The sequence below is a fragment of the Acanthaster planci genome, linkage group LG10 (genome assembly GCF_054643075.1).
Source record: "Acanthaster planci isolate LZ-2023a linkage group LG10, COTS_SCS, whole genome shotgun sequence".
In the NCBI taxonomy this organism is placed as follows: domain Eukaryota; kingdom Metazoa; phylum Echinodermata; class Asteroidea; order Valvatida; family Acanthasteridae; genus Acanthaster; species Acanthaster planci.
The window spans coordinates 16,580,229-17,067,815 of NC_141786.1; the positions used below are offsets into that span (position 1 = coordinate 16,580,229).

Here is a 487,587-nt window from a genome sequence, read left to right on the forward strand (position 1 = left end):
CAATTTATTATATGGCCCAGTGTGCTGAATAATATGCACTCTGACAGTATAAAAAACGAATACGCATCCCGGAAATTGCCAAATATGCTTAGAGAAATTAGTTTCAACAGCTGAAAAAATCTAGAGTAAGAGACATCTAAAATGTTATGTCTTTTCCAATATTTTTCTGGCAATGTTTAGAATACAATGACGTATTTTTAAATAACTTCTTGATAAAAGAATTGTTTTCCCTCGCAGTTTCTTCGGTTTATTACTCTTTAACAGACACTTCCTTGTATTTGTTATTTTAAACTAAAACGAAGCGGAACAACACTTTATATTTGAGGTTTACTTTATAGTCGGTTTTGAGAGAAGGTATTATGAAATCTCTCAATAAAGGAAGTTTGCAAAGTATATTACCATGACATACATTGTCCTGTGCCAGTTCTGAAGTTGTGTGTTTTTGTTCTAGAAACAGTTAACAACGCGGCGTGGTTCCTTGTTGGGTACTCATTCTGCCTTTACCCCTCGCTGAAGATAGACTAAAACTGATCTTACATCTTCGCTGCTTTGGCTCCCTCAACCCTGAAAAATGGAGACTTGTAATTGCATCGTTGTGTTATTTTTAGCAATGTGTCTACAAGGTAGGTGGAAGTATCTTTCCAAAATCCGTCAAGAGCGTGTTTAATAAGGCTTTGCAAACTGAAACAGTGCAAGTGATTGTGAAAATGTTACTTACATGTACTAGGAAGCCCGACGTGTCGATCGAAGCAGTTTAAGCGGTAGAGTGAACACTGCAGTAAAATGGAGATTCATTGTGTTAATTGTGCATTTTAAGATAACAATTAAAAGTATCATAGTATGAATTAATGTGTGAGTTTACAAAGTATGCATTTAGATATTGATTATAGTTTGTGCTTTGGTAATGGTCGTGAAGCATTGTTTTTACAAGATGGCATGTCTGCGGGTCGGTAGGCCTATGCGCTCCAAAAGAACTTTGTTATAGCAAATTTTGACACCTGATCAGAGTTGATGTCTGCCGTGAAAAAAAAAAAACTATAGATAGTCGAGCAGATGGGATTCATATTTTGATTTGTGTTTGTTCTAATCTGTTCCGGTTTTTTTAATTGTACTTTCTTTTGTTTCGTTTTTGTTTTGTTTGCTTTGCGTTTTCTTTTTTTTCCGTTTTGTTTTGCTTGTTTTGTGTTGTTTTGTTTCTTGCTTTGTTGTGTTTGAAAAATACTTCATAGCCTTTCAGAAAGGTGTTATGTAGCTACGTTTTTGTGTAAAAGACGAAGTTGAAGGAAGTTCAGCTCGCTGACGAGACTGTCATCGTTCCCACCCCGCTAGGGCTACTGTCACGAACTGATTGAACATGCTCTTTGCGTCTTTCCGATGATTATGGGATCTGGGTTTTGACTTTGTTTTTCCTATGTGGATTTGATTTTTGTTTGGGAAAAATGAATTGTTTTTTCTTGCACCCTGTGCTAGACACATCTGCATCGCTAAACGTTCTGAACATTCGTCCGTACGGGACGGCCCGAATAACATCACCGTCGTACCCAGACCAATACCCCCGAAACCTGGACATCACGTGGGCGATCCAGACCGTCGATCATTGGCGAATTCATGTCATCGCCTCGTCTTTCCATCTGGAATCCTGCTGTGACTGGCTGGCAGGCGGGGATGGCACGGACAGCAGCAACTCGACAACTGAGACTTTTCGATCACTTGGACGTTTCGCGGGCCCAGAGGCACTCTCTGATGGCCCTGCAATGTGGTTGAGGTTTAGAACTGATGGGAGTGTCTCATACTCTGGATTTTGTGTCTGGGCCATTAGCGTGCCGGCTGCTCGTAAGTGTGATTACATGCTGAAACAAATAATCGGAGTCATGCAAAAATTTTTAAAAAGTGGCCTGTCTTACTGAGCTGATGAAACATCAGCCTAAGACCAACCAGCAAACAACATTGGCCAATGTACCTCAACGCGCATGTCCATGCAGATGTACGTGTTTTCGGTACCTGGCAAATGTGCAAATGTTTTTAATCAAAGAAGCAATTGTTTTTCTCCTGAAGGCGAGTGGGTTTAGGGTCGTAGAGACAATTTCATGGCATATCCATACAGAACTGATGCATTTGCTGTTGCTTGACAAAATTTTAAGTGTTAACGAGTTTTCCATTTTTTTCTCAAATGGCCCTCGCTAATGGTACTACAGTCTTGTTGACGGTACGCTTATTATTGCTGAAGTCATTTATTGTGTAGGGAGAATGGGGCAGGAATAAGACATTCGACAGTGGCCCACGAACATGAATAGGAAAAGGAAAAAATTCAATCAGTGGTCCTGCAGGTGCTCTGTTGATTGCCATTTATATAATGTCCATTTTGTGCCAGCGTCTGAGAATTACACTCGAATACTGGGAATACGTAAGCTCCAATTTACAATTTGTGCCTTAAATAACAGGCAAGTCCTGCTACTTTCAGTTACTTTAATCCTTCGAATCCTTCAACAAGACAAGATAACTCAGGAGGGGAATCTGCCCCATCATTTTTTCTCCCAAATGTCGTGGCAACGCATTTCTCTTCAAGTCTCAAACCCATGCGAGTTTCATGGTGGCATTTTTGGTACTCATTTTGACACCAGTGTTGTGAGAATCAGCTATGTTGTTTTTGCTCAACAAGCACTTTTCCGAGACAGGTCAGTCCAAAATCCACACTTTCTTCTATTGCGTGCTCAATGCACGCGGGCTGGCATGTTTGATGCCACTTCCTTCAGCTGACCGTTACATCACACATTGACATTTCATTCTGATAACGAATCGCTCTAAATGTATACAATGTTTCAAAACAACCAAAATATGAGAAAGCTGGTTTCTTGGAAGAAGCTAAATCCTCTGGCTATGAGATTCTTTACCCAGCTCTTCGAGGGTGAATTTACTGTTCTTTGGGGCGTACCTATTGCAGGCAGTGTCCATTTCAACTGCACCTTTGAGAATGGAATGTGCGGTTGGGCGCAGTCCAGGGATGACGACTCAGATTGGAGCCTGAACAGCGGAGGAACAACGTCTTCGGATACTGGCCCTGCAGCTGACAGTACGAGAGGCGGTATGTACTAGTTTACTGCATATAGATAAACTCCTTTTTACCACAACACAAAAACCACAGACGCGAACTTCTCTGCAAAGTTGTAAAGAATGGTGCTTAGAAACATGCTTTCAATCAAAACTCGAAGAGAACCACTTGCGTTCGTTAATTGTAAAGCATCAGTGACGTTGTGTCAGAAATGGGGGTGGGGGTGGGGAAAGATGAGGGGAGTGACCTGCCCGGCCATGAAATAGCAGGGGATGGAGAAGGGTGACACCATATGACTCTATAGGCCCAGAGGTCGATGTTCCTTATATTGATGGACGGCTGTATTCAGAATGGCATATTTATGGCTTTAATTGTTTACTTAATTGTTTTCCCTTTTTGAGTGATAATGAATGCATTTTCTTCGTTGGAAGTCTGAAAAACCCTCCACAATATGCTTTCATTTTTGGCTAACTGGCAGAAAGTGTGTGTGGGGCTGATTCAATAGCCCACCCCAACCCCAAAGTGGGGGAGGGGATATATATATATCTATATCCTCGGGATTTACGCCCATGCATAGCATTTCCTAAAGCTAAGTAATTGATTTTTTTTATATTTACTCAAAGAGTCTGTATTGAGAGAAACTGGAAAAGTCTAACACGAATTGTTTGCAGATTTGGACACTTGTGAAAATCTAACTTTTTCTCTTTGCTTTTCAGTTGACCAATTCTTTTCTTACTGACTTCAAATGCTCTGAAGTCCAGCGCGGTGCTATAAATCTTTATTACCTACCGTTGTCCACGGCACGTGCACACCCTAACCCTTACACTTGTCCTTGTGGGGAATTGCATTTGTTCTTGTGTAGTAAAAGAAAATAGTGTGTAAAGCATACTTTCTAATTGCTTCCATTTGACCCCGAATCATTTTCCTTGGCTGAAATTTTGACCAATCGTCCCTGCAGTGGCATAGTGGGGGGGGCACGTTCCCCCAATAAATTCCCGGTGCCCCCAGTGTCCCCTTCTGAAAAAAAAACGGATAAATGGATATTGAACAAAGGTTAAAAAAAAAGTACCCCAAAAATCCACACCACGGAAAGCTGGTTCCCCTCATTAGATGCTGGTGCCCTGTTTATGCCCCCACTAGTTAATTCCTAGCTACGCCACTCCGTCCCTGACAAAAAAACGCTTCAGTTTGCGACGGATAAGTACTCTTTGAAAGTTCCTCTTGTTTGAGTAAATTCCAAGTATCAGTTTCGTTAAATTCTGTGGGGTTACCATATTAGTACCCCACAGTGAATGTTCCTCGTTAGGTACCTCCCATTGTTCTGGTACCCCACAAGGCACCATAAACACCTCACACACGCAAGTATGTAAACGCTTTCAATCGTTGACTCCCTATTGTTCCTCTTTTGTTCATACTTTAACATTTTCGGAAGACCTCCCATATGTTTTGTACACGTTTTCTAACCGTGGACTCATAGGCAACCGTGGACCCTATTGTCCCCTTTTGTTATACGTCCACGATTTGAATAGGCATACAAGCTCACCCACACACACATTTTGAAAAAGCGACCAACGTTCAGGCCTTAAGTGTCTAGATGTACTGCCACCGGTTTTTCTCTTGTCTTTCAGTTGCGTTGGCTTCAAACGCAATCAGGCCCGAAATTCAAAAGCTGTACACTTTTACCACTTCTAAATTGTTGGCATTATGATCCATTACCTGACATCAAAGAACTGGCCCCTCCGATCCCAACAGACGCGTCTGGTGTTTACGTCTACTATGAAGCTACCGGTGGTGGTGAGGGCGACACTGCAGTTCTGTTGAGTCCGGTTATACACAGCATTGCAGGGTTTTGCTTCGGTTTCTCGTACAACATGTACGGCGATACAATGGGTACGCTGCAATTCATTGTTAATTAAAGAGTGTGCAGGCATTGTAGCTCCACGAAACATCGTTATAGAGAGAGAAGACAGAGAAGTTTTCAGTTCACAATAATTATTGCAAGACCTTTGTCTTGTAGTTGAAATGATCCATAGGAGGAACTTTGAATCCACAGAATCATGTTTAGGGACTGAAAAATTACTGTGCGTTTCTTGTGTGGGACGACCGTCATGGTTTGATGCGACGCAGAGATATGACAGAGTTGAAACTGGCTTTAAATGTTCCCGATTTTTAACTGTTCACGTCTTGTGTGAAAAGGAGGCACGTTACATGTGTTAAAGAGACCTAAAGTTTAAAATAATCCTTTGTTAAAGTACTAAAACCGTCATATTTAAGACCAGAAAAAGGGCATCAGCTCCCCCAATCCTTTAGCTACTACAGCATGCACGGCTGCACTGGCATATACTAGGTTACGTCTAGCATCAGACATCTGACTTCTGTTTTGTGTATCATTACTTCCACACGGCAGGCACGCTGAACGTTTACCAGGTCCCGTTTAACGGAAACATCAGCGAGGGTGAAATCATTTTCACAAGGAGTGGACAGCAGACAACGGCGGCGACGTGGCTTTCCGAAAGGATTTGTCTACGGAATGTGGAAACAAGGTTTAAAGTAGCACTGCAGGCAGAGCGTGGAAGTGACTACAAGTCAGACATTGCAATCGATGACTTGAGTACTGAAGGTAGAGGCTTATTTTGCACACGCACCTTTTTCCAAATCAATCTACATACAAATTCAAGGAGACGCCGTTACCTGCACTGCCCTTGCACTCAAGGGTTTTTAACTCGAGCGCGTGCGTGCACATTGACAAGTCACAGCACCTTATCCGGTTCGTAAGTGTGACGTCACTTCTGACTTCAAACCACGCCCACTCCACCCGTGCACTTCACATAGGGTTACATGCACTGATCGTCCTTTATGTGGAACCATTGAACCGGAAGTTAACGTGAAACTTCTCAAATTGTCAAATGATAGCCTGCGAATCGTGGTGTTTGGTTTAGTGTCTCATTTTCCTTTTTTTGGGGGGGGTGGGGGTGGGGAGGGAGGGTTGTTTGGTAGTCTGTTAAGCTCTTTTGTTCCTCCCCCTTAGATTTCTCAACTCCAATACTAATCTGGGACACCAACACCATTTTTCCACCTTCTGGAGGAATATCACAAGTAGTGACAGGAAAGGACCAAACGTATCTCTGTCAGGTACGGAATACCTTTTTTTTCCAATTTCCTCTTGCAGCAACATCACTGATACGATTGTCCATACATTTTCCATGATTAAAAAGTCTTGTGTATGTAGCACACTGAGATATGTTTTGCTTGATTGATGGGAGTTAGTATTTCGGTGAAAGAAAAAAAAGTATAGCTGATTTTTTTTTCCAAAAAAAATCCTAAGCCACTTCTGATATCGTGATTGCTGATACCGCGATATTCGATGTAGGTTGTTCCATAAGTTAGTGATACAAGTTCGTTTCATTGACAAAAACTCCTGAGAATATCCAACACTACAGGTACCCAGATTGCAGGACCCAGCTTCTTTAAAGTGGACAGTGGATTGGCAGGAAGTGACGGCAACCCGGAACAGCAGCTTACAGGACGACAGCGGACTTTATACGAGCACCAGTATTCTCACGTTACCGGCGGCAGACATCCACCAGGGCCAGATTGTGCAGTGCTACGCCCAAACAGACGACCACGGTTTGCTGAGTACGACGATCATGACTCACGTGAAAGGTGAGCAGCCGTTTATGACTCTGTTGTTGCATTGCCGTAGCCCGTATCTAGGATGGCCACCAGAACATTGTGAATATCTTGAGGCTGTAGTGGAGGGTTAGCCGAACTGCATCGGTAGTAGCGCAGTCAGGTTATTCAAATATTTCATTGAACGTTTCATTTACCTAATCAAATGTATGTAGTTTAAAGTGCATTCATTTATGTCAATAATCTAAAGAAATCTTGAATTCTGAAACCCTTAAAGAACTCTATAATTCAGTTGAATCGGGCTTATTCCTTACATATTTCTGAATTATTTTTTAGCAATGATTTCCATCAATAAAGACCCTGAAACGCTGGCCTTCTGAAGGGATTGTGTAAAAGCTTCGAGAGGCGCCTGATTCGACCCCAAAAGAACCCACTCACCTTTGCCTCATTATAAACGTACCAAAAGAACTTACTCACCTTGTCCCCGATTATCAAAGCACGTCTGTGATGTTTTAGTAGAGTCTGGCATAATTCGTCACCGTTTTCATGAAGAGGCGAATTTCTCACCGGCAAGTGAAACTTAGATTTTGAGAAAATCACATTTGAAGTTGGTATCTTTTTGAAGCACTGGTTTTCCACGTATTTGGCGTACCTTTGACTTGTGGTAGGTAGCCCATTTGATTTTGCCAAAAAACAAAACAATACAAAACAAAAACAGAAATTAAAAGAAAAATGGGGCCAAAGTGACTCTTCGTGAGGATGGTGACGATATAGGGTTTTGTGCTTCGTGGCACCACGTCTGTCAGCTTCGTTTCACTAACCATGTCGGTTGCAAAAAGTCGACCTTGCAGAATACCCACATACGGGCAATTCACAATCCAGCGCGCTTCCGAGGGGGTCAAAGGAGAGGTCCTTTTGTCAAGTTCAAAAACATGGCCAACCCATCGCAATTTGTGTTGCTGTCAATACCAGTGGACAACTTGAGGAACTTTTGTTGTTGATCAGTGCACAATGTACCTATCAAAAACCGCTACCTCGATTAATTAGCACCGATACTCATAGAAAACCACTCAAATCTTCTTCCCTGACAACAACGTTACCGGACCCTTTTCCCAAAAGGCCTCTCCTTGGCAGCCTTCAGGCGGCGCACTAAACTGTGAATCGTTCGTTTATTCACAAAATTGGTGACAAGATGACGGAGATAAGTCGCCGAATTGAAATTCCCTTAGAAAAAAAATCAAGGTAGGGGAGGGGTCCTTCCAATCTCGAATGCACAGAAGTACTCTGTTGTTTCCAATTGAAAAGTGCACCCTTCAGAAAAGAGACAAGTAGAAAGTATATCCTTTCCCTCTTGAAAGAATATCACATATTATTTATAGATTTGAGGTGTAAAAACATTTACATACTTTGAAGAGGACGAAGTTTCAATAGGTTATAGCTATTCACGACAGGCGTCCCTTTAGAAGGACCTTATTATTGAATCGCCCTTCAAACATATTTTAACGATTCAATCCTATAACGACAGTTTGTTTCAACCCTTCCACAGTTCCGCCGTCTCAAACCAGTTTATCGCTGTATGGTAGCAGCGGAGCACTGGCAGCGAGAGTTACTCTTGTGGAAGGTGAGCCATATTCCTTCCTCTGCACTGTGAGGCAGACCAGACCCGCTGCCACCATCCGGTGGCTCCTGGACGAGAACGATCAGAGAACCGACCCACCTCCCTCGGGGGATCGTGACACGCTGATGGACACCACTAGCAGCTGGACGCTGGTGCCCAGCCGAGCCAATCACGGGCAGAGGGTGAAGTGTGCGGCGAGCACCGCCGAGTCGCAGTCTCCCCTACCGTCTGTGACAGCCACTCTAGATGTTACAGGTACGCTTTCTGCGCACCTTTGGGTGGTCTGAAGACCATCTCCCTCCCTGTTAGTTGTCACATCCTTGCCCAAACGATCCCTGCAAAACTGGCATGGGGGCTCATTTGCAATTCCTTTCACATCTCGCGTGAGTTTCCTGAGTCTCATCCCTGGACTATTTGAGGGTGAGAAGCATATGCCTGTATTTCAAATACCTTTTTGCTATGAAAACTCTTGCATTATCTCGGTAGGCCCACACTATTATTATTTTATAAGGTTTTTACATTAAAACAGGGGCGATAGGTGAAAGGTAGCTGTAAGGTGGAGATACCTCCCTTGAATGGCAAACACGTAGCCCTAACTCCTGGCATATCAGTTACAGTGACCATGACTGTCTGGATTAAATGCTTGACGCTCCTTGCTTTGACAGCAAAATTGCAGCATTACTGCTTTGGCATTTATCTGCAGGTCCACCTGACAGTCCTACTATCAGTGGCCTCCAGTCGGTGACTGAAAATGAGCGCATCCAACTTAGGTGCCAGGCAAGGCGGGGATATCCCGACGACTGGGAACTGGTGTGGTCTGACGAGGGTTCAACTCTCGCTGGTTCACTGACCACCGCCATCTCGACGTCTGGGAGCCGTTTCACATTCACCAGCATGCTAAACTTCGAACTAAGCAGGGAAGACGATGGAAGAGTGATCAATTGCACCGCTAGGAGACGGGGTTCTTCCCAGCGTGTCACTGCATCTCTGGGTCCTATCAACGTCCACTGTAAGACTCTCTCGTTATTTCTCACTCCTTATGCCTAAGATAGCTCAGCTATTTCTTGACCATCCCAGAGCCGTTGGGCGTATTCTACCTCATGGGAGAATCAGCTATATATGAAAAAACATATACGGATGTAAAACCAATGCCGATCAGTACGAATGTTGAGCTTCAGCACAATGTTAGCATTTTAATGATTTTGTAGTTACGATCATTTGCTGCGTGCGTTTGGTAGTATTGGAAAAGTATACTTTTTGGCTGACTTGTCTTTGAATAAATGGGCGCTGCCCGACAACAAAAAGCTTGATTGACACGATATTGATGTACACGGGATAGGACAGGACACCAAACAAAACAAAACCTCTTACAGGCTTGTCTCTTAAAAATATGCAGTACAGAGATACAGGAAACGATATGTTGGGGGGTACCAGCCTGTCTACTCTTTCGAAGTTAAGTAACCTCAACTCAGTAAGCGAAAGAGTTTTGCCCAATAGCTTTTGAGCAGGCTTCTTAAGCCGAGAATCTGGATCACTTGAGTGGTGTCCATTTTATAAATGTTGGACATGATTCTTGGAGAGTGTGTCGTGTTGAGACAACCCACGTTCCTATGTGGCATTCTTTTCGAACATGGATTCCTGCGTTCTGATGATAATCTATAAGTTTCTACGAATTAAACACTCCATTTGCAATTTTCCAGTGTTGCCGTTTTAAGTGTAAATATACCTCGTTTACTTTGACACAAGTTTGGAGAGAACTTGTGGTTATGAATCTGGGGTCATGAATTGTAGCACGATAAATAAAACTGTTTGACCAAATTTGGCATGGCTTTTCTTTCCCCACGTGAAAACCACATATTCAGACCATCCGTACCTTTCTGAGCCAGTGGCCCCTGGCCCCGTCTGGGAAGGTGATGACGTCATTCTTTCCTGCAGCGCAGACGCCAACCCCAAGCCGGCTAACTTTATCATCTGGGAGAAGGTCGGGTCCTTTGCCTCGCTACCTTCGGTCTACAGCGATGGCACAAGCACTCTGACACTGCTCAACATCAGCAGGGAGCAGGCTGGCCCATACAGGTGCCGTGGGGACAACGGTGTACCACCGTTAGTGCATTCCAGTCACATAAACCTCACCGTTCGTTGTAAGTATCCGTCTAATTACATCTGCGTGTAAACAATGGGAACCTTTGATGTGCCTTATTGTATAATGTAGGCAGTGTTCAAGGATTTTTTGGAGCTGGGAACGGTTCAGGATTTTTGGCATCACAAGAGAGACTACTTATATTTAGCTGAGATTAGCTTGGCTAAATTGTTTACGTGGGACTGCCTACTTCCTGTCCAACCAAACTAGTGTGATCGACATAGGTACAAACTTAGTTATGTTGTACTTGGCCTGTTTGATACAATACATACATTTATTATGGATATGCGGTATTTTTGTTCTGTTCCTCGTACCAGTGCTATTAAGTGCCAAAAACTTATTTATTAACGTGGTTCATTGACAAAAACAGTTAAACCATATCCACCCTTGGACGTCTCGATTCAACAAGGACGTATCACTACGGAGTCGTTGACCGTCAAATGGACGCCGGGCAGCGAGGGAGGCGAGAAGCAGTGGTTTTACGTTAGTTACAGCGAGACGGGATATACCGGCGACTCGGTATCCGCCATCAGAAGTGTCAAGCTGTACAACGTCAGCGAGTACACGCTGGTCGGCCTACGTCCCGACACTGAGTACGAGGTTGAGGTCTATGCGGAGAACGCCAATGGTGCCAGCGAAGCCGTTAAAACACTGGGCACCACTCTTCGTAAGACTTGTTTTCATCCCGTCAAACTCATCCTTTTACCCAACCATATTTAAAAAAATAGGTAAATAAAAATGCCACCCGAAGCCCCACTATATTTTAAGTTGCGGACAGTTTATTACAGTAATCAAACGATAATTATACGGATACTAACTAGGTGCTTACCAATTAATTGCAAAGAAAACCAATAAATTGACTGGAACGAATTTTGATTCATCAACTTTTGGAATATCGTGCCGGTGCCCTACCAACTGAGCTAACCGGGTCTGTATTGGTAGATTCTCTTGAATGGTATGGTGCCTTGGATTTTATGATTTTCGACTTGCCCCCCACCCCACTAACGCAACTAACAAGTTGGAAGAACCGCCAGTGCACGGTTGGGTAGCGGTCGGTAGAGCGCCAGCTGGTTCTAATCACGCTCCGCTGCATTATTCCTCTTCGTCACTAAAATAGGCTTAATCGCGGTGCAGTCAAGCACTTTTGTTCCTCTTTGCAAGTTAAAGACTGTAATAATGAGATTACCCTTCAGTAATGAATGTGTTTCTCACTTGTTTTACGGGTTATACAGGGCCCCTCCTGACGACCTGGCTGTATTTAGCCGGTATTGGTGCCCTGACGCTTCTGTTGTTCATCAGCACCGTAATAAACCTCACCCAGTGTTACAGAAGTAAGAGCACGAGGCAGAAACCATCCAAAAAAGGTAGCACTGTCAATTTTTCTCATTAAAGACGGAACTTCAATATTCCAAGCGAAAGGCTGGAAAGTGTGGTCTCACATTGTCATAGTCTGAAAATTCCCCAAGTCGCTTCCATTATGCAGGCTCAACCAGTGTGAATTGATTTTCTTTACCCACAATGTTTAAGGTTCATTTTTAATTATTACATTGATTGTATGATTTTTTTCTTTTGAAGTAACTACCTTTTCATTTTCCTCCCCTTAGAAACTCAACCACAAAGTGTCTCGGAACGGTGAGTCCAGCGAAGCCGCCTTTCCATATGCGCGTCATCTCGCCAAGCGTTGTTTTGGGGCGATGTGACAGACGAACGCAACGGAGTCTTGTGTTATGTTAAAGGAGTCAATTTTTTTGTCCGTTAAATTAAATAGCATGAACGCATCGTGTATACAATGCAACACCAATGAAAGAAATACTTAATGCACCTTAAGAGTTATTGAAGTGCTGTGTATTTGACTTGAAGTCTATAGTGCGTCATTTCCAAACGCTGACAACTAATACATTGAAACTATGGTCACCCACAACTAACCAAGACGGAACCAGCGATGAATCTTTTGTTTACCCCGCTAAACGCAGCTAAAGTCTTTTTCCTTTTGAGTTAATATCATTTTAAAAGCACGTGGCCTAGGAGCCAAAAGTAACCCGCAGTTGTGCTGAATGGAGACATTTCCAGGATTTAATCAATATCATTGTCAGGAAAACACCAATAATTTGTGTCTAGTCTGGTGCATCATGCCTGCGCTAGCACGTAGGCAACGAGCAAGCAGGTTGATCAAGGTACTCTTTCCTCAAATATCCACCTTGACTTCAAACTTCCCCCTCACTTGCAAAGAGGGGGAGCGCCTGGTGGAGATATTTTAACCGGATTTGTAAACGCCCCCAATGAACTTGCGCAGACTTCATGTTAAAATGAAGGATTAGCAAGGAACACTCGGCGCACCAACAGCCTAACGCGCATGAACGAACCCAAACTCATATGCGGAGAAATTTGCATTTCACACCCGTTGCTGATTTGCAAAATAATTGAACGCTAATATTCAAGATTGGAGCAGATATCTTAATTTCCCTCTCACCTTCCTTTTTGTAATGAGTTCCTCTGTTTTGAACACTTTAATAGGAAAGCTGGCACCAGGGTGTCATCACGGGTCGTTGAAGATATGACAAGTTACGAAAATGTTGGTAAGTGTGCACACAGCGAGTATGGAAACGAATGTGTTGGAGACATTAACATCTACCAATGATCGTTAATCTGAATAGGTCTGTTTCCTCTCACAAGACATGCCAAAGCGCTTGTGCTTTAAAGTGGCAGGAGGCTTACTTCAAATTATATAGAGATGGGCATTCCGTTTCATACTCCAAGCTTCAAGCTCCAACAACTTCAAGAACAATAACAGCATACAAAAGCAACAGCAAAACAAAAACAATAAAACAAAACAAGCACCCCAAAGCCTCTTTATCGAGTCATGTGCATTATATGTTTAGTATTTTCTGCGTCGAGGGAGTGAGGTTTAAACTACGACGTTCGGTACATTGCCCAACAACACGTACATTTCTCAAATGTCAATTGCATTTTTCCGGACAAGCACATGTATGGCTTAATTAGCCAGATTAAAATGACCTTTACCGCAAAAGTGGAGAAACCTACGTAAAAGAGGAGCCATAGAATAGAAAACTTTTTTGAGTTGTCCTCTGCTTTGCTCCATGGAGGAGCCGAAAGCTCGATGTGGAATTTTCAGGGACTGACTCTTTTTCATTTAAAGAGTGACCACAGTTTTATGACTCCTGATTTCAGCAATACCGATGCAGACCGTTAGAGCACGGGTCGTTGATCCGGTGGAGTCCACATACGATGACACCTCTGACTGCCAGGCGACGATCTCGCGAGACCAGCTAATCTTTGTGCGAGAGCTCAGCCAGGGAGCTTTCTTCAAGCTGCTGCTGGCTAGAGCCAAAGGCATCGAGCGGTCTGGTGTTGTAACCCCTGTAGCCCTCAAAACGGTGAAAGGTAGGCGCAGGTTAGGAATGCTTCGTAAACGCATTTTTATGATCAGCAAGAGAGTGCATACTAGCATTGCCCATCTGCCCAGCTGTTCTTCGAGACAAAATTACTTTTGTATCCATTGCAGCAATAAGTCTATAAAATATTCCTCTTGCTCCCGCTAGACGTAAACGGAATTATCATACTAATTATATTTTTAATGTCCTAAAAATTGCAAAACACCATGGAGCATCTTAATTGGAATTGGTGCCATATAAATGTATCATTTTCAGTGTAATTATTATGGACAAAATATGGACAAAATAACATTGAATATGTCTTGCGCATCTTGTAATCTTGTAACATTTTCAACGGGCGTTATACGTGGTTTTGACAGGAAACGTGAAACAGAAACAGAAAAAAGGAATGAATAAAATTTTTAACAATTCAAAAGAAGGTTTGAACCCGCACGTATTACAACCTGCTGTTATAACTTTACAATGTCCATATAACGGGACATACACCAAATTATTAGTAATTTGCGTTATATTCTTTTTTATGGCTTGCCGTAGTTACCTATCAATCCTACAGTTTTCCCTTTTATGGGTATTGCTAAGGGAAAAAAGATGGAAACACCCACATTTGTTTCAGCTAACCACGAAATAAAAAATGAACGTTGTTGCCTATACGCAAAGACTGTTGGGGAAGACCAAACTGACCAGGCAAGACACATATGGACAAGGAACAACGTTGGTGTTAATTCGAATGAGGGAAAACAAGGCTATTTTCCGAAAATATCCCCATCCGTCTGCTTTGGACGGCGTCATATTCTACCACATTTGTGCAACGCTCCTCTTCTGTACCTCTTTCGCGGGAAAAGCAAATGTAATGGACACGTAAACAGTCCTGAAAGTAGAAAACAAATGTAAAAAAAACTGCTGTATTTGCACCTCTAGCGTAGTTTTTGGTATGTTTCCTGTCCGTGTCATTTTATTAACCTTGCAGATGAAACCGATCAGAAGGAGAGACAGAACCTAATCTGGGAGCTGAAATCGATGAAATCGCTCACCCGCCATTCTAACATCGTCCAGCTACTTGGGTACTGCATCGAGAAAGGTACGACAGTTTTGGCCATGCACAGAAAACATATCCGCATATTTTGACATTTGCCACATGAGACTGATGACAAACAACGATGGCAAAACCTGTGAAGGGAGTGTACCAAAAAACATTGACGAATTTCCCCTAAACTATGTAGATTGAAGAAACAACTCTGCCTCTTGTAACAGAGTCTTCAATAGAAAATGTGGAATAACAAAAAGCAAATTTGACAGCGAACCAGAAAGGGAAAGTTTACTGAAACCTGTAAAATGCCAATACTGAATTCAATATATTTTAATGGACTATGGCGGTAAAGGCAAGTGAGCTAGTATTCATTAACTCGAGTTCAGTGTTTTAGTACCAACTGGTGCCCTTTATGACAACCATTTCCTTTTGTCTTTAAGCTTACGAGAATTCTCCCAAAGTATTTTGTGTTCTAGGCATCCATCTGAGTGCAACGTGATTACAAGGTACTTAAGAAGTATTTATTGCTGTTTGACCAGTTCACCCTCCCACACATTCCCCCATGAATGCATGGCTTCTTCGTTTCGTTATAACATGATATAGTGAGAAAGGTGAGACAGAATATTAATAACTTGAGAGTGGCAGAAAAAATAGTTGCATCCTTGGCAGACCAATTTTTTTATCATGGAAATAAACCAAATTCTTTTCAAAATTGGGAAAATCAGCAGAGTTCGATGTTCGCCATTTTGAAGGATGACATTCAAAATTGGTCTGTGCAAATTTTAAAATGACCGCAGATTGCAAATGGTTCCTAATTTAGTTTGACTCCAACTCATTTGTATAAATCCTATGAACAGATCCAATGTATATAATCCTGGAATACACGGCCAATGGGACATTGAAGGAGCTCCTTGCTGACCATCAAAGCCAGTCAGAGGCGGTGTATGACAACCTAAGGGGGGCTGCCGACTCCTCTCTCACCCCTCAGACTCTGCTGAGCCTGGCGAAGGGTGTGGCTGACGGCATGGCTTTCCTGGCCTCACACGCGGTAAGACTCGATGTAGTTATGTATACCCACCAGCTTTAAACAGACACATGACAATTATACATGTCAAGATCTAGTGATGCAACAACGCCTTCGTAAGCGCGTGGTGCAGCAGGTGATTTTCACTTGTAAACAATAATTTTCCAATTGTGCGCACACAATCTTGTTTTTTCTCTCACGATCTGTTCCTGGAAAGCTACCACATGCTGGCACATTACTGAACGTCATTAGTGGCCATTGTTAAGATTTGAAGTGTTGCGGGCTACCTTACTTTTTCACTTGAATTATTGCTTTATTCACATTTTTGTGTAAATAAAACATGCGAATACTCTAACAACTGTGTATAAATAACCTTTGTCTTTTGTAAAACGCTACTCGCGAAAGCCCACTCCCTTTTGGCCGAAGCATTTGAATTCGTGCCTTGTCTAAGTACTGCTCTTTTGCCGTAAATTTACTTGTTTAATTTCATTTATACTAAACGCTTGAGGTATTTTACCGAATAGCACACTTTTGTTATATATCATTAAATACACTTTGACTCGCCAAAGTCTATTGAATTGATTTGTGCTGCTTGGATGATTTCCAAAGAGGATGACTCTACTATCCAGGAGGGCTGGGATCTAACCGATGTTTGATCTAGCCGAAGCCTGTGATTTTTTTGCACTCCATTTGAGGATTTTTCTCCCTCTCTTTTATATCTTAGTGCCTTCACAAAGATCTTGCAGCTTGCAACGTTTACGTTGGTGATGGAATGGTCAGCAAGCTCTCCGATTTTGGATTTGTCAGTGACGTTGCTCACATGAGAAAGTATCAGCGACAGAACCAGGTATTACAGACGACCAGGCACAGAATGAGTGGACAGTATTTAGCATTGCAATGTAGCCTATACAGCCCCTGAATGAACTTTTGATTGGTGCGTCGTTGATCACGTTCCATTCAACTAGTACTTCTGCTAAACTGTTACTGTTTAATCACAATGTTGTTTTAGTTGCGATGGTGTTGTTAGCACGTTTCCAGCTTCTCATACACATTAAGTGAGAGATCAATCCTTTCGTTTCCATTATTCTTCTCGTGTCGTTGAACTTTTCATTGTACTTCATCAAGTTGTTGTCAACTATGCATAATCTTAATGAGCATTTATTATTTGTGCAATGGGAGAATTTCCAATGGGAGGCATGTTTGAGATTACATTCACTTCCAAAAATTTAGTTTTTTTAATTAATGTAAAACATTCAAAAATGCCTGATAGCTAAGCCCCTTCTGACAGTCTTTAGGCTTCAAAAAACCTTTTTCTGTTCCTGAAACCTCGACGAACTGTTGGATTCCTCTCGGGTTTGTGCAGTGGCTTTTAAGGTTATGACCTAGGGGTAATTTACATAGATTCTCACTGCGGTTCTGCGGTTTGGTTGAAACTCGGGATGCCAGAATTGAAGTTAACTTTATTTTCGCCATTGAAGAAGGTCCGCAGCTATGGAAAGTTAAAAACCCGCGCTGTTTAAGAAATGGTGTTTTCTTCATGATAATAATCATTTATTGAATCGCATAGTATAGTATTTTGATCCAGTAATCTTATATTTCAATATCTAGGGTTGTGTCCCACTGCGATGGATGGCACTAGAGTCGGTCCGTGATGATGTGTACACAACAGAGAGTGATGTGTGGTCCTTTGGGATTCTTCTCTGGGAAATCGTAACTTTGGGTGAGAACACGACATATCATATATCTAAATGAAAATCAAGCAAAGGTTGACGAAACCAGGTGAAAGGAACTACGGTTTGTTTTTAATTTCTTGCTGTTTCTATTTTGGCTGAGAAGGATTTTGGAAGGCTAGTTAGAGAGGGTTAAACATAAATATTATGTTCCCGTTTTAGAGATTGTATTAAAAGGTGATGACCGTGTGACTTTAAAGAAGGATTTGTTGACGCAAGCTACGAACATTTTAGTCAGGCATAATATTGAACATCTCTATTGTATAACGTTGTCTACTTTCCGGTCTAATTTAACGTTTATACACACCTTTATGATTCTTAGGCTGCAAACCGTATCCTACCATGAGCGCTGAAAAGGTGGCTGCCAAGTTGAAGTCAGGGTATCGGATGCCTCGACCAAGCCATTGTCACACAAAAGTGTGAGTTCTGTTTCTTTAACACATCTTTCATACTTTTGTTATATCTAGCCATTAAGTGTGCAATCTACACTGGAACTTGTTCAGTGTAACTATTTTGTCTAGTGGTGATGTACGTAATGGCAGGTGTCATATGAGAAGTAGGATTACTTCTATTCTCCAGATAGGAATGTTTATCTTTGTTTGCTTCAGGTACCAGCTGATGCTGGCATGCTGGGCCAGGAATCCATCAGCGAGACCGACCTTTGCGACAGTTGGTGAGAAACTCGGGAAACTAATGGGAAAAGCTAACGTGAGTTTAGGCAGGAGAATAGACCTCATTTCCTACCTGATCTCTGAATTGGTGCGTTTCTCAAGTACAGGTCTGCGCCTGAAGTCACCGGCGGCCATACAAAGGTTATACAAAGTTTACTAGCCATTTTGATCAAATGGTTGGTGACAAAAATGGTTACAATGCTGCTCCAGCCAATGATCAACTTTATATTTGGCACGGTTAGATGGCCGCTGGTGGCTTAAATCGATACAAAACTACAGCAAAACCAGACTTAAAGCTAGCAAACAAGACTTCAGATAGCAATTGGAACGGATAGAACTACAGATCACATTCCTTTTATACAAACTTTTTCGATAGTTTTCCAGGTAAGAGGTAAATAAAAGTTATTTGTGCACTGTTGTTTCCAATATTATGCATTTTTAAATCCATAACGGGAGAGATGGAATGAAAGAAATTGAATCTTAATTATATCTATATCCTCTTATATCTTAAGTATTATTTTCATTAGTCAAGTGTTTAAAACTAAAAAATTTGATTGTTCAGATTAAAATTGTTTTCAACCACTAATTCATTTCAACACATTCTCCTTTGATGGTTTTCCTTAATTTTCACTGCAGGAGTACATATCATTGGAGGGATACCAGGGACATCTCTACAAAGCAAACGTTGCGGATGGCTAAAACCTTTAAAAGATATAGGCCTTGATCAGTAGGGTTATTGTCTTCTTTTAAAAACTTTCAAAGTAGAAAGTATCCATTAATTAACTGTCGCTATGTACGTTAATCACACTCCAAACAAATATACTGCAGTTGAGTACTTTATATTGTATATTAATATGCACAAAAGTAGAAGCCCATTTGTTAGAGAAGACCACTGCCGCTGACAGCTACCGATAAATGCCCTGACATCGATTTCTATATTTACTCTTAAACAAAGATAGATTGAAGTCAAGTAAGAGGCCTGCAATAATGTATGCGCGCACATGATGCCCAATGCTGACGCGCCATGCGCAGTAGTTCCGATCATCTCCTCATCCCTATCGCCACCCCTGTACGCATGCGCTTTCCATGCTTTGCTTTGACTTATCAGATCCGAAACGATTGTGCTGGTTAGAACTAAATCATCTGGGTCAACAGAGCTATGGCCATATCCAGTGTATAAAGTTTAGTCCTGATTGCCCCAATAAATTTTAAAAGGAAAAATGATAATCTTTCGGAGCAAAGTTGGGTCTCCGAGTAAATGTACTCTTCTCTCCAACTTATAAATATACCTTTATTGGCGAGGAAAATCCTCTCTTAGGATTGCCAAAACAAGCAGCACTGAAATTATTTCAGCGATAAGGAAGATTAAAGAAACCTACGATAATGGTTGGCCTGAAACTAAATTAAAATGTTAAATACTTTTTAATCCTTGAATAAAAAGCAAGATTTCTCTGGTTTCAAAGCGGTAATCTCTTCACCGCTTCATGTTCAGACTATTGTTACATTTGGGGAGTGCTGAATGAAACCCAGTGCATCTTTCGTTTCAATTCCCCCTTTCTGTTATTCTGACAAAAGAAAATTGATTCTATCAACTGCTAACAGATTTTACAGAAGTAGCCTTGAAAAAAGGATTTTAGTACTGAAGTTGCAGTATGAATTCATGTACCCCTTTCACCTTTAAGAGATATTTTACCTGACAATGTTTCTTTTATATGCTTTCTTAAACTCCACTGAAAGCGTGGATATGTAACCACAATTCAGCAAAGATTACGAACGGCTAGGCTTACCAAATTAAGCAAGGTGATCTGCTGTCCGAGCTCTTGGAGCTTGGAATTGTTACACAAATCGAATAAAAGTTATTTAGTTTCTTGTTTCATTCATCTATGAACTACACTGCAGCTTGAGAGGACTGAGAGAAAAAAAGACAACTTTTGTCTTTTTCACTTTTTTTGTATTTTGGGATTTTCCCCTATTTAATCAGAATATGTACTCTCAAATCATTACAATCGTGTAAATAATGGAAACATCTCCGTCACAGGAGCACCTTTGATAACAAAGCTGGCAAAGCGTAGTTTATTGGCATTTGCAACTGAATATTATAATCCTGTGGAATGCTTGTAGCTGTAACTTTGGTAGATTTGTCTAGTCAAAAGTGGAAAAAGATGTTCGAAACAAAATCGTCAGACATTTATTGTTATTGTATTGCAGAAGTTGGCTGTAAAGTGCATCTGGCAACAGAGTTATGTGAGTTTATAATTGTACTTATTGTTAATATCCCCGAATAAACACCACCAGAAATTTCAATATTCACTCAGTAATGTTATCGATTTTAAGTAAGAGCTGGATTACTGCGGATCGTGGGGAAACAAGTAAAAGGGTCGTTAGTATTTGGACTGAAGCCAATATCGGTTTTTGTGATGAGGTGAATCCTCAATTTTGTCAGGAAATGCAGTACTTGAATTACGTATGTGGTTAAAAATAGGAAATTTCACTTATATTGACTTTGAAAGCGCTTATACATCCGTGACCGTTGCATTCAAAAATGTTCCCCCGGAATTCTTCAAGATAAGGGGTTACATGATTAAAATTAAACCGACAGTTCCACTAAATTTCGTTTGACATAGTTGCAACGCAGAGAAACTTTTTCTGCATTTTTTCTTATTACAAAAGTTACAAATGCACATGAGTTGAAATTGTTTGTGGAACAACATCTTTTTTTTTTTAAAGGAATTTGTTTAAGTATTTGTTGCATGTAATTGATGTAACTCAGTGTTTTTCATTGAATAAAACAAGTCTGCTTTTAATAATACGCTTTCTTTACATTTGAAACTTACAGCCTGTTACCGTTTATTTGTAAAGTTTGCTCACAATAATGTGGGTTTTACATATTGCATCTGCCCTGCCCTTTCCCGCCACGTCTTGCCCCGCCCCGCCCTTCCCAATCCTGCCCTGTTCTGCCCTGCCTGCCTTTAATATGCCCCAATTATATACTGTTGCCATGACATTAATTATCATGCTTATTCTTGGATTCTTACAAAACTACAAAAGGATATGATTAATTATCGTGAACCACAAATAAGATTGTCTTTTGTGCTTTTTACAGGGGTGGTTTCTATCAATTTTTGTTTTTAATTTATTGAATGGACAGTCCACTCTTCAGAAAGTGTGCATGCAGTGTCGACAGTTTCCTGGTCCACTTTTGCAGTCGCTATGCAGTGTCGTAATTGACAGGCAATGCCAATGGGGTGTTTGTTCCGTTTTGCTGTATTTTTTGTGCCTTCTCTTCCGTTTATATTTTTATCATAGTAACAGAAACATGCAGTCAACCAAAAAAAGTAACAATAATAATAACTATCTAATTGTGGCAATTGTCTCGCAGGAAATGAAGGAAGGGAAATTTTAATGCATTTTCCAGATCAAAACAAACTGAGTCTTTGCCAAGTAATATGTTTGGAATGGACATCTGGAAATTTAAGCTGAAACGTGAAGTCCGAAACACTTGTCCCCGGTACTGGTGCGAAAATATCCTTCACAGCCCGCCTTATTTATTTTCTCATTACAAAGAATTGGGATATTATTCAATATCCCATCCCCTGGTCAAAGGTTGGAAGGTATATATCTCACATTCCCTGGACTTAAGGCTCCTGCCAGGTAGTAACTAAAAAGAGCAATTTTTTTGGAGAACTGCGTACGCCAAGTGATTGACATGTCAAAGGATGACTGGCAGTCCCTTTGCATTGATTGTCACACAGGCCCAGATTTTATGGCCAGCTGTAACTCATGTCTTTAAGGTTATAAACGGCGCTTTGGAGATTAGAATGCGCCAGTTAAAAATGTGGTTCTTTGCCATGTCAATAGCATTCTACATTCCTTTGTTGAATTGTTAGAGAGAACTTGTATGAGCTGTCGACAGCTGTCCAATAACCGAGAGCGCCTTTTGTCACATGATGGTATGACCATAGTCCCTGGGGATGAAGATACAGTCATTCTTCGCGTAGGCTATCTTGACGGAAGAGTCACCATTGAAATAGGTTAAGGGATCTGTTGTCAGTATTTGCGTGGAAGCGGTTTTGGCACGAGGACGGATTGATGATGGTTCTTTGCAAATCACTACACTACATTTTATAAAGTACCATGGTAAGGATTAGACTCGGTTTGTTTGGATGCGAGGTTGTAGAAGTGTTGCAGGTAGATGATCTTATACGTGAGATAGATAACGCGTACTAGTAATTACGTCTTTCTCGACTTTTATGTACATGCATCTCAATATATCAACACCAAATGGGAAGAGTACTTCACAAGTTTATTTACCGAAACAGTAAAGAACAGTAGCATAATTTTCAAGTTTGCCATTTAAAGTCGATATAACAGTTGTGTCAAGTGTGCCTACGAACTAATAATGTGTATATTCCAGAGTTGATGGAAAAACCTTATCAGATCTTTGACTGGAAGAGATTTCTACGTGGAGACAATCTGCAGCCATCAGCGAAGGAGCTTAATGAGCCCCAGATATCATAAAGACTGACTTGAAAAGGAAAACAGCCTCAGTGGCAGTTTCGATTGCCCCAAACATCCTGTCATCTGAAACACTGAGTCGTTGGATACCGGTAGTAGCAGTGACGTCAATTTGTGCCGTAAGTGGGGTGCGGGGTGGAAAATGAGGAATTGTGCCCGGGTGGGTGTGGCTGAAATTGTTTCTGCATTCAGTCGGGGACCTGAACAATAGAGGACAATAAAAGTCCCCGATTGACAACTTTGAAGAAAACAAATGGGTGGTCTTCTAAAAAAAGTTAAAGTACAAACAATAGAGGAACAATAGGGGGTCCCCAGTTGCAGGCAAATGCACACTTAATCGTGTGTGTGGGTGTGACCATTCTCCACTGATTGATACAGGGGACCAGGGTTAACCCGGGGCGTGGAAGATAACGAAACATACGAAAGTGTGGGCGAGTTGCAGCATCAGCACAATGGAAGAAAGGAACCTATGCACCCTCCCCACACACACCCACCCACGACCTCATCATCGATGCCAAACAGCGTTCTCCGAGTCCCGAAGCGAGTGTGATGGGAAACAACTCGAGTCAGATGTCCCATGGATAATTTTAGTTGCTTAATTAACCCTGAAGTGCGGTGGGCGGAATCCGTCCCCAAGCAATTTTCCCAATATCGCCGCAGTGCATTCGTTCAGGAGCTGTGAGTATTGGGGGGGGGCTATTTGGTACACTTTTTATATTACACTTTTTATAGTACACTCTTTATAGTACAATAACTATAGTACACTTTTTAGGGTACACGTTGACCCAAAATCTTAAAATGTTCCCCCAACACAATAGACCCATGGCCCGGCTGGAGGTCCATACTTAAGTAACATGATACAATAGACCGTGGACCGACCGTGAGGCTCCAAAAGTGAATGAAAGGATAAGAGTCCTTAGTCCCTATAAAATGGACCGCGGGTGTTTGGTCTCGGACAATAGACGGCTCGTGGCGCCGGGGCTAAAAGCCTGTTTGTGTATTTTTTTTAATGGATAAACGCCGATAATGAAAGCGAATGATACGACGCACTTCTCTTACAATCGTCGCCATGGCTTTTTGTTTCGCGGATTTCATAATTCTAGAATAAAGATGGTCACATGAGCGTCATGAAAGGGGTGACCAAAGATGAGGGTAGGGGGAAGAATTTAACGAGTCGCGGGGAGACATGTAACGACCCGTCCGTGGGGTAAACACGAACAAATAAAATTTGGGGTTGAGAGAAAACGTTTAAGGCAATGATTTAAACGCCGTAGTTCAAATAAATATTTGATTCGAAAGCGTACCAAACAGGCCCCCCCCCACTACCAACACACGATAGGTCATAACGTCAACACAGCGTCAACTGCCCAAAAATACAACTTTAATCCACAAGAGAAGCATAGAAGTGTAATACTTTAGCTGAAAGAGAATTTCCAGTAGTTGGAGGTCACAAATCAAATTGCAAAATGGCTTTTTTTCCACACGAAAACAAAAATCTCTTGCAGGGTATAGCTGTTCGCCGCCATCTTGCCTCCTCATGGAGCTTGCACTGGACTGTACCATTTAGGTGAACTTGAAAAGGTCCTGTCATATTTTCTTTCTTCTTAAAAATCGAAGGGATTTCTGAAGATCATTAAAGTCAGACAAAATATCGTGCTCGGCTTGCTATTGAAAGTACAGTTTCTTCGGTGAAAAAAAAAGGACTGAAACCAGCCTCAGCTGAAGACAGTTGTCACAATATGCATTCACCAAGCTCCCCAAAATGCCCACATTACGATATTTCGGCAGAAATACTTTCTTAATGTTAATGTGTTTTTCATACCCAGCCTGAAATTTTAACTGTTATAAATCTGTTTTATAGTGAATGACACCGTTTACCGTTTAACTTTTTGCCCTTTTTAAAGTGCTGGGCATCAGTGAAAAACGGCAATTGCTGAAAGGATTTAGCCCAGGGTAATCAAGAATACATAGATAAATAAATAAAATGGCCAACTGCCATGACCGGCATTTCAGCTTGCTGAACATGAACTACCGTTTACCAGTGGCACTCAAGATTACTTCTTGTGGATTACAGTGTAAATGGATAACCGACCGATTCTGTTCGTGTTGCTTGCCATGTCAATCACATTCTTTTTTTCAACTGGAGAATAACTGGCCAAGTTCGATAAGCAACCATCAGGTTGACAAAGCAAGTCAAATATTGAAAATAGAGCCGTTGAATATCTGAATTACCGAATATTCAATGGGTTATTGAATATTTGAATATTGTTTTCCAAATGTGAATATTTTCGAATGCAAAATTCATGGAAATTCATTTGTGTTTAATGATTTATGTTCAAAAAGCCGTATCCTCTTCGCATGATTCCTGTTTACCACTTCCCAGGTTGTATCGTTTTTTTTGGGGGGGGGGGCGTGATCCCTGGCTACATGGTGTTTTAGGTTTAATGACTTCTGGCTAGCGCCCCCCGAACAAAGATGTATTGACAAACGGGAAGAGCCACCAACATGGGGTTGGACGCTCACTTGGTAGAGCATCCGAGGCCGCAGGTTCAAATCCCGCTCTAGTCAATGTCTTTGTTCATCTTTATAATATTCACTTTAAAGTTTCAGAAAGTTGTTAAACAGCTTAAATATAATATTCCAAGTGCAGTTCTTGACGTACTGACGCATTTCACTTTCCATCAGTCAAGATTCTGTACCTCTCTCTTGTTATATCTTGTGCACTGCTCTAAGCATTATTAACATAATTCTTTCTTTGTATGGTTCTTCTCTTTGTATTTGGAAAGTTTTTGTTTTTCCTCCGCCGTCAAGAATTAGACTTATCACAGTTAAAGGTGAAAAGGATATCTTGATTCTGTGCTAGGTAGGCTGCAGTTTTTTGGCACCCATTTTTTGCCCAATCCCCCAAGTTTGAGAGGATGGAACGCCACTGATCTTTGCCCTTATACAAATTTTGCAACGCTTTCGCCCTGTTGGATGCCAGTCAGCACGCGGTATATCGCTTTTCAACTCGACAAGTTTTCGATTCCAGCTTGGTGTGGATGGGGGGGAGGGACTGGGTGTGGGGGCGCCCCCCCCCAAAAAAAAAGAAGGAGGGGAGAAGAAAAAATGAGGGTTTATATACAGCCTCAAAATGCACCACAGAGTGCCTAGAATCCAAAATAAGGTATTTACGGCACGCGCTCGTGGGGATACCATTGCTGCTTTAGTTCAGCCCCCCCACCCTTTGGAAAATCCTGGATCCGCCCCTGCAAGCAAAAACTTCATTCCTTGGCACCTCTTTAGATTTTAAGTGCGTTTGTTGCCTCAAAGGAACATGATGCACGAACAAAAAAAATGGTGGACTGTACCTACCCTCCGACGAGCAGCTACGCCGACAAAATAACACCGTTACTCCGTGTGATTTGATGGTGGCTAATATATAGGAAATAGAAGTCTGATTTTGTTGTGAATGCAGGAATCTTTAAGGGGTAACTGGGGTGGTTGACATGGGAGACAAAATTAAACAGATTGTAAGCCTCAGAGAGAAAATGATAATAGTGCATAGCCCAGTGTCGATCAGGCCGCGCTTCTGATTACCTTCTTAAGTGGTGCACTGTTCTGTTGAAATTTACTGGCTCAAAAGTTTCCACTTGAGCAATAAGAACGAATGATGTCGAAACACTCCCAGTGAATGGTTTTCAATAGGCGTGAAGCATACAGAGCGCGGAACATGTAGGCCTATTATTCTGTTTCCTTGTGTGTTAGCAATATCTCAAATTAAATGAATATTTTGAAATTACTTCCTTCACTTCGTGTTTTCCCCTAAAACAATTCTAATAAGAGATACACGTATGGTTAAGCGTATTGATTTCACTGTAACACTATACAATGAACACACATCCCTGTGTCAAAAGTGCAATTACCCTTTTCGAGTCATTTTTGGATTGCTCAGTCGAGGAAGTTCACCAAGCTTATTTTCAAGAACCACGTTTTTTTTGTGTGCCAGTTCTGAAAGTGTTAATTTGTGTTCAAGAAACAATGAACATAACAACCTATTGTGTGGGGATTTGCGTTCAAACTGCATTAATTAATCTGTCGCTGTAAGGACAAACCGCATAGAACCAATTTAAACTTCATCGCTTCGATCTTGTCCACTCTGGAAACTGTACACTCCTAATCTCATCTCTGTCGTTATGTTATTAGCAATGTAAGAAACATACAAAGAAAGTGGAAGGTTACACTAGTCATAACGAGTAACAGTTGGGTTTCCTTGTTTGCTTTGGACTTATCCACCCCTTGAACTTGTCCAGACAATGTAAAATGTGCCTGCGTGCGTCACTAGAACCAGTGAACCATGAAGCCACCGTCTCGCGTGAAGGTGTTGCAATGTGGAACTGAGTTCTTTATTGGAAACTACAAAACTCAGCAGCACATCAGCTTAGCACATCATTGGAGGCTTGGTAGGCATTGTAACCAACATGGGGACCCATCTCTTTGCCATCGTGGTGTCCCTAGCAGTTTCTGTCAGAGGTAGGTGCAACCTTTCTCCTAATCTTCCAACATAGTTCCTACATACTGCTCGTTATTTGTTACATTAAGGGGGGAAATAGTGATCCCACTGTTTATTCAGAGAAGCGATCTGTGTAATAATTTCTAGTATCGGGCTTAAGCCGCAGATCTTTTCAGTTATGGTCGCACCACGTTCGCGGTACCTGCAGGGTAGGCCTACATGGCACACAAGGCCAAGACTAGACGCCGTGCCGAACTTAATTCAAATGAGTGTGTGGCAATAACGCGGCAGTTCCGCTTTATGGTTGAACTGGCATTGTAAATGGAGCAGTCGTACCACTTCCATTTGGAACGACAACAGTGCGGCACACCTTAAAAAAATAAAATGGATTATTTGAGTTTTCACACGACTAGGCCTAAGTGCGCGCTGCCCGTTAAGTGGCCCTAGGTGGATATTATATCAATTGAGAAAATTAATTGGAGTGTGGTGTGGCATGTGCGACCACTATTCAAGAATCAACAAACAATGTGACAGAAGGACTCAGTTACTGTTTATCGGAGACAGCTGTTTGCGTGGTCACTTGCAGAGATCTAATCCCTTACATTTGAAATTTAGTAGACAGAGATTGGACACTATGATGAATTAGGCCTACATTGAAGCGGCCACGCAATACATGCAGGTTGCTCGCATCAAGTAGACCAGGACTTATGGTGCAGAAAAAGAGCGACTCCAGTGAGATGTCCTTTGTGAGGCACTTGGCACGGTAATTGTGGATTTGAATTATGAGGAGAATATACTCTATGTCTAAATTGTGGCAACAGGGATCGTCTTACCGTCCTTCTGTCTTCCATATACATGACAAGTTCCATTTCAACTGGCGGACCTTCCGAATTTCCTTTTGGTGAAGTTTTTATCGCTTTATAAAAGGAATTTTAAAAAGTCGTAAAGCGAGGAAAAGTGAGTTGTTGCCCCTGTCGTGTTTTCCAAGGCGGGAGTCATATTCTACCCGACATGTTTACCGTCCCTCCAAAATTGCCTTTGAAAGTCAATAATGTGCCTGCCACTCTCTTTCCTTATGAATGACCTTGAAGCGTTAACGCTACATTCCTGCCACAGCGCAATGTTTGTGAATTGTGACCGTGTTCGTGCATGGAATGTAAAGTTCCACATCAAAGACAAAATAAGTGCAATGTGTGAACAGGGGGTTGCACTTGAAGGCTTACAAAGAAAGCTACGTCTGTACTACGTCTGAAAAACAAAATAGTAGGCCTATTCGTTATCGCTTCTTGAACTGCATGAACCATAACTTACAGGACAGGAATAATGCACCCAGCACGAAAACAGGAATCGTCGAATACCCGTTACTTTGTACCAATAGAAAAAAATGTTGAACAAGGCCTGACATGTTGCTGCAGTTATTGGGCCTGTCTGCAGTGTCCTGACACCGTTCACAGTCACTTCAATCGAAACCGACGGCAAAAAACGGAGAGACAAAAATCCACATCTGCGCTGGCGTCTACTATCAACCCTACAATAAAGGGATTACTCTGGCCATGAATGACACCATCCACACATTCAATGCATGGTCCTATATTTAATAAACTTGACTTAAATTGTCAATTAAATCAAGTCTGGTTGGGGTATTTAGATATGTCTCTATAATCCCTGGCCTATTGTCTGCTGCTGAAAGCCTGCAAATGCTTTGAAACTACACTCTAAAATGGATCAGTCAAATTTGACTAGAATTCAGTAAAATTTGACTGGCTCTTCAGGGTCAGCTGGGTGCAACTGGAAATTAGTCAATCAGACTAGATTTTTTTAGTCGGTTCATTGATGTTTCCAAAGGCATCGAATAGGAATCTTGTCAGAAAGCATGATTTGTCAACGTTAACGTGGGTGTTTTACTGAATCCCTAGTTAATTTTGAACAACTAGGAAAATCAGCCAACATTTTGACTAGGTTGTTTAAAGAGTGTACCATATCTGGAGATTTCAAGGTCTTGTGAGCGTCAAACTATCATCTGAGGACAGATATTAACATTGAACACAAAGTCTAAAAGTGTCCCACACCCGATAAAATAAATGCGTATGCGTTGTGTTTTCCGTGTTTGTGTGTTAAGTTCTTTAACAAGACGACATATAGTAAAGATGAATTACTAGCTTCATTGAAATAAGAAATAATATAATGGTATTAACCCAGTTGGCTGCCCGTAAAAGTTCTCTTGTAACACGCATCAAGATTCCTTATTCCAGTAAGCAATAATACTGGAAATGATACTGTCCACTGCAAGTATAAAAAGGTGGGATGAACGTGCTCAAACCCACATGGGTGGTTTCCTAAAAATGAGATATTATTGATGTTAACTTTGGCTTTAAGTGGAAAGTAACGAGAACCGGTCTCAATCGCCAGCTGTGGGCTGAAACATTGATTTTCCCGATCTTGTATGTCGGGGAAGAAGATGCGTGGGTGTATTTCGAGTAGCAGTTCAAATTAATCATTTATTCCTTAGTTCTGTTTCATTGAATGTTTTAATCAGAAAGTTGTCGAAATTGTAAACTGAAACACGGTAAATGCAAATCGCAACAAGGCGGACATTGTTTTTGTTGGCCGTAAACTTTAAGGGCTCTTTGTTTTAAGCAGATCCGGATCGCGCGCGATCAGTGATCCTACGTTGGTTCGCTGACACCAGAGCCTAATTCTGCACAATGGATAGCGCGAACCAGCTTCGGGATCACTGATCGAGATCCAGATCCGCATGAAACCAACAGGCCCGAAGGATTCCATCTGGATCCACCCGTATGTGGCGCACTGTATTTGTGAATCTCCACTAGCGATAAAAATAAAAACAAAATATGTTCCCTGTAACAGCGACCTGCTACCGCATAATGAAGCATTCTTAAAACTTGTATTTCAGGAATTCTTTCCAGCAATGTCACCCTTGGCCCCTACGAGACAGCCCGAATAACATCTCCTTCCTACCCTAACAACTACGGCAATAACTTGAACATCATCTGGGTCATTCAGACTGTTGAACATTGGCGGATTCACGTTATCGCTTCAAGTTTTAACACAGAATCCTCTTACGACCCCCTGCGAGGCGGTGATGGCACAGACAGCGCAAACTCGACAACTGCGATTTTCGTTTCAAGTGGGTCCAGAGGTCCAGATGCAGTTTCCAATGGACCTGTGATGTGGTTGAGGTTCACAAGTGACTACATTATCTCATCCTCCGGTTTCATCCTGTGGGCTGTCAGTGTACCATCTCAATGTAATTGTTTGCTTCATTTCAAAGGCCTGTTTTATTATTTATTTATTTATTTTTTTTTGCAAATGCCAGTTTGGATAATTTTTTTTTCATACTTGATTTATTTTTGTTAGGCCCACATAAAAGGCGGATTAATTTCTGGTTCAGGTTAGCCCGCAAAATGGGTAAATCGTGGAAAATATTTTGTTGAAGTGTACCACATTTAATCCCTAAATAGTTTAAGACAGTAGCCGTTTTGCCCTCGGACGGATTCAATTTAATCAAGGCAATTATCAGTACAACATACATGCAGGTTTATTTTGATATTGCACCGTTTAAAACATTTTTCATTGTGAACTCTCATCCTGGTCCATGCAGAACACTGGTACGAAACGTCTGGTAGTTGACTTGTTTGCTTGTTTGAAACAGAGCAATGTGCAGATAGGACTTTCCTCAAAAGTTTGTTTGAAGATAGTAAGGAAGCTTGTCAAACTATACAAATCAAAACTTTATCAAATTGTGTTTGTGTCAAGTATCTGTCACCTCGTTGAACCATCAAAATGCCGCCTTACGTTCAGTCAGTGTTTTCTGTTGAAATGTATTTCAACCACTTGAGAAGTTTGTTTCGAACGGTTTTTTTTTGCGGAAAGATAAACGGACACCTTTGATGTTCAGTACCTTCCTGGCGTATATGTGGATACAAAACAGAGACTGCATATGGGCATCCTGTAACCGATGATTTCTTCTTGATTTGACCTCGACCTGTCTTTGGTATTATAGTGTTTTAACTTCCATTTCATGCATGATCATTACAGCGAGTTTGGATTTCAACTGCACCTTTGAAGATGGATTGTGTGGTTGGACGCAGTCAACCGATGATGATTCAAACTGGACTCTGGATAGTGGAGGAACTCCATCTTCCGATACTGGCCCGTCTATCGACAAAACAATAGGCAGTAGGTACTCTTGTTGGTTTAGTTTGTTGTTTCCTTATTTATAAGCGTTTTCATTTTCTTATTTATTGTTTTTTTAAATACATTATACTTTTATGTGCATACAGAGATAACTGAAAATTGGGGGCATTGCTTTTTATTGTTTTACATATTTTTAGAGGAAAAAGATTTTTGTAGTCGTCCTCGTTTCTCTTTTTACACTTTTCGTCAATCTATCGCTGCAACGGAGTTATTGGTTTTAAAAAAAAGTATGGTTTTATCTAAACTATGGAGGAAGGACACAGAAGGAGTTACAACTCTGGCACTTCAAAGTGCTCGATGATCAATGCCACCGGGTTGGACGAATAATGGAAAACATTCTCCATATTCCCGATTACTGCCTACTGCTTAGCCGGACAAGTGGGGCCAATATCATCTCAGCGATATTTTGTAGTGTTCTGCATGCAATTAACTACAACTTATTTTAGTGACCAGAAAATACAGAAAGAAAATGTCCTGACGTTAGACCTACTGTTCCCACCGCGAAGAAACTTTTATTTTGATACACTGTTCCATTATCCTGGCAATGTTTGTAACCTTTATGTTTGTCCCTCCAAAAGATCGGTTTTAAGAGACACAGTACAAATTTGGATAAGACTGGCCAACAACATGTCGACCACTGAAAGACTAAGTTCATAAAGAACAAAATGCACTACTTCATCACAAGGAGTGATCATGAGATCGGTTTTGTATAAATGACCTAATTAACATGATTAAAATGAAAACAAAACTAAATCTTATAAACAACATGACTATTTATTCCCAGAACAACTCTAGAAGAAAGCATTCCGGGGGCAATAACTGCACATTAACATTAAGAGAACACACCATACCATAAGCAACTGCGCAAGCATTAAATTTGATATTGCTGTAGTATCACATCAAGCACCAACAAAGACTTGAATATTCAATTTCTATATACTTCCGTATACAAAGTTTACAGGATGCGGATTTCTAGTAAAAATAGCGGCGGTGATCATAGGGTACAGAGGGGTCTTCTGGTTGTGAAACAAAAGGTGCACCCTGGCATTGAACATACCGAGCGTTCCTGAAAACGGTAATTGGCCAGATGTCATAGCCCGGGCAGTTCGAACTCCCTTGTCCTTCCTCCGTGTGTAAATCATAGGCCTGACAAGCCTTCACAAGCTTTTTACCAACTTCACTAACTTTTACCGTCTAAGATTACATATGGACTCAAGGAAATGCTTATGCACATACAGGACCGAATATATCAAAGTATATCTATAAGAAGGTTCCCAGTTTGAACGTTGCCATTGACAAATATTTTGAAATGGTATTCAAATGCGACGACCGCACTTTGACGATGATTGGTGTAATTCATCTGGGTCAAATCTAAATTTGTGATTCGGTAAAGTGGAAAGAAAAGACGTATTACACATTACAACGGACGTGTTTACGATGACCACTGAGAGACATAAGAGTTGTGGATTTTGGACATATCGTTGTCTCTTACGGGAAAGAACAAACAAAAACTCACGTGAAACAATATGAACTATCATTGTTTCAGTGCAGTTTTTCTTGATTTTTATAGGCACAGTTGGAACCTATTGCTACTACGAGGCCACAGGAAGGAGTGAAGGTGATAGAGCTGTGCTAGTTAGCCCAGTGGTTGCACGTGACATTGGGAGATCTCCGAGTAACTTCTGCTTCAGCTTTTGGTACAGCATGTACGGCCTATCTATGGGTACGTTTACCGATAATAAATAGGGTTTGTACGGTATGTGTGGGGTAAAATAAAGCATAGCATTTCTGATTTCTGCATGAACACTTCATACAGATTTAGAGAGAAACAGTGCCATATCTGCACGACTTAAAATGTATTTCAATGAGGCAATGTGAGCCCGAAGCAACATCCTCCACCTTAGCTCATTTGTGTTAAGATGGATATGAAAAGGAAATGGTATATTTCTCCGCCTCATCTTTGGTGATTTGGCAAACAAAGGAAACAACCTGACCAAATCCAAACTTTTCTTGGTAGGGTCAAACACATTAACGTTCATTGGAAGTTCCAACGTGGTTTCATGCCACAAGAGTTGCTCTAAATGACTTACGGTGCACGGCAATTTGTTCATGCGCAGTTGACTTGTAGTCATTTTTTTGCAACATCGTCCTGACAAGTTTTCACAATCAATGCAAAACCGTGCCAGCCAATCGACCTAAACTCAATCTAGAATGAAATCAATATTTCACAAAAATGCGCAAAATTTTCTTACCAAGACATCAATGTTACCTTTTCCCATTTTGCTTTCATTGTGTGACTGCAAACCTCACTCTCATCGCTCTCTCTGATCACACATTCAAAATACCCAAATTGTTCCATGATTATATTTCGTTTTCTTTGCAATATTAAGAGCCATGCGAGTCACATGTCTGGCAGGCAAATACTCCTTTCCCAACCCCCCCCCCCCCCAAATAGTTGTTTTCTGATAAGCTCTTGTTTCCACCAGCACACATATGTACCATTTCTCGCAGGCACTCTCAATGTGTACGGGGTCCCGATTAACGGAAGCATTGATGACGGGGAGGTTGTCTTCACACGGAGTGGACAGCAAACCACAAGCTCAAGGACTTGGCTTTTTCAGTCGATATGTCTCTCAGGCCCTGCTCCCAGGTTCAAAGTAGCCTTTGAAGCGGTACGAGGCAGTGGCTACACATCGGACATTGCAATCGATGACTTGGTTGCGTCGGGTAGGAAACTTTTTTTTTACGAACATAAGGGCAAATTTAGTGTCGAATTTAGTGAGGGGAAAGTTCCTCTCGTTTGGAAACACTTATCCCCAACCTCCTTTGCGAGAAATTATTCATCGCTGTTTACACAAAGTGACCAAAAAACCGAATAGGCCTAATCGTTTATAATTGACCTCGAAGTTCCCCATCCATTTTACTTGCATCTGGGTGGCGGGGGACCTTGACATCCAGGAAAGGAATTCCTCTCCTCCTCTGTTCCATGGTGAACGTGATGTTGGGATGCAGGTCTTGAGGTGATCCAGGAACGCCTGCAGGTGCTGGGGGCCATGTGGTCAAATGACAACCTGCACAGCGCATCGTTCCATCATCCCAGCACCAAGTCATCAGTCAACCGTGCATACATAGGAAACGCATCCCACAAGAACACATCGGCCATGGACGCAGAGGTGATTATACGATAAATCGGCGACTGTCAAGCACTCACACATCAAGGAACACGTCATCAACTCGCAAGCAGCTCAACTCCCCACTACCACACACCAGTGAGCGCACTCAGTAGCCTTTCAGTCCAGCAGATCTACCATCAAGCAAGCCGTTCTGCTCCAGTGCACCTCCAGCATCCTCTCCAAACCAGCATTCACAGGGCCAGGCAACCAGTCACCCTCCTGAAGACGAACAGAGCATACTGTTCAGAACGTCGAGTGTTTATCATCAGTTCTTTTCAGAACCACACACTCCATAAAAGAGATATTTTCTTGAAAATGGTGCAACCGCAAGCCTAACCTTATTTAGTACTTCCACCGAGCATAGCTTCCAGACTGATCTTTTAATAGTATTCATTAATGAATTAATCTATAATTAAAACAATATATTTGTAACTAAGTACCTCGGTTAGCATTTTCCAAGTCTTACATACCATGAGATATTGAAAACATTCCTCAATCCTTAACATTATGAGATTGTGATGGATTTCTTTGTGTATAGGGTTAATACTGTCCACTGTTTGTCACTGACACTTAACTTGGATACACAATTTTCTGTTCACCACTTTATTGTGACAAATGTGAATAATCTCAATTCACCAGAGCTGATCAGCAATACCGATTCGACCGTTTGCACATGCCACATGCCCGGTCTCCGGAACAAGATCATTCTCACAATGTAACCAGGCCTCCAAATTTAAGTCGCACACTGCAAGAGTTCAATTTCCACAACTTTGCTGTACTGTAGTCCTGAAGACACTTTCTGGGTGGCCATGCTTATACAAACAAAGCACTTATGCGTTGTGTTATGAACAATCTAAACGATGCACCCAACAATCAAAGTCCAATAGCGATGGGAAACGGTCACATATACGAATATTCAATATAGGCAACGTTATGGTCGAGTTCGGGCCGCCTGTTTTTGACGCGGGTTTCTTGTTCTCGCGCTCGAACGGCGAACATGACTCAAGAACACTGTTCCCGGAACAGGATCACGCAACACTTCCTCGTCATGGTTTTAAAGGAACACACGGAACAACTCTTGAGATTTTGAGTTTTGCAAAATAAACATTAATTATTTTCCGTAACACAGAAATGAATGTTCCTGTTTATATAGAAAGAATTCAGCCCATCCAAGCATTAACTATCGAATAACGTAGCCTACATGGACGCCGCCATGTTGCATGTCACTAACTACCTGCGATAACCGGTCGTTTGTACCCGGCGTTCGAGCGGCCGACCCACGAACAACAAATCGAGCTGTTCGTGAACAGACGTGAACATGCCGCCCGAACTCGGCCTATGTGGGGATCAACAAGCAAAACAAGCGACATACAAAACCAAAATTGCTCCTCGATCTACACAACAATCAGAATCTCTAACATCTCAAGAGACGCCTTATTACCCAAACTGTGCCTTAAAACATTCGACAAATATCAAATATACCGAACTATGACAAGCAACACCTCAGGCTCAAAATGGCCTCTCCGCTAATATCTGAATGGCAAGACCTATGTTTAGAAAGGTCCGAAGAACAAGCGCCCCCAATTGGCCTGCACAGAAAGCAAACAAATTCATTTTTTATCCGCAACAACGAAAACCCAATCGTACCAATGAAGTATAAATTTTCAACCTGACACTGATTCATTTTAACAAATTACTAATTCGTTTAATTAAACGAACATTAATTTGTTATTTCGAATTAGCAATTCATCATTAGGCCTACGAATCATTAATTCGTTAATTAAAACAAATTAGTAATTCGTTAAAACGAATTAGTGTCATCAGGCTGAAAGTGTGTACTTCAGTGGCACGATTGGGCTTTCGTACGCAACAAAGATCAAAAATGTGTATTGAAATGGCTGGTATTTTCAATCGAGTTTGTCTCGGAATGCCTGGTTTGGCAAGATTGTGAGGTTTTGTCTCTTCGTGAAAACACTGACGAGTTGTTGGCTGCTCAGTTTGTACTGTTATTTGTTCGTTTGGAGGTAATTTAGCAGTGTACGTACACTGATACTTTCAGTATAATGCATGCCATCTCTGGAAAGAAATTTGTTAAAAATAGAAGGTGACCTGCAACTACGTACCATATTTTTCTATTTCCATAATTATTCATTTCTACATGTAGTAATAGTGATTGCAAGTTACGATTCTTTATAAGTCGCTAAAGTGATGCCTCATTATTTAGGAAAGTTCAGTGCGTGGACACTTTGAACTCCAATGCAGAATATTGACTGTTTTGGGAAATCCCGTTTGCTGCCTGCACAACTATTCGAGTCCAGACTAAAGGTATTGCATGTGGTTCAATGACTCAGATTTCCAGAACGGCTCAGGACAGCACCATATCCAGCTTCTCGTGTGGGGGGGGGGTTCAAAGCAAATGGAGCTTTAGGCTCATTCAACGTGATGTTGGGGGAGGAAAAATATTAAAAGCCATAGCCGGGGAACCCTTACTTGGGGTCTTGATGCTAATATTTGATAAATAAATATACCGATTTCTTTTTTTACCTATGTGTGGAAACTTTCAACAAAATCCGTCAGAGGGGGCAGGTTTTCCCCTCCCCCTGGATGCAGCACTGGATCTTAACGGGAGAGGCAAATGTCACTTCTAATCATTTCAAAATGAGGAGAACTGTTGTCAAAAGTTTCTTCCCGCTGAGAGTGTTCAATAGTGTAGCGGTCCTCGTCGACGGAGCCTCGGGCTTGCCCTCGGCCGACCCAACGAGCGGCTGAAGAGGCGACCAGGGGGATAGGTCCGTTAGGAGGCAGTCTACCGCTAGGTGTTATAGCTATCTGGGAACACTGGCGGATCGGGCATTAGGCAGAATGGCGATGGGGCTTTTACCTATATGCTAGGCCTTCTGGGGGAAACTCTACCCCAGGGTCAACAGTGATACGTGCTGGTTTCTAGATTAGTCCGGTTTATATATTGATCAAAATGGTCTCCTATTCAGGTGATTCCTATGTAGGTGTATAATTTATGATTTACAACTGTCTGTAAGCACCGATACAATCCTGGCAATTAATTAATTACAGGGCTGCTAATTAGTGGTGGGGATGCTCAATTGAAACCACCAAAGTACTGCTTCACCCTAACGGACAGAAGAAGCTGACTTACACGTACAGCACTGTCCCCCGCGGACGATCTTCGTTAATAGAGCCCGAACTGCCCGTACTACGTCTTGCTAGTCAAAGAGTAGACCGCGAGCTGCCCGCACGTGGGCCTTTTATACCCACACGCCATCGCTCTAAATCGTGCAAAGGCGTCAAACCACCAGACTCATCAGCACAATTTATGCCGAACAATTGCAACATTAACTAAGGGGACACTCTATTCTCCCTATTTCGCTGCAATAGCTTTATAATCGATTGTAGGCATCCATTCTTTTCCTGAAGCTGAACAGCCAATGGATCATTCATTTTAACAGCTAGAAAATACGGTTTGTAATAAACTAGAGTACAGTAGGTAGAACAATTATTGCTGGAAAATATAAAGTCTCTAATCCTGAAATTAGCTGTTAATCACAGCTATATTTATAAGCTACAATGCTTTTCAGAAAACAATGCTTGCTACCTTGCAATGAAATCCAATGATCACATCACAGTACGCTTTGTCTTTTAATCACCCGTTCTGCTCTCAGTTTTTTCCAGTGTCACGGTGTTGTTCTGGGATTCCACCACAATCTTCCCACCTGTCGGTGGAATATCTCACATAGTAGAGGGCGAAGACCAATCCTTTCTCTGTCAGGTTGTTGACCTGCAACAAGGGGCATCTTTCAGGTGGACAGTGGACTACCAGGAAGTGACGCCGGACAGAAGCAGCAGCCTACGAGACAATAGCGGACTTTACACGAGCACAAGCGTTCTCACACTACCGGTAATTACGAGTGCACGGCACGGCAAGGTAGTACAATGCCACGCCCAACCAACAAACCAATATCCCTTAAGTACTGTGGCAACGATTTACGTCAAAGGTGAGTAGCTTTTCTTGAATTTTTCAGCTGTAATAGTTCCGTGTTGGATGCTCCAATTCAGCAAGAACTGCTGAGGGTGGTTGTAGCTAGTTAAAGGCGCGTCCAGTCAAGGTACTTCGATCAAACAATCATCTTGGCTTCGACCAATTCCACAAAAATTGCTCCAACTGTGAGCGCTTTTTACAGTGTGCATTTCAGTGAAAATCTCTTCTGTTTTTTTTTTTCCCGGGCAGTTCCACCGAAGCAAAGCAATCTGTCACTGTATGACAGCGATGGCATCTTAGGTGTGAGTGTTAGCGTCGTGGAAGGTGCGCCAAAGGCATTCTTTTGCACAGTTAAGCTAACAAGACCGGCTGCTACCATCCAATGGCTCCTGAATGAAGCCAATCAAATGACCGACACCCCTCCCTCTGGAGGAAGTGACGGATTGATGGATACCACCAGCAGCTGGACGCTGGTACCCAGCCGAGCCAACCACGGGCAGAGGGTCAAGTGTGTGGCGAGTACACCCGAGTCAGAGAGTCCGTTACCGTCAGTGACGGTTACGCTGGATGTTGAAGGTACAGTTTATGTTTCCGTTTGAGTGGTTAGGATACGATCTGTCGAACCCCAACCCCCAAAATTATGAACTGAACAAGCCTAACCCGAAACTTCAAATACTAAACCCAAAGATAACTTTTCATCACAGATTTAGCTTACAGGCTAAAGTAAAGCACCTGAACATGTACATGCACAAGCATACCACAGATTTAATACAGAGCCAGTCGTAAATGAGATCTAGCAGCATGTTTTTTTAAAAGAGAACCAGACACCAGTGTTGTAGTCGAGTACTTTCCGAGTACCAACGTTCTCCACAAAATACTGAACTGGGTAAGAGGAATAAAGGCAGAGTGCACAGGCATTTGATGGTAAATGTGCAAAGGTAAGATTACAAAATAAATGTCAGACTTAGACTCAGCCGAGTACTTTCCAAGTACTGTTGTCCTAAAAAGTTAATTTTAATCAAACAGTGATGGTCTGAAGTCATTATGTTGCTTTATAATCTTATCTTTATGCATGTACCATCAAATGCTGACGTAATTCTGCTTTGTTCCCTCCTAACTAGTTAAAATATTTGGAAAAGAACTTGGTTCTCAAAACGTACTCGACTACATCACTGCCAGACACAGCTCACAATAATAGCAGACCCACACACCAACCACACATACACTTGAATCGCATTCTCATCCTCACATTACTTGTACTTAATATCAAAATTTTAAAAACTTAACATAAATCTTATAACAATAAACAAAGGAAGCTGTTGGCAGACATTCAGAAACTGACATTAAACTGTCGAAGTCGTCAACTTGTGATTGTTGAGCTTATTTGTGTTACACAGCACACATTGCTAACCAACGATGCCCAACCTTCTTGTTGTCGATTGCACCATGGCTGAGACTTCAACCGAGATGGGGTTACTCGACCGGCCGTGTTGATGGATATACCATTTAGTGTCTTAACTGGATGCGACCATCTCAGCATTGGTCACCAGTTTTGCGTTTAATAATGTATGCCATCCCGGCTGAGCAATTGTCTTTGTGGCTATCCATTTTCCTTGTTATATGACCAAAGTCATGTAGAGGGCCCTTCCCAATATGTAACATGAAAAACCTTCATTTCGAGGGACAACCCGGAGCTAGAGGTATTTCTATTTCTAACATACGTCTTACTGTTTCCCGATGTGAACATTTAACATTTGGTCAAGAAAAGGTTCCGTATTTTCTACTTGCACTAGACATGACAAAACATTAGAAACAAAACAAAAAATAATAAAGATGACAGCAGAAATAAAAAACAAAGATAAAACAATAACATTACATTCTTTTTGTTACTGTGAGGTGTTCTTAAGTTCTATTTGTCGCGACCTTTTCTTGTTTTCAGGACCCCCTGACACTCCCTCTATAACAGGCAGCCAGGAGATGACTGAAAATGAACTAGCTCAGCTGGTATGCCAAGCCGACTTGGGCTATCCTAACGACTGGGGCCTGGTGTGGTCTACAGGCGGTTTACCTGCCCAGGGCTCGCTGACCACCGCTGTGACAACATCAGGAAACCGGTTCAAATTCACCAGCACGTTGAACTTCCAGCCAGCGAGAACAAACAACGGGGACATGATCACTTGTTCTGTGGCAAGGGGCTCTTTAACCCAAGGCCTTACGGAGACTTTTGGTCCCATCAATGTCAAATGTAAGATATCACGCCCCCCCCTCCTTAGAAGAGTAATTACCGGTGCTGAATGTCTTGTGTTGTTTCCGAAGTGCTGGCATTTGATCATTTTCCCCATTTGTTTTTGAAACAGCCGTTATTCCAATTTGATCTAAATATCTGCAGGTGAATGCACGTTGGCTTTGGGTCAGACTTATTTTGACGCAAGAAATGGGACGGAGAGCACCCCAACCTTTGTGTTGGTTATTGTTTGATTGGAAACTTAGGAATTCTTTTCAGACATCTTTGGGATGTATTAGGGTAACGATAGTCTGGAGTGTGTTTAGCGATTGAACATGTGGGGGATCCCTCCGTCCCACATCTTGCTGGGTATAGAGACTCTGGGAAAGAGAAAGCGTTGTTTACACAATGACACTTAATAAGATATATTGCTTTGTGGAGGACTCTCCTCTTAATTAAGCCCATGAGCTTCAAGGTGCTCTGCAAATATGCTGCAGAATTAAAAATAAAACAGAAAGAATGCCGAAAGACATTGGGGAGAAATGGCGTCATTTTTAACATCCCTGGGCAAAATAAAATGCCTTGATTAAGAGCTAATGCAAAAAAAGAGAATGTAGTCATTAAAAAAGCAGCTTTGTGCTCCATCCAATCCAAAGTAAATATTGTTATGGCAATTTTGACATGAATTTGGTGCCTATTGAGCTCTCTGCCAATGTAAATTCCTTTCCATAAAAAACACATACTTTAGCTCTGGAAAACCAAGAAAAAATATCGAATGAGTGCACCTTTTAAGAAGACTGTCTTGAAATGATGCTATTACTTCGCAGCAAGTGGAAAGTTGTATGATTATGCTTTCAAATAAAATGTATACCAAAGTCCCTTTGAAAGTGTTTGATTAAATTTGACATGAACAATCTTTCTTTTCCACCTCGTATTCGAAACTCTAGACCCCCCATACTTTTCTGACCTGGAGACGCCAAGAACGGTCAGTGAGGGTGATGACGTCATGTTTACTTGCCGCGCAGATGCAAACCCCAAGCCCGCCAGATTCATCACTTGGGAAAAGGTGGGATCCCCAAACACCCTATCCTCAGTCTACAGCAATGGTTCAAGCAGCCTAGCACTGCTCAACATCAGCAGGGAGCAGGCTGGCCGGTACAGGTGCCGTGGGGACAATGGTGTCCCGCCAGTTGTGTATTCCAGTCAGATAAACGTCACCGTGCGATGTGAGTATCCGTAATACCTGCATACAGCATGCCCAAACTCTGGACACCAATGCTGTCACTTGTTGTGCCTTTCCACATAACGGTGGCTGCAGGGGAAGATTTTACACCTCAGGGCTTCGCCGGAATGAGTTTGACTCTGAAACGTTGCTTTAAATGTGCATGGGCAAATTGAACATTATATTTTCTTTCTATTTGAAAATAAGACATGCGGACCACCCGTAATGTTATGCGCCAATATGTCTCCTGTCCCACATTTGTAAGATAATTACGTCATTTTTTCATGGGAGGCGAGAGAGCAACCCCCCCAAAAAAGAGGTGTTGCTGTTTCAAAAATGACAAATTAATGAAAGAGACGTCTTTGATAACAGATGAAAACGTATTGGTTTATCTGGTTTACATTGCATCATCAATTGGTCAGTTTGGTAGCATGTTCCTCATGCGTTCACACCGTCATCTTGCCCCATGCGCACCACCTCCATGAAGTATCAAATTACGTGAAAAATACCTTCTCTCCTGATGTGCAGTTAAGCCCCGTCCACCTATGGACATCTTGATTCAACAAGGAGGTCTCACCTCGGACTCTCTGACGATCGCGTGGACGCCGACCAACGACGGAGGCGAGGAGCAGTGGTTCTACGTCAATCACCGTGAACTGGAGTCGACCGCCGACTTCGACCCCGCCAAGAGAAGTATCAGGCTGTACAATGTGAGCATGTTCACAGTGGTGGGTCTGCATCCCGACACTGCGTACGAGGTTGAGGTGTACGCCGAGAACGCCAACGGAGTCAGTGGCGCAGTGAAAACAGTGGGGACCACTAAGCGTAAGTATTGTTTATTGCAAGCCAAAACGGGGTTTATTCACGACTGCATGAAAACTGTCAATGCATAAGATATATATACCATCACAAGCATGAATCGACTGAGAGATTACGACGGACGGTCACAGCGAGCCCAAACACTCATCAGTAAAAATAAACCCCAATTAACATGCAGTGGCGGCAGCAGGGGTTGTCAGATTTTAAGTTTCTAGTAAATTGATGATGGTGCCCTCTCTTGTTCATTTCTTTTCTGTTTCTTTCGCTCTATCCGTTTTTAACTATCATATTTCCCCGCGGGGGCAAGCAGTGCCCCAGACAGACTATGCTACTGTAGTTAGCTGCTTTCCTACGTTTAGGCGTAAGATACTGTTTGCGGTTATTACTTTATTTACCTACTTCGTGAGACAATTTAAACTCCGGTGAAACATTTATGCCAGTGACAGTTTCTCTAATCGCCCGAATTTCAAACTGGAAGAGACAGCTTCATATTTTTGTAGTCCAATATTTATTTCAGTTGTTTCAGAGCAACGTCGAGCAGACACCTGCTAGCTTCCTGAATGAAAACAACTGTTGATCAAGAGTTGCTAGAAAGATGTCGAATTCCACAGAATAGAGAACAAAAAAGAATATTGAATGTTGAATTTTTCTTGCCATCGATAGGGTCCTCTCTTGCACATTTGGGGTATATTGCTGGTATGTCTGTAGAAGCTTTGATTCTGCTCCTCAGCATCATAACAAACCTTGTCCTTTGCTGGAAATGGAGGATCACTACTAAGCAAGGTAAATTCGTTTGTTTTGCAAAGCTTATACGTTTTTGTTTTGTCACCACGCGGACAGTAGAATTGACAGGCTAATTTTCGTTTTCATAAGCCCCAATATTCGACCCTTTATTACTTTCGTTTTGTATTGCTTTGCATGCATCACTGAGTCTTTAAGTTCTTGGATAACATTTCTTATTGTTACGGCAGGCTAGGCATTACATGAATTTCCGTTTGTTTTTCTTCTTTTCCAGAAAAACAACAACGTGCCTCTGAAAGGTAACTGGTATAGCTAATCAGTCAATTTTTTTTATCGATCACGACATGGAACCAAAATCTTGAATGAACAGCACTGTTTCAAATATTTCCGTTCTCGGATCGGATTACTTGAGTTGGCATTCATAGTGAACTACCTGTTGAGAAAATCAGGACTGCAAGGTTTTCTTTTGGTCTATCAAAACGCAGGGAATTTGCGCGCAGTCGGACGAAAATTCCACTTAATGCAATTTGTATTGCAAAACATACACAATGCATCCTTGTATGAGGCGCACTGGATGTGAGGCACATTGCACAAGCCGACTTTCCTGTAAGAGGTCAGTCACCTTGTACAAAATTTTACTCTTCGCAATCCCGTTCCTTTTAATAAGCAGGAGAGCAAAGAAGGGAGCGTCACCCCGGGTAATGGAAGTAACCGAGGACTACGAAATTATGAGTAAGTCGCCCGTACATCACACTGGAGGGGGAAAAGTGGTCTACAATGCTGTTGTAGTTCCCTTGTTTGGTCTTTAACCAACTCTGAAAAAGAAAAACGGTTTTTGTCTATGCTCATCGTGCCCGTCGATTTTAAGTATGCCCGTCATTTTTTTCCTCTGCAAGAGCTGCTAAAGCCCCCTGTATATTGCTTCACGGCCTTAGCATTTTTTTGCAGGCACTCGATCTTCTGCTTAGGGGTGATAGATTTCGACGAGATCGATGTTGAACAATAATAGCAGACTTTGGATACGAAGTTGTTTGTTGTCAGCCTATGGCCGTGTCTGAAACGGGTTTCCAGAGCCACGGCTAGGTCTATCGTCTACGCACCTCCGCACATTTCCAATAGAGGGAAGACCTAGACCTAGCTCTAGACAACAGATTTGGATGTAGCCTACAATATAATAAAGCAGGTCTAGTCCCAAGACTCGACAACGTGTGTCTGCAATTGTCTCTACAACCAACCCTGGAGGAGAAAAAAAGCCGCGCCGCTGCTTTTACGGGGCCTAAGAAAGAATAAAGTAATTCGACAGTTTGGGAAGTCACATCTAAGATACACCATTTTGTCTGATCTGGGGATTTTGATATTGACCTCATAAATTTGCGGAAGAAAAATATTCCAACGACTGCTCATTGCCAATACATGCTTCAAAGGCGCCATCATGGCCCAAAGGCGTGCATCAATTCACGGGGTGCTAAAAACTATTCGGCTTTTTTTTTGCAGGTATACCTATGCGGACCATCCAAGCAAAAACTGCTGCAGTAGCCGAATCCACATACGACAACATCGCTGAGTCCCAGGTAACGATCTCCCGAGACCAGCTGACCTTCGTGCGAGAGCTCAGACAAGGCGCTTTCCGCAAGCTGCTGCTTGCTAAGGCCGAGGGCATCGAACTGCCTGGCGTTGCTACGCCAGTGGTGGTTAAAACCACACAAGGTAGAATGCAAAACTTTAACAAGTATTTTTTTAATGAATGAATTATTTATGAACCCTTATAGACCTACCAGATCAGTTCAGTTTGATCAGCTGTCTAAAGCTGGGGGCGGAATCTACCCCACCATCGATTTTTCCCCCTGATATTACTGCAGTGCACTTTTTTCCACCAGTCTAGCCTTGAGCTTTAGTAGGGACTCTTCGCAGTCATTTTGATAACAGTTATTCCAAAAATCGAATGAATCGTTCTCGTGCAGCGTGCATTATTTTTTGTCCGAGACGATTTCGCCAAAAATGTATACTTTTTCCACTGCGCTTCTCAATGCACACGTGCTGGCACCCATGCCTGAACTTCACATGTCCTTCCACATGTCATTTTTACAGATGAGAACGATCCCAGTGAGAAAGAAAGCCTGATGCAGGAGTTGATGTCAATGAAAGCGCTTACCAGCCACGCTAATATTGCAAGGCTTCTCGGGTACTGCGTCGACAAAGGTAGCAGTCCTGGTTATATTACACTTTGATTATATCAGCACAGACATGGTTTTATACCCGTTAGACCGCCACCAATGTTTTAGGAAATTAGGTATCCTTAAAATCGAATCTGTTTCTAAGTTGTGCGGCTTCTCTTAAGCACGAATCCCTCGTTGCCTATTTTGTATTTTGTATGTATAAATGTTCAGTAGAATAGCAACCGGAGTGTATAATCTATGATAATTAATGATCGCTCTTACTTGTCAAAGAGCCTTGGGTGATCAGCATGAGCAATCTGCCTAATGTTAAGAAACGGTGTGAATTTACAGTCAACTTCATATACCGTATTTTTTCAAAGTTAACAGCTTCCCTTTTAAATGGCTATTTCTTGGGTTTTCTAGTGGCAAGGACGCGCACTTGACTCACGCTCTAGTATCATGAGAATCACAAATTGGAAGACAGGTGGGGCGTAACTTTATTAGGTTTTAGTATTAATCTAACGCAGATCCAGTATACGTAATCGTTGAAAATGTGGCACATGGGACGCTGAAGGAGCTCCTTACTGAGTACGCCGACCAGTCGGAGCAGGTGTATGATAACTTGGGGGGCGCTGCTAACATACCCCTCACTCCCAGGACTCTCCTCAGCATGGCCAAGGACGTGGCTGAAGGCATGGCTTTCCTGGCCTCAAACACGGTGAGATGCACCACACCACACCACACCGTCACCTCATCGCACTGCACCACACCACATTGAACCATATTAAACCCGAAACAAACCACGAACTACATACTCCAATTCACATGACACTGCACAACAGAATGTGTACACATATGTGTACAATTTTCAGGTATATATATATAAATGTATATGTATAAATGTACATATGAATTTCTTATTATTAAAAAAAAATTCAACGATACCCAGATTATTACTTTGCTTTCAGTTTGTACGTGACTTCAGCGATACTTTATCGTGCGTACATTTTATTCTAGTGTCTTCACAAAGATCTTGAATCTTGCAACGTTTTCGTTGGTGAAGAAATGGTCTGCAAACTCCTTGATTTCGGATATGCCAAGGATGTCGCGCATTTGAGAAAGCATCAACGCCAAAACCAGGTGGGCAGTGTTAACCTCTTTCTACGCAACAATTTTCTGATTTATAATGCTATTTACACAATGTGACCTCAGATTTCCATTTACGTGAAACTTGCACCAATCTTAGGCAAGCTGTAATCTATTGAAGATGTTACGCCCACACTGTAGCATTAGTTCCAACTATAGTTTGGCCCGTCCCAGCTACAGTTAGGCCCCTCCCAACCAGAGTGCTACAGTTGGGCCGGCCCAACTACAGCAGAGAGATCCTGTGTGAATTATGTGCCCAGTATGTGCCAAAGTCATACTGTTTACAAATGTCACGTCATTGGTCATAGGGCTAGATGAACAGATGAAATGCCACATTTAGATGAATTGTGTCCAGTGTGAGACACATTGACTTAGATAATGTTGAGACATTTTCCACAGACATTGGTCAACAATAGTTGGGCCAGCCCAACTGCAGCACTACAGTTGGGACTGTCCTATAGTTGGGACTTAAGCTACAGTTAGGGCGTAACATATATAACACTTTGGCAGTGTATATTGTAAGAGTAATACACTGCAGAATGTGTGCGCTGCAAATTCATCCGCCTAGAGCAGTGGCAGAATTTTCTGTAAATCACAGCATTTTATTTGTATTTAGGGTCTTGTCCCTTTGCGATGGATGGCGCTGGAGTCGGTCCTTGATGACGTATACACCACAAAGAGTGACGTGTGGTCTTTTGGGATTCTACTTTGGGAGATGATTACTCTTGGTATGAACACATACAAGACAAAATACCGTCCGGCCAAAACGTACAACTTCAAATTAAATCAATTCTCTTGTTTATTATGCAAAATCAGTGACAATGAAAAGACATATAACATTTACATAAGTGATGACATTTCAAGTTCTATTTGTATTCTCTGGTCGTCTTGTGAACAATTTCGCCAAACATATTGCACAACCAAGGCTCTCCTTTCATAACCGTTTACAGGTGCCCGACCATACCCTGCCCTGAATGCTAAGAAAGTGGTTACCAAGGTGAAGTCAGGGTACCGGATGCCCCATCCCAGCCACTGTCACGTGCAACTGTGAGTTCCTTTAACAGAATCAAATTCATAAGACTGTAACGAGGTTGACGCAACAACGATGCAGTGACCATGCTGTCATCTAAGAGGAGACCAATTTTAGCATGGATCTTTGTTACAGATTCTATTTATGATTCAGAGCCACACGATGATTCTAGTTATTATTTTCGTTAGAAATGGGCGATGATGAAGTCTGCAATGCTTCAGTCAACAGCTGTGCTGTAGGGAAAATTATATTTCGTTAGAAACAAATTAAAAACACGATTTGTTTTGAAAGATGACCTAACTTTTTGTTGTGTTTTGATATTACCATTTGTACTCCACCGCTTTTAATCTGTAATTTCCAGGCCAAAAATAGAGTGTCTAGTTTAAAGTTATTTTCCCTATTCAAAATTACCATGAAATAAATTTTCACAAAACGTATCCGTTATCCATATCTTTTACAGTCCCCGTGCAAATTTATCCACATATCCACAAAGAGAAACTCACCCACGTTTTAACATTGAAACATTTGCTCCTGGGCCACCAATCTATTTTGTCCTTGTGTCAGTAAAATTTAAATTGCTGTATGCCCCTTCTCTCAAGAAGATTTCGTTCAACCTGTTTCAGGTATCAATTGATGCTGGAATGCTGGGCTAAGAATCCCGAAGCTCGACCGACCTTTGCGACCGTCAGTGAGACACTCAAAGGGCTAATGGGGAAAGCCAACGTGAGTAAGCGGTGAAGATTTTCCCTTCAATGATGGCACGCACTGCCCTTGAATATTATGAAATTGAACCGGCTTCTAATGGGCATTGCTGGCTCTTGCACTCTTAGTTTGACCGGTGTCTTTTTTGAACATCCATAAGCTTTGCCTGGTAGCGCAGAAATACGCCACCCCTTGAGCAGGAACATCCTTTACTATTTGAAAAGAGCCATGTTGGTGCGGAGTATTAATTTTGTTAGTAGAAACGCAACCGTCACGCCAGTTTTTCAGAGTCGTTTATGAACAGCGAGGTGCCGTCGTTATACTAAAGGAGCTTGCATTGCTATAAAAATAACGCCCTCTCTTGTATACAATATGCCGGTCAGGTAGCGAAAGGTCCTTTCGCCTTTCACAAACCGATTGGCCTTCTTAGCTCCAACTCTCACCTTTTTGATCAAATGCGAGAAAACGATTCCTATCGAGGAGTTTCACGTTTATTTTGTTTATTTTGCCTGCCTTATCCCCTTTCAATAATCTCCCTTTTTCAATTTGAATACGATTTATATATTTTACTTCACAATATATTGATGAAAGCAGTCATCACACCACTCCTGATTAACGTAGTATTCGTTTAACCTGATCCATTACCACTTTCAGAGAATAGGATACTTGTTCCTTGAATGAACATTCGATTGAAGTTTAACCGTAACAATCGTCAGAAAGAATAACATGACTGATCTATTACTTCATTTACTTTTTGTCAGCCCCCATGGTTTCAACATGTTATTTTCAAATGTTTTTAATTTGTCATCTCGCACTTACGGTTGCCTCCCCCTTTAACTCCAGGAGTACATAGCTTTTGAGTCCTACCAGGCACACCTCTTCAAGACGGCGGTCTCAAGTGGTTCAGACTATGAAAAGATATAAGTCCACACTACAGTGTGAAATTCTACCATTGATATTGAAATACATTTTGTAATGTGTATGCGTTTAATGACCTGGACATAAAGAATCTTGCAAGTTTACCGGAAGCTACAGGCTGCTAAAAAATAGTAATAATAAATTTCGCTTACATTTCATTTTCTGAGATAAACAATTAATAATAGATAGAATATACTCGGCAAATAAAAACAGTGTTCCTCAAAGCAGCTTTTTTCAAAAGAGAATGCAACCAAAACACACCCATAATACAGCTAAAGAATAGGCTGAAAGTCTGATGTTGGATATTTTCTTTAAACAAATCATATGTTGGAGGAGAGGGGGTTGCGAAGGACTTGTCTAAGCAGTGTGCATTTATGTATGATTCATTTTTGGTTGATTGAAGTGCATTCATAGGCGCGCCTTGAAAACCTTTTTTATGTATTTCATGGTGCGATGTAATTATGACAGGATAGTATACAATATTGATTTTGTAGTCTTTTGTTGAATTTTAATTCTTTCTTCATTTTATTATGACAAAGAGAATCGATCTGTTAAACTCCTATCAGATTATGAGGAAGTAGCTTTGAAGAAAACAGATTCAAGTGCAGAAGTTACATTCTGAATCCTGTACGGCCATTTGAGTATACCTTTTCATGTAAAGTAAGCCTTTATAGGCTTTCCTAAAAGCTACACTGGTGGTCTGTAAATCATAGCCACAGTTTGGCAAGGATTACTGTCAACTCAGCTTACGAAAAAAGTGGAATGATCCACTCTCCTATCCTAACGAATTTGGTGTTGCTATCCAGAGAAATTTATCCAGTCTTTTGTGTCATGTCTGTGAATTATGACACACAGGATTCTTAGTTTTGTTTCTGCTTTTTCTATTACTGTTTTTAAGAATACACGCAGTTATCTTTTTGTTCCTCTATTAAAATTTGTTATTTGGCCAAAATGTTTTAATCAGAATTTGGATAGATGTTGTTGAAACTTACAGTAAAGTTGTTTGAGTCGTAGATGAATCCAGATGACAGCGGTGAGCGTCTGACATACATGTAATCAATGTTATTGCGTTGTAGGCGGTATGCTTGCATGTGAGAATACAAATTCAGCTTAAAGAAAGTAGTTTAAGCTATAGAAACGACCATGCCATCGTAAGTAAGAAAAAGAATTTGAATTAGATTTATACGTTTGGTATTAAATAGTGTTTCAGTTTGTATGTTGTATCTTCTTCATTGATTCAGGGACAAAAGTTCAAATGCTTTATTCATCGAACTTCCACATTGTTCACCTCGACCAGAATTATTTTGCAAAATGTGTTTTGATACAACTGACAAAAGGCACAAAGTTTCGCGGTTCTACTTTCTTAGACAAAGATTCCGTAAATGTGCTATTCAAGTTTCTAAGAGAATCAAGATGGAAATTTGTTAATTGAATAATTTAATGACTTGAAGATGTAAACTAGTAATTCAACATCCTGTCAGGGGAATGAAATCTACAATAATTCTACAAAAAATCGAGGAAGGGATTGGAATATTATTTCACAGAATAATTGTTGTTTTGTAGAAAGTGCTGTAGGTAGCTGCTTGTTATTTTGTTGTGAAATTAGACACCAAACGATTGCACTGTTTTTTAATATTAATCCAACTAATCCGTGCCTTCGTATTGTGTTGCACAGTTGGCTTCCTTCTGCGATACTCAAATTTACAAATAGTTCTAACAGGGAAGACAAACAAGATATCATCCGGATGTAACAGCAGAAGGCATGGTCCTCTGCCAAACACTTTCCTCGAGGTGCTCTCTGTTTTGTTTTGGTTTTTATCTTTCTTTTTTGGTTCATATAGTTGATTATTTTCAGCCTTTTTTAGTATCCACCAAAAAACAAAGGCATTTAATGCATAATGTTCAATCAAGATATTCTGAAACTCTGTTTATATTTATAAAAACCCAGCAAAGCATTATGCAATATAAGTATTTCTTCCCTGTGTTGACATTTCTAAATGTCGGTTGGCAATTGCCAAAAGGAACTTGTTAACAGCGTCCTTCCTGAGGAAATTTTGTGATTGGAAAATCAGGCTCTCGCTCTTAGCATTTCCAAAGACCATCAAAATAACCATGAACGTCGCAAAGGGTAAGGGGAACCTAGATGTAAAAAAATGAACTACAAAATAGGACAAAAACGAACGAAATTATAAAAAGGGACAGAGAGTGTAAAAATAAAACGACGTTTTTGAAAAAACCTAAAAACTGACTCCCTCCCTTTATCATGATTTCGCTGATAATCACTTTACGACTTTTAGGAAGTATGTATAAATCAGTTCATTTTCCATACGGGTTCACTGTCTCCGCCATCTCTTCTTACTGGTTGAGTCTTAATGTTTTCAAGTATGTAAACATGTTTAGGGGTCCTCCACGGCCCTGTCAAAACGTTTCAATCCATCTGCGCCAGCCCCGGATCCGTGCTCAGAAGACAAAAACTACACAAAAGAGTAGAGCACCGCCTGTAACACTAGAACATGTACATTCGCTGTTGGGCCTAAGAGCTCAGTTGGGGATCCTGCACACAGATTGTACATACAGTTATCCAAATACGAGAAATATCAATTCCCCTTACGATTTCCTTCCGTCACCAATTCTCAACTTTTGCGAGTGCACTCGGTCGATAAGAATGACCCTGGAAATACCATCTTGGATGGGACTTCAGTTTAAGGCCGTATTCAGGGCTAAGGCTAGGTATATTGGCTGCCCGTCTCCACGTGTTTGCAATGAAGGGAAGACCCAGACGGAACTCAAGACAACAGATTCGGATGCAGCCTTATAAAACCGATGCCTTTGTGTTTCTCAAGATCTCAACGCTCCGGCGCAGACAGGACAAGTCAATGGTCAGGTCACAGTATTCTACCAATATCCGGTGTCACGACATGGCAAATTTGGGGTCGGGGTAATAGACTTGGCCGACTATCCTTCGTCATTTTTATAATCACTGATGAATCTTTAGCAGCCTTATTTTATTCAAATTAGAGAATTTAAATAAATTTAATAAATCTGCAAGTTGGTATTGTCAATCCTGATTAGCGCAATTGCTGACTTTAGCATCAGACCCTTGACAGCTGGTGCAGACTTGAACAAAAGTGCAGCAGGGGGAGGAGGAACAGGTGATGCCCCCACCCAACCCCCAGGCCCCCCCATGAAAGAGTACAATCTCATTCTTTCCTCTGTTAATTTTATCTGTTTTTCTGATTTGTTCTCTTAGTAATCTTTTTGTATATAATTTTTATACAAACGTTTACATTTAGTTGTTCTGTTTATTTTAGTCGGGAAGTGGTTTAAGATGGACTGTACGGTCTCTACCACAACCCTTGACATTGTCAGAAATAAAAATATATATATAATTATTACGAGTTGCTATTGATCTCAAATGCAATAAAGACAGACCGAAAGAGGGAAGACTTTTTTTCTTTTCTGTTTTTTTTTTGGTCTACGTTTCATTAACTGTCCTCCAATAACGTGTGTAAAACCCAAACGCCATTAAAGCTTTCATAAAAATCCACTTTTGTACCCCCAAGAATATTAAATAACCCCTACCCCTGAAACAAGTCTAGCTCCTGCTCCCCCTAAAAATTTGATTTAAGATCTGTCCTCGGGCGGACACAAGCTCACTGTCAAGACGCAGTGTATTTTTTCCGTGTACAATGTCTCGGTTTCAACTATAACAGAAAGATTGTGTACACACTGTGCTGCCAATCAATGGACATTTCCTGAATCAAACATGCTTGCATGTTTTAGGTTTTTCATTCCGTTCATGCCGCAAATATGCGATAAAAGCTAAAATCATCAAAGGTACTTATGGAGGCTGTCCAGCATCGACTCAATTCATTCCCTGTCAGGTCAAGTGCTGTTGCAAATTGCCAGGCAATTCGGACACAACCTAACTGTGATAAGAAAGGAAGCTTCCGAAAACCGGGTCACGTGATTGAGCTGTTGCTCATTTCCTGCAAAGTGCAAAGACTACACTCCTCGAGGAAAGGTTGATATAAAAGTTTTTTTGAGGAATAGCGACGCAGTTTTAGTCTACCCTACTCATAACGGGATGGAAGCGCCGAATCGACTGCGCTGCATCTTGCTTTTTTTAATACCGCTATGGTGGATTCAAGGTAAGATGACATAATTTTCGATTTTTAATATTTAACCATTTCAAATACGACGGGATTGGCACTTTAGCCAAAGAATACCACAGCTGTTTCCGAGAGAGAAAATTGGTAGTGATAGGGAAAATGAAGGGAACGTGTATAAGGAGGTAACAGACGTGGGTTTCCTTCGACTACCGGAGTCTGTGTTCCTTGTTATTCTTTATTAACTGTGTCTGTTACTCAGATTTATAACGATCACACAAAGGTTTAGCTAAACTCTGTACTGTTTCCTGAAAAGGTCAGATGTAAAATAAAACGTTGGATGGAAATATACTTTGGCTTTTTTTTTCTTTTTGGTTTGTGAATATGCCCTTATGAGGGTAAGGTTACATTTGAGGGCTTTTATGCACGCCTGCCGAAAGAAGGGGAAAGGAATAAGATCCCCAAATCGCTTTTTGTCAATATTTAAATAGAATGCTCCTTTGGGGGTCTCATTGCCCTTTTCAGCTCCCCCCCTGTATCGGCCCTTGGGTGCATTCGGCGGCATCAATGCGCACACACTAGTCAGTGAAATGCATTTTTAAAAAATCCCATTGAAAACTAAAACGCGGAGTTCAGAGCCTTTATTGGACACATTGCTATTTGTGGATGAATACCAGCTTTTTCGGATAAGGAATAATGCTGGTGTACCTAACGTATTTCATGACGAAGAGAAACCATGGAGCGACATTCAATCATTTGTCACTGTAGACAGCTTTGCTCCCCTGTATTCGATTTATCAACAAAGATGAATACATGATGGGCCTAAACACAGATCGAGCCTATTGCAAAACTGTCACTATATATACAGTTGGGATTTCCCAGGCCCTAGTTCCATTTCCTGGTGTGTGTGAAATGTTCGCGCAAAACCGGACATCAGTTGCTTCCTACACTGAATGAAGTAAACACAAAACATCAGGATGTATTTTTTTTTTTTTTTTTTTGCGTTGGGGAGATGTTAATTATATATAACGGGTTTGCCCTTACCCAACGTATATTTATAAGCACTGTATGCTCAGTGCTTGTCCGAGAGCTTGCGAAAAAAACCTCACAAGCTTATAAATATACGTTGGGTAAGGGCAAACCCGTTATATATAATTGACGTCATTGTACCCGGAAACGCCAAACTGGCTTTTAAACTCGATCTTGACGGAGCCTCGGACGATAACAAAACCGTGTTTAACAACGTGGCGCGAAACCTGCTTTCGGAAATAAACGCGAGTCCCAAAAGAAACAAAATCGTAAGTTACCAAGATGCAGACGTATTTCACAATTTTAAGGACAATTGGCTACCTCTGTCGCAGACTAAAAATATGGCGTACTTTGTTTTGGAAAAAGAAAACTTGGCCAAGATCCGACTCGGGGCGGGCGATAAAAACGAAGCCAAAAACAACGGTAAAGATAAAACAATTGCCGACGCTTTTAAAAATCGTTACGCAATTCCTTTAGACACGCCGATGTTGACGGATCATTCTCCGTTCCACCCGTCGTGGTTTAAAGAGCCTCTGACGTATCAACTGACTTTTAACGGTCACGACAAAGTGGTCAACTCGTCAGATACCGCCGCAGAATACTCCATTTCGGACCTGACCTTGGAATACGAAGTTGTCACCAATCGAGATCTGGCTCAAACCTTGAAAAACAAAAAAACGATGTATCACCTATTCAACCAGATTTACTCGTGGAAGAAGCAAGCAATAAACAAGTCTGACACGCTATGAAACATCAGCATCGACCAAACAATCAAGAGCTTGAAAGGATTTTGATCCTGTTTGGAGACCCGGTTATAAAAAACCCGCCAAAATTTTATAATCTGCATATAACAAAAACGATTGTGACGGTCGAAGGGAAACCAAATCAATTGTACTCGTTGGGGCTGTTTGAATACCAACATTGGAATGAAATTACAAAATACTTTGGCGATTCGGATAGAAAATCAGCTCGCGCGGTGGCCAAGGACCTAAACTGAGCCGGGGTAGATATAGCTGAATATTTAAGAGATAAGTATGGTCTCTGGCTCGATTTCAGAAGTTCTGACGACAACTCGGCTCACGGGTCGGGTAGACCTCGAGGCGGCGGTGGAGATATATCGATTCAGATGGAAAGAGCGAGCGAAACCGCGGGACCTCTGACGATGTACGTGTTTTTGGGGATGGACGTGCAATTGACGGTGGAAGAAGGAAAAGTAAAACTCAGTGGATATTAAATCTTTTAGAGACTGAATATAAATTCACGTTTAAAGCGATCGTGATCATCTGTCCGACGCTTTTAAAGATTAAAACGTATTAAAATGGATATACGATATACGAGGCAATCGAACTTTATCATAAAACTTTCGATGGAATAAATACGTTGGTTATCGTCGACGACTGCGCGGCCGATCAATTTATTAAGTACAGAAAGAGGTCTAAGAATAACAATACGTGCGCTTTGAGTAAGATGGCGTTTAGCGGGCGACACTATAACCATTCGTGTTGGTTACTTACGCAAAAGTATAACGCCGTTTTAAAAGATTTTGGAGCAACACGGCATGGGCCGCTATCTTTTATTGTAAAGATCGTAATTCATTTGATCAGATGCTAGACAAAAATGACGTGGTTCCGCTGGACTCATCAAACTTTAAAACTCAGAAAACGGGTAAAATTAATTCGACTTGCAACGATTGTTTAATTAAGGAAGAAATTAACAAAGAAATCAGTGCGTTAAATGTGACGGGGCATCGATTTGCGAGTATGAAAAAAACAGAGAATATTGCAAAATCTGTACTGGCCCAATCAAGGTAACGATTCGACATTGGATTTCTAATTGTCGCCATACAGACAAAAAATATGATCAGTTTGACCCTGACAACTTAATCGAAGATTATGAATATTTTTTACAACGATTGCAACGTAAAATTGCAATATATTTATCCAAGAGATGACCTGTGTACCATCGAGCGGTTAAATACGGACCATGGACGTGTCAAGTCAAATTGTGTGTTGGCCTGTCTTAAGTGTAATTTAACGCGTAAGTGTAATACGGTTCCCCACTCAACTGACTTATAAGCCAGTTAATATCTATTTATTTGCTTTACTTTACTTATGCTAGGCTAAATAAGCTTAGCGTAAGCAATTTTTATTTTGTTATGATTAAATAAGTAACTATGTTTGAGCTAGTTCAACTACTTGCCCAGTTAGTTATAGCAATGAATTTAACTTACTACACAATTGAGTACCTACGACTTAAATACACCTACAACAAATTTAAAAGTATTATATTAAAATGGACGACATTAAAAGCATACTCACCGACTCAAAAAGTGATTCCCAACCAAACGTTAAAGACAGACTCTGCTCGATAGCTGCGTCAGGTGAAAGCAAGAAGTACTTAGGTAAAGAACACTCGATTAAAGACATCGAATCCATGTCACCCAAAGACCAAGAAAAGCTTTTTAATTTGTACGAAGTTAAATTTGGCAAAGAGATCGTAAAAACCCTCGGCAACGCGATTTTGAACCTCAACTCTCGCTTACTCGGTATAGCTATTCCGATCGATCTCTTTGGGCTTACGTCAACTTAAAATCCGAAGAAGCGCTGACTAAAGACCTAAACGACGAACCGATTATCAGTCAGACCATGGGTCACTTACTTACCGAAGTTTGTTACAAGTACGGCGTTTACTTGTCACCATTGACAGCTATGCTGGAATTCAACAAAAGCTCTGTTATATTAAAAGCAGATGTCAACGAACGTACAGACGGTAACTAAAGCTAAGAATCCGAAGCGTGTAGAACAAGGTAAGAAATTAGCCGAGCATAACAAAAAGATGAAGCAACAGCTCGCCAAGATGAAATTAGCGAACGAGCGAAGCGAAGAGAGCAGCGAAAATAGAAATGAAAATAAAATTTATCAAACGGTTATAAAGAACAGAACCTTAATATTTGGTGGATTGGCGATTGGTGCGCTTGCGGTCTATTTTATTTGGAGAAATAAGTCGACGAAACTAACCGTTCAACCAAAAAGCGAACGTAGGGACCGAAGTGAGCAGAAACCCGAGCGAAGCGACCAAAACAAAGCAAACTCGAGCCAAGAAAATAAAATTGAAGAACAGATTTTGGACATGGAATAAATTCAACAACCATGCCATCGTTTCGGCAATCTCCATGGGTTACGCCATGCTATCGAGTAAGCTATTTAAAATCAAACCGCCGCATCTAAATAAATTATCTGTCGAAGACGCGTTGAAATTGACTGCTCTGTCTAGCGGTGCATTGGCTACCCAGAGTTGGTTGGTAGCGCAAGGTACATTGCCTGCGAGTTTTCCTATGAGTAGTAAATAAGTTTTCTTTTTTTAAAGTTAAAGTAAAATGGCTGAAGGGGGATTTGAACTGGACGAAATCGGGCAAGAGCGTGAACAAGAAAATTTGAGCAGGACAAGCAAGACGACCAAGATTTTGTTGACAGTAACTTATCTTCAGATCGACAAGAAAGGAGTTTTGTGGAAGGAAATGACCCCATAGTGAGGCCATGGGTAACCACTGAAGACCAACTTAAAGTACTCACTGAACAAAGCATGAATGATTATTATAACGAGATTAAAAATTTTTACAGATTTGAAGCGATCGTGAAAGACACAATATATCTAGCCTTGATTCTAAAGGATTACTTTATGCAAAATTTAATAATGAAAAAATCCGCTTGAGTAAAAAAAGAGAGAAAAGTGGACGACGGTTTCTCGCATTATCTACCTTACAATCCAATTCAGGTAGTATAGATTTTATCACACGCACTTTAGGGTTAAAAGGCTACAAGGACCCTGCAACTGAGTTAATTGAAGAGGTAGAAGTCGTTTCAGACAAAATAGAAAAGATCACAAATGAAGACGGATCTGTAGACGAATTAGATGAGGCACTCGATCAACTTCAAGAAATAGCGCAAGAGTCTAGAAACTTAAACCCAGAAGATGCAAATTCAGAATTTACTCTCAGAAAGATTAGAAGTCTTGACCAAAGCTTGCAAACAATATAAGGTCAATTAAAACTGGTAGAAGCTAAGATTGCAAGAGTAAAAGAAAATATTCAAACAACTGAAGATGCATTGAAGGAACCAGGTATCACGCGAGAACAAAAAATTCAGAGCTTAAAATTCTTGGAGATTTTAACAATGAGTTAAATGCATTGAATACCCAGCGAAAAAATTTAAACATGGGATTTAGAAACCAATTTGAAACGTTAAAAGAAACGATTCAAACAGCTCTGGGTAAAGATTTAACTTTACGCGAACGAATTAATATTTTATTTGGAGAACAAGGCGTCACGATTGTAAGTATTTTAACGGCTTTTGGTTTAGCCGTAAGTACCATCGTTAGTAGTATCGTGGTTAGCGTCAGAGCTGTTGGAGCGAGCGGAGCGAGCACACCTGCACCAAAACCAACGCCGGTCCCACGCCAGTTCCTCCGTCCAAAGGCGGAATACCGATTGGATCAAACGGCAACTGTGGAATCTGGCAAACGTATTGAAGAAACTCGGGTTGAAAGCTTTAGGCGCTTTGCCCGGAATCATCGGTAGCGTTTTGAGTTGGATTTTTAACGCGGCGGGTAAAGCCGTCGGGTGGGTGGCAGAGCACGTGTGGACTTTGTTTGTAGGCGTGGATGTTTTGATTTTGACAAACGTGCAGAAGAATGGGTAAACGAATTTAAAAGGCAAAAAAAAATTAAACCTCACCTCAAATTTGGGGTCAGGTTTTTTTACGCCTTAAATCAAACCGTTTTAAGTTAAAATTTTATATAACGTAAAACCAATGACACCCATGGCAACGGGTCCGATGGTTAAGGACGGTTTTTCTTCGTTGCTTTCCAATTGGGTTTAAAATTGGCTTTGGTCACACCTCCAGTTCTTCCTCTTCATTAAAATCATTTCCCAAATTCAAACTCGATACGTATCCAGTCTTCATATCCCCAGTCGCGATTTGTAAATTGCTATATCCCTCAAACGTACCGATGCGCAAGTCCATGGCCGAGGGCACGAGGTATAACCCCCAGGGCGACTACGAAGTTTAAAGGCGTTTTTGCGTATTGTAGCTAATCTTGGAATTGGTCGATCGACTGTTTGAGATTGGGGTCCGAATTAATTAAAGATTCCACGATCGGAGTAAATTGCCGTTGCGCGTCTAATCCGGTGACGGTGGCCAAAACGCTGGTCTTGGTCTGTGCCTGTGCCCTGAGTAACGCGTAGACGTAAGCTCGAATTGATTTGTTTACCTTGGTGATCCCCACGTCCGTCAGCCGAGACTTTTCAGGAACAAAATCCCACCAGGCCAAAGTGACCACGCCCGACTGTGAAATCCAGGTGACCCTGTAGGTACTCGCGTGACAGGGACCTTTAGGTGGTTTAGCCCAGCCAAAGCCCATGTAAGTAGATCCTGCGTATTTGCCATTGGTCGCGTGTAAGTCGTGCGCGTCGTAGTTTTTATTTGGAACAGGTACGTAACCGTTGTCGTAATAATAAGCTGTACTTAATCCGTTCGACAAAGTGTCGCGAGTTTGTTTATATGATTTATTCGGGTCTACTCCGTATAAAAAACACGTGACCGTAAACTTCCGATGGTCGCAATTATTGCGTAACGCGTCAAATACGTCATCGCTAGGAATGGGCATCACGCAGTCGTAAAATATTTTTCGTACGGCGTAATATACGTGAAAGTTAAATAAAGCCGAGACTTATGGATTGGGGTCGGACAGCAGATCAAAACCCACACCGCAGGCCGTCGTTGCACAATAGACCGCGAAATTAAATTGATTTTGGTAAAACGATATCGACTCGGTAGACCAGAGATTGACGGCTTCGCCGTGGTTACTTTCGGTAATTTATACGCGTGCGTTAAATTTGGAAACTCAGCTGTAAAAGAATTTTCGTCTTTGACTAAAATTGTTAGACTACTAAAGTTGGCTCCCATTTATTTTTAAGACTTTTATTTAGATTTTAAAAAGGAGGGGCCGTCGCCTGGGTCGCTTCTCGATAAGCGGGTGGTAGGTCTTCAAACTTAACCGACTTTGTTAAAGTTACTCGCCAAGTTTTTTCATAAGATCTTTTTTAAAACCGCCGCCCGTTCGTTGGCTAGCACTTCTGCTCACTCGTTGATTTGACGTTCGAGTTCTTCTTTGGTGCTCGCTTGCAATTTTGTAGACGTACGCGATCTGATCTTTTCTTTCATTTCGTTAAACAACTCGGATAAAATAAGGACAAATTCTTCCTGGGATATATCACCGTCTTCAATCGCGTGAGATACGTATTTTTCAATGGTGTTTAATTTAACGTCTGCCAAAATTCTAATTTGGTCGTCTTTTTTAGTTTTGTGGGTTAGTCTACGGGAGGCATACTTTAGAACCGCGTAAGCGCTAAACGCACCGATAGCGATGCCTTCCATCACAAGTCCGACGGGTCCGGTAACGACTCCCAAAATGGCGGAAATGCCGACAGCTGCCAAGGTCGCGCCCAGAGCTTCCACGCCGTACTCCACGTTCCGAGTGCAGTTAAAAGTCGTTTGATCTTTTTGTAACTATTTTCCCTCGCGTCGCCTTCTCTTTGGATTTGAGATTTAATTTCTTCGATCTTTCTGAGTCTGTAAATTTTGGTTTCCGCTTGTTCAGCCGAGTTTAAAGTCAAATCCGAGTGTTTACTTAAATCCGGGTATACGTTAGTCGTCATCTTTTATTATAATATTACTTTTATAATTACACGTTTTAGAAAATGTCTAACTCGATTAAAATTTTGCCGATGTTATTCAAGAGCTCGCCTCTATCGTTTTAACAGAAAAATTCAATTCACAGATGTTCCTGTTGATTAACTTTTAGGCGTTTCACAGTGATTGTAGGTGCGAGGCTCGGTAGCTATCACGTACAGCAAGTCTAAAGACTGGCCGTTATAAAAATAAAATGTATTTAATTGTTTGCAATGAATAAACGCGAGTTTAAACGAGTTTAAATCGTACTTGCCTTCGTAAATAACGCTGGGTAAAAGTTTTATTTTGGGTAAGTTCAGTAGCTTGGACACTTCTTTATTTAGTCGCAACTTGAGATTGGGGTCCGTAATGGCCAAAGTCACCCGTTTAGATTCTGAGTGAACCTTAAAAGAAATGCCCGGTATCGAGTTCAACAAAAAGTGAAACCAGTCCATGCTATAATAACCGGGGGATACCACGATGCTTCCTCTTTGGCCCTGGGGTAATGGTTCAGATGAGCTTCGCGAATGAAGTCTATCGTGTATAGGTTCAGTTAGTCCCGTCAAAAAAAGTCTTTTTGTTAATTCTCTTCTGGGTCTCGTGGGTGTTACGGGGGAGTTGGTGGTAGGCCGAGTCGGGATTCCCTTCGTAAATTTCATCTAAAGCTTGTCTTTGCCCCTCGAGCAGTGAAGCTGATTTGACTTTTTTATCGTTGATATCATAAGCTAAAAGAGCTCGCGTTTCTGATGGTTGTCTTTGGTTTAACTGATCTTCTAAAGTTGCGATTTCTTGGTTTAGCTGCTCAATTTCATCAGCGATGATTCTAATTTCTCCCGCTAAATTGCCTCTTTTATTTGCTTGGATCAATCTGTTTTTAGCTGTTTGTACTAATTCTAAATTGGGAGATACGTCTGTTCTTTCCACTGAGGGTATTCCGGGCGGTCGTTCGCCAAGTACTCCCGCGGGCCTACCGTCCAAATTTGTATCCCACTCAATTTCATTGGCGTTTGTTACGTTAAAATATCCAGCTTCAAACTGAATATTCTTTACTCGGACTTTAGTGTTGTTGATGACATCTCTCAATTTAAACGTCTGCTCGCTCTCGGTTAAGTAAAACGTGTGAGTCTCCATTTTTTATTATATACGTTTTGAAAAATCTTGTTAGGCGAGGTTTAATTTGTCGAGGGCGTTTTCCCAGTGCTTATCCGAAACTTGAAATAGATCTTTCACTTGAGATTCGGTTTCCTCAGTTGTCTCTTGATAACATACCGCGATTAAAGCCTTCAACGGTTTACCTCTAGAGATCTTACCGTTTAAAACTTGGTTAAACTTATCTTCTATTTCACCTGCTTCGCCGTTTTTAAAACAAATGTTATATTTTTGTAGGGTTTTTCTCAATTCTGGTGGCGGCGGTTTCCTCCCAACGTGATGCTTGTAATATCGATCTCCAATGTCTATGGGGTCGTACGAGGAAACCCATCCAAAAATTAGACCGAAATGTTTACACGCATATCTTTCGTCTGTTTCAAGTATTTGGTGCTCGCACGTGTTTTCGGGTGTACGTTTGTTCCCGCTGCCCGCTATGTGTACGTCCTTTAGATTCAGCAAGTGGCAAAGCTCCGCATCAGTCATCTTTTATTAATAGTTCACTTATTTAAGTGAACTAAGTTTAAGTGAACGTCAAGTTTAGTCGCTGAATCGGGAAGTGGCTCGTTCTCTCGCGCGTGTTTTGAAACGTTTCGTTGATCTTGGATGCTTCCTTAGAAACTGACCGTACAAAATTAACAGCTGCGTCTTGACCTCTGTACGTCTTTTGGCTAGTGCGAACTCCATTGCATCTGACAACCACGTATGAGTATCCACAAGGCATGTGAATCTGTGTTTTGACCGTGCTGGCTTCGCTCGCTCTCGCGGTAATTTTTCTAAAACAGACTCAAAATCGGCATAAATGACGAAAGGCGGGTCTTGTTTATTTTTGTAATTTTTCAATTGTAAAATGTTTTGGCCTTTGGCTGGCAACTCGACCGTACATATGGGAACGTTTAAGCCTTGACAAACTTCTTTGTGTGTGGTTAACTTTTCTTCCGTTTGGAAATGCGACATGCAATGGAAACACCAGTGTTTTTGGCCGTCGTGATGATTGATATCGCCCGTAAACCTAGAAAAAGTTTTAATCCAACAGTAGTGATTTTCTTCATCTCGGGTAAAACAAGGTAAATTGATCGGTTCTTCTGGGCGCTTGATTTTGTAAAGAATGTAAAGACCGTCTTTTTTAGTGTAACCAAGCACATTGATTGCCAAATTATTTTGTACTTCGATACACGGGATCTGAGATATGGGTGTTGGAAAGCTTATGTTTGTAAAATTTAAACCATCTGATTCTGACCTGTAAGTCGATGTTTGCTCCTCATATATCTTATATTTTGGATTTGTTTGTAGCTGGCTTTTGACGTTGTCAGAATATAATTTTAAAGCTGCCCGCAACGCCCATCGGATACATTCTTGATCTTTATTTTCAAATCGCAAAATAAGTTGGCGATCAATGTGTTTGGTTACACCAAAAAAGACGGTCTTTACATTCTTTACAAAAGCAAGTGTCCAGAAGAACCGATCAATTTACTATACTTTAACAAAGGTGACGAAAATCACTACTGTTGGATTAAAAACTTTTCTAGGTTGACAGGTGATATCAATAAACACAACGGCCAAAAACACTGGTGTTTCAATTGCATGTCGCATTTCCAAACGGAAGAAAAGTTAATCAGACACAAAGAAGATTGTCAAGGCTTAAACGTTCCCACATGTACGGTCGAGTTGCCGGTCAAGGCGACAATATACTCAAGTTCAAAAATTACAAAAATAAACAAGATGTTCCTTTTGTCATTTACGCCGATTTTGAGTCTGTTTTAGAAAAACAAAGATACAAACACGATCAAAACACAGATTCACAAGCCTTGTGGATACTCATACGCGGTCATCAGATGCAATGGAGTTTGCACTAGCCAAAAGACGTACAGAGGTCAAGACGCGGCTGTTAATTTTGTAGGGTCACTTTCTCAGGAAACAAAGAAGATCAACGAAACGTTTAAAAATAAAGCGAAGTTGATTTGGTCACCCGAGTTACAAAAAATCTACGAAAAATGTAATAGATGTTGGATCTGCGAAAAGTTGATAGATCGAGCGAAAGCGAACAACAAGCGAAGCGAGTGCCAGTGTGACATTCCAAATGAACCAAAAACAAAATCTGACAAAATTGATTTCTGTCATAAAAATGAAGCAGGTTTCAGAGAATGGGTATGTATGACGTGCAAAAAGCCCATCAATAATTTTAGAAAAGTTTGCGATCATTGTCACGTGACGGGGAAGTACCGAGGCCCAGCGCACGCCAGTTGTAATCTCAAGTTAAGAATAGTGGCCAATCAAACACCCATTCCGGTGATCTTACATAATCTCGAGAAATACGACGCGCATTTAATCATGCAAGGCGCTCACAAATTTTACGGGAAATCAATTAAGTTGATTGCTAAAAATAATGAAAATTACATTTCGTTTTCCTTTGGCCAACTCAGGTTTTTAGACTCATTTTATTTCATGGCGGCTTCGCTAGATCGGTTGGTTAAAAATTGTTCACCCGATGATTTTAACTTACTTTGTGAAAGGTTTCCAAATAACAGTCATTTATTGTTGGAAAAAGGAATTTACCCCTATGAGTATATCGATTCCTTTGATCGATTTCAAGAGAGACAACTCCCGCCAGTAGACGCTTTCTATAGCTCTTTGAAGCAGAGAGAAATAACCGAGCAAGAATACGCTCGTGCGAAAACAGTATGGCGGGCCTTTGGCTGTAAAAACCTGGGAGATTGTCACGACCTATACGTGGAAACGGACGTGTTATTGCTAGCGGCTGTTTTTGAGAATTTTCGGAAGGTATGTAAACAACACTACGGTCTTGACCCAGCCAACTATTACACATCACCGGGTCTGTCGTGGGATGCACTCTTAAAGCATTCAAGGGTACAGCTGGAACTATTAACCGACATTGATAAGCATTTGTTCTTTGAAAGGGCAAAAAGAGGTGGGATTTCTTCTGTAGGAGCCAAACGATATGCAAAGGCTAATAATCCAGAACTACCTGACTACGACCCAAATAAGCCAGAGTCGCACATTTTGTACCTAGACGCAAATAATTTATACGGCTGGGCGATGAGCAAATATCTGCCTGTAGGGGAATTTACCTGGGAAACAGACTTAAAAAAGTTTACGTACTATTACATCCAAGAGTTGCGACTAACTGACGACTACGGTTACATGTTTGAAATCACTTCAGATTACCCGGAACGTCACCATGACGAACATAATGACTTTCCACTTGCACCCAAAAATATGTCGGTACCGAACAAATGGTTTTCGAGCTATCAACAGGATTTAATTGGTAATGGCGAAGTGAGCGAAGTGACTTCGGTAGACAAACTCGTGTCTACTCTCAACACCAAAGAAAAATACGTGGTTCATTATTGTACATTGCAAAAATATCTCAAACTCGGGTTGTGGATCAAAGAAGTTCACCGGGGTAATGCGTTTCCGTCAAAGGCCGTGGATGAAAAGCTATATCGACAAAAACACAAAATTGCGCAAATTGGCAAAGTCTGATTTTTAGAAAGACTTTTTCAAATTGATGAACAACTCGGTCTTTGGAATTGACGGTCATTTACTGAGGGACGTACAGGATTCCGATAAGTACAGAAAATTAACTTATAACCCGAATTACAAATCGACGGTACCATTTGAGGAGTGCGAGCTTTCGTTTGTGGAGATGAGTAAAAATCATTCATTATTTGACTTTAGTAATTACCCGCCCGATCATCGACTTTACAGCGCCAAAAATAAAAAAGTCATAGGCAAAATGAAAGACAAATTTGGTGGCAAAACAATTTTAGAAGCCGTTTGCATCAGACCAAAAATGTATTCGATCTTAACTACTGATCACAATTTAAAGAAGGCGAAAGGGGTTTCTAAAGTAGTAACCGAGAAACGGTTAACCCACGAGATGTATAAAAGCTGCCTATTTGACAGGGTTTCTCATTTCAATAAACAACAATTATTTAGATCGGATAAACATCGGGTGTTCACAGTCTCTCAACAGAAACTTAGTCTGTCACCGTTGGACACAAAGCGCTACATATCATCAAATAGAATCGATACTTTGGCTTACGGACATAAGCGAAGCAAGTGAGCGAAGCGAGCAACGACCGGAGCGAGTATTACCGAAGTGAACCTAAGCTACCCCGTTATTACTCCGGTAATTCGGTGTCTTCGGGTACTACCTGAAGTTCCTCTTTGACAAAACTCCTATTTGGTCCGTTTAATAAAAAATACAAAGTTGGACCCGTTTTTACCCTCTTGCCTTTCACTCGTTTAAATTGACTCGTGCGCTTTTCAATTTGATAGACGTCCACGGACCAGATCGGATCCGTCGCCCTTCTGACGGTGCCTCCCTCTTCCTGCGTCTGGAGAAAGTTCTTGCTTGCTCGTTTTTGGAGGTGCACTAGGTGTTAGGCTCGCTACGCTCGCTAATTTGACGGCTTCTGCAGGAACGGCATCGATTAACCGCGTTTTTTCCTCGTTTAACGATTTTATAACTTGAGGCAAACGCTCCACCCATTCCACGTTTCGCTCACCCACGTTTATCATTTCTTGAGCGTATTGGTGGCCAAATAAACGCTCGGCTAAAGTGCGGTTAAACCTTTCCACGATTCCTTGAGATCTGTGTACCCGGGTTCACCCACTTGAATTTCTACTTTATTATTATTCGTCATTAACCGTTTGAAGTCGCCTTTGAATTCAGACTTCAAGGCTTCCATTACGAATTTGGGCCAGGTCAGAGGTGATCGCTCATAAATTTTCTTGGTCGCTTCTGTTACATGTTCGGCGGTTTTACTGGTCAGTGGTTCTGCTTCTTTATACTGGGAACCCACGTCTACCACGGTCAAAGCGTACTTAAACGTTTTTCTTTTAACGCGGTCCCAGGGTAAATAAAGTACGTGCATTTGATGCGCGTAATCAGGTTCGACCGATTCTGATTGCAACATTGTAGGTCTGGATACGTAATGTGGTGCGGGTAAGTACATATGCCAAATGGCCTGCTTTTTTAGCCAGTTTCTGATAACTGATTTGTCCGCACCGGTCTTTTCGTGCAGATGATCGACCGCGCTTTCTCCTCGCCAGTAACCCTGCGGGCTGTAAAATAGTTTTTTAAATGTTGGGTCCATTTTAAAATAAGTTACGCAAATCGATAAGATAACAACCCAACCAAGGCCGTCCCGGATATAATCCAAACAAACTCGCAAATCTTTTGATCCTCGGAAGGCTCGTAAAAATCGGACAATGTAGGCTCTGGCGGTAATGGGACAATATTCTTACCGGTCACTTTCGAATAAGCCCGCAACACCTCGTCCACGTTTACAAATGTCTGCTGACTCGCGCGTTCTTGTTGCATTCGTTTGTTTAAAAAGTCTAGCATGTGTTCGCGGTTTTTTCCCTATCTAGTTTTGCTTGATTTAATTGCTCTAACGCGTAGTCGGGTCGCCTTCGTTCTGCTCTAACGGCGGCCTTATCGTCAGTCAAAAGGCCAAATAAAGTACTTGAGCCTGAGAACACCAAGCCGTTTATTATTGCAGATCCTACCATCCTCAAAATACTAGCCATTTTTAAAATAAGGTTAAATTAAATTAAATGAACGAACGAAGCGAAGCAAAAGCGTCCAGAGGGAGCAACGACCGAAGCGGAGCAACGACCGAAGCGAGTGGTACCGAAAATAAAGATCAATTGTCAGTAATTCAAGCAGACCTAAGCAACATCGAGCAGATACTGGGTGATATGCGTGCCGATATAGATCACATCGGTGATATGGTTTCAGAGACCCAAAGTGAAAAATATGAAGATCTGTTTTTTACGGTCGGTGTATCTTTAATCGCGTTTTCTTTTCTTTTTAAAATGATAACATAAGAATCGTAAATAAGAATAGTATTATATAAAAGTAAATATGTCGCAACAATACACCAAAAAGCTAAACCCGAGTCGCAGACTTAAAGTTCCTCGCGCGATCAAAGGCAAAAGGAGGGAGGTAACCATTACGCACAACCCGAGTACCATAGCCGCGGGTCACACGTTCACGTAAAACTTCCAGCTCTAGGCACAGACGAAGTCATTGTACCCGGCACGGCAAAGTTGGCTTTTAAACTGGATCTAGACGGCGCCTCGGACGATAACAGGACAGTTTATAACAACGTGGCGAGAAACATGGTTTCGGAAATAAACGTGAGTCTACAGGGAAACAAGATAGTAAGTTACCGGAATGCGGACGTATTTCACAATTTTAAGGACAATTGGTTGCCGTTGTTGCAGACTAAAAACATGGCGTACTTTGGACTAGAGAAAGAAAACGTGGCCAAGATCAGGATCGGTGCTGGTGACAAAAACGGTAAAGACAAGGCAATCGCCGATGCTTTTAAAAACAGATACGCGATTCCACTGGACACGCCGATGTTGACGGATCACGCTCCGTTTCACCTGTCGTGGTTTAAAGAGCCTCTGACGTATCAACTGGTTTTTAACGATCACGACAAAGTGGTCAACTCGTCAGATACCGCGGCCGAATATTCCATTTCGGACCTGACCTTGGAATATGAAGTTGTTACTAATCAAGACTTGGCCCAAACACTAAAAAATTAAAAAACGATGTATTACCTATTTGACCGAGTGCATTCCTAGAAAAAACAGGCCGTAAACAAGAGTGACACGCTATGGAACATCAGCATCGATCAGAGTATTAAAAGTCTAAAAGGAATTTTAATTTTGTTTAGAGACCCGACGATCAAAAATCCCCAGAGATTTTATAATCCGCATATCACTAAAACGGTCGTCACGGTCGAAGGTAAACCGAATCAATTGTATTCGCAGGGTCTGTGTGAATATCAACATTGGAACGAGGTTACAAAATATTTTGGTGATTCGGATAACGAGTCAGCGCGAGCGTTGGCCAAAGATTTAAACTTAACCGGAGTAGATATGGCCGACTATTTGAAAGACAAATACGGTCTCTGGCTCGATTTCAGAAGTCCCGACGATAACAGCGCCCACGGATCGGGTAGACCACTCGGCGGAGGAGGAGACATATCTATACAGATGGAACGTCAAGCTGAAACAGCGGGGGCGCTGACGATGTACGTATTTCTGGTGATGGATTCTCAACTCACGGTCGAAGATGGAAACTTTAAGAGTTTAGTTTATTAAAATGAGCGAACAAAGTGAATGGTATAAAAATCCTCACTGTGCCCTGATCGTGGGTAAAACTGGGAGTGGCAAGACTCAGTGGATTTTAAATCTATTGGAGACCGAATACCGTTTTGCGTTTGAATCTATCGTGGTTATCTGGCCGACGCTTTTTAAGAATAAAACGTATCTCGACAGGTTGTGGATATACAGCGATGAAGGCGTTTACCTGTGTGATTTAGATCGGGAAAGGCTAGAGTTAAACGAGGCAATCGAACTTTATCAGTCAAACTTTATTCGACGGGTTGAACACGTTATTCATCATCGACGACTGTGCGGCCGATCAATTTATTAAGCACCGAAAGAAATCTAAAGCGAGCAATACGTGCGCTCTCAGCAAGATGGCGTTCTCAGGCCGACATTATAACCATTCGTGCTGGCTACTTACGCAAAAGTAGAATTCGGTGCTAAAAGATTTCCGAGAGAATACGGCATGGACGGCTATCTTTCATTGCAAGGATCGTGGTTCGTTTGACAAATGTCTAGACGAAAACGACGTAGCCCCGACGAAAAACGAGATCAAATTAAAAGATATTTACGAGACGTGAAATTTAGCAAATTGGTGTTAAATACGGAACCACCGGTGAATTATTGGGTTCAATAAAAATGAGAAAAATTTTTAAAATCTATTCATAAAAGTAAAGTTATAATGATTGAAAGTAAAATGGGACCGGTAAAATTAACGCGACCTGTAACGGCTGCATTGAGAAAGTACGAGCTCAACAAGAACAAAATTAGTGCCCGCACGGGAAGCATGGATCTCAGTGTGTCGAATGTGGTGGTTCGGGGATTTGTGAGCACAGGCTACTAAAATATGCTTGCAAACGTTGCGGTGGAGGAGGCGTCTGTCTGCATGGAAAACAGAGGTCATATTGTAAGACTTGTTCTAACCCGATTGAAGTAACGATTAGAAGATGGATTAGCAGCGCTCGACAAGAGGACAAAATGTACAATCGATTTGATCCTGACCATTTCATTGACACAGACTTCTGCCGCGGCTTGATTGAGGACCACCCCTGTTGCTTTTACCCAGATTGTGAAGCTCAGATGCAGCTTATCGAATATAGAGACGATCTATGTACCATCGAACGATTAGATAACAAAATCGGTCACATTAAGTCTAACGTTGTACTTTGCTGTTTAAAGTGTAACCTCGCTAAAAAGAGCGATAAGTTAATTGTCACGTCGTCTAATGATTTGAAAGCTAGTAATTGTAGCTAACTTGACCTACCTATGAACTAATTTTATTTGCTTTACTTTTGTTACAGCTGGGCTAATGTAGCCTGGTTGTAACTTTTTTATTTTAGTTATAACAAATGATAACGGTGCTAGAATACGTTCAACTACTTACTCAACTGGTTATAGCAGCTAATTTAACCTACTACACGGTTGAATATACACACTTCAAACAAGCGTACAACAAATTTAAAGAGTACTTATTATTAAAATGGACGATATTAAAAATATTCTCACCGATTCAAAAAGTGAATCGAGCAGCGAAGCGAGCGTAGCGGGCGTCAAGGACCGCCTTTGCGCGATAGCCGTGTCAGGTGAGAGTAAAAAATATCTCGGCAAAGAATATTCGATCAAAGAAATTGATTAATCTGTACGAAGTTAAGTTTGGCAAAGAGATCGTTTAAACCCTCGGTCACGCTATTTTAAGTTTGTATTCTCGCTTACTAGGAATAGCTACTCCTATCGATCTACTCGGGTTCAACGTCAACTTAACGTCCGAAGAAGCGCTGACCAAAGACCTAAACGACGACCCGATTATCAGTCAAACGATGGGACACCTACTCACTGAAGTTTGTTATAAGTACGGTGTATAACTGTCGCCATTGACAGCTATGCTGATTACCACTAAGCATCTAGAATTCAACAAAAGCTCTGTTATATTAAAAGAAGATGTCAACGAGCGAAGCGACCCCAACACCTGCGAACAGTCCGGTAAAGACGAACGAAGCGAGACCTCAGAGGGTAACTAAAAATAAAGTAAACGTTAAAAATCCAAAACGTGTAGAACAAGGTAAAAAATTGGCCAAGCATAACAAGAAGATGAAACAACAACTCGCCAAGATAAAATTAGCTAGCGAAGAGAGCGAAGAGATGAACCAAATTAAAAATGAAAGTATTATCTACCAAACGGTTACAGAGAACAGAAACTTCATATTTAGTGGATTGGCCATCTCAGCGCTCGCGGTCTATTTAATTTGGAAAAATAAGTCGAGCACACAACCCACTCGACAAATTATTCAACCAAAACGAGAAGCGAGTAAAGTGATAATTCCTAACCAAGAACCAATTTTGGACATGGAATAAAAATTCCTTAATTTAAAAGTTCTTTATATATAAATATGAATAACGCTAGATCAATCTACGTAAACGGAATCGCCAATACGGTTTACCACGGTGCGGTCGTTTCGGGACTATCGCTAAGTTATGCCATGCTATCGAGCAAGCTGTTCAAGGTCAAACTGCCAGATTTCAATAAATTATCTGCTGAAGACGCGTTGAAATTGACCGCGCTGTCTAGCGGTGCCCTGTTTACCCAGGGTTGGTTGGTAGCACAGGGTATATTGCCCGCGAGTTTTCCTATGAGTACCAGTAGCAGTTAAGTTTCCTTATTTTAAATGGCTGAAGGGGGATTTGAAATGGACGAAATGGGACGAGAACATGAACAAGAAGAATTAGAACAGGACGAACAAGACGACCAAGATTTTGTTGAGACTAATTTATCTTCAGATCAACTAGAAACGAGTTTTGTGGAAGGTACAAATGAACCAAAATTGACCATAAACCCCAGACAAGTCGATGATACATTAGAAAGAGGGAGAGCGGCATTTAAAACTAATCCAATTGTAGAAGACTTTTACCATTATCTTAAACGAGCCGGAAGAAAAGATGTACCATCAAAACCTCGCTATGAAAGGTTTGAATACCGCGAAGGCGAAGGTTTATTTTACAAAGGTGAAGGCAAATACCGTGATGTGCTACTAACCGACAAAAGAAACCCAGATGTAGTTGTCAGTCTTAAGACAATCATCCAAAACGCTAAAGATGCTTGATATATCGGCAAAGAAGGAGGTAAAGACACCACATCAGCGCAAGATTTTATTAGACATAAGTTAGGATTTAAAAATTATGGAAGATCGATGCAAAAAGCTGGGTTAGAGTTAAAATCCATTAAACCAGAGAGCATTCCAATGGAAGAGCTACCCCAAATGTCAGACCAAGTCAGTGACATCGTAGAAGAGCTCACCCAAGATACAAACGTTCAAACAGTAGGATTAAACTATAGAGAGCTCTTGGGATTAGACACAGAATTGCGAACGATTACAGGACAGATACGATTAAACGAAGCTAAAATTACAGAAATTCAAGAAGAAATAAGTAGTATCGAGACTTCTGAAGATTCGGGTCGTTTACGTGAATTAAACGATCAACTCGAAGGACTACAAGCTCAAAGAGACATATTAAACGGCCAACTCAAAAGCCAAATATCACAAGTCAAGATTTAATTAACTACGCTTTACATTCAGATGACACCCCGGCTGATAAGATTCGAACGATATTTAGAGAACAAGGCGTTACGATCGTAAGTATTTTAGCTGCTTTTGGGTTAGCCGTGGGTACCATCGTTAGCAGCGTCGTGGCTAGCGTTAGGGGTGCCGGGGCGAGCGGAGCGAGCAAACCAACACCCGCACCTAAACCTCCCTCCAAAGGTGGAATTACCGATCAGATCAAACGTCAACTGTGGAACCTGGCAAACGTGTTAAAGAAACTCGGGTTGAAAGCTTCGGGTGCTTTGCCCGGGGTCATATGTAGCGTTTTAAGTTGGATTTTAAACGTGGTGAGTAAAGCTGTCGGATGGGTGGCGGAGCATCTGTGGACCTTGTTTGTAGGCGTGGGTGTTTTGCTTTTAACGTACGTGCAAAAGAATGGGTAAATAGGACAAAAAAAATAAAAATTCACCTCAAATTTGAGGTGAATTTTTTTGCACTGATTCAAACCGTTTAAGTTAAAACCTTGTATAACGTAAAACCGATGACACCCATGGCAACGGCTCCGACGGTTAATGATAGTTTCTCTTCGTTGTGTATGTCGAGCGGTTTAGAAGGAGGAGCCGGAGCGATGCTTGGTTTTGGTATCGCTTCGGTAATGCTCGTTGCTCCGCTCGCTTCGGTAATGTTCGTTGCTCCGCTCACTCCGCTCGCTTCGGTAATGCTCGGTGCTCCCTCTGGTCGCTCCGCTTTGGTAATGCTCGTTGCTCCGCTTCGCTTCGTTTCTTCTGCAAAACTGTCTTCAGCCACCAGTTTTAAGTTAAGACCTTGCACATATCCAGTCTGCATGTCTGCTGTCGCGATTTGTAAGTTATTGTTATAACCCTCAAACGTATCTACGCGTAAGTCCATGTCTGTAGGCACCAGGTATAACCTCGGACCGATTACATAGTCTAAAGGGGTTTAGCGTTCTGTAACGAATCTTGAAATTGGTTGATCGATTGTCCGAGGTCAGGAGCTTCATTAAATAATGCTTGTATATTTTGTTTAAATCGTTGTTGCGCGTCGAATCCAGTGGTGGCGGCTAAAACGCTGGTCTTGGTCTGTGCCTGTGCCCCGAGTAACGCGTAGACGTAAGCTCGAATTGATTCATTCACTTTTCTAATTCCCACGTCTGTCAACTGAGCCCTTTTGTGAGGTATAAAACCCCACCATCCGGTAGTAGCGACTTTTGGGTCTTGTTCGATGTAATCTACTACATATTTTACCGTGTCACCAGAGTCAACTTTAGAATAACCGAGACCCATGACTTTGTGCGATAAAGAAAGGTGAGGCTTATCGATTGCATATCTACCGTAGAGTCCAAGTTCTGAATAATATTTTAACCAGTCTGTCTCTCTCACCTGGGTCACGTCTAGGTTTGGATTATATTCTTTTCCTAGAACGGGTAACCACTGTCTAACTCCCCTGTCCATCAAACCGGCTCGGTCAAAATAATAAGCGGTGCCAAGGCCATTTGTAAGAGGGTCAACGGTTTGCCTAAAGTTCATCTCTGGGTCAACTCCAAAGTCGTTGCAAACCTCTAAAAACTTCTCGCAATTATAATAATTATCAAGCGGATCAAAGATGTCCTCAGTCGGCAAACAAAAATCACTCAAATGAAAGATTCTTCTAACCGTGTAATACACGTGAAAGTTGTACAAGGCAGATATATATAGATCTGCGTCAACGATTCTCCCAAAGTCTACTCCACATGCCGTCGTTGCACAATAGACCGCAAAATTTAATTGGTTTTGATAAAACGTCATTTGGTCCACGTCTGAGTTCCAGCGTTCTACTTGTTCCTTCGTGGTAACGTGTGGTAATTTATAAGATGTTGTCATGTCAATGAGGTTTACCGTAAAGGAATTGTCTTTGTTGACTACAATGTTTAACTGACTAAAATTGGTTCCCATTTATTTTAAAAGACTTTTAAAAAGGAGGGGCCGTTGGAAAGACCAAGTTTTAATAAGCGGGTGGAGATTTTGGTTTCTCTTCGTGCTTAACCGACTTTGTAAGGCTTATTTGCCAAGTTTTTTCATAAGATCTTTTTTTTAAAGACGCCGCCCGTTCGTTGGCCAGCACTTCTGCTCTTTCGTTGACTTGACGTTCAAATTCTTCTTTGCTTGCTTCGCTCCCTTTAGTTTATTCCAATTTTGTAGAAGAATTCGATCTGATCTTATTTTCATCTCGTTAAACTTTTTAAGCTCGGTTAAAATAAGGACAAATTCCTCCTGAGAGATGTCACCGTCTTCAATCGCGTGATATACATATTCCTCGATGGTGTTTAATGTAGCGTCTGCCAAAATTCGAATTTGGTCGTGTTTTTTAGTTGTGTGGGTGAGTCTACGGGGGGCGTACTTTAGAACCGCGTAAGCGCCAGACGCACCGATAGCGATGCCTTCCATCACAAGTCCGACAGGTCCGGTAACGACGCCCAAAATGGCAGAAATGCCTACGGCTGCTGATGTGGCTCCAATTGCTTCCACGCCGTTTGATCTTTTTATAACTATTTTCCCTCGCGTCGCGTTCTCTTTGGATTTGAGATTTAATTTCTTCGATCTTTCTGAGTCTGTAAATTTTGGTTTCCGCTTGTTCAGCCGAGTTTAAAGTCAAATCCGAGTGTTTACTTAAATCCGGGTATACGTTAGTCGTCATCTTTTATGATATTACTTTTATAATTACACGTTTTAGAAAATGTTTAACTCGATTAAAATTTGCCGATGTTATTCAAGAGCTCGCCTCTATCGTTTTAACAGAAAAAGTCAATTCACTGATGTTCCTGTCGATTAACTTTTTTGGCGTTTCACAGTGATTACAGGTGCGAGGCTCGGTAGCTATCACATACAGCAAGTCTAAAGACTGCCCGTTATAAAAATTGTTAATGTATTTAATTGTTTGCAATGAATAAACGCGAGTTTCAATTGGTTCAAATCGTACTTGCCTTCGTAAATAACGTTGGGTAAAAGTTTTATTTTGGGTAAGTTCAGTAGCTTGGACACTTCTTTGTTTAGTCGCAACTTGAGATTGGGGTCCGTAATGGCCAAAGTCACCCGTTTAGATTCTGAGTGAACCTTAAAAGAAACGCCCGGAATCGAGTTTAACAAAAAGTGAAACCAGTCCATGCTATAATAACCGGGGGGTTCCACGATGCTTCCTCTTTGGCCCTGGGGTAATGGTTCAGATGAGCTTCGCGAATGAAGTCTGTCATATATAGGTTCAGTTAGCCCCGTCAAAAACAGTCTTTTAGTCAATTCTCTTCTGGGTCTCGCGGGTGTTACGGGGGAGTTGGTGGTGGTGGTAGGTCGAGTCGGGGGATTCCCTGCGCGAATTTCACCCAATGCCCGTCTTTGTCCCTCGAGCAGTGAAGCTGATTTTACTTTTCTATTGTCGATATCATAAGCTAAACGAGCCCGCGTTTCTGATGGTTGTCTTTGGTTTAACTGATCTTCTAAAGTTGCGATTTCTTGGTTTAGCTGCTCAATTTCATCAGCGATGATTCTGAATTCTTCCGCGAAATTGCCTCTTTTATTTGCTTGGATCAATCTGTTTTTAGCTGTTTGTACTAATTCTGAATTGGGAGATACGTCCGTTCTTTCCACTGAGAGTATTCCGGGAGGTCGTTCGCCAAGTACCCTCGCTGGCCTACCGTCCAAGTTTGTATCCCACTCAATTTCAGTGGCGTTTATTATGTAAAAATATCCAGCTTCAAAATGAATATTCTTTACTCGGACGACCTTGTTGCCTTTGGTGTTGATGACATCTCTCAATTTAAACGTCTGCTCGCTGGGTTAAGTAAAACGTGTGGGTCCCCATTTTATTATATACGTTTGAAAAATCTTGTTAGGCGAGGTTTAATTTATCGAGGGCGTTTTCCCAGTGCTTATCCGAAACTTGAAATAGATCTTTCACTTGAGATTCGGTTTCCCCGGTTGTCTCTTGATAACACACCGCGATTAAAGCCTTCAACGGTTTACCTCTAGAGATCTTACCGTTTAAAACTTGGTTTAACTTATATTCTATTTCACCCGCTTCGCCGTTTTTAAAACAAATGTTGTACTTCTGCAACGTTCTTCTCGATTTTGGTGGCGGCGGTTTCCTCCAAACGTGATGCTTGTAGTATCGATCTCCCATGTCGGCAGGGTGTATGAATTTAACGAATCAAACCCAAAAGTTAGACCGCGGTGTTTACAAGCGTATCTTTCGTCTATTTCGAGTATTTGGTGGTTACAAGCGGGTATCGGTTTATTATATATAACGGGTTTGCCCTTACCCAACGTATATTTATAAGCACTGTATGCTCAGTGCTTGTCCGAGAGCTTGCGAAAAAAAACCTCACAAGCTTACTCGGGTGGGACTCGAACCCACGACCTCCTGCTTACTAGTGCAGATGTCTTAACCACTCGACCACCGAGCTTGCCGGGATCGGCTGGCCGGTCCGAGTCAAATGAAGCAGCGGGTACCGCGAACTATTATCAAGATGTATTTTTTTTTTTTTTTTTTTTTTTTTTTTTTTTGCGTTGGGGAGATGTTAATTATATATAACGGGTTTGCCCTTACCCAACGTATATTTATAAGCACTGTATGCTCAGTGCTTGTCCGAGAGCTTGCGCAAAAAAAACCTCACAAGCTTACTCGGGTGGGACTCGAACCCACGACCTCCTGCTTACTAGTGCAGATGTCTTAACCACTCGACCACCGAGCTTGCCGGGATCGGCTGGCCGGTCCGAGTCAAATGAAGCAGCGGGTACCGCGAACTATTATCAAGATGTATTTTTTTTTTTTTTTTTGCGTTGGGGAGATGTTAATTATATATAACGGGTTTGCCCTTACCCAACGTATATTTATAAGCACTGTATGCTCAGTGCTTGTCCGAGAGCTTGCGAAAAAAACCTCACAAGCTTACTCGGGTGGGACTCGAACCCACGACCTCCTGCTTACTAGTGCAGATGTCTTAACCACTCGACCACCGAGCTTGCCGGGATCGGCTGGCCGGTCCGAGTCAAATGAAGCAGCGGGTACCGCGAACTATTATCAAGATGTATTTTTTTTTTTTTTTGCGTTGGGGAGATGTTAATTATATATAACGGGTTTGCCCTTACCCAACGTATATTTATATATAAAAAAAAAAAAAAAAAAATACATCTTGATAATAGTTCGCGGTACCCGCTGCTTCATTTGACTCGGACCGGCCAGCCGATCCCGGCAAGCTCGGTGGTCGAGTGGTTAAGACATCTGCACTAGTAAGCAGGAGGTCGTGGGTTCGAGTCCCACCCGAGTAAGCTTGTGAGGTTTTTTCGCAAGCTCTCGGACAAGCACTGAGCATACAGTGCTTATAAATATACGTTGGGTAAGGGCAAACCCGTTATATATAATTAACATCTCCCCAACGCAAAAAAAAAAAAAAAAAAAAATACATCTTGATAATAGTTCGCGGTACCCGCTGCTTCATTTGACTCGGACCGGCCAGCCGATCCCGGCAAGCTCGGTGGTCGAGTGGTTAAGACATCTGCACTAGTAAGCAGGAGGTCGTGGGTTCGAGTCCCACCCGAGTAAGCTTGTGAGGTTTTTTTTCGCAAGCTCTCGGACAAGCACTGAGCATACAGTGCTTATAAATATACGTTGGGTAAGGGCAAACCCGTTATATATAATTAACATCTCCCCAACGCAAAAAAAAAAAAAAAAAAAAAAAATACATCTTGATAATAGTTCGCGGTACCCGCTGCTTCATTTGACTCGGACCGGCCAGCCGATCCCGGCAAGCTCGGTGGTCGAGTGGTTAAGACATCTGCACTAGTAAGCAGGAGGTCGTGGGTTCGAGTCCCACCCGAGTAAGCTTGTGAGGTTTTTTTCGCAAGCTCTCGGACAAGCACTGAGCATACAGTGCTTATAAATATACGTTGGGTAAGGGCAAACCCGTTATATATAATTAACATCTCCCCAACGCAAAAAAAAAAAAAAAAAATACATCTTGATAATAGTTCGCGGTACCCGCTGCTTCATTTGACTCGGACCGGCCAGCCGATCCCGGCAAGCTCGGTGGTCGAGTGGTTAAGACATCTGCACTAGTAAGCAGGAGGTCGTGGGTTCGAGTCCCACCCGAGTAAGCTTGTGAGGTTTTTTTCGCAAGCTCTCGGACAAGCACTGAGCATACAGTGCTTATAAATATACGTTGGGTAAGGGCAAACCCGTTATATACAAAACATCAGCTTCATTCAACATTTACCTGCATTGCTCTTGTTGTACTTCAGAATCGGTGGAGCGAAAGTAAACGGTGGTTCAAAGATAAAAAGCCACGTCAGTGTCTTCAACTCAGAACGTGAAAATCAAACTATATGAGACCCATCTCTCGGGTACTTAAACTTGCAAGAGTCCAGACTGTTTTTCTGTGTATAGAATCTGGCCTCCCGTGAGGTTTTCACTTCTCTTTGCAATCAGTCTGCTGCCATAATGTCAACGGGTCCGTATTTTATACAGAATTGAAATTCCTGAGCACACCTACAGACAAAATGAAAGTGGTGCAACAGTGTTTTACACAATAATAGAAGAGTTTATTTGCTTTTGTTTTTACAATTTTCCCTCTCCCATGCATCTCACCCCCCATGCGCCGTTTTGCCGCGCCCATGCCCAGGGAACAGACCTGATTAATGATAGACAGCCTATCAGGATTACCATTCCAATTAAACACAACGTATACCCAGCAAGAAATGAGACCGAGGGGTACCCCCCAACATGTCCAATCACTATACACATTCCAGACTATTGTTACTTAACACACACCCCCAAGATGTCTGAAAGGAATTCCCCAGATTCCTGCGAGACAATGACCAACACAAAGCAGGGGGGGGTTCTCTCCGTCTCATACCTTGCTGCATATGACACAACGTTGTTCCATTCCTAACAACCTGCAGTACGTGTCTAACACAAAAAGCCCTGTCCCAATACATACTGATATGACAAGGAGGCCAGATCCCTTCGTTAGACGCAGAGCTGATGAAGAGGGGGAGACGCGGATTTCAAACGAAAACAGAATGACCGTTTATTGTGTCTAAAGTAGAGCGCTACACTAGAGCGTGCGGCTAGTGTACTATCCATGTACATTGGTGCATATTCTGCCAGTTTGTTTCCAGCAATTGTAACACTCACGTTCTCTCTAGACTCTCTGTACACGGCTCTGGTCATAGGTGTAAATCCCGAGAGGATGGGAGGTATGTATTCCCCGACACATTTCGAGGGGGGGGACACTGGCTATTGAATCATCCTCCACTTTTTGTGGTGAGCAAAAAAGAAAAGTGGATTGTGAAGAATTTGTCAGACTACCAAACGGCCTAGATGCAATCAATATCACTCAAAAGGGGGAACCAATTTCAAAAATCCACAAATATGCCATTTTGAATACATATTACAGGTATACATTAATTTCATGAGCATCGACCTCTATATAGAGTCCTATTGCGCCCTCCCTTCAAATTGTCATCCCATCCCCACCTTTCTCCTTCCCCCATTCTCCATCCCCCCACTTTCCGGCACAAATTTACACCACTGGCACCGGTTCAATGCAGAGTCATCGGGGACCTACATTTCGCCTGGTAGTCACACCAGAATATCCTCCCCGGGCTTTCCGGGATACTGGGACTACGCCAGCGCAAGCTGGACTGTCTCCACGACCAGCAACTGGCGGATACGAATCAGCTTCTCCGAGTTTCAAACCGAGTCGAGCTACGATCCCCTCCGGATAGTTGACTCTGCCAGCGGCCAAGACTGGAGCTTCAGTGGGTCCTCGCTTCCGGGCGACGTGATATCCACTGGCAGCTCCATGCATCTGACGTTTACGTCTGATGGTAGCGTGACAGCTAGGGGCTTCATCTTGTATGCTTACAGCATTCCAATGCCTAGTAAGTAAATGTGATGTTGCTAGTCAACCAGCGCCCACGTAGCGTGCCGAGAAGGGCAAATCCTGTCGTTGCTTTTGTCAAGCACTCATTGGGCATGTTTATTGGAACAATAAGCGTTTAGAGTTCTTCCTTGCGTCTTGCGCGTCACCTGGCAGTTACGCTCTGCAAATCCATATGCTTATTACAGCAGCAAGTAACTCATGATGCTTTGCGTGTCAATAGCTATCATTTATAACCCTTGCCGAAAATTTGTGAAGCATGTTTGCCCGTACTAGCAACCTCTTTGTGCGCTGGGTGAAGAGCAAAAATGTTATTATTTTTCACAGGATTATCTCCAAAAGGTCGCACGAACAATGTTACAGTTAAAACTTTCAATGAACTAAAAATAAACATTTTACCAGATACTTGTTCCAAAATACAAATGGTCAAAGTGGTTGTTCGTTTGGTGGTTGAATAGATGGTGTGGTTTGTGTTCTTGGCTTGTTGTTGTGGTTATTGTCTTCTTTTTTCCATCATTCTGATTTCCTTTGTTCTCTATAAATATTATTGTTCAGCTGCACCGACGACCTCGTCTCTCTCCCTTCGCGATGCAAGTGGAACTCGACTACACGGCACTGAGAGTTTGCTCGAGGGGGTGCCGTTCACCTTCACATGTGACGTCCAGGACACCAGCCCCGCTGTAACCATCCGCTGGTACCTCGACGGCGCCCTGCAGGACACTGCGGCTGCGCCCAGCGGAGGAGAGTACAGCCTGGTGGACACCAGCGACAGCTGGACTCTCACTCCTGGTCGTGACGACCACGACCGAGAGGTGAAGTGCGAAGCGAGCAATACAGAGTCTCAGCAGCCTTACCCATTTGTGAGGGTCACGCTCAATGTCATTGGTATGTCACCTGAACCAAGAGACCTTCCCATCAATAGATCACATAAGGTTTACGCATACGCAAAATAGTCTTACCGGCCAAAGTGTGACCGAACGACTGACCGAATCATTTTTTACCACAAGAGCCTAATGAGAGAGAAACTTTTTGATTCCTCATTTCGTGCATCACAAAACCTTCATAAACCAAAGAATTGTAGCTATGACGACATGACAGCGTTTGCTGGAAAGAAAAGAGAAAAAAAACCTCTGAGAATCTTTGAGGAAATGACCACAAAGTTAACCTCTCGTGCATTTACAACGTGTCTCTCATGCTTTTTGAAAGCATGGCCATTCATTCGGATGCGTGCATTATTTGAAATGAATGAGCGAAAAGTCCCTTCGCCCCCCACCATTAAGGCAACGGTAAGGGTGTAATTTTTGGCAAGCACTGATTGGACAGAGTTCATTCGAATAATAACAAAAATAACCTGTAGAAGGAACACTTTAGTCAACGGTCAAATAAATTCAAGAGGCAGTTGGCACGGTTGGGAATTAGACAGTATCATTCTTTTCGTTTTATACCAGTACTCCCTAGCATGATCGACCTGCACGGTTCAAGTGGAAATTTCACCCAAAACGGCACATCCTACCTTGTCGCTGGTGCAGACTACAACTTCAGTTGCGTTGTTCCCAGCATTCGTCCGGGCGCTGAGTTCAACTGGACGCTTGGTAGCCAGGAGATCACATCACACATCAGCAACGATTCGGTGGCAGCTGATGGTTTGACGACTAGCACCAGCGTGGTCACCGTGACTGCTACTTGGACCAAACACGGACAGATCTTGGAGTGCTCGGCTTCCAACTACGATGACTTCATTGGCGTCAGCGCTGGCTTAACCCTGGATGTAAAAGGTGAGGATATCCAGTAATGTCCCCCGTTATCAACGATCAACTGTGAATTTGACCTCAAAGAGTGTGGTAGTAATTTAGCACTATCTGCGACAAGACTGTGTGAGTCAACGCCTATTTATGAGAGATGTTTAGGAACACGTTCATGCAAAATCTCGTACAAATTATACAACCTACGCTTTCAAAAGAAGGACTTGTAACGAAGACTGCATTCTTTTACCTTCATCTTTTGGCAGGAAAGCATTTCCCTGAAGTTGTTTCAGTTAAGATATAATCAAATAGAAGTTCTACGAAGTATTTGTACTGATCCTGATTTATATTAAACGTCTAATCCGATGTCTTCGTTGATGCCAGCAACAGAGAAAACCGCTTACAATGACCAAGAACAGATAAACGGCTCGTGAAAGGATTCTAGTTATGAAATACAATTGACAATCGGGACTTCAAGATCTTACCAGTTTTTACCTCATGAAAGACACTGAAGGACGCTTATCTCCTCAAGGGTACAAGATTATGCGGTTGATTGAAAGTTAGGGTAAAATGAAAATACTTTATAATGATGACATTTATATGCAGTTCCACCAACAAGATCGTCCATGTCAATTTACGATGCCAAAGGCACCAGACTTGGTCAAACAGTTGACGTTGACCAAGGCGCATCATACAACTTCACCTGTGTGGTGCAAGGAACCAGGCCCGCTGCAACCATCGAGTGGTTCCTCGATGACGTTTTGCACCTGACGGCCAGTCCGTCCTCCGGGATCGGCGATGGTCTGGTGGAGACGACAGACACCCTTGCTTTCACGCCCAACCGATCAATGCACGGTCAACGGGTGATGTGCAAGGCAAGTACGCCCGAGTCGCAGGACCCTTTTCCGTCTGTGGTCACGGAACTGAATGTCAACGGTAAGTATCAACGTAATCAGCCTTTCTGGACAGTGTGCTTTCGACCGTGGCCAGTATGGTATCAGCTGTGATCATCTGTACAAATATGTGAGGTCATATTTACTTGAACATAACCTTTAGAATTGAGAGTGTTAAACGAACTCTGGTCAAGACTGCAATATGTTGTTGCATCGACAAGTGTGAGTTAGGTCTCAACGAAACAAAGAAAATTGGCTCAATAAGAAAAGCCCACCAATCTCTCTTTGACTAAACAAGATTGAATTTCTGGAAAGCATCTTCTTTTTTGTTAGTTATGTTCATGTATTTCCAAAGTTTTCCCTTCTGCTAAATGTCCATGTGCGGGATGTAATGCTCCTGAAAACCTACCTCCACCATTCCAGTTGGCGCCAGCCAAACCAAATCGGGATTATCAACTCTCCTTGTGAACTTGTTTGGGAACGTAAAGTTGTAGGTAGCATGGCACCAATCCGATCAAGTGAATAAAGGTACAGCATCGATAACCGGCTTTATTTGTCAGGGATGTAGTTGAAGTCCAATCAGCACACATACCAGATGTATGGCAGGCCTTTAAAGGATGGCTTTTCTCTGACTTATTAAAGTTCTACCTGCAGAGATATCCCTGTACGCACTGTCCGAGAACCTATCCTTCACCAGAAACGACACTTTGTACGTTATCGCGGGAGTAGAAGGCGAGTTTACTTGCGAGGTACCTAACATCGATCCCGGGGCATCGTTTACTTGGTACCTGGGGAGTCAGACCTTTGCGCCAAATGTGAGCACGGATGCCTTGGGCCCTGATGGACTCCTAACCAGTACGAGTAAGTTCACACTTTCCCCTACATGGAGCAACCAAGAAGAATTTCTTCGATGTCATGCTTCCAACAAGGTTGGATATCCTGGGCTTAGTGTCAGCGTAATGCTTGATGTCAAAGGTGAGTTATAATAGAAATATGCAGTGCAGTAAATAGGCCACGTCGAAATTGTTGTAGGTTGCAGGGAACAAAACTGAAAGAGACACTTGACTGATTCTGTTGATATTCTTTCACCCGTTTTACCCCGAATTCATAGTGCCTCCGCGGGAATCTTCCTTGTCACTAGTTGATTCGGATGGACTCCGACTAGGAAGTGTAGTAGATGTTGAAGAGGGCAATCCTAAAACCTTGACTTGCATGGTTCAGGGTACCCGACCGGCTGCAAGTGTCCAGTGGTTCCTAGCGGATGTTCTGCAGAGCGTCGTCCACCCGTCCGTGGACCAAGTCGAAGGGCTTTTCAATGTTACAAGCAACTGGACCATTACCCCTAACAAAGTTCATCACCAACAGATTGTGACGTGTTCGGCAAGAACAGCAGAGTCGCAGGAACCATTCCCCTCGGTGTCGGTCTCCCTCAATGTCAGTGGTAAGAGCCTTTATTTGTAACAAAGTCAACATCAAGCGTACCTGGCAATTTAGGTTTATATCTATATTTATTAAATGTTTCATGACTCAAATACTTTGGTCCAGAAAAAATATGTTCTATTGTCTCTTGGACTGTGAACTGTCTGATATATTTAAGTGCATTGCAGCTGTTGACATATCTTTTGTCAAAGGACCCGTTACAATGCTCCATTGTTATGTGCAAATAGGTACGCTTAGGCCATATGTCTGAACTGTGACGGCCAACGCCGAGGATGCATACAGTTAATATGGACTTAAACATTTGATTCTGCGTGTATTTCGAGTAAGAGAATTCAATTACAGATCGGTGAACTGGAACATGGCTGATAGATGGTTTGCGGTTGAACCATGTGGAACCAATCTCTTCAAGAGGGGTGGATCTGGGTAAACCGTGGACTGTGAGCTCGATGTTTCGACCGAGATACTCCAGTCGTCCTCAGTAGAGAACGTTAACCTTGTGACTTGGATTTCCTATCACTTCATTTTCCACTCCTAGTATTTCCAACGGAGGTTATCCTATTAGATTCAACTGGTAACTTCACCTCTAATGACACCGTTTATCTGGTCGATGGAGTGGATCATCCGTTCATCTGCGCGGTACCTGACATCAACCCAGGAGCGTGGTTCACGTGGACACTGGGTAACCAGAGGCTATCGTCTAGTAGCAATGACACCACAGGCACCAGTGGTTTGCTCACCAGTACCAGTCAGGTCTTTATTAAGCCCTCATGGGACAACCAAGGGATGATCTTACAATGTCGAGCCACCAACAGAGAAAGCTATGTAGGTATCAGCATGGACATATGGCTGGATATCAAGGGTAAGAAAACTTTCCTTATTTGACTGGATTGGTCTTGGGAATCAGAATGTGCACCCTTTTTCAAATTTTCTTTCTTCAACAGTCCCACCAGATTCTTCGTCGATACTGCTATACAACGAAAGTAGAACACCTATAGGGACTACACTTATTGTTGACCAGGGACCAGCTTACAACATCCGATGCGAAGTGCAGGGAACCAGACCAGCTGCAATCATCCAATGGTTCTTGAACGGCACTCTACAGCGAACAGCCTACCCGCGTTTCAAAGGGGACGACGGACTGGTCAACACCTCTGACACGTGGTGGTTCAGGCCCACGAGAGCCAATCACCGCCACGAGGTGAAGTGCGTGGCAAGCACACCCGAGTCTAAAGAACCTTTGCCCTCAAAGGCACTGACACTAGAGGTCAATGGTGCGTATGTTGTAATAGTCACATTTATCACATCAAATTAACTGAATTTTCTAAAGATTTGTGCATAAAATTGCCGCAAAGAAGTTTACTTTAACAGGTTAGTGTGGTTCCCCGCACTTACAACAATCGCACAGCATTTGTTTCATTTCAGTGTTGGGTAGGATTGTGGTGTACATCTCCTGAGCAGTACGGTTTAAATTAATTTTCCAGTGATATTTCCGTGTCAAATAACAAAGGTCAGGTGTTACAGGGATACAATAATGTCACACATTTGGACACGGATGTATAGAATTATCCAGTTACCGAAATGTCTCAGCACAATCCGTCCACTCATTGTCTTGTAATTTGCCTATTACCATGGCGATTTGAAACCCAAAACATTTTAAAACAATCAGGGAATTTTATCTTACCGACGAGGGCAATGTACAAAGTGCACAACATGGAGAAGTTTATTTGTAATGTGTGGAGTTGTCACGTGTAACAATTCAGTCTGGTTCCCGTACAAAACAAAGCATTGTAACAATCCTCTAATTGTGGAGTCAAACTCGTCTGCTGCACAAGAGGTTGTCCATGCACTCAAATAAAAACTCGGACACAAACGTCGAGGGAAACTGATAGTTTCCCTTACCAGGAAGAGGTCTAATTATTTCAAACCTAAAATATTTGTTCAACGGTCACTTGTCAAACTTTACACTTTTCTCCCGGGCTTCTGGCTTTGTGGACTTTGGTCCATTGATAGTTCAGTGTCAGGACCACGATTTTTAACAGGCTGGGTTTGAAGCCCTGTTCTTTATTTACAATTAAGAATCAGTTTGACGTACAACAAGAGTTTCCTCCATGTTGCTTTTCAGGTCCACCAGATACCCCCGTGATCATCGGTGATACGACAATGACCGAAGCTGTAGCAAGCACGCTGACGTGTTTTGCCGACCAAGGGTTTCCCGACAAATGGACCCTGCACTGGTCCTACGGCGATCTAAACGACATTGCCAATCTCACGACTACGCCGTCAGGCTCAGGAAGTCGCTTCCTGTTCAACAGCTCTTTCACTGTCACCCCGACGAGAGAAGACAACGGAAAGACCGTCACCTGCTCAGCACGGGAGGACTCGTGGGTTGTTCGTCCAACCACAACATTCGGACCACTTAATGTCAAGTGTAGGTATCCACCCCGAGCAGAAATGGAGTTCCTACCAACGGAGCCTTAGGTCCTAGGAAAACTGCGCCATCTCTGTTGCTGTGTTGATTCACATGCTGGTTCTTGTCTTAATGTGTTTTAAAGACATGTTTGTGTGAGTGACGTATTCGCTTGTGCACTCTTTATCCTTGACTTGGACATTTGGGGTGGAACGCATCACAGGAAAATTGATGATTTTCATCTCTCACTCGATGTATGTTGTGTTTATATGTAGCCCACGACTAGTATGGAGTACCAAAGTGAATATGTCTCAGGCACAGTTATGTGTGTAAAGGCATTAGTACAGGAACCAGCGATTGCACCAGCACGCACGCGCGCTATTTGAGCTAACACTTTACTTCCTGGATCAAAGTGACGTCAGAGAATAATAAATTTTAGAGTTGGGGGAAATTTTGTGATTGTTTTATTCATCAGATTGTCCGAGAGAGGTGAGCATCACCAACTGTCCGATTAAGGCCATACCGGGCACCATCCAATCCTTCAACTGCGTGTCTGAGAGCAGCAACCCGCTGACCAATCTGACGTGGTTTAGGGACGGAGTGCCTCTGACAAACCCGGCCCCACCTGTGTTCAGCGACGGAGAGCACCTGGGTCATGTCACCGTGGAGGACTTCGCAACCGGTGTGCTGATCAAGGAGGACAATGGAGCTCTGTTCACGTGCTGCGCTGGTCAGACGACCAGCTGCACTGCGGAGGTGTGCGACAGCTGTACATTGAATGTTGAATGTAAGCCCAATTCATTGGCCTAAGAAAATGTCTGATTTCAATATGTCCCTGCACCATTTACATAGAACTACCAAAGGAAGTAAATCGCACGTTGTAAGGATAGTTAGCCTGGCTCAAACTTGTCATATTGTTAACATTGTCTTGAAAATATTATTATCTTAATCGTTGAGAAGCCTTAAAAGTAACTGTGAAATAGCAGCTGAGCAAGTCACTCAATTCAAACGAGTTTCGGACTGGCTACCTTTCATTCAAATGCATAACTGACTCGCTTTGTGAAAATGAATCACAAGTCACAGGAGCCACTTTTGAGTTTTATTTTGCATTAGACTGAGGTGTCACTCTGTCGGAAGGATGAAAATGGACGTTGTTTAGATTTCCAAACGTTGAGGAGTCTCAAACACAGTGCAAGGTTCTTCCCAAGGCCTTCAACTAAAAAGTGGTTCCAGCAACAACATGTCACTCATTTTCAAAGAGTGGGTTGCAATGTGCTATTACTCAAAATTTAATCTTTCCTCCCAAACTGATGTTCCCTGTAGGAAAAAACTTCGTAATTTTCCAAAGTGATAACAGATTTTTGGCATCATTATACACAGTTATTTTTGGTTAATTTCTCCCTCAGATCGACCATTTTTCTCCGACCCTACCACGAGCACACCCAGCCCGGTCAGAGAGGGTGATGACGTCGTCCTTTCTTGCAGTGCAGACGCTAATCCTCTGCCCCCTGGCTTCATCACTTGGCAGAAGGTCGGGTCTCCCACCTCCTTATCATCTGTCTACAGTGCTGCTACAAGCATCCTGACACTACGCAGTGTCAGCAGGGAGCAGGCTGGGCCGTACAGGTGCCGTGGGGACAACGGTGTGCCGCCCGTAGTGTTTTCAAATGCAATCAACGTATCAGTCTATTGTAAATAATTTCCTTCTATATTTCAACATGCTTTAACAAAATCCTTCCAAGCTCGACCCAAACTGACCGTTTTCTGCAGTTCTAATTGAAATCGTTGGTTCTTTTGCGTTGTGTTTTATGATGCTACACGCAAGTGTAATGCATGTTTTCAGTTGCAGTAAGTGAGCCTTCTAGGAAATGACCTTTCAAGAAATTTACAAAGGTCTCTTTTTTGTATGTTTCTAATTTTTATGAATAGGATCGGTGGATTTAATTGATTTTGGCAGTTTATTAAACTATTATGAACTGAAATCATTACGAGCACTCTTTTTTTATACAGATGGAGTGAACATTACAAATAAGGCTGATAACTATGTTGGAGCTGCGGAGAGGGAGGTCGCTGTTTTGGTTTGCCAAGCGGAGGGCAACCCGCTACCCTTAACTGCCTGGCTGGGCCCGACAAACGAGGAGATCACCAACCAGACGGAGCCAGGAAGACTGTTTCGGGAGAACACCATCACTGGAGGAGATGACGTGTATGGGTATAGCGTTACCAGCATTTTGGAAATTCACCTAGTGACGGAAAGAGACTACGGGCTTTACTCCTGCTACGGTGGTAATGGCGTAGGACGCGTGGATGTGCTGCACGTTCTTCTAAATAACAAAGGTACGGTTTGGGAGTGTCTGGCATTGACAGGAACACATGCGTGACACCTAAATATTGGGGCTGTACTTGAATTTAGTGTTGAAGATTTTCAGCTCATTAGACCAGTATGGCGACCAGCCGTAGGCCTATAACTACACCTACGCCCAGATGGAACGCGCACCTTCAACGAATAAGATATCGAAAAGTGCACACGTGCATTAACTTTGATGATACGCGTTGGTATGGTACTCTTGCAGTGAAGGCTCCCCAGCCTAGTCTGTCTGGTTTGTAAATATGGCGTCACCAGTTTAAACCACGTCCACTGACCATAGAAGTACATGGAACCATGGAAAAGGAATGTTCGTGTTCATCCAAGGGAGCTTGAAGTCGCTTGGTTGTGTGCTTGCATGACGGGGTCACTTGGGAATCAACTTCAGGTCGCTCCAAAGAGCCATATTGGTCGGACGTTTTCCGTTTTGTTGGTCGCGGTAAGACCGGAACGCGTGCATTTCATGGATGTTCGTGAACCAGCAAAGTGCAGTTCCTATCAATGGAGTCTCTGTTGCTAAGAGAAATGTGCACTCTCTTGGTCCAGCTCGAGGCTCATTATAAGGTCTCCAGCGTTATTCTCCATCTTTCAGAAATGCAAACAAAATCCCCAACAAGCTTTTATAACGCAGGAAGTTCGCATTTGCAACATGCTCTCAAAGGAATGACAAATTTTCTTTAACACAGCATTTGTTTTATTCAAAGGTGAACCGTCACCACCCCTCAGCTTGGCTGTGGATGAGGATCGCAGCACCGCTAATTCGGTAACAATAACATGGAGCCCTGGGTACGACGGCGGATCGGCTCAGTGGTTTCGCGTCATCTACCGGGATCTTGAGTCCGATGATCTGTTCGACCCAGGCAGGCGAAGCGACAGAATCCAAGGTTCCTATGAGTACACCCTGGTGGGCTTGCTTCCCTATGTTGTGTACGAGGTTCAGGTGTACGCTGAGAATCCCTACGGTGCGAGTGAAGCCGCGAAGAAGGTTGTCCGGACGTTGCGTAAGTATAATTTGATGATTTGACCCTGTCAGCCATAAAATCAGTCTGAAAAGTGCATCTTCAATGGTTACGGCTATGTCCTGTAATGAAACCACCAGAAAAACAGAAATCGTGCTAAAAGGTTTCCATTGGCAAAGGTTACGCCCAATATGAACATTTTCTTCACAGCAACGCCCAATTCCATATCCCTTTTAAAGCCCAGAATATTGTGAGCTAGACAAACCTCCATTATGTAAATTACTGGCAGTAATTTGCAATATCCTAGGGCTACAAAGCAAGAGAACGTATAGCGTTTTTATCTTGAAGTTATCTGGTTACCATTCATCTTTACACAAATAAGGTAAACTGGTTGTTAGAGTTACAGTCGTACTGTCCGCAAAGTAGCTATGTCAATGTGAAAGTCACAGATGAAAGGCATATTCATTTAAAAATTGCTATGGGACTAACTTGAAAAGCTCCTGTGAAAAAGTCCAGCAAATAGTCGGGATGCACACCCGCACGTGATTGCTGTACTTGGTCTGTTGGTTGAAACAGGGGTTGCAATCGTCTAAATAAGAAAATTTAGCTGAATGTAAGCGCCATTAAAAATGACTTTGCAATTTCGATTTCACACCGAGATCCTATATTTTTGTTCTTGGAATGTACAGCACCCAATGATCTATAAAAGGTAAAGCTGTAAAAACTTTCTTTACAGGTTTTGAGCTCTTTTGCTCCCTCACACGAACGTAATGCAAAATGGCACATTGTGGACTAGACCATTATGTATAGCAACCAATTAACCCACTTGCGTGACAAACCCAGCTCTTACAAAGTTTTCCACATTGTTTTGTAGTTTGAAATCAATCAGTTGATTTTGAACTAGCGATATACACTTTGAAGCCTTATACTCAGCCTTCATTATCCCTAATCTGTCCTGCTGTTTGTTACTCAGGCGTTTCACAATAGCGCGCCTCCGGTGAAAACTCTTGGATTCGCAGTATTGTGAATCGCCCGTATTCCATCATCTCCAGGAGCTCTCTGAAGCTAGTTTTACGGATCTTTTGCTCATAAGAAAATGTTGAATGAAATATGTTGTATAATACCTCATAATTTACAGACAGCCCCGAGTTTTCTGAGCCCATGTTCATCACGATGAATCCCGTGGCGGAGGGTGATGACATCATCCTTTCCTGCAGCGCAGACGCCAATCCCAGGCCTCCAGGCTTCATCACGTGGGAGAGGATCGGATCCCCTGACCCTTTACCCTCTGTCTATAGCGATGGTACAAGCACGATGACACTTCGCAACATCAGGAGAGAGCAGGCTGGTCCGTACAGGTGCCGAGGGAACAATGGGGTACCCCCGGTTGTCTACTCAAGCTCTGTTGAGGTCATTGTACACTGTAAGTCAGCCATCTTACAGACAAGTTCCCTTTTTAATACTAAGCATACGATTTGATGCTAACAGAGGCTCCGTATTCTTAATGAAAACCGTAAGCAGTAAGCAGAGCAAAAGGTACGCTTACTTTGGAAGAGCTTAACGTAGCCACAAAACAATTTCTATACGGTAGATGGGGTCATCACCACAGGCTTGGCCAATGGCTACGTCGAAGCCAATGACGGTGAAAACGCTGCTCTGACCTGCACAGCCACCGGCAACCCTTACCCATTGGTTACTTGGTTGGATCCAACCCGCACCGAGATAACCAATGAGACCGAACCACAAAGAATATTTCAGGTAGAAACCATTACAGGCGGTGATGTCGTCCATGGTTTCACGATAACCAGCATCTTGAGCATAAGAAACGTGACTGGTGCTGTCGACTACGGCCTTTACGTCTGCAGTTGTGGAAATGGTGTTGGTATGGTGGACGCAATGACCATTTTGTTGACACCTAGAGGTAAGGTTATCTTTGAACACCTAAATGACAGTTTTTTTTCAGATGTGTTATTCTGGTTATGTTCGAAGTAATTTCATATGTTGTCATTTTTCTGTCCATTAGTTCTGCCATCGGCACCAACAAACGTGACAATTTTCGAGGAGGAAAACACGGCATCATCTATCACGGTATCGTGGAATTCTGGAAACGAGGTTGGAAACAACCTCTGGTTCCACGTCAATTATCGCCTGCTTGAAACGACAGACGATTTCGATCCCAGCAATCGTACCGACAGACTCTTTGATGTCACTTCGTTCACGATGGAGGGTCTACAGCCTTACTCTCTCTACGAAGTTGAAGTGTACGCAGAAAGTGTCAATGGGCGAAGTGAAGCCGTTACAGTGATTGGCACCACTGCAAGTAAGAGTTTTGTTTTGTAACGAATTCATTTCTATTTTTATTTCTGTGAGGAAACTCTAAGATTGTGAAAGGTTGTACTAACATAAACAGTTTGAGCAACCAATTTGAAATGCCTTCTGTGTCATATCAAATTTGAATATTTATGGAGTTATTAGTTGCTTATTGAATATTGTATACGTCTAGGAATTAAGCAAATGGTGTTAACGTAGACTTCACAAAAGATTGGCTTTCTGTAAAACAGTTATCTGGGAAACGACATGGTATTTTTAGACAAATTGTTTGCTTTTGGTAGTATGTAGCCGAATGGTCAGCATAAAAGGCTGCCCACACAGAGTACCATCAGGCGCCATCGTCTCCCTGAGATGTGTTGCCGAGAGTACAAGCCCAGCGACCAATCTGACTTGGCTGAGAGACAACGTACCTCAAAGTGCTCTAATTCAGCCAGTGGTAACCGACGGCGATTACGGTGGCCGAGTGACAGCGCAGGACATCACAACTGGTGCATTGACGAAGGCGGACCATGGAGCTGAGTTCAAGTGTTGTGCCGTTAGACTGTCAGTCTGTGCCGTTGACGCATGCGACAAGTGTTCCTTGAATGTTGAGTGTACGTTCAGTTTGTTTGAGTTAAGGTCATTTTGCTTTTGAAATCTTATTAATTGCCAAGTTATTACCTGACAATTCAACTCAGAATTTTGAAATCCCTTTTGTGGAAACAAAATTATAAGTGAAACCCTTATGTCATTTTCTTTGGAACTAACTCTGCTACTGAAGTTCGTCCTGCCTTTTACGAGACCTTGGTCCTCACTGGCGATCCTGTCGAGGAGGGTGATGACGTCATCCTCTCCTGCAGCGCAGACGCCAATCCCATGCCACAGGATTTCATCACGTGGGAGAAGGTTGGGTCTCCTGACTCCCTGCCTTCCGTCTACCGGGATGGTGCAAGCTTCCTGACACTGAGCAGCATCAGCAGGGACCAGGCTGGGTCCTATAGGTGCCAAGGAAACAACGGCATCCCACCTATTGTCTACTCAAGCTCTGTTGACGTCATCGTACAGTGTAAGTTCTATACGTTATCCAGACGGTGTACAATATTTCTGAGTGTAGGAAATAATTAACATTCCTGAAATGAACTTCGAAGCTAGTGATTTACCCAACACTACTAAATGTGTCTAAATTACTGCAGAGTGATGCAGTATAAAATCAGAGTTCGTGTGAAGCACTTTTTGACTAACAGGTTATCTGCAGATATTTAACTAGTTAGGAAGGAACAAAGCTGAAGTACATTGGCATTTGATGATTACAAAGTAAAATGATGATTTCAGACCAGCAATGTTAATAACAAATTTAGTTTTTAAAACGTATATTTTACAACACTGGGAGTGTCTGAAGTCTTACATTTATTTTATCATAGCTTTGTGCGTTTACCATCAAATGCCTATGTCTCCAAGCTGTATTCCCTCTCAAAAATGCAGTTCAGTATTTGGCATAGAACCATGGTATACCCGAAAAGTACTCGACTACGTAACTGCAGTGAATCTTGATACTTATCTTTGATACAAATATGTTCAATCGTCATTTCAGTTGGCTAGTTAATAATTTTCTTCCTCAATAGTTGGAGTTACTATAATAAGCCAGGACGACGTTTATGTCGAAGCCAACGTCGGGGAGAGTGCTGTTCTGATTTGCTCAGCGAAAAGCAACCCCAAACCGATAATGACTTGGTTGAGTCCAGCGGGCACCAGGATAACGAATCAGACTGATGCTGGGAGGATTGTCCTGGTCGACACCATTTCTAGCAGGGGAGGTCTGGACGGATACGTAGTAACGAGTGCCCTGCAGATCAACAATGTGACTGGGCCTGAAGACTATGGTTTCTACGTGTGCGGAAGTGGAAACGGCATCGGACTGGTCGACACTTTGAACATCATGTTAAATAACAGAGGTAAATAAAAACATAAACATAAACAAGCCAGTAGTTGCAGGTTAGTGCCGTTGTTTATTTGTTTGTATGTATGTATGTTTGTTTGTTTGTTTTGACCTGTAGGCACTGTTTTCAAGAATGGACAGGCATGTTTTGCTGAACAGAAGGGATATAGAAATTTTGCCCATGCCCTTCCATTTTTGAAGACGATGTTGGAATAATAAATGTGCTTCATGGCGGTGATAAACAGTAAGAAAAAAAAGAAAGAAAGCCATCTAAAAAGGTGGGTGGTATTTCCAATAATTAAACGCTACACAAAATCACGTGAGTCATTCATATAAAATAATCACTTGAGTCTATTATTAGACGAACCAAATTGAAAGTTTGACAATCACAGTACTCTGTGGTGGATTTCCCGTCGACAGTTGAGCCAGAGCCTCCTCATTCTTTCTTCGTTGACGAGACACGTACCACGGCTAATTCCCTAACCGTGACCTGGATCCCAGCGGAGAGGGTGTTTGGTCCAACACAGTGGTTCTACGTCAACTACCGAGAGTTGCCGTCTGCCTATTACTACGACTCCGCCACACAGAGCATTAAGTTGTATGACGCCATCGAGTACACGCTGGTCGGTCTTCGTCCCGACACCGCGTACGAGGTTGAGGTGTACGCAGAGAACGCAAATGGGGCGAGTGACACGGTGAAAACAGTGGGCAACACCTTGCGTGAGTTTGCTGCATATGATTTAATCATTCAGGGAAATTTCAATATCTCGAGCAGTTTAATAATCGTTATATAGGACCTGAGGGCATATATTGTCATTGGTTTCAAAATGCGACTGTGCTGTCTTTGATTTGAAATCGAAATCGGATTTCCTTCATTTCCCCTTTTGGAATTAAAACACAGCTTTCACTGAATCTAACATTATAAGGTTAGTTGTAACTTCTTTAAGAATTTGAGAACCCTTGTTGCCTCTCAAAACACAATTCACAAATGACAAACAGCGGAGTGTACCTTAAAAAGATTAAATTAAATTTAATTTAATTTGCATACTAGATGCGTCTTTGTCAAGCTCTGCTATTTTGAAATGGCCAGAGTCACCTATTTTACAGGTTTTCAAATGAAAAATTAAGTTCTAAGTGGTACTTGACCAGTCTCAATACCCGCTTTCCTTGTGTAAACCTGTCTTTCCTATTTACTCAGCAGCCGAGGAGAAAGAAACAACTTCCAGTCTGTACACTGAAAACGCAATTGGAGCGAGTGACGTCACCAGAACAACCACAACGACTCTGCGTAAGTTTGTCACTAAGCAAGCCACCTTTGAGCTCTTTGCGTATTCGTTAGAAGGAGATTGGGCACGACAGCGATGGTCAAACTTAAGGCTTAGGGAAGATTTTGTCTAAGATACCAGAGACTTCCAATTACAAAATCATACAACCGAGTAGTGCCAGTTTATCATATCAGTGACGACCTAGTCTTTTTCCCAGCAGGAATCAGCGGTACAACGCCAGTGCAGCTTGCTGAAAAAACGAACAGCGCGAGTGATCTCCTGGAATCGACTACCACAACATTCTGTACGCTTTTAAATCGATTCTCTCTTTTCGGTCAAGAACATTTTTGTTTGAAAACGTGCCTTTCACAGTTTCTTTAGAAATAACTGAAGCCAGCGATAAACTCATTATCACGTTTCATTGTTTTACAGCTTTTAGTAACACTTGACCTCCTAAAGAGTGGCCAAGCAAATGTTCAAGTGTACTGAAGATTTCAAAATGCAGCAATGAAACATTTGCTTACATTAAAATCATGTCTCTTTTGGTCAACATTTTGTTCATTGAAGTTTTTTTTTTAGTTCTGACATATTTACAACACTCGCACCGGGGCATTCTAGGTTAATTAGAATATTTGCCAGGGAAGCTTTTCCCTCTGCACAACTTTCTGAGAGCCAGCCTGTAACCTGTGGTTTAATTCTCTTTCGAACATTCAGCTGACCCCGAACATCATACTGCAGCCTTTGGTAAGTGATAGAGAAGAGAAGGATTTCCTTCCAAATTGGCATATAAACCACTCAAATATTCAGCAATGTTTTTGAAATTATTGAATATTGTGGAAGAGAAAGAGTGTATCGTGTCACCTTACATGTCATTTACACTGGTTCTGATTCATTAGTTGTTTCATATATTCACATAAATAAAAACTGGCCGAGGCAACAACGAAAAGGTGAAATTCAGAGACGGAACAAAATGGAACTCCATTTTAAAAAACTAAAGGAAACTGAAAGCAAGAAGAAATAAAACGAAGATTAGAGGGAGAAACATGATTACGACGTCATTATAACATAGCATTCTTTTTTCCCCAAGTGCTGTAATCTGTAGTCTCTAATGAAAAAATGCCAGAAAAAAGAAAGCTCAGATTTTTATGTCATTTCTTGTTGAGTTATTACTAGACTTTCAGTTGGGTGATTTATAAAAAAGTAACTGTTGCTTTTTGGTGTCGGTTTTGATGTACAGGTGAACAGGTAGCGGAACGCAGGTCGGATACTGGTAAGAACACATTACAATTAATCCTGGCACACATGGGTAGCATTGCATTGGGCGTAAAACATAACGTTGAATAGTAAGATTCTTTATGTGAATATCTATTATAGTCTCTTCCAATGTCCCTGTAGGTTTGAAGTTTTGTTTAAAGTGTTTTCAAGCTTTGAAGAAAAACGTGAAAAGGAAATGGCATAATCGGTATTTATAAAGATGGGTGAACCATGTTCGGAAGGCGGTCATAGACTCGTACCTACCAAAACGTACTCGGCGACCATACGGATATGAGCGTTTTTTAAATTTTCAAGTATTCCACGAACAAGTGGTGAGAACCTTTCTTAATTGTGTAATGCTTGACTACTTTTTGACCAACATTAAAAAGGAATTTGCTTTAGAGTGTAGCCAGTTGAAATCCCGAACAATTTTGTTTCTGAGATGTAGACCAGTTTTGCCGAAATGTTTTTTAATCTTTTGAACATGTTCTGTTTTACTTGCTTTGTTAATGTTAGATGTCAAGTCCCAAGAATCTACACTTGTTACTGTTATCATCGTCATTGCAATAGTGGCCTTCTTCTGTCTTGTGATTATTGTCAGCGGATTCCTGTACCACCGGAGATCAATGAAAAAATACAAGCAAGGTGATGCACCAGTCCACACTACTTGCCACTGTTTGACCTTTACAACGAAATTACACGAATTACATAATGTATTATGTAATACATCTGACACACTTATAAGGCAGGCCCATTGACGTCCACAACATGCATGGAAGAGAGTTCGAAGCCTCAATGCTGCAGATTTCTGCAGGAAGTGATTTGATAATCTTTCAAAAGTATCGTTTTCTAAACGAAAACAAACGCCCTATATAGTCCTGTGAGATTCACTTAGTACAGTAATTTTTGTTCTACTCTCTCCTGTTCCTAATCAATGAAAGCGGATCTAAGGTCCTTTTCGAGGTATTTCATTAATATTTTGAAGGTAATCACTGGTGGTATGTTTTGGTTTTGAACAGATATTTTTAGAATTATATATCCGATTGGATTCTCCGGCTTCGCTACACCAGTCCGGTGTTTGCGAAAGCTCTTCGCCACACCAGATTATTGGCACGGGCTAGACCATACTAGTCTGCACTCCTAGATCGTAGTTTTGCTAGGACATTTGGAAGGAGTTGGGTCTGTGTCTAAATAGATGTTCGTTAAGCTGAGGTTAAAAATTATTGACAGCCCCAAAATAAATGCTTACCTTTTGTGATCTGATATTGTTTTAGTTATTGAAATATAAAATCGGAGAGGACATAGGTGATTCATGAAATATCTAGCCGCCGTTAGGCGTCTGAATGCAAAGAAAATGCAGTAATGGAAACAAGATATAACTTTTTCTCTTCTCACTCAGAACGCACAAACCGACAGAGAAATCTGTAAGTATAAGATTACCTAGAAACATACATTATACAAAACGTGATACAATTAAGTGCCCTACAAATGCATAGGTATCAACTTGGTTTACAGTTTTTAATTCTACTCCCTCTTGTCAAAATACAGCGTGTCTTATAAATTAGTTGTCTTGCACTATGCAATGTTATTTTATTCACAGGACTGGTACACTAAAACTGCATTTGTAAATATTATTCAAATTGTGACGAAAAGTGTCTTTTGCGGCTCATTTGTCTTGGCATTTTCATAATCTGACATTGTTTGCAGTAGTAATGGGCTCCTTTCAGTTTCGTAAAAAATGTGTCGAAATTGTTGTGATACAGACCGTTAAATAAATATCAAAAGCTGCGTCTTGTTACTTTGGCGAGATATCATTTGTTGTTCGTAGCTCTGTCTATTGACAAAAATAAAGAACATGTCCAGAGCTTTTCCTCCCTGGGGCTGTTGCCGTCTTTATCGTTTTTCTCTTAGTTTTCCTATTTTTTGCTTCATGGAATGCAGTGTAAAATATTTTTTGTTTTTATTGAACAGGAATCGTGGTGTAATCAAGTACGACGACGAAAGTGACATCGTGATTGAAACAGCGGAAAAGTTGGGTAGGTGGAAAATAACAGGGATATTGCTGCATGTAACTTGGACGGGAAACACGTTTGCACGGGGAATAGTCAATCGTTAACTCATACCACTTACTGGGCAAATGCGTTATCTTGAAATTGCACTTGTTAGAAATTGGTGTTTATGTTCAGTCATGCTGCCAATAGGGCGGTACTTATCGCAGATTCCAAACTGGTAGGTATGTAATTAGCAATATGTGACCTTGATGAAGGAAAATCAGAATGGTGATGAAGCGAAATTGGGATAATTAAAATGCGTTTGCTTGGTAGATCATTTTTCTTTCCAACTATTGAACAAATTAACCCTCAACACGTCTGTACGTAACGCCACCCGAATGTTTCAACAGCAAGTACCCGGATTTTGATTGACCACTTTGCATATTCTACTCAGTAGGCTTTAATTTGTTTAGCGTTGAAGAAATAAATAAAAAACAACTCATCTCTCCACAAAACAAGGCGATCTTTTAGACCTTCATACTGTGTTCATTCCGTCCCTTGAATGGCTGCAACATCAATGTTCTCTTTGCAGACTTTCCGCTTCGTGTCATGACCTCTGAGACAGACCAAGCAGCCTGTGAACCCGGATCAACCAGTTATTGAAATCATCCATATCAGGCCGAGATGGACTCAAACCCATCGGCATTGACAACACAGACTTGCTGTGGAATTTACAACCGTCTGGATACGGCTTTTAAAATATAGTGGTTTTAAAATATGCTAGCCAGTGTTAATCCATAACTCACTGCATTTAGAAAATTGCTACTAACTGATAATATAATGCACATACCGTATGCATTGCTGAGTATTTCATCCCATTCTCTTGTTTTCATGTGAGTGGATATTTTACATACAAAACCCTGTGAAGGTAATTTACAAGGTATAAAAGGTAATGTTTAGTCACTGTAACATAAAACTGTACGACAAAAATATGCCTGCCCGGTGGTTGTTGAATTTCCACGGAGACAGCAGTCGGTGTTTATAAATAGACAGGCGATATTTAGTTGTTGGGGTGAAATGCTTTGTGATAAACGCCATCTGGGTTCATGTGAGCTGGACTGCGTTAAAACACATTGCTACTTGCTAGTATTAGGTGTGATTTGAAAGATGTCGCAAATTTAGGATTTGATATTATATTAGGCAAGTAAATATCATATAATGGCCCCCCTACTTTGTCTCTAAACCCTTGGCGTGCATAGAAAATCCACATCTTAGTTTGGCCTTTTTGGCGTGTTCATAAGGAGACTAATTAAATAAAATGCATTCGTCCACAACTTTCGTTTTTATTGCTGAAACTCCCCGCCACGATTTTTTTTATACAAAGAAAACTTTAAAAGGGAGTAGAAAAGCGAGTATTCGGTATATTTATTTATCAGATATTAGCTCCAAAACCCTCACAAAGCGACGCCAGCAAATAAAAGCAAAGATGCTGGGACCGCGAGTAAGGCTTTTGATTTGCTTCGCCCCACCATCATGTTAAATGAGCACAAAGCCGCCTTTGCTTTTGAAGTTGCCCCACCCCCCACCCAAGGATTTAAAAACAACTTACTTTTAAGCATGGAGAAATCTAAATTCACAGAAGAGGTCAAAAAGCAGAATAGACTCAGAACTGGATGAGATAACGCGGCCTCTTGTTACGTTCAGAAAGAGACTTTGTTCACTAAGGTAATGTTAAATGGAAAGTGAAGTTAACTTTACGGTAAAATGAAGTTAATTTTAAAAACATTTTAATATAAATTAATACGGTAAGCCTGACCAATCTACGGTTGATGAATAATTTAGATTAGTTTTTAATTAGTGATACTTCAGTTTTGTTTAACCAATATTAGATACAATACATTAGGAGTGAAGGATTTAGAACACCTCAGCACCGCACCTACTTTTAACATTCCTTGACAATCTTGGAAGCAGAATCTGAAATTTATACAAAACACCGAGTTACATTTCATAAATGCCACGCATTGCTGAATTGTTTTTAGTTTATTTACTGAGTTATAAAAAATAAATATAAAAGGTAGGCTACACTCCTCAAGAACATTATGGCATCATGTGTCTGCCGTCCAATGAAATATCTTGACACAATACAATAGGCTGTTTATTCTTGTGTCGGCCATCTTGAATTTAAAGTGAGGTGAAACTTTCCATGTTGGGCTCATCAGAGTAAAAGGCACAGCGATGACATAAAAAAATTAAAGTGAGGTGAAACTTTCCATTTTGGGCTCATCAGAGTAAAAGGCATAGCGATGACATAAAAAAATTCATACAAATTTGCGCCAGTTTCTGTTTATGAATGATTTGCTATAAACTCTATCTAAATTTTTCAGCCACATAAGAAAAATAGACAGCGAGGTTGGGAACGGGCACCAAATAGTCTGGCTCCACCCTGTTGAACAAATTACATTGAATTTAACGGATTAAACAAGACAAGAAATGGCTTCCCTGTGATTTATCCCAAATTGTGACTTATAAAAAGGAACTTATAAAAAGAAAACTGTGACTTATAAAAAGGAACACAGAGGCGAGAGGGTCATCTGACCTGTGGCTGTGCCAGAGGTAGTCTTATTTACTAAGCCGACACCCATGTGGCTTGCCCCCATCAGTTCACCTTCCTTCTCCGTTTTTAGTTTGCCGGCAGCACCATGATTTAGGCCGACAAAACTGACTAATGGGGATGTGGCACCCATCCCTTCTGGCGACGGCTTCAATGCTGTCGCTGAACACAGTGATGGATGCTGTCGGAGATGGTCCTTGATTATAGTTGGCAGACATCAAAGTCTTACGAAATCCTCATGTATGCAGTCGGATGCTATCGGGGAGGGACACGGCCCTTCGTCATAGATAACGAACATCAGAAGCTTCCCCCATCCGTAATTCTCACAGAGGCTGCAAACTGAGCTGTACGTTAATCCGCCATAGCATATCACTTCTGTGTGGACTTGAGAACAACCAGTGAACTCACCGTTCACGTAGAACCGTGCGCACTTCCCAGCCTGCGAAAAATTCCACAGTAACGGGTTACGAGTGAAAACAGTGGTCTTGGTGGGAGCGTTAATTGTCGATGCATGTCCCTTCAGGTGGAGAAATGGCTTGCGATGCTATTTTGGGTTCCGCGGGACATGGTTTTTCAAATATTGTACAATGGTGCACGCTGCACCCTAACGCTCCAACTTCCAAGTGCCTAAAGCAATATTAGATATGGCAGCAAATCGTAAACAAAGGTGCTGCAATTACATCGAAGAGACCTTGGAGAAATTATGTAATATCGAAAAGAACTGTATCGAGTTAAGGTCAAATCTTTGACACTAATTACAAACATTTGCTTGAGATTCTTTTACTAAGGTTCTTAAGAGGAAGTCAGATTGATTTTTTTTTGATGGACTCATTCCGTCGTTTATGCTTAGAGGAGAATGGTCGTTATACAAATAATGAATGCATTAGGAGTGCAGTGGTAAGAATTATTTAATGAGGCAACAAATGAAAATAATGTTCCATTCCGCTGTAAAGTAAAACCCATCTGAATGGAACAAGAACCACTGCAGTTGATAGAATGAGAAACTCTAGATGAGAAGGCCGCAAAATATAGATCGCACAGGACTGCACACGCTCAGAGCACCTCCTTAGAAAGAAGGTGCATGTTCATGTACATGTACATAATGGACCATCCTCATCACTGTCTTTACCAGAAGATCGTAGGTAAAAATACGCGTACTCACCAAACGCTTGCTTGACGCTACTTTTGTGTATTCCTGGGATAACAGGGACATAACTGTAATGTAAAAGAAAATGGTGGGGTTACGGATCTCGGCGGCTTTGCAAAAACAACGCGTTTTACTTAAGGTTCGAAATGATTGTCGACTATGTGCTTAAAAAATATGCCAACAGAAGATAACAAAATTTAAAATTTTAGGCAGAGGGACGCAGGTAACGCTGTGTGAATATTTGTCGCTATTCTATTGAAAATTCGACTTGACACAGTTTAAAAAAATTGTGCTGTCAGTTTTTATAAATATGTTTACATGAAAAAAACATAAGCTATTGAAAATTAGCTAAGGCTTACGTTATGTAACAGACCTCACCTATGACAGCCACACCGGACAAGCTCAACTGTTGCATCGCCTACGGCTGGGTTTCCTTTTCGCGGTTTGTGTCCCTGTTTGTGCCTCGATTGCGCCACTCGGAGTGAGAAATCACCCGATGGACACAACGATGTTCAGGCCTTCATACGCAGTGGGTACTCCTACGTCCTAAAATTTTTGCAAGGTCACCGTCAATATATTCATGGTGACATCCGGTGGAAGGCAGTGACAGTTATGAATATTAAGAACACAGTTTAATGAGCACTTATACTTGCATATTCAGATGCATTATTCAGCTTTGCCATACGGAGAGTCCTCCGTGTGGGATTTCATAGTCACCAGCACCTCCCTAACCAGATTGGTGGCTTTGCATTATTAGAAGTCCAGGTCGACAATTTATTTATAAGGCAAAGTGTGTTTTCTTTGTTGTTTTAAATATTTTAATGGATATACGGTTAGGATGAGGCACGCCAACGATCGTTATACATATTCAAGACAACTAAAAGCGTCATTTGTTATGACCTACTTGATCTAGCAACATTCAGAGAAGCAAGGTTTTAGATATTTTATCTTTATTTTGAACATATAACTGATTGAAAGCTATGAATGAATATAAATCAGAAACCACTGTACATTTATTAAAATAATTTTTAAAATTTCTTGGTTTGAAAAACAACTGCGTCTACCCTTGTTTTGCCTGAATCGTTTTTTGGAGGATAACATGTTTTGATTGACTAGGGTGACCACTAATGACGCTTTGGCATTGTGTATTATAAGAAAATTTCCTTCAACTATTTTGACCAAAACTGCATAAGATGTGAAACTTAACTATGGTAGCGCTCTTTCAAGCATCTATATTGCAAAATTAATGTTTCATGACAGATTCTTTTAAGCGAAAGTCAATTCAACGACACAAATAAAAGTCAAAGCTTGCGAAATCTATATTGCAAAATTAATGTTTCATGACAGATTCTTTTAAGCGAAAGTCAATTCAACGACACAAATAAAAATCAAAGCTTGCGAGATCTTATACTCTTTTGTTGAAAAACAATGGAATTATGGAATGAAAAACAATGGAATTATCCTTCGCTTCCCTCAAAACCCGTCAGTAAAACATGTGCTTCCTTTTCCTATCAAGTCTACAGGTGGGGAATTTTAGACGCCAGTATTTTAATCCCATTATTATTAATTAATTACTGAACATAGAGTTTTGTTCCAAATGGTTTTGAGTTCCTACATGGATGTCCTCTGCACCCCCAAACCATTAAATCAGCAAAGAAACTACAGGAAAATGTAGTGGACTTGTACCTAGCTGCTGTTATATCCTTTAGTAAAAAGCCACACGAAATAGCCTTAGGCTATACCCGACTCTGCATTATCTAGAATTACCTCGGCACGTGCCTTCTGGGAATCCACAGAACTTATATAGGGGCCTGACAGCCTTCAGAAGGTCGTTTATGGGTCACAGGCTGGGACTTGGGCAAACCAGGAAGCCGTTGATGTACACAATCCAGTCCTTGATGTAGGCCATCTTGGGGATGTTTGTACACGTTCCTGCGGGGATTAGCCAGCTCATCCGGCCGGGGTAAAAAAGGAAGCCCCCACGTTTACAGTGACTAAACCATGTCGTTTGGCATTGAAAAAAAGAGGGGGGGGGAATGCATGCAAATTTCACAAAAAAAGTAATCGTAATTAAAAACAGAAATATATTTTTCAAATGTGCATGTAAAAAGAACCTCCAAAACAAGAAAATCTTTCTTGTGAAAAGTGAAATGTAAATTGTGGAGGAGGAAAGTAATTTTTCGGAGATTGATCATGACCTACAAGATGAATTAACATCCGACCAAAAAAAAAACACACTCTTTTGTTCTCTTTTAGTAGTATGTTTTTTTTTGTCCCAATGTGACATAACTGCCTGGGTCAATCTATTTCATTCATTTTGTATGAAAGACATCTCCCTGTCATGTAAAAAAATTCCTAGAGAAACCAAACATCGTTGTGATTGAAAAAAAAAACCTGTTTTGTGCCGTAGTTGTGTTTCTCAGTGCAGTATCTCAGTCAGTCGAAAAGGCCCAAGGGGAATTCTCGGTTTGGGTCAAGTATTTGATTAAAACAGCGCCCTTTTTACACTGAACTACTTTTGTTGGTTCTAAGTTCGCATGGAGACTACGACAGTCACAGTGTATGGTCACCGTTCACGGTATACGACGCCCTGACGTTTGACTGAACTAACTCCATGTTCTATAGCAGTTAAGGCTGTGGCTTTAAATAACACGCCCCCCTGCAAGTCACTAGCTGCCTAGCGTCTGCAACCAATTCACATTGAAGACGGTGTGTCTAATAGCCATAACCAGGCAAAAACACCCGGTCCGACTACCCACCGCTACTCATGAGCAAGGCCTGTGTAGCAAAAATAGCCTTGCTCTGACGGTGATGCTAATGTATTATCGTATCATGCAATACACTAGGCAAACTTATCAGCGAGGCTTGTTGGAGCCTTGTGTTTGCAAATTTTCGTGACACTGACTAGCCTCACTTATAAGTTTGCCTACTGTATTGCATCATACGAAAACGATATTATCACAGTTCTTGCAGGCCATCTTGCTACACAGGCCTCACTTAAAAGTAGCGGCGGGTAGTAGGATCGGGTGATTAAGACGCAACCCCGCGTAGACCTGAAGTTGATCGAAGGTCACCAACTTTGACGTTACCGGGGCTTGCAAAAAATACAGCGCTGTGAGGCACTGCCAAGACAGACTACTATGTACACGTGGCCGGGTACATAGGCCTACTGTGGGCGCCATTGTCTTCGTACCGACTAAACGAAATCGTGACGGAGAAATTCCTCGCACACAAGCGTCAGCTGCTTCTCGGAGATTGACAAACATAGAAGCTGATTACACGTGGTCATAGAGTGGTGAGTGGAATTACAATATTTAAGGGCCTCCTATGCATATGACAAATCAAAATGCAGCGGTTGATGCTTGTCAAAGGAGAACAGGTCAGTGCAGTGGCGGGCGTGTTGTTATGTGGTAATGTTATTCTTTCTTCATCGGGAAGTGTGAAGGACAAGGAGTGAGTTAGCATGGTCATGATAGGGGAGAAGTCAGCAATCAAGTCAGGAGAGAGAAGAGGCTTAGTCCTGTTTTAAAGAATTTTGCTGGTGTCCTATTGACGAGATGGGTTGGCCAAGACACATCAACTCATCTCAACCTCATTCGATTTTTTCATCGCGAAATGCATAAAGCAGTTTGCCACATAAACAAATGTAGTTCTTTTTCAGGGAACGATTACTATATTGACATAAGCGACTACTTTCAAATTTATGTTTAGCATTGAAAGAGAACATTTACTGCACTTCAAATATCCATTTTTGTTAATGCAGTTTGGGCATAAGCACGATAAACCTTTTTGATACTCCAAGTGTTGGTTATTGGGCATCATTCCCTCGCACAGCGTGACGCCCTCCACCCACTGGTTGGCGCGAATTAACGCTAAAGCTTTGGTTAAGACCCTGTTCCCTTTCAGGATTTTGATATAATAATGGACTTGTCACCAGAAAATGCTGGGCTTATTTGCCTGACTATTTGATGATCCTAGTGGATGTACATGTAGAGGTATTCCTATCACGCCTGGTAAAACCCAGCCCCCTTCATTTTGGTCTCCAAACTGTTACACTGAAGGAAAGCTTTAATATTGTAGGAAAACCAACCTACACGAGTTAATCTTGAGTTTAATGAATATAAAACGAGCCAAAGCGTGCAGTGAACGTTGGTTTCAATATACAGTGTAGCATTTCTATAGAAGACCAAACAGGATGAATTAGGCCAGATAGAGTCATCGCCTTTCTTCCTTGCTTATGTAGGTGAATGTTGATTTTCATTTCATGCATTAAGACTTAGAATTGGTTTTCCTTGAACCAGAAAATGGCAACAGGATCAGCAGTGACTCCAGCTCTAGAGACGATCAGCAGACATCATCTCGAATGCCCCATTTGTAGTGAGAGATTCCAACGACCCAAGATACTGGACTGTCTGCATAGTTTCTGTGAGCAATGTCTGCTGACATACTGCAACACGAAGCACCAGGGCTGTACAGAGATTCCTTGCCCCGTGTGTCAACGAGAGACACAACTTCAGGAGGCAGGGGTTGGAGGCATGAAAACTAACTTTTATCTGATCGGTCTGGTTGAGGAGATTGAACTGCAGGAGAAGTTGGTATGTTCGAGTGAGACGAAGCTGTTGTGTGATATTTGTGAAGAGGACAACGAGGTGACGCATCGCTGCATGGACTGTGAACAGAATATCTGCTCACTTTGCTGCAAATTGCATCTACGATTTGCTGTCTCACAAGGCCACAAGATATCAACTCTGGAAGACATTCGCGAAAGGGAGATATCAATAAAAAACAAATCTGCAGAAACTCATCCGACATGCACGACCCACGAGGGTGAAGTGACGCGATTCTTCTGCACAACTTGTGAGATGCTTATCTGTCGAGACTGTACTGTGATAGACCACTGTAAACCATATCACACACACACTGATACAAAAGAGGCATCATCGACTTACAAAACGTCAGTGACTGACTTGTTCTCTCACCTCGAGGAGACCCTGAAACAAGTCCACGAATCTTCTGAGTTAGTGTCAATAATGAGACAAGACCTTGATATTAAAGCTGAGACAGCTATTTCAGAAGTGCAGGGCAGGGCAATAGAGATTAGAGCATGGGCCACGGCTCAAGAAACTCGCATCATTGATAACATCACAAGCATCCAAAAAGATCGTTTGGAAAAGCTGTCAGAATATGAGAAAGCGATGAGTTTGGCATCCAAGAGAATACAGCATTCATTGGAGACAGCAAGAGAGGTGACAAGGACGGCAGCGGATAGTGAGTTCCTCTCACTCTACGCAACAATCAACAAAGACTTGAAATTGTTGGCTGGTCAAACTATTCCCAGAGTTGACAAGAGGCTTGGATTTCTGAAGTTCAAGCCGAGTGAGGGGGTACTTGGTGACATCAGTCTGGGCAAGGTGGTGACGGAAGGAAAGTGGGAGCAGCGATGTATGTTTGGTAGCAAGGGAAGCGGTCCAGGAGAGTTGGATGGGGCTATGGGCATTTGTGCTCGTCAGCCTGACGAGGTTGCAGTGGGTGACGACTGGAACAAACGTGTTGTGATCTACAGCATAGATGGTGACCTGAAAAGTACAATCCAAATGGATGGATGTAAGTTCAAATGTAAACTTCCAAGCTAATAAAAAGTGCTGTATTTATCTATTTATTTCTGAATTGCTATGTTCAGGTCACGCAAAAACCCTCCAGGCAAGTCACAGAATCACCTGGTACCTTTACACAGGAATCTAACAGAGAAAAGCATTCGAGATATGCAGCCTTCCTGTGGCATTTAGATTCTTTTCCCCACAAACCTGATGCAGACACTGCAGGATGTTTTAGTCATCTCACCATTTCCTGTTCCTCAAACAACACGGCAGTTTGAGAGCGCACTACCTTGGCATGTTGAACAAAAGCAAGTGTTTCAGAATGCTGATCATACATGTATGAATACGAAAATGTTAAAGACAGAGCATTATGCGCTATGAATTTACTGAGAGGAGATGTAAAAAAATCATTTCCCGTAGAATCCCCAATCAAAATGTCCAGTCGTTAAACTCAAAGCACATTTTTGTTATTGTGGAGTATCTATCTGCCAGCGTCCATTCATCCATGTGTAAATACTATGCAGCACAGACACACGTAGTGGGCGGTAACCAGGCCAACTCCTGTTACTCCTAACGTCGGAGAAACACTTCCTGTTACAACAAGACTGTGTAATCCAAGGGCGTAAATCCCAGGGGATTGGGATGTATACCTCCACAAAGGAGGGGGCGGGCTATTGAATCTTCAACCCCCCCCCCCATTTTTTGTGGTCGTCAAAATCATTTCAGCGGACTGTGATTAATATTGTTTTGGACTTCTACAACTAAACTGTATTCAGTATCACTCTAAAAACGGAAAACAATTTTAAACGTAGTCAATATCAAATCCTTAATGCAGAATACAGATTTACACGAACACAATGATTATCGACATAGCTAGAATCATGCATTTTCATGGTGGGTAAGTCGTCCCACCCCCATCTTTCCCCGCCTCCTCCGATTCCCGCCGCAGATTAACGCCATTTGTGTATTCTGCTATAACAATATAATTACGAAGGTTCTGTTTGAGCCTGAAGACTACATGGATTGCGGAGTGGCTTTGGCTATGGCTTATTGTGGTGGCTGTAACAAGAAAAAAATCCACATATTTATGGACCCGCTGGAAGGGAGAGGGGCATGTTTGTTATACACTGTACATGAATCATCATTGTTTATGTGCATGTGTTTTTTTCCTGGCAACTTAGGACGTTTTATTCTTTTTGTGTAAAGTATTAGCTCCTGACATCTAAAATCTTCCTAAAGTGATCGGTTTTTTTTGTGTTTGTCAACTGAAAACAGACCCACGTGGCATTACAGCTACACGCACTGACAATTGCCTGGTGGTAGTGGAGGAGGGCGCATCCCACGTCATGCACGTGAAAGTCTTTGACAAGGACAACACGCTGGCTTTCCAGTTCCCCACAGTGCCACCGGGTGAGGTCGGTAAGACCGCAGTGGACCTTCACCGTTTAGCAATCAAGGCAGATGGGACCATTGTGGTTGGTGACACAAAGAGGATGGTCCTGACCGAGCACAGCCCCACGGATGGGGAACTTAGAAGCACCATCCCAGTCAAGATTAAACCCCACTTTCTGGCTGTTGAAAGCAGCGATCGGTTCGTCATCAGCGACTGTTCAAAGACAGTGGGCGTTGTTGATGGGAATGGTGATACACTGTTCACCATCAAACCTACCATCAACGGCGAGGTAGCTGAATGCTGTTCTGGTGTATGCGCAGATAGCACAGGCATCTATGTTGCAATGCATAATGGTAATTACACCGGTCATATCCACCACTATGACCATCGAGGCGGCTTTCTCCACTGTATCGCACAGGGTCTGTTCCACCCCAAGGGAATCACATTCACAGCAGATGGGCAACTGGCCATAGCCGACTACTACTCAGTGAAGATGTACATGTTACAAGAGGTGTGATATGGAAATAGACTCAAATAAGTATGGTAATTTCCCATCTAAAACATTTCTATTGATTGATAAAAATGGAAAGAAACATATTTATCGTTTATTAGAACTTGCTCTTTGGGACCAATTTACTGATTGTGATGACTTTGATGCCAGTTGAGAGGGTTTTCTGGACCCGTTTCAGGCAGCTTCTAGAGATTCAATTCCTCGTAAAATCCCTCCAAATAAGAAACATGTTCCTTGGATATCTCGTGACATTAAACGACCGATTCTAAAGAAACGTAGGTTCTTCACTAGTGCGAAACGTACCAACAAACTTACTCATTAATGGAGCAGCTACAAGAAGATCCGTAAGTAGTTGTAAATAGTATCAAAGTATAGGCCTATCAAACAGGCTGTTCTCATTGCCACATAATAAGAAACGATTTTTTTTTGCTTATGTTCGATCTAAAAATCGTAATTCACGCCCCCACGTGTGTTGGGGACAGTGTAATCAGTGATCCAGTTTTAATTGCCAGCATTTCTCACAGTTTTTCCAGTCAGTTCGTTTCACCGACGCGTCGGTCTGTCTACCTGAGTCACCAGTGCATTGTAAATTACGCATCCCAGCTTTTTACGTACGATAGAGGTCCCTCGGGGAGAGATTTTTCAACACCTCGGCAATCTTAACGATCGTAAATCTGCTGGCCCTGATGGGCTAACCCAACTCTATTGAGGAAGTCTGCTGAGGTTATCTCGCCCATCTTGGAAAGCATTGAACGCTTGCTCAAAACAAAAACAGCTTCCAAAGCCAGTTCTCAAACCTGGTGACCGATCTGTTGTTTTCAATTATCGTCCCATAGCCTTGACCTCTATAGTGTGAATATGTAAGGTAATGGAATCAATAGTGGTTGGATCCACACAAAATCACCTCCAGGATAATCACTAGATGACCCCAGTCTAGCGTGGGTCCTCTAAAGGGAAATCCTTCGTGACTCAACCAATGCATGTCGTCTATGATTGGTCATCTACAAATACTGTTCTTTGTGATTTTTGAGGGCTTTTGACATTCTTGCGCATGACACCTTGTTATACAAGTTGTCAAGTCTTTTTAATAATCACAGGACATGCATGGCACTGGATTAAATCTTCCCTGCAGGGGCATAATATGCGGGTCCGGTTTCAGGGTCATTACTCTGATTGGTCTGTACTAACGTCTCGCGTTCCCCAATGGAGTGTATTGGGCCCATTGTTGTTCAACATATTTATTAACGATTTCCTAGATTGCTTAATTTTTTTTACCCTGTGAATTGTTTGCAGCTTACATTGCTTGTATCGTCCTATTTGCTCATCCTCCGACGAGATGATCCTCCAAAGAGATTTAGAATAGATAGAATGTTTGAATGGTGCCAATAAATCAAATGAAACTTAATCACACTTAAACAAAAGTGGTTAGATTTAAAAAGACGAAGAGGGATGCGAACACGCAATATATTCTACACTCTGGTCCACTGCAGGTTTTTAATGAAATAAAGTACCTCAGTGTGTTCTTAATATAACCGAATAACCTGGAAAAGTACGTGACGTGTGGGTTAACAAGATACTTGATTTTATTCTAAGCGTTGCTAAAGGTCTCTCCACACATGCTCGCTTCTGTCTATACAAATCGCTTGCTTTACCCAAAAATGGATTGCCCGCTGGGTAGGTCTACCTTAATGCACAGGGATTGATTGCTGATATTAAGCGGGTCAAAAGACGAGTGACAGAATTGTTCTCAGACAGAAGAGACTGGAGATGCACTACCTTGATCGACTTAAACAATTGAACTGGTGTTCTTTATAGTTCCGTCACGACTATCTGCTGGTCTCTTGTTGCTAAAACTTTGTATTGTGAGGTTTCATGTAATCCTGTGGGAGAACGTATTCATATCAACTCCCGGCATACTGATGATTTAAGATTTTCTCATCCTGTAGCTAGAAACAATTGCTTACATCATAATCCAATCCATGTATTCCCTCGTCTGTGGGAGAAATTCCCTAAACCCTTCGACATGCCTTGTCGATGGGTTCTCTCTCACAGTTTTTAAGACAACTTAAATTACGGTGTAAACTAAATTAAGACTTTAATAATCCCAGTTTGCTATCTAAGATAAGATGAGCGTAATACGTCATTGATTTGTCTGTTAAAATTAACTAGAAATTTTCTACCTACGATCAGTTCTTCGGTCGTAATCGTCAATTGGCGCCGTGTCTCTATTGTAAATTATATTTTCTGTCTTTTTATCAACCTGTATTCTTTTTTCTGTATGCCATTTTTGCTTGGCTTTCTGGCCTGGCTTTTTACGATACCCTCCGAATTGATGATTATGAGGTGTTTTAACTCTTCATCTATTTTTGAATGTAATGTCAACCTTTTTTGTGTAATTTTTGTCTTTTGACGTGGCTTTCTGGCCTGGCCTTTTACAATACTTGCCCAATTACTGATCTCCTTTTACCTTTATGTAATGTAATGTATCTGATGTTTTCTGTTTTATATTGATGGATGTCCTAGTGTCTTTACTTGTTACTTGGGGCTTTTTGCCTTTTGGCAGTAGTGATTAGGTTCACTTTGTTTAGCTCCTGTCATCTTGTCTTGAATTTTGTAGTTTTGTTTTGTCCGATGTGACGATTGCGAATAAAATAGTAATAGTGATAAGACTTATCGCGTGCTTGTTGGGATTACAAGCTTGGCTTAATAAATATGTGACTTACAACGTTTTGGTCGGTTAATTTTACCACGGACACCCGAAATAAGATTGTAATGTTGGACGTATCAATAAAGGTGGTCTAACAATTAATATTAGTGTTTCATATCTGATAAATATTACTCTAATTATGTATTTTCGTGACTTTCCTTGACTTTCACAGCCATGGGCAGGTTCTTGACGGTGCTAAAATCAGCCGTCCTGTTCATATTCAATGCACCACAATTGATGCAAAGAAAAAGGACATGATTGAAAACTCATAAAAAATCACAGCGGAAAAAAAGGTTTTGTATTGAAAGTGCACAGAGACAGAATTTCTCAGGTCAGCCATCACCCACAGATATAAACAGATATGATGCACGGGTCAGAGGTCACACGTTGATGCCCGGTTGTTTTGGATTTCATTCCCTTACGTGATGGGTTCAGATTCACCTCAGTGTTCCCTAATGAGGCTCACTTGAGAAAAAACTCAGAAAATTCAAAATCATACATTAGCATTTTCGAAATTCTTTTAGTTGATCAATTCTTGTACAGCAACATTCCTTCCATGCACAAACCCACCAACAAGTAGGTTTGTTGTTGTATGCGTGATTGTTGACGATTTACGTTCAACAAGCCCACCACCTACCCGACTGGGAAAGAGCGAACATCAATGATACCACCCAAACATGCAGAATATAGACGGAACGACTTCAGAATATTTCGGCTATTTCCGGAAAAATGGAGGAATTCCTCCAGTCCCTGTCACGTGACATTGGGTGATACAGGACCCTTAATTCGCCGGGTAGTCAGAATCATCGGGTCGGTATCCAGACAAGTCGGAGACTACGTACGTGACGGGAACCAGTCAAGGCAGAACCACGCCCTTACACTCAGGGGGCGCTGTTCGTAATGCAGATGTAAATTTTAGATGTGTTAAAATAAGAATTTCTGGATCGTTTTTTTCTTTGTAAAATATTATTATCCAAAGCTGTCAGCTTACAATTAATTCGACAATTTAGAAATAAATAAATAAAGGATCTGGCCTAATAGGGCCTCTAGTAAAATTTACTCCGCAAATACAGCATCCAATGAATCCAGTTTCAACTGCGCAATGATTGGTTTCCGCCGCAATGAATTCAAAGTTAGAGTGAAAGCAGGAAGGGAACCAGTGTAACTGTACAACAATGAAATTCTCACGTGGGGTAACGCGCATTCATAAATTCGCGGGCATCGTGGAAGGAGCATCAGTTTAACTGCGGCATAACAGCCAAAGTAAGTGTGCCATTTCTGTGTCGAAATTAACCGCTTTAGACCCTCAAGAGATGAAGTGGCATAGTAAACTGTTTAGAGGGTAAACTGAACTAATTAAAGATAGAACACAGGTGGGTTTAGCATGAAATTCAGTTTTGACTGTTACTCGTTCACTTCGTCGTGGTAGGTTAGGTTGGAGGGTTCACGTTTCATACGGAAATCCCTTATTTTCCCTTGTAGCTGTTTATTAGGCATTTAGATTACATGTCTAAAAGAAATCAAATTTGGCAGTGAAAATATTAAATTATTGACTTGGAAAGCATTTAGAATTTCTGCACCAGTATTGTGAGGTGTCATCAAGTGATGGCTGGATACGGCAGTCTTGAAATTCCACATTTTCTTCCAAAGTCGTCCACGAAGTGGCTCTTCAACCCTTTGCGTAATAGGAAAAATTCCTGAAGAAGCAAAGAAAATTTGGGAAGTGCACGGCTTACATTCGGATTTGAAATTGGACGCGTGCCTATTGACAAGTCTGATGTCTTGATTGCTTTAGACTGACAAAGACAGTTACCCCTGTAAAGGATAGCTAGAGCTCCATATACGGACACCATATGACCAAAACTCTTTGAGATTGCTTTGAAAAATTCTACGTGTTTTCTTTATTAAGGACACCGTGACGACTTTTTATCTTTCTCCTAAGTTGAACATTTCTGGACATGCTTTGATTCATGAAGGCTAATTGGTCTCTTTAAGGAATAATGGTGTCGGTAATTGGAACTCTTCCCCCATAAATTTGAATAGAGCTTTCCATAAACCTCACTGTTCCTGGAAGTAGCCTCTCCTCACAAAACAATCCGCCAATCTGCATGCTGTGGTCATTTACACAATGCATCGCACAGTGCTCCTGCACAGCATCACAAACATTCGGCTTTACCGAATAGTGTGTGATGATTTAATTATTTCAATGCATTCTGGTTCTAAATACGTTCATTCTTGTCTTTAAGTACAGCAGTGTACTACTTTTATGTCTTTGTAGGGCGATGTTGAAATAAATGTGTGTGCAAATCGAATTATTCCCAGGGGGGTGGGGCAAGGTGCGTGCTGCCATGCTCCCAGTAATTATTCCCTGCAATGACCTATTAGCCATCACAAAGCAAACACAACAAAGAGAACAATTCAATTTGGAAGGGGAAAAAATCAAGTTGTTTACTTAGAAAACACAAGAATTTTCTGAACAGTTCCATAGGGTTTGTGCACAGAGTGTCAAGCAGCGTCCGTATGTAGAACCCCCCCCCCGTCAATCAGAAAACCACTCGGACTACACAGTAGGTAGCGAAATTAGAGACCTGACAAGTACACCATCAGGGACGCGAAGACATGAAACCAGATATACATTCCTTTGTGAAATTCGTATAGTCAGGGTCGTTGTCTGTTTGTCATCAGTTGTCGTGCAAGTACAAGTGCAAAAGCAGTCACTATTGGTCCAAGGTCATATAAACTTCCCAAATTACGTGTGCTTTTCTTTTTACACAGAGGGTCGTGGAGCCATTTTGTGGAAGATTGTTGAAGAAAGATTGAAAGTTTATCTGTTTAGCAAATAAATACTTGCAGGGTCCTAACAGCAGGGATTGAACCAAAGTAGAGGTGGCATCTCCAATTCTCAAATTTATGAAGCTGTTGACTTTTAAGATAAAATTGGGATGGAATGTAAGGTTTTGCCCCAGAGTCCTTAAATTAGATTAGAGCTACTGAGGATTTGGGGAATGATTTAAATTTTTTTTTGTCAATTTACAGATGATTCCTGTGCACCTTGATATCAATTGGCGAGGGAGGCTGGAAGCAACACTCCCCCAAAGAGCCCACACAGAGCCCGCCAAGAGCCCACACAGAGTCCACATAGAGCTCGTATGAAGAATGTTGCAGTGAAGATGCCTGCATAATCAAACTCAATGCAACAAGATTCTGCCATTTGAACTGGAAGTGAGACAATGGACCCTACGATCAGACAAGATCGTTGAGCTTGCCATAATCCAGCATTAGCCAGCCACATTGAACGAATTGAACCTGATATTGGCTTATTTTTAAAATAAAAGCCAGTTCTGATCTTTCTGATATACTGACTCGCTATGCATCAATTGAGGGTCATGTCAGTAAATAGTACTTTGGGATCATTTCCTCATAGCCATGAAAACAATCCCATCAGTCACCCTCCATAAGCCATATTAACCTCAACCAACCCTCAACCACCAAAACGTGTAGTAAATAACAACCCCATTAACCATAACCATTTACCAAATAAACCTCAACCAACCATCAACCATGAGCAGTAAATAACCCCGTTAACCATAACCATTTACCATGTTAACTTAACCAACTACTAACCATTAACAAAAATTCCATTAACGGCATAAACCTCAAGTAACCCCAACCATTACCAAACAAATATTACCCCCTATTAAATCATTTGCCAGTAAACCATTTCTTAATTCAAATGAGGAAAATGATCCGTCAAAATGCTACAAAAGACTTTAAAAATACGTGCAGTCTATGTACTTCACTACGCAAAATGTGCTCCTTTGTATTAAAAAAAAGTCAACAGGACGTTTGTTAAACTTGTCGTAAATCAAATTTCAAACAAGTTTTTAAAAATCTTATAAATGCCGAAACCGGGTATTTTGGGGGGGGGAAGGTTTCTTTCAAGCCCGACCTTAAATCAGTTCCAGAAGGTTTCTTGGATAAAATAAATACATAGTCTTTAACAAATGAGGGAAATCAAGATTATCTGCCGCAGTGGACTCTGAGCCTTGACTTTGACTTTGAGAGATGAAAAGGGAGGAATTCGTGGACATGACACAAGCCAATGATTGAATAGAAAAAGCTGTCTTAAAGAAAACAGAACAATGTCAGTGAGGAAAAGATGGCGAGGATGCTGAATGATGTACTGGAAAGAATGGCTTATGTCTGGAATCGGTCCCACTGCAGCTATTGTCGTTCAACTTGAAGGAATATCCATAGAGGTGAGAATTACTCATTACAGATATTCAGTCTTTTTATAGCACTTCACCCAGAGATTCTGCAGTTTTGAGTGTCTGAGGGCAGTAACCGTAGCAACCAAACCGCTGTACCTGTAGCGACCAAAGAACTGGCCGCATGACCGCTAGTGTTATGAACAAAATGCCAAACTCGTGTGTGGCGCACATTTTGTACACTCTGGTTCAGAGCTTCATGAGAGCAAACTTATCTCAAAAGAGATCATTTGAATAAGTGCTGATAAATTCTCCACTGATTTCTGATTTAAATAGACCTAGTTTTAATATATAAGATAATCAGTCACCGCTTCAATCAGAATCTGTGGTAGAGGTGTTGTACAACAAATATTGACTGCTGAATTTTCTTGTGGTGCAGGAAAGCGAGCCTCCTGATATGAGGTGATCCATTTAACATCGTCTTTTAAGGTCAAGCTGTCGATATCATTTGCTGACGAATGAAATAAAATACCATAAAATGCACTCTAAGCTCTTAAATGTACTCATGATTTCTTTAATCAATCATTGTCATTACGTCCTTGATTCGCGTATAAGTTGTTTACTTTCTCATTAATATCTGTTAATGTAAAATGAATGCTTTTCGTTTCTACAGGGACCACGTTCTACTTTGACGAGTAACCTGAATCAGTGGAGGCAAGGAAACTGGAAATTTGGTACAAGGTAAGTTATCACCAAGAGACCCTGCTTGTCTAAACCAATTCGTCCATCGCGCTATTGAATATATTTTTTACTTTTCAATGTCTCAATGCTTGATTGACTTCATTTTGCAGGATTTATCCGATGTGGGACAAAGGGGTTGTTGGTTTAAACGGTACAACAGCAGATGGGCCATCCCAAGTAGAGACCGGGGAATTCAAGACTTGCATGTTCATAAGGTGAGGTAACCATTTCTTACAGGCGTGAACATGCACAAGAACCCCGGATCATAGCAACTAGGCCTGGTAAAGTAGCCCTTCGTTTTTTGTCTAAGCAAAGTTGAAACCTCTTTTTCAACTTTGCTTTTTGAACCATTTGGGGAGTCTGAAAGCATTGAAAGAAAGGCTTTTGAGAGCATTTTTTTTCTGGTATTTTCCCATGTTTGGTAACTGGTCCACAACTTTGCCAAGAGGCCGATGACGGAAAAAAATATGTTTTATTGAAATTGGTTTTGAAAACTTAATGTAGAATTCAAATCGATTTTCTGATGTTTGCCAAGGTTCTTTTTAGCAGTGAAATGGATCACTTTCAAGTCATGTTGGTATTTTCCCAGAATGGTTTAACTACATGTTGTGATTGTGCGGGGTGTTGGTCTCTCACAGGTCATCGGCTCAAATTGAGCATTTCCTGTAAATCTGACTTTGTAAGGACTATGGGATCATCTATATCCCGATGTCCTCAAGACGGGTGATGGGATCTTCTATATCCCTACATCCCCAACGCAAGACCAGCGGGACTGTGGGATCTGTTATATCCCTATGTCCATCCGGGGGCGGATCTTGGGTGGCTATAAAAGGGAGGACAACTTTAACTCCGCTCCTTGGGGAGCTTGCATGTTAAAATTAATTCAAGCTTCATATGCCATCAACTTCTCTTTGAGAGAAAAAAAAGAAATGGCATGATTGTCATAGCAACAGTGTCACATATCTCATCGGTGTATGAAAGAATTGAGAATGGGTGTTCACAGAAAAAAAATGTGTAGGGTAATGTCAGGGAACTTGCCCCTGGATCCGTCCCTGCTGCAAGGCTTCATCAGCGAAAGTCGTCTCTAGGGCATACATAACTTCCTCAGGGATTTTTTGTTAGCAGTGAAATGGAACATTTCACTATAGGAGGTTTTTTTTCCTTTTAGCTCAGTGAGATCTGTTATATCTCTCTGAGAAATGCAGAGACTATGGGATCCCCTATATCCCTATGTAGTTAGGGCTTAGGTGGGTGCGGAGATCGATATGAAATTGGAACTCGCTCCAGTTGGAGTCCTGGGGGGTTCCAATGCGAGACGTGCGAAACCTAAGGGGTTAGGCGTGAGCTCCTTGCGCGCCGTCTAGCCCTACCAACGTTTTTGTTAGCCGCAAAAGATGCAGGTAGTTGTGTTCCTCGTGTTGAGGGCCGCGGACTTCTTCCATAGGGGCATGGCCCTGTTATCATTGATGGTTAGCAAGGGCGCTGGTACGTCCTCTCATCTCCCGGGGATGAGGGGGCGCGCGTGAGTAGGCAAGGGCACTCTCCTTCGGGAGGGCGGACCGGACAGTGGCAGATGGTGCCCCTGCGGCCACAGGGTAACACCAGTCTGTCCAGCGATGGGCCCGCTAATTGCCGAAAGCGTGCGGGGCTGGTATCCTGGGACCTTCACGTGGTGGCCCTGTTTTCACTAACCTTACCAGGATAATCATTATACTTCAGCATCAAAGGTGAGCATGTGATTACTCATCAAAGTAATTTATCGAAACAACTTTCTTTGTTCTTTTGCTTATCATCACAAAATTGTTTAAAGTAAAACTTTATTCCAGAATTGGAACAGTGAACCCTGCGAAAGTGGCATTCGTTGCCCATCGACACACCTCAACATCACTTAATTCTTGCTAAGTCGTTCCTTGAGACTGCAGACTTTAAAGTTATCTGCTTATTCAAAAGGTTTTAAAAAATCAGTCTTTTTTATTTAGAGAAAACCTAGAGATATGATTGATTCTCAAAATGTAGTGTCTACATTTTCAAAAATCTTCTGTGAAACCATAATCGAAATAAGGAAAGAAAATGTGCTAAAATTGAAATGCCTTTCACCCAGAAAGTTCTTTTTCATTATGACAGATAATGAGGAACTATGAAGTGATACACGATGGACGCAGTGATCAAATCCTCTACCTTCGTGCTGGTATGTAATTTGGTCATTGTGAATTGCAACTAAGTCACAGCAGCATCAGATGCATTGCTGGCTTTTGCTCCCCCATCCCCCGGAAAAAACCTAAATCATAAAGCCTCCAACTGGTCTCTGTTTGTTACTTATGCACAACTTTCCACCTACATTTCCTTAAACCTAAAGTGAAGTGGTATTCATGAGTCTCGTCTGATTGGCAATATTTATCAAATCATTTGATCATTGTGTGCCCCGAAATAGTTGTCTTTGTAGGAGGTGAGCAATTTTACATTTGTCTTAAAATTGAACTATGATCAAAGTTTTCAATGACTTGCTGAAAAGGCAAGATAATAAATCAAAATACTTGCCCTTGCAAACACACCCTCTTTAAAAGAATTTGGTCCAAGCGGACAGGTGCATTTCTTATTATGTGTAAGCTTTTCTTTTGTTTGTTTGTAAAATTAAACTGTTTCTTTTTCTTACAAAGATGGCGGAAGACCTTTGGCTTTGAGACTAGCTTCCTTGTTGGGAAAAGCACCAAGAGGCCAGATACATTCACTGACCGATGAGGCCCGTGATCACCATGGTAACACCAAGGCAAAGGCTCGCAGAGTGGATTCAGTGGTATGTATGTTTTATATTGCTCAAGTATTAAGGAGTTTTGGGCAGAGTGAAAACGATTAATTTCACAATCCTCAGGATTCCCTTTACCCGCAGTGGCCGCTTTTCGGATGGCTCGGGGGTCATTCTTGAAGGCACTTTGAGTTTTTTCTCGCAAAATGTGATAACTGTTCACGAGTTAAATCCATTTATTTAGACACGATATCAGCAACAAGGTACCAGAAAATGAATTCTCTCTTGGAAAAATTGAAATGTCATGATGCAAAAAGCCCCCCCCCTACTTAAAAAAAGGAATGAGCATGTTTAATATCTTGCAGGAGTATTGAGCCTCTTCTATAAATTGAAAAGTAACTTCTTGTAGTTCCATATTGTTGTAGTGAATTGTTCTTTTCATTTTTGATACATGTATCTGGTCAGTCCAGGAGCGCCAACCGAAGAAAAGGCGTGGATGCTTCGCAATGGGTTGAGCATGTGCTGGATGATGAATATCACCGATGATGTCTCCATGGCAACACACACCAAGTAACGGCGTCTACTTTGAGGAACACAAGGCTGCTTGATTGCAATTCTTTAAAACCAACTGCAAAAATGTCTCACAAAATATTTGATCAGAAGTTTGCAGCATGTTTCCAAACCTCTGCCCTAAAACTTAGTGGTCTCCAAATAAATCTAAATACATGTGTAATAACAAATTGAGTTTGTAGCTACGTTATCTTTTTGAAATTGGCTTTGACATGAACACTCAATATTTTGGGCGTTTTTCTAATCCAAGGAGTATTATGCCAAGCAGGTCAGAAATAGACACTCCCTTTAAAAAAAGCACTGTGAAGTTGTCAAAGACATTGTGCAGGAGTAGGTGACCATAAACACTCATTCTTATTTAACAAAATACATTATTAATTTCGGAAGTTTCAAAATGATGTAATCTAGAAGTAGTATTTGCGAGAATTTTGTGACTAATTATTTTACGTAATTGTTACGTCCATTATCTGTTGATTAAGATTCTATCCAGCACCCTCTATTGTAGGGGCTTTGCAGTTGTCTTGGAACTTTGTGTCAGGTTTAGTTGGGCTTCCTCGCCGTGTGGAACAATCAGATGTCTGATTTAAATAATAGCAATTATATATTGACGCCTGTGAACCGATCCTCAAGAGTTTATTTCTTAAAAGTGTTTGTTTTTAGCTTTTTATTTCATGACCGAGAGATTGCTTTTGGAGCTTGCTTTATTTTTTCACTATTGATGAAATGAAAGCGTGAATTAGTTGATGGAAGCCTTTCATTAGTCAAAGTTTTTTCTTGTAAGATTTATGTTCCGGAATTGATTCAGAGACTGCCCCCCCTACACCGATAATTGCAGACACACATTGTCGAGGCATGGAACTGGACCAGGTTTATTATGATTACCTGACAACAAACAACTTTGCATCCATAGTCTGCTATCATTTTTCAATATCGATCTCGTCGGGATCCATCACTTTGAGTAAAAGATCAAGCTCCCTTAAAAAAAAAACAAATTAGAAAAAAATAGAAAATAAAAATGAGGCGCTGTTGCAGCTCTTTCAAAGACGAAAAAGGGTTGAAGCACATACATGAAGTCGACTCGTACTAAGTACAGATGAAAAACTTTGGGGAGAGCCGTGGGTCTTAATTTACTTTCTTATTCTCTATGTAAAAAAAAAATACTGATTAGTTTTGATCATCATGTCAATAGAGGGGGTTATTGAATTTTTAAAAAAACCTTTTTACATTTTTCTAGAGGGCGCCATACTCAAATTGCACGCCGTTCAATGGAACCACGGGGGCGCTGTTGCCAATAAGTTGACGTTGGCAACTACAAGCCCACAGAGGGCGCAATATAAAATTTGCCACCTCACTATTTCATTCTATAGAGGGCGCCACTCACTTCGCCAACAGAGGGCGCTAAATATTGATTCAACAGAGGGCGCTTTTTTTATTCAATACAGGGCGCTAAATATTGGTAAATGTTGTGGCGGCATGCCCAAAATGGGAAAGCGGGACACGATAAAAAGTAAGGTCATCATGGTCATGAAGGCTGGAAAGCATTTGTTGCCATGAAGGTAGGTTAAGCCCCATAATTGCAAATCTAGATAAAAAGGTTATTTACGGGATCATGCAAAGAGATTCCTCTTCATGTTGTATCGTACACGTGAGATGAAGTTGTAGTTTTTTGGACGGGTTAGGTACATGTACGTGTGGCCTTTTACATGTACATGGGTCTTGCTCTTTTAGTAGTACATGTAGTACATGTATGCATGATGCAGTGACATGAAGGCCCAACATGCCCGGCCTAATCTGTTTCCTTGTGCTCTAACATAATGGTTATGGTATATATGTACATATATGTAGCCGACGTACATGTGTATGTACGTTATTTTGTGTGACTTGCTGCCATTTTTGTTTACATACATGTAGGGCTGTAATGCTCAGTTCCTTGGTGCTCATTTTCAACGCGCTGCTGAACCACGTACATGTAGCTTGTCCATACATAAAGACCCGTGAAAAATCGGTGTTCATTTCTAGATTTTCTACCACAACCCAGAAATCTGTCAAACATTTGTTTCCTCAATTGGGCATTTTGAACTTCACATTCCTTTTGAAAAATCTTTGTAAGTTGGCAAAATTAATTGAATTAACTCTGTCATGTTGTAGTTCAACATTAGAGTTTCGTCTTGTTTTGTTGTAATTTTATGTGTAAGTTCACCGTTATGCTCTCTTTCTGCTCAAAACTTCCCAACTTCAACCCGCTGCAACTCAGGCTAGCGCCACCATTTGTTCTTCTCAAATGCAGGGTAGTTTCTTCTATTCATTAGTTAACTGAACATGTAAAAAATTTTTTGATTGGCCACTCTTTCACCCTGTCTATGGAAACACAGTTTTGCTTCCAAAGAAATGACAGTTTAGATTGTGCATTCAGCCATCGGCTTCCACATCTTTGTGTGCATGGCATACATACATGTATACCGCATGTGTGTGCATGTGGTAGCCATGTTGCATTGAGACAGGATTTGCGAGTGCATGGGAAAATTTCTGTTAGTACACTACATGTAGTACATGTAAGTCCTCTTTTACGATCACTGTGCTTTTTCAACTACCATATATTCCTAAGAATCACTGCTTTTACAATGAAGTTGACGTAAAAGGAACATGGGTTTCAAAGTCTTGTACCTGTCGCTGCATGTAACACATTGCACGATACTGTATGAGTCTGCCCTGGTATTGTCCGTTTTGTCCACACTGGGTTTGGGCCCTTTGGGCAGTTCTGTTGACACAAGGCTCAAGGCTGAAGATCAAAAGATTAGCGTACAGTAGTTTTTGAGGAGCACTTTCTGTATTGCAAGGAATTGATATGATCCATCAGTTTGAGTTTACTTTCTTGAATCTAGCCTTTACTTAAAATTGATTCATGCTTATGACTGTACCACATCGATGACCCTTATTCTGCTTTTTCAATCTGATTTTCCCTTGAGAGTAACCGTGAGGTACATGTACCCATAAAAATAATTATTTTATATTTATCGTAGCTCTAGAAAACAGTGTACCTGTAAGTTAACGCTGGCCTTTTGACTATATTTTAGGAGTATAATGCCCGGGACATATGTACACTAGGTAGTATTTTGAAAAATTGGAGGCGTTGCTCATCAATCGTCCATTTTTTTCCCGCACCATAGGCCACTGTGAGTTCCACATGCATCGGTTTGACTATTTTCACAGGTTTGGGTTGTTTAACCTGAACAGGTCGCCTGCCCTGCTGGTATCAAACCAGTCACACAGACATGACAGAGTCTACATGTTATGCATGTACGTGTAGGTTGCTCGTGTGATAAAAACAGGATTTCACCAAAAATAGTCTAACCGACTGGTCGAGTATTTCCTAAGTTTCACTGCTAAATTAGACTTGATAAGACTTACATTGTACATGTGTGTAATTGTTTAATGCTTTCAGATGGTGTACACATAACATTAGGTCACTGCTGGGAAAAATGATCGGCATCACCAGAAAAAATGCTTTTCTTTATGTACATGTTTATCTTGACTGACATCTAGGATATTAAGTCATCCTTCCATTGCAAAAAAAGGCAGCAATATTTTTTGGACATCTTAACTGAAAGGAAGTACAGTGAAGTCTGGAATTACAATAGTCTTTATAGAGGGCCTGTGTATGACGTCATGGGAGAGAGCAGAACCTGAGTAAGTTCCTTCCCAGCATCAGGTTCTTCAAAGATGAGCTGGATTGAGAATCTAAACTGTACAATGTATTCCTGCAAATTTACTTACATGTATCTTCTCCTTTTTTGTTAAATCTTAATGCCAGCCTTCCCAGTTTTTTCAAAATCCCCCAAGAGGTTTGTGGAAAATATAGCAGGATTGAGGGAGGTAGAGCCCAGCCCAGCCACTTTGATTTCATGAGGGACTTGATACCTTTGTAGAATTTTGGAGAATGTACCATACTGGGGACGATTTTTAGGATTTGGGAAGATTCCCAGGAACCACAGTCTTTCTATACTGTCCTTTTGTCTTGCTACTTGAATGATCTTTTATAATTGTTTTGTCTTGACTCCAGTAGCTTGGATGAGTTCAGCCACATAGAGAATGATGAAGATGACTCTGACGTTAGCCGTAGCACAGACAGTGAAATTAGGTACGTGTGCCTTGGCCAGAGACTATGTGTGAAAGGGTAGCAGTTCGATACAGAAACTTAGTATTGTGTGTTCCAGTTTCAAAATTTGACAATATAATGGAAGTGTCCATTCAGAAAAGATATTGAACCTTTTTTGTATCTGTGGGTAATTTCTTTGTTATCAGAGTAGAGAAGCAGGAAGAAGTCCAAATATTCCAAGGAAACAAAAACAGAAAAGAAAAAGTGAAAGAAATTTATTCTTTGTTTCAGTTTTGGGGTATATTGTAGTGAAGTCACCTGTCTATGTTTTTTCGCAACTGAATTTGAAATTAACTCACAGAGTCAGGGATAACGTGATTTTTATCCCCATTTTGTTCTAAAGAAGTAAGCACAGGAGAAACTCAAGTTCCAGTGAGGACTCCGGTGACAGCGACCCTGACAGTGATGAGGAACAAGAACAGTGGATGAAGAAAACAGCAGGTAGAAAAGCTGTCACGTCGCAGTCATGTTTGCCGTCTGCTTAGAAATCAATTCATGCAGGTACATTTGGCCGTGGCACTTCTGAATTTAACCCTAAAAGAGTTGCATTACTTTTACCAGCTCACAGCAAGAAGGTGGGGAATTTCACAAGAACTGGGCTGTCCAATGCCAGATTTTTAAAACCTTGATGTGAATTTACAAATTTTCTTTTCCAATACAAGTTTGAAATTTCATTTCAACTATCTATTTTTGACAGTCATTCGGAAGTTGAAGGCCGCACACGTGCCAGCCTACATACTTTGAGCATGGCAGCAGAAAAGTGTACAGTTTGGGTTGATCTCTCTTGGAGAAATGGACGCTGCTTGAGAGAGTTATGTTTGATTTTCACAAAATTGTGTCAGAATGGACCATGGGGAGTTACTACAAAAAACACCTAAAGGCTTGTGGAAAATCTGCACTGCTGTGATACCGGAAAAAATGTTGAGGGGGGATGTGGATTCCCGGGCTCTTTTAGGGTTTAATTCAGATGGGCTTCAAGAAATCCTCACTTACTTCAAACAGGAAGCAGTTCCTGGGTATATTCATTTGTTTGTACATTTGGCAACTGACCTTGTCCAAATCATCTGGCTTAGGCTGACATTAGTACATAAGTCTATGACAAATGGCTGAAGCCGCTTCTTTCAGGCTTACCTCAGCCATACGTTGGGACATTGCCTTAAAACCTCTTTTGGGGGCATGTTCAAAACTTAGTCCCCTAGAACAGAGGGATAATAATGCCATCTTCTCTTTTATTTCTACTGGGTGTTACAGGCTAAAGCAGCTTGGTTGGTCCCCTGCCTGTGAGCTTATCATCTAGCATCACTGCCCTGATAGAGTAAGGCGATAACAGCGTGTTTTGTCCCCTGCCTGTGGGCTCATCTTCTGGCATCACTGTCCTGATAGAGTAAGGTGGTAGCAACGTGGTTGATCCTCTGCCTGTAGGCTCATCTTCTGGCATCACTGCCCTGATAGAGTAAGGCGATAGCAGCGTGGTTGGTCCCCTGCCTGTGGGCTCATCTTCTGGCATCACTGCCCTGATAGAGTAAGGCGATAGCAGCGTGGTTGGTCCCCTGCCTGTGGGCTCATCTTCTGGCATCACTGCCCTGATAGAGTAAGGCGATAGCAGCGTGGTTGGTCCCCTGCCTGTGGGCTCATCTTCTGGCATCACTGCCCTGATAGAGTAAGGTGATAGCAGCGTGGTTGTTCCCCTGCCTGTGGGCTCATCTTCTGGCATCACTGCCCTGATAGAGTAAGCCATCTCTCTTGTTTCTTTCCTTACAGAATTACAAGAATAGTAATCCTGATTTTACTTCGCCCAACAGTTTTCGTATCACCCATCAGCCTCTGTACCAATCATAACCCACTCAGCCTGTTACTTCCTGCACTGCCAAGCACCAATGGTTTCTAGATTCAGTAATGAAATGATATGATCTGAAACAAAAAACTACAGTTACAAAGGCAAACTGGGCCAGGGGACAATTGGGACCTTGTCTGGCACTCCTCCTCCACCCAATTGGGACCTTGTCTGGCACTCCTCCCCACCCAATTGGGACCTTGTCTGGCACTCCTCCCCCACCCAATTGGGACCTTGTCTGCCACTCCTCCCCCACCCAATTTGGACCCTGTCTGGCACTCCTCCCCCACCCAATTGGGACCTTGTCTGGCACTCCTCCCCCACCCAATTGGGACCCTGTCTGGCACTCCTGCCCCACCCAATTGGGACCTTGTCTGCCACTCCTCCCCCACCCAATTGGGACCTTGTCTGGCACTCCTCCCCCACCCAATTGGGACCCTGTCTGCCACTCCTCTTCCACCCAATTGGGACCTTGTCTGCCACTCCTCTTCCACCCAATTGGGACCTTGTCTGGCACTCCTCCCCCACCCAATCGGGACCTTGTCTGGCACTCCTCTCCCATTCAAATAAAAATAAGATATAAAAAAAGTAAACGAGAAAAACTCAAAAGTGTTTTTGTTGACTCTGTTTTTAGGTCTCTTCATCCAAATTGCAAAGCCCCACAGTGATGTCTCTGCCCCAGAAAGGCCATCAAAGGTTATATGACTTCAAAAAAAGTTGAACAGGTGTGCCCCTCCTAACAAAAGACAGGGTCCCTTCACCCTGCCTCTTGCCAAAAATTTTGTTGTGGATCTGCCTTTTCAGTTTAAACCTTCGCTCATTTTGGCACAACACACATCTACTGTGCCTATAGCATTACCCTGTTGTATTCAAGAAGACTCCAACGGATCTTTTTGTGTTATTTCTGTTGATTTTGTTTCCTGATATCAGATTTGGGAGGGCTTCATCGCTAGGTGAATGTACTGCAGTGGCTGCTTGCGTTGAGGTCTTCTAGCGTATCCCATGTCATGGTACAAGTGAACTGACCAGTGATGAAATCTCCAAAGGTTAAGATGCAGGCCTTACATCATGAATGGTAGCAGGTAAGAGTGTCATGTGATTGATGTCGGCTTTTGGCCAGTAAGCAATCAATATATACATGTATGAAATAAATATGTTTCATTGTTTCTTCATGATGACAGCTTGCCAGAAAGACTGATTCCACAGGGAGTTTAGGCCCATAACCATCTTGAAAACAAGTTTGATTTTCAACAATGATTTCGTCAGTTGCTTTTTGGATAGCTGTCCCTTTTCAGTCATGTTTGCCCGTCTGTTCAGAAATGAATTTTGCTGGTACGTTTGGCCATGGCATTTGCCAATGTCTAAAGGTTCAGATTTGCTCTTAATAAAGACAGTGGCTATTTAGCCTTTACCGGCAAATTTAATTAAATTGTATTTTGCCAGCTACATATAGACAGCGCCCTCTTTGAATGAGTTAGCCTATAAAAGTTATTAAATCCACACTATATTCCCAGTTCAATTGGTGGTCGAGTGGATGGCGTGCACATCTTGAGATGGCTTGATATGCTCTCGTGTGGGTTCAATCCACAGCTGTCATCTGTTATTTTTCCCAAACAACTACGAATTCTCCTTTTGTTCTTGTAAATTGACTTCACCGTTTATTTAAGAGTATAACATCCTCTTTCTGATTCATGGCTCTGGAGGATTTTGTTTTATGAAAGAAGTAAGAAATTGTAAAAACGTCTGATTCCCACTTTGTGAATACAAAGTCACAATGACTATGTTGGCACAGACCCAGACTAAAGATTTGTCAGGGTAAGAATTTCTCAGTCCAAAAAAACAGTTTACTGCACATGTTCCTGGTGAAATATTGTTTATTTGCCAGCGATGGCTGAATACCCACTGCCTTTTATAAAAGAACCCATTCACTTGAAGAAATCTCAAATCACATAGCTGCCATTTTTGTGATGTACGTGAGAAGAACAGAAAGCAGTCACTTGGTACCATTTTCTGTTCATATATTTCTCAACTGATTTTAGGTAGTCCTTGACCTTGACGGTTAGATACCCCTTGTCCTTGGCTTTGAGGTAGCCTTTGTCCAAATCCACTGGCTTAAGCTGAAAGTAGTACATTACAGCAGCTGCTCACTTGTGGCTTACCTATCGTGGTACTTCTAGCCTTAGCCATACCTTTTGGACCTTGCCTTAAACCCACAACTCTTTTGGAGCATTTTTGAAAAAGTAGTATTTGCCAATGCAGACCGGCATACATGTAACTGCTTCCTTCTCTTTTTTTACTCTTTGAATTTTAACCAGGTGTTCAAGGGGACAGCACCATGGTTGGTCCCCTGCCTGTGGGCTCATCTTCTGGCATCACTGTCCTGATAGAGTAAGGCGATAGCAGTGTGGTTGGTCCCCTGCCTGTGGGCTCATCTTCTGGCATCACTGTCCTGATAGAGTAAGGTGATAGCAGCGTGGTTGGTCCCCTGCCTGTGGGCTCATCTTCTGGCATCACTGCCCTGATAGAGTAAGGCGATAGCAGCGTGGTTGGTCCCCTGCCTGTGGGCTCATCTTCTGGCATCACTGTCCTGATAGAGTAAGGTGATAGCAACGTGGTTGGTTCCCTGCCTGTGAGCTCATCTTCTGGCATTACTGTCCTGATAGAGTAAGGTGGAAGCAACGTGGTTGGTTCCCTGCCTGTGAGCTCATCTTCTGGCATTACTGTCCTGATAGAGTAAGGTGGAAGCAACGTGGTTGGTTCCCTGCCTGTGGGCTCATCTTCTGGCATTACTGCCCTGATAGAGTAAGGCGATAGCAGCGTGGTTGGTCCCCTGCCTGTGGGCTCATCTTCTGGCATCACTGCCCTGATAGAGTAAGGTGGTAGCAACGTGGTTGGTCCCCTGCCTGTGGGCTCATCTTCTGGAATCACCACCCTGACACAGTAAGTCATCTCTCTTGTTTCTTTTCTCACTTAAGTACAGGATTAGTAATTGTGATTTTGGTGTTCACAACAGTTTGCCTTATACCCATCAGTCCCTGTACCAATCAGAACCCACCAGCCAATTACTACAGGCACTGCGGAGTGCTGTATGCTTTCTGATATTTAGCAGTGACTATTTCTGAAACTAATGGGTGCAAGGGTGGATCCAGGGTCGTGGGGGCAGTGGGGGCTTTGTTCCTTCTCCAAAAAGAGCATCAGTATAAGATTTCAGAAATTGAAGGGAATTTGGTGGGCTTGCAAAAGTGTGTGGAAAACCCCACAATGTAGCAATAGGTGCCCCCCCCAACAGAAAATAGCTCTGGATCTGCCCTTCGGTTGAAATCTTCACCCATAACCTTCGATTTAAAAAAAAACACCAAAAGGTTGACTTTACTTGACATTTTTGGTGATTTTTTTTCTTGTGTTTAGATTTGAGCAGACCTCCTTGCCACTGCAATAGTTCCTTACTTTGAGGCTGGCTAACTTTTCCTGCATACGGTGCGACTGGACTGACCAGAGATGAAATCTCCAATGTTGAAGACGCAGGCCTTACATTGTGAACAGTAGCAGGTAAGAGCGTCATGTGATTGGAGTTGGCTTTTGGCCAGTAAACAATGAATGTAAACCTCACAAAAAAAGGAACACCTGTTTTGGGAGACCCTCCATTCAAAGGTCAGTCCATCATTTGCCCTTTGTGGATTATGTTTCTTTGAAGCAACAAAATTACTTGAAGTCTAAAGAAGGTTGCCTAAGAATCAACTTGATAAAGTTTAATCTCAGTGAATACTTACTTTTAGGATAAAAACAATGTTTTTAAGATTTCTGATTCAGCTCAAAAGTTGCTGAGTCATATTTGAATTGCACCTGAATTCAGCATCTAGGACACGTTCTTACGTTTAGTCAAATGCAGCCTTGCAATGTCTCATGATGAACCTATAAATTATGTCATGTAGAAACTGTACATGCATCGTGTTACAACGCTTGCATGCGTGCTTCTAATAGCAACTATCCAAATCTTTATCACATCGTTGGTAATGGCCTCCTTTCACAGTTTGCAAGAAAAATGAATTTCACTGGGAGTTTAGCTCCATAACCATCTTTAAGCAAAGTTTACTTTTCCACAATAATTTTATCAGTTAGTTTTTTGGATAACTGCAAATGATGGACTGTACCTTTGATATTTAGGATCCAACAGAAATTAAACAAGTCAGATTCAATGAGTGTTTCCTTCTAGATGCTTTGAAACCTCAGTTGTTACAGTAGCCCCAATATTGATAAAGATGTGGTCATTTGAATATAGAAGGACAGAGATTCTGTTCATGAACTGATAGACCTATCCATCTTGAGCAGAAGCACCCCCTCATTGGCTGAAAAAAGCCATTTTGGTGGGGAGTTTTCATTATTTGTAAGAATGCAGTTGCCATGTGTGCAAATTTCATTGTTGTTTGTGAACCAGTGAAGTGCAGTTCCCACAAAAGGAGCCTGCTTTGCCAGGAAAATTGTGCCCTTTCTTAGTCCGGCTCAGACCTCATACCCATAAAGGAGGGTTAGTTTTTTTTCAGAAATATGTTTTAGCTGCAGCTAAGCTCATTCTTTTGTGCTTGATTTTTTTCCTCAGACTTTGTCATACAGAAGCTGTGCATATGCCCAAGGAGGACCAGACCATGGTGCAGATTAGAAGAGCGCCCTCACCTCTTTCAACCTTATGGAGGCAAGATGGAGGACAAGATCCTATAGGGCTTCCCCGAGATGATTCATGAGAATATCACGGAGAGAAACTCAGATAAATGCCCGTCCTCACCTCCGTGACTGAGGTAGAGTTTCCACAGCAGGATCTCAGGCAGTGGTTCACACAGGCAAGGAAAAGACTGCAGTTCCTTGCTTCAACAGTGATGTAAATCTGTGCTAGGGACTGGGGCTGAATATGCTGGATGCCAAGGGACACTAGGGGGCGCTATTCATAATGTACAATGTACACTGTGTACCACAAACATATAAACACAGTCTCAAATGTGTAACCATGATTTTATAAGTATGGGCAAACAGTGGGTGAAACGATGGATGGCAGCGTGTTCAGTGCACATTACGGGTAATGCTCCGAGGTTGCTTGTATTTGTTTACATGCGCTCCCAAAATGTGCTCCATTTTTTGCTCTTCAGCACTGGTATCTCATCTTTTCAAATGTTGCAACTGCATCCTTGTCAATCTACATGCAATCAATTTTGCAATCAAAAAATGGCTTCAGACAATATTCTGGATGGAATTCTTCAACTTTGTGTAAATTCCCTATATTAAGGGGTGAATTTGCCCATAGTTTTGATTTTAGACGGTCACCACACTAATCACTAAATGTCAATGTAGTTTGGAATGTGATCTGGTGGTCTATGCGTTTACATGTTTGTGGTGTGTACACATGTAAATCCTTGTCTTGGACTGGGCCATGACTTACAGTGGGGGGGGGACAGTGAATGGTACAGAACACTAGGGGGCGCTGTTTATGATACAAGGACATTTGGAGGACCCAATCTCTTTGTTCTTCACTGTTTTCATTCTGATAATACAAGGTTCCTATTAATACAAAGTAATCAGCCAAGTCTGATGGACCTCTTACTCATGAAGTTGGACTGCACCCCCCTTCACAGATTTACACCCCTGTCATCCTGTACTGAAGCAAGTCTGTATGTTTGTACATGTATATTAGTGGGAAAGAGTTCCAAACATAGGCATCACTTGACACCCTTTGTACAAACACTACCAGGCTGGGCCAGGAAATTCCAAGCAGTAAATGCTTCAATATTTTCCCTGCTAAATTTGAATTTATAAGACCGTATTGCTTCTGGATGGGTGATATACATATTCCATTGCAGGCAGAAATGAGCAATGTCAGTGTATGGAACTCTTCCCATAATACATGTACATTGTATTTCCATCCAAATTCATGACTGAAATGGACATATTCCTACACTTGGTCAGATTGCATTTACTCTCATATTTGGGCATATTTCTTGCTTTTAATTCATTTTTTGGGTGTCAGGTTTGCATAGCAGCTCTTTCCTCATCTTCCACCTCAATGGCCTGGGTTCGAATCTCACCGAGGCCCACAACCTCTGAAAACTGAAGATTTATTTTCCTCTTCCTTGCCACTCATAGTCATCCTGCAATTAGCGCTGAATGTTCATTGGATGACCAGAAATAAAAGAATAACGATAACTTTATAACTTATTTATTCATAGCAGCCATGTACATGTAATCTCTATCGGATGATTTTCAGTGGGCCATCATTATCAACTAGCCAGTGTACGGATGCGTACATATCATTACATTTTTTCAGCCTTTTTTTTTCATTTTGTTTGGGGAGGGGTGGGGGCTAGTGTGAATTTTTAGAGGTGGGAAGAAAACTGCAGATAAATAGTCACAGAGAAACTTAAGGAATCAAGTAGGGACTAAAAACTCAATCCACATGTCAGCTTGGACTAGATCTGATTCTGGGTCGCTGAAGTGGAAAGCGAGGAAAGTATCGCCATGCCAACCTGTCTCCCCAAAATGAAATAAACTCATATTGTTATCACAATGCTATACTTCAAAACTGTAATTTGTCATCTCAGTGCTAAAAGATCCTTACTGAATAACTGCATTAAATGGTCCCTATTAAAAAATAACATTTTAAACATAAAAGTAGGCAAGAAAATCTCTTGAAATTTAAATATGTTGGTCCAAAAAAATTGTTTAATAGAAGTAAAACAAATTTTATTTGTTTCAATGCAACATTTCCTTCATGCTCAGGGTAAAACCCTAAAAGTATTTTCAAAAATGTTAGTTTTGCTGTAATGACCTTTTAGCACTGACCCAACGAATTTGTACCATAAAATAGTCACCATTTGGAAAGACTGGGATTTAAAGTGATAGGAAAGTTTAAAAGTGACCAATGTTTTGCACATTTCAAATCTCCCCATTTCCCATTCAGACAAAATACCAGTTCTGTACCCATCAACACTGTCTAGCTCACCCAGTGGCCATTCCAAACCTCAGTGTAACAAGTCTTTTTTTTATCACCCCCTGGAAATGGTTCTATGTGGCCTTGTGTTTTCCTAGTGTAAGTCTTTTAATTATTAGCCTTTCTAATTTTAATTATCTCAAAAATTCTGAATCAGAAACTTGCTTGGTTTGCACATTTTAGCTTGCTGTGGAAATATGCCTTTTCCGTGTGTATTTATCAAAATTTTACTATGTATCAGAACCTCTTCAATCATTTTGTTTTTTAATGAAATAAATGTTAAAACAGAACCGTTTTGTTTAATTCTATTTGTGAACATGTAGTACATGTACTTTGCCTCTGAGCACATTCCCCCAATCTCAACCATTTTACTCTGCCAGAGTTACATCTATTTCCTATCTTTAGATTTTACACAGCAGCCCCATCCTAAGCCCTGCCAGTCTTAAACATCTTCCAAGCTCCTTATATAAAGTTTCCTCTAAGAGCCTTTTAGTCTTCATCCTATAAGGGCTCCAATAAACCCATTAAGCAATATGGAACATTAAGAAGCTATGTCCTTCAACCCCATGGGATCCTTAGACCTCTAATACTGATAGTCCCAAGCCCTCAGCCATCCACTCTACCCTTCCTATCAGCTCTCAGACTTCCAGCCCCTAGGCCTTCCACCCTTGCCTATCTCCAGTACAGAGTCTGGCTGAAAAATATTCTAAGTCCAAACAATGGAAGGTTTAACATTTAGAAACGAGCACATTTCTTCAAGAAAGTGCCGTGGCATAGCGGTTAAAGACCCTAACTGCAATGCACAAGGACCTGGGTTCAATCCCAGGTGGGCATGCACAATTTTGTTAAAAAACTTAGTATATAAAAAAAAACAAAAAAAAACCTCCTTTTCCCGGGGACCCCAGGATTTGAACCGGGATCCCCTGGCCTGGCAGCCAGCTAGCTAACCACCAGGCCAATTGCCTCTTGATATAAATCAGTTCGGAACTAATATTTAAAGGTTAGGATTGCGCAATTTGAAAAAAGGTCAGAGGGCACAGCTAATCTGCATATATTTAAATAAACAAAATTTGAATATGCAAACACAGGGCAGAGACAGCATACCAATGAGGGTAGAAACGGACGGATAAGTACCGAATTTGATGTATTCAGTTTAATATAAATTCATACGTCAATCAAGTGTAAGCACTTCTATACTAACTGCTTCAAATTATTCATTTTAATATTATGTACATGTATCTGTCAGAAAAAATCAACTGGTGTAAATTAAAATCACTTTAAGATCCAGTGAACATGGAAATTTCTTTCAATCAGAGGCATCTCTGAGAAAATTTGGTAGTAACAAGCCTCTTGTTCCAGCTATTGGTAACTTGGAATATCAGGAATTTGCAATGTTTGCTTTTGCATTTTGAAAAAACTCGACAATCAAGAAAAAAAATTGAAAATTTCGAGAAATACTGGCCTAGCTTTCAAAGAGTTCTAACCTATCCACATTTATACACAGCGGCCATTTTGACAGATTTTAAGTCTATCTAATGCACAGAATGCAAAATACTGATTATTTGGTAAACTAAATGATCATGTTTGGAAACCAACTTGAAGGGTAGCTGCAATCAATTTGTTTGAATACAAACCTTCCAAATGCATCCTCTTTTTCTCAATTCACCTGATTTCTGGCTTTTCTTTCAGTATTTCAAAGGTAATTTACTGTCTTTTAGGTTTTATGCAAATGAGCATTTCCATATTCATAGTAAAAGTGTGATATATCATTCCAGGAAGGAAGCTTCAATGTTGGACGGGTTTCTGCTCAACCGAAATCCTTCATTTTTGTAGATTTTGCTGGACACAAATTTCTCCTCTTCACTGATTCATTGTTGTTTTTTGTTCATGGCAATAAGCAAGCATTAATTTCTTTATCAGACCCTTTATTAGACTGGACTTCATATCAATAGAACCCTCTGTTGTCCAGGAAAGCTTGGATAATTTAAAGTATTAAAAAGGTGCACTTTTCAATATACATGTATATATGGATGTAAAAACACACCGAACAAGCTTACAAAGTTTAAAAAAAAATGTTTTCAAACATATTGCATTGCAGCTACGCTTTAAAATAAGATTATTTCTTTTTCTAGAGACAAATATACACCCTCGATACCAAAGATGTCCGGCCAAATTTGCTTTTTCCTTTGACTAAAAATGCCTGAAATCATGTTTGCTACACGTATGTTAGGACAACGCTGGATACTTTTTTGCAAACTTAATATTTGAGCTTTGCAGCACCCTGTTTGTACTGGCCAAGTCTGTAAGGTGAAGCCCTCCAAGGACCACGGTAGACAGGAACCACTGCTTTGGAGCACCCTGTTTGTACTGGCCAAGTCTGTGAGGTGAAGCCCTCCAAGGACCACGGTAGACAGGAATCACTGCTTTGCAGCACCCTGTTTGTACTGGCCAAGTCTGTGAGGTGAAGCCCCTCCAAGGACCACGGTAGACAGGAACCACTGCTTTGGAGCACCCTGTTTGTACTGGCCAAGTCTGTGAGGTGAAGCCCCTCCAAGGACCACGGTAGACAGGAATCACTGCTTTGCAGCACCCTGTTTGTACTGGCCAAGTCTGTGAGGTGAAGCCCCTCCAAGGACCACGGTAGACAGGAACCACTGCTTTGCAGCACCCTGTTTGTACTGGCCAAGTCTGTGAGGTGAAGCCCTCCAAGGACCACGGTAGACAGGAACCACTGCTTTGGAGCACCCTGTTTGTACTGGCCAAGTCTGTAAGGTGAAGCCCCTCCAAGGACCACGGTAGACAGGAACCACTGCTTTGCAGCACCCTGTTTGTACTGGCCAAGTCTGTGAGGTGAAGCCCCTCCAAGGACCACGGCAGACAGGAACCACTGCTTTGCAGCACCCTGTTTGTACTGGCCAAGTCTGTAAGGTGAAGCCCCTCCAAGGACCACGGTAGACAGGAACCACTGCTTTGCAGCACCCTGTTTGTACTGGCCAAGTCTGTGAGGTGAAGCCCTCCAAGGACCACGGTAGACAGGAATCACTGCTTTGCAGCACCCTGTTTGTACTGGCCAAGTCTGTGAGGTGAAGCCCCTCCAAGGACCACGGTAGACAGGAATCACTGCTTTACAGCACCCTGTTTGTACTGGCCAAGTCTGTAAGGTGAAGCCCCTCCAAGGACCACGGTAGACAGGAACCACTGCTTTGCAGCACCCTGTTTGTACTGGCCAAGTCTGTAAGGTGAAGCCCCTCCAAGGACCACGGTAGACAGGAACCACTGCTTTGCAGCACCCTGTTTGTACTGGCCAAGTCTGTGAGGTGAAGCCCTCCAAGGACCACGGTAGACAGGAACCACTGCTTTGGAGCACCCTGTTTGTACTGGCCAAGTCTGTAAGGTGAAGCCCCTCCAAGGACCACGGTAGACAGGAACCACTGCTTTGCAGCACCCTGTTTGTACTGGCCAAGTCTGTGAGGTGAAGCCCCTCCAAGGACCACGGTAGACAGGAACCACTGCTTTGGAGCACCCTGTTTGTACTGGCCAAGTCTGTGAGGTGAAGCCCCTCCAAGGACCACGGTAGACAGGAACCACTGCTTTGGAGCACCCTGTTTGTACTGGCCAAGTCTGTGAGGTGAAGCCCCTCCAAGGACCACGGTAGACAGGAACCACTTCACCCTGCTTGGCTCACTGATGTTCCTTTGCCTGCATAGGCGACAAAAAATGTCATGAGTCTCTTTAAGGCATTATTTACATTAAATCATTTGAAAAAAGAGCAAGATTCTTGGCAATATGGATAACAACCAAATTGGCAAGGTTGTTAAAAATCATCCTTTTTAACCACTTCGGACCGGGGCATTTTTCAAGGTTGAGGATGCTGGGCCGGCATGACTATCATTTTTTCCGTTTTCAAAATCCTTCAACAATTCATCATTCCATTTAACGGTTGTTTATAGCTGCACAGGCACTACTCTGAGTTGACAGGTGACCTTCATTGAAGCCCGAATATTTCAGCCAGGCCTGCAGCCTTGTAAACAGAGCCCAGATTGTGCGGTGTTATACAACTGTCTTTTGTTCACGAACCTGGCTCAGTGCACTGCTGACCTCTTTTCAATAGGGGCCAGATTAGCATGCAGCGGTGCTGTGTGGCTCATCGCTGCGGTGGTGGAGAGCTTTTTTCCCTGGTGGTAATCCGCTTGCTCTAAATACCCCAAACCCTGGTATACGGTTTCAAAATAATGCTGGATAATCACCACTTTTGAGAGCGAAAAATGCCGGTCATGCCCAGCAGCCTGGTCTTTTGTTCGGAGTACGGTCTTTTGTTACAGGGCCCTGTTTCCTTTGTCCGAGTTCGGAGACCCCGGCCACACATATAAATCATAGGGCTCCGATTTCGGAGTCCCCGGCTGGTAGTGGTTAATTAAAGGCCAGTGGGCACATAATAGACAATATTTATATATGCGCCCATTACAGCCATGAGATGATTTAAAATTTAGAAGAATCAGAATGTTAAAATTCAGCCAATTCTTCATCTAAATTTAATTTAATTTTAATTTCAAACAAAAAATTCCTGAAGTATTCATGAAACAGGCAGCATAATTTTCTTTTATGAGTCATTTGAATCACGATTAAAGTCAGTGCTTTAAATCAAATATTTTCAAATTTAGTTAGTTTTTAGGAATCTTCTTGTCAAACCTCTGCCTCCCTAAGAATGAAGTGTTACACATTTCTTTTAAAGGTGCAGTCCATCATTCGCAATTAGCCAAAAAAGGAACTGATGAAATTATTGTTGAAAAACATACTTGGTTGATAGATGGCTGTGGAACTAAACCCCCTGTGAAGTTATTCTTTCTGGGGAGTTGTCATTTTGAAGAAAATAAAGAAAGAAGGCCATTTCTGATGATGCGTCGGGGGACACATTTTTGGAAAATTGCCATTGGAAATGCACAAGCCTTCACACGACAAATGCACATATCAGTTACTATAATTCATTGGTTCAGTGTATGATATTGCATAGCTGCATTTGAGTGAATGGGAGAATTTGTCCCTGGGGCTGAAATTCCAGCATAATTCAAACATGACTCAGCAACCTTTGATCTGAAGTCCAATTCCTAGATATCATTTTTCTCACAAGACAGTATTCATTGCACTGAAACTTCATCAGGTTTGTTCTCAGATGACCTTCTTTAGATTTTGAGTGATTTTGTTGTCTCAAAGGAACATGATGCACAAAGGATCAGACAAATGATGGACTATACCTTGAACACATGGGAAGCTATGATCACTATTCACATCAAACATACAGGGACAGTTGGCATATAAAATTTCTCATGGTTTTAAAAGAATCAAGCATGGCTCACCTACTGTATGCTCCTTCAGCCAGGTAACTTCATCTCCAAGAAAGGCCACAGTAAACACAACACTGAAACGAATACAAGAAGAATCCAATTTGTTAAATCTTCAGCAATTTCAAGCCATGGTGCCTTGGCAAATGACTCCAGAAACACAAGACACTTTAGCTCATGACTCCATATTTACTGGAAGTGTATTCAAAGCCAAACTCTTGAAGAACAAGTCCCAGCTGTGTTAAAGATCCCTCAATGAAACTGCTTACAGCTAGGATTGGTCACTCAAGCCTGGATGGTTACAAGCTCATGTTCACCTGCAGGTTCATGTTGCTGAGACTAGAGCAAGGATTGGTCACTCATCAAGCCTGGATGGTTAGAGGCTCAATTTACTTGCAGGTTCATGTTGCTGAGACTAGAGCTAGGACTGGTCACTCATCAAGCCTGGATGGTTAGAGGCTCAAATTCACCTGTTGGTTCATGTTGCTGAGACTAGAGCTAGGATTGGTCACTCAAGCCTGGATGGTTAGAGACTCAAATTCACCTGTTGGTTCATGTTGCTGAGACTAGAGCTAGGATTGGTCACTCATCAAGCCTGGATGATTTGACGCTCAAATGCACTTGCTGGTTCATGTTGCTGATACTGGAGCTAGGATTGGTCACTCATCAAGCCTGGATGATTTGACGCTCAAATTCACTTGCTGGTTCATGTTGCTGAGACTAGAGCTAGGATTGGTCACTCATCAAGCCTGGATGATTTGACGCTCAAATTCACTTGCTGGTTCATGTTGCTGAGACTAGAGCTAAAGTACAGGTTAGAATTTTAGCTGACATGCAAACATGCTTAGTGTCAGCATGTACCGAGTCAAACAGACATAAAAGGAGATAACCGCACAGACGAAACACGCTGACCCTGCATAACAGAGAATGCCGACACCGCAATCCAATCTACTAAGTATAAACATGCACACGCTAACCGCAAATCCCAGAACGGCCAGGCCTTTAATGACCGGATGGCATTTTCCCAGTTTCCCACAACAATAAGTATTCAGTTTGACTGCAGCTCAAGTTATCTTCAAATCCCAGGGAAATGTGGTTTGTAGTTTACCTTGTATGAAGCAGGCATCACAAATCATATTTGAAGATAAAGTGTTTTGTTTAGCCATACAGGATCGATGAAAGTGCCATGCAGGCAACACTTTTGGTTTATGTCTCAGTTGTTCCAAAACTTCTGAATCAGGCACAGAGAATATTCGCGCGTGAAATCAATTTTTCAGCCGAGAACTATAACTAGCTGTTTTTATGATAAAGCATTTCCTAAATTAGAGAAAACTGTTTTGTAAGAAATCCTCAAAATATAAACGGGGTTTGACCTCACCGGTCCACTAGCCCAATTTTAGTCAAGACAGCCCACATGGCAGAAATCCTAGCATACACATAGATAGTTGTTGCCATACTCGCCATACTAGAGCAGAGTGTGTTCAAAATCATGTCAATATAAATTCGATGTGAGGTGGGGATTTTTCCCATCAGTTTTTTACCTTGGAGCTGAAAAATCTACCCAAAAAATCGCTCTGATTGTAACAAAATTAAGACCAAACTAAACGGCAAAGATCGTACCAAAATGATAGGAAGTCGGATCTGCACATGCGATGTACATATCTGCATGGGAGGCACTATCTGGGTGCAAACCGGGTACAGTCATGAATAATACAGCATATGACGTACAGTGTACACATGAATAAAACATGTGATGTTTCATGAGCCGATACTGCATTTGCCATGCACAGCGCCACCAGGGTATGCTTTTCCTCAGATTATGTACACGTATGTGTGTACAGTTGTACACACATGTACATGTAGTTAAATGAGTTGGAATGTGCTGAGGTGGACTGGAGAAGCAAGCAGCTCCTCTCCCATTGAAATATCCCATTACATAGCACAGTGTCTCAACATGAACATCTCCTAACCAAATCCTATTGTCTGGCTTCTCATACCTGTTTTTACTGAACGTCAGAGGGTGCCAGCGTGTTCCTGGTGCTATAGGCAGGTACTTCGGGTAGGTGGAGCTCGTAGGCTTGGTTGCCAGTCCACCTAGGACAGGGACAACGTTATTTCCAACCCGGGTAGGTAGTACTCATTAACCTAGGTTGGAAGGCTGCCTAGGAGAGGGACAATGTTATTTCCAACCCAGGTAGGTAGTACTCATTAGCCTAGGTCGGCGGTCTGCCTAGGAGAGGGACAATGTTGTTTCCAACCCAGGTAGGTAGTACTCGTTAGCCTAGGTTGGCAGTCTGCCTAGGAGAGGGACAATGTTATTTCCAACCCGGGTAGGAAGTACTCGTTAGCCTAGGTTGGCGGTCTGCCTAGGAGAGTCACATTGTTATTTCCAAACCCGGGTAGGTAGTGCTTGTTAGCCTAGGTTGGCGGTCTGCCTAGGAGAGGGACATTGTTATTTCCAACCCGGGTAGGTAGTACTCGTTAGCCTAGGTTGGCAGGCTGCCTAGGAGAGGGACAATGTTGTTTCCAACCCAGGTAGGAAGTACTCGTTAGCCTAGGTTGGCGGTCTGCCTAGGAGAGGGACAATGTTATTTCCAACCCGGGTAGGTAGTACTTGTTAGCCTAGGTTGGCGGTCTGCCTAGGAGAGGGACAATGTTATTTCCAACCTAGGTAGGTAGTACTCGTTAGCCTAGGTTGGCGGTCTGCCTAGGAGAGGGACAATGTTATTTCCAACCCGGGTAGGTAGTACTCGTTAGCCTAGGTCGGCAGGCTGCCTAGGAGAGGGACAATGTTGTTTCCAACCCGGGTAGGTAGTACTCGTTAGCCTAGGTTGGCAGGTTGCCTAGGAGAGGGGCAATGTTATTTCCAACCCGGGTAGGTAGTACTCGTTAGCCTAGGTCGGCAGGCTGCCTAGGAGAGGGACAATGTTGTTTCCAACCCGGGTAGGTAGTACTCGTTAGCCTAGGTTGGCAGGTTGCCTAGGAGAGGGACAATGTTGTTTCCAACCCAGGTAGGTAGTACTCGTTAGCCTAGGTTGGAAGGCTGCCTAGGAGAGGGACAATGTTATTTCCAACCCAGGTAGGTAGTACTCGTTAGCCTAGGTTGGCGGTCTGCCTAGGAGAGTCACATTGTTATTTCCAAACCCGGGTAGGTAGTGCTTGTTAGCCTAGGTCGGCGGTCTGCCTAGGAGAGGGGCAATGTTATTTCCAACCCGGGTAGGTAGTACCTGTTAGCCTAGGTTGGCAGGCTGCCTAGGAGAGGGACAATGTTATTTCCAACCAAGGTAGGTAGTACTCGTTAGCCTAGGTTGGCAGGCTGCCTAGGAGAGGGACAATGTTATTTCCAACCCGGGTAGGTAGTACTTGTTAGCCTAGGTCGGCGGTCTGCCTAGGAGAGGGGCAATGTTATTTCCAACCCGGGTAGGTAGTACTCGTTAGCCTAGGTTGGCAGGCTGCCTAGGAGAGGGACAATGTTATTTCCAACCCGGGTAGGTAGTACTCGTTAGCCTAGGTTGGCGGTCTGCCTAGGAGAGGGACATTGTTATTTCCAACCCGCGTAGGTAGTACTTGTTAGCCTAGGTCGGCGGTCTGCCTAGGAGAGGGGCAATGTTATTTCCAACCCGAGTAGGTAGTACTTGTTAGCCTAGGTTGGCAGGCTGCCTAGGAGAGGGACAATGTTATATTTCCAACCCGGGTAGGTAGTACTTGTTAGCCTAGGTTGGCAGGCTGCCTAGGAGAGGGACAACTCTGATCATAAACCTGTGCAGATAGAGCTCGTTAACCTTATTAGTTGGCAGTCTAGCTATTCCCGTAGCTGTTTGTATGTGACAGCAGTCACACCCCTGGCAAAGTTAGTTTTAAAGGATATATCAGTCTTTGCATGTGAAGACTGTTTCCCAGCAGAGCGAGCGGATAAGATCAACAGTGGATCCAACGGTCGTGAAGGTGGTGTCAGCAAGCGCTGTGGAGTGCGTTAGAGCACGGACGGGACACGTAGTAAGTCCTGGTCATCCACTTCAGCCTGGCAGGCGATCTCCAATTGTAACGGTTCCTTGTGCCATTGGACAAAGACTCACCAGGTCGAGAGAGTGGGACGACCCCTGTGCAATGATTCTCCCACTATAAAACACTTACACACAGGTCCGTTATGCAACTCATCATTGATCTGTCGTCCCTTTCAAAGTCTTGCGGCAATGGGCGAGTGGCAGTGGCAACAGTTGTTTGGTGAGTACTGGCAGTTGTCAGTCACAAACCTGCACGTAGGCGGCCTTTGGGAGAGTGGTCACTTTCCTCCTAAACTTGAGTGCAACCAGGAGAGGTCGGCAGCACCTAGGGCGACCCGGCAGCCTCTTTAGGACAGCACTGCCCACCATTGTATGAGGGAGGGGGTTAGAAAAGGAACTCTCAGCAAATGCCTTGCCCCTTCAAGTCTGATCAGCTTACCGCGGTTGACAGACTCATCCTAATAGAATAGAATAGAATAGAATAATAAAATAACCTCCTAGAAGAATAACAGTGAAAGGAAAACGAAAACGAAAAGAAAATTCATCACGGGAGGAGCACTGGATGCCAAGACACCTGCTGTACGGTGAATTGGTGTGTGGCAAACAAAGCAGGGCCGGCCCAAGAAGAGGCTCAAAGCCTGTGTCAAATATAACCTTCAGATGTGCGACATACACCCTAAGGACCTTGAGTCTCGAACCAGCAACAGACCACTATGGCAATCACTTGTGCACAAAGCCAGCTCCAGGTTCCAGGAGTCCTGTCAACAAAATGTGATTGTAACGAGGGAAAAATGCCACCAGCGAGACAGCCGGCTGATGACAATGACTGACTTGCGGAGCCCCCACTGTCCCAAACTTTGCGCATCCAGCTTCAGATTGCGCAGCCACCTTTGAGTTCGAGTTGCTATAAAACAATGACGTCTTCTTTGAATCCAAAGGACCACTACCACATACATATACCTGACTTGCGCCCGTTTGTACTCCACACACGCTCACAGTTTCATACTTAATATTTTTTATCAAAATGTGCCTGATATTTTGCGCCTGTTTGTACTCCACATGTGCCCACAATTTAAAAAACCTAAGTATGAAATAATGGGTGCATGTGGAGTATATCTGGGTGCAAGTTAGGTACATTTGAGAAAATGAAATACCAAGTATGAAATTGTGGGCCCTTGTAAAGAACAAACGGGTGCAAGTCAGGTACATTTGAGAAAAAGAAATAGTATGCATGAAATTGTGGGCGCATGTGGAGAACAAACGGGTGCAAGTCAGGTCACAACATTTGAGAACAAGAAATAGTAAGTATGAAATTGTGGGCGCATGTGGAGAACTAACGGGTGCAAGTCAGGTACATTTGAGAAAATGAAATAGTAAGTATGAAATTGTGGGCGCATGTGGAGAACAAACAGAGCAAGTCAGGTACATTTGAGAACAAGAAATAGTAGGTATGAAATTGTGGGCGCATGTGGAGTCCAAACAGAGCAAGTCAGATACAGGAGCCTACCTGTATAGTACATGTTTTATTTATGTTACGTCATATGTTTCCTACAGTTGGGGTCAAAGAATTAGGATGGTCAGGATGGTAGGAGGAAAATGAGCTATCCTCCTACCCATGAAGTTTCCCATACAGCCTGCGTCTCAAAAAGCCTCTCCTGATCAAACTCCTTCTGCTTGGCTTCTTGTGCCGACCCTGTTTAAAACCGATGGCAGATGTGTGAAGGCGGGTTTCTTGCGCCTCAAAACCAGATTGCTCCGAGCAGGTGGGGCACGTAAGCCTTGGAAGGCAGCTCACCTAGAAGGAAAACACTGATTCCGAACCCGAGCTGGTGAGGCCCGTTAGCCACGGCAACCCACCGAAACCATTCGGCAGCGGGAATGGTGGATTTGTTGATTAATTTCACAATTTGGCTCTAGGCGTCGGTCTACACGCTGACCAGAAGGCGAAAGTCACCGCGAGGGCTGGGCCCCTTAAAATGGTGGAGGACGTATTTAGGCTCCCTTCCAGCATCCTCTGCAGTAGCACCAGTGCCAGGTCATACTGGCAGCCGCCTTTCCATCTGGGTCCCACTGGGAACGCCAAGAGGGCCTCACGGTAACTGACTTCTGCACTGGCGTCAAACATTTTGCCAAGTCAGCAGAGGAAGTCCCACGGTGACAGTGAGGAAGGCGATGACAGCAGGCTTCATCAGCTGGAAGCTGTTAGCTACACTCCTGCACGTGGGCAGCCCAGACGTGATGGTTCTGTGCTCATCAACCACAAGCAGAGGCGGCGCTCGGTCCTGTCTGTGCGACCAGGCAGCTGTTTTTAGAGATAGCACTGCATGCCTCATTCAGAGGATGCCCCTGGTGGGGTACACAAAGCCTGCTCGTTTTAACCCTTGCCAGACTATCACATCTGGCGGGGCTCCGTTACCGCGATCAAAAGAGTGAACTGCTTCGAAAGTCTTTTCCAGCTGGAATGTGCGGACCTTACTTGACTGTGCTATCAACGAGCAGCTAGAACAGAAAACTGCTATTGTCGACAGAGAGCTAGCAAGATACCATGTTGACCTTGCTGCACTGTCGGAAACCCGGTATTCTGGCCAAGGGTCATTAAAGGAACAAAACTACGCCTTTGACTGGTCTGGAGGAGACTCTAATCAGTGCATGTGGAGTACAGACAGGCGCAAGTCAGGTACAGGAGCCTACCTGTATAGTACATGTTTTATTCATGTTACGTCATATGTTGTATTATTCATGACCATACCCAGCTTGCACCCAGAGAGAGTCTCCCTATCCATAACTTCATAAATATGTATGTATGTGATGCGAAAGGGCTGTAGCTTTGTTGTCGCTGTATTGAAATGAATATATGCAATACACTCATTTCGATTGATGATTGGTGGTTGGGATGAAAGCACTGGAGTGGTTGTAGCTTCATGATTGCTTGGTAGTGGCATGATCGTAGCACGGTTACAGCAGAACATCTGTTATTGGCATCGCAGCAAATGAAAAATTCAAATTAAAATTTACGCAAGTTCAGGGGCGGTTTTTTAATTTACTGAAATTCTGATACAGGAATTCCATAAATTAAGAAATACTTCATTGTAAAATCAGCTTGTTATTAGAGTTCTAGCTGAGGAATGGATTTCTTTTGTGGTTACTGTTTATCTGTGAAAAAAGTTTCTCGCGCAATCAGGAATTGCTTAAAACCGATCTTGCATCAGAATCAGCAGGAAAAGTATTGTCGTCACTCCAGTCCATTGGACGAGTTTAAAATTCAAAGCTTACACTGGGGAAAAAGTTTTGTAGTATCTAAACACACACAGTGCACTATTGGCCATCTTCAATGAAATAGGGCATTTTTCAGATGTAATCCGACTGAACAACTTCGCAATCCAAAACTAAAAGAAAAAGGCTGTATCATACATACATGTATTCCGATACTTTAAGACGGTCGTCTTGTCAGCCAGGCGCTACATGTACGTGATTTCACTTATTCAATGCGCTGCCATACAGTGTACATGTACATGCACAAAGCTGGAGCAACCGCTCTGCGTGTGGTTAACTGTTGTCAATCACCTCTGCTGTCTGCGGTCACAAGCCCTGCCGAGATGAGGTCTGGGGTCAGGCTTGTCATGCATTGGACCAGCAATGCAAGGTAAAACCTGCAAAGCGTGTATTGAACAGCGTGTCAGGTTCATCACTTATCATGTTACAGTGACAGCTAAAACTCTGACCTGTACTGTACAATTGGTCACTCAAGTAGCATGACTAGAGGCTCAAGATCCCTCAATGTAACTGCTCAGAGCTAGGATTGGTCACTCAAGTCTGGATGGTTAGAGGCTCAAGTTCAACTGGTTTGTGCCTGTGTCCACGAACAGGACATTTCACCCTTTCTATAAAAACAGCATATTAGATGGAGCTATTCAGGCCATTTGAATGGGATACTTACATCAACATATAGGTCAGAACACCTGGACGGTCATTCTTGAGATGGTTTGCCGGTGAAAGGAAATATGGAAGACAAAACAGTGAACTCTGGCGGGAAAAAGAAAAAGAAAGGTGAAAATCTGTGATTACATGTAGGTGGTTACACCTAAGACAAGTTTGAGTGATGACGATGGTTAAGTGCTTTGATAGATGTCAGCCAAATGATGTACGGTAGAAAGAAAAGAGGAAAGATTAGAAAAGAAAAGAATAAGAAAGGAAAGACTGTGCCACTTCTATTTTTAACAGGGATAGGAACAGGATCAAAAGTTTCATGAAGGATGGACTCATTGATAGTGAAGCACAATCCAGCAAATTGTAGAGAACAATGAATTACCCCCCCTCGATGCCTCCAGAGGGGGGAGGGTGTGCACAGAGAACCCATGATGCCTCCAGAAGGGGGAAGGTCCACAGAGAACCCACGATGCCTCCAGAGGGGGGAGGGTGTGCACAGAGAACCCACGATGCCTTCAGAGGGGGAAGGGTGTGCACAGAGAACCCATGATGCCTCCACAGGGGGGAGGGTGTGCACAGAGAACCCACAATGCCTCCAGAGGGGGAGGGTGTGCACAGAGAACCCACGATGCCTCCAGAGGGGGGAGGGTGTGCACAGAGAACCCACAATGCCTCCAGAGGGGGAGGGTGTGCACAGAGAACCCACGATGCCTCCACAAGGGGGAGGGTGTGCACAGAGAACCCACGATGCCTCCACAGGGGGGAGGGTGTGCACAGAGAACCCACGATGCCTTCAGAGGGGGGAGGGCGTGCACAGAGAACCCAAGGTGCCTCCACAGGGGGGAGGGTGTGCACAGAGAACCCATGATGCCTCCAGAGGGGTGCGGGTGTGCACAGAGACCCCACCATGCCTGCGCAAAGGGGAGGGTGTGCCCAGAGAACCCCCGATGCCTCCAGAGGGCGGAGGGTGTGCACAGAGAACCCACGGTGCCTCCACAGGGGGGAGGGTGTGCACAGAGATTGAGAGAACCCATGATGCCTCCAGAGGGGGGAGGGTGTGCACAGAGAACCCACGATGCCTCCAGAGGGGGGAGGGTGTGCACAGAGAACCCACGATGCCTCCAGAGGGGGGAGGGTGTGCACAGAGAACCTACAATGCCTTCAGAGAGGGGAGGGTGTGCACAGAGAACCCACGATGCCTCCAGAGGGGGGAGGGTGTGCACAGAGAACCCACGATGCCTCCAGAGGGGGGAGGGTGTGCACAGAGAACCCATGATGCCTCCAGAGGGCGGAGGGTGTGCAGCGAACCCACGATGCCTCCAAAGGGGGGAGGGTGTGCACAGAGAACCCATGATGCCTCAAAATGGGGGAGGGTGTGCACAGAGAACCCACGATGCCTCCACAGGGGGGAGGGTGTGCACAGAGAACCCATGATGCCTCCAGAGGGCGGAGGGTGCGCAGAGAACCCACGATGCCTCCATAGGGCGGAGGGTGTGCACAGAGAACCCACGCTGCCTCCACAGGGGGGAGGGTGTGCACAGAGAACCCACAATGCCTCCAGAGGGCGGAGGGTGCGCAGAGAACCCACGATGCCTCCACAGGGGGGAGGGTGTGCACAGAGAACCCACGATGCCTCCATAGGGCGGAGGGTGTGCACAGAGAACCCACGATGCCTCCATAGGGCGGAGGGTGTGCACAGAGAACCCACGATGCCTCCAGAGGGGGGAGGGTGTGCACAGAGAACCCACGATGCCTCCAGAAGGGGGAGGGTGTGCACAGAGAACCCACGATGCCTTCCAGTGTTGTAGTCGAGACCTTTATGTACGAGACCGAGACCAAGGCATTCGAGACCGAGACCAAGACCGAGACCAGCTCTTTCAAGACCGAGACTTTTGCAGTTTGAGACCGAGACCAAGATGACCGAGACCGAGACCTTGCACAACATATACAATATATAGGCCTACATGTAGTTCATTAATGGTAAACGTGGTGGACAATTGGCATTAAACAGCAAAATTAAGTGCAGATTTTACATGTAAAGCACACAACATATTCCATATTCCATGAAAGAGTTTTATTTGAACTCTGGGAAAAAACAGCACACAGTTATTTTGACCATGAAGGCATGGACTGCCGATGCTACAGAATTTTGTATAGAGTATACGGCATAATTGTATATTAAACATGTACATGTACAGAGTTTTTGTGTTCCATATGTATAGAAAAATTAACGTGGGTGGGCCATGTCCAAATGTTTAAAAAGGCAAAACGTGGGGTCTGAGTTGCTCGGACTATGCCAAAAGGTGTGCATGAGTTCAGTTTATGAGTTATTCTCTGTAATGATCAATGGACACGTTAGTAGGGTCACACAACATCGTGGGCAGTTCCCCATTAAAAGTACATGTACATGTAGCCTACATAAAAATCAGGATTTTACCAATCCAAGTTTCCTCACTGATGTGTAAACATTCTACCGTAAGAATACTTTCCTGACACTTTGTTTGGAACAAGAGTGAAGAAAGACAAAAGACGACCACAATTTAAGTTTCTAACAAAGAATTGTACTATCCAAATGGTACCTGACTCATCAACTGTGTAAAAGGGTCATTAAGATGAATGCACTCTCCTCTATTTATACAATTGGCATGAGAACGAGTTCTGTCGGCCGGCCACGTGTTATGTGCTATGCGTGGCGTGCGTGCAGCCCGGCGTGTCATGTGCATAGTACAGTGTGTACATGTACATGTATGCATTGCATACACACAACTGACGTATGTGTACCAGTGAAATGAAAGAGGTACTGCATGCAGGGTACCAGTGCTCCGGGCGGAGAATATGCATTAGTCTCCATTCCAGCTTTGATTTCATTCTTTATCGTGAATACCATGTCGTACATGTTCCAAGCATACATGCGGCATTGCGTGCAGTTCGGAACTAGACTCATTCGGAGGTAAACTTGCGCTGCAAGCAGCACTGCTGTATACATACAGTATGTGTGCTGTATGTACCGTACGATCTGCGTACGTGATTTTGCCGCGGCTGAGCGTGAATTGTTGTCGCATATTTTCTGCAATTCTGTCATGGTCTCGGCAGGTCTCGGGTGGGAGACCCGAGACCTCGGCATCTAAGACCGAGACCAAGACTGAGACCAACCCTCCCGAGACCGAGACTCTTGTAGGCCGAGACCAAGACCGAGACCTCCAACACTGATGCCTTCAGAGGGCGGAGGGTGTGCACAGAGAACCAACGATGCCTCCAGAATGGAGAGGGTGTGCACAGAGAACCCACGATGCCTCCAGAATGGAGAGGGTGTGCACAGAGAACCCATGATGCCTCCAGAATGGAGAGGGTGTGCACAGAGAACCCATGATGCCTCCAGAATGGAGAGGGTGTGCACAGAGAACCCATGATGCCTCCAGAATGGAGAGGGTGTGCACAGAGAACCCATGATGCCTCCACAGGATGTGTGCAATCAGGCAAGGAAGTCAAAGATCTATAAAAAAGCTAAATGCAAGACAGTCCACAGGTCATCTTATAAGTCCTTTAAAGCACACGATTTCAGAGACTGATGTTGCGCACATTTCATGAAGTCCGTAAGCAGGTAAGCACGGCAAATATGCACAAGTGCCCACAGTCACTCTCTTGCATGTGTTTTCTACATGAAACACAAACATGCACAGGTTCAGTTTGTGTACACAGATGGTTGCCAGCACAAAGTGACCCACGGTCTTTTGTGCAGTCCTCTTCACTGCATTTGATTTACTGCACAGTTATATGCACGAAACAGTAATGCACAGTTGTTGGGCAGCACAAAAGTGCAATCTGATATTCCTGTGAGGGACACTTGGTGCAGTGCACAACACGCCACAGCTTTGCTGTGCTTGATGTGTTTACCAAGTGACCCAAAGGGTGACTTCCGCATAAGAGGGTTAAAGAATACACAATTTCAGAGACTGATGTTGCACACATTTCATGGAGTCCATAAGCAGTAAGCACCGCAAATGGCACACTTACTGTTTCTCTGATGGAAAATTTGCTCAACTCAGTGACATAACAATGAAAAACTGTGAGCGTATTACCATTTAAAAGGTTAGCAAACTTTTCAACTGTAGTAAGTACATGTACAACTTTAAAGCAGCTCCATAGGCCTTTTAACAAGGCTGCCATGTCTGTCTCGTTCCCTTTTGGCCCACTGGCAGTAATGTAACTTTACATATTGATAAAAGAGAACAGCCTATTTTTTTCCTTCCAGCCTCAAGTTGGTAACATTGTTTTAAATGGTAGAAAAGTGAACTGGCTGCCATGTGAGAGAGGTCTATGAATTGAGAACCCACAATGCCTTCAGAGGGGGAGGGTGTGCACAGAGAAATCACGATGCCTCCACAGGGGGAGGGTGTGCACAGAGAACCCACAATGCCTTCAGAGGGGGAAGGTGTGCACAGAGATCCCACAATGCCTCCAGAGGGGGAGGGTGTGCACAGAGAACCCACAATGCCTCCAAAGGGGGGAGGGTGTGCACAGAGAACCCATGATGCCTCCAGAGGGGGAAGGGTGTGCACAGAGAACCCACAATGCCTCCAGAGGGGGGAGGGTGTGCACAGAGAACCCACAATGCCTCCAGAGGGGGGAGGGTGTGCACAGAGAAACCACAATGCCTCAACAAGGAAGTGTGCAATCAGGCAAGGAAGCCAAAGATTTATAAAAAAAGTTCAATGCAAGACCGTCCACAGGTCAGCTTATAAGTCCTTTAAACCATAAAATTTCAGAGACTGATGTTGCGCACTTTTCATGGAGTCCATAAGCAGTAAGCACGGCAAATGGCACACTTACTGTTTTTCTGATGGAAAATTTTTTCAACTCTTCTGAGACATAACAATGAAGAACTGTGTGAGTGTATTACCATTAGAAAGGTTAGTAAACTTTAATTTCTACTGTAGTGAATTTAAGTACAACTTTAAAGCAGCTCTATAGGCCTTTTGACAAGGCTGCCATATCTGTCTTGTTCCCTTTTGGCCCACTGGAAATAATGTAACTTGACATATTGATAAAAGGGAACAGACCAGTTTTTCCTTTCAGCCTCAATTTGGTTACATTGTTTTAAATGGTAGAAAAGTAAACTGACTGCCCTGTGAGAGAGGTCTATGAAGCAAGGCCCCAGTTTTTAGCAGTAGAGTGCTTTCAAGTACATGTACACTTTACTTTAACAAGACAAAATAAACAGCAGGGGTCAGTGCCACAGTGAACACTCAACAACTTAAACATGATTAGTGGGGGGGGGCAGGTGTGCACAGAAAGCCAGTGAACATGGGACAATATGAGGGTCTAACCATGGACCATGCTGGAAAGCTAAACATGATTAGGGGGGAAGGTGTGCACTGAAAGCCAGTGAACGGGGGTCAACATGAGGGTCTAACCATGGACCATGTTGGAAAGCTAAACATGATTAGGGGGGAAGATGTACACAGAAAGCCAGTGAACGGGGGTCAACATGAGGGTCTAACCATGGACCATGCTGGAAAGCTGAACATGATTGGGGGAAAGTGAGCAGACCTGCCACCTTTAGAATCGCAAAAGTGTATTTGAAGGTTTCAAAATGTGTATTTTTCAATAAAAATGTGTATTTTCCCAAACAAACAGGAAAGACAAGCTTGCAAGTACCTGTGTGGGACTACATACTATTTGAACTTTAATACTAACTCGTGCATGCTTAAATGGACCTTATAATTTCCTGGTGTTGCTCACAGCAGTTGCTTTCTTGCATTTACGCAACAGTTCATTTTGGTGTTCACGTTGCTGCCATGGCCTGGCTGTGACTTGGGTGTATATTTTGTTTGTGAGAGAGTCTGACAGGACTGCAGTGCTTAGGCTGGATCTTGAGTTGGTCGCATTTTTGCGCACTATGCTGAAAATTCTTTCGTCCTCAGCATTGCTGTGGGAGATGGACAGTATTGCGAGAACCAGCTTTAAGAGGTGTTGATACTTGAGATGGATGGTTGCTTTGTCCTTGATATTGGAAATATCAAGCTAACTTTCATCTGCCCTTTTCTCCAACAATGAGTCCATAGCCAGTTCCCCATCAACCTGGTAGTTTGTAAACTCTATCTCCAACTGGTAAAGTTTGTCCTCTATGATATGAAATCTCTTCACAAAATACAGCACAGAAGAGAAGCCTACTGCAAGTCGTTTGTTGACATTTGCCACCTCTGCATGTTTCAACAGCACATCATTCAAAGGAAATACTTTCTGACAGATCCGTAGAACTCCTCCAGTTGACTTGATGTGAACTGGTGACTACTAATGAAGCCTCTAATTTCCTGACCTAGGACTAGGTCTGCATTTGCTTTTTGGTTGTTTGGATCCTTGTACTGGCATTCCCTCAGGTCTGATAAAGGTTTGAGGATGACTGGTCTCACAAATCTCAGCATAACATCTTTGAGAAAACCATTCAGTTTTTCATGAAGCACTTGTATCATTGGTTCATCTCTCTGAAGTTCTAAACTCAGATGGCTGAAGAGTGGTAATACTTGTTTTAAAAACAAACAATAAAGTTTATTGCAGTCAGCCAGAAGTGTTGCATGAATGTTTGCAACTTTTGTGGTTTCACTCTTGTCAGACTTTGACATTGAGGCTGCATTACCAGTTGGTTTGGTAGTGGTTGATGTGGTGCTTTGCTTTGCTGTTCTCTTGAGGGGAGCTGCTTTCTTTCCTAGGACTGCAGCTGTACTCTTGGCCACGGGACTTGATGTAGGTTTCTTCTTGGGGATTGTGTAGGCATCGATTGCCCTGGCAAAATCATTGCTGCTGCTCTATGAACTGTGAACTCCAGAGCTCTTTCCAGCACATGATGCTGTTGTAATGCTTGCACTCTCTTTGGTTTGCTTCGATTTCTGTTTCTTTGGTTGATTTGAATCGTCCTCATTCTTTCTTTTCACTGACCCATGACCAGCTTCCTGCTTGAATTATTCTAGCAATGCAGGCCACCGTTCCAATAGTCTGTTCAAAGCTTTCTCAAGGGAGAGCCATCGGGTGCACACGTTTCAATATCTTGTGATTTGCTGTGCCACACAGGCTCTGCACTCCTTTCACTTTGTAAAACCCCGACTCCTTAACTGACACAAGATGTTTTTAGTAGCGCTGAATTTTGAGTCTCAGTAACCGAACTCAAAGCAATCGTTCTGGCCCAAGTGCACAGACAATTCAGACTTAAAAGATGTCTTTGTTGACAAACAGAAGTTGGTTAAGAATAGAAGTTTCTTTTATTCTCAAAACTTCGCCTCATGCAAGGCTCCTCACAGTCAAACAGGGAGTTGGTGAGGAAAACTGTTTGCTAACAAGTATTTCACCGCAGCAAAATACTTCACAAAGCAAGTATTTTCTCAACATGAAAACACTTCACAGGCTCAAAGCATCGAAGCTGGTCTCATCAGACTTTAGCTCTCGGCTCGCAAAGTTCCAACTTGATTTCTCAACACCCTTTGAGGGTTGCTATACTCTACAAATCAACTATATTAACTTGGTTACTGAATATAAGTCACAAGTAAATTATTTGCAGTAAGGTTACATCACCCTGCTCTAAATTGATGACTAATTCCATTGATCAATCAGAATAAAACCAAATGATGTAAACCCATGACTTATATCAATTACTTAATAAAGTTTCACCCCTTCATTTCAAAGAAATATTATTCCATGAAACAAGGAAAGTTGTGGGTGCACTGGCTTCCGCCCCCACATTCCAAGTAGCTAACCAAGTTTTATCAAGGGGTCAACTGGCCTTGGTGAACATCTGGTGTTTGACTCATTGACCACTACACTTTTCTGGAAACCTTTTCCCAAAATCTCAACACTGCGCTGTGTTCCCTAAATATCAAGTCGATGGTCACATGGACTTTATTAGTGTCTACGGGATGTGATATTTGGGGTCAACAATTTATTACAGAGTGGACGTGAAACAAGGGGTTTGGGTGACAGTCAAACTGTATGGTTGGTTTATTGCTCTCACTTCTCTTCATCCAAGTTCAATGTGGGTTTGAAGCCAGGTGTAGCTTAACATAATACAACACACAAAAGGCAAAGTTATAGAGAGGCGAAGTTGTATACGAGTGTAACTAAACTATGGTTTGGCAAGACCATTGGAAATGCAAGTCAGACGGAGTGGGTACGGTACGTGTGTGTAGCATCGCACAACTAGGCTACACTCATCAGGCCGGGCTGTGGTGGGAGCTGTCCTGGACCACCACGGTGACTAGCAAGGGCTGGACGGGGACAGCGCCGGTATGTACCGACCGCACTGCCGCTCAGACCGCAATGTGTTGAGCGCAATGATAAGATCGCCGCACTGTGTACCATTGGCTCAGCGTAGAGACGGGGAGGACTGGACTAGTTAGCAGGACAAGGGTGGCGAGGGACACGGGGGTGTCTCGCCCGGCAATCGGTTCGGACGTAGCGGTGACGGGCCGCTACGACTCTCACTAGCACCCTGGGCTAATTCATACCGCTCTCGCATCGGTCCAAGCTAAGCTAGCTGGCCATTCATATGGTTACATTTCTTTGCCATAAGAATGGTTATTATCGCACTTATCTCAGAAAGGGTCCAACCGCCGCACTACTTTAGGTTCCGCTCTCACAACAAGGGTTTGGTCCGCCGCACCTGACCGACGAGTCAGGGAAAATCTGCTCTATTTATAGGATTCTAGAGGCTTAGGAATTAATAAAATATGAGCGTCGCTGAACAGCTCAACCAATGAAAATCTTCCATCTCAAAGGGTCACATGACTTCCTGCTAGAGTCGTGTGCAAGAATCTAAGTGTCGTGTGTAAAAAGGTAAAAATACAGAATAAGAAGTCATGTGTACAAAGTGTAGAGCCGGGTGCCTGAAAGTGCTCACCCGGTCATCTGCGGCAAATGATTGACAGTTACAAAGTCTGAGGTTTTGGAACATTAGCATTTCAGGGAACCTTACCACACGTAGCCACGTGGAGGGGGAATTTCGACATGCCAAAACTGAGCAGAGAAAACACAAGGATAAAGGAGTGAAGGAACACGCGATCACGCCAGAGTACAGCATGAATAACTTAATACAAAATAAGCGTCTCTGCTACATGTCCATAATGCATAGCTGAGCTACATAAGAGACCCTGAGAAATGCAAGGACAGAGAACAAGTAAAACTAGGGGGCGCTAGAATTCCAAGATTTGCGGGTGCGTAAAAATGGTCACACAGTTCTTTGTGGTGCTTGGACGACTTCTCCAAATAATAGCAGATGAAGATCAGTACATCAACTGGAGTGAAGGGCAAAGTGGAAGCTTCTTTTTTTCTGCTGCCAAGTGAAGACAGTGGCAGGGGCATCCAAGAACCAATCTATCTGGATTCTCCTTCCTCACCAATGCTGCTACACCTGCATGAATGCCCATCATCACAGATACGTTGTCTGCGGAGAAGCAAGTGCAATTCTTCCATGGGATCTGCTTTTCTTGCAAGGCTTTGTTGAGTAGTTAAAAGATGTTTTCCCCTGTTGACCTTTCTTCAGTAGTAGCGATCTCCAGTAACACCCCCACAACTTTGTTCACTGTTTCATCAAAGTAGCAAACGACGACTGGATATAGCTGTTCTTCAGCACCCCTATCAAAGCTACCATCCGTTGACAAAGAGAAAAGCATTTGTCTCAGTTTTCATGTGACACCATCTGGGGAAAAATAAGATACAGGAAAATGCAACAAGTTTTCAGCAATATTTTCAATTAGTTCAATTGGCAAAATGTGACCTGGTATTTACTGAAACTCAATTTGATTAACTGAGCGTAGAAGCACATGGTTTGAGGATCAAAATAAAAAAAATGAAGTAACACAGCTTCACCTCGAATGGGGATTTGTAAGAAAAATTTCACAAGACAGTAAGTTAAAAAGTGCAAACAGATTATGATGCCTATTAAGCAGGAAGTGCATGTCGTAACTGCAAGAGGTCATTAGACACAGAAATGACAAAATCCCATCTTCATATACATGTATTGGAATTCCAATTGGCACTTCAGATTGATTCATGCTTTTACATGATTTACAAACCCATCAACATTTTGAACATACATCCATTATTTATGCATCAATTATAATTGATTGACTGAAATAGAAATGTTGGCCCCCCCAAAAGGCCTAGGCTACAGCTACATCATCAATCATGCATCATCATGGCACTGAATTAAAATTCACACAAAAAATCACAAACAACTTGCATGCATGGCAAGTAAACACTACAAAAAAAATTGGGTTGGCGTAACCTGGCCAACCCTAAAAAATATCGCCAACCGTAGTGTTTTATGGTTTTTTTTTTTTTTTAAAGTTCTGTAACCGCCCGACCCTAAAAATTATTGCCACCCAGAATTTTTTGGCTTTTGTTTTTGTTTTTTATGTGTTTATCTATACTAAAAGTGACTGCATTGCATAAATAATTGGACATACAAAATTTTGAAAAAAATGTAGCAACTGACGCACCCTATTTGTCTGTGACCCATTAGGCCTACATGTATGCCAACCCAACAATTGTTTAGGCCTGATTTTCCACAAAATCCACTGATAAATCCAAACACTGAAACAAATAACAGTTATGTGAGTTACTCACCTTTAGTCTGTTCACCTTGGGGTCGTGCAATAGCGGTAGTTTTTGTCCTACTATAAGCAACCTCGGATGCAATTTTGCTGTCTGGAAACATCGTCATCACTATGTCTGTGAAATCATCCGACGACCCGAATGGCAGATTGTGCCAAACTACATAGTCTGTTGAAAGGGTCTCGGCTCTGACGGTGCTTAAATCTTCAGAAGACATGAACTTTCCAATGCTGTGGGTCGCATTCTTTTGATTCACCGATGTCACAGTGTTTACTGCTTTCAATGTTGCGAGATACATCATAACTCCCACTATGCGCGTACTGAAGTCAGACCTACACAAAGTGCAGTGAGCGTAATGTTTACCTCTCTGGTAAGTTAATATGAACTCAAATTTCTCTGTATATTCCCTTTTGAAAGATTGCTTCCGTTTTAAGGGGTGTCCTTTTTAAAAGTTGAAGCCATCTTCATTTATGCAGTTTTATAATTACGTCGGGAATTTTTTTTGCATGCACATGAAGGTACATTCCACAATGCATGCCGATCAGTTTGGTATGCAACGTTCCCATTGGTCGATACGTACGCTACCAGGGACATGTGTACATTGCGTGCACCACTCACGAATGCTCTACTTTACAAGTTCGCAATATCAAACTGCGTGACATGTGACTTAGTCCTGCTTGCAACCACTTTAGCTATTTTAGCTTAGATTTCACACAGCGCCCTCTTGTTTTCTGTCCATGTCAAAATTATCAAAATCCGTATTTTGTGGTGATAAAAACATACAGTAGTATTTTTATTAATTTTTTGTACAAAATACGCCAAAATCGTACTAGTTGGCAGGTATGGCAGAGCGCTAGTGAATGTGGGTTAACATGAGGGTCTATCCACGGACCACGCTGGAAAGCTGAACATTATTAAGGGGGGAAGGTGTGCACAGAGAGCCAGTGAACAGGGGTCAACATGAGGGTCTGACGACAGACCATGCTGGAAAACTGAACATACAATCATACCATTTCACCACAAACGTTGAGTATTCATTTTCCAAGGAATGCCAATTTCCTTTTTCCTATCTCGATGTAGGTTTCCTCCATGTAACTTCTTCCATGTCTAATAAAAGTGCCAATTCTCACCCTATCTACATGCAACTTCAATGGAGAGATTGGAGAAAACTGAAAACATCCCCAGAATAATCAATGCAGGTTTTAAGTGCCCTACTGCAGCGTAGGGCACTTCCATGGTTACTCGTACAGAGAACAATAAAGTTGTGCATTCATAGTGCCACCGCACTGAATGGTACATTATCTTAGTATTCCCAAAATCCAACGGGATTTTCCATTCTAGTAAGAAAACACTTACCTCTGTTTACCTACATTTGCATATCAGCGCCCATGCGCATCAAACCTCGCTGAAAAAGGTCGCCCAAGTCACACCCTCCATGCCCACTGCATGTCCCCTCCATAAAAGGCTGCACAGCACTAAGACTCATTCTATTATTTTTTTTTTAGGTTTCTTGATTTTATTTATTTGGAATAGGGACGGATGGTAAACAGAGGTGAGTGTTTTCTTACTATGGAATGGAAAATCCCATTTGATTTTGGGAATTCCATTACAGAAAACATCTCACCTATGTTTACCTACATTTGAAGAGTAGCACCGTTAAGTAACAATTTGGGTGGGAAGGGACAGGCAGGGTAACGAAGGTCTAAACTGAGTCCATTCAAATATGAAAAAGGTTGTTTAGACACACCCAGAAGCTGCTAATCTGGTTGTGAGAAATGGTAGCTTTCTGGGGTGTAGAGGCTGATGATCAGCCGACCTGCTTGAGGGTTTTCCTGCTCACGACACCCTCTGCTTGAACCACATCCTTCAGGTAGCATGAATAGAAGGTGGTTAAATTCTCCCTGCAGGTCATTTTCATTATGCCTGAAACAGAAACTCCAATCTGGTGGGCAGAGGATGTTAAAGCTGCTTGTCTCCTGGGCACCTGATTTCGATCCTCAATATCGAGAGGGCTTACACGTATTATTGCCTCCGATCTCATTTGAGCAATCGTGGTCACAGAGGCCGGGCAACGTAGTTGGACGGTCGTGATGAACAACTGCTTGATGTCACCTTGTAGGGTCGGCAAACGAGTGAAGAAATGTGTGGAAGCTCTTGAACCAAAATGACAAAGGTCCATCCTGTCTGCGGTCTAGAGGTGGAGGGCCTCAAGTAGCATGGTCAGGCAGAACTTGTTATCAAACGGAGCAACAGGCTAGAGCCATAGATGTAGAAGGGAAAAGACCACTGCACCTCAAATACAACCTCACAGAATACTGGAAGGGCAAGGAGGCCAACTGAGATGGCACCCAGGCTGTTAAGAAAATGTGTGTGGTCGTCATCTCAAGAAGGTGGGTAACTTTGATATTGCCAACCCCCCCCCAGCTGAAGTCACTCTTTGGGTCATTTGGTAAACACCTCAAAGAAGCACAGCTGTGTTGTGTTGTGCACTGCACCAACAGTCCCTCACAAGAATATCAGATTGCACTTTTGTGCTGCCCAACAACTGGCTTCACTATTTCATGTGCATCGATGTGCAGTAAACCAAATGCCGTGAAGAGGACTGCACAAAAGACCCTGGGTCATTTTGTGCTGGCAACCAACTGTGTACACACTGAACCTGTGCATGTTGGTGTTTCATGTAGAAAATACATGCACAAGAGTGACTGTGGGCACTCGTTCATATTGGTGCTGTAAAACCAAAGGAGGGTTAAAATTGTATAAAGTAAGCTGAGTAGTTTACTGAATGGCTGTCCAAAAATAAACCAGTAAGGAAGGCTCGGGCCTTTACGAAGTACCTATTATAGACTGTGCTGTTGTATGGGCACTGTTGATTCCAACAATGATCACAACGAACCCTAAACTACCTGTGCTACATGCATCTTGTATGCACTTGTTTTATGGAATGTATGGCATGAAATGGGACGATGACAACCAAGACTCACAAAGGTAATAAAAAACCTGTCTTAAGCAACCTAACTACACAGTTGACCATGCCTGAGAATTACAAGCAGATGAAGTCCTAATGTACAACTTGCGCCAGTCAAGTTAACCACTATGGGAACCCAAGGAGAAAGAGGTCAACCCAGGTCACACATACATGAACATGTAGCGTCTAAACTCATGGAAGCCGAGAAGTAGACGGAAACCTAGAGCTGTGCTAATGAAATTTGTGGGAACATCCTCACCAAGGAAACAACCTTGAAGAACAAATATGAATGCAGGGAAAGGGGGCATATTCTGTGAATGAACCTGTACAACTGTAACCTGGACATGTTGGGGAAGTGCAGGAAGACTAACATAACACCTAGACATCCAAAGGCTATCGTAACTAGAGTACAGTACAAAGGCAGCCAGTTCATAACACAGAAATAAAGTGGAAGGCAAATGGTAACCAAAGGGGGATGCTGCGGGTCCAGCATTATGCACCACTGCGACATGAATGGCGGACTTGTACCTTGTTCAAGAAACACACTGAGCAGGAGGCGCCTACCCAAAGACTATAGAATTCTTTGTAGGGGAGGCGAGGCAGAGCCGGCGCTAGAGCTGTAACAAGGAAAGTGATTATGACTCAAAACAAGGGTGTGCAAGCTAAGGCACTCTACCTGAGCGTGACAAAACTTGCATCCTATGCGGCGCACTGCTCCTGGAGCAGCTCTAACAGGGGGCCGCAAAGTGCAAGAGCGCCAAGTTCTGAGAAGGTAAATGCACAAACACGCCAGGACGCAACGCACCCGAAATGAGCATACATGTATGGAAGGCACCTAGAGATTGTGCACGGAACACACTGAAAAGGCGCAGCCAAATATACTCAAGAATGGTCTGCCCATGTCAAGTCACCGAATGCACACAGCAACCCTGCCGGAAGACCTTGAACAGGAGGGTTCAACTTGAAGTGACACCACCGAGTAGGAAAATGCAGTGCTGCGAGTTAAATTTGAGTACGGGAGTCCCTATAGACTGAAGCTCTAAGCAAATGTAAGGCAAAGGTGACTAATGACAACAGCTTCAGTGGAATTAGAACTATTACAGCTGCAGAAGATTTAATAATCTTCCAAGCCTGAAGTAGTCTTGAGACTGTACATAAATGTTAAAGTATCGGGACCCACATGACTGCGTCAAGTTCTGATGCTAAGAACTAGGAAACGAGTGAGTTCAGGAAATAAATGTGCCGGTACCAAGCAGAATACAAAAATATTCCGTGCAGTTAAAGAGAGTGGCTAGGCCTATTGGCAAAAAAAAACACAAAGAGATTAAGACACATTGATTACTGTGAATAGAACTGCTCCACAATGGTTGAGGAGCACATCGGTCAACGAAGGAAAACGGGATCTAATCCCCATGACACAATCAAAAATCTATTTTGAGGTAGACCTACACGCACAAGTGCCAAAATCGCTACAATCACCTGACGATAAGGCAAGACATGTAAATAAGGCACGATTGGAAAAAAAAAGAAGCTGACATGATTGAAGCTGACCTACATGTACTTCTGTCATCACTGTAAGTGATAGATTAGCCAGCTAAGGAAAAAAGAGGCCATCTTTATCAGAGGATAAATGACAGGAGAAAGTGTTCCGACCCCCAAGTGTCAACGGGGAAACGGACCTTGATTCCACCATGATCCAACGAGTGGGAGCGAGGCTGTGATAAAGAACGGGCACGAACATAGCGCTGAAGTCAGGTGCAGAGGTAGGTCTACTGTTGGGAGCAGTCGGCAGAACGACGCCAAAAAATAGTTCCAAAATTGGGAGAGACAGTTACATCGTGGGCTATTGCAAAGGGTGAAGGAATCTGCCAGAGAAAATGAGAATAGTTCTCGGGAAACACTGCTGAAAGATCTGGATGCTCGTAGTACCGGCGGGCTAGAGTCGTTTGAAGAGCAAGACCAAGCACTTGCATGAGAATGAGGTTGAAGCTGTTGCGTCTAACCTGTCTCTGCAACAAAAAGGTTGTCGTCCACGTGGCTAAAAATGTGCTACCGACTTGAGGCGGTGGTGGTGCCCTGGGCCTCTGTGACCAAGCGGGGGTGGCCGGACGCTCAGATGACTGTGCTGCATTGAGTGCCAGGCCCCGCTGTTCTGCACACACTTGGACGTTGCACTCTGCTGCCAAGTGCTCACTTAGGCTACCGAAGGTTTGCGGAACCTGACGGGGAGAAGCCCTGTTAGGTGCCAGTCGCGGAGTCGACCCCGGGGAATTTCCACTCGTACAACACGGCAGAGTAGACTCAGTCGACACGGTGGAAATGACATGCTTGGAGGGTGATAAGGCTTGGAGGAACCGTGGGATTTGCCTCGAGCATGGCTTGAACTATACATAGAAATTCCAGTCCTGTGTTCGGGTTTTGGCAGACTCCACCATTTTTACATAGAAAATAGCGTGGTTGCGTGTAAACGTGAAACTCTATTGTTAACTAAATTCACACGATGTCGACTACACGCGTCGCTGAAAATAACTAAGACCAGTCTTTGTGCTACGCAGCCTTTTATGGAGGAGACATGCAGTGGGCGTGGAGGGTGTGGCTTGGGCGACCTTTTTCAGCGAGGTTTGATGCGCATGCCTGCTGATATGCAAATGTAGGTAAACAGAGGTGAGATGCTTTCTGTAATGGAAATTGTATTTATGACTTCAGAGAACAAGGTCATGTTCCCGTACAAGCCACAGTGCTGTTTGCTAAGTAGTATTTTGTAGCGGCTTTCAGAAATGGGGTTAAGGCATCCCTTTAAAACACCCATTTCTTGTATTCTATATCAACTTTCATAGGTACAAAAAACACAATAATGGTAAGCTCAGGTTTCTTTACATTTTGAAAGAGAGCATTTGAAAAATCCTGAAATCAGGGAAAAATCCTGTCAAATCTTACCCCTGAGCTTTGCAGTGTGCTTCTGTGCTATGCTATGTGATTCCAACAGGTGCTATATGATTTCAGCACCAGGACATTCACTAGGACTGCAGGCAGAGAGGTAGACGAGTCAGGATACTCACTCATGTCACACTACAGTCAGGCATCAATGCTGTGGATGTAATAAGAAATTCAAGGCTCAAGATACAATTGAATGCCTACTAGTACAATGTACGTATCGGCTGCACCGTGAAGTGACATATTTACGACAGTTTTGAATGCCTACTAGTATTAGTACAATGTACGTATCGGCTGCACCATGAAGCGACATATTTACGACAGTTTTGAATGCCTACTAGTACAATGTACGTATCGGCTGCACCGTGAAGTGACATATATACGACAGTTTTGAATGCCTACTAGTACAATGTACATGTACGTATCGGCTGCACCATGAAGTGACATATTTACGACAGTTTTGAATGCCTACTAGTACTAGTACAATGTACGTATCGGCTGCACCGTGAAGTGACATATAGACAACAGTTTTGAATGCCTACTAGTACAATGTACGTATCGGCTGCACCATGAAGTGACATATATACGACAGTTTTGAATGCCTACTAGTACAATGTACGTATCGGCTGCACCATGAAGTGACATATATATGACCGTTTTGAATGTCTACTAGTACAATGTACGTATCGGCTGCACCATGAAGTGACATATATATGACAGTTTTGAATGTCTACTAGTACAATGTACGTATCGGCTGCACCATGAAGTGACATATTTACGACAGTTTTGAATGTCTACTAGTACAATGTACGTATCGGCTGCACCGTGAAGCGACATATATATGACAGTTTTGAATGTCTACTAGTACAATGTACGTATCGGCTGCACTATGAAGTGACATATTTACGACAGTTTTGAATGTCTACTAGTACAATGTACCTATCGGCTGCACCGTGAAGCGACATATATATGACAGTTTTGAATGCCTACTAATACAATGTACGTATCGGCTGCACCATGAAGTGACATATATACGACAGTTTTGAATGCCTACTAGTACAATGTACGTATCGGCTGCACCGTGAAGTGACATATATATGACAGTTTTGAATGCCTACTAGTACAATGTACGTATCGGCTGCACCATGAAGCGACATATATACGACAGTTTTGAATGTCTACTAGTACAATGTACGTATCGGCTGCACCGTGAAGTGACATATATATGACAGTTTTGAATGTCTACTAGTACAATGTACCTATCGGCTGCACCGTGAAGCGACATATTTACGACAGTTTTGAATGTCTACTTGTACAATGTACGTATCGGCTGCACCGTGAAGCGACATATTTACGACAGTTTTGAATGCCTACTAGTACAATGTACGTATCGGCTGCACCTCGAAGCGACATATATACGACAGTTTTGAATGTCTACTAGTACAATGTACGTATCGGCTGCACCGTGAAGTGACATATTTACGACAGTTTTGAATGTCTACTAGTACAATGTACGTATCGGCTGCACCGTGAAGCGACATATTTACGACAGTTTTGAATGCCTACTAGTACAATGTACGTATCGGCTGCACCTCGAAGCGACATATATACGACAGTTTTGAATGTCTACTAGTACAATGTACGTATCGGCTGCACCGTGAAGTGACATATTTACGACAGTTTTGAATGTCTACTAGTACAATGTACGTATCGGCTGCACCGTGAAGCGACATATTTACGACAGTTTTGAATGCCTACTAGTACAATGTACGTATCGGCTGCACTATGAAGTGACATATTTACGACAGTTTTGAATGTCTACTAGTACAATGTACCTATCGGCTGCACCATGAAGTGACATATATATGACAGTTTTGAATGTCTACTAGTACAATGTACGTATCGGCTGCACTATGAAGTGACATATTTACGACAGTTTTGAATGTCTACTAGTACAATGTACCTATCGGCTGCACCGTGAAGCGACATATATATGACAGTTTTGAATGTCTACTAGTACAATGTACGTATCGGCTGCACCGTGAAGTGACATATTTACGACAGTTTTGAATGTCTACTAGTACAATGTACCTATCGGCTGCACCGTGAAGTGACATATTTACGACAGTTTTGAATGCCTACTAGTACAATGTACGTATCGGCTGCACTATGAAGTGACATATTTACGACAGTTTTGAATGTCTACTAGTACAATGTACGTATCGGCTGCACTATGAAGTGACATATTTACGACAGTTTTGAATGTCTACTAGTACAATGTACGTATCGGCTGCACTATGAAGTGACATATTTACGACAGTTTTGAATGTCTACTAGTACAATGTACGTATCGGCTGCACTATGAAGTGACATATTTACGACAGTTTTGAATGTCTACTAGTACAATGTACATATCGGCTGCACCGTGAAGTGACATATATACGACAGTTTTGAATGCCTACTAGTACAATGTACCTATCGGCTGCACCGTGAAGTGACATATTTACGACAGTTTTGAATGCCTACTAGTACTAGTACAATGTACGTATCGGCTGCACCATGAAGTGACATATTTACGACAGTTTTGAATGCCTACTAGTACAATGTACGTATCGGCTGCACCATGAAGTGACATATTTACGACAGTTTTGAATGTCTACTAGTACAATGTACGTATCGGCTGCACCATGAAGTGACATATAAGCGACACTTTTGGTGCACCACAAAGTAATGTACCATCTCAAATTTGTTCACACAGCACATCAGTTCATGATGCAAAGGACACCGTGCATGTAATAAGGTTGTTGGGACAGATGACCTCGTTGTAACAGAGACCTTGTATTATTGGCAAACAGAGAAAGCAAAGATGAAGGGAAACCTAACACTTTTCTTGCTATATTAATTTAAAGCAAGATATGTTGGATTTTAAAAATCAATGTTTGACTACATGTACATCCAACTGAGTTCAATTTGACTTAGTGACTCTGAATTGAAAGGTTAATGTTGCTGTATTGCACCGTAGAAAACATTTTGAAGTGCTGTTTGCCTTTTCCGAAGAGTGTACCATTCAATGGTGGTTGGCCAAGAGCCATGTACTCTGAATAAAATATCAACAGCAAACTGGAAGAGAAATTGTTAACCTTAGAGTAGTGGAAGAGGATCCAGCGAGGACAGCAGGTACCAGACACATCAAGGAGGAATCTCCAGCTCTACGTGTACAGATTTGTCTCAATCAAAGGATGGTGACGGCATGCATCCTGTCGTTGGCTTTGGGGATGGTGTCTCTCTGTTGAACAAATGACAGATATATAAGACTTAAAGGTTTTCATGGTGAAAGAAACTAGATCTATAGTAAAGATTGCGGTAACACCATGTATTTATCTCTTCTTTGAGTATGTGTGGTTCTGAGAAGAACCGGGGAATAACTCGACGTTTCGAACAGTGTACTCTGTCCGTCTTCAGGAGACTGTCTCCTGCAATCTTATCAACTCTTCCCTGGATGGAATCCCGCAAACCTGGCCTAAATTTCCAAACCCCCTCCACTTTTCGGCCAATCAATCTCATTTTTCAAAAGAAACTGTGGGGCAACTGTTTTTATACTGATGAGCTCAGCAGAATTTGTCACTTTAATTAGTGCACTGCAACCTTCAGATTTAAGGCATCCATACTGAACCCACAGGCAGGCTCTCTTGATGGAACATTTCTTTGGAGTTGACAGTATGGCAGATGAGAGGGGCACGCTGTTTCAGGTTAAGCAGGATTTTAGCCACAGGGACAGTAATGGAAATGCTGATGGAAAATTTCAACCATGGATTTGAAAGACCTGGTAGAGTTTACAATGCATGCACATGGAACACTGTTGGCAGTGATCATAAGATATAAAGCAAAGCAAATGACGCACCTGTAGATTTCCCTTCCTCAGATAAACCATCAGAACAGAAAGATAAACGAATTGACAATTCTGGCCCAAGAGGTGGTGGAGTTCATTAGGCTCAACATTCCAACTGAAGGAGCGGTCAGTGCCTGCAGCCAACAAGAAGAAACTGAGTTCAGGGATAAACTGCTGTGATGTATCAGTGATGCCACAGACATGACAGAGGATGATGGTTGCCTACTCTTATGATAGTTCAGGGTGGATCAAGATAAGATTCTCAAACTTGGAGTGCCTTTGGTTTTACTATGATGGGATCAATTGATAAAACGTTAGATGACAACTGGTAAAGCTCTTCACAGTATGACACTGAGTATATCCTAGTTACTGTATTAGCCACAAGAAGACTGGTCACAGACAAGATGTGATCCGGTGTGAGTTTACAAGGTCAGTGTCCTGAGTAGGAGTGGTTTCATTCAGGATGCACCGGGAGAGCTATGGACTATATTCTCTGTAGAAAGCCTATCCAACTACCCATTGCTGTAATGATGAGGCTTTTACAGACAAAAGCCTCCGTTCAGAACAGGGTCCATAATATATAATGGTATTACCTGATCAGGAAATGTTGATGTGAGCTTTTGTCCTGAAATAGAATATATATGTACAAATTTGTGCAGTAAATATATATGACCTTTTAAATTAGATCTCTTCCCACAGGAAATTGAAAAAGAAAATAAAATTAAAAAAGATACCCTCTCAGATTCAAACAAATCCACAATAAAATATTAAGCCCGCTCGACCGATCTCTTTTTTTTATGCGCCAACAAGCCACATTAATGACGCTAGAAATGTTATGTGACTCGGGTAATACCATAACACATGTATTTTCAGCCCCATTTCCAACATAGGCTATTCTCTGTAAAACCCTCGGATTGGGTGCTCTCTTATCAACATTTTGGTGGAGTTTGCCCTCTTCAGTAAACCCTAAGAGAGGGTAAAGCGCTCATACACGTAGGTCCCTTTTCTTTACTGCGCGTCAAGTTTGCTTTAAAGATAAATTCGTTATCAAGCTTGTGCCCATGGAACAAGGAATGTAGTGCGCCTGTGTCCCGTATACCACTCGGCCTTTGGCCTCATGACATATGTTTAAGCCATCAGAAAAATAGTGGAGAGCACACTATTAGACTGTTAACATTTCAAATCATAGAAATATGAACAAAGAGCTGTTCCCCCGAGATACCAGTATGAAGGTATTTCTTATACTACAAAACAAACTTGGACGAGTTCAAGAATCTATACACGTGTGCTTGATGTAAATGTATGGCTGAAAGCTAAAAGTTAAAGTGGGTGCACCCAGGACAAGTTTCAGTGATAACAATGTAGTTAGACAAATGTCGCCCCAATAATGGCTGGTAGAGGCCTCTGTACAAAATCCCAGATGTACATGTAACTTCCCGTCATTGGATAAGTCTTCCACAGCCTTCAAATGGAAAGAAAGGATCCTGTTGTGACTACAGTGTACTTTGATCAGCGATAGTTACGTGATCAACAGATTCTATTCAAATTGATCAATCAATCACACAGATCAATCAATTAATCAATCACCCCCCCACAATGTCTTTATACTAACAACAGGGAGAGGGCAATCTGACAAATTAAACCCCTCCCCCAAAAAAGAACTTCAAGACAGTCTACAGGCAGGGGTGAGATTAGAGGAAAATGCAATAGGTAGGAAAAAATCACCAGAAAGTTTGAAGGCTCCACAGGAACAAAGAGTTTATAGCATACAGGTATCATTTGAGTTTAAGGTACCTCTTCAAATACCCATTTCTTGCTATTAAAATTAATTGAGAAACACCTTATTGGTAATCTCAGCACTTTCCAAATTTTAAAATCCACACGAAAAAAGATAATCTGATATCATGAAAAATCCTGACAAATGTCACCTCTGTACAGGTGATCTTCTTCCAAATCCCCATTTTCCCTGATAATGGCCAAAGTTTACAACCTTCCTAGTCACATGATTTTACGTTGACAAAGGTTCTGCATGTGTAGTTCATGGAGATAGTGAGCACAGAAAAAAGGCACGCTTACTGTTCCTTGGATGGCCAAAATTTTCGGCCGTGGAAAACACTGCTTCATAACACAATCACCAGTAAAGAGGGCTCAAGGTACATGTAAGCATAATTTCCTGCTATAGTAAGCACAACTTGGAACCTGGTGCCATGAAATTGGTACCCGGTTCTTAGAGAGCAGAACGTGACAGTACTGCAAGGATTAGTGCAGTATTGAACACCTGACAGCCTCCTATGATGGGAAGGGGGTGCAGAGAGAGGCAATGAACATGGGTCAACATGGTCTAACCACGGACGGTTCTTAGGAGTGGAGAACGTGACAGTACTGGAAGGATTAGTGCAGTAGTGAACACTTGACAGCTAATTACTATGATGTTAGGAAGGGAGTGCAGAGACAGCCAATGAACATGGGTCAACATGGTCTAACCACAGACCGTGCTGGAAACCATGCTGAACATGTAGCCGGGTCAGTCCATGCAGTTGGGACACAATATGAAACGGTGCCAAATGTTACATGGGTTCCATAACAATGAACAGTTATTTCCCTGCATGTGGATTCCAAATTGACATACATCCTGCAAGATCTGATCCTGAAAAATCTGAACAAATCTCACCCCTGCAATTTCCAGTGTGCTTCTGTGCAATGCTTTGCAATTCCAACAGGTGTGGTATGGTGTCAACGTCAGAACATTGGCTGGTACTGCAGGCAGAGAAGTAGATGAGTCAGGATACTCACTCAGATACCCACACCACTGTCAGGCATCAGTGCTGTCAATGCGATAAGAAATTCAAGATGTGGGTGCTAACCTTTGCTGCACAGAACGGAATTCTTTCAATTATGAACCTGATGACCCTAACATTATCGAGGCTTTGCTGCACAGAGCAGAATTCTTTCAGTTATGAACCTGATGACCCTAACATTATCGAGGCTTTGCTGCACAGAACGGAATTCTTTCAATTATGAACCTGATGACCCTAACATTATCAAGGCTTTGCTGCACAGAATGGAATTCTTTCAATTATGAACCTGATGACCCTAACATTATCATCGCTCAAGATACTTGTCTTCATAATCTATCAGTTGCACTACGAACAGTACAGCAACATCCAGATTTTGTACACTTGTTATGACAGTTGGTGGTGAAGGAACTATCCAAACGACGATATGCATGTTGGGACTTCACAGATTACCTTGTTGTAACAGGGACACTGTAGTCTAGCAAAGCAAAGATGTAGGGAAAACCTAAAATTGATCTTGCTATAAGCAGGATACAGTCATAAATCAATGTTTGACTGTATCCCATTTCAACTTGTCTGGTTGACTCTGAGTTGAAGGGTTGGTGTTACTGTGTTGGATTGCAGATTATATGTTGAAGTGCTGTTTGCCTGTTCTAAATAATGTAACATTAAATGCTGGTTGGTCAAGAGCACATACTCTGGAACAAAATAAAATAAAGAGCACACAAGAAATGAGACTGTCAACCTTGGAGTAGTGGAAGAGGATCCAGCGAGGACGGCAGGTACCAGACACATCAAGGAGGAATCTCCAGCTCTACGTGTACAGGTTTGTCTCAATCAAAGGATGGTGAGGGAACGCATCCTGTAGTTGGCTTTGGGGATGGTGTCTCACTGTTGAACAAATGACAGATACTAAACAGTCAAGGGCTGGTGGAGAAATGCCCCAAGGGTCAAGACCACTAATCTCTACAACTATCTCCGTGCCACATTGGAAACAGGAAACAAGGGGTGAAATAAACTAATCCAAGCCCATCAATTTAAAGTTCAGGGCTCAATTACATGCAAGCCATCATTAATGGATTTTTTGAAACAAACATCATTTTTTTGTTTTGTCCCTACTTTTTTCATTTGTTTTCAACTTTTTGTTGGTTAGCTTAAATTCAACCCCGAAAAAGAACAGCCTGCTCACAGCAATTTTTAAAATGGCTTCCCTATACTTTCTCATTCACTGTGGACCATTTTCATCTGTAAACTTATCAACTGTTCCTCTGGATGGAAGCACCCAAACCTGGCTTAAATTTCCAAAATACCTTCATTTTTCAGCCAAACAATCTCATTTTTCAAAAGAAACTGTGAGGCAACTGTTTCTGTAATTAGTGCACTGCATCTTTAAGATAGATTTAAGGGATCCATACTGAGCCCTTGTGAAGTCCACAGGTGGGAACCCTCTCTTTATGAACCATTTCATTGAGGTTGACAGTGCGGCAGAGAGGGGCACACTATTTTAGGTTCAGCAGGATTGTTTAGCCACAGGGACAGTGATATGTTGATGGAAAATGTCAACCATGTGAAAGATGTGGTGGAGTTTACATGCAAATGGCACACTGTTGGCGATGATCATAAAATATGTAACTAAGTAAAGCAAATGAAACACCTGTAGATTTTCCTTCCTCATACAAGTCATCAGAACAGGAAAAAAAACGGCTTGACAATTCTGGCCCAAGATGTGGTGGAGTCCATTTGGCTCAACATTCCAACTGAAGGAGTGGTCAGCGCCTGCATCCAATAAGAAAACTGAGTTAAGGGATGATGAACTGCTGGGAGGTATCGGCGATGTCACAGAGGATGGTGGTTGCCGATACTTTCAAGCTCAAGATAAGATTTGCAACCTTGGAGTAGGGCTGGTTTCACATTGGTATAGTCAATTGACAAAATGCCAGATGACAACTGGTAAAACACTCTTAGTGTCAAACTGCTATATCCTAGCTTAGGCACAAGAGGACCGGTCACAGACAGGATGTGATCTTGTGTGAGTTTACAAGGTCAGTATCCTGAGTGGGCCCTGGTGTATCATCCAAGATACTTAAGTTTAGGGGGAGCTGTGGACTACATTCTCTGTAAAAACCAGTCCGACGACCCACTGCAGCAATGAAAGAGGCTTTCAACCATGTAAACAGTCGCCAAAATACATTACATGTACCTGATCAAAAACAGATTGACATGATCTTTAAATTATACTTCAATGATACAAATTGGTGCAGTAAATATATGAACAGGTAAAGCATTTTGTAAGAATTTCAGGGAAGATCAATGTGAACATGCATTCCTTGGTGCATGACACTGTCTAATTCTCACTGCATTCCACTGTGCTTCAGTCCAATATTTTGCATACCAGTCGTCTAGTAGCCACGCCCTTGGTTACATTCCATAAAAGGTCAATGAGGTCATCCGAGTCAAGTGGCCAACAAACAATTTTTGATTGGAAGCCGCGTTCCACATCCTGTGCTAATTGACTCAAAGGTAAGTCAACAGAAACTGCACTGCCAAGCCGGTCGTCGTACACACACGTACATGCGCGGTGCTTACTGAGAATAGTGCGTACATGATGTATGTATTTGAATGTATTAAGGAATTTAATCGTTCAAGTTGTAGGGCTGAGGTGGCTATGCCTAGGTACCTAGCTATGCGCAAAGGTACATGCATGACTTTTTACTGCTACGTTATGATTTGGGTTTTGAAACGTATGTTTGATAGCCTTTTTGTGACAATCATTTTTCGGTGGGGGTGTTTTGGAGCACGCGGGCAGTGAACACAAATCTAAAACTTTCATTTTCATGTTCTATACCTCAGGTAATACCAACATATATTTTGGACCTGTTTCCAACAGGGGATATTCTCAGTAAATGCCTCAGATCACGGGCTCCCTCATCAATAATGGCTGCCCCCTGGAGCCATGCTGACTGGAGTTCCTATCCACCCTGCGTAGTGGCACCTTTGGTGGAAATAGCACCTCAATCATTGTTTACAAATGATAAATCCTCATTACCCATTTGGGTTAATGGTTAATTGAGTCGCTACCAACAAGACTGGGTTGGATTGGACACTGCCCATGAAAACAGGTCTTTCCAGCTGACGAGGGGGTGTTTCAGATGGATATTCATAACGCTGGGCCTCCCAAGTGAGACACGTCGAGGGGTAAAGATGCAAAAGGTACATGTACTGTGACTACGTGTCAGGACATGCATAAGTGAGCGAGGGCGCTGTTTATTTGGCAAATCAGAGATCGTGATTAAAATTTGTCTGTTTCCACAGGCTCTAGCTCATCTGATTAATTTTTAATTTCAGAATTTTCAAAATTTCAAGTGAAGCCAGCATTTAATTTATTGAAATAATTAAGGTACGAATAAGAACAAACATTTTGGAAATGTGACGTTTAAGTTTTTCAGTCAATATCCACACTCATTTTTGTAAGTACACAAGAAAATCACAGCTTGCTCTGCATTACGCTTGTACATAAAACATCTCGAACTATCCCTGCTTCAAACCAAGTTTTCTTTCCTTTGAAGAGTCCGATAGAATCCAAATTTACCTGTATACATGTATATATCAAAATATTTCTAATGGCATTTTCTCCAACTTTGCTTCTAAAAGAAAATAGCAAACATAGTTGAAAGGTTTATGAGCCTCGATCCCTGTAAAGCAGACCTACTGGACCAAGGCCTACATTTATGCACACTGTAGATAGACCACACCCATGGTCGCTATGCGCTAATGACAGTCATTATGCCAGTCAGCTTGGTAGCTGGGGCAGGCAGTACCGGTATGGCACCTCCTGCAGTTTTTATGGACAAAAGGTTTAGAAAGGAAAACAACACAACGGCCTACAGGCCCAGAATCAAGATGTAATAGGCCTACATGTTCATGTACCCACCAGAACTGTGGGGTTCATCATCCAGCCATGGAGGTAGGAAAAGACCTCCATGATCCAGCACTCGCGGCAGTCTCCCGTTCGTGGGAGCGCAGCGGACAGGACGAACATTTCGGGCAGCATTAATAATCTTACGAGTTACAGCCTCGCTAAATCACCAAATAACTTGAGATATCAGTGTATCTTCTTGGTAATTACATGATAATAAAAAGCCACTCTCTTTTTTTTAAATTCTAAAACAAATTATGCATTAAATACCGCGGATTATTGTAGCCATGGCCTTACATGTGCCTCAGCTCAGATGAGTGGATCTCGCGATGCGCGACCTGTCGACACGTCACATGCACAGCACGCGCGCAGCTAGGTAGCCATTCAAGCACTCAATGATAGCGCCCTCAAGGAAGGTTTCGTTCAACGGAAAGATCCTTCGGTGCATCGAAAAGGGGTTATTTTTTCAAGCCCGTTTAGACTGTTGTGTATTTATTTTGATTTTTGTTCAGATAGATGCTTTTAAAAACATTATTTATATATCAATGTTATAGGTAAGATTCTGGCGTCTTTTATATTTCAATTAAGCACCAAAGTCCGAACTGCTTTTTTTTTTCAAAATAAAACCTTTACATGGGATGTAGGTGGTGCCCATCGTTAAAATGTGTGGCCAACATTTGGCCCTCTGGGAACTTTCACAACATCAATAGAATAAGCACTTTGAAGAAAAGGTTTGGACCACTTTGGATCAGCGGGGAGAAAGGAATAGCATGCATTATTACCTATTTCACTATATTGACATTTATTAATGCGGCACAGAAATAAAAAAGACATCTCCAAACCCGCTTTAAAACCCTGGGACACGGTATGAAATTTTTTACACGGTCTTGGGAGCGGCCTTGCCAGGAGAGTCCGTATCATGTCTCAGGGTTGCAGAGCCCTGAGTCCGTCCTAAAAGTATACAAATGCTTCAGTGGTTGCTCCCTAGCGTTTACAGTTCTTAAAAACCACCAAAGGTACATCACGGTACCGTGGGGGGCGTAATCCCCGGCTATCCCGATTTGGGGGGGGGGCTCGCAAAGGCGCCAGCCAAGCCGCACTCCCACCACAACACCCCCCAACCAAAATAACTTCAAAGACAGCCGAAAGAGGCCTCTGACAAGTTCCAGACAGCAGTCACTGATAAGAAACATTCCACTGTCTGAACCAGGCACTGTTTTGTAAATAATCCATTAGATTGTACACAAGGGGCCACATAGCACACAGTCCTATGGGAGTTACATTAAATCCTGTTTCTCAACCCACCCCGATAGGCCACTACGTAGACCGACGCCGGCTAAATAAAACTTTAATTACATTTTTAACCCCTTCTTTGCCACACAGTGTGACAATTGACATCACGTGCTCAAAAATGTTCTAAAGACGATCCCAAGTCGATCCCAAGTCGATCCCAAATAAAATCTGAAAGTAAGAGGTCACGCAGCGGGCTTCCGGAACCCTCGGGGGTCCGCCTATGGGGATTTTATACCGTCGGGGCCGTCCTATCACGTACCATATATTTTGGAAGGATAAATCCTGAGGCCATTCAATGAAACACTCATGCTGGAATTTTACCTTTGACTTCCTCAACCAATATTAGGAAAAGTCACCCCAGTAGAAATTGGTAAAAGATTTTACTACCTTTTACGTCCGCCGATATCGTACCTAGATCTCTCCGTGTTCATGTTCGTTTATTTTGTTTTCATTCCCCGTGCTCACGTGAAAATGAGATTGTAAAAAGTTGCAAACAGTTTTACCTACCTGTAGTCGATGGATTCCATGTTCCATTGATTCGACATAATGAAGTTAGTTTGTGAGCAAAAGTTTGATATAATATTAGAAACATTCGTAAAAGTAGCTTTATCGCTCTAAGTTTCTTATCTTATAGCCACCTGCAGTCATGTGAAAAAAATGTTCGTCTAGTTTCGGCTTTTACCGTATACCCAGCAAGAAATGAGACCGACGGGTACCCCCAACATGTCTAATCCCTATACACATTCCAGACTATTGTTACTTAACACATCCCCCAAGATGTCTGAAAGGAATTCCCCAGATTCATGCGAGACAATGACCAACACAAAGCAGGGGGGAGGGTTCTCTCCGTCTCATACCTTGCTGCATATATTTTACCGACAGACTACCATAAAATTTCAAACCGTAAATGTTCATCTGCCTGCAAGACCACTGCACTAGCCCGTTTCTTCATATATTTTAGATTTTCGGAAGGGATGGGTCAATTTTAGGAGCGGATATTTCTCTTTTAGGTCAGGTATTTTTTCAGTTTCTAAAAACTGATATTCTGGTAAATAATTTCCAGAGCCCCTTTTTCCAAGTTGGATTTTTAATTAAAGAAATAACTGAAGAAAAACAACTTAAAAATTCTAAAATCTTTGCACGTGATTTTTCCTATACCAGGGTTCTGGAAGCGTGCAATCAGGGGTCAACTTTGAGGCACTATTCATAATGGATAAATTAATGACGCATAAATGAATGAAAAGGTGGCCCGTACTCGACCTTTAAGTTTGTTTCCAGTATATTAATATTACGATCATTTTCACGCAAGCCTGGCATCAAGGATCGAAGGTTGGGAAGTGGCCCCGGCTGGAGCTTATTGTCGTGAGGGAAGGAAGAATTCCAAATTCCACAGAGCCGCTAGACGGGGAGGCTTCAATATACATTCTACATGAATCCTTGTTCACTTTCTAAGCATGGACGTATCTACACGTTAGCCATTTCTTTGGCACTTCTTCCAGGAACTTCATATTGATTATTTTATAATAGATAGTTCCAGGTTACCGGGATCTATTTGTAGAGGAAGGGACAAGGGTTGATCCTAGGTCTCTGACTTTATAACTCTTCATGAACTTGGGTGATTGGGTAATGCTTTTCTTTTTGTCTTTCAACTCCAAACGGGGCCATATGTGGCATTGCAGCTACACGCACCGGCAATTGATTGGTGGTTGTCGAGGAGAACGCATCCTTAGATGATAAATGTTGGAATCTTTTTTCCATGCTTGGTGATTTGATTATTTTCTCCGCTAATTTAGGGAGCAAAATAAGCACTTTCCCGCTAAGCGACAGGGATAAAGATATCAACATTTTCGAAGTTAGAGATGTCAACAGCAATATTTCTTCATTACTTTTAATAGTGTCTTAGGGTGATTGGTATCCTGAAATTTATAAGGAACAGTAAAATAAATCAGTTATGAAAATCAGACACGGTATCAATAATTGTTATCGATTTTGATGAGTCTATTTTATGCCAGTGAAGGTAAAACCTTTCCATTATGCGGACGTTTGTTTCTGCACAAGATGTTTAACATTTATAGTAAACTAGGTTCAGTTATCAGGGCTGATGGATAACTTTTTTGCATTAACTTTTCGAACACAACTGTGTAGTTAGCTCGATTCAAATCCGTGGGACCTGCGTTTCTTATACAGTATAAATCTATGATGGCTCATCTTTTAAAGATGGATTGGTTTGCGAAGGTCGTAGCAGTAACTCCGATTGGAACGGTATAAGATAAAGTACTGATTAACAAAGGAATAATTGGCGGGTATTACACCGCCCAAAACACTGCACAAGAATCAATGCATTGTACATGAATTGTTTTATGTCATATGATATTCGCTTACGTGCGGCTCAAGAAATCTTGTTTATCCTACTATTGTGACGTAGTTTGGTTGCAGAAAGCGTGCAACCTAATACAATAGACAAACACGTACATATTTCTTTCCTGCAGAGATTGTATTGAATTGATTGTACTAAACTTTTATACCTGCGTTCAAAATGCAGGTTTGTCTGCTCTTGGATCGTGAATGGTCTAACATGGCATCCTGTGTGTCCTGTACTATAAATCCTGTTTCCACAATAGAGCTTTCCTTTCCAAGCTCACATGCGTCAATCAATTAAAGTGGGTGTTGTTATGACGCGCTGACTGAACAAAGTCCGTACCCTGCCATCGAATGTTACGGCTGCAGCTTGAAATAACGTGCGCCTTTGCAAGCCACTGCCTAGCGGCTGTAGCAAAAACATATCAACCGGTTCGTTACTGCTAGCCATAATCAAGCATTTGTGGACGCCATATTTCAGGCAGTGGATCGCTAAAATAATTCTCCTTCCAACGAGAGATATCTTGACCGAAAACAAATCACCGTGGCACAACCATCAGATACAATTGGTAAGTTGACGAACGTGGAGGCTCAATAAACGTTCTGGATTAGCCATGGGAACAACAGTATGTAAGGCGCTCTCTGTGACGAAGCAAACGTGCAGTGATTGATGCTTGCCAAAGCACAACAGGGACAGTGGTGGACATGTTGTTATGTGGTAATGTTATTCATACTCCCTCGGGAAGTGCAAAGGGCAGGGTGTGAGTTAACATAGTCGTGGCATTTGGGGAAGAGGAAGGGCGTGTCAGCAATATCCCCAAGGGGGAGGGAAAGCGTAGCCCTTTTTTAAAGAAGCTCGCTGGTACCTTATGGACAGGATGGGCGATGGGTTGAACAAGACACATCAACTCACCTCGGCCTCATTCGATTTTTAGCTGTGTGGAGTAGTTATGTCAGGTTATGAATGTACCAACCGATTCGTTGCTTCATCAAGGAATGATTAGGCCTACTGTATTGAAATACACGACTAACTTAAAGTTAATGTATGAGCGTTACACTGTAGAGGTTGGGGGAATTGGGAGTTTGAACACACACCGCACACTTTCTGGTAAATGGGGATGGGCCGCCAAATTATCCAAGCGCCGCGCCGTTAGGTGCACAACACCACTGTGTGTTATTCATAGGTCATTTCAATATCAAAACTTTTAAACGTCAAAAGTAAAGAAAGACACCTGTAAAGCTCAATTTTTCTATGAGGTAATGCACAACAGTTAATCGTTTTTGGTGAACGGGTGTCGCCGATACCACTTCTTTTATTTACCCAAAGACGCAGGCAATCTCCCCCCCACTGGCTTGCATGAATTTAAACCAGAGCTTTGGTTAGTGTCAGAATTCTCCATTAATTAATTCCATATTTTATTCCTATTTTTCTATCAGGTCAATTAATGTCAGATATTTTCTATTTCAGTGTCAGCTCCTGTGCCCATTTTATTTGAACTAAACTTTGGCATGTATTATTCACTAGATTTCTCTTTACGTTTAATTCATCACTTTACTTCTTCAGGTTACACATCAATGAACAGGGCCATGGCTTTCTGTACTTAGGAATTTGGATGTACTACCTTGTCCTTTTGTATTGCAGTGGAGCTTTCTTTTGTAAAGACTTGTCACAGGTTGTGTGGATAAAGAAAATAAAGCTGGAGTTCTGTGGGCGATTTGAATGTGAACAGAGCACAACTGGGTATAAATGTGATGAACAGTGATAGACATTAGAGAACTGAGAGATGCATCATGATGATGAGGTGTATAAGACTTAAAGGTTTTCATGGTGAAAGAAACTAGATCTATAGTAAAGATTGCGGTAACACCATGTATTTATCTCTTCTTTGAGTATGTGTGGTTCTGAGAAGAACCGGGGAATAACTCGACGTTCGAACAGTGTACTCTGTCCGTCTTCAGGATACAGTCTCCTGAAGACGGACAGAGTACACTGTTCGAACGTCGAGTTATTCCCCGGTTCTTCTCAGAACCACACATACTCAAAGAAGAGATAAATACATGGTGTTACCGCAATCTTTACTATAGACGATGAGGTGTGTGGGCTGAGTTGATAGTCCCTATCCCAGTGCCGCGCGAGTTTTGTATTTTGGTTGCGCCATTTGCCACAGCCAGTAGCAGATTTGTCAGGCTGCTTATGAGGCAAAATCGGTTGTCAGGATCGTCGTAGCGGCTGATTGACATTCCAAGATAAGAAAACTGAAGAAGACCGTAAGTTTAAATTCAAGTTATTTTGTCATTTATCATTGCTTTTTGTTGTGACTCTCAAGAAACTGGATGGAGTGATATTTAACAACATTAACTAATTTGTTAAAGATGTGTTCGAAATCAACTTGATGCTAAATTTCTGATCGTAGTTGTTTGAGTTCTGACAAGTTTTCTTTGAAATGACTGTTCGAGATTGAGATACAAATTTTTGTTATTGTACTATACTATTTGGCATTTTGGTGCATTATTGATTCAATTAGATGGCCTTGAAGATCTGAGCTTGGCTCAAAGACTGGTTTAGTTCCGTTCCTCCTCATGCTCGATGGCTGGTTCTTGAATTCCAATGTAACCTTGGTCACAGCTCACTGCAGTGAGGTTTCACATCTAAGTTGCGGAAGTGGTCCCGCAGATGTACCAGAGTCAATGAGCAAGCTAGCAAGGGCAGATTCCTATCAAGGAGAGACGAACTGATATTGTGTCGACCTGTATGTCAGATATTTTAAATTTGAGAGCAGACGTACACTTGCGAATTTTGACTGAAAGATCTGCTATTACATGTACATGCCTTGAACCTTTCAGGTTATTCCAGCTTGTGACATACTTTAATCGACCTTGTTTTTTTTCTGTAGTTTATACTGACATTTGTTTAGAAGTTTTCTTTTGAATACTTATTTCCTCGGAGGAACTTCAGTTGATAATTCTTTTACTTTGATGATGCTGACATTTGTTTAGAAGTTTTCTTGCGAATACTTATTTTCCTGGGAGGAACTTTGATTGCTAATTCTTTTATTTTGAGGTAGTTTTCAGAACAAAAAATTTACAGCATTATATTACAGAAATTGTAAACTATCAAGTGTATCTCTTTGATGCACTAGTTTGTAAATTGACTGAATTCAAAATTTTAATTCACTCATACCTATACTTAACTGCACATACTTGAATTGCAAATACTGTTTTTCATGCGGGGGTAAATAGACATTCATTTGATTAATGTAATTTAATTCTGAGTTGTAGCTACACTCACTTGAGAGCCATCTGGTTGTAAATACAGAATGGTGTATATTTTTTATTATAGAATCGAGAAATTTTGTAAATAAATTCATATCAAATGTTGTAAATAGTACAGATTGGGTTTTGTTACAATCATTTCTTCTGACCTGCACCCAGTCCTTCTGTTGCAGTGTCCGTAAAGTGAGCACACTGTGACAGTTAGCACCCTGCTTGATGAAGGAATATTGCTACAGGAAAACCTGTCGGGGCTCTATTGAAATGATCTACAGGAATTTACCCTGACAGTAATTGACGTAAAACGATGTATTTACCCATGGATGGTTTTCATACACATTAGTAGACTTAATCCGTATCAACCAACTTTCGTTTCATTTATCGACGGTGAATAATGTTGATTTTCATTTAATTCAAGACCTTTTAATGGTTTTCTTTGAACCAGAAAATGACTACAGGATCAGCAATGAGTTCAGCTCTAGAGACGATCAGCAGACATCATCTCGAATGCCCCATTTGTAGTGAGAGATTCCAACGACCCAAGATACTGGACTGTCTGCATAGTTTCTGTGAGCAATGTCTGCTGACATACTGCAGCACGAAGTACCAGGGCTGTACAGAGATTCCTTGCCCCGTGTGTCGACAAGAGACACAACTTCCGGAGGCGGGGGTTAGAGGCCTGAAAACCAACTTTTATCTGATCAGTCTTGTTGAGGAGATTGAAGTACAGGAAAAGTTGGTGTGTTCGGGTGAGACGAAGCTGCTCTGTGAGACATGTGATGATGGCAATGAGGCAACGCATCGCTGTCTCGACTGTGAACAGAATATCTGCACTGTTTGTTGTAAAATACACCAACGATTTGCTATCTCACTGGGCCACACGATATCTACTCTGGAAGACATTCGCGAAAGGAAGATAACATTGAAAACCAAATCTGCAATAACTCATCCGACATGCACGACCCACGAGGGTGAAGTGACACGATTCTTCTGCACAACTTGTGAGACATTAATCTGTCGAGATTGTACTGTGATAGACCACTGCAAACCGCAACACGCATACATTGATAGAAAACAGGCCACTTCAACATACAAAGAGTCATTAGCTGACTTGTTTTCCCCCCTCGAGAAGATCCTGAATGAACTCCAAGAATCTCTTGAGATAGTTTCAAAAATGAAACACGACCTCGATATCAGAGTAGAGAACGTAATTTCAGTAGTGCATACCAAGGCAGCTGAGATAAGAGCAGAGGTCACTGCTCAAGAAAATTGCATCATCCATGAAATCACAAATATCCAAAGCGATCGTCTGCAACAACTGGCAGAATATGAGAAAACAATGAGTATGGCATCGGAGAGAATACAGCATTCATTGGAGACAGCAAGAGAGGTGACAAGGACGGCAGCAAATAGTGAGTTCCTCTCACTCTACGCAACAATCAACAAAGACTTGAAATTGTTGGCAGGTCAAACTATTGCCAGAGTTGACAAGAGGCTAGGATTTCTGAAGTTCAAGCCGTGTGAGGGCGTAAGTGACATTAGTCTGGGCAAGGTGGTGACGGAAGGAAAGTGGGAGCAGCGATGTGTGTTTGGTCGCGAGGGAAGCGGTCTAGGAGAGTTCAATTGGGCTTGGGACATTGCTGCTCGTCAGCCTGATGAGATTACAGTGGCTGACTGCTACAAAAACCGAGTTGTGATCTACAGCATCGATGGTAACCAGAAAACCCCAATCCCGATGGAAAAAAGTAAGTTTGGATAGAAACTGCTCATAGTGATACGCTGGTGCTTTGTTTATCTTAAACAAATTCATGATTTATTTTTGAATTACGATGTCAAACAATAGTGTATCCTGTCTAATGACTTTTGTGTTGGGGGGCAAATTCAAAAGCAAAATGCTTATTCAACAAGATGGTGGGGAGAAAAATGTCGAAAGCCTTAGGCCTACAGGCAGTCCCAACTCCCTTGCTTCAATTTCGTGGTGTTGTTTTCTAAGGGTTTGTTCATGTTTGATAAATACTTATAAATACACTGATTACTTTCTTCTTATTCACCTATGACGTAATCTAATACAAACAGGCTAAACAACCCGTCGGTTGGAGGCAAGTTGCCGCCGCTGCATACGCCACTGGTGTCAAGCCACATAACAAATCTAAACGCTTTTGGCAGAGTCACATGGTACCCAGACGGAGGAGGCTCTAAGAGAAAAAAAGGATTGACATGTTTATTTTTCCAGATATTGCAGCATATTTTATTCAGAGAATTTCCCCAAAAAGACTACACGGCGGTTTAATTGTACAATGCCTGGATTCTTAAAAACAAACCCAGTGAACCTAAATTCCGGATCAAACTTTTTTTTAAACATTCAGGCAAATATGTCATATAACAACAAAACAGATATGCGCTTCCAATTCACTGCAACAAATGTGGGACACGTTGCATCTGCACAATGGTTCATGATCAACGTTTCCTCCCGTAAAGGCTCAAAGTGCATTTCTGTTTTTGTGAAGTATCTATTTGCCAGCGTTCCTTCATCCATTTTAATACTATGCAGCACAGGTAGTGGGCGGTAACGAGGAGAACGCCCTCTTGCTTCTAATTTTGACGGAAAATTTACTTTCTTTTCCTAAAGTTCGTTGCCACACGACCGAGTGTTCTAGTGTATAAATATTACGAACATTTTAACGCAAGCCTGGCAACAACGAAGGTTGAGAAGTGACTCCGGCTGGGCTTATTGTCGTGAGGGAAGGAAAAATTCCAAATTCCACGGACTCGCTAGACAGGGAGGGGGAGGCTTCAATATACATTCTACATGAATCCTTGTTCACTTGCAATGCATGGACGTAGCGAAACGTTTAGCCGTTTTTTGTCACTTCTTCCAAGAACTTCATATTGATTGCTTCATAATAAATAATTCCAGGTTCCTGGGAATTTATTTTGTCGAAAAAAGGACAAGTGTTGATCCTATGTCTCTGGATTTATAACTCTTCATGAACGTGGTTGGTTGGTTAATGCTTTTCTGTTTGTCTTTCAACTCCAAACAGGGCCACGTGGCGTTGCAGCTACACGCACCGGCAATCGCTTGGTGGTTGTTGAGGATAACGCATCCCACGTGAAAGTCTTTGACAAGGACAATACGCTGGCTTTCCAGTTCCCCACAGTGCCACCGAGTGAGGTCGGTAAGACCGCAGTGAACCCCCAGAGTGTAGCTGTCAAAACGGATGGGACCATTGTGGTTGGTGATATCAAGAGAATGGTGCTGACCGAACACAGCCCCACTGATGGGGAACTCAGGAGCACCATCCCAGTCAAGATTAAACCTCGTTATGTGGCTGTTGACAGCAATGATCGAGTCGTAATCAGTGACTGTGAACAACAGTTAGTCGGGGTTGTTAGTGCGAATGGTGATACACTGTTCACCATCAAACCTACCATCGATGGTGAGGTAGTTGAATACTGTACTGGTGTATGCGCAGATAGCACAGGCATCTATGTTGCAATGCATAATGGCAGTTACACTGGTCATATCCACCACTATGACCCTCAAGGTGGCTTTCTCCACTGCATCACAGAGGGTCTGCACTATCCCCTGGGAATTACATTCACAGCAGATGGGCAACTGGCAGTTGGAGACTACTACTCAGTGAAGATTTATGACTTTGTTTAATGTAACACAAACAAATCGATTTCCTTCCGCTTTGGGAGGAAACAGAAGTAGCATTAATCAGAAACGTTGCTATGTGAACAACAATGACATTCAATTTCATGACTTGTTTTTTAAATAGAAAATTATATCCACAAATGTTTGTGTAGGCTTACTGCGTAGTAGAAATGGAAAGCAAACTACATCAAAATTTCACTGAGATGGGATTCAAAAGTATGGGAGCTACATAAAGTGCTTATCATTTAAACAAATTTCCTTTTTCAGTTTTGCATTGTTAACTATATTTCCTTACGACATATGAATTATCGTCATAGTCCATTTAACAGTAGTAAATGTATCCCAAAATTGGTGAGTTATACCTACCGTTAGCGCTCACAGTTTAATGCAAACATCTTGCAGGGGATTATCAAATTGAGGAGAGTATAAAAACTGAAAAATAATATGTGACGTCAAATTGTTCTCATTGAGATTTACATAAAATTTTAATGTTCTCAAAAGCTTACTTTGTGTGAGTAGTGGGATAGCGAAGGTCTCATCATTTAAATAGTGAAGTACATTTGTAAAAGTCGATGTGGAACTCACGTTTGGAGGAATATTCCCCTTATTGGTGTTGAACCGCCATATTCTTATTTGCGGTTGAATGTATATTACAAATTAATACTTCGTTCAAACAGGCCCAATGTCACCATTTGGAGGAGAGTTATATTATTCCATTCCCCTTTGCAACTCCTTTCGAAACAAAAATCATTTCGTTTTCTTTTGAACTCAAATGAAGGTTTTGTTAGAGATTGAAATGATGTTTTTCTCGGTGGCAGAGGCAAAAGCAAAATGAAATGTAGGTTATAAAAGCTTTATTGGCAAATTGCTTAATTTTCGAGGATTTTATTTACATAGTTGTAATTACTGACAGCAACAATATTCCATTTACAGAATATAAACGTTTTCAAAGACTATGCCTAAGTATTATTTAAAGGCAACATGACTTTTTCATTTTTTTATGGGAATGTTTATCATGGCGTAGGTAATTTATGTTGTAACGGTTATTGGCATATCTGTAGGTAAAGTTGTTACTTTTCGGCTGACCTTCTTGAATGTGTACTGCACAAGGAAGGGTTGAACACGCATCTAAACCTCTACCAAATAGAAAAATAATTCCCAAGACTAGTTTTGACAGTGGACAGGTTTACTAGCTTATCCGTATGGCTGTATAGTTGCCCCTTGTATTATGTAGTGATATGAAGTAAGCCGTACGTTATCAGTAATAAAGAAGTCTTGGGGACGTATCAAGAACCAAACCCGTAATACGACACGGATCAAAAACTTCCTTTAGGCTCTCCAGGAAGTTTGTGAGAGAGCTGTTAAAGGGTGCCATAATTGAGGTTGTTTGTAATAATTACTCCTGGTTGTTTGTCTGCGCGTGGCATATGATCTGGTTGTCAGTAACGAAATCGTACAGTCTAAAGGAAAACCCTTTTGGGTATTTCATGACTTTTGTGATAAAATCTGAGGTGTAGGGACATTGCTGTTGCAGTATGAATAAAATGCACGTAGTCTGTGTTTGATAGAAGAGCTTTGCATATCGACTGCTTTCATTTAATACTTTGTTCCTTCAAGAAATGGGATTTTTCCTTCTAGGCTGTAGTCCATTTAGCAGTGAAGATATTGAAACATTTTGTTAGGAAACACAGAATTTTTCAGACCACCCTCATAGGGTTTGTAAACAGGGTGTGAAGTGACATTCGTATATGGAACTCACTCCAGGAAATCTGTAAGGAAAGCAGTATCTTAAACTGAAAATGGCAGAAAATGGTAGGTATGGTGGCCCGGAGGGACATCGGAAATCGTCAAAATTGACGCAATATTTACAACCAAATTCACGAATCGATCTTCGGTTGCAAATATTGACGTCAATATTCCAGACTTTTTTTACTTGTTGTATCCCGAGTCGCAAATATTGCCGCGATTTTTTTTCAGCAAGCAAGGTAGATTGGGCCTGCCCGTCTGTTCATAGCCATGACCGCAGATGGCGATGATAGCATGAACACTTGAGATCAGGCCAAAAAGTAGGTCATTACGCGTACGCGTGAACACACTTCGTTTCCGCCTATCTTGCTGGAAAAAAATCCCGGAAACATTTGGGACCGGATATCCAACGAGTGGTGAATTTGGTCATGAATATTGACGTCAATATTGACGATTGACGATGTCCCTCTTGGGCCACCATTGGTAGGCTCATCGGAAATGTTTACAGATTGCTTAAAAATGGTTGGCTGCTTTTTCACTATGAACATGTTACAAAAGAAGTACGGTGAAATACCAACGGACCCTCATTGTTAGTACACTATCTTTCTTTTGTTAGACGTACAGTAGTGTTTTACACTGAACGTCGAAGTTCACGTGGAGGCAACAATTCCAGTGTTGATGTTATGACGCGCTGACTTATGACTGAGCAAAGTCCATACCCTACCTCCTATGTGTTATGGGTGCAGCTTAAAATAACACGTGAGCCACGAAGTAACACAGCAAGCCGCTGAGTAGCGACTACGGCCAATTAGCATTGACGCGTGTGTTGCTGCTTGCCATAGCCAAGTAATTGGTTCGCAACATTGCGTGTAACTGAAATTGGAGGTTACCAACCTGTGACATTATTGTTCAAAATACTGCGCCGTTACGTAGACTCCTTGTATAAGTGGCCCAACTGTGAACGCCATGTTCCAGGAAGTGGGTCGCTGAAATAATTCTCAATGCAACGAGTGAAATCTTGGCAGAGATATTCCTCACTACAAAACCATCAACAACTCTCTCTTAGTTTGAGAAACTTAGAATCAACGTTGAACAGTGGTGAGTACACATTTTATTTACGAGTCAACGTTTAATAATAATAATAATGAATTATTTAAAAACGCTTTCCATGTCAAAGATATCTCAAAGCGCTGTACATTAAAATGCAAAAATCAAATTAACTTTAAATAATTAAAACAAAGTAACAGGAGTTATAAAACAAAATAAAAAATTAAGCAGTAAAAACTAAACATTTAAATTGAAATATTAGCTGATGCTTGGCACAAGAGAACAGGAGTAAAGGTGGACATGTTTTATGAATAGGTTAGTCATTTGTCATCCATTCTCCAGCGATAAAGTAGGGAAAGGATAGAGCGTGTCAGCAATTGCATCACGAACGAGGGAGGCTAGCCCTGGTTCCCGGTTCGCTGGTTCTTATGGATGCGGTGGACAGGGTGTTTTGGGCGTGAAGGACGAAAAGTGGCCACCTGCTTTTCTGCTACCAGAAAAGTAGGAAAGGAAGTTTTATCACGGTTTTTATAACATGCAGTTTTCGACTTTTCTGCTATACCTCAAAAGCAGAACAAACGTTGTTTGGTTGTGCATTTTTGCAATTTTTCTGCTCGATCGCCGGCTGCCAAAAAGTGGCCAATCTGCTTTTCTCCTTTCGAGCAGGCAGAAAGGAGGGTCAGACGTTTTGACAACAACCCTAAATTGTACATTTCGTCATACAAGAGAAGCAGTGGCCATTTGCTTTTGTGCCATCCAAGGGCCATGAACGGGGTCGTGAACCTTTAGTTATGACCTTTCTGTGAGATTGAAGACGTATACCAATAATTACGGTCCACCTATCTTTTGTAATACAAGAATCCAATGTTTCCCAAGCAAGCCTGTGTGTCTATTGGATGATAGCTGTAAAACTGCATTTCCTTTCAGCTGCTATTTGCTCTGCCTCACAGGGACACTGATACTGCCGTATGGGATTGGTCCCCAGGAAGCATGGTTAGGTATTGGTTTCTACGTCTTCACTCCCCCATAACGGAAACGGTCGTAACCTACCGGCTCATGATCCCATTCACTGCCCACTGAGAACAGAAAAGCAGATGGCCACTTTTTGGCCACCTATTTTAAAATCTGCCTTTCCGGTATCACAAAAGCAGAAAAGTTGAATTCAACTTTGATTTCAAAGACAAACGAGTTTGACATCAGGAAATAGTTGCAGGAACATATTTTCCTGATTTAAATTTCGTTCCATTTGGGCAAATTTGCACCACTAATAATGGGTTCGGCGCAGTTATATGGCGTTCATATTTACTTTCATATATTCATTTATGAGCTGGCCAAATGTCACGCGTCAGAGTTGTCATTTTCCCAGTATTCTGCTTTACACAGTTTGGAGGATAGTCATTTCAGTGAACTACTTTCGCCCACAATGGCCGACGCCAATGCCTCGATGTCGTCGCTGACAGACTCTGATAGGTGCGCCACCGCTTTTAGGCTGGTCCTCCAGCTGATCGAAGCGGCAGATGTGACCTTCGACAACAGAATCGGCGTTCTGAACAAGATCAAGGAGACCTGGGAGAGGAATGAAGACGTTGTCGTGATAGCAGTGAACGAGTTAGCTGGTAAGATCAAATACATGTATTTGTAGAACCATGTAACACCACTCCCTGGGAACTGGAAGTTCGGAAACTGTGTACCGGTGTGCCAAGAAGGTCTACAATATTGAAAACATTCTGCTACATTTAATTACTCATCCCAGGACTGCTTGCTCTGTACTACAAAAACAGAACAAGAAAGCATTACCCAGACTTATTTTCTGTTAATTCTGCGAAGTGACCGCACCAGACTAAAATGTGGTCCTTCTCTTCAAAATTTGCTCCCCCCGGGCCCAGGTGGGTAGGTGTCTTTCGATAATCAACAGTTGTTCTGATTGGACAGACCACAGCTAGGAGATATGGTCTTAGATTTCTTGGTGCATTATGGCTTGGAAAATGATGCATGAGGACGGGGAAATTTGGGAGAATTGTATTGGCCACGATAACAACGTTCTCTTTGAATCGTGTTTCCAGTAGATGCCAAATTGGGGCAAAGAGCCCATGTTTAACAATTAGGAGAGAAAGGGATTTTTTTTAATTTGACTTCCATCCCAAAGTTTGCAACTCCCCAAAGTTCACCCCTAATTAATACGGTTTTCAAAGGTTATAAAAAAATCCAGCCCCCAAAGGTTTCCCTCAAAACGTGTGTTCTGGATCTGCTCTTGCTTTTGCTAAGGCATGGCCAAACTTCAAGCAAACGTGAAAGGGAATCGAATTTGACGTCATGAAAGATTTCCAGCAAACGTTTTCTTCAGTTCGAATGTGTTATACTTGAGCAAAAACGCGCAGCGAATATATGAGGGGTCTGACGTCACAGATCCATCCTTATAGTCGGTTTTGCGACAAACTTAATATGAACCATCCTTTATTATCAGTAACTTAGTACAGTGTAGTAACAGCACATAGATTTTTATTTTAGCCCACAACATAGTAGGATCATTAGTTCCTGTCAGATTTTTTGTCATTCAACTTAAGTAAAGGACCCTGAAGTGCCCAGAATGCGTTCCCCTTTTTCCTCAATTTCCCTTTTCAAAAGACCAAAGGCTTGCTTGCAAAATGCAGCCCCCATGAGCAGAATACCAGAAACGCAGTTCTGGTACAAAGTTGAATCTTTCCTTTGTCTAGAATCTTTCAGTTTAAAATACCAGCTCGCAGATGTGAAAGAATTGTTGCGTTTTTACCAAATGGATATTGAAAATGCAAGCTGTTAACCTAGTGTTCTGAAACACAAATTTCAATGTGGGTTACAAAACGTTTTTCTTGCAGCTTGTTTTCCCTTTTCTTCCCACTCTTTTTCTATTTTTCTGTCCAAAAGAGCAAGTGGTTGGGGCAACTCGAATGGAAAGTAGGAAAGCCAACTTGAAAAATCCACCCATGCAGGTTTTGGACTGCTACCAATTATTTGATAAGAGCGGGGGTGAAATAGGTAAGTACTGGCTTGCAGCCACTTAGAATTTTTGGAGGGGAAATTTCAAAACTCATACGGACTGTCTTGAAAGTCTGCTTCTGTAATGAGCTGCAAAATATTCATATAAATGCTGTCGAGCTACCATGAAACTACTCTCCCAACCTGTAACAACTAAGGTGCCTTATAATTATTTGTGGCTATTGACGTTTAGGAAATAATGGACATCTCGTAGACCTACTCACTGTTATTAAGAAATGGGTCTTTTCGGTCCAAACGCCGTCAACGCTCGAAACGAGGGAGTAGCACACACATGTAAAACCGCGTCGGATTGAACTTTGCTTTTGCATGAAACCACAAGGTGGGGGTTAGTAGGGTGGAGTAGGCAACTCCATAACCAGCTATTGTTTTCCCACAAGGTGGGGGTTAGTAGGGTTGAGTAGGCAACTCCATAACCAACCTTTTGTTTTCCCAGCAGGGAATAATCTCACCAAGGAGGGTAATTGAGGAAATACGTACCCCGTAGGTTAAAACATAAGACGTATACTCATCTTTGCCCGCATAGACACCTTTTAGGCAATATTTCATCGAGGAGAATAGCATACAGCCTATAACATGGCCAACTATGTGCAGGATTTGCTTATTTGCAATTCAAACGGCTGTTTTTGTCCTTTCTCCTTAGAACAATCGAGAAACGAGCCAAAGAGGAACGAGTCTGCTGACAAAAGAGAGAATATCCAAGCAGAGGGAATGAAAGGGAGACTAATTCAAGTTGAAACCCCGATGGCAGGTACTAGCAGTGGTGCTACCAGGTCCATTAATGGTAACTCTGCACCAGAAACCTGTGAGCAACCAGGCAAGTTTGGGGCTGATGGGCAAATCCATCATCAGTGCTCTCAGCAACAGGCGAGCCAAGGTCAGGAGGTTCTACCGATCACATACCGGGGAGAAATAATAATGCCTTCCAATTCCCACTCGACGGCTGGAGGGCGCAAGCTCTACACTCGCAGCTTCAGCGGGGCCACATCTAGTAGAGAGGCAGCGCATGCTGCCCACAAGGAAGACCTGTCAAGTTCTGTCGAAGGCAGTGACAGTCACGCTTGTGGCACTCAAACCGAGGACGAGCACAGGAATTATCTGGGTACTCACACCAGTAGAAGTTCACCGAACCGCTCCAAATCGAGGAAGCATCTTTACGCGACCAAGTTGATTTCTAAAAGATACAAGCAACACAATAAGTGTGATGTGTGTTCCAAAACTCGTCAAGGGTTCAAACGTCATCGTCAGTCGCACGAATGTAAGACTTGCTCAAAAACTGTCAGGGACATGGCCCGTCATTTGCGAGTTCACACTGGTGAGAAACCACACCACTGTCAGATATGCAGAAAGCGCTTCAAAGAGCTTTCAAGCCTCAAGAGGCACTGGGTTAAAGTCCACCGTCGTAAACTGTATAAATGCAGGCACTGCTCGAAAACGTTCTTCGGTCAATGTGCGCGAAAACGTCATGAGAAGGAATACCATTGTGGTGACAATGAACAAACTGGCCGGCCATATCCTGCCGCAAAAGGAAAGGCCAGAGCAGCGCCCTCAGGTACGAGAGAAAGTGATGGACCGAGTTGTAGCCAGTCTATCCAGAACACTGATCGACCTCAACGAAATCTTCATAACGTCCAGAAGTCGAAAAGGGTACCCAATCATCCAAAGGGACAACCGAGGGCTGCACGCCTTCAAGGACAAACGGCTCCCAGCAGAGAGACCATGAAGGAGCACGTGCGACGTCATAGTGCAAAACAGCATCCCATAAAATCATCCTCTGCAGCCACCACCGGCAAAGACGCCATCGAATCATCGAGCGAGGAAGAGTCCAACCTCACTGATGAGGCTGATAGAGATTGGACCCCAATTGCAACCCTCACCAACCGTCGCTCTGGGTCTAAATCAAACCTTCAATGCAAATTCTGTGGGCGACATCTCTCGTCCAACACTCGGCTTCTTGATCACGAGAACTGTCACAAGGAGAATAAGAAGTCTTTTCTGTGCCGGGAATGCAACGAAGTGTATTTCTCAGGACCAACCTTTTCAGCACATTTGGGACAAAAACATAAAAACTACAAAGTTAGTCAAGAGGGTAAAATTTCCTGAACAACCCCCCCCAAAAAAACCCAAAAAATCAAACACCCCAACAAACAAACAAAACAAAAACCAAACAAACATCCCAACAAACAAACAAAAAAACAATGCTGAATACCAGCACTGCGTCAGAAACAGCTCAGAATTAATGCTACTTTGTAAGACGTGAGCAAGGTCACAGTGTTCCCGGAGGCAGTTAAACTTTTGAGCCCTGTTCATAAAGTCCAAGAAACAATTATTCATCCACCTCTGTGGATTTAACCTAAAGCTATGTCTTTAATTTATGGTTCATTTGCTTCGAAACTGTTGGTGACAATGCTTGCGCTTCTCGACGGAACCACATAAAAGACACGTCACAGTGGACTTTTTTATTTCATATTATTTCGATCATGTTGACTGAATTTGTCTTATTCAATGTTCATCGCCATATGACTGTCATTTTTAATGACTTTAATATCATCGTTAACCTAAAGACAGCTCGTTTCAACCTAAGAATTTAATTGTGTGATTAAACATCCTTAAATATTAATATGTTGACTTCTATCGCGAGGAGGTAATGTGGGTTACCGTGGAAGCCGGTACATTGTCCACATAGAGTTCAACCTTACGCTATTTGCATATACTTCAAGTTTTATTTTTTATTTTATTTTGTTTTGTGTCTAATTTGGAAGGTGTGTGTTCATTTCCTTGACATCTGATAGTATTTGCATAATAGTTCTTAGGTTGATTTGGTGGATGGGTTGGTAGTTGGATGAGTCTGTGGGTGATTATAGGTAAGAGAGTCCTCCAAAAACCCACAAAAAATCCATGGTGCTGTCCACTAAACACGCACAAGCTTTTGCGATGGAATCAAGGGAAGAAGACGTCTGATGGAATCAATGATCTTATGTTATCAAATTCATATGAAGCAAATGGTGGGACAGAGAGACTCCCCCCCCGCCTTTGTGTTGGTCATTGTTATACTGGTATCTCAGCAATTCCTTTCAGAAATCTAGGGGGATGTGTTAAGTGACAGTAGGCTGTAGTGTGTATAAGAATTAGAATTGTTGTGGGTACCCCTCTGTCCCATTTTGTGCCCAGTTTAATCAAGTTTATAGTAGCCTTTTTCGAGTAGTGACATTTGTTGATTTCTTCTGTTCCTACATCTTGGGACTTTACAAAATATAAAACGATGAAGCCAGCGCTGAACTTCAGGCCATCCTGGTGGTCACCAGCGCAGCTTGTATTTTTTTGTAACGAAGAAGAAAAGGGGAAATATTCTATCAGCTCCTGTTTGATTCTGCATTTCGTGGGATTCCTTTCCTCATTTACGTAAAATCGCCAGGATTCCCCCATTGGTTTCATTATCCGCCACCGATCACTACGTTCGGAGGACGTCTGCAAGACGTCGGAGAATACATACATGTACGTGACGGGATCCGGGAACCCGTCTAGGCTGAACCACTCAGGGGGCGCTGTTCGTAATGCAGATGTAAATTTTGCATGTGTTAAGATAAGAATTTCCCTATCATATGTCCTTTGTAAATTTTTTTTTTTCAAAGCTGTCAGTTTACAATTAATTCGACAATTTAGAAATAAATAAAATATCTGGCCTAGTAGGGCTTCTAGTAAAATTTACTCGACAAATAGAGTATCAAGTGAATTGAATTCAACTGCGCAATGGTTGGTTTCCGCCGCAATGATTTCAAAGAGTGAATGCGGAAGGGAACCAGTGTAACTGCATAACAATGAAATTCTCACGTGGGGTGACGGGCATTCATAAATTCGCGGGCATCTTAGAAGGAGCATCAGGTTAACTACGCCATCATTACACAGTCAAAGTAAGTATGCCATTTCTGTGTCTAAAGTAACTGATTTTGGCCTCCATGATTAAAAGTGGTACCCTTTAGAGAGTAAACTGAACTAATGAAAGATCGAACACGGGCGCTTTTAGCACGAAATTCAATTTCGATTGTGACCTGTTCACTGTATCGTTCCATGACCCTAATTTACAAAATCACTTATTTTCCCTTGCAACAGTCTACTAGGCATATAGCAAGCGAAGACATGTCGACAACGGCAAATTTAGCAGTGCAAACATTGAAGGATTGACTTTGAAAACATTTAGAATTTTCAGACCAGTTTTGTGACGTTTATGATAGGGTGCCATCAAGTGATGGCTGGATACGGAGTTCTTGAAATTCCACGTTTTTCTTCCCAAATCCTCCATAAAATGGCTCTTCAACCCTTTGTGTAATAGGAAGACTTCCCTAAGGAAACAAAGATAATTTGGGATGTATCATGACCATACAATCTGCTTTGAAATTACATGCATTCCTTTAACATGTCTGATGTTATCTTGATTGCTTCCCACTTACAAAGACAAATGCCTTATAAACGATAGCTAGAGTTCCATATAGGGAACTTTACTCTTCCTGGACGTAACCTCTCACAAAACAATCCGCCAATCTGCATACTGTGGCCATTTACACGATGCATCGCACAGTGTTCATGCACAGAGTCACAAACATTCGGCTCCACCGAATAATGTGTGATAATCTATTTTATTTTAATGCAGTTGAATCTAAATACGCGCAGTCTTCGCTTTAAGTATAGCAATGTACTAGTTATGTGTCTTTATAGGATGATGTTGAAATAAATGTGTGTGCGAATCGAATAATTACTGGGAGTGTGGCAAGGCGCATGCTGCCACACTCCTGTTATTATTCCCTGCAATGACCTATTAGCCATCAGAAAGCAAACACAACAAACAAAAGTTCAATTTAGAAGGCAAATGGTGTAGTCGTTTACTTAGAAAACAGACATTTTCTCAACAGTTCCATGGGTTTGTGCACAGGGTGTCAAGTGTCAAGCACTTCCTACTGCTCCAAGGTCATATATACTTCCCAATTATGTATGCTTTTATTTTTGCACAAAGGGTTGTAGAGCCATTTTGTGGAGGATTTTGTAAGAAAGATTGAAAGTTTATCCTTTGGCAAATAAATACTTGCAGAGTCCTAAAAGTAAGGATTGAACAAAAGGAGGTGAATCTCCAATTCTCAAATTTATGAAGCTGTTGAGTTTTAAGATAAAATTGGGATGTAGTGTACAGTCCTGTTGGGGGAATGATTTCAAATTTTGTTTTTGTTATGCTGTATTACAGATGATTCTAGTGCACCTTGACTTCAATTAGCGAGGGAGGCTGGAAGCAACACTCCACCTAAAGCCCACCTAGAGCCCACGTATAGCCCACACAGAGCCCAGTGAGCCCACATCGAGCTCGTATGAAGAATGTTGCGGTGAGGATGCCTGCATAATCAGACTCAATGCGACAAAATTCCACCATTTGAACTGGAAGAGAGACAGCCTACGATCAGACAATATCGTTGCACTTGCCGTAATCCAGCGTTAGCCTGCCACATGGAACGAATTGAACGTGGTATTGGCTTATTTCTAAAATACAAGCCATTTCTGTTCTTTCTGATATACTGACTCGATCGCTATGCATCAATTGAGGGTCATGTCAGTAAATAGTATTTTGAGATCATTTCCCCAAAGCCACGAAAACAATCCCATCAATCACCCTCCATAAGCCATATTAACGTCAACCAACCCTCAATCACCGATACGTGTAGTAAATAACAACCCCATTAACCATAACCATTTACCATATGAACCTCAACTAACCATCAACCATTCACGGTAAATAACCCCGTTAACCATAACAATTTACCATGTAAACTTAACCACTAACCATTGACAAAAACTAACGATTTCGTTAACAGTGTAAACCTCCACTAACCCCCCACCATTAACAAACATGTAACCACAGGCCATTACCCCTTATTAAATCATTTGCCGGTTACCCATTTCCTAATTAAAATGAGGAAAATGATCTATCAACTTGCTATAAAAGACTTAAAAAATGCACGCAGTTAACGTACTGCACTACGCAAAATGTGCTCGTTCGTGTTCAAAAATCAACAGCAAATTTGTTGAACTTGTCGTAAATCAAATTTGAAAAAGTCTTTAAAAAATCACTATAAATACCTCGAATCAGTTCCAGGAGGTTTCTTGGATAAAATAAATACATAGTCTTTACCAAACGAGGGAAATCAAGATTGTCTGCCGCAGTGGACTCTGAGCTTTGACTTTGACTTTGAGAGATGAAAAGGGAGGAATTCGTGGACATGACACAAGCCAGTGATTGAATAGAAAAAGCTGTCTTTTGTAGAAAACAGAACAATGTCAGTGAGGAAAAGATGGAGAGGATTCTGAATGATGTACCGGAAAGAATGGCTTATGTCTGGAATCAGTCCCACTGCAGCTATTGTCGTTCAACTTGAAGGAATATCCATAGAGGTGAGAATTACTCATTACAGATATTCAGTCTTTTTATAGCACTTCACCCAGATATTATGTAGTTTTGAGTGTCTAAGGACTGTACCCATTGCAACCAAACTGCTATACCGCATGGGCGAAATAGAAAGCAGATTTTTTTTTCAGTCATGCCCTATGTACGCTTCCGTGCCATTCACACAGTTTGTCCACCAAAGAAAGAATTGCCTTTCAGTTCAATTTGAAGTGCGAAATATTTTTCCCCAAAGATATCATGAGAATCTGACAAAATTGAGCTGTAAAGATTTCTAAAATTCTGTGCCTATCTAGCTATTGTTGTGCCTTGTCAATATTAACAAGCACTCAAAGCACTGACATGTACCTGATCTGCTTTATTTAACCAGTCATTGTCATTACTTCCTTGATTCCTAAGCGGGTGTAATAGTTTCTTACTTTCTCATTAAAGCCTTTTAAAGTTAATCAATGCTTTTCGTTTTTACAGGGACCACATTCTACTTTGACGAGTAACCTGAATCAGTGGAGGCAGAGAAATTTGGTACAAGGTAAGCTATCACCAAAAAGACCCTGTTTGTCTTGGCCAATTCGTTCATCACGCCATTGAATATACTTTTTACTTTTCAATGTCTCAATGCCTGATTGATTTTGCTTGGTTTTGCAGGATTAATCGAATGTTGGACAAAGGGGATTGTTGGTTGAAACGGTACAACAGCAGAAGGGTCATCCCAAGTAGAGACCGGGGAATTCAAGACTTGCATGTTCATAAGGTGAGGTAACCATTTCTTACAGGCGTGAACATGCACAAGAACCCCGGATCATAGCAACTAGGCCTGGTAAAGTAGCCCTTCGTTTTTTGTCTAAGCAAAGTTGAAACCTCTTTTTCAATTTTGCTTTTTGGACCATTTGGGGAGTCTGAAAACATTGAAAGAAAGTCTCTTGAGAACATTTTTCCTAGCATTTTCCCATGTTTGGTGACTAGTCTACAACGGTTGCTAAGAGGCCAATAGCGGAAAAAATATGTTTTATTGAAATTGGTTTCAAAAACTTTCTGTAGAATTCAAATCGATTTTCTGATGTCTGACAAGGTTCTTTTTAGAAGTGAAATGGATCACTTTTAAGTCAGGTTAGTACTTTCCCAGAATGGTTCAACTACATGTTGTGATTGTGCGGGGTGGTGGTCTCTCACAGGTCATCGGCTCAAATTGAGCATTTCCTGTAAATCTGACTTTGTAAGGACTATGGGATCATCTATATCCCGATGTCCTCAAGACGGGTGATGGGATCTTCTATATCCCTACATCCCCAACGCAAGACCAGCAGGACTATGGGATATGCTACATCCCTATGTCCATCCAGGGGCGGATCTTGGGTGGCTATAAAAGGGAGGACAACTTTAATTCGGCTCCTTGGGGAGCTTGCATGTTAAAATTATATTAAGCTTCATATGTCATAAACCTCTCTTTGAGAGAAAAAAGAAATGGCACGATTGTCATAGCAACAGCATCAAATATCTCATTGGTGTATGAAAGACAATTGAGAATCGGTGATCACAGAGAAAAATGTGTAGAGTAATGTAAGGGAACTTGCCCCTGGATCCGTCCCTGCTGCAAGGCTCCAAGGTCATCTCTAGGGCATACATAACTTCCTCAGGGATTTTTTGTTAGCAGTGAAATGGAACGTTTCACTATAGGAGTTTTTTCCCTTTTAGCTCAGTGAGATCTGTTATATCTCTCTGAGAAATGCAGAGACTATGGGATCCCCTATGTCGTTAGGGCTTAGGTGGGTGCGGAGATCGAAATGAAATTGGAACTCGCTCCAGTTGGAGTCCTGGGGGGTTCCAATGCGAGACGTGCGAAACCTAAGGGGTTAGGCGTGAGCTCCTTGCGCGCCGTCTAGCCCTACCAACGTTTTTGTTAGCCGCAAAAGATGCAGGTAGTTGTGTTCCTCGTGTTGAGGGCCGCGGACTTCTTCCATAGGGGCATGGCCCTGTTATCATTGATGGTTAGCAAGGGCGCTGGTACGTCCTCTCATCTCCCGGGGATGAGGGGGCGCGCGTGAGTAGGCAAGGGCACTCTCCTTCGGGAGGGCGGACCGGACAGTGGCAGATGGTGCCCCTGCGGCCACAGGGTAACACCAGTCTGTCCAGCGATGGGCCCGCTAATTGCCGAAAGCGTGCGGGGCTGGTATCCTGGGACCTTCACGTGGTGGCCCTGTTTTCACTAACCTTACCAGGATAATCATTATACTTCAGCATCAAAGGTGAGCATGTGATTACTCATCAAAGTAATTTATCGAAACAACTTTCTTTGTTCTTTTGCTTATCATCACAAAATTGTTTAAAGTAAAACTTTATTCCAGAATTGGAATAGTGAACCCTGCGAAAGTGGCATTCGTTGCCCATCGACACACCTCAACATCACTTAATTCTTGCTTCGTTCCTTGAGACTGCAGACTTTAAAGTTATCTGCTTATTCAAAAGCTTTTAAAAAATCAGTCTTTTTTATTTAGAGAAAACCTAGAGATATGATTGATTCTCAAAATGTAGTGTCTACATTTTCAAAAATCTTCTGTGAAACCATAATCAAAATAAGGAAAGAAAATGTGCTACAATTGAAATGCCTTTCATCCAGAAAGTTCTTTTTCATTATGACAGACAATGAGGAACTATGAAGTGATACACGATGGATGCAGTGATCAAATCCTCTACCTTCGTGCTGGTATGTAATTGTGTCATTGTGAATTGCAACCAAGTCACAGCAGCATCAGATGCATTGCTGGCTTTTGCTCCCCCATCCCCCGGAAAAAACTAAATCATTAAGCCTCCAACTGGTCTCTGTTTGTTACTTATGCACAACTTTCCACCTACATTTCCTTAAACCTAAAGTGAAGTGGTATTCGTGAGTCTTGTCTGCATTGGCAATCTTTATCAAATCATTTGATCATAGTGTGCCCCAAAATAGTTGTCTTTGTAGGAGGTGAGCAATTTTACATTTGTCTTAAAATTGAACTATGATCAAAGTTTTTAATGACTTGCTGAAAAGGCAAGATAATAAATCAAAATACTTGCCCTTTCAAACACACCCTCTTTAAAAGAATTTGGTCCAATCGGACAGGTGCATTTCTTCTGAAGATGTGTAAGCTTTTCTTTTGTTTGTTTTTAAAATTAAACTGTTTCTTTTTCTTACGAAGATGGCGGAAGACCTTTGGCTTTGAGACTAGCTTCCTTGTTGGGTAAAGCACCAAGAGGCCAGATACATTCACTGACCGATGAGGCCCGTGATCACCATGGTAACACCAAGGCAAAGGCTTGCAGAGTGGATTCAGTGGTATGTATGTTTTATATTGCTCAAGTATTAAGGAGTTTTTGGCAGAGTGAAAACAATAAATTTCACAATCCTCAGGATTCCCTTTACCCGCAGTGGCCGCTTTTCGGATGGCTCGGGGGTCATTCTTGAAGGCACTTTGAGTTTTTTTCTCGCAACATGTGATAACTGTTCACGAGTTAAATCCATTCATTTAGACACGATATCAGCAACAAGGTACCAGATAATCAATTCTCTCTTGGACAAAATTGAAATGTCATGACGCAAAAAGCCCCCCCCCCCAACTTAAAAAAAAATGAGCATGTTTAATATCTTGCAGGAGTATTGAGCCTCCTCTATAAATTGAAAAGTAACTTCTTGTAGTTCCATATTGTTGTAGTGATTTGTTCTTTTCATTTTTGATACATGTATCTGGTCAGTCCAGGTGCGCCAACCGAAGAAAAGGCGTGGATGCTATGCAGTGGGTTGGGCATGTGCTGGATGATGAATATCAATGATGATGTCTCCATGGCAACACACACCACGTAACGGCGTCTACTTTGAGGAACACAAGGCTGCTTGATTACAATTCTTTAAAACCAACTGCAAAAATGTCTCACAAAATATTTGATCAGAAGTTTGCAGTATGTTTCCAAACCTCTGCCCTAAAACTTAGTGGTCTCCAAATAAATTTCTATACATGTGTAATAACAAATTGAGTTTGTAGCTACGTTATCTTTTTGAAAATTGGCTTTGACATGAACACTCAACTTTTTGGGCGTTTTTCTAATCCAAGGAGTATTATGCCTAGCAGGTCAGAAAATAGACACTCCCTTTAAAAAAAAGCACTGTGAAATTGTCAAAGACATTGTGCAGGAGTAGGTGACCATAAACACTCATTCTTATTTAACAAAATACATTATTAATTTCGGAAGTTTCAAAATGATATAATCTAGAAGTAGTATTTGCGAGAATTTTGTGACTAATTATTTTACGTCATTGTTACGTCCATTATCTGTTGATTAGATTCTCATGTGATGGGTATCGACATTCTCTCATCTTATCCTACCAGACGATGTTACAATAAGAGCATGGTTACAACATAAACCTTCTCTAAAAAGACGATAGGGCAGATCAGAATGTTTTTCTTGAATGCCCTGAAAGTAACATCTAGTGTTGGTATTTCAAAATGGGAACCTTCTAACAAAATTAGGATTTTGTTGTGAGGAAAGCAATTTTATATGAAATTGAGAACCTAGATTAAGTTTCGAAAGACCAGCATTAATCCTGTGATATTTTATTATTTTGTAAGTAATGTCCATAATGAATCATAGCCACAGAATGAGATAATAGTTTCGTGAGCGTTTATTAATTTACGAATTTGTCCTGGCAGTTTCTGGATACAATCTATAGTTTGGAGAGAGGGCCTCTTCCAGGGTAATGAATAAGTGTTTGTTGTAAAAATATTTCAAAAGTCAGATGATGAATTGGAGATGTTTTTGTACTATGTAGTTTGTCTTTTTTCGTCTTTGGTTTTCAAATTAAAGTGCCAAATTTAGTGGTGTCGAGTGCAGTCAATAAATTCTCAGTGATGTCCCTTAATTAACAAGTTACATGTTCTTGTTTCTTACCGTTTCTCACAGTTTGTAATAAAGTCCCACCGCAAAACTGTTTTAATCCCTTGGGAATTAATAAAACTACCCGACATTACCAAACTAACCTGCCTTAAATTCCCGTGTAGAGGTGGGGTTCGAGTGAGGCAAAATTGCTGATAAGGAGGGACAGGCTGGGAGATTGAGTGTTTGTTTTGAAACTGATATGTAAAATTCTGTGCATTTTTTCCGTTTCTTTTTGCACGAGAGAACCATCCAGCACCCTCTATTGTAGGGGCTTTGCAGTTGTCTTGGAACTTTGTGTCAGGTTTAGTTGGGCTTCCTCGCCGTGTGGAACAATCAGATGTCTGATTTGAATAATAGTAATGTATGTTGACGCCTGTGAACCAATCCTCAAGAGTTTATTTCTTAAAAGTGTTTGTTTTTAGCTTTTTATTTCATGACCGAGAGATTGCTTTTGGAGCTTGCTTTATTTTTTCACTATTGATGAAATGAAAGCGTGAATTGGTTGATGGAAGCCTTTCAATAGTCAAAGTTTTCTCTGGTAAGATTTATGTTCCGGAATTGATTCAGAGACTGCCCCCCACACCGATAATTGCAGACACACGTTGTCGATGCACGGAACTGGACCAGGTTTATTGTGATTACCTGACAACAAACAACTTTGCATCCATAGTCTGCTATCATTGTTCAATATCGATCTCGTCGGGATCAATCACATTGAGTAAAAGATCAAGCTCCCAAAAAAAAAAAATAGAAAAAAATAAAAAATAAAAATATGGCGCTGTTTCAGCTCTTTCAAAGAGGAAAAAGGGTTGAAGCACATACATGAAGTTGACTCGTACTAAGCACAGACGAAAAACTTTGGGGAGGGCCGTGGGTCTTAATTTACTTACTTATTCTCTATGTAAAAAAAAAAAATACTGATTAGTTTTGATCATCAGGTCAATAGAGGGGGTTATTGAATTTTTAAAAAACTTTTTACATTTTTCTAGAGGGCGCCATACTCAAATTGCACGCCGTTCAATGGAACCATGGGGGCGCTGTTGCCAATAAGTTGACGTTGGCAACTATAAGCCCACAGAGGGCGCTATATAAAATTTGCCACCTCATTATTTCATTCTATAGAGGGCACCACTCACTTTGCCAACAGAGGGCGCTAAATATTGATTCAACAGAGGGCGCTTTATTTTTATTCAATAGAGGGCGCTAAATATTGGTAAATGTTGTGGCGGCATGCCCAAAATGGGAAAGCGGGACACGATAAAAAGCAAGGTCATCATGGTCATGAAGGCTGGAAAACATTTGTTGCCATGAAAGTAGGTTAAGCCCCATAATTTTCAATCCAGAAAAAAAGGTTATTTATGGGATCATGCAAAGACATTCCTCTTCATGTTGTATCGTACACGTGAGATGAAGTTGTATTTTTCTTGGACGGGTTAGGTACATGTACGTGTGGCCTTATACATGTACGTGGGTCTTGCTCTTTTAGTAGTACATGTATGTAGTGCATGTATGCATGATGCAGTGACATGAAGGCCCAGCATGCCCGGCCTAATCTGTTTCCTTGTGCTCTAACATAATGGTTATGGTATATATGTACATATATGTAGCCGACATACATGTGTATGTTCGTTATTTTGTGTGACTTGCTGCCATTTTTGTTTACATACATGTAGGGTTGTAATGCTCAGTTCCTTGGTGTTCATTTTCAACGCGCTGCTGAACCACGCACATGTAGCTTGTCCATACATAAAGACCCGTGAAAAATCGGTGTTCATTTCTAGTTTTTCTACCACAACCCAGAAATCTGTCAAACATTTGTTTCCTCAATTGGGCATTATGAACTTCACATTCCTTTTGAAAAATCTTTGTAAGTTGGCAAAATTCATTGATTTAACTCTGTCATGTTGTAGTTCAACATTAGAGTTTCGTCTTGCTTTGTTGTAATTTTATGTGTAAGTTCACCGTTATGCTCTCTTTCTGCTCAAAACTTCCCAACTTCAACCCGCTGCAACTCAGGCTAGCGCCACCATTTGTTCTTCTCAAATGCAGGGTAGTTTCTTCTATTCATTAGTTAACTGAACATGTAAAAAATTTTTTGATTGGCCACTCTTTCACCCTGTCTATGGAAACACAGTTTTGCTTCCAAAGAAATGACAGTTTAGATTGTGCATTCAACCATCGGCTTCCACATCTACGTGTGCATGGCATACATACATGTATACCGCATGTGTGTGCATGTGGTAGCCATGTTGCATTGAGACAGGATTTGCGAGTGCATGGGAAAATTTCTGTTAGTACACTACATGTAGTACATGTAAGTCCTCTTTTACGATCACTGTGCTTTTTCAACTACCATATATTCCTAAGAATCACTGCTTTTACAATGAAGTTGACGTATAAGGAACATGGGTTTCAAAGTCTTGTACCTGTCGCTGCATGTAACACATTGCACGATACTGTATGAGTCTGCCCTGGTATTGTCCGTTTTGTCCACGTTTTTGGGCCCTTTGGGCAGTTCTGTTGACACAAGGCTCAAGGCCAAAGATCAAAAGATTAGCGTACAGTAGTTTTTGAGGAGCACTCTCTGTATTGCAAGGAATTGATATGATCCATCAGTTTGAGTTTACTTTCTTGAATCTAGCCTTTACTTAAAATTGATTCATGCTTATGACTGTACCACATCGATGACCCTTATTCTGCTTTTTCAATCTGATTTTCCCTTGAGAGTAACCGTGAGGTACATGTACCCATAAAAATAATTATTTTATATTTATCGTAGCTCTAGAAAACAGTGTAACTGTAAGTTAACGCTGGCCTTTGGACTATATTTTAGGAGTATAATGCCCGGGACATATGTACACTAGGTAGTATTTTGAAAAATTGGAGGCGTTGCTCATCAATCGTCCATTTTTTTTCCCGCACCATAGGCCACTGTGAGTTCCACATGCATCGGTTTGACTATTTTCACAGGTTTGGGTTGTTTAACCTGAACAGTGCGTGTCGCCTGCCCTGCTGGTATCAAACCAGTCACACAGACATGACAGAGTCTACATGTTATGCATGTACGTGTAGGTTGCTCGTGTGATAAAAACAGGATTTCACCAAAAATAGTCTAACCGACTGGTCGAGTATTTCCTAAGTTTCACTGCTAAATTAGACTTGATAAGACTTACAGTGTACATGTGTGTAATTGTTTAATGCTTCCAGATGGTGTACACATAACATTAGGTCACTGCTGGGAAAAATGATCGGCATCACCAGAAAAAATGCTTTCCTTCATGTACATGTTTATCTTGACTGACATCTAGGATATTAAGTCATCCTTCCATTGCAAAAAAAGGCAGCCATATTTTTTGGACATCTTAACTGAAAGGAAGTACAGTGAAGTCTGGAATTACAATAGTCTTTATAGAGGGCCCTGTGTATGACGTCATGGGAGAGAGCAGAACCTGAGTAAGTTTCTTCCCAGCATCAGGTTCTTCAAAGATGAGCTGGATTGAGAATCTAAACTGTACAATGTATTCCTGCAAATTTACTTACATGTATCTTCTCCTTTTTTGTTAAATCTTAATGCCAGCCTTCCCAGTTTTTTCAAAATCCCCCAAGAGGTTTGTGGAAAATATAGCAGGATTGAGGGAGGTAGAGCCCAGCCCAGCCACTTTGATTTCATGAGGGACTTGATACCTTTGTAGAATTTTGGAGAATGTACCATACTGGGGACGATTTTTAGGATTTGGGAAGATTCCCAGGAACCACAGTCTTTCTATACTGTCCTTTTGTCTTGCTACTTGAATGATCTTTTATAATTGTTTTGTCTTGACTCCAGTAGCTTGGATGAGTTCAGCCACATAGAGAATGATGAAGATGACTCTGACGTTAGCCGTAGCACAGACAGTGAAATTAGGTACGTGTGCCTTGGCCAGAGACTATGTGTGAAAAGGTTCTGGATGACAGAAAAATGTAGCAGTTCGATACAGAAACTTAGTATTGTGTGTTCCAGTTTTCAAAATTTGACAATATAATGGAAGTGTCCATTCAGAAAAGATATTGAACCTTTTTTGTATCTGTGGGTAATTTCTTTGTTATCAGAGTAGAGAAGCAGGAAGAAGTCCAAATATTCCAAGGAAACAAAAACAGAAAAGAAAAAGTGAAAGAAATTTATTCCTTGTTTCAGTTTTGGGGTATTTTGTAGTGAAGTCACCTGTCTATTTTTTTCGCAACTGAATTTGAAATTAACTCACAGAGTCAGGGATAACGTGATTTTTATCCCCATTTTGTTCTAAAGAAGTAAGCGCAGGAGAAACTCAAGTTCCAGTGAGGACTCCGGTGACAGCGACCCTGACAGTGATGAGGAACAAGAACAGTGAATGAAGAAAACAGCAGGTAGAAAAGCTGTCACGTCGCAGTCATGTTTGCCATCTGCTTAGAAATCGATTCATGCAGGTACATTTGGCCGTGGCACTTCTGAATTTAACCCTAAAAGAGTTGCATTACTTTTACCAGCTCACAGCAAGAAGGTGGGGAATTTCACAAGAACTGGGCTGTCCAATGCCAGATTTTTAAAAACTTGATGTGAATGTACAAATTTTCTTTTCCAATACAAGTTTGAAATTTCATTTCAACCATCTATTTTTGACAGTCATTCGGAAGTTGAAGGCCGCACACGTGCCAGCCTACATACTTTGAGCATGGCAGCAGAAAAGTGTACAGTTTGGGTTGATCTCTCTTGGAGAAATGGACGCTGCTTGAGAGAGTTATGTTTGATTTTCACAAAATTGTGTCAGAATGGACCATGGGGAGTTACTACAAAAAACACCTAAAGGCTTGTGGAAAATCTGCACTGCTGTGATACCAGAAAAAATGTTAAGGGGGGGGGATGTGGATTCCCGGGCTCTTTTAGGGTTTAATTCAGATGGGCTTCAAGAAATCCTCACTTACTTCAAACAGGAAGCAGTCCCTGGGTATATTCTTTTGTTTGTACATTTGGCAACTGACCTTGTCCAAATCATCCGGCTTAGGCTGACATTAGTACATAAGTCTATGACAGATGGCTGAAACCGCTTCTTTCAGGCTTACCTCAGCCATACGTTGGGACATTGCCTTGAAACCTCTTTTGGGGGGCATGTTCAAAAACTTAGTCCCCCTAGAACAGAGGGATAATAATGCCATCTTCTCTTTTTTTTCTACCAGGTGTTACAGGCTAAAGCAGCTTGGTTGGTCCCCTGCCTGTGAGCTTATCATCTAGCATCACTGCCCTGATAGAGTAAGGCGATAGCAGCGTGTTTTGTCCCCTGCCTGTGGGCTCATCTTCTGGCATCACGGTCCAGATAGAGTAAGGTGATAGCAGCGTGGTTGGTCCCCTGCCTGTGGGCTCATCTTCTGGCATCACTACCCTGATAGAGTAAGGCGATAGCAGCGTGGTTGGTCGCCTGCCTGTTGGCTCATCTTCTGGCATCACTGCCCTGATAGAGTAAGGCGATAGCAGCGTGGTTGGTCCCCTGCCTGTGGGCTCATCTTCTGGCATCACTGCCCTGCTAAAGTAAGCCATATCTTTTGTTTCTTTCCTCATAGAATTACAAGAATAGTAATCCTGATTTTAGTTCTCCCAACAGTTTTCCTATCACCCATCAGCCTCTGTACCAATCATAACCCACTCACTGCCGAACACCGATGGTTTCTTGATTCAACAGTGACACAATATGATCTGAAACAAAAAAATTCAGTTGCAAAGGCAGACTGGGGCAGGGGGCAATTGGGACCTTGTCTGGCACTCCTCCCCCACCCAATTGGGACCTTGTCTGGCACTCCTCCCCCACCCAATTGGGACCTTGTCTGGCACTCCTCCCCCACCCAATTGGGACCTTGTCTGGCACTCCTCCCCCTACCCAAATGGGGTCTTGTCTGGCACTCCTCCCCCACCCAATTGGGACCTTGTCTGGCACTCCTCCCCCACCCAATTGGGACCTTGTCTGGCACTCCTCCCCCACCCAATTGGGACCTTGTCTGGCACCCCTCCCCCACCCAATTGGGACCTTGTCTGGCACTCCTCCCCCACCCAATTGGGACCTTGTCTGGCACTCCTCTCCCACCCAAATGGGGTCTTGTCTGGCACTCCTCTCCCACCCAATTGGGACCTTGTCTGGCACTCCTCCCCACCCAATTGGGACCTTGTCTGGCACTCCTCCCCCACCCAATTGGGACCTTGTCTGGCACTCCTCCCCCACCCAATTGGGACCTTGTCTCGCACTCCTCCCCCACCCAATTGGGACCTTGTCTGGCACTCCTCCCCCTACCCAAATGGGGTCTTGTCTGGCACTCCTCCCCCACCCAATTGGGACCTTGTCTGGCACTCCTCCCCCACCCAATTGGGACCTTGTCTGGCACTCCTCCCCCACCCGATTGGGACCTTGTCTGGCACTCCTCCCCCACCCAATTGGGACCTTGTCTGGCACCCCTCCCCCACCCAATTGGGACCTTGTCTGGCACTCCTCCCCACCCAATTGGGACCTTGTCTGGCACTCCTCTCCCACCCAAATGGGGTCTTGTCTGGCACTCCTCTCCCACCCAATTGGGACCTTGTCTGGCACTCCTCCCCACCCAATTAGGACCTTGTCTGGCACTCCTCCCCCTACCCAAATGGGGTCTTGTCTGGCACTCCTCCCCCACCCAATTGAGACCTTGTCTGGCACTCCTCCCCCACCCAATTGGGACCTTGTCTGGCACTCCTCCCCCACCCAATTGGGACCTTGTCTGGCACTCCTCCCCCACCCAATTGGGACCTTCTCTGGCACCCCTCCCCCACCCAATTGGGACCTTGTCTGGCACTCCTCCCCCCCCCAATTGGGACCTTGTCTGGCACTCCTCTCCCACCCAAATATGGTCTTGTCTGGCACTCCTCTCCCACCCATTGGGACCTTGTCTGGCACTCCTCCCCCACCCGATTGGGACCTTGTCTGGCACTCCTCTCCCACCCAATTGGGACCTTGTCTGGCACCCCTCCCCCACCCAATTGGGATCTTGTCTGGCACCCCTCCCCCACCCAATTGGGACCTTGTCTGGCACTCCTCCCCCACCCAATTGGGACCCTGTCTGGCACTCCTCCCCACCCAATTGGGACCTTGTCTGGCACTCCTCCCCACCCAATTGGGACCTTGTCTGGCACTCCTCCCCCACCCAATTGGGACCTTGTCTGGCACCCCTCCCCCACCCAATTGGGACCTTGTCTGGCACTCCTCTCCCACCCAAATGTGGTCTTGTCTGGCACTCCTCTCCCACCCAATTGGGACCTTGTCTGGCACTCCTCTCCCACCCAATTGGACCCTGTCTGGCACTCCTCCCCCACCCGATTGGGACCTTGTCTGGCACTCCTCTCCCCGCCCCTTGCCAAAAATTTGGTTGTGGATATGCCTTTTCAGTTTAAACCTTTGCTCATTTTGGCACAACACACATCTACTGTGCCTATAGCATTACCCTGTTGTATTCAAGAAGACTCCAACCGATCTTTTTGTGTTATTTCTGTTGATTTTATTTCCTGATATCAGATTTTTGGGAGGGTTTCATCGCCAGGTGAATGTACTGCAGTGGCTGCCTGCATTGAGGCCTTCTAGCATATCCCATGTCATGATGAAAGTGAACTGACCAGTGATGAAATCTCCAAAGTTTATGATGCAGGCCTTACATCATGAATAGTAGCAGGAAAGAGTGTCATGTGATTGATGTCGGCTTTTGACCAGTAAGCAATCAATAGATACATGTATGAAATAAATATGTTTCATTGTTTCTTCATGATGACAGCTTGCCAGAAAGACTGATTCCACAGGGAGTTTAGGCCCATAACCATCGTGAAAACAAGTCTGATTTTCAACAATAATTTCGTCAGTTGCTTTTTGGATAGCTGTCCCTTTTTAGTCATGTTTGCCGTCTGTTTGAAATGAATTTTGCTGGTACGTTTGGCCATGGCATTTGCCAATGTCTAAAGGTTCAGATTTGCTCTTAATAAAGACAGAGGATATTTAGCCATTACCGGCAAATTTAATTAAATTGTATTTTGTCAGCTACATATAGACAGCGCCCTCTTTGAATGAGTTAGCCTATAAAAGTTATTAAATTCACACTGTATTCCCAGTTCAATTGGTGGTCGAGTGGATGGCGTGCACATCTTGAGATGGCTTGATATGCTCTCGTGTGGGTTCAATCCACAGCTGTCATCTGTTACTTTTCCCAAACAACTAAGAATTCTCTTCTTTTGTTCTTGTAAATTGACTTCACCATTTAATTTAAGAGTATTACATCCTCCTTCTAATTCATGGCTCTGGAGAATTTTATTTTTTTAGAAAAGAAGTGAAGAAATTGTAAAAATGTCTGATTCCCACTTTGTGAATACAGAGTCACAATGACTATGTTGGCACAGACCCAGACTAAAGATTTCTCAGGGTAAGAATTTCTTAGTCCAAAAAACCAATTTACTGCACATGTTCCTGGTGAAATATTGTTTATTTGCCAGCGATGGCTGAATACCCACTGCCTTTTATAAAAGAACCCATTCACTTGAAGAAATCCCAAATCACGGACAGTAGCTGCTATTTTTGTGATGTACAGAAGAACAGACAGCAGTCACTTGGTACCATTTTCTGTTCGTATATTTCTCAACTGATTTGAGGTAGTCCTTGGCCTTGAAGGTCACATACCCCTTGTCCTTGGCTTTGAGGTAGCCTTTGTCCAAATCCACTGGCTTAAGCTGAAAGTAGTACATTACAGCAGCTGCTCACTTGTGGCTTACCTTTCGTGTTACTTCTAACCGTAGCCATACTTTTTGGACCTTGCCTTAAACCCACAACTCTTTTGGAGCATTTTTGAAAAAGTAGTATTTGCCGATGCAGACCGGCATACATGTAACTGCTTCCTTCTCTTTTTTTTACTCTTTGAATTTTAACCAGGTGTTCAAGGGGACAGCACCATGGTTGGTCCCCTGCCTGTGGGCTCATCTTCTGGCATCACTGCCCTGATAGAGTAAGGCGATAGCAGTGGGGCTGGTACTCTGCTTGTGGTCTCATATTCTGGCATCACTGCCCTGATAGAGTAAGGTGATAGCAGCGTGGTTGGTCCCCTGCCTGTGGGCTCATCTTCTGGCATCACTGCCCTGATAGAGTAAGGTGATAGCAGCTTGGTTGGTCCCCTGCCTGTGGGCTCATCTTCTGGAATCACCACCCTGACACAGTAAGTCATCTCTCTTGTTTCTTTTTTCACTTAAGTACAGGATTAGTAATCGTGATTTTGGTGTTCACAACAGTTTGCCTTATACCCATCAGTCCCTGTACCAATCAGAACCCACCCAGCCAATTACTACATGCACTGCCGAGTGCTGTATGCTTTCTGATATTTAGCAGTGACTATTTCTGAAACTAATGGGTGCAAGGGTGGATCCAGGGTCGTGGGGGCAGTGGGGGCTTTGTTCCTTCTCCAAAAAGAGCATCAGTATAAGATTTCAGAAATTGAAGGGAATTTGGTGGGTTTGCAAAAGTGTGTGGAAAGCCCCGCAATGTAGCAATAGGTGCCCCCCCAACAGAAAATAGCTCTGGATCTGCCCTTCGGTTGAAATCTTCACCCATAACCTTTGATTTAAAAAAAAACACCAAAAGGTTGACTTTACTTGACATTTTTGGTGATTTTTTTTCTTGTGTTTAGATTTGAGCAGACCTCCTTGCCACTGCAATAGCTGCCTACGTTGAGGCTGGCTAACTTTTCCTGCATACGGTGCGACTGGACTGACCAGAGATGAAATCTCCAATGTTGAAGACGCAGGCCTTACATTGTGAACAGTAGCAGGTAAGAGCGTCATGTGATTGGAGTTGGCTTTTGGCCAGTAAACAATAAATGTAAACCTCACAAAAAAAAGGAACACCTGTTTTGGGAGACCCTCCATTCAAAGGTCAGTCCATCATTTGCCCTTTGTGGATTATGTTTCTTTGAGGCAACAAAATTACTTGAAGTCTAAAGAAGGTTGTGTAAGAATCAACTTGATAAAGTTTAATCTCAGTGAATACTATTATTCTCAGAAAAACAATGGTTTTAGGATTTCTAATTCAGCTCAAAAGTTGCTGAGTCATATTTGAATTGCACCTGAATTCAGCATCTAGGACACGTTCTTACGTTTAGTCAAATGCAGCCTTGCAATGTCTCATGATGAACCTATAAATTATGTCATGTAGAAACTGTGCATGTATCGTGTTACAACGCTTGCATGCGTGCTTCTAATAGCAACTATCCAAATCTTTATCACATCGTTGGTAATGGCCTCCTTTCACAGTTTTCTTCAAAGTGACAGCTTGCAAGAAAAATGAATTTCACTGGGAGTTTAGCTCCATAACCATCTTTAAACAAAGTTTACTTTTCAACAATTTTATCTATTCCTTTTTTGGATAACTGCAAATGATGGACTGCACCTTTGATATTTAGAATCCAACAGAAATTAATCAAGTTAGATTCAACGAGTGTTTTCTTCTAGATGCTTTGAAACCTCAGTTGGTACAGTAGCTCCACTATTGATAAAGATGCAGTCATTTGAATACAAAAGGACAGAGATTCTGTTCATGAACTGATAGACCTATCCATCTTGAGCAGAAGCACCCCCTCATTGGCTGAAAAAAGCCATTTTGGTCGGGAGTTTTCATGTTGTCTGTAAGAATGCAGTTGCCATAACGATGTGCAAATTTCATCGTTGTTTGTGAACCAGTGAAGTGCATTTCCCACAAAAGGAGCCTGCTTTGCCAGGAAAATTGTGCCCTTTCTTAGTCCGGCTCAGACCTCATACCCATAAAGGAGGGTTAGTTTTTTTCAGAAATATGTTTTAGCTGCAGCTAAGCTCATTCTTTTGTGCTTGATGTTTTCCCCAGACTTTGTTATTCAGAAACTGTGCATATGCCCAAGGAGGACCAGACCATGGTGCAGATTAGAAGAGCGCCCTCGCCTCTTTCAACCTTATGGAGGCAAGATGGAGGAGAAGATCCTATAGGGCTTCCCTGAGATGATTCATTAGAATATCACGGAGAGAAACTCAGATAAATGCCCGTCCTCACCTCCGTGACTGAGGAAGAGTTTCCACAGCAGGATCTCAGGCAGTGGTTCACACAGGCAAGGAAAAGACTGCAGTTCCTTGCTTCAACAGTGATGTAAATCTGTGCTGGGGACTGGGGCTGAATATGCTGGATGCCAAGGGACACTAGGGGGCGCTATTCACAATGTACAATGTACACTGTGTGTACCACAAACATATAAACACAGTCTCAAATGTGTAACCATGATTTTATAAGTATGGGCAAACAGTGGGTGAAACGATGGATGGCAGCGTGTTCAGTGCACATTACGGGTAATGCTCCGAGGTTGCTTGTATTTGTTTACATGCGCTCCCAAAATGTGCTCCATTTTTTGCTCTTCAGCACTGGTACCTCATCTTTTCAAATGTTGCAACTGCATCCTTGTCAATCTACAATCAATCAATCTGCAATCAATTTTGCAATCAAAAAATGGCTTCAGACAATTTTCTGGCTGGAATTCTTCAACTTTGCGCAAATTCCCTATATCAAGGGGTGAATTTGCCCATAGTTTTGATTTTAGTCGGTCATCACACTAATCACTAAATGTCAATGTAGTTTGGAATGTGATCTGGTGGTCTATGCGTTTATATGTTTGTGGTGTGTACACATGTAAATCTGTGTCTTGGACTGGGCCATGACTTACCGTGGGGGGGGGGGAAAGTGAATGGTACAGAACACTAGGGGGCGCTGTTTATGATACAGTCAATTTTGTACACTTTCACCCCTTAATCTTACTTTCAAAACTACGTCTTATCTGCCTTTTCAGTGCTATTAAATACATTTTGGCTATTGGGGAGTTTCAAAAATACCTCAAAATACCTCTGCATTTTTGTCACTGCCACAAAATTGTGAGCAGGAGATGACCCAATAACAGCCCCTCCCCCGAGCAAAAAGGAACCAGGGAATGGAAATGTGAACCCTGTTAATAAGAGCAATGTAAATACAACATTCTGCTTGTAACAAGGACATTTGGAGGTCCCAATCTCTTTGTTCTTCACTGGTTTCATTCTGATAATACAAGGTTCCTATTAATACAAAGTAATCAGCCAAGTCTGATGGACCTCTTACTCATGAAGTTGGACTGCACCCCCCTTCACAGATTTACACCCCTGCCATCCTGTAATGAAGCAAGTCTGTATGTTTGTACATGTATATTAGTGGGAAAGAGTTCCAAACATAGGCATCACTTGACACCCTTTGTACAAACACTACCAGGCTGGGCCAGGAAATTCCAAGCAGTAAACACTTCAATATTTTCCCTGCTAAATTTGAATTTTTAAGACCGTATTGCTTCTGGATGGGTGATTTACATATTCCATTGCAGGCAGAAATGAGCAATGTCAGTGTATGGAACTCCTCCCATAATACATGTATATTGTATTTCCATCCAAATTCATGACTGAAATGGACATATTCCTACACTTGGTCAGATTGCATTTACTCTCATATTTGGGCATATTTCTTGCTTTTAATTCATTTTTTGGGTGTCAGGTTTGCATAGCAGCTCTTTCCTCATCTTCCACCTCAATGGCCTGGGTTCGAATCCCACCAAGGCCCACAACCTCTGAAAACTGAAGATTTATTTTCCTCTTCATTGCCACTCAAAGTCATCCTGCAATTAGCGCTGAATGTTCATTGGATGACCAGAAATAAAAGAATAACGATAACTTTATTTATTCATAACAGCCATGTACATGTAATCTCTATCGGATGATTTTCAGTGGGCCATCATTATCAACTGTAGCCAGTGTACGGATGCGTACATATCATTACATTTTTTCAGCCTTTTTTTTTCATTTTGTTTGGGGGGGGGTGGGGGCTAGTGTGAATTTTTAGAGGTGGGAAGAAAACTGCAGATAAATAGTCACAGAGAAACTTAAGGAATCAAGTAGGGACTAAAAACTCAATCCACATGTCAGCTTGGGCTAGATCTGATTCTGGGTCGCTGAAGTGGAAAGCGAGGAAAGTATCGCCATGCCAACCTGTCTCCCCAAAATGAAATAAACTTATAATGTTATCACAATGCTATACTTTAAAACTGTAATTTGTCATCTCAGTGCTAAAAGATCCTTACTGAATAACTGCATTAAATGGTCCCTATTAAAAAATGACATTTTAAACATGAAAGTAGGCAAGAAAATCTCTTGAAATTTAAATATGTTGGTCCAAAAAAATTGTTTAATAGAAGTAAAAACAAATTTTATTTGTTTCAATGCAACATTTCCTTCATGCTCAGGGTAAAACCCTAAAGTATTTTCAAAAATGTTAGTTTTGCTGTAATGACCTTTTAGCACTGACCCAACAAATTTGTACCATAAAATAGTCACCATTTGGAAAGACTAGGGTTTAAAGTGATAGGAAAGTTTAAAAGTGACCAGTGTTTTGCACATTTCAAATCTCTCCTTTTCCCATTCAATCAAAATACCAGTTCTGTATCCATCAACACTGTCTAGCTCACCCAGTGGCCATTCCAAACCTCAGTGTAACAAGTGTTTTTATCACCCCCTGGAAATGGTTCTATGTGGCCTTGTGTTTTCCTAGTGTAAGTCTTTTAATTATTAGCCTTTCCAATTTTAATTATCTCAAAAATTCTGAATCAGAAACTTGCTTGGTTTGCACATTTTAGCTTGCTGTGGAAATATGCCTTTTCTGTGTGTATTTATCAAAATTTTACTATGTATCAGAACCTCTTCAATCATTTTGTTTTTAATGAAATAAATGATGTTAAAACTAACAGAACTGTTTTGTTAAATTATATTTGTGAATGTGTAGTACATGTACTTTGCCTCTGAGCACATTCCCCCAATCTCAACCATTTTACACTGCCAGAGTTACATCTGTTTCCTATCTTTAGATTTTACACAGCAGCCCCATCCTAAGCCCTGCCAGTCTTAAACATCTTCCAAGCTCCTTATATAAGGTTCCCTCCTAGAGCCTTTTAGTCTTCATCCTATAAGGGCTCCAATAAACCCACTAAGCAATATGGAACATTAAGAAGCTATGTCCTTCAGCCCATGGGATCCTTAGGCCACTAATACTGATAATCCCAAGCCCTCAGCCATCCACTCTACCCTTCCTATCAGCTCTCAGACTTCTAGCCCCTAGGCCTTCCACCCTTGCCTATCTCCAGTACAGAGTCTGGCTGAAAAATATTCTAAGTCCAAACAATGGAAGGTTTAACATTTAGAAACGAACACATTTCTTCAAGAAAGTGCCGTGGCATAGCGGTTAAGGACCCTAACTGCAATGCACAAGGACCTGGGTTCAATCCCAGGTGGGCATGCACAATTTTGTTAAAAAACTTAGTATATAAAAAAAAAAAAAAAACTCCTTTTCCTGGGGACCCCAGGATTTGAACCGGGATCCCCTGGCCTGGCAGCCAGCTAGCTAACCACCAGGCCAATTGCCTCTTGATATAAATCATTTCGGAACTAATATTTAAAGGTTAGGATTGCGCAATTTCAAAAAAGGTCAGAGGACATAGCTAATCTGCATATATTTAAATAAACAAAATTTGAATATGCAAACACACAGCAGAGACAGCATACCAATGAGGGTAGAAACGGACTGATAAGTACCCAATTTGATGTATTCAGTTTAATATAAATTCATACGTCAATCAAGTGTAAGCACTTCTATACTAACTGTTTCAAATTATTCATTTTAATATTATGTACATGTATCTGTCAGAAAAAATCAACTGGTGTAAATTAAAATCACTTTAAGATCCAGTGAACATGGAAATTTCTTTCAATTAGAGGCATCTCTGAGAAAATTTGGTAGTAACAAGCCTCTTGTTCCAGCTATTGGTAACTTGGAATATCAGGAATTTACAATACCTGCTTTTGCAATTTGAAAAAAAAATCCACAATCAAGAGAAGAAAAAAAAATTAAATACCGTCCCAGCTTTTTTTCAAGCTTCATGATTTCAAACTGTTCTAATCTATCGACATTTAGCAGCTAAAAGCATAACTATTTTGACAGATTTAGTCTATCTAATGCACAGAATGCAAAATACTGATTATTTGGTAAACTAAATGATCATGTTTGGAAACCAACTTGAAGGGTAGCTGCAATCAATTTGTTTGAATACAAACCTTCCAAATGCATCCTCTTTTTCTCAATTCACCTGATTTCTGGCTTTTCTTTCAGTATTTCAAAGGGTAATTTACCGTCTTTTAGGTTTTATGCAAATGAGCATTTCCATATTCATAGTAAAAGTGTGATATATCATTCCAGGAAGAAAGCTTCAATGTTGGACGGGTTTCTGCTCAAACGAAATCCTTCATTTTTGTAGATTTTGCTGGACACAAATTTCTCCTTTTTACTGATTCATTGTTGTTTTTTGTTCATGGCAATAAGCAAGCATTAATTTCTTTATCAGACCCTTTATTAGACTGGACTTCATACCAATAGCTCCCTCTGTTGTCCAAGAAAGCTTGGATAATTTAAAGTATTAAAAAGGTGCACTTTTCAATATACATGTATATATGTATGTAAAAACACACCGAACAAGCTTACAAAGTTTAAAAAAAAATGTTTTCAAACATATTGCATTGCAGCTACGCTTTAAAATAAGATTATTTCTTTTTCTAGAGACAAATATACACCCTCGATACCAAAGATGTCCGGCCAAATTTGCTTTTTCCTTTGACTAAAAATGTCTACATTGCAAGCCTGAAATCCTGTTTGCTACACGTATGTTAGGAAAACGCTGGATACTTGTTTGCAAACTTAATATTGAGCTTTGCAGCACCCTGTTTGTACTGGCCAAGTCTGTGAGGTGAAGCCCCTCCAAGGACCACGGTAGACAGGAACCACTTCACCCTGCTTGGCTCACTGATGTTCCTTTCCCTGCATAGGTGAGAAAAAAAATGTCATGAGTCTCTTTAGGGCATTATGTTACATTAAATCCTTTGAAAAAAGAGCAAGATCCTTGGCAATATGGATAACAACCAAATTGGCAGGGTTGTTAAAAATCATCCTTTTAAGCAAAAGTCAGATTTTTTTATGTGAAGCAGATTTTTGAAATTTCTTATAACTCATATGTTGGAAGTGTCCAAAGCATTTTGTTCTCGAATTAACCACATATAGAATTACCCAAAACACTCCTTATCACAGACCAATGTATAGAAAAGGACCGCTATGGAAGCTGCATGTAAAGTTTGTCATCTGACATTCTGCAAAGTGCATTTTAGTCTTATGACTAGTCTCCGATTTCTTGGTTTTCATAGTCTTGTTACCAGCCACTCCTTTTTTACTCTCAAACTACAGCCATATCCAATCTTGCTTTGGGCCATCCATATTTGAAAGATTCAGTGCAAAGCTTCAGGTTTCTTTATTTGTACGGACTTTTCAACTGTGTCACTGAAGGCAACCTATTGACTATGGGAATCCTAGGAGATACTGTAACATCCATCAATGTCCATTCTTATGGAAAGCATATATGTTATATCATGCATGTAAAATGAAGATTTCATCACAATTGGCCTCAGCAAATCAAAGTTAAGTCAACCTGATTTTCTAAATGAAAAAAAGGGAACCGTGGTTATACGGCAGATGAAGCAGAATAGTCAGGCTCCTTTTGATTTTAGAGTGGATGATAAATGAAGTGGATTCAGGGAACACAATCCAAAATGGCCATTTTGCGATTAAAGCCCAGTGGGCACATAATAGACAATAATTATATATGCGCCCATTACAGCCAGGAGCTGAATTAAAATTTAGAAGAATCAGAATGTTAAAATTCAGCCAATTCTTCATTTAAATTTAATTTAATTTTAATTTCAAACAAAAAAATTCCTGAAGTATTCATGAAACAGGCAGCATAATTTTCTTTAATGAGTCATTTGAATCACGATTAAAGTCAGTGCTTTAAATCAAATATTTTCAAATTTAGTTAGTTTTTAGGAATCAAGTTCTTGTCAAACCTCTGCCTCCCTAAGAATGAAGTGTTACACATTTCTTTTAAAGGTGCAGTCCATCATTCGCAATTAGCCAAAAAAGGAACTGATGAAATTATTGTTGAAAAACATACTTGGTTGATAGATGGCTGTGGAACTAAACCCCCTGTGAAGTTATTCTTTCTGGCGATTTGTCATTTTGAAGAAAATAAAGAAAGAAGGCCATTTCTGATGATGCATCGGGGGACACATTTTTGGAAAATTGCCATTGGAAATGCACAAGCCTTCACATGACAAATACACGTATCAGTTACTATAATTCATTGGTTCAGTTTGTGATATTGCATAGCTGCATTTGAGTGAATGGGAGAATTTGTCCCTGGGGCTGAAATTCCAGCATAATTCAAACATGACTCAGCAACCTTTGATCTGAAGTCCAATTCCTAGATATCATTTTTCTCACAAGACAGTATTCATTGCGCTGAAACTTCATCAGGTTTGTTCTCAGATGACCTTCTTTAGATTTTGAGTGATTTTGTTGTCTCAAAGGAACATGATGCACAAAGGATCAGACAAATGATGGACTATACCTTGAACACATGGGAAGCTATGATCACTATTCACAACATCAAACATACAAGGACAGTTGGCATATAAAATTTCTCATGGTTTTAAAAGAATCAAGCATGGCTCACCTACTGTATGCTCCTTCAGCCAGGTAACTTCATCTCCAAGAAAGGCCACAGTAAACACAACACTGAAACGAATACAAGAAGAATCCAATTTGTTAAATCTTCAGCAATTTCAAGCCTTGGTGCCTTTGCAAATGACTCCAGAAACAAAGACACTTTAGCTCATGACTCCATATTTACTGGAAGTGTATTCAAAGCCAAACTCTTGAAGAACAAGTCCCAGCTGTGTAAAAGATCCCTCAATGAAACTACTTAGAGCTAGGATTGGTCACTCAAGCCTGGATGGTTACAAGCTCATGTTCACCTGCAGGTTCATGTTGCTGAGACTAGAGCAAGGATTGGTCACTCAAGCCTGGATGGTTAGAGACTCAAATTCACCTGTTGGTTCATGTTGCTGAGACCAGAGCTAGGATTGGTCACTTAAGCCTGGATGGTTAGAGGCTCAATTTACTTGCAGGTTCATGTTGCTGAGACTAGAGCTAGGACTAGTCACTCATCAAGCCTGGATGGTTAGAGGCTCAAATTCACCTGTTGGTGCATGTTGCTGAGACTAGAGCTAGGATTGGTCACTCAAGCCTGGATGGTTAGAGACTCAAATTCACCTGTTGGTTCATGTTGCTGAGACCAGAGCTAGGATTGGTCACTTAAGCCTGGATGATTAGAGGCTCAAGTTCACCTGCTGATTCATGTTGCAGAGGCTGGAGCTAGGATTGGTCACTCGTCAAGCCTGGATGGTTTGTGTCTCAAATTTACCTGCAGGTTCATATTGCAGAGACTAGAGCTAGGATTGGTCACTCATCAAGCCTGGATGATTTGACGCTCAAATTCACTTGCTGGTTCATGTTGCTGAGACTAGAGCTAAAGTACAGGTTAGAATTTTAGCTGACATGCAAACATGCTTAGTGTCAGCATGTACCGAGTCAAACAGACATAAAAGGAGATAACCGCACAGACGAAACACGCTGACCCTGCATAACAGAGAATGCCGACACCGCAATCCAATCTACTAAGTATAAACATGCACACGCTAACCGCAAATCCCAGATATGCCAGGCCTTTAATGACCGGATGGCATTTTCCCAGTTTCCCACAACAATAAGTATTCAGTTTAACTGCAGCTCAAGTTATCTTCAAATCCCAGGGAAATGTGGTCAGTAGTTTACCTTGTATGAAGCAGGCATCACAAATCATATTTGAAGATAAAGTGTTTTGTTTGACCATAGAGAATCGATGAAAGTGCCATGCAGGCAACACTTTTGGTTTATGTCTAAGTTGTTCCAAAACTTCTGAATCAGGCACAGAAAATATTCGCGCGTGAAATCAATTTTTCAGCCGAGAACTATAACTAGCAGTTTTTATGATAAAGCATTTCCTAAATTAGAGAAAACTGTTTTGTAAGAAATCCACAAAATATAAACGGGGTTTGACCTCACCGGTCCACAAGCCCAATTTTAGTCAAGACAGCCCACATGGCAGAAATCCTAGCATACACATGGATAGTTGTTGCCATACTCGCCATACTAGAGCAGAGTGTGTTCAAAATCATGTGAATATAAATTCGATGTGAGGTGGGGATTTTTCCCATCAGTTTTTGACCTTGGAGCTGAAAAATCTACCAAAAGAAATCGCTCTGATTGTCACAAAATTACGACCAAACTAAACGGCAAAGATCGTACCAAAATGATAGGAAGTCGGATCTGCACGTGCGATGTACATATCTGCATGGGAGGCACTATCTGGGCGCAAACTGGGTACAGTCATGAAATACAGCATATGACGTACAGTGTACACATGAATAAAACATGTGATGTTTCATGAGCCGATACTGCATTTGCCATGCATAGCGCCACAAGGGTATGCTTTTCCTCAGATTATGTACACGTATGTGTGTACAGTTGTACACACATGTACATGTAGTTAACTGAGTTGGAATGTGCTGAGGTGGACAGGAGAAGCAAGCAGCTCCTCTCCCATTGAAATATCCCATTACATAGCACAGTGTCTCAACATTAACCTCTCCTAACCAAATCCTATTGTCTGGCTTCTCACACCTGTTTTTACTGAACGTCAGAGGGTGCCAGCGTGTTCCTGGTGCTATAGGCAAGTACTTCAGGTAGGTGGAGCTCGTAGGCTTGGTTGCCAGTCCACCTAGGATAGGGACAACATTATTTCCAACCCGGGTAGGTAGTACTCGTTAGCCTAGGTCGGCAGGCTGCCTAGGAGAGGGACAATGTTATTTCCAACCCGGGTAGGAAGTACTCGTTAGCTTAGGTTGGCGGTCTGCCTAGGAGAGGGACATTGTTATTTCCAACCCGGGTAGGTAGTACTTGTTAGCCTAGGTTGGCGGTCTGCCTAGGAGAGGGACAATGTTATTTCCAACCCGGGTAGGTAGTACTCGTTAGCCTAGGTTGGCAGGCTGCCTAGGAGAGGGACATTGTTATTTCCAACCCAGGTAGGTGGTACTCGTTAGCCTAGGTTGGAAGGCTGCCTAGGAGAGGGACAATGTTATTTCCAACCCAGGTAGGTAGTACTCGTTAGCCTAGGTTGGCAGGCTGCCTAGGAGAGGGACATTGTTATTTCCAACCCGGGTAAGTAGTACTCGCTAGCCTAGGTTGGCAGGCTGCCTAGGAGAGGGACATTGTTATTTCCAACCCAGGTAGGTAGTACTCGCTAGCCTAGGTTGGCAGGCTGCCTAGGAGAGGGACATTGTTATTTCCAACCCGGGTAAGTAGTACTCGCTAGCCTAGGTTGGCAGGCTGCCTAGGAGAGGGACATTGTTATTTCCAACCCGGGTAAGTAGTACTCGCTAGCCTAGGTTGGCGGTCTGCCTAGGAGAGGGACATTGTTATTTCCAACCCGGGTAGGTAGTACTCGTTAGCCTAGGTTGGCAGGCTGCCTAGGAGAGGGACATTGTTATTTCCAACCCAGGTAGGTAGTACTCGTTAGCCTAGGTTGGCAGGCTGCCTAGGAGAGGGACATTGTTATTTCCAACCCAGGTAGGTAGTACTCGTTAGCCTAGGTTGGCGGTCTGCCTAGGAGAGGGACATTGTTATTTCCAACCCGGGTAGGTAGTACTCGTTAGCCTAGGTCGGCGGTCTGCCTAGGAGAGGGACATTGTTATTTCCAACCCGGGTAGGTAGTACTTGTTAGCCTAGGTCGGCGGTCTGCCTAGGAGAGGGGCAATGTTATTTCCAACCTGGGTAGGTAGTACTCGTTAGCCTAGGTTGGCAGGCTGCCTAGGAGAGGGACAACTCTGATCATAAACCTGTGTAGATAGAGCTTGTTAACCTTATTAGTTGGAAGTCTAGCTATTCCCGTAGCTGTTTGTATGTGACAGCAGTCACACCCCTGGCAAAGTTAGTTTTAAAGGATATCAGTCTTTGCATGTGAAGACTGTTTCCCAGCAGAGCGAGCGGATAAGATCAACAGTGGATCCAACGGTCGTGAAGGTGGTGTCAGCAAGCGCTGTGGAGTGCGTTAGAGCACGGAGGGGACATGTAGTAAGTCCTGGTCATCCACTTCAGCCTGGCAGGCGATCTCCAATTGTAACGGTTCCTTGTGCCATTGGACAAAGACTCACCAGGTCGAGAGAGTGGGACGACCCCTGTGCAATGATTCTCCCACTATAAAACACTCACACACAGGTCCGTTATGCAACTCATCATTGATCTGTCGTCCCTTTCAAAGTCTTGCGGCAATGGGCGAGTGGCGGTGGCAACAGGTGTTTGGTGAGTACTGGCAGTTGTCATGCAGTCACAAACCTGCACGTAGGCGGCCTTTGGGAGAGTGGTCACTTTCCTCCTAAACTTGAGTGCAACCAGGAGAGGTCGGCAGCACCTAGGGCGACCCGGCAGCCTCTTTAGGACAGCACTGCCCACCATTGTATGAGGGAGGGGGTTAGAAAAGGAACTCTAAGCAAATGCCTTGCCCCTTCAAGTCTGATCAGCTTACCGTGGTTGACAGACTCATTCTAATAGAATAGAATAGAATAGAATAATAAAATAACCTCCTAGAATAATAACAGTGAAAGCAAAACAAAAACGAAAGGAAAATTCATCACGGGAGGAGCACTGGATGCCAAGACACCTGCTGTACGGTGAATTGGTGTGTGGCAAACGAAGCAGGGCCGGCCCAAGAAGAGGCTCAAAGGCTGTGTCAAATCTAACCTTCAGATGTGCGACATACACCCTAAGGACCTTGAGTCTCGAACCAGCAACAGACCACTATGGCAATCGCTTGTGCACAAAGCCAGCTCCAGGTTCCAGGAGTCCTGTCAACAAAATGTGATTGTAGCGAGGGAAAAATGCCACCAGCGAGACAGCCGGCTGACGACAATGACTGACTTGCAGTGCCCCCACTGTCCCAAACTTTGCACATCCAGCTTCAGATTGCGCAGCCACCTTTGAGTTCGAGTTGCTATAAAACAATGACGTCTTCTTTGAATCCGAAGGACCACTACCACATACATATACCTGACTTGCGCCTGTTTGTACTCCACACACGCTCACAGTTTCATGCTTAATATTTTTTATCAAAATGTGCCTGACTTTTTGTGCCTGTTTGTACTCAACATGTGCCCACAATTTAAAAAACCTAAGTATGAAATAATGGGTGCATGTGGAGTATATATGGGTGCAAGTTAGGTACATTTAAGAAAAAGAAATACCAAGTATGAAATTGTGGGTGCATGTGGAGAACAAACGGGTGCAAGTCAGGTACATTTGAGAAAAAGAAATGCTAAGTATGAAATTGTGGGCCCTTGTGGAGAACTAACGGGTGCAAGTCAGGTACATTTGAGAACAAGAAATATTAAGGTATGAAATTGTGGGCGCACGTGGAGTCCAAACAGAGCAAGTCAGATACAGGAGCCTACCCGTATAGTACATGTTTTATTTATGTTACGTCATATGTTTCATACAGTTGGGGTCAAAAGGATTAGGATGGTCGGGATGGTATGAGGAAAATGAGCTATCCTCCTATCCATGAAGTTTCCCATACGGCCTGCGTCTTAAAAAGCCTCTCCTAATCAAACTCCTTCTGCTTGGCTTCTTGTGCCGACCCTGTTGAAAACCGATGGCAGAGGTGTGAAGGCGGGTTTCTTGCGCCTCAAAACCAGATTGCTCCGAGCAAGTGGGGCACGTAAGCCTTGGAAGGCAGCCAACCTAGAGAAGGAAACCTCTGATTCCAAACCCGGCCTGGTGAGGCCAATTAGCCGCGGCAACCCACCGAAACCATTCGGCAGCGGGAATGATGGAGTTGTTGATTAATTTCACGATTTGGCTCTGGGTGTCGGTCTACACGCTGACCAGACGGCGAAAGTCACCGTGAGGGCTGGGCCCTTTTAGGTGGTTGAGGACGTATTTTAGTTCCCTTCTGGCATCCCCTGCAGCAGCACCAGTGCCAGGTCGTATTGTCAGCCTGCCTTTCCATCTGGGTCCCACTGGGAACACCGAGAGGGCTCCACGGCAACTGGCATCTGCCCTGGGGACGAACGTTTTGCCAAGTCAGCAGAGGAAGTCCCACGGCAACAGCGAGGAAGGCGACGACAGCAGGCTTGAGCAGCTGGAAGCTGTTAGCTAGACTCCTGCACATGGGCGGCCCAGACGTGATGGTCGTGTGCTCATCGACCATGAGCAGAGTCGGTGCTCGGTCCTGTTTTTAGAGATAGCACTGCCTGCCTCATTCAGAGGATGCCCCTGGAAAGGTGGGGTACACAAAGCCTGCTCGTCTTAACCCTTGCCAGACTATCGCATCTGGCGGGGCGCCGTTACTGCGATCGAAAGAGTGAACTGCTTCAAAAGACTGTCAGGAACGGCAATGTTACTGCACAAAAGACACTAACAAGAAAAGATCGGGTACAGGCCCTGTATTTCAATAAATCTTCCCGTAATATCTTTTTTCTTAGCCAAAAAATTATGGCGTATTTACGGAAAGCTAAACCATATTGTTGCTTTGCATTTTATGATCTCTTGACGTGAAATACTGAAAATCTGTTATTACTTAAAATCATGATTGGACAATTCTGGAGAGGGAACCTTTAAAAATATCATATTGAAAGGGCTGTAGCTTTGCGTATGTTGGCGCTGTATTGAAATAAATATATGCAATACACTCATTTCGATTTATGATTGGTGGTTGGGATGAAAGCGCTGGAGTGGTTGTAGTTTCGTGATTGCTTGGTAGTGGCATGATTGCAGCACGGTTGCGGCAGAACATCTGTTATTGGCATGGCACCCAATGAAAATTCAAGTTAAAATTCATGCAAGTTCAGTAGGTTTTTTTAGATTAATGGAATTCTTATACAGTACATCAACTCAATTTCCATAAATTAAGAAATACTTCATTGTAAAATCAGCTTGTTATAATAGTTCTGGCTGAGGAATAGATTTCTTTTGTGGTTACTATTTATTTGTGAAAAAAGTTTCTCGTGCAATCAGGTATTGCTGAAACCAATCTAGCATTAGAATCAGCAGGAAAAGTGTTGTCGCCACTCCAGTCGATCCTGTAAGTTTCAAATTCAAAGCTTACATTTGGGAAAAAGTTTTGTAGGATCTAAACACACACAGTGCACTATTGGCCATCTTCAATGGAATTGGGCATTTTCCAGATGTAATCCGACTGAAAAAATTTGCAATCCAAAACTAAAAGAAAAAGGCTGTATCATACATATTTCGATACTTTAAGACGGTCGTCTTGCCAGCCAGGCGCTACATGTACGTGATTTCACTTATTCAGTGCGCTGCCATGCAGTGTACATTTGTGCATATACATGTACATGCACAAAGGGGTCAGGCTGATCATGCTTTGGACCAGCATTGCAAGGTAAAAACTGCAAAGCGTGTAGTTGAACAGAGTGCCAGGTTCCTCACTTATCGTGTTAGAGTGACAGCTAAAATTCTGACCTGTACTGTACAATTGGTCACTCAAGTAGCATGATTAGAGGCTCAAGTTCACCTGCTGGTTCATGTTGCAGAGGCTGGAGCTAGGATTGGTCACTCAAGCCTGGATCGTTAGAGGCTCAAGTTCACCTGCTGGTTCATGTTGCTGAGACTAGAGCTAAGATTGGTCACTCAAGCCCGGATCGTTAGAGGCTCAAGTTCACCTGCTGGTTCATGTTACTTAGACTAGAGCTAAGATTTGTCACTCAAGCCTGGATGGTTAGAGGCTCAAGTCCACCTGCTGGTTCATGCTGCTGCGACGAGAGCTACAGTACATTGCGATTGAAAGTTAACACCAAAATGGGAAAATTGTTTTCACATTTTTTCTCTTCCAAGGGAATTCTTTTTCATTTCACAAATTGTGAAAAAGTTGGCCAAAAGTGGGAAAAGATTTTCCCCCTTTTTCCCACAAATACGAAAAGATTTTCACAGATTTCCCCACAAGTGAGACAAGATTTTCACACTTTTTCTCACAAGTGGGAAAAGATTTTCACAGATTTTCTCTGGCAATGGGGAAATAATTTGGCAAGCTTTCTTCATTAAGTAGTATTTGTGCATGTACATGTAGACATCAGGAAGTTTTTGTTCTCTGTGGTTTCAAACATGCGCATTTACATGTATTGGCAGATGTACGTACTGTAATTTCGGAATATATGCCTTGTATCCGGTTATCTCAATGTTTTCATGATGCCGATCAAAAAATATCACCAAATCTCTTCAAAAACCGCCACGGGACCTCGTGCATGCCGCACCACATCGCGAAGCACAAACTGCATCTACACCTACAGCAACATCCTGACTGCTACTGCATGCCCATTCATGGACAGTACAATCGCTGACTTTTTCCAATAACCATGTGACCACAGAAAGTAGCATGTCATTAGAAACCCAAGTGAAAACAGACCCAGTATGTCACACCGAACACAATCGGCAAAAAAAACCAGATTTGCTACATGAAGATACACGTACAATTTAAGCAGTTGATTTTTTTATCAATCAAAAGAAACCTTTCGGTAACAAAACACGAAATGTAGTATTTCAATGTTGATTTTTTTTGTGTGTGCCAAACTACACCACGAGAATAAATAAAAAGTGGGCAAATAACCCATGTTGCCACAGCAGTGCTTTGTGACTTCATGACTTGGGGACTTCCGTTTAATTACTCAAAATTTAGATAACTTTTTAAAAATTTATTCTCCGACATCGACGAGTGTTTATTTATGGTAATCCAAGAAAACAACTGCGCCATGCAGGCGCGGCTCGCCGTGGTGAGTACATCCCCGCAATCGCACTGCAAGGACTGGACGGCTTGGCTGAGGAAATCGTTACTAGACTACAACAGTACACTCCACGTGGTGAGTTTGCCCCGACCGGCCCCAAGCGCAGCGCAGCCTGCGTAATGGACTCTTCACTGCATAAAAGGCGTGCACGTGTGGCAAGTGTGGAGCATTTCTCTACACAATGCTTCTCATTTTCGCAAGTTTCTGAATAATTTTCGGAGCCTTTCGCACTGCTTTCGCAAAATGTTTACACAGTTTTCGAACACCATTTTTTTTCCTAAATGTTTTTGCAAATGTTCAAGTTCAACAGCTGGTTTGTGCCTGTATCCATGAACAAGACATTTCACCCTTTCTATAATAACAGCATGTTAGATGGAGCTATTCAGGCCATTTCAATGGGATACTTACATCAACATATAGGTCAGAACACCTGGACTGTCATTCCCGAGATGGTTTGCCGGTGAAAGGAACTATATAAGACAAAACCAGTGAATTCTGATGAGAAAAAGAAAAAGAAAGGGGTAAATCTGTGTTAAGGTGGTTACGCCTAAAGGCAAGTTTGATAAATGTCAACCAAATGATGAGGAGTATAAAGAAAAGAGAAAAGATTAGAAAAGAAAAAAGAATAAGAAAGAAAGCACCATGCTGCTACTATTTATTTTCAATGGGGATAGAAACAGGATCAAGAGTTTCTGTGCAGGATGGAGGTATTGACAGTGAAGCACAATCCTGCAATTGTAGAGATCAATCAATTACCCCAACACACGGTGCCTCTACAGGGGGGAGGGTGTGCAGGGAGAACCCACGATGCCTCCAGAGGGCAGAGGGTGTGCACAGAGAACCCACGATGCCTTCAGAGCGGGAGGGTGTGCACAGAGAACCCACGATGCCTCCAGAGGGGGGAGGGTGTGCACAGAGAACCCACGATGCCTCCAGAGGGGGGAGGGTGTGCACAGAGAACCCACGATGCCTTCAGAGGGGGAGGGTGTGCACAGAGAACCCACGATGCCTCCAGAGGGGGGAGGGTGTGCACAGAGAACCCACGATGCCTTCAGAGTGGGGAGGGTGTGCACAGAGAACCCACGATGCCTTCAGAGTGGGGAGGGTGTGCACAGAGAACCCACGATGCCTCATGAGGGGGGAGGGTGTGCACAGAGAACCCACGATGCCTCCAGAGTGGGGAGGGTGTGCACAGAGAACCCACGATGCCTCATGAGGGGGGAGGGTGTGCACAGAGAACCCACGATGCCTCCACAGGGGGAAGGGTGTGTACAGAGAACCCACAATGCCTCAACAAGGAAGTGTGCAATCATGCAAGGAAGTCAAAGATTTATAAAAAAGTTCAATGCAAGACCGTCCACAGGTCAGCTTATAAGTCCTTTAAACCACAAAATTTCAGAGATTGATGTTGTGCACATTTCATGGAGTCCATAAGCAGTAAGCACGGCAAATGGCACACTTACTGTTTTTCTGATGGAAAATTTTTTCAACTCTTCAGTGACATAACAATGAAGAACTGTGTGAGTGTATTACCATTAGAAAGGTAAGTAAACTTTAATTTCTACTCTAGTGAATTTAAGTACAACTTTAAAGCAGCTCTATAGGCCTTTTAACATGGCTGCCATATCTGTCTTGTTCCCTTTTGGCCCACTGGATTAATGCAACTTGACACATTGATAAAAGGGAACAGACCATTTTTCCTTTCAGCTCCATTTTGGTTCCACTGTTTTAAATGGTAAAAAAGAAAACTGACTGCCCTGTGAGAGAGGTCTATGAAGCAAGGCCCCAGTTTTTAGCAGTAGAGTGCTTTCAAGTACATGTACACTTTACTTTAACAAGACAAAATAAATGGCAGGGGTCAGTGCCACAGTGAACACTTGACAACTTAAACATGATTAGCGGGGGGTGGGGGGGCAGGTGTGCATAGACAGCCAGTGAACATGGGACAATATGACGGTCTAACCATGGACAATATGACGGTCTAACCATGGACCATGCTGGAAAGCTGAACATGATTAGGGGGGAAGGTGTGCAGACCTGCCAACCTTTAGAATCGCGAAAGTGTATTTGAAGGTTTCAAAATGTGTATTTTTCAATAAAAATGTGTATTTTCCCAAACAGGAAAGACAAGCTTACAAGTACCTTTGTGGGACTACATACTATTTGAACTTTAATACTAACTTGTGCAGGCTTAAATGGACCTTATAATTTCCTGGTGTTGCTCACAGCAGTTGCTTTCTTGCATTTATGCAACAGTTCATTTTGGTGTGCACGTTGCTGCCACGGCCTGGCTGTGGCTTGGGTGTATATTTGGTTTGTGAGAGAGTCTGACAGGACTGCAGTGCTTGGGCTGGATCTTGAGTTGGTCGCACTTTTGCGCACTAGGCTGAAAATTCTTTCGTCTTCAGCATTGCTGTGGGAGATGGACAGTATTGTGAGAACCAGCTTTAAGAGGTGTTGATACTTGAGTTGGATGGTTGCTTTGTCCTTGATATGGGAAATATCAAGCCAACTTTCATCCGCCCTTTTCTCCAACACTGAGTCCACAGCCAGTTCCCCATCAACCTGGTAGTTTGCAAACTCTATCTCCAACTGGTCTAGTTTGTCCTCCATGATATGAAATCTCTTCACAAAATACAGCACGGAAGAGAAGCCTACTGCAAGTTGTTTGTTGACATTTGCCACCTCTGCATGTTTCAACATCTCATCATTCAAAGGGAATGCTCTGATGACGTATTCACAGACGGTTGTGAAATACTTTCTGACAGACCTGTAGAACTCCTCCAGTTGACTTGATGTGAACTGGTGACTACTAATGAAGCCTCTGATTTCCTGACCTAGGATTAGGTCTGCATTTGCTTTTTGGTTGTTTGGATCCTTGTACTGGCATTCCTTCAGGTCTGATAAAGGTTTGAGGATGACTGGTCTCACAAATCTCAGCATAACATCTTTGAGAAAACCATTCAGTGTCTCATGAAGCACTTGTATCATTGGTTCATCTCTCTGAAGTTCTAAACTCAGATGGGTGAAGAGTGGTGATGTTTGTTTTAAAAACAAACAATAAAGTTTATTGCAGTCAACCAGAAGTGTTGCATGAATGTTTGCAGCTTTTGTGGTTGCACTTTTTTCAGACTTTGGCATTGAGGCTGCATTACCAGTTGGTTTGGTAGTGGTTGATGTGGTGCTTGCTTTACTGTTCTCTTGAGGGGAGCTGCTTTCTTTCCTAGGACTGCAGCTGTACTCTTGGCCACGGAGTTGATGTAGGTTTCTTCTTGGGGATTGTGTAGGCATCGATTGCCCTGGCAAAACCATTGCTGCTGCTCTGTGAACTGTGAACTCTGGAGCTCTTTCCAGCACATGATGCTGTTGTAACGCTTGCACTCTCTTTGGTTCGCTTTGATTTCTGTTTCTTTGGTTGATTTGAATTGTCCGCATTCTTTCTTTTTGCTGACCCATGACCAGCTTCCTGCTTGAATTATTCTAGCAATGCAGGCCACTGTTCCAATAGTCTGTTCAAAGTTTTCTCAAGGGAGAGCCATCGGTTGCACACGTTTCAATATCTTGTGATTTGCTGTGCCACACAGGCTCTGCACTCCTTTCACTTTGTAACAACCTCGACTCCTTAACTGACACAAGATATTTTTAGTAGCGCTGAATTTTGAGTCTCAATAACCGAACTCGAAGCAATCGTCCTGGCCCAAGTGCATGGACAATTCAGACTTAAAAGATGTCTTTGTTGACAAACAGAAGTTGGTTAAGAATACAAGTTTCTTTTATTCTCAAAACTTGGCCTCATGCAAGGCTCCTCACAGTCAAACAGGGAGTTGGTGAGGAAAACTGTTTGCTAACAAGTATTTCACCGCAGCAAAATACTTCACAAAGCAAGTATTTTCTTAACATGAAAACACTTCACAGGCTCAAAGCATCGAAGCTGGTCTCATCAGACTTTAGCTCTCTGCTTGCAAAGTTCCAACTCGATTTCTCAACACACTTTCAGGGTTTTTACACTCTACAAATCTACTATATTAACATAGTTACTGAATATAAGTCACAAGTAAATTATGCAGTAAGGTTATATCACCCTGCTCTAAATTGATGACTAATTCCATTGATCAATCAGAATAAAACCAAATGATGTAAACCATGACTTATATCAATTACTTAATAAAGTTTCACCCCTTCATTTCAAAGAAATATATTCCATGAAACAAGGAAAGTTGAGGGTGCACTGGCTTCCGCCCCCACATTTCAAGTAGCTAACCAAGTTTTATCAATGGGGCAATTGGCCTTGGTGAACATCTGGTATTTGACTCATTGACCACTACACTTTTCTGGAAACCTGTTCACAAAATCTCAACACTGCGCTGTGTTCCCTAAATATCAAGTCGATGGTCACATGGACTTTATTAGTGTCTACGGGATGTGATATTTGGGGTCAACAATTTATTAAAGGGTGGACGTGAAACAAGGGGTTTGGGTGACAGTCAAACTGTATGGTTGGTTTATCGCTCTCACTTCTTTTCATCAAAGTTCAATGTGGGTTTGAAGCCAGGTGTAGCTTAACATAATACAACACACAAAAGGCAAAGTTATAGAGAGGCGAAGTTGTATACGAGTGTAACTAAACTATGGTTTGGCAAGACCATTGGAAATGCAAGTCAGACGGAGTGGGTACGGTACGTGTGTGTAGCATCGCACAACTAGGCTACACTCATCAGGCCGGGCCGTGGTGGGAGCTGTCCCGGACCACCACAGTGACTAGCAAGGGCTGGACAGGGCCAGCGCCAGTATGTACCGACCGCACTGCTGCTCAGACCGCAATGTGATGAGCGCAATGATAAGATCGCCGCACTGTGTACCATTGGCTCAGCGTAGAGACGGGGAGGACTGGGCTAGTTAGCAAGACAAGGGCGGCGGGGGACACGGAGGTGTCTCACCCGGCAATCGGTTCGGATGTAGTGGTGATGGGCCGCTACGACTCTCACTAATACCCTGGGCTAATTCGTACCGCTCTCGCATATCAGTCCAAGTTAAGCTAGCTGGCCATTCATATGGTTACATTTCTTTGCCATAAGAATGGTTACTATCGCACTTCTCTTGGAAAGGGTCCAACCGCCGCACTACGTTGGGTTCTGCTCTCGCAATAAGGGTTTGGTCCGCCACACCTGACCGACGAGCTAAGGAAAATCTGCTCTATTTATAGGATTCTAGAGGCTTAGGAATTAATAAAATATGAGTGTCGCTGAACAGCTCAACCAATGAAAATCTTCCATCTCAAAGGGTCACATGACTTCCTGCTAGAGTCGTGTGCAAGAATCCAAGTGTCGTGTGTAAAAAGGTAAAAATACAGAATAAGAAGTCACGTGTACAAAGTGTAGAGCCGGGTGCCTGAAAGTGCTTACTCGGTCATCTGCGCCAAATGATTGACAGTTACAAAGTCTGAGGTTTTGGAACATAAGCATTTCAGGGAACCTTACCACGCCGACCACGCTGCCACATGGAGGGGAATTTCGACATGCCAAAACTGAGCAGAGAAAACACAAGGATAAAGGAGTGAAGGAACATGTGATCACGCCAGAGTACAGCATGAATAACTTAATACAAAATTAACGTCTCTGCTACATATCCATAATGCATAGCTGAGCTAAATAAGAGACCCTGAGAAATGCAAGGACCGAGAACAAGTTAAACTAGGGGGCGCTAGAATTCCACAATTTGCGGGTGCGTAAAAATGGTTACACAGTTCTTTGTGGTGCTTGGACGACTTCTCCAAATAATAGTAGATGGAGATCAATACATCAACTGGAGTGAAAGGCAAAGTGGAAGCTTCTTTTCTTCTGCTGCAAAGTGAAGACGGTGGCAGGGGCATCCAAGAACCAATCTATCTGGATTCTCCTTCCTCACAAATGCTGCTACACCTGCATGAATGCCCATCATCACAGACGTGTTGTCTGCGGAGAAGCAAATGCAATTCTTCCATGGGATCTGCTTTTCTTGCAAGGCTTTATTGAGTAGTTAAAAGATGTTTTCCCCTGTTGACCTTTCTTCAGTAGTAGCGATCTCCAGTAACACCCCCACAACTTTGTTCACTGTTTCATCAAAGTAGCGAACGACGACTGGATATAGCTGTTCTTCAGCACCCCTATCAAAGCTACCATCCGTTGACAAAGAGAAGCATTTGTCTCAGTTTTCATGTGACACCATCTGGGGAAAAATAAGATACAGGAAAATGCAACAAGTTTTCAGCAATATTTTCAATTAGTTCAATTGGCAAAATGTGACCTGGTATTTACTGAAACTCAATTTGATTAACTGAGCGTAGAAGCACATGGTTTGAGGATCAAAATAAAAAAAATGAAGTAACACAGCTTCACCTCGAATGGGGATTTGTAAGAAAAATTTCACAAGACAGTAAGTTAAAAAGTGCAAACAGATTATGATGCCTATTAAGCAGGAAGTGTATGTCGTAACTGCAAGAGGTCATTAGACACAGAAATGACAAAATCCCATCTTCATATACATGTACTGGAATTCCAATTGGCACTTCAGATTGATTCATGCTTTTACATGATTTACAAACCCATCAACATTTTGAACATACATCCATTATTTATGCATCAATTATAATTGATTCACTGAAATAGAAATGTTGGCCCCCCAAAAAGGCCTAGGCTACAGCTACATCATCAATCATGCATCATCACTGCATGGCACTGAATTAAAATTCCCACAAAAAATCACAAACAACTTGCATGCATGGCAAGTAAACCTTACAAAAAAAATTGGGTTGGCGTAACCTGGCCAACCCTAAAAAATATCGCCAACCGTAGTGTTTTATGGTTTTGTATTTTTTTTAAAGTTCTGTAACCGCCCGACCCTAAAAATTATTGCCACCCAGAATTTTTTGGCTTTTGTTTTTGTTTTTTATGTGTTTATCTATACTAAAAGTGACTGCATTGCATAAATAATTGGACATACAAAATTTTGAAAAACATTTAGCAACCGACGCACCCTATTTGTCTGTGACCCGTTAGGCCTACATGTATGCCAACCCAACAATTGTTTAGGCCTGATTTTTCACAAAATCCACTGATAAATCCAAACACTAAAACAAATAACAGTTATGTGAGTTACTCACCTTTAGTCTGTTCACCTTGGGGTCGTGCAATAGCGGTAGTTTTTGTCCTACTATAAGCAACCTCGGATGCAATTTTGCTGTCTGGAAACATCGTCATCACTATGTCTGTGAAATCATCCGACAACCTGAATTGCAGATTGTGCCAAACTACATAGTCTGTTGAAAGGGTCTCGGCTCTGACGGTGCTTAAATCTTCAGAAGACATGAACTTTCTGATGCTGTGGGTCGCATTCTTTTGATTCACCGATGTCACAGTGTTTACTGCTTTCGATGTGTCGAGATACATCATAACTCCCACTATGCGCGAGACTGAAGTCAGACCTACACAAAGTGCAGTGAGCGTAATGTTTACCTCTCTGGGAAGTTAATATGAACTTAAATTTCTCTGTATATTCCCTTTTGAAAGATTGCTTCCGTTTTGGGGTGTCCTTTTTAAAAGTTGAAGCCATCTTCATTTATGCAGTTTTATAATTACGTCGGGAATTTTTTTTGCATGCACATGAAGGTACATTCCACAATGCATGCCGATCAGTTTGGTATGCAACGTTCCCATTGGTCGATACGTGCGCTACCAGGGACATGTGTACATTGCGTACACCACTCACGAATGCTCTACTTTACAAGTTCGCAATATCAAATTGTGTGACATGTGACTTAGTCCTGCTTGCAACCACTTTAGCTATTTTAGCTTAGATTTCACACAGCGCCCTCTTGTTTTCTGTCCATGTCAAAATTATCAAAATCCGTATTTTGTGGTGATAAAAACATACAGTAGTATTTTTATTAATTTTTTGTACAAAATACGCCAAAATCGTACTAGTTGGCAGGTATGGCAGAGCGCTAGTGAATGTGGGTTAACATGAGGGTCTAACCACGGACCACGCTGGAAAGCTGAACATGATTAAGGGGGAAGGTGTGCACAGAGAGCCAGTGAACAGGGGTCAACATGAGGGTCTGACGACAGACCATGCTGGAAAACTGAACATACAATCATACCATTTCACCATAAACGTTGAGTATTCATTTTCCAAGGAATGCCAATTTCCTTTTTCCTATCTCGATGTAGGTTTCCTCCCTGTAACTTCTTCCATGTCTCATAAAAGTGCCAATTCTCACCCTATCTACATGCAACTTCAATGGAGAGATTGGAGAAAACTGAAAACATGCCCAGAATAATCAATGCAGGTTTTAAGTGCCCTACTGCAGCGTAGGGCACTTCCATTGTTACTCGTACAGAGAACAATAAAGTTGTGCATTCATAGTGCCACCGCACTGAATGGTGCATTATCTTAGTATTCCCAAAATCCAACACTTACCTCTGTTTATCTACATTTGCATATCAGCGCCCATGCACATCAAACCTCGCTGAAAAAGGTCGCCCACGTCACACCCTCCACGCCCACTGCATGTCCCCTCCATAAAATGCTGCACAGCACTAAGACTCATTCTATTATTTTGTTTTTGTTTGTTTTTTTTTTTTAGGTTTCTTGATTTTATTTATTTGGAATAGGGACGGATGGTAAACAGAGGTGAGTGTTTTCTTACTATGGAATGGAAAATCCCATTTGATTTTGGGAATTCCATTACAGAAAACATCTCACCTATGTTTACCTACATTTGAAGAGTAGCACCGTTAAGTAACAATTTGGGTGGGAAGGGACAGGCAGGGTAACGAAGGTCTAAACTGAGTCCATTCAAATATGAAAAAGGTTGTTTAGACACACCCAGAAGCTGCTAATCTGGTTGTGGGAAATGGTAGCTTTCTGGGGTGTAGAGACTGATGATCAGCTGACCTGCTTGAGGGTTTTCCTGCTCACAACACCCTCTACTTGAACCACATCCTTCAGGTAGCATGAACTGAAGGTGATTAAATTTTCCCTGCAGGTCGTTTTCATTATGCCTGAAACAGAAACTCCAAGCTGGTGGGCAGAGGATGTTAAAGCTGCTTGTCTCCTGGGCACCTGATTTCGATCCTCAATATCGAGAGGGCTTACACGTATTATTGCCTCCGATCTCATTTGAGCAATCGTGGTCACAGAGGCCGGGCAACGTAGTTGGACGGTCGTGATGAACAACTGCTTGATGTCACCTTGTAGGGTCGGCAAACAAGTGAAGAAATATGTGGAAGCTCTTGAACGGGGCACCACCATAAACCCCCCGCCATTGTTGAAATCACTGTCAACCTTGGGATGAAAGTACATATTTCTAAGGAAAAGTAACCGGTTAAATGATCTGTGGAAAGAAACCCGATGTTACTGAGGCATATGCCTCTGGGTTGCCGGTAAAGGTGGACTGGTTCTGTGCACTGGGCATGGAATTGCCCTCCTCATGATATTGTTCGGGCAGCCATCAAAAATACTGCTTTAAAGGTTGGTTGATGAAGCATACGAGCCTCTGTTGGATCAATGTGAGACTTGGGATACAATGATACCCTGATCCCCCTCAATGTTTGTAGGGGAAAACCCCGATGATGGGTGAAGCGGAAGAATGGGGATCAATAGCCGTCGTCTTGTACTACTTCAGGAAGTGGAGAAAACAGCTACCATAAGCCTGCCTGAAGGGCTCCAACAGTGTTGAGCTACCTAGGCAGAATCTACGTCCCAAAGTTCAGTTACTCTGAGGGAGACTATGACTGCATCCAAGCACACAAATGAAGGGAGGCTCTATCCAGATGAGCCATTGGAGACTAAGGTTGGTTCAGGAGGTCTCAGCAGTTGAGGAGCCTGACTGGAGAATGAATAAATTATGCATGTAGGCCTATGAGACAAGGGAACAAAGGCTGTTGTGGCCAAAATGAAGTAAAGTGAGAATTCTGGATAATTCTCTCTGTCATGAGTAACTTGACAAATTCATTACAACAGAAAGGGGAGGTGAAGGCATGAATTCCCCTCACTGAGGTTGAGCAAAAATGAAGGGATCAAACTGTGGAACATCCTTGATAACACTGTTTCCTACAAATAACTGGAAGTACCCCTTATTGAATTCCCCTCACTGAGGTTGAGCAAAGATGAAAGGATAAAACTGTGGGACATCCCTAAAACCTCTGTATCTAACAAACAAATGGCACAAGTTTCCCTAACTGAGATTAAGCAACAAATGAAGGGATCAATCTTTGGGAATGAAGTTGCCCTGTGGTGAGGCCCCAACCGAAGAAGTCTTCCTCTGACTAGTGGTTGGCTTGAAGGGAGAAGCAATACCAAAATGACAAAGGTCCATCCTGTCTGCAGTTTAGAGGTGGAGGGCCTCAAGTAATGTGGTCTGGCAGAACTTGTTATCAAACGGAACAACAGGCTAGAGCCATAGATGTAGAAGGGAAAAGACCACTGCACCTCAAATACAACCTCACAGAATACTGGAAGGGCAAGGAGGCCAACTGAGATGGCACCCAGGCTGTTAAGAAAATGTGTGTGGTCGTCATCTCAAGAAGGTGGCTAACTTTGAGATTGCCAACCCCCCCAGCTGAAGTCACTCTTTGGGTCATTTGGTAAACACCTCAAAGAAGCACAGCTGTGTTGTGTTGTGCACTGCACCAACGGTCCCTCACAGGAATATCAGATTGCACTTTTGTGCTGCCCAACAACTGGCTTCACTGTTTCATGTGCATCATTGTGCAGTAAACCAAATGCCGTGAAGAGGACTGCACAAAAGACCCTGGGTCATTTTGTGCTGGCAACCAACTGTGTAAACACTGAACCTGTGCATGTTTGTGTTTCATGTAGAAAATACATGCACAAGAGTGACTGTGGGCACTCGTGCATATTGGTGCTGTAAAACCAAAGGAGGGTTAAAATTGTATAAAGTAAGCTGAGTAGTTTACTGAATGGCTGTCCAAAAATAAACCAGTAAGGAAGGCTCGGGCCTTTACGAAGTACCTATTATAGACTGTGCTGTTGTATGGGCACTGTTGATTCCAACACTGATCACAAGGAACCCTAAACTACCTGTGCTACATGCATCTTGTATGCAGGTGTTTTATGGAATGTATGGCATGAAATGGGATGATGACAACCAAGACTCACGAAGGTAATAAAAAACCTGCCTTAAGCAACCTACCTGTACAGTTGACCATGCCTAAGAATTACAAGCAGATAAAGTCCTAATGTACAACTTGCGTCAGTCAAGTTAACCACTATGGGAACCCAAGGAGAAAGAGGTCAACCCAGGTCACATATACATGAACATGTAGCGTCTAATCTCATGGAAGCCGAGAAGTAGACGGAAACCTAGAGCTGTGCTAATGAAATTTGTGGGAACATCCTCACCAAGGAAACAACTTTGATGAACAAATATGAATGCATAGAAAGGGGGCATATTCTGTGAATGAACCTGTACAACTGTAACCTGGACATGTTGGGGAAGTGCAGGAAGACTAACATAACACCTAGACATCCAAAGGCTATCGTAACTAGAGTACAGTACAAAGGCAGCCAGTTCATAACACAGAAATAAAGTGGAAGGCAAATGGTAACCAAAGGGGGATGCTGCGGGTCCAGCATTATGCACCACTGCGACATGAATGGCGTACTTGTACCTTGTTCAAGAAACACACTGAGTCCCTATAGACTGAAGCTCTAAGGGCAAATGTAAGGCAAAGGTGACTAATGACAACAGCTTCAGTGGAATTAGAACTATTACAGCTGCAGAAGATTGAATAATCTTCCAAGCCTGAAGTAGTCTTGAGACTGTACATGAATGTTAGTGTATCGGGACCCACATGACTGCGTCAAGTTCTGATCCCAAGAACTAGGAAACAAGTGAGTTCAGGAAATAAATGTGCCGGTACCAAGCAGAATACAAAAATATTCCGTGCAGTTAAAGAGGGTGGCTAGGCCTATTGGCAAAAAAACCACAAAGAGATTAAGACACATTGATTACTGTGAAAAGAACTACTCCACAATGGTTGAGGAGCACATCGGTCAACGAAGGAAAACAGGATCTAATCCCCATGACACAATCAAAAATCTATTTTGAGGTAGACCTACATGCACAAGTGCCAAAATCGCTACAATCACCTGACGATAAGGCAAGACATGTAAATAAGGCACGATTGGAAAAAAAAAGAAGCTGACATGATTGAAGCTGACCTACATGTACTTCTGTCATCACTGTAAGTGATAGATTAGCCAGCTAAGGAAAAAAGAGGCCATCTTTATCAGAGGATAAATGACAGGAGAAAAGAACGACCCACATTGATGACGCTAGAGATGTTATGTGACTCGGGTAATACCATAACACATGTATTTTCAGCCCCATTTCCAACAGGAGCTATTCTCTGTAAAAGTCTTGGATTGGGTGCTCTCTTATCAACATTTTGGTGGAGTTTGCCCTCTTCAGTAAACCCTAAGAGGGGTCAAGAGAGGGCCAAACATTCCCAACAGTGCTGGCACCTTTTGTGGTAATGACACTTCACTCGTTTACAAATGATTTTATCCTCAGGCAAACTTGAATTCTCAGTTCTGATTGGTCGTTCCATGGCAACAAACAGTGTGATACATAACTGTATTGCACAGTTCATATCAAACCCAGCGTAATGCACTGTTCTAACTCAATCCATTGCGCTCTTTTTAGGCTAAGCAATCACACATCTGCATCAAAAGTGGTGTGTTTCCCTCATGCTGATCATCACAGGCGTTTACATGTAAATGCACGTACAATACTAACAATTTCTTTCTTAGTGTGAGCCCAGTTCTTATTCTTTTATTTTTGAAATAAGTTAAACCAGAAATAAATCCCATGCTCCCTAGATAAAATCACAGAATTGTGGTACATTGGTGTTCCTATTTTTCCTATGTGCCGTATGATATCTTTTGTCTTCTTTCTTTATGTAAGGCGCTCATACATGTAGGCCCCTTTTCTTTACTGCGCGTCAAGTTTGCTTTAAAGATAAATTCGTTATCAAGCTTGTGCCCGTGGAACAAGGAATGTAGTGCGCCTGTGTCCCGTATACCACTCGGCCTTTGGCCTCATGACATATGTTTAAGCCATTAGAAATATAGTGGAGAGCACACTATTAGACTGTTAACATTTCAAATCCTAGAAATATGAACAAAGAGCTGTTCCCCCGAGATACCGGTATGAAGGTATTTCTTATACTACAAAACAAACTTTGGACAAGTTCAAGAATCTATCCATCTGTGTTTGATAAAACTGTATGGCTGAAAGCTAAAAGTTGAGGTGGGTGAGCCTAGGACAAGTTTCAGTGATAACAAATGTAGTTAGACAAATGTCGCCCCAAATAATGGCTTGTAGAGGCCTCTGTACAAAATCCCAGATGTACAGGTAACTTCCCGTCATTGGATAAGTCTTCCACAGCCTTCAATTGGAAAGAAAGGATCCTGTTTTGACTACAGTGTACTTTGATCAGCGATAGTTATGTGATCAACTGATTCTCTACCAATTGATCAATCAATCACACAGATCAATCAATTAATCAATCACCCCCCCCCACAATGTCTTCATACTAACAACAGGGAGAGGGCAACCTGACAAATTAAACCCCTCCCCCCAAAAAAGAACTTCAAGACAGTCTACAGGCAGGGGTGAGATTAGAGGAAAATGCAATAGCTAGGAAAAAATCACCAGAAAGTTTGAAGGCTCCACAGGAACAAAGAGTTTATAGCGTACAGGTATCATTTGAGTTTAAGGTACCTCTTCAAATACCCATTTCTTGTTATTAAAAAAAATTGAGAAACACCTTATTGGTAATCTCAGCACTTTCCAACATTTAAAATCCACATGAAAAAAGATAAAAATCTGAAATCATGAAAAATCTGGACAAATATCACCTCTGTACAGGTGATCTTCTTCCAAATCCCCATTTTTCCTGAAATTGGTCAAAGTTTACAACCTTCCTAGTCACATGATTTTACGTTGACAAAGGTTCTGCATATGTAGTTCATAAAGACAGTGAGCACTGAAAAAGGCACACTTACTGTTCCTTGGATGGCAAATTTCCTTGTCCTTTACAGTAATAATGGAGATCTCCATGCATGTGCCATGAAACTGGTACCCGGTTCTTAGAGAGCAGAACGTGACAGTACTGGAAGGATTAGTGCAGTAGTGAACACTTGACAGCCTCCTATGATGGGAAGGGAGTGCAGAGAGAGCCAATGAACATGGGTTAACATGGTCTAACCATAGACCGTGCTAAACATGTAGCCGGGTCATTCTATGCGGTTGGGACACAATATGCAACGGTGTCAAATGTTACATGGGTTCCATAGGAATGAACAGTTATTTCCCTGCATGTGGATTCCAAATTGACATTGTTATACATCCTGCAAGGCTGAATACAGAGGTGTGTGTTAGTTTTAAAGGTCATGACAGGTGGTAAAAGTTACCCATGTACATGTAACAAGGACACCGGCCGTCACAAATTGTGCCCCCACTTCATGGAATGACCCAGCCATATTATTTCAACCGAAATATTGATTATTCATCTTCCACAAAATTTCAAAGTTCCTTTTGCCCATCTAAGTGACGAAGCAATTAACTTGTACATGTCTTGTAAAAGTTAAAGTTCTCACCAAACATGTAGCCTCATGTACTGCTCTCAACTTCAGAGGAGAGATTGGAGAAAATTGAAACATCCTCAAAATAATCACAGAGCCTTAAAGTGCCCCACAGGTGCTAGGGTCCACGGCATACATTTGTGTTTGCCTAAAGGCATGCCTTGAAACACCCATTTCTGGTGTTCTATATCAACGTTTATCCCTAAAAACCACCCTAATGGTAAACTCAAGATTTTTAAAGAGACTGTTTGAAAAACCCTGAAATCAGGAAAATCCTGATGAAAAATCGGAACAAATCTCACCCCTGCAATTTCCAGTGTGCTTCTGTGCAATGCTTTGTGATTCCAACAGGTGCTGTATGGTGTCAACGTCAGAACATTGGCTGGTACTGCAGGCAGAGAAGTAGATGAGTCAGGATACTCACTCAGATACCCACACCACTGTCAGGCATCAGTGCTGTCAATGCGATAAGAAATTCAAGATGTGGGTGCTAACCTTTGCTGCACAGAACGGAATTCTTTCAATTATGAACCTAATGACCCTAACATTATCATCGCTCAAGATACTTGTCTTCATAATCTATCAGTTGCACCACAAACCAGTACAGCAACATCCAGATTTTGTACGCTTGTTATGACAGTTGGTGGTGAAGTAATTATCCAAACAACGATATGCATGTTGGGACTTCACAGATTACCTTGTTGTAGCAGGGACACTGTAGTCTAGGAAAGCAATGGTGTATGGAAAACCTGAAATGGATCTTGCTATAAGCAGGATACAGTCATAAATCAATGTTTGACTGTATCCCATTTCAACTTGTCTCGTTGTTTCTGAGTTGAAGGGTTGGTGTTACTGTGTTGGATTGCAGATTATATTTTGAAGTGCTGTCTGCCTGTTCTAAAGAATGTAACATTAAATGCTGGTTGGTCAAGAGCACATACTCTGGAACAAAATAAAATAAAGAGGAAACAAGAAATGAGACTGTCAACCTTAGAGTAGTGGAAGAGGATCCAGCGAGGACAGAAGGTACCAGACACATCAAGGAGGAATCTCCAGCTCTACGTGTACAGGTTTGTCTCAATCAAAGGATGGTGACGGCACGCATCCTGTAGTTGGCTTTGGGGATGGTGTCTCTCTGTTGAACAAATGACAGATACTAAACAGTCAAGGGCTGGTGGAGAAATGCCTCAAGGGTCAAGACCACTAATCTCTACAACTATCTCCGTGCCACATTGGAAACAGGAAAAATGAACAAGGGGTGAAATAAACTAATCCAAGCCCATCAATTTAAAGTTCAGAGCTCAATTATATGCAAGCCATCATTACTGGAGTTTTTGAAACAAAATCAATTTTTTGTTTTGTCCCTACTTTTTTCATTTGTTTTCAACTTTTTGTTGGTTAGCTGAAATTCAACCCCGAAAAAGAACAGCCTGCTCACAGCAATTTTTAAAATGGCTTCCCTATACTTTCTCATTCACTGTGGACCATTTTTCATCTCTAAACGTAACAACTGTTCCTCTGCATGGAAGCACCCAAACCTGGCCTAAATTTCCAAAATACCTTCATTTTTCAGCCAAACAATCTCATTTTTCAAAAGAAACTGTGAGGCAACTGTTTCTGTAATTAGTGCACTGCATCTTTAAGATAGATTTAAGGGATCCATACTGAGCCCTTGTGAAGTCCACAGGTGGGAACCCTCTCTATATGAACCATTTTATTGAGGTTGACAGTGCAATGATCATGAAATATGTAACTAAGTAAAGCAAATGGCACACTGTCGGCAATGATCATAAAATATGTAACTAAGTAAAGCAAATGGCACACTGTTGGCAATGATCATAAAATATGTAACTAAGTAAAGCAAATGGCACACTGTTGGCAATGATCATAAAATATGTAACTAAGTAAAGCAAATGGCACACTGTTGGCAATGATCATAAAAAATGTAACTAAGTAAAGCAAATGGCACACTGTTGGCAATGATCATAAAATATGTAACTAAGTAAAGCAAATGGCACACTGTTGGCAATGATCATAAAATATGTAACTAAGTAAAGCAAATGGCACACTGTTGGCAATGATCATAAAATATGTAACTAAGTAAAGCAAATGGCACACTGTTGGCAATGATCATAAAATATGTAACTAAGTAAAGCAAATGGCACACTATTGGCAATGATCATAAAATATGTAACTAAGTAAAGCAAATGGCACACTGTTGGCAATGATCATAAAATATGTAACTAAGTAAAGCAAATGGCACACTTTTGGCGATGTTCATAAAATATGTAACTAAGTAAAGCAAATGGCACACTGTTGGCAATGATCATAAAATATGTAACTAAGTAAAGCAAATGGCACACTGTTGGCAATGATCATAAAATATGTAACTAAGTAAAGCAAATGGCACACTGTTGGCAATGATCATAAAATATGTAACTAAGTAAAGCAAATGGCACACTGTTGGCAATGATCATAAAATATGTAACTAAGTAAAGCAAATGGCACACTATTGGCAATGATCATAAAATATGTAACTAAGTAAAGCAAATGGCACACTGTTGGCAATGATCATAAAATATGTAACGAAGTGTAGCAAATGGCACACTGTTGGCAATGATCATAAAATATGTAACTAAGCAAAGCAAATGGCACACTGTTGGCAAGGATCATAAAATATGTAACTAAGTAAAGCAAATGGCACACTGTTGGCGATGATCATAAAATATGTAACTAAGTAAAGCAAATGGCACACTTTTGGCGATGTTCATAAAATATGTAACTAAGTAAAGCAAATGGCACACTATTGGCAATGATCATAAAATATGTAACTAAGTAAGGCAAATGGCACACTGTTGGCAATGATCATAAAATATGTAACTAAGTAAAGCAAATGACGCACCTGTAGATTTTCCTTCCTCATACAAGTCCTCAGAACAGGAAAAAAACAGCTTGAGAATTCTGGCCCAAGATGTGGTGGAGTCCATTTGGCTCAACAATCCAACTGAAGGAGTGGTCAGTGCCTGCATCCAATAAGAAAACTGAGTTAAGGGATGATAAACTGCTGGGAGGTATCGGCAATGCCACAGAGGATGGTGGTTGCCGATACTTTCAAGATCAAGATAAGATTTGCAACCTTGGAGTAGGGTTGGTTTCACATTGGTATAGTCAATTGACAAAATGCCAGATGACAACTGGTAAAACACTCTTAGTGTCAAACTGCTATATCCTAGCTTAGGCACAAGAGGACCGGTCACAGACAGGATGTAATCTTGTGTGAGTTTACAAGGTCAGTATCCTGAGTGGGGTGTATCATCCAAGATACTTAAGTTTAGGGGGAGCTGTGGACTATATTCTCTGTAAAAACCAATCCCATGGCCCATTGCAGTAATCCAAGAGGCTTTTAACCAGGTTAACAGTCGCCAAAATACATTACATGTACCTGATCAAAAACGGCTGAGGCGAGCTTTTATCTTTAAACTTTCTTTCAATCTTTAAACTTATACTTCAATGATACAAATTGGTGCAGTAAATATATAAACAGGTAAAACATGTGGTGAGAATTTCAGGGAAGATCAATGGTGAACATGCATTCCCTGGAATATGACACTGCCTAATTCTCACTGCATTCCACTGTGCTTCAGTCCAATATTTTGCATACTAGTCGTCTAGTAGCCATGCCCTTAGTTACATTCCATAAAAGGTCAATGAGGTCATCAAGTGGCCAACAAACAATTTTTCATTGGAAGCCGCGTTCCACATCCTGTACTACTTGACTCAAAGGAAAGTCGACAGAAACTGCACTGCCAAGCCGGTCGTCGTACACACGTGTACATACACACAGTCTAGCCATGCGCAGTGCATACTGAGAGTAGTGGGTACATGATGTATGTATTTGAATGTATTAAGGAATTTAATTGTTCATGTTGTAGGGCTGAGGTGGCTATGCCTCGGTACCTAGCTATGAGCATTGGTACATGTATGCCTTTTTACTGCTACGTTATGATTTTGGTTTTGAAACGTATATTTGATAGCCTTTTTGTGACAATAAATTTTCGGTGGGGGTGTTTTGGAGCACGCAGGCGGTGGACACAAATCTAAAACTTTCTTTTTCATGTTCTATAACTCAGGTAATACCAAAATATATTTTGGACCTGTTTCCAACAGGAGATATTCTCAGTAAATGCCTCAGATCAAGGGCTCCCTCATCAATAATGGCTGCCCCCTGGAGCAATGCTGACTGGAGTTCCCATCCATCCTGCGTAGTGGCACCTTTGGTGGAAATAGCACCTCAATCATTGTTTACAAATGATAAATCCTCATTACCCATTTGGCTTAATGATTAATTGAGTCGCTACCAACAAGACTGGGTTTGATTGGACGCTGCCCATGAAAACAAGTCTTTGCAGCTGATGAGGGGGTGTTTCAGACAGATATTCATAACGCTGGGCCTCCCAAGTGAGACACGTCAAGGGGTAAAGATGCAAAAGGTACATGTACTGTGACTACATTTCAGGACATGCATAAGTGAGCGAGGGCACTGTTTATTTGGGAAATCAGAGATCGTGATTAAAATTTGTGTTTTTCCACAGGCTCTAGCTCCTCTGATTAATTTTTAATTTCAGAATTTTGAAAATTTCAAGTGAAGCCAGCATTTAATTTATTGAAATAAGGTACAAATCAGAACAAACATTTTGGAAATGTGAAGTTTGAGTTTTTCAGTCAATATCCACACTCATTTTTGTGTGTACACAAAAAAAATCACAGCTTGCTCTGCATTACACTTGTACATAAAACATCTCGAACTATCCCTGCTTCAAACCAAGTTTTCTTTCCTTTGAAGAGTCAGAATCCAAATTTACCTGTATACATGTATATATCAAAATATTTCTAATGGCATTTTCTCCAACTTTGCTTCTAAAAGAAAATAGCAAACATAGTTGAAAGGTTTATGAGCCTCGATCCCTGTAAAGCAGACCTACTGGACCAAGGGCTACATTTATGCACACTGTAGATAGACCACACCCATGATCCCTCTGCGCTAATGACAGCCATAATGCCAGTCAGCTTGGTAGCTGGGGCAGGCAGTACCGGTATGGCACCTCCTGCAGTTTTTATGGACAAAAGGTTTAGAAAGGAAAACAACACAACGGCCTACAGGCCCAGAATCAAGATGTAATAGGCCTACATGTTCATGTACCCACCAGAACTGTGGGGTCCATCATCCAGCCGTGGAGGTAGGACAAGACCTCCATGATCCAGCACGCAGTCTCCTCTGGGAGCGCGGCGGACGGGACGAACATTTCGGGTAGCATAATTAATCTTACTAGTTACAGCCTCACTAAATCACCAAATAACTTGAGATATCCGTGTATCTTCTCAGTAATTACATGATAATAAAATTCCACTTTCCTTTTCAATTCTAAAAAAAACATTAAAAACCGTGGATTATTGTAGCCATGGCCTGCCATGTGCCTCAGCTCAGATCATCAGTGCATCTCGTGATGCGCGAACTGTCGACACGTCACATGCTGCAGCACGCGCGCAGCACGCGCGCAGCTCGCAGCTAGCCATTCAAGTACTTAATGATAGCGCCCTCAAGGAAGGTTTCGTTCAACGGAAAAATCCTTTGGTGCATCGAAAAGGGGTTATTTTTTCAAGCCCGTTTAGACTGTGGTGTATTTATTTTGATTTTTGTTCAGATAGATGCTTTTAAAAACATTATTTATATATCAATGTTATAGGTAAGATTCTGGCGTCTTTTATATTTCAATTAAGCACCAAAGTCCGAACTGCTTTTTTTTTCAAAATAAAACCTTTACATGGGATGTAGGTGGTGCCCATCGTTAAAATGTGTGGCCAACATTTGGCCCTCTGGGAACTTTCACAAATGTCTCAGGGTTGCAGAGCCCTGAGTCCGTCCTAAAAGTATATAAATGCTTCAGTGGTTGTTCCCTAGCGTTTACAGTTCTTAAAAACCACCAAAGGTACATCACAGTACCGTGGGGGGGGGCGTATTCCCCGGCTATCCCGATTTTTTTTGGGGGGGGGGGCTCGTAAAGGCGCCAGCCAAGCCGCACTTCCACCACAACACCCCCCAACCAAAATAACCTTCAAAGACAGCCGAAAGAGGCCTCTGACAAGTTCCAGACAGCTGTCACTGATAAGAAACATTCCACTGTCTGAACCAGGCACTGTTTTGTAAATAATCCATTAGATTGTACACAAGGGGCCACATAGCACACAGTCCTATGGGAGTTGCATTAAATCCTGTTTCTCAACCCACCCCGATAGGCCACTACGTAGACCGACGCCGGCTAAATAAAACTTTAATTACATTTTTAACCCCTTCTTTGCCACACAGTGTGACAATTGACATCACGTGCTCAAAAATGTTCTAAAGACGATCCCAAGTCGATCCCAAATAAAACCTGAAAGTAAGAGGTCACGCAGCGGGCTTCCGGAACCCTCGGGGGTCCGCCTATGGGGATTTTATACCGTCGGGGCCGTCCTATCACGTACCATATATTTTGGAAGGATAAATCCTGAGGCCATTCAATGAAACACTCATCCTCAACCAATATTAGGAAAAGTCACCCCAGTAGAAAGTGGTAAAAGATTTTACTACCTTTTACGTCCGGCGATATCGTACCTAGATCTCTCCGTGTTCATGTTCGTTTATTTTGTTTTCATTCCCCGTGCTTACGTGAAAATGAGATTGTAAAAAGTTGCAAACAGTTTTACCTACCTGTAGTCGATGGATTCCATGTTCCATTGATTTGACATAACGAAATTAGTGTTGTGAGCAAAAGTTTGATATAATATTAGAAACATTCGTAAAAGTAGCTTTATCGCTCTAAGTTTCTTATCTTATAGCCACCTGCAGTCATGTGAAAAAATGTTCGTCTAGTTTCGGCTTTTACCGTATACCCAGCAAGAAATGAGACCGACGGGTACCCCCAACATGTCTAATACAATAGACATACATGTACATATTTCTTTCCTGCATAGATTGTATTGAATTGATTGTACTAGACTTTCATCCAGGCGTTCAAAATGCAGGTTTGTCTGCTCTTGTATCGTGAATGGTCTAACATGGCATCCTGTGTGCCCTGTACTATAAATCCTGTTTCCACAATAGAACTTTCCTTTCCAAGCTCACATGCGTCAATCAATTAGAGTGGGTGATGTTATGACTCGCTGACTGAACAAAGTCCGTACCCTGCCATCGAATGTTACGGCTGCAGCTTGAAATAATGTGCGCCTTTGCAAGCCACCGCACAGCGGCTGCAGCAAAAACATATCAACCGGTTCGTTTAACTGCTAGCCGTAGTCAAGCATTTGGAGACGCAGCCTCGCATCGCACTGAAGTTGAAGGTCGCCAACCTGTGACATTGTTGCTTACAATAATACAACGACACAAACACATAGACTCCGTGTATACGTGGCTCGACACATAGCTGCCTACCGTGGAGGTCATGTTCAAGGAAGTGGATCGCTAAAATAATTCTTTTTCCAACGAGAGATATCTTGACCGAAATAAAATTCACCGTGGCACAACCATCAGATACGATTGGTAAGTTGACGAACGTAGAGGCTCAATAAACGTTCTGGATTGGCCATGGGAACAACAATATGTAAGGCGCTCTCTGTGATGAAGCAAATGTGCAGTGATTGATGCTTGCCAAAGCACAACAAGGACAGTGGTGGACATGTTGTTATGTGGTAATGTTATTCATTCTCCATCGGGAAGTGCAAAGGGCAGGGTGTGAGTTAACATGGTCATGGCAGTTGGGGAAGAGGAGGGGCGTGTCAGCAATATCCCCATGGGGGAGGGAAAGCTTAGCCCTTTTTTAAAGAAGCTCGCTGGTTCCTTATGGACGGGATGGCCGGTGGGTTGAACAAGACACATCAACTCACCTCAGCCTCATTCGATTTTTAGCTGTGTGGAGTAATTATGTCAGGTTATGAATGTACCAACCGATTCGTTGCTTCATCAAGGAATGATTAGGTCTACTGTATTGAAATACACGACTAACTTAAAGTTAATGTATGAGCGTTACACTGTAGAGGTTGGGGGAATTGGGGGTCTGAACACACACCGCACACTTTCTGGTAAATGGGGATGGGCCGCCAAATTATCCAAGCGCCGCGCCGTTAGGCGCACAACACCACTGTGTGTTATTAATAGGTCATTTCAATATCAAAACTTTTAAACGTCAAAAGTAAAGAAAGACACCTGTAAAGCTCAATTTATCTATGAGTTAATACACAAGAGTTAATCTTTTTTGATGAACGGGTGTCGCCGATACCACTTCTTTTATTTCCCCAAAGACGCAGGCAATCTCCCCCCCCCCACTGGCTTGCATGAATTTAAACCAGAGCTTTGGTTAGCACCCTACTTGATGAAGGCATAATGCTACAGGAAAACCTGTCGGGGCTCTATTTAAATGATCTACAGGAATTTACCCAGAGAGCAATTGACGTAAAACGATGTATTTACCCAAGGATGGTTTTCACACACATTAGTAGACTTAGTCCGTATCAACCAACTTTCGTTTCATTTATCGATGGTGAATAATGTTGATTTTCATTTAATTCAAGACCTTTCAATGGTTTTCTATGAACCAGAAAATGGCAACAGGATCAGCAGTGAGTTCAGCTCTAGAGACGATCAGCAGACATCATCTCGAATGCCCCATTTGTAGTGAGAGATTCCAACGACCCAAGATACTGGACTGTCTGCATAGTTTCTGTGAGCAATGTCTGCTGACATACTGCAGCACGAAGCACCAGGGCTGTACAGAGATTCCTTGCCCCGTGTGTCGACAAGAGACACAACTTCCGGAGGCGGGGGTTAGAGGCCTGAAAACCAACTTATATCTGATCGGTCTGGTTGAGGAGATTGAACTACAGGAAAAGTTGGCGTGCTCGGGTGACACGAAGCTGCGGTGTGAGATTTGCGTTCAAGAAAATGAGGCAACGCATCGCTGTCAGGATTGCAAACAGAACATCTGTTCAGTTTGTTGGAAAATGCATCTACGATTTGCTGTCTCACAATGTCACACAGTATCTACTCTGGAAGACATTCGGGAAATGAAGATAACATTGAAAACCAAATCTGCAATAACTCATCCGACATGCACGACCCACGAGGGTGAAGTGACGCGATTCTTCTGCACAACTTGCGAGATATTAATCTGTCAAGATTGTACTGTAATAGGCCACTGCAAACCGCAACACGCATACATTGATATAAAACAGGCCACTTCAACATACAAAGAGTCATTAGCTGACTTGTTTTCCCCCCTCGAGAAGATCCTGAATGAACTCCAAGAATCTCTTGAGATAGTTTCAAAAATGAAACACGACCTAGATATCAGAGTAGAAAACGTAATTTTAGTAGTGCATACCAAGGCAGCTGAGATAAGAGAAGAGGTCACTGCTCAAGAAAATCGCATCATCCATGAAATCACAAATATCCAAAGCGATCGTCTGCAAAAACTGGCAGAATATAAGAAAACAATGAGTTTGGCATCGGAGAGAATACAGCATTCATTGGAGACAGCAAGAGAGGTGACAAGGACGGCAGCGGATAGTGAGTTCCTCTCACTCTACGCAACAATCAACAAAGACTTGAAATTGTTGGCAGGTCAAACTATTCCCAGAGTTGACAAGAGGATTGGATTTCTGAAGTTTAAGCCGAGTAAGGGGGTAGGTGACATCAGTCTGGGCAACGTGATGACGGAAGAAAAGTGGGAGCAGCGATGTGTGTTTGGTCGCAAGGGAAGCGGTCCAGGAGAGTTTGATGGGGCTTGGGGTATTGCTGCTCGTCAGCCTGATGAGGTTGCAGTGGCTGAAATCTGGAACAAACGAGTTGTGAACTGCAGCATCGATGGTAACCAGAAAAGCACAATCCCGATGGAAGAAAGTAAGTTTGTGTATGAACTGCTAACAAACGATACACTGGTGCTTTGTTTTTTTTTTGTAAAAATATTATCATTTATTTCGGAATGGGAGACTTTGAGACGTATGGTGGCGGTAGACAAACCGGTCCTTCTCCTCGGTTGTGCGCGTGCTCAGAACTAACACGAATTCCTAGAACTGCACGCGCATGCCCAGATCAACCAAAAAGGACAGTTGTGTCTGCCGCCACTGTGCGTCTCAAAGTCTCCCATTGCTCGGTGTCAAACAGCGACGTGTCAAGCCTTTGGTGTGTGGGTACCCTTGAGTTTGTATACCTATTCAAATCGTGCACCTATAAAAATAGGGGACAATAGGAACCACGGTTGCTGAAGAGTAAGTTAGTACTTGCAAATGTACTGATTACTTTCTTTCCTACTCACCTATGACGTAATCTAAAACAAACAGGCTAAACAACCCGTCGGTTGGGGGCAAGTTGCCGTCGCTGGATACGCCACTGGTGTCAAGCCACATAACAAGTCTAAAGGCTTTTGCATAGTCACATGGTACCCAGACGGAGGAGGCTCTAAGAGAAAAAAAATGATTGGCATGTTTATTTCTCCAGGTATTGCAGGATATGTCATTCAAAGAATGTTCAACTCTCCAGAAAGACTACAGGGCAGTTTAGTTGCGCAATGCATGGTTTCTTAAAAACAAATCCAGTGAACCTCAATTCCGGATCAAACATTTTTAAAGGGAGCGCAAACAGCCCAAAGAGGATTTTTTGTGGGCGGGGAAATGCAAAAAAAAATTATTCATTTTTGGGTCACAATTAATGGGGTAAACATCAAATATATGAGGTTTTTGAAGTGGTTACGTATTATTTGTTTTCTGTAATGCTTCAAGTGAATGAAATGTTTTCTATTTAACCTTTTAAGCATTCAGGGAAATATAATATGTGCTTCGAATTGTTGGACACGTTTCATCTACACAGTGGGTCATGATCAACATTTCGTCCCGTAAAGGCTCAAAGTGCGTTTCTGTTTTTGTGAAGTATCTATTTGCCAGCGTTCATTCGTCCATGTTTAAATACTATGCAGCACAGGTAGTGGGCGGTAACGGGGAGAACGCCCTCTTGCTCCTTATTTTGATGGGAAACTTACTTTCTATTCCTAAAGTTGTTGCCACACGACCGAGTGTTCTAGTATATTAATATTACGAATATTTTAACGCAAGCCTGACAACAACAAAGGTTGAGAAGTGACTCCGGCTGGGCTTATTGTCGTGAGGGAAGGAAAAATTCCAAATTCCACGGACTCGCCAGACAGGGAGGGGGAGGCTTCAATATACATTCTACATGAATCCTTGTTCACTTGCTGTGTATGGACGTAGCTACACGTTTAGCTGTTTTTTGTCTCTTCTTCCAAGAACTTCATGTAGCGGAAGGGTTTCAGCAACAAATAAGTTTCAGTATTAAGCACGTACACATTTGACTATTGAACTCGTTGGTATAATGGTATTTATATCACGAGAGGGCGCTCCGTTGTTCTAAATTGAGTACCTGGTATCCGTATGTATGTACTAAAAATAGACCTTGTATCTGGGATGACGGTGTGTGACCTCGGGTCAGGGAGAACAATAGAATTGGGGTCTTCCGTTGGAACGTACGTAAAAAGTTGTCGTTTTGGGGAGTTGGGTTGTTGTTACATGTTGCTGACACTGGAAAACGACATGGCGCCCTGAGTGTCACGAGGGAAGACTCACCACTATATGTTTGCCAGGGGATAATTCTTGAATCAGGGGGGATACTCATCACTTTCACATCATTTATTTACCTGTACCTGCTGTGACTGACTGGAAGTCTACTCAAATTTTGGGAGAGCTGGAATAAATGCCAGAATCATCAAAATCAGACAGCCGTGTCTCAGGGCATCTGTTCGTCTGTCAAGAGACAATTGATACCCCGGCTCTACGCGGAGCCCCTCAACATACTACAGTTTTTGGTAACACGGATGGGGTGGTGTTGATGCAGGTTGGACGCTGGTGCTGTTGATTTTGACGGGTGATTTTCCAATTGCAGGCCGGGAGACTTCAAGCTGTGCGGTAGTGTGCTACGCCGAGGTACTGCGGCGGTGTACGGGGTTGCCAACCAACAGCCAGGCGGCGTGCGTTGGCCGGGCCGACGCGGGTGTGCTGAGCCAGGCGGAGGTTTGTGAGCTGGACCGGCGTAGAGCGTGCTGTACCTGTCGGCGTGCGGGGCCAAGGACGCGGAGCGGTCCGGTGTGTGGCAACGGAGGACGGAGTTCGTCGAGGATTTCTACCGCCAGGAAGCTGTCCATCTCCAAGACCAAGTGGACTGGACTGGACTTAAGTAGTAGTAAATTGCTTGAAGTTTGGTTCATGTAGCGGGTTGTTGCCCAATTGCTGTACATATACGTGGGATTCCAGTCAGTTGCAGGTAAAACTTGTTGACCTATTAATTGCAGTTGTAATTGTGATTTGGTTTTGTAATTTTGTAAAGTTACTGAGTAACGTTAGTGTACTTGTTGTATGGTGGTGTAATGGCGACCTCGGAGTCTGCTCTGGTCGAGCAGTTAGTTAAAGGGCTAACGGATGCTTTGAAGCAGAGCCGACCCACTGTACAGAGGCCAGTTAAGTTGTCATGTTTTTCCGGTAGGCCAGTAAAACCAGGGGATCCGACAGTCAAAGAATGGCTCGAGGAAGTTGAAATATATTGTCAACAGTGCAAGATACCTGGTTCGGAAAAAGCGCAAATTGTGTTGAACCATCTGAAGAGTACGGCGCGGGATGAGATCAAATGCCATGGAGAGGCAGGGTTAAATTTTGAGTCTCTCAAAAAACTTCTTCATAAGCACTTTGGGGGCTGGGAAACGGTTCAGTCATTGCATAAGGCATTGTATGAGCGTGTACAATTAGAAGATGAAACACTTATGGATTTTTCCAGGGTTCTGATCAGAATGTATGATCGGATACTGGAAGTGGCCTCTGACAGTGAGAAGGTTTCGCTGCAAGGTCTCCGCGACAAAGTTCTAATAGGACAGTTTGTGGCGGGGGCTAAGAGTCAGGGTGTCAGACTTGAGTTAAGGAGATTAGAGTTGTCCAAGTCTCAACAAACATTTCCTGAATTGCGTGATGCTGCGCTGGAGATTTTTCGTGACCTTGAGAGAGCTCCAAAGGCAAAGCGTGCTCAGACAAGGCAAGTCGTCGCAGATTGCGATGAGGAAACACATGATCAGAGATCTGATGTGTTTGTTAATAGTGCAATGGGGAGCAACGATCCCAAGCATAGTACAGAGTTGCAACAGATGTTGCAACAGCAGCATCAGATTATCAAGTGCCTGCAGGAACAGCAGGCCCAGTTGCAGAAGCAACAGGATCAAGTACTTGATCTTATGAAGCATTTGCTTCGTAGTCAGGAGTCTAAGGTTGTAGACAAGGGTGAAGTTGTGAAACCTTTTGGGAGGAAACAACTTGTTTGTTTCTCGTGCAAGCAACCAGGCCATTTTAAGAGTAGTTGTCCGAACCGAGACAGGAGTGCAAGCACTAGTAATAGTGGCACGCCAAGCCCTAAGGCTACAAACCCGGTTACTGTTCAGTCAGGGGGTGTGCAGCCACAAAGTAGGGGAGAGTTAAACTGACTCCCCTCACCACTGTGGGCCAAGTGGTTGAGGGATTTGAGAAAGAGGCCCCGCCCAAACTTCAGACTGATAAGGGAATGGGTTCCAATGTTAGGTCAGTAGATGAAGTCCTTGATAAACTGGTACGCACCAGTCCAAGGGCGCAGGTAGAATTGGCAGGTGTCCCAGTTAGCGTTGTTCTTGACACTGGGGCGGAAACCTCCCTTATAAGTGCAGCATTTTATAGGAGTAAATTGGCCGCACATGTGACCGGAGTGGAGCCCGTGGGTACCTATTTACGCGTGTTTGGCGTAGGACCTTGTGAGGTACCAGTTGAAGGATATGTCCAGATTCCCCTGAGGGTTTTCAACCAGACGGTTGAGGCACATTTCCTTGTAGTAAAAGAGAGCCCCGAGGTTGGTTTGGGGAGTGGGCGTGGCCCCGTTCTTTTGGGTTGCAATGTTTTGCACCAGTTAAGAAACATGGTGGTAGATCCCTCACACCGAGATGCAGAAGCATGGAATGTGACATTACAGTGGTATAATCTGACTAAAAGGGAGCCGGGTAGGGTTTCGGTAGAGCAAAAGAAGCCTGTAGTTGTCCGTACGGGGCGTTGCACGACATTTATTCCCCCAAGGGAAGTGCGTTCCGTAAAGTGTAATGTGCGTGTACCTTCAAATGTGTGGGAAGGGAAGACTGTGGTGCTAGAGGGAATTCGGGATAGAATTTCGGGAGGGGGAACAGCATCAGCTCAGTTGGATCCAGGGTTAAGCAGTGGCTTAAGGGTCTATGATGCATGTGAAGTTGTGCGTGGGAACAAGGTTAATGTTCTTGTAGCTAATATGGGTGCACAAATGTTAGCTATTCCCCCACATTCTCAGGTGGCATTCCTCAGTGAGGTGTCCCCAGCCGTTCAGGTTGATTGTGATTTGGAGGGTAGTCAAGTGAACGTTTCTGTCAATAGGATAATGACCCTGTCAGGTGATAGTTATTACGACACGGGTCCGGAGGAGCAGAGTCCTCCAGAGTCAGATTCAGTATTGGGGAGCGATGAACCACAGAAGTCTGAGATACATGTATATAAGGATGGAAGTTATTATCAGTTACCACCAGGAGTGGACTTAGGTTCATGTGATTTGAGTAGTGAAGAGCTAGATCGTGTTGTACATTTGATTCAGAAACACGATGCTGTATTTTCTAAGGATTCACTTGACTTGGGTACATGTGACAAAGTTCCACACAAGATACACACTGTTGATGAGGTGCCAGTGAGTCAACCGTATCGTAGGATACCTCCACAGTATATTGGAGAGGTTAAGGAGTTGCTTCAGAGGTTTTTGGAGCAGGGTATCATCCAGAGGAGTGGCAGTCCATATGCGAGTCCCATTGTTCTCGTTAAGAAACGGGATGGTGCTGTTCGCATATGTGTTGATTATCGGAGGCTAAACGCGAAGACGATACGCGACGCGTTCCCGCTGCCGCGTATCGATGAATCGTTGGAGGCTCTGCGTGGTGCGCGCTACTTTTCATCTCTCGATCTTGCGCACGGGTATCATCAGGTTGTAATGGATACGGAGTCCATTCCAAAGACTGCTTTTCGTGTTCCTTTTGGGTTATTCGAGTACACCCGGATGCCTTTCGGGCTTGTAAATGCACCGGGCACTTTTCAACGCACAATGGAAATGTGTTTAGGTGATATGAACCTCACCGAGCTTCTTATATATCTGGACGATATCCTTGTATTTTCTGGCGATGTAGAGGAACACATTAGTAGGCTAGGTAAAGTGTTCACCAGAATTGCTGACTTTGGATTGAAGGTAAAAGGGGGGAAGTGTCATTTCTTCCAGTCACAAGTAACTTACTTAGGACATGTTGTGAGTTCTGAAGGCATTTCTGTCGATGCCGACAAGGTCCAAAGGGTCAAAGACTGGCCGGTTCCCACAAGATCTGGGGAGCTGAGGTCGTTCTTAGGATTGGCAGGATATTATAGGAGGTTTATTGCCGGGTTTTCTAAGATTGCAGCACCTCTCCATGAGTTATTGCCCTCATTGGTCAAGGGAAAGCCAGTTGTGAATCAAAAGAAGTTTGAGTGGACAGCGGAGGCCGATGAGGCATTCTGTAGGTTGAAACAGGTGCTCACGGAGGCTCCGGTGCTTAAGTACCCAGATTTCACTAAGCCGTTTGTGCTGGAGGTCGATGCCTCATTGAAAGGCTTAGGGGCATGCCTCGCCCAAGAAGATGAGCAAGGGAGGCGACATCCAGTTGCTTACGCTAGCAGGGGGCTTAGGGGTGCTGAGCGTAATTATCCCGACTATAGTTCGTTTAAACTAGAGTTGTTAGCGTTAAAGTGGGCGATTGTCGATAAATTTCGTGATTACCTTGTGGGGGCGAGATTTACAGTGTTGACAGATCATAACCCTCTTGCACATCTAAAAACTGCAAAGTTAGGGGCGTGTGAGATGAGATGGGTTGCTCAACTTGCTGCATTTAACTTTGGCGTTCAGTTCAGGTCAGGGGTTAGTAATAAGTGTGCAGATGCTCTTAGCCGGTATCCTGGCCATTGTTATTGTTCAGCCAGTGAGGTTGAACAGGTGTTCCAGTCAATGGTACACTCCACTTCAGTTCCACTTCGGGTAGATGTCTCACGGGCTGCCGTTCGTGAGTCAAATGTGCAGGATCACTCTCCAAGCGGAAACCCGCCGAGTGTGTTTCCATCATGGACTTCAGACCAGTTGTCGGCCTTGCAAAAGGACGATCCGGAGTTAGGAATTGTTTGGAGGCGTTGGGAGGCAGGTTGGCGTCCAGGGGAGCCAGTGGCGGATTTGGGTTCTGAGTCACCCGAGTTGAAAGCGTGGGTGTGGCAGTGGCCGCGTTTTGTTGAACGTGACGGGGTTCTCTGCCGTCAGGTCAACGATCCATTGCATGGAGAGTTGTTTCAGATTTTACTGCCGGAATGTCTCATCCCTCGGGTGATGCAGGGTTGTCATGATGGATGGGGACATCAGGGTGTTACCAGGACTTGCTCACTCTTAAGGAGGCGAGTCTATTGGCCCAACATGGCTACCATGGTACGCCGTTATATTAGTCAGTGTAGGCAGTGTATAACCGCGAAGGCCATGGAACCTAAACCCAGGACGCCTATGCGTCACCTACTTGCGTTTAGACCGCTCGAGGTTGTGGCGATTGACTTTGTGAAGCTTGACAAGGGAAAGGGTGGTTATGAAGATGTTCTTGTCATTACAGATGTTTATACCAGATTTGTGCAGGCGGTACCTTGCAAAGATCAACTTGCTGTTACGGTAGCCAAAGCTCTTATACAGCATTGGTTCACTCGTTTCGGGATCCCTAGTAGAATACATAGCGATCAGGGAAGGAATTTCGAAGGGGAAGTAATCCGGGAACTTTGTGCTTTGTATGGGATAACTAAATCTAGAACAACACCCTATCACCCTGAAGGAAATTCACAGGCAGAACGGTTCAATAGAACATTGTTCGGATTAATCAAGTCCCTTAGTGAGCGGGATAGACGCAAGTGGCCTGAGTTCTTGGCTCATTTAGTGTTTGTATATAATGCCACGCCACATTGTGTGACTGGGGAGGCACCGTATACTCTCATGTTTGGGAGAGAACCAACTATTCCTTTAGATCAGCTTCTTGGGAAAACTGACAGTGATTGGGGCCAAGACTTTGTAAAAGAGCAGTCACAGTTAATTGATAGAGCTAACGAACTAGTCAGTGATAGAGTAGCTAAGGTTTGTAACCGTAACAAGGCTGCTTACGATGTGAAAGCTACTACAAAACCTATTGGAACTGGTACACAAGTGTTGTTGAAGAAATGTGCATTTCGGGGGCGACACAAATTGGCAAATGCATATGAGAGCACACCCTATGTAGTTGTTGGAGTTAATGACCATGGTGATGTGTATCACATCCGACCATTACTGGGAGGGGAACAAAAGAGTGTTCACAGAAGGTTGTTACGGGTTTGTCCGCCAGAATTTGGGGAGTCAAGCAGTAGTAGTGAAACTGAGTCAGATGACTCTGATTGGGGTTTTATTGAAACCAGTGGTAATGCTGCAGAGCAGACTCTGAGTTCGGGTGCGAAGCTGGTTGACCAACAGAAAGTAGGGGAGCCAGCCACGGGGTCTAGTAGGGATGTAAAGCCTCTTTGGAGATCCAAGCGGAGTACCCGTGGGAAGCATAAGAACCCATTTCATTTGCCAAGGTCAGCGGTGCGCTGAGTATTTAATACCAAGGGTTGGTTGGTAGTTCCCTGTGTATGGCTGAAGGTTGGTTTAAAGGCCGACTGTTGGGAAGGACTGGGGTATCCAGCTTCCTTGCGGGCGCCCCAACTGGATAGCAGCGCAGTGTCTACAGCCACCGTAGTCAGGTTTGTGGTTAATCATTGGGTGTAATCAAGCGGGCAATGTGTGTTGGTGAGTCCCACTACCAATGGAAGTAGTTCACATGTTTGTATTGTTTGGACATAGTTTTGTTAAACGCCTTCGCCACCAGCGTGGATATTTTGATATTGAGTTGTCGAGAGGTACTTATTCGATAAAGTGTCTTGGGGAGGGTGGTCTCACAATTGGCCGTGTGCTAAGAGACCCTCAGCGATATTTGAATCAACTTAGGGAGGCTTCACCTAAGGTGCTTATTCTTGATCTGGGAACCAATGATCTGTGTTCTAGGGAGAATAGTCCGGAGGCGGTACATGTCTCTATGTGTAAATTAGTTAAAGAGTTTTCAAGTTGGGGTATTACGCCAGAGGTTGTTGTATTCTTACCCGTTTTACCACGAACAAGTGGCATGAGAAGTTACCAAGTTTCATTAGAAGAGTTCAATGAAAGAGTACAATGTTTCAATGAGTTGCTAGAGTGTTCAACATTCACAGAGGATAGATGGTGGCTGTGGCGACACAGGTCCCTGAGAAATCCTAGTTTTATCCTTGACGGGGTACACTTAAACCAGTTGGGTATGATGCATTACGAGAAGACACTCAGCCGGCTTGTTAAGTTTTTTGAATTTCGAGTTTTGTAAATTGACCAAAAAAACCCCTCTGGGTCTACTTTCTAACTTGATGTATGTCAGTATTCTGCTTTGCTAAGAGTAGCAAGAGTTATCATTGTACAAATGGACACATTGTGTTACATGGTCTGTTCTGCTGTTTATTTAACTGAAATTGTTAAAAAAATCATAGTTTGTATTGATTAGTAATCCCTGCGATCTTCAGGCGCAGATCGTTAAAGTAGGGGAGGATGTAGCGGAAGGGTTTCAGCAACAAATAAGTTTCAGTATTAAGCACGTACACATTTGACTATTGAACTCGTTGGTATAATGGTATTTATATCACGAGAGGGCGCTCCGTTGTTCTAAATTGAGTACCTGGTATCCGTATGTATGTACTAAAAATAGACCTTGTATCTGGGAAGACGGTGTGTGACCTCGGGTCAGGGAGAACAATAGAATTGGGGTCTTCCGTTGGAACGTACGTAAAAAGTTGTCGTTTTGGGGAGTTGGGTTGTTGTTACATGTTGCTGACACTGGAAAACGACATGGCGCCCTGAGTGTCACGAGGGAAGACTCACCACTATATGTTTGCCAGGGGATAATTCTTGAATCAGGGGGGATACTCATCACTTTCACATCATTTATTTACCTGTACCTGCTGTGACTGACTGGAAGTCTACTCAAATTTTGGGAGAGCTGGAATAAATGCCAGAATCATCAAAATCAGACAGCCGTGTCTCAGGGCATCTGTTCGTCTGTCAAGAGACAATTGATACCCCGGCTCTACGCGGAGCCCCTCAACATACTACATTCATATTGATTGCTTCGTAATAAATAATTCCAGGTTCCTGGGATTTATTTGTCGAGGAAAGGACAAGTGTTGATCCTAGGTCTCTGGCTTTATAACTCTTCATGAACGTAGTTGGTTGGTTGATGCTTTTCTTTTTGTCTTTCAACTCCAAACAGGGCCACTTGGCATTGCAGCTACACGCACCGGCAATCGCTTAGCGGTTATTGAGGAGAACGCATCCCACGTGAAAGTCTTTGACAAGGACAATACGCTGGCTTTCCAGTTCCCCACAGTGCCACCGAGTGAGGTCGGTAAGACCGCAGTGGACCTCCAGAGTGTAGCAGTCAAGACGGATGGGACCATTGTGGTAGGTGATGTCAAGAGGATGGTGCTGACCGAACACAGCCCCACTGATGGCGAACTCAGAAGCACCATCCCAGTCAAGATTGAACCTCGTTATGTCGCTGTTGACAGCAATGATCGAGTTGTAATCAGTGACTGTGAACAGTTAGTCGGTGTTGTTGATGGGAATGGTGATACACTGTTCACCATCAAACCTATCATCAATGGTGAGGTAGTTAGACGCTGTACTGGTGTATGCGCAGATAGCACAGGCGTCTATGTTGCAATGCATAATGACAGTGACACTGGTCATATCCACCACTATGACCCTCAAGGTGGCTTTCTCCACTGCATCGCAGAGGGTCTGCACTGGCCCATGGGAATCACATTCACAGCAGATGGGCAACTGGCAGTTGGAGACTACTACTCAGTGAAGATTTATGACTTTGTTTAATGTAACACAAAAAGTCGATTTCCTTCCGCTTTCTTCAGGAGGAAACAGCAGTAGCATTAGTCGGAAATGTTGCCGTGTGAACAACATTGCATTTAATTTCATCACTTCTTTTTTTATAGAAAATTAGATCCACAAAGGTTTGCGTAGGCTTACTGCATAGCAGAAATGGAAAGCAAACTACATCAAAATTTCTTTGAGACGGGATTTAAAAGTATGGGAGCTACATAAAGTGCTTATCATTTAAACAAATTTCCTTTGTTAGTTTTGCATTGTTAACTATATTTTCTCTCGACATATGAATTATTTTCATAGATCCATTTAACAGTAGTAAATGTATCCCAATATTGGTGAGTTGTGCCTACCGCAAGCGCTCACAGGAGATATGGGAAGTTGTTAGCTTGTCTCATCAAAAGAATCAGACTCATTTTAATGCAAACATCTTGCAGGGGATTATCAAATTGAGGAGAGTATAAAAACTGAAAAATAATATATGAAGTCAAATTGTTCTCATTGAGATTTACATAAAATTGTAATGTTCTCAAAGCTTACTTTGTTTAAGTAGTGGAATAGCGAAGATCTCATCATTTAAATAGTGAAGTACATTTGTAAAAGTCGATGTGGAACTCACGTTAGGAGGAATATTCCCCTCATAACTAAACTGTCCCTTTGTGTTGAACCGCCTTATTCTTATTTGTGGTTGAATGTATATTACGAATTAATACCTCGTTAAAACAGGCCCAATGTCACCATTTGGAGGAGAGTTATATTAATTCAGTCCCCTTTGCAACTCCTTTCAAAATAAAATTCATTTCGTTTTCTTTTGAACTCAAATGAAAGTTTTGTTGGGGAAAGTATTTGTTTTTCTCTGTGACAGAGGCAAAAGCAAGATGAAATTTAGGTTAAAAAGCTTTATTGGCAAAGTGCTTAATTGTTGTGGATTTTATTTACATAGTTTTAATCACTGACAGCAACAATATTCCACTTACAGAATATAAACGTTTTCCAAGACTATGCCTGAGTATTATTTAAAGGCTACATGACCTTTTCGTTTTTTTAAATGTGAATATTTATCATGACGTAGGTAATTTACATTGTAACGGTTATTTGCATGTCTGTGGGTAACGTTGTTACTTTTCGGCTGACCTCCTTGAATGCTTCCTGCACAAGGAATGGTTGAACACGCATCTAAACCTCTACCAAATAAAAAAGCTAAGTCCCAAGACTCGTTTTGACAGTGGACAGATTTACTGGATTATCCGTATGGCTGTATAGTTGCCCCTTGTACTATGTAGTGATATGAAGTAAGCCGTACGTTATCAGTAATCAAGAAGTCTTGGGGCGTATCAAGAACCAGACCCGTAATACGACAGCTCTCCAGGAAGTTTGTGAGAGAGCTGTTAAAGGGTGCCATAATTGAGGTTATTTAATTACTCCTGGTTGTTTGTCAGCGCGTGACATATGATCTGGTTGTCAGCAACGAAATCGGACAGTCTAAAGGAAAACCCTTTTGGGTATTTCATAATTTTTGTGATAAAGTCTGAAATGTAGGGACATTGCTGTTGCAGTATGAATAAAATGTACGTAGTCTGTGTTTGATAGAAGAGCTTTGCATATCGACTGCTTTCATTTAATACTTTGTTTCTTCAAGATATGGAATTTCTTCCTTCTAGGCTGTAGTTTCTGAGGATGCCTACATGTATGTATGACAGTACCCCGGGTAGTTAGATGGGTCAATACATCAAAGTTGAGTATTACAAGCAACATCTTGTGTGTCTCTCTACGTCTACATACCACGTCCGGTGCTTGTTGCATTCACGTTGAGAATGGCTTTCCTGTCCCGTCCCATTTCAACCATGTTGATCCTATAATTCTAGATATCCGTTTTGTTCCCTATCACATTAGTACTTGGCAACTAAATTGAAATCCGTAGAGAGAGTATCTCGAACATCAAGCATGTGTAAATATTAATACGCCTTTAGTTTTGTTTTTGGTAGCCGATCTGTTACGGGAATACAAACAAACTGACCTCAGGAAAGAGCTTGGCCTTTTGCGCAGAATGCTGGTTTTCCAGAGCATTCAAGCGCACAGATCCGGACCGTTAGGTCTGAGGGAACTTTTCTGGACCGTACAGAGCGAAATTCAGCGACTTGCGGGTCATTTTTACGAGATCGACAAAGAATGAATAATCTGGTCACACCCAAGTACGGTTGTTGTCCCAACTCAAGATTACCATTCCAACCAATAGGTGCAGTGTGGCCGATCACACTGCATTAATATACGTTGTTACGATCCGACTGTACGAACTGTCAGTCCCTAGAAACAAATTGTTTCTCTACGTGTACAAATAGTTGAATTGGAGCTAAAAGGGAGACTGAATTGACAAAGCCGGAAGTTGAAGTTTGTGTCACTGAAGCTTCAGGCCTAGAAACGTATCGTAAAAACCAGCGTCGGTCTATGTTGTACTATTTTCCATACATTGATCGTGTATCTTTACACCACACCCTGTCGGCGCCATTTTCCAAAAACATATCGAGTTGAACCTGTCAAAACTCTCGTACGGGTGCGAGTTTTTCTTTGCAGTAACGGAACAATCTCACCAAACGTCTTCACAAATCAACTGATTCAGTTTAATTAAAAGTAAAGCTGACTTCTGAATGTTGAGTGAAACAAATTTCATGAAAGAATAATACTGCTCTTTAGTAACAAAACATTATACATTTTTAAACGTAGAATGAACCTTCGAGTAAAATGTGAATTTCAGAGAGCGGAAACCTTTTTTGAGAGTGATTACTGACCTGCAATATGAATTAGCGTTGAAGTAAAAACACAAAGGACGTTTTCTCCATCAGTCTTATGTTGTTTGTTGTTCCCGACGTCATCACGTACACATTCATTTGATCGATTCATTTATTGTACAAGACCTCTCCTTGATACAGGTGAGATTTGTCTTCAAGAATAAAATGGTTCCAAACGACTGTTCCCGTGGGCCGTCTTTGTTTATCTGAATTACTGTCTGTGGTGTTGTTGTGTTTCTCCCCAGGCAGTCGCCCACGTTGACGAAAAGGCTCATTTGGTATTTTGGAAAAATTATAGAGCTTTGTGGAACCTCTATGGGCGCCCTTTTTACACTGCTTTATTTTTGTAAATTTATCTGAAACATATGACAATCAATACAGTACCGGGGTAATGGTGCAGTGACGTGGGACTGAACAATGTCCGTACCCGGTTTCCTAGTCTTACGGCTGCGGTGTGAAATAACAAATGTGCTTATGCAAGCCACTGCCTAACGGCTGCAGCCATTCCATATTAGCCTGTTTGGTACTCCTAGCCATAGCCAATCATTTCATAGCCAACCTCTCATCGAACTGAAGTTGAAGGTCACCAACCTGTGACATTATTGTTTACGTCGTGAGTGGCGCTCATGAGTCAGTTCACAGACGTGTGTAGCCACGCACATACATGTAGACCTACTCTGAACGCCATGTTCCAGGAAGTGGATCGCTAAAATAATTCTCATTGTAAAGAGCAAGAAATCTTGGCAATATTTTTAAGGCTGACAAACATAGACGCTTTATGAACGTTCATTCAACGCGGTGAGTAGAATTACAGCATTTAAGACACTCCATATATGACGAATCAAAGTGCAGTGGTCGATGCTTGGCAAAGGAGAAGAGGGACAGTGGACTGGTGGACATGTTGTATTGTGGTGATGTTATGCATTTTCCATCACGAAATGTAAAGGGCAGGATATGACTATAGAATAGTTATGATAGTAGGGGAAGAGGAGGGTGTGTCAGCAATCACCCCAAAAGGAGGGGGGAGTAGCTCTGTTTTAAGCAAAGTCGTTTGTATCTTATTGACGCGATGGCCGATGGGTTGAGAGAGACACCTCAACTCAACACAGCCTCATTCGATTTTCAGCTGTGTGGAAGAAGTTATGTCAGGGCCAATACACCAATCAATTCAGTGCTTCATCAATTAATGATTACCGTATGGACATACTCGACTAAACTGGAGTTTAAAGTTTATACAATTATGAGCGTTAGACTGTAGAGGTTGGGGGAAATGGGTGTCTGATGAGCACTGCACATCTTCTGGCAAATGGAGATGAGCTGTCAAATTATCTCAGCGCCGTTAGGCGTTGCACAACACAAGTGTTTATTATAAATAGGTCATTTATGTATGAAAACGTTTTTAAAAAATACATGTGAAGCTCAATTTGTGTATAAGGCAATGCACAAAAATGGTTAATCATTTTGATGAACGGGTGTTATACCCAGCAAGAAATGAGACCGAGGGGTACCCCCCAACATGTCCAATCCCTATACACATTACAAACTATTGTTACTTAACACACACCCCCCAAGATGTCTGAAAGGAATTCCCCAGATTCCAGCGAGACAATGACCAACCACAAAGCAGGGGGGTTTCTCTCCGTCTTATACCTTGCTGCATATGACGCGTGTTGCCCTCACAGCTTCTTTTATTTGCCAAGGACGCAGAAAACCCCTCCCCCCACTTCATGGCCATGATGAATTTAAATTTAACCAGAGCTTTAGTGAGCACCCTGCTTGCCGAAGGCATATTACTAGAGGAAAATCTGCCGGGGCTCTGTTTAATTGACCTACAGGGATTTACCCTGACAGTAATTGATGTAAAAAAGGAAAGTTGTGCAAAGTATGTTTGAGCGTATTTTTCCCATGGTTTTCATACACATTAGGAGAGACCTAATCTGCCCGTTCTCATTTATCGATGGTGAATAATGTTGATTTTCATTTAATTCAAGACCTTTCAATGGTTTTCTTTGAACCAGAAAATGGCAACAGGATCAGCAGTGAGTTCAGCTCTAGAGACGATCAGCAGACATCATCTTGAATGCCCCATTTGTAGAGAGAGATTCCAACGACCCAAGATACTGGACTGTCTGCATAGTTTCTGTGAGCAATGTCTGCTGACATACTGCAGCACGAAGCACCAGGGCTGTACAGAGATTCCTTGCCCCGTGTGTCGACAAGAGACACAACTTCCACAAGCGGGGGCTAGAGGCCTGAAAACCAACTTTTATCTGATCGGTCTGGTTGAGGAGATTGAACTACAGGAAAAGTTGGTGTGTTCGGGTGAGACGAAGCTGCTCTGTGAGACATGTGATGATGGCAATGAGGCAACGCATCGCTGTCTGGACTGTGAACAGAATATCTGCTCACGCTGTCGAAGTACACAGCTACGGACCGCTGCCACATCAAGCCACACAATACCTCCTTTAGAGGAAATCCGTCAAGGGAAGACTAAAGTGAAAAAGCTGCCTGAACAATACTGTCCAAAATGTCCGACCCACGAGGGGGAAGTTACACGATTCTTCTGCACAACGTGTGAAATGTTAATTTGTCGAGATTGTACCGTCATCAAACATCGCATACCAGAACATGCCTATCTTGAAATAAAAGAGGCCGTGTCGACATACAGACAGATATTAGCTGATTTGTATTCTCCCCTTGAAAAAGTATTGAACCAACTCCAGAAATCTAAGGAGACAGTTTCAAGAATGAAGTATGACTTGGATATTCAAGTGAAGGCAGTCACGACAGAAGTGCAGGACAGGGCAGCTAAGATAAGAGCAGAGGTCACAGCTCAAGAAAATCGCATCATTGATGACATCAAAAACATCCAAAGCGATCGTCTTCAAAAACTGGCAGAACATAAGAAAACAACGAGTTTGGCATCGGAGAGAATACAGCATTCATTGGAGACAGCAAGAGAGGTGACAAGGACGGCAGCGGATAGTGAGTTCCTCTCACTCTACGCAACAATCAACAAAGACTTGAAATTGTTGGCAGGTCAAACTATTCCCAGAGTTGACAAGAGGCTTGGATTTCTGAAGTTCAAGCCGAGTGAGGGGGTAGGTGACATCAGTCTGGGCAAGGTGGTGACGGAAGGAAAGTGGGAGCAGCGATGTGTGTTTGGTCGCAAGGGAAGCGGTCCAGAAGAGTTTGATGGGGCTTGGGCCATTGCTGCTCGTCAGCCTGATGAGGTTGCAGTGGCTGACTACTACAACAATCGAGTTGTGATCTGCAGCATCGATGGTAACCAGAAAAGCACAATCCCGATGGAAGGATGTAAGTTTGGATAGAAACTGCTCACAGCGATACACTGGTGCTTTGTTTATCGTAAATAAATTCATGATTTATTTTGGAATTATGATGTCAAACAATAGTGTATCCTGCCTACTGTGTGTATGTCACAAGCCTGGGTCCCCCTACCCTCTGACACGCAATGTGTGCACGGTAAATTATGCAGTACACTCAAGCAGATAATTTAACTTCCAAATTCAATGGAAACTAATTTATTTACAAATATACAAACCACAAAAAGAATTGAATGAAGGGGGAGCAAAATACAGAAGATCAACAGTTTTAAAAAAATGGGTTTCATAGAAACTAGAAGGCTGGTGGGCTGGTTAATAATTACCACTAGCCCAAATTCGGACAGTTCAAAGGGAGAGTTGGTCAATTGTCCGATGCGCCGCTGTTACATGACTCTCAGCCGATCCTCAGCGAGGATGATGCAGGTGAGTCGGGGCTGGACTAAGCAGACCAACAGGCAGGTAGGTAGCCGTGCCCCCCCCGGCCGACTTGCTGTTCCTATCCAGCCAATGCAGGACCTGGCTTGATTGTGTCTCGGTACTCTATGAGGTCCACTTACGGGAGCTCCGACTCTGTAATAAGGAGCCCTGAAATATTGAATAATCATACCCATGTATTTGACCATATTACTAATTTTCCATACCCGAAAGGAGAAACTTCATTAATAAAATGGTCATTAAACTTGGCTTTTGAACTCCCCATTATCACAGATATATAACATAATAGCACTTACATATAGCAGACAAAACATAATGGTTAAATATTAGAAAATAATTAAAAAGAACACTCACAGTATATACTGGCTCCTGAGGTCTTACAGCACACTGAAAATTGTCACAGCCTGCCCTTCCTCTTTAAACTTTTCTCCTGAAAATTTGGGGCAGCAAATCGCTCTCCCAACTTATGGCTACCGCCAAGACTGGATTTTCAATCCACATCAACAAGGTGGAAGGCTTCATAAAATTCTGGCTTCAGAGCTATCGCTCAAACTTGTGCTATCGCACCACAGGCCTGTCAGTGTGTGTCACACAGAACCACACCCCAGTATTTAAGGCTATCGCTGCTGGACAACGCCTCAGTGAGCTTGCACTGTAAAACGCTATTCATGTCCCCATGCCTGGTGTGTACCCATGCAGGTGTGAACCATACAGGACCCCACCTTACTTTGCATAAAAGGGCATATAAGGAAATTTGGCCAACTTGGCAACATACAGTTTGTGTCTTTAAAGTAGTCAAACACTTGGCGTAAAATATCACTGACTTGTGACAGTGTGTTAGGGGCAAATTCAAAAGCAAAGTGCTTATTCAACATGATGGTAGGGAGACAAAATGTCGAAAGCCTTAGGCCTACTCACAGTCCCAACTCCCTTGCTTCAATTTTGTGGTGTTATTTTCTAAGGGTTTCTTCATGTTTGATAAATACCTGTAAATACACCGATTACTTTCTTCCTACTCACCTATGACGTAATCTAAAACAAACAGGCTAAACAACCCGTCGGTTGGGGGCAAGTTGCTGCCGCTGGATACGCCACTGGTGTCAAGCCACGTAACATATCTAAAGTCTTTTGGCAGAGTCACATGGTACCTAGACAGATGAGTCTATTGATTGACATGTTCATTTTTCCAGATATTGCGGTAAAGTTTATTTAGAGAATTTTCTTCTCTCCAAAAAGACTAGACGGCAGCTTAATTGTACAATACCTGGATTCTTAAAAACAAATCCAGTGAACCTCAATTCCAGATCAAAAATTTTTTTTTAACATTCAGGCAAATATATTTCACATGAAAACAAAACAAATATGCGCTTCGAATTCACTGCAACAAATGTTGGACACGTTGCATCTACACAATGGTTCATGATCAACATTTCCTCCCTTAAAGGCTCAATGTGCATTTCTGTTTTTGTGAAGTATCTATTTGCCAGCGTTCATTCGTCCAAGTTTAAATACTACGCAGCACAGGTAGTGGGCGGTATCGAGGAGAGCGCCCTCTTGCTCCTTATTTTGATGGAAAATTTACTTTCATTTCCTAAAGTTCGTTGCCACAAGACCGAGTGTTCTAGTGTGTAAATATTACGAATATTTAAAGCAAGCCTGGCAACAACGAAGGTTGAGAAGTGACTCCGGCTGGGCTTATTGTCGTGAGGGAAGGAAAAATTCCAAATTCCACGGACTCGCTAGACAGAGAGGGGGAGGCTTCAATATACATTCTACATGAATCCTTGTTCACTTGCTATGCATGGACGTAGCTACACGTGAGCCGCTTCTTTGAACTTCTTCCAGGAACTTTATGTTGATTGATTCATAATAAATAATTCCAGGTTCCCGGGATCTATTGGTCGAGGAAGGGACAATGGTTGATCCTAGGTCTCTGGCTTTATAACTCTTCATGAACGTAGTTGGTTGGTTCATGCTTTTCTTTCTGTCTTTCAACTCCAAACAGGGCCACATGGCGTTGCACCTACACGCACTGACAATCGGTTGGTGGTTGTTGAGCAGAACGCATCCCACGTGAAAGTCTTTGACAAGGGCAACACGCTGGCTTTCCAGTTCCCCACAGTGCCACCGAGTGAGGTCGGTAAGACCGCAGTGAACCTCCGGAGTGTAGCAGTCAAGACGGATGGGACCATTGTGGTAGGTGACATCCGGAGAATGGTGCTGACCGAACACAGCCCCACTGATGGCAAACTCAGAAGCACCATCCCAGTCAAGATTAAACCTTATTTTTTGGCTGTTGACAGCAATCATCGAGTTGTAATCAGTGACTGTGAACAGTTAGTCGGTGTTGTTGATGGGAATGGTGATACACTGTTCACCATCAAACCTACCATCGATGGTGAGGTAGTTGAATACTGTACTGGTGTATGCGCAGATAGCACAGGCGTCTATGTTGCAATGCATAATGATGATGAGGACACCGGTCATATCCACCACTATGACCCTCAAGGTGGCTTTCTCCACTGCATCGCAGAGGGGCTGCACCGGCCCAGGGGAATTACATTCACAGCAGTTGGGCAACTGGCAGTTGCAGACTTTTACTCAGGACATGTTCGTATCTTACAATGTTGAGCTAAGATGGCGCTTCTTTCTTTACAGATGGGTTGATTTGCTGAGGTTGTAGCAGTAACTCCAGTTTTGAACGCTGTAAGATAAAGTACTGATTGACGAAGGAATGTTGGCGAGTATAAAACCGCCAATTACACTGCACAGGCTGATGGGCAAGGTGACTGGGATGTGTGCAAGACGAGTCAGGGCATTTGGAAAAAGAAACAAATTTCATGAAAGAATAATCCTGCTCTTTAGTAACAAAACATTATATATTCTTAAATGTAGAATGAACCTTCGAGTAACATGTGAATTTCAGAGAGCGAAAACCTTTTTTTGAGAGTGATTATTGACCTGTAATATGAATTAGCATTGAAGTAAAAACACAAAGGACGTTTTCTCCATAAGTCTTATGTTGTTTGTTGTTCCAGACGTCATTTAATCGGTTCATTTATTGTACAAGACCTCTCCTTGATTTAAGTAAGATTTGTCTTCAAGAATAAAATGGTTCCAAACGACTGTTCCCGTGGGCCGTCTTTGTTTATCTGAACTACTGTCTGTGGTGTTGTTGTGTTTCTCCCCAGGCAGTCGCTCACGCTGACGAAAAGGCTCATTTGGTATTTTGGAAAAATGATAGAGCTTTGTGGAACCTCCATGGGCGCCCTTTTTACACTGCTTTATTTTTGTAAATTTATCTGAAACATATGACAATCAATACAGTACCGGGGTAATGGTGCAGTGACGTGGGACTGAACAATGTCCGTATCCAGTTTCCTAGTCTTACGGCTGCGGTGTGAAATAACAAATGTGCTTATGCAAGCCACTGCCTAACGGCTGCAGCCATGTCATATTAGCCTGTTTGGTACTGCTAACCATAGCCAATCATTTCATAGCCAACCTCTCATCGAACTGAAGTTGAAGGCGCCAACCTGTGACATTATTGTTTACGTCGTGAGTGGCGCTCATGATTCAATTCACAGACGTGTGTAGCCACGCACATACATGTAGGCCTACGCCATGTTCCAGGAAGTGGATCAATAAAATAATTCTCATTGTAAAGAGCGAGAAATCTTGGCAATATTTTTAAGGCTGACAAACATAGACGCTTTATGAGCGTTCATTCAACGCGGTGAGTAGAATTACAGCATTTAAGACACTCCATATATGACGAATCAAAGTGCAGTGGTTGATGCTTGGCAAAGGAGAAGAGGGGTAGTGGACTGGTGGACATGTTGTATTGTGGTGATGTTATGCATTTTCCATCACGAAATGTAAAGGGCAGGATATGACTATAGCATAGTTATGATAGTAGGGGAAGAGGAGGGCGTGTCAGCAATCACCCCAAAAGGAGGGGGGAGTAGCTCTGTTTTAAGCAAAGTCGTTTGTATCTTATTGACGCGATGGCCGATGGGTTGAGAGAGACACCTCAACTCACCACAGCCTCATTCGATTTTCAGCTGTGTGGAAGAAGTTATGTCAGGGCCAATACACCAATCAATTCAGTGCTTCATCAATTAATGATTACCGTATGGACATACTCGACTAAACTGGAGTTTAAAGTTTATATAATTATGAGCGTTACACTGTAGAGGTTGGGGGAAGTGGGTGTCTGATGAGCATTGCACATCTTCTGGTAAATGGAGATGAGCTGTCAAATTATCTCAGCGCCGTTAGGCGTTGTACAACACAACTGTGTATTATAAATAGGTCATTTATGTATGAAAACGTTTTTAAAAAATACATGTGAAGCTCAATTTTTGTATAAGGCAATGCACAAAAATGGTCAATCACTTTGATGAACGGGTGTTATACCCAGCAAGAAATGAGACCGAGGGGTACCCCCCAACATGTCCAATCCCTATACACATTACAAACTATTGTTACTTAACACACACCCCCAAGATGTCTGAAAGGAATTCCCCAGATTCCAGCGAGACAATGACCAACCACAAAGCAGGGGGGGGGTTCTCTCCGTCTTATACCTTGATGCATATGACGGGTGTCGCCCTCACAGCTTCTTTTATTTGCCAAGGACGCAGACAACCCCTCCCCCCACTTCATGGCTATCATGAATTTAAATTTAACCAGAGCTTTAGTTAGCACCCTGCTTGCCGAAGGCATATTACTACAGGAAAATCTGCCGGGGCTCTGTTTAATTGACCTACAGGGATTTACCCTGAGAGTAATTGATGTAAAACAAGGAAAGTTGTGCAAAGTATGTTTGAGCGTATTTTCCCATGGTTTTCATACACATTAGGAGAGACCTAATCTGCACGTTCTCATTTATCGATGGTGAATAATGTTGATTTTCATTTAATTCAAGACCTTTTAATGGTTTTCTATGAACCAGAAAATGGCTACAGGATCAGCAGTTTGTTCAGCTCTAGAGACGATCAGCAGGCATCATCTTGAATGCCCCATTTGTAGTGAAAGATTCCAACGACCCAAGATACTGGACTGTCTGCATAGTTTCTGTGAGCAATGTCTGCTGACATACTGCAGCACGAAGCACCAGGGCTGTACAGAGATTCCTTGCCCCGTGTGTCGACAAGAGACACAACTTCCACAGGCGGGGGTTAGAGGCCTGAAAACCAACTTTTATCTGATTGGTCTGGTTGAAGAGATTGAAGTACAGGAAAAGTTGGTGTGTTCGGGTGAGACGAAGCTGCTCTGTGAGACATGTGATGATGGCAGTGAGGCAACGCATCGCTGTCTGGACTGTGAACAGAATATCTGCTCACGTTGTCGAGGTACACAGCTACGGATCGCTGCCACGTCGAGCCACGCAATACCTCCATTAGAGGAAATCCGTCAAGGGAAGATTAAAGTGAAAAAGCTGCCTGAACAATACTGTCCAAAATGTCCAAACCACGAGGGGGAAGTTACACGATTCTTCTGCACAACGTGTGAAATGTTAATTTGTCGAGACTGTACTGTGATAGACCACTGCAAACCGCAACACGCATACATTGATAGAAAACAGGCCACTTCAACATACAAAGAGTCATTAGCTGACTTGTTTTCCCCCCTCGAGAAGATCCTGAATGAACTCCAAGAATCTCTTGAGATAGTTTCAAAAATGAAACACGACCTAGATATCAGAGTGGAAAACGTAATTTTAGTAGTGCATACCAAGGCAGCTGAGATAAGAGCAGAGGTCACTGCTCAAGAAAATCGCATCATCCATGAAATCACAAATATCCAAAGCGATCGTCTGCAAAAACTGGCAGAATATGAAAAAACAATGAGTTTGGCATCGGAGAGAATACAGCATTCATTGGAGACAGCAAGAGAGGTGACAAGGACGGCAGCGGATAGTGAGTTCCTCTCACTCTACGCAACAATCAACAAAGACTTGAAATTGTTGGCAGGTCAAACTATTCCCAGAGTTGACAAGAGGCTTGGATTTCTGAAGTTCAAGCCGAGTGAGGGCGTAGGTGACATCAGTCTGGGCAAGGTGGTGACGGAAGAGAAGTGGGAGCAGCGATGTGTGTTTGGTCGCAAGGGAAGCGGCCGAGGAAAGTTCTATTGGGCTTGTGACATTGCTGCTCGTCATCCTGATGAGGTTGCAGTGGCTGACTACAGGAACAAACGAGTTGTGATCTGCAGCATCGATGGTAACCAGAAAAGCACAATCCCGATGGAAGGACGTAAGTTTGGATAGAAACTGCTCACAGCGATACACTGCTGCTTTGCTTATTGTAAATAAATTCATAATTTCTTTTGGAATTACGATATCAAACAGTGGTGTATCCTGCCTGATGTGTGTGTTGGGGGGCAAATTCAAAAGCAAAATGCTTATTCAACATGATGGTAGGGAGACAAAATGTCGAAAGCCTTAGGCCTACTCACAGTCCCAACTCCCTTGCTTCAATTTCTGTTTTCTAAGGGTTTGCTCATGTTTGATAAATACTTGTAAATACACTGATTACTTTCTTTCCTACTCACCTATGACGTAATCTAAAACAAACAGGCTAAACAACCCGTCGGTTGGGGGCAAATTGCCACCGCTGATACGCCAGTGGTGTCAAGCCACATAGCAAATCAAAAGGCTTTTGGCAGAGTCACGTGGTACCCAGACGGAGGAGGCTATAAGAGAAAAAAATGATTGGCATATTCATTTTTCCAGATATTGCAGTAAAGTTTATTTAGAGAATTTTCTTCTCTCCAAAAAGACTACACGGCGGTTTAATTGTACAATACCTGGATTCTTAAAAAAAAACCCAGTGAACCTCAATTCCGGATCCAACATTTTTGTAAACATTCAGGCAAATATATAACACATAACGACAAAACAGATATGCGCTTCCAATTCACTGCAACGAATGTTGGACACGTTGCATCTGCACAATGGTTCATGATCAAAGTTTCTTCCCGTCAAGGCTCAAAGTGCATTTCTGTTTTTGTGAAGTATCTATTTGCCAGCGTTCATTCGTCCATGTTGAAATACTATGCAGCACAGGTAGTGGGCGGTAATGAGGAAGAGCGAAAATTTACTTTCTTTTCCTAAAGTTCGTTTCCACACGACCGAGTGTTCTAGTGTATAAATATTACGAACATTTAATGCAAGCCTGGCAACAACAAAGGTTGAGAAGTGACTCCGGCTCGGCTTATTGTCGTGAGAGAAGGAAAAATTCCAAATTCCACGGACTCACTAGACAGGGAGGGGGAGGCTTCAATATACATTCTACATGAATCCTTGTTCACTTGCTATGCATGGACGTAGCGAAACGTTAAGCCGTTTTTTGTCACTTCTTCCAAGAACTTCATATTGATTGCTTCATAATAAATAATTCCAGGTTCCTGGGATCTATTTCTCTAGGAAGGGGCAAGGGTTGATCCTAGGTCTCTGGCTTTATAACTCTTCATGAACGTAGTTGGTTGGTTGATGCTTTTCTTTTCGTCTTTTAACTCCAAACAGGGCCATATGGCATTGCAGCTACACGCACTGACAATCGCTTGGTGGTTGTTGAGGAGAACGCATCCCACGTGAAAGTCTTTGACAAGGACAATACGCTGGCTTTCCAGTTCCCCACAGTGCCACCGAGTGAGGTCGGTAAGACCGCAGTGAACCTCCGGTGTGTAGCAGTGAAGACGGATGGGACCATTGTGGTTGGTGATATCAAGAGGATGGTGCTGACCGAACACAGCCCCACTGATGGCGAACTCAGAAGCACCATCCCAGTCAAGATTGAACCTCGTTATGTGGCTGTTGACAGCAATGATCGAGTCGTAATCAGTGACTGTAAACAACAGTTAGTCGGGGTTGTTAGTGCGAATGGTGATACACTGTTCACCATCAAACCTACCATCGATGGTGAGGTAGTTAGGCACTGTACTGGTGTATGCGCAGATAGCACAGGCGTCTATGTTGCAATGCATAATGGCAGTGACACCGGTCATATCCACCACTATGGCCCTCAAGGTGGCTTTCTCCACTGCATCGCAGAGGGTCTGCACTGGCCCGTGGGAATCACATTCACAGCAGGTGGGCAACTGGCAGTTGGAGACTACTGCTCAGTGAAGATTTATGACTTTGTTTAATGTAACACAAACAAATCGATTTCCTTCCGCTTTCTTCAGGAGGAAACAGCAGTAGCATTAGTCGGAAATGTTGCGGTGTGAACAACATTGCATTTAATTTCATCACTTCTTTTTTTATAGAACATTAGATACACAAAGGTTTGCGTAGGCTTACTGCATAGCAGAAATGGAAAGCAAACTACATCAAAATTTCTTTGAGACGGGATTTAAAAGTATGGGAGCTACATAAAGTGCTTATCATTTAAACAAATTTCCTTTGTTAGTTTTGCATTGTTAACTATATTTCCTCGAGATATATGAATTATTTTCATAGATCCATTAAACAGTAGTAAATGTATCCCAATATTGGTGAATTATGCCTACCGTGAGCGCTCACAGGAGATAGGGGAAGTTGTTAGCTTGTCTCATCAAAAGAATCAGACTCATTTGAATGCAAACATCTTGCAGGGGATTATCAATTGAGGAGAGTATAAAAACTGCAAAATAATATGTGACGTCAAATTGTTCTCATTGAGAGTTACATAAAATTTTAATGTTCTCAAAAGCTTACTTTGTGTGAGTAGTGGGATAGCAAAGGTCTCATCATTTAAATGGTGAGGTACATTTGTAAAAGTCGATGTGGAACTCACATTTGGAGGAATATTCCCCTCATAACTGCACTGTCCCTTTGTGTTGAACCGCCTTATTCATATTTGCGGTTGAATGTATATTACGAATTAATACCTCGTTAAAGACAGGCCCAATGTCACCATTTGGAGGAGAGTTATATTAATTCAGTCCCCTTTGAAACTCCTTTCAAAATAAAAATCATTTCGTTTTCTTTTGAACTCAAATGAAAGTTTTGTTAGGGAAAGTTTTTGTTTTTCTCTGTGACACATGCAAAAGCAAGATGAAATTTAGGTTAAAAAGCTTTATTGGCAAAGTGCTTAATTTTTGTGGATTTTATTTACATAGTTTTAATCACTGACAGCAACAATATTCCACTTACAGAATATAAACTTTTTCAAAGACTATGCCTGAGTATTATTTAAAGGCTACATGACCTTTTTGGTTTTTTTAAATGTGAATATTTATCATGACGTAGGTAATTTACATTGTAACGGTTATTTACATACCAATGGGTAAAGTAGTCACTTTTCGGCTGGCCTCCTTGAATCTTTCCTGCACAAGGAAGGGTTGAACACGCATCTAAACCTCTACCAAATAAAAAAGCTAAGTCCCAAGACTCGTTTTGACAGTGGACAGATTTACTGGATTATCCGTATGGCTGTATAGTTGCCCCTTGTACTATGTAGTGATATGAAGTAAGCCGTACGTTATCAGTAATCAAGAAGTCTTGGGGACGTATCAAGAACCAGACCCGTAATACGACAGCTCTCCAGGAAGTTTGTGAGAGAGCTGTTAAAGGGTGCCATAATTGAGGTTGTTTAATTACTCCTGGTTGTTTGTCTGTGCGTGACATATGATCTGGTTGTCAGTAACGAAATCATACAGTCTAAAAAGGAAAACCCTCTTGGGTATTTCATGACTCTTGTGATAAAATCTGAGGTGTAGGGACATTGCTGTTGCAGTATGAATAAAACGTACGTAGTCTGTGGTTGATAGAAGAGCTTTGCACATCGACTGCTTTCATTTAATGCTTTGTTCCTTCAAGAAATGGAATTTCTTCCCTCTTGGCGGTAGTTTCTGAGGATGCCTACATGTATGTATGACAGTACCCCGGGTAGTTAGTTGGGTCAATACATCAAAGTTGAGTATTACAAGCGACATCTTGTGTGTCTCTCTACGTCTACATACCACGTCCGGTGCTTGTTGCATTCACGTTGAGAATGGCTTCCCTGTCCCGTCCCATTTAAACCATGTTGATCCTATAATTCTAGATATCCGTTTTCTTCCCTATCACATTAGTACTTGGCAACTAAATTGAAATCTGTAGAAAGAGTATCTCGTAGTCAAGCCTGTGTAAATATTAATACGCCTTTAGTTTTGTTTTTGGTAGCCGACCTGTTACGGGAATACAAACAAACTGACCTCAGGAAAGAGCTTGGCCTTTTGCGCAGAATGCTGGTTTTCCAGAGCATTTAAGCGCACAGATCCGGAGCGTTAGGTCTGAGGGAACTTTGCTGGAGCGTAAAGAGCGAAATTCAGGGACTTGCGGGTCATTTTACGAGATCGACAAAGAATGAATAATCGGGTCACACCCAAGTACGGTTGTTGTCCCAACTCAAGATTACCATTGCAACCAATAGGTGCAATGTGGCCGATCACACAGCATTAATATACGTTGTTACGATCCGACTGTACGAACTGTCAGTCCCTAGAAACAAATAATTTCTCTACGTGTACAAATAGTTGAATTGGAGTTAAAAGGGAGACTGAATTGGCAAAGCCGGAAGTTGAAGTTTGTGTCAGTGAAGCTTCAGGCCTACAAACGTATCGTAAAAACCAGCGTCGGTCTATGTTGTACTATTCCCCATACATTGATCGTGTATCTTTACTTTACACCACACCCTGTCGGCGCCATTTTCCAAAAACACATCGAGTTTAAACTGTCAAAACTCTCGTACGGGTGCGAGTTTTTCTTTGCAGTACCGGAACAATCTCACCAAACGTCTTCACAAATCAACTGATTCAGTTTAGTTAAAAGTAAAGCTGACTTCTGAATGTTAAGTGAAGCAACTGTTGTTGCACAACTCTTGCAATAAATTGATTAGTATATTTTACAATGTATAGCTAGACCTATAGAATAGATGTAGTCTTGAGGATAAAATCAAACACTTGGCAAATGTAAATGACTTTCCGAACAACTCCGTAGTTAGCTCAATTAAAATCACAGGACATGTTCGTATCTTACAATGTTGAGCTATGATGGCGCTTCTTTCTTTACAGATGGGTTGATTTGCTGAGGTTGTAGCAGTAACTCCAGTTTTGAACGCTGTAAGATAAAGTACTGATTGACGAAGGAATGTTGACGAGTATTAAACCGCCAATTACACTGCACAGGCTGATGGGCAAGGTGACTGGGATAGGTACAAGACGAGTAAGGGCGTTTGGAAAAAAGAGACAAATTTCATGAAAGAATAATCCTGCTCCTTAGTAACAAAACATTATAGATTTTTAAACGTAAAATGAACTTTCGAGTAAAATGTGAATTTCAGAGAGCGAAAACCTTTTTTGAGAGTGATTACTAACCAGCAATATGAATTAGCGTTGAAGTAAAAACACAAAGGACGTTTTCTCCGTCAGTCTTATGTTGTTTGTTGTTCCAGACGTCATCACCTACACATTCATTTAATCGATTCATTTATTGTACAAGACCTCTCCTTGATACAAGTAAGATTTGTCTTCAAGAATAAAATAGTTGCAAACGACTGTTCCCGTGGGCCGTTTTTGTTTATCTGAATTACTGTCTGTGGTGTTGTTGTGATTCTCCCAAGGCAGTCGCTCACGCTGACGAAAAGGCTCATTTGGTATTTTGAAAAATGTTTAGATTTGTGTTGAATCTCTATGGGCGCCCTTTTTAAACTGCCTTATTGTTGTAAATTTATCTGAAACATATGACAATAAATACAGTACCGGGGTAATGGTGCAGTGACGTGTGACTGAACAATGTCCGTACCCGGTTTCCTAGTCTTACGGCTGCGATGTGAAATAACAAATGTGCTTATGCAAGCCACTGCCTAACGGCTGCAGCCATTTCATATTAGCCTGTTTGATACTGCTAGCCATAGCCAATCATTTCAAAGCCAACCTCTCATCTGAAGTTGAAGGTCACCAACCTGTGACATTATTGTTTACGTCGCGAGTGGCGCTCATGAGTCAATTCACAGACGTGTGTAGCCAGGCACACACATGTAGACCTACTCTGAACGCCATGTTCCAGGAAGTAGATCGCTAAAATAATTCTCATTGCAAAGAGCGAGAAATCTTGGCAACCTTTTTTTAAGGCTGACAAACATAGAAGCTTAATGAACGTTGTTCATTCGACGTTGTTCGTTGTTCAAAGTGGTGAGTAGAGAATTACAGCATTTAAGACACTCCATATATGACAAATTAAAGTGCAGTGGTTGATGCTTGGCAAAGGAGAAGAGGGACAGTGGACTGGTGGACATGTTGTATTGTGGTGATGTTATGCATTTTCCATCACGAAATGTAAAGGGCAGGATATGACTATAGCATAGTTATGATAGTAGAGGAAGAGGAGGGCGTGTCAGCAATCCCCCCAAGAAGGAGGGAGGAGTAGCTCTGTTTTAAGCAAAGTCGCTTGTATCTTATTGACGCGGTGGCCGATGGGTTGAGAGAGTCACCTCAACTCACCACAGCCTCATTCGATTTTCAGCTGTGTAGAAGAAGTTATGTCAGGGCCAATCCACCAATCAATTCAGTGCTTCATCAATTAATGATTACCGTATGGACATACTCGAATAAACTGGAGTTTAAAGTTTATATAATTATGAGCGTTACACTGTAGAGGTTGGGGGAAGTGGGTGTATGATGAGCATTGCACATCTTCTGGTAAATGGAGATGGGTTGTCAAATTATCCCAGCGCCGTTAGATGTTGCACAACACAACTGTGCATTATTAATAGGTCATTTATGTATGAAAACGTTTTTAAAAGATACATGTGAAGCTCAATTTTTGTATAAGGCAATGCACAAAAATGGTCAATCACTTTGATGAACGGGTGTTATACCCAGCAAGAAATGAGACCGAGGGGTACCCCCCAACATGTCCAATCCCTATACACATTACAAACTATTGTTACTTAACACACACCCCCCCAAGATGTCTGAAAGGAATTCCCCAGATTCCAGCGAGACAATGACCAACCACAAAGCAGGGGGGTTTCTCTCCGTCTCATACCTTGATGCATATGACGGGTGTCGCCCTCACAGCTTCTTTTATTTGCCAAGGACGCAGACAACCCCTCCCCCCACTTCATGGCCATCATGAATTTAAATTTAACCAGAGCTTTAGTTAGCACCCTGCTTGCCGAAGGCATATTACTACAGGAAAATCTGCCGGGGCTCTGTTTAATTGACCTACAGGGATTTACCCTGACAGTAATTGATGTAAAACAAGGAAAGTTGTGCAAAGTATGTTTGAGCGTATTTTTCCCATGGTTTTCATACACATTAGGAGAGACCTAATCTGCACGTTCTCATTTATCGATGGTGAATAATGTTGATTTTCATTTAATTCAAGACCTTTTAATGGTTTTCTATGAACCAGAAAATGGCTACAGGATCAGCAGTTAGTTCAGCTCTAGAGACGATCAGCAGGCATCATCTTGAATGCCCCATTTGTAGTGAGAGATTCCAATGACCCAAGATACTGGACTGTCTGCATAGTTTCTGTGAGCAATGTCTGCTGACATACTGCAGCACGAAGCACCAGGGCTGTACAGAGATTCCTTGCCCCGTGTGTCGACAAGAGACACAACTTCCGGAGGCGGGGGTTAGAGGCCTGAAAACCAACTTTTATCTGATCGGTCTGGTTGAGGAGATTGAACTACAGGAAAAGTTGGCGTGCCCGGGTGACACGAAGCTGCGGTGTGAGATTTGCGTTCAAGAAAATGAGGCAACGCATCGCTGTCTGGATTGCGAACAGAACATCTGTTCAGTTTGTTGGAAAATGCATCTACGATTTGCTATCTCACAGTGTCACACAGTATCTACTCTGGAAGACATTCGGGAAAGGAAGATAACATTGCAAACCAAATCTGCAAAAACCCATCCCAAATGCACGACCCACGAGGGTGAAGTGACGCGATTCTTCTGCACAACTTGTGAGACATTAATCTGTCGAGATTGTACTGTGATAGACCACTGCAAACCGCAACACGCATACATTGATAGAAAACAGGCCACTTCAACATACAAAGAGTCATTAGCTGACTTGTTTTCCCCCCTCGAGAAGATCCTGAATGAACTCCAAGAATCTCTTGAGATAGTTTCAAAAATGAAACACGACCTAGATATCAGAGTAGAGAACGTAATTTCAGTAGTGCATACCAAGGCAGCTGAGATAAGAGCAGAGGTCACTGCTCAAGAAAATTGCATCATCCATGAAATCACAAATATCCAAAGCAATCGTCTTCAAAAACTGGCAGAATATGAGAAAACAATGAGTTTGGCATCGGAGAGAATACAGCATTCATCGGAGACAGCAAGAGAGGTGACAAGGACGGCAGCGGATAGTGAGTTCCTCTCACTCTACGCAACAATCAACAAAGACTTGAAATTGTTGGCAGGTCAAACTATTCCCAGAGTTGACAAGAGGCTTGGATTTCTGAAGTTCAAGCCGAGTGAGGGGGTAGGTGACATCAGTCTGGGCAAGGTGGTGACGGAAGGAAAGTGGGAGCAGCGATGTGTGTTTGGTTGCAAGGGAAGCGGTCCAGGAGAGTTCAAATGGGCTTGTGGCATTGCTGCATGTCAGCCTGATGAGGTTGCAGTGGCTGACTACTTGAACAAACGAGTTGTGATCTGCAGCATCGATGGTAACCAGAAAAGCACAATCCCGATGGAAAGATGTAAGTTTGGATAAAAACTGCTCACAGCGATACACTGGTGCTTTGTTTATCGTAAATAATTCATGATTTATTTTGGAATTACGATGTCAAACAGTGGTGTATCCTGCCTGATGTGTGTGTTGGGGGCAAATTCAAAAGCAAAATGCTTTTTCAACATGATGGTAGGAAGACAAAATGTCGAAAGCCTTAGGCCTACTCACAGTCCCTACTCCCTTGCTTCAATTTCGTGAGTTTTTTTTCTAAGGGTTTGTTCATGTTTGATATATACTTGTAAATACACTGATTACTTTCTTCCTGCTCACCTATGGCGTATTCTAAAACAAACAGACTAAACAACCCGTCGGTTGGGGGCAAGTTGCCGCGCTGGATACACCACTGGTGTCAAGACACATAAGAAATCTAAAGGCTTTTGGCAGAGTCACATGGTACCCAGACGGAGGAGGCTCTAGGACAGAAAAAAATGATCGGCATATTCATTTTTCCAGATATTGCAGCAAAGTTTATTTAGAGAATTTTATTCTCCCAAAAAGACTACACAGCGGCTAAATTGTACAATACCTGGATTCTTAAAAACAAATCCAGTGAACCTCAATTCCGGATCAAACATTTTTTTATCATTCGGGCAAATATATGTCACATAACGACAAAACAGATATGCGCTTCGAATTCACTGCAACAAATGTTGGACACGTTGCATCTGCACAATGGTTCATGATCAACATTTCCTCCCGTAAAGGCTCAATGGGCATTTCTGTTTTTGTAAAGTATCTATTTGCCAGCGTTCATTCATCCATGTTTAAATGCTATGCAGCACAGGTAGTTGGCGGTAACGAGGAGAACGCCCTCTTGCTCCTTATTTTGACGGAAAATTTACTTTCTTTTCCTAAAGTTCGTTGCCACACGACCGCGTGTTCTAATGTAATAATATTATGAATATTTAACGCAAGCCTGGCAACAACGAAGGTTGAGAAGGGGCTTCGGCTGGGCTTATTGTCGTGAGGGAAGGAAAAATTCCAAATTCCACGGACTCGCTAAACAGGGAGGGGGAGGCTTCAATATACATTCTACATGAATCCTTGTTCACTTGCTGTGCATGGACGTAGCTAGACCTTTAGCCGCTTCTTTGAAACTTCTTCAGGAACTTTATGTTGATTGTTTCATAATAATTCCGGGTTCCCGGGATCTCTTTGTCGAGGAAGGGACAAGGGTTGATCCTAAGTCTCTGGCTTTATAACTTTTCATGAACGTGGGTGATTGGTTAATGCTTTTCTTTTTGTCTTTCAACTCCAAACAGGGCCATGTGGCGTTGCAGCTACACGCACCGGCAATCGCTTGGTGGTTGTTGAGGAGAACGCATCCCACGTGAAAGTCTTTGACAAGGACAACACGCTGGCTTTCCAGTTCCCCACAGTGCCACCGAGTGAGGTCGGTAAGACCGAAGTGAACCTCCAGAGTGAAGCAGTCAAGACAGATGGGACCATTGTGGTAGGTGACATTGAGAGAATGGTACTGAGCGAACACAGCCCCACTGATGGAGAACTAAGGAGCACCATCCCAGTCAAGATTAAACCTCGTTATGTGGCTGTTGACACAAATGATCGAGTCGTAATCAGTGACCTTGAACAGTTAGTTGGTGTTGTTGATGGGAATGGTGATACACTGTTCACCATCAAACCTACCATCGATGGTGAGGTAGTTAGACTCCGGTGTTGTTGTATGTGCAGATAGCACAGGCGTCTATGTTGCAATGCAAAATGGCAAGAGGACCGGTCATATCCACCACTATGACCCTCAAGGTGGCTTTCTCCACTGCATCGCAGAAGGTCTGCACTTGCCCATGGGAATCACATTCACAGCAGATGGGCAACTGGCAGTTGCAGACTGCTACTCAGTGAAGATTTATGACTTTGTTTAATGTAACACAAAAAGTCGATTTCCTTCCGCTTTCTTCGGGAGGAAACAGCAGTAGCATTAGTCGGAAACGTTGCGCTGTGTACAAGTTTTCATTCAATTTCATGACTTATTTTTTTTAAATAGAAAACTATATCCACAAAGGTTTGCGTAGGCTTACTGCATAGCAGAAGAGGAAAGCAAACTACATTAAAATTTCACTGAGATGGGATTCAAAAGTATGGGAGCTACATAAAGTGCTTATCATTTAAACAAATTTCCTTTGTTAGTTTTCCATTGTTAACTATATTTTCTCACGACATGTGAATTATTTTCATAGTCCATTTAACAGTAGTAAATGTATCCCAATATTGGTGAGGTTATGCCTACCGTGAGCGCTCACAGGAGATAGGGGAAGTTGTTAGCTCGTCTCATCAAAAGAATCAGACTCATTTTAATGCAAACATCTTGCAGGGGATTATCAAATTGAGGAGAGTATAAAAACTGAAAAATAATATGTGAAGTCAAATTGTTCTCATTGAGATTTACATACAATTTTAATGTTTTCAAAAGTTTACTTTGTGTGAGTAGTGGGATAGCGAAGGTCTCATCATTTAAATAGTGAAGTACATTTGTAAAAGTCGATGTGGAACTCACGTTTGGAGGAATATTCCCCTCATAGCTAAACTCTCCCTTTGTGTTGAACCGCCTTATTCTTATTTGCGGTTGAATGTATATTACAAATTGATACCTCGTTAAAAGAGGCCCAATATCACTATTTGGAGGAGAGTTATATTGATTCATTTCCTTTGCAACTCCTTTCAAAATAAAAATCATTTCGTTTTCTTTTGAACTCAAATATAAAATGAACTCAAATATAAAATGATTTTTTTGTTAGAGATTTAAATGATGTTTTTCTTGGTGGCAGAAGCAAAAGCAAGATGAAATTTAGGTTATAAAAAGCTTTCTTGGCAAATTGCTTAATTTTCGTGGATTTTATTTACATAGTTTTAATTACTGACAGCAACAATATTCCACTTACAGAATATAAACGTTTTCAAAGACTATGCCTGAGTATTATTTGAAGGCAACATGACCTTTTCATTTTTTTAAATGTGAATCTTTATCATGATGTAGGTAATTTACATTGTAACGGTTATTTGCATACCCATGGGTAAAGTTGTTACTTTTCGGCTGACCTCCTTGAATCATTCCTACACAAGGAAGGGTTGAACACGCATCTAAACCTCTTCCAGACAAAAAAAGTCCCAAGACTAGTTTTGACAGTGGACAGATTTACTGGATTATCCGTATGGTGGTATAGTTGCCCCTTGTACTATGTAGTGATGTGAAGTAAGCCGTACGTTACCAGTAATCAAGAAGTCTTGGGGACGTATCAAGAACCAGATCCGTAATACGACAGCTCTCCAGGAAGTTTATGAGAGAGCTGTTAAAGGGTGCCATAATTGAGGTTGTTTAATTGCTCCTGGTTGTTTGTCTGCGCATGACATATGATCTGGCTGGGCTGTCAGTAACGAAATCGTACAGTCTAAAGGAAAACCCTCTTGGGTAATTAATGACTTTTGTGATAAAATAACATTGCTGTTGCAGTATGAATAAAATGTACGTATTATGTGTTTGATAGAAGAGCTTTGAACATCGACTGCTTTCATTTAATACTTTTTTCCTTTAAGAAGTGGAATTTCTTCCTTCTAGGCTGTAGTTTCTGAGGCTGCCTACATGTATGTATGACTGTACCCCGGGTAGTTAGTTGGGTCAATACATCAAAGTTGAGTATTACAAGCAACATCTTGTGTGTCTCTCTACGTCTACATACCACGTCCGGTGCTTGTTGCATTCACGTTGAGAATGGTTTCCCTGTCCCGTCCCATTTAAACCATGTTGATCCTATAATTCTAGATATCCGTTTTCTTCCCTGTCACATTAGTACTTGGCAACTAAATTGAAATCCGTAGAGAGAGTATCTCGAACGTAAAGCCTGTGTAAATATTAATACGCCTTTAGTTTTGTTTTTGGTAGCCGATCTGTTACGGAAATACAAACAAACTGACCTCAGGAAAGAGCTTGGCCTTTTGCGCAGAATGCTGGTTTTCCAGAGCAATCAAGCCCCAAGATCCGGAGCGTTAGGTCTGAAGGAACTTTGCTGGAGCGTTAAGAGCGAAATTCAGAGACTTGTGGGTCATTTTGCGAGATCGACAAAGAATGAATAATCTGGTCACACCCAAGTACGATTGTTGTCCCAACTCAAGATTACCATTCCAACCAATAGGTGCAGTGTGGCCGATCACACTGCATTAATATACGTTATTACGATCCGACTGTACGAAGTGTCAGTCCCAAGAAACAAATAGTTTCTCTACGTGTACAAATAGTTGAATTGGAGTTAAAAGGGAGACTGAATTGACAAAGCCGGAAGTTGAAGTTTGTGTCACTGCAGCTTCAGACCTAGAAACGTATCGTAAAAAACAGCGACGGTCTATTTTATACTGTTCCCCATACATTGATTGTGTATCTTTACTTTACACCACACCCTGTCGGCGCCATTTTCCAAAAACACATCGAGTTTAAACTGTCAAAACTCTCGTACGGGTGCGAGTTTTTCTTTGCAGTAACGGAACAATCTAACCAAACGTCTTCACAAATCAACTGATTCAGTTTAGTTAAAAGTAAAGCTGACTTCTGAATGTTAAGTGAAGCAACTGTTGTTGCACAACTCTTGCAATAAATTGATTAGTATATTTTACAATGTATAGCTAGACCTATAGAATAGATGTAGTCTTGAGGATAAAATTAAACACTTGGCAAATGTAAATGACTTTACGAACAACTCCGTAGTTAGCTCAATTAAAATCACAGGACATGTTCGTATCTTACAATGTTGAGCTATGATGGCGCTTCTTTCTTTACAGATGGGTTGATTTGCTGAGGTTGTAGCAGTAACTCCAGTTTTGAACGCTGTAAGATAAAGTACTGATTGACGAAGGAATGTTGGCGAGTATAAAACCGCCAATTACACTGCACAGGCTGATGGGCAAGGTGACTGGGATAGGTACAAGACGAGTCAGGGCGTTTGGAAAAAAGAAACAAATTTCATGAAAGAATAATCCTGCTCCTTAGTAACAAAACATTATACATTTTTAAACGTAGAATGAACCTTCGAGTAAAATGTGAATTTCAGAGAGCGGAAACCTTTTTTGAGAGTGATTACTGACCTGCAATATGAATTAGCGTTGAAGTAAAAACACAAAGGACGTTTTCCCCATCAGTCTTATGTTGTTTGTTGTTCCAGACGTCATCACGTACACATTCATTTAATCGATTCATTTATTGTACAAGACCCCTCCTTGATACAGGTGAGATTTGTCTTCAAGAATAAAATAGTTCCAAACGACTGTTCCCGTGGGCCGTCTTTGTTTATCTGAATTACTGTCTGTGGTGTTGTTGTGATTCTCCCCAGGCAGTCGCTCACGCTGACGAAAAGGCTCAGTTGGTATTTTGGAAAAATGATAGAGCTTTGTGGAACCTCTATGGGCGCCCTTTTTACACTGCTTTATTTTTTTAAATTTATCTGAAACATATGACAATCAACACAGTACCGGGGTAATGGTGCGGTGACGTGTGACTGAACAATGTCCGTATCCAGTTTCCTAGTCTTACGGCTGCGGTGTGAAATAACAAATGTGCTTATGCAAGCCACTGCCTTAGGGCTGCAGCCATTTCATATTAGCCTGTTTGATACTGCTAGCCATAGCCAATCATTTCATAGCCAACTTCTCATCCAACTGAAGTTGAAGGTCACCAACCTGTGACATTATTGTATACGTAGTGAGTGGCGCTCCTGAGTCAATTCACAGACGTGTGTAGCCACGCACATACAAGTAGACCTACTCTGAACGCCATGTTCCAGGAAGTAAATCGCTAAAATAATTCTCATTGCAAAGAGCGATCAATCTTGGCAACATTTTTAAGGCTGACAAACACGGACGCTTTATGAACGTTCATTCAACGCGGTGAGTAGAATTACAGCATTTAAGACAACCTATATATGGCGAATCAAAGTGCAGTGGTCGATGCTTGGCAAAGGAGAAGAGGGACAGTGGACTGGTGGACATGTTGTATTGTGGTGATGTTATGCATTTTCCATCACAAAATGTAAAGGGCAGGATATGACTATAGCATAGTTATGACAGTAGGGGAAGAGGAGGGCGTGTCAGCAATTACTTCAAGAAGGAGGGAGGATTACCCCTGTTTTAACCAAAGTCGTTTGTATCTTATTGACGCGATGGCCGATGGGTTGAGAGAGACACCTCAACTCACCTCAGCCTCATTCGATTTTCAGCTGTGTGGAAGAAGTTATGGCAGGGCCAATCCACCAATCAATTCAGTGCTTCATCAATTAATGATTACCGTATGGACATACTCGACTAAACTGGAGTTTAAAGTTTATATAATTATGAGCGTTACACTGTCGAGGTTGGGGGAAGTGGGTGTCTGATGAGCATTGCACATCTTCTGGTAAATGGAGATGGGCTGTCAAATTATCCCAGCGCCGTTAGGCGTTGCCCAACACAACTGTGTATTATTAATAGGTCATTTATGTATGAAAACGTTAAAACGTTTTTTAAAAAATACATGTGAAGATTAATGTCTGTATAAGGAAATGCACAAAAATGGTCAATCATTTTGATGAACGGGTGCTATACCCAACAAGAAACGAGACCGAGGGGTACCCCCAACATGTCCAATCCCTATACACATTCCAGATTATTGTCACTTAACGCATCCCCCAAGATGTCTGAAAGGAATTCCCCAGATTCCTGCGAGACAATGACCAACCACAAAGCAGGGTGGGGGGTTTCTCTCCGTCTTATACCTTGCTGCATATGACGGGTGTCGCCCTCACAGCTTCTTTTATTTGCCAAGGACGCAGACAACCCCTCCCCCCACTTCATGGCTATCATGAATTTAAATTTAACCAGAGCTTTAGTCAGCACCCTGCTTGCCGAAGGCATATTGCTACAGGAAAATCTGCCGGGGCTCTGGTTAATTGACCTACAGGGATTTACCCTGACAGTAATTGTAAAACAAGGAAAGTTATGCAAAGTATGTTTGAGCGTATTTTTCCCATGGTTTTCAAACACATTAGGAGAGACCTCATCTGCACGTTCTCATTTATCGATGGTGAATAATGTTGATTTTCATTTAATTCAAGACCTTTTAATGGTTTTCTATGAACCAGAAAATGGCTACAGGATCAGCAGTGAGTTCAGCTCTGGAGACGATCAGCAGACATCATCTCGAATGCCCCATTTGTAGTGAGAGATTCCAACGACCCAAGATACTGGACTGTCTGCATAGTTTCTGTGAGCAATGTCTGCTGACATACTGCAGCACGAAGCACCAGGGCTGTACAGAGATTCCTTGCCCCGTGTGTCGACAAGAGACACAACTTCCGGAGGCGGGGGTTAGAGGCCTGAAAACCAACTTTTATCTGATCGGTCTGGTTGAGGAGATTGAACTACAGGAAAAGTTGGTGTGTTCGGGTGAGACGAAGCTGCTCTGTGAGACATGTGATGATGGCAATGAGGCAACGCATCGCTGTCTGGACTGTCAACAGAATATCTGCTCACGTTGTCGAAGTACACAGCTACGGACTGTTGTTTCAGCAAATCACACTATACCCCCATTAGAGGAAATTCGTCAAGGGAAGATAGAAATGACCAAGAAGTCCGAAAAATATTGTCCAACGTGTTCAACCCACGAGGGTGAAGTGACGCGATTCTTCTGCACAACGTGTGAAACGTTGATTTGTCGAGACTGTACCGTTATTAATCACTGTAAACCAGAACATACCTACCTTGAAAGAAAGGAAGCCGTACTGACATACAAACAGTTATTAGCTGACTTGTTTCCTCCCCTTGAAGAACTCCTCAACGAACTCCAAAAATCTAACGAGACAGTTTCAAGAATGAAGTATGACTTGGATATTCAAGTGAAGACAGTCATGACAGAAGTGCAGGACAGGGCAACCAAGATAAAAGCAGATGTCTCGGCTCAAGAAAATCGGATCATCGACAAAATCAAATGTATCCAAAGCGATCGCCTTCAAAAACTAGCAGAATATGAGAAAAAAATGAGTTTGACATCAGAGAGAATGCAGCATTCATTGGAGACAGCAAGAGAGGTGACAAGGACGGCAGCGGATAGTGAGTTCCTCTCACTCTACGCAACAATCAACAAAGACTTGAAATTGTTGGCAGGTCAAACTATTCCCAGGGTAGACAAGGGGCTTGGATTTCTGAAGTTCCAGCCAGGTTTCAGGCTAGGTGTGGGTGATGTTGTAACAGAGGCCAGGATCGTGACGAGGCGACGTGCTGGATCAAGAAGGATGGCAAGGATTGCGATGACATGAAAGACCTTATCCCTAAATGTGCTGGTTTATTTTAGCCAATCTTACAATTTGGAGGAGGGCGTATTTTACCCCCCCCCCCCTCTACGAACTCGGCTATGCCAAGCCTGATTTTTCCAAGGATAGGTTTGCGCCGGGGAAATGTTAATTAGTTTGGGATTTTTTCCCCTGCCCGACGTGCATTATACCACTTTGCCCACGACGGCTTGTGAAAAAAGCCAATTTTAAAAAATCTGACATGAGTTTACACCCACTCTTTACCATTACACAATTTATCGTGAAGTTGTATCTCAGTCGTGTTATAATTATTTGCTCCGGTCATTTGAAGTTAGTGGCTTCATGCGAGTCATCCCTCTTGCAATGTGCACCACAGTGGTAAAACAGTATACAATTTTGGCTGAACTGTTTCGGGTAAATACACTCTGTGCAAGAACGGCATGTTCGATTTTTGTAAAGGTGATGTGAGAAATGACGGTAAAGAGTTATACTAAAAATCCTCCAGGCGCAGCAATTTGCACTGCAGTTATATCGGAAAGAATGTCAAATGGGATCCACCCTAGGCCATTTTAAGGTTTTAGGATAGACTCTGCAAAGCAACAAATTTGCTGGCCAGCTAGCCCTGGGTAGCCCTGGCAAGCCTTTGCTTCAGCATAATATTCCCATGGGGCCATGGAACAAGAGTTTATACACAATTCCTATGGGAGTCGGCCAGAGGCCAACTCCACTATTTTGTTTTCTAGCTAAGGGGAACCCCCGACGTTAAAGGTGACTAAACTAGGTTGTTCAGCAGGAACAGAGGTAGGCAAAAACGAGAGTTGATTGCATTTGACCGTAAAGTCTTTTGTATTAAGAAATTGGAAAAAAAAGACTAGGGCGTTGAGTTGACCCAGGGTTAAATGCAGCGGTTCAAGGTAGAAATTAAAAGACACAGTCCTAGCTAGCACAATACTTGTTAGTGGGCCAAACAGCATTGAACGAAGCATTTTCAATTGCATCTAGGCCTACTCTGTGCAATCATGCAATATACATGTACACTGTACATGTGGGCGTTCTGCTTATGACGTCATCAGATCAGCCTGGGAGTGCGAACGGCCAAGAAGGGATTTTTTTGTGGGCGGGGAAACGCAGGATCTTTTTACTCATTAGGGGGTCACGATTAATGGGGTAAAAATTGAATTGATGGCGTTTTTTAAATGGTTACGTATTTATTGTTATTTTCCAACAATTTACGTGAACTAAATGTTTTCTATTTCTGATAATCAGTACGCCTCACGGAACCTTGTTTTTTTTACTATAGGGATTTAGTTTGGTTACAGGAAGCATGTAACCTAATACCAAGGATATATGTATGTATTTCCTTGCATATTGGTCCATGCATATTGGTTGTTTGGTTGTTTCGCACGGTGAATCTAGATATTTGCGTTCGGCCATAGACAAGCAAGGGCCTTTGGAAAAGAAAGAATTTATTGTATACAGATTTCACAAAATGTATGCATACTCCACAGCAGAACGATCCTGCACTTCAATACGTTTTAAAATAAAATTAAAATATAGAAAGTACTTTGCTGGGAGGAAATCCTTGTGAGATTGAGTATAATAACATTTGAATTTGGGAAGCAAAGCCTGGATTTGAGAATGAATACTGACCGCCATGGAAATTAACAAAGTAACAAACATGAAAGGAGTTTCTCTTCCCTCAGTATTATGTTGTTTGTTGTTCCAGTGTGGCATTTAGACGGTTACATTCATCTGTTATGGAAGACATCTCTTCATTTGCAGATTTGACACTAATAGGCCTAACTGCAGAAATCGAGGGAGGAGCGACTATTAGCACTGTCCAGAGTCAGCGAACGATTTGAAGCAGTTGTATAGGGTCTAATTCATTATTTCATAAATTACGATATAATAATTCAGCTATTATGTCGCTTGCAAACCTGTACGGTTTGTCATGTGACAATGTTGCCATGTGACTGTGTTGTCGCGATGGGAATTGATATATGCTAATTTCTACATTATCAAAAAACCGTAAGGATTCCATCCAAATCACTACCTGCTATACTGGTCAGAATGTTCTTGGATGTCTGTAAGACGGAAACTTCTGGCTGAACCTGCACTCGTTCCCGTCCTATTAGGGACCAGCACCTACAAACGAAGCAATAAATGGAATAGAGAGAACCCATCCCCGCCTTTGTGTTGGCCATTGTGTGATCGAGATCTCAGGAATCCTTGTTAAACATCTAAGGGAATGTGTTAGGTAACAATAATCTAGAATGTCTAGAGGGTTTCGACACTGCTTACTGTTCAAGGCGTTCACTAAACGCCAGCAAGCTTTTGCGATGGAAACGTGTGAAACAGGACGTCTGATGGAATCAATGATCTGATGTGATCAAATTTGTAGAAGCGTTTTTCGAGCGGTACAATTCGTTGATTCTTCCGTTCCTGTTAAAAATAATCGTGACAATTTTGCTCCCAAGGTTTTTACAAAAATTTAAATCTGCAAATTGAAAAAATGTAACAGTAAGAAAGTGTAACAATTGAAATGATGCCAGCACTGAATTAAAGAATTTCCAAGCTGTTTTTTCTTTGTAAACTACCGGTATTCTAATTCCAAGCTGTGGGTTTATAATAAATTCGACATTTTAAAAACAAATAAATGAAAGATCTGGCCTATGAGGCCTTTATTAAAATTCATTCAACAAACTGAGTGTCCAATCAATCAAATTTCAACCGTGTAATGATTGGTTTCCGCCGCAATGAATTCAAAGTTAGAGTGAATGCAGGAAGGGAACCAGTGTAACTGCATAACAATGAAATTCTCACGTGGGGTGACGCGCATTCATAAATTCGCGGGCATCGTGGAAGGAGGTTCAGTTTAACTACGTCATCTTTACAGTCAAAGTAAGTATGCCATTTTTGAGTAGAACTGACACAGTTTACTGTTTAAAGAGTAAACTGAACTAATTAAAGATGGAACACCGGCAGGTTTAACACGAAATTCAATTTCGATTGTACTTTGTTCACTTAATCGTGGTACATTGGTAGGCTATGTTTGGGGTTCAGGTTCCAAAATATACGGAAATCACTTATTTTCCCTTCTGGCAGTCTATTAAGCATTTATAAAGTGATAATATGTCTAAAACGTCAAATTTAGCAAGGATTGACTTGGAAAACATTTAGAATTTTCGGACCAGTCTTGTGAGGTTTATGACAAGGGTGTCCTCAAGTGATGGCTGGATACGGAATTCTTAAAATTCCACGTTTTCTTCCAAAGTCGTCCACACAACCCTTTAGGTAATAGGAAGACGTCCCAAGGAAGCAAAGATAATTTGGGAAGTATATAGCCTTACATTCTGGTTTGAAGTTGGATGCATTCCTTTAACATGTCCGATGTTGCATGCTGCCATACTCCCAGTAATTATTGCCTGCAATGACCTATTAGCCATCAGAAAGCAAACACAACAAACAGAAAAGTTCAATTTAGAAGGGAAAGAGTCTAGTCGTTTACTAAGAAAACACAGGAATTTTCTGAACAGTTCCATAGGGTTTGTGCACAGGGTGTTAAGTGGCGTCCGTATGTAGAACTCGCCAATCAGAAAACCACTCGGACTACACAGTAGGTAGCGAAATTAGAGACCTGGCAAGTACACCATCACGGACGCGAAGACATGAAACCAGATATAGATTCCTTGCTGTGAAATTCGTTTAGTTAGGTTCGTTGTCTGTCATCAGTTGTCGTGCAAGTACAAGTGCAAAAGCAGTCACTATTGGTCAAAGGTCATGTATACTTACCAAATTACGTGTGCTTTTCTTTTACACAGAGGGTTATGAAGCCATTTTGTGGAGAATTTTTAAAGAAAGATTGGAAGTTTATCTTTTGGCAAAAAAAAAAAACTTGCAGAGTCCTTTAGTAAGGATTGAACCGAAGTAGATGTGGCATCTCAAATTCTCAAATTTATGAAGCTGTTGACGTTTAAGATAAAATTGGGATGGAGTGTAAGGTTCTGTCCCAGAGTCCTTTAATTAAATTAGAGCTACTGAGGATTTGGGGAATGATTTAAAATTTTATTTTTGTTATTTTACAGATTATTCCTGTGCAAATTGATTTCAATCGGCGAGGGAGACTGGAAGCAACACTCCCACATAGAGCCCACAGACAGCCCACAAAGAGTCTACGTAGAGCCCACATCACAGAGGCCACAAAGGGTCCACATGGAGCCCGGAAGAAGAATGTTGCAGTGAAGATGCCTGCATAATCAAACTCAATGCAACAAGATTCTTCCATTTGAACTGGAAGTAAGACAATGGACCCTACGATCAGACAAGATCATTGAACTGTCATAATCCAGCGTTAGCCTGCATACCACGGGGAACGAATTGAACGTGATATTGGCTTATTTCTAAAATACAAGCCAGTTCTGTTCTTTCTGATATACTAACTCGCTATGCATCAATTGAGGGTCATGTCAGTAAATAGTATTTTGAGATCATTTCCTCAAAGCCACGAAAATAATCCCATCAATCACCCTCCATAAGCCATATTAACCTCAACCAACCCTCAACCACCAATACGTGTAGTAAATAACAACCACATTAACCGCAACCATTTACCCATGTGAACCTCAAACAACCATCAACCATGAACCGTAAATTACCCCGATAACCATACCGGTTTACCATGTTAACTTAACCAACCATTAACCATTAACAAAAAATAACAATTAATTAACAGCGTAATCCTCAACTAACCCCCAACCACTACCAAACAAATAACCACAAGCCATTACCCCCTATAATATCATTTGCCAGTAAACCATTTCTTAATTAAAATGAGGACAATGATCGATCAAAACGCTATAAAAGACTTTAAAAATACGCGCCGTTTATGTACTTCACTACGCAAAATGGGCTCGTTTGTATTAAAAAGAATCAACAGCACGTTTGTTAAACTTGTTGTAAATCAAATTTCAAACACGTTTTTAAAAAATCTTATAAATGCCAAAACCGGGTATTTTTGGGGGTAAGGTTTCTTTCAAGCCTGACCTTGAATCAGTTCTAGGAGGTTTCTTGGATAAAATAAATACATAGTCTTTAACAAACGAGGGAAATCAAAATTATCTGCCGCAGTAGACTCTGAGCTTTGACTTTGAGAGATGAAAAGGGAGGAATTCGTGGACATGACACAAGCCAGTGATTGAATAGAGAAAGCTGTCTTGAAGAAAACAGAACAGTGTCAGTGAGGAAAGGATCGAGAGGCTTCTGAATGATGTCCTGGAGAGAATGGCTTTTGTCTGGAATCAGTCCCACTGCAGCTTTTGTTGTTCAACTTGAAAGAATATCTATAGAGGTGAGAATTACTCATTACAGATATTCAGTCTTTTTATAGCACTTCACCCAGAGATTCTGTAGTTTTGAGTGTCGGAGGACAGTACCCGTAGCAACCAAACCGCTATACCTGTAGCGACCAAAGAACTGGCCGCATGACCGCTGGTGTTATGAGCAAAATGCCAAACTCGAGTGTGTCGCACATTTTGTACACTCTGGTTCAGAGCTTCATGTGAGCTAACTTATCTCAAAAAGAGATCATTTGAATAAGTGCTGATAAATTCTCCAATGATTTCTGATTTAAATAGACCTACTTTTAACATATAAAATAATCAGTCACCGCTTCAATCAATCAGAATCTGTGGTAGAGGTGTTGTACAACAAATATTGACTGCTGAATTCTATTGTGGTTCAGGAAAGCGAGCCTCCTGATATGAGGTGATCTATTTAACCTCGTCTTCTAAGGTCAAGCTGTCGATATCATTTGCTGACGAATGAAATAAAATACCATAAAATGCACTCCAAGCACTTAAATGTACCCATGCTTTCGTTAATCAATCATTGTCATTACTTCCTTGATAAGTTGTTTACTTTCTCATTAATATCTGTTAATGTAAAATGAATGCTTTTCGTTTCTACAGGGGCCACATTCTACTTTGACGAGTAACCTGAATCAGTGGAGGCAAGGAAACTGGAAATTTGGTACAAGGTAAGTTATCACCAAGAGACCCTGCTTGTCTAAACCAATTCGTCCATCGCGCTATTGAATATATTTGTTACTTTTCAATGTCTCAATGCTTGATTGACTTTGCTTGATTTTGCAGGATTCATCCGATGTGGGACAAAGGGGATTGTTGGTTTAAACGGTACAACAGCAGATGGGCCATCCCACGTAGAGACCGGGGAATTCAAGACTTGCATGTTCATAAGGTGAGGTAACCATTTCTTACAGGCGTGAACATGCACAAGAACCCCGGATCATAGCAACTAGGCCTGGTAAAGTAGCCCTTCGTTTTTTGTTTAAGCAAAGTTGAAACCTCTTTTTCAACTTTGCTTTTTGAACCATTTGGGGAGTCTGAAAGCATTGAAAGAAAGTCTCTTGAGAGCATTTTTCGTGGTATCTTCCCATGTTTGGTAACTAGTCCACAACTTTGCCAAGAGGCCAATGACGGAAAAAATATGTTTTATTGAAATTGGTTTTGAAAACTTAATGTAGAATTCAAATCGATTTTCTGATGTTTTCCAAGGTTCTTTTTAGCAGTGAAATGGATCACTTTTAAGTCAGGTTAGTACTTTCCCAGAATGGTTCAACTACATGTTGTGATTGTGCGGGGTGGTGGTCTCTCACAGGTCATCGGCTCAAATTGAGCATTTCCTGTAAATCTGACTTTGTAAGGACTATGGGATCATCTATATCCCGATGTCCTTAAGACGGGTGATGGGATCCTCTATATCCCTACATCCCCAACGCAAGACCAGCGGGACTGTGGGATCTGTTATATCCCTATGTCCATCCGGGGGCGGATCTTGGGTGGCTATAAAAGGGAGGACAACTTTAACTCGGCTCCTTGGGGAGCTTGCATGTTAAAATTAATTCAAGCTCCATATGTCATCAACTTCTCTTTGAGAGAAAAAAAGAAATGGCATGATTGTCATAGCAACAGCGTCAAATATCTCATCGGTGTATGAAAGAATTGAAAATGGGTGTTCACAGAAAAAAATATGCAGGGAAATGTCAGGGAACTTGCCCCTGGATCCGTCCCTGCTGCAAGGCTTCATCAGCGAAAGTCGTCTCTAGGGCATACATAACTTCCTCAGGGATTTTTTGTTAGCAGTGAAATGGAACATTTCACTATAGGAGTTTTTTTCCCTTTTAGCTCAGTGAGATCTGTTATATCTCTCTGAGAAATGCAGAGACTATGGGATCCCCTATATCCCTATATAGTTAGGGCTTAGGTGGGTGCGGAGATCGATATGAAATTGGAACTCGCTCCAGTTGGAGTCCTGGGGGTTCCAATGCGAGACGTGCGAAACCTAAGGGGTTAGGCGTGAGCTCCTTGCGCGCCGTCTAGCCCTACCAACGTTTTTGTAAGCCGCAAAAGATGCAGGTAGTTGTGTTCCTCGTGTTGAGGGCCGCAGACTTCTTCCATAGGGGCATGGCCCTGTTATCATTGATGGTTAGCAAGGGCGCTGGTACGTCCTCTCATCTCCCGGGGATGAGGGGGCGCGCGTGAGTAGGCAAGGGCACTCTCCTTCGGGAGGGCGGACCGGACAGTGGCAGATGGTGCCCCTGCGGCCACAGGGTAACACCAGTCTGTCCAGCGATGGGCCCGCTAATTGCCGAAAGCGTGCGGGGCTGGTATCCTGGGACCTTCACGTGGTGGCCCTGTTTTCACTAACCTTACCAGGATAATCATTATACTTCAGCATCAAAGGTGAGCATGTGATTACTCATCAAAGTAATTTATCGAAACAACTTTCTTTGTTCTTTTGCTTATCATCAAAAAATTGTTTAAAGTAAAACTTTATTCCAGAATTGGAATAGTGAACCCTGCGAAAGTGGCATTCGTTGCCTATCGACACACCTCAACATCACTTAATTCTTGCTTCGTTCCTTGAGACTGCAGACTTTAAATTCTCTGCTTATTCAAAAGGTTTTAAAAAATCAGTCTTTTTATTTAGAGAAAACCTAGAGATATGATTGATTCTCAAAATGTAGTGTCTACATTTTCAAAAATCTTCTGTGAAACCATAATCGAAATAAGGAAAGAAAATGTGCTCAAATTGAAATGCCTTTCACTCAGAAAGTTCTTTTTCATTATGACAGACAATGAGGAACTATGAAGTGATACACGATGGACGCAGTGATCCAATCCTCTACCTTCGTGCTGGTATGTAATTGTGTCATTGTGAATTGCAACCAAGTCACAGCAGCATCAGATGCATTGGTGGCGTCTTGTTCCCCCATCCCCCGGAAAAACCTAAATCATTAAGCCTCCAACTGCTCTCTGTTTGTTACTTATGCACAACTTTCCACCTACATTTCCTCAAACCTAAAGTGAAGTGGTATTCGTGAGTCTCGTCTGCATTGGCAATCTTTATCAAATCATTTGATCATTGTGTGACCTGAAATAGTTGTCTTTGTAGGACGTGAGCATTTTTACATTTGTCTTCATATTGAACTATGATCAAAGTTTTTAATGACTTGCTAAAAAGGCAAGATAATAAATAAAAATAATTGCCCTTTCAAACACACCCTCTTTAAAAGAATTTGGTCCAATCGGACAGGTGCATTTCTTCTGAATATGTGTAAGCTTTTCTTTTGTTTGTTTTTAAAATTAAACTGTTTCTTTTTCTTACGAAGATGGCGGAAGACCTTTGGCTTTGAGACTAGCTTCCTTGTTCGGTAAAGCACCAAGAGGCAAGATACATTCACTGACCGATGAGGCCCGTGATCACCATGGTAACACCAAGGCAAAGGCTTGCAGAGTGGATTCAGTGGTATGTATGTTTTATATTGCTCAAGTATTAAGGAGTTTGGGGCAGAGTGAAAACAATAAATTTCACAATCCTCAGGATTCCTTTTACCCTCAGTGGCCGCTTTTCGGATGGCTCGGGGGTCATTCTTGAAGGCACTTTGAGTTTTTTCTCGCAACATGTGATAACTGTTCACGAGTTAAATCCATTCATTTAGACACGATATCAGCAACAAGGTACCAGATAATCAATTTTCTCTTGGACAAATTGAAATGTCAAAATGAGCATGTTTAATATCTTGCAGGAGTATTGAGCCTCCTCTATAAATTGAAAAGTAACTTCTTGTAGTTCCATATTGTTGTAGTGATTTGTTCTTTTCATTTTTGATACATGTATCTGGTCAGTACATGAGCGCCAACCGAAGAAAAGGCGTGGATGCTTTGCAGTGGGTTGAGCATGTGCTGGATGATGAATATCACCGATGATGTCTCCATGGCAACACACACCAAGTAACGGCGTCGACTTTGAGGAACACAAGGCTGCTTGATTGCAATTCTTTAAAACCAACTGCAAAAATGTCTCACAAAATATTTGATCAGAAGTTTGCAGCATGTTTCCAAACCTTTGCCCTAAAACTTAGTGGTCTCCAAATAAATTTCTATACATGTGTAATAACAAATTGAGTTTGTAGCTACGTTATCTTTTTGAAAATTGGCTTTGACATGAACACTCAACTTTTTAGGCGTTTTTCTAATCCAAGGAGTATTATGCCTAGCAGGTCAGAAAATAGACACTCCCTTTAAAAAAAAAGCACTGTGAAATTGTCAAAGACATTATGCAGGAGTAGGTGACCATAAACACTCATTCTTATTTAACAAAATACATTATTAATTTCGGAAGTTTCAAAATGATGTAATCTAGAAGTAGTATTTGCGAGAATTTTGTGACGAATTATTTTACGTCATTGTTACGTCCATTATCTGTTGATTAGATTCTCATGTGATGGGTATCGACATTCTCTCATCTTATCCTACCAGACGATGTTACAATAAGAGCATGGTTACAACATAAACCTTCTCTAAAAAGACGATAGGGCAGATCAGAATGTTTTTCTTGAATGCCCTGAAAGTCACATCTAGTGTTGGTATTTCAAAATGGGAACCTTGTAACAAAATTAGGATTTTGTTGTGAGGAAAGCAATTTTATATGAAATTGAGAACCCAGATTAAGTTTCGAAAGACCAGCATGAGATAATAGTTTCGTGAGCGTTTATTAATTTACGAATTTGTCCTGGCAGTTTTCTGGATACAATCTATAGTTTGGAGAGAGGGCCTCTTCCAGGGTAATGAATAAGTGTTTGTTGTAAAAATATTTCAAAAGTCAGATGATGAATTGGAGATGTTTTTGTACTATGTAGTTTGTCTTTTTTCGTCTTTGGTTTTCAAATTAAAGTGCCAAATTTAGTGGTGTCGAGTGCAGTCAATAAATTCGCAGTGATGTCCCTTAATTAACAAGTTACATGTTCTTGTTTCTTACCGTTTCTCACAGTTTGTAAAACTGCAAAACTGTTTTAATCCCTTGGGAATTAATAAAACTACCCGACATTACCAAACTAACCTGCCTTAAATTCCCGTGTAGCGGTGGGGTTCGAGTGAGGCAAAATTGCTGATAAGGAGGGACAGGCTGGGAGATTGAATGTTTGTTTTGAAACTGATATGTAAAATTCTGTGCATTTTTTCCGTTTCTTTTTGCACGAGAGAACTATCCAGCACCCTCTATTGTAGGGGCTTTGCAGTTGTCTCGGAACTTTGTGTCAGGTTTAGTTGGGCTTCCTCGCCGTGTGGAACAATCAGATGTCTGATTTGAATAATAGTAATGTATGTTGACGCCTGTGAACCGATCCTCAAGAGTTTATTTCTTAAAAGTGTTTGTTTTTAACTTTTTATTTCATGACCGAGAGATTGCTTTTAGAGCTTGCTTTATTTTTTCACTATTGATGAAATGAAAGCGTGAATTAGTTGATGGAAGCCTTTCATTAGTCAAAGTTTTCTCTTTTAAGATTTATGTTCCGGAATTGATTCAGAGACTGCCCCCCCCTACACCGATAATTGCAGACACACGTTGTCGAGGCATGGAACTGGACCAGGTTTATTATGATTACCTGACAACAAACAACTTTGCATCCATAGTCTGCTATCATTGTTCAATATCGATCTCGTCGGGATCCATCACTTTGAGTAAAAGATCAAGCTCCCTGAAAAAAAACAAATTAGAAAAAATAAAAAATAAAAATGAGGCGCTGTTGCAGCTCTTTCAAAGGGGAAAAAGGGTTGAAGCACATACATGAAGTCGACTCGTACTAAGCACAGACGAAAAACTTTGGGGAGGGCCGTGGGTCTTAATTTACTTTCTTATTCTCTATGTAAAAAAAAAAATACTGATTAGTTTTGATCATCATGTCAATAGAGGGGGCTATTGAATTTTTAAAAAAACCTTTTTACATTTTTCTAGAGGGCGCCATACTCAAATTGCACGCCGTTCAATGGAACCACGGGGGCGCTGTTGCCAATAAGTTGACGTTGGCAACTACAAGCCCACAGAGGGCGCTATATACAATTTGCCACCTCACTATTTCCATTCTAAAGAGGGCGCCACTCACTTCGCCAACAGAGGGCGCTAAATATTGATTCAACAGAGGGCGCTTAATTTTTATTCAATAGAGGGCGCTAAATATTGGTAAATGTCGCGGCGGCATGCCCAAAATGGGAAAGCGGGACACGATAAAACGTATGGTCATCATGGTCATGAAGGCTGGAAAACATTTGTTGCCATGAAGGTAGGTTAAGCCCCATAATTGCAAATCCAGATAAAAAGGTTATTTATGGGATCATGCAAAGACATTCCTCTTCATGTTGTATCGTACACGTGTGATGAAGTTGTAGTTTTCTTGGACGGGTTAGGAACGTGTGGCCTTGTACATGTACATGGGTCTTGCTCTTTTAGTAGTACATTATTTTTATTTTTATCGTAGCTCTAGAGAACAGTGTACCTGTAAGTTAACGCTGGCCTTTTGACTATATTTTAGGAGTATAATGCCCGGGACATATGTACACTAGGTAGTATTTTGAAAAATTAGAGGTGTTGATCATCAATCGTCCATTTTTATTCCCGCACCATAGGCCACTGTGAGTTCCACATGCATCAGTTTGACTATTTTCACAGGTTTGGGTTGTTTAACTTGCACAGTGCGTGTCGCCTGCCCTGCTGGTATCAATCCAGTCACACAGACATGACAAGAGTCCACATGTTATGCATGTACATGTAGGTTGCTCGTGTGATAAAAACAGGATTTCACCAAAAATATTCGAACCGACTGGTCGAGTATTTCCTAAGTTTCACTGCTAAATTAGACTTGATAAGACTTACATTGTACATGTGTGTAATTGTTTAATGCTTTCAGATGGTGTACACATAACATTAGGTCACTGCTGGGAAAAATGATCGGCATCACCATAAGAAATGCTTTCCTTCATGTACATGTTTATCTTGTCTGACATCGAGGCTATCAAGTTGTCCTTCCATTGCAAAAATTGTAGCAATATTTTTTGGACATCTTAACTGAAAGGAAGTACAGTGTAGTCTGGAATTACAATAGTCTTTATAGAGGGCCTGTGTATGACGCCATGTTACAGGGCATTTCTTTCTTCCTCTAGGATAGGTTCGAGTAAACCTTTTGTGCATGCATTGTCTTTAAATCTAAAAAAACATGTCCTCTGGGAGAGCGCTCCACACAGGCCCTCTGTTAGGCCAAGTTGCTTACATTAGCATTATAGTAAAGTCCTCTAACATGGCACACTTAATTTTCACGTGACTTCCTCATACAGTGTTGCCAGACATCTTGTGGAAAAAGCCTCAACTTCACACTAGCACTGTAACCTTCACACTCGCTGTTCAACATTTGTGAACATTTCAGGAGTGATGAAATTTTGTCCATAGAAAATTCAAGAACGTTGGTGTCTGGGAACTGGGCAAGAATTCCACTGAATGTTACCTGATGTGCTGCACTTGAAAACATCTCCACAAATCCCACATAATTTAAGAAGTTCTGTGAGCTGATCAATTTCAATAAATTTTTATTACCTCAATTAACATACCTACACAAAAACTCTTTAGAAAATTATTTTTACATTTTTGGGCCCATTTTTAAAAGAGTCCATTTTGCTTTTTTCAGGAAAAAAGATCTGTAAAGGTTGAGCCAAAATAAAAATTTCAATGAAACATTGTACATGTAGTGGATGAGTAAAATCAGGAGCTTTGAATTAGAAAAGTGGGAGTTTAATGAAATTTCACTTATCATGAAAGTTGAGGTAAAAATATTGCTCCTGCAAGGCACTGGAGGAACATTATGGGCTTTGCAATAAGTGAAGGATGTTGTGTAACAACAGCAAAAGCTGAAGGATGCATTGTTTATTTTAATTGTAGGAGGAAGTCAAAGTAAGAGAAGATGATGGAGCAAGTACAGGCTGATGTGTGGGCAGCATCACCCGAGAGAGCAGAACCTGAGTAAGTTCCTTCCCGGCATTAGGTCATTCAAAGATGAGCTGGATTGAGATTCTAAACTGTACAATGTATTCCTGCAAATTTACTTCTCTTCTCCTTTTTTGTTAGATCTTAATGCCAGCCTACCCAGATCTTTCAAAATCCACCAGGAGGTTTGTGGAAGATAAAGCAGGATTGAGGAAGGTAGAGCCCAGTTTAGGCACTTTGATTTCACGAGGGACTTGATGCCTTTGTAGACTTTTGGAGAATGTACCATTGTGGAGAGGATTTTTTTAGGATTTGGGAAGATTCCCAGGAACCACAGTCTTTCTATGCTGTCCTTTTGTCTTGCTACTTGAATGATCTTTTATAATTGTTTTGTCTTGACTCCAGTAGCTTGGATGAGTTCGGCCACATAGAGAATGATGAAGATGACTCTGACGTTAGCCTTAGCCCAGACAGTGAAATTAGGTACGTGTGCCTTGGCCAGAGACTATGTGTGAAAATATTCTGAATAACAGTTTGATACAAAAACTTAGTATTATGTGTTCCAGTTTTAAAGTTTGACAATATAATGGAAGTGTTCACACAGAAAAGATATTGAACCTTTTTTTATGTATCTGTGGGTAATTTCTTTGTTATCAAAGGAGACAATTGGGGTCTTGTCTGGCACTCCTCCCCCACCCAATTGGGACCCTGTCTGGCACTCCTCCCCCACCCAGTTGGGACCCTGTCTGGCACTCCTCCCCCACCCAATTGGGACCTTGTCTGCCACTCCTCCCCCACCCAGTTGGGACCCTGTCTGCCACTCCTCCCCCACCCAATTGGGACCCTGTCTGCCACTCCTCCCTCACCCAATTGGGACCTTGTCTGCCACTCCTCCCCCACCCAATTGGGACCTTGTCTAGCACTCCTCCCCCACCCAATTGGGACCTTGTCTGGCACTCCTCTCCCACCCAATTGGGACCTTGTCTGCCACTCCTCCCCCACCCAATTGGGACCTTGTCTGCCACTCCTCCCCCACCCAATTGGGACCTTGTCTGGCACTCCTCTCCCACCCAATTGGGACTTTGTCTGGCACTCCTCTCCCACCCAATTGGGACCTTGTCTGGCACTCCTCCCCCACCCAATTGGGACCTTGTCTGCCACTCCTCCCCCACCCAATTGGGACCTTGTCTTGCACTCCTACCCCACCCAATTGGGACCTTGTCTGGCACTCCTCCCCCACCCAATTGGGACCTTGTCTGGCACTCCTCTCCCACCCAATTGGGACCTTGTCTGGCACTCCTCTCCCACCCAATTGGGACCTTGTCTGGCACTCCTCTCCCACCCAATTGGGACGTTGTCTGCCACTCCCCCCCCACCCAATTGGGACCTTGTCTGCCACTCCTCTCCCACCCAATTGGGACCTTGTCTGCCACTCCTCCCCCACCCAATTGGGACCTTGTCTGGCACTCCTCCCCCACCCAATTGGGACCTTGTCTGGCACTCCTCTCCCACCCAATTGGGACTTTGTCTGGCACTCCTCTCCCACCCAATTGGGACCTTGTCTTGCACTCCTCCCCCACCCAATTGGGACCTTGTCTGCCACTCCTCCCCCACCCAATTGGGACCTTGTCTTGCACTCCTACCCCACCCAATTGGGACCTTGTCTGGCACTCCTCCCCCACCCAATTGGGACCTTGTCTGGCACTCCTCTCCCACCCAATTGGGACCTTGTCTGGCACTCCTCCCCCACCCAATTGGGACCTTGTCTGGCACTCCTCTCCCACCCAATTGGGACCTTGTCTGCCACTCCCCCCCCCCACCCAATTGGGACCTTGTCTGGCACTCCTCTCCCACCCAATTGGGACCTTGTCTGGCACTCCTCTCCCACCCAATTGGGACCTTGTCTGGCACTCCCCCCCCCACCCAATTGGGACCTTGTCTTGCACTCCTACCCCACCCAATTGGGACCTTGTCTGGCACTCCTCCCCCACCCAATTGGGACCTTGTCTGGCACTCCTCTCCCACCCAATTGGGACCTTGTCTGGCACTCCTCCCCCACCCAATTGGGACCTTGTCTGGCACTCCTCTCCCACCCAATTGGGACCTTGTCTGGCACTCCTCCTCCACCCAATTGGGACCTTGTCTGGCACTCCTCTCCCACCCAATTGGGACCTTGTCTGGCCCTCCTCTCCCACCCAATTGGGACCTTGTCTGGCACTCCTCCCCCACCCAATTGGGACCTTGTCTGGCACTCCTCCCCCACCCAATTGGGACCTTGTCTGCCACTCCTCCCCCACCCAATTGGGACCTTGTCTGGCACTCCTCTCCCACCCAATTGGGACCTTGTCTGCCACTCCTCCCCCACCCAATTGGGACCTTGTCTGGAACTCCTCCCCCACCCAAATAAAAATAAGATACAAAAAAAAAAAAACGAGAAAAACTGAAATGTGTTTTTGTTGACTCTGTTTTTAGGTCTCTTCATCCAAATTGCAAAGCCCCACAGTGATGTCTCTGCCCCAGAAAGGCCATCAAAGGTTATATGACTTCCAAAACAGTTGAACAGCTGTGCCCCTCCTAACAAAAGAGAGGGGCCCCCACCCTGCCCCCTGCCAAAAATTTGGTCCTGGATCTGCCTTTTCAGTTTAAACCTTTACTCATTTTGGCACAACACACATCTACTGTGCCTATAGCATTACCCTGTTGTATTCAAGAAGACTCCAACCGATCTTTTTGTGTTATTTCTGTTGATTTTGTTTCCTGATATCAGATTTGGGAGGACTTCTTCCATAGGGGCATGGCCCTGTTATCATTGATGGTTAGCAAGGGCGCTGGTACGTCCTCTCATCTCCCGGGGATGAGGGGGCGCGCGTGAGTAGGCAAGGGCACTCTCCTTCGGGAGGGCGGACCGGACAGTGGCAGATGGTGCCCCTGCGGCCACAGGGTAACACCAGTCTGTCCAGCGATGGGCCCGCTAATTGCCGAAAGCGTGCGGGGCTGGTATCCTGGGACCTTCACGTGGTGGCCCTGTTTTCACTAACCTTACCAGGATAATCATTATACTTCAGCATCAAAGGTGAGCATGTGACTACTCATCAAAGTAATTTAACGAGACAACTTTCTTTGTTCTTTTGCTTTTCATCACAAAATTGTTTAAATTAAAACTTTATTCCAGAATTGGAATAGTGAACCCTGCGAAAGTAGCATTCGTTGCCCATCGACACACCTCAACATCACTTAATTCTTGCTTCGTTCCTTGAGACTGAAGACTTTAAAGTTATCTGCTTATTCAAAAGGTTTTAAAAAATCGGTCTTTTTTATTTAGAGAAAACCTAGAGATATGATTGATTCTCAAAATGTAGTGTCTACATTTTCAAAAATCTTCTGTGAAACCATAATCAAAATAAGGAAAGAAAATGTGCTCAAATTGAAATGCCTTTCACTCAGAAAGATCTTTCTCATTATGACAGACAATGAGGAACTATGAAGTGACACACAATGGACGCAGTGATCCAATCCTCTACCTTCGTGCTGGTATGTAATTGTGTCATTGTGAATTGCAACTAAGTCACAGCAGCATCAGATGCATTGCTGGCTTTTGCTCCCCCATCCCCCGGAAAAAACCTAAATCATTAAGCCTCCAACTGCTCTCTGTTTGTTACTTATGCACAACTTTCCACCTACATTTCCTTAAACCTAAAGTGAAGTGGTATTCATGAGTCTCGTCTGATTGGCAATATTTATCAAATCATTTGATCATTGTGTGCCCCGAAATAGTTGTCTTTGTAGGAGGTGAGCAATTTTACATTTGTCTTAAAATTGAAGTATGATCAATTTTTTTAATGACTTGCTGAAAAGGCAAGATAATAAATCAAAATACTTGCCCTTGCAAACACACCCTCTTTAAAAGAATTTGGTCCAAGCGGACAGGTGCATTTCTTCTGAATATGTGTAAGCTTTTCTTTTGTTTGTTTTTAAAATTAAACTGTTTCTTTTTCTTACGAAGATGGCGGAAGACCTTTGGCTTTGAGACTAGCTTCCTTGTTGGGTAAAGCACCAAGAGGCCAGATACATTCACTGACCGATGAGGCCCGTGATCACCATGGTAACACCAAGGCAAAGGCTTGCAGAGTGGATTCAGTGGTATGTGTGTTTTATATTGCTCAAGTATTAAGGGTTTTGGGCAGAGTGAAAACAATAAATTTCACAATCCTCGGGATTCCCTTTACCCGCAGTGGCCGCTTTTCGGATGGCTCGGGGGTCATTCTTGAAGGCACTTCGAGTTTTTCTAGCAAAATGTGATAACTGTTCACGAGTTAAATCCATTCATTTAGACACGATATCAGCAACAAGGTACCAAAAAATCAATTCTCTCTTGGACAAATTGAAATGTCATGACGCAAAAAGCCCCCCCCCCACTTAAAAAAAGGAATGAGCATATTTAATATCTTGCAGGAGTATTGAGCCTCCTCTATAAATTGAAAAGTAACTTCTTGTAGTTCCATATTGTTGTAGTGAATTGTTCTTTTCATTTTTGATACATGTATCTGGTCAGTACATGAGCGCCAACCGAAGAAAAGGCGTGGATGCTTTGCAGTGGGTTGAGCCATGTGCTGGATGATGAATATCACCGATGATGTCTCCATGGCAACACATACCAAGTAACGGCGTCTACTTTGAGGAACACAAGGCTGCTTGATTACAATTCTTTAAAACCAACTGCAAAAATGTCTCACAAAATATTTGATCAGAAGTTTGCAGCATGTTTCCAAACCTCTGCCCTAAAACTTAGTGGTCTCCAAATAAATCTCTATACATGTGTGATAACAAATTGAGTTTGTAGCTACGTTATCTTTTTGAAAATTGGCTTTGACATGAACACTCAACTTTTTAGGCGTTTTTCTAATCCAAGGAGTATTATGCCAAGCAGGTCAGAAAATAGACACTCCCTTTAAAAAAGCACTGTGAAATTGTCAAAGACATTGTGCAGGAGTAGGTGACCATAAACACTCATTCTTATTTAACAAAAGACATTTTTAATTTCGGAAGTTTCAAAATGATGTAATCTAGAAGTAGTATTTGCGAGAATTTTGTGACGAATTATTTTACGTAATTGTTACGTCCATTATCTGTTGATTAGATTCTTTTTGGGCGAGAGAACTATCCAGCACCCTCTATTGTAGGGGCTTTGCAGTTGTCTTGGAACTTTGTGTCAGGTTTAGTTGGGCTTCCTCACCGTGTGGAACAATCAGATGTCTGATTTGAATAATAGCAATATATATTGACGCCTGTGAACCGATCCTCGAGAGTTTATTTCTTAAAAGTGTTTGTTTTTAGCTTTTTATTTCATGACCGAGAGATTGCTTTTAGAGCTTGCTTTATTTTTTCACTATTAATGAAATGAACGCGTGAATTAGTTGATGGAAGAATTGATTCAGAGACTGCCCCCCCTACACCGATAATTGCAGACACACGTTGTCGAGGCATGGAACTGGACCAGGTTTATTATGATTACCTGACAACAAACAACTTTGCATCCATAGTCTGCTATCATTGTTCAATATCGATCTCGTCGGGATCCATCACTTTGAGTAAAAGATCAAGCTCCCTGAAAAAAAAAACAAATTGGAAAAAATAAAAAATAAAAATGAGGCGCTGTTGCAGCTCTTTCAAAGAGGAAAAAGGGTTGAAGCACATACATGAAGTCGAGTCGTACTAAGCACAGACGAAAAACTTTGGGGAGGGCCGAGGGTCTTAATTTACTTTCCTATTCTCTATGTAAAAAAAAAATACTGATTAGTTTTGATCATCAGGTCAATAGAGGGGGCTATGGAATTTTTAAAAAACCTTTTTATATTTTTCTAGAGGGCGCCATACTCAAATTGCACGCCATTCAATGGAACCACGGGGGCGCTGTTGCCAATAAGTTGACGTTGGCAACTACAAGCCCACAGAGGGCGCTATATAAAGTTTGCCACCTGACTATTTCATTCTATAGAGGACGCCACTCACTTTGCCAACAGAGGGCGCTAAATATTGATTCAACAGAGGGCGCTTTATTTTTATTCAATAGACGGCGCTAAATATTGGTAAATGTTGTGGCGGCATGCCCAAAATGGGAAAGCGGGACACGATAAAAGTAAGGTCATCATGATCATGAAGGCTGGAAAACATTTGTTGCCATGAAGGTAGGTTAAGCCCCATAATTTTCAATCCAGAAAAAAGGTTATTTACTGGATCATGCAAAGACATTCCTCTTCATGTTGTATCGTACACGTGAGATGAAGTTGTAGTTGTCTTGGACGGGTTTACGTACATGTACGTGTGGCCTTATACATGTACGTGGGTCTTGCTCTTTTAGTAGTACATGTAGTGCATCTATGCATGATGCAGTGACATGAAGGCTTAGCATGCCCGGCCTAATCTGTTTCCTTGTGCTCTAACATAATGGTTATGGTATATATGTACATATATGTAGCCGACATACATGTACATGTATGTACGTTATTTTGTGTGACTTGCTGCCAATTTTGTTTACATACATGTAGGGTTGTAATGCTCAGTTCCTTGGTGCTCATTTTCAACGCGCTGCTGAACCACGTACATGTAGCTTGTCCATACATAAAGACCCGTGAAAAATCGCTGTTCATTTCTAGTTTTTCTACCACTACCCAGAAATCTGTCAAACATTTGCTTCCTCAATTGAGCATTATGAACTTCACATTCCTTTTGAAAAATCTTTGTTTGTTGGCAAAATTCATTGATTTAACTCTGTCATGTTGTAGTTCAACATTAGAGTTTCATCTTGTTTGTTGTAATTTTACGTGTTAGTTCACCGTTTATGCTCTCTTTCTGCTCAACTTCCCAACTTCAACCCGCTGTAACTCAGGCTATCGCCACCATTTGTTCTTCTCAAATGCAGGGTAGTTTGTTCTATTCATTAGCTAACTGAACATGTAAAAACTATTTTGATTGGCCACTATTTCACCCTGTCTATGGAAACACAGTTTTGCTTCCAATGAAATGACAGTTTAGATTGTGCATTCAGCCATCGGCTTCCACATCTACGCGTGCATGGCGTACGTATACCGCATGTGCGTGCATGTGGCAGCCACGTTGCATTGAGACAGGATTTGCGAGTGTATGGGAATAATTCTGTTAGTACATGTAACACATGTAAGTCCTCTTTGTGATCACTGTGCTATTTCAACTACAATATATTACGAAGAATCACTGCTTTTACAATGAAGTTGACGTAAAAGGAACATGGGTTTCAAAGTCTTGTACCTGTCGCTGCATGTAACACATTGCACAATACTGTATGAGTCTGCGCTGGTATCGTCCGTTTTGTCCACACTGGGTTGAGGCCCTTCGGACAGTTCTGTTTACACAAGGCTCAAGGCCGAAGATCAAAAGATTAGCGTACAGTAGTTTTTGGAAGAGCGCTTTCTTTATTGCAAGGAATTGATATGATCCGTCAGTTCAAGCTTACTTTCTGGAATCTAGTCTTTATTTGATTCATGCTTATGACTGTACATATCAATGACCCTTATTCTGCTTTTTCAATCAGATTTTCCCTTGAGAGCAACCGTGATCATAATTATTTTATTTTTATCGTAGCTCTAGAAAACAGTGTACCTGTAAGTTAACGCTGGCCTTTTGACTATATTTTAGGAGTATAATGCCAAGGACATATGTACACTAGGTAGTATTTTGAAAATCGGAGGTGTTGCTCATCAATCGTCCATTTTTTTTCCGCACTATAGGCCTGTGTGAGTTCCACATGCATCGGTTTGACTATTTTCACAGGTTTGGGTTGTTCAACCTGCACAGCGCATGTCGCCTGCCCTGCTGGTATCAGTCCAGTCATACAGACATGACAGAGTCTACATGTTATGCATGTACATGTAGGTTGCTCGTGTAATAAAAACAGGATTTCACCGAAAATAGTCTAACCGACTGATCGAGCATTTCCTAAGTTTCACTGCTAAATTAGACTTGATAAGACTTACATTGTACATGTGTGTAATTGTTTAATGCTTTCAGATGGTGTACACATAACATTAGGTCACTGCTGGGAAAAATGATCGGCATCACCAGAAAAAATGCTTTCCTTTATGTACATGTTTATCTTGACTGACATCAAGGATATTAAGTCATCCTTCCATTGCAAAAAAGGCAGCAATATTTTTTGGACATCTTAACTGAAAGGAAGTACAGTGTAGTGTGGAATTACAATAGTCTTTATAGAGGGCCTGTGTATGACGTCATGGGAGAGAGCAGAACCTGAGTAAGTTCTTTCCCAGCATCAGGTTATTCAAAGATGAGCTGGATTGAGAATCTAAACTGTACAATGTATTCCTGCAAATTTACTTATCTTCTCCTTTTTTGTTAAATCTTAATGCCAGCCTTCCCAGTTTTTTCAAAATCCCCCAAGAGGTTTGTGGAAAATATAGCAGGATTGAGGGAGGTAGAGCCCAGCCCAGCCACTTTGATTTCATGAGGGACTTGATACCTTTGTAGAATTTTGGAGAATGTACCATACTGGGGACGATTTTTAGGATTTGGGAAGATTCCCAGGAACCACAGTCTTTCTATGCTGTCCTTTTGTCTTGCTACTTGAATGATCTTTTATAATTGTTTTGTCTTGACTCCAGTAGCTTGGATGAGTTCAGCCACATAGAGAATGATGAAGGTGACTCTGACGTTAGGCGTAGCACAGACAGTGAAATTAGGTACGTGTACCTTGGCCAGAGACTATGTGTGAAAAGGTTTTAGATACCATAAAAAGTTACAGTTCGATACAAAAACTTAGTATTGTGTGTTCCAGTTTCAAAATTGGAAAATATAATGGAAGTGTCCACTCAGAAAAGATATTGAACCTTTTTTTATATGTCTGTGGGTGATTTCTTTGTTATCAGAGGAGAGAAGCAGGAAGAAGTCCAAATATTCCAAAGAAACGAAAAGAGAAAAGAAAAAGTGGAAGAAATTTATTCCTTGTTTCAATTTTGGGTTTTTTGTAGTTAATTCACCTGTCTCATGTTTTCGCAACTGAAATCAACTAAAGATGTACATGTATGTCTTTTTATCCCCATTTCGTTCTTCTAAAGAAGCAAGCAAAGGAGAAACTCAAGTTCCAGTGAGGACTCCAGTGACAGCAACCCTGACAGTGATGAGGAACAAGAACAGTGGATGAAGAAAACAGCAGGTAGAAAAGCTGTCACATTGCAGTCATGTTTGCCATCAGCTTAGAAATCAATTTATGCTGGTGCATTTGGCCGTGGCACTTCTGAATTTAACCCTAAAAGAGCTGCATTACTTGGACCAGCTCACAGCCAGAAGGGGGGGATTTTCACAAGAACTGGGCTGTCCAATGCCAGATTTTTCAAAAACTTGATGTAAATGTGCAGACTTTCCTTTCCAATACACGTTTGGAGTTTCACTTCAACCTGTTCTGTTTTTTGACAGTCGTTTGGAAGTTGAGGGCCGCACATGTGCCAGCCTGCATACATTGAGCATGTCAGCAGTTTGGGTTGATCTCTCTTGGAGAAATGGACACTGCTTGAGAGAGTTATGTGTGATTTTCATAAAATTGTGTCAGAATGGACCGTAGGGAGTAACTGTAAAAAACTCCCAAAGGCTTGTGGACAATGTGCACTGCGGTGATACTGGAAAAAATGTTGAGGGGGGGATGTGGATTCCCTGGCTCTTTTAGGGTTTAAGTTCAGATGGGCTTCAAGAAATCCTCACTTAATTCAAACAGGAAGCAGTCCCTGGGTATATTCTTTTGTTTGTACATTTGGCAACTGACCTTGTCCAAATCATCTGGCTTAGGCTGACATTAGTTCATAAGTCTATGACAAATGGCTAAAGCCGCTTCATTCAGGCTTACCCCAGCCATACGTTGGGACATTGCCTTAAAACCTCTTTTGGGGGCTTCTTCAAAACTTAGTTCCCCAGAACAGAGGGATAATAATGCCATCTTCTCTTTTATTCCTATCAGGTGTTAAAGGCAACAGCAGCGTGGTTGGTCCCCTGCCTGTGGGTTCATCTTCTGGCATCACTGCCTTTCTAGAGTAAGCAATCTCTTGTTTCTTTCCTCACTGAATTACAAGAATAGTAATCCTGATTTTCCTATCACCCATCGGCCTCTGTACCAATCATAATCCACTCACTGCCGAGCACCGATGGTTTCTTGATTCAGCAGTGACACAATATGATCTGAAACAAAAAATACAGTTACAAAGGCAGACTGGGGCAGGGGACAATTGGGACCTTGTCTGGCACTCCTCTCCCACCCAATTGGGACCTTGTCTGGCACTCCTCCCCCACCCAATTGGGACCTTGTCTGCCACCCCCCTACCCAATTGGGACCTTGTCTGGCACTCCTCTCCCACCCAAATGGGACCTTGTCTGGCACTCCTCTCCCACCCAATTGGGACCTTGTCTGCCACTCCCCCCCACCCAATTGGGACCTTGTCTGCCACTCCCCCCCCCACCCAATTGGGACCTTGTGTGGCACTCCTCTTCCACCCAATTGGGACCTTGTCTGGCACTCCTCATCCACCCAATTAAGACCTTGTCTGGCACTCCTCCCCCACCCAATTGGGACCTTGTCTGCCACTCTTCCCCCACCCAATTGGGACCTTGTCTGGCACTCCTCCCCCACCCAATTGGGACCTTGTCTGGCACTCCTCCCTCACCCAATTGGGACCTTGTCTGCCACTCTTCCCCCACCCAATTGGGACTTTGTCTGGCACTCCTCTCCCACCCAATTGGGACCTTGTCTGGCACTCCTCTTCCACCCAATAAAGACCTTGTCTGGCACTCCTCCCCCACCCAATTGAGACCTTGTCTGCCACTCCTCCCCCACCCAATTGAGACCTTGTCTGCCACTCCTCCCCCACCCAATTGAGACCTTGTCTGGCACTCCTCCCCCACCCAATTGGGACTTTATCTGCCACTCCTCCCCCACCCAATTGGGACCTTGTCTGCCACTCCTCCCCCACCCAATTGGGACCCTGTCTGGCACTCCTCCCCCACCCAATTGAGACCTTGTCTGCCACTCCTCCCCCACCCAATTGGGACCTTGTCTGGCACTCCTCCCACACCCAATTGGGACCTTGTCTGGCACTCCTCTCCCACCCAATTGGGACCTTGTCTGCCACTCCTCCCCCACCCAAATAAAAATAAGATATAAAAAAGTAAACGACAAAAACTGACGTGTTTTTGTTGACTCTGTTTTTAGGTCTCTTCATCCAAATTGCAAAGCCCCACAGTGATGTCTCTGCCCCAGAAAGGCCATAAAAGGTTATATGACTTCCAAAAAAGTTGAACAGCTGTGCCCCTCCGGACAAAAGACAGGGTCCCCCACCCCGCCCCCTGCCAAAAATTTGGTTCTGGATCTGCCTTTTCAGTTTAAGCCTTTGCTCATTTTGGCACAACACACATCTACTGTGCCTATAGCATTACCCTGTTGTATTCAAGAAGACTCCAACGGATCTTTTTGTGTTATTTCTGTTGATTATGTTTCCTGATATCAGATTTGGAAGGGCTTCATCGCCAGGTGAATGTACTGCAGTGTCTGCGTGCGTTGAGGCCTTCTAGCGTATCCCATGTCATGGTACAAGTGAACTGACCAGTGATGAAATCTCCAAAGTTTAAGATGCAGGCCTTACATCATAAATAGTAGCAGGAAAGAGTGTCATGTGATTGATGTCGGCTTTTGGCCAGTAAGCAATCAATATATACATGTATGAAATAAATATGTTTCATTGTTTCTTCATGATGACAGCTTGCCAGAAAGACTGATTCCACAGGGAGTTTAGTCCCGTAACCATCTTGAAAACAAGTTTGATTTTCAACAATAATTTCATCAGTTGCTTTTTGGATAGCTGTCCCTTTTCAGTCATGTTTGCCGTCTGTTCAGAAATGAATTTTGCTGGTACGTTTGGCCATGGCATTTGCCAGTGTCTAAAGGTTCAGATTTGCTCTTAATAAAGACAGTGGATATTTAGCCATTACCGGCAAATTTAATTAAATTGTATTTTGCCAGCTACATACAGACAGCGCCCTCTTTGAATGAGTAAGCCTATAAAAGTGATTAACTTCACACTATATTCCCAGTTCAATTGGTGGTCAAGTGGATGGCGTGCACATCTTGAGATGGCTTGATATGCTCTCATGTGGATTCAATCAACAACTGTCGTCCGGTTTTTTCCAAACAACTAAGAATTCTCTTCTTTTGTTCTTGTAAATTGACTTCACCGTTTAATTTAAGAGTATCCTCCTTCTGATTCATGGCTCTGGAGGATTTTTTTTTTTAGAAAAGAAGTAAGAAATTGTAAAAACGTCTGGTTCGCACTTTGTGAATACAAAGTCGCAATGACTATGTTGGCACAGACCCAGACTAAAGATTTGTCAGGGTAAGAATTTCTTTGTCCAAAAAAACCAATTTACTGCATATGTTCCTGGTGAAATATTGTTTATTTGCCAGCGATGGCTGAATACCCACTGCCTTTTATAAAAGAACACATTCACTTGAAGAAATCCCAAATCACATAGCTGCCATTTTTGTGATGTACGTGAGAAGAACAGAAAGCAGTCACTTGGTACCATTTTCTGTTCGTATATTTCTCAACTGATTTGAGGTAGTCCTTGACCTTGACGGTTACATACCCCTTGTCCTTGGCTTTGAGGTAGCCTTTGTCCAAATCCACTGGCTTAAGCTGAAAGTAGTACATTACAGCAGCTGCTCACTTGTGGCTTACCTATCATGGTACTTCTAGCCTTAGCCATACCTTTTGGACCTTGCCTTAAACCCACAACTCTTTTGGAGCATTTTTGAAAAAGTAGTATTTGCCGATGCAGACCGGCATACATGTAACTACTTCCTTCTCTTTTTTTTACTCTTTGAATTTTAACCAGGTGTTCAAGGGGACAGCACCATGGTTGGTCCCCTGCCTGTGGGCTCATCTTCTGGCATCACTGCCCTGATAGAGTAAGGCGATAGCAGCGTGGTTGGTCCCCTGCCTGTGGGCTCATCTTCTGGCATTACTGCCCTGATAGAGTAAGGTGGTAGCAACGTGGTTGGTCCCCTGCCTGTGGGCTCATCTTCGGGAATCACCACCCTGACACAGTAAGTCATCTCTCTTGTTTCTTTTCTCACTTAAGTACAGGATTAGTAATTGTGATTTTGGTGTTCACAACAGTTTGCCTAATACCCATCAGTCCCTGTACCAATCAGAACCCACCCAGCCAATTACTACATGCACTGCGGAGTGTTGTATGCTGTCTGATATTTAGCAGTGACTATTTCTGAAACTAATGGGTGTAAGGGTGGATCCAGGGTCGTGGGGGCAGCGGGGGCTTTGTTCCTTCTCCAAAAAGAGCATCAGTATAAGATTTCAGAAATTGAAGGGAATTTGGTGGGCTTGCAAAAGTGTGTGGAAAACCCCACTATGTAGCAATAGGTGCCCCCCCCCAACAGAAAATAGCTCTGGATCTGCCCTTCGGTTGAAATCTTCACCCATAACCTTTGATTTAAAAAAAAACACCAAAAGGTTGACTTTACTTGACATTTTTGGTGATTTTTTTTCTTGTGTTTAGATTTGAGCAGACCTCCTTGCCACTGCAATAGCTGCCTACGTTGAGGCTGGCTAACTTTTCCTGCATACGGTGCGACTGGACTGACCAGAGATGAAATCTCCAATGTTGAAGACGCAGGCCTTACATTGTGAACAGTAGCAGGTAAGAGCGTCATGTGATTGGAGTTGGCTTTTGGCCAGTAAACAATGAATGTAAACCTCACAAAAAAAAGGAACACCTGTTTTGGGAGACCCTCCATTCAAAGGTCAGTCCATCATTTGCCCTTTGTAGATTATGTTTCTTTGAGACAACAAAATTACTTGAAGTCTAAAGAAGGTTGCCTAAGAATCAACTTGATGAAGTTTAATCTCAGTGAATACTTACTTTTAGGATAAAAACAATGTTTTTAAGATTTCTGATTCAGCTCAAAAGTTGCTGAGTCATATTTGAATTGCACCTGAATTCAGCATCTAGGACAGGTTCTTACGTTTAGTCAAATGCAGCCTTGCAATGTCTCATGATGAACCTATAAATTATGTCATGTAGAAACTGTACATGCATCGTGTTACAACGCTTACATGCGTGCTTCTAATAGCAACTATCCAAATCTTTATCACATCGTTGGTAATGGCCTCCTTTCACAGTTTGCAAGAAAAATGAATTTCACTGGGAGTTTAGCTCCATAACCATCTTTAAGCAAAGTTTACTTTTCCACAATAATTTTATCAGTTAGTTTTTTGGATAACTGCAAATGATGGACTGTACCTTTGATATTTAGAATCCAACAGAAATTAAACAAGTCAGATTCAATGAGTGTTTCCTTCTAGATGCTTTGAAACCTCAGTTGTTACAGTAGCCCCAATATTGATAAAGATGTGGTCATTTGAATATAGAAGGACAGAGATTCTGTTCATTAACTGATAGACCTATCCATCTTGAGCAGAAGCACCCCCTCATTGGCTGAAAAAAGCCATTTTGGTGGGGAGTTTTCATTGTTTGTAAGAATGCAGTTGCCATGTGTGCAAATTTCATTGTTGTTTGTGAACCAGTGAAGTGCAGTTCCCACAAAAGGAGCCTGCTTTGCCGGGAATATTGTGCCCTTTCTTAGTCCGGCTCAGACCTCATACCCATAAAGGAGGGTTAGTTTTTTTTCAGAAATATGTTTTAGCTGCAGCTAAGCTCATTCTTTTGTGCTTGATTTTTTTCCCCAGACTTTGTCATACAGAAGCTGTGCATATGCCCAAGGAGGACCAGACCATGGTGCAGATTAGAAGAGCGCCCTCACCTCTTTCAACCTTATGGAGGCAAGATGGAGGACAAGATCCTACAGGGCTTCCCTGAGATGATTCATGAGAATATCACAGAGAGAAACTCAGATAAATGCCCGTCCTCACCTCCGTGACTGAGGAAGAGTTTCCACAGCAGGATCTCAGGCAGTGGTTCACACAGGCAAGGAAAAGACTGCAGTTCTTTGCTTCAACAGTGATGTAAATCTGTGCTGGGGACTGGGGCTGAATATGCTGGCTACCAAGGGACACTAGGGGGCGCTATTCATAATGTACAATGTACACTTTGTGTACCACAAACATATAAACACAGTGTCAAATGTGTAACCATGATTTTATAAAGTATGGACAAACAGTGGGTGAAACGATGGATGGCAGCGTGTTCAGTGCACATTACGGGCAATGCTCTTACATTGCTTGTATTTGTTTACATCCGCTCCCAAAATGTGCTCCATTTTTTGCTCTTCAGCACTGGTATCTCATCTTTTCAAATGTTGCAACTGCATCCTTGTCAATCTACATGCAATCAATTTTGCAATCAAAAAATGGCTTCAGACAATTTTCTGGATGGAATTCTTCAACTTTGTGTAAATTCCCTATATTAAGGGGTGAATTTGCCCATAGTTTTGATTTTAGACGGTCACCACACTAATCACTAAATGTCAATGTAGTTTGGAATGTGATCTGGTGGTCTATGCGTTTACATGTTTGTGGTGTGTACACATGTAAATCCTTGTCTTGGACTGGGCCATGACTTACAGTGGGGGGGAACAGTGAATGGTACAGAACACTAGGGGGCGCTGTTTATGATACAGTCAATTTTGTACACTTTCACCCCTTAATCTTACTTCAAAACTACGTCTTATCTGCCTTTTAAGTGCTACTAAACACATTTTGGCTGTTGGGAAGTTCTAAAATACCTGTCCATTTTTGTCACTGCCACAAAATTGTGAGCAGGAGATGACCCAATAACAGCCCCTCCCCCGAGCAAAAAGGAACCAGGGAATGTAAATGTGAACCAATAAGAGCAATGTAAATACAACAGTCTGCTTGTAACAAGGACATTTGGAGGTCCCAATCTCTTTGTTCTTCACTGTTTTCATTCTGATAATACAAGGTTCCTATTAATACAAAGTAATCAGCCAAGTCTGATGGACCTCTTACTCATGAAGTTGGACTGCACCCCCCCTTCACAGATTTACACCCCTGCCATCCTGTAATGAAGCAAGTCTGTATGTTTGTACATGTATATTAGTGGGAAAGAGTTCCAAACATAGGCATCACTTGACACCCTTAGTACAAACCCTACCAGGCTGGGCCAGGAAATTCCAAGCAGTAAATGCTTCAATATTTTCCCTGCTAAATTTGAATTTTTAAGACCGTATTGCTTCTGGATGGGTGATTTACATATTCCATTGCAGGCAGAAATGAGCAATGTCAGTGTATGGAACTCTTCCCATAATACATGTACATTGTATTTCCATCCAAATTCATGACTGAAATGGACATATTCCTACACTTGGTCAGATTGCATTTACTCTCATATTTGGGCATATTTCTTGCTTTTAATTCATTTTTTGGGTGTCAGGTTTGCATAGCAGCTCTTTCCTCATCTTCCACCTCAATGGCCTGGGTTCGAATCCCACCAAGGCCCACAACCTCTGAAAACTGAAGATTTATTTTCCTCTTCATTGCCACTCAAAGTCATCCTGCAATTAGCGCTGAATGTTCATTGGATGACCAGAAATAAAAGAATAACGATAACTTTATTTATTCATAACAGCCATGTACATGTAATCTCTATCGGATGATTTTCAGTGGGCCATCATTATCAACTGTAGCCAGTGTACGGATGCGTACATATCATTACATTTTTTCAGCCTTTTTTTTTCATTTTGTTTGGGGGGGGTGGGGGCTAGTGTGAATTTTTAGAGGTGGGAAGAAAACTGCAGATAAATAGTCACAGAGAAACTTAAGGAATCAAGTAGGGACTAAAAACTCAATCCACATGTCAGCTTGGGCTAGATCTGATTCTGGGTCGCTGAAGTGGAAAGCGAGGAAAGTATCGCCATGCCAACCTGTCTCCCCAAAATGAAATAAACTTATAATGTTATCACAATGCTATACTTTAAAACTGTAATTTGTCATCTCAGTGCTAAAAGATCCTTACTGAATAACTGCATTAAATGGTCCCTATTAAAAAATAACATTTTAAACATGAAAGTAGGCAAGAAAATCTCTTGAAATTTAAATATGTTGGTCCAAAAAAATTGTTTAATAGAAGTAAAACAAATTTTATTTGTTTCAATGCAACATTTCCTTCATGCTCAGGGTAAAACCCTAAAAGTATTTTCAAAAATGTTAGTTTTGCTGTAATGACCTTTTAGCACTGACCCAACAAATTTGTACCATAAAATAGTCACCATTTGGAAAGACTAGGGTTTAAAGTGATAGGAAAGTTTAAAAGTGACCAGTGTTTTGCACATTTCAAATCTCTCCTTTTCCCATTCAATCAAAATACCAGTTCTGTATCCATCAACACTGTCTAGCTCACCCAGTGGCCATTCCAAACCTCAGTGTAACAAGTGTTTTTATCACCCCCTGGAAATGGTTCTATGTGGCCTTGTGTTTTCCTAGTGTAAGTCTTTTAATTATTAGCCTTTCCAATTTTAATTATCTCAAAAATTCTGAATCAGAAACTTGCTTGGTTTGCACATTTTAGCTTGCTGTGGAAATATGCCTTTTTCGTGTGTATTTATCAAAATTTTACTATGTATCAGAACCTCTTCAATCATTTTGTTTTTTAATGAAATAAATGTTAAAACTAACAGAACTGTTTTGTTAAATTATATTTGTGAATGTGTAGTACATGTACTTTGCCTCTGAGCACATTCCCCCAATCTCAACCATTTTACACTGCCAGAGTTACATCTGTTTCCTATCTTTAGATTTTACACAGCAGCCCCATCCTAAGCCCTGCCAGTCTTAAACATCTTCCAAGCTCCTTATATAAAGTTTCCTCTTCGAGCCTTTTAGTCTTCATCCTATAAGGGCTCCAATAAACCCACTAAGCAATATGGAACATTAAGAAGCTATGTCCTTCAGCCCATGGGATCCTTAGGCCTCTAATACTGATAGTCCCAAGCCCTCAGCCATCCACTCTACCCTTCCTATCAGCTCTCAGACTTCTAGCCCCTAGGCCTTCCACCCTTGCCTATCTCCAGTACAGAGTCTGGCTGAAAAATATTCTAAGTCCAAACAATGGAAGGTTTAACATTTAGAAACGAACACATTTCTTCAAGAAAGTGCCGTGGCATAGCGGTTAAGGACCCTAACTGCAATGCACAAGGACCTGGGTTCAATCCCAGGTGGGCATGCACAATTTTGTTAAAAAACTTAGTATATATAAAAAAAAAAAAAAAAACCTCCTTTTCCTGGGGACCCCAGGATTTGAACCGGGATCCCCTGGCCTGGCAGCCAGCTAGCTAACCACCAGGCCAATTGCCTCTTGATATAAATCATTTCGGAACTAATATTTAAAGGTTAGGATTGCGCAATTTCAAAAAAGGTCAGAGGACATAGCTAATCTGCATATATTTAAATAAACAAAATTTGAATATGCAAACACACAGCAGAGACAGCATACCAATGAGGGTAGAAACGGACTGATAAGTACCCAATTTGATGTATTCAGTTTAATATAAATTCATACGTCAATCAAGTGTAAGCACTTCTATACTAACTGCTTCAAATTATTCATTTTAATATTATGTACATGTATCTGTCAGAAAAAATCAACTGGTGTAAATTAAAATCACTTTAAGATCCAGTGAACATGGAAATTTCTTTCAATTAGAGGCATCTCTGAGAAAATTTGGTAGTAACAAGCCTCTTGTTCCAGCTATTGGTAACTTGGAATATCAGGAATTTACAATACCTGCTTTTGCAATTTGAAAAAAAAATCCACAATCAAGAGAAGAAAAAAAAATTAAATACCGTCCCAGCTTTTTTTCAAGCTTCATGATTTCAAACAGTTCTAATCTATCGACATTTAGCAGCTAAAAGCATAACTATTTTGACAGATTTAGTCTATCTAATGCACAGAATGCAAAATACTGATTATTTGGTAAACTAAATGATCATGTTTGGAAACCAACTTGAAGGGTAGCTGCAATCAATTTGTTTGAATACAAACCTTCCAAATGCATCCTCTTTTTCTCAATTCACCTGATTTCTGGCTTTTCTTTCAGTATTTCAAAGGGTAATTTACCGTCTTTTAGGTTTTATGCAAATGAGCATTTCCATATTCATAGTAAAAGTGTGATATATCATTCCAGGAAGAAAGCTTCAATGTTGGACGGGTTTCTGCTCAAACGAAATCCTTCATTTTTGTAGATTTTGCTGGACACAAATTTCTCCTTTTTACTGATTCATTGTTGTTTTTTGTTCATGGCAATAAGCAAGCATTAATTTCTTTATCAGACCCTTTATTAGACTGGACTTCATACCAATAGCTCCCTCTGTTGTCCAGGAAAGCTTGGATAATTTAAAGTATTAAAAAGGTGCACTTTTCAATATACATGTATATATGTATGTAAAAACACACCGAACAAGCTTACAAAGTTTAAAAAAAAATGTTTTCAAACATATTGCATTGCAGCTACGCTTTAAAATAAGATTATTTCTTTTTCTAGAGACAAATATACACCCTCGATACCAAAGATGTCCGGCCAAATTTGCTTTTTCCTTTGACTAAAAATGTCTACATTGCAAGCCTGAAATCCTGTTTGCGACACGTATGTTAGGACAACGCTGGATACTTGTTTGCAAACTTAATATTGAGCTTTGCAGCACCCTGTTTGTACTGGCCAAGTCTGTGAGGTGAAGCCCCTCCAAGGACCACGGTAGACAGGAACCACTTCACCCTGCTTGGCTCACTGATGTTCCTTTCCCTGCATAGGTGAGAAAAAAAATGTCATGAGTCTCTTTAGGGCATTATGTTACATTAAATCCTTTGAAAAAAGAGCAAGATCCTTGGCAATATGGATAACAACCAAATTGGCAGGGTTGTTAAAAATCATCCTTTTAAGCAAAAGTCAGATTTTTTTATGTGAAGCAGATTTTTGAAATTTCTTATAACTCATATGTTGGAAGTGTCCAAAGCATTTTGTTCTCGAATTAACCACATATAGAATTACCCAAAACACTCCTTATCACAGACCAATGTATAGAAAAGGACCGCTATGGAAGCTGCATGTAAAGTTTGTCATCTGACATTCTGCAAAGTGCATTTTGAGTCTTATGACTAGTCTCCGATTTCTTGGTTTTCATAGTCTTGTTACCAGCCACTCTTTTTTACTCTCAAACTACAGCCATATCCAATCTTGCTTTGGGCCATCCATATTTGAAAGATTCAATGCAAAGCTTCAGGTTTCTTTATTTGTACTGACTTTTCAACTGTGTCACTGAAGGCAACCTATTGACTATGGGAATCCTAGGAGATACTGTAACATCCATCAATGTCCATTCTTATGGAAAGCATATATGTTATATCATGCATGTAAAATGAAGATTTCATCACAATTGGCCTCAGCAAATCAAAGTTAAGTCAACCTGATTTTCTAAATGAAAAAAAGGGAACCGTGGTTATACGGCAGATGAAGCAGAATAGTCAGGCTCCTTCTGATTTTAGAGTGGATGGTAAATGAAGTGGATTCAGGGAACACAATCCAAAATGGCCATTTTGCGATTAAAGGCCAGTGAGCACATAATAGAGAATAATTATATATGCGCCCATTACAGCCAGGAGCTGAATTAAAATTAAGAAGAATCAGAATGTTAAAATTCAGCCAATTCTTCATTTAAATTTAATTTAATTTTAATTTCAAACAAAAAAATTCCTGAAGTATTCATGAAACAGGCAGCATAATTTTCTTCAATGAGTCATTTGAATCACGATTAAAGTCAGTGCTTTAAATCAAATATTTTCAAATTTAGTTAGTTTTTAGGAATCTTCTTGTCAAACCTCTGCCTCCCTAAGAATGAAGTGTTGCACATTTCTTTTAAAGGTGCAGTCCATCATTCGCAATTAGCCAAAAAAGGAACTGATGAAATTATTGTTGAAAAACATACTTGGTTGATAGATGGCTGTGGAACTAAACCCCCTGTGAAGTTATTCTTTCTGGCGATTTGTCATTTTGAAGAAAATAAAGAAAGAAGGCCATTTCTGATGATGCATTGGGGGACACATTTTTGGAAAATTGCCATTGGAAATGCACAAGCCTTCACATGACAAATGCACGTATCAGTTACTATAATTCATTGGTTCAGTTTGTGATATTGCATAGCTGCATTTGAGTGAATGGGAGAATTTGTCCCTGGGGCTGAAATTCCAGCATAATTCAAACATGACTCAGCAACCTTTGATCTGAAGTCCAATTCCTAGATATCATTTTTCTCACAAGACAGTATTGCACTGAAAATTCATCAGGTTTGTTCTCAGATGACCTTCTTTAGATTTTGAGTGATTTTGTCGTCTCAAAGGAACATGATGCACAAAGGATCAGACAAATGATGGACTATACCTTGAACACATGGGAAGCTATGATCACTATTCACAACATCAAACATACAGGGACAGTTGGCATATAAAATTTCTCATGGTTTTAAAAGAATCAAGCATGGCTCACCTACTGTATGCTCCTTCAGCCAGGTAACTTCATCTCCAAGAAAGGCCACAGTAAACACAACACTGAAAGGAATACAAGAAGAATCCAATTTGTTAAATCTTTAGCAATTTCAAGCCATGGTGCCTTTGCATATGACTCCAGAAACACAAGACACTTTAGCTCATGACTCCATATTTACTGGAAGTGTATTCAAATTCACCTGTTGGTTCATGTTGCTGAGACCAGAGCTAGGATTGGTCACTCAAGCCTGGATGGTTAGAGACTCAAATTCACCTGTTGGTTCATGTTGCTGAGACCAGAGCTAGGATTGGTCACTTAAGCCTGGATGATTAGAGGCTCAAGTTCACCTGCTGATTCATGTTGCAGAGGCTGGAGCTAGGATTGGTCACTCGTCAAGCCTGGATGGTTTGTGTCTCAAATTTACCTGCAGGTTCATATTGCAGAGACTAGAGCTAGGATTGGTCACTCATCAAGCCTGGATGATTTGACGCTCAATTTCACTTGCTGGTTCATGTAGCTGATACTGGAGCTAGGATTGGTCACTCATCAAGCCTGGATGATTTGACGCTCAAATTCACTTGCTGGTTCATGTTGCTGAGACTAGAGCTAGGATTGGTCACTCATCAAGCCTGGATGATTTGACGCTCAAATTCACTTGCTGGTTCATGTTGCTGATACTGGAGCTAGGATTGGTCACTCATCAAGCCTGGATGATTTGACGCTCAAATTCACTTGCTGGTTCATGTTGCTGAGACTAGAGCTAGGATTGGTCACTCATCAAGCCTGGATGATTTGACGCTCAAATTCACTTGCTGGTTCATGTTGCTGATACTGGAGCTAGGATTGGTCACTCATCAAGCCTGGATGATTTGACGCTCAAATTCACTTGCTGGTTCATGTTGCTGAGACTAGAGCTAGGATTGGTCACTCATCAAGCCTGGATGATTTGACAGTCAAATTCACTTGCTGGTTCATGTTGCTGAGACTAGAGCTAAAGTACAGGTTAGAATTTTAGCTGCCATGCAACCATGCTTAGTGTCAGCATGTACCGAGTCAAACAGACATAAAAGGAGATAACCGCACAGACGAAACACGCTGACCCTGCATAACAGAGAATGCCGACACCGCAATCCAATCTACTAAGTATAAACATGCACACGCTAACCGCAAATCCCAGAACGGCCAGGCCTTTAATGACCGGATGGCATTTTCCCAGTTTCCCACAACAATAAGCATTCAGTTTGACTGCAGCTCAAGTTATCTTCAAATCCCAGGGAAATGTGGTTAGTAGTTTACCTTGTATGAAGCAGGCGTCACAAATCACATTGGAAGATAAAGTGTTTTGTTTGACCATGCAGGATCGATGAAAGTGCCATGCAGGCAACACTTTTGGTTTATGTCCGAGTCGTTCCAAAACTTCTGAATCAGGCACAGAAAATATTCGAGCGTGAAATCAATTTTTCAGCCGAGAACTATAACTAGCAATTTTTATGATAAAGCATTTCCTGAATTAGAGAAAACTGTTTGTAAGAGATCCACAAAATATAAACGGGGTTTGACCTCACCGGTCCACAAGCCCAATTTTAGTCAAGACAGCCCACATGGCAGCAATCCTAGCATACACATAGATAGTTGTTGCCATACTCGCCATACTAGAGCAGAGTGTGTTCAAAATCGCGTGAAAATAAATTCAATGTGAGGTGGGGATTTTTTCCCATCAGTTTCGACCTTCGAGCTGAAAAATCTACCAAAAGAAATTGCTCTGATTGTGACAAAATTACGATCAAACTAAATGGCAAAGATCGTACCAAAATGAAAGAAAGTCGGATCTGCATGTTCGATGTGCATATCTGCAAGGGAGGTTCTATCTAGGCACAAAACGGGTACAGTTGTACATGAATAAAACATGTGATGTTTCATGAGCCGATACTGCATTCACCATGCACAGTGCCACCAGGGTATGCTTTTTCTCAGATTATGTACTCGTTAGCCTAGGTTGGCAAGCTGCCTAGGAGAAGGACAATGTTATTTCCAACCTGGGTAGGTAGTACTTGTTAGCCTAGGTTGGCGGTCTGCCTAGGAGAGGGACAATGTTATTTCCAACCCCGGTAGGTAGTACTCGTTAGCCTAGGTTGGCGGTCTGCCTAGGAGAGGGACAATGTTATTTCCAACCCCGGTAGGTAGTACTCATTAGCCTAGGTTGGCAGGCTGCCTAGGAGAGGCACAATGTTATTTCCACCCAGGTAGGTAGTACTCGTTAGCCTAGGTTGGCAGGCTGCCTAGGAGAGGGAAAATGTTATTTCCAACCCAGGTAGGTAGTACTCATTAGCCTAGGTTGGCAGGCTGCCTAGGAGAGGGACAATGTTATTTCCAACCCGGGTAGGTAGTACTCGTTAGCCTAGGTTGGCAGGCTGCCTAGGAGAGGGACGATGTTATTTCCAACCCAGGTAGGTAGTACTCGTTAGCCTAGGTTGGCAGGCTGCCTAGGAGAGGGGCAATGTTATTTCCAACCCGGGTAGGTAGTACTCGTTAGCCTAGGTTGGCAGGCTGCCTAGGAGAGGGACAATGTTATTTCCAACCCAGGTAGGTAGTACTCGTTAGCCTAGGTTGGCAGGCTGCCTAGGAGAGGGATAATGTTATTTCCAACCCGGGTAGGTAGTACTTGTTAGCCTAGGTTGGCGGTCTGCCTAGGAGAGGAACAATGTTATTTCCAACCCAGGTAGGTAGTACTCGTTAGCCTAGGTTGGCAGGCTGTCTAGGAGAGGGACGATGTTATTAGCAACCCAGGTAGGTAGTACTCGTTAGCCTAGGTTGGCAGGCTGCCTAGGAGAGGGACAATGTTATTTCCAACCCAGGTAGGTAGTCCTCGTTAACCTAGGTCAGCGGTCTGCCTAGGAGAGGGACTATGTTATTTCCAATCCGGGTAGGTAGTACTCGTTAGCCTAGGTTGGAAGGCTGCCTAGGAGAGGGACTATGTTATTTCCAACCCGGGTAGGTAGTACTCGTTAGCCTAGGTCGGCAGGCTGCCTAGGAGAGCGAAAATATTATTTCCAACCCAGGTAGGTAACACTTGTTAGCCTAGGTTGGCAGGCTGCCTAGGAGAGGGACAACTCTGATCATAAACCTGTGCAGATAGAGCTCATTAACCTTAGTTGGCAGTCTATTCCCATAGCTGTTAGCATGTGACAGCAGTCACACCCCTGGCAAAGTTATTTTTAAAGAATATGTCAGTCTTTGCATGTGAAGATTGTTTCCCGGCAGAGCGAGCGGATAAAATCAACAGTGGATCCAACGGTCGTGAAGGCGGTGTCAGCAAGCGCTGTGGAGTGCGTTAGAGCACGGAGGGGACATGTAGTAAGTCCTGGTCATCCACTTCAGCCTGGCAGTTGATCTCCAATTGTAACGGTTCATTGTGCCATTGGACAAAGACTCACCAGGTCGAGAGAGTGGCACGACCCCTGTGCAATGATTCTCCCACTATAAAACACTCACATGGGTCCATTTTGCAAATCATCATTGATCTGCCATCCCTCTCAAAGTCTTGCAGTGATGGGCGAGTGGCAGTGGCAACAGGTGTTTGGTGAGTGTCAGTCCCGAGGTTAAAACACTGGCACATGATAGACTTAGTCATCGTACGCCATTGTGACATCAGGGAAATCTGCACCACGAGAGGAGTTGAGTGTTGGACGGACCAGTCCAGACGGATCGGTCCTGAACCTGCACATCCCACTGCCACACAGAAACAAACCCAAGACCATCAGAGCCTCCTTCAACACAGCCAAGCTGAAGAATGAGTCCTACCTCTCCAAGTCCTAACAGACTCTTGACAAGAAATTCCAAGAGGCCCTACCCTCTAACAGTGATAGCATGGGGAAATAGTCCACCTTAACCCCTTCGCTACGGAGGACTGCTACACCGCAACATTGTGTGAGGATTAGTGCATACCACACATACAGTCTTTTCACCATGCAGCTGCTGGTTCAATAGGGCCTGCTGCTGGACAAAGACCTCCATTCATGGCATGCCACAGCCCAGCAGGAGGAGGAGGTGCTTGGCCTGAAAGCAAGGACTCACCAAGACTAGTTTGATGAAAACAATCAGAACATCCAAATGGCCCTCTCTTCCAAGAACAAAGCCTACTCCAAATGGCAGAACGATCACACCTCAAGTCACTCCCTGTTAAGGTGCAGACTGAGCTGCGAGAGATGCAGGACAAATGGTGACAGGCAAAAGCTGAAAAAGTCTAGTTGTAAGCTGACACCCATAATGCCGAGAAGTTCTTCCGCTCCCTCTATTGTCAGGAACATCTTTCCACTGGTCATCCTCAACAGACTGGTCAAGGTCTCTGAGCGAACTCTCCCCCCAAGCACAGTGCAGCTTTAGACATGCCAGAAGCACGGTGGACATGATATTTGCTGTGAGACAATTAAAAGACAGTGTACAGAACACAACATGCCCTTCTACACATTGTTCATTGACTTCAATGGACTGTGCTTGAACGAATCGGATGCCCAAAGAAGTTCATCAAAGTGATATGGCTCTTTCATGACGGCATGACTGGTCAGGTCCTCACTAGTGGCGAAGCGACCAAGGAGTTTGCAATCAGCAACAGGGCTGCGTCTTGGCGCCGGTCCTATTCGACAAGGAGATTAACACCTGCATCAGGAAAACAAGCCAAGCGCTAGGGAGACTCCCCAACAGAGTCCTGAACCAGCACAACGTGTGCCTGATGAACAAATTCAAAGTTTACAATGCTGTGGTTCTCCCCTTGCTCCTCTATGGATGTGAATCATGGACACTATATTGCAGGCACATCAAAAAGCTAAAGAGCTTCTACATGCGTGCTCTCCGCTCCATCCTTTGTATCCAAAGGCATGAGCGCTTCACAAACAGAATCAGTGCTAATCAAGGCCCAACTGAGATGGGTGGAGCACGTCATTCACATGGAGGAGCACCGGATGCCAAGACACCTGCTGTACCGTGAATTGGTGTGTGGCAAACAAAGCGGGCCGGTCCAAGAAGAGGTTCAAAGACTGTGTCAAATATAACCTTCAGATGTGCGACATACACCCTAAGGACCTTGAGTCTCAAACCAGCAACAGATCACTATGGCAATCGCTTGTGCACAAGGCTAGCTCCAGGTTCGAGGAGGCCTGTCAACAAAATGTGATTGTAGCGAGGGAAAAATGCCACCAGCGAGACAGCCGGCTGACAACAATGACTGACTTGCAGTGCCCCCACTGTTCGAAACTTTGCGCATCCAGCTTCAGATTGCGCAGCCACCTTTGAGTTCGAGTTGCTTTAAAACAATGACGTCTTCTTTGAATCCGAAGGACCACTACCACACACATGTACCTGACTTGTGCCCGTTTGTACTCCACACACGCTCACAGTTTCATGCTTAATATTTTTTATCAAAATGTGCCTGACTTTTTGCGCCTGTTTGTACTCCACATGTGCCCACAATTTTAAAAAGTATGAAATAATGGGTGCATGTGGAGTATATGTGAGTGCAAGTTAGGCACATTTAAGAAAAAGAAATACTAAGTATAAAATTGTGGGCCCTTGTGGAGAACAAACGGGTGCAAGTCAGGTACATTTGAGAAAAAGAAATAGTATGCATGAAATTGTGGGCGCATGTGGAGTACAAACAGAGCAAGTCAGATACAGGAGCCTACCTGTACAGTACATGTTTTATTTATGTTACGTCATATGTTTCATACAGTTGGGGTCAAAGGATTAGGATGGTTGGGATGGTAGGAGGAAAATGAGCTCTCCTCCTATCCCATACGGCCTGTATTGCAAAAAGCCTCTCCTAATCAAACTCCTTCTGCTTGGCTTCTTGTGCCGACCCTGTTTAAAACCTTGTTTAAAACCGCTTGAGCAGCTGGAAGCTGTTAGGTAGACTCCTGCACGTGGGCGGCCCAGACGTGATGGTCCTGTGCTCATCGGCCACAAGCAGAGGCGGCGCTCGGTCCTGTCTGTGCGACCAGGCAGCTGTTTTTAGAGATAGCACTGCCTGTCTCATTCAGAGGATGCCCCTGGAAAGGTGAGGTACACAAAGCCTGCTCGTCTTAACCCTTGCCGGACTATTGCATCTGGTGGGGCTCCGTTACTGTGATCGAAAGAGTGAACTTGCTTTGAAAGACTGTCAGGAATGGCAATGTTACTGCACAAAAGACACTAACAAGAAAAGATTGGGTACAGGCCCTGTATTTCAATAAATCTTTCCGTAATATCTTTTTTCTTAGCCAAAAAAATTATGGCGTAATTTACGGAAAGCTAAACCATATTGTTGCTTTGCATTTTATTTTCTCTTGATGTGAAATACTGAAAATCTGTTATTACTTTAAATCAGGATTGGACAATTCTGGCAAGGGAACTTTTAAAAAATATCATCGTAAACACTTCCAGTTTTGAATTCAGAAGTCAAAGGATATGGAGGTACATTTATAACAAGGGGCAGAGGTAAAACAACTTGTACATGAACACGCAAATGAAGCAAACTAAGCAGAGGAACTGACAAAGTCTGTACGTTTTTCCAAACAACCATCTCATTCAGTCTACAACAGGTATTGAACACATGACAAAAAATCATGGTGTGTTGAGTGACCCGAGATCAGTCTCTGGAAACAGCAAACCACTTAAGATAGTAACCACCTATTACAAGCCCACTGGTAATGCAAACAGTCTTTCATAGTAAGTGACGTACTAATGCAAAATTCCTCCACAACTTCCCCTCAATAAATGAACTGCTACTTGCGGGTAAATGGTGGGGAAAGTATTCACTCTCCCCACAATTTTACCGCAACTTGTCCTGGACGAGATTTGAGATGACTCCTAAACGTCAGGAAAACCTACCGCTCCAGTGGAAAAAGGGACCAACAACGGCATTTGGGTACCTCTCAAGCTATGTTGCTGGCAAATGGTGCTGAGCTCTCAGACTCTCTCACAAAGAACGTACAGAAACTTGTGGATCCTTACAAATCCTGCAATGCTGAGTCGGAAGAACTGAGCTCAACAGCCTATGATGTGGCTAAAGAAGTATTTGGTTTCCGTAAACGGAAGCATGAAAATTGGTTTGACGAAAACGACATCACAATCAGCCCTTTGTTTGCTGCTGTTAGGACAAGAAATATTGTCTGGCAGAGCTACAGACAGCGCCATCACCAAGTTGTGGTAAGCTAAGGCAAAAGTTCAAGCAGCAACTCCAGCTATGAAAAACAACTGGTGGTTGAGAAAGGCTGATGAGCTGCAAACCTTCGCAGACACGAACAACACCAAGGCCTTCTATGACTACCTTAAAGACGATCTATGGGCCGTCGCAGATAGGTACGACTCCTGTACTGAGCGCAGACGGTGAACATTTGTTCACGTCACATGACGACATTCTCCGTCGGTGGAAGGAACACTTCCAAACACTACTTAATCAGCCATCATGTGCTGATGAGGCAGCGATTGACAGAATAAAAGCCAACCCTGTGCACAATGGGCTTAATGTCCCACTGTCCTTGGAGGAACTCGTCAAGGCAGTCAAGAACACCAGCGCTGGAAAAGCCCCTGGTGCAGACGGAACCCCTGCTGAGATTTTCAAGAAGGGAGGACCTGTGCCTAAGGCTGCTTTGCTTGACCTCTATACTGCCTGTTGGAAAATGGGTGAGCTGCCTCAGGCTTTCAAAGATGCTACAATTGTCAATATTTTTAAATGTAAAGGTGACTGACGCATTTGCGGAAACCACCAGGGTATCTCACAGTTACCAATTGCCGGTAAAATCCTGGCTAAAATTGTCCTATCGCACTTTCATGTCATATTTGGAGAAGTGCTCCCAGATCAGTACGGCTTCCCCAGTAATCGGAGCAGTGTGGATATGATATTTGCCATTCGTCAGCTGCAGGAGAAGGCAATTGAGCAAAACCTGCCACTCTATGCCATCTTTGCGGATTTCACGAAGGCATTCAACACTGTGGGGAGAGACACACTCTGGTGCAGCCTTGAGAAGTACGGCTGCCCCCCAAAGCTGCTCGCAATCATTAAGGCCTTTCATACAAAGATGAGGGCAAGTGTCTCAGTGGCTGGTGCAAGATCCGGGTCCTTTCATGTGATGCATGGAGTCAAGCAACGCTGTGTGCTTGCACCCACTCGTTTTTCTCTCTTCCTTACTGCTGTGATTGAAGACACGTCATCTGACCTCACCAGTGGCGTGTACATCCGTACGCGGTCAGACGCCTTTTTAATCTTTCCCCTGTGTATTCTCATCGTAACACCCTGGTGTGTTGTCTTCGCGATCTTCTTTATGCCGACGACACAGCACTGGTGGCTCATTCACTTACTGATATTCAAGAAATCATGATCTACTTTGCACAATCAGCAACAGCTTCGTTGGGCTGGTCACGTCCAACGTATGTCTGATGACCGCATCCCCAAGGCCCTTCTACAGGGCAAACTCTCTATGGTGAAGCGAAATCGTGGACGACCCCTGCTTCGCTACAAAGACGTGTTGAAACGCAACATTAGTGTTGCCAGTCTCCCAGCAGACTGGGAACGTCTAACCCAAGATCGTCAGACATGGTGGGCCCTACTCCAACAGGGGGCAGAACGGGTTCAAGAGGCTTGGGTGTGCAGACAGGAGGAGTGGCGTGCACGCAGGCATGCCCATGCTGTGGAGACACCTCATGCCGGCATCGTCTGATAAGACGGTCTGACTACTACTACGTCATATGTTGTAATATTCATGACCATACCCGGCTTGCGCCCAGATAGTGTCTCCCTATCCACAACTTCATAAATATGCATATGTGTGACGTGAAAGGGCTGTAGCTTTGCATATGTTGGCGCTGTATTGAAATGAATATATACAATACACTCATTTCAATTTATGATTGGTAGTTGGGATGAAAGCGCTGGAGTGGTTGTAGTTTCATGAATGCTTGGTAGTGGCATGATCGCAGCACGGTTGCGGCAGTACATCTGTTATTGGCATGACAGCAAATAAAAAATTCAAGTTAAAATTTATGCAAGTTCAGTATTTTTTTTAATTTACTGGAATTCTTATACATCAACTCAATTTCCATAAATTAATACTTCATTGTAAAATCAGCTTGTTATAGTAGTTCTGGCTGAGGAATGGACTTCTTTTGTGGTTACTATTTATTTGTGAAAAAAGTTTCTCATGCAATCAGGAATTGCTCAAACCAATCTAGCATTAGAATTGGCAGGAAAAGCATTGTCGCCACTCCAGTCGATCCCATGAGTTTAAAATTCAAAGCTTACATTTTGGAAAAAGTATCTAAACACACACAGTGCACAATTGGCCAGTTTCAATGAAATTGGACATTTTCCAGATGTAACCCGACTGAACAACTTCGCAATCCAAAACTAAAAGAAAAAGGCTGTATCATACGTATTTCGATATTTTAAGACGGTTATCTTGTCAGCCAGGCACTACATGTACATGATTTCACGTATTCAGTGCGCTGCCATACAGTGTACATTTGTGCATGTACATGCACAAAGCTGGAGCGACGGCTCTGTGTGTGCAGTGGTTAACTGTTGTCAGTCACCTTTGCCGTCTGCGGTCACAAGCCCTGCCGAGATAATGAGGTCGATCTGGAGTCAGGCTTATCATGCTTTGGACCAGCAATGCAAGGTAAAAACTGCAAAGCGTGTATTGAGCATCATATGCCAGGTTCATCACTTATCGTGTTAGAGTGACAGCTAAAATTCTGACCTGTACTGTACAATTGGTCACTCAAGTAGCATGATTAGAGGCTCAAGTTCACCTGCTGGTTCATGCTGCTGAGACTAGAGCTAGGATTGGTCACTCAAGCCTGGATGGTTAGAGGCTCAAGTCCACCTGCTGGTTCATGTTGCTGAGAGGAGAGCCACAGTACATTGCGATTGAAAGTTAACACCAAACTGGAAAAAAATTTTCACATTTTTTCTCTGCCCAGGGAATTCCTTTTCATTTCACAAATTGTGAAAAAGCTGGCCAAAAGTGGGAAAAGATTTTCACACTTTTCCCTACAAATACAAAAAGATTTTCATAGATTTTCCCACAAGTGGGAAAAGATTTTCACAGGTTTTCCCACAAGTGAGAAGAGATTTTCACACTTTTTCTCACAAGTGGGAAAAACATTTTACAGATTTTCTCTGGCAGTGGGGAAATAATTTTGCAAGCTTTCTTCATTAAGTAGTATTTGTGCACGTACATGTTTACATCAGGAAGTTTTTGATCTCTGTGGTTTAAAACATGTGCATCTCTGAATATGGAAAGTGGAGGAAAATCAGTCTGAGAGAAAAGTTCTTCAATTCTCAGGAATATTCAGATTACTTGAGGAAGACAGCATTAAAATTTCAACGCAGTATGTTTCTCGGTTTTGAGCAAAATACAATGCGACAGGCGAAATCAAAGCTGGCTACGGTGGGGGTTGGAGACCAACACTGAACACCGAACAGCTGAATGACAGTAGATTCCCGTTATAGCGCCCTCTTAACCCACTTGGATGGATGCTCAACATGTGCACCGAATATGTGCACATGTACAGATACATGCATATGTATCCACATGTCGTCATGTATGTGACTTGCATTTACATGTATTGGCAGATGTATGTACCGTGATTTCGAATAAATGCCTTTTATCCGGTTATCTAGACGCTAATCAAAAAATATCACCAAATCTCTTCAAAAACCGCCACGGGACCTCGTGCATGCTGCACCTGCATCGTGAAGCACAAACTGCATCTACACCTACCGCTACATCCTGACTGCTACTGCATGCCCATTCATGGACAGTCCAATTGCTGACTTTTTCCAATAACCATGTGACCACAGAAAGTGACATGTCATTAGAAACCCAAGTGAAAACAGACCCGATATGCCACACCGAACACAATCGGCGAAAAGACGAGATTTGCTACATGAAGATACACGTACAATTTAAGTAGTTGATTTTATTTATCCATTGAAAGAAACCTAAATGTAGTATTTCAATGTTGATTTTTTTGTGTGCCGACTTCAAGACTCAGGGACTCCCGTTTAATTACTCAAAATCCAAACAACTTTTTAAAAATTAATCTCCGACATTATCGAGTGTTTATCTATGGTAATCCAAGAAAACAACTGCGCCACGCAAGCGCAGGTCGCTGTAGTGAGTACATCCCCGCGATCACGCTGCATGGACCGGATGGCTCGGCTGAGGAAATCGCTACTAGACTACATAAGCACACTCCACGTGGTGAGTAGGCCTCGACTGGCCCCAAGCGCAGCACAGCCTGTGTAATGGACTCATCACTGCATAATATGCATGCGCGTGTGGCAAGTGTGGAGCATTTTTGCTGCACAAATTTTCTCATTTTCGCAAGTTTCTGAATAATTCTCGGAACCTTTCACACTGCTTTTGCAAAATTTTCACACTGTTTTCAAACGCTATTTTTTCCTCAACGTTTTTGCAAATGTTCAAGTTCAACAGCTGGTTTTTGGCTGTGTCCATGAACAAGACATTTCACCCTTTCTATAATAACAGCATGTTAGATGGAGCTATTTAGGCCATTTCAATGGGATACTTACATCAACATATAGGTCAGATCACCTGGACGGTCATTCTTGAGATAGTTTGCTGGTGAAAGGAACTATAGAAGACAAAACAAGTGAATTCTGATGAGAAAAAGAAAAAGAAAGGGGTAAATCTGTGTTAAGGTGGTTACACCTAAAGACAAGTTTGATAAATGTCAACCAAATGATAAAGAGTATAAAGAAAAGAGAAAAGATTAGAAAAGAAAAGAAAGAATAAGAAAGAAAGCACCATGCTGCTGCTATTTATTTTCAATGGGGATAGGAACAGGATCAAGAGTTTCTGTGCAGGATGGAGGTATTGATAGTGAAGCACAATCCTGCAATTGTAGAGATCAATCAATTACCCCAACACACGGTGCCTCTACAGGGGGAAGGGTGTGCACAGAGAACCCATGATGCCTCCAGAGGGGGGAGGGTGTGCACAGAGAAACCACAATGCCTTCAGAGGGGGGAGGGTATGCACAGAGAACCCACAATGCCTCAACAAGGAAGTGTGCAATCAGGCAAGGAAGTCAAAGATTTATAAAAAAGTTAAATGCAAGACCGTCTACAGGTCATCTTATAAGTCATTTAAACCACACAATTGCAGAAACTGATGTTGTGCACATTTCATGGAGTCCATAAACAGTAAGCACGGCAAATGGCACACTTACTGTTTCTCTGATGGAAAATTTGCTCAACTCTTCAGTGACATAACAATGAAAAACTGTGTGAGTGTATTACCATTAGAAAGGTTAGTAAACTTTAATTTCTACCGTAGTAAATTACAACTTTAAAGCAGCTCCATAGGCCTTTTGACAAGGCTGCCATATCTGTCTTGTTCCCTTTTCACCCACTTGACATATTGATAAAAGGGAACAGACCAGTTTTTCCTTTCAGCCTCAATTTGGTTACATTGTTTTAAATGGTAGAAAAGTAAACTGACTGCCCTGTGAGAGAGGTCTATGAAGCTAGGCCCCAGTTTTTAGCAGTAGAGTGCTTTCAAGTACATGTACACTTTACTTTAACAAGACAAAATAAACGGCAGGGGTCAGTGCGACAGTGAACACTTGACAACTTAAACATGATTAGCGGGGGGTGGGGGGGGCAGGTGTACACGGACAGCCAGTGAACATGGGACAATATGACCGTCTAACCATGGACCATGCTGGAAAGCTGAACATGATTAGGGGGGAAGATGTGCACAGAAAGCCAGTGAACGGGGGTCAACATTAGGGTCTAACCATGGACCATGCTGGAAAGCTGAACATGATTGGGGGAAAGTGAGCAGACCTGCCACCTTTAGAATCGCAAAAGTGTATTTGAAGGTTTCAAAATGTGTATTTTTCAATAAAAATGTGTATTTTCCCAAACAAACAGGAAAGACAAGCTTGCAAGTACCTGTGTGGGACTACATACTATTTGAACTTTAATACTAACTCGTGCATGCTTAAATGGACCTTATAATTTCCTGGTGTTGCTCACAGCAGTTGCTTTCTTGCATTTACGCAACAGTTCATTTTGGTGTTCACGTTGCTGCCGTAGCCTGGCTGTGACTTGGGTGTGTATTTGGTTTGTGAGAGAGTCTGACAGGACTGCAGTGCTTAGGCTGGATCTTGAGTTGGTCGCATTTTTGCGCACTAGGCTGAAAATTCTTTCATCTTCAGCATTGCTGTGGGAGATGGACAGTATTGTGAGAACCAGCTTTAAGAGGTGTTGATACTTAGTTGACTGGTTGCTTTGTCCTTGATATGGGAAATATCAAGCCAACTTTCATCTGCCCTTTTCTCCAACAATGAGTCCAGTTCCCCATCAACCTGGTAGTTTGCAAACTCTATCTCCAACTGGTCAAGTTTGTCGTCTATGATATAAAATCTCTTCACAAAATACAGCACGGAAGAGAAGCCTACTGCAAGTTGTTTGTTGACATTTGCCACCTCTGCATGTTTCAACATCTCATCATTCAAAGGGAATGCTCTGATGACGTATTCACAGACGGTTGTGAAATACTTTCTGACAGACCTGTAGAACTCCTCCAGTTGACTTGATGTGAACTGGCGACTACTAATGAAGCCTCTAATTTCCTGACCTAGGATTAGGTCTGAATTTGCTTTTTGGTTGTTTGGATCCTTGTACTGGCATTCCTTCAGGTCTGATAAAGGTTTGAGGATGACTGGTCTCACAAATCTCAGCATAACATCTTTGAGAAAACCATTCAGTTTCTCATGAAGCACTTGTATCATTGGTTCATCTCTCTGAAATTCTAAATTCAGATGGGTGAAGAGTGGTGTTTTTTTAAAAACAAACAATAAAGTCTATTGCAGTCATCCAGAGGTGTTGCATGAATGTTTGCAGCTTTTGTGGTTGCACTCTTGTCAGACTTTGGGCATTGAGGCTGCATTACCAGTTGGTTTGGTAGTGGTTGATGTGGTGCTTTGCTTTGCTGTTCTATTGAGGGGAGCTGCTTTCTTTCCTAGGACTGCAGCTGTACTCTTGGCCATGGGAGTTGATGTAGGTTTCTTCTTGGGGATTGTGTAAGCATCGATTGCCCTGGCAAAACCATTGCTGCTGCTCTGTGAACTGTGAACTCTGGAGCTCTTTCCAGCGCATGATGCTGTTGTAACGCTTGCACTCTCTTTGGTTTGCTTCAATTTCTGTTTCTTTGGTTGATTTGAATTGTCCGCATTCTTTCTTTTCGCTGACCCATGACCAGCTTCCTGCTTGAATCATCCTAGCAATGCAGGCCACTGTTCCAATAGTCTGTTCAAAGTTTTCTCAAGGGAGAGCCATCGGTTGCACACGTTTCAATATCTTGTGATTTGCTGTGCCACACAGGCTCTGCACTCCTTTCACTTTGTAACAACCTCAACTCCTTAACTGACACAAGATATTTTTAGTAGCGCTGAATTTTGAGTCTCAATAACCGAACTCAAAGCAATCGTCCTGGCCCAAGTGCATGGACAATTCAGACTTAAAAGATGTCTTTGTTGACAAACAGAAGTTGGTTGAGAATACGAGTTTCTTTTATTCTCAAAACTTGGCCTCATGCAAGGCTCCTCACAGTCAAACAGGGAGTTGGTGAGGAAAACTGTTTGCTAACAAGTATTTCACCGCAGCAAAATACTTTACAAAGCAAGTTTTTTCTCAACATGAAAACACTTCACAGGCTCGAAGCATCAAAGCTGGTCTCATCAGACTTTGGCTCTCTGCTCGCAAAGTTCCGACTCGATTTCTAAACACACTTTCAGGGTTTTTACACTCTACAAATCAACTATATTAACATAGTTACTGAATATAAGTCACAAGTAAATTATGCAGTAAGGTTATATCACCCTGCTCTAAATTGATGACTAATTCCATTGATCAATCAGAATAAAACCAAATGATGTAAACCCATGACTTATATCAATTACTTAATAAATTTTCACCCCTTCATTTCAAAGAAATACTATTCCACGAAACAAGGAAAGTTGTGGGTGCACTGGCTTCCGCCCCCACATTCCAAGTAGCTAACCAAGTTTTATCAATGGGTCAACTGGCCTTGGTGAACATCTGGTGTTTGACTCATTGACCACTACACTTTTCTGGAAACCTGTTCACAAAATCTCAACACTGTGCTGTGTTCCCTAAATATCAAGTCGATGGTCACATGCACTTTATTAGTGTCTACGGGATGTGATATTTGGGGTCAACAATTTATTAAAAGGTGGACGTGAAACAAGGGGTTTGGGTGACAGTCAAACTGTATGGTTGGTTTATTGCTCTCACTTTTCTTCATCAAAGTTCAATGTGGGTTTGAAGCCAGGTGTAGCTTAACATAATACAACACACAAAAGGCAAAGTTATAGAGAGGCGAAGTTGTATACGAGTGTAACTAAACTACGGTTTGGCAAGACCATTGGAAATGCAAGTCCGACGGAGTGGGTACGGTACGTGTGTTTAGCATCGCACAACTAGGCTACACTCATCAGGCCGGGCTGTACGTGGTGGGAGCTGTCCCAGACCACCACGGTGACTAGCAAGGGCTGGACGGGGACAGCGCCGGTATGTACCGACCGCACTGCCGCTCAGACCGCAATGTGTTGAGCGCAATGATAAGATCGCCGCACTGTGTACCATTGGCTCAGCGTAGAGATGGGGAGGACTGGACTAGTTAGCAGGACAAGGGTGGCGAGGGACACGGGGGTGTCTCGCCCGGCAATCGGTTCGGACGTAGCAGTGACAGGCCGCTACGACTCTCACTAGCACCCTGGGCTAATTCGTACCGCTCTCGCATCGGTCCAAGCTAAGCTAGCTGGCCATTCATATGGTTACATTTCTTTGCCATAAGAATGGTTATCATCGCACTTCTCTCAGAAAGGGTCCAACCGCCGCACTACTTTTGGTTCCGCTCTCACAACAAGGGTTTGGTCCGCCGCACCTGACCGACGAGTTAGGGAAAATCTGCTCTATTTATAGGATTCTAGAGGCTTAGGAATTAATAAAATATGAGCGTCGCTGAACAGCTCAACCAATGAAAATCTTCCATCTCAAAGGGTCACATGACTTCCTGCTAGAGTCGTGTGCAAGAATCTAAGTGTCGTGTGTAAAAAGGTAAAAATACAGAATAAGAAGTCATGTGTACAAAGTGTAGAGCCGGGTGCCTGAAAGTGCTTACTCGGTCATCTGCGGCAAATGATTGACAGTTACAAAGTCTGAGGTTTTGGAACATTAGCATTTCAGGGAATCTTACCACACGTAGCCACGTGGAGGGGAATTTCGACATGCCAAAACTGAGCAGAGAAAACACAAGGATAAAGGAGTGAAGGAACACGCGATCACGCCAGAGTACAGCATGAATAACTTTTTACAAAATAAGCGTCTCTGCTACATGTCCATAATGCATAGCTGAGCTACATAAGAGACCCTGAGAAATGCAAGGACAGAGAACAAGTAAAACTAGGGGGCGCTAGAATTCCAAGATTTGCGGGTGCGTAAAAATGGTCACACAGTTCTTTGTGGTGCTTGGACGACTTCTCCAAATAATAGCAGATGAAGATCAGTACATCAACTGGAGTGAAGGGCAAAGTGGAAGCTTCTTTTTTTCTGCTACAAAGTGAAGACGGTGGCAGGGGCATCCAAGAACAAATCTATCTGGATTCTCCTTCCTCACAAATGCTGCTACACCTGCATGAATGCCCATCATCACAGACGTGTTGTCTGCGGAGAAGCAAGTGCAATTCTTCCATGGAATCTGCTTTTCTTGCAAGGTTTTGTTGAGTAGTTAAAAGATGTTTTCCCCTGTTGACCTTTCTTCAGTAGTAGCGATCTCCAGTAACACCCCCACAACTTTGTTCACTGTTTCATCAAAGTAGCAAACGACGACTGGATATAGCTGTTCTTCAGCACCCCTATCAAAGCTACCATCTGTTGACAAAGAGAAAAGAATTTGTCTCAGTTTTCATGTGACACAATCTGGGGAAAAATAGGATACAGGAAAATGCAACAAGTTTTCAGCAATATTTTCAATTAGTTCAATTGGCAAAATGTGACCTGGTATTTACTGAAACTCAATTTGATTAACTGAGCATAGAAGCACATGGTTTGAGGATCAAAATAAAAAAAATGAAGTAACACAGCTTCACCTCAAATGGGGATTTGTAAGAAAAATTTCACAAGACAGTAAGTTAAAAAGTGCAAACAGATTATGATGCCTATTAAGCAGGACGTGCATGTCGTAACTGCAAGAGGTCATTAGACACAGAAATGACAAAATCCCATCTTCATATACATGTACTGGAATTCCAATGGGCACTTTAGATTGCTTCATGCTTTTACATGATTTACAAACCCATCAACATTTTGAACATACATCCATTATTTATGCATCAATTATAATTGATTCACTGAAATAGAAATGTTGGTCCCCCAAAAGGCCTAGGCTACAGCTACATCATCAATCATGCATCATCATTGCATGGCACTGAATTAAAATTCACACAAAAAATCACAAACAACTTGCATGCATGGCAAGTAAACCCTACAATCAAAATTTGGTTGGCGTAACCCGGCCTACCCTAAAAAATATTGCCAACCGTAGTGTTTTATGGCTTTTTTTTTTAAAGTTCTGTAACCGCCCGACCCTAAAAATGATTGCCGCCCAGAATTTTTTGGCTTTTGTTTTTGTTTTTATGTGTTTATCTATACTAAAAGTGACTGCATTGCATAAATAATTGGACATAAAAAATTTTGAAAAAAAATGTAGCAACCGACGCACCCTATTTGTCTGTGACCCGTTAGGCCTACATGTATGCCAACCCAACAATTGTTTAGGCCTGATTTTCCACAAAATCCACTGATAAATCCAAATGGTAAAACAAATAACAGTTATGTGAGTTACTCACCTTTAGTCTGTTCACCTTGGGGTCGTGCAAGAGCGGTAGTTTTTGTCCTACTATAAGCAACCTGGGATGCAATTTTGCTGTCTGGAAACATCGTCATCACTATGTCTGTGAAATCATCCGACGACCCGAATGGCAGATTGTGCCAAACTACATAGTCTGTTGAAAGGGTCTTGGCTCTGACGGTGCTTAAATCTTCAGAAGACATGAACTTTCCAATGCTGTGGGTCGCATTCTTTGTTTCAGCATGGTGTCACCGATGTCACAGTGTTTACTGCTTTCGATGTGGCGAGATACATCATAACTCCCACTATGCGCGATACTGAAGTCAGACCTACACAAAGTGCAGTGAGCGTAATGTTTACCTCTCTGGGAAGTTAATATGAACTCAAATTTCTCTGTATATTCCCTTTTGAAGGATTGCTTCCGTTTTGGGGTGTCCTTTTTAAAAGTTGAAGCCATCTTCATTTATGCAGTTTTATAATTACGTCGGGAATTTTTTTTGCATGCACATGAAGGTACACTCCACAATGCATGCCGATCAGTTTGGTATGCAAAGTTCCGATTGGTCGATACGTGCGCTACCAGGGACATGTGTACATTGCATACACCACTCACGAATGCTCTACTTTACAAGTTCGCAATATCAAACTATGTGACTTAGTCCTGCTCACAACCGCTTTAGCTATTTTAGCTTCGATTTCACACAGCGCCCTCTTGTTTTCTGTCCATGTCAAAATTATCAAAATCCATATTTTATGGTGATAAAAACGTACAGTAGTATTTTTATTAATTTTTTTGTACAAAATACGCCAAAATCGTACTAGTTGGCAGGTATGGCAGAGCGCTAGTGAATGTGGGTCAACATGAGGGTCTAACCACGGACCACGCTGGAAAGCTGAACATGATTAAGGGGGCAGGTGTGCACAGAGAGCCAGTGAATGTGGGTCAACATGAGGGTCTAACCGTGGACCATGCTGGAAGCTGAACATGATTAAGGGGGCAGGTGTGCACAGAGAGCCAGTTAATGTGGGTCAACATGAGGGTCTAACCATGGACCATGCTGGAAGCTGAACATGATTAACCCTAACACTCCTCAATCCTTCACCTGTTGGAGGACTGAGGAGTGTTAGGTTAAGGGGGAAGGTGTGCACAGAGAGCCAGTGAACGGGGGTCAACATGAGCGTCTGACGACGGACCATGCTGGAAAACTGAACATACAATCATACCATTTAACCACAAACGCTGAGTATTCATTTTCCAAGGAATGCCAAATTTCCTTTTTCCCATCTCGATGTAGGTTTCCCGCCTGTAACTTCTTCCATGTCTAGTAAAAGTGCCAATTCTCACCCTATCTACATGCAACTTCAATGGAGAGATTGGAGAAAACTGAAAACATCCCCAGAATAATCAATGCAGGTTTTAAGTGCCCTACTGCAGCGTAGGGCACTTCCATTGTTACTCGTACAGAGAACAATAAAGTTGTGCATTCATAGTGCCACCGCACTGAATGGTACATTATCTTAGTATTCCCAAAATCCAACGGGATTTTCCATTCTAGTAAGAAAACACTTACCTCTGTTTACCTACATTTGCATATCAGCGCCCATGCGCATCAAACCTCGCTGAAAAAGGTCGCCCAAGTCACACCCTCCACGCCCACTGCATGTCCCCTCCATAAAAGGCTGCACAGCACTAAGACTCATTCTATTATTTTTTTTTTTTTTTTTAGGTTTCTTGATTTTATTTATTTGGAATAGGGACGGATGGTAAACAGAGGTGAGTGTTTTCTTACTATGGAATGGAAAATCCCACTTGATTTTGGGAATTCCATTACAGAAAACATCTCACCTATGTTTACCTACATTTGAAGAGTAGCACCGTTAAGTAACAATTTGGGTGGGAAGGGACAGGCAGGGTAACGAAGGTCTAAACTGAGTCCATTCAAATATGAAAAAGGTTGTTTAGACACACCCAGAAGCTGCTAATCTGGTTGTGAGAAATGGTAGCTTTCTGGGGTGTACAGGCTGCTGATCAGCCGACCTGCTTGAGGGTTTTCCTGCTCATGACACCCTCTGCTTGAACCACATCCTTCAGGTAGCATGAATTGAAGGTGATTAAATTCTCCCTGCAGGTCGTTTTCATTATGCCTGAAACAGAAACTCCAAGCTGGTGGGCAGAGGATGTTAAAGCTGCTTGTCTCCTGGGCACCTGATTTCGATCCTCAATATCGAGAGGGCTTACACGTATTATTGCCTCCGATCTCATTTGAGCAATCGTGGTCACAGAGGCCGGGCAACGTAGTTGGAAGGTCGTGATGAACAACTGCTTGATGTCACCTTGTAGGGTCGGCAAACAAGTGAAGAAATATGTGGAAGCTCTTGAACGGGGCACCACCATAAACCCCCCGCCATTGTTGAAATCACTGTCAACCTTGGGATGAAAGTACATATTTCTAAGGAAAAGTAACCGGTTAAATGATCTGTGGAAAGAAACCCGATGTTACTGAGGCATATGCCTCTGGGTTGCCGGTAAAGGTGGACTGGTTCTGTGGACTGGGCACGGAATTGCCCTCCTCATGATATTGTTCGGGCAGCCATCAAAAATACTGCTTTAAAGGTTGGTTGATGAAGCATTATGCTATTACGAGCCTCTGTTGGATCAATGTGAGACTTGGGATACAATGATGCCCTAATCCCCCTCAATGTTTGTAGGGAAAATCCCCGATGATGGGTGAAGCGGAAGAATGGGGATCAATTGCCGTCGTCTTGTACTACTTCAGAAAGTGGAGAAAACAGCTACCATAAGCCTGCCTGAAGGGCTCCAACAGTGTTGAGCTACCTAGGCAGGATCTACTTCACAAAGTTCAGTTACTCTGAGGGAGACTATGACTGCATCCAAGCACACAAATGAAGGGAGGCTCTATCCAGATGAGCCATTGGAGACTAAGGTTGGTTCAGGAGGTCTCAGCAGTTGAGGAGCCTGACTGGAGAATGAATAAATTATGCATGTAGGCCTATGAGACAAGGGAACAAAGGCTGTTGTGGCCAAAATGAAGTAAAGTGAGAATTCTGGATAATTCTCTCTGTCATGAGTAACTTGACAAATTCATTACAACAGACAGGGGAGGTGAAGGCATGAATTCCCCACACTGAGGTTGAGCAAAAATGAAGGGATCAAACTGTGGAACATCCTTGATAACACTGTTTCCCTCAAATAACTGGAAGTACCCCTAATTGAATTCCCCTCACTGTGGTTGAGCAAAGATGAAGGGATCAAACTATGGGACATCCCTAAAACCTCTGTCTCTAACAAGCAAATGGCACAAGTTTCCCTAACTGAGATTGCGCAACAAATGAAGGGATCAATCTTTGGGAATGAAGTTGCCCTGTGGTGAGGCCTCAACCAAAGAAGTCTTCCTCTGACTAGTGGTTGGCTTGAAGGGAGAAGCAATACCAAAATGACAAAGGTCCATCCTGTCTGCGGTCTAAAGGTGGAGGGCCTCAAGTAACGTGGTCAGGCAGAACTTGTTATCAAACGGAACAACAGGCTAGAGCCATAGATGTAGAAGGGAAAAGACCACTGCACCTCAAATACAACCTCACAGAATACTGGAAGGGCAAGGAGGCCAACTGAGATGGCACCCAGGCTGTTAAGAAAATGTGTGTGGTCGTCATCTCAAGAAGGTGGCTAACTTTGATATTGCCAACCCCCCCAGCTGAAGTCACTCTTTGGGTCATTTGGTAAACACCTCAAAGAAGCACAGCTGTGTTGTGTTGTGCACTGCACCAACGGTCCCTCACAGGAATATCAGATTGCACTTTTGTGCTGCCCAACAACTGGCTTCACTGTTTCATGTGCATCGATGTGCAGTAAACCAAATGCCGTGAAGAGGACTGCACAAAAGACCCTGTGTCATTTTGTGCTGGCAACCAACTGTGTACACACTGAACCTGTGCATGTTTGTGTTTCATGTAGAAAATACCTGCACAAGAGTGACTGTGGGCACTCGTGCATATTGGTGCTGTAAAACCAAAGGAGGGTTAAAATTGTATAAAGTAAGCTGAGTAGTTTACTGAATGGCTGTCCAAAAATAAACCAGTAAGGAAGGCTCGGGCCTTTACGAAGTACCTATTATAGACTGTGCTGTTGTATGAGCACTGTTGATTCCAACACTGATCACAAGGAACCCTAAACTACCTGTGCTACATGCATCTTGTATGCACGTGTTTTATGGAATGTATGGCATGAAATGGGACAATGACAACCAAGACTCACGAAGGTAATAAAAAACCTGCCTTAAGCAACCTAACTATACAGTTGACCATGCCTGAGAATTACAAGCAGATGAAGTCCTAATGTACAACTTGCGCCAGTCAAGTTAACCACTATGGGAACCCAAGGAGAAAGAAGTCAACCCAGGTCACACATACATGAACATGTAGCGTCTAATCTCATGGAAGCCGAGAAGTAGACGGAAACCTAGAGCTGTGCTAATGAAATTTGTGGGAACATCCTCACCAAGGAAACAACCTTGAAGAACAAATATGAATGCAGGGAAAGGGGGCAAATACTGTGAATGAACCTGTACAACTGTAACCTGGACATGTTGGGGAAGTGCAGGAAGACTAACATAACACCTAGACATCCAAAGGCTATCGTAACTAGAGTACAGTACAAAGGCAGCCAGTTCATAACACAGAAATAAAGTGGAAGGCAAATGGTAACCAAAGGGGGATGCTGCGGGTCCATCATTATGCACCACTGCGACATGAATGGCGTACTTGTACCTTGTTCAAGAAACACACTGAGCAGGAGGCGCCTACCCAAAGACTATAGAATTCTTTGTAGGGGAGGCGAGGCAGAGCGGGCGCTAAAGCTGTAACAAGGAAAGTGATTATGACTCAAAACAAGGGTGTGCAAGCTAAGGCACTCTACCTGAGCACGACAAAAATTGCATCCTATGCGGCGCACTGCTCCTGGAGCAGCTCTAACAGGGGGCTGCAAAGTGCAAGAGCGCCAAGTTCTGAGAAGGTAAATGCACAAACACGCCAGGACGCAACGCACCCGAAATGAGCATACATGTATGGAAGGCACCTAGAGATTGTGCATGGAACACACTGAAAAGGCGCAGCCAAATATACTCAAGAATGGTCTGCCCATGTCAAGTCACCGAATGCACACAGCAACCCTGCCGGAAGACCTTGAACAGGAGGGTTCAACTTGAAGTGACACCAGAGAGTAGGAAAATGCAGTGCTGCGAGTTAAATTTGAGTACGGGAGTCCCTATAGACTGAAGCTCTAAGCAAATGTAAGGCAAAGGTGACTAATGACAACAGCTTCAGTGGAATTAGAACTATTACAGCTGCAGAAGATTTAATAATCTTCCAAGCCTGAAGTAGTCTTGAGACTGTACATGAATGTTAGTGTATCGGGACCCACATGACTGCGTCAAGTTCTGATGCCAAGAACTAGGAAACGAGCGAGTTCAGGAAATAAATGTGCCGGTACCAAGCAGAATACAAAAATATTCTGTGCAGCTAAAGAGGGTGGCTAGGCCTATTGGCCAAAAAACCACAAAGAGATTAAGACACATTGATTACTGTGAATAGAACTGCTCCACAATGGTTGAGGAGCACATCGGTCAACGAAGGAAAACGGGATCTAATCCCCATGACACAATCAAAAATCTATTTTGAGGTAGACCTACATGCACAAGTGCCAAAATCGCTACAATCACCTGACGATAAGGCAAGACATGTAAATAAGGCACGATTGGAAAAAAAAAGAAGCTGACATGATTGAAGCTGACCTACATGTACTTCTGTCATCACTGTACATGTAAGTGATAGATTAGCCAGCTAAGGAAAAAAGAGGCCATCTTTATCAGAGGATAAATGACAGGAGAAAGTGTTCCGACCCCCAAGTGTCAACGGGGAAACGGACCTTGATTCCACCATGATCCAACGAGTGGGAGCGAGGCTGTGATAAAGAACGGGCACGAACATAGCTCTGAAGTCAGGTGCAGAGGTAGGTCTACTGTTGGGAGCAGTCGGCAGAACGACGCCGAAAAATAGTTCCACAATTGGGAGAGACAGTTACATCGTGGGCTATTGCAAGGGATGAAGGAATCCGCCAGAGAAAATGAGAATAGTTCTCGGGAAACACTGCTGAAAGATCTGGATGCTCGTAGTACCGGCGGGCTAGAGTCGTTTGAAGAGTAAGACCAAGCACTTGGATGAGAACGAGGTTGAAGCTGTTGCGTCTAACCTGTATCTGCAACAAAAAGGTTGTCGTCCAAGTGGCTAAAAATGTGCTGCCGACTTGAGGCGTTGGTGGTGCCCTAGGCCTCTCTGACCAAGAGGGGGTGGCCGGACGCTCAGATGACTGTGCTGTATCGAGTGCCGGGCCCCACTGTTCCGCACACACTTGGACGTTGGACTCCGCTGCCAAGTGCTCACTTAGGCTACCGAAGGTGTGCGGAACCTGACGGGGAGAAGCCCTGTTAGGTGCCAGTCGCGGAGTCGACCCCGGGGAATTTCCACTCGTATAACACAGCAGAGTAGACTCAGTCAACACGGTGGAAATGACATGCTTGGAGGGCCGATAAGGCTTGGAGGAACCGTGGGATTTGCCAGGAGCGTGGCTTGAACTATAGATAGAAATCCCAGTCCTGTGTTCGGGTTTTGGTGGACTCCACCATTTTTACATAGAAAATAGCGAGGTTGCATGTAAACGTGAAACTCTATTGTATACTAAATTCACACGATGTCGACTACACGCGTCACTGAAAATAACTAAGACGAGTCTTTGTGCTAGGCAGCCTTTTATGGAGGGGACATGCAGTGGGCGCCGAGGGTGTGGCTTGGGCGACTTTTTTCAGCGAGGTTTGATGCGCATGCGCGCTGATATGCAAATGCAGGTAAACAGAGGTGAGATGTTTTCTGTAATGGAAATTGTATTTATGACTTCAGAGAACAAGGTCATGTTCTCGTACAAGCCACAGTGCTGTTTGCTAAGTAGTATTTTGTAGCGGCTTTCAGAAATGGGGTTAAGGCATCCCTTTCAAACACCCATTTCTTGTGTTCTACATCAACTTTCATAGGTACAAAAACACAATAATGGTATTAGCTCAGGTTTCTTCACATTTTGAAAGAGATCATTTGAAAAATCCTGAAATCAGGGAAAAATCCTGTCAAATCTTACCCCTGAGCTTCGCAGTGTGCTTCTGTGCTATCCTATGTGATTCCAACAGGTGCTATATGATTTCAGCACCAGGTCATTCACTAGGACTGCAGGCAGAGAGGTAGACGAGTCAGGATACTCATTCATGTCACACTACAGTCAGGCATCAATGCTGTGGATGTAATAAGAAATTCAATGCTCAAGATACAATTGAATGCCTACTAGTACAATGTACGCATCGGCTGCACCATGAAGCGACATATATACGACAGTTTTGAATGCCTACTAGTACAATGTACGTATCGGCTGCACCATGAAGCGACATATTTACGACAGTTTTGAATGCCTACTAGTACAATGTACGCATTGGCTGCACCGTGAAGTGACATATAGACGACAGTTTTGAATGCCTACTAGTACAATGTACGTATCGGCTGCACCGTGAAGTGACATATTTACGACAGTTTTGAATGCCTACTAGTACAATGTACGCATTGGCTGCACCGTGAAGTGACATATATACGACAGTTTTGAATGCCTACTAGTACAATGTACGTATCGGCTGCACCGTGAAGTGACATATAGACGACAGTTTTGAATGCCTACTAGTACAATGTACGTATCGGCTGCACCGTGAAGTGACATATTTACGACAGTATTGAATGTCTACTAGTACAATGTACGTATCGGCTGCACCATGAAGCAACATACAAATGACAGTTTTGGTGCACCACAAAGTAATGTACCATCTCAACTTTGTTCACACAATACATCAGTTCCTGATGCAAAGGACACTGTGCATGTAACAAGATTGTTGGGACTTTACAGATGACCTCGTTGTAACAGAGACCTTGTATTATCGGAAAACAGAGAAAGCAAAGATGAAGGGAAACCTAACACTTTTCTTGCTATATTAATTTAAAGCAAGATATGTTGAATTTTAAAAATCAATGTTTGACAACATGTACATCCAACTGAGTTCAATTTGACTCAGTGACTCTGAATTGAAAGGTTGATGTTGCTGTGTTGCACCGTAGAAAACATTTTGAAGTGCTGTTTGCGTTTTCCGAAGAGTGTACCATTCAATGGTGACTGGCCAAGAGCCATGTACTCTGAAAAAATATCAAGAGCAAACTGGAAGAGAAATTGTCAACCTTAGAGTAGTGGAAGAGGATCCAGCGAGGACAGCAGGTACCAGACACATCAAGGAGGAATCTCCGCTCTACGTGTACAGGTTTGTCTCAATCAAAGGATGGTGACGGAACGCATCCTGTCGTTGGCTTTGAGGATGGTGTCTCTCTGTTGAACAAATGACAGATAAACGGTCAAGGGCAGGTGGAGAAATACCCCAAGGGTGAAGTGCACTAATCCAAGCCTCATTGGAAACAGTGCAAATTTAACCCTAAAAGAGAAATCGACATTTCTTCCCGATGTCGCCGCAGTGCATTTATTCAAGGGCTGAGCCTATAGGAATTTTTAGAGTTATACTTTGCACTCACTTTTTAACCAATTTTAGAAAAAACCAAACCATTCTTGCACAGCACTGATGTATTTTACACTGGGGTATTCAATGCACACGGCCAGACTGAGTAGGCATACAGCTTTGTATTTCCAATGACAGGTAATGACAAAACTACAGGTATATGTCTGACTGTCTTCAACAGTCTTCAACAGGAGCGAGGAACCAATCCAACTACCCATTGCTGTAATGAATGAGACTTTTACAGACAAAAGCCTCTGTTCAGAACAGGGTCCATAATACATAACGGTGTTACCTGACCAAGAAATGTTGATGTCAGCTTTTGTCCTGAAACAGAATACATGTACATGTATGTATACATTGTACTTCAATAATACAAATTTGTGTTTTATAATGACCTTTTAAATGAGATCTTTTCCCACTGGAAAGACATTGAAATTTAATTCAAACAAATACACAATATTAATCCATCTCCTTCACCACAAAAGCCAGCTTGACCAATCCTTTTTTTTCTTATGTGCCAACGACCCACATTGATGACGCTGGAGATGTTATGTGACTCGGGTAATACCATGACACATGTATTTTCAGCCCCATTTCCAACATAGGCTATTCTCTGTAAAAGTCTCAGATTGGGTGCTCTCTTATCAACATTTTGGTGGAGTTTGCCCTCTTCAGTAAACCCTAAGAGGGGTCAAGAGGGCCAAACATTCCCAACAGTGCTGGCACCTTTTGTGGTAATGACACTTCACTCGTTTACAAATGATTTTATCCTCAGGCAAACTTGAATTCTCAGTTCTGATTGGTCGTTCCATGGCAACAAACAGTGTGATACATAACTGTATTGCACAGTTCATATCAAACCCAGCGTAATGCACTGTTCTAACTCAATCCATTGCGCTATTTTTAGGCTAAGCAATCACACATCTGCATCAGAAGTGGTGTGTTTCCCTCATGCTGATCATCACAGGCGTTTACATGTAAATGCACGTACAATACTAACAATTTCTTTCTTAGTGTGAGCCCAGTTCTTATTCTTTTATTTTTGAAATAAGTTAAACCAGAAATAAATCCCATGCTCCCTAGATAAAATCACAGAATTGTGGTACATTGGTGTTCCTATTTTTCCTATGTGCCGTATGATATCTTTTGTCTTCTTTCTTTATATGAAGGCCCCTTTTCTTTACTGCGCGTCAAGTTTGCTTTAAAGATAAATTCGTTATCAAGCTTGTGCCCGTGGAACAAGGAATGTAGTGCGCCTGTGTCCCGTATACCACTCGGCCTTTGGCCTCATGACATATGTTTAAGCCATCAGAAATATAGTGGAGAGCACACTATTAGACTGGTAACATTTCAAATCATAGAAATATGAACAAAGAGCTGTTCCCCCCAGATATCGGTATGAAGGTATTTCTTATACTACAAAACAAACTTTGGACGAGTTCAAGAATCTATCCATCTGTGTTTGATAAAACTGTATGGCTGAAAGCTAAAAGTTGAGGTGGGTGAGCCTAGGACAAGTTTCAGTGATAACAAATGTAGTTAGACAAATGTCGCCCCAAATAATGGCTTGTAGAGGCCTCTGTACAAAATCCCAGATGTACAGGTAACTTCCCGTCATTGGAAAAGTCTTCCACAGCCTTCAATTGGAAAGAAAGGATCCTGTTTTGACTACAGTGTACTTTGATCAGCGATAGTTATGTGATCAACGGATTCTCTACCAATTGATCAATCAATCACACAGATCAATCAATTAATCAATCACCCCCCCCACAATGTCTTCATACTAACAACAGGGAGAGGGCAACCTGACAAATTAAACCCCTCCCCCCCCAAAAAAATAACTTCAAGACAGTCTACAGGCAGGGGCGAGATTAGAGGAAAATGCAATAGCTAGGAAAAAATCACCAGAAAGTTTGAAGGCTCTACAGGAACAAAGAGTTTATAGCGTACAGGTATCATTTGAGTTTAAGGTACCTCTTTAAATACCCATTTCTTGTTATTAAAAGTAATTGAGAAACACCTAATTGGTAATCTCAGCACTTTCCAACATTTAAAATCCACATGAAAAAAGATAAAAATCTGAAATCATGAAAAATCTGGACAAATATCACCTCTGTACAGGTGATCTTCTTCCAAATCCCCATTTTTCCTGAAATTGGTCAAAGTTTACAACCTTCCTAGTCACATGATTTTACGTTGACAAAGGTTCTGCATATGTAGTTCATAAAGACAGTGAGCACAGAAAAAGGCACACTTACTGTTCCTTGGATGGCAAATTTCCTTGTCCTTTACAGTAATAATGGAGATCTCCATGCAAGTGCCATGAAACTGGTACCCGGTTCTTAGAGAGCAGAACGTGACAGTACTGGAAGGATTAGTGCAGTAGTGAACACTTGACAGCCTCCTATGATGGGAAGGGAGTGCAGAGAGAGCCAATGAACATGGGTTAACATGGTCTAACCATAGACCGTGCTAAACATGTAGCCGGGTCATTCCATGCGGTTGGGACACAATATGCAACGGTGTCAAATGTTACATGGGTTCCATAGGAATGAACAGTTATTTCCCTGCATGTGGATTCCAAATTGACATTGTTATACATCCTGCAAGGCTGAATACCGAGGTGTGTGTTAGTTTTAAAGGTCATGACAGGTGGTAAAAGTTACCCATGTACATGTAACAAGGACACCGGCCGTCACAAATTGTGCCCCAACTTCATGGAATGACCCAGCCATATTATTTCAACCGAAATATTGATTATTCATCTTCCACAAAATTTCAAAGTTCCTTTTGCCCATCTAAGTGACGAAGCAATTAACTTGTACACGTCTCGTAAAAGTTAAAGTTCTCACCCAACATGTAGCCTCATGTACTGCTCTCAACTTCAGAGGAGAGATTGGAGAAAATTGAAACATCCTCAAAATAATCACAGAGCCTTAAAGTGCCCCACATAACAGCTGCTGGGGTCCACGGCATACATTTGTGTTTGCCTAAAGGCACGCCTTGAAACACCCATTTCTGGTGTTCTATATCAGCGTTTATCCCTAAAAACCACCCTAATGGTAAACTCAAGATTTTTAAAGAGACTGTTTGAAAAACCCTGAAATCAGGAAAATCCTGATGAAAAATCGGAACAAATCTCACCCCTGCAATTTCCAGTGTGCTTCTGTGCGATGCTTTGTGATTCCAACAGGTGCTGTATGGTGTCAACGTCAGAACATTGGCTGGTACTGCAGGCAGAGAAGTAGATGAGTCAGGATACTCACTCAGATACCCACACCACTGTCAGGCATCAGTGCTGTGAATGCGATAAGAAATTCAAGATGTGGGTGCTAATCTTTGCTGCACTGAACGGAATTCTTTCAATTATGAACCTGATGGCCCTAACATTATCAAGGTTTTGCTGCACAGAACGGAATTCTTTCAATTATGAACCTAATGACCCTAACATTATCATCACTCAAGATACTTGTCTTCATAATCTATCAGTTGCACTACGAACCAGTACAGCAACATCCAGATTTTGTACACTTGTTATGACGGTGGTGAAGCAACTATCCAAACAACGATATGCATGTTGGGACTTCACAGATTACCTTGTTGTAACAGGGACACTGTAGTCTAGGAAAGCAAAGATGTAGGGAAAACCTAAAATGGATCTTGCTATAAGCAGGATACAGTCATAAATCAATGTTTGACTGTATCCCATTTCAACTTGTCTCGTTGACTCTGAGTTGAAGGGTTGGTGTTACTGTGTTGGATTGCAGATTATATTTTGCAGTGCTGTCTGCCTGTTCTAAAGAATGTAACATTAAATGCTGGTTGGTCAAGAGCACATACTCTGGAACAAAATAAAATAAAGAGCACACAAGAAATGAGACTGTCAACCTTGGAGTAGTGGAAGAGGATCCAGCGAGGACAGCTGGTACCAGACACATCAAGGAGGAATCTCCAGCTCTACATGTACAGGTTTGTCTCAATCAAAGGATGGTGACGGAACGCATCCTGTAGTTGGCTTTGGGGATGGTGTCTCTCTGTTGAACAAATGACAGATACTAAACGGTCAAGGGCAGGTGGAGAAATGCCTCAAGGGTCAAGACCACTAATCTCTACAACTATCTCAGTGCCACATTGGAAACAGAAAAAATGAACAAGGGGTGAAATAAACTAATCCCAGCCCATCAATTTAAAGTTCAGGGCTCAATTACATGCAAGCCATCAATACTGGAGTTTTGGAAACAAAAATCAATTTTTTGTTTTGTCCCTACTTTTTTCATTTGTTTTCAACTTTTTGCTGGTTAGCTTAAATTCAACGCCGAAAAAGAACAGCCTACTCACAGCAATTTTTAAAATGGCTTCCCTATACTTTCTCATTCACTGTGGACCATTTTTCATCTGTAAACTTATCAACTGTTCCTCTGGATGGAAGCACCCAAACCCGGCCTAAATTTTCAAAATACCTTCATTTTTCAGCCAAACAATCTCATTTTTCAAAAGAAACTGTGAGGCAACTGTTTATGTAATTAGTGCACTGCATCTTTAAGATAGATTTAAGGGATCCATACTGAGCCCTTGTGAAGTGCACAAGTGGGAACCCTCTCTTTATGAACCATTTCTTTGAGGTTGACAGTGCGGCAGAGATAGAGGGGCACACTATTTTAGGTTCAGCAGGATTGTTTAGCCACAGGGACAGTGATGAATATGTTGATGGAAAATGTCAACCATGTGAGAGATGTGGTAGAGTTTACATGCAAATGGCACACTGTTGGCGATGATCATAAAATATGTAACTAAGTAAAGCAAATGGCACACTGTTGGCAATGATCATAAAATATGTAACTAAGTAAAGCAAATGGCGCACTGTTGGCAATGATCATAAAATATGTAACTAAGTAAAGCAAATGGCACACTGTTGGCAATGATCATAAAATATGTAACTAAGTAAAGCAAATGGCATACTGTTGGCGATGATCATAAAATACGTAACAAAGTAAAGCAAATGGCACACTGTTGGCGATGATCATAAAATATGTAACTAAGTAAAGCAAATGGCACACTGTTGGCGATGATCATAAAATATGTAACTAAGTAAAGCAAATGGCACACTGTTGGCGATGATCATAAAATATGTAACTAAGTAAAGCAAATGGCATACTGTTGGCAATGATCATAAAATATGTAACTAAGTAAAGCAAATGGCACACTGTTGGCAATGATCATAAAATATGTAACTAAGTAAAGCAAATGGCACACTGTTGGCAATGATCATAAAATATGTAACTAAGTAAAGCAAATGACGCACTGTTGGCAATGATCATAAAATATGTAACTAAGTAAAGCAAATGGCGCACTGTTGGCAATGATCATAAAATATGTAACTAAGTAAAGCAAATGGCACACTGTTGGCAATGATCATAAAATATGTAACTAAGTAAAGCAAATGGCACACTGTTGGCAAGGATCATAAAATATGTAACTAAGTAAAGCAAATGGCACACTGTTGGCAATGATCATAAAATATGTAACTAAGTAAAGCAAATGGCACACTGTTGGCAATGATCATAAAATATGTAACTAAGTAAAGCAAATGGCACACTGTTGGCAATGATCATAAAATATGTAACTAAGTAAAGCAAATGGCACACTGTTGGCCATGATCATAAAATATGTAACTAAGTAAAGCAAATGGCGCACTGTTGGCAATGATCATAAAATATGTAACTAAGTAAAGCAAATGGCACACTGTTGGCAATGATCATAAAATATGTAACTAAGTAAAGCAAATGGCACACTGTTGGCGATGATCATAAAATATGTAACTAAGTAAAGCAAATGGCGCACTGTTGGCAATGATCATAAAATATGTAACTAAGTAAAGCAAATGGCACACTGTTGGCAATGATCATAAAATATGTAACTAAGTAAAGCAAATGGCACACTGTTGGCGATGATCATAAAATATGTAACTAAGTAAAGCAAATGGCACACTGTTGGCCATGATCATAAAATATGTAACTAAGTAAAGCAAATGGCACACTGTTGGCAATGATCATAAAATATGTAACTAAGTAAAGCAAATGGCACACTGTTGGCAATGATCATAAAATATGTAACTAAGTAAAGCAAATGGCACACTGTTGGCGATGATCATAAAATATGTAACTAAGTAAAGCAAATGGCGCACTGTTGGCAATGATCATAAAATATGGAACTAAGTAAAGCAAATGGCACACTGTTGGCGATGATCATAAAATATGTAACTAAGTAAAGCAAATGGCACACTGTTGGCGATGATCATAAAATATGTAACTAAGTAAAGCAAATGGCACACTGTTGGCGATGATCATAAAATATGTAACTAAGTAAAGCAAATGGCACACTGTTGGCGATGATCATAAAATATGTAACTAAGCAAAGCAAATGGCACACTGTTGGCAATGATCATAAAATATGTAACTAAGTAAAGCAAATGGCACACTGTTGGCAAGGATCATAAAATATGTAACTAAGTAAAGCAAATGGCATACTGTTGGCAATGATCATAAAATATGTAACTAAGTAAAGCAAATGGCACACTGTTGGCAATGATCATAAAAAATGTAACTAAGTAAAGCAAATGGCACACTGTTGGCAATGATCATAAAATATGTAACTAAGTAAAGCAAATGGCACACTGTTGGCAATGATCATAAAATATGTAACTAAGTAAAGCAAATGGCATACTGTTGGCAATGATCATAAAATATGTAACTAAGTAAAGCAAATGGCACACTGTTGGCAATGATCATAAAATATGTAACTAAGTAAAGCAAATGGCACACTGTTGGCAATGATCATAAAATATGTAACTAAGTAAAGCAAATGGCACACTGTTGGCAATGATCATAAAATATGTAACTAAGTAAAGCAAATGGCACACTGTTGGCAAGGATCATAAAATATGTAACTAAGTAAAGCAAATGGCATACTGTTGGCAAGGATCATAAAATATGTAACTAAGTAAAGCAAATGGCATACTGTTGGCAATGATCATAAAATATGTAACTAAGTAAAGCAAATGGCATACTGTTGGCGATGATCATAAAATGTGTAACTAAGTAAAGCAAATGGCACACTGTTGGCAATGATCATAAAATATGTAACTAAGTAAAGCAAATGGCACACTGTTGGCGATGATCATAAAATATGTAACTAAGTAAAGCAAATGGCACACTGTTGGCGATGATCATAAAATATGTAACTAAGTAAAGCAAATGGCACACTGTTGGCAAGGATCATAAAATATGTAACTAAGTAAAGCAAATGGCACACTGTTGGCAATGATCATAAAATATGTAACTAAGTAAAGCAAATGGCACACTGTTGGCAATGATCATAAAATATGTAACTAAGTAAAGCAAATGGCACACTGTTGGCAATGATCATAAAATATGTAACTAAGTAAAGCAAATGGCACACTGTTGGCGATGATCATAAAATATGTAACTAAGTAAAGCAAATGGCACACTGTTGGCAATGATCATAAAATATGTAACTAAGTAAAGCAAATGGCACACTGTTGGCAATGATCATAAAATATGTAACTAAGTAAAGCAAATGGCACACTGTTGGCAATGATCATAAAATATGTAACTAAGTAAAGCAAATGGCACACTGTTGGCAATGATCATAAAATATGTAACTAAGTAAAGCAAATGGCACACTGTTGGCAATGATCATAAAATATGTAACTAAGTAAAGCAAATGGCATACTGTTGGCAATGATCATAAAATATGTAACTAAGTAAAGCAAATGGCATACTGTTGGCGATGATCATAAAATATGTAACTAAGTAAAGCAAATGACGCACCTGTAGATTTTCCTTCCTCGTACAAGTCATCAGAACGTTACAGGAAAAAACATGGCTTTAGAATTCCGGCCCAAGATGTGGTGGAGTCCATTTGGTTCAACATTCCAAGTGAAGGAGTGGTCAGTGCCTGCATCCAATAAGAAAACTGAGTTAAGGGATGATGAACTGCTGGGAGGTATCGGCGATGTCACAGAGGATGGTGGTTGCCGATACTTTCAAGATCAAGATAAGATTTGCAACCTTGGAGTAGGGTTGGTTTCACATTGGTACAGTCAATTGACAAAATGCCAGATGACAACTGGTAAAACACTCTTAGTGTCAAACTGCTATATCCTAGTTCAGGCACAAGACGACCGGTCACAGACAGGATGTGATCTTGAGTGAGTTTACAAAGTCAGTATCCTGAGTGGGAGTGTATCATCCAAGATACTTAAGTTTAGGGGGAGCTGTGGACTATATTCTCTGTAAAAACCAATCCCATGGCCCATTGCAGTAATCAAAGAGGCTTTTAACCAGGTTAACAGTCGCCAAAATACATTACATGTACCTGATCAAAAACAGGTTGATGTGAGCTTTTATCTTTAAACTTTCTTTCAATCTTTAAACTTACACTTCAATGATACAAATTGGTGCAGTAAATATATGAATATGTAAAGGATGTGTATGGTAAGAATTTCAAGGAAGATCAATGGTCAACATGCATTCCCTGGGTGCATGACACTGCCTAATTTTCACTGCATTCCACTGTGCTTCAGTCCAATATTTTGCATACCAGTCGTCTAGTAGCCACGCCCTTAGTTACATTCCATAAAAGGTCAATGAGGTCATTAAGTGGCCAAGCAAACAATTTTTGATTGGAAGCCACATCCCGTACTACTTGACTCAGAGGGAAGTCGACAGAAACTGCACTGCCAAGCCGGTCGTCGTACACACACCTAAATACACACAGTCTAGCCATGCGCGGTGCATACTGAGAGTAGTGGGTACATGATGTATGTATTTGAATGTATTAAGGAATTTAATCGTTCATGTTGTAGGGCTGAGATGGCTATGCCTCGGTACCTAGCTATGAGCATTGGTACATGTATGCCTTTTTACTGCTACGTTATGATTTGGGTTTTAAAATGTATGCTTGATATCCTTTTTGTGACAATCATTTTTCGGTGGGGGTGTTTTGGAGCACGCGGGTAGTGGACACAAATCTAAAACTTTCATTTTCAAGATCTATAACTCAGGTAAAACCAACATATATTTTGGACCCGTTTCCAACAGGGGATATTCTCAGTAAAAGCCTCAGATCACGGGCTCCCTCATCAATAATGGCTGCCCCCTGGAGCCATGCTGACTGGAGTTCCTATCCACCCTGCGTAGTGGCACCTTTGGTGGAAATAGCACCTCAATCATTGTTTACAAATGATAAATCCTCATTTTATACCCATTTGGCTTAATGGTTCATTGAGTCGCTACCAACAAGACTGGGTTGGATTGGACACTGCGTCCATGAAAACAGGTCTTTCCAGCTGATGAGGGGGTGTTTCAGATGGATATTCATAACGCTGGGCCTCCCAAGTGAGACACGTCGAGGGGTAAAGATGCAGAAGGTACATGTACTGTGACTACATCTCAGGACATGCATAAGTGAGCGAGGGCGCTGTTTATTTGGGAAATCGTTTTCTTAAATCAGAAATTGTGATTAAAATTTGTCTTTTTCCGCAAGCTCTAGCTCCTCTGATTAATTTTCAATTTCAGAATTTTCAAAATCTCAAGTGAAGCCAGCATTTAATTTATTGAAATAAGGTACGAATCAGAACAAATATTTTGGAAATGTGAAGTTTAAGTTTTTCAGTCAATATCCACACTCATTTTTGTGTGTACACAAGAAAATCACAGCTTGCTCTGCATTACGCTTGTACATAAGACATCTCAAACTATCCCTGCTTCAAGCCAAGTTTTCTTTGCTTTGAAGAGTCCGATAGAATCCAAATTTACCAGTACATGTATATATCCAAATATATCTAATGACATCTTCTCCAACTTCGCTCCTAAAAGAAAATAGCAAACATAGTTGAAAGGTTTATGAGCCTCGATCCCTGTAAAGCAGACCTACTGGACCAAGGCCTACATTTATGCACACTGTAGACCACACCCATGGTCCCTCTGCGCTAATGACAGCCTTAATGCCAGTCAGCTTGGTAGCTGGGGCTGGCAGTACCGGTATGGTGCCTCCTGCAGTTTTTATGGACAAAAGGTTTAGAAATTAAAACAACACTGCGGCCTACAGGCCCAGAATCAAGATGTAATAGGCCTACATGTTCATGTACCCACCAGAACTGTGGGGTCCATCATCCAGCCATGGAGGTAGGACAAGACCTCCATGATCCAGCACGCAGTCTCCCCTGGGAACGCGGCGGACGGGACGAACATTTCGGGTAGCATAATTAATCTTACTAGTTACAGCCTCACTAAATCACCAAATAACTTGAGATATCCGTGTATCTTCTCTGTAATTACATGATAATAAAATGCCACTCTCCTTTTTTTTAATTCTAAAACAAATTATGCATGAAATACCGCAGATTATTGTAGCGATGGCCTGACATATGTGCCTCAGCTCAGATAAGTGGATCTCGCGATGCGCGAACTGTCGACACGTCACATGCGCAGCACACGCGCAGCTAGCCATTCAAGCACTTAATGATAGCGCCCTCAAGGAAGGTTTCGTTCAACGGAAAAATCCTTCGGTGCAAGCCCGTTTAGACTGTTGTGTATTTATTTTAATTTCCGTTCAGATAGAATCTTTTAAAAATATTACTTATATATATCAATGTTATAGATTAGACTCTAGCGTCTTTTATTTTTCAATTAAGCACCAAAGTCTGAACTGCTTTTTTTTTTTTCAAAATGAAACCTTTACATGGGATATAGGTGGTGCCCATCGTTAAAATGTGTGGCAAACATTTGGCCCTCTTGGAACTTTCATAACATCAATAGAATGAGCGCTTTGAGGAAAAGGTTTGGACCACTTTGGATCAGCGGGGAGAAAGGAATAGCATGCATTATTACCTATTTCACCATGTTGACATTTATTAATGCGGCACAGAAATAAAAAAAAGACAACTCCAAACCCGCTTTAAAACCCTGGGACGCGGTATGAAATTTTTTACACGGTCTCGGGAGCGGCCTCGCCAGGTGAGTCCGTATCATGTTTCAGGGTGGCAGGGCCCAGAGTCCGTGCTAAAAGTATACAAATGCTTCAGTGGTTGTCCCCTATCGTCTACAGTTCTTAAAAACCACCAAAGGTACATCACAGTACCGTGGGGGGGGGGCGTAATCCCCGGCTATCCCGATTGGGGGGGGGCGCGCAAAGGCGCTATCCAAGCCGCACTACCACCACAACACCCTCCCACCAAAATAACACTTCAAAGAGAGCCGAAAGAGGCCTCTGACAAGTTCCAAACAGCTGTCACTAATAAGAAACATTCCAATGTCTGCCCCACGCACTGTTTTGTAAACAACCCATTAGATTGTACACAAGGGGCCGGGGCCACAGCACACAGTCCTATGGGAGTTGCATTAAAAGCCGTTTCTAAACCCACCTCGATAGGCCACTACGTGGACCGACGCCGGCTAAATGAAACTTTTATTAATTAAATTTTAAACCCCTTCTTTGCCACACAGTGTGGCAATTGACATCACGTGCTCAAAAATGTTCTAAAGACGAGATTCATCTAGGAGTCGATCCCAAATAAAACCTAAAAGAGGTCACGCAGCGGGCTTCCGGAACCCTCGCGGGGTCCGCCTATGGGGATTTTACACCGTCGGGCCGTCCTATCACGTTCCATATATTTTGGAAGAATAAATCCTGAGGCCATCACATGAAACACTCATGCTGGAATTTTACCTTTGACTTCCTTAACCAATATTCAGGAAAAGTCACTCCAGTGGAAATGGGTTAAAAAAAAGAAAGAATGTTACTACCTTTTACGTCCTGCGATATCGTACCTAGATCTCACCGTGTTCATGCTCGTTTATTTTGTTTTCATTCCCCGTGCTTACGTGAAAATGAGATTGTAAAAAGTTGCAAACAGTTTTACCTACCAGTAGTCGATGGATTCCATGTTCCATTGATTTGACATAACGCAGTTAGTGTGAGCAAAAGTTAGATAAAATATTAGAAACATTCGTAAAAGTAGCTTTATCGCTAAAAGTTTATTACCTTATAGCCACCTGCAGCCATGTGAAAAATGTCCGTTTAGTTTCGGCTAGTTTCGACAGACTACCATAAAATTTTAAACCGTAAATGTTCATCTGCCTTCGAGACCGATGCGCTAGCCCGTTTCTTCATGTATTTTAGATTTTCGGAAGGGATGGGTCAGTTTTGGCAGAATATTTCTCTTTTAGGTCAGGTATTTTTTCACTTTCTAAAAATTGATATACTGCTAAATAATTTCCAGAGCCCCTTTTTCCAAGTTGGATTTTTAATTGAAGAAGTAACTGAACGAAAACAAGTTACAAATTCTAAAATCTTTGCACGTGATTTTTCCTATACCAGGGTTCCGGAAGCGCGCCATCAGGGGTCAACTTTTGAGGCTCTATTCATAATGGATAAATTAATGACGCGTAAAAATAACTCCCCGCGCCTAAAGTTTTAAAGTCTTTCATTCGAAGGATGGATATGCGTCGGGGAGATGTTACTTTAATGTTAGATTTTTTTTTACCCTGCTCGACGTGTATATTGTAGTTAGTGTTTCCTCCGAAAGCTTGTGAAAAAATACAAGCGTAGTCGGATGGGACTTACTTTGGTATCAGGTAATGTGATTTTCCCTTCTAGGCTCGTAAGGATACCTCTTTATGACAGTACATGGACGTAGCTAAACGTTAGCCGCTTGTTTGGAAGTCTGAACACACACCGCACACTTTCTGGTAAATGGGGATGGGCCGCCAAATTATCCAAGCGCCGCGCCGTTAGGTGCACAACACCACTGTGTGTTATTCATGGGTCATTTCAATATCAAAACTTTTAAACGTCAAAAGTAAAGAAAGACACCTGTAAAGCTCCATTTTTCTATGACGTAATGCACAACAGTTAATCTTTTTTGATGAACGAGTGTCGCCGATACCACTTCTTTTATTTACCCAAAGATGCAGGCAATCTCCCCCCCCCCCAACTGGCTTGCATGAATTTAAACCAGAGCTTTTGTTAGCACCCTGCTTGATAGAGGCATATTGCTACAAGAAAACCTGTCGGGGCTCTATCTAAATGATCTACAGGAATTTACCCTGACAGTATTTGACGTAAAACGATGTATTTACCCATGGATGGTTTTCATACACATTAGTAGACTTAATCCGTATCAACCAACTTTCGTTTCATTTATCGATGGTGAATAATGTTGAATTCATTTAATTCAAGACCTTTTAATGGTTTTCTTTGAACCAGAAAATGGCAACAGGATCAGCAGTGAGTTCAGCTCTAGAGACGATCAGCAGACATCATCTCGAATGCCCCATTTGTAGTGAGAGATTCCAACGACCCAAGATACTGGACTGTCTGCATAGTTTCTGTGAGCAATGTCTGCTGGCATACTGCAGCACGAAGCACCAAGGCTGTACAGAGATTCCTTGCCCCGTGTGTCGACAAGAGACACAACTTCCGGAGGCGGGGGTTAGAGGCCTGAAAACCAACTTTTATCTGATCGGTCTGGTTGAGGAGATTGAAGTACAGGAAAAGTTGGTGTGTTCGGGTGAGACGAAGCTGCTCTGTGAGACATGTGATGATGGCAATGAGGCAACGCATCGCTGTCTGGACTGTGAACAGAATATCTGCTCACATTGTCGAAGTACTCAGCTACGGACTGTTGTTTCAGCAAATCACACTATACCCCCATTAGAGGAAATTCGTCAAGGGAAGATAAAAATGACCAAGAAGTCCGAAAAATATTGTCCAACGTGTTCAACCCACGAGGGTGAAGTGACGCGATTCTTCTGCACAACTTGTGAGACATTAATCTGCCGAGATTGTACTGTGATAGACCACTGCAAACCGCAACACGCATACATTGATAGAAAACAGGCCACTTCAACATACAAAGAGTCAATAGCTGACTTGTTTTCCCCCCTCGAGAAGATCCTGAATGAACTCCAAGAATCTCTGGAGATAGTTTCAAAAATGAAACACGACCTCGATATCAGAGTAGAAAACGTAATTTCAGTGGTGCATACCAAGGCAGCTGAGATAAGAGCAGAGGTCACTGCTCAAGAAAATCGCATCATCCATGAAATCACAAATATCCAAAGCGATCGTCTGCAAAAACTGGCAGAATATGAGAAAACAATGAGTTTGGCATCGGAGAGAATACAGCATTCATTGGAGACAGCAAGAGAGGTGACAAGGACCGCAGCAAATAGTGAGTTCCTCTCACTCTACGCAACAATCAACAAAGACTTGAAATTGTTGGCAGGTCAAACTATTCCCAGAGTTGACAAGAGGCTTGGAATTCTGAAGTTCAAACCGAGAGAGGGGGTAAGTGACATCAGTCTGGGCAAGGTGGTGACGGAAGGAAAGTGGGAGCAGCTATGTGTGTTTGGTCGCGAGGGAAGCGGTCAAGGAGAGTTTGATAGGGTTTGTGGCATTGCTGCTCGTGAGCCGGATGAGGTTGCAGTGGCTGACTACTACAACAAACGAGTTGTGATCTGCAGCATCGATGGTAACCAGAAAAGCACAATCCCGATGGAAGGATGTAAGTTTGGATAGAAACTGCTCACAACGATACACTGGTGCTTTGTTTATTGTAAATAAATTCATGATTTATTTTGGAATTACGATGTCAAACAGTGGTGTATCCTGCCTGATGTGTGTGTTGGGGGGCAAATTCAAAAGCAAAATGCTTATTCAACATGATGGTAGGGAGACAAAATGTCGAAAGCCTTAGGCCTACTCACAGTCCCAACACCCTTGCTTCAATTTCGTGGTGTTGTTTTCTAAGGGTTTGTTCATGTTTGATAAATACTTGTAAATACACTGATTACTTTCTTCTTACTCACCTATGAGGTAATCTAAAACAAACAGGCTAAACAACCCGTCGGTTGGTGGCAAGTTGCCGTCGCTGGATACGCCACTGGTGTCAAGCCACATAACAAATCTAAAGGCTTTTGGCAGAGTCACATGGTACCCAGACGGAGGAGGCTCTAAGAGAAAAAATGATTGACATATTCATTTTTCCAGATATTGCAGTAAAGTTTATTTAGAGAATTTTCTTCTCCCCAAAAAGACTACACAGCGGCTTAATTGTACAATACCTGGATTCTTTAAACAAAATCCAGTAAACCTCAATCCCGGATCAAACAATTTTTTGTAAACATTCAGGCAAATATATGTAACATAGCGACAAAACAGATATGCGCTTCCAATTCACTGAAATAAATGCTGGACACGCTGCATCTACACAATGGTTCATGATCAACGTTTCGTCCCGTAAAGGCTCAAAGTGCATTTCTGTTTTTGTGAAGTATCTATTTGCCAGCGTTCATTCGTCCATGTTTAAATACTATGCAACACAGGTAGTGGGCGGTAACGAGGAGAACGCCCTCTTGCTCCTTATTTTGACGGAAATTTACTTTATTTTCCTAAAGTTCGTTGCCACACGACCGAGTGTTCTAGTGTATCAATATTACGAACATTTAACGCAAGCCTGGCAACATCGAAGGTTGAGAAGTGACTCCGGCTGGGCTTATTGTCGTGAGGGAAGGAAAAATTCCAAATTCCACGGACTCGCTAGACAGGGAGGGGGAGGCTTCAATATACATTCTACATGAATCCTTGTTCACTTGCTGTGCATGGACGTAGCTACATGTTTAGCCGTTTTTTGTCACTTCTTCCGTGAACTTCATATTGATTGTTTCATAATAAATAATTCCAGGTTCCGGGGATCTATTTGTCGAGGAAAGGACAAGTTTTGATCCTATGTCTCTGGCTTTATAACTCTTCATGAACGTGGTTGGTTGGTTAATGCTTTTCTTTTTGTCTTTCAACTCCAAACAGGGCCATGTGGCATTGCAGCTACACGCACCGGCAATCGGTTGGTGGTTGTTGAGGATAACGCATCCCACGTGAAAGTCTTTGACAAGGACAACGCGCTGGCTTTCCAGTTCCCCACAGTGCCACCGAGTGAGGTCGGTAAGACCGCAGTGACACTCCAGAGTGTAGCAGTCAAGGCGGATGGGACCATTGTGGTAGGTGACATCCAGAGAATAGTGCTGACCGAACACAGCCCCATTGGTGGGGAACTCAGGAGCACCATCCCAGTCAAGATTAAACCTCATTATGTGGCTGTTGACAGCAATGATCGAGTTGTAATCAGTGACTGTGAACAGTTAGTCGGTGTTGTTGATGGGAATGGTGATACACTGTTCACCATCAAACCTACCATCGATGGTGAGGTAGTTAGATACTGTACTGGTGTATGCGCAGATAGCGCGGGCATCTATGTTGCAATGTGTAATGGTGATGACACCGGTCATATCCACCACTATGACCCTCAAGGTGGCTTTCTCCACTGCATCGCAGAGGATCTGCACTGTCCTCTGGGAATCACATTCTTAGCAGATGGGCAACTGGCAGTTGCAGATTTGTACTCAGTGAAGATTTATGACTTTGTTTAATGTAACACGAACAAATCGATTTCGTTCCACTTTCTTCGGGAGGAAACAGCAGTAGCATTAGTCGGAAATGTTGCGGTGTGTACAACATTGCCTTCAATTTCATGATTTTTTAAATAGAAAATTAGACCCACAAAGGTTTGCGTAGGCTTACTGCATGGCAGAAATGGAAAGCAAACTACATTAAAATTTCACTGAGATGGGATTCAACATTGCCTTCAATTTCATGATTTTCTTAACAAAAAATTAGACCCACAAAGGTTTGCATAGGCCTACTGCATAGCAGAAATGGAAAGCAAACTACATTAAAATTTCACTGAGATGGGATTCAAAAGTATGGGAGCTACGTAAAGTGCTTATCATTTAAACAAATTTCCTTTGTCAGTTTTGCATTGTTAACTACATTTTCTCACGACGTTTGAATTATTTTCATAGTCCATTTAACAGTAGTAAATGTATCCCAATATTGGTGAGTTATGCCTACCGTGAGCGCTCACAGGAGATAGGGGAAGTTGTTAGCTCGTCTCATCAAAAGAATCAGACTCATTTTAATGCAAACATCTTGCAGGGGATTATCAAATTGAGGAGAGTATAAAAACTGAAAAATAATATGTGAAGTCAAATTGTTCTCATTGAGATTTACATACAATTTTAATGTTTTCAAAAGTTTACTTTGTGTGAGTAGTGGGATAGCGAAGGTCTCATCATTTAAATAGTGAAGTACATTTGTAAAAGTCGATGTGGAACTCACGTTTGGAGAAATATTCCCCTCATAATTAAACTGTCCCTTTGTGTTGAACCGCCTTATTCTTATTTGCGGTTGAATGTATATTACAAATTAATACCACGTTAAAGACAGGCCCAATGTCACCATTTGGAGGAGAGTTATATTGATTCATTTCCTTTGCAACTCCTTTCGAAATAAAATTCATTTCATTTTCTTTTGAACTCAAATGAAGGTTTTGTTAAAGATTTAAATGATATTTTTCTCAGTGGCAGAGGCAAAAGCAAGATGAAATGTAGGTTATAAAAAGCTTTATTGACAAATTGCTTAATTTTCGTGGATTTTGTTTACACAGTTTTAATTACTGACAGCGACAATATTCCACTTACAGAATATTAACGTTTTCAAAGACTATACCTGAGTCTTATTTAAAGGCAACATGACCTTTTAATTTTTTTAAATGTGAATATTTATCATGACGTAGGTAATTTACATTGTAACGGTTATTTCCATACCCATGGGTAAAGTTGTTACTTTTCGGCTGACCTCCTTGAATCTTTCCTGCACAAGGAAGGGTTGAACACGCATCTAAACCTCTACCAGACAAAAAAAGTCCCAAGACTACTTTTGACAGTGGACAGATTTACTGGATTATCCGTATGGTGGTATAGTTGCCCCTTGTACTATGTAGTGATATGAAGTAAGCCGTACGCTATCAGTATTAATCAAGAAGTCTTGGGGACGTATCAAGAACCAGACCCGTAATACGACACCGATCAAAAACTTCCTCTGGGCTCTCCAGGAAGTTTTTGAGAGAGCTGTTAAAGGGTGCCATAATTGAGGTTGTTTAATTACTCCTGTTTGTTTGTCTGCGCGTGACATATGATCTGGCTGTCAGTAACGAAATCGGACAGTCTAAAGGAAAACCCTCTTGGGTATGTTATGATTTTTGTGATAAAGTCTGAAATGTAGGGACATTGCTGTTGCAGTATGAATAAAATGTACGTAGTCTGTGTTTGATAGAAGAGCTTTGCATATCGACTGCTTTCATTTAATACTTTTTTTCCTTTAAGAAATGGAATTTCTTCCTTCTAGGCTGTAGTTTCTGAGGCTGCCTACATGTATGTATTACAGTACCCCGGGTAGTTAGTAGGGTCAATACATCAAAGTTGAGTATTACAAGCAACATCTTGTGTGTCTCTCTACGTCTACATACCACGTACGGTGCTTGTTGCATTCACGTTGAGAATGGCTTCCCTGTCCCGTCCCATTTAAACCATGTTGATCCTATAATTCTAGATATCCGTTTTCTTCCCTATCACATTAGTACTTGGCAACTAAATTGAAATCCGTAGAGAGAGTATCTCTAACGTAAAGCCTGTGTAAATATTAATACACCTTTAGTTTTGTTTTTTGTCGCCGACCGGTTACGAAAATACAAACACACTGACCTCAGGAAAGAGCTTGGCCTTTTGCTTAGAATGCTGGTTTTCCAGAGCATTCAAGCACACAGATCCGGAGCGGTAGGTCTGAGGGAACTTTGCTGGAGCGTAAAGAGCGAAATTCAGCGACTTCCGGGTCATTTTGCGAGATCGACAAAGAATGAATAATCTGGTCAAACCCAAGTACGGTTACTGTCCCAACTCAAGATTACCATTCCAACCAATAGGTGCAGTTTGGCCGATGACACTACATTAATATATGTTTTTACGATCCGACTGTACGAACTGTCAGTCCCTAGAAACAAATTGTTTCTCTACGTGTACAAATAGTTGAATTGGAGTTAAAAAGGAGACTGAATTGACAAAGCCGGAAGTTGAAGTTTGTGTCACTGAAGCTTCAGGCCTACAAACGTATCGTAAAAACCAGCGTCGGTCTATTTTGTACTATTCCCCATACATTGATCGTGTATCTTTACTTTACACCACACCCTGTCGGCGCCATTTTCCAAAAACATATCCAGTTGAACCTGTCAAAACTCTCGTACGGGTGCGAGTTTTTCTTTGCAGTAACGGAACAATCTCACCAAACGTCTTCACAAATCAACTGATTCAGTTTAATTAAAAGTAAAGCTGACTTCTGGATGTTAAGTGAAGCAACTGTTGTTGCACAACTCTTGCAATAAATTGATTAGTATATTTTACAATGTATAGCTAGACCTATAGAATAGATGTAGTCTTGATGATAAAATCAAACACTTGGCAAATGTAAATGACTTTCCGAACAACTCCGTAGTTAGCTCAATTAAAATCACAGGACATGTTCGTATCTTACAATGTTGAGCTATGATGGCGCTTCTTTCTTTACAGATGGGTTGATTTGCTGAGGTTGTAGCAGTAACTCCAGTTTTGAACGCTGTAAGATAAAGTACTGATTGACGAAGGAATGTTGACGAGTATAAAACCGCCAATTACACTGCACAGGCTGATGGGCAAGGTGACTGGGATAGGTACAAGACGAGTAAGGGCGTTTGGAAAAAAGAAACAAATTTCACGAAAGAATAATACTGCTCTTTAGTAACAAAACATTATACATTTTTAAACGTAGAATGAACCTTCGAGTAAAATGTGAATTTCAGAGAGCGAAAACCTTTTTTGAGAGTGATTACTGACCAGCAATATGAATTAGCGTTGAAGTAAAAACACAAAGGACGTTTTCCCCATTAGTCTTATGTTGTTTGTTGTTCAAGACGTCATCACGTACACATTCATTTAATCGATTCATTTATTGTGCAAGACCTCTCCTTGATACAGGTGAGATTTGTCTCCAAGAATAAAATAGTTACAAACGACTGTTCCCGTGGGTCATCTTTGTTTATCTGAACTACTGTCTGTGGTGTTGTTGTGTTTCTCCCCAGGCAGTCGCTCACGCTGACGAAAAGGCTCATTTGGTATTTTGGAAAAATGATAGAGCTTTGTGGAACCTCTATGGGCGCCCTTTTTACACTGCTTTATTTTTGTAAATTTATCTGAAACATATGACAATCAATACAGTACCGGGGTAATGGTGCGGTGACGTGGGACTGAACAATGTCCGTATCCAGTTTCCTAGTCTTACGGCTGCGGTATGAAATAACAAATGTGCTCATGCAAGCCACTGCCTAACGGCTGCAGCCATTTCATATTAGCATGTTTGATACTGCTAGCCATAGCCCATCATTTCATAGCCTCTCATCGAACTGAAGTTGAAGGTCACCAACCTGTGACATTATTGTTTACGTCGTGAGTGGTGCTCATGAGTCAATTCACAGACGTGTGTAGCCACGCACATACATGTAGGCCTACGCCATGTTCCAGGAAGTGGATTGCTAAAATAATTCTCTTTGCAACGACCGAGAAATCTTGGCAACATTTTTAAGGCTGAAAAACATAGACGCTTTATGAACGTTCATTCAACGCGGTGAGTAGAATTGCAGCATTTAAGACACTCCATATATGACGAATCAAAGTGCAGTGGTCGATGCTTGGCAAAGGAGAAGAGGGACAGTGGACTGGTGGACATGTTGTATTGTGGTGATGTTAGGCATTTTCCATCAAGAAATGTAAAGGGCAGGATATGACTATAGCATAGTTATGATAGTAGGGGAAGAGGAGGGCGTGTCAGCAATCACCCCAAAAGGAGGGGGGAGTAGCTCTGTTTTAAGCAAAGTCGTTTGTATCTTATTGACGCGATGGCCGATGGGTTGAGAGAGACACCTCAACTCACCACAGCCTCATTCGATTTTCAGCTGTGTGGAAGAAGTTATGTCAGGGCCAATACACCAATCAATTCAGTGCTTCATCAATTAATGATTACCGTATGGACATACTCGACTAAACTGGAGTTTAAAGTTTATATAATTATGAGCGTTACACTGTCGAGGTTGGGGGAAGTGGGTGTCTGATGAGCATTGCACATCTTCTGGTAAATGGAGATGAGCTGTCAAATTATCTCAGCGCCGTTAGGCGTTGTACAACACAACTGTGTATTATAAATAGGTCATTTATGTATGAAAACGTTTTTAAAAAATACATGTGAAGCTCAATTTTTGTATAAGGCAATGCACAAAAATGGTCAATCATTTTGATGAACGGGTGTTATACCCAGCAAGAAATGAGACCGAGGGGTACCCCCCAACATGTCCAATCCCTATACACATTACAAACTATTGTTACTTAACACACACCCCCAAGATGTCTGAAAGGAATTCCCCAGATTCCAGCGAGACAATGACCAACCACAAAGCAGGGGGGGGGTTCTCTCCGTCTTATACCTTGATGCATATGACGGGTGTCGCCCTCACAGCTTCTTTTATTTGCCAAGGACGCAGACAACCCCTCCCCCCACTTCATGGCTATCATGAATTTAAATTTAACCAGAGCTTTAGTTAGCACCCTGCTTGCCGAAGGCATATTACTACAGGAAAATCTGCCGGGGCTCTGTTTAATTGACCTACAGGGATTTACCCTGAGAGTAATTGATGTAAAACAAGGAAAGTTGTGCAAAGTATGTTTGAGCGTATTTTTCCCATGGTTTTCATACACATTAGGAGAGACCTAATCTGCACGTTCTCATTTATCGATGGTGAATAATGTTGATTTTCATTTAATTCAAGACCTTTTAATGGTTTTCTATGAACCAGAAAATGGCTACAGGATCAGCAGTTTGTTCAGCTCTAGAGACGATCAGCAGGCATCATCTTGAATGCCCCATTTGTAGTGAGAGATTCCAACGACCCAAGATACTGGACTGTCTGCATAGTTTCTGTGAGCAATGTCTGCTGACATACTGCAGCACGAAGCACCAGGGCTGTACAGAGATTCCCTGCCCCGTGTGTCGACAAGAGACACAACTTCCACAGGCGGGGGTTAGAGGCCTGAAAACCAACTTTTATCTGATCGGTCTGGTTGAAGAGATTGAAGTACAGGAAAAGTTGGTGTGTTCGGGTGAGACGAAGCTGCTCTGTGAGACATGTGATGATGGCAGTGAGGCAACGCATCGCTGTCTGGACTGTGAACAGAATATCTGCTCACGTTGTCGAGGTACACAGCTACGGATCGCTGCCACGTCGAGCCACGCAATACCTCCATTAGAGGAAATCCGTCAAGGGAAGATTAAAGTGAAAAAGCTGCCTGAACAATACTGTCCAAAATGTCCAACCCACGAGGGGGAAGTTACACGATTCTTCTGCACAACGTGTGAAATGTTAATTTGTCGAGACTGTACTGTGATAGACCACTGCAAACCGCAACACGCATACATTGATAGAAAACAGGCCACTTCAACATACAAAGAGTCATTAGCTGACTTGTTTTCCCCCCTCGAGAAGATCCTGAATGAACTCCAAGAATCTCTTGAGATAGTTTCAAAAATGAAACACGACCTAGATATCAGAGTAGAGAACGTAATTTCAGTAGTGCATACCAAGGCAGCTGAGATAAGAGCAGAGGTCACTGCTCAAGAAAATTGCATCATCCATGAAATCACAAATATCCAAAGCAATCGTCTTCAAAAACTGGCAGAATATGAGAAAACAATGAGTTTGGCATCGGAGAGAATACAGCATTCATCGGAGACAGCAAGAGAGGTGACAAGGACGGCAGCGGATAGTGAGTTCCTCTCACTCTACGCAACAATCAACAAAGACTTGAAATTGTTGGCAGGTCAAACTATTCCCAGAGTTGACAAGAGGCTTGGATTTCTGAAGTTCAAGCCGAGTGAGGGGGTAGGTGACATCAGTCTGGGCAAGGTGGTGACGGAAGGAAAGTGGGAGCAGCGATGTGTGTTTGGTTGCAAGGGAAGCGGTCCAGGAGAGTTCAAATGGGCTTGTGGCATTGCTGCATGTCAGCCTGATGAGGTTGCAGTGGCTGACTACTTGAACAAACGAGTTGTGATCTGCAGCATCGATGGTAACCAGAAAAGCACAATCCCGATGGAAAGATGTAAGTTTGGATAAAAACTGCTCACAGCGATACACTTGTGCTTTGTTTATCGTAAATAATTCATGATTTATTTTGGAATTACGATGTCAAACAGTGGTGTATCCTGCCTGATGTGTGTGTTGGGGGCAAATTCAAAAGCAAAATGCTTTTTCAACATGATGGTAGGAAGACAAAATGTCGAAAGCCTTAGGCCTACTCACAGTCCCTACTCCCTTGCTTCAATTTCGTGATTTTTTTTCTAAGGGTTTGTTCATGTTTGATATATACTTGTAAATACACTGATTACTTTCTTCCTGCTCACCTATGGCGTATTCTAAAACAAACAGACTAAACAACCCGTCGGTTGGGGGCAAGTTGCCGCGCTGGATACACCACTGGTGTCAAGACACATAAGAAATCTAAAGGCTTTTGGCAGAGTCACATGGTACCCAGACGGAGGAGGCTCTAGGACAGAAAAAAATGATCGGCATATTCATTTTTCCAGATATTGCAGCAAAGTTTATTTAGAGAATTTTATTCTCCCAAAAAGACTACACAGCGGCTAAATTGTACAATACCTGGATTCTTAAAAACAAATCCAGTGAACCTCAATTCCGGATCAAACATTTTTTTATCATTCGGGCAAATATATGTCACATAACGACAAAACAGATATGCGCTTCGAATTCACTGCAACAAATGTTGGACACGTTGCATCTGCACAATGGTTCATGATCAACATTTCCTCCCGTAAAGGCTCAATGGGCATTTCTGTTTTTGTAAAGTATCTATTTGCCAGCGTTCATTCATCCATGTTTAAATGCTATGCAGCACAGGTAGTTGGCGGTAACGAGGAGAACGCCCTCTTGCTCCTTATTTTGACGGAAAATTTACTTTCTTTTCCTAAAGTTCGTTGCCACACGACCGCGTGTTCTAATGTAATAATATTATGAATATTTAACGCAAGCCTGGCAACAACGAAGGTTGAGAAGGGGCTTCGGCTGGGCTTATTGTCGTGAGGGAAGGAAAAATTCCAAATTCCACGGACTCGCTAAACAGGGAGGGGGAGGCTTCAATATACATTCTACATGAATCCTTGTTCACTTGCTGTGCATGGACGTAGCTAGACCTTTAGCCGCTTCTTTGAAACTTCTTCAGGAACTTTATGTTGATTGTTTCATAATAATTCCGGGTTCCCGGGATCTCTTTGTCGAGGAAGGGACAAGGGTTGATCCTAAGTCTCTGGCTTTATAACTTTTCATGAACGTGGGTGATTGGTTAATGCTTTTCTTTTTGTCTTTCAACTCCAAACAGGGCCATGTGGCGTTGCAGCTACACGCACCGGCAATCGCTTGGTGGTTGTTGAGGAGAACGCATCCCACGTGAAAGTCTTTGACAAGGACAACACGCTGGCTTTCCAGTTCCCCACAGTGCCACCGAGTGAGGTCGGTAAGACCGAAGTGAACCTCCAGAGTGAAGCAGTCAAGACAGATGGGACCATTGTGGTAGGTGACATTGAGAGAATGGTACTGAGCGAACACAGCCCCACTGATGGAGAACTAAGGAGCACCATCCCAGTCAAGATTAAACCTCGTTATGTGGCTGTTGACACAAATGATCGAGTCGTAATCAGTGACCTTGAACAGTTAGTTGGTGTTGTTGATGGGAATGGTGATACACTGTTCACCATCAAACCTACCATCGATGGTGAGGTAGTTAGACTCCGGTGTTGTTGTATGTGCAGATAGCACAGGCGTCTATGTTGCAATGCAAAATGGCAAGAGGACCGGTCATATCCACCACTATGACCCTCAAGGTGGCTTTCTCCACTGCATCGCAAAGGGTCTGCACTTGCCCATGGGAATCACATTCACAGCAGATGGGCAACTGGCAGTTGCAGACTGCTACACTGTAAAAATGCGCTGCACATGATGCACTTGTAGACTAGCGGCTATTTGTCCCAGAATCATGAACACCTCATGCACTTAGTTTTATGCACCTTAGGTGTTAGACGGCCAACTAGTGCACGTTTACTAGCACATAACGACTAGCACGTATTTGTCCCAGAATCATGAACACCTGAGGCACTATTGCACTTCAGGTGCTATTTTCCTAGCACATAACGACTAGCACGTATTTGTCCCAGAATCATGAACACCTGAGGCACCATTGCACTTCAGGTGCTATTTTCCTAGCACATAACGACTAGCACGTATTTGTCCCAGAATCATGAACACCTGAGGCACCATTGCACTTCAGGTGCTATTTTCCTAGCACATAAAGACTAGCACGTATTTGTCCCAGAATCATGAACACCTGAGGCACCATTGCACTTCAGGTGCTATTTTCCTAGCACATAAAGACTAGCACGTATTTGTCCCAGAATCATGAACACCTGAGGCACCATTGCACTTCAGGTGCTATTTTCCTAGCACATAAAGACTAGCACGTATTTGTCCCAGAACCATGAACACCTGAGGTACCATTGCACTCCAGGTGCCAGTTTCTCAAATAGCACTTACTAGCACCAATTGCACCTGAGACACTTTGTGCCTCAGGTGCTAGTTAACGCGCTACTTGCAGCACAGCATTTACCTGAGGCACGTCCATTACCTCCTGTATTTCAAGCATTGATGCATTCACATACATGCACCTGAGATGACACGGCATTTCCATTACTTCATGTACATCAAGCAACGAAACAAGTGACAGAGGTGACATTCTCAGGAAAAGTTTAGGCACCAGCAGACTAACGCCTAATGTTTGACATGTATGCGATGCGCACGGACCACATAAAGTAAATCTTAGTTGGCTTCTATTCACATAAAGATTATACATTTTATGCATTGACATGATTATTATCACTGGATGGCAGTTGCAATCATACAATGTGAGTATATTAAAAGCAGTGTTAGGAACATTTCTAATATACATTCAATCACATGATTTATTTCTTATTTATGCATGTAGTAGCTATAAAAGATCTGGATAAAATGTGGTATTTGAAATGGTACAGAACATGATTGATTGATTTAACTACCACTTTGTATCTCAATTACAGACTTAAAAAAACAAACTTGGCACAAAATGCTCCAAAATGCCTGAAGAATCCAAGATAATGGATTATTTTCCTGTAGTGTTTCAATCCCAGTAGACATGAATCAAATGTAAGGCTGTAGGGAAACGCATTTAGCTGGATTGCATTCGGTCACAAATGGGTTAAAACACAAGCAAATTTGACTGAATAAATTGGGTGACTGAGAGGTTAAAGTTGAAACAATCAGGTTTTTCAAACAAAAGTCGGCCGACCAGTGTTGGAAACTGACAAGAAATACTATACTTTTCTGGTGCTATTATTTTACAGGATCAAATTTTGAATGTAAATTTCCAACATTTCAATGAGGTACTACGTGAAATGACTGTAGTTTTGTTTGTAGTTTTGCTTGCCCATGTACATTCCCTTAACACTCCCAGTTAAATTAACAGTTAAAATTATTAGTTTCACTTGACGTATTCGATACAAAATATTACAAATCTTCTCAAAAACTTTGAAACTTTTCAACACTTAACTTTTCATGAAACACTTATTAAAAAAGTATTAGTTGGCATTGGTTAATATTTTCTCATTACTGAATATGGATGCCTTCCTCTTTGTTTGGAAGACCCTCTAAAAATATTTTTAAATGTTATACACCCTTTCATTACATTATTTATAAGAGAATTTTGATTTGTCCAGTTAACTTGTTTTTGTTTTCTAAATGCGTAATGACAGACATGAATTATGAATTAGAAGAGATCAAGGTAGTGAGTCTTTCTGGCAAATTAAAACTGAATTGAAACCAAAATGAGGGTCAGTATTATTTGAGGATTTGTCAGTGTCACAAAAGGGTGGGGATATGTCTCACAATAGTGTCCACCATCCCCACCAAACATTCAACTGACAAGTTGTGGCTGTTTAAATGTCACGTTAACCATAAAGCAAACCACTGCACAGAAATCCAAAACAGGTTTTAAGTATCTTGTTTTGTGTTCATGGAATGCATTTGTCACAGATGAGAAATACACCTAACATCCATTCCCCTGAAAAAAATCTCTGCATTTCAATGTTGATTTTTCTGTGTCCAATTCAGTTTCATATTGCATGAAATCCTCACACTTAATAAAGAAGCAAATGTTGTAATCACAATTTGCCAACACGAAAAAATCTGTTAAAGGTCATGCACTGAGTCTCTCCTGATTGACATGCAACTTTGGAAAGTCGTTTATCTATCGATAAAAATCCAACCCTGCCACCTGTATGGTCAATCCTAATTAACAGTATAGGTTACTCCAGACTTTGGCATGTCTTTCACCATTCTGCCCAGCAGAAAATGCTGCAGGAATTTGTATGAGCATGACGGAGTATCCATGTGGATATTCGAAGTCAAGGATGTAGTATCCACCCAGTAAAATGAGTATCCTCCGCTTGACTGGTTGTTGTCCATACACTTCAACCATGGTTCTTTGAAAGCTGACAACGTGTGCTCCAGTTGGTACCTTGTCGTCCATGCTGATCACGAGGGTCGGGGAATTTTGTGTGTTGTCAATTTTCTCACCAACCTGCGTTATTACCAAGAAAATTAATTTATGAAATGTGCATTTGGATTGTCAAGCAGTTTACAGGGAACTTTTTTACTGTCCACTGTTGTCAGCACAGCCACTTTGGTTTCAGCAAACAAATACCTGTATAGACACCCGTATTGCTTCCTCAACTATGGAACAAGAAGGTGTGGGATTTTTTTGCAAATTGTGTTGCTCATCATAGGTATGAAACAGTTTACTCAAAAGAGAAACTGTCGCACTTGATTTAGATTTAATCTAATTCTATTGAAGAAAATGTGTAAAGATCTGTACTTCATGTAACAAATATCAAGTGGCTTTAAATTATGAAATCGGAGGAAAATTATTGCATGAAAAAATCTAGACTTTTCCAGTTCCTTCTGTTTGAAATCCCCCTGCTTGTCAAGGAAAATGCGTGCGTAATGACAATGAACATATGCAGAGAATTTTGAGAGACTTAAAAGGAAATGGAACAATAAAATAAAGGGGGATGGCTCACAAAATTACAAATGTAAACTTGTAATAATAGCTGTCCTATTTCACTCTGTGCCACTCTGTATTTGGACAGCTTCCTGAGAAATTCAGCGCAGGATCTATAATGAACAAGTTGTTACAGGGAACAATTATAAGCCCCCCCCAAAAAAAAACTTTCTATAGCGGTGGCCACATACAATGGAGGGGGCCTCAACCTGGGCAACCTAGCCTACATAAACTTGTTTATAAACGACCTGTGTCGTTTATCCTTCGACAGAAGGTGTTTAACTAACGTTTGGGCCCATACCTACCAATATCGGATCTAGGCTAGGCCTATACATGGGAACAGTGCCATTCCTTCCTTGCATGGCCTTTGCATACGTGCGGCCGTGCACGGGTAAACATAGCGTTGGGATCGGTCATAAGACCTAACGTTAGGGTCACAGTGAATCCCAGCAAGTAAAATCTGTTTCTCCCACAGTAGGAAACCGTTGAAACTAATGCAAACTGCTTGAGTACTTACTCTCAAATTTCTCGATGACATCATCGGAAATGTCCTGTTCCCGACGGAAAGCACACAATTCTTCTGTTGTCTTCGTCTTCAGATCTCCGATCAACGACGCCATGTCAGTCGCATGTGTGCAATCGTGTCAACAACATACAAACGGCCGCCGGTGCATGTAGTATGCTATAACGTACATGTACGTACGTGTACATACGCGCCCGCGTACCTGTGTCATATTTCATGCCAGGACTGTTTTTCATACGCGGCAGGAAAAATAATCCGGTTAAAGGCTATACTCTTGAAATACAAAACGGCACTTTGTTACTTGGCAAAAGAAACGAACAGTCTAGAGCCTCCTTCAAATGACCAATGCAAGATGGATTTATATGAAAAACACTGGACTAGAAAGTACTAATAAAAGGGGAAAAAAGTATAAATTAATACGCCAAGTGTTTCCTGTCACGTGATCAAAAGGGCGGCAAGTGATACATCAGGCGTCTCAGGTGATGAAATTCCCCCACTTTAGCCTTTGATGATGTGCCCTGCTGCCGAGGTTAGGCTTGGGCTAATCGCTGCTCATAATGAAGATGGCTTGCCAAAATACAGCTCAGCTTTTCTTCGGTGGGCTAATAAATTAGGGTTCACAGGCCACGATCGCCGCAGTGGCGAAATATGTAGTGTTACTTGCACAATATTATTCTTTATCAATTCAGGTGCATGATTAACCATTCAAGAGCTGGAAATACGTGCCCCATTAGGTAAGAGCAGACTCACTATAGCTACAGGCATCGAACCACTGCTTCATGTGCAGTAAACCAAGTCTTGTAGCTGTTAAGTATCACGTACCTTGTCTTATTACTTAGACAATTTAGGAGCATCATGGATATATGGGTGGCATATTCACTTAAGGTTCTAAATCCTATTGTTTCCAACACATGCAAAGCCAAAGCCACAGGCAGTGACGTCGGCACGTCGAGTTATAAAACATATTATGTTTACCAGGTAGGCCTACGCGTTACGTACATGTATGAACATATACTGGTGCCTCATGTTAGATCAAATTCACTACAGGTAACTAATGTGCTTCAAGTAAATTGGTACTGCAGTGCTCCAAGTATATGAATCCCATCATGTGTCAATTGCTACTTTTCAGGTGCAGCGAGTTTATACCGGTGTACCTCAGGTACCTAAAAGTGTGATTCAAGCACGTTAGGTGCCATTGAATGAACCTCCAGTGTCAATAGATTGCCAATTGAACGATTCAGGTGCACTTAGTTTATATTGGTGCGCAAATACAGGTGCATGAAATAAGACCAAATGCACTTCTGGTACCTACAAGAGTGCTTCAAGCACTTTAGGTGCCATTGAATAAACCTCAGGTGTCAACATATTGCCATTTTAAGGATTCAGGTGCACTTAGTTTATATTGGTGCGCAAATACAGGTGCATGAAATAAGACCAAATGCACTTCTGGTACCTACAAGAGTGCTTCAAGCATGTTATGTGCCATCGAATGAACCTCAGGTGTCAACATATTGCCATTTGAACGATTCAGGTACAGGAAGTTTATATTGGTGCGCAAATACAGGTGCATGAGATTAGATCAAATGCACTTCAGGTACCTAAAAGTGTGCTTCAAGCACGTTACGTGCCACTGAATGAACCTCCAGTGTCAATAGATTGCCACTTGGACGATTCAGGTGCACTTAGTTTATATTGGTGCGCAAATACAGGTGCATGAGGTGAGATCAAATGCACTTCTGGTACCTACAAGAGTGCTTCAAGCACTTTAGGTGCCATTGAATAAACCTCAGGTGTCAACACATTGCCATTTTAAGGATTCAGGTGCAGTGAGTTTATATTGGTGCGCAAATACAGGTACATGAAATAAGACCAAATGCACTTCTGGTACCTACAAGAGTGCTTCAAGCATGTTATGTGCCATTGAATGAACCTCAGGTGTCAACATATTGCCACTTGAACGATTCAGGTGCAGCAAGTTTATATTGGTGCGCAAATACAGGTGCATGAGATTAGATCAAATGCACTTCAGGTAACTAAAAATGTGCTTCAAGCACGTTAGGTGCCATTGAATGAACCTCAGGTGTCAATATATTGCCATTTGAACGATTCAAGTGCAGCGAGTTTAGATTGGTGTCCAAATGCAGGTGCATGAGGTGAGATCAAATGCACTTCATGTACCTAAAAGTGTGCTTCAAGCACGTTAGGTGCCATTGAATGGACCACTGGAACAATTCAGGTGCAGCGAGTTTATGCTGGTGAGAACGTATAGGTGCATGAGGTGAGATCAAATGCACTTCAGGCACTAAAAGTATGCTTCAAGCATTTGAAGTGTTTTGGTTGAAATGTTTACTGTCACCTCACATGAGTCAGGTGTCCGCATGTTCTCACTTAATCGCCTCAAGTGCAATAAGTACTAAGTCACATGCACATGCAAGTGCACGAAGTGCGTGCAATTTTTACAGTGTACTCAGTGAAGATTTATGACTTTGTTTAATGTAACACAAAAAGTCGATTTCCTTCCGCTTTCTTCGGGAGGAAACAGCAGTAGCATTAGTCGGAAACGTTGCGCTGTGTACAAGTTTTCATTCAATTTCATGACTTATTTTTTTTAAATAGAAAACTATATCCACAAAGGTTTGCGTAGGCTTACTGCATAGCAGAAGAGGAAAGCAAACTACATTAAAATTTCACTGAGATGGGATTCAAAAGTATGGGAGCTACATAAAGTGCTTATCATTTAAACAAATTTCCTTTGTTAGTTTTCCATTGTTAACTATATTTTCTCACGACATGTGAATTATTTTCATAGTCCATTTAACAGTAGTAAATGTATCCCAATATTGGTGAGGTTATGCCTACCGTGAGCGCTCACAGGAGATAGGGGAAGTTGTTAGCTCGTCTCATCAAAAGAATCAGACTCATTTTAATGCAAACATCTTGCAGGGGATTATCAAATTGAGGAGAGTATAAAAACTGAAAAATAATATGTGAAGTCAAATTGTTCTCATTGAGATTTACATACAATTTTAATGTTTTCAAAAGTTTACTTTGTGTGAGTAGTGGGATAGCGAAGGTCTCATCATTTAAATAGTGAAGTACATTTGTAAAAGTCGATGTGGAACTCACGTTTGGAGGAATATTCCCCTCATAGCTAAACTCTCCCTTTGTGTTGAACCGCCTTATTCTTATTTGCGGTTGAATGTATATTACAAATTGATACCTCGTTAAAAGAGGCCCAATATCACTATTTGGAGGAGAGTTATATTGATTCATTTCCTTTGCAACTCCTTTCAAAATAAAAATCATTTCGTTTTCTTTTGAACTCAAATATAAAATGAACTCAAATATAAAATGATTTTTTTGTTAGAGATTTAAATGATGTTTTTCTTGGTGGCAGAAGCAAAAGCAAGATGAAATTTAGGTTATAAAAAGCTTTCTTGGCAAATTGCTTAATTTTCGTGGATTTTATTTACATAGTTTTAATTACTGACAGCAACAATATTCCACTTACAGAATATAAACGTTTTCAAAGACTATGCCTGAGTATTATTTGAAGGCAACATGACCTTTTCATTTTTTTAAATGTGAATCTTTATCATGATGTAGGTAATTTACATTGTAACGGTTATTTGCATACCCATGGGTAAAGTTGTTACTTTTCGGCTGACCTCCTTGAATCATTCCTACACAAGGAAGGGTTGAACACGCATCTAAACCTCTTCCAGACAAAAAAAGTCCCAAGACTAGTTTTGACAGTGGACAGATTTACTGGATTATCCGTATGGTGGTATAGTTGCCCCTTGTACTATGTAGTGATGTGAAGTAAGCCGTACGTTACCAGTAATCAAGAAGTCTTGGGGACGTATCAAGAACCAGATCCGTAATACGACAGCTCTCCAGGAAGTTTGTGAGAGAGCTGTTAAAGGGTGCCATAATTGAGGTTGTTTAATTGCTCCTGGTTGTTTGTCTGCGCATGACATATGATCTGGCTGGGCTGTCAGTAACGAAATCGTACAGTCTAAAGGAAAACCCTCTTGGGTAATTAATGACTTTTGTGATAAAATAACATTGCTGTTGCAGTATGAATAAAATGTACGTATTATGTGTTTGATAGAAGAGCTTTGAACATCGACTACTTTCATTTAATACTTTTTTCCTTTAAGAAGTGGAATTTCTTCCTTATAGGCTGTAGTTTCTGAGGCTGCCTACATGTATGTATGACTGTACCCCGGGTAGTTAGTTGGGTCAATACATCAAAGTTGAGTATTACAAGCAACATCTTGTGTGTCTCTCTACGTCTACATACCACGTCCGGTGCTTGTTGCATTCACGTTGGGAATGGTTTCCCTGTCCCGTCCCATTTAAACCATGTTGATCCTATAATTCTAGATATCCGTTTTCTTCCCTGTCACATTAGTACTTGGCAACTAAATTGAAATCCGTAGAGAGAGTATCTCGAACGTAAAGCCTGTGTAAATATTAATACGCCTTTAGTTTTGTTTTTGGTAGCCGATCTGTTACGGAAATACAAACAAACTGACCTCAGGAAAGAGCTTGGCCTTTTGCGCAGAATGCTGGTTTTCCAGAGCAATCAAGCCCCAAGATCCGGAGCGTTAGGTCTGAAGGAACTTTGCTGGAGCGTTAAGAGCGAAATTCAGAGACTTGTGGGTCATTTTGCGAGATCGACAAAGAATGAATAATCTGGTCACACCCAAGTACGATTGTTGTCCCAACTCAAGATTACCATTCCAACCAATAGGTGCAGTGTGGCCGATCACACTGCATTAATATACGTTATTACGATCCGACTGTACGAAGTGTCAGTCCCAAGAAACAAATAGTTTCTCTACGTGTACAAATAGTTGAATTGGAGTTAAAAGGGAGACTGAATTGACAAAGCCGGAAGTTGAAGTTTGTGTCACTGCAGCTTCAGACCTAGAAACGTATCGTAAAAAACAGCGACGGTCTATTTTATACTGTTCCCCATACATTGATTGTGTATCTTTACTTTACACCACACCCTGTCGGCGCCATTTTCCAAAAACACATCGAGTTTAAACTGTCAAAACTCTCGTACGGGTGCGAGTTTTTCTTTGCAGTAACGGAACAATCTAACCAAACGTCTTCACAAATCAACTGATTCAGTTTAGTTAAAAGTAAAGCTGACTTCTGAATGTTAAGTGAAGCAACTGTTGTTGCACAACTCTTGCAATAAATTGATTAGTATATTTTACAATGTATAGCTAGACCTATAGAATAGATGTAGTCTTGAGGATAAAATTAAACACTTGGCAAATGTAAATGACTTTACGAACAACTCCGTAGTTAGCTCAATTAAAATCACAGGACATGTTCGTATCTTACAATGTTGAGCTATGATGGCGCTTCTTTCTTTACAGATGGGTTGATTTGCTGAGGTTGTAGCAGTAACTCCAGTTTTGAACGCTGTAAGATAAAGTACTGATTGACGAAGGAATGTTGGCGAGTATAAAACCGCCAATTACACTGCACAGGCTGATGGGCAAGGTGACTGGGATAGGTACAAGACGAGTCAGGGCGTTTGGAAAAAAGAAACAAATTTCATGAAAGAATAATCCTGCTCCTTAGTAACAAAACATTATACATTTTTAAACGTAGAATGAACCTTCGAGTAAAATGTGAATTTCAGAGAGCGGAAACCTTTTTTGAGAGTGATTACTGACCTGCAATATGAATTAGCGTTGAAGTAAAAACACAAAGGACGTTTTCCCCATCAGTCTTATGTTGTTTGTTGTTCCAGACGTCATCACGTACACATTCATTTAATCGATTCATTTATTGTACAAGACCCCTCCTTGATACAGGTGAGATTTGTCTTCAAGAATAAAATAGTTCCAAACGACTGTTCCCGTGGGCCGTCTTTGTTTATCTGAATTACTGTCTGTGGTGTTGTTGTGATTCTCCCCAGGCAGTCGCTCACGCTGACGAAAAGGCTCAGTTGGTATTTTGGAAAAATGATAGAGCTTTGTGGAACCTCTATGGGCGCCCTTTTTACACTGCTTTATTTTTTTAAATTTATCTGAAACATATGACAATCAACACAGTACCGGGGTAATGGTGCGGTGACGTGTGACTGAACAATGTCCGTATCCAGTTTCCTAGTCTTACGGCTGCGGTGTGAAATAACAAATGTGCTTATGCAAGCCACTGCCTTAGGGCTGCAGCCATTTCATATTAGCCTGTTTGATACTGCTAGCCATAGCCAATCATTTCGTAGCCAACTTCTCATCCAACTGAAGTTGAAGGTCACCAACCTGTGACATTATTGTATACGTAGTGAGTGGCGCTCCTGAGTCAATTCACAGACGTGTGTAGCCACGCACATACAAGTAGACCTACTCTGAACGCCATGTTCCAGGAAGTAAATCGCTAAAATAATTCTCATTGCAAAGAGCGATCAATCTTGGCAACATTTTTAAGGCTGACAAACACGGACGCTTTATGAACGTTCATTCAACGCGGTGAGTAGAATTACAGCATTTAAGACAACCTATATATGGCGAATCAAAGTGCAGTGGTCGATGCTTGGCAAAGGAGAAGAGGGACAGTGGACTGGTGGACATGTTGTATTGTGGTGATGTTATGCATTTTCCATCACAAAATGTAAAGGGCAGGATATGACTATAGCATAGTTATGACAGTAGGGGAAGAGGAGGGCGTGTCAGCAATTACTTCAAGAAGGAGGGAGGATTACCCCTGTTTTAACCAAAGTCGTTTGTATCTTATTGACGCGATGGCCGATGGGTTGAGAGAGACACCTCAACTCACCTCAGCCTCATTCGATTTTCAGCTGTGTGGAAGAAGTTATGTCAGGGCCAATCCACCAATCAATTCAGTGCTTCATCAATTAATGATTACCGTATGGACATACTCGACTAAACTGGAGTTTAAAGTTTATATAATTATGAGCGTTACACTGTCGAGGTTGGGGGAAGTGGGTGTCTGATGAGCATTGCACATCTTCTGGTAAATGGAGATGAGCTGTCAAATTATCCCAGCGCCGTTAGGCGTTGCCCAACACAACTGTGTATTATTAATAGGTCATTTATGTATGAAAACGTTAAAACGTTTTTAAAAAATACATGTGAAGATTAATGTCTGTATAAGGAAATGCACAAAAATGGTCAATCATTTTGATGAACGGGTGCTATACCCAACAAGAAACGAGACCGAGGGGTACCCCCCAACATGTCCAATCCCTATACACATTCCAGACTATTGTCACTTAACGCATCCCCCAAGATGTCTGAAAGGAATTCCCCAGATTCCTGCGAGACAATGACCAACACAAAGCGGGGGGGGGTTTCTCTCCGTCTTATACCTTGCTGCATATGACGGGTGTCGCCCTCACAGCTTCTTTTATTTGCCAAGGACGCAGACAACCCCTCCCCCCACTTCATGGCCATGATGAATTTAAATTTAACAAGAGATTTAGTCAGCAGCCTGCTTGCCGAAGGCATATTACTACAGGAAACTCTGCTGGGGCTCTGGTTAATTGACCTACAGGGATTTACCCTGAGAGTAATTGATGTAAAACAAGGAAAGTTATGTAAAGTATGTTTGAGCGTATTTTTCCCATGGTTTTCATACACATTAGGAGAGACCTAATCTGCACGTTCTCATTTATCGATGGTGAATAATGTTGATTTTCATTTAATTCAAGACCTTTTAATGGTTTTCTATGAACCAGAAAATGGCTACAGGATCAGCAGTTAGTTCAGCTCTGGAGACGATCAGCAGACATCATCTCGAATGCCCCATTTGTAGTGAGAGATTCCAACGACCCAAGATACTGGACTGTCTGCATAGTTTCTGTGAGCAATGTCTGCTGACATACTGCAGCACGAAGCACCAGGGCTGTACAGAGATTCCTTGCCCCGTGTGTCGACAAGAGACACAACTTCCGGAGGCGGGGGTTAGAGGCCTGAAAACCAACTTTTATCTGATCGGTCTTGTTGAGGAGATTGAAGTACAGGAAAAGTTGGTGTGTTCGGGTGAGACGAAGCTGCTCTGTGAGACATGTGATGATGGCAGTGAGGCAACGCATCGCTGTCTGGACTGTGAACAGAATATCTGCTCACGTTGTCGAAGTACACAGCTACGGATCGCTGCCACATCAAGCCACACAATACCTCTTTCAGAGGAAATCCGTCAAGGGAAGATTAAAGTGAAAAAGCTGCCTGAACAATACTGTCCAAAATGTCCGACCCACGAGGGGGAAGTTACACGATTCTTCTGCACAACGTGTGAAATTTTAATTTGTCGAGATTGTACCGTCATGAAACATCGCACACCAGAACATACCTATCTTGAAATAAAAGAGGCCGTGTCGACATACAGACAGATATTAGCTGATTTGTATTCTCCCCTTGAAAAAGTATTGAACCAACTCCAGAAATCTAAGGAGACAGTTTCAAGAATGAAGTATGACTTGGATATTCAAGTGAAGGCAGTCACGACAGAAGTGCAGGACAGGGCAGCTGAGATAAGAGCAGAGGTCACAGCTCAAGAAAATCGCATCATTGATGACATCAAAAACATCCAAAGCGATCGTCTTCAAAAACTGGCAGAACATAAGAAAACAACGAGTTTGGCATCGGAGAGAATACAGCATTCATTGGAGACAGCAAGAGAGGTGACAAGGACGGCAGCGGATAGTGAGTTCCTCTCACTCTACGCAACAATCAACAAAGACTTGACATTGTTGGCAGGTCAAACTATTCCCAGAGTTGACAAGAGGCTTGGATTTCTGAAGTTCAAACCGAGTGAGGGGGTAGGTGACATCAGTCTGGGCAAGGTGGTGACGGAAGGAAAGTGGGAGCAGCGATGTGAGTTTGGTAACAAGGGAAGCGTTCAAGAAGAGTTCAATTGGGCTTGTGACATTGCTGCTCGTCAGCCTGATGAGGTTGCAGTGGCTGACTACTACAACAAACGAGTTGTGATCTGCAGCATCGATGGTAACCAGAAAAGCACAATCCCGATGGAAGGATGTAAGTTTGGATAGAAACTGCTCACAGCGATACACTGGTGCTTTGTTTATCGTAAATAAATTCATGATTTATTTTGGAATTATCATGTCAAACAATAGTGTATCCTGCCTACTGTGTGTATGTCACAAGCCTGGGTCCCCCTACCCTCTGACACGCAATGTGTGCACGGTAAATTATGCATTACACTCAAGCAGATAATTTAACTTCCAAATTCAATGGAAACTAATTTATTTACAAATATACAAACCACAAAAAGAATTGAATGAAGGGGGAGCAAAATACAGAAGATCAACAGATTTTAAAAAGTGGGTTTCATAGAAACTAGAATGCTAGTGGGCTGGTTAATAGTTACCACTAGCCCAAATTCGGACAGTTCAAAGGGAGAGTTGGTCACTTGTCCGATGCGCCGCTGTTACATGACTCTCAGCCGATCCTCGGCGAGGATGATGCAGGTGAGTCTGGGCTAGACTTAGCAGACCAACAGGCAGGTAGGTAGCCGTGCCCCCCCGGCCGACTTGCTGTTCCTATCCAGCCAATGCAGGACCTGGCTTGATTGTGTCTCGGTACTCTATGAGGTCCACTTACGGGAGCTCCGACTCTGTAATAAGGAGCCATGAAATATTGAATAATCATACCCATGTATTTGACCATATTACTAATTTTCCATACCCGAAAGGAGAAACTTCATTATTAAAATGGTCACTAAACTTGGCTTTAGAACTCCCCATTATCACAGATATATAACATAATAGCACTTACATATACCAGACAAAACATAATGGCTACATATTAGAAAATAATTAAAAAGAACACTTACAGTATATACTGGCTCCTGAGGTCTTACAGCACACTGCAAATTGTCACAGCCTGCCCTTCCTCTTTAAACTTTTCTCCTGAAAATTTGGGGCAGCAATCCGCTCTCCCAACTTAAAGCTACCGCCAAGACTGGATTTTCAATCCACATCAACAAGGTGGAAGGCTTCATAAAATTCTGGCTTGAGAGCTATCGCTCAAACTTGTGCTATCGCACCACAGGTCTGTCAGTGTGTGTCACACAGAACCACACCCCAGTATTTAAGGCTATCACTGCTGGACAACGCCTCAGTAAGCAGGCCCTATAAAACACTATTCAGGTCCCCATACCTGGTGTGTACCCATGCAGGTGTGAACCATACAGGACCCCACCTTACTTTGCATAAAAAGGGCATATAAGGACATTTGGCCAACTTGGCAACATACAGTTTGTGTCTTTAAAGTAGTCAAACACTTGGCGTAAAATATCACTGACTTGTGACAGTGTGTTAGGGGCAAATTCAAAAGCAAAATGCTTATTCAACATGATGGTAGGGAGAGAAAATGTCGAAAGCCTTAGGCCTACTCACAGTCCCAACTCCCTTGCTTCAATTTTGTGGTGTTATTTTCTAAGGGTTTCTTCATGTTTGATAAATACCTGTAAATACACCGATTACTTTCTTCCTACTCACCTATGACGTAATCTAAAACAAACAGGCTAAACAACCCGTCGGTTGAGGGCAAGTTGCTGCCGCTGGATACGCCACTGGTGTCAAGCCACGTAACATATCTAAAGTCTTTTGGCAGAGTCACATGGTACCCAGACGGAGGAGGCTCTAGGAGAAAAAAAAATGATTGACATATTCATTTTTCCAGATATTGCGGTAAAGTTTATTTAGAGAATTTTCTTCTCCCCAAAAAGACTAGACGGCAGCTTAATTGTACAATACCTGGATTCTTAAAAACAAATCCAGTGAACCTCAATTCCGGATCAAAAATTTTTTTTTAACATTCAGGCAAATATATTTCACATGAAAACAAAAGAGATATGCGCTTCGAATTCACTGCAACAAATGTTGGACACGTTGCATCTACGCAATGGTTCATGATCAACATTTCCTCCCTTAAAGGCTCAATGCGCATTTCTGTTTTTGTGAAGTATCTATTTGCCAGCGTTCATTCGTCCATGTTTAAATACTATGCAGCACAGGTAGTGGGCGGTATCAAGGAAAGCGCCCTCTTGCTCCTTATTTTGACGGAAAATTTACTTTCGTTTCCTAAAGTTCGTTGCCACACGACCGAGTGTTCTAGTGTGTAAATATTACGAATATTTAAAGCAAGCCTGGCAACAACAAAGATTGAGAAGTGACTCCGGCTGGGCTTATTGTCGTGAGGGAAGGAAAAATTCTAAATTCCACGGACTCGCTAGACAGGGAGGGGGAGGCTTCAATATACATTCTACATGAATCCTTGTTCACTTGCTATGCATGAACGTAGCTACACGTTAAGCCGTTTTTTTGTTTTTTTTGTCACTTCTTCCGTGAACTTCATATTGGTTGCTTCATAATAAATAATTCCAGGTTCCAGGGATCTATTTGTCGAGGAGGGGACAATGGTTGATCCTAGGTCTCTGGCTTTATAACTCTTCATGAACGTGGGTGATTGGTTAATGCTTTTCTTCTTGTCTTTCAACTCCAAACAGTGCCACGTGGTGTTGCAGCTACACGCACCGGCAATCTCTTGGTGGTTGTTGAGAAGAACGCATCCCACGTGAAAGTCTTTGACAAGGACAATACGCTGGCTTTCCAGTTCCCCACAGTGCCACCGAGTGAGGTCGGTAAGACCGCAGTGAACCTCCAGAGTGTAGCTGTCAAGACGGATGGGACCATTGTGGTAGGTGACATTGAGAGGATGGTGCTGACCGAACACAGCCCCACTGATGGGGAACTCAGAAGCACCATCCCAGTCAAAATTAAACCTCGTTATGTCGCTGTTGACAGCAATGATCGAGTCGTAATCAGTGACTGGGATCAACAGTTAGTCGATGTTGTTGATGGGAATGGTGATACACTGTTCACCATCAAACCTACCATCGATGGTGAGGTAGTTAGACGCTGTACTGGTGTATGCGCAGATAGCACAGGCATTTATGTTGCAATGCGTAATGGCAGTGACACCGGTCATATCCACCACTATGACCCTCAAGGTGGCTTTCTCCACTGCATCGCAGAGGGTCTGCACCGGCCCATGGGAATCACATTCACAGCAGATGGGCAACTGGCAGTTGGAGACTTCTACTCAATGAAGATTTATGACTTTGTTTAATGTAACACAAACAAGTCGATTTCCTTCCGCTTTCTTCGGGAGGAAACAGCAGTAGCATTAGTCGGAAATGTTGCAGTGTGAACAACATTGCATTTAATTTCATCACTTCTTTTTTTATAGAAAATAAGATACACAAAGTTTGCGTAGGCTTACTGCATAGCAGAAATGGAAAGCAAACTACATCAAAATTTCACTGAGATGGGATGCAAAAGTATGGGAGCTACATAAAGTGCTTATCATTTAAACAAATTTCCTTTGTCACTTTTGCATTGTTAACTATATCTCCTCACGACATGTGAATTATTTTCATAGATCCATTTAACAGTAGTAAATGTATCCCAATATTGGTGAGTTATGCCTACCGTAAGCGTTCACAGGAGATATGGGAAGTTGTTCGCTTGTCTCATCAAAAGAATCAGACTCATTTTAATGCACACATCTTGCAGGGGATTATCAAATTGAGGAGAGTATAAAAATGAAAAATAATATTTGAAGTCAAATTGTTCTCATTGAGAGTTACATAAAATTGTGATTTTCTCAAAAGCTTATTTTGTGTGAGTAGTGGGATAGCGAAGGTCTCATCATTTAAATAGTGAAGTAGATTTGAAAAAAGTCGATGTGGAACTCACGTTTGGAGGAATATTCCCCTCATAACTAAACTGTCCCTTTGTGTTGAACCGCCTTTTTCTTACCTGCGGTTGAATGTATATTACGAATTAATACCTCGTTAAAAGAGGCCCAATGTCACTATTTGGAGGAGAGTTATATTGATTCATTTCCTTTGCAACTTCTTTCGAAACAAAAATCATTTCGTATTCATTTGAATTCAAATGAAGGTTTTGTTAGAGATTGAAATGATGTTTTTCTCTGTGGCAGAGGCAAAAGCAAGATGAAATGTAGGTTGTGAAACGTTTCATTTGTAAATTGCTTAATTTTCTTGCATTTTATTTACAAAATTTTAATTACTGACGGCAACAATATTCCACTTACAGAATATAAACGTTTTCAAAGACTATGCCTGAGTATTATTTAACCCTAACCCTCCTCAATCCTTCACCTGTTGGAGGACTGAGGAATGTTAGGGTTAAAGGCAACATGACCTTTCCACTTTTTTAAATATGAATATTTATCATGACGTAGGTAATTGACATTGTAACGGTTATTTTCATATCCGTGGGTAAAGTTGTTACTTTTCGGCTGACCTCCTTGAATGCTTCCTGCACAAGGAAGGGTTGAACACGCATCTAAACCTCTACCAAATAAAAAAGCTAAGTCCCAAGACTACTTTTGACACTGGACAGATTTACTGGATTATCCGTATGGTGGTATAGTTGCCCCTTGTACTATGTAGTGATACGAAGTAAGCCGTACGTTATCAGTAATCAAGAAGTCTTGGGGACGTATCAAGAACCAGACCCGTTATACGACACGGATCAAAAACTTCCTATGGGCTCTCCTGGAAGTTTGTGAGAGAGCTGTTAAAGGGTGCCATAAATGAGGTTGTTTAATTACTCCTGTTTGTTTGTCTGCGCGTGACATATGATCTGGTTGTCAGTAACGAAATCATACACTCTAAAAAGGAAATCCCTTTGGGTATTTCATGACTTTTGTGATAAAATCTGAAGTGTAGGGACATTGCAGTTGCAGTATGAATAAAATGTACGTATTCTGTGTTTGATAGAAGAGCTTTGCACATCGACTGCTTTCATTTAATACTTTGTTCCTTCAAGAAATGGAATTTCTTCCTTATAGGCTGTAGTTTCTGAGGACGCCTACATGTATGTGTGACTGTACCCCGGCTAGTTAGTTTGGTCAATACATCAAAGTTGAGTATTACAAGCGACATTTGTGTGTCTCTCTACGTCTACATACCACGTCCGGTGCTTGTTGCATTCACGTTGAAAATGGCTTCCCTGTCCCGTCCCTTTTAAACCATGTTGATCCTATAATTCTAGATATCCGTTTTCTTCCCTATCACATTAGTACTTGGCAACTAAATTGAAATCCGTAGAGAGAGTATCTCGAACGTCAAGCCTGTGTAAATATTAATACGCCTTTAGTTTTGTTTTTGGTAGCAGACCTGTTACGGGAATACATAAGTTTAAAGATAAAATAAAAAAGGATGAACCTTTAAAACAGTTCATTGGTAAAGTCCTGTAGGTTTGATGGATTTGGTAGTTTTGACAGTGTTTATAGGCTTTAATAATTTCATAAGACCGTGCTTGAGTGAAAGCGACCTGACCATTTCAATTTTGTCATGTGAATATGTATTATGACGTAACTATAATATGCGTTGTGACTCGGTTATTTGCATATCAGTGCGTCAGTTGTTAAGTTTGGGTTGACCTCCCAGTGAGCTGCAAGCCTCCGGCGTAAAAACGGCTTGAACAAGTGTCCAAGCCCTCATCAGAAAAATAATTTCCAAGAATAAGATTGATCGTATTATTTCACAGTTACCCCTTTTGCTATGCAGTGAACTGATCATGAAACACAGCTGGCTATGGACGTTGCCTGTATAGTGTATTCGGTGTAATGAACAGCCGTCGGGGTAGTAGCGACGCTAATTCGAAACGGACTAAAAAATTTCTCTCTGGGCTCGCCATAAAGATTATTTGAGAGCGTAATATGCATGGTCACAGTTGGGTTGGAGACTCTCGTTTCGTGTCTGTGCACGACACAGCCATTATCTGACCGTCAATGACGAAACTGTACAGTGTAAAGGAAACCCCCAATAATACTGTCGGATTTCTAAGTTTCATAAGAGAATAAACATTGCACTATCTGATATAAATGCACGTAGGCCCTATAGCTGTAGTTTGTATCTACATAGTTGAGGTGGAATCAAGGTTAATTGTGGCAAATTGCATCCTGTGTCTGTCTCTGTCTACGTGCCATTTATAGTCCTCGCCTCTTATTGGGACAGTCTCCTGGTAGAGTCTAAACGATGTTGACCTTATAATTCTAAATTCCTGTTCTCTTCCAAATGACATCAATGTTTTGAAACAACTTCCTATGCTCAGGAGAAAGTGTCACCTTTATTAGTTTTCGTCTTATTACGCAAATACCAAGGACACTTTATGCTATCAAATGTTGGTCAATTTCTTGTACTGATTGCTGATTTCCAGAGTGGTTCTAATTAGCGTAATGGTACCGCGTGGTAGGTCTGAACGATCCATCTCTTGACTTTAAAAGGCAATGTTCTGAAAGGCTCCCCGCAAACCGACAAAGAATGAAACATTCTGTCACACTCAGGACTGGCAACGTCAAGTCTGTGTAATCCAACTGTTTAGTGCTGAACGGCACGTTACTGTGTATTACCGTAGTTTGTTATGGTGCAGCTGTGGCTAGGTTCGTCCCAACAGAATGGAGTCTCGACGCAACGGTGTGGAAATGAGTTGAAAGGGAGACTGGGTTGAAGGGACTGGCTTTGAAGTTCATGACAAACTGTGGTTTGCAAATAACTGTGCACTGAAGCGTAAGGCGGCTTTGAGAATGTACCGTACAGTTTGGAATAGACATCAATGTCAAACCAACGCAAGCGGCCTTCTGTACCACTCGCTGTACATTGCTTGCGTATCCCTACACACCACACCTTGTCGGCGCCATTTTCCAGGAAACACTTCGCGTCTACACTTTCCAAAATCTGTCCTACAGGTGTGATTTCTACATTACAAGAGTGGGAGAATCTCGATAAAATTCTAGACAAATCAATCGATTCAATTAAAAAAGGAAAGCAAGGACGTTCCTTTGAATGGTAAGTGAAATACCTTCCGTTGCAGAAATCTTTCAAAGAACTTGTCAGTGGTTTGTTTGAAAAGGTACGTGGCAAGGTTGCCACATCGGTAATTGCCGGCGATAGGACATAGAGTACGGGCTACGAGGTCAGTCCAGACTCTGGTTCCGATAGCTTCAAAGTTTCCCCAAACCAAAAAGTTAAAAAGGTGGCACAATTAGGGGAAGGGATCTAATGTTAAAAGGAGCTCACAGTGGAGTAAATCTGTGTTGAAAACTGGGCAGATGGAGGACGGGGAAATTGTGTGGGGGGGGGCGATTTGCCCGGTCATGAAAATTCGACATGATGGGGGGGGGCCGATGTTCTTGATAAAGATGTACTTCTGTGATGTGTATTTAATTCATGCAGAATCTTTAACCAAAATAGTATACTTATGGCTTTCTAAAGTTGCTTTCGCTTTTCTGATACAGTGATATTGCATTTCAGTCGTTGGGAAATCCTGAAAATTCATCACAATCCGCTTTATTTTTTTTCTCATCACAAACAAAAGTGGGGATGATTTAATAGCCCATACCCCCACCAAGGGTGGTATATTTCCCCATCCCCCGGGATTTACACACCATGGGGGCTCAATAGTCAGTTCATGAACAAGTTGGAGAGGACGAGAGCTACATCTTCGTATCTTTTAAAACGCGTTAGCGTTAAATGGACCATGCAGTAACTTCAAATAGCACCATGGTGTTTCAAGTCTCCTTCATTTCATTTTCTTTTATTCTCATTTCATCTTTACTTTGGGGCCTTTTGTTTTACACTGAAAGGAACCTAAATAACTGTGATGTAATTTCAGAGGCAGTTGAAAAGAAGGGCAAAGGAGCTGTAATTGAATTTCTAGGCAAGAATTCCGATATATGCCGTAAATTGATCACATCCAATTATGACACCTTGGCTTCAAGCCTGAGGGAAACCTTTTCAGCTGTAACGTATCTGCGTCTTGTACAGATAATCCCACTGGCCATGAAACAGACCTCTGATTTATTTCTTATTGTCGACGTTTTCTCTTACAAAAATAGACAGGCAATGTTGTCGTATAAATCAACACAGAAAAACGTTATAGCAAGGAAAGGGGTTCAAAGTGTGAAACGGAACTTGTCACGTTGAAACACGAGAAAAACATGTTTCATGACTCACTGGCCTACCGTCATGAATTAGAAACTGAACTGCGGATTAGAAACAAAAACATTTTTGTCCGTGGAAACTATTCCACAAATAGTCAAATTATAATGCAGGAAAACACTACTAAAAGCGTTCTCCTGTCTCCCTTTATTGGCATTTATTTATTAGCACACCTACTCACAACTATGCACGTTACATTTGAATAAAAACGTGTCAAAAGACCTCCAAATAACACAAAAAATGGGCGCCTCAGATATCCTGAGTGTCATCTTTATTACGATTTTGTACCCGCTCCTTTGGCGTAAAACGAAGCCTGCAAGATGAACTGCAAGATTGCAGTGCCCAATGCCTGGGCAATGGAACTATTGAATCATGTCGTTATTTCATTCACATCGGCACGATCAATTTCAAATAGTCAAGAGATGTTGACCATACTTGATGGCACTATCGGACACATTCCAGAAAGTGTGCCTGAAAATGTCTGCGTGTTGCTGCAATAGGATCTGCTGTATTCGACGTCATTGGTCTTTTCTTTCTATTATCTAATAATTATTCCTGGCACAAAGTGCGTGGGTTTGAAGTGTCCTTTTTTGAGGGGGGTCCTCAAATACAATTTGGAAGGAAAGTTTGGCGTCCTTGTCCAGGAGAAACAGACTTCAAAAACAGAAGAAATCAAAATGTTCCCACAAGTATTTCCTTCACTTTGAACTCGTTCATGCAGTTGTTTGTTCAAAGAAGAAAACCTTTCACAGTTTAATTTATAGAGGACCTTTGTTTCTAATTTGCCTTATCCCGTAGAAATGGCGACAGGATCATCAGTGAGTTCAGCTCTAGAGACGATCAGCAGATATCATCTCGAATGCCCCATTTGTAGTGAGAGATTCCAACGACCCAAGATACTGGACTGTCTGCATAGTTTCTGTGAGCAATGTCTGCTGACGTACTGCAGCACGAAGCACCAGGGCTGTACAGAGATTCCTTGCCCCGTGTGTCGACAAGAGACACAACTTCCACAGGCGGGGGTCAGAGGCCTGAAAACCAACTTTTATCTGATCGGTCTGGTTGAGGAGATTGAACTACAGGAAAAGTTGGTGTGTTCGGGTGAGACGAAGCTGCTCTGTGAGACATGTGATGATGGCAGTGAGGCAACGCATCGCTGTCTGGACTGTGAACAGAATATCTGCTCACGTTGTCGAAGTACACAGCTACGGATCGCTGCCACGTCAAGCCACACAATACCTCTTTTAGAGGAAATCCGTCAAGGGAAGATTAAAGTGAAAAAGCTGCCTGAACAATACTGTCCAAAATGTCCGACCCACGAGGGGGAAGTTACACGATTCTTCTGCACAACGTGTGAGATTTTAATTTGTCGAGATTGTACCGTCATGAAACATCGCAAACCAGAACATACCTATCTTGAAATAAAAGAGGCCGTGTCGACATACAGACAGATATTAGCTGATTTGTATTCTCCCCTTGAAAAAGTATTGAACCAACTCCAGAAATCTAAGGAGACAGTTTCAAGAATGAAGTATGACTTGGATATTCAAGTGAAGACAGTCACGACAGAAGTGCAGGACAGGGCAGCTGAGATAAGAGCAGAGGTCACAGCTCAAGAAAATCGCATCATTGATGACATCAAAAACATCCAAAGCAATCGTCTTAAAAAACTGGCAGAATATGAGAAAACAATGAGTTTGGCATCGGAGAGAATACAGCATTCATTGGAGACAGCAAGAGAGGTGACAAGGACGGCAGCGGATAGTGAGTTCCTCTCACTCTACGCAACAATCAACAAAGACTTGAAATTGTTGGCAGGTCAAACTAGTCCCACAGTTGACAAGAGGCTTGGATTTCTGAAGTTCAAGAGGAGTGAGGAGGTAGGTGACATCAGTCTGGGCAAGGTGATGACGGAAGAAAAGTGGAAGCAGCGATATGTGTTTGGTAGCGAGGGAAGCGGTCCAGGAGAGTTCTTCGGGGCTTGGGGCATTGCTGCTCGTCAGCCTGATGAGGTTGCAGTGGCTGAAATCTGGAACAAACGAGTTGCGATCTGCAGCATCGATGGTAACCAGAAAAGCACAATTCCGATGGAAGGATGTAAGTTTGGATAGAAACTGCTAACAAACGATACACTGGTGCTTTGTTTTGTGGTAAAAATATTATCATTTATTTCGGAGGGGGAGACTTTGAGACGTATGGTGGCGGTAGACAAACCGGTCCTTCTCCTCGGTCGTGCGCGTGCTCAAAACTAACAAGAATTCCTAGAACTGCACGCGCATGCCCAGATCAACCATAAAGGACAGTTGTGTCTGCCGCCACTATGCGTCTCAAAGTCTCCCATTGCTTGGTGTCAAACAGCGACGTGTCAAGCCTTTGGTGTGTGGGTGCCCTTGAGTTTCTATACCTATTCAAATCGTGCACCTATAAACATAGGGGACAATAGGAACCACAGTTGCTGAAGAGTAAGTTAGTACTTGCAAATATACTGATTACTTTCTTTCCTACTCACCTATGACGTAATCTAAAACAAACAGGCTAAACAACCCGTCGGTTGGGGGCAAGTTGCCGCCGCTGGATACGCCACTCGTGTCAAGCCACATAACAAGTCTAAAGGCTTTTCGCAGAGGGTACCCAGACGGAGGAGGCTTTAAGAGAAAAAAATGATTGGCATGTTTATTTTTCCAGATATTGCAGTATATGTTATTCAAAGAATTTTCAACTGTCCAAAAAGACTACAGGGCAGCTTAGTTGCGCAATGCATGGATTCTTAAAAACAAATCCAGTGAACCTCAATTCCGGGTCAAACGTCTTTTTAAAGGGAGTGCACACAGCCAAAAGGGGATTTTTGTGTGGGTGGGGAAATACAAAAAAATTTTTAGTCATTTTTGGGTCACAATTAATGGGGTAAACATTAAATATATGAGGTTTTTGAAGTGGTTATGTATTATTTGTTTTCTTTAATGCTTCAAGTGAATGAAAGGTTTTCTATTTGACCCTTTAAACATTCAGGGAAATGTAATATATGCTTCGAATTGTGGGACACGTTTCATCTACACAGTGGTTCATGATCAACATTTCCTCCCGTAAAGGCTCAATGCGCATTTCTGTTTTTGTGAAGTATCTATTTGCCAGCGTTCATTCATCCATTTACAGCATGCAGCATGGGTAGTGGGCGGTAACGAGAGGAACGCCCTCTTGCTCCCTATTTTGGTGGGAAACCTTACTTTCTACTCCTAAAGTTCGTTTCCACACGACCGTGCATTCTAGTAAATTAATATTACGAACATTTTAACGCAAGCCTGGCAACAACAAAGGTTGAGAAGTGACTCCGGCTGGGCTTATTGTCGTGAGGGAAGGAAAAATTCCGAATTCCACGGACTCGCTAGACAGGGAGGGGGAGGCTTCAATATACATTCTGCATGAATCCTTGTTTACTTGCTATGCATGGACGTAGCTACACGTTTTTGGTCACTTCTTCCGTGAACTTCATATTGATTGCTTCATAATAAATAACTTTAGGTTTCCGGGATCTATTGGTCGAATAAGGGACAAGGGTTGATCCTATGTCTCTGGCTTTATAACTCTTCAAGAACGTGATTGATTGGTTAATGCTTTTCTGTTTGGCTTTCAACTCAAAAACAGGCCCATGTGGCATTGCAGCTACACGCACTGGCAATCGGTTGGTAGTTGTTGAGGAGAACGCATCCCACGTGAAAGTCTTTGACAAGGGCAACACGCTGGCTTTCCAGTTCCCCACAGTGCCACCGAGTGAGGTCGGTAAGACTGCAGTGAACCTCCGGAGTGTAGCAGTCAAGACGGATGGGACCATTGTGGTTGGTGATGTCAAGAGAATGGTGCTGACCGAACACAGCCCCACTGAAGGGGAACCCAGGAGCACCATCCCACTCAAGATTGAACCTTATTATGTGGCTGTTGACAGCAATGATCGAGTCGTAATCAGTGACTCTGAACAACAGTTAGTCGGGGTTGTTAGTGCGAATGGTGATACACTGTTCACCATCAAACCTACCATCGATGGTGAGGTAGTTAGATACTGTACTGGTGTATGCGCAGATAGCACGGGCATCTATGTTGCAATGCATAATGATGATGATGACACCGGTCATATCCACCACTATGACCCTCAAGGTGGCTTTCTCCACTGCATCGCAGAGGGGCTGCACTATCCCCAGGGAATCACATTCTTAGCAGATGGGCAACTGGCAGTTGCAGACTTTAACTCAGTGAAGATTTATGACTTTGTTTAATGTAACACAAACAAGTCGATTTCCTTCTGCTTTCTTCGGGAGGAAACAGCAGTAGCATTAGTCGGAAATGTTGCGGTGTGTACAACATTGCATTCAATGTCATCAAGTTTTTTTAATAGAAAATTATATCCACAAAGGTTTGCGTAGGCTTACTGCATGGCAGAAATGGAAAGCATACTACATCAAAATTTCACTGAGATGGGATTCAAAAGTATGGGAGCTACATAAAGTGCTCATCATTTAAACAAATTTCCTTTGATAGTTTTGCATTGTTAACTGTATTTCCTCACGACTTATGAATTGTTTTCATAGATCCATTTAACAGTATTAAATGCATCCCAATATTGGTGAGTAGTATGCCAAGCGTGAGCGCTCACAGGAGATATGGGAAGTTGTTAGCTTGTCTCATCAAAAGAATCAGACTCATTTTAATGCAAACATCTTGCAGGGGATTATCAAATTGAGGAGAGTATAAAAACTGAAAATAATATGTGAAGTCAAATTGTTCTCATTGAGATTTACATAAAATTTTAATGTTCTCAAAAGCTTACTTTGTTTGAGTAGTGGGATAGCGAAGATCTCATCATTTAAATAGTGAAGTACATTTGTAAAAGTCGATGTGGAACTCACGTTTGGAGGAATATTCCCCTCATAACTACACTGTCCCTTTGTGTTGAACCGCCTTATTCTTATTTGCGGTTGAATGTATATTACGAATTAATACCTCGTTAAAGACAGGCCCAATGTCACCATTTGGAGGAGAGTTATATTGATTCATTTCCTTTGCAACTCCTTTCGAAATAAAATTCATTTCGTTTTCTTTTGAACTCGAATGAAGGTTTTGTTAGAGATTTAAATGAAGTTTTTCTCGGTGGCAGAGGCAAAAGCAAGATGAAATGTAGGTTATAAAACGTTTCATTTGCAAATTGCTTAATTTTCTTGCATCTTATTTACATAGTTTTAATTACTGACGGCAACAATATTCCACATATAGAATATAAACGTTTTCAAAGGCTATGCCTGAGTATTATTTAAACACAACATGACCTTTTCATTTTTTTTTAAATGTGAATATTTATCATGACGTAGGTAATTGACATTGTAACAGTTATTTGCATAGCCCTGGGTAAAGTTGTTACTTTTCGGCTGACGTCTTCGAATGTTTCCTGCACAAGGAAGGGTTGAACACGCATCTGAACCTTTTCCAAATAAAAAAGCTAAGTCCCAAGACTCGTTTTGACAGTGGACAGATTTACTGGATTATCCGTATGGCTGTATAGTTGCCCCTTGTACTATGTAGTGATATGAAGTAAGCCGTACGTTATCAGTAATCAAGAAGTCTTGGGGCGTATCAAGAACCAGACCCGTAATACGACAGCTCTCCAGGAAGTTTGTGAGAGAGCTGTTAAAGGGTGCCATAATTGAGGTTGTTTAATTACTCCTGTTTGTTTGTCTGTGTGTGACATATGATCTGGCTGGGCTGTCAGTAACGAAATCGTACAGTCTAAAGGAAAACGCTCTTGGGTATTTCAGGATTTTTGTGATAAAGTCTGAAATAAACTATTATTAAATTAAAGATGGATCGATTTGCGTAAGTCGTAGCAGTAACTCCAATTGGAACGGTATAAGATAAAGTACTGATTAACAAAGGAATAATTGGCGGGTATTACACCGCCCAAAACACTGCACAAGAATCAATGCATAGTACATGAATTGTTTTATGTTTTATGATATTCGCTTACGTGCGGCTCACGAAATCTTGTTTATTCTACTATTGTGATGTAGTTTGGTTGCAGAAAGCGTGCAACCTACTACAATAGACATACATGTACATATTTCTTTCCTGCATAGATTGTATTGTATTGATTGTACTAAACTTTTATACAGGCGTTCAAACTGCAGGTTTGTCTGCTCTTGGATCGTGAATGGTCTAACATGGCATCCTGTGTGTCCTGTACTATAAATCCTGTTTCCACAATAGAGCTTTCCTTTCCAAGCTCACATGCGTCAATCAATTAAAGTGGGTGTTGTTATGACGCGCTGACTGATCAAAGTCCGTACCCTGCCATCGAATGTTACGGCTGCAGCTTGAAATAATGTGCGCCTTTGCAAGCCACTGCCTAGCGGCTGCAGCAAAAACATATCAACCGGTTCGTTACTGCTAGCCATAATCAAGCATTTGTGGACGCCATATTTCAGGCAGTTGATCGCTAAAATAATTCTCCTTCCAACGAGAGATATCTTGACCGAAAACAAATCACCTTGGCACAACCATCAGATACAATTGGTAAGTTGACGAACGTAGAGGCTCAATAAACGTTCTGGATTAGCCATGGGAACAACAGTATGTAAGGCGCTCTCTGTGACGAAGCAAACGTGCAGTGATTGATGCTTGCCAAAGCACAACAGGGACAGTGGTGGACATGTTGTTATGTGGTAATGTTAATCATACTCCATCGGGAAGTGCAAAGGGCAGGGTGTGAGTTAACATAGTCGTGGCATTTGGGGAAGAGGAAGGGCGTGTCAGCAATATCCCCAAGGGGGAGGGAAAGCGTAGCCCTTTTTTAAAGAAGCTCGCTGGTACCATATGGACAGGATGGGCGATGGGTTGAACAAGACACATCAACTCACCTCGGCCTCATTCGATTTTTAGCTGTGTGGAGTAGTTATGTCAGTTAATACATCTTGAAAATAGTTATGTCAGGTTATGAATGTACCAACCGATTTGTTGCTTCATCAAGGAATGATTAGGCCTACTGTATTGAAATACACGACTAACTTAAAGTTAGTGTATGAGCGTAACACTCTAGAGGTTGGGGGAATTGGGAGTCTGAACACACACCGCACACTTTCTGGTAAATGGGGATGGGCCGCCAAATTATCCAAGCGCCGCGCCGTTAGGTGCACAACACCACTGTGTGTTATTCATAGGTCATTTCAATATCGAAACTTTTAAACGTTAAAAGTAAAGAAAGACACCTGTAAAGCTCAATTTTTCTATGAGGTAATGCACAACAGTTAATCTTTTTTGATGAACGGGTGTCGCCGATACCACTTCTTTCATTTACCCAAAGACGCAGGCAATCCCCCCCCCACTGGCTTGCATGAATTTAAACCAGAGCTTTGGTTAGTGTCAGAATTCTCCATTAATTAATTCCATATTTTATTCCTATTTTTCTATCAGGTCAATTAATGTCAGATATTTTCTATTTCAGTGTCAGCTCCTGTGCCCAATTTATTTGAACTAAACTTTGGCATGTATTATTCACTAGATTTTCTCTTTATGTTTAATTCATCACTTTACTTCTTCAGGTTACACATCAATGAACAGGGCCATGGCTTTCTGTACTTAGGAATTTGGATGTACTACCTTGTCCTTTTGTATTGCAGTGGAGCTTTCTTTTGTAAAGACTTGTCACAGGTTGTGTGGATAAAGAAAATAAGGCTGGAGTTCTGTGGGCGATTTGAATGTGAACAGAGCACAACTGAGTATAAATGTGATGAACAGTGATAGACATTAAAGAACTGAGAGATGCATCATGATGATGAGGTGTATAAGACTTAAAGGTTTTCATGGTGAAAGAAACTAGATCTATAGTAAAGATTGCGGTAACACCATGTATTTATCTCTTCTTTGAGTATGTGTGGTTCTGAGAAGAACCGGGGAATAACTCGACGTTCGAACAGTGTACTCTGTCCGTCTTCAGGAGACTGTATACATGGTGTTACCGCAATCTTTACTATAGATGATGAGGTGTGTGGGCTGAGTTGATAGTCCCTATCCCAGTGCCGCGCCAGTTTTGTATTTTGGTTGCGCCATTTGCCACAGCCAGTAGCAGATTTGTCAGGCTGCTTATGAGGCAAAATTGGTTGTCAGGATCATCGTAGCGGCTGATTGACATTCCAAGATAAGAAAACTGAAGAAAACCGTAAGTTTAAATTCAAGTTATTTTGTCATTTATCAGTGCTTTTTGTTGCGACTCTCAAGAAACTGGATGGAGTGGTATTTAACAACATTAACTAATTTGTTAAAGATGTGTTCGAAATCAACTTGATGCTAAATTTCTGATCGTAGTTGTTTGAGTTCTGACAAGTTTTCTTTGAAATGACTGTTCGAGATTGAGATACAAATTTTTGTTATTGTACTATACTATTTGGCATTTTGGTGAATTATTGATTCAATTAGATGGCCTTGAAGATCTGAGCTTGGCTCAAAGACTGGTGGAGTTCCGTTCCTCCTCATGCTCGATGGCTGGTTCTTGAATTCTGATGTAACCTTGGTCACAGCACACTGCGGTGAGGTTTCACATCTAAGTTGCGGAAGTGGTACCGCAGATGTACCAGAGTCGATGAGCAAGCTAGCAAGGGCAGATTCTTGTCAAGGAGAGACGAACTGATATTACGTCGAACTGTATGTTAGATATTTTAAATTTGAGAGCAGACATACACTGGCGAATTTTGACTGAAAGATCTGCCATTACATGTACATGCCTTGAACCTTTCAGGTTATTCCAGCTTGTGACATACATTCAATCGACTTTGGTTTTTTTTTCTGGAGTTTATACTGATATTTGTTTAGAAATTTCTCTTGCGAATATTATTTTCCTGGGAGGAACTTTGATTCTTTTATTCTTTTATTTTGAGGTAGTTTTCAGAGCAACAACATTACAGCATTATATTACAGAAATTGTAAACTATCAAGTGTATCTCTTTGATGCACTAGTTTGTGAATTGACTGTGAATTCAAAATTTTAATTCACTCATACCTATACTTAACTGTACATACTTGAATTGCAAATACTGTTTTTCATGCGGGGGTAAATAGACATTCATTTGATTAATGTAATTTAATTCTGAGTTGTAGCTACACTCACTTGAGAGCCATCTGGTTGTAAATACGGAATGGTGTATATTTTGTATTATAGAATCGAGAAATTTTGTAAATAAATTCATATCAAATATTGTAAATAGTACAGATTGGGTTTTGTTACAATCATTTCTTCTGACCTGCACCCAGTCCTTCTGTTGCAGTGTCCGTAAAGTGAGCACACTGTGACAGTTAGCACCCTGCTTGATGAAGGAATATTCCTACAGGAAAACCTGTCGGGGCTCTATTGAAATGATCTACAGGAATTTACCCTGACAGTAATTGACGTAAACGATGTATTTACCCATGGATAGTTTTCATACACATTAGTAGACTTAATCCGTATCAACCAACTTTCGTTTCATTTATCGACGGTGAATAATGTTGATTTTCATTTAATTCAAGACCTTTTAATGGTTTTCTTTGAACCAGAAAATGACTACAGGATCAGCAATGAGTTCAGCTCTAGAGACGATCAGCAGACATCATCTCGAATGCCCCATTTGTAGTGAGAGATTCCAACGACCCAAGATACTGGACTGTCTGCATAGTTTCTGTGAGCAATGTCTGCTGACATCCTGCAGCACAAAGCACCAGGGCTGTACAGAGATTCCTTGCCCCGTGTGTCGACAAGAGACACAACTTCCGGAGGCGGGGGTTAGAGGCCTGAAAACCAACTTTTGTCTGATCGGTCTTGTTGAGGAGATTGAAGTACAGGAAAAGTTGGTGTGTTCGGGTGACACGAAGCTGCTCTGTGAGACATGTGATGATGGCACTGAGGCAACGCATCGCTGTCTGGACTGTGAACAGAATATCTGCTCACGTTGTCGAAGTACACAGCTACGGATCGCTGCCACGTCAAGCCACACAATACCTCTTTTAGAGGAAATCCGTCAAGGGAAGATTAAAGTGAAAAAGCTGCCTGAACAATACTGTCCAAAATGTCCGACCCACGAGGGGGAAGTTACACGATTCTTCTGCACAACGTGTGAAATGTTAATTTGTCGAGATTGTACCGTCATGAAACATCGCATACCAGAACATACCTATCTTGAAATAAAAGAGGCCGTGTCGACATACAGACAGATATTAGCTAATTTGTATTCTCCCCTTGAAAAAGTTTTGAACCAACTCCAAAAATCTAAGGAGACAGTTTCAAGAATGAAGTATGACTTGGATATTCAAGTGAAGACAGTCATGACAGAAGTGCAGGACAGGGCAGCTGAGATAAGAGCAGAGGTCACAGCTCAAGAAAATCGCATCATTGATGACATCAAAAACACCCAAAGCAATCGTCTTCAAAAACTGGCAGAATATGAGAAAACAATGAGTTTGGCATCGGAGAGAATACAGCATTCATTGGAGACAGCAAGAGAGGTGACAAGGACGGATAGTGGGTTCCTCTCACTCTACGCAACAATCAACAAAGACCTGAAATTGTTGGCAGGTCAAACTATTCCAAGAGTTGACAAGAGGCTTGGATTTCTGAAGTTCAAGCCAAGTAAGGGCGTAGGTGACGTCTGTCTCGGCAAGGTGGTAACGGACGGAAAGTGGGAGCAGCGATGTGTGTTTGGTCGCATTGGAAGCGATCCTGGAGAGTTCTGTGGGGCTCGGGGCATTGCTGCTCGTCAGCCTGATGAGGTTGCAGTGGCTGACTGCTACAACAAACGAGTTGTGATCTGCAGCATCGATGGTAACCAGAAAAGCACAATCCCGATGGAAGGATGTAAGTTAGGATAGAAACTGCTCACAACGATACACTGGTGCTTTGTTTATCTTAAATAAATTCATGATTTATTTTGGAATTACGATGTCAAACAGTGATGTATCCTGCCTGATGTGTGTGTTGGGGGGCAAATTCAAAAGCAAAATGCTTATTCAACAAGATGGTAGGGAGAAAAAAGGTCGAAAGCCTTAGGCCTACTCACAGTCCCAACTCCCTTGCTTCAATTTCGTGGTGTTGTTTTCTAAGGGTTTGTTCATGTTTGATAAATACTTGTAAATACACTAATTACACTGATTTTAAGAATCCAGATATTGCAGGATATTTTATTTAGAGAATTTTCTTCTCCCCAAAAAGACCACACGGCGGTTTAATTGTACAATGCCTGGATTCTTAAAAACAAATCCAGTGAACCTCAATTCCGGCTCAAACTTTTTTTTAAACATTCAGGCAAATACATGTCACATAACAACAAAACAGATATACGCTTCCAGTTCACTGTAATAAATGCTGGACACGTTGCATCTACACAATGGTTCATGATCAACATTTCCTCCCGTAAAGGCTCAAAGTGCATTTCTGTTTTTGTGAAGTATCTATTTGCCAGCGTTCATTCGTCCATGTTTAAATACTATGCAGCACAGGTAGTGGACGAGGAGAACGCCCTCTTACTGCTTATTTTGACGGAAAATTTACTTTCGTTTCGTTGCCACGCGACCGTGCATTCTAGTGCGTAAATATTATGAATATTTAACGCAAGCCTGGCAACAACTAAGGTTGAGAAGTGACTCCGGCTGGGCTTATTGTCGTGAGGGAAGGAAAAATTCCAAATTCCACGGACTCGCTAGACAGGGAGGGGGAGGCTTCAATATACATTCTACATGAATCCTTGTTCACTTGCTATGCATGGACGTAGCTACACGTTAGCCGCTTCTTTGAAACTTCTTCCAGGAGATTCATATTGAGTGTTTCATAAAATATAATTCCAGGTTCCCAGGATCTATTTGTCAAGAAGGGACAAGGGTTGATCCTGGGTCTCTGGCTTCATAAATCTTCATGAACGTTGGTGATTGGTTAATGCTTTTCTTTTTGTCTTTCAAATCCAAACAGTGCCACTTGACATTGCAGCTACACGCACCGGCAATCGCTTAGCGGTTGTTGAGGAGAACGCATCCGACGTGAAAGTCTTTGACAAGGACAACACGCTGGCTTTCCAGTTCCCCACAGTGCCACCGAGTGAGGTCGGTAAGACCGCAGTGAACCTCCAGAGTGTAGCAGTCAAGACGGATGGGACCATTGTGGTAGGTGACATCGAGAGAATGGTGCTGACCGAACACAGCCCCACTGATGGCGAACTCAGAAGCACCATTCCAGTCAAAATTAAACCTTGTTATGTGGCTGTTGACAGCTATGATCGAGTCGTAATCAACGACTTCAAACAGTTAGTCGGTGTTGTTGATGGGAATGGTGATACACTGTTCACCATCAAACCTACCATCAATGGTGAGGTAGTTAGACGCTGTACTGGTGTATTCGCAGATAGCACAGGCATCTATGTTGCAATGCATAATGGCAGTTACACTGGTCATATCCACCACTATGACCCTCAAGGTGGCTTTCTCCACTGCATCGCAGAGGGTCTGCACTGGCCCATGGGAATCACATTCACAGCAGATGGGCAACTGGCAGTTGGAGACTACTACTCAGTGAAGATTTATGACTTTGTTTAATGTAACACAAACAAGATTTATGCAGTAGCATTAGTCGGAAATGTTGCGGTGTGAACAACATTGCATTCAATTTCATGACTTCTTTTTTTATAGAAAATTAGATCCACAAAGGTTTGCGTAGGCTTACTGCATAGCAGAAATGGAAAGCAAACTACATCAAAATTTCACTGAGATGGGATTCAAAAATATGGGAGCTACATAAAGTGCTTATCATTTAAACAAATTCCTTTGTTAGTTTTGCATTGCTAACTATATTTTCTCTCGACATTTGAATTATTTTCATAGTCCATTTAACAGTAGTACATGTATCCCAATATTGGTGAGTTATGCCTACCGTGAGCGCTCACAGGAGATATGGGAAGTTGTTAGCTTGTCTCACCAAAAGAATCAGACTCATTTCAATGCACACATCTTGCAGGGGATTATCAAATTGAGGAGAGTATAAAAACTGAAAAATAATATATGAACTCAAATTGTTCTCATTGAGATTTACATAAAATTTTAATGTTCTCAAAAGCTTACTTTGTGTGAGTAGTGGGATAGCGAAGGTCTCATCATTTAAATGGTGAAGTACATTTCTAAAAGTCGATGTGGAATTCACGTTTGGAGGAATATTCCCCTCATAACTAAACTGTCCCTTTGTGTTGAACCGCCTTATTCTTATTTGCGTTTGAATGTATATTACGAATTAATACCTCGTTAAAACAGGCCCAATGTCACCATTTGGAGGAGAGTTATATTAATTCATTCCCCTTTGCAACTCCTTTCAAAATAAAATTCATTTCGTTTTCTTTTGAACTCAAATGAAAGTTTTGTTAGAGATTTAAATGATGTTTTTCTCTGTGGCAGAGGCAAAAGCAAGATGAAATGTAGGTTATAAAAAACTTTTTTGGCAAATTTCTTAATTTTCGTGGAATTTATTTACATAGTTTTAATTAGTGACAGCAACAACATTCCACTTACAGAATATAAACGGTTTCAAAGACTATGCTTGAGTATTATTTGAAGGCAACATGACCTTTTCATTTTTTTTAAATGTGAATATTTATCATGACGTAGGTAATTTACATTGTAACGGTTATTTGCATACCCATGGGTAAAACTGTTACTTTTCGGCTGGCCTCCTTGAATCTTTCCTGTACAGGGAAGGGTTGAACACGCATCCAAACCTCTACCAAATAAAAAAATAAGTCCCAAGACTCGTTTTGACAGTGGACAGATTTACTGGATTATCCGTATGGTTGTACAGTTGCCCCTTGTACTATGTAGTGATATGAAGTAAGCCGTACGTTATCAGTAATAAAGAAATCTTGGGGACGTATCAAGAACCAGGTGCCATAATTGAGGTTGTTTAATTACTCCTGGTTGTTTGTCTGCATCAATACATCAAAGTTGAGTATTACAAGCCACATCTTGTGTGTCTCTCTACGTCTACATACCACGTCCGGTGCTTGTTGCATTTACGTTGAGAATGGTTTCCCTGTCCCGTCCCATTTAAACCATGTTGATTCTATAATTCTAGATATCCGTTTTCTTCCCTATCACATTAGTACTTGGCAACTAAATTGAAATCCGTAGAGAGAGTATCTCGAACGTAAAGCCTGTGTAAATATTAATACGCCTTTAGTTTTGTTTTTGGTAGCCGACCTGTTACGGGAATACATAAAAAGTTTAAAGATAAAATAAAAAAGGATGAACCTTTATAACGGTTCATTGGTAAGGTCCTGTAGGTTTGATGGATTTTGTAGTTTTGATAGTGTTTATAGGCTTTAATAATTTCATAGGACCGTGCTTGAGTGAAAGCGACCTGACCATTTCAATTTTGTCCTGTGAATGTGTATCATGACGTAGCTATAATATGCGTTGTGCCTCGGTTATTTGCATATCAGTGCGTCAGTTGTTAAGTTTGGGTTGACCTCCCAGTGAGCTGCAAGCCTCCGGCGTAAAAACGGCTTGAACCAGTGTCTAAGCCCTAATCAGATAATAATTTCCAAGAATAAGATTTATGGTATTATTTCACAGTTACCCCTTTTGCTATGCAGTGAACTGATCATGAAACACAGCTGGCTATGGACGTTGCCTGTATAGTGTATTCGGTGTAATGAACAGCCGTCGGGGTAGTAGCGACGCTAATTCGAACTTGACGACAATTTTTTTCTCTTGGCTCACCATAAAGATTATTTGAGAGCGTAATAGGCATGTTCACAGTTGGGGTTGGAGACTCTCGTTTCGTGTCTGTGCACGACACAGCCATTATCTGACCGTCAATGACGAAACTGTACAGTCTAAAGGAAACCCCCAATATGACTGTCGGCTTTGTAAGTTTCATAAGAGAATAAACATTGCACTATCTGATTTAAATGCACGTAGGCCCTATAGCTGTAGTTTGTATCTACATAGTTGAGGTGCAAATAAATCAAGGTTGAATGTGGCAAATTGCATCCTGTGTCCGTCTTTGTCTACGTGCCATTTATAGTCCCCGCCTCTAAATGGGACAGCCTCCTTGTAGCGTCTAAACGATGTTGACCTTATAATTCTAAATTCCTGTTCTTTTCCAAATTACATCAATGTTTTGAAACAACTTCCTATGCTCAGGAGAAAGTGTCACCATTATTAGTTTTCGTCTCATTACGCAAATACCAAGGACACTTTATGCTATCAAATCTTGGTTAATTTCTTGTACTGATTGCAGATTTCCAGAGCGGTTCTAATTAGCGTAATGGTACCGCGTGGTAGGTCTGAACGATCCATCTCTTGACTTTAAAAGGCGATGTTCTGACAAGCTCCCCGCAAACCGACAAAGAATGAAACATTCTGTCACACTCAGGACTGACAACGTCAAGTCTGTGTAATCCAACTGTTTAGTGCTGAATGGCACGTTACTGTGTATTACCGTAGTTTGTTAAGGTGCAGCTGTGGCTAGGTTCGTCCCAAAAGAATGGAGTCTCGACGCAACGGTGTGGAAATGAGTTGAAAGGGAGACTGGGTTGAAGGGACTGGCTTTGAAGTTCATGACAAACTGTGGTTTGCAAATTACTGTGCACTGAAGCGTAAGGCGGCTTTGAGAATGTACCGTACAGTTTGGAATAGACATCAATGTCAAACCAACGCAGGACTGGTCTTATGTACCACTCGCTGTACATTGCTTGCGTATCCCTACACACCACACCTTGTCGGCGCCATTTTCCAGGAAACACTTCGCGTCTACACTTTCCAAAATCTGTGCTACAGGTGTGATTTCTACATTACAAGAGTGGAAGAATCTCGATAAAACTCTAGACAAATCAATCGATTCATTTTAAAAAGGAAAGCAAGGACGTTCCTTTGAATGGTAAGTGAAATACCTTCCGTTGCAAAAATCTTTCAAAGAACTTGTTAGTTGTTTGCTTGAAAAGCTACGTGGCAAGGTTGCCACATCGGTAATTGCCGGCGATAGGACATAGAGTACGGGCTACGAGATCAGTCCAGACTCTGGTCCCGATGGCTTCAAAGTTTCCCCAAACCAAAAAGTTTAAAAGGTGGCACAATTTGGGGAAGGGGTCTAATGTTAAAAGGAGCTCACAATGGAGTAAATCTGTGTTGAAAATTGGGCAGATGGAGGACGGGGAAATTGTGGGGGGACGATTTGCCCGGACATGAAAATTCGACATGATGAGGGGGGGGGCGATATTCTTGATAAAGGTGTACTTCTGTGATGTGTATTAAATTCATGCAAAATCTTTAACCAAAATGGTTTACTTATGGCTTTTTAAAATTGCTTTCACTTTTCTGATACAGTGATATTGCATTTCAGTCGTTGGGAAATCCTGAAAATTCATCACAATCCGCTTTATTTTTTTCTCATCACAAACAAAATCGGGGATGATTTAATAGTCCATACCCCCACCAAGGGGGGTATATTTCCCCATCCCCCGGGATTTACACACCATGGGGGCTCAATAGTCAGTTCATTAACAAGTTGGAGAGGATGAGAGCTACAACTACGTATCTTTTAAAACGCGTTAGCGTTAAATGGACCATGCAGTAACTTCAAATAGCACTATGGTGTTTCAAATCTCCTTAATTTCATTTTCTTTTATTCTCATTTCATCTTTACTTTGGGGCCTTTTGTTTTACACTGAAAGGAACCTAAATAACTTTGATGTAATTTCAGAGGCAGTTGAACAGAAGGGCAAAGGAGCTGTATTTGAATTTTAGGCAAGAATTTCCGATATATGCCGTCAATTGATCACATCCAATTATGACACCTTGGCGTCAAGCCTGAGGGAAACCTTTTCAGTTGTAACGTATCTGCGTCTTGTACAGATAATCCCACTGGCCATGAAACGGACCTCTGATTTATTTCTTATTGTCGACGTTTTCTCTGACAAAAATGGACAGGCAATGTTGTCGTATAAATCATCACAGAAAGACGTTATAGCAAGGAAAGGGGTTCAAAATGTGAAACGGAACTTGTCACGTTGAAACAGGAGAAAAACATGTTTCATGACTCACTGGCCTACCGTCATGAATTAGAAACTGAACTGCGGATTAGAAACAAAAACAATTTTGTCCGTGGAAACTATTCCACAAATAGTCAAATTATAATGCAGGAAAACACTACTAAAAGCGTTCTCCTGTCTCCCTTTATTGGCATTTATTTATTAGCACACCTGCTCACAACTATGCACGTTACATTTGAATAAAAACGTGTCAAAAGACCTCCAAATAACACAAGAAATGGGCGCCTCAGATATCCTGAGTGTCATCTATATTACGATTTTGTACCCGTTCCTTTGGCGTAAAACGAAGCCTGCAAGATGAACTGCAAGATTGCAGTGCCCAATGCCTGGGCGATGGAACTATTGAATCATGTCGTTATTTCATTCACATCGGCACGATCAATTTCAAATAGTCAAGAGATGTTGACCATACTTGATGGCACTATCGGACACATTCCAGAAAGTGTGCCTGAAAATGTCTGCGTGTGGCTGCAATAGGATCTGCTGTATTCGACGTCATTGGTCTTTTCTTTCCATTATCTAATAATTATTCCTGGCACAAAGTGCGTGGGTTTGAAGTGTCCTTTTTTGAGGGGGGTCCTCAAATACAATTTGGAAGGAGCGTTTGGCGGCCTTGTCCGGGAGAAACAGACTTCAAAAACAGAAGAAATCAAATTGTTCCCACAAGTATTTCCTTCACTTTGAACTCGTTCATGCAGTTGTTTGTTCAAAGAAGAAAACCTTTCACAGTTTAATTTATAGAGGACCTTTGTTTCTAATTTGCCTTATCACGTAGAAATGGCGACAGGATCAGCAGTGAGTTCAGCTCTAGAGACGATCAGCAGGCATCATATCGAATGCCCCATTTGTAGTGAGAGATTCCAACGACCCAAGATACTGGACTGTCTGCATAGTTTCTGTGAGCAATGTCTGCTGACATACTGCAGCACGAAGCACCAGGGCTGTACAGAGATTCCTTGCCCCGTGTGTCGACAAGAGACACAACTTCCGGAGGCGGGGGTTAGAGGCCTGAAAACCAACTTTTATCTGATCGGTCTTGTTGAGGAGATTGAACTACAGGAAAAGTTGGTGTGTTCGGGTGAGACGAAGCTGCTCTGTGAGACATGTGATGATGGCAGTGAGGCAACGCATCGCTGTCTGGACTGTGAACAGAATATCTGCTCACGTTGTCGAAGTACACAGCTACGGATCGCTGCCACGTCAAGCCACACAATACCCCCATTAGAAGAAATCCGCCAAGGGAAGATGAAAGTGAAAAAGCTGCCTGAACAATACTGTCCAAAATGTCCGACCCACGAGGGGGAAGTTACACGATTCTTCTGCACAACGTGTGAAATTTTAATTTGTCGAGATTGTACCGTCATGAAACATCGCATACCAGAACATACCTATCTTGAAATAAAAGAGGTCGTGTCGACATACAGACAGATATTAGCTGATTTGTATTCTCCCCTTGAAAAAGTATTGAACCAACTCCAGAAATCTAAGGAGACAGTTTCAAGAATGAAGTATGACTTGGATATTCAAGTGAACGCAGTCACGACAGAAGTGCAGGACAGGGCAGCTGAGATAAGAGCAGAGGTCACAGCTCAAGAAAATCGCATCATTGATGACATCAAAAACATCCAAAGCGATCGTCTTCAAAAACTGGCAGAACATAAGAAAACAACGAGTTTGGCATCGGAGAGAATACAGCATTCATTGGAGACAGCAAGAGAGGTGACAAGGACGGCAGCGGATAGTGAGTTCCTCTCACTCTACGCAACAATCAACAAAGACTTGAAATTGTTGGCAGGTCAAACTATTCCCAGAGTTGACAAGAGGCTTGGATTTCTGAAGTTCAAACCGAGTGAGGGGGTAGGTGACATCAGTCTGGGCAAGGTGGTGACGGAAGGAAAGTGGGAGCAGCGATGTGAGTTTGGTCGCAAGGGAAGCGGTCCAGGAGAGTTCTGTGGGGCTTTGGGCATTGCTGCTCGTCAGCCTGATGAGGTTGCAGTGGCTGACTACTACAACAAACGAGTTGTGATCTGCAGTATCGATGGTAACCAGAAAAGCACAATCCCGATGGAAGGATGTAAGTTTGGATAGAAACTGCTCACAGCGATACACTGGTGCTTTGTTTATCGTAAATAAATTCATGATTTATTTTGGAATTATGATGTCAAACAATAGTGTATCCTGCCTAATGTGTGTATGTCACAAGCCTGGGTCCCCCTACCCTCTGACACGCAATGTGTGCACGGTAAATTATGCAGTACACTCAAGCAGATAATTTAACTTCCAAATTCAATGGAAACTAATTTATTTACAAATATACAAACCACAAAAAGAATTGAATGAAGGGGGAGCAAAATACAGAAGATCAACAGTTTTAAAAAAATGGGTTTCATAGAAACTAGAAGGCTGGTGGGCTGGTTAATAATTACCACTAGCCCAAATTCGGACAGTTCAAAGGGAGAGTTGGTCACTTGTCCGATGCGCCGCTGTTACATGACTCTCAGCCGATCCTCGGCGAGGATGATGCAGGTGAGTCGGGGCTGGACTAAGCAGACCAACAGGCAGGTAGGTAGCCGTGTCCCCTTGCGGCAGACTCGCTGCTCCTATCCAGCCAATGCAGGACCTGGCTTGATTGTGTCTCGGTACTCAATGAGGTCCAATTACGGGAGCTCCGACTCTGTAATAAGGAGCCCTGAAATATTGAATAATCATACCCATGTATTTGACCATATTACTAATTTTCCATACCCGAAAGGAGAAACTTCATTATTAAAATGGTCACTAAACTTGGCTTTTGAACTCCCCATTATCACAGATATATAACATAATAGCACTTACATATACCAGACAAAACATAATGGCTACATATTAGAAAATAATTAAAAAGAACACTTTCAGTATATACTGGCTCCTGAGGTCTTACAGCACACTGCAAATTGTCACAGCCTGCCCTTCCTCTTTAAACTTTTCTCCTGAAAATTTGGGGCAGCAAATCGCTCTCCCAACTTATGGCTACCGCCAAGACTGGATTTTCAATCCACATCAACAAGGTGGAAGGCTTCATAAAATTCTGGCTTCAGAGCTATCGCTCAAACTTGTGCTATCGCACCACAGGCCTGTCAGTGTGTGTCACACAGAACCACACCCCAGTATTTAAGGCTATCACTGCTGGACAACGCCTCCGTGAGCTTGCACTGTAAAACACTATTCAGGTCCCCATACCTGGTGTGTACCCATGCAGGTGTGAACCATACAGGACCCCACCTTACTTTGCATAAAAGGGCATATAAGGAAATTTGGCCAACTTGGCAACATACAGTTTGTGTCTTTAAAGTAGTCAAACACTTGGCGTAAAATATCACTGACTTGTGACAGTGTGTTAGGGGCAAATTCAAAAGCAAAATGCTTATTCAACATGATGGTAGGGAGAGAAAATGTCGAAAGCCTTAGGCCTACTCACAGTCCCAACACCCCTTGCTTCAACTTTGTGGTGCTATTTTCTAAGGGTTTGTTCATGTTTGATAAATACCTGTAAATACACCGATTACTTTCTTCCTACTCACCTATGACGTAATCTAAAACAAACAGGCTAAACAACCCGTCGGTTGGGGCAAGTTGCTGCCGCTGGATACGCCACTGGTGTCAAGCCACGTAACATATCTAAAGTCTTTTGGCAGAGTCACATGGTACCCAGACGGAGGAGGCTCTAGGAGAAAAAAAATGATTGACATATTCATTTTTCCAGATATTGCAGTAAAGTTTATTTAGAGAATTTTCTTCTCCCCAAAAAGACTACACAGCGGCTTAATTGTACAATACCTGGATTCTTAAAAACAAATCCAGTGAACCTCGATTCCGGATCAAACATTTTTTTTTAACATTCAGGCAAATATATTTCACATGAAAACAAAAGAGATATGCGCTTCGAGTTCACTGCAACAAATGTTGGACACGTTGCATCTACACAATGGTTCATGATCAACATTTCCTCCCTTAAAGGCTCAATGCGCATTTCTGTTTTTGTGAAGTATCTATTTGCCAGCGTTCATTCGTCCATGTTTAAATACTATGCAGCACAGGTAGTGGGCGGTATCAAGGAGAGCGCCCTCTTGCTCCTTATTTTGATGGAAAATTTACTTTCGTTTCCTAAAGTTCGTTGCCACACGACCGAGTGTTCTAGTGTGTAAATATTACGAATATTTAAAGCAAGCCTGGCAACAACGAAGGTTGAGAAGTGACTCCGGCTGGGCTTATTGTCGTGAGAGAAGGAAAAATTCCAAATTCCACGGACTCGCTAGACAGGGAGGGGGAGGCTTCAATATACATTCTACATGAATCCTTGTTCACTTGCTATGCATGGACGTAGCGAAACGTTTAGCCGTTTTTTGTCACTTCTCGGGATCTATTGGTCGAGGAAGGGACAAGGGTTGATCCTAGGTCTCTGGCTTTATAACTCTTCATGAACGTAGTTGGTTGGTTCATGCTTTTCTTTTTGTATTTCAACTCCAAACAGGGCCACGTGGCGTTGCACCTACACGCACTGACAATCGGTTGGTGGTTGTTGAGCAGAACGCATCCCACGTGAAAGTCTTTGACAAGGACAATACGCTGGCTTTCCAGTTCCCCACAGTGCCACCGAGTGAGGTCGGTAAGACCGCAGTGAACCTCCGGAGTGTAGCAGTTAAGAAGGATGGGACCATTGTGGTTGGTGACATCGAGAGAATGGTGCTGACCGAACACAGCCCCACTGACGGGGAACTCAGGAGCACCATAACAGTCGAGATTACACCTTATTTTTTGGCAGTTGACAGCAATGATCGAGTTGTAATCAGTGACTTCAAACAGTTAGTTGGTGTTGTTGATTGGAATGGTGATACACTGTTCACCATCAAACCTATCATCAATGGTGAGGTAGTTAGATACTGTACTGGTGTATGCGCATATAGCACAGGCGTCTATGTTGCAATGCATAATGGCAGTGACACCGGTCATATCCACCACTATGACCCTCAAGGTGGCTTTCTCCACTGCATCGCAGAGGGTCTGCACTGGCCCATGGGAATTACATTCACAGCAGATGGGCAACTGGCAGTTGGAGACTACTACTCAGTGAAGATTTATGACTTTGTTTAATGTAACACAAACAAGTCGATTTCCTTCCGCTTTCTTCAGAAGGAAACAGCATTAGTCGGAAATGTTGCGGTGTGAACAACATTACATTCAATTTCATCACTTATTTTAATAGAAAATTAGATCCACAAAGGTTTGCGTAGGCTTACTGCATAGCAGAAATGGAAAGCAAACTACATCAAAATTTCACTGAGATGGGATTCAAAAGTATGGGAGCTACATAAAGTGCTTATCATTTAAACAAATTTCCTTTGTTAGTTTTGCATTGTTAACTATATTTCCTCAAGATATATGAATTATTTTCATAGATCCATTTAACAGTAGTAAATGTATTCCAATATTGGTGAGTTATGCCTACCGTGAGCGCTCACAGGAGATAGGGGAAGTTGTTAGCTTGTCTCATCAAAAGAATCAGACTCATTTTAATCCAAACATCTTGCAGGGAATTATCAAATTGAGGAGAGTATAAAAACTGAAAAATAATATGTGAAGTCAAATTGTTCTCATTGAGAGTTACATAAAATTTTTATGTTCTCAAAAGCTTACTTTGTGTGAGTAGTGGGATAGCGAAGGTCTCATCATTTAAATGGTGAGGTACATTTGTAAAAGTCGATGTGGAACTCACGTTAGGAGGAATATTCCCCTCATAACTAAACTGTCCCTTGGTGTTGAACCGCCTTATTCTTATTTGCGGTTGAATGTATATTACAAATTAATACTTCGTTCAAACAGGCCCAATGTCACCATTTGGAGGAGAGTTATACTATTCCATTCCCCTTTGCAACTCCTTTCGAAACAAAATTCATTTCATTTTCTTTTGAACTCAAATGAAAGTTTTGTTCTCTGTGGCAGAGGCAAAAGCAAGATGAAATGTAGGTTATAAAAGCTTTATTGGCAAAGTGCTTAATTTTCGAGGATTTTATTTACATAGTTGTAATTACTGACAGCAACAATATTCCATTTACAGAATATAAACGTTTTCAAAGACTATGCCTAAGTATTATTTAAAGGCAACATGACTTTTTCATTTTTTATGGGAATGTTTATCATGGCGTAGGTAATTGACATTGTAACGGTTATTGGCATATCTGTAGGTAAAGTTGTTACTTTTCGGCTGACCTTCTTGAATGTGTACTGCACAAGGAAGGGTTGAACACGCATCTAAACCTCTACCAAATAGAAAAATAATTCCCAAGACTAGTTTTGACAGTGGACAGGTTTACTAGCTTATCCGTATGGCTGTATAGTTGCCCCTTGTACTATGTAGTGATATGAAGTAAGCCGTACGTTATCAGTAATAAAGAAGTCTTGGGACGCATCAAGAACCAAACCCGTAATACGACACGGATCAAAAACTTCCTTTGGGCTCTCCAGGAAGTTTGTGAAAGAGCTGTTAAAGGGTGCCATAATTGAGGTTGTTTATAATAATTACTCCTGGTTGTTTGTCTGCGCGTGACATATAATCTGGTTGTCAGTAACGAAATCGTACAGTCTAAAGGAAAACTCTCTTGGGTATTTCATGACTTTTGTGATAAAATCTGAGGTGTAGGGACATTGCTGTTGCAGTATGAATAAAATGTACGTAGTCTGTGTTTGATAGAAGAGCTTTGCATATCGACTGCTTTCATTTAATACTTTGTTCCTTAATTCAAGAAATGGGATTTTTCCTTCTAGGCTGTAGTCCATTTAGCAGTGAAGATATCGAAACATTTTGTTAGGAAACACAGAATTTTTCAGACCACCCTCATAGGGTTTGTAAACAGGGTGTGAAGTGACATTCGTATATGGAGCTCACTCCAGGAAATCTGTAAGGAAAGCAGTATAAAATATTGAAAATGGCAGAAAATGGGAGGTATGGTGGCCCGGAGGGACATCGGAAATCGTCAATATTGACCCCAATGTTTACAACCAAATTCACGAATCGATCTTCGGTTGCAAATATTGACGTCAATATTCCAGACTTTTTTTACTTGTATCCCGAGTCGCAAATATTGCCGCGATTTTTTTTCAGCAAGCAAGGTAGATTGGGCCTGCCCGTCTGTTCATAGCCATGACCGCAGATGGCGATAATATGAACATTTGAGATCAGGCCAAAAAGTAGGTCATTACGCGTACGCGTGAACACACTTCGTTTCCGCCTATCTTGCTGGAAAAAAATCCCGGAAACATTTGGGACCGGATATCCAACGAGTGGTGAATTTGGTCATGAATATTGAAGTCAATATTGACGATTGACGATGTCCCTCTTGGGCCACCATTGGTAGGCTCATCGGAAATGTTTACAGATTGCTTAAAAAAGGTTGGCTGCTTTTTCACTATGAACATGTTACAAAAGAAGTACGGTGAAATACCAATGGACCCTCATTGTTAGTACACTAGCTTTCTTTTGTTAGACGTACAGTAGTGTTTTACACTGAACGTCGAAGTTCACGTGGAGGCAACAATTCCAGTGTTGATGTTATGACGCGCTGACTTATGACTGAGCAAAGTCCATACCCTACCTCCTATGTGTTATGGGTGCAGCTTAAAATAACACGTGAGCCTCCAAGTAACACAGCAAGCCGCTGCGTAGCGACTACGGCCAATTAGCATTGACGCGTGTGTTGCTGCTTGCCATAGCCAAGTAATGGGTTCGCAACATTGCGTGTAACTGAAATTGGAGGTCACCAACCTGTGACATTATTGTTCAAAATACTGCGCCGTAACGTAGACACCTTGTATAAGCGGCCCAACTGTGAACGCCATGTTCCAGGAAGTGGGTCGCTAAAATAATTCTCAGTGCAACGAGTGAAATCTTGGCAGAGAAATTCCTCGCTACAAAACCATCAGCAACTCTCTCTTAGTTTGAGCATGGAGGTAGATTCTACCTCCATGAAAAGGTAGATTCTACCTCCATGGTTTGAGAAACTTAGAATCAACGTTGAAGAGTGGTGAGTACACATTTTATTTACGAGTCAAAGTTTAATAATAATAATAATGGTAATAATACAAATGATGATGAATTATTTAAAAAACGCTTTCCATGTCAATGACATCTCAAAGCGCTGTACAGTAGAATGCAAAAATCAAATTAACTTTAAACAATTAAACAAAGTAACAGGAGTTATAAAACAAAATTAAAAATTAAGCAGTAAAAACTAAACATTTAAATTAAAATATTAGCTGATGCTTGGCACAAGAGAACAGGAGTAGAGGTGGACATGCTTTATGAATAGGTTAGTCATTTGTCATCAATTCTCCAGCGATAAAGTAGGGAAAGGTTTGAGCGTGTCAGCAATTGCATCACGAACGAGGGAGGCTAGCCCTGGTTCCCGGTTCACTGGTTCTTATGGGTGCGGTGGACAGGGTGTTTTGGGCGTGGAGGACGAAAAGTGGCCACCTGCTTTTCTGCTGGCAGAAAAGTAGGAAAGAAAGTTTTATCAAGTTTTTATAACATGCAGTTTTCGACTTTTCAGTTATACCTCAAAAGCGGAACAAACGTTGTTTGGTTGTGCATTTTTGCAATTTTTCTGTTCGATCGCTGGCAGCCGAAAAGTGGCCAATCTGCTTTTCTCCTTTCGAGCAGGAAGAAAGGAGGGTCAGACGTTTTGACAACAACCCTGAATTGTACATTTTTTCATACCAGAGAAGCATTGTCCATTTGCTTTTGTGCCATCCAAGGGCCACGAACGGGGTCGTGAACCTTTAGTTATGACCATTTCCTTTCTATGAGATTGAAGACGTTACCAATAATTACGGTTTATCTATCTTTTGTAATGCAAGATTCCAATGTTTCCCAAGCAAAGCCTGTGTGTCTATTGGATGATAGCTGTAAAACTGCATTTCATTTCAGCTGCTATTTGCTCTGCCTCACAGGGACACTGATACTGCCGTGTGGGATTGGTCCCCGGAAAGCATGGTTAGGTATTGGTTTCTACGTCTTCACTCTCCCAAAACGGAAACGGTCGTAACCTACCGGCTCATGATTCCATTCACTGCCCACTAAGGACAGAAAAGCAGATGGCCACTTTTTGGCCACCTATTTTAAAATCTGCCTTTCCGGTATCACAAAAGCAGAAAAGTTGAATTCAACTTTGATTTCAAAGACAAACGAGTTTGACGTCAGGAAATAGTTGCAGGAACGTATTTTCCTGATTTAAAATGCGTTCCATTTGGGCAAATTTGCACCACTAATAATGGGTTTGGCGCAGTTATATGACGTTCATATTTACTTTCATATATTCGTTTATGAGCTGGCCAAATGTCACGCGTCAGAGTTGTCATCTTCCCAGTATTCTGTTTTACACAGTTTGGAGGATAGTCATTTCAGTGACTTATTACTTTCGCCCACAATGGCCGACGCCAATGCCTCGATGTCGTCGCTGACAGACTCTGATAGGTGCGCCACCGCTTTTAGGCTGGTCCTTCAGCTGATCGAGGCGGCAGATGTGACCTTCGACAACAGAATCGGCGTTCTGAACAAGATCAAGGAGACCTGGGAGAGGAATGAAGACGTTAACGTGATGACAGGAAATGAGTTTGTTGGTAAGATCAAATACATGTATTTGTGGAAGCATTTAACACCTCTCCCTGTGAACTGGAAGTCCAGAAACTATGTATGCCAATGCAAAACAAATACAATTAATTGAAAGCACTGCCACATATGAATTACTCGTCCTAGGACCGGCTAGTTCTGACTGCAAAAACATAAAAAGCATTAATTCTGCGTATATGTCTTACTGTTCAAAATTTGTTTCCACCCCTGGGCCCAGGTGGGCAGATGTCTGTCGGTAATCTACGGTTGTTCCGATTTGACAGACCACAGCTAGGAGATATGATCGGAGATTTCCAAGTGCATTATGACTTGGGAAATCATTGATGGGAACTGGGAAATTTGGGTGAATTTTATTAGCCAGGATAAAAAGTTCTCTTTGAAACTTGTATCCAGTAAAACATAGAATTGGGGAAAATAGCCCACTTTAGCAATTAGGAGAGAAAGGGATTTTTCATTTCATTTCCTTTTAAAAAGTGTGTAACCCCCCCAAAATGTATCCCACATGCACAGAATATCGGAAACACTGTGCTGGTACAAAATACGATCTTTTGTTTGTCTAGAATCTTTCATTTCAAAATACTAGAATACCACCTTGCTGTAACCATAGACTCCCACCATTTTCTCTGATTTCTTACGGCACCTTTTAACAACTAAGGTGCCTTATAATAATTTATGGTTATGGGTGTTTAAGGAAGAGTTAATAATAGACATCTGGTAGACCTTTTCATGACAACTCACTGTCAATAGCAAATGGGTCTTACCAAAATGCCAAAACTCGAAACAAGGGATTAATACACATGTATTGCCTTGTCATGTGAATGTTAAACCCGGAAAAATAAGTCTCCACAAAGACAACTCTTCAGATTGAGCTGTTTGCTCTTGTATGAAACCATAAGGTAACAAACATGAGCAGGCAACTGCATAACCAGCTTCTGGTGTTTGCCCAGCAGGGAACAATCTGAAAATGGAGGGGGATTGAGCAAAACGTACCACCATGGGTTCAAACCATAAGATCCATCCATCTTTGTCTGGACAACCTTTCAGCAATGTTTCATCCAAACAAATAGCATCAAGCCTAAAATAAGACTTACAAAATAAAAAACCAGAGTGTCTATTTACCCTACACATGATTTGCTTGTTGACATTTCAAACTGCTGTTTCTGTCCTTTCTCCTAAGAACAATCGAGAAATGAGAGAATGGAAAATGGGTCTCCCATCAACAGAAGTTCACCGAACCGCTCAGAATCAAGGAAGCACCTTCGCACCACTAAGTTGAATATCTCCAAAAAGTACAACCTTCTTCATAATGAAAAATCCACGAGGGTTTCTAAGTGTAAGGTGCGTTCAAAATTTCTTCAAACCGTTGAGGGGTTCAGACGTGGTCGTCAGTTACACAAATGTAAGATTTGCAAGAAAAATGTCAGGAACGTGACCCGTCATATGCAAGTTCACAGCGATAAGAGACCACACCATTGCCCGAAATGCCCAAAGTGCTTCAAAGAACTTGCCCAATTCAAAAGGCACTGGGTCAAGGCCTACCATGGTAAATTGTTGAAATGTTATTACTGCTCGAAAAAGTTCATGAATCAAGGTGCGCGAAGACGTCATGACAAGGAACACCACGGCGGTGACAATAAACAGACCGGCAGGCCAGATCCTGCCGCAAAAGGAAAGATCAAAGCAGCGCCCTCAGTTAGAAGAGAAAGTGATGGACCTAGTCAGTCTATCCAGAACACTGATCGACCTCAACGACATCCTCATAATGTCCAGAAGTCGAAAAGGGTACCCAATAATCCAAAGGGACAACCGAGGGCTGCACGCCTTCAAGGACAAACGGCTCCTAGCAGAGAGACCTTGAAGGAGCACGTGCGACGTCATAGTGCGAAACAGTATCCCATTATATCATCCTCTGCAGCCACCACCGGCAAAGACGTCATCGAATCATCGAGCGAGGAAGAGTTTAACCTCACTGATGAAGCTGATGGAGATTGGACCCCAATTGCAACCCCGACCAACCATCGCTCTGGGTCTGAATCAAACCTTCAATGCAAATTCTGTTGGCGACATCTCTCGTCCAACACTCGGCTTCTTGAGCACGAGAACTGTCACAAGGAGAAAAAGAAGCCTTTTCCGTGCCTGGAATGCAACGAAGTGTATTTCTCAGGACCAACCTTGTCATTACATTTGCGAAAAAAACATTAAAAAATTACAAAGGTAGCCAAGAGGGTAAAATTTCTTGAACAAAAAACACTGCTGAATACCTGCACTGTGACAGAAATAGCTCAAGATTAATGCTACTTTGTAAGACGTGAGCGAATTCACAGGGTTTATCGAAGCAGTTAAATGCTTGAGCCTTGTTCATGAAGTCCAAGAAACGACTATTCATCCACCTCTGTCGATTTAACCTAAAGGTATGTCTTTACTGGATAGTTCACTTGTTTAGAAACTGTTTGAGACGATGCTTGCGCGACTAGACGGAACCACATAAAAGACACGTCAAAGTGGACTTTTGTTATTTCATATAGTTTGATCATGTGGACTGAATTTGTCTTATTCAATATTTATCGCCATATGGCAGTCATTTGTAATGGCTTTTATTTCATCGGTAACCTAAAAACAGATCGTCTCGACCTGAGAATTTAATTGCATGATCATAAAACATACTTAAATATTAATATGTTGACTTATATCGCGAGAAGGTAGTGTGGGTTCCCATGCAAGCCTGTGCATAGTCCACGAAGATTTTAACCTTACGCTGTTTGCATACATGGAATGCAAACAATGTTAAAATCTCTTTAACTTTTATGCATCTGTTAATGGTTCCTGATTTTTTTCAAAGTTCTATTTTGTTTAGCGTATAATCTTGAGTGTGTATATTATTTTCCTTTTAGTAAATCTGACAGCAAGTTTGCATGTTGCTTCTTAGGCTGGATGTGTGGGTGAGTATAAGTAAGTAAATTCCTCACAAAACACACACACACACACAAATGCATAATGCTGCCATATACATGACTGAATAAAGCAGGCAAAGTGCACTATGTACTTGTGACTTGTTTTCAAAGTGACTTCTTTTTTTCCACCTGAGTACAGAGAAATATTTTTATGTATTAATGTTTCTAGACAACCAAATAACTGTTGCATGTATAACCGTATTTATGTGGGCTTAGGAGTCCGTTTAATGTACGTATGTTTACTGTTAGGAATATTATACAATTTATTTCTTCAACATGTGTGTGTTTTAAATACCTTGGTTCATATCGATATATAAGTTTGTTTTCTTGTAACTGACCAATAAGAGCTATTGACCAGGCAAGGTTACATTTAAACATCTTATAATATCTTTGTACGTACTTGTGTTCCTGATGACAATGGATTAATAACTTGACTTAGTGCCTTTTGACAATTTATTGCTAATTCAACTTTTCCAAGTAAACGTAGACTTTAAATTACATTAAGCAATTCTACAGTGATAATTTGCAGCTTGTTGAAGCTTTTATCATTTTGAGGGGGCACAATGCCCTGAGGCATAGTAGAAAATATTAAGAATACATTTTCTTGATGTATATACCAAACGGTATATTTATACAAATGTAACTTAACATGTACGGGAAGGGCAAAACCCCCGCAAAAATACCTTCACGGTGACCATACAGTACTCAGTATGAAAACAATAAAGACCGACATCTGTCAGCGATATAATTGTGTGAGTGCGTAGACTCAACTAATCAGAGTTACAAACCTCCATAACAGGGTAGCTGATCCATATTAATGAGTCGTTAATTTTAGTCAGGTGCTGTCAACATAAATAAAATGCTGTCACAGAAATACCTATACGTTGGCGTTCACAGGAGATGTTGGAATTGCTCTGTCTCAGCGACAGATTCAGACTCGGTTTCATGTACATATATTGCAGTGGATTATCACATTGAAGACAGTTGAAAAGCAATGAGAACGAACCTACGAAAAAAATTCTCCTAAAATTAAAATTTACTCGACAAATAGAGCATCCAATGAAAAGAGTTTCAACTGCGCAATGATGGGTTCCGCTGCACTGATTTCAAAGTTAGAGTGAAGGGAGGTAGGGAAGGAAGGGAACCAGTGCAACTGCATAACAATGGAATCAGCAAACATTGGATTTGATTTTTTTCAAGATCATTCGTAATGGGATATCTAACGTCTTAACTTTATGCTGATGTGCAGTGAAATGCTGTGACGAATGTACTCCAAATTTCTGGTAAGCTTAATTGCATTTCAAACAAGAAAGCTCTATGATTTGCATTGGCTAAATGTGAATGATCTAATGAAATCAATAAAGTTATCTGTGTGTGATTGGCTATTAAATTTGAAACATTTTTTGTAATATTTCCTTAATTAAAGCGCTATTGTATTGAAATCGGTAGTCGATTGTTGACTGAATAGTAGTCTTAGTTTGTTAATATAGGTGGTTTATATTGTAAGTATTCCTACGTAGCACAGCATTCTTTCTCAATCTGTAATATGTGGCATACGTTTCATATAATATTTGTACAAAATTGTAAAATACCAGCGCCGTTAACATTTTCAAGATATTTCAAAACAGATTTTAACCTGACCCTAAGATTGGTCTGGTCTACAAATATTTACCATTAGAGTAGGATAAGAATTGCAGAATAAAGTTCGGGAATCACTCATGGCAACATGTAATATGTTTAACCCAAATTTGGAGAAATCATTCTCCTCACAGTTGAACAGGTCCTTTTTGTCCAGCTTCCCTATTCTTGATTCAGACTTTTCCTTTCTGGGATTCGAGAACGAGCACGTCATATTTTCAACAGGGGAGAGCGTCATCAACGCCGTAAAATGTGTGGCCCGTCTCTTTCGAAGATGTGTTAGTATTTATTTTTCATTACTATTCATTTTCATGGTCCGGCAATCGTCCGTTGACAAAGTAGATATTTTGAATACAGGAGGTTAGCCTCATTCCAATGTTTGCTGTAGCTAATCGGAGAACGCCACCAAACTGTTTCCTTCCCTGTGCTTATTTCACAACCGTTAAAGGTCATAATGATAAAAAAATGGAGGTACTGCATATGGGTCGTTCATAATGTAATCTGAAATTAGGTTTCAGTGTAAAAAGGTCAGTGGAAACTATACCCTAATATTTACCTTGGGAAAAACTTAACAGTTCTGAGGTTTCATTTCTACTAAGGTTTTCGTAAAGCCTTTGAAATTTGGTTGACTTTTTGAATCTACAAGACAATAGTTAAGATGTTTATCTTGATTTGTCAAATGGCAAAGATCCGGTGGCGTAACATTGTGCCCAAACTGGGGATTGGATTGGGAGGAATGACTCTCCCGGCCATGGAAATTCGGAAAGCCGGGGGGGGGGATTTGACATTACACAGGGGCGATGTATTCGTTACACAGAGGTGCGTTTGTGATCAGTATTAAATTCAGGCAGAATTTCCCTATCTTACATCAGAATGACATATTTAATGCTTTTGATTTGTTTCCATTTTTGAGGTATATTGAATACAATTTAGTCTTTAGAAGACCACGGAAATCTTCAACATCCGCTTTAATGTTTTACTCACAAGAAGGGGGGATCCAATAGCCATTCCCACCTCAAAACCCAGGGGATACATACCAGTCCCCCCACCCCATGGATTTACAACCATGCACAGATACACTGATTACCATGGGGGATGAGTGATCCACATAGTCCGCGAATGATTTGACGTAGTTGTGTCATTCATTATTTCATAAATTACAATATCAAAATTAACTATCATGTCGTTTGCAAACCTTCACGGTTTGTCATGTGAAAGTGTTGCCGTGTGACTGTGTTTTCGCGGTGGGAATTGTTTAATTCAAATTTCCACATTAACACAAAACCGAAAGGATTCCACCCGAGTGAATTACCCACTACCGGTCACTACGTTCCCTGAGCATTTGTAAAACCGGAACCTGTGAGCCTGGACTGGTCCCCGGTAGGCATACGTAAAAAGGAAAAAGAAATGGAATTGAAAGACCCCCCCTCCGTGTTGCAATTGGTCATTGTTTGATCATACTCTCAGGAATTCTTTTCAGACATCTTGGGGAATTATTAGGTACCAATGGTCTAGAATATCTTTGGGGTTTTGACAATAGTTTGGCTTATAATTGCTCAATGCTGTTCACTAAACACCAGCAAGCTTTTGGGATGGAATCAAGGGAAACAAGACGTCTGATGGAGTCAATGATCTTATGTTATCAAATTCATATGGAATCTAAGGAATTCTTTTCAGACACCAAGGGGGATATGTTAAGTGACAATAGGCTGGAGTGTGTATAGGGATTGGACTTGTTTGACTGTCCCATTTCGTGCCTGGTATATTCAGATTTGCAGTAGCCTTTTTCGAGCAGCAAAATTCGTTGATTTCTTCTGTTCCTGTTACAGAAATCATGATACTTTTGCACCCTGGGATTTTACAAAATGTAAAACCAATTAAGATGAAGCCAGCGCTGAACTAAAGGCCATCCTGATGGTCACCAGCTTGCAATTGGTTTTTATTTATTTTTTTTCTGGTTACGAAGAAGAAAAGGGGAAATATTCTATCAGCTCCTGTTTAAGTCTGCATTTAGTGGAATTCGTTTCCTCATTTGCGTAAAACCGGCAATATTCCTCCGGTTTCATTATCTGTAACAGATCCTTGCGCTCGGAGGACGTCTGCAAGACGTCGGAGACTACGTACGTGTTGCGAAACCAGTCTAGGCTGAACCATGCTTTTACACTCAGGGGGCGCTGTTCATAATGCAGATGTATTTTACATGTGTTTAAATAAGTATTTCCCTATCATGTTTTGTTTGCAAAATATTATTACTATTCAAAGCTGTGGATTCATAATAAATTCAAAAATTTAAAAATAAATAAATAAAAGGTCTCACCTTATGGGGCCTCTATTAAATTTTTCTCGAGAAATGGAGGTCCCAGTGAATCGAGTTTCAACTGCCCAATGATTGGTTTCCGCCGCAATGAAGAGTGAATGCAGGAAGGGGACCAGTGTAACTACATAACAATGAAATTCTCACGTGGGGTGACGCGCATTCATAAATTCGCGGGCCTCGTGGAATTAAAAGGAGCATCAGAGTATCTGCGCAATTTTACAGTCAAAGTAAGTATGCCATTTTTGAGTCAAAATTAACTGTTGTGGACCCTCAAGAGATGAAGTGGCATAGTTAACGGTTTAGAGAGTAAACTGCACTAATCAAAGATAGAACACAGGCGAGTTTAGCACGAAATTCAATTTCGATTGTGACTCGTTCACTTCTTCGTGGTACACTGGTAGGCTATGTTCGGGGGTTCAAGTTCCATAATTTACGGAAATCACTTATTTCCATTGCAGCAGTCTATTAGGCATTTAGAAAGTGATACCATGTCTAAAACGTCAAATTTAGCAGTGAAATTTTTGAAGGATTACCTTGAAAAACATTTAGAATTTTCGGACCAGTCTTGTGAGGTTTATGGCAAGGGCGTCATCAAGTGATGGCTGGATACGGAATTCTTAAAATGCCACATTTTCTTCCAAAGTCGTCCACAAAATGGCTCTTCAACCCTTTGGGTAATAGAAAGACGTCCCAAGGAAGCAAAGATAATTTGGGAAGTATATGGCCTTACATTCTGGTTTGAAGTTGGATGCATTCCTTTAACATGTCCGATGTCGCATGCTGCCATACTCCCAGTAATTATTCCCTGCAATGACCTAATAGCCATCAGAAAGCAAACACAACAAATAGAAAAGTTCAATTTAGAAGGGAAAGAGTCTAGTCGTTTACTTAGAAAACACAGGAATTTTCTGAACAGTTCCATAGGGTTTGTGCACAGGTTGTCAAGTGGCGTCCGTATGTAGAACTCCCCCCTGCCAATCAGAAAACCACTCGGACTACACAGTAGGTAGCAAAATTCGAGACCTGGCGAGTACACCATCAGGGACGCGAAGACATGAAACCAGAAAGAGATTCCTTTGTGAAATTTGTATAGTCAGTTCGTTGTCTGTTTGTCATCAGTTGTCGTGCAAAAACAGCCTCACTACTGGTCCAAGGTCATACTACTGGTCCAAGGTCATACTTCCCAGATTACGTGTGCTTTTGTTTTTACATAGAGGGTCATGGAGCCATTTTGTGGAGGATTTTTAAAGATTGGAAGTTTATCCTTTTGGCAAATAAATACTTGCAGGGTCCTAAAAGTAAGGATTGAACTAAAGTAGACGTGGCATCTACTCAAATTCTCAAATTTATGAAGCTGTTGACTTTTAAGATAAAATTGGGATGGAGTGTAAGGTTTTGTCCTAGAGCCTTTAAATTAGAGCTATCGATGATTGGGGGAGTGATTTAAAATTGTATTTTGTCATTTTACAGATGATTCCTGTGCACCTTGATTTCAATCGGCGAGGGAGACTGGAAGCAACACTCCCACAAAGAGTCCACATAGCGCCCGCCAAGAGCCCACACAGAGCCCACAAAGAGTCCACATAGAGCTCGTATGAAGAATGTTGCGGTGAAGATGCCTGCATAATCAAACTCAATGCAACAAGATTCTGCCATTTGAACTGGAAGTGAGACAATGGACCCTACGATCAGACAAGATCGTTGAAATTGCCGTAATCCAGCGTTAGCCTGCATGCCACAGGGAACGAATTGAACGTGGTATTGGCTTATTTGTAAAATACAAGCCAATTCTGTTCTTTCTGATATACTGACTCGCTATGCATCAATTGAGGGTCATGTCATTTTGAGATCATTTCCTCATAGCCATGAAAATAATCCCACCAATCACTTTCCATAAGCCATATTAACCTCAACCAACCCTCAACCACCAATACGTGTAGTAAATAACAACCCCATTAACCATAACCATTTACCAAATGAACCTCAACCATCAACCGTGAACCGTAAATAACCCTGACAACTATAACCATTTACAATGTAAACTTAAGCACTAACCATTGACAAAAATTAACAGTTCCATTAACGGCTTAAACCCCAACTAACCCCAACCATTAGCAAACAAATAACCACAAGCCATTACCCCTATTAAATGATTTGCCAGTAAACCATTTCTTAATTCAAATGAGGAAAATGATCCGTCAAAATGCTATAAAAGACTTTAAAAATACACGCAGTTTATGTACTTAACTACGCAAAATGGTTTCTTGGATAAAATAAATACATAGTCTTTACCAAACGAGGGAAATCAAGATTATCTGTCCGTGGACTCTGAGCTTTGACTTTGAGAGATGAAAAGGGGGGAATTCGTGGACAAGACACAAGCAAGTGATTGAATAGAAAAAGCTGTCTTGAAGAAAACAGAACAGTGTCGGTGAGGAAAAGATGGAGAGGATTCTGAATGATGTACTGGAAAGAATGGCTTATGTCTGGAATCAGTCCCACTGCAGTTATTGTCGTTCAACTTGAAGGAATGTCCGTAGAGGTGAGAATTACTCATTACAGATATTCAGTCTTTTTATAGCACTTCACCCAGAGATTCTGTAGTTTGGAGTGTCTAAGGACTGTACCCATTGCAATCAAACCGCTATACCTGTAGCGACCAAAGAAATGGCCGCATGACCGCTGGTGTTATGAACAAAATGCCAAACTCGAGTGTGTCGCACATTTTGTACACTCTGGTTCAAAGATTCATGTGAGCAAACTTATCTCAAAAAGAGATCATTTGAATAAGTGCTGGTAAATTCTCCACTGATTTCTGATTTAAATAGACCTACGTTTATTATATAAAATAATCAGTCACCGCTTCAATCAATCAGAATCTGTGGTAGAGGTGTTGTACAACAAATATTGACTGCTGAATTTTCTTGTGGTGTAGGAAAGCGAGCCTCCTGATATGAGGTGATCCATTTAACATTGTCTTCCAAGGTCAATCTGTCGATGTCAATTATGGCTAATGAAAGAAAATTCCAAAAGTTAAACAAATCCAAATGCATGTTTGTCAGATTTTTCCCCAACCTGGTTTCCAATCTACGGAAGTGTTTATAGGACATGACAGAAAAAAATTGGGCCTGCTATTTCGCCCGGGCGAAATAGTAATCCGCCCGGGCAACAATAACATGCACTCTAAGCACTTAAATGTACCCTATATGCTTTCTTTAACCAATCATTGTCATTACTTCCTTGATTCCTAAGCGGGTATATAAGTTGTTTAATTTCTCATTAATGTCTGTTAATGTAAAATGAATGCTTTTCGTTTCTACAGGGACCACATTCTACTTTGACGAGTAACCTGAATCAGTGGAGGCTAAGAAACTGGAAATTTGGTACAAGGTAAGTTATCACCAAGAGACCCTGCTTGTCTAAGCCAATTCGTCTATCGCGCCATTGAATATACTTTTTACTTTTCAATGTTTCAATGCTTGATTGACTTTGCTTGATTTTGCAGGCTTCGTCCGATGTGGGACAAAGGGGAGTGTTGGTTTAAACGGTACAACAGCAGATGGGTCATCCCAAGTAGAGGCCGGGGAATTCAAGACTTGCATGTTCATAAGGTGAGGTAACCATTTCTTACAGGCGTGAACATGCACAAGAACCCCGGATCATAGCAACTAGGCCTGGTAAAGTAGCCCTTCATTTTTTTGTCTAAGCAAAGTTGAAACCTCTTTTTCAATTTTGCTTTTTGAACCACTTGGGGAGTTTGAAAGCATTGAAAGAAAATCCCTTGAGAGCATTTTTTCTAGTATTTTCCCATGTTTGGTAACTAGTCCACAACGGTTGCTAAGAGGCCAATGGTGGAAAAAAATTATATGTTTTATTGAAACTGGTTTTGAAAACGTTCTGTAGAGTTCAAATTGATTTTCTGATGTTTGCCAAGGTTCTGTTTTAGCAGTGAAATGGATCATTTTTAAGTCAGGTTAGTACTTTCCCAGAATGGTTCAACTACATGTTGTGATTGTGCGGGGTGGTGGTCTCTCACAGGTCATCGGCTCAAATTGAGCATTTCCTGTAAATCTGAATTTGTAAGGACTATGGGATCATCTATATCCCGATGTCCTCAAGACGGGTGATGGGATCTTCTATATCCCTACATCCCCAACGCAAGACCAGCAGGACTATGGGATCTGCTACATCCCTATGTCCATCCGGGGGCGGATCTTGAGTGGCTATAAAAGGGAGGACAACTTTAACTCGGCTCCTTGGGGAGCTTGCATGATAAAACTATATTAAGCTTCATATGTTAAAAAGAAATGGCATGATTGTCATAGCAACAGCATCAAATATCTCATTGGTGTAAGAAAGACAATTGAGAATCGGTGATCACAGAGAAAAATGTGTAGGGTAATGTAAGGGAACTTGCCCCTGGATCCGTCCCTGCTGCAAGGCTCCAAGGTCATCTCTAGGGCATACGTAACTTCCTCAGGGATTTTTTTTTAGTAGTGAAATGAAACATTTCACTGTAGGAATTTTTTCCCTTTTAGCTCAGTGAGATCTGTTATATCTCTCTGAGAAATGCAGAGACTACGGGATCCCCTATATCCCTATGTCGTTAGGGCTTAGGTGGGTGCGGAGATCGAAATGAAATTGGAACTCGCTCCAGTCGGAGTCCTGGGGGGTTCCAATGCGAGACGTGCGAAACCTAAGGGGTTAGGCGTGAGCTCCTTGCGCGCCGTCTAGCCCTACCAACGTTTTTGTTAGCCGCAAAAGATGCAGGTAGTTGTGTTCCTCGTGTTGAGGGCCGCGGACTTCTTCCATAGGGGCATGGCCCTGTTATCATTGATGGTTAGCAAGGGCGCTGGTACGTCCTCTCATCTCCCGGGGATGAGGGGGCGCGCGTGAGTAGGCAAGGGCACTCTCCTTCGGGAGGGCGGACCGGACAGTGGCAGATGGTGCCCCTGCGGCCACAGGGTAACACCAGTCTGTCCAGCGATGGGCCCGCTAATTGCCGAAAGCGTGCGGGGCTGGTATCCTGGGACCTTCACGTGGTGGCCCTGTTTTCACTAACCTTACCAGGATAATCATTGTACTTCAGCATCAAAGGTGAGCATGTGATTACTCATCAAAGTAATTTATCGAAACAACTTTCTTTGTTCTTTTGCTTATCATCAAAAAATTGTTTAAAGTAAAACTTTATTCCAGAATTGGAATAGTGAACCCTGCGAAAGTAGCATTCGTTGCCCATCGACACACCTCAACATCACTTAATTCTTGCTTCGTTCCTTGAGACTGAAGACTTTAAAGTTCTCTGCTTATTCAAAAGCTTTTAAAAAACAGTCTTTTTATTTAGAGAAAACCTAGAGATATGATTGATTCTCAAAATGTAGTGTCTACATTATCAAAATCTTCTGTGAAACCATAATCGAAATAAGGAAAAAAAATGTGCTCAAATTGAAATGCCTTTCACTCAGAAAGTTCTTTTTCATTATGACAGACAATGAGGAACTATGAAGTGATACACGATGGACGCAGTGATCAAATCCTCTACCTTCGTGCTGGTATGTAATTGTGTCATTGTGAATTGCAACCAAGTCACAGCAGCATCAGATGCATTGGTGGCGTCTTGTTCCCCCATCCCCAGGAAAAAACCTAAATCATTAAGCCTCCAACTGCTCTCTGTTTGTTACTTATGCACAACTTTCCACCTACATTTCCTTAAACCTAAAGTGAAGTGGTATTCGTGAGTCTTGTCTGCATTGGCAATCTTTATCAAATCATTTGATCATTGTGTGCCCCGAAATAGGACAAATTGAAATGTCATGACGCAAAAAGCCCCCCCCCCACTTAAAAAAAGGAATGAGCATGTTTAATATCTTACAGGAGTATTGAGCCTCCTCTATAAATTGAAAAGTAACTTCTTGTAGTTCCATATTGTTGTAGTGAATTGTTCTTTTCATTTTTGATACATGTATCTGGTCAGTCCAGGTGCGCCAACCGAAGAAAAGGCGTGGATGCTTTGCAGTGGGTTGAGCCATGTGCTGGATGATGAATATCACCGATGATGTCTCCATGGCAACACATACCAAGTAACGGTGTCTACTTTGAGGAACACAAGGCTGCTTGATTACAATTCTTTAAAACCAACTGCAAAAATGTCTCACAAAATATTTGATCAGAAGTTTGCAGCATGTTTCCAAACCTCTGCCCTAAAACTTAGTGGTCTCCAAATAAATCTTTATACATGTGTAATAACAAATTGAGTTTATAGCTACTTCATCTTTTTGAAAATTGGCTTTGACATGAACTCTGAACTTTTTGGGCGTTTTTCTAATCCAAGGAGTATTATGCCAAGCAGGTCAGAAAATAAACACTCCCTTAAAAAAAAAGCACTTTGAAATTGTCAAAGTCATCATGCAGGAGTAGGTGACCATAAACACTCATTCTTATTTAACAAAATACATTATTAATTTCGGAAGTTTCAAAATGATGTAGGCCTAATCTAGAAGTAGTATTTGCGAGAATTTTGTGACTAATTATTTTACGTAATTGTTACGTCCATTATCTGTTGATTAGATTCTCATGTGATGGGTATCGACATTCTCTCATCTTATCCTATCAGACGATATGTTACAATTAGAGCATGGTTACAACATAAACCTTCTCTAAAAAGACGATAGGGCAGATCAGAATGTTTTTCTTGAATGCCCTGAAAGTAACATCTAGTGTTGGTATTTCAAAATGGGAATCAACGCTTGAGGCGAGTAACCTTCTAACAAAATTAGGATTTTGTTGTGAGGAAAGCAATTTTATATGAAATTGAGAACCAACACTAAGTTGCAAAAGACCAGCATTCAGTAATCGTGTGATATTTTATTATTTTGTAAGTAATGTCCATAATGAATCAAAGCCACAGAATGAGATAAAAGTTTCGTGATCGTTTGTTAATTTACGAATTTGTCCTGGCAGTTTTCTGGATACAATCTATAGTTTGGAGAGAGGGCCTCTTCCAGGGTAATGAATAAGTGTTTGTTGTAAAAATATTTCAAAAGTCAAATGATGAATTGGAGATGTTTTTGTACTATGTAGTTTGTCTTTTTTCGTCTTTGGTTTTCAAATTAAAGTGCCAAATTTAGTGGTGTCGAGTGCAGTCAATAAATTCTCAGTGATGTCCCTTAATTAACAAGTTACATGTTCTTGTTTCTTACCGTGTCTCACAGTTTGTAATAAAGTCCCACCGCCAAACTGTTTTAATCCCTTGGGAATTAATAAAACTACCCGACATTGCCAAACTAACCTGCCTTAAATTCCCGTGTAGCGGTGGGGTTCGAGTGAGGCAAAATTGCTGATAAGGAGGGACAGGCTGGGAGATTGAATGTTTGTTTTGAAACTGATTTGTAAAATTCTGAGCATTTTTTCCGTTTCTTTTTGGACGAGAGAACCATCCAGCACCCTCTATTGTAGGGGCTTTGCAGTTGTCTTGGAACTTTGTGTCAGGTTTAGTTGGGCTTCCTCACTGTGTGGAACAATCAGATGTCTGATTTGAATAATAGCAATATATGTTGACGCCTGTGAACCGATCCTCAAGAGTTTATTTCTTAAAAGTGTTTGTTTTTAGCTTTTTATTTCATGACCGAGAGATTGCTTTTGGAGCTTGCTTTATTTTTTCACTATTGACGAAATGACAGCGTGAATTAGTTGATGGAAGCCTTTCAATAGTCAAAGTTTTCTCTGGTAAGATTTATGTTCCGGAATTGATTCAGAGACTGCCCCCCTACACCGATAATTGCAGACACACGTTGTCGATGCATGGAACTGGACCCGGTTTATTGTGATTACCTGACAACAAACAACTTTGCATCCATAGTCTGCTATCATTGTTCAATATCGATCTCGTCGGGATCCATCACTTTGAGTAAAAGATCAAGTTCCTGGAAAAGAAAAAAATAGAAAAAAATAAAAAATAAAAATGAGGCGCTGTTGCAGCTCTTTCAAAGAGGAGAAAGGGTTGAGGCACATACATGAAGTCGACTCGTACTAGGCACAGACGAAAAACTTCGGGGAGGGCCGTGGGTCTTAATTTACTTTCTCATTCTCTAGGTAAAAAAAAATACTGATTAGTTTTGATCATCAGGCCAATAGAGGGGGCTATTGAATTTTTAAAAAACCTTTTACATTTTTCTAGAGGGCGCCATACTCAAATTGCACGCCGTTCAATGGAACCACGGGGGCGCTGTTGCCAATAAGTTAACGTTGGCAACTACAAGCCCACAGAGGGCGCTATATAAAATTTGCCACCTCACTATTTCATTCTATAGAGGGCGCCACTCACTTTGCCAACAGAGGGCGCTAAATATTGATTCAACAGAGGGCGCTTTATTTTTATTCAATAGAGGGCGCTAAATATTGGTAAATGTTGTGGCGGCATGCCCAAAATGGGAAAGCGGGACACGATAAAAAGTAAGGTCATCATGGTCGTGAAGGCTGGAAAACATTTGTTGCCATGAAGGTAGGTTAAGCCCCATAATTTTCAATCCAGAAAAAAAGGTTATTTACGGGATCATGCAAAGACATTCCTCTTCATGTTGTATCGTACACGTGAGATGAAGTTGTAGTTGTCTTGGACGGGTTTACGTACGTGTGGCCTTATACATGTACATGGGTCTTGCTCTTTTAGTAGTACATGTAGTGCATTTATGCATGATGCAGTGACATGAAGGCCCAGCATGCCCGGCCTAATCTGTTTCCTTGTGCTCTAACATAATGGTTATGGTATATATGTACATATATGTAGCCGACATACATGTGTATGTTCGTTATTTTGTGTGACTTGCTGCCATTTTTGTTTACATACATGTAGGGTTGTAATGCTCAGTTCCTTGGTGCTTACTTTCAATGCGCTGCTGAACCAGGCACATGTAGCTTGTCCATACATAAAGACCCGTGAAAAATCGGTGTTCATTTCTAGTTTTTCTACCACAACCCAGAAATCTGTCAAACATTTGCTTCCTCAATTGAGCATTATGAACTTCACATTCCTTTTGAAAAATCTTTGTTTGTTGGCAAAATTCATTGATTTAACTCTGTCATGTTGTAGTTCAACATTAGAGTTTCATCTTGTTTGTTGTAATTTTACGTGTTAGTTCACCGTTTATGCTCTCTTTCTGCTCAACTTCCCAACTTCAACCCGCTGTAACTCAGGCTATCGCCACCATTTGTTCTTCTCAAATGCAGGGTAGTTTGTTCTATTCATTAGTTAACTGAACATGTAAAAAATATTTTGATTGGCCACTATTTCACCCTGTCTATGGAAACACAGTTTTGCTTCCAATGAAATGACAGTTTAGATTGTGCATTCAGCCATCGGCTTCCACATCTACGTGTGCACGGCGTTCGTATACCACATGTGCGTGCATGTGGTAGCCATGTTGCATTGAGACAGGATTTGCGAGTGTATGGGAATAATTCTGTTAGTACATGTAACACATGTAAGTCCTCTTTGTGATCACTGTGCTATTTCAACTACCATATATTACGAAGAATCACTGCTTTTACAATGAAGTTGACGTAAAAGGAACATGGGTTTCAAAGTCTTGTACCTGTCGCTGCATGTAACACATTGCACAATACTGTATGAGTCTGCGCTGGTATCGTCCGTTTTGTCCACACTGGGTTTAGGCCCTTCGGACAGTTCTGTTTACACAAGGCTCAATGCCGAAGATCAAAAGATTAGCGTACAGTAGTTTTTGGAAGAGCGCTTTCTTTATTGCAAGGAATTGATACGATCCGTCAGTTCAAGCTTACTTTCTGGAATCTAGTCTTTATTTGATTCATGCTTATGACTGTACCATATCAATGACCCTTATTCTGCTTTTTCAATCAGATTTTCCCTTGAGAGCAACCGTGATCATAATTATTTTATTTTTATCGTAGCTCTAGAAAACAGTGTAGCTGTAACTTAACGCTGGCCTTTTGACTATATTTTAGGAGTATAATGCCCAGGACATATGTACACTAGGTAGTATTTTGAAAAATCGGAGCTGTTGCTTATCAATCGTCCATTTTTTTCCGCACTATAGGCCTGTGTGAGTTCCACATGCATCGGTTTGACTATTTTCACAGGTTTGGGTTGTTCAACCTGCACAGCGCATGTCGCCTGCCCTGCTGGTATCAATCCAGTCATACAGACATGACAGAGTCTACATGTTATGCATGTACATGTAGGTTGCTCGTGTAATAAAAACAGGATTTCACCGAAAATAGTCTAACCGACTGGTCGAGTATTTCCTAAGTTTCACTGCTAAATTAGACTTGATAAGACTGACATTGTACATGTGTGTAATTGTTTAATGCTTTCAGATGGTGTACACATAACATTAGGTCACTGCTGGGAAAAATGATTGGCATCACCAGAAGAAATGCTTTCCTTTATGTACATGTTTATCTTGACTGACATCAAGGATATTAAGTCATCCTTCCATTGCAAAAAAGGCAGCAATATTTTTTGGACATCTTAACTGAAAGGAAGTACAGTGTAGTGTGGAATTGCAATAGTCTTTATAGAGGGCCTGTGTATGACGTCATGGGAGAGAGCAGAACCTGAGTAAGTTCTTTCCCAGCATCAGGTTATTCAAAGATGAGCTGGATTGAGAATCTAAACTGTACAATGTATTCCTGCAAATTTACTTATCTTCTCCTTTTTTGTTAAATCTTAATGCCAGCCTTCCCAGTTTTTTCAAAATCCCCCAAGAGGTTTGTGGAAAATATAGCAGGATTGAGGGAGGTAGAGCCCAGCCCAGCCACTTTGATTTCATGAGGGACTTGATACCTTTGTAGAATTTTGGAGAATGTACCATACTGGGGACGATTTTTAGGATTTGGGAAGATTCCCAGGAACCACAGTCTTTCTATACTGTCCTTTTGTCTTGCTACTTGAATGATCTTTTATAATTGTTTTGTCTTGACTCCAGTAGCTTGGATGAGTTCAGCCACATAGAGAATGATGAAGATGACTCTGACGTTAGCCGTAGCACAGACAGTGAAATTAGGTACGTGTGCCTTGGCCAGAGACTATGTGTGAAAAGGTTCTGGATGACAGAAAAATGTAGCAGTTCGATACAGAAACTTAGTATTGTGTGTTCCAGTTTCAAAATTTGACAATATAATGGAAGTGTCCATTCAGAAAAGATATTGAACCTTTTTTGTATCTGTGGGTAATTTCTTTGTTATCAGAGTAGAGAAGCAGGAAGAAGTCCAAATATTCCAAGGAAACAAAAACAGAAAAGAAAAAGTGAAAGAAATTTATTCCTTGTTTCAGTTTTGGGGTATTTTGTAGTGAAGTCACCTGTCTATTTTTTTCGCAACTGAATTTGAAATTAACTCACAGAGTCAGGGATAACGTGATTTTTATCCCCATTTTGTTCTAAAGAAGTAAGCGCAGGAGAAACTCAAGTTCCAGTGAGGACTCCGGTGACAGCGACCCTGACAGTGATGAGGAACAAGAACAGTGAATGAAGAAAACAGCAGGTAGAAAAGCTGTCACGTCGCAGTCATGTTTGCCATCTGCTTAGAAATCGATTCATGCAGGTACATTTGGCCGTGGCACTTCTGAATTTAACCCTAAAAGAGTTGCATTACTTTTACCAGCTCACAGCAAGAAGGTGGGGAATTTCACAAGAACTGGGCTGTCCAATGCCAGATTTTTAAAAACTTGATGTGAATGTACAAATTTTCTTTTCCAATACAAGTTTGAAATTTCATTTCAACCATCTATTTTTGACAGTCATTCGGAAGTTGAAGGCCGCACACGTGCCAGCCTACATACTTTGAGCATGGCAGCAGAAAAGTGTACAGTTTGGGTTGATCTCTCTTGGAGAAATGGACGCTGCTTGAGAGAGTTATGTTTGATTTTCACAAAATTGTGTCAGAATGGACCATGGGGAGTTACTACAAAAAACACCTAAAGGCTTGTGGAAAATCTGCACTGCTGTGATACCAGAAAAAATGTTAAGGGGGGGGATGTGGATTCCCGGGCTCTTTTAGGGTTTAATTCAGATGGGCTTCAAGAAATCCTCACTTACTTCAAACAGGAAGCAGTCCCTGGGTATATTCTTTTGTTTGTACATTTGGCAACTGACCTTGTCCAAATCATCCGGCTTAGGCTGACATTAGTACATAAGTCTATGACAGATGGCTGAAGCCGCTTCTTTCAGGCTTACCTCAGCCATACGTTGGGACATTGCCTTAAAACCTCTTTTGGGGGCATGTTCAAAACTTAGTCCCCTAGAACAGAGGGATAATAATGCCATCTTCTCTTTTTTTTCTACCAGGTGTTACAGGCTAAAGCAGCTTGGTTGGTCCCCTGCCTGTGAGCTTATCATCTAGCATCACTGCCCTGATAGAGTAAGGTGGAAGCAGCGTGTTTTGTCCCCTGCCTGTGGGCTCATCTTCTGGCATCACTGTCCAGATAGAGTAAGGTGATAGCAGCGTGGTTGGTCCCCTGCCTGTGGGCTCATCTTCTGGCATCACTACCCTGATAGAGTAAGGCGATAGCAGCGTGGTTGGTCCCCTGCCTGTTGGCTCATCTTCTGGCATCACTGCCCTGATAGAGTAAGGCGATAGCAGCGTGGTTGGTCCCCTGCCTGTGGGCTCATCTTCTGGCATCACTGCCCTGCTAAAGTAAGCCATATCTTTTGTTTCTTTCCTCATAGAATTACAAGAATAGTAATCCTGATTTTAGTTCTCCCAACAGTTTTCCTATCACCCATCAGCCTCTGTACCAATCATAACCCACTCACTGCCGAACACCGATGGTTTCTTGATTCAACAGTGACACAATATGATCTGAAACAAAAAAATTCAGTTGCAAAGGCAGACTGGGGCAGGGGGCAATTGGGACCTTGTCTGGCACTCCTCCCCCACCCAATTGGGACCTTGTCTGGCACTCCTCCCCCACCCAATTGGGACCTTGTCTGGCACTCCTCCCCCACCCAATTGGGACCTTGTCTGGCACTCCTCCCCCTACCCAAATGGGGTCTTGTCTGGCACTCCTCCCCCAGCCAATTGGGACCTTGTCTGGCACTCCTCCCCCACCCAATTGGGACCTTGTCTGGCACTCCTCCCCCACCCGATTGGGACCTTGTCTGGCACTCCTCCCCCACCCAATTGGGACCTTGTCTGGCACCCCTCCCCCACCCAATTGGGACCTTGTCTGGCACTCCTCTCCCACCCAATTGGGACCTTGTCTGGCACTCCTCTCCCACCCAATTGGGACCTTGTCTGGCACTCCTCCCCACCCAATTGGGACCTTGTCTGGCACTCCTCCCCCACCCAATTGGGACCTTGTCTGGCACTCCTCCCCCACCCAATTGGGACCTTGTCTCGCACTCCTCCCCCACCCAATTGGGACCTTGTCTGGCACTCCTCCCCCTACCCAAATGGGGTCTTGTCTGGCACTCCTCCCCCACCCAATTGGGACCTTGTCTGGCACTCCTCCCCCACCCAATTGGGACCTTGTCTGGCACTCCTCCCCCACCCGATTGGGACCTTGTCTGGCACTCCTCCCCCACCCAATTGGGACCTTGTCTGGCACCCCTCCCCCACCCAATTGGGACCTTGTCTGGCACTCCTCCCCACCCAATTGGGACCTTGTCTGGCACTCCTCTCCCACCCAAATGGGGTCTTGTCTGGCACTCCTCTCCCACCCAATTGGGACCTTGTCTGGCACTCCTCCCCACCCAATTAGGACCTTGTCTGGCACTCCTCCCCCTACCCAAATGGGGTCTTGTCTGGCACTCCTCCCCCACCCAATTGAGACCTTGTCTGGCACTCCTCCCCCACCCAATTGGGACCTTGTCTGGCACTCCTCCCCCACCCAATTGGGACCTTGTCTGGCACTCCTCCCCCACCCAATTGGGACCTTGTCTGGCACCCCTCCCCCACCCAATTGGGACCTTGTCTGGCACTCCTCCCCCACCCAATTGGGACCTTGTCTGGCACTCCTCTCCCACCCAAATGTGGTCTTGTCTGGCACTCCTCTCCCACCCATTGGGACCTTGTCTGGCACTCCTCCCCACCCAATTGGGACCTTGTCTGGCACTCCTCTCCCACCCAATTGGGACCTTGTCTGGCACCCCTCCCCCACCCAATTGGGACCTTGTCTGGCACCCCTCCCCCACCCAATTGGGACCTTGTCTGGCACTCCTCCCCCACCCAATTGGGACCTTGTCTGGCACTCCTCCCCACCCAATTGGGACCTTGTCTGGCACTCCTCCCCCACCCAATTGGGACCTTGTCTGGCACCCCTCCCCCACCCAATTGGGACCTTGTCTGGCACTCCTCCCCCACCCAATTGGGACCTTGTCTGGCACTCCTCTCCCACCCAAATGTGGTCTTGTCTGGCACTCCTCTCCCACCCATTGGGACCTTGTCTGGCACTCCTCCCCACCCAATTGGGACCTTGTCTGGCACTCCTCTCCCACCCAATTGGACCCTGTCTGGCACTCCTCCCCCACCCGATTGGGACCTTGTCTGGCACTCCTCTCCCCGCCCCTTGCCAAAAATTTGGTTGTGGATATGCCTTTTCAGTTTAAACCTTTGCTCATTTTGGCACAACACACATCTACTGTGCCTATAGCATTACCCTGTTGTATTCAAGAAGACTCCAACCGATCTTTTTGTGTTATTTCTGTTGATTTTATTTCCTGATATCAGATTTTTGGGAGGGTTTCATCGCCAGGTGAATGTACTGCAGTGGCTGCCTGCATTGAGGCCTTCTAGCATATCCCATGTCATGATGAAAGTGAACTGACCAGTGATGAAATCTCCAAAGTTTATGATGCAGGCCTTACATCATGAATAGTAGCAGGAAAGAGTGTCATGTGATTGATGTCGGCTTTTGACCAGTAAGCAATCAATAGATACATGTATGAAATAAATATGTTTCATTGTTTCTTCATGATGACAGCTTGCCAGAAAGACTGATTCCACAGGGAGTTTAGGCCCATAACCATCGTGAAAACAAGTCTGATTTTCAACAATAATTTCGTCAGTTGCTTTTTGGATAGCTGTCCCTTTTTAGTCATGTTTGCCGTCTGTTTGAAATGAATTTTGCTGGTACGTTTGGCCATGGCATTTGCCAATGTCTAAAGGTTCAGATTTGCTCTTAATAAAGACAGAGGATATTTAGCCATTACCGGCAAATTTAATTAAATTGTATTTTGTCAGCTACATATAGACAGCGCCCTCTTTGAATGAGTTAGCCTATAAAAGTTATTAAATTCACACTGTATTCCCAGTTCAATTGGTGGTCGAGTGGATGGCGTGCACATCTTGAGATGGCTTGATATGCTCTCGTGTGGGTTCAATCCACAGCTGTCATCCGTTACTTTTCCCAAACAACTAAGAATTCTCTTCTTTTGTTCTTGTAAATTGACTTCACCATTTAATTTAAGAGTATTACATCCTCCTTCTAATTCATGGCTCTGGAGAATTTTATTTTTTTAGAAAAGAAGTGAAGAAATTGTAAAAACGTCTGATTCCCACTTTGTGAATACAGAGTCACAATGACTATGTTGGCACAGACCCAGACTAAAGATTTCTCAGGGTAAGAATTTCTTAGTCCAAAAAACCAATTTACTGCACATGTTCCTGGTGAAATATTGTTTATTTGCCAGCGATGGCTGAATACCCACTGCCTTTTATAAAAGAACCCATTCACTTGAAGAAATCCCAAATCACGGACAGTAGCTGCTATTTTTGTGATGTACAGAAGAACAGACAGCAGTCACTTGGTACCATTTTCTGTTCGTATATTTCTCAACTGATTTGAGGTAGTCCTTGGCCTTGAAGGTTACATACCCCTTGTCCTTGGCTTTGAGGTAGCCTTTGTCCAAATCCACTGGCTTAAGCTGAAAGTAGTACATTACAGCAGCTGCTCACTTGTGGCTTACCTTTCGTGTTACTTCTAACCGTAGCCATACTTTTTGGACCTTGCCTTAAACCCACAACTCTTTTGGAGCATTTTTGAAAAAGTAGTATTTGCCGATGCAGACCGGCATACATGTAACTGCTTCCTTCTCTTTTTTTTACTCTTTGAATTTTAACCAGGTGTTCAAGGGGACAGCACCATGGTTGGTCCCCTGCCTGTGGGCTCATCTTCTGGCATCACTGCCCTGATAGAGTAAGGCGATAGCAGTGGGGCTGGTACTCTGCTTGTGGTCTCATATTCTGGCATCACTGCCCTGATAGAGTAAGGTGATAGCAGCGTGGTTGGTCCCCTGCCTGTGGGCTCATCTTCTGGCATCACTGCCCTGATAGAGTAAGGTGATAGCAGCATGGTTGGTCCCCTGCCTGTTGGCTCATCTTCTGGCATCACTGCCCTGATAGAGTAAGGCGATAGCAGCATGGTTGGTTCCCTGCCTGTGGTCTCATCTTCTGGCATCACTGCCCTGATAGAGTAAGGTGATAGCAGTGTGGCTGGTACTCTGCCTGTGGTCAGGTGGTCTCATCTTCTGGCATCACTGCCCTGAAAGAGTAAGGTGATAGCAGTGTGGCTGGTACTCTGCCTGTGGTCAGGTGGTCTCATCTTCTGGCATCACTGCCCTGATAGAGAAAGGAGGTAGCAGCGTGGTTGGTCCCCTGCCTGTGGGCTCATCTTCTGGCATCACTGCCCTGATAGAGTAAGGTGATAGCAGCATGGTTGGTCCCCTGCCTGTGGGCTCATCTTCTGGCATCACTGCCCTGATAGAGTAAGGTGATAGCAGCTTGGTTGGTCCCCTGCCTGTGGGCTCATCTTCTGGAATCACCACCCTGACACAGTAAGTCACCTCTCTTGTTTCTTTTTTCACTTAAGTACAGGATTAGTAATCGTGATTTTGGTGTTCACAACAGTTTGCCTTATACCCATCAGTCCCTGTACCAATTAGAACCCACCCAGCCAATTACTACATGCACTGCGGAGTGCTGTATGCTTTCTGATATTTAGCAGTGACTATTTCTGAAACTAATGGGTGCAAGGGTGGATCCAGGGTCGTGGGGGCAGTGGGGGCTTTGTTCCTTCTCCAAAAAGAGCATCAGTATAAGATTTCAGAAATTGAAGGGAATTTGGTGGGTTTGCAAAAGTGTGTGAAAAGCCCCACAATGTAGCAATAGGTGCCCCCCCCCCCCGAAAATAGCTCTGGATCTGCCCTTCGGTTGAAACCTTCACCCATAACCTTTGATTTTAAAAAAACAGCAAAAAGATTGACTTTACTTGACATTTTTGGTGTTTTTTTCCTGTGTTTAGACTTGGGCAGACCTCCTTGCCACTGCAATAGCTGCCTACGTTGAGGCTGGCTAACTTTTCCTGCATACGGTGCGACTGGACTGACCAGCAATGAAATCTCCAATGTTGAAGACGCAGGCCTTACATTGTGGACAGTAGCAGGTAAGAGTGTCATGTGATTGATGTTGGCTTTTGGCCAGTAAACAATGAATGTAAACCTCACAAAAAAAAGGAACAGCTGTTTTGGGAGACCCTCCATTCAAAGGTCAGTCCATCATTTGCCCTTTGTGGATTATGTTTCTTTGAGGCAACAAAATTACTTGAAGTCTAAAGAAGGTTGCCTAAGAATCAACTTGATGAAGTTTAATCTCAGTGAATAATATTATTCTGAGAAAAACAATGTTTTTAAGATTTCTAATTCAGCTCAAAAGTTGCTGAGTCATATTTGAATTGCACCTGAATTCAGCATCTAGGACAGGTTCTTACATTTAGTCAAATGCAGCCTTGCAATGTCTCATGCTGAACCTATAAATTATGTCATGTAGAAACTGTGCATGTATCGTGTTACAACGCTTGCATGCGTGCTTCTAATAGCAACTATCCAAATCTTTATCACATCGTTGGTAATGGCCTCCTTTCACAGTTTTCTTCAAAGTGACAGCTTGCAAGAAAAATGAATTTCACTGGGAGTTTAGCTCCATAACCATCTTTAAACAAAGTTTACTTTTCAACAATTTTATCTATTCCTTTTTTGGATAACTGCAAATGATGGACTGCACCTTTGATATTTAGAATCCAACAGAAATTAATCAAGTTAGATTCAACGAGTGTTTTCTTCTAGATGCTTTGAAACCTCAGTTGGTACAGTAGCTCCACTATTGATAAAGATGCAGTCATTTGAATACAAAAGGACAGAGATTCTGTTCATGAACTGATAGACCTATCCATCTTGAGCAGAAGCACCCCCTCATTGGCTGAAAAAAGCCATTTTGGTGGGGAGTTTTCATGTTGTCTGTAAGAATGCAGTTGCCATAACGATGTGCAAATTTCATCGTTGTTTGTGAACCAGTGAAGTGCATTTCCCACAAAAGGAGCCTGCTTTGCCAGGAAAATTGTGCCCTTTCTTAGTCCGGCTCAGACCTCACACCCATAAAGGAGGGTTAGTTTTTTTCAGAAATCTGTTTTAGCTGCAGCTAAGCTCATTCTTTTGTGCTTGATGTTTCCCCAGACTTTGTTATTCAGAAACTGTGCATATGCCCAAGGAGGACCAGACCATGGTGCAGATTAGAAGAGCGCCCTCGCCTCTTTCAACCTTATGGAGGCAAGATGGAGGAGAAGATCCTATAGGGCTTCCCTGAGATGATTCATTAGAATATCACGGAGAGAAACTCAGATAAATGCCCGTCCTCACCTCCGTGACTGAGGAAGAGTTTCCACAGCAGGATCTCAGGCAGTGGTTCACACAGGCAAGGAAAAGACTGCAGTTCCTTGCTTCAACAGTGATGTAAATCTGTGCTGGGGACTGGGGCTGAATATGCTGGATACCAAGGGACACTAGGGGGCGCTATTCATGATGTACAATGTACACTGTGTGTACCACAAACCTATAAACACAGTCTCAAATGTGTAACCATGATTTTATAAGTATGGGCAAACAGTGGGTGAAACGATGGATGGCAGCGTGTTCAGTGCACATTATGGGCAATGCTCTTACATTGCTTGTATTTGTTTACATCCGCTCCCAAAATGTGCTCCATTTTTTGCTCTTCAGCACTGGTACCTCATCTTTTCAAATGTTGCAACTGCATCCTTGTCAATCTACAATCAATCAATCTGCAATCAATTTTGCAATCAAAAAATGGCTTCAGACAATTTTCTGGCTGGAATTCTTCAAATTTGCACAAATTCCCTATATCAAGGGGTGAATTTGCCCATAGTTTTGATTTTAGTCGGTCACCACACTAATCACTAAATGTGAATGTAGTTTGGAATGTGATCTGGTGGTCTATGCGTTTATATGTTTGTGGTGTGTACACATGTAAATCTGTGTCTTGGACTGGGCCATGACTTACAGCAGGGGGGATGGACAGTGAATGGTACAGAACACTAGGGGGCGCTGTTTATGATACAATCAATTTTGTACACTTTCACCCCTTAATCTTACTTCAAAACTACGTCTTATCTGCCTTTTCAGTGCTATTAAATACATTTTGGCTGTTGGGAGTTTCAAAAATACCTCAAAATACCTCTGCATTTTTGTCACTGCCACAAAATTGTGAGCAGGAGATGACCCAATAACAGCCCCTCCCCCGATCAAAAAGGAACCAGGGAATGTAAATGTGAACCCTGTTAATCAGAGCAATGTAAACCCAACATTCTGCTTGTAACAAGGACATTTGGAGGTCCCAATCTCTTTGTTCTTCACTGGTTTCATTCTGATAATACAAGGTTCCTATTAATACAAAGTAATCAGCCAAGTCTGATGGACCTCTTACTCATGAAGTTGGACTGCATTCCCCCCCCCCTTCACAGATTTACACCCCTGCCATCCTGTAATGAAGCAAGTCTGTATGTTTGTACATGTATATTAGTGGGAAAGAGTTCCAAACATAGGCATCATGTGACACCCTTTGTACAAACACTACCAGGCTGGGCCAGGAAATTCCAAGCAGTAAATGCTTCAATATTTTCCCTGCTAAGACCGTATTGCTTCTGGATGGGTGATTTACATATTCCATTGCAGGCAGAAATGAGCAATGTCAGTGTATGGAACTCTTCCCATAATACATGTACATTGTATTTCCATCCAAATTCATGACTGAAATGGATATTTTCCTACACTTGGTCAGATTGCATTTACTCTCATATTTGGGCATATTTCTTGCTTTTAATTCATTTGTTGGGAGTCAGGTTTGCATAGCAGCTCTTTCCTCATCTTCCACCTCAATGGCCTGGGTTCGAATCCCACCAAGGCCCACCACCTCTGAAAACTGAAGATTTATTTTCCTCTTCATTGCCACTCATAGTCATCCTGCAATTAGCGCTGAATGTTCATTGGATGACCAGAAATAAAAGAATAACGATAACTTCATAACTTATTTATTCATAGCAGCCATGTACACGTAATCTCTAGCGGATGATTTTCAGTGGGCCATCATTATCAACTGTAGCCAGTGTACGGATGCGTACATATCATTACATTTTTTCAGCCTTTTTTTTTTCATTTTGTTTGGGGGGGGTGGGGGCTAGTGTGAATTTTTAGAGGTGGGAAGAAAACTGCAGATAAATAGTCACAGAGAAACTTAAGGAATCAAGTAGGGACTAAAAACTCAATCCACATGTCAGCTTGGGCTAGATCTGATTCTGGGTCGCTGAAGTGGAAGGCGAGGAAAGTATCGCCATGCCAACCTGTCTCCCCAAAATGAAATAAACTTAAAATGTTATCACAATGCTATACTTTAAAACTGTAATTTGTCATCTCAGTGCTAAAAGATCCTTACTGAATAACTGCATTAAATGGCCCCTATTAAAAAATAACATTTTAAACATGAAAGTAGGCAAGAAAATCTCTTGAAATTTAAATATGTTGGTCCAAAAAAATTGTTTAATAGAAGTAAAACAAATTTTATTTGTTTCAATGCAACATTTCCTTCATGCTCAGGGTAAAACCCTAAAAGTATTTTCAAAAATGTTAGTTTTGCTGTAATGACCTTTTAGCACTGACCCAACGAATTTGTACCATAAAATAGTCACCATTTGGAAAGACTAGGGTTTAAAGTGATAGGAAAGTTTAAAAGTGACCAGTGTTTTGCACATTTCAAATCTCCCCTTTTCCCATTCAGACAAAATACCAGTTCTGTACCCATCAACACTGTCTAGCTCACCCAGTGGCCATTCCAAACCTCAGTGTAACAAGTGTTTTTATCACCCCCTGGAAATGGTTCTATGTGGCCTTGTGTTTTCCTAGTGTAAGTCTTTTAGCCTTTCCAATTTTAATTATCTCAAAAATTCTGAATCAGAAACTTGCTTGGTTTGCACATTTTAGTTTGCTGTGGAAATATGCCTTTTCCATGTGTGTTTATCAAAATTTTACTGTGTATCAGAACCTCTTCAATCATTTTGTTTTTTAATGAAATAAATGTTAAAACTAACAGAACTGTTTTGTTAAATTATATTTGTGAATGTGTAGTACATGTACTTTGCCTCTGAGCACATTGCCCCAATCTCAACCATTTTACACTACCAGAGTTACATCTGTTTCCTATCTTTAGATTTTACACAGCAGCCCCATCCTAAGCCCTGCCAGTCTTAAACATCTTCCAAGCTCCTTATATAAAGTTTCCTCTTAGAGCCTTTTAGTCTTCATCCTATAAGGGCTCCAATAAACCCATTAAGCAATATGGAACATTAAGAAGCTATGTCCTTCAACCCCATGGGATCCTTAGGCCTCTAATACTGATAGTCCCAAGCCCTCAGCCATCCACTCTACCCTTCCTATCAGCTCTCAGACTTCTAGCCCCTAGGCCTTCCACCCTTGCCTATCTCCAGTACAGAGTCTGGCTGAAAAATATTCTAAGTCCAAACAATGAAAGGTTTAACATTTAGAAACGAGCACATTTCTTCAAGAAAGTGCCGTGGCATAGCGGTTAAGGACCCTAACTGCAATGCACAAGGACCTGGGTTCAATCCCAGGTGGGCATGCACAATTTTGTTAAAAAACTTAGTATATATAAAAAAAAAAAAAAAAAACCTCCTTTTCCCGGGGACCCCAGGATTTGAACCGGGATCCCCTGGCCTGGCAGCCAGCTAGCTAACCACCAGGCCAATTGCCTCTTGATATAAATCATTTCGGAACTAATATTTAAAGGTTAGGATTGCGCAATTTCAAAAAAGGTCAGAGGGCACAGCTAATCTGCATATATTTAAATAAACAAAATTTGAATATGCAAACACAGGGCAGAGACAGCATACCAATGAGGGTAGAAACGGACGGATAAGTACCGAATTTGATGTATTCAGTTTAATATAAATTCATACGTCAATCAAGTGTAAGCACTTCTATACTAACTGCTTCAAATTATTCATTTTAATATTATGTACATGTATCTGTCAGAAAAAATCAACTGGTGTAAATTAAAATCACTTTAAGATCCAGTGAACATGGAAATTTCTTTCAATCAGAGGCATCTCTGAGAAAATTTGGCAGTAACAAGCCTCTTGTTCCAGCTATTGGTAACTTGGAATATCAGGAATTTACAATACCTGCTTTTGCATTTTGAAAAAACTCGACAATCAAGAACAAAAATTGAAAATTTCGAGAAATACTGGCCCAGCTTTCAAAGAGTTCTAACCTATCCACATTTATACACAGCGGCCATTTTGACAGATTTTAAGTCTATCTAATGCACAGAATGCAAAATACTGATTATTTGGTAAACTAAATGATCATGTTTGGAAACCAACTTGAAGGGTAGCTGCAATCAATTTGTTTGAATACAAACCTTCCAAATGCATCCTCTTCTTCTCAATTCACCTGATTTCTGGCTTTTCTTTCAGTATTTCAAAGGGTAATTTACTGTCTTGTAGGTTTTATGCAAATGAGCATTTCCATATTCATAGTAAAAGTGTGATATATCATTCCAGGAAGGAAGCTTCAATGTTGGACGGGTTTCTGCTCAAACGAAATCCTTCATTTTTGTAGATTTTGCTGGACACAAATTTCTCCTTTTTACTGATTCATTGTTGTTTTTTGTTCATGGCAATAAGCAAGCATTAATTTCTTTATCAGACCCTTTATTAGACTGCACTTCATACCAATAGCGCCCTCTGTTGTCCAGGAAAGCTTGGATAATTTAAAGTATTAAAAAGGTGCACTTTTCAATATACATGTATATATGTATGTAAAAACACACCGAACAAGCTTATAAAGTTTTTTTTTTTTAAATGTTTTCAAACATATTGTATTGCAGCTACGCTTTAAAATAAGATTATTTCTTTTTCTAGAGACAAATATACACCCTCGATACCAAAGATGTCCGGCCAAATTTGCTTTTTCCTTTGACTAAAAATGTCTACATTGCAAACCTGAAATCCTGTTTGCTACACGTATGTTAGGACAACGCTGGATACTTTTTTGCAAACTTAATATTTGAGCTTTGCAGCACCCTGTTTGTACTGGCCAAGTCTGTGAGGTGAAGCCCTCCAAGGACCACGGTAGACAGGAACCACTGCTTTGGAGCACCCTGTTTGTACTGGCCAAGTCTGCGAGGTGAAGCCCCTCCAAGGACCAGGGTAGACAGGAATCACTGCTTTGCAGCACCCTGTTTGTACTGGCCAAGTCTGTGAGGTGAAGCCCTCCAAGGACCACGGTAGACAGGAACCACTTCACCCTGCTTGGCTCACTGACGTTCCTTTGCCTGCACAGATGAGAAAAAAATGTCATGAGTCTCTTTAGGGCATTATGTTACATTAAATCCTTTGAAAAAAGAGCAAGATTCTTGGCAATATGGATAACAACCAAATTTGCAGGGTTGTTAAAAATCATCCTTTTAAGCAAAAGTCAGATTTTTTTATGTGAAGCAGATTTTTGAAATTTCTTATAACTCATATGTTGGAAGTGTCCAACACATTTTGTTCTCGAATTAACCGCGTATAAAATTATTCAAACACACCTTATCACAAACCAATGTATAGAAAAGGACCGCTATGGAAGCTGCATGTAAAGTTTGTCATCTGACATTCTACAAAGTGCATTTTAGTCTTATGACTAGTCTCTGATTTCTTGGTTTTCATAGTCTTGTTACCAGCCACTCCTTTTTTACTCTTAAACTACAGCCATATCCAATCTTGCTTTGGGCCATCCATATTTGAAAGATTCAATGCAAAGCTTCAGGTTTCTTTATTTGTACTGACTTTTCAACTGTCTTATTGAAGGCAACCTATTGACTATGGGAATCCTGGGAGATACTGTAACATCCATCAATGTCCATTCTTATGGAAAGCATATATGTTATATCATGCATGTACAATGAAGATTTCATCACAATTGGCCTCAGCAAATCAAAGTTAAGTCACCCTGACTTTCTAAATGAAAAAAAAAGGGAATCGTGGTTATAGGCAGATGAAGCAGAATAGTCAGGCTCCTTTTGATTTTAGAGTGGATGATAAATGAAGTGGATTCAGGGAACACAATCCAAAATGGCCATTTTGCGATTAAAGGCCAGTGGGCACATAATAGAGAATAATTATATATGGGCCCGTTACAGCCATGAGCTAAATTAAAGTTTATTTAGAGGAATCAGAATGTTAACATTCAGCCCATTCTTCATTTAAAATTTCAAACAAAAAAATTCCTGAAGTATTCATGAAACAGGCAGCATAATTTTCTTGAATGAGTCATTTGAATCACAATTAAAGTCAGTGCTTTAAATCAAATATTTTCAAATTTAGTTAGTTTTTAGGAATCTTCTTGTCAAACCTCTGCCTCCCTAAGAATGAAGTGTTACACATTTCTTTTAAAGGTGCAGTCCATCATTCGCAATTAGCCAAAAAAGGACCTGATGAAATTATTGTTGAAAAACATACATAGTTGATAGATGGCTGTGGAACTAAACCCCCTGTGAAGTTATTCTTTCTAGCGATTTGTCATTTTGAAGAAAATAATGAAAGAAAGCCATTTCTGATGATGCATCGGGGACACATTTTTGGCAAATTGCCATTGGAAATGCACAAGCCTTCACACGACAAATGCGCGTATCAGTTACTATAATTCATTGGTTCAGTGTATGATATTGCATAGCTGCATTTGAGTGAATGGGAGAATTTGTCCCTGGGGCTGAAATTCCAGCATAATTCAAACATGACTCAGCAACCTTTGATCTGAAGTCCAATTCCTAGATATCATTTTTCTCACAAGACAGTATTCATTGCGCTGAAACTTCATCAGGTTTGTTCTCAGATGACCTTCTTTAGATTTTGAGTGATTTTGTTGTCTCAAAGGAACATGATGCACAAAGGATCAGACAAATGATGGACTATACCTTGAACACATAGGAAGCTATGATCACTATTCACAACATCAAACATACAGGGACAGTTGGCAGATAAAATTTCTCATGGTTTTAAAAGAATCAAGCATGGCTCACCTACTGTATGCTCCTTCAGCCAGGTAACTTCATCTCCAAGAAAGGCCACAGTAAACACAACACTGAAACGAATACAAGAAGAATCCAATTTGTTAAATCTTCAGCAATTTCAAGCCATGGTGCCTTTGCAAATGACTCCAGAAACACAAGACACTTTAGCTCATGACTCCATATTTACTGGAAGTGTATTCAAAGCCACACTCTTGGACAGGTCCCAGCTGTGTAAAAGATCCCTCAATGAAACTGCTTACAGCTAGGATTGGTCACTCAAGCCTGGATGGTTACAAGCTCATGTTCACCTGCAGGTTCATGTTGCTTAGACTAGAGCAAGGATTGGTCACTCATCAAGCCTGGATGATTTGAGACTCAAATTCACTTGCAGGTTCATGTTGCTGAGGCTGGAGTTAGGATTGGTCACTTAAGCCTGGATGGTTTGTGGCTCAAATTTACCTGCAGGTTCATGTTGCTGAGACTAGAGCTAAAGTACAGGTTAGAATTTTAGCCGACATGCAAACATGCTCAGTGTCGGCATGTACCGAGTCAAACAGACATGAAAGGAGATAACTGCAAAGATGAAACACGCTGACCCTGCATAACAGAGAATGCCGACACTGCAATCCAATCTGCTAAGTATAAACATGCACACGCCACCCGCAAATCCCAGAACGGCCAGGCCTTTAATGACCGGAAGGCATTTTCCCAGTTTCCCACAACAAGAAGTATTCAGTTTGACTGCAGCTCAAGTTATCTTCAAATCCCAGGGACATGTGGTTAGTAGTTTACCTTGTATGAAGCAGGCGTCACAAATCACATTGGAAGATAAAGTGTTTTGTTTGACCATACAGGATCGATGAAAGTGCAATGCAGGCAACACTTTTGGTTTATGTCCCAGTTGTTCCAAAACTTCTGAATCAGGCACAGAAAATATTCGAGCGTGAAATCAATTTTTCAGCCGAGAACCATAACTAGCAGTTTTTATGATAAAGCATTTCCTATATTAGAGAAAACTGTTTGTAAGAAATCCACAAAATATAAACAGGGTTCGGCCTCACCGGTCCACAAGCCCAATTTTAGTCAAGACAGCCCACATGGCAGCAATCCTAGCATACACATAGATAGTTGTTGCTGTACTCGCCATACTAAAGCAGAGTGTGTTCAAAATCATGTGAATATAAATTCAACGTGAGGTGGGGATTTTTTTCCCATCAGTTTCGACCTTCGAGCTGAAAAATCTACCAAAAAGAAATTGCTCTGATTGTGACAAAATTACGACCAAACTAAACGGCAAAGATCATACCAAAATGATAGAAAGTCGGATCTGCAGGTGCAATGTGCATATCTGCATGGGAGGCACTATCTAGGCACAAACCGGGTACAGTCATGAATAATACAGCATATGACGTACAGTGTACACATGAATAAAACGTGATGTTTCATGAGCCGATACTGCATTTGCCATGCAAAGCGCCACCAGGGTATGATTTTCCTCAGATTATGTACACGTATGTGTGTACAGTTGTACATATACATGTACATGTAGTTAAATAGGTTAGTATGTGCTGAGGTGAACAGGAGAAGCAAGCAGCTCCTCTCCCATTGAAATATCCCATTACATAGCACAGTGTCTCAAAATTAACCTCTCCTAACCAAATCCTATTGTCTGACTTCTCATACCTGTTTTTACTGAATGTCAGAGGGTGCCAGCGTGTTCCTGGTGCTATAAGCAGGTGCTTCGGGAAGGTGGAACTCGTAGACTTGGTTGCCAGTCCACCTAGGATAGGGACGTTATTTCCAACCTGGTTAGGTAGTTAGCCTAGGTTGGCAGGCTGCCTAGGAGAGGGACAATGTTATTTCCAACCCAGGTAGGTGGTACTTGTTAGCCTAGGTCGGCAGGCTGCCTAGGAGGGCACAATGTTATTTCCACCCAGGTAGGTAAGACTCGTTAGCCTAGGTTGGCAGGCTGCCTAGGAGAGGGACATTGTTATTTCCAACCCGGGTAGGTAGTACTCGTTAGCCTAGGTCGGCAGGCTGCCTAGGAGAGGGACAATGTTATTTCCAACCCAGGTAGGTGGTACTCGTTAACCTAGGTTGGCAGGCTGCATAGGAGAGGGATAATGTTATTTCCAACCCAGGTAGCTAGTACTCGTTAGCCTAGGTTGGCAGGCTGCCTAGGAGAGGGACAATGTTATTTCCAACCCAGGTAGCTAGTACTCGTTAGCCTAGGTTGGCAGGCTGCCTAGGAGAGGGACAATGTTATTTCCAACCCGGGTAGCTAGTACTCGTTAGCCTAGGTCGGCATGCTGCCTAGGAGAGGGACAATGTTATTTCCAACCCAGGTAGGTAGTACTCGTTAGCCTAGGTTGGCAGGCTGCCTAGGAGGGGGACAGTGTTATTTCCAACCCAGGTACATAGTACTCGTTAGCCTAGGTTGGCAGGCTGCCTAGGAGAGGGACAGTGTTATTTCCAGCCCAGGTACATAGTACTCGTTAGCCTAGGTTGGCAGGCTGCCTAGGAGAGGGACAATGTTATTTCCAACCCAGGTACATAGTACTCGTTAGCCTAGGTTGGCAGGCTGCCTAGGAGAGGGACAATGTTATTTCCAACCCAGGTACATAGTACTCGTTAGCCTAGGTTGGCGGTCTGCCTAGGAGAGGGACAATGTTATTTCCAACCCGGGTAGGTAGTACTCCTTAACCTAGGTTGGCAGGCTGCCTAGGAGAGGGACAATGTTATTTCCAACCCAGGTACATAGTACTCGTTAGCCTAGGTTGGCGGTCTGCCTAGGAGGGGGACAGTGTTATTTCCAACCCAGGTACATAGTACTTGTTAGCCTAGGTTGGCAGGCTGCCTAGGAGAGGGACAATGTTATTTCCAACCCAGGTACATAGTACTCGTTAGCCTAGGTTGGCAGGCTGCCTAGGAGAGGGACAATGTTATTTCCAACCCAGGTACATAGTACTCGTTAGCCTAGGTTGGCGGTCTGCCTAGGAGAGGGACAATGTTATTTCCAACCCGGGTAGGTAGTACTCGTTAGCCTAGGTTGGCGGTCTGCCTAGGAGAGGGACATTGTTATTTCCAACCCAGGTAGGTAGTACTCGTTAGCCTAGGTTGGCAAGCTGCCTAGGAGAGGGACAATGTTATTTCCAACCCGGGTAGGTAGTACTCGTTAGCCTAGGTTGGCAGGTTGCCTAGGAGAGGGACAATGTTATTTCCAACCCGGGTAGGTAGTACTTGTTAGCCTAGGTCGGCGGTCTGCCTAGGAGAGGGGCAATGTTATTTCCAACCCGGGTAGGTAGTACTTGTTAGCCTAGGTTGGCAGGCTGCCTAGGAGAGGGACAACTCTGATCATAAACCTGTGCAGATAGAGCTCGTTAACCTTATTAGTTGGCAGTCTAGCTATTCCCGTAGCTGTTTGTATGTGACAGCAGTCACACCCCTGGCAAAGTTAGTTTTAAAGGATATATCAGTCTTTGCATGTGAAGACTGTTTCCCAGCAGAGCGAGCAGATAAGATCAACAGTGGATCCAACGGTCGTGAAGGTGGTGTCAGCAAGCGCTGTGGAGTGCGTTAGAGCACGGACAGGACATGTAGTAAGTCCTGGTCATCCACTTCAGCCTGGCAGGCGATCTCCAATTGTAACGGTTCCTTGTGGCATTGGACAAAGACTCACCAGGTCGAGAGAGTGGGACGACCCCTGTGCAATGATTCTCCCACTATAAAACACTCACACAGGTCCCTTGTGCAACTCATGATTGATCTGTTGTCCCCTTCAAAAGTCCTCCGGCAATGGGCGATCGGCAACAGGTGTTTGGTGAGCACTGGCAGTTGTCAGTCACAAACCTGCACGTAGGCAGCCTTTGGGAGAGTGGTCACTTTCCTCCTAAACTTGAGTGCAACCAGGAGAGGTCGGCAGCACCTAGGGCGACCCGGCAGCCTCTTTAGGACAGCACTGCCCACCATTGTATGAGGGAGGGGGGTTAGAAAAGGAACTCTAAGCAAATGCCTTGCCCCTTCAAGTCTGATCAGCTTACCGTGGTTGACAGACTCATCCTACCTGTGGTCAGAATAATAACAGTGAAAGCAAAACAAAAAGAAAACTCATCAATGGAGCCTGGAATGTCAGAACACTCCTCGATCGAGCCAACACTAACAGCAGGAGGAGGATTCACCATTAGGTTGACACTTGTGAAAAACCTTCCGTAACTTCCAGTTGGGATTAGTGAACGACTCATGAAGCCTCGCATCTCCCTCAGAAAGAACAGAAACCTTAATATTGTCAGTGCCTACGCACCCACACTGTCAAGTCCATACGACACCCAAGAACAGTTCTACCAGCTCCTTGACGAGACCATCAAGACCACCCCCAAGGCTGACAAGCTTGTCATCCTCAGGGATTTCAATGTACGAGTTAGAAGGGACTACACCAGCTGGGAGAGGGTCCTGGGGCTACATGGTGTGAGCAAATGTCAACGACAACGGCCTGCTACTCCTCAGCAAGTGTGCGGAACATGAGTTCAGCTTTACCAACACCTTGTTCAGGATGGCGGACAAATACAATACCACGAGGATGTACCCGAAACAACCCAAGACCATCAGAGCCTCCTTCAACACAGCCAAGCTGAAGAACCAGTCCTACCTCGCCAAGTTCCAACAGACTCTTGACAGGAAATTCCAAAAGGGCCCACCCTCTGACAGTGATAGCATCAGGAAATGGTCCGCCTTAAATACCTCCATCTCTGAGACGGCAAAGGAGGTGCTTGACCTGAAAGCAAGGACTCACCAAGACTGGTTTGATGACAACAATGAGAACATTCAAATGGCCCTCTCTGCCAAGAGCAAAGCCTACACCGAATGGCAGAACAATCCCACCTCACTGCCCAAAAGGCGAGGTTCAAGTCACTCCATGCGAAGGTGCAGGCTGAGCTGCGAGAGATGCAGAGCAAGTGGTGGCAGGCGAAAGCTGAACAAGTCCAGATGTATGCTGACACCCATAACGCCAAGAAGTTCTTCAGCTCCCTTAAGACAGTCTATGGCCCCTTTACCTGAAGATGCTCATTACCACTGCTTTCCGCAGATGGTGCAACCCTGATAAAGGACCAGGCGGGACTTCAAGAATGCTGGAAAGAACACTTCAGGTCCCTGCTCAACTGACCGTCAACCGTGGACCCAACCACGCTTCACCAGATTCCACAGCAGCCCTTGGTGGAGGAACTCGACTCTCCTCCCAAGATGGCCAAGATCAAGAAGGCGATCCACCAGAACCAGCTCTGGCAGAGAATCAGGGGAGGACAGCATAACTGCAGAGATCTACAAAGCAGTAGGCCCTAATGCCCTCAATGCCTTCCACAACACTCTGCAGAGTGTCTGGAATGAGAAGATGCCGGATGGTTTCCTTGACACCCTCATAGTCTCCTTGTACAACAGCAAAGGAAGCAGGGCGGACTGTGGCACGGGCATCTCACTCCTCTCTCTTGCCGGGAATATCTTTGCATGGGTCATCCTCAACAGACTGGTCAATATCTCTGAGCGAATTCTCCCCCAAGCACAGTGCAGCTTCAGACATGCCAGAAGCACAGTGGACGTGATATTCATTGTGAGACAACTACAAGAAAGTGTACAGAACAGAACATGCCCTTCTACACGGTGTTCATCGACTTGACCAAGGCGTTCAACATGGTCAACAGAGAAGCTCTCTGGACCATGCTTGAACCAATTGGATGCCCAAAGAAGTTCATCAAAGTGATACGGCTCTTTCACGACGGCATGACTGGTCAGGTCTTCACTAGTGGTAAACCGACCAAGGAGTTTGCAATCAACTACAGTGTGAAACAGGGCTGCGTCTTGGCGCCGGTCCTGTTTTATATCTTTTTGGCCCACATGCTGTTCTACGCTGAGCGAAACCTGGAGAAGGGATTCTTCATCCATTATCGCATAGATGTTCCCTCTTCAACCTCCCTCGCCTCACCGCAAAAACCAAGTGCCGCTTCGACCTCATTCAAGAAGCACTCTTTGCCGATGACTGCGCACTGATCGCCCACTCAGATTCTGACCTACACCTCATGCTGGACCGCTTCTCAGAGGCCTAGAGCTGTTCGGCCTGAAAATCTCAGCAAGACTGGAGTGATCCACCAGCCTGCTTCAAACAATGATTCCCCTCGCCAACTATCACCATTGATGGTACCCGACTCTCAAACATCCAGAACTTCACGTAACTGGGAAGCATCATCTCACACAATGACTCCCTCGACAAGGAGATTAACACCTGCATCAGGAAAGCAAGCCAAGCGCTAGGAAGGCTCCACAACAGAGTCCTGAACCAGCCCAACAAACGCCTGATGACCAAATTCAAAGTTTACAATGCTGTCGTTCTCCCCTCGCTCCTCTATGGATGTGAATCACGGACACTATATCGCAGGCACATCAAAAAGCTGAAGAGCTTCTACATGCGTGCTCTCCGCTCCATCCTTGGTATCCAGTGGTATGACTGCTTCACAAACCTCATGGTCCTGGACCGTGCAAATTTTAATAGTACAGTATCAGAGCTAATCAAGGCCCAGGTGAGATGGGTGGGGCACGTCATTCACATGGAGGGAGCACCGGATGCCAAGACACCTGCTGTACAATGAATTAGTGTGTGGCAAACGAAGCAGGGCTGGCCAAAGAAGAGGTTCAAGGACTGTGTCAAATCTTACCTTCAGATGTGCAACTCTCACGCCAGTAACAGACCACTATAGCAATCGCTCGTGCTCAAGGCCAGCTCCAGGTTCGAGGAGGCCCATCAACAACATCTGATTGTAGCAAGGGAAAAATGCCACCAGCGAGACAGCCGGCTGACAACAATGACTGACTTGTGGTGCCCCCACTGTTCCAAACTTTGCGCATCCAGCTTCGGATTGCGCAGACACCTTCGAGTTCATCAAGTTGCTATAAAACGATGACGTCTTCTTTGAATCTGAAGGACCACTACCAGATGTACCTGACTTGCGCCCGTTTGTACCCCACACGCGTTCACAGTTTCATGCTTAATATTTTTTATCAAAATGTGGCTGACTTTTTGCGCCTGTTTGTACCCCACATGCACCCCCAATCTAAACAAAACATAAGTTTGAAATAATGGGTGCATGTGGAGTACAGACGGGTGCAAGTTAGGTACATTTAAGAAAAAGAAATACTAAGTATAAAACTGTGGGTGCATGTGGAGTACATTTAAGAAAAAGAAATACTAAGTATAAAACTGTGGGCGCATGTGGAGTACAAATGGGCGCAATTGAGAAAAAGAAATACTAAGTATAAAATTGTGGGCGCATGTGGAAGACAAACAGGTGCAAGTCAGGTACATTTAAGACAAAGAAATACTAAGTATAAAATTGTGGGTGCATGTGGAGTACAAATGGGCACAATTGAGAAAAAGAAATACTAAGTATAAAATTGTGGGCGCATGTGGAGGACAAACGGGTGCAAGTCAGGTACATTTAACCCTCCTATGCTGAAGTCACTCTTTGGGTCACTTAGTAAACACCTTAAAGAAGCACAGCTGTGTCGTGTTGTGCACTGCACCAACTGTTCCTCACAGGAATATCAGATTGCACTTTTGTGCTGCCCAACAACTGTGCTTCACTTTTTCATGTGCATAATTGTGCAGTAAACCAAATGCAGTGAAGAGGACTGCACAAAACACCCTGGGTCAATTTGTGCTGGCAATCTACTGTGTACACACTGAACCTGTGCATGTTTGAGTTCCATATAGAAAATACATGCTCACCAATGACTGTGGGCATTTGTGCACATTTGTGCTGTAAAACCAAAGGAGGGTTAAGAAAAAGAAATACTAAGTATAAAATTGTGGGCCCTTGTGGAGAACAAACCGGTGCAAGTCAGGTACACTTGAGAAAAAGAAAGAGTAAATATGAAATTGTGGGCGCATGTTGAGTACAGACAGGGCACGTCAGGTACAGGAGCCTACCTGTATAGTACATGGTTTATTCTAGTTACGTCATATGCTGTATTATTAAAGACCATACCCAGCTTGCACCCAGAGAGCGTCTCCCTACCTATAACTTCATAAATATGCATATGTGTGATGTGAAAGGGCTGTAGCTTTGCATTTGTTGTCGCTGTATTGAAATGAATATATGCAGTACACTTCATTTCAGTTTATGATTGGTGGTTGGGATGAAAGCGCTGGAGTGGTTGTAGTTTCGTGATTGCTTGGTAGTGGCATGATCGTAGCATGGTTGCTGCAGAACATCTGTTATTGGCATGGCAGCAAATGAAAAATTCAAATTCAAATTTACGCAAGTTCAGGGGGGGGTTTAAATTTACTGAAATTCTGATACATGAATTCCATAAATTAAGAAATACTTCATTGTAAAATCAGCTTGTTATTAGAGTTCTAGCTGAGGAATGGATTTCTTTTGTTTATTTGTGAAAAAAGTCAGGAATTGCTTAAAACCGATCTTGCATTAGAATCAGCAGGAAAAGCATTGTCGTCACTCCAGTCGATTGGACGAGTTTAAAATTCAAAGCTTACATTGGGGAAAAGGTTTTGTAGTATCTAAACACACACAGTGCACTACTGGCAAGTTTCAATGAAATTGGGCATTTTTCAGACGCAATCCGAGTGAACAACTTTGCAATTCAAAACTGAAAGAAAAAGGCTGTATCATACATACAAGTATTTCGATACTTTAAGACGGTCATCTTGTCAGCCAGACGCTACATGTACATGATTTCACTTATTCAGTGCGCTGCCATAGTGTACATTTGTACATGTATATGCACAAAGCTGGAGCAACGGCTCTGTGTCTGCAGTGGTTAACTGTTGTCAGTCACCTTTGCCGTCTGCGGTCACAAGCCCTGCCGAGATGAGGTCTGGGATCAGGCTTATCACGCATTGGACCAGCAATGCAAGGTAAAAACCGGAAAGCATGTATTGAACAGCGTGTCAGGTTCACTGATCGTGTTAGAGTGATGGCTTAAATTCTGACCCTCACTCAAGTAGCATGATTAGAGGCTCAAGATCCCCCAATGAAACTGCTCAGAGCTAGGATTGATTACTTAAGCCTGGATGGTTAGAAGCTCAAGTTCACCTGCTGGTTCATGTTGCTCAGACTAGAGCTACGATTGGTCACTCAAGTCTGGATGGTTAGAGGCTCAAGTTCACCTGCTAGTTCATGTTGCTCAGACTAGAGCTAGATTGGTCACTCAAGTCTGGATGGTTAGAGGCTCACATTCAATAGCTGGTTTGTGCCTGTGTCCATGAACAGGACATTTCAACCCTTCTATAATAACAGCATATTAGATGGAGGGATTCAGGCCATTTGAATGGGATACTTACATCAACATACAGGTCAGAACACCTGGACGATCATTCTTGTGATGGTTTGCCGGTGAAAGGAACTATAGAAAAAAAACAGTGAACTCTGGCGGGAAAAAGATAGGTGAAAATCTGTGATTAGGTGGTTACACCTAAGACAAGTTTGACTGATGACGGTGGTTAAGTGCTTTGATATATGTCAGCCAAATGATGGACGATAGAAGGAAAAGAGGAAAGATTAGAAAACAAAGAATAAGAATGGAAAGACCGTGCCACTTCTATTTTTAACAGGGATAGGAACAGGATCAACAGTTTTGTGAAGGATGGACTCATTGATAGTGAAGCACAATTCAGCAAATTGTAGAAAACAATGAATTACCTCCCCCCACAATGCCTTCACATGGGGGAGGGTGTGCACAGAGAACCTACAATGCCTCCAGAAGGGGAGGGTGTGCACTGAGAACCCACGATGCCTCCAGAAGGGGAGGGTGTGCACAGAGAACCCACGATGCCTCCAGAAGGGGGAAGGTCCACAGAGAACCCACAATGTCTCAACAGGGGGAAGGGTGTGCACAGAGAACCCACAATGCCTCCAGAGGGGGGAGGGTGTGCACAGAGAACCCATGATGCCTCCAGAAGGGGGAGGGTGTGCACAGAGAACCCACGATGCCTCCAGACAGGGGAAGGTCCAAAGAGAACCCACAATGTCTCAACAGGGGGAAGGGTGTGCACAGAGAACCCACAATGCCTCCAGAGGGGGGAGGGTGTGCACAGAGAACCCACGATGCCTCCAGAGGGGGTGGGTGTGCACAGAGAACCCACGAAGCCTCCAGAAGGGGGAGGGTGTGTGCCAAGAACCCACGATGCCTCCAGAAGGGGGAAGGTCCACAGAGAACCCACAATGTCTCAACAGGGGGAAGGGTGTGCACAGAGAACCCACAATGCCTCCAGAGGGGGGAGGGTGTGCACAGAGAACCCACAATGCCTCCACAGGGGGGAGGGTGTGTACAGAGAACCCACAATGCCTCCACAGGGGGAGGGTGTGCACAGAGAACCCACAATGCCTCCAGAGGGGGGAGGGTGTGCACAGAGAACCCACAATGCCTCCACAGGGGGGAGGGTGTGTACAGAGAACCCACGATGCCTCCAGAGGGGGGAGGGTGTGCACAGAGAACCCACAATGCCTTCAGAGGGCGGAGGGTGTGCACAGAGAACCCATGATGCCTCAAGAAGGGGGAGGGTGTGCACAGAGAACCCACGATGCCTCCACAGGGGGGAGGGTGTGCACAGAGAACCCACAATGTCTCCAGAGGGGGAGGGTGTGCACAGAGAACCCACAATGTCTCCACAGGGGGAAGGGTGTGCACAGAGAACTCACAATGCCTCCACATGGGGGAGGGTGTGCACAGAAACCCCACTACAGTCGACTCCCGTGATTACGAGGGCCGGTGGACTTTCACAATTCTGTCGTTATAGCCGGAGCGTCGTTAAAAACCAGAGCACAATTTTTCACACTCATTTTGCACAGGTTTATAGCCACGTACATGTCTGTTGGAATCATGTACAGGTACACAGATACCGCACGCCAAACACATGAAAAGACGATGTTATGTGTCTCTTATTGATGCTGAATTTTTATCTAATGTTGACGAATAAAATGATACAAATAAAGTACATTTAAAAGTCAAACATTTGACAACCTGGATCAGAAGAAGCCGAAAAGATTAGCCGAGAGAGAAGAAACATTCAAGTACGTCACACGTCCTGAGTGTACGTTTTGCTTTCGTCATGAATTGGCTAAAACCTGTCAAAAGAGGGCACCACTATTACCAGTACCGGTATGTCCGGGGCCGCAATGTCATTGATTAAAGATCGGCGAGATGAAACAACATTACATTGAAGTTGCATTGATAAGGCGTTGACAGACTGAAAAAACGTATGATGCCCGAATCAGGACAAAAGGTTTGTCGTTGACAGCTGCACATAACACGGTTTGGAAAAAAGTCGCTGTAAATGGGCTGAGAACAATATTTTTGCTCGCATAGGGTCGGCACAAATCGTCGTTGTAGGCGGAGTCTCGCAATATTCCTGCACGTAATAACCAAATATTTCTCCATAGCAATGAACACAAATTGTTCCGGACTGGAAGAATATGCTCGTTGCATCCAGGTTATTGTTATGACAGAGCTTGTAATAACGGGAGTCGACTGCATACCTCCAGAGGAGGGAGGGTGTGCACAGAGAAACTACGATGCCTCCAGAAGGGGGAGGTGTGCACAGAGAAGCCACTATGCCTCCAGAAGGGGAAGGTGTGCACAAAAAACCCACGATGCCTCCAGAAGGGGAAGGTGTGCACAAAAAACCCACGATGCCTCCAGAAGGGGAGGGTGTGCACAGAGAACCCACGATGCCTCCAGAAGGGGAAGGTGTGCACAAAAAACCCACGATGCCTCCAGAAGGGGAAGGTGTGCACAGAGAACCCACTATGCCTCCAGAGGGGGGAGGGTGTGCGCAAAAAACCCACGATGCCTCCAGAAGGGGAAGGTGTGCACAGAGAACCCACGATGCCTCCAGAAGGGGAAGGTGTGCACAGAGAACCCACTATGCCTCCAGAGGGGGGAGGGTGTGCGCAAAAACCCACGATGCCTCCAGAAGGGGGAGGGTGTGCACAGAGAACCCATGATGCCTCCAGAAGGGGAAGGGTGTGCACAGAGAACCCATGATGCTTCCACAGGGGGAAGGTGTGCGCGCAAAGAACCCACGATGCCTCCAGAAGGGGAAGGTGTGCGCAAAAAACCCATGATGCCTCCAGAGGGGGAAAGTGTGCACTGAGAACCCACGATGCCTCCAAAGGGGGAGGGTGTGCGCGCAAAGAACCCACGATGCCTCCAGAAGGGGGAGGGTGTGCAAAGAGAACCCATGATGCCTCCAGAAGGGGAAGGTGTGCACAAAAAACCCACGATGCCTCCAGAGGGGGAAGGTGTGCACTGAGAACCCACGATGCCTCCAGAAGGGGGAGGGTGTGCACAGAGAACCCATGATGCCTCCAGAAGGGGAAGGTGTGCGCAAAAAACCCATGATGCCTCCAGAGGGGGAAGGTGTGCGCAAAAAACCCATGATGCCTCCAGAGGGGGAAGGTGTGCACTGAGAACCCACGATGCCTCCAGAGGGGGGAGGGTGTGCACAGAGAACCAACAATGCCTCCAGAGGGGGGAGGGTGTGCACAGAGAACCCACGATGCCTCCAGAGGGGGGAGGGTGTGTACAGAGAACCCACAATGCCTCCAGAGGGGGGAGGGTGTGCACAAAGAACCCACGGTGCCTCCAGAGGGCGGAGGGTGTGCACAGAGAACCCACGATGCCTCCAGCAATCAGGCAAGGAAGACAAAGATATATAAAAAAGTTAAATGCAAGACAGTCCACAGGTCATCTTACAAAGTGACCCAGGGTCTTTTGTGCAGTCCTCTTCACTGCATTTGGTTTACTGCACAGTTATACACATGAAATAGTGAAGCACAGCTGTTGGGCAGCACAAAAGTGCAATCTGATATTCCTGTGAGGGACACTTGGTGCAGTGCACAACACGACACAGCTGTGCTGTGCTTGATGTGTTTACCAAGTGACCCAAAGGGTGACTTCCGCATAGGAGGGTTAAAGCACACGATTTCAGAGACCGATGTTGCACATATTTCATGGAGTCAGTAAGCAGTAAGCACGGCAAATGGCACACTTACTGTTTCTCTGATGGAAAATTTGCTCACCTCAATGACACAACAGTGAAAAACTGTGTGGGTATTACCATTAGAAAGGTTACTTTTCTACTGTAGTAAGTACATGTACAACTTTAAAGCAGCTCCATAGGCCTTTTGACAAGGCTGCCATGTCTGTCTCGTTCCCTTTTGGCCCACTGGCAGTAATGTAACTTTACATATTGATAAAAGGGAAGAGACTATTTTTTCTTTCCAGCTTCAATTTGGTAACACAGTTTTAAATGGTAGAAAAGTGAACTGGCTGCCCTGTGAGAGAAGTCCATGAAGCTAGGCCCCGTTCTTAGCAGTAGAGTGCTTTCAAGTACACTATACTTTAACAAGACAAAATAAACGGCAAGGGTCAGTGCAACAGTGAACACTTGACAACCTAACATGATTAGGTGGGAAGGTGTGCTCAGACAGCTAGTGAACATGGGTCAACATGAGGGTCTTACCATGGACCATGCTGGAAAGCTGAACATGATTGGGGGAAGGTGTGCAGAGAGAGCCAGTGAATGGGGGTCAACATGAGGGTCTAACCACGGACCATGCTGGAAAGCTGAACATGATTAAGGGGGAAGGTGTGCTCAGAAAGCCAGTGAATGGGGGTCAACATGAGGGTCTAACCACGGACCATGCTGGAAAGCTGAACATGATTAAGGGGGAAGGTGTGCTCAGAAAGCCAGTGAACAGGGTTCAACATGAGGGTCTAACCACGGACCATGCTGGAAAGCTGAACATGATTAGGGGGGAAGATGTGCAGACCTGCCAACGTTTAGAATCGTAAAAGTGTATTCGAAGGTTCAATAAAAATGTGTATTTTCCCAAACAAACAGCAAAGGCAAGCTCACAAGTACCTTTGCGTGACTATTTGAACTTTAATACTTTACTAACTCGTGTAGGCTTAAATGGACCTTATAATTTCCTAGTGTTGCTCCCAGCAGTTCCTTTTTGGTGTGCACATTGCTGCCATGGCCTGGCTGTGGCTTGGGTGTGTATTTTGTGAGAGAGTCTGAAAGGACTGCAGTGCTTAGGCTGAATCTTGAGTCCAATGCATTTTTGCGCACTATGCTGAAAATTCTTTCGTCTTCAGCATTGCTGTGGGAAATGGACAGTATGGTGAGAGCCAGCTTTGACAGGTGTTGATACTTGAGTTGATTGGTTGCTTTGTCCTTGATATGGGAAATATCAAGCCAACTTTAGTGGATTGACGGGGTGTGGGACTACCAAAGGAATGTCCGGTGGAAACACTTGGCATGGCACTCGGTCTTGGTTTATTATCTCTGCATAAATAATCTCCATCTAGGTTCATGCATGGGAAGCCCGCTCTGATAGAAAACATGATACAAAACAAGTGTATTTAGGAAAGGTAATCCTATAGGAGGAATCCAAGAAGAGGGCGCATTTATGTTTGTTTACGATGATGATTGAGGAATGGAATGTATTTCCGACAGTTAAGGATTCTGAGGTTTTGGAATGAAATTTGGTGTCTAACTATTAATCACTCTTTGTAAGGATCAGTTATCTAATTATATAAATTGCTCCTTTAACCCAAAGATTCATTAAAAGGTAGTGAAACAGATTCCGTACCATCCTTTATCCGGCCATTATTTGGTATGGATTTTACGCTCCGTGTCTGAGCGGCATAACAGTGGCTCGCAGGCTTTTTGTTGTCATCATGCCGTGGCACCCTTCGCATCTAAGCTAAATTTTTGCAACACCAACTTTCATCTGCCCTTTTCTCCAACAATGAGTCCAGTTCCCCATCAACCTGGTAGTTTGCAAACTCTATCTCCAACTGGTCTAGTTTGTCCTCTATGATATGAAATCTCTTCACAAAATTCAACACGGGAGAGAAGCCTACTGCAAGTCGTTTGTTGACATTTGCCACCTCTGCATGTTTCAACATCTCATCATTCAAAGGGAATGCTCTGATGACGTATTCACAGACGGTGGTGAAATACTTTCTGACAGACCTGTAGAACTCCTCCAGTTGACTTGATGTGAACAGGCGACTACTAATGACGCCTCTAATTTCCTGACCTAGGATTAGGTCTGCATTTGCTTTTTGGTTGTTTGGATCCTTGTACTGGCATTCCCTCAGGTCTGATAAAGGTTTGACGATGACTGGTCTCACAAATCTCAGCATAACATCTTTGAGAAAACCAATCAATTTCCCATGAAGCACTGGTATCATCGGTTCATCTCTCTGAAGTTCAGATGGGTGAAGAGTGGTAATGTTTGTTTTAAAAACAAACAATAAAGTTTATTGCAGTCACCCAGAAGTGTTGCATGAATGTTTGCAGCTTTTGTGGTTGCACTCTTGTCAGACTTTGGCATTGAGGCTGCATTACCAGCTGGTTTGGTAGCAGTTGATGTGGTGCTTTGCTGTTCTCTAGAAGGGAACTGCTTCTTTCCTAGGACTGCAGCTGTACTCCTGGCCACCGCAGTTGATGTAGGTTTCTCCTTGGGGATTGTGTAGGCACCGATTGCCCTGGCAAAATCATTGCTGCTGCTCTGTGGACTGTCAACTCCTGAGCTCTTTCCAGCGCATGATGCTGTTGTAACGCTTGCACTCTCTTTGGTTTGCTTCGATTTCTCTTTCTTTGGTTGATTTGAATCGTCCTCATTCTTTCTTTTCGCTGACCCATGACCAGCTTCCTGCTTGAATTATTCTAGCAATGCAGGCCACTGTTCGATCAGTCATCGGATGCACACGTTTCAATATCTTGTGATTTTCTGTGCCACACGCAGGTTCTGCACTCCTTTCAGTTCTTTGTGGCGCTTGGACGACTTCTCCAAATAATAGTAGATGGAGATCAGTACATCAACTGCAGTGAAAGGCAAAGTGGAAGCTCCGATTCTACTGCAAAGTGAAGACCGTGGCAGGGGCATCCAAGAACAAATACATCTGGATTCTCCTTCCTCATAAATGCTGCTACACCTGCATGAATGCCCATCATCACAGATACGTTGTATGCGGAGAAGCAAATGCAATTCTTCCACGGGATCTGCTTTTCTTGCAAGGCTTTGTTGAGTAGTGAAAAAATGTTTTCCCCGTTGACCTTTCTTCAGTAGTAGCGATCTCCAGTAACACACCCACAACTTTGTTCAGTTTCATCAAAGTAGCGAGACGACAACTGGATATACATGTAGCTGTTCTTCAGCATCCCTATCAAGGCTACCATCCGTTGACAAGGAGAAAAGCGTTTGTCTCAGTTTCTGTGTGATATCATCTGGGGAAAAAATAAAAGAAACAGGAAAATGCAAGAACCTTTCAGCAATATTTTCAAATAGTTCATTTGGCAAAATGTGACCTTAGTGGTATTTAATGAAACTCATTTTGATTAACTGAATGTGGAAGTGACAACACACAAAAGCACAAGGTTTGAGGATCAAAAATTAAATTAAAAAAGTAACACAGCTAAACCTCAAATGGGGATATGTAAGAAAAATCTCACAAGACAGCAAGTTAAAAAGTGCTAATAGATTATGATGCCTAAGCAGGTGCATGTAGCAACTGCAAGAGGTCATTAATTAGACACAGAAGTGACACAATCCCATCTTCATATACATGTACTGGAATTAAAATTGGTACTTCAGATTGATCCATGCTTTTACATGATTTACAAACCCATCAACATTTTGAACATTCATCCATTATGCATTTATGCATCAATTACAATTGATTCACTGAAATAGAAATGTTGACCCCAAAAGGCCTAGGCTACAGCTACATCATCAATCATGCATCATCATTGCATGGCACTGAATAAAAATTTCCCCCAAAAATCACAAACAACTTGCATGAATGGCAAGTAAAGCCTAAAAAAATATTGCTTTGGCGTAACCCCGCCTACCCTAAAAAAATATCGCCGACCCTAGAATTTTTTGGCTTTCGTTTTTTTGTGTTTATGTGTACTTAAAGTGACGGCATTGCAACAGATTGAAAATAATTTTTTTTTTTTAAATGTTGCGACCGACCTACCCTATTTGTCAGGCTGTTACGCCTACGCCAACCCAACAATTTTTTAGACCTAATTTTCCACAAAATCCACTGATAAATCCAAATGTTAAAACAAATAACAGTTATATGAGTTACTCACCTTTAGTCTGTTCACCTTGGGGTCATGCACTAGCGGTAGTCTTTGTCCTACGACAAGCAAACTGGGATGCAATTTTACTGACTGGAAACATCATCTTTACTATGTCTGTGAAATCATCCGACAACGCGAATGGCAGATTGTGCCAAACTACGTAATCTGTCCAAAGGGTCTCGGCTCTGATGGTATCTTAATCTTCAGACATGAACGCATTCTTCGTTTAAGCGATGTCACAGCATTTACTGCTTTCGATGTGGTGAGGCACATCATAGCTCCCACTTCAGCGAGCGTAATGTTTACCTCTCTGGGAAGGTAATATGAATTCAAATTTCTCTGTATATTCCCTTTTGAAAGATTGCTTCCGTATTGGGGTGTCTTTTTTAGATGTTGAAGCCATCTTCATTCACGCAGTTTTATGATTACGTCGGGAAATTGTTTTGCATGCACATGAACGTACACTCCACAATGCATGCCGATCGGTTTGGTATGAGACATTCTGATTGGTTGATACGTGCTCTACCAGGGCCATGTGTACATCGCGTACACCAATCAGGAACGCTCTACTTTACGAGTTCGCAATATTGAACGGCGCGACATGTGGCTTAGTCTTGCTCACAGCCACTTTAGCTATTTTAGCTTAGATTTCACACAGCGCCCTCTTTTTTCCTGTCCGTGTCAACTTTATTGAAATCCATTTTTTATGCTGATAACAACATACGATCGTATTTTCATCAATTTTTCGTACAAAATATGCCAAAATCGTACTAGTTGGCAGGTATGGGTGTGCACAGAGCGCTAGTGAACATGGGTCAACATGAGGATCTAACCAAGGATCATGCTGGAAAGCTGAACATGATTGGGGGAAGGTGTGCCCAGAGAGCCAGTGAACGGGGGACAACATGAGGGTCTGACCACAGACCATGCTGGAAAACTGAACATGCAATCATACCATTTCATCACAAATGCTGAGTATTCATTTTCCAAGGAATGCCAAACTTCCTTTTTCCCATCTCCATGTAGGTTTCCCGCCTGCAACTTCTTCCCTGTCTCGTAAAAGTGCCAATTCTCACCCTATCTAAGTGCAACTTCAATGGAGAAATTGGAGAAAACTGAAAACATCCCAATACCAATCAACGGAGGTTTTAAGTGCCCCACTGCAGCGTAGGGCACTTCCATTGTTACTCGTACAGAGAACAATAAAGTTGTGCATTCATAGTGCCACCGCACTGAATGGTACATTGTCTTAGTAATTGTATTGATGGCTTCAGAGAACAACAAGGTCATGTTCTCGTACAAGCCACAGCGCTGTTTGCTACATGTAGTAGTATTTTGTAGCTTTCAGTCATACGGTTAAGGCATCCCTTTAAATTACCCATTTCTTGTGTTCGACATCAACTTTCATAGGTACAAAAAAACACAATAATGGTAAGGCATGAGGTCAAAATACAAACGCTTTTGAAAGCGTAGAACGCTTTGTAAACAGTAAGCCCCACCGAAGGTCAACATCGAACAGACGAACGCTTCAGTGAGGCTGGCCAAACCGTTGCGGTCAAGTACACCGTGCACTCATCAGCTTCCAGTAAACAATGACCAGCTCATCACATTACGGCATCAAAGACTTCTGCGGTCTGGTGGATGAGTCATAACAACAGCTCTTTACTTTGCTGCTCCACAGGAGGATTTAGATTGGCAGACTGTTTCAATTTCCTGATAAAAACATGTGTATTGAGTAGTTATGTTCAAGTTGCTAATAAAGTGTGAAATATCTGCGCTGATGGTTTCTAGACCAGTCTTTTCAGGTCTCGATACCCTGTAATCATGATATTTTGTCTCGGTATCGTGAGTTATATACACACCTAATTGTATACCTGCAGGATCGAATATACTAACTCAAAATAGTATTTACCTGAATCATACACGACGTAGTGTTCTGTTCGCCAACATGTAGTTCTAGATAAAACCTCTTTTTTTTGCCCGTTGCACAAGCTGGGATTCAGCATTGCGCACTCGCAGGTTTTCATGCGTAGGATCGAGGAAAACACGTACGCGAACAGGCGTTTTCTACTTCGCGGCCGCACCTGCACAATTTAAGGATACATGTTTTTTCTTGAAGTCAATAGTACATGCGTGCAAGTTGCAATAAGTTTTGTACGTACGATTCTTTTGTACTCTTTTGAATACTTTGTGGCTGCACAAAATTCATGTTGGAAAAACAAACATGTCGGGTTTTATACTAATCTCTGGTGTTTGACTTTACCTATTAAACTTTAATGCAGAGTAAATTAAAACAATAAACACAATTTAATCTAGTGCTGCAGGCGAACCACCGAACCGAGGCAAAAATCATCAAACAAGGCACTTTCGAACCGAACCAAACTGTTGCGTTCGGATGTACGGCTTTAATAAGACATTTCATTAACGGCACGTGGAAATACATAAAAAAAAAAGTAATAAAAAACAAACAACGAAAAATGGATAACGAGTTGTTAACCGTGCTCCACGCATGCGTGAACATACTGAAACTTACAGTGGCCCGCATCATGAGATGATTGTAAAAAGCATATGATGAGAATCACTCAGAAATCAACCAAGAACACGCAACGTAAGGCATTGTCACTGCACAACATTTCTAAATTCTCACTACATCTAATCGTACTCATGTATATTCAGATTTATTGTTTTATTTGCCAATTCCGATAGCTACGCCCTTACACTCCATATGAGGGTAATGACGTCCATATTAGGCCAATGGTCTCATAAACGAAGTGTAAAATGAATTTTGGTTGGATGCTGATCACAGTCGGACTCGATCCGAGGCATCCCTGGATGAAAATTTTGACAAGCAGTTCGGTTTATGCTGTGTTTCAGCACAGCGCGCGAGGAGATTTTTGTTCGCGCCGTGGCCTAACTTGCCTTTCATTTGACATGAAGGGTTTGATCGTAGTGCAAACGCATTGTAATGAAATTTCACCAGATCTTAAAAAACAAAATGCTGTTATCCCTCCAAAAGAGGTTGATGGAAAATCACCTCTTTGGTCACGTGCACACCATCCTTGGAAAGATTAATTCCTCCTGAGATATGCAACAAAAGCCATTTTCATAGTTGAATGTATTTCCCCAAAATAACCAAAATACAATTCACGCGATCTTGTATTCTGTACTGAATAGGAAAGTCCTAATTGAGCATGCTGTTTTTTCTATTTGCACATATCTTAAAATCGTTTTGTTGAGTCAAGCGTGGTTCAAACACAACCGCTTCTGGTCGGCAAAACACGGAAGTAACTTTATGGAATGTACTCGTGGACAAACTCTGGGGAAACAGTTTAGAATGAAAAAGTATTCAAATCAAAGTTGCTCGTGGATGGGGGGAGATGGGAGATTCATATTTTTATACACAGAAATACTATATAGGCCTTTGCAGCACGATCATAGCGAGCCTATCATGTCTCAGTGTGCATTGTACATGTACATGTGTGTACATGTCCGAACCCCAACCGATCCAAAGTTCGGCAAAAAATGTCCGAGCCCTGTCTGAACCAAACCGAACTTTGACACATACTTGCAGCACTATTTGATGCAGAGTTTGACTTTTTTAGTACTTTAAAAAAAATGTTACATGTGACTGAAGTTCAAAATAAATTCATATTGTGTCTATGTGGATATTTCCTTTCAGAGAAGATAGATTAGGCGGTAAAATGAGGCAACCGTGTTTGGCACGTCCTGTCACTCCCATATAAACGTATTTATTTTCCAGTCTAAAAAATGTTTGAAGACGAACAACGATCTTGTGGAGATGTCTTTTTGAAGTTCTCCCTGAATAGGATCTTTTGTTCACAACTATGGCTGTGTAGGCCACAAACTCCATTGTTGTCAGGGTTGCTCGTGAAGCTAGACAGTCCAGGGCAGATGGTTCTTTTCAAACTGTTGAACTGTTCAACACCAAAAGACGAACAGAATGAAGGGGGATTAACACCAACCGTTGAACTCTTTCTAAACCGTCTGTATTTTGACCTCACGCCTAAGCTCAGGTTTCTTTACATTTTGAGAGAGATCATTTATAAAATCCTGAAATCAGGAAAAAATCCTGTCAAATCTCACCCCTGAGCCTTGCTGTGTGCTTCTGTGCCATGCTTTGTGATTCCAACAGGTGCTATATGGTGTCAGCATCACGACATTCACTGGTACTGCAGGCAGAGAAGTAGACGAGTCAGGACACTCACTCATGCCACACTGTAGTCAGGCATCCATGCTGTGGATGTAATAAGAAATTCAATACCTACTAATGCAATGTACGTGTACGTATTGGCTGCACCATGAAGCGACATATATACGACAGTTTTGGTACGCCACAAGGTGACATACCTTTTCAATTTTGTTCACACAATACATCAGTTCATGATGCAAAGGACAGCATGCATGTAACAAGGTTGTTGGGACTTTACAGATGACCTCGTTGTAACAGAGACCTTGTATTATTGGAAAACAGAGAAAGCAAAGATGAAGGGAAACCTAACACTTTTCTTGCTATATTAATTTAAAGCAAGATATGTTGGATTTTAAAAATCAATGTTTGACAACATGTACATCCAACTGAGTTCAATTTGACTCAGTGACTCTGAATTGAAAGGTTGATGTTGCTGTGTTGCACCTTAAAAAACATTTTGAAGTGCTGTTTGCCTTTTCTGACGAGTGTACCATTCAACGGTAATTGGCCAAGAGCCATGTACTCTGAAAAAAAATCAAGAGCAAACTCGAAGAGAAATTGTCAACCTTAGAGTAGTGGAAGAGGATCCAGCGAGGACAGCAGGTACCAGACACATCAAGGAGGAATCTCCAGCTCTACGTGTACAGGTTTGTCTCAATCAAAGGATGGTGACGGAACGCATCCTGTAGTTGGCTTTGGGGATGGGGTCTCACTGTTGAACAAATGACAGATACTAAACGGTCAAGGGCAGGTGGAGAAATGCCTCAAGGGTGAAGTGCACTAATCCAAGCTCTATTGGAAACAATACGAAGCTAACAAAGGGTGAAATGAACTCATCCAACCCCATAAAGTTCAGGGCTGAATAACATGCAAGCTATCATTACTGGTGTTCCTTTCAAAACAATTAATTGATTGTCTTGTCTCAAGTCTTTTCACGTCTTGTCAACTGTTGGTCTGTTAGTCTGTTGCATTTTTAAGTGATAGTTCCCAACCTGCTCACAGCCATTTTTAAAATGGCTTTGCTCTACTTTCCAGTGTTGTAGTCAAGACAAAATATATAAGACTGTCACAAAACCAATACCAGACTTCCAGTCTGAATTCAGGTCAAAAGCTATTCAAAAGAACAGCACAAGAGCATTCCTTTGTCATTGTTCAACCTGTTTAATACTTGAGCTTGGTCTCCTGCATGGTCTTGTGTCTGGCCCTGGATCTGAGTCCTGTGTCTAGACTTGTATCTGGTCTTGTGCCTGGTCCTGTGTCTGGTCCTGTGTCTCGTCCTGTGTCTGGTCCTGTATCAAGTCTTGTGTCTCGTCCTGTGTCTGTTCTTGTGTCTGGTCCTGTGTCTAGTCCCGTGTCTGGTCTTGTTTCTGGTCCTGTGTCTGGTCCTGTATCTGGTCTTGTGTCTCGTCCTGTGTCTGTTCTTGTGTCTGGTCCTGTGTCTGTTCTTGTGTCTGTTCCTGTGTCTGTTCTTGTGTCTGGTCCTGTGTCTAGTCCCGTGTCAGGTCTTGTTTCTGGTCCTGTGTCTGGTCCTGTATCTGGTCTTGTGTCTCGTCCTGTGTCTGTTCTTGTTTCTGGTCCTGTGTCTGTTCTTGTGTCTGGTCCTTTGTCTGGTCCAGTGTCTGGTCTTGTGTCTGGTCTTGTGTCTGGTCTTGTGTCTGGTCTTGTATCTGGTCTTGTGTCTGGTCCTGTGTCTGGTCTTGTTTCTGGTCCTGTGTCTGGTCCTGTATCTGGTCTTGTGTCTCGTCCTGTGTCTGTTTTTGTGTCTGGTCCTGTGTCTGTTCTTGTGTCTGTTCCTGTGTCTGGTCTTGTGTCTGTTCCTGTGTCTGGTCTTGTGTCTGGTCCTGTGTCTGTTCTTGTGTCTGGTCCTTTGTCTGGTCTTGTGTCTTGTCCTGTGTCTGTTCTTGTGTCTGTTCCTGTGTCTGGTCTTGTGTCTGGTCCTGTGTCTGTTCTTGTATCTGATCCTGTGTCTGGTCCTTTGTCTGGTCCTGTGTCTGGTCCTGTGTCTGGTCCTGTGTCTGGTCTTTTTCCCCTGAATAGAAGCACTCAAACCTGGCCTTTATTTCCAAATCCCTCTGCCAAGCAATTTCGTTTTCCAAAAGGAACTGTGGGACAACTGTTTTATACTGATTAGCTTAGCAGAACTTACCACTTGAATAGACTTAAAGCACAAGGACGTAACAAAGTGTTTACCAAATAAAAATGGGGATAGAAATCCAGACATTATTGTAAGTCATGTGAGCCTTCGTGTGACATTAGATGGAGCAAACTTGCAGTCTCGCAGAAGCTGGAAAAATGCAGCTCTGGCATTGGCCGTGTTTTTGATACAAAGAATGGCACACAACAAGTTAGCACAAAACATTTTGGAAGATACAGGCCTTCTCAATCTCAGGATCTTTTTGACAATTTTCCATGCACATGATGTTCTAGCAATAGTGTGCGTTGTTGTCCCGACCTTTCACCCAAAATGCACCAAGGTAAACATTGCATTACGTCATTATGTTTTACGTCTTTTAGTGCATTGCATCCTCAAGATAGATTTGTGGGATCAATACTGAACCCCTGTGAATTCCACAGGTGGGGCTCTCTTGATGAATTATTTCTTTGAGGTTGAGACAGTGTGGCAGAGAGGGGCACACTGTTTTAGGTTCACATGAATTTTAGCCATTGGGACAGTGATGGAAATGTTGATAGAAAATTTCAAATATGTGAAAGACCTGAAGAGTTTACAATGCTTAAAATACAAATTACACGCTATTGGTGAGGACCACAAAATATTGGCACCTCAGTAAAGCAAGTGACGCACCTGTGGATTTTCCTTCCTCAGATTAACTACCAGAACAGAAGCAAATGGCTTGAGAATTCTGACCCAAGGTTTGGAGTTCATTTGGCATGACATTCCAACTGAAGGAGTGGCCATTGCCTACAGCCAACAGAAAGAAGAAATGGTAAACTGCTGGGAGGTATCAGCGATGCCACAGAGGATTATAGTTGTCTAATAAACTCAAATAATTCAGGGGAGATCAAGATAAGATTCTCAACTATGAAGTAGGGTTGGTACTGCTATGGTGGGGACAAGCAACAATGCGTCAGATGACAACTGGTAAAGCTCTGCAAAGTGTGACACTGCTAATTCCTAGTTACTGCACTAACCACAAGAAGACTGGTCATAGACTACATGTAGATGTGAATCAGAGTGAGTTTACAAGGTCAGTGTCTTAAGTGTCCCGAGTGTATCATGCAGAATGCATTGAGGGCGCTATGGACTATATTCTCTGTAGAAGCCAATCCAACTACCTACTGCTGTAATGAATGAGGCTTTTACAGAAAATAGTACCTGTTTGGAACAGGGCTGCAATACATAATGGTATTAACTTATCAAGAACATGTTGATGTGAGTTTCTGTCCTGAAATACACGTAAAATGTACTTCAATGATAAAACTTTGTGTAGTAAATATAATAACTTTTCAAAGTTGATCTTTTCCCACAGAAAAGAAATTAAAAAGAAACTTATAATAAAAAAGATAGTGTTTCAGATTCAAACAAATCTACAATATTAATCCTTTTCCTTCACCACACAAGCCAGCTTGATCAATCTTCTTTTCTTTCTTATATGCCGCCACGACCCCAAATAATGATGCTGAAGCCGTTACGCAACTCTGGTAATACAATATATTTTGACCTTGTTTCTGGGCTGTTCTCTGTAAAAGCCTTGGACCAGGGGCTCTCTCATCAGTATCATGGTGGAGTTTGCCCTCTTTGGTGAACCCTGAGAGCTACATGTATGCTGACTGCGTGGGGTCAAGAGAGGGCCCAATTTCCCCAACAGTGGGAGCACCTTTGGTGGGAATGGTACTTCACTGGTTTACAAATGATTATGCATGTACTGTATAACGGTTGACTCTCTACAAACAAGACTGTGCTTGATTGGACTCTCCTCACCAACATGGGTCTTTCCAGCTGATGCGGGGAGCTTCTGCTCCAGATGGATACTCCTAGCAGACCCTCCCAAGCGAGACATGTTGAGGGGTAGAGATTAGTACAAAGGTACATCATGATGTAGTGTAGTCCACAACTGGTCAGCTTGGCACTGGGGCTGGCAGCATGGAACTTTTTTGCTTTGGACAACTGGTCTAGAAATGAAAACAAACACACTACAGCCTGCAGGCCAGATCCAAATGGGAGAGTTCCCTATACGCACAACACTAACTTTACCTTAAAATGTTATAATAATCATTCGAACGTGATGACATGCCACAAAAATTTAAAGTTAGCCGAGAAACCTTTGAAGTACCCTACATGTCAGAATTTAAGCCGACACGTAAACCAAGCTTAGTGTGTCAGCGTATTACAAGTCAAACAGACACGAAAGAGATAACCGCATACACGAAACACGCTGACCCGTGCATAACAGAGAACACCAACACTGCAATCCGATCTGCTGAGCATAACCATGCACACGCTACCCACAAACCCCAGAACAGCCAGGCCTTTGTTGACTGAAGCAGCCATTTTCCTAGTTTCCCACAACGAAAAGTATTCAATTTGACTGCAGCTCAAGTCATCTTCAAATTCTAGGGAAATGTGGTCAGTAGTTGACCTTGTATGTAGCACGCATCGCAAAATAATTTTCAAAGATAAAGCGTTTTGTTTGGTCATACAGGATCAATGAGAGGGCCATGCAGACAACACTTCTTATTTGTTGGTGCTGCATTTATGATGTAAAATTTATGCAAGTTCAGTGGTTTCTTTTTTTTTAATTTACTTAAATTCTGATACTTCATTGTAAGATCAGCTTGTTACAATGGTTCAGGCTGAGGAATGGATTTCTTTCGTGGTTACTGTTTGTGAAAAAGTTTCTCGCCTAATCAGAAATTGCTTACAACCAATCTAGCATTTAAAACCAGCAGGAAAAGTGTTGCCGTCACTCCAGTCGATCCTGTGGGTTTAATTTTAAAGCTTACATTTGGGAAAAATTTCTGTAGAATCTAAACACACGGTGGACTATTGGCCAGTTTCAATGATAATTGACGTTTTCCAGATGTAATCTGACTGAACAACTTTTGCGATCCAAAACCAAAAGAAAAAGGCTGTATCATACGTATTTCGATACTTCAGGATGGTCATCTTGCCAGCCAGGCGCTACATGTACGTGATTTCACTTATTCGGTGCGCTGCCATGCAGTGTACTGGACATGTACCCAGACGAAGCTAGAGTGACGGCTCTGCGAGTGCATTGGTTCACTACACCTTGTCGGTGACCTTTGAGGTCTGCGGTCACAAGCCCTTCCGAGATAATGAGGTCCGGGGTCAGGTTTATCGTGCATCGGACAAGCAATGTACATGCATGGTAAAAACCGCAAAGCGTGTATTGAACAGCGTGCCAGGTTCATTGATCATGTTAGCATTTCAGCTTGAATTCTGACCTGTGCTGTAGAAAACATTCAGGTTTTCTTCAGATACGGTGTCCATGTAGGTCATGTGCATAGGGATATCAAATGTGTCCGTTTACGGAACTCTTTCCTCAAAATGTTCAAATGTTGTACAGATACATGTACCTTCTGAACTGTGCGGTTGGTTTGGGTCATCCGTCAAGCTCTGCAGTCCGTGGGAACAAAATGGATGACGAACTTCAGACTTGCTTCATCAGTTCTTGGGATAAAAAACCTGCACTGTAATGCAGTGATTGGAAAGACAGCTAAATTACCAGTGCAATACCAACAGTACATGTGCCTTTCTTGCCTGATCAAGCAGTGATTGCTGGGCTGACTACATCATACATGTACATGTACGGGAAGCGTTCCATATATGGACGCCAGTAAATATATTCTAGAGTGACCTATAGTTGTCAGGAACAAAAGCATGTCAACTAAAGTCTTTTTGGGGATGGAAAAAACCAACTCGTTTACATAGACGCAGCAGCAATCAGACCATTCCAATCCAACATGGCAATACATGTACATGTACATGTATGTAGTGAAGTACATGACTCAATGACTTTACGCGTACATTCTCAAAACTTACATAATCTAAAAATGCACTCTTCCCTTTTATTCTAATTCAAATAAACATTATAATCCCTTTGCTGAATACTGTACCAAAAGCTTAATTTCGTGGCCTGACAACACGCTTGGTCCACTCACTGTGCCTCTGCTCAGCTAGCTGGTTTGCACATGCTCGACAGTCTGTAATTAAAGCGCCCCCCTGATTCCAGCTACAACATAAATAGCGCCCTCAAAGAAAGCTCCTTCAACACGAAAAAAGAGAGGGACAGAGTCCACCCCCCTCCCCCGACATTTTTGCCGATAACGCCGCAGTACGTTTTTCCAGGAGTTGTGCCTTTGGGTTTTTTTTAATAACTCTTTGCAGTCATTTCACCCTATTTTTGCAAAATATGGAAAACTGTTCTCTCACAGCGCGCCATTTTCCCGAGTTGGATGATGAAATTCAAAATGA

The 487,587-nt window shown here is 42.1% G+C and overlaps 17 protein-coding genes, 11 long non-coding RNA genes and 2 pseudogenes across 80 annotated transcripts; 26 read left to right on the forward strand and 4 right to left on the reverse strand.

Moving 5' to 3' along the window:
* The first annotated feature begins 397 nt into the window (after window positions 1-397).
* Window positions 398-21,111, forward strand: LOC110988194 (uncharacterized). Of its 2 annotated transcripts, XM_087142789.1 has the most exons (22): window positions 398-623; window positions 1,471-1,833; window positions 2,942-3,082; window positions 4,802-4,939; window positions 5,457-5,669; window positions 6,078-6,181; window positions 6,490-6,712; window positions 8,226-8,552; window positions 9,001-9,306; window positions 10,160-10,438; window positions 10,808-11,104; window positions 11,670-11,801; window positions 12,042-12,069; window positions 12,952-13,013; window positions 13,627-13,839; window positions 14,818-14,928; window positions 15,735-15,925; window positions 16,626-16,748; window positions 17,510-17,621; window positions 17,954-18,050; window positions 18,240-18,339; window positions 18,939-21,111. In XM_087142789.1, the coding sequence occupies exons 1-22, from the start codon at window positions 572-574 to the stop codon at window positions 18,999-19,001; spliced, it is 3,675 nt and encodes a 1,224-aa protein (XP_086998915.1). In that variant the 5' UTR covers window positions 398-571; the 3' UTR covers window positions 19,002-21,111. The 2 variants fall into 2 exon arrangements, with proteins under 2 accessions (XP_086998915.1, XP_086998916.1); XM_087142790.1 differs by lacking the exons at window positions 398-623; window positions 1,471-1,833 and adding an exon at window positions 2,504-2,675.
* Window positions 21,112-27,149: 6,038 nt separating this feature from the next.
* Window positions 27,150-51,980, forward strand: LOC110988190 (uncharacterized). 2 transcript variants are annotated; one of them, XM_022251493.2, is made up of 21 exons: window positions 27,150-27,329; window positions 30,224-30,577; window positions 31,369-31,509; window positions 33,098-33,250; window positions 34,039-34,254; window positions 38,378-38,710; window positions 38,944-39,270; window positions 40,634-40,939; window positions 41,866-42,144; window positions 42,669-42,965; window positions 43,623-43,742; window positions 43,975-43,999; window positions 44,368-44,432; window positions 45,195-45,407; window positions 45,789-45,899; window positions 46,384-46,574; window positions 46,874-46,996; window positions 47,619-47,730; window positions 47,953-48,049; window positions 48,656-48,755; window positions 49,578-51,980. In XM_022251493.2, the coding sequence occupies exons 1-21, from the start codon at window positions 27,278-27,280 to the stop codon at window positions 49,656-49,658; spliced, it is 3,696 nt and encodes a 1,231-aa protein (XP_022107185.2). In that variant the 5' UTR covers window positions 27,150-27,277; the 3' UTR covers window positions 49,659-51,980. The 2 variants fall into 2 exon arrangements, with proteins under 2 accessions (XP_022107185.2, XP_022107186.2); XM_022251494.2 differs by having other exon boundaries at window positions 27,151-27,329; window positions 44,371-44,432.
* A 1,389-nt stretch (window positions 51,981-53,369) lies between these two features.
* Window positions 53,370-102,657, forward strand: LOC110989129 (hemicentin-1-like). Of its 4 annotated transcripts, none has more exons than XM_087142701.1 (29): window positions 53,372-53,803; window positions 80,951-81,283; window positions 81,838-82,167; window positions 82,731-83,057; window positions 83,631-83,960; window positions 84,560-84,892; window positions 85,029-85,358; window positions 85,893-86,216; window positions 86,299-86,628; window positions 87,480-87,785; window positions 88,240-88,551; window positions 89,171-89,455; window positions 89,775-90,101; window positions 90,834-91,130; window positions 92,227-92,511; window positions 92,680-93,009; window positions 93,112-93,408; window positions 93,701-94,012; window positions 94,180-94,464; window positions 95,021-95,350; window positions 95,755-96,054; window positions 96,533-96,622; window positions 96,820-96,903; window positions 97,314-97,343; window positions 97,837-97,869; window positions 98,370-98,498; window positions 99,253-99,277; window positions 99,825-99,889; window positions 100,437-102,657. In XM_087142701.1, exons 1-29 carry the CDS (start codon window positions 53,740-53,742, stop codon window positions 100,505-100,507), a joined length of 6,894 nt encoding a protein of 2,297 aa, XP_086998827.1. In that variant the 5' UTR covers window positions 53,372-53,739; the 3' UTR covers window positions 100,508-102,657. The 4 variants fall into 4 exon arrangements, 3 of the variants coding, with proteins under 3 accessions (XP_086998827.1, XP_086998828.1, XP_086998830.1); XM_087142702.1 differs by having other exon boundaries at window positions 96,536-96,622; XR_015426903.1 differs by lacking the exon at window positions 99,253-99,277 and having other exon boundaries at window positions 53,370-53,803.
* LOC147797874 (uncharacterized) lies at window positions 102,655-104,158 on the reverse strand. Its single transcript, XM_087142705.1, has 3 exons — window positions 103,981-104,158; window positions 103,618-103,670; window positions 102,655-102,894 (listed from the first exon to the last, which is right to left on the reverse strand). Exons 1-3 carry the CDS (start codon window positions 104,015-104,017, stop codon window positions 102,673-102,675), a joined length of 312 nt encoding a protein of 103 aa, XP_086998831.1. The 5' UTR covers window positions 104,018-104,158; the 3' UTR covers window positions 102,655-102,672.
* A 2,250-nt stretch (window positions 104,159-106,408) lies between these two features.
* LOC110989128 (E3 ubiquitin-protein ligase TRIM33-like) lies at window positions 106,409-113,893 on the forward strand. The gene is made up of 3 exons (XM_022253274.2): window positions 106,409-106,897; window positions 107,904-109,206; window positions 110,475-113,893. Exons 2-3 carry the CDS (start codon window positions 107,907-107,909, stop codon window positions 111,107-111,109), a joined length of 1,935 nt encoding a protein of 644 aa, XP_022108966.2. The 5' UTR covers window positions 106,409-106,897; window positions 107,904-107,906; the 3' UTR covers window positions 111,110-113,893.
* A 6,516-nt stretch (window positions 113,894-120,409) lies between these two features.
* Window positions 120,410-122,650, forward strand: LOC147797875 (uncharacterized). Of its 2 annotated transcripts, none has more exons than XR_015426967.1 (4): window positions 120,410-120,486; window positions 120,884-120,947; window positions 121,417-121,553; window positions 121,973-122,650. It is a non-coding gene; the product is annotated as an uncharacterized LOC147797875 (long non-coding RNA). The 2 variants fall into 2 exon arrangements; XR_015426966.1 differs by having other exon boundaries at window positions 121,968-122,649.
* Window positions 122,651-123,533: 883 nt separating this feature from the next.
* On the forward strand, window positions 123,534-135,338 carry LOC147797876 (uncharacterized). 4 transcript variants are annotated; one of them, XR_015426981.1, is made up of 8 exons: window positions 123,534-123,628; window positions 126,133-126,210; window positions 126,572-126,729; window positions 127,480-127,957; window positions 128,993-129,144; window positions 130,378-131,002; window positions 131,471-131,611; window positions 132,660-135,338. It is a non-coding gene; the product is annotated as an uncharacterized LOC147797876 (long non-coding RNA). The 4 variants fall into 4 exon arrangements; XR_015426982.1 differs by having other exon boundaries at window positions 126,572-126,669; XR_015426984.1 differs by having other exon boundaries at window positions 126,136-126,210.
* Window positions 135,339-148,042: 12,704 nt separating this feature from the next.
* On the reverse strand, window positions 148,043-175,816 carry LOC147797877 (uncharacterized). The gene is made up of 8 exons (XR_015426985.1): window positions 175,425-175,816; window positions 173,148-173,269; window positions 172,239-172,384; window positions 171,370-171,523; window positions 168,711-168,832; window positions 167,950-168,095; window positions 164,813-164,963; window positions 148,043-148,401 (listed from the first exon to the last, which is right to left on the reverse strand). It is a non-coding gene; the product is annotated as an uncharacterized LOC147797877 (long non-coding RNA).
* A 3,492-nt stretch (window positions 175,817-179,308) lies between these two features.
* LOC147797878 (E3 ubiquitin-protein ligase TRIM45-like) lies at window positions 179,309-187,644 on the forward strand. Its single transcript, XM_087142820.1, has 3 exons — window positions 179,309-179,629; window positions 182,776-184,075; window positions 185,372-187,644. The coding sequence occupies exons 2-3, from the start codon at window positions 182,779-182,781 to the stop codon at window positions 185,992-185,994; spliced, it is 1,920 nt and encodes a 639-aa protein (XP_086998946.1). The 5' UTR covers window positions 179,309-179,629; window positions 182,776-182,778; the 3' UTR covers window positions 185,995-187,644.
* Window positions 187,645-188,641: 997 nt separating this feature from the next.
* Window positions 188,642-195,530, forward strand: LOC110990870 (uncharacterized). The gene is made up of 4 exons (XM_087142830.1): window positions 188,642-188,832; window positions 190,165-190,397; window positions 191,686-191,796; window positions 192,458-195,530. The coding sequence occupies exons 2-4, from the start codon at window positions 190,205-190,207 to the stop codon at window positions 193,915-193,917; spliced, it is 1,764 nt and encodes a 587-aa protein (XP_086998956.1). The 5' UTR covers window positions 188,642-188,832; window positions 190,165-190,204; the 3' UTR covers window positions 193,918-195,530.
* A 4,885-nt stretch (window positions 195,531-200,415) lies between these two features.
* Window positions 200,416-203,144, forward strand: LOC110990960 (uncharacterized). Of its 2 annotated transcripts, none has more exons than XR_015426968.1 (4): window positions 200,416-200,499; window positions 200,894-200,957; window positions 201,430-201,566; window positions 201,983-203,144. It is a non-coding gene; the product is annotated as an uncharacterized LOC110990960 (long non-coding RNA). The 2 variants fall into 2 exon arrangements; XR_015426969.1 differs by having other exon boundaries at window positions 201,988-203,144.
* A 1,236-nt stretch (window positions 203,145-204,380) lies between these two features.
* LOC147797879 (uncharacterized) lies at window positions 204,381-216,381 on the forward strand. Of its 8 annotated transcripts, none has more exons than XR_015426939.1 (8): window positions 204,381-204,474; window positions 206,988-207,065; window positions 207,447-207,604; window positions 208,352-208,700; window positions 210,703-210,893; window positions 212,098-212,377; window positions 212,846-212,986; window positions 214,054-216,381. It is a non-coding gene; the product is annotated as an uncharacterized LOC147797879 (long non-coding RNA). The 8 variants fall into 8 exon arrangements; XR_015426940.1 differs by lacking the exon at window positions 204,381-204,474 and adding an exon at window positions 204,586-205,475; XR_015426933.1 differs by lacking the exon at window positions 204,381-204,474 and adding an exon at window positions 205,694-206,614.
* Window positions 216,382-217,305: 924 nt separating this feature from the next.
* Window positions 217,306-487,325, reverse strand: LOC110990533 (uncharacterized). 22 transcript variants are annotated; one of them, XR_015426953.1, is made up of 12 exons: window positions 487,230-487,300; window positions 486,690-486,803; window positions 485,078-485,264; window positions 483,937-484,053; window positions 481,700-481,845; window positions 481,028-481,178; window positions 477,879-478,014; window positions 466,455-466,996; window positions 461,437-461,533; window positions 460,546-460,668; window positions 459,763-459,824; window positions 456,617-458,034 (listed from the first exon to the last, which is right to left on the reverse strand). It is a non-coding gene; the product is annotated as an uncharacterized LOC110990533 (long non-coding RNA). The 22 variants fall into 22 exon arrangements; XR_015426948.1 differs by lacking the exons at window positions 456,617-458,034; window positions 459,763-459,824; window positions 460,546-460,668; ... (3 more) ...; window positions 481,028-481,178; window positions 481,700-481,845 and adding exons at window positions 217,306-219,108; window positions 220,853-220,914; window positions 229,476-229,562; ... (2 more) ...; window positions 358,066-358,219; window positions 358,810-358,955 and having other exon boundaries at window positions 487,230-487,305; XR_015426943.1 differs by lacking the exons at window positions 456,617-458,034; window positions 459,763-459,824; window positions 460,546-460,668; ... (3 more) ...; window positions 481,028-481,178; window positions 481,700-481,845 and adding exons at window positions 217,306-219,108; window positions 220,853-220,914; window positions 229,476-229,562; ... (2 more) ...; window positions 358,066-358,219; window positions 358,810-358,955 and having other exon boundaries at window positions 485,074-485,264; window positions 487,230-487,303.
* LOC147797880 (E3 ubiquitin-protein ligase TRIM45-like) lies at window positions 251,300-265,456 on the forward strand. The gene is made up of 3 exons (XM_087142140.1): window positions 251,300-251,441; window positions 252,348-253,647; window positions 263,234-265,456. Exons 1-3 carry the CDS (start codon window positions 251,394-251,396, stop codon window positions 263,851-263,853), a joined length of 1,968 nt encoding a protein of 655 aa, XP_086998266.1. The 5' UTR covers window positions 251,300-251,393; the 3' UTR covers window positions 263,854-265,456.
* LOC147797881 (E3 ubiquitin-protein ligase TRIM56-like) lies at window positions 268,664-273,555 on the forward strand. The gene is made up of 2 exons (XM_087142142.1): window positions 268,664-269,966; window positions 272,436-273,555. The coding sequence occupies exons 1-2, from the start codon at window positions 268,670-268,672 to the stop codon at window positions 273,059-273,061; spliced, it is 1,923 nt and encodes a 640-aa protein (XP_086998268.1). The 5' UTR covers window positions 268,664-268,669; the 3' UTR covers window positions 273,062-273,555.
* Window positions 275,305-280,188, forward strand: LOC147797882 (E3 ubiquitin-protein ligase TRIM56-like). Its single transcript, XM_087142141.1, has 2 exons — window positions 275,305-276,687; window positions 277,959-280,188. The coding sequence occupies exons 1-2, from the start codon at window positions 275,379-275,381 to the stop codon at window positions 278,579-278,581; spliced, it is 1,932 nt and encodes a 643-aa protein (XP_086998267.1). The 5' UTR covers window positions 275,305-275,378; the 3' UTR covers window positions 278,582-280,188.
* LOC147797883 (E3 ubiquitin-protein ligase TRIM33-like) lies at window positions 283,815-288,651 on the forward strand (annotated as a pseudogene). The gene is made up of 2 exons (XR_015426667.1): window positions 283,815-285,114; window positions 286,409-288,651. The product of XR_015426667.1 is annotated as an E3 ubiquitin-protein ligase TRIM33-like (transcript).
* On the forward strand, window positions 301,109-303,474 carry LOC147797884 (uncharacterized). Its single transcript, XR_015426965.1, has 4 exons — window positions 301,109-301,191; window positions 301,584-301,647; window positions 302,121-302,257; window positions 302,638-303,474. It is a non-coding gene; the product is annotated as an uncharacterized LOC147797884 (long non-coding RNA).
* On the forward strand, window positions 304,985-324,479 carry LOC110991000 (uncharacterized). Of its 2 annotated transcripts, none has more exons than XM_087142821.1 (9): window positions 304,985-305,069; window positions 306,716-306,796; window positions 315,415-315,492; window positions 315,868-315,965; window positions 316,761-316,833; window positions 318,301-318,489; window positions 319,685-319,895; window positions 320,366-320,506; window positions 321,556-324,479. In XM_087142821.1, the coding sequence occupies exons 2-6, from the start codon at window positions 306,738-306,740 to the stop codon at window positions 318,362-318,364; spliced, it is 372 nt and encodes a 123-aa protein (XP_086998947.1). In that variant the 5' UTR covers window positions 304,985-305,069; window positions 306,716-306,737; the 3' UTR covers window positions 318,365-318,489; window positions 319,685-319,895; window positions 320,366-320,506; window positions 321,556-324,479. The 2 variants fall into 2 exon arrangements, with proteins under 2 accessions (XP_086998947.1, XP_086998948.1); XM_087142822.1 differs by having other exon boundaries at window positions 315,871-315,965.
* LOC147797885 (uncharacterized) lies at window positions 309,750-312,052 on the forward strand. The gene is made up of 4 exons (XR_015426970.1): window positions 309,750-309,833; window positions 310,228-310,291; window positions 310,764-310,900; window positions 311,313-312,052. It is a non-coding gene; the product is annotated as an uncharacterized LOC147797885 (long non-coding RNA).
* On the forward strand, window positions 368,209-373,178 carry LOC147797886 (E3 ubiquitin-protein ligase TRIM56-like). Its single transcript, XM_087142829.1, has 2 exons — window positions 368,209-369,511; window positions 370,813-373,178. Exons 1-2 carry the CDS (start codon window positions 368,215-368,217, stop codon window positions 371,430-371,432), a joined length of 1,917 nt encoding a protein of 638 aa, XP_086998955.1. The 5' UTR covers window positions 368,209-368,214; the 3' UTR covers window positions 371,433-373,178.
* On the forward strand, window positions 375,380-379,985 carry LOC147797887 (E3 ubiquitin-protein ligase TRIM33-like; annotated as a pseudogene). The gene is made up of 3 exons (XR_015426808.1): window positions 375,380-375,552; window positions 376,775-378,074; window positions 379,368-379,985. The product of XR_015426808.1 is annotated as an E3 ubiquitin-protein ligase TRIM33-like (transcript).
* Window positions 380,983-384,491, reverse strand: LOC147797888 (uncharacterized). The gene is made up of 2 exons (XR_015426663.1): window positions 383,650-384,491; window positions 380,983-382,652 (listed from the first exon to the last, which is right to left on the reverse strand). It is a non-coding gene; the product is annotated as an uncharacterized LOC147797888 (long non-coding RNA).
* On the forward strand, window positions 390,017-398,635 carry LOC147797889 (E3 ubiquitin-protein ligase TRIM56-like). Its single transcript, XM_087142115.1, has 3 exons — window positions 390,017-390,155; window positions 391,385-392,684; window positions 395,179-398,635. The coding sequence occupies exons 2-3, from the start codon at window positions 391,388-391,390 to the stop codon at window positions 395,799-395,801; spliced, it is 1,920 nt and encodes a 639-aa protein (XP_086998241.1). The 5' UTR covers window positions 390,017-390,155; window positions 391,385-391,387; the 3' UTR covers window positions 395,802-398,635.
* Window positions 399,415-405,808, forward strand: LOC147797890 (E3 ubiquitin-protein ligase TRIM56-like). Its single transcript, XM_087142108.1, has 3 exons — window positions 399,415-399,555; window positions 401,506-402,804; window positions 404,350-405,808. Exons 2-3 carry the CDS (start codon window positions 401,508-401,510, stop codon window positions 404,973-404,975), a joined length of 1,923 nt encoding a protein of 640 aa, XP_086998234.1. The 5' UTR covers window positions 399,415-399,555; window positions 401,506-401,507; the 3' UTR covers window positions 404,976-405,808.
* Window positions 399,470-424,526, forward strand: LOC147797891 (E3 ubiquitin-protein ligase TRIM56-like). 2 transcript variants are annotated; one of them, XM_087142110.1, is made up of 3 exons: window positions 399,470-399,555; window positions 418,573-419,871; window positions 422,308-424,526. In XM_087142110.1, exons 2-3 carry the CDS (start codon window positions 418,575-418,577, stop codon window positions 422,925-422,927), a joined length of 1,917 nt encoding a protein of 638 aa, XP_086998236.1. In that variant the 5' UTR covers window positions 399,470-399,555; window positions 418,573-418,574; the 3' UTR covers window positions 422,928-424,526. The 2 variants fall into 2 exon arrangements, with proteins under 2 accessions (XP_086998236.1, XP_086998235.1); XM_087142109.1 differs by lacking the exon at window positions 399,470-399,555 and adding an exon at window positions 416,261-416,626.
* LOC147797892 (E3 ubiquitin-protein ligase TRIM45-like) lies at window positions 407,123-424,526 on the forward strand. Its single transcript, XM_087142111.1, has 4 exons — window positions 407,123-407,262; window positions 410,275-411,568; window positions 412,676-414,168; window positions 423,801-424,526. Exons 2-3 carry the CDS (start codon window positions 410,278-410,280, stop codon window positions 413,293-413,295), a joined length of 1,911 nt encoding a protein of 636 aa, XP_086998237.1. The 5' UTR covers window positions 407,123-407,262; window positions 410,275-410,277; the 3' UTR covers window positions 413,296-414,168; window positions 423,801-424,526.
* On the forward strand, window positions 425,540-432,913 carry LOC147797893 (uncharacterized). Of its 3 annotated transcripts, none has more exons than XM_087142113.1 (4): window positions 425,549-425,854; window positions 427,213-427,448; window positions 428,636-428,796; window positions 429,374-432,913. In XM_087142113.1, exons 2-4 carry the CDS (start codon window positions 427,256-427,258, stop codon window positions 429,674-429,676), a joined length of 657 nt encoding a protein of 218 aa, XP_086998239.1. In that variant the 5' UTR covers window positions 425,549-425,854; window positions 427,213-427,255; the 3' UTR covers window positions 429,677-432,913. The 3 variants fall into 3 exon arrangements, with proteins under 3 accessions (XP_086998238.1, XP_086998239.1, XP_086998240.1); XM_087142114.1 differs by having other exon boundaries at window positions 425,613-425,854; window positions 430,350-432,913; XM_087142112.1 differs by having other exon boundaries at window positions 425,540-425,854; window positions 428,636-432,913.
* On the forward strand, window positions 439,379-441,534 carry LOC147797894 (uncharacterized). Its single transcript, XR_015426980.1, has 3 exons — window positions 439,379-439,461; window positions 439,853-439,916; window positions 440,339-441,534. It is a non-coding gene; the product is annotated as an uncharacterized LOC147797894 (long non-coding RNA).
* LOC147797895 (uncharacterized) lies at window positions 442,744-455,966 on the forward strand. 9 transcript variants are annotated; one of them, XR_015426977.1, is made up of 8 exons: window positions 442,744-442,864; window positions 445,326-445,403; window positions 445,784-445,941; window positions 446,685-447,033; window positions 449,068-449,258; window positions 450,463-451,172; window positions 451,640-451,780; window positions 452,847-455,966. It is a non-coding gene; the product is annotated as an uncharacterized LOC147797895 (long non-coding RNA). The 9 variants fall into 9 exon arrangements; XR_015426978.1 differs by having other exon boundaries at window positions 445,329-445,403; XR_015426979.1 differs by lacking the exon at window positions 442,744-442,864 and adding an exon at window positions 442,871-443,843.
* Window positions 487,326-487,587: the final 262 nt, after the last annotated feature.

Excerpts from the sequence above, each read along its gene's own strand:
- LOC110988194 (XM_087142789.1), top strand. The coding sequence starts at position 572 with ATGGAGACTTGTAATTGCATCGTTGTGTTATTTTTAGCAATGTGTCTA. Across the intron at positions 3,083-4,801 it reads AGCTGACAGTACGAGAGGCG|ACGCGTCTGGTGTTTACGTC; the intron begins GTATGTACTAGT and ends CGATCCCAACAG. Across the intron at positions 11,105-11,669 it reads AACACTGGGCACCACTCTTC|GGCCCCTCCTGACGACCTGG; the intron begins GTAAGACTTGTT and ends CGGGTTATACAG.
- LOC110988190 (XM_022251493.2), top strand. The coding sequence starts at position 27,278 with ATGGGGACCCATCTCTTTGCCATCGTGGTGTCCCTAGCAGTTTCTGTC. Across the intron at positions 40,940-41,865 it reads TGGTCCCATCAATGTCAAAT|ACCCCCCATACTTTTCTGAC; the intron begins GTAAGATATCAC and ends TCGAAACTCTAG. Across the intron at positions 42,145-42,668 it reads GATAAACGTCACCGTGCGAT|TTAAGCCCCGTCCACCTATG; the intron begins GTGAGTATCCGT and ends CCTGATGTGCAG.
- LOC110989129 (XM_087142701.1), top strand. The coding sequence starts at position 53,740 with ATGGAAGCGCCGAATCGACTGCGCTGCATCTTGCTTTTTTTAATACCG. Across the intron at positions 53,804-80,950 it reads ACCGCTATGGTGGATTCAAG|AGTCATCGGGGACCTACATT; the intron begins GTAAGATGACAT and ends GGTTCAATGCAG. Across the intron at positions 88,552-89,170 it reads CTGTACATTGAATGTTGAAT|ATCGACCATTTTTCTCCGAC; the intron begins GTAAGCCCAATT and ends TTTCTCCCTCAG.
- LOC147797874 (XM_087142705.1), bottom strand. The coding sequence starts at position 104,017 with ATGCAACAGTTGAGCTTGTCCGGTGTGGCTGTCATAG. Across the intron at positions 103,671-103,980 it reads GTCCGGTGTGGCTGTCATAG|TTATGTCCCTGTTATCCCAG; the intron begins GTGAGGTCTGTT and ends TTTACATTACAG. Across the intron at positions 102,895-103,617 it reads TAGCGTCAAGCAAGCGTTTG|GCTGGGAAGTGCGCACGGTT; the intron begins GTGAGTACGCGT and ends AATTTTTCGCAG.
- LOC110989128 (XM_022253274.2), top strand. The coding sequence starts at position 107,907 with ATGGCAACAGGATCAGCAGTGACTCCAGCTCTAGAGACGATCAGCAGA. Across the intron at positions 109,207-110,474 it reads TACAATCCAAATGGATGGAT|ACCCACGTGGCATTACAGCT; the intron begins GTAAGTTCAAAT and ends AACTGAAAACAG.
- LOC147797878 (XM_087142820.1), top strand. The coding sequence starts at position 182,779 with ATGACTACAGGATCAGCAATGAGTTCAGCTCTAGAGACGATCAGCAGA. Across the intron at positions 184,076-185,371 it reads CCCAATCCCGATGGAAAAAA|GGCCACGTGGCGTTGCAGCT; the intron begins GTAAGTTTGGAT and ends AACTCCAAACAG.
- LOC110990870 (XM_087142830.1), top strand. The coding sequence starts at position 190,205 with ATGGCCGACGCCAATGCCTCGATGTCGTCGCTGACAGACTCTGATAGG. Across the intron at positions 190,398-191,685 it reads AGCAGTGAACGAGTTAGCTG|AGCAAGTGGTTGGGGCAACT; the intron begins GTAAGATCAAAT and ends TCTGTCCAAAAG. Across the intron at positions 191,797-192,457 it reads TAAGAGCGGGGGTGAAATAG|AACAATCGAGAAACGAGCCA; the intron begins GTAAGTACTGGC and ends CTTTCTCCTTAG.
- LOC147797880 (XM_087142140.1), top strand. The coding sequence starts at position 251,394 with ATGCTTGCCAAAGCACAACAAGGACAGTGGTGGACATGTTGTTATGTG. Across the intron at positions 251,442-252,347 it reads GGTGGACATGTTGTTATGTG|AAAATGGCAACAGGATCAGC; the intron begins GTAATGTTATTC and ends TCTATGAACCAG. Across the intron at positions 253,648-263,233 it reads CACAATCCCGATGGAAGAAA|GGCCACTTGGCATTGCAGCT; the intron begins GTAAGTTTGTGT and ends AACTCCAAACAG.
- LOC147797881 (XM_087142142.1), top strand. The coding sequence starts at position 268,670 with ATGGCAACAGGATCAGCAGTGAGTTCAGCTCTAGAGACGATCAGCAGA. Across the intron at positions 269,967-272,435 it reads CACAATCCCGATGGAAGGAT|GGCCACATGGCGTTGCACCT; the intron begins GTAAGTTTGGAT and ends AACTCCAAACAG.
- LOC147797882 (XM_087142141.1), top strand. The coding sequence starts at position 275,379 with ATGAACCAGAAAATGGCTACAGGATCAGCAGTTTGTTCAGCTCTAGAG. Across the intron at positions 276,688-277,958 it reads CACAATCCCGATGGAAGGAC|GGCCATATGGCATTGCAGCT; the intron begins GTAAGTTTGGAT and ends AACTCCAAACAG.
- LOC110991000 (XM_087142821.1), top strand. The coding sequence starts at position 306,738 with ATGATGGAGCAAGTACAGGCTGATGTGTGGGCAGCATCACCCGAGAGA. Across the intron at positions 315,966-316,760 it reads GTGGATGAAGAAAACAGCAG|GTGTTAAAGGCAACAGCAGC; the intron begins GTAGAAAAGCTG and ends TATTCCTATCAG. Across the intron at positions 316,834-318,300 it reads GGCATCACTGCCTTTCTAGA|ATTTGGAAGGGCTTCATCGC; the intron begins GTAAGCAATCTC and ends TCCTGATATCAG.
- LOC147797886 (XM_087142829.1), top strand. The coding sequence starts at position 368,215 with ATGGCAACAGGATCAGCAGTGAGTTCAGCTCTAGAGACGATCAGCAGA. Across the intron at positions 369,512-370,812 it reads CACAATCCCGATGGAAGGAT|GGCCATGTGGCATTGCAGCT; the intron begins GTAAGTTTGGAT and ends AACTCCAAACAG.
- LOC147797889 (XM_087142115.1), top strand. The coding sequence starts at position 391,388 with ATGGCTACAGGATCAGCAGTTAGTTCAGCTCTGGAGACGATCAGCAGA. Across the intron at positions 392,685-395,178 it reads CACAATCCCGATGGAAGGAT|TGCCACGTGGTGTTGCAGCT; the intron begins GTAAGTTTGGAT and ends AACTCCAAACAG.
- LOC147797890 (XM_087142108.1), top strand. The coding sequence starts at position 401,508 with ATGGCGACAGGATCATCAGTGAGTTCAGCTCTAGAGACGATCAGCAGA. Across the intron at positions 402,805-404,349 it reads CACAATTCCGATGGAAGGAT|GCCCATGTGGCATTGCAGCT; the intron begins GTAAGTTTGGAT and ends ACTCAAAAACAG.
- LOC147797892 (XM_087142111.1), top strand. The coding sequence starts at position 410,278 with ATGACTACAGGATCAGCAATGAGTTCAGCTCTAGAGACGATCAGCAGA. Across the intron at positions 411,569-412,675 it reads CACAATCCCGATGGAAGGAT|TGCCACTTGACATTGCAGCT; the intron begins GTAAGTTAGGAT and ends AAATCCAAACAG.
- LOC147797891 (XM_087142110.1), top strand. The coding sequence starts at position 418,575 with ATGGCGACAGGATCAGCAGTGAGTTCAGCTCTAGAGACGATCAGCAGG. Across the intron at positions 419,872-422,307 it reads CACAATCCCGATGGAAGGAT|GGCCACGTGGCGTTGCACCT; the intron begins GTAAGTTTGGAT and ends AACTCCAAACAG.
- LOC147797893 (XM_087142112.1), top strand. The coding sequence starts at position 427,256 with ATGGCCGACGCCAATGCCTCGATGTCGTCGCTGACAGACTCTGATAGG. Across the intron at positions 427,449-428,635 it reads GACAGGAAATGAGTTTGTTG|AACAATCGAGAAATGAGAGA; the intron begins GTAAGATCAAAT and ends CTTTCTCCTAAG.